The sequence below is a fragment of the Acinonyx jubatus genome, chromosome B3 (genome assembly GCF_027475565.1).
Source record: "Acinonyx jubatus isolate Ajub_Pintada_27869175 chromosome B3, VMU_Ajub_asm_v1.0, whole genome shotgun sequence".
In the NCBI taxonomy this organism is placed as follows: Eukaryota; Metazoa; Chordata; class Mammalia; order Carnivora; family Felidae; genus Acinonyx; species Acinonyx jubatus.
The window spans coordinates 57,693,768-58,112,346 of record NC_069386.1 but is presented as its reverse complement, the minus strand read 5'-3'; the positions used below and the strand labels follow the sequence as shown (position 1 = coordinate 58,112,346).

At 37.8% G+C, this 418,579-nt stretch overlaps 6 protein-coding genes, 1 long non-coding RNA gene and 2 pseudogenes across 14 annotated transcripts; 7 read left to right on the top strand and 2 right to left on the bottom strand.

The window, feature by feature from the left end:
* The first annotated feature begins 22,469 nt into the window (after nt 1–22,469).
* On the top strand, nt 22,470–26,155 carry LOC128315960 (uncharacterized). Of its 2 annotated transcripts, XR_008299202.1 has the most exons (3): nt 22,470–22,605; nt 23,794–23,986; nt 25,884–26,155. It is a non-coding gene; the product is annotated as an uncharacterized LOC128315960 (long non-coding RNA). The 2 variants fall into 2 exon arrangements; XR_008299203.1 differs by lacking the exon at nt 23,794–23,986.
* A 38,851-nt stretch (nt 26,156–65,006) lies between these two features.
* GOLM2 (golgi membrane protein 2) lies at nt 65,007–170,394 on the top strand. Of its 3 annotated transcripts, XM_015064825.3 has the most exons (10): nt 65,008–65,659; nt 102,158–102,212; nt 108,245–108,347; nt 110,052–110,142; nt 112,201–112,345; nt 112,667–112,747; nt 127,796–127,894; nt 129,621–129,791; nt 159,445–159,612; nt 166,411–170,394. In XM_015064825.3, exons 1-10 carry the CDS (start codon nt 65,333–65,335, stop codon nt 166,479–166,481), a joined length of 1,311 nt encoding a protein of 436 aa, XP_014920311.2. In that variant the 5' UTR covers nt 65,008–65,332; the 3' UTR covers nt 166,482–170,394. The 3 variants fall into 3 exon arrangements, with proteins under 3 accessions (XP_014920312.2, XP_014920311.2, XP_014920313.2); XM_015064826.3 differs by lacking the exon at nt 127,796–127,894 and having other exon boundaries at nt 65,007–65,659; XM_015064827.3 differs by lacking the exon at nt 159,445–159,612.
* Nucleotides 74,133–77,321, top strand: LOC128315958 (60S ribosomal protein L23a-like; annotated as a pseudogene).
* Nucleotides 170,395–176,508: 6,114 nt separating the features above from the next.
* CTDSPL2 (CTD small phosphatase like 2) lies at nt 176,509–258,834 on the top strand. Of its 4 annotated transcripts, none has more exons than XM_027067147.2 (14): nt 176,509–176,860; nt 203,610–203,819; nt 223,190–223,328; nt 224,878–225,024; nt 230,841–231,056; nt 235,064–235,142; nt 235,484–235,595; nt 237,751–237,837; nt 248,054–248,116; nt 248,221–248,300; nt 251,509–251,635; nt 253,091–253,186; nt 253,807–258,153; nt 258,206–258,834. In XM_027067147.2, exons 2-13 carry the CDS (start codon nt 203,634–203,636, stop codon nt 253,870–253,872), a joined length of 1,398 nt encoding a protein of 465 aa, XP_026922948.1. In that variant the 5' UTR covers nt 176,509–176,860; nt 203,610–203,633; the 3' UTR covers nt 253,873–258,153; nt 258,206–258,834. The 4 variants fall into 4 exon arrangements, with proteins under 4 accessions (XP_026922948.1, XP_026922946.1, XP_014920310.1 ...); XM_027067145.2 differs by having other exon boundaries at nt 176,513–176,855; nt 224,875–225,024; XM_015064824.3 differs by having other exon boundaries at nt 176,525–176,860; nt 224,875–225,024.
* Nucleotides 188,270–196,509, top strand: LOC128315957 (bublin coiled-coil protein-like; annotated as a pseudogene).
* Nucleotides 258,835–268,626: 9,792 nt separating the features above from the next.
* EIF3J (eukaryotic translation initiation factor 3 subunit J) lies at nt 268,627–289,397 on the top strand. The gene is made up of 8 exons (XM_027067148.2): nt 268,627–268,785; nt 268,873–268,976; nt 278,075–278,129; nt 278,635–278,726; nt 283,849–283,963; nt 286,318–286,479; nt 287,931–288,004; nt 288,319–289,397. The coding sequence occupies exons 1-8, from the start codon at nt 268,749–268,751 to the stop codon at nt 288,448–288,450; spliced, it is 771 nt and encodes a 256-aa protein (XP_026922949.1). The 5' UTR covers nt 268,627–268,748; the 3' UTR covers nt 288,451–289,397.
* Nucleotides 289,398–289,996: 599 nt separating this feature from the next.
* Nucleotides 289,997–376,091, bottom strand: SPG11 (SPG11 vesicle trafficking associated, spatacsin). Of its 2 annotated transcripts, XM_015064823.3 has the most exons (40): nt 375,801–376,091; nt 373,134–373,318; nt 371,920–372,144; nt 370,302–370,500; nt 362,539–362,676; nt 361,902–362,350; nt 360,452–360,597; nt 350,656–350,788; nt 345,043–345,198; nt 344,455–344,630; nt 341,970–342,146; nt 341,052–341,123; nt 340,639–340,766; nt 340,161–340,336; nt 339,047–339,260; nt 333,690–333,893; nt 332,282–332,388; nt 330,681–330,826; nt 328,625–328,786; nt 326,371–326,437; nt 323,354–323,519; nt 321,973–322,178; nt 321,601–321,709; nt 320,419–320,578; nt 319,543–319,815; nt 318,718–318,918; nt 317,848–317,955; nt 307,709–307,871; nt 305,319–305,533; nt 304,119–304,869; nt 298,388–298,527; nt 297,293–297,491; nt 296,754–296,891; nt 295,472–295,605; nt 294,649–294,756; nt 292,958–293,126; nt 292,433–292,521; nt 292,080–292,235; nt 291,249–291,400; nt 289,997–290,618 (listed from the first exon to the last, which is right to left on the bottom strand). In XM_015064823.3, exons 1-40 carry the CDS (start codon nt 376,052–376,054, stop codon nt 290,438–290,440), a joined length of 7,332 nt encoding a protein of 2,443 aa, XP_014920309.1. In that variant the 5' UTR covers nt 376,055–376,091; the 3' UTR covers nt 289,997–290,437. The 2 variants fall into 2 exon arrangements, with proteins under 2 accessions (XP_014920309.1, XP_053080051.1); XM_053224076.1 differs by lacking the exon at nt 373,134–373,318 and having other exon boundaries at nt 375,801–375,961.
* A 1,975-nt stretch (nt 376,092–378,066) lies between these two features.
* On the bottom strand, nt 378,067–387,750 carry PATL2 (PAT1 homolog 2). The gene is made up of 14 exons (XM_053225085.1): nt 387,589–387,750; nt 387,322–387,412; nt 386,527–386,744; nt 385,800–385,880; nt 384,966–385,129; nt 384,377–384,454; nt 384,003–384,144; nt 382,403–382,720; nt 382,137–382,190; nt 381,902–382,035; nt 381,599–381,758; nt 380,976–381,116; nt 379,817–379,914; nt 378,067–378,990 (listed from the first exon to the last, which is right to left on the bottom strand). The coding sequence occupies exons 1-14, from the start codon at nt 387,748–387,750 to the stop codon at nt 378,837–378,839; spliced, it is 1,995 nt and encodes a 664-aa protein (XP_053081060.1). The 3' UTR covers nt 378,067–378,836.
* A 17,852-nt stretch (nt 387,751–405,602) lies between these two features.
* Nucleotides 405,603–411,545, top strand: B2M (beta-2-microglobulin). The gene is made up of 4 exons (XM_015064821.3): nt 405,603–405,742; nt 408,940–409,215; nt 409,754–409,781; nt 411,021–411,545. The coding sequence occupies exons 1-3, from the start codon at nt 405,676–405,678 to the stop codon at nt 409,765–409,767; spliced, it is 357 nt and encodes a 118-aa protein (XP_014920307.1). The 5' UTR covers nt 405,603–405,675; the 3' UTR covers nt 409,768–409,781; nt 411,021–411,545.
* The last annotated feature ends 7,034 nt before the right edge of the window (nt 411,546–418,579 follow it).

Here is a 418,579-nt window from a genome sequence, read left to right as displayed (position 1 = left end):
CCAATTATTCTGTTGTTTTAATATTTCATCTTGGATTTCTTATTTTTTTTTAATATTATTTCTTACTGAGTCTATAGAAGAAAACCTTCATAAAGAATATGCTTCAGAGCACCTGGGTGGCTCTGGGTGGCTCAGCTGAGTGTCTGACTCTTGATTTCAGCTCAGGTCATGGTCCCAGGGTCGTGGGATCAAGCCTCATGTTTGGTGTAGAGATTGCTAAAATAAAGAAATAAGCTTCAAAGAATATGCTTCTCTTCTCTGAGTTGTGACAGTCTCTTCTTGACCAAACTTTAGTCAGATTCCTCTGAATCCCCTTCCCAACTAGCCTTGAGTTTTGGACTTTTTTCCATCTTTTGGAATTTTGCCCACCTTTGCATCAGGTTAGCCGGAATCCCCCAAACTCAGTATCTAAACATCTTCAATGTGTTACCAAATTCTTCATCTCCTACTATTCCCAGATGATGTTTGATGACTTTGGCCCATCTTCAGCAAGAATCTTGTTAGGCCGCTTTAGCCAGAATCTCCCCTTATCCTTGATGTTTCATCTTAGTAATTTTTCATCCACTGACATCCATCTCATCCCCACTCTGCTCTTTGATTATAAATTCCCACTTTTCCTTGCTGTCTTCAGAATTGAACCTAGGTGTGTTTTTTTTGTTTTGTTTTGTTTTTTTTTAGTTTATTTCCTTTGAAAGAGAGAGGAAACGTGAGCAAGGGAGGGGCAGAGAGAGGAGGGAACAGAGGATCTGAAGCAGGCTCTGTGCAGAACAGCAGAGAACCCGATGTGGGGCTCGAACTCACAAACACTGAGGTCACAACCTGAGCCAAAATTGGATACTTAACTGATTGAATCACCCAGGCGCCCCAGAATTGAGCCTAGTTTTGTACTGAGGTCTCCTTTCCCCTGAATAGTTTTTATGAATAAAATCTGTTTTTAATCACTTTAATTACTGTCCAGCTCTGGGTTTTCCTTAACAGTTGTTTTCATCTGAACTAGATCCTTTTACCATGCTTGAAGGGTGGTCATGTCATATAGTTCATCCAGTTCATGCTTAGCATGGACAGACCATTCAGATTTTCACTTTGCTCTGGTATATGCCAGTTTTTCTTCCTCCTGCTTAGGACTTTGGACTTGTTTTCCAACTAATTTTCTCTAACATGAGGATGCAGGATAAGGGGAAGAAAAGAGGGAACTTAGGGCCAAGTGATGCCTGTATTAGCTCTACTCTCTTGTGAGATTCAGTTCAATGGCCTTTCTCAGCCCAGTCTAACCAGCCAGAGGTGTATTACTCTCCTTGTATCAGTTCTTTTCCTCAGTTTTGTTACCTGGAAAATGGAAAGCTTATCGTCTCTACTGAGGTCCCATGGTAGTATATGGAGGATTCTTTCTAAAACAAATTTCTTGGGGGCCCCTGGGTGGCTCAGTTTGTCAAGTGTCTGTTGATTTGGGCTCAGGTCATGATCTCACGGGTTGGTGAGATCAAGCCCCAGGTTGGGTTTCTTGCCCAACAACAGCACAGAGCCTGCTTGGTATTCTCTCTCTCCCCCTCTCTCTGCCCCTTCACCCCACTCAAAGCATTTAAAGAAAAATAAAACAATTTTCTTGGATTCCTCCATTTCTCCACCCTCCTCAGAGTTATTTATCGACATCCTCAGAATTCTTCACCAATTAATGAATGTGGTGTATCCCCACCACACCCTTTCTTCCTCTCATTCTTCTTTGAGGAATAGGGGCAGGGTGAGGAGACATACCTTACTACACCAGAATATTCTTTTTCATTTGTTGGCCACATTTTTTTTCACATTTCATTTCTACATGAGACTTTATCCTTTATCTTGTAGCTGCTGGTGAATTTTGGGCTTTGTCAATGAATTTTTATTCTTGTCCATTTCATTACATATTGGTGGAGAGAAAACCTGTGACCCTGCCTAATTCTTCTATCCTTACTCAGAAGTTTGTCACCTAACATCAGCTAGGTTTGAAGTAGTTGCTAACCAAAGGTATTTTCATAAAGAGGTTCAAATAAAAGAGAAAGGAAGAATAAACATTCCACAGTGCACATGCTAATTATTCAGTAAATGTCTACAGAATTAATTTAAAAGTTTCCCTGGACATCGTTCAGTTAATTAAAACTGCAAATCATTATTACATCTTATCATTTCATTTTTTTCCATTATAGTAATAAGGGAGCACTCACTATATGCCAGGGACTCAGCTGGGTACTTTACATGTATTATCTAATTGAATCCTCACAACACCATGGTGAGGTCATGCTATTGTTATCATCCCCATTTTATAGATGAGGAACTTCCAGTATAGTGAAACTAAACAGTTTGTCATAAGAATTCAACTGTTAGGAAGCAAAACCTGGACTCATATCTAGGTCTCTGGTGCCAAAGACTATGCATTTAATAGCTACATTATACAGCCTTTTTTTTAGAAAGTTAGTGAAAAGAGTGGAGTCAGAAAAACTGAATACAAGCTCTAGATCCAACATTATATACTATATAATCTTGGCTAGTCATTTGAACTCCCTTTCTCATATGTAAAATGGAGATAATAATGTCTTCCCTGGCTGTTCTGAAAGTCATAAGACTTTTATTTGTTTAATGTTTGTTTGTTTGTTTGTTTGAGAGAGAGAGAGAGAGAAAGAGAGAGGCACAAGGAGAGGGAGAGAGAGAATCCCAAGCAAGCTCTGTGATGTCAGCCCAGAACCCGATGTGGGGCTCGATCTCATGAACTGTGAGACTATGACCTGAGCCAAAATCAGGAGTCTGATGTTTAACTGACTGGGCCACCCAGGAGCCCCACTTTATTTTTTCAAATATGTTTTTTCAAATATGTTTTTAAGGTTTTATTTTTAATTAGTCTCTACACCCAGTTTGTGGCTCAAACTCACTATCCCAAGATTAAGAGTCACACACTCTACTGGCTGAGCCAGCCAGGAACCCTAAGACTTTAAAGTGGCAGGTTGAACACAAGCATTTACCTCTGTTATTGCTCTAAATCCACCAAAATGACAGTAAAGTGATTAGGAAAAAAAAAAACATAAACTTACGAGACCAAGGTGAATGGAGGGGAGCCACAGCAATACCATTTTGGAAACCAGAAAGCATATGGGTGAGTAATAACTGACTAAGCAGACCCAAGAAAGTTGAATCCAAACCCAGCAAAGGGGAGAGGTGAGAGGCAATTTGATTCGCATGTAGAATCCACAAAATATTTAGAAATTGATGAACCAGGTGCTTTTATAAGGGGAGACAGAACTGAAAATAGGAGGATTGTTTGAAAGTCCATTTAAGTAGCAGTTCCCTTCCTCAGCTCCATGCAGCCAAAAGACTTCTTTTCTCCACTCTGTCAGAAGAGAGAAGGTAATTCCCTGGAGACAGTAAAACAGAGTTTCTCAACTGGGGATAGGGTCACCAGAAATTTAAGTAATACTACTAACATAAAATATAGAGGCCAAAACAAAAGGGAAACAGTCAACTTTGAGTATGGAAAGACTAAGCAGGAGAAAGAAGATTTTCAAAGAACAAATTATTAGTAAAGATTCTAATAGAAATGGGAGACAATATGGCATCTCTTAAGTAAGTACAGGATGCGATTTGGGGGAAAAACACATTCAGAGAATAATAACAAAACAGTACCTTTATAAGTATAAAATAAAATAGGAGAAATGAAAATTAAAACTTAATAGGAATAGGGAAAGAAGGCAGAGGGCAGGAAATTATCAAAGGCATAATTCAAGAAAAATTTCTTTACTGAAGGACATGAATTTCCCAATTTAGAGGGCCTGCCAAGTGCCCAGCACAATGGATAGAAACAAAGCCACACCATGACACACCACTGTGAAATTTCAGAACACTAGGAACAAAAATAAGCTTCCAGAAAGAAAAAAAGCTACAAATAAGCATTAGGATTACACTGGACTTTTCAATAGCACACTGGAATCAAGAAAATACTAGAGCAATATTCTCATATTCTGAGGAAAATTATTTCCAATCTAGAATTCTATTTTTGGGGTGCCTGAGTGGCTCAGTCAGTTAAGCGTCTGACTTTGGCTCAGGTCATGATCTCGCTGCTTGTGAGTTTGATGCCTGCATCAGGCTCTGTGCTGACTGCTCAGGGCCCCGAGCCTCCTTCAGATTCTGTCTCCATCTCTCTGCCACTCCCCTGCTCTGTCTCTCTCTCTTCCTCTCTCCCTCTCTCTCTCTCAAATATATAAAACGTTAAAAAAAATTAGAATTCTATTTTCAAATAAACTATCAGTTGGGTAAAAAGACATTTTAGACATGCAAGATTGCAATAAATTTAACTCTTATGCATCCTTCCTCAGGAAGCTATCAGAGGATGGTCTCTCAAAGAATGTGGGAGAAAACCAAGAAATAGAAACACAAGGTAGACTGTGTTATGTGTTCAAAATATTCCCTGTTCCTCTCTATCAGGACTAGAATTTTACTTCCCATCCCACTGACATCAATTTTGGCCACAGTTTTGCTTTGTACAATAAAACATAAGGGAAAATGGTAAACATCATTGCTTTTTTCTTTCCTAAAACATTGGTATGGCCCAGATGAAGACCGCCTCTGGGTCCTGTGAAGAAGCCAACAGGGAGCACAGGTGCCCCCAATGCGGAGAAGATATCTAATGAAAGTGAGAAATAAATCTTTTTTGTTTTAAGCCACCAAAATTTTGGAGTCATTGGAGTACTTGGCTGGCTCAGTCAGTAGAGCATGCAACTCTTCACCTCAGGGTTGTAGGTTCAAGCTCCACATTGGGTGTTGAGATTACTTAAAAATAAAATCTTTTAGGGGTGCGTGGGTGGCTGAAGTAGTTGAGTGTCGACTTCAGCTCAGGTCACGATCTCACAGTTTGTGGGTTCCAGCCCTGCATCACGCTCTGTGCTGACAGCTCAGAGCCTGGAGCCTACTTTGGATTCTGTGTCTCCCTCTCTGTCCCTTCCCTGCTCCCACTCTGTCTCTCTCTCTCTCTCTCTCAAAAATAAATAAACATTAAAAGAAAAAGTATTTAAAAAGAAAAGAAATTTTGGAGTCATCATTGAAAAAGAAAAGAAGGGGCACCTGGGTGGCTCAGTTGATTAAGCGTCAGACTTTGGCTCAGGTCATGAGCCCATGGTTCCTGGTTTTGAGCTCCACATCGGGCTCTGTGCTGACAGCTCAGAGCTTGGAGCCTGCTTCGGATTTTGCGTCTCTTCTCGCTCTCTGCCCCTCCCCCATTCACACTCTGTCTCTCTCTTTCTCAAAAATAAATAAACATTAAAAAAATTTTTTAAAGAAAAGAAAAGTGAAAAACGAATATATATGATCCTGGAAATGGGATCTAACACAAGAAAGAGATTGTACATCTAAAACCTTTTTTAAAAAGAAGAAAAAAGAGATGTAAATTCTCAGAAAAATGGTAACGTTTAATCTCAGAATCATAGCTGTGAAGCAACTCTAGAGAAGGATCAAAGCCAAAATGGAGAAAATCAGAAGGCTCTCAGGTGTTTCAAAGAAAGTAAAAATGATAGACTACCTAATGTGTCTGATTATATTGAGAAGAAATAGACTTTTGGGGGAAGTTTGGTTGAGTTAGTGATAATTATATTAAAAGCAAGTGAAAAATAAAAACAAAGTATTTAACAGCTCTAGGAAAAACAAAAGGAAAAGTAATAGTATATACTCATTTACATAGCTACAGTAATATAAATAGTGATTTGATTTATTCAACATTATGATATAACTATATAAGAAGAGTGGGTCGGAAAGTGTGTACATAGGTGATTGGTGTAGGCTGGGGGTTGAGGTAGTTGAAAGATATCTTTCATAGATAACACCTAGTTTTTTTTATCAAGATGTAGAAATGTAAGCATATTATTTAGAGATATTGAGATCAATACAAAAAAAAAACCCAGCTAAAATAGCTGAAAATTGTTGACTCTAGGCAAGATAGATAAGAAAACAGGGGACTAGAAAATTGCTGTTTTCTGTAATAGACCTAATAGAACTATTTGACTCCTAAACCATGTGCATATTTAACCTTGATAAAAATGAAAACTAGGGACACCTGGCCGGCTCAGTCAGTAGAACTGGCGACTGTTGATCTCAGGGTCATGAATTCGAGCCCCACATTGGGTGTAGAGTTTACTTAAAAGAAAACTAAACCTAAACATTGCAGCACAGGGGTGGCTTAAGGCTTAACAACTCCAAAGATAAAAAAAGAAAATTAATACAATAAACCAATGCAACACACATTTATGCACCAAAAGAGGGAAGGAAGGGATAAATGGAAAGGGAGGGAGGAAAGAAGGAAGGAAGGAAGGGATGGTAAGAAAGAAAAAGAGAGTGGGAGGAAAGGAGAAAGGAAGGAAGAAAGAAAGAAAGAAAAAGAAGAGGGAGTTTGAGAGAACTTTGTAAACTGTAAAGCCCTAGGAATATTTATAGTGAATGTAAACAAGTTAGAAGACTGAGTGGCATGGAAGCAGGAGAACATACCCGGTAAGTGCATGACTAGGTTCAGGCAGCCCATGACTCAAATTCTAACCCTGCTGCATACTAACCAGGTGACCTTAGGAATATTACTAAGCCTCAGATTCCTCATTTGTTAAAAAAAAAAAAAAAGGATAATGATAGTCCCTTTCTCCTAGCCTTGCTGTGAGAATGAAATGAGATCAACCCTTCCACAAACAAAACATCAGAAAAGTTTTATCTAATACGAGCCTCTTTTGAGGCACCTGGGTGACTCAGTCAGTTAAGGATCCAACTCTTTTTTTTTATTATTATATGAAATTTATTGTCAAATTAGTTTCCATACAACACCCAGTGCTCATCCCAAAAGATGCCCTTTTCAATGCCCATCACCTACCCTCCCCTCCCTCCCACCCCCCATCAACCCTCAGTTTGTTCTCAGTTTTTAGGAGTCTCTTATGCTTTGGCTCTCTCTCCCACTCTAACCTCTTTTTTTTTCTTTTTTTTCCTTCCCCTCCCCCATGGGTTTCTGTTAAGTTTCTCAGGAAGGGATCCAACTCTTAATTGCAGTTCAGATCCTGATCTCTCACAGTTCTTGGGACCAAGCCCTGCAACGGGCTGCACACTGTGACAGAACAGGGCCGCCTTTAGATTCTCTTTAGAAAATCTTTAGATTCTCTCTCTATCTCTGCCCCTCCCTCTCTCTCAGTATCTTGCTCTCAAAATAAATAAGTGTACATATATGTATATGTATATGTATATGTATATGTATATGTATATGTATATGTATATATAATACCAACCTTTTTTGTTCTCTCATCTTCTGTGGATTGATAGACATGAAATGGATGACTTAAAAGGCAATCAATAAAAGGGAAAATTGAAAGCAAATATCTGAGATGATACCCAAACTGGAGAACCAGCCTCTGAATCATTGAAAACTGCATTATGGTTGCTTCAGCAGCAGTAATTGGCAAGCCAATTGCCTTAGAGCTACAGCTGTTCCTTGTCTTTCTGTTTCTTTCTTGTTCCTTTCTCTCCTTCATTCTTAATCATTGTCATTATCATCATCTTTTTTTAAGTTTATTTATTTTGAGAGACAGAGAGAGAGAGAGCAGGGAAGGTGCAGAGAGAGAATCCCAAGCAAGACCTGTGTTGCCAGCATGGAGTCTATACAGGGCTTGATCCCACAAACAGTGAGATCATGACCTGAGCCGAAATCAAGAGTATGCTTAACTGACTGACCCACCCAGATGCCTGTATCATCAACTTTTAATGCATGCTGACATCTCATTCATTCTGCAAATGATAGTTGAATGCTAAATGTACTTCTTTTAGACTCTGCTTCCCATGTGCTCAGCTTATCTACCTACACACAATTTAGGCAACAAGTTAAAATTATAGATATGGAAAGGAATTTTTTTTCTGCAACAAGGAGTTGGTTATTATGATCCATAATAGGTAAGGAGGTTTTATTATTCCAAAAGCAACCACAAGGATATTTGACCAGCATCCAACTCGCACAGGAGATTGTTTTCCTCTGAAAGTAGTATAATTCTTTATGAATCCGAAAGCCATTCTACTTCCCTAATCTGGTAATCACAAAATGTGATTTTTCAAATTAGATTTTTATGTCGTGCTAAATAAACTTAGTTCTTCGTTGCATACTAGGAAGCAGGTTTTTTAAGGACATGGTGGGTGAGGGAAACTTCCAATCTCCTAGAGTTTATTGCCAGGAGAAATCTAGGAGTTCTGTGTGAAATATAGTCCTTTTTTTCCCCCTACCCATCATCCAGAGATGCAGCTAGGGCTAACATAAGGCATTTTTAAGGATCACCAATCCTTCATTAAGAGAATGCCCAGAAGTTAAAGTACAGAAGACAAAAGAAACTGCCTAAAAAACTGCCTTATCCATAGATATCCTGGTGTTTTGTCCTCCCTCTCCCTCCCAGCCTTTTTTATCCTTCTTATCCATACAGGTGTGCCTTTGGGAGCTGAAGATCCCTATAACCATCCCAGCATCCAGTCTAATTTGCCATTGATGCTGTGGTTCCAGTCTCATGCTGTAGTTTTGACACAGAGTTCTGTGTCTTCTGGTAGCTGCATTCCTTTCTGATTCCTTTAGTTGGCTCCCTTGTCTTAATACCCTGCAAAATCACAGTCCCTTTGAGAAAGGATCTAATATGCTGTTACTAGTCCTACATTCCAGATGCTGATATATGTATGCAAACAGCAGGCTGTCTGTTTAGATCTCTGAATATTCCCTCTCCTGAATTACCCAGCACTGTGCTATCCACTGTAGAAAAACTGACCCCAAGTTATCCTTCCTTCTTGTCAACTGCTTCCCCCAGGCTACCCTCCCTTTCCTATTTCCATGTCCTTCTTATATGTACCAATAAGGCAGGATTCCTCCCAGGGCCTGCAGCTGGGTCCACCCTGTACCTCTCCTGACCCAGTGTACTTTGTCCACTTGTAGTTAACAAGAACATGTTGGCCCTATCCTAAGAACAGTCATCCAACCAACCTGCTGGGAAAAATGTGATTCTCAGAAGGAAGTAAGAAGTCTGAACTTTGAGATCAAGGCAGTTTGTACATATATGACTCTACATAGCCCTCCATACCCACACTGGTTTCCCTGTTAAAGATAGACAATTGTCTATTTCCCTAATTTTGAGTTATTAACGGAGTTTGAAAGAGTATGGCATCGGTTGGAATAATTAGTTATGTTGGCTGAACTTTCAAGAGAATATAAAATTTTGCATTTTGGTATAATAATGGCTAATGCCAATTATTATATGCTAGGCACTATATTAAGTGCTTCCTATAAATTAACTCATTTTATCCTCACAACTACCCAATGAAGTAGGTACTGTTATTTTTTTTTTAATTTTTATTTACTTATTTTTAATTCCAGTATAACTAACATATAGTGTTATATTAGTTTCATTTGTATACTATAGTGATTCACAGTTCTATACATTAGTCAGTGCTCATCACAATAAGTGTTTTCTTAATCCCCCTCACCTATTTCACCCCCGCCCCCGGCCACCAGTTTGTTCTCTATAAAGGGTCTGTTTTCTGTTTGTCTCTTTTTTTTTCTTTTTTTTTCTTTTGTTTCTTAAATTCATATATGAGTGAAATCATGTGGTATTTGTCTTTCTATGGCTGACTTATTTCACTTAGCGTTATACTCTAGATCCATCCATGTTGTTGTAAATGGCAAGATTTCATTCTTTTTTATGGCTGAGTAATATTCCTCTGTGTGTGTGTGTGTGTGTGTGTGTGTGTGTGTGTGTGTGTGTGTGTCTATACCACATCTTCTTTATCCATTCATCTATGGGTGGACACTGGGGTTGCTTCCATATCAGTAAATAATGCTGAAATAAACATAGGGGTGGATATATATGTCTTTCTGAATTAGAGTTTCTCTTTTCTTTTAGTAAATACTCCATAGTGGAATTACTGGATTATACTGTTATTATCCCTACTTCAGAAAGGAGAAAATTAAAGCACAGTGAGGTCGAAAAACTTACCCAGGTTTACACAGCTAGTAAAACTAGATGTTAAATTCAAGCAGTCCTAGAAGACTACTATGTGATATTGCCTTTGGGAAACTAAAACAGATAAGGGATGGGGTCTTTAGCTCCTCCTTCAAAATGGACATTATAGTTCTTAAAATAAGAAAAGTTCAGACTGGTCTCAGTAAATCAAGAACTCCTAATACATTTGGCTCTATCTCCATAATACATTTGCTAATATAAACAGGAAAGCAGCCAATTACTAGGAAAGTGTGTTTTGTATTTATTAAACAATACTATAAAATTCTGATGAAAACCCCTATTGTAATTCAGACTTGAGGGGTTTTTTTGTTGGTGTTCAGAAACTGGTCCAGCTGTTCCTCCAGCTGCCTGGTTATTCGGCAGGGACAAAATCAGTGAATCAGTTCAAATTCTAAATTTTGAAAAGGACAATGCATTTCTTTTTGTCTTCATGAGATACCTACATTTAAATTACAATGCCAAAGCAACCAGGCGTTGTGTGAACAAATTTACATAATTGGTGTCAAGGGTCTAAAGCAGACGCAGAGGGGGCTAGAAATTGATGGAACTGATAGGGCTCATTATTCTATCCATCTTCGTGTTTTTTAAGCCCTTTAAAATGGAGACATTAAATTGCTGTGCATATCTCCTTTAAGTCTAGCTATATTATTAGGGAGTAATTAGGTTAAAGAAAGAAAATGCAACTGTAAGATTTTGCATGTTTAGATCTATGCCTTTTTGTTTAGAACTTGTATGGTAAAACATGTTCCCGTTGCTGCAAAGATTTCATTCCATTCAGCTTTTCTTTGTGACCCATTTGCTCACGAAGGCTGCTGCATCTGTTGTACTAAACAGCCAGTTCAACCACCGGAAGGGTAATCTGGATAATTCAAACTAAATTTTAAGGAGCCGCACATCTGCAGTAAATGTGGCTTATGTCCTTCATAGATTTTAGCTATTCTTTGTGGAGAAGAACATGTCTTAATCAGGGATAATTGCTTGCAAGGAACAGAAACCCACATAAACTTGCTGAAGCACAAAGGGGGTGATGCTTATTAAAAAGATACAGGAGTATCTTATGGAACCAAAGTCACAAGATAGCTAGATTGTGACATGGGACTTAAGATGCCAAGGCATTTGACTTGGAACTTGAAAGTCAGGACCTAAAGGTATTTTCTTCACCTCCTCTAGGCTCAGTAATATCTTTTTTTTTTTTTTAATTCTGAAGGTCAGCTTTCTCTGCTTCAGCATCCCCTTCATAAAAAATGACAATCCAGCCCCAGCGCTTCATCACCTACCAGGTCCAGTGCCCAAAACAAACAAACTGGAGACTCTGTATCCCAATTCCAAATATCCAGAAGAAAGAATGTAATTAGCCCAACTTAAATCATGTGTCTACCTTTTGTCCAATCAACTTTGAATAGAGGACACTCATATGGACACTGACTTGCTCTGTCCTGTTTAGTAAGTGAGGCCAGTAGGCATTTGAACAAGGATTCATTACAACACGTTGTTGTCATTCTTTGGAATTAAGTGGTGGTGAACTGGAAACGAGTTAGCATTTAAACCTTCTTGGATCCACTTTTTATCCATCTCTGCATCTCAAATCCACCCTTGTCTCTACTGATAACCCTAGACACTTGATTTTACCATTTCTGCATCTGCCAAAATCATCACCAAAGAGTTGACAAGCTGATTGCGAGCATTTGTCAGGTTGTACAACTGATGCTCTCTTTCTCGTGGAGAATTTCCTGGAAATTTTATTTTCATGCTTCAGGAAATTTCACAAGTGATGCCTGCAAATATCTCCAGACTTGCCCTCGAGTGGCAAGGTGCTCAGTTCTCAAAAATAGTATCAGGAAAGCCAATGTGCACCTTTTCGTTAGAACTCCCAAATAAATGCTATCCACTGGGAAGATGTATAAAAGGAAAATATAAAGTGAAACCCTTGTTAATTAACACATTATAATTTTGACTTCCAGGCTGGAAATGAGTACCTTCATTAAAATACAGCCATATCATTGTCAATTCCAACTGACATTTCAGGAAAGAAGTGATGATCCATCTAATGGCCAAATTCAGCCATGATAATCCCATGCTACTGTCATTTAGCTCAGATCAAGGCTCCTTTCCATGTTACTAAGAAGGAGAAAGTGCTTTATCTTCTTAATTTTTAAAAATTTAGTTTAACTGTTAATTTTCACAATCTATGTGAAAGCCTCCCTGTGGCATCTAGAGTTTTCCCTTGATATAGAAGAAAAGAAAATTCCATATTAAATAACTTTTTTTAACCCACTCAGTAAGAACTTCAAATTTTAGGAGCTGAAGATAGAGATGATTTCCAAATTGCATCTGTGCAGAAAATGCTGACTTTGGGTAATAGTCTAGGAATAACTATAACCATTTTGCCCCCTTCTTATGTTTTCCAAATGAGTCATAAAGGACCCTCGGCGTTCAAATAGTATGTCATGAAATGGAAAAGATAAAACACAGAAATTGGACATTGCTGTCTATTCTTGATGAATCCAGCTTAGTGTTATCTGGTGTGAGGCCAGAATAGCTGCTCTAAAATAGGAGTGAGTTGTAAGCCATGACAGCCATTTCCAGTGTGCTGTGCTATTTCTCTGTTATGTGTGTGGCACATCTCCCTGGGTGGAAGAAATGTTGCTTTGTCTTTGAGAATGTCTGATCCAGTGGTTCTTAATCTTGTTTGCAAATTAGAATTACCCAGGAACTTTTTTTAAAAATACCAATGTATGGAGTCTACCAAGTAAACGTGAATCTTGGAGAACCAGGGTAGGGTATCAGTGTTTTTAGAGAGCTCTCAAGGGGATCTAGATGTGTCACCAGAGTTGAGAATGCCTGGATTAGACTTTATGAAGATAATCTGACCACTCCTTTTTGCCCTATGGACCAGTGTTCCTCAACTTTAATTCATTATCACCTCCTAATGAGCCTTTTGAGATTTTTTTTCCCCTAGTTGCCCCTTCATTAAAATTTAATACCACACATATATTGTATACCTGTTGTGTACTGTATGTATATCTGTACTTTATACATTAAAAAGTAAGGCTCTTTTGCCCCCCAGAATGAATATTTGTCCTTTTGGGGTGATATTATTCCTATTGAGAATGGATGTGGTAGACTGAACCAATCTATTGATCTAGATGGGCTGGGTTGTGCTGCAGTGACAAACAACCCAAAATTTCAGTGGTTTAAAACAGCATAAGTTCACATCTTGCTTACCCAACATGTACATTCGAAATTAGCAAAAGAGTCCTGCTTGCCAGATTTCCAGAGTGCCTTCTATCTGGAGTTTTACTGGTTGCTATGGCAGAGGAAAAAGGAAGCATAAACAAGGATGCCCTGGCTCTTAAAACTGATGCCAGGGGAACTTCCAAAACTTCCATTCAGATTTCAATGGCCAGAGCAAATCACATGGTGACACCTGAGTTCAATAGGACAGGTAAGTGTGATCCTCCCACAAGAAGGGAAACTAGATATTGATGAATAATCCACCAAGTAGGCAGTCTTCTCAGACATTAAGAGAGAGAGCGAGAAAAGGAAGGAAAGAAAGAAAAGAGAGGAAGGAAGGAAGAGAGGAAGGAAGGAAGGAAACAAAAGGCACATATGCTCCTATTGATCACTAAGAGTATCTTTCCTGGCTACTGTGCTCCTGGATCCAGGGCAAGAGAGGACATGACATACTGCTGGCAATGCTACTCAATTCTTGATTTTTATGCCTATCTTTTACTTGAATTAAGGTGAAATTAAGAGAATTCAGCAGGCATTCTTTACTAATTTTTTTTCATGGTTCTACTAACCCCGTACCAATAAGCATGGCATCCCACTTACATCATTAACAAGAATCCTTTTAGTGGACTCTCCAAATAGTCTCTTGGAGCACGTTAGGTTTTCCTTGTTGGCTTTTGATAGGTTTCATGTTTCCAGTTTGATGTTTGGGAGTATTTGCTAACTACATTATATACCCTGTACAAAACTTATTTTAACTTCAAACACAGAAAATGCAGGTCAACATCCTGTATCTTTTGTTTATCAATAAAATTTCTACCAGACTGTGAAAGATTTCCAAACCTGGTGAAGGAAGTGGTCAGGATTTCCCATTACAAACCATGATAATTGGACATATTGCCATGTGCTCTAATCTCGAATGAAGTCTGGATACGGTATACAAAAAAAAAAAAGTAACTTCATAGTTGAAGCCAGGCATCATTTAGCCAGGCTATATCATTTAGAAATAACAAGGGGGCCATAAAAGAAATAATGCTTGTGGAAAGCAAGAATTTCAAGTTGAATTGACCTTATGACTCAAAATATTTAATATGATGCTTCTCTTGTTTCTTGTTGCAGTTAGACACATCGGCTCTCATTGGTTAACAAAAGTCACACCAGCTCCTTGGTTACTTCAAAGTCAGAGCTTACCAAAAGACTTTTTGAACTATAAGATTGTCTATAAGTTGGAAGATTTTAGAAAGCCTCTGATTAGGAAAAGTAAAAAATGGGTTATTGGTCCTTGCTCTATGTTCTATGTTGCATAATAAACCTTTTAATGCTGAAGGAATCCCAAACAGATCACTATACATCCATAGTTATTAGAGCTTTATCTTGCAGATTCCTATAATGTGCTTCCCACATACCTCTTTCTCTTTGATTTACCTTGATTCATCTTGAGGATAGAGGTTCTCTCTTAGTGATATGGGCTTCCCATAACCCTCTCCTGTCATAGTCCCTTCTTTACCTTTGCCCCTATCCCTGCTGCAACAATCTCAGACTTTAAGGAGATTAAAAGGTGTTTTTCTTCCTAAAATGTGATCATTTTATGACTGTCTTCAGTTCTGTTCCTTCCTGGGCAACAGAGAAGCGTATTCCTAAATATCATAGAGCAAGATCATTCTCTCAAGATCTCAAAGATATCACCAATGACAAACTTTTTACTCTAGTAGATATGTAATGACCCAAAAAGTTTAAAAATGATTTTCAAATATGTCTCTAGAATTTAACAATGAAAACTGGAGCCTCTGTGCTCTTTATCACCTGTACCTGGCTGGAATTCTATAAGGTTTGGGAAATCCAAACATGATCTCCCAAGCCTTTTACAGAAAGGTACTATCAAAAGATCCAAGCCTTTTTTTTAGTGGCCCAGAGACCCTTGGAGCCATGAGGGATACCATGAAAGCCTTTGACTGGGTCCTATAACTTTAGTTTGTAATAAAGGGAAAATTTTGTCCATGGCAGAGTCAGATGCACATTTTCACAAAACTGGACCCCCAGCCCTTCCAGTACTTCCACAGAAGTAGGCAATTGATAGGTTTTCCAGGCAGCACCTTGCTCCGCGCTTCCATTGGCTGTCTCGTGGCTAATCTATTCCCACTATTTCTCCACATACAAACAGTTCAGTCTGGTGCAGTTCTTTGCTCACTTCTGGTTTTCTTCATGAATTAGGAATCTGGTGTTGACCTGTCATTTCAGTATCAGGGACTGACTTTGTCTCTGGGAGGACTTGAGTCTTCATAACCCTTCCTGGACAATGAAGGAAGTGTTGGCTGTGGGGAGATTGTTGAACAGTAAGCAATACTGCCGCCTTGTGGAAGACAATGATTTTACTTTTTTGTGGCAGAAATAATTTTTAGAAAGTAACCTTTGAAAGTGCAAATTGGAATGAGGTTGGAGATTTGCTTTTCATTTTGTATCTTTGTGCATTGTTTAAATTTTATCATTTGCATAAATTAATCTTATTTTAAAATAAATTTAGTTCACTAAGACATAAATTAAACTTTAAAAAGTAAAAAATATTTAGGAGAGCCTGGGTGGCTCAGTTGGTTGAGAGTCCGACTGCGGCTCAGGGCATGATCTCGCGGTCTGTGAGTTCGAGCCCCGCGTCGGGCTATGTGCTGACAGCTTAGAGCCTGGAGCCTGCTTTGGATTCTGTGTCTCCCTCTTTCTCTACCCCTCCCCCTGCTCATGCTCTGTCTGTCTGTCTGTCTCTGTCAGAAATAAACATTAAAAAAATATAGAGAGCATTTTTAATATCCTATTGTTTAAGTCATTTAAAATTTGTCCCGCTCCACTTCTGTGTAAACTTAATCATTTGAACCTGTTTCCTCGTTAGTAAAATGTGGGAGTTGGATCTGATGACACTTAAATAATCATTATTTTTCTATTACCTTAAATTTTTCCCAGACTTCTTTTACCAGATACAGCAATTAATGTGTAACTTATATAACAGAGAAATGGAAATTTTTAATATCGAAAACTAAACCAAGATAGTCGTTCTAACCTGGTGGTGAAGCATCTGGGATGCTTTAAAAATTCTAATACCTGGGCTCCACCCCAGGCCAATCATATTAGAATCTCTGAGGGTGGAGTCTTTGCAGTAGGCATCTTTTAAAACCTTCTCAAATGATTCCAATAGGCAGCTAAGATTGAGAACTACTGCAAGTTAAATTGTTGCCTGAGCTGAAAGACATCTCCTTTACAGAGTTTAAAATTCTACTACAACATAACTTGGATCAGTGACTGTTTTCTTTTTAAATGTAAATATAAAGATTAAGTCAATCAAATCCTTTGATCCAAATTAGTTCAGTAAGGGTACTTTCTTCCTAACATCTAGCTAAAGTCAGGCTCATGAAGAGTTTAAATAGGGTTAGGGGGAAAAATAAAAAATAAATAAGGTTAGGGAAAAAGATAACTCATTTTGGAATATATCATGAAAGACTTTGGGAGAGGTTAGGTCTGAATAGGCGATAGAAAGGGAAGCAATGAGCAATCAGAAATCATCAGGAGGACATCATGAATGTGAGTTATGGAAGAGAATGAAGCAGGGATTAGCAGAGGAATGGAAAGGAGCAGAGGACTGAACCAAAGACTAATTGCAACTACTAAAAAGTTTCTCTAGATCATGGGCACCTGGGTGGCTCAGCTGGTTTAAACTTCTGACTTCTGCTCAGGTCATGATCTCAGAGCTTGTGAGTTTGAGCCCCACATAGGGCTCTGTGCTGACAGTTCAGAGCCTGGAGCCTGCTTGAGATTCTGTGTCTCCCTCTCTCTCTGCCCCAACCCCACTTGCACTCTGTCTCTCTCTCTCAAAAATAAATAAACATTAAAAAAAAGTGTTTTTAAATTTTCTCTAGATCAAAAAGCGCAAACTTCCAGTTGTAAGATGAATAAGTTTTGGGGATCCAGTGTAGAGAGCATGGTAATTGTAACCAATAATACTGTATTATATACCTGAATGTTCTAAGAGAGTAGATCCTAAATAATCTCAACACAAAACAGAAGTGGTAATTATGTGACATAATGGCACTGTTGGCTAAGGCTATGGGATAATAATCACTTCTTAATATGTAAATGTATCATTTTGTTGAGGGGGTTAAGATTTTTTTTTTAAGTAATCTCTACACCCAGTGTGGGACTCGAACTCACAACCTTGAGATCAAGTCATGTGCATCACTGACTAAGCCAGCCAGGTATCTTGATATGTAAGTGTGTCAAATCAACATGTTGCACACCTTAAACTTACATGATATTATCTGTCAATCATATCACGATAAAGTGGAAAAAATTTGTCTAAAAATGTCCCTTAATCCAACCCATAATGTAATCATTATGAATAATATCAAATCTTTCAGGTTGAGTAGGAAAGACTAGATATGCAGAACATCTTAGCATGATTTTTAAATATTATTTCATTAATTAAATACTTTATGTACTTATTTGTTTTTTTATATATTATTTTATTTAACCCTTACCACTTCATGAAGTTATATCTGTATCCATTTTACAGATAAGAACACTGGGTTCAAAGGAAATGGGATCAAATTTTTGTGTTTTTTGTGTTTTTTGTGGGTTTTTTTTTGCTTTATCATAATGAAAAGACACTTAGTTAAAAGTGGATTATATTTTGGGGTGCCTGGATGGCTCAGTCTCTTAAGCATCCAATTCTTGATTTCCGCTCAAGTCATGATCTTACAGTTCATGGGATCGAGCCCTGCATCGGTGCACAGAGCCTATTTGGGATTCTCTCACTCTCTGCCCTTCCTCTGCTCATTCTCTCTCTCAAATAAATAAATAAACTTTTTTTTTAAAAAAGGTGATTATATTTTAATGTATCTAGTATCTGAAAGGGTATAGATACACATATCTCCCAGATGTCCTGAACAAATTATGCCTTACATAACTGATTGCTACCCTCTGATATCTATTTCTCTGTTCTTTTCTTTTTAAAAAATATTTTGAATATTTTCTATATAATTATGTTCATTTCAAAGTGAAAATGTGACAAATAAATCATCCTTTACTCATCTTCTTCTTGAATCACACGTATGCATACCCATAGACACTTCCCTTTTTGATGATAAATGGTTATCTTGAAATTTAAAAAAAATTATGAAGCATAAACAACGGTCTGACGCAAGGATACTAAATATCATACCTGGACTGATTTTCTAACCTCACAAAAGATTAAAAGCATAAGCTGTTGTTTTTTATGCTGTAAGCTAAGGGAGAGATTTTATTTGCATATTTTGTAACATTAGCAACGAAAGCAGGAGCCAGCTAATGAGAAAGTATGAGCTTCCTTTTTTCGAAGTGGAAAGGAATGTCATTTCCACCAATACTTGACAAGTGACCTTTATAGGGAAGTGTCCTATAAAATGAGGCTGGCAGTAGTTTTAGCTACAGCATTTTCTCCCTGATACAGAATCTTCAGGAGTCTCCTGAGAAGGAATGGTTTGCTCTGGACTAACAGACCTGGGGAGGTCACCTAGAGAAAATGCCCAATTGTTAAAATGTTTTCCTGACACTCCCTTGTAGTGTCTTGTAGTTTACATGAGATTAATCAATTCACTTACTTCAGTTCAAGCAACATTTATTAACTATACTGGAAACACTTGTACTCAACCTCACAGGAGATGCCAAGATCTAAGGATCTAAATCATTGTTTTCCCTGGATTACTGCAAACAAACAAACAAACAAACAAACAAACAAAAGATGTTCCCACATCTACTCTTGTGTTTCTTCTTTCTACGCCCAGCATGGGACCCAATGCAGGACTTAAACTTAGAACCCTGAGATCAAGAGTCAGAGGCTTAGCCAAGTGAGCCACCCAGGTGCCCCCACATAAATCACTCTGGATTTTAATATAAGGTAAAGAAAGTGTAGTAGTAACACGACATACTTTCACAACAATGAGGGTAATAGGAAAATAAGGAAGGAAGCCATTAACTTCCAATGATGAGATGTGAAATAGCACTACCTCAGCTGGGCTGTGAAGGATGGGAAGAACTCTAACAGGAAGAATGAGGGAAAAGGATTCCACAAGGAGTAGTGGAAGCAAAGGTGTGGGAAAAGGAGACTACAGGTATTTCTGGGCAAAGGCAAGAAATGTGATTGAGGTAGAGAATGTCTGAAGGGTGTGCTGCAGGATAAAGGTGGAAAGGTAGGCTAGCATTATCCAACTGAATATCAGACTGAGAAGTTTGTATGTTATTCTACAGGCGGTAGGATCACATCTGGCTTTAAAAAAGGAAATTTTGCATTGTATAGAATTAAATAAAAGGAGAGAAGAGGAAGAGAAATCATTTAGGGACTGTTTAGAGGAGCAAATCAATATACAGGTAGCAGTCTCTCCACACTCTAAAATGTAATCCTTAAAGAAACTTCCATCCTGCTGCGCACAAGCATTTCCAGAGGAGTACGAACTATCCTATGGATACTGTGGTTGCTGATTCTAGAGAAGAAAAAATCCATCCACCTAAATTTATATCGAGAGGTGCAAGTTCCAAAGTTTGAATTTTTTTTAAGTTTTTTTCAGCTTTATTGAGGTATAATTGACAAATAAAATTGTAATATATTTAAAGGGTATATCATGATTATTTGATATACGTATACATTGTCCAAGAATTCCCCCATCAGGTTAATTAATCCATCACTCCCATATTTGTTTTTGCTTGTTTACTTGTTTGTTTGTTTTTTAGTGAGAACATCTAAGGTCTCCCTTAGCAAATTTCAACTATATAATACAATGTTATCAATTATAGTCACCACATTATACTTTAGATCCTCAGACTTTATTCATCTTATACTGAAAGTTTGTACCCTTTTCTCAATGTCTTCCTATTTCCCCCACCCTGTAGCCCCTGGCAACCACTTTATTACTCTCTGTTTTTATGAGCTTGGCTTTTTTAGATTCTACATCTGAGTGATACCATGCAATATTCGAAACAGATTTGTATCAGAGCTAAATAATGCTATCTCCAATAACAGTACTGTTATTAGAATAAACTATCTCAATTATGCAAAGAAAAGAAGCTTATCTGGCTTTTGAGAATAAAAATAATAGTAAAAATCAAATTATTATTATTATTTTTATTTTTAGAGAGAGAGAGAGAGCACAAGTGAGGGAGAGGGCAGAGGGAGAGAGAGACTCCTAAGCAGGTTCTAGGCTCAGCGCAAAGCCTGACATGGGGCTGGATCCCATGACCCTGGGACCATGACCTGAGCCAAAATCAGGAGTCCGACACTTAACTGACAGAGCCACCCAGGTGCCCCATAGGTGGTCAAATTATTAAAAACTCTTCCCCTATTTCAGGAAAACAAAAATTCATACACAGTTGGTATAACCACAATCTACCTAAAAAATCAGTTTAGCAATTAGTTTCCTATAAGCAAAAGACAATTGACAGTGTTTCCATTTTCTATAGCACAATGCCTTAATCACAGTCCTGCATCATGCATGAATCCATAACACAAGGTTCTTGTGACTTTGAAATTTCCTATATCTGTTCTGAGTGGTGTGGCATTTTTTTCTTACTTTCAGGTGCATCGTTTGATGTATGATAGGCATTTCTTTTACATATGTCTCAGTAACAAAATGTAACAGCTTCATATACTTGTGGATCCTGTATAAGGTATTCACAAGAAACTATGGAATTGTGGTAATTCCTCCAAGGATTAATATTTTCTCCATTTATATCAAATGATATTCTAATGTCTCTATGCTTTTCTGCAGACAGTATAGCTTTTATTCCAATTCTGAATGATAATATAGTCATGATTAGCTTTAAATACAATTGAACAACACATGAATGTCAAATAATACATAGAATTAAAACATCAGTAATATGAATGGTATAACTGAAGTTATGCATACATATGCATAGGCATTGATGACGACGATAAGGTTGCTGTTTGGCTGAGAACAATATTACAACACTTGACCCTGATTTCAGAGACACATCCTGCTTAGGATTCTCTCTCTCTCCCTCTGCCCTTCTCCCTTGCTTGTGCTCTCTCTCTCTAAAGTTTCAGAGATATTAAAATGTGATGAAAAGGAACTGCATCAGAGTCAATATGGTGAGTCCTGCCTCTCCAACTAGATTATGGGTCTTTGAAGGTTGGAACTTGCATCCAAGTAGGATGTTTCCTGTAAATAACATCAACTAGATTCAAACTGACCTAAATAGGAAAGTTTATTGGCTCACAAAACGGGAAAGGTAGAGTGATGCAGGAGAAACTTGCAGGGTTGGTTAATCCTGAAGAAAAAAAAAAACTGTGATCAAGAACTCAGATTTTTTCGGGGCGCCTGGGTGGCTCAGTCGGTTAAGTGTCCAACTTCGGCTCAGGTCATGATCTCGCGGTCCGCGAGTTCAAGCCCCGCGTCGGGCTCTGGGCTGATGGCTTGGAGCCTGGAGCCTGCTTCCGATTCTGTGTCTCCCTCTCTCTCTGCCCCTCCCCCGTTCATGCTGTGTCTCTCTCTGTCTCAAAAATAAATAAACGTTAAAAAAAAATTAAAAAAAAAAAAAGAACTCAGATTTTTTCCACCTGTCTGCTCTGACTTCTAATGTAAGCCTCATTGTGAGGTTACCCTTCCCCCTGTCTCAGTGATCTTCAGATGGGTGTCAGTAGCTATTGAAGCTCCATTCTACCTCTTAACATCCAGCTAGTTCCATGAACTTCCTTCTCTAGAAGCTTCCAACAAATTTTTCCTATGATTTGTCAGATAATTCACAACATGCCTCTTTTTAAACCAATTACATGATAAAGTATTGTGATTATCCTGATTGGTTCAGAATAATCAAGTCTCCAGAACCATGAAATTGGATCTGTTTCTCCTGAGCCATATGAAAGGGTGAACTCTTGGTCAAAATCTGAGTTCTGTTAGTAAGGGGAAATGGGGTAACAATCTCTGTCAGCTCTAAAACCTTCTTGAATTCTTTTGCATCTCTACTAGTCTCTAGCACATGACAGACTGGTACTAATTTATTTAAGGCCAAGGACTGTCTCTTACCTGTCTTTTCTCTTTAATTTCTTGGACATAGTCAATGCTTAATAAATACTTGCTATTGTTTTAACTGTAGGCATTATTTTTTATAATAGCAATTGTGTTTTTTGACAAAATAAATCTTGAAATGACCTATAGTTTCCTTTTCTTTATTCAGAGGTCAGTCCTTGCACCAATAAAAAAAAAAAAAAAAGATTTCCTTGAAAACTGTAGCCCAGTAACATTCTTGAGGTAAATTCTTGACGTTCTCAAGAATTTCATGGACACAGCAGCTTACCCAAGAAAGTAAACTGAAGGTATGTAATAAATAAAAAATTAAAAAAACAAGATGAATTAAACAAAGCTGTTTATCAAGAAATTTAGAAAAGATTCAGGGAAAGGAGGAGGTAACCCTATGTCTGTATCAAAAAAGTAGAGATTCTAGCTTTTTATTTTCTTTTTTATTATGTTTCTCTTCCAATATGAATCATTTCTTGTTCTAAACCACTCTACTTCCCTTTCATTTGATTCCCCAACTCTGAAAACTGAAGAGAGACAAGATCTGTTTGACTAGCTAACTTTTCTCCTAGGTAGTCAGAGCTTTATGCCTTGGAGAATTTTTCCCGTTTCTTTTCATTTTAAGTGTCTTAGAGGCACCAGATTGCAAGCTCCACTTAGACAGGGACTTTGTCTTCTTCCTGTTTCCCCAATTCCTAGTACAGTGTCTGGCCAAAAGAAAATTATTTTTAAAATAATGCAATAAATGAGTGAGAATAATGTCATTAGAAGAAACGATGAAAATATATAGTGAATTGTGGATTATGAACATTGTATTGTATTTTCCACCTAGAAAATTCTGTCAGAGCTTTAAATGAAAGGGGCTTGGAAAATGTGCAATTAAACATTTCATGGTAATGGTTTCCCTATAGAAAATTCATATCTTCAAGGTGCACATTTGGAAAAACCCCAAATCTTGATTTTAATTAAAAAATGTATAATTCAGTTTTACATATGGTTTATAAGAAGAGCTTAGAATTAAATTACCAAAGTGTCATGCACAGAGGAGGCATTTCAGTGACTGATTATTGAATGTAATTACACTTTTTAATGAAATTATATTTTCTTGTATAGAAAATTACATTGTCCCATATAAATTACATTGTCTTATATATTTTGATTGTACAAATCATGTAGTAGGGGTTCAAGAGACAAGTAGATGATCTGTGAAAAAACACTAGCATGCTGAGCTGTTCCTATTCAGAGGCTTTTGGTTACTTAATATCTTCAACTATATGCAGATAATGCCTCAGAATCCCTGGAAGGATTACTTTGTGAGTGGCACCTTGCACTCAAGCGATTAATAGCAAATAGAGGGAATGGGTGTTGGAAGAGGACACTTGTTCCTTTCCTTCATTTCCAAGTAATTATTCAATAAAATTGAATCCCATTTTTAGTCTGTTAGACACTGTGGAGGTGTAATCTCATATACTCTCCTACATCCACAGGGGGAAAACCTCTACTTCTGTGCTGCTTATGATGTACGCTTGAAGGAAACATTTGAAATAGAGTGACCAATTATTTTCAGTTGGAGAAGACTTTCCCAATTTTAAAACTTCTATGTCCCAGGAAATCCTTCAGTTTCAGGAAAACCAGGACAGTTGATCATCCTACTTTGAAAATTCCTTTAAAAAATAATAGGTGCGTCTGGGTGGCTCAGTGGGTTAAGTGTCCAACTCTTGATTTCAGCTCAGGTCATGATCTCATTGTTGTGAGATCAAGCCCTGCATGGGGAACTGCGTGAGGAGCCTGCTTAAGACTCAGTCTCTGTCTCTGTCTGTCTGTCTCTCTCTCTCTAGGGGAGCCTGGGTGGTTCAGTAGTTTAAGCATCTGAAACTTGATTTTGGCTCAGGTCATGATCTTGTGGTTTGTGAGATGGAGCCCCAGTAGGGTTCCAGACTGACAGCGTGGACACTGCTTGGGATTTTCTCTTTCTCTCTCCCTCTGCCTCTCTCTCTCTCTCTCTCTCTCTCTCTCTCTCTTTCTCTCTCTCCCTCAAAATAAATAAATAAACTTAAAAAAAATTTTTTAAAAGATTCTATTTCTCTCTCAAAATGAAAGAAAGAAAAAAGGAAGGAAAAATAATAGAAAACTTACTTGAATCTACCTAGATTTCATAATACACTTCTTTTCTCCTTCCTAGGTTACCCCAGTTGCTCTCCTGAAATCCTAAAATGTTTCTCCCTGTAATTCTGCTGACTTGTTTCCTTTCAGCTTGTTATGGACTTCCAAGCCGAGGTTTTGGGTATATTGCTTAATATCTGTTGTATTTGCTAACCACTAAATAAGCAGATAACCTTCATGAATTTTACTTGAGCTTTCAGAGAAAGTGATGTAGGTTCATTGAAAGACCTTCTTTTATTAACCCTGGGCCTTTGTAATGAGTGATCCCAGAATGAAAATAAAAACTAACAGAATTGTGCTTTACAGATTTGAAAACCCAAGTGTACAACAGTCTTTGATGACATAAGGATACTTCCTTTTTGGGGTTCTCCCTTAGTTTTTTTTTCTTAAGTGATTTAATTTTGGGGTATCTGGCTGGCACAGTCAGTAGATCATGCAACTCTTGCTTTCAGGGTCATGAGTTCATGCCCCAAGTTGGGGCATAAAGCCTGATGTGGAGAAAAAAGGCAAAAGAAAAATTAAATTTCCCTACAACTTACAGACCACTGACAAGTCCTTGAGACAGGTAGAGTGACCTTCCTCCAGGAACTCAGCAGCCTCAATGTTAATACTTTGCTAAGGGCAAAGAGCAACCTTAGCTTAAAGTTAGCCTGACCTCTAGGATCCTGTAAGTCATCTTTAACATATGAAAATCCCTTTGACAGCTTCCTTTATCTCTACCCCCTCCTCCAAAACGTATGTTAGCAATCATCCTCCAAGCATATGGCCCACTGATATACATCTGAAGGGTGTATATGACACCCTTCATAGCTTACTTGAGGGTGCTTGAGAGCTTACTTGACAGTAGTAAATGACATTTTTGTAAAAACAGATAGCCCCCCAAGGTCCTGGAAACTTTGCTTCTAAATTTCTTAGAGACTTACGCTATCTCTATCCCCCTCCCAACTTGAAAGTATATAATCAGCCACTCCTCAAAACTCCAGTGCAGCGTTTTCTGCCCATGAGTCCCGTCCCCATGCTTTAATAAAACCACCTTTACTTTGCACCAAAGGCATCTCAGGAATTCCTTCTTGACCATTTTCCCTGAAGCCCCAACATTTCACATCAGAGCTTATGTAAAAAAAAGGAAAAAGAAAGTGATTCAATTTAAAATTTCTTCTAGTCCAGTGTTTCCCAAGGTGGGGTGCACAGGAATATTAGGTGGTATGCAAGTATGAGAATCAGTGAGATGATTCATTTTCACAAACAACAAATAAAAGCTGTGCTGTCTAGTTAACAATAGGTTTACAACTTATTGGAAATATGTATGAACCCTACACACACACACACACACACACACACACACACACACAATGGAGTCCCACACCCTTAAACACTTCACTTACTGGTTCTTCTTCTCCTCTCCATTTTTCAGGCTTATTTTTCATGGGCTTTGCAATGAGCATGTGCCAAAGAACTGAAGTCTCTGTGTCACCTCAAGGAATGTACATTTGTTCCACTAAGACTACTTTTTGCCTTATGTGAGCATAGGCAACTTCTGGGTAAGGGTCTAACCTCTGTAGTACTCAGCCAATGAGGAATCAGGGGGGACTTGCAAGCTAGGAGATAATCGCCTGCTATAACCACCTAGAATGTCCATCAGACACCCGCTCTTGCAAGAGTGTCGATTAAAACCTCTTCACTGGGCTCCGAGTCTCTGAGTCTGTCCTTTGATTGAGTCAGTGGGCCTATTTCTCATAGCAAGGATGACATTAACTAACTTAAGCCAATGAGAAAATTGTTTTCTTTAAATTCTCTCTCTCTCTACATGAGAAAATGGCTGCACTTTTGTAAAGGCAAAGGGAAACAACAATGAAGCCATTTTTCCCACGCAATATTTGACAAATATTTTATTTTATTTTATTTTTTAAATTAAAAAAGAAACTTTTTTTAAGGGAGAGAGAGAGAGTGCGCAAGTGGGGGAGAGGGGCAGAGGGAGAGAAAGAGAGAATCCTAAGCAGGCTCCACTCTTAGTACATTGCTCGATATGGAGCTCGTTCCCATGCCTGGGATCTTGACCTGAGCCAAAATGAAGAGTCAGAAGTTCAAATGACTGAGCCACCCAGGTGCCCCAGTAAGTATTTTAAAACTTTGACATTATTAGGGGTGAGCAATGACGTGCAGCTATGGGACATTTGTCCATGCATGATGGCAATGTAACTTGCACTTAAAAATAGGCATAGGGAATAACTTGTGCACCTCAATGGCTCAGCAATTCCTCTCTTAAGTAATTCAGCATTCTGGCACATGTAAGCCAAGAATGTTCAAAACAGCATTGTTTATCATAGCAAAAATTGAGAAACAAAACTATGACTGATAGACTAGATTAACCATGATATATTTTACAGCTGAATACTGTAAGACAGTAAAAAAATAAATGAACCACGGCTAAAACAAATTTAACATTGACAAATCTCAAGAACAAAATGGTAAGTGAAAGAAGCAGCTTACAGAAGGATATATTCTGTATAAATCAAAACCAGGGAAAACTAAACCTATCTCTTAAGGGAACACGTATCAGTGGGAAAAATAAAAAGAAAGTTGAGAATAATTAACACAATCAACTTGTTTTTAATAACACTGATTTTGAGAAGAAGAAAGTCTCTTTTGTGGGGAGCCTGGGTGGGGGCTCTAAATAAATAAATAGATAAATAAACAAATTAAAAAAAGAAGAAGAAAGTCTCATATTAATACTAATGTGTCTTAACAGCTCTCTAACAACTACTCATGTTCCTTACAAGAAAGAGTGAGTGAAGCCTTTAAGCTCAGAGTCCAAAAGTATCTGGCTGTATAGCCAAATTATGGAAAGGCCCTAAATGTCCTCACTTAATGAATGGATAAAGAAGATTTCATATACAATGGAATGCTACTGGGCAATGAGAAAGAATGAAATTATGCCATTGCCAGCAATGTGCATGGATCTGGAGGGTATTATGCTAAGTGAAATAAGTCAGTCAGCGAAAGACAGATATCACACACTTTTACACATATGTGGATCTTGAGAAACTTAACAGAAGACCATGGGGGAAGGGAAGGGGAAAAAATAGTTACAAACAGAGAGGGAGGGAGGCAAACCATGAAAGACTCTTAAATACAGAGAACAAACTGAGGGTTGATGGGGGGGTGAGAGAGAGGGAAAATGGGTGATGGGCACTGAGAAGGGATGAGCACTGGGTGTTGTATGTAAGCCAATTTGACAATAAATTATATTTTTAAAAAAGTAAACACACACACACACACACACACACACACACACACACACATACACACACACACAAAACCCAAAAGTATCTGGCTGGAATTTGATAAAAAGGTTTGGTTTTTGTTGTATTTATTGTCATGATTACATTCTACTTACGACAACAGGAACTGTTTTTTTATTTTGGAAAGTGATATAAAGACATTTTTCTTTTAGGTAAATATATGTAAATAAAAGTAATCAATTTAAAGCAAAAATATTTAGCCAAACCCATAAAGGTGAGATTAAGATTACTGAAGCATAAGAAGACTTGTCCAGGTAACCTTTCCCATACTTATGGAGGGATGGAAGAGGATGGCATCTGACATCCCCACCCCCACAAACCTCAGTTATTTCCCTAAGACAGCACTGAATAAAACCCTATAGCACACTATGTCAGATCATAGTATCTCAGATTTCTAACAAGATTTAAAAGGAAATCACTTTAGAGTGTCTTTTTCTCATGGCACAATCCCCTTCTTAGCATCCAACAACAACCACCAACCAGCCCTGCAGTTGGACCCAACAGATTCCTCTAAATTCTACAGTCTTGGCGTGTCCAAAAGCTGGACTCATTATGAGGGACAGCAGCCATGAGGTCTCCATGGTATTAGTGTTGGAAGGATTGAAATGAACATCTTTGAATTTACTTGTTGAGCTGGCATTTAGAAATGGAAACTTCAAATGGTGTTTGATTTCTGTGATTTTTTATTCCTCTTTATGGAACATTTTAGGCATCACATTCAGATTTAAAAAGCTAAATATGGGAGAGACATTTCATCAATGGCAAACTTTGTTTTTATTAAAATAAGTGATATGATAACATTTTACCTACCAGTCAATGTAAAACAGACAACATAATCTGGCATTGAATGAAATTATTTGGAAACATCATAGATCTGATCTTGGATCAAAATTTGAGAAATATCTCTTTCCCCAAACACTAAATTCATCAGATTTACTTCCACAGTATCAATCAATTCAATGTTTTTGAGCTTCTACTTTGTACTCATCTCAGACAGTGAAGAACACACAGAGAATTATAACTCTTTTAATGGATTTATGATACAGCTAGGGTGTGACTATACTAACTAACCTACATAAAACAATTGGACAGTAATAAATTGGAGTAAATATTTACATGGTAGGCAGGATAATAAAGATTTTATATGGGAGTTAAGTTTATAAGAGAATTATATGAAGAAGAAAGAAATAATTGAAGATTACAACAGTCCAGGAAAGTGTTATGAAGGGATTCTGTTTTCTTTTTAAAAGATGGGTAAATTTTGAGGTGAAAAAATGAAGATAAAGATGTTTCATGATTGATACTATGATTAAAGCCAGGTTTGATAAGACATCAAGAGTAGATATGAAGGAAAATGTTTAAGATTAGTGGTACCAGCTTGGGTGGAACATGGGGTTAATGAGGGATGTTGATGAGTGAAAATGCTGTGAGGAAAGTAAAGCGACACCAACCTGTGAAAAACGTTGAAAATTGTTCGCAGAGCATTAGCTGATTCCATAAGCTGTTGAGAAACCATCCTCATAGCGTTGCTGTGAGGATTAAATAAGGTAATATTTGTGATTAGAAATGCTGTTTTAGGAATATCTATCAGTCATAGGACAAGATAGATTAAAATGAAAGAATATTAGGGAGCCAGATAGAAAGTGATTTCAATATTCTAGACTTGAGTCATTAAGGGTCTATACTAGGGTAGTGTCTTTGGGGAAAGAATAGAGGCAAATCTGAAACATTTTAAAATAAGAATCTAAGGGAACTCTGGGGGTGCTCAGTCGGTTGAGCATTCAACTCTTGATTTCGGTTCAGGTCACGATCTCACGATTTGTGAGATGGAGCCTCTTGTCCGGCTCTGTGCTGACAGAGCAGAGCCTGCTTGGGATTCTCTGCCTCCCTTCCTCTTTGCCCCTCCCTTGCGTGTACATGCATGCTCTCTCTCTCTCTCTCTCTCTCTCTCTCAAAATAAATAAATATTTAAAAAATGTTAAAATAAAAATCTAGTAATTTATATATATATTAATTTATATTTTGAGTCATTAACATTTTTGAGCAAGTGTTATGTGAGAGACATTGAGCCAGGAGCATACAGAATTGATAGACCTCAGTGAGATCTTTTTAAAAATGTTTATTTATTCATTTTGAGAGAGAACATGAGCAGGAGAGGGACACAGAGAGAGGGAGAGAGAGATGTGGGGCTCAATCTGAAGAATCATGAAACCATGACCTAAACTGAAATCAAGAGTCAGATGCTTAACCAACTGAGCCACCCACGTGCCCCCAGTGAGATCTTGTACATAAGAAATTCATGAGAAATGGCAAAGGTTTCTGTACTAGATTAGAAATAAAGGTGATGTCTTAACAGAGTCAGAATAAGAGGAATTGAGAAGGGGAGCAGATTTTGTGGAGAAAGATAACCACTCTAATTTGGACACTTGAAATTTGAAGAGAACAGGATTGTGTATCACCATTTATTTGCCAAACACCAGGCTAGATGCTAAAGCTACAAGGAGGTGTAAGGCAAGATCCCTACCTTCAAAAGCTTACACTTAAACCAGGGATCTAAGAATTATTACAAAATGGTAAATGACAGTACACAGTGATATAAGCTAACTTGTCATTTAGGTGGTATATATAGATAACAAATGTCACAGAAGTTCAGAAGAAGGAGGTAGCATTGTGGTTGGAGCAATCGGAGGAGGCTTTGTGGATAATGTAGTATTTGGGCAGAATATAGAAGATCAGGCAGTAACAACAATGGAATAACTACTATTTTAAGTGTTTACCTTGTACTTGTATCATCTCATTCATGTATATTACCTAATTTAATCCTCACAACAATTCTATGATATAGATGCAGATGAGGAGATGAAGGCTGGGAGAGATGAAGTATGTTACACAAGGTCATATGATTGGTAAGAACTAGAACTGAAATACTAACTTGTTGTTTGACTCAACAGGCCATACTCTTAATCACTTCTTTACAAGAAGGAGAAAGCTGTAGGACTTGAAAGTATGGAATGATTTCAAGGGATATGCCAATGGGGATGTACTGAGAGCAGATTTTAAAATTTGATAATGCATAATAATAATGCATAATAATAATGAGTTATGATAGTGCATAATAATAATGAGTTAATACTCACATAGTAGCTACTATGTAACAGGCACTCTTCTGTGCATACTACTCTATTCTGTGCATAATAATCCTCTAATAATCCAATGAAGTAAGTTTTATTATTTCCACTTTACAGATAAGGAAACTAGGTGACACTTCTAGTAAGTGGCAGAGCCAGGATTTGAACTCAGACGTTGTGACACCAGAATCCATACTTTTAACCTGTGTACTATTAGGTCTTTTGAATTAAGCACAAGTTAAGTCTTAGAATTTGGGTGGAATATATATATATATATATATATGGAGTTTATAGGTATAAAAGAATAGGAGGTCACAAAAAATGAGCAAGGAATTGAGTATAAAACCAGGCCAAGGACACAATTTTAGGGGCACACACAATTGGAGACCAAAAAAAAAGGGAGACATGCTGACAAAGCAAAGGAGTGATGGACCATCAAAAAGTTATAAAGAAACACATCCATCAGATAGTGTGGTCAGCAGAATAAATGTTACTGAGAAGAGAATATGAACTAAATAAAATTGACTGAAAAAAAAAAGAATGCTGGTGTATCTTACAGAAAGCAGTCAGGGGTAAAAGTCAAAGTTCAAGGAGTCACTAAGAGAACGAGAGAGGAGGGAGTAGGGGCCAGGAGTATGGACTACAGATGTGGGAAGACTGACAATGAGAGGAGAGAAAGGAGGTGAGCTCACAGTGTCAGCAAGGTCAGTTCTCTTACCTGCTCTTGGGGACCTGGCCATAGAAAGATACTCCACTCTTTACAACCATTAAGTTAGAAAAGAAGGCCCAGAGAAGTCCCTCCCTTAATAATAAGTCAAATGGAAATGATGCATTAGTAAGTGGACAAACAAGACCTCACTCTGAGTTCTTCAGGGCAGGTCTATTCTGTGCTATTCGATTTAGCCCTTCTTTCTATATTGAGTTGTAGCTTATTTTTAGATATTGCTACACATAGGCTGAGCTTTTCCAGTTGGTTACCTCCAAGGTTCAGCCCAAATGCTCTGCCTTTTTGCAGTCTGAGTGAGAGCCCCACCCTATGTAGCACCCACTGCATTCTACTATAACCATTAGTATTTTTTCTGGTTTCCTTACATAGACAATGAAATCTTGCGGGAATCAATTATAGGGTGTAGGAGACCAGTGGAGGGGTAATAAGGGGAGTCACAAACCAGTCTCATCTAGAAACTCAGCACAGACAGAGCAAACCATCCAATTCTTGAAAGTACCTGAGATCCTAAGTATAAGAGGTGAACTGTTACATTTATTTCACTGTTTTCTGCCTTAGTTTCCTTATCTGTGAAAAGAAATAAGAATGTTTGCTTTCACTTCACTCTGCGTATCACAATGACTAGTAGTTCCCTGTCTTGTAGAAGTTTGCAACAAAGGGTAGTGGGATTAACAAGCACAACGTACAAACAATTTCATTTGTTTGTGTTTATTTGATCCATTTTCTTTAATCCATGTGAGATGAGCGAAAAGAATTGTTCATCTTGAATCTGTCCACAGGCTTGAGCATTCAAATATACTAAATGGGTGATTCACCATAAAACTTTAGCTCTGTCCATTTGTAAACCCAGAGATGAAGTATGGTTTTCAGGTGTGGTCTTTGCTGATTTGCAAGTTTAAAGGCAGTTGGGTGACTGGCTCCACTTAGTGCTGAAATGCCATAGTGCAGCCTGCTTACTGTTCCACAATCATAAGAATCAAGGAAGGAGTGGACTAACTACAGGCCACTTTTCTGTTTAAGACAGGTGTGTGGCAATCCTATTCAGAGAAGTTGTAGTTCAAATCCTTCAGGATTGGTGCTGAAAATAATAAAATCCGGGAGCAAGAAATATGAGGCCAGAAATGGAGTCAAGAGAAAGAGGAGAGTCTCTGGCTACTATGGTAAATTAGGTTCCTGGTCTGTATTTTATGCTTTCTAGATAATGTTGCAAATCCTTTTAAAATCAGTTGTCCGAATGTCATTGCTAAGACTTCATGGAGGAAGGGAAAGGGGCCTAGAGTTAGGCTACAATCAGAAACAGGATGTTCTCAGTAGCATCACTGTATTACCCCAAATTTTGAGTTTACAATATATCAAAAATTTTCATAGCAGATTATGGGATTTTTAAGTTTTGTTTTATTTTTAATGCTTATGTATTTATTTTTAGAGAGAGAGAGAGGAGGGGAGGGGCACAGAGAGAGGGAGAGAGAGAATCCCAAGCAGACTCCATGCTGTCAGCACAGAGCTGGACTTGTGGCTCGATCTCACGAACCGTGAGATCATGACCTGAGCTGAAATCAAGAGTCGGAAGCTCAACCAACTAAGCCACTCAGGCGCCCACAGCAGCTTTTCTTTGTGTGTAATGGGTGCTGCATTCATCTCACTGACTGATGAACACGGTGGGTGACCACTCTGGGCAAACAATCAGACTCTACACTTGAATTACTTCCACATGACAGTTTATGTTGGTTTAGGAAACATACTGCATGGCTTTGGAAGAAAAATAATTTGATCCTGACATATTTATATTTTAACAGGGACAAAGCCTTTATTTTATATCTGAAAGACACAGGGGTCATGCTTATTACCAGGCAAATCCTTGGGTTTTCTGAATGAATAAAGTTATAGAAATGAGATTGCATCTGAGTAAATACATTAATCTGGTTCCAGGCTCAGTTTTTTGGCTAGTACAATTTCAATTGTTCATTGTTCCCCCTTGAATGGACCTCTCTGTGTAATCATAAAAACATTTTCTTAACAACCATTACTAAATAATTAAAAGGATAGGAGACAGTACCCTTGTGCTATGATATAGAGATAACTCTATAACCTTTATGGACAAGGTACTTTTTCATCTTATGACACTTAACTCACCTAATATTTATGACTCCACAAGGTAAATATCATTAGCATTATCACTATCTTGCAGGTGAGTTAACTGAGACTTAGAAAGGTTGGGTAATTTTCCAAGACCATAAATAAAGGAAGGAGTAGGAAAGCAAGCCCTGTCCACCTCCGTCTCACCGTTTTTCCCTTCTCACACCTTGACCTTTCAGTGTAATTTGGGATAATCATAATATTTGGATGATAAGAAGAAGGAAAGAAAAAAAGTTAAAATGTCAACTGAGGAAGAATAAGCATTTAATTAAAACATCATCTCTTAGATGAGAGTGTCTGTCAGGTTTATATAAAAATTACATGTATAATGCTAGAAAATAAAAAAGTGCCTCCCACCCCCAAAATGGAAAAGAAGAGATAGGAACATGTCAAAAAGACACAGAAGCTAACCTGAAAGAGCTCCCAATGGCTAAAGCTGGAATAATTTGATCAACAAAATATATAATGATGATATGATATTACAAATCAAAAAATAAAATAAATACCCTGAGTCCACACTGGCATAAATAAATGGTTGAAAAAAAATGGACAATGGACAATTGTTCCTTATGGAAGAATTCCAATTAATTACGTAGAAAAAGTGAGGGAAAAGGAAATAGAAAATCACCATTAGAACCCACAGTAATAATTGCTAAGGGTAAGATTGATTGAATATTAAAATCATTGCATGAAGTAGTAAAATCTAAATAAAGTACAGAGTTTAGTTAACAGTAATGTGTTGATATTTGTTCAGCAGTTATGCAAATGCATATCTAAGATGTTAACAATAGGGGGAAATGGGGGAGGGGGATATGGGAATGCTACATACTATCTTTGCAACCTTTCTGTCAACCTAAAACTATTCTAAAATAAAAAGAATTTTAGTAATGCAAAATTAATGGGTGATGGTTTAAGGAAAAACAAGATATTGACATAGCCCTGAAATATTTTCCACAAAATATTTGTTAATTACAAAGAGAAAAAAATAGTAATCTGGCAGATATTATGTTAACAGATGTTCAAGGTCAATATCTCTAGTAAGTAGACATAACAATATCACATAATCCTGACAAGACGTGCTGAGGGTACATAGCTCCTGTGAGATTTTTCTCAAAAATGTATATAACCTCAATCTAAGAATGAAAAAACATCAGACAAACCCCAAATGGGGGGCATTCTACAAAACTCCTGATTGGTACTATCCAAAAATGTCAAGATCATGAAAGGTAAGGAAAGATTGAGGAACTGTTAGAGACTGAAGGAGACTAAGACATGGTAAGTAAAGGCAATGTTGGAGCCTACATCAGATCCTGGAACAGAGGAAGGCTATCAGTGGAAAATTGGTGATAGTCAACTAAAATCTGTGCTTAAGTCAATAGTATTGTGCCAATGTTAATTTCCCAGTTTTGATGAATACACCATGGTTACATGTTAATATTAGGGGAACTTAGGTGAAGGATACATAGGAGCTCAGTAGAGGAATATAGATTTGTACTATCTTTTCAACTCTTCTGCAAGTCTAAAATTATTTTAGGGGCACCTGGGTAGCTCAGTTGGTTGGGTCTGGCTTTGGCTCAGGTCATGATCTCACAGTTCGAGCCCCACATTGGGCTGTGTGCTGACAGCTCAGAGCCTGGAGCCTGCTTCAGATTCTGTGTCTCCCTTTCTTGGCCCCTCCCCTGCCTGCACTCTGTCTCCCTTTCTCTCAGAAGTAAATAAACATTAAAATAAATAAATAAGTAAATAAATAAATAAATAAATAAATAAATAAATAAATGAAATAATTTTAAAACTTAGAAAATTTAATTCAAATATAAAAATTAAATGATACACAAATTCGTTGTCTTCTGCTTCCTATGGCTGAACTGTGCCTTCTGGAGGGTCCTGTTAGGTTTTAATACTTTATGTAAAATGTGTCTCTTCTCCCTCATTTATTTATTTATTCACTTACTTATATCAGTGTGGACTTGTAGACATTTATTATATTATTTGGGTTATAATACAATACAATCATTATTTATTTTGTTGATCAATTTATTCCAGCATTAGCCATTGGTACAGTGTAACAAACGTGGTTCCCATGTATAAAATCTTCTCTTTAGAAAGACAAATACCATTAGGCCATAAGCTACTTGAGAGCAGGGATCATATCTTATTCATCTCTGTGTCCTGGATGCCTGGTGGTGCCTTAATAAATACCTACTGAACTGAACTGACCTATGCTATATAGACATGTAATATATATACGCATATTCACACACACACACACATATATAAAGAAGTGAAGAGGAAGCAAAAGATTACACAATAAAGACATGAGTTTCTAAAACTGAAGAGCCAAATATAAAAATAAAACATTTCATGAATTAAATGAGTATGTTTTAGGGGCGCCTGGATGGCTCAGTCAGATGAGCGGCAGACTTTGGCTCAGGTCACGATCTCACGGTCCGTGGGTTCGAGCCCCACATCGGGCTCTGTGCTGACAGCTCAGAGCCTGGAACCTGCTTCAGATTCTGTGTCTCCCTCTCTCTCTCTGCCCCTCCCCCACTCACATTCTGTCTCTCTCCCTCAAAAATAAATAAACATTAAGAAAATAAAAAAATAAATGAGCATGTTGTATAAGTTCAGATGCTATAAATCCTTTCTTCTCTGTTAAGCTTTTAGGTTATTTGGCAGAACACATTTGCCTTTGCCACCTGGTGACAGGATGGCAGTAATAGCAGTGGCTGACAGACTCTCCACTTTTCTCCTGTGAGACACCTCCCACAAAGTGTTCAAAGTTCCCTATGTAACCATAAAAGAACATCTCGTGATGGCTCCTGTGAGCTGACGGCAGCCATGGAGTCACTGAAAAGGGAAATCATGCAGCGGGAAATAATGGACTGCCTTTTGCACACCCACTTTGTCTTCAACTCAGCATGAGTAAGAGAATAAGGACTAAAAGAGAGAAATGAATACAGGAGTGAGCGTTTTGCCCCATTTTGCAGTGATAGATAGAAAAGGACAGATGGTGGATGGATCAGATGGGAGCTGTTTTTATCTTTTCTTTTTCTAGATTCTTTTCTTTATGTGTATCTGAATATGTGTGTATGTGAGTGTGTGAGAGATTCAGAGAATTGGGAGGGGACTGGAATTCATTTTTGAATGTGTGTAAGAGGCCATATGCAGTCACAGTTATACACATTTAGAGGTGTAGATAGATTTGGAGACAAAATTGCCTGCCTGCCAATTTTTCTAAATAAATATGTTCACAGATTTCATAGCATTAATGAGCTGCAAAATAACCACATATTGAAGCTGGATGCAGCTGTCTATACTGAGTTTGAGACTATTTTAAGTGAATATTAAACTACTAATATAAATTAGGCCAAATTCTCAAAGATGCTTAAATAAGAAGACAGAATGAATAGGAATATATGGTTTGGATTTCAACTGTGAGATTCATGAGTATTTATTATAACTTTATAGTTTCCATATATGCTTTTTGTGTGTGTAAGTTAAAATATATGCACTGAGTGTATGGTAAAAAAGATAATAATAAAAAAGTTTTTAATTAGTTTGTAGGCAACTACAAATGTTTAAATTTTAAAAGGTGAGGCACAAACTATAGTTATGATACACGGGTAATGATGCTCACAGCTGCCAGATGCAATGTATGTAGCATTGTTGTGACAGTTTTGACTTAGCCTTAGGTTAAACTAAAAAATACTTATCATGATGCCAACATACCTGTGCAGTGCTGAATTTTAACAGTAATGTTAGTAATAAAAATGTTTCTGTTATTATGGACTAAGAAAAATAGATGATTGATCAAGGTAGACAAAAACAAGCCTGAACCCTTCTTTTTTTTAAAATTTTTTTTTAACGTTTATTTATTTTTGAGACAGGGAGAGACAGAGCATGAATGGGGGAGTGTCACAGAGAGAGGGAGACACAGAATCTGAAACAGGCTCCAGGCTCTGAGCTGTCAGCACAGAGCCCGACACGGGGCTTGAACCCACGGACCGTGATATCATGACCGGAGCCGAAGTCGGACGCTTAACCGACCGAGCCACCCAGGCGCCCTAAGCCTGAACCCTTCTAATGGCCCAATTCATGGATGTAGGCGGGGGTACACTCCAACTCAAGTCTGACTCCACAGCCCATGTTTTTTCCATTATATCATGTCCTTTCAAAGTGGTATTGCCATTAAAGTTCTAACTTAAACATCATCCCAGGGGAACTTAGCTGAAAGTCAGCCTTAGGAGAGAAAATGAAAGTGCCACTCGACAGGCTAGTTCTAAAAGTTATATAGAAGTGCAGGAGTGCCTGGGTGGCTCAGTTGGTTGAGCATCCAACTTCAGCTCAGGTCATGATCTCATGTTTTGTGGGTTTGAGCCCTACATCGGGCTCACTGCTGTCAGTGCTACCCCACTTCAGATCCTCTGTTCCCCTCTCTGTTCCCTGCTCACACTCTTTCAAAAATTAATAAACATTTTAAAAAATAATAAAAGTTATATAGAAGTGCAAAGTAACAAAAATAGCCAAGACCTTTTTGAAGAAGAACTAAAAAGGAGAACTTATTCTCCCGAGTATAAACACACAGTAGAGGGGTGCCTGGGTGGCTCAGTTAGTTAAGCGACTGACTCTTAAATTCTTTTTTTAAGTTTATTTATTTTTGACAGAGACAGATCGCAAGCATGAGCTGGGGAGGGGCAGAGAGAGAAGGAGACACACAATCCAAAGCAGGCTCCAGGCTCCAAGCTGTCAGCGCGGAGCCTGACTCGGGGCTCAAACTCTCGAACCGTGAGATCATGACCTGGGCCGAAGTTGGACGCTTAACTGACTGAGCCACCCAGGCGCCCCTAAGTGACCAAATCTTGATTTCGGCTCAGGTCATGATGCTACGGTTTGTGAGATTGAGCCTGGTGCCCTGCTCTGAGCTGACAGTGTGGAGCTTGCTTGGGATTCTCTCCCTTCCTCTCTCTCTGCCCTCCCTCACTCTCTCAAAATAAATAAATACACATTTAAAAGATAAATAAATAAAAATAAATTCATGGTAGAAAGCTATAGGAATGAAGACAGTGTGGTGTTGGTGCAAAGAAGGACAAACAGAATGAAATAGCTCACAGTTGATGGACATTTGGTTCTTAACAAAAGTGGTGCTGCAGAGCAGTAGGGAAAGAGCAGTCTTTTCAACAAATAGGATATTTGAACAAGAATATTGGGGAGAAAAAAAAAGGGACATAACCCTTAACTTATACCATACATAAAAATCAATTCAAGGTGGATTGTAGATCTAAATTTCAAAGGCAAAAAATTAAAGTTCCTACAGAATAATAGAAATCTTCATGACTTGGTATAAGGGAAGCATTCCAAAACAAGATACATAAATTTAAAGTTGACAGATTTGACTGTTAAAATTAAGAACTTCCATTCATCGAAAGACATTATTAAGATAATAAAAAGACAAGCCACAAAAAAGGAAACAAAAATTTAATGTATAGAGTTGATGAATCACTGTTATACATGTGAAACTAATGTAACATTGTGTGTCAATTATAAAATTTAAAAAAAGGAAAATAAATGTACAGCATATATAACTGACAAAGGGCTTGTATTCAAAATATATAAAGAACTGCTAGAAATAAGAAAAAGATAAACAATCCAATTGAAAATAGGCAAGAGATTGGGGTGCCTGGGTGGCTCAGTCGGTTAAGTGTCTGACTTCAGCTCAGGTTGTGATCTCATGGTTCGTGGGTTCGAGCCTGGCGTCAGGCTCTATGCTGACAGCTCAGAGCCTACAGTCTGTTTCAGATTCTGTCTCCGGCTCTCTCTGCCCCTCCCCTGCTTGTGCTCTGTCTCTCTGTCTCTAAAATAATAAACATTAAAAAAAATTTTTTAAAGAAAGAAAATAAGCAAGAGATTTAAATAGGCATTTCTCAAAACAGGATATCAAATAGCCAATAAACATGAAAATTGCCCAACTGCATTAGTAATCCAGGAAATGCAAATTAAAACTACATTTGGATAGTATTGCATATCCACTAGAACAGCTAAAATTAAATACACTGACCATAACAATTTTTGGCAAAGATGTGAAGCAGTGGACACTCTCATATTCTGCTGGCAGAAGTGATACAACCAATGTGACTTTCTCAACCAAAGTTAAAGATGCACATACCCTTATGACTCAGCAATTCAACACTCAGGTACCCATAGAAATGTGTGCACATAATAAACCAAAGAGACATGTACATAAATGTTCATGGAAGTATTATTTGTAATCTCTCTAAACTGGAAACAACCCAAGTATGGCATTGACAGCAGAATAGATAAATATGTAATGTGATGCTCTCATTCAATAAAATGATATACAGCAATGAAACTGAACAGACCACATCTACATACAATGTTATGTATGGATGAATCTCACAAACAAAATGTCTTGTTAAAGAAGCTAGATACAAAAGAATACATAATGTGTATTTTCATTTGTAGCAAGTTTGAAAAAATGGGCAAGACTAAACTATAATGTTTAAGAGTGCATACTTAGAAAAGTCAGGAAAATGGTTAGCTTTGGGAGAATGGAGGAGATCGTGATTGTGAGAAGGTTCTGGTAATGTTATTTTGCTTGAGCTGAGTAGTGGTTTACATGGGTGTTTGCTTAGTGGTAATTCTCTGAGCTATACATTTTTGTGTTGTGTACTTTCCTGATTGAATTATATTTTACAACAAAAAGGTTTAAAGAAAAAGAGTCAGAATCTTTTTATCCCCGTAATTCTACCCAGGAAAAAAAGTATTGAATACTTTTGCACAAGGCTTGGTGCTCCTTTCTGAAGTGAAGAGTAGAATGGGAACAAAAATGAATGTCATGATTCTTGACTTTGAGAAGCTTACAGTCTTATGGAGATGAGAGATACATAAAATGTTACAAGGTAGAATTTAATTATCAACAAAGATACTGTTCTATTATTTGTACCAGTTGGGTTCCTACAAAACAATATCTAAAAATTGCATTGTAAAAGTGATCGTCTCAGGGCACCTGGGTGGCTCAGTCAATTAAGTGTCTGAATTTGGCTCGGGTCATAATTTCATGGTTCTTGAGTTTGAGCCCCACATTGTGGGGCTCTGTGCTGCCAGCTCAGAGCCTGCCTTGGATCCTCTGTCTTCCTCTCTCTGCCCCATCCCCTGAATGTTCTATCTCTCTCTCTCAAAAATAAAATAAACATTAAAACATAAAGTGACTGTTTTAATGGGGAGAATTGAGCCATCTCTTTGGTAATTTCAGCAATAAAAATATTTTTGTTATTGTGGCCTAAAAAATAACAGATTGGTTGACCAAAACAGACAAAAACAAACCTGAATCTTTCTCCTGGCCCTTTAGCTTCACACTCTGGAACTTCTCTATTTCTGTTATCATCTTTGGCCTGAAGTTTTCTAAGCATTTATTTTCCAGAAAGACAATTTTAAAAATCTTATTAACATTTACTTTAATGATATGAAATCCAACAGCTCCAATGATATTGCATGTCTTTTCAAAAAAAGTTATTACTCTCAACTTTTGCATAAGTCATAGCCTTTATTTTCCTAGCTCTACACAATGTTATCATTAACCCAGCACTTCTAACACACATTATTATCACATTTGTTACCCATTGTTATGACATATGACGCAGGAGTGAAATATGATGCAAAACAAATTTACGCCCAGTTCACAAACAAGAGGCCAAGTAAGCTGTCAGCCATTCATTCAGCCTTATGTTCCTACATAACAAGCAGCAGCAATTGTGTCTCATGGCTGGATCATAGAATCTGTAGCCAGTCTAGGCACTGTGACTCACATTCCCTATGCATTTAATTATATCCAGTTTGCAAGACGAAAACCCGCAGTAGGTAAAATGCCTATACACGTAAGTTGCTATGGAAACGTAGAAAAAGAAATGTTTAATTCCTTCTCGGAGGTGCCAGGGAAATTGAAGTTCAGGGAAGGTTTCACATTTGATCTGAATTTTGAGCAGGAGTAGAGAAGAGGGGGAGGCATCTCCAGGTTATGATGAGGTGGGAACAAAGGCAGAAAACATTGCCAGGGAAGTCCAGACAACAAATCAAACTGGCATGATTGAAACAGGTGTTTCTGAAAGCGAGTTTTCAAAACCTTTTAAAATAATGCAAATATATATCCATCTCATTGAGTAGAACTAGTATATCTAATTTCCTGAGAATAGATGCTGTTGCTCCCCAGTCACTTCTCAATGACATATTTATTTAGATGATTTCACTCTTGTTAATCTGCATTCATTTTCTTCCCATTAGACATTTTCCCCTTTATACAAATTACTGTAATTCACAAAAGGTGCTGGCAGTCTCTGATAAAAATGTATTTCCATGAATGGGCTTTTGTGTGGTTTAGCAGCACAACACTGAACTCTAAGCAGGATATCTGGATCCTGGTCCTGGCATGACCTTCAAAGGGCTCCATGAACCTGTGTAAGTCACTCAACCTGTTTTGACCTCAAGTTTTTTATCTGTATGACAAGATGATCTCCAAGATCCCTTCTATTGTAATGATCCTTTCGGATAGTGGACTGTGAGCTATCAAGCGGCCTAGTGTCCTAGTGTCCTAATCTCCTAGTGTCTGCCTAGGAGATTTGCCTCAGATGCCTGATGCAAGACAGAAATTAAAATATTTACTTTCTAAGAAAGAGGCTTTTGGGTAGAGTTCCCTAGATGGTTTTAAAGCATTAAGAAGAACCTCAATTTAGGTATGTGATAAACTATAATAGTAATGCTAATCTGTCATTAAAATTTAGTTAAATTAGATTCAGAAATCTGTAGGCTTGATTAATGCTATGCTGTTTTAGAAAATTATAGTAAAATATACATTACATGACTTATCTTTTTAACCATTTTTAAGTGAACAGTTCAGTAGCATTATATATATTCACAATATTGTATAACCATCATGGCTGTTCTATTTTTTTTATTTCTTATTTATTTCTTTTGAGAGAGACAGAATCCCAAGCAGGCTTCGTGCTGCCAGAGCAGAGCCTAATGTGGGGTTTCATCTGATGAATGGTGAGATCATGACCTGAGCCAAAATCAAGAGTCAGACACTTAACCAACTGAGCCACCCAGGTGCCCCGCCCATATCATGGCTGTTTACTAATGCTATGCTTCTGTATTTTGCTTTTGTTCCTCTAGTTTCCTTAGAAAATATTATTTTAAATACATTCTGTCCTTCTTTCAACTGAATTAAAAGAAAAAGGGCCTTTTCTCAATTTTTTCTCAATTTGGGGCCCCTTTTCCCCCTCAGGGGGCATTTGGCAATGTCTGGAGATATTTTTGGTTGTCACAACTGAGAGGTGGGAATGTTCTGACATTTAATTGCTACAAGCTAAGAATACTGCTAAATATCCTACAATGTTCAGGACAGGCCGCCACAACAAAAAATTAACTGCTCCAAAATGTCATTAGGGTTGCTTTTAAGAATCCTTGTTTAGCCATAAAAAAGAAAAATGAAATCTTGCCATTTGCAACAATATGGATGGACTTTGAGGGCACTATGCTAAGTGAAATACGTCAAATGGAGAAAAGACAAATACCATATGATTCCACTTGTATATTAGTGGAATCTAAGCCCTGCGCTCCCCCCCACAAAACCCCAGACTCATAGATACAAAGAACAGATTGGTGGTTGTCAGAGGTGGGGGGTGGTGAGTGAAATGGGTAAAGGTGGTCAAAAAGTACAAACTTCCAATTATAAAATAAATAAATCAAAGGGATGCACAGAGTGGTGACTTTAGTTAATAATATTACTGCAAGTTGCTAAGAGAGCAGACCTTAAAAGTTTTCATCACAAGAAAATAATTTTTTAACTATGTGGTAATGGATGTTAACTACACTCATTGTGGTGATCATTTTGCAATATATGCAAATATCAAATCATTATGTTGTACACCTGAAACTAATATAATGCTATATGTCAATTATATCTCATTTAAAAAAGAAAAAAGAATCCTTCCTCTCTCAGAATCAATATGGGGCTCAATGTTTCTCAACTCAGCCTTGGGAGGCACGGTAGCAGCAAGAATGGGAAAGTTCTGAAACCTAGTGAAATACAGCAAGGCTTGGGCAGATAAAGAGTAGAAATGAAATTAGGATGGACTGTGAACATTCCCTTTCCTCCTGGTGATCCCCTCAGTGCTCTGCTCTCTAATTCTGTGGTAGTGGTCATTTTATAACACTTCTTGTAGTACAAGGTTTATTAATGGTACAAGTTATACTATTAAAAAGGCTGACCCAAAAGGCAGGAGACGTAAGCTGAGAAAGGCAGTTTTTAATTGCTTCTTCCTTTGGGATGAGTTTCTAAGAGGCAACCTCTCCTTGAAATTTGGCTGCTATTACACCTTTATTACTCCCATCTCACCCCCAACTCACTAGGGATATATCTGGTTCTGGTTGTGGCTTGTTTGAGGTCTTTTTCCAAGAGAAATAAAACTTGGTTAAGTCCAACTCAACTCCCTACCAGAAAAAGTAAGCAGTAATTCCTTTTATAACCTTATTCTCGCTTATTTGCATTTGAATATGTTTTTATGAGTGGGAAATGAAAAAACAGAATTGCAGCCTGTGCTGAGAATTATAGATAACCTTAGAAGAGTGTCACATTGGTGATCACCATTTTTCATGTGTCATAAAACAAAAACAGCTAAGAACTATTGGCTTATTAGAAAATTTTAGCGATAGCTTAAATGAAACATAATTAGAAAGGTAAATCTGCTACTGTAAAGAATGTGCATTGTAATCAACTTTCAATAGTTTAAAATGACCTATTTGTGGAATTCATATCACCGTTCTCCTCTATTAGTAAAGATAGGATTTAAAGCAACCCAACCTTTGGAGTTGGAAGCTTTACTTTGGCTACCATGTAAGCTGCCAGTTCGGTTTGTCTACATTTCCATGTAAGATCTATCTGTTAGGTCAGTTTTTATTTTTTTAATTTTAACTTTTTTTATTTTTTTAAGCTTTTATTTAAATTCTAGTTAGTAAACATACAATGTAATGTTAGTCTCAGGTGTACAATTTAGTGATTCAACACTTACATACAGCACTCCTTGCTCATCACAAGTGCACTCCTTAATCTCCATCACCTGTTTCACCCATCCCACCACCCACTTCCCCTCTTTTAACTATCAGTTTGTTCTCCACAGTTAGGTCTATGGTTAGGTCTAGGTTCTCCATAGTTAGGTCTCCATAGGTCTGTTTCTTGGTTTGCCTCTCTCTGTGTTAGATCAGTCTTTAAATTCCGGGACTTTCACCTGTATGTTAATTAGCTAGGATTTAAATAAAAACTTGAGGACAAAATACAAAAAATAAATTTCAGGACTTTGCTCATTTAAAGAGCAGGAATCATTTTGACCCCAGGTCTATGTTAGAAATTAGTTGAACTGTCCTTATGACACAAATATGGGGGAAATGGCCAGGTTGTTAGTTTCTGTATTTGATGGGTTTTTTTCCCTTATTTATTTTGAGAGAGACAGAGAGAGTGCAGGGGATGATCAGAGAGAGAGGGACAAGAGACTCCTAACTAGGCTGTGTGCTGTCAGTGTGGAGCCTGATGTGGGGCTTGACCTCACTGCTCTGAGACCATGACCCGCTGAGATGAAGCGTTGGACATTTAACTAACTGAGCCACTCAGGCACCCCTGTATTTGATGTTTTATGAAGTCTCAAATGATTGCTGTTAGAAGAAGATCACAACCTTTGACCTAAAGAGAAATAATTTGTTTCTGGAATGAAGTTAGGAAATGAGGTAACTAGAGCAGCATTTCTCAAGGTATGTTCCACAGGACATTAATTCCAAGGAAGTTAGGAAATGCTATGGCAAAAAGGGGGTGGGGACTTAAAACCAAGGCCCAAATTAATTAATAGGTTTAATGACTTAAAATGTCAGCTCTTTAAGAGACAGGCATTAAAGTGGTTTTTCAACATAGTCTCCATATTTTTTACTCAAGATAGCATTAAGTCCTGGATATTACATGCACTGGTTTAACAATCATCTACTCTTGGTGATCTTGCTCCCGGAATTTTGTCCAAGTTTCAAGCAGAACTGAAGATTGACCCTGCCCTGTCCTTAAGACATGATCTGGCTACTGCTGCTTGCCTCCCAGGTAACTAGCCTTCTTTTATTTTAATCAAGATTGTCTGTGGAAGACATCCAATGACTACTTATTCCTTCTTATTTGGTGCACTAAAATGTAGGTTTCCTTTCTTCTCTACTAGAAATTTTATAAAGTAGTAAGCATGCAAACATTTTTGTAACATTGTGTTCTTCCTTTTCTTCTGATATAATTTATATGCATTATTTTAAGCTAAAAGAACAAACTAAGCATAAGCTAATACAACATTTTCCCAATGAAAGCTTGGTTCTCCAAGTGACAGTTTATGATGTCCACATGCTTCTAGATATGTGTCCACAGTCTCTGCCTGCTATCCAACACATGCAAAGGTTGTGCATGAATGCTCATACAAGCATTAGTCATAACAGTCAAAAAATGGAAACAAACTAAATATCCATCAACTGATGACATAAATAAAATGTGACATATCTATACATTGGAATATTTGGCAATAAAAAGTAATGAAGTACTAATACATGCTATAAACATGGATGAATCTCAAACACAATATACTGAATGAAAAGAAGACAATCACAAAGGACCACATATTGTATGATTCAAGTTATATAAAATATCCAGAACAGGCAATCCATAGGGGAAAAAAGGAGAGGAAGAGAGAATGAGGAGAGACTGCTTATGGGATAATGAAAATGATATGGAATTACAAAGTGGTGATGGTTGCAAAACTCTGTAAATACACACAAAATCATTGAACTATTCACTTTAAAATATGCACTTTATGGCATATAAATCATATTTCAATAAAGTTATCAAAAAAATCAGTAGGTTTCTTTATTATAGAACTTCTTATATAGCCTTTAATATCTTAAAGTAATTTGTGAATCTTTAAATAGAAAGCAGAGGATGAAGTGTTTTCCAAAATTATTTGTTCCTTGGACTACCTCCCCATCTATTTTATGATCATCCCATGGAAATGCTATTTCTATGTAGCCAATTAGGAGAACCCCTATCTAGGATAAATAAACAATCTTTAATTCCTAGCAAGAGGTAAATCCTTGTTAATCCCTGGGTAGCGTTTTGGGGGAATAGTTGAACGGATTTAGATGAGATGGGTCTGATCCTGCTACTTAAGCCAAAGTTATAGATAAATAATACTATAGCTAAGACATGTATCCAAACAAGCAATATTTCAAGTTAGTGAATTCTTAGACTTAATCTGCCTTCGCCCCCAAATTATCTCCTAGTGGAAAAGGAAGAAAAGTACTGGAGAGAGGTCTCCTGCTCCAAGCATTCTCAGGAGAGATGGACATCTGTCTTGCTTGGATAGATCCTTCTTGAGGAATAAAAGGCAGGTCAGGGTGTGAGGAACACCAAGCATGATGAAAATTTCCAGGCCTTACCTACCACCTCACTCTTCGACCAAGAGAATGGTTTGTGTCTTGTGACAAAGCTAGCTGACTAAACAAGGAATCTTGTTTCCTTTTCCGAAGGAATTCATTTTCCAATGCATCAGTCAGCCATCCTAATATTTTCCAGAAGTGAAAAACTATCTGGACAGATGTTTCCTCCAGAACAACCTCCCAGAGGTGGAGAAAAAAAAAAAAAGGATAAAAGGGGAGTATTGATGGATGGCACATCATAAACTGATTATCAAAATATATCTTAATATTATTTCTCACATATTTCTTACACATTGGCAGGAGGAAGTTAAAGGCATGACATGGTATTCAGTCGAGAAAGTTGATTTTGTTATGATAGAGGATAAAGCCACAGGAATAAGTTAGCTGCATGGCTTAAGACTCAAAACAACTACATCCCCACACAGCTGTTGCATAGATTTGAGAGAGTAGAAAGATCCGAAATTATCAGATGAAGATCTTCAAGGGCTGAGTGAAGTGATGCATAATTTTTCTCAACTGGAAAAACTTCTGCAATTATATAAACAGTTAGAAGTTCACTTGCAACCTAGGTGGCTCAGTTGGTTGGATGCCCGACCAGTGCGGTTCATGGTCTCATGGTTCGGGTTCTGGCCCCACATCAGGCCCTGTGCTGATAGCTCAGAGCCTGGTGCATGTTTCAGATTCTGTGTCTCCCTCTTTCTCTGCCCCTCCCCCGCTCATGGTCTCTCTCTCTCTCTCTCTCTCTCTCTCCTCTCTCTCTGAAAACTAAATAAACATTTAAAAAATTAAAAAAAAATTCACTTACAAAGAAACTTCTGATCAGTTCTCCAGAGTTTCGTATTTCAGTGAATGGGCCCATTGATGATCTGGTTGTCCAAATTAAAAACTGTTTCCCTGCCTCTAACATTTCTTGCCTGAATTATTGCAACAGTTTCCTAACTGGTCTTCTTGCCATCTATAACTTGTAAGCACAATCACACTTAGCTAGAGAAGTCTTTCTAAGTCATAAGTCTGACTGTGTCACTCTCAAAACTTTTTGATGGCTTTCTATTACTCTTAGTTAAAAATCCAGACCTTTTAGTAGGGGCTTCTCCGTCATCTAACTTTCACTTATCTCTTCATCCTCATCTCTTGCCACTTATTCTCTAGTTTCTATACCCAGGGGATACATGGTAGAGTGTACAAGATTATCTTCTGGGTGTGGGATGAAAATGTTTCAAATTTTATAGACTGAGAAGCAGGAACACAAACAGAAAGAGTGTCACAAATTAAGAGTCTGAAGTAAGCCAAGTCAAAACCATGTGCAAATGGAAGTTTAAAGGAAGCAAATGCTCTAGGAAGAAGGGTGTATTAGTGAGACATGAAGAAAGGGGATAGAGAGCAGCATCAGAAAGAATAGCTTGATCCTAGAGCTTGATTCCTGATAGGTGGATTTCTAGTTCCAGTTCCAATCTATACAATACACACTCCTTTTTCTTGAGACAATTTGAATGGGTCTTGTTTATATTTTTTAAGCGTTTGGGTGTGGGAGGAATGTCTTTGTTTCACGCAACCACAAGCTTCTACTTTAAATACTTAGTGTGCATCTACAGGGATTTGTTAAACAAATAAAGGCATCTTCCTATGCATTTACCAAAACTGAATATGTAGTGCTAAAACTTAACACAGAAGGTTGCTTACAAGATATTAACTGAAAAAGCAGGTCAGTAAATGGCATGTATAATATTCCATTTTTGTTTTATATTTTATGTTTGTATATATGTAGATAGAAAAAAGTCTGGAAAAATCTATACTAAAATGTTAGCAGTAGTTATACTTGGATGGGTAGAATTATGGGCAATTTTCACTTTTGATTTTTCCAGGAGTGAAATCCTTTTTGACCATCTCATTATTTTGTTGTTGTTCTGAGCATGCATTTCTTTCATAAGCTTGAAAGCTTAAACTATTAAATTATTTCCATTTCTAAAAAGAATAAAAAGGGAAAAACAGACGTTTAGTATTTTTCTTTTATGTGGTGGAAAGACTAAGGATGAGTTGACTACATCCAGAAGGAATAAATATTTTTTATTCATTCATCAAACATAATATATACTACCTGCAGGTTTAGATGATGGGAAGATAAATAGGACAAAATCCTCATCTTAAGGATTTCACAGTCTAACAGGATGATAAATATGTAAACTAATAGCTATAATATAGGTATAATAAGTATAACATCAGACATGTACATTAGGTATAATAGAGGCACAGAGAAGAAACAGTTCAGGAAAAGGCATTTAAATAGGATCGTAAAGGACTTACACAATGATAAGGGAGTGCATTCAAGGGGAGAAGAATAAAATGTACTAAAGCACGGAGGCATGAAATAGCACAGTGTGTATACAGTGTGACCTAGTCACCAACTGAAATAAGTTACTTGGCCACAGAAATTAATAAATTTTCTTTAAAGTCCCAATATTTTTTTTTAAGTTGAGAGAGAGAGAGCGCACATGGGTGAGAGCAGGAGAGAGGCAGAGAGAGAGAGGGAGTGAGAATCTTAGCAGGCTCAGTGCAGATCCTGATGTCGGGCTTGATCTCACAACCCTGAACTGAAACCAAGAGTTGGACATTTAACCAACGAGCCACCCAGGCGCCCCCCAATAATTTTTTTTAGTAAACTCTACTCCATACGTGGGGCTCGAACTCATCACTTCAAGATCAAGAGTCACATGCTCTATTGACTGAGCCAGCCGGGCACCCCAAAAGTCCCATTAATTTTTATTATGGATTTTAAATAATCCCAGCAATGTCCGATGCCAAAAGAAAGAACATTGTGTATACCAATATAAAATGTAATATATATATATATATACATATATATGTATATATATATATATATATATATATATATATATATATATAGAAAGAGAGAGAGAGAGAGAGAGAGACATATTTCAAAACATGTTAGTATTTCAAATTTACTACACTACCCTGCTTTAAACATGTGGTCTTTTGCAAGGGGAAATGTGGTCCTTTGTAAACCCTGGCTTCTGTTCTGTCTTGGCATGCAGTGTGCTACTTCTCCAAGATACTGACAAATCAAAACATAGCACCTGAACAGGAGCAATGAAGTGAGTTCAATCCATCATCATGTTTACTTGATATAGATCAGGGGATTGCACTGCTGAAAACAACACAAACAACATGCTGAACTAACAGATTTAGTGAAAAACTATGTAGGTTAAAAAAAGGCTTTTAGCTTCTACTTAAAGCTCAGGCAGTGGATAAACGAGGATTTGCTTAAAGGGCAATATATTACACATGACTTGCTCTGCTCATAACTGTGTCTTCTGCCTGAACATCAGCATGGGAGGATTTATTGTGATGCCACACTAGCATCGGCAGCAAGTACATTGGACTGGGGAACCAAAATAAATGTATTAAATAAAGGTTTGGAAAATTACAGGATGATCATTTGAAACCAGTCCCACATAAAGTCCCACTACTTTAAATGGGGCCACATTTAATTGGGTCACTCTACAGAACAATGTCTAGAAGAGAAAGCCATGAAGATCTAAAAGATTAGATGAACTGAGAAAACAAAAAATAGGGCAGAAACCTTGGGTTTTCTGCCAAGTCTCAAAAAAAATACATTGCAGCAGACTGTGCAAAAACATAACCATCTTTTCATTGATTGCCAAGAATCTAAGTCTGGTTTTTAAAAATTACAAGGAATCACAACCAAAATGTTAAAGAACAAGAACAATTATGTTTTAAAAGGGTATATGAGAAGCAGTGGTTAATCAGTGAAAAATATTTTTAAATCCCTACTATGTGCCCATTCATTCACTTAATACCTATTTTCTAAATATCTACTAGCTACTGTGCTACATGCTAAAATGAGAGAAAATAAAAGCATCAAAATCTGTGCTGAGGTTTACAGCTAACTGGACAGTGAAGGAATTGAGTAATGATATAAAGCAGCATTATACTCTATGACCATTGACAAAATGATGCATTTTATAGACAATATGTTAGTAATTCAGAAGAGCAAAACATGAGCTGACCTGGAACTTAGAAGAAGGTCTCAGAAAGGGTGGATTTGTGCTGAATCTTGAGGAAAGCTTGCATCCTGATCCCAGGTCTGCCATTAACTGGTAGAATAGAACAATTGTGAACAAGTCACATTATTTCTCCGGATTTTCATCTTCATCTATAAAATCAAAGTTTTAGATTAGGCAATCTCTAAATTCCCCTTCTGTTCTAAAATCCCATAATTCAAGAATCTAAGAAAAAAGCCTAAGGATGAAATGTTTAAGAGAGCATTCAAAAAGTGTTTCAGACAAATCCAAAGAAACTGGGAAGAAAGAAGTGAGCAGTCATTGGCCAAGGGGAGGAAAGCCTAATCGTATGAGATCAAAACAAAATCACAGCCTATTGGTGATACTGTCTGTTAATGTGACCCTACAGAATAACATGTATTAAAAGTCTAGTAAGAGGGGTGCCTGGGTGGCTCAGTAGGTTAAGTACCTGACTTCAGCTCAGGTCACGATCTTGTGGTTTGTGAGTTTGAGCCCCACATTGGGCTCTGTGCTGACAGCTCAGAGCCTGGAGCCTGTTTCAGATTCTGTGTCCCCCCCCCACCTCGCCCCTCTCTCTGCCCCTCCCATGCTCACGCTCTGTCTCTCTCTGTCTCTCAATAGTAGATAAATGTTGAAAAAAAATTTTTTAAAGTCTAGTAAGAGGATGATGTGTCACAGCAAATAAACTGTTATGATAGTAATCTAGAAAATATCATGAAGCACACTTAAGATGGGGGTCACTTTTACTTGAGAGCAGCAGGGGGTGGGAGGTGTCAAAATGTTTTAAAGGAGATGGACTATTTCTGTTAGGCATTGGTAAAGGAGGAAGAGATAGGAAGTTTCAGGAGAACCCTCTGCCCCTGCAGTATGCTCTGCAACTCCTCCTACCTACAACACTATCTGGCACACAACAGACACTCAATGAGTATTTGATTAATTAATCAAGCAATTAATTAATGCATACTCCATGATATAAAGGCTTAAATAAAGTAGGTTTCTAATAACCCAATGCCATAATAATGAGTTTTTAAAAATTTTATTTAAAAGCATTACTCACTTGGGGTGCCTGAGTGGCTTAGTCAGTTAAGCATCGGACTTTGGCTCAGGTCATGATTTCATGGTTAGTGAGTTTGAGCCCCATATGGGGCTCTCTGCTGTCAACATAGAGCCCATTTCAGATCCTCTGTCTCCATCCCTCTCTGCCCCTCCCCTGCTTGTGCTCTCTTCTCTCTCAAAAATATATAAAAATTTAAAAAATTAAAAAAAAGCATTTTCTTACTTTGTAATAACCTTTTGAATTAAGTAGTTTCTCAATTAACTATTATATTAACAATATAATTGTGATTGTATAAGTACTGAAAAATTTGTATCATTTTTATTAATGGTAAATAAAGTTATCAGTAAAAGGTAGTGAAAGATTGAAGAAACTTGGAGAAGTATTCCAATATGAAATAACCAAAAAAGTGTCAGATATATAATATAGCTCAGGAAACAGAATATCCTTAGAGCTAGGGTGTAAGAAATAGAAGGAAACAATAAGTCTGGAGAGACTGATAGAGGCTAGGTTACAGTCCTACCAAAAATATGGGTCTCTGGACCCAAATTACCAATCTTTTGACTATGAGAACTTCTTTTTTAATGTCAGAAACTGTGTGGATAATTATGTGATAGCAATTATACTTATAGTGTCCATTACAAAAATGTATAATGAAGGTTATGATGAAATTACTTTTATTTAAAAGTAATTTTAAATAAATTTTAATTGTGTTCATCACAATATCTTCTCAGACGTTTTAAAAAAGTAATGAGATTTTGTAGAAATTCTTCATTCAATGTATAGGCTGGTGAAGATACAGGTTTGTTCATGCCCTCCCCACAAGCTGAAAACCATTACTACAGTAATAGTAATGGTGGCAGCATGTATTGAATACTTGCTAAGTTCCTGTTCTAAACATAGTACATATATTATTTTTTTTTCTTTTTTAAGTTTTAATTTAAATTTCACTAACATGTAGTGTAGTATTAGTTTCAATAGTAGAATTTTGTGATTCATTACTTACATACAACACCCAGGGCTCATCACAGCAAGTGCCCTCCTAAATACTCATCACCTATTTAACATGTCCTTGGACCCATCTCCCCTCCAGCAACCCTCAGTTTGTTTTCTATAGTAAGAGTCTCTTTTATGGTTTGCCAGTCTCTTTTTTTGCCCCGTGTTCATCTGTTTTGTTTCTTAATTTCCACATATGAGTGAAATCATATGGTATTTGTCTTTCTCTGACTTATTTCATTTAGTGTAATACACTCTAACTCCATCAACATCATTGTAAATGGTAAAATTTCATGTTTTCTGATGGCTGAGTAATATTCCTATATATATATATGTATATGGATAAAGAAGATGTTGTGTGTGTATATATACACATCTTCTTTATCCATTCATCAGTCAATGGACATTTGGGCTCTTTCCATAATTTGGCTACTGTCAATAGCACTGCTGTAAACAATGGGGTTCCTGTGTCCTTTTGCATCAGTATTTTTATATCCTTTTGGTAAATACATAGTAGTGCAACTGCTGGATCATAGGTTAGTTCTAATTTGTACTTTTTGAGGAACTCCACACTGTTTTCCAGAGTGGATGCACCAGTTTGGATTCCACCAACAGTGCAAAAGTGTTCCCCTTTCTCCTCATCTTTGCCTACACTTAATTGTTTTCTGTGTTGTTCATTTTAGCCATTCTGACAGATGCGAGGTGAGGTCTCTGTGGTTTTGATTTGCATTTCCCTGATGATGGATGATGCTGAACCCCTTTTCCTGTGTCTGTTAGTCATTTAAATGTCTTCTTTGGAAAAATATCTGTTCATGTCTGCTGCCATTTCTTAACTGGATTATTTGTTTTCTGAGTGTTGTGTTTGATGAGTTCTTTATAGATTTTGGACACTAATCCTTTATCAAATATGCAATTTGCAAATATCTTCTCCCATTCCATAGGTCGCCTTTTAGTTTTGTTGATTGTTTCCTTCACTGTGCAGAAGCTTTTTATCTTGATGATGTCCTAATAGTTCATGTTTGCTTTTGTTTCCCTTGCCTCTGGCAGCATGTCTAGTAAGAAGTTACTATGGCTGATGTCAAAGAGGTTGCTGCCTGTGTTCTTCTCCAGGATTTTGACAGTTTCCTGTCTCACATTTAGGTCTTTCATCCATTTTGAATTTATTTTTGTGTATGGTGTAAGAAAGTGGTCCAGTTTCATTCTTTTGCATGTTGTTGTCCAGTTTTTCCAGCACCATTTGTTAAAGAGATTGTTTTTTTTTCATTGGATATTCTTTCCTGTTTTGTCAAAGATTAGCTAACTATACAGTTGTGTGTTCATTTCTAGGTTTTCTATTCTGTTCCATTGATCTATGTGTCTGTTTTTGTGCCAATACCATACAGCTTTGTAATATAACTTGACTTTAAGTTCAGAATTGTGATGCCTCTTGCTTTGTATTTCTTTTTCAAGATTGCTTTGGCTATTTGGGGTCTTTTGTGGTTCCATACAAGTTTTAGGATTGTTTGCTCTAGCTCTGTGAAAAATGCTTGTGGTATTTTGGTAGGGATTGCGTTAAATGTGTAGATCGCTTTTGGCAGTATAGACATTTAAAAAATATTTGCTTTCCAATCCATGAACATGGGATGTTTTTCCACTTCTTTGTGTTATCTTCAATTCGTTTCCTAAGTATTCTATAGTTTTCAGAGTACAGATCTTTTACCTCTTTGGTTAAGTTTATTACTAGGTATCTTAAGGTTTTTGGTACAATTGTAAATGGGATCGATTCTTCATTTCTCTTTCTTCTGTTTCATTATTGGTGTATAGAAATGCCACAGATTTCTGTATGTTGATTTTATATCCTGTGACTTCACCAAATGTGTGTATCAGTTCTAGCAATATTTTCGTGGAGTCATTCGGGTTTTATACATAGAGTATCATGTCATCTGCAAGTAGTGAAAGTTGACTTCTTCCTTGCTGATTTGGATGCCTTTTATTTCTTTTTGTTGTCTGATTGCTGAGGCTAGGACTTCCAGTACTATTTTAAATAACAATGGTGAGATTGGACATCCCTGTCTTATTATTGACTGTAGTGGAAAAGCTCTCAATTTTTCCCCATTGAGGATTATATTAGCTATGGATCTTTCATATATGGCCTTTATAATATTGAGATATGTTCCCTCTATCCTTACTTGGTTATACTTTCTTTTATTAATGTGGTGTATCACGTTGATTTGTGAATATTGAACCACCCCTGCAGCCCAGGAATAAGTCCCATTTTATCATGGTGAATGATTCTTTTAATATACTGTTATATTCGATTTGCTAGTATTTTGCTGAGAATTTTTGCATCCATGTTCATGAGGGATATTGGCCTGTAATTCTTTTTAGTGGGGTCTTGTCTGGTTTTAGAATCAAGGTAATGCTGGCCTCATAGAATGAGTTTGGAAAATTTCCTTTCCTTTCTATTTTTTGGAACAGTTTTAGAAGAATAGGTATTAACTCTTCTTTAAATGTTTGGTAGAATTTTCCTAGGAATTTATCTGGCCCTGGGCTTTTGTTTGTTGGGAGATTTTTGATTATTGATTTAATTTCTTTGTTGGTTATCAGTCTGTTTAAGTTTTCTATTTCTTCCTGTTTCAGTTTTGGTAGTTTATATGTTTCTAGGAATTTATCTATTTTTTCCAGATTGCCCAATTTGTTGGCATATAATTTTTCATAATATTCTCTTTTAATTGTTTGTATTTCTGTGGTGTTAGTTGTGATTTCTCCTCTCTCATTTGTGATTTTATTTATTTGGGTCCTTTATCTTTTCTTTTTGATAAGTCTAGCTAGGGATTTATCAATTTTATTAATTCTTTCAAATAACTAGCTCCTGGTTTCATTGATCTGTTCTACAATATTTTTGTTGTTGTTGTTGTTGTTGTTGTTGTTGTTATTGTTTTGTTTGTATGTTTGTTTCTGTATCATTTATTTATGCTCTAACCTTTATTATTTCCCTTTTTCTACTGGCTTTAGGCTTCATTGGTTGTTCTTTTACTAGCTCCTTTAGTTGTAAGTTTAGGTTGTGTATTTGATATTTTTCTTGCTTCTTGAGGTAGGCCTGTATTGCTATTTACTTCCCTCTTATGACCACTTTTGCTGCATCCCAAAGGTTTTGGTCATGTGTTTTCATTATCATTTATTTATATGTATTTTTTTTCATTTCTTCTTTAATTTACTGGTTGACCCATTCATTAATTAGTAGGATGTTCTTTAACCTCCATGTATTTGTGGTCTTTCCAAATTTTTTTTTGTAGCTGACTTCAAGTTTCATCGCGTTGTGTTTGGAAAATATGCATGGTATGATCTCAATCTTTTTGTACTTATTGAGGCCTGATTTGTGATCCAGTATGTGATCTATTCTGGAGAATATCCTGTGTGCACTTGAAAAGAATGTGTATTCTGCTGCTTTTGGATGAAATGTTCTGAACATATCTGTTAAGTCCATCTGGTCCAGTGTGTCATTCAAAGCCATTGTTTCTTTGTTGATTGTCTGCTTATATGATCTGCCCATTGTTGTAAGTGGGGTATTAAAATTCTCTACTATTATTGTATTAGTATCAATTTATGACAATTTATGTTTGTCATTGTTTTATGTATTTGGGTGCTTCCAAGTTAATGTCATAAATATTTACAATTGTGAGATCTTATTGGATAGACCCCTTTATTATGATAGTGCCCTTCTTCATCTCTTATTACAGTCTTTGGTTTAAAATCTAGTTTGTCTGGGGTCACCTGGGTGGCTCAGTTGGTTGAGTGCCCGACTCTTGAGTTTTGCTCAGGTCATGAACCCAGGGTCTTGGGGTTAAGCCCAGTGTCAGGCTCTGCACTGAGTGTGAAGCCTGCTTGGGATTCTCTCTCTCTCTCTCTCTCTCTCTCTCTCTCTCTCTCTCTCTCTCCTCTGCCCCCTCCTCCACTCGCACTCTCTCTCTCTCTCTAAAACAGAACAAAACAAAACAAAACAAAAACCTAGTTTGTCTGATATAAATATGTCTACTCTGGCTTTCTTTTGACATCCATCATCATGATAAATGGTTCTCCATCCCCTCACTTTCAATCTTCAAATGTCTTTAGGTCTAAAGTGAATCTCTTGTAGGCAGCATATAGATGGATCTTTATTTTTGTATCCATTCTGATACCTTATGTCTTTTGATTGGAGCATTTAGTCCACTTACATTCAGAGTGATTATTGATAAATATAAATTTAGTTCCACTGTATTACCTGTTAAGTTGTTGTTTCTAGAAATTTTCCCTGTGTCTTTCTAGTCTTCATCATTTTTGGTGTTTCTCTCCCCTCAGAGTCCCCTTTAACATTTCTTGTAGGCTGGTTTAATGGTCATGAACTCCTTTAGTTTCTGTTTGTTTGGGAAATGCTTTATCTCTTCTTTCATTCTGAATGGCAGCTTTATTGGACAGAGTATTCTTGGCTGCATATATCTCTCATTCAACACATTGACTATATAATGCCACTCCCTTCTGGCCTGCCAAGTTTCTGCTGCTAACCTTATGTTTTTCCCTTGGTTTTTGTTTGTTTGTTTATCTTTGAGAGAGAACGAGTGATTAGGGAAGGGGAAGAGAGAGGTGGGGGGACAGAGAATCCAAAGTGGGCTCCATGCTGACAATAGTGAGCCTGGTGTGGGGGCTCAAACTCACAAACTGCAAGATAATGACCTGAGCAGAAGTTGGACACTCAACCGACTGAGCCACCCAGGCACCCCTGTTTTTCCTTGTAAGATAGGGATTTCTTTTGCTGCTTTTAGCATTTTACTTTACCTGTATATTTTGCAAATTTAATTGTGGGATTTCTTGGTGTTGGCCTGCTTTTATTGATTTTGATGAGAGTTCTCTGTGCCTCCTGGATTGGGGTGTCTGTTTCTGTCCCCAGATTAGGGAAGTTCTCAGCTATAATTTGCTCAAATAAACCTTTTGTCCCCTTTTCCCTCTCTTCTTCTTCTGGGACTTCTATGAGACGAATGTTATTATACTTTATGGAGTTGCTGAGTTCTCAAAGTCTACATTCATGATCCAATATTTTCTTTCCTTCTTTTCAGCTTCATTATTTTCCATAATTTTAATTTCTTAAAAAAATATTTTTAATGTTTATTTTTGAGAGACAGAGAGAGACAGAGCACAAGTAGGGGAGGGACAGAGAGGAAAACACAGAATTGGAAGCAGGCTCCAGGCTCTGAGCTGTCAGCACAGAGCCTGACTCAGGACTTGAACCCACGAACCATGAGACCATGACCTGAGCTGAAGTCGAACACTCAACCGACTGAGCCACCCAGGCGCCCCTATAATTTTAATTTCTATATCACTTATTCATTCCTCTGCTTCTTCCATCCTTATGGTCATTACATCCAGTTAGTTTTGCATCTTGATTGTAGCATTTTTTAATTTCAGCCTGACTATTTTTTAGGTCTTTTATCTCCGTGGTAAGGGATTCCCTGGTCTCTTCTATGCTTTTCTCAAGCCCAGCTAGTATCCTTATGACTGCTGCTTTATTTATGATTGCTGAAATTATGGATCAAGCAAATTACTTACATCTATTTTGATTAGATTCCTGGCCATGACCTCTTCTTGTTCTTTCTTTTGGGATGGTTTCCTCTGTGTTGGCGTTTTGTCTACATCTCTGTCTTCTGATGTGTGTTAGGAAAGCCTGCTATGTTTCCTGCTCCTGAGAGTAAGGGCTTTATAAAGAAGCAGTCATATACTTTCCAGGGCCTGGCGCTTCAGAAGGTGTCTCTTGTGAATGCTGTGTGCACTCCACTGTTGTGTTTTGTCAGCTCTTTCCCTCAGGTCAGTTCTCAGCGGAGTTTCCCCTTGCTTGCAGTGGGAAGTGTTTTGACCTTGTTCAGAGTGTGGCAAGTTTTAACTAGGTGTGCTCTGGTCTGCTTGTTAAAAAAAGACCTGAAGCTATTTCCACTAGAGCTGAAGCTCTGCAGAACTCTATGGTCAGTAGACATGGTGCATGCAGGAGTTGGGCTGGGGGGGGGGGGTGTTGGGGGGATATGCTGGTCTCCTGCAGGAGGTGCCTGCTGTGCTGGTTCTCAGGAAAACTTGACAGAGAAGCAGCACCTACAGAGTGCAGGGGGGCGGGGCTTGGTGTAAGTGGTTTAAGCAGGCCCTGTTGGTGCAGTGCTGCTTACTGAAATTAGTTTATGCTGAGGGGTTGGGTAGAGAAATGGTACCTGCCAGCTCCTTTGTCCCTGGAGAGGAAATGCCACCTCTCTCAGATGTGCTCCAAGAAAGGGAAACCATCTTTCCCAGTGCATCCAGGGGATCCTCAGAGGGTTACATTTGCCCCCAGGCTATCTGTCCTTCTCCACAGGAGCACTGAAGCACCCACAGGGCTCCACACCTGCCATGCCACAGACCTCTAAAACTCTAGTCCTTGAGCCCCATTGTTGTAAAAATTCACAAAAATTAGCCCCTTTTGTGTTCCCAGTCAATGGTTTTGGGCAAGTGTTTTCCGTGTGCCATCCCCTGTGCAATCATCTCTCTCTCACACCTCTCTCCACGGCCAGAGCTCCTTCCCCTCCACAGCACCTGCGATTCACTTCTCTACCAAATCATGTCTCTGCATTTCTTACCTTCCATGATGTGGCCTCTTCTTTCTCTCTAGTTGTGCAGTTTGATCTGTCAATCCTCAGATCTATTTGAGTATTCAGAATGATTTGATATTTATCTATCTGAGTTCAAGGGACTAACCAAGCCTAGGGTCCTCCCACTACTCCACCGTCTTCATTTCTCCTTGGCATGGTATCTATATTAACTCACTTAATTCACACAACATCCTTATAAGATAGGCATTATTATTTTCCCCATTTGTGACAGAATTTGTTTTTGCTTCCCTATACTTTTCCTTCTTTTCCTTTACTAAGAGACCCTAATTTTCAACTGAAGACATTGTTGCTATAAGACTATATTTCCTTGCCTCTTTGGTCTCTAGGGGTTGGGGGGTGACTATGTGACTAGGTTCAAATCAATGAGAAGGAAGTGGAAATGCACATTTGGAGAAGTCTTCTTAAAAGTTGAAGGTAGGTAGGATGGTGCCCTTCTTCTTTTATGCTTCCTGGATCAAGAAAGTCACATCTGGAAGTGAAGACGAGATCTGTACTGTAGAGATGACCACAGTGAGCTTGAAGGAGCCTGACATACCAGTCTTGGATTGCTTGTGTCTGAATATATTTTATGTAAGAAAGAAAAAAAAATCCTATCTTGTTCAAGTTATTTCTCCCCCTTATATGGAGCCAAATTTAATCCTAACTCATATGCCATTTTGGAAATGGGAAACCTGGTGCACTGAAGTTGAGTATCTTGCCTGTGTTACAAAATTAATAAGAGGCAGAGACTTTTAACTCACACATTCTTACTCCAGAGCCCACATTACCCCTACAGTACATTGTCTCTTGCTATACAACCATAGGAAGTGGGTTTGATGTAAGGAAGTAACTTAACAAAAGTGTGTTCTCTTGACTAGTATTCATTGTTGGTTGCCATGGGAACAGGCATTCTGTTCACAAGGTGGTCCTCTTCAACTGAGGCAATTCTGAAAAGGGCTGATAGCTAAAGGCTCTCTGTTGGCAGCACTCCCAGCAGTTAGGGGAATAAGTCCTTCATGCCTGAAAGGGGATCCGGGTTGTGCATCATAGCATCCACCTCTCATGCATAACATCATACCCCCTCCTGTGCCTGTGGACAAATTACTAATTGATCATAGCATTCTCCCTCACTTAGCTCAGATACACTTTGTCAATTTTTTTATTTTTAGTACAGTAATCCAGGCATTGTTATTAATTGACTGGAGTTAGCACATAGCCTGTGGCCTTTTCTCCTTGCTATCCAAAACCTGGTTGATTTATGAATATAAAGGCCTGGACCCCTCCGACTCAGGACAACTCTGAAGGGCTGCAAAAGTTTAGAGCTCTATTGGCATTGGCTGAAGCTTTCACTGAGACTGCATAGCATTCCAACTCTCCCTCTGCCAATACCGTTTTCATCCTATTATGTTTTCTATTATGAATCTCCATCTCAGAGCCTGTTTCCTGGGGAAAACAACCTGAAACACAATGTCTTTATTCACTTATTAACTGTTCTTAATTGGAAGGAAGATAATACATCTCAAGAAAAAGGAAACTCAGTTGTATTTGTTTGAGTCAACATTTTTTTTCTGTTTCCTATTTTCAGACTGACTACTGGCCATAGGAGAGCATTTTATGCTGGGCCAATCATAATACCTTATCTCCCTGGCCACAGTGATGGGTATAAGTTGTGTGTAATGATCAGGCTTGGACAACCAGAATCCTTCCTTCATCATTTTTGTACTGAAAGCTAGAAGACAGACTTCCCTTGCTTTTCAGATCATGGAACTAGCAGGATGTGACCCTGGAGATGTTGGGGCCATATTTCTTGTCTGCAAAGAAAAGCACCATCTGAAGAAATAAAGAATAAAGCCAAGCAGGGGGGAGAAACAAAAAGACTGAATTACGGAAGCATTGAGTTCCCTATAGGTACCCCAGTTCCTGTTGCTCTTTCAATATTACCATGGACTATTCCAGTATGCTTCTAAAATATATATAACTGTTTGCTCTAACCAGTTTTGGTTGTTGTTTTTTTCCCATTTGCGATGGAAAGAACTTGCCTAACATATTTTTCTATTTTGTATTTCTATGAGCTGCCACCTTCTCTAATCTAGTCCTACCCAAAGTCATAAATATTGAGGAATAATGAGGTACCTGGCTGGCTCAGTTGGTAGAGCATGTGACTCTTGATCTTGGGGTTGTGAGGTTGAGCCCCACGTTGGGTGAAGAGATTGCTTAAAAGTAAAATCTTTAAAATATATATTGAGGAATAAACTATGAAATAATCCACTCCTCTGCTCAACTGCAGCATATAAAATTTTTTGAGTCAACATAAACTGAAGACATATGCCAAATAGTGTTCTGAGCTCAAAAAGGGTCTCGATTGCACAAGAGAAATAAATGACATGATTGTTGCCCTTAAAGAAAACTCAATTTAAACACAAAATTCCTGTTATTCAACCTTACTTGCCACTTTATAATAGATGCTTACCCTGAAAATAAATCTTAAAACATTATTTCTCTGTGATTATACTGCCTTTTCAGCTATATGAACATATTTATGTCTACACATTATAACCTAAAAGATATTCCAAAAGATAGAAACTGGTGTTTGAAAAATAATTTTATTTTAGAGCAGTTTTAGAAATACAGAAAAATAGTGAAAATATTAAAGAACTCTCACATACCTCACATCCAATCTCCCCCATTATTAACACCCTATATGAGCATGGTACATCTATAACAATCAATTAATGCATTATTATTAACTAAAGTTCATATTTTATTCAAATTTCCTTCATCTTCCCCTAATGTCCTTTTTCTGTTCTAGGATCCTATCCAGGATACCACATTACATTTAGTAGTTATGTCTCCTCATGCTTCTTTTGCCTGTGAAAGTTTCTCAGACTTTCCTTGTTTTTGATGACCTTGACACTTTGTAGGATTACTGGTCCAGTTGAGGCAATTGGAATTTGTGTGATATTTTTTCTAACGATTAGACTAGAGTTAAGAGTTTTGGGGAGGAAAACCACAGAGTGGTGCTCCCATCACATCATATCAAGGATACATACTAATAACATGACTTATCAATGTTGTTGCTAACCTTGATCACCTGGCTTAAGGAATTGACTTTTACTTCCATTTGTTTAATGCCTAATCCAGAACCATCTATAGGAAAGTGCTTATACACTGTCATGATGATATGTGGATTTGGTTCCTTTAGTAGGGAGAATAGCTTGAAGAGGTAACCATCAAAATGGAATAAAAAAATTTTTTTCCCTGGGGGCAGAGTCAAAATAGGGTTGGTTTTTAAGATCAGCCCTGCCACTTGCCAGACATATCACTTTAAGCACATTACTTCTGCATGTGTAAAATGGAATAATGGACTAAGAAACAAATAGTTCTTTTAAGCATCTATTTAAAAAATGTATGTGAATGTGTTTTGTACAATATTAAATTTTTATATGTCAAAATCCCATATAAAAATGAAAACATTTTTGCAAGAGTAATATCTTAAGCAGTTAATACTATTTTATAGTTAATTTTCAACTGCTGGCTACACAAAGCAAGGCCATTATGAAGTTGAGGAAAAGGATACATGGGAAGGGTCATTATAGTCAATGATCTTCTATTTTTGCTTTGCTCCCTTTTGCCAAAGTCTGCTTGTCATTTGAGAGTGAAGGGGATTTATGTGATCTCATGAAGCTGGAGCAAAGAATTCAAGTTTGATGTGAACTAAAGATTAATAATTTTGGCATTACTTGTTTTTATGTAACTATGAGAGAGAAATCATCACTCTTAAAGGTGCAATAATTCTTCCAGGCTACTAACTTCTAGGCAAGTTACTTCATTTTTGAAACGGACAGGATGCATAGGATAATTATTCAAAGATGACAAGTCTTTTTGCCCTGATTTGAATGAAAATACCAGTTTTTTTCATTCTTGAGATTTTATTCTTATGGAAGTTCTTGAAACTGAAGTTTGAAAAATAAAGCAACTCCATCTTCTCCTTAAACAGCCAATAACTTAAAAATTTTTTTTTATGCCACGACAAAGGAAATCTGCAGAAAAAACAAAAGAGGTGGGGCTTTTTCTTCCTCACGGTGATTAATGCTGAACGTATAGCAACGGTTAGCCTGGTATAATGCAAAGAGCAATGAAGTTAAGGGAACAGTGATCTGGCTCCAAGTCTAACAAGTCCCAAACAAGATAAGGGACTTTGAGAAAGTTTCTGGAACAGTTTTTTGTATTAGATTCCTCATCTGTATAACTGTGTTGTTGAGAAGATAACATGAGACTAGGCATGCAAAAATAATTTGTAAAAGAGCTATTTCTAATTCAGAGTGTGCTGTCAGTAATAGCATTAGTTATCATTCATTGAGGTAGCTTCTGGACTTTCTATTTGGAAGCCTGTCTCAAAGCAGAAGCAGCAGTAAGTTTAAGAACTCACTTTCTGAAGTTCTTCCCTTCCGTGCAAGGAGTAACCTTGGAAACCTGGCTGGCACCACCCCGTTCAGTTATAAAGCTTAGTTTTTCTTGATTTGTCTTTGTAATATCGGGAGCACCATTATTTTATGGTATTTGTTGTTTACTCTCCACATCGTCAGCACAGACGAGAAAATCTATCTACTGAAGCAAGTACAGAGCCCTTCTAGTCGCCCTTTCTGTCGCATCTCACCGACTGTTATCCCTACAAAGCGGTCGCAACCGCAGATGTCCTCAAAGACGAAAACTCGCACGAGAGTCAGGGTAGGGTAGGCACTCCCTGGACCTTGGGTCAAGGGAATCAGGGTAAAAAATTGAAGAGATTCGAATTCAGGTACAAGAGCTAACACAAAGCGCCAAAATTAACACAACACTCTTCCCAACAGAGATAACACTCGCGAGATAAGACTGCAAAGGGCGAGAGAAACTCACTTTCTCGCGAGAAGAGGGGGCCTCGGCGGAAACTAGGCAATGGCCCCCTAAGCGACCCCGACCCAGCCAATGGGCGGGGCCAGAGTTAAATCCGCCCCCTTCCGGCACCTTTCCCCGCCCCCCAGCCCTGAGGTGTTGGGTCTCGGGTGCAGGCGGCTGGGTTCTCCTGGTTCTACCCGGATTGTGCAGGATCGTTTTCAAAGCTTTGGGAACACGCTTTGGCCTGATTTGAGGAGGGGGGGCGGGGAGGGGCCTGCGGCTTGCGGCCCCGCCCCCTTCTCCGGCTCTCAGGCAGGCAGATTGGCCCGCCTCCTCCTTCGGCCGGCCCTGGGGCCGCGTCCCCCAGGCAACTCAGCTACTGAGGCCTGAGATTCTGGCCGCAGGTGTCCGCGGCGAGGCCCCAGGGCACAGCCTAGTTCGACCCCATGGTGGGTTTCGGGGCTAACCGGCGGGCCGGCCGCCTGCCCTCCTTCGTGTTGGTGGTGCTGCTGGTGGTGATCGCGGTCCTCGCCTTCAACTACTGGAGTATCTCCTCCCGCCACGTCCTGCTTCAGGAGGAGGTGGCGGAGCTGCAGGGCCAGGTCCAGCGCACCGAGGTGGCCCGTGGGCGCCTGGAGAAGCGCAATTCGGACCTCCTGCTCTTGGTGGACTCGCACAAGAAACAGATCGACCAGAAGGAGGCCGACTACGGCCGCCTCAGCAGCCGGCTGCAGGCCAGGGAGGGCCTGGGGAAAAGATGCGAGGATGACAAGGTAAGGACGAGCCCTCTCCTCTCAGTCCTCCTACTTTCCTTTAACCCGGCGTAGGGGCATTAGCCTACCGCGGCTGCTTTATGCCTTCCGGGATTGCAGCCTTGGAGGCTCCCCTTACCGCCAGTAACCCTTTTTCTATCAGACTTTTCCCGGTTTATCACTGCCACGTTCTCCAGTCGCTACCAGGCGAAACTGGCCACAAGTTCTGGTTCTCAAATGTGGCCTGTGTGTGGATACCGCCTGTTCTCCAAGCTCAGCTGCTGAGCTGGCAGTAGCAGTCATCTGGCCTATGTGGCTGCCTTAGGTTTACAGATACACAAATCTGGAGACTGCCAGGTTTGGTGTAGGTATTGTTACCTTATCCTTATTCCGTGCACACTGATCAATATTAATTTCTTCGTTTAAAGAATGGGCCTCCTCAGACTCCTGTACCTATGTATATTTTAAGCAGTATGATTTTTATTAACCTCTGTAGGTGGATATATTAAGTAGTTGAAGAATCAGATGCTACAGCCTTTTTTTTTTTTTTTTTTTTTTTTTTTGTGATCAAAACGTTATGATAAATGGGCCCTGGAGCCGTATATGAGCCACACTTGTGACTTTGGCATAGTTAATGCAAAATTATGTACTCAATTTGAATTGTTGATGAAATTAACCAAAAAGGAAGGATCTATAATAATGTTATAAAGCAACAGAATCTCGTGTCAGTGTCCTTGCTATTCTTGAAAGAAATAAAAATGAAAATTTCCATGCTTAAGTAGCTCTTAGGGTTGGTGTTTTATGCAGATGGAATGCCGTACAAAGTTTAAATTTAAAAAGTTTAAAGCTGTACTGTAACCAGACCTGCTACTAGTCTTTTTTCTCACCAGCATATTGGAGTTATATTATTATTTTTTATGTTAAATGTTTGGTTTTTTTGAGAGAGAGTGAGAGAGAGAGAGTGTGTGTGTGCCTGTGTCCACGCGCGCCCACGAATGAGCAGGGGAGAGGCAGAAAGAGAGAGAGAGAGACAGAGAATCCCAAGTAGCATCCGCACTGTCAGCAGAGCTGGTCGCGGGGCTCGAACTCAGGAACCATGAGATCATGACCTGAGCTGACATCAAGAGTCCAACGCTCAACTCACTGAGCCACCCAGGCGCCCCTGAAGTTACGTTATAAATTTATGACTTACGCCACTTCTGTTGGTATAGCAGAGTTGTGGAAATTTATGGGTGGGCTAAGTAGATGCCTTTTTTTTTTTCTGGACCCTTCTTTGGTAATCTTCACATTGTTTTCTGTGTGTTCCTAAGCTTTTATTTTGTATATAAAAATCATTTATAGTAAGTCGTTATAAATTAAAATCCCATGAGCTCCCAACTTCCCTATTGTCACTTGCCTACACCTTCTTATTACATGCAGATTGGGGCCCTTAGTTAATTGCAGCTCTGTAACCCTCTGCTTTCCCCCACAACAGACATCCTCTGACAGGAGCAACAGATCAGCAAATTTATACCCTTGCTATATACACTGAACTCTAAAGACTGAAAAATTCTCTTGAGTGGAGTAGGAAGAAATCTATGAAATTTTTGAGTATTAAAAGAAGGTCTTCAGCTTTGGCTAGGCATTGCTATTCAAATTCTCTCCAAGCTGAGAGGAAAGATGTCTTTTCTAGTCATTTATACTCTGGATTCCATTTCTTCCATCTACTGATCTGTTATTATGTTTCTTTCAGAATGGTTTCACTTTTACCTTCATCCAGGTGCATGTGACCCCATTCTAATTTTTTTTTTTTATTGCTCTATATGCTCCCTTCTCCCAACCAACCAATTTCTTTTTTTACTTTCACTGCTAAACTACAGTTATTGGTGGTCTCTAAATGCTTCATCTACTTCTTTTATCATTTCCATCCTAACCTTTTATATTCTGCCTGTCATCCTTCTTTTCTCCCCCTTTCTGAAGCTATTATTCTCCTAAAGGTCACAAGTGACAGTTTTCCTTGTCCAATCGAAACACTTTTTATTCTCTTTAATATCTCAGTAGTTTAGTTTTGTTGATTGTCTCTTTAGAAACCATCTCCTTTCTTGCTTCTATAATATTGAATTATCCATATTTGCTTCCTACCTTCTTCACTGTATTCTTTATTGGATTTGTTTGTTTGTTTGTTTGTTTGCCTCCAGCCCCCTAATAATGGATTGTATTCTTGGGCCTTTGCCTTTGCCCCCCTTAGAGTAGTATTTCTCAAAATGGTGTTAAACAGAATACTTTCCTAGGAATTGTTTATAAGTGGTCAGGATTAAAAAAGGAAAGAGATTTTTTCAAGATAAATGTTAAATACTGTAAGTAGAGGGGGCGCCTGAAGGGCTCAGTTGGTTAAGTTTCCTCCTGTTGATTTCAGTTCAGGTCATGATCTCATGGTTCAAGTCAGAGCTGACAGTGAGGAGTCTGCTTGGGATTCTCTCTCCCTCTTTCTCTCCTCCTCCTCTGCACTTGCTCGCTCTCTCTCAAAATAAATAAATAAACCTAAAGCACTGTAAATACTATAAGTAGAATATACTCTTCTTAGAGTTCATAATGCCTGCTGGTGTATAAAGGCTCTGAGGAATCTGTTGGTTAATAAGGCTGTTTAATTTTGTTTCACCTAGTCTCTCAGTTTATTTGATCACAGATTACTATTTTCATGGCCTACTTGTTATCATGGTACAGAAGAATCCAGCAAAGCATTGAGAAATGTTGCCCTAGGTATCTTAACTACTTCTGTTTAATTTTATGCAACTGGCTCGCAAATCTAAATCTCTTACTTGTGTGTCAGTTTCATATTTTGAGCTAGCGATAGCATCTTTGTTGGAGTGTGTATGCATGTTTACTCTTTGAGCTGCTAACAGAAAGGGTCATGTTGGTCTAGATGAGCTGTAGATGAAATTTATCTGTTAGAGGTCTTTTATTTATTGCCTCTACTCCCTTGATATCTGGGGAAGTATATGGTATCTTAAAAAAACATTTCAAGCTTTGAAGACTGCAGATACAGCTTAGAAATCTAATTCAGTTTCTAGCTCTGATGTTGGGCAAGTTATTTAACTACTTTGGATTCATTTCCTCATCTGTAAGATGGAGAGCTTAGTTAGTACTTACCTAGGTATTATACAGATCTGAGATCACATGTATGTAGAAGTATCAAACTTGACATGTTACAAATCAGATTGTAGAAAAAACAAAGCCTGAAACTTTCTTATTTTCTATAACAGATCTAAAATTCCCTCTGGGTGGTGATAGTGTTGGAGGAAGAAGTAAATTGGACAATGAAAAGTGTGTCTTCTATTTTAAAACGGATTTATTCATTTAATGTATTCTCTTGAGTAAAGGCTCTGCCTTTCAGGGTTTTTACCTACAGACACTGGTGGTGGCCTGCTCAGTATCCATTCACACCCCCCTTCATTTTTGCAGACCAGCCCTATTTTGTTTGGTATATATACTTGCCTTTGTGATTCAGGAGTAAGTCCTGATTGGTCTAAAGTGATTATGGTAATTTCATTATTCTTCCTACTGATTAATTTAGGAAGGAGCTTATGATGTGTGGCTGGTGAGTTGTGAGGGGAAGTTTCCGAATTCCTTAAAAGAATCGCACTTGCATCTCTATGGTATTCTTACCCCAAATCTAAAATCCTTAGTCTAATCACAAGAAAGCATCAGACAGACTCATACTGAGAGACAGTCTAGAAAATATCTGACAAGAATCCTTCAAGAGTCTCACTTGAAGAGGTGGTCTTTTCTGCTGCCAGATGTTGTGCCTTCTGCATGTGATACCTGAAATGGAGACAACCAGAGTGCCAGGAGAGTTAGCTAGAGAATGAATGAGGCACTGAACATTATGGAGTAGAATGTTGCAATAGAATATTGGTACTTGTTATGTGAGATACAAAATGTTTCCTTATTGTTTAAGTCAGTCAGGTTGAGATTTCCTTAATTGCATCCTAAGGTGTCCTGTTAACATTCTCATTGTCAGGGTAGTGTCTGAGGGGTGGGTTAAGTTTCATATGTTCCCAAGGCAATGTGGGTAGTGACCTCAGATCTGCATATTTTGGGGGTCTTCAGTGGTCTTTATCTTATCAATAGTGTCTTTATCAAAGTATCAACACTGGTGTTTGGATGACTGACACTAGGTACTTTTACTCTTTTTGGAGATCATGATCCTATGGAGGCATCACCCCCTGTATACTCCCCTCTTCCCAATAGATGTTCCACACCAAAAGTTCTTTTGCCCTGCTGAGATGCCTTATGTATGATGTGTGGATAGGGAGTGTTGGCAAGGTAGTCCCTTGCTCAGGCTATCTTCTTCTTCTTCTTCTTTTTTTTTTTTTTTTTAATTTTTTAAAACATTTATTTATTTTTGAGAGAGAGAGACAGAATGTGAGCAGGGGAGGAGCAGAGAGAGAGGGACACAGATCTGAAGCAGGTTCCAGGCTCTGAGCTGTCAGCACAGAGCCTGATGTGGGGCTCGAACTCACGAACCGTGAGATCATGACCTGAGCCGAAGTCGGATGCTCAACCGACTGAGTCACCCAGGCGCCCCTCTTCTTCTTTTTTTAATAAACATTTATTTTAGAACAATTTTAGATACATGGAATTATTGCAAGAGGGTTCCCATATACCCCACACCTAGTATTTCCTGTTATTAGCATCTTACATTGCTATGGTACATTTGTCATAATTAATGAACCCCTTTTGATACATTGTTATTAACTACAGTCTATACTTTATTCCAGTTTCCTCATTTTTTCCCTCATGTCTTTTTTCTGTTCCAGGATCCCATCCAGAGTACCACATTACGTTTAGTCATTATGTGTCTGTAGGTTCCTTTTGGTTCTGACAGTTTATTCTTGATGACTTTGACAGTTTTAAGGATTACTGGTCAGATATTTCTCAACTGGGACTTGTCTGATGCTTTTCTCAGGATTAGATTGGGATTGTGGTTTTTATGGTTTTGGGGAAGAAGACCACAGAGGTAAAGTGTAATTCTTAATTACATCATATTAATGGTATATCTCTCAAAATGACTTATCACTGTTGATGTTAACCTTGATCACCTGGCTTGATCTGTTTGTCAGGTTTCTCTGCCTGTTTGTCAGGTTTCTCTACTGTAAAGTACCATAAAATTAGTCTTTTTTTCTCCTTTTCCATACTGTACTCTTTGGAAGGAAGTTGCTATGTGTAGCCTGCACTTAGTGGGGAATTATACTCTACCTCCTTAAGGTCAGAGTATCTACATAAATCATTTGGAATTCTTCTGTGTGGACCTTTGTCTCTTTTCCTTCATTTATTAATTTATTCAATCATTTATTTATATTAGTATGGACTCATGGATATTTATTTTATACTTTAAGTTATAATCCAATGCCATTGTATTTATTCTTTTGCTCAAATTGTTATAATTTTTACCACTGGGAGTTCTTTGAGTTGCCTTCTGTATCCCTTTTGACATAATACCCATCACTGTGACATGCTCCCTACTTGCTTTCTGGCACTACAAGATGCTTCCAGGTCATCTTATATATTTCCTGCCCCAGTCCTAGAATCAGCAATTTCTCCAAGGAGTCTTTGTTCCTTTTATTGGAAAATAGTATTAGAGACTAAGATCTAGGTGCTAGGTGTGCTCACTGCTACTGTCAGGCTAGCTTTGGAAATCTAGGAATCCCTGCTCCAAAGGAATTAGAAAGGTGATGTTGGACTTCTTCCAATTTATTATACTATCCTGCCATTTTCAACCTGTTAGAATACAGAAATAACTTAAGGGAGCTTAAGTTGTCCAGTGAAGTAAGAAGCAAGCCCTACTTCTCTGGGATTCCCCCATATTTTATCTTATTTTTTGCCTTCTCCTAAAGGAGTCCCCCCTAGAGGGTTGTATTAGTTTGCTAGGACTCCCATATACAATGCTACAGACTGGATTGGTAAAAACAACAGAAATTTATGTTGTCACAGTTCTGGAGTCTGAAAGTCCAAGGTTGAAGTACAACAGATTGGTTTCGTCTGGGCCCTCTCTCCTTGGCTTACAGATGGCTGCCTCTTGCTGTTCTGTTATTACATGTTTGTTCCCCTTTGCACACGAATCCCTGGCATCTCTTCCTCTGCTTAGAAGGACACCAGTCACAGTGGGTTTAGGGCCCCACCCTAATGACCTCATGTTAACTTAATCACCTCTTTAAAGACCTTATTTCCAAATAGGTTACATTCTGAGGTTCTGGGATTTGAGGCTTCAATATATGGATTTGGGGGGAATCTGTGACACGCACAATGCCTTTTTTTCCTCTTTGTGTCAGAAAGGGCCTTCCTTCTCCTTCCTGTGTGTAAGAGCATTTTTCTGATCTGAACTTGAATTCTTCCAATGTATAATTTACATTAAAGCTGTATGGTCCACATGAGCCAAGTCAAGTTCTTGATAATTAAAAGGAGTCATTATAATGTAGAAACAGACCTCCCCCAAATTGTTGCATTATTACAAATGCAAAATAAAAAGTCAGTTTTGAGGTTTGAAGTGGAATAATAAATAGTCTCTTTTCCCTTTAACAACCACAATCTTCCCTGAGGCAGTATATACCTTTGTTTAAATAGGGAAAAGGTAATGTGCCAGAAAGGAGGATGAGAAACATATTACTTTTTTTTCCTCCAAAAAATATCCTTAGCATGTGTGTGTGTGTGTGTGTGTGTGTGTGTGTGTACAATGCTCAGACACATACGAAATGTGTATATGTAAAACCTTGGCACAGTGGATGTCTATTACTGTGGAACTGTGGACTCGACTCTTGGCACTGCCATTTAGTATGTGTATAACATTGAGCAAATGACTTAATGTCTCTGTGTCTCACTTTGCTCATCTGTAAAATGAGGACAATAATAATTACCTCTCATTCTTAAAAGTTTAAATGAATAAATCATTACCATGCTCAGAATAATGCCTACTATATAGTAGAAAGAAAGAGAGATAGAAAGAAAAAGAAAGAAATGTTTAGTAAGTGTTGTATTAGCCACTATTATTCCATATCTACTTCCTTATTCCACAGCTACACCCTGCCTTCTCTCCAGGATGAAGAGAGTTCCTGCCCAACATCCTGTCCCACCTCCAGCCTACCTGCCTCACCCTTTGGTCCTGGTTGTTTGACTTTTTCTCCTACCCCATTTCCTGGTCCATTTTTAGTTAGGCTTAGTTCACTCCTCCCATATTTTCCTTAACAGGCTCCCTGGAGGCCTGCCTGTTCCTCTGTGATTTAAGGATCAGCCTTCTACAGTTCTTTTAACATGCTGCCTCTGGTAATTCCTGCCTTTGCCTCTGTTTCACCAGTCATAATCTGCCAAATTCTAGCTGTAATTTAATTGCTACTTCAAATTATTCATAAACCATACAAATTCATACTTCCTCTCCAAACTATATTCCTTTTATACTTTCTTGATCATGCAACCATTATTGAGAATGAAGTTAGGAAAAAAAAAAAAAAAGACAGAGGTTAGAAATTTTGGTGTCGTCTTTGATTCCTAGCATCTCATATTCAGTGATTCAACATACAGAGGAGTTCCTTGATCAAATTGAGCTAAAAAACATCACTCTGGTAGCAGAATAGAGAATTGATTGAAAAGGAAGCAGCAGTAGCTTCCTAACTAGTCTCCTTGCCTAGGTCTCTATTTCTTTCATTCTGTTCTCTCCCTTAAGCAAATCTGATCTTCCTCAAACCTTACTTTCAGAGGGCTTATATCACTGCATTAATTATGATGTCTAACCTTTAATGTCTTCCATGAAGTGGCCTTAACTACCTTGTCTCCCACTATCTCCTGACTCAAAGTGTGATACAGACATGTTGTTTTGCTTACTTTTGTCTTCCCACCTGCCTTTCTGTGTCATGTTAATTCCTGTTTTTTGTACTTTTGTTCCTTTTCTTAGTCTCTTACCTCTTTTCTGTGTATGTATTCTATCATCTTTTGCCCAGCTTTTGATCTATGTCCGAGACTTCTGACCCAGGGCATGCTTTTCCTTCCTTATACACTCTTTACACTTACTGACTGAGCCACACTATTTATTTTGTTTTTCATTTTCACTAGTAGTTTCTTGTATGTTAACGTTGTCTTCTCAACAAAATTTTAAGTTCCTTGAGGAAGGAGCAGATTAAAATTTTTTTCCTATGGGCTCTTTATTTTTTTCAATGCTTATTTATTTTTGAGAGAGGCAGAGTGCAAGTGGGGGAGGGGCAGATAGAGAGGGAGACACAGAATCCAAAGCAGGCTCCAGGCTGCAAGCTGTCAGCAAGAGCCTGGGTGCGGGGCTCGAACCCATGAACTATGAGATCATGACCTGAGTTAAAGTTAGACGCTTAACCGACTGAGCCACCCAGGTGCCCTTCCTGTGGGTTCTTAATAGTCCATAGTGCTGATACATAGTGTTATGGGTTACTGGATTAGTGTGGACCCTAATCCAATGTCTTGTATCCTTGTATCCTTGTATCCAAATGAGGGTATTTGGACATGGTTACACAAAGACACACAGAAAAGAAGGCCATGAATTGATGGAGGCCTTGACTGGAGTGATAAATCTATAATCCTTGAATGACAAGGATTGCTAGCAATCACTAGAAGCTAAGAAAAAGGAAAGAAAGGATCTTTCCCTAGAATCTTCAAAGAGAAAGTGTGGCCCTCTTAATTTTAGACTTCTAGCCTCCAGAATTATGAGGAAATAAATTTCATTTGTTTTAAGTTTTAAGTGCCACTGAGTTTGTGGTGCTTTGTTATGACAACGCTAGGAAAAAACTAATACAAGCGTCAATAAAAACTCCAGCAGACTTTTTGTTATTGAAACTGACAAGCTGATTCTAAAATGTATCTGAAGGGGCACCTGGGTGGCTCAGTCGGTTGGGCATCCGACTTCAGCTCAGGTCATGATCTCGTGGTCTGTGGGTTCGAGCCCCACGTCGGGCTCTGTGCTGACAGCTCAGAGCCTGGAGCCCGTTTCAGATTCTGTGTCTGCTTCTTTCTCTGACCTTCCCCCGTTCATGCTCTCTCTCTGTCTGAAAAATAAATAAATGTTAAAAAAAATTTTTTTTTAAATAAAATGTATCTGAAAATGCAAACAACATAGAATAGCCAAAGCAGTTTACAAAAAAAAAAAAAAAAAAAAAAAAGAACAAAGTTGGAATGGGGAAACAAAAGAACAATAACTGCCACCTTACAACATATACAAAATTAACTTGAATCACAGACCTAAATGTAAAAGGTGAAACTATGAATCTTTTAGAAGTTAACACAAGAGAAAATATTTGTGACTTAGGATAGGAATGGATTTTTGAGGGCACAAAAAGCATGAACGTAAGGAAAAATATTGGTAAATCAGTCCATCAAAATTAAAAACTCAAAAAGCACTATTTTTTAAAAGAAAAAAAGCAAGACACAGATTGGAAGACATATTCACAGTATATTTAACAGACAGAAAAATTATTTAAGAATGTATAAAAACTTCCTAAATCTCCATAAAAAGAAGATAACCCATGGGGAAAATGGGTGAAGAAGAGTGGGAGGTACACTTCTGGTTATGGAATGAATAAGTCAAAGGGATTAAAAAGTACAGTATAGGGAATATAGTCAATGGTAGTGTTATATAGCATTGTTTGGTGACAGATGGTAGCTATACCTGTCATGAACACAGCATAATTGTCCTGATCATTATGTTATATACTCGAAACTAATGTAACATTATGTGTCAATTATACTTCAATAATAAATAAATAAATAAATAAATAAATAAATAAATAAATAAGACAACCCAATTTTTAAAAATGAGCAAAAGATTTGAATGGATTTTTCATCAAAGAAGACTGGTGATGGCAAATAAGCATATGAAAAGGTGCTCAATGTCATTAGTCACCAAGAAAATGCAAATTAAAGCCACAGTGGGGCACTACTCTATACCCATTAAAATGGCCTACACTTTTTTAAAAGTTTATTTATTTATTTTGAGAGAGAGAGTGCGCACGTGAGGGGCATAGAGAGAGGGAGAGAGAGAATCCCAAACAAGCTCCTCACTATCAGTGCAGAGCCTGATGTGGGGCTCAAACTCATGAACTGTGAGATCATGACCTTAGCCAAAATCAAGAATCAGATGCTTAACCGACTAAGCCACCCAGGCACCCCTAAAATGACCTACATTAAAAAGACTTACAGTCTTTTCTCAAGGATGGTGCCAAAGGTGATGAAGGAAGCCCTGCCTCTTCCAAAGCTGAACCCAAAGCAAAGGCTTTGAAGGCCAAGATAGCAGTGCTGAAAGGCGTCCATAGTCACACGCAAAAAAGATCTGCACATCATCTACATTCAGTGGCCCAAGACCTTGCATCTCCAAAGACAGCTGAAATATCCTTGAAAGAGAGCCCCCAGGAGAAACAAGCTGACCACTATGCCATCATCAAGTTCCCCCTGACTACCAAGTCAGCCATGAAGAAAATAGAAAGCAACAACATACTTGTGTTCATTGTGGGTGTCAAGGCCAACAAGCACCAGATCAGACAGGCTGTGAAGAAGCTCTGTGACATTGATGTGGCCAAGGTCAACACTCTGATAATCAGGCCCGATGGAGAAAAGAAGGCATATGTTCAACTGGCTCCTGACTATAATGGTTTGGATGTTGCCAACAAAATTGGGATCATCTAAATTGAGTCCAGCTGGCTAAATCTAAATATAACCTTTTTCACCATAAAAAAAAAAAAGTAAAAAAGACTTACAATACTAAGTATTAGTGTGGATGTAGAACAACTACAATTCTCATTGCTGGTGGGAGTATAAAAGTGTACAACCACTTTGGAAAACTGCTTAGCAGTTTCTTATAAAGTTAATTATATACTTACCATATGACCCAGCCCATTCCACTCCTAGATATTTACCCAAGAGAAATAAAAACATATGACCACACAACAAAAAAATTATACACAAACATCCACAATAGCTATATTAACAAAAGCCTTAAACTAGAAAAAGCCAAATGTCAATCAGCAGGTGAATAGATGAACAAAATGTGATAAATCTGGAGAGTAAAATATTACTCAGCAATAAAAAGGAATGAATTACTGATACACTCAACAATACAGATGAATCCCCAAACCATTATGCTGAAAGAAGCCCAACATAGAACAGTACATACTTATGATTCCATTTATATAAGTATTGTAGAAAAAGGAAACTAATCTATAGTGATAGAAAACAGAACAGTTGTCACCTGAGGTCAGAGGTGGAGGAATGGATGACAAAGGAATGAAAGGAAACTTTGAGGGGGTGGTAAAAATGTTTTCTATCTTGATTGTAGTAGTGGTTACACAGTTGTATAAAGCTGTCACCTGTCATCAAATTATATGCTTTATATAGATGCAATCTGTGGTACGTAAATTATAGGGCAGTGAAGTTGTTTAAAGATAATTAAAACATGTCGTGGAGATGACTGGATGGCTCAGTTGTGAGCATCCAGTTCTTCATTTCGGCTCAGGCTGTGATCCCAGGATCATGGGATTGAGTCTCATGTTGGGCTCTTTGCTGAGCTTGGAGCCTGCTTAAGATTCTCTCTTTTTCCCTCTGCTCCTCTCTGCTACCTCCATGCATTCTCTCTCTCTCTCTCTCTCTCTCTCCCTCCCTCTCCCTCTCCCTCTCCCTCTCCCTCTCCCTCTCCCCCCCTCTCCCCTCTCCCTCTCCCCCCCTCTCCCCCTCTCCCTCTCCCCCCCTCTCCCCCTCTCCCCCTCTCCCCCTCTCCCCCTCTCCCCCTCTCCCCCTCTCCCCCTCTCTCTCAAAAAAAATTAATAAAATAAATACATACATACATAAATATGTAAATGAATGAATGAATAAGACATGTCATAAAAGGAGGGCAAGAAGCCAGTCAATGCCTTCCTATTGCTCTTAACATAGCTTACAAATCTTTTTACAGTCTGACTCTAGCCTTGCACTCCAGCATTCAAATATTATTAATTCTCCCTTTAGTTCCCTCCAGTGCACATACTGAACTTTTACATCCTGAAACCTCCAGGGCTTTTCCTATTCTGCTTTGAAACATTCAGTGTCCTCTATTCAAAACTGTCTTCTCATCTGTTCTAAGCTTCTTATTCCTCCAAACCTCTGTCTCTTTCTTTACCTCATTTCAGCCTCATCTTTTTTTTTAGGACTCAGCTAAAACTGTCTTTCTCAAGAATGTCTTCCCCCAAACCCTTAGTTTGGGTTAGGTCTTCCCCTCATAGTCCCTGCTCAACTGTAAGCTCTCTAATCACGTATACTGTGTCTGTCTCTCATTCACTGCTGTATCCACAGTACGTAGCATAGGTACTGCCCCCCAAAAGAAACTCAAACATTTGATGAATAAATGAAATTAGGGTTAAAGATGGAAGTACAGAGTATATAAACATTGAATAGGAGAGGGTTAGGATGAGAGAAAATGGGTGTTATTGAAGCTAAGGAATAAAAGTTTCAAGAAGGAAGGACAGATCAGTACAAAATTGCTAAAGAGAGTCTAGTTTAAAAGTGAAAAATGTTAGTTGAAGAGGCTTTAGTTAATCATCAAATGGGAAAAAATTTTGCCTCAAGGTGAATTTAAATTAGATATATAGGATTGAAATTATAAGGTACAAGTACATCATTTTATATTAAATACAAAAATGCTTCCTGTAGATAAGTTTTGAAGTCATCCTTGGGGGGAAGCACCTAGTTTGCCAGAGAGAAAGAATCAGGCATGGAAGGCAACTGAGGCAACATTGTTCAAAGGAGGAGCTACCTGACCAGGAAAAAATAGGGTAAGAAAGTTAGATAAAGTTAGTTAGGAGTCAGAAAGAGAACCTTGAAGCACTGTGGGAAACTGAAATATACTGCATAACTAGACTGTGCCTAGAGGGAATGCTGGATTTTCAGTCAAAGGAAATGTTAATTTTCTTCCAAGGAAGAGGCTAAAATGGGGAAACCTTAGGTCTTCAGCCACAAAAAATAGTTCTTGCTTAATGAAGTCACAGTTCACAAAGTTCTCCTTATCACTCAGAGGACAGATACTACATGCTACACTAAGAATTGTTTCTTTTCCTCTATGAATTGGGTAGAAGGAAGCTCTTGAATGTCCTTTTACCTTTTCTCTGCATAACTAAATCCTAGCCATCAATTTTCAAGAATCAATATAATTAACATGGGAGCAAATTGAAAGAAATACGAAAATAAGAAAGGGAGACAAAAAAGAAAAGTAGGGACAGTTTTCTAAGATCTTAGTATATAGTAAGTGCTCAATACATTTTTGTCAATTTAATTAATATATTTGGGTTTTTGAAGAAAGCAATACAAGACCAAATTTCTTCAAGACTAACTGTACCACTGTACCCAGAAAAGAAAGGAACTAACATTATAAAATGGCAAACTCTGTACTGGTGGACAGACTTTTACATATTTTATTTCATTGATCCTCCTCATTTTATGAATGAAGAAACAGGCTTAAGAGAGATAAAAGAAGGGCAGAATTCTAAATTCAGGTCTGTTTGATTCTAACAACACTTGTTCTTTCCAGTAAACTATATTGGCACACAGTATTTTATACATGTGTTTAAAAATATATAAAATTACATATATAAAATAAAATTATATAATATTATATAAGAGAACTTATCTCTCCAACAAATTAAATAAATTTTGAGCATTTACTATGTGTATTAGTTGCCCAGAGCTGCTGTAACAAAGTACCACAAACTGGATGGCTTAAAACAACAGACTTGTTATCTTATGGTTTTGGAGAATGGAATTCCAAAATTAAGGTGTTGGCAGGGTTGTGCTCCCCCTGAAGCCTCTAGGGGTAAGATTCTTCTAGCTTCTGATAACATCAAGGGTTCCTTGGGTTGTGGCAGCGTAACTCTGGTCTCTTGTCTCCATCTTCTATGGCTGTCTTTCCAATATGTCTGTGTGTCTTTGTTGTTTTACATGGTGTTTTCTTCCCTAATCTGTTTTCTCTTCTTATAAAGATACTGGTCATAATGGATTAAAGCCTATCCTAATCCAGTATAACTTCATTTTAACTTGATTACATCTGCAATGACTGTTTCTAAGTAAGGGTCATTCAAAGGTACTGGAGGGTTAGGAGTTCAACCCTTTTGGGGACACAGTTCAACCCACAGTAAATCTATAAATCAATTTGGAGTGAATTGAATCTTAATTCAATATTGAATATTTCAATCCATGTATATGGTGTTTCTCTATTTTTTAGCCTTCTTTAAATTCTTGCAACGTTTTATATAAAATTCCCAGTATTTAGGACTCCTACATATTTTACTATACTTATTTCTAAGTATTTCATGTACTTGATGCTATCAAAAATGGAATTATATCTTTTATTCAGTTTTCTACTTGTTCTTTGCAAGTGTGTAGAAATGCTCTTAATTTTTGTATATTGATCATTTTGCTGCACTAGAACTCATTAATTGTAGTATTAATGGAATCTAAGGAATTCTAAGGAATCTACCAAAAAAAAAAAAGGCTGCAGTACTCATTAGTAGTAGCTTTTTTTGTAGATTCTGTAGAATTCTCTATATGCATGATCATGTTATCTACAAATAGAGACAGTTTCCCCCCCTTGCCAGTTGGATGGTTTTTATTTTATTTTTCCTTGTCTTATTGCACCAGCTAGGACCTCTAGTACATTAAATAAAATTGGTGAGACTGGATAATCTTGGAGAAAATGCATTTGACAAAGTTTAATACCCATTTGTTGTAAAAACTCTAAGCAAAATTGGAATAGAAGGAAACTTCCTCAAATTCATAAGGGGTATCTATCAAAGCCCCACAGCTAACATATACTTAATGGCGAAAGACTAAATGCTTTCTCCTAAGACCCGAAGCATCAAGAGTTTTGAGTACTTGATCAGATTGAGCTTAAAAGATTACTCTGGCTACAGAATAGATAATTTATCGGAGGGAAGATAATTATGTAATGGAAATAATTACAAGGTTTTTATTTAAAATTTTGTTTAGGGGCACCTGGGTGGCTCAGTTGGTGAAGCATCTGACTCTTGATCTCAGCTCAGTTCATGAACTCACGGTTGGGATTCTATCTCTCCTTCTTTCTGCCCCTCACCTGCATATGTGCTCTCTCTCTCTTTCTCTCTCTCTCTCAAAATAAATAAATAAACTTAAAAATAATTTTTTTTTAAGTAGTGCAGGTAAGACATAATGGAGTCTTTAACTAAACAAAGTGCAATTCTTAACCTGGTCAATACAAGCCTCAGGGAGCATTTTTGTTAGTGCTAATGATGGGGGAGCATTAATGGCATTTAGACATGGAACTAGGAATGGTAGATGTTCTGTAATGGGAGGGAGAGTCCCAACAATGAGGAACTGTCCTGCTTCAAATGTCAGTAGCACCTTGATGGAGAAACACTGGGTTATTAAAGCATAGAAATAGAGTTAAAATTTTGTAATATATTTGATATGCGATGGACATTCAAAGATGGATCCCTTGATAATTGGTTTGTGCAACCCACCAGATGGTGGTGCTATGACTTGAGGTAGGAACCTTAGATTAGAAGTTAGTTTGAGGGGTGCCTGGGTGGCTCAGTCAGTTAAACGTCTGGCTCTTGGTTTTTGCTCAGGTTATGATCTCACAGTTCATGGGTTTGAGCCCTGTGTCGGGCTCTGCACTGGCAGTGTGGAGCCTACTTGGGATTCTCTCTCTCTCTACCTCTCTCTCTGCCCCTTCCCAAATTGCACTGTCTCTGTCTCTCAAAAAAAAGAAAATAAACTTAAAAAAAAAAAAGAAGTTACTTTGAGAGGGACGCCTGGGTGGCTCAGTCAGTTAAATGTCCAACTTTTGTTTTCGGCTCAGGTCATGATCTCACGGTTCCTGGGATTGACCCCTGTGTTGGGCTCTGCCCTGACAGCTTGGAGCCTACTGGAGATTTTCTCTCCCTCTCTCTCTCCCTCTCTCTCTCTCTCTATCTCTCTCAAAATAAATAAAACATTAAAAAAAAAAAAAAAAGCTAGTTCCAGAAAAGTACAAACTTTGGTAAGTTGAGTTTGAGGAATCTGTGAAATATCAAGTAAGTAATTGGAAATATATTTCTGGATCTCAATAGAAAGGATAGGCTAGGGACAGATTTAAATCTGTTATGGTTGTTGATGTCATAGGAATGGTAGGTTGTAGAATAAAATGGTGCATATGTAAGACAGAGCTTTGCGTCAGATAAGGGGATAGTAGAGGAGGAGCAGGTTTGAATGATTGAGAAAGAGTAGCCAGACAGAAAGGAAGAAAAAGCCCCAGATACTGTGGTGTCATATGTAGGCCAAGGGAAAGAGTTTTGAGAGAAAGTTGTCAGTATTAATTGCCATAATTATTTATTTGTAATTGTCTCTCCATATCTAGATTGTGAGCCAGGCATGGCTATATGTTTTATTCATCTTTGTATTCACACGGTTCTTGGCATAACATTACTTAATAGATGTTTAAGATTTTTTTTTTTTTTTTTTTTTTTTTTTTTTTTTTGAGAAAAGAGAGACAGAGTGTGAGCAGGGGAGGGCAGAGAGACAGGGAGCTGAACTGTCAGCACAGAGCCTGGTGCAGGGCTTGAAACCACCAATGGTGAGATCATGACCTGAGCTGAAGTCAGACACTTAACCAACTGAGCCACCTGGGTACCCCTATACATGTTTAAGATTCTTGAGGGCAGGGTCCATCTCTCTTTATCTGCTATGTTTAGAGTACCTGGTTTATACCCAGTTAATAAATAATTACTGAATGGATGACCATATCTGCACATTTATACTGCATCTTTTATTTTGCATCTCTTTGTGTGTGTGTGTGTTTTCCAACTTTATATTGTGAATTTCTTCACTATAAAAATCTGTAAAGCATGTAAACATGTATATATTTGGTACTGTGCCCTATGTGTGTAATATTTAAATAAGTAAATATTTGATGATTGATTCAGCAGTTTGTACTGCCTCTTAGCTAAAGTGTGCATGAATATGTGCTGGGGCTACCATAGATGTTATCCACATATCTGATTACACTACTTTCTGGAAGGCGTGATCAAAATATTCTGACGTAAAACTACTCATTATGAACCCTGTCTTTCTAACATGCATAGAATGTGTCTTTGTAATGTATGCTAGTACTTTAGATTAATATCTTGTTCATGTAGAAACCCAAAAATATTTTTCTGGTTCAATTTAATATTCAAATGAATAGAAGAAAACCTTGGGATTAATTTAGTGGGAATATAGTGAAAAAAATTATTATATATTGCATATCTTCAGGGACTTGTTTCATAAACTGGAAGCTAACTTGAAATAAATTCACACATGGTAAAATGAAATAAGTCATTTTACTGACATAGTGCTTTCTGATTTTTCAAAATTATGTTACATGCAGAAGTCATTTATTTGGGAAAGTATCTTCCATGTGCTAGGTTCTAGGCATAGAAAGATGATAAAATTCAATACTTGTCCTTAAGGAACTCAATCTAATGGGGGAGATGCACATAGAGAAATAATCCATAATGCATGATTAATGCTATGATCGAACTATTTACAAAGGGATTTGAAAGTACAAAAGAATAATTGATTAACTGCTCAGGAAGTGAAGAAAGAAAGGATTCACTGAAGATAAATCCTAATGGATAAAGAGTAGTTCACTAAACTTAGAAAGGGGGAAAGACAAAAGGAACATAAATGAAGGCAGGAAAGATTGAAAGTCTATTGTACCTTCACAGGTCAGGCAGTTCAATAGGAGAATGGCATGTGAGGTACATGGTGGTGAGAAGGAAGGAAATTTGTGGCTGGAGATGAAGGTGTTTAGGGCCAGACCCTTTATTAACATTTTTTTTTTATTGTGGTAAAATATATATAACAAAATTTACTATTTTAACCATTTTTAAGTTTACAATTTAATGACATTAAGTACTTTCACAATGATGTATAACCATTACCACTATCTATTTCTAGAACTTTTATTGTAATGTTTTATTTGAAAGAGAGAGAGACAATCCGAAGCAGGCTCTGTAGTGACAGCAGAGAGCCTGATGCAGGGCTCAAACCCACAAACTGAGAGCGTGATCATGACCTGAGCCAAAGTCCGACACTTAACCAACTGAGCCACTCATGCGCCCCTATTTCTAGATCTTTTAAACCATCCCAAACCAAAACTCTGCACCCATCAGAGCAATAACTGTTCCCATATACCAGCCACTGGTAATCTCTATTCTACTTTTTGTCTCTCTAAATTTGTGTATTCCAGATACTTCATGTAACTGGAATTATACCATATTTGTCCTTTTCTGTCTGGTTTATTTCACTTAGCATAATGTTTTCAAGGTTTATCCATGTTGTAGCATGTATCAGAACTTCATTCCTCTTTATGGCGGAGTAATGTTACCATATATAATTCTGTTTATACATTATCTGTTGATGGACACTTAAGTTGTTTCTACCTTTTGGCTGTTGTGAATAATAATACTACTTTGAACATTGGTATAGAAGTATCTGTTTGAATCTCTGTTTTCAGTTCTTCTGGGTATTTACCTAGGAGTGGAATTGGTGGGTCATATGGTAATTCTATGTTTAACTTTTTGAGAAACCACCAAACTGTTTTTCACAGTAGCTGCAACCAGTGTACATGGTCACTAGCAATGCACAAAGGTTCCAGTTTATTTATCCTCATCAACACATGTTTTGTTTGTTTGTTTGTTTGTTTTGTTTTTGATAATAGCCATCGTACTGGATATGAAGTGGTACCCATTGTGCTTTTGATTTGCATTTCTCTAATGTCTAACAATGTTGAATATTTTTTCATGTGCTTCTTGGCCATTTTTATCTTTGGAGAAGGGTTTGTTCAAGTCCTTTGCCCATTTTTAATTAGATTATTTGTTTTTGCTGAGTTGTAGGAGTTCTTTATATGTTCTAGATATTAAACCCTTATCAGATATATATTTGCAGATATTTTCTCCCTTCTGTGCATTATCTTTTCATTCTGTTGATACCATCCTTTGATGCACAACAGTTTTAAAATTTATTTTTTAAGTTTATTTATTTTTGAGAGAGAGAGAAAAAAAAGCATGAGTGGGGGAGGGGCAGAGAGAGAGGAAGAAAGAGAATCCCAAGCATGCCCTGTGCTGTCAGCACAGAGCCTGATGTGGAGCTTGATCTCATCAACTGTGAGATCATGACCTGAGCCAAAATCAAGAGTTGGATGCTCAACTGACTGATCCACCCAGGTACCCCAGTTAAAATTTTTTTTTAAGTTCACTTATTTATTTTAAGAGAGAAAGAAAGTACAAGTGCATGTGCACCCTTGTGTGCACCTGAGCAGAGGAGGGGCAGGAAGAGAGGGAGAGAGAGGATCCCATGCAGGCTCCTCATTGTCCACACAGAACCTGACACAGGGCTTGAACTCACAAACCATGAGATCATGACCTGAGCTGAAATCAAGAGCCTGACACTGAACCAACTGAGACACCCGGGCACCCCACCAAAGTTTTTAATTTTGATGCAATTCAATTGTATCTATTTTTTCTTTTGTTGCCTATGCTTTTGTTGTCATATTTAAGAAACCACTCCCAGGGGTACTTGGGTGGCTCAGTTGTTTGAGTGTCTGACTTCAGCTCCAATCATGATATCACAGTTTGTGAGTTTGAGTGCCACATCGGGCTTGCTGCTGTCAGCATGGAACCCGCTTTGGATCTTCTGTCCCCACATCCCCATTGATGTTCTCTCTCTCTCTCTCTCTCTCTCTCTCTCAAAAATAAATGAAAAACACTTAAAAAAAAAAACCGCTCCCAAATCAGAAATCATGAAGATTTATCCCTATGTTTTCGTCTTAAGAATTTTATAGTTTTAGCTCTTAAATGTAGGTTTTTGATCCATTTGAGTTAATTTTCTTTTGTGGTTAATTTTCTCCTTACCTTAGAAGGTAAGCATCTAACTTCATTCTTTTTATTTATTTATTTTTTTAACTTCATTCTTTTGCATGTGGTTATATAGTTGTCCTGACACCATTTGTTGAAGAAATTATTATTCTCCCCATTGAATGGTCTTAGCATTCTTATTGAAAAGCCTGTTGAACATATATGGGGGGTTATTTCTGGGCTCTCTAGGGCCAGACTCTTAAGTCTAAAATGCCATACTAAGGAGTTTTGATTTCACCTTGCAGGTCATAGGGAACAATATAATTCAATTTGTTTTTTGAAAAGATAGTCATGAGTGTAGTAAAGGATGATTGTAGAGAAAAGAAAATGAAACCAAGATCAGTTAGGAAATACATTACTGCAGACATTTAGGCAAGAACTGTGGGTCTGTATTTACAATGGCAGCAAGAATAGAGAATAATAGAGTCAAAAGACTGGTAAGTTTGATATTTATAGCTAAACTCCAAGGTAGATAGGACTTGCAATTCCATTTTATAGATGAGAAAATTAAAATTTTTAAAAGTGATTTACCTCTGGTCTCTAGTACCTGAAGTTGGAACTAAAACCTGGTTTTATAATTCTGGTTCATAATTCTGGTTTTATAATTCAGTGGTTCATAGTTCAGTGGTTTTCTTACCATACCATGGTTACTTTCTCAGAGGAGAATTATAATAAATGGTGGGGAACAAGAGGTTAGTTTTGGGACTGGTCATGTTTAGCATCTTTAATGAATGACTTAGAAAAAGTTCACAGTGTACAGATGGCATTCTTAAAGGGGAAGGGTCATGAACAGAAAAATCATCAACTGTGCATTGGGAAAAACGTTGAAGCTTTAGTGGAGGCATTTAGGAGAAAATAATCCAAAATCTACTTACTTATAGGATAAGTAGCTCTGAGCTATCAAAAAAAGAAATTGGCGGGGCACCTCTGTGGCTCAGTCGGTAAGTGTCTTGACTCTTGATTTTAGCTCAGGTCATGATTTCACTCACAGTTCCTGGGATCGAGCCCTTCATCAGGCTTTGCGCTGAGAGCACAGAGCCTGCTTGGGATTCTCTCTTTCTCCCTCTCTTTTCCCCTCCCTCTCTCTGTCTCTCTTGTTCTCAAAATAAATAAATAAATAAATAAATAAATAAACTTAAAAAAAAAAAAGGAATCAGGAATAAAATAATATGCTAGGAAATTCTGTGAAATTCCCAGTATATTATTTTAGCCAAAAAGGCTAAATTCGAGGGACCACCATGCTAGGTACTGGGAACAGTAAAGATCTTCTACCAGCTAACATTTGTTAAGCACTTACTATGTGCCAGGCACTGTTGCAATCACTTTATCTCAGGCCTGTGAAGCAGATAATATTCTCATTTTACAGATGAGGAAACTGAAGCACAGAGAAGTTTAATAAGCAGTATGTCCAAGATAATAATAAGTTATGGATTCAGAATTCAGACCCAGGCAGTTTAACCTTAGAGCCTGTTCTTTCAAGCACTACATTACTGGGTTCTGCATAATCATAGTCTTTCCTTATGTGCAACCCTTTGTTCAGTATTAATTACATGATAGAGGCTTAATAAAGATACAAAGAACAACTGACATCAAGGAATGAAAGGGCGGTTACTAGAGAACCATCTAAAAAGACGTGAAAAAGCATATAACTAAAAATATGAATGTATACTTTCCATACCAAATTCAGCAAGGTGGTTTTATGTTTATACACATCCTACTTATTAAGACCCATTCTGAGAGCTTATGCTGGTGTCTTAATGCCATATGATATCTTTTACCTTAACTAAAAGAAAGGAAGAAACTGTTTTACAGGTTAGTGGGGAAAATTTCTTAACAAGTTTTACTTCTTTAAATGATGCTTCCCCCCAAAACAAAAGACATTTACTCCTCAAATATTGTTATGGTGCCTGGAATGCCTTCAGTTGGAGATTTGTTTGAGTTAACAGCATAGTGTCCATATTTCCCAAAATCAGGACACTATGTCTGAAAAAGAATTAAAAAAAAAAAATTGTGGTGAAAAACCATGTAACAGAAAATTGACTATCTTAATCATTTTTAAGTGTGCTGTAATGTTAGCTATGTTGCGCATAATGTTGTGCAACAGATCTCTAGAACCTTTTCATCTTGCAAAACAGAAGCTCTATACCTATTGAACAAAGCTCTCCTTTTCCCTTCTCCTTAGCCCCTGGCTGAAAAAGAATTTTCTTGATTTGAGAAAAAATTTTAATATAAAAACTATTACAGTGGTGTAAAATTAAATGTTTAATTGCACAGATAAGGAATCCCCTTCATTAACAGAAGAAAATTATATTAAATTGGAACCTTTAGAAAATCTAGGACACATACTCACTCAAGGCCCTGAGAACTAAAGTGAGCTTTCTAGTACAATCACTTCTGGGGACCTAGCATCAGAGAACTAAGGGCTGACTCTGCCATCATTTTTTTATTTGAAAGTAATGAGTGTGATCAGCCGAGGTAACTTTCACAGAACTTGTGCTGAAACCCAGTTTTGGCCTCCTGCTAGGTAGAAAGATTATTGTTGGAAGTCTAAGTCTTGTAGCTTATTCTGGACAGCTTAAACACATTCCCTTAAATCCACTCTAATCAGGCTTTTGCCCTCACCAGACCAAGTGTGGTTCAGTATTTGAGACTTGGCTAAAATCCAGTAGTCAATTCTTAGTTATCATTTTGCTTCACCTATGAGCAACATTTGATACAGTTGATTACTACGTCCTCTTCCTTGAAACATGTTCTTCATTTTGGCTTTCAGGGAATATTGCTTTCTTTCCACCTCACTAGCCATTCCTTCTCATTCTCTTTTCTGGTTCCTCCTCAGATAGAATGCTCCAAGGCTTCGTCCTTGAACCTTTTCTTTATCAAACTCAGTTCCATACAGAGCTCATCCTGCCACTTCTTTAAAAATCATCTATACACTGATGATTTCCAAATTTATATCTTTTACCCAGACTGTTCTCTTAAATTCCAGTCTTGATAGACCACTCTCTACTCATCATCTCCTCGTGGATGGCAAATATGGTTTTGGACTTAACCAGTCCAGAGCCAACTCCCTGATCTTTCTGCTACCCCAAAACTTCTATTCACAGTCTTTCTCAGCCCAGTGAATGGCAACTCCTTCCTGTCAGCTTCTCAAGCCAGAAACTTGGGAGTCATTCTTGACTTTTTCTCACCCCCGTGTCCAATTTATCAGCAATTCTTGTTGGCGTAGCTTCAAAATATATCCAGAATCCAGACACTTGTCTCTCTACCACCTTTACTGCTCTGGTCTAAATTATCATCATTTCTTGCCTAAATTATTGGTTATAGCTTAACTAGCCTCCTTTCTTCTGTCCTTGCTCCTACTTCAATCTGTTTTCAACACAGCATTATATTAAAATGTCAATTAGGTTATGTTCTTTGTTTGCTCAAAATGCCCTGCTGGCTTCCATCTCAATTGCAGAAAAAGTCCCAAGTCTTTCCAGTGGTCCACGGGCTCTAGACCGTCTGCTTCCCTCACAGTTCTCTGTCATCTCCTACTACCCTTCTTGTTGCTCACTTCATTCACACCAAACTAGCCATTTTGATCAGTTCTTGAAGTATCAGTCATTCTCCTGCAATAGGGCTTTTACACTGGCTGTACCCTCTGCCTAGGACATTCTTTTCCCAGATAGCTGCATGGTAATTCTCACTCTTGAAAGTCTTCGTTCAAATTTACACCTTTTTGTTAAGGCCTTCCCCTCTTCTCCATCTCTAATGTATTTTTTCCACAGCACTTAGCACTTCCTATTCTATTGTATGACTTCTTTTATCATAATAAGTAAATATTGTATATTAAGTATTGTAATCCCCCAACAACAGAAGGGATTTTTGTTTATTTTTGTGATTTGCTGTCTCCCCAGTGCTTAGATCAGTGACTTGCATGAAACAGGTACTCAATAAATATATGTTGAATAAATTAATATAGGAAGGAATTAAATGCACACTCAAGACCTAAAATGGGATTTGGCAGCAGTGGTGGGTTGTCTTGGCAGGAGGTGGCTGGGACATGCTAAATTAGAGGGGACCTGGCAGTGGAAGATGTGATGAGGACCTAATAGCATAAAAAATTGGGAAAATTTGGAGGGATGAGGGATAGTGAATATAATGAAATTTTTATCTGTAGAAATTAACATCATGCTCTCGTAGAGTCAATTTAAGTTTTGGTTTTTATTTTAAAGGAGGGAATGAAATTTGTTGTAGTAAAAAGGAAAGGAAAGGACGTTCTGTTTGCTGATGATGCTTGGATATAGGAAGGAGTAGTTTAAATTATATATGGTTAAAACTAGCTTCACTCTGTCCAGGAGACCATTTCTGGTAATTGGTTAACATGGTACCCACCTTCTGAAAGACATTAAATGCTTGGTAGAAGAGTTTTGGATTCCACACTATGGGTAATAGTATTCTATTAGTGGATTTTGACTAAAAGAAAGATTTGATAGAAAACAAGTTTTTGCAAAGCTGTTTCTCACTACCATTTGGAAATTGATAAAAGTGGGAAAAGACTAATGGTAAATTAAATTTCTTCATTTATTTGTTCAGTAATGTTGAGTGCCTAAAGTGTGCCAGGAAATATAGGGGTGACCAAACAAATAAGATCTCTGCTCTTATTTGTAGATCAAGGCAGTTGCCATGAACATAGAGAAAGAGTTAAGGGTCAGATATGAGAGAAGTTGCAAAAGAAGAATTGGCTGGACTTGGTGATAGTTTGTGTGGAGTGTGAATGCATGCAGTTCTAGGCACTAGTGGGGTAGTTAATAAGATGAGGAGAAAGAAGAGGCAGGAGAACCAGAAGATTGATGATGTCACTTAAGGTAGTGGAAGCTGAGAAGGGCTTCTAATTTGTGGAGAAACTATTTTGATTTTTTACACTTCAAGTTTTAAGGATTAGTGAGATGTATAAGTGGAAATGTTTTATGAACTGGGTATGGCAGATGGGGGGAGACTCTTGCTATCATACTTTTTTTTTTTAAGTAGACTTCACACCTGTGCACAGCCCAACACAGGTCTGGAGCGTACGACCATGAGATCAAACCTGAGCTGAGATAGAGTGTGATGCTTAACCAACTGAGCCACCCAGACTCTCATACTTTCTAAGTCTGCCTTGCTTTCCCTTCCAAGTCTGCCTTGCTTTCCCTACTGACCTCTCATTCTCTCCTTCCCTTTCATAGTCCTCCACCTGCACCCTCTTCTGTGGCTTAAAATTTATCACTCAACTTGTCCTTTGTGGGTTGACTGAAGGCACTGCTCTGTATCTTCCTCATTCTAGGGTCTAGGCAGACTAAGCAGCCCCCATCCGAAACATTGGTTGCTATGGTAGAATGACAGAGCGGCAAATTGTGCTCCTTATCATTACTTATGTCTGGAAGTGATTCATGTCATTTTACTCATATTCATTGCCTTTCCCTCATCCCAACTTCAAAGAAATCAGGAGGGACAGTCCTACAGAGTGCCTAGGATGAGAATTAGAAATATTTGCCAACACTAATGATAATTAAAGACCTTGATTTTTAATACATTCTAACATAAATTTGACATAGGATTCATATCCTTGAGATTCAAAGTTTGTGAACTGCAGGGGCACCTGGCTGGCTCAGTTGATAGAACTTGTGACTCTTGATCTCGGGGTTGTGAGTTCAAGCTCCACATTGTGTGTATAGGTTGCATAATAAAAAACATTTTTTTTTAAGTTTGTGAACTTCAAACTTGCATATTCTTAGGAGAATGTATCAAAAAAGAGATTAGAACTGCTGAATGAACTGTACTTGTTTTTCACAAGTACACCTGGACCACTTATCCTTTCCTTCTTCCATTCCAGAAGCCTTGTTCACTCTTTACTTTCCTCCCTATCCAGCTGAGATTTGATGGTCTGTTGTTTCAGCTTAGTTTCTTGCTATTATTCTTTCTTTTACATATCTATTTTAAACCTAGCTGGAGAAAATCAGATAGCCAGTCTGGTATTTGTAGAAATTTATGATCAGCTGCCCCAACTGGGCTTTCAATAGCACCTTACAAATTACAGTAGTCTAGACACCTATCCATTCCAGCATCTTTCAAACTTCTCCTCTCCTCAAGCCTCCCCCACTTCCTATCCCCATTTAAATTCCTCTTCCCCTAACTCCAGCCCAACATGTGATCTTGTATCCTTTTTGACAGAATTGGACAGGAACTGATAAAACTTTTATTACCAAATCTGCAGGCATACCTACGTTTCTACCAATATGTCTTCCTTCCTTGATGGATTAAAAAAAGGTTCCTACTTTCTCCAGGATCAGCCTCGGTACCTGTTTTCTGAATCTAATTTCCTCCATCTTTTCAAAGATCTTGTACTATTATTAATCCAGTCTCCTTATATTCAATCTCTGTCTCTATTTACTCTTCAGCATTTAGTGAATGCTTGAATCTTTCCTTCCTTTGCCAGTCAGGTTTGTTTCTTTTTTATTTTAGAGAGAGTGTGTTCACGTGTAAGAGAGTATATATGAGCAGAGGAGGGGCAGAGAGAGAGGGAGAGAGAGAATCTCAAGCAGGCTCCACGCTCAGTGCAGAACCTGACACACGGCTCGATCCCACGACCCTGGGATCATGACTAAGCCAAAATTAAGAGTCAGATGCTCAACCAATGGAGCCACTTAAGTGCCACTCCCAGTCAGATTTCTTGAAAACAGAATTGTCTTTGTTCATATCTGGATTTTCTCTTCCTCTTACTAATATTTCAACATCTTTTACCCAGTGCACTATGCTCTTGGCTTCCATGATGCCAGACTCTCCTGTTTTCCTTTTCTCAGTTCTTCTTAGTCTTCTTTGCTTAGTCTTAGTTTTCTTTGCTTCTTCTTTGATGCACCTCTATTCATCATTAAGTATTATAGTTTATAGTTTTCTTTTTTGTCTTCAGATTTTATTTTTTTAAGTAATCTCTGTACCCAACATGGGGCTCAAACTCACAACCCCAAGATCAAGACTCCACCGACTGAGCCAGTCAGGCACCACTAGTTCATAGTTTCCTGTCTAAGATCCTCTTCTCTACTTATTCTGCTCTCTTTGTAAGTGCTCATATTCATTCAGAAAACTTCAGTTATGCTGATGACTCCAAATGTGTATTCTTTACCCAGATATCTCTTTTGTTTCTTGTGTATTGCTATATTTCTAGGCCTTCAACAGTATCTTCCACTTACTAGGTGTTTCATAAATGTTTCTCTTGTGACTGGCTGACAAATGAATGAATAAACAAACATAGTTTGTTTCATGGTGGTGATTCTTTGTAATTCTTCTTAATAGACCAGGACCAAATACTTTATATCCCTAGGCCTAGCACATAGTGGATACTTAGTAAATGCTTTATAAATGACTGAATAAAAATGAATGGGTGAATAAAAGAACTTTGTGATGATTCATTATAGCCAACCAACACCAAACACCTTGATTATTCTTTTTAAAAATGTAACTGGGTATAGCTTAAACTAATACTTGCTTCGAGAGAGACTAATTCTTTAACAGATCAAGTAAAAGTTGCAAGTGTGTTTGAAATGTTGACTGAATAACATGTGTGTAATATATTAGTAAGAAAAGAAGTTTAATCACTTAGCTGATCTAGTATATGCACAATGGTCATGAGCACAGACTCTTATGTGGGACTGCTTGGGAGAATATCTGGTATCTACTGTAGGTATATGAAATAGAGTACAGTTTCCTTGTCTATAAAATGTAAAGCCCACCTCATAGGATGGTTATGAGGATTGAATGCAGTGATACTTATAAAACACTTAGCAGAGATCTGGCACAAAATAAAAATTAAAAAATTTAAACATTTAATACCCATCAATTATTATTAATATATCATTTTGATCCAGCTGCTATAGGTCCCAGCCAAAGACATAGTATAGATGAGTAACTGCTAAACCTGGCTGCTTATCAGAATCACTTGAGCTTTAAAAAAAAAAAAAAAAGATTTCATGGGATGCCAGAGGCTTAATCGGTTAAGTGTCTGACTTCAGCTCAGGTCATGCTCTCACAGTTCGTGAGTTTGAGCCCCACATCAAGTTCTGTGCTGACAGTTCAGAGCCTGGAGCCTGTTTCAGATTCTGTGTCTCCCTCTCTCTCTCTCTGCCTCTCCCCTGCTTACACTCTGTCCCTCTTTCTCTCAAAAATAAATAAAGTTAAAAAAAATAAACATTTAAAAAAAGATTTAAATGGGGACAGGGGGAAGTGGTGCCTGGCTGGCTCAGTTGGACGCACATGTATCTCTTGATCTCCAGGTTGTGAGTTTGAGCCCCATGTTGGGTGTAGAGATTACTTAAATAAATAAATATTAAAAAAAGAAAAAAAAGATTTCTGGGCTGATCCCCAGACTATTATAAATCACACTGGAGTGGGGTGGAGGAGGTAAGAATATGTATTTCTTACAGCTCCCTAGGTGATTCTGAGGATCATCCAGGTTTGGTAGTTACGTTACAGAAGATAGAATTGTCTCTAGAAATCATCTGAGTATGAGATATAAATGGGAAAAATGTTTCTGGTATGGAGAAAAAAGGAGCCAGAAATGACATCTGTAAAAAGCTAATTATATATAACCTTTGGGATCAATGGTCAAAGTTGTGCTGAATGTCCAAGAACAAGTCATAATGAAAGTGAAGCATACACAGCTGAGCCATTTTCAAGGTCCCAGAATGAAAAGAAAAGCAGAGCCACTGAGCTGGTAACAGCTGCCAAAATTAATTCAAAGTAGCCATGTGGGATGGGAAAGCACTAAATGAACTTCAGAAAGAGGTGGTAAAAATATAAAGATTATGTTTTAGGTATTGGAGGGGGGAAGAAAGATTAGAGGAAAATAGATGAAATAGCTGAGGACGAGTGAGAAGTGCCATAGGAAAATATCAAGAGAAGATGATTCTTACTAAAAAAAAGAGGTAAAGAACATATGTCTTGGAAGAGAGAAAAAGAAAGGTCTCAGGAATGACAGTAAAAACATTTTAAGAGATTAACATGGAAAAGGCCAAAGACAGCATACATTATCAGCCAATTATAGATGGACTGCAAATCCTAGAGAGACCAGTATTACAGAAGGGGAAAGGTGAAGTAAAGCTAAGGCAATGAAGTTGATAACAAAGGGAAATAAATGAGGGAGTTTAGAAGAAGTCTTGAAGGATAATTAGAATTATACAAATATGAGGGGCACCTGGGTGGCTCAGTTAGTTGGGCATCCGACTCTCGATTTCAGCTCAGGTCATGATCCCAGGGTTGTGGGATTGAGCCCTGTGTCAGGTTCCATGCTGAGTGTCAAGCCTGCTTGAGATTCTCCCTCTGCCCCTCTTTCCTGCTCGCACACTCTTTCTCTCTTAAAAAAAAAAGAAAAAGAATTATATAAATATGAATAAAGTACCATTTAAGGTAGAAGAATATGTAGTACACAGTATAAAACTTGAAAATCTAAGGAATGATTCAGCAAACATTTATTGAGATGGACACACAGGGATGAATGAGAAACGCAGTCAGTGCCTGTTCTCATGGAATTCTCATTTTTTTAATGTTTATTTATTTAGATAGAGAGAGAGAGCATGCACACACAAGTGGGGGAGGGACACACAGAGAGAGAGAGAGAGAGAGAGAGAGAGAGAGCGAACCCCAAGCAGGCTCCATGAGCTCCACGAGATCATAACCTGAGCCAAAATCAAGAGTTGGACACTTGACTGAGCCACTCAGGCACCCTGGAATTCTCCTTTCTGATAAACCTTGGGGGTAGAAGAGAAACAGGGTGACATTCTTACTGGAAATAGAACTGCATGTGATAAAAGAATGTTTTGTTTTTGACAGGACTGAATATGAGGCTCTTGCCAGTAGAGTTGAGTCGGGCAAGGCATTTTGAGCATTTTGGGTTTTTGAAGGATACATTGGAATCTGGATTGGAATCTGTCTGAACATAGATGTAAATTAGGCAAGGGAATGTGTGTCTGTCTCTGTCTATCTACACACACTGATCTCTCATCCCCAAAGAAATTTGAAAGAGAAATCATTTGATATATTATAGTATATTGTAAATAAGGATATTCTGGCAAAAGTCTGAAAGTGACCAAAAGGGACCCATGAAGCCGGATGAGAATCATTTCATAAAATAAGGATTAAATAATACTTCTTAGAGTTTATGTACTGTTAGCTGTCTGGAATATACTTAGAAAAAAAAGTAAGTATTCCTGTTACATTGCCAGTTCGACTGAGTTTATGTGGCAGAGTGAAATATTTTTTTTTCCAATCATGCAATATTGAGAACTCAAATTAGTTTCCCAACAACTGGGAAGTTTTGGCAGAGTCATTTAGAAGATAAGCAAATTCATGTTAGAGCACAAGGAAATTAAAACTATGAGGAAGAATGATCAAAAGGGAAGCCAAGCTTCCTTTTGAAGGTGTTGAGATGCTGGAAGTATTAAAACAAGTGAAGGCTCTCAGAGGAAGGGTTAAAACCAAAGGAGTTAAAGAACTAAAAAGACCTGTCTATATGAAGAAAGGATTAATGAAAAGCGTAAAAGGAAAGGAAAACAAAGTTGAAGAAATTAGAGCAAATAAAAAAAATCAGAAACAAAATGAAAAAGTCTTCATAAACAGACTCAAGATGGTAGAAAACATAAGATTAAAGCCAAAATTAAGTCATTGCTTTATATTCTTACATTTTGCAAGAGTACAAAGGAGTGTCACGGTAGCTAAAAACACATTCAGATTTCCTTAAAAGGATAACATTGAATGTAAGAAGAATTCCTTATGAAACTGTTTCAGGAGGTAGATGAGAATTTGGGGGATGAGGTATACATATGGGGAGAAGAGGAGTCAGATGCCTATAATATTGCACTGTGAAAAAGATAAACAGTTTAGTAGCAGACATCTAGATTCTAAAAGTGAGGAGCATAGTAAAATTGCTGTAGGGGAAAGAGAACTTCTAGGTTTAATGATCTACCACCTGGGCTCTGTGAGGTCTTTGAGCAAATCCTTGGCACTTCTGTTCAAAGGCATATGGAAGGTGAGATAACTTGCACAATGTTAATAGGTACAAGTAATAATAATAACTTGCACTAGTGTTAATAGGACATGAGAGAAATTGGGAACTGGTACTTGCTGATAATACTAAACACTAAATATAAGATTATTGTGAGAATTGTGCTGGAAAGATTGACAGGAATAATAGAGAACATGAGATGCCAAGGGAACAATATGCCATGAGGGGGGTCCGAAAAGCTAACTGAAAAATCCTTACATGGCAAAGGAATGGGGTGGGAAATAAATTCATTATGCTTGGCTTAAGAAAGGGCTTTTATTTAGACAAGCTATGATTTTCTCTTGAGTGCCACGTGAAATATATTGTTCCAGAGCAGCTTTTGAAATGTGAGGGCTTTACATATGAGCCATTGGGATCAGTGTCTCCATTCTCAGTAAGGAAGATTGAAGAGAAAATTAAAATGATAAAAATAAAGCAGTACTGCCCATATAATTCTATACTATTTTTGTGGTCTGTGGATTGAATTTCCCTTCCTTCATTAAAAAATTTTAAAAGTATATAAGGATACAAAGGAGACAGTGCAGGGAAGCTGAGGTCACTCATAGCCTAGCATTTAAGAATAGCATATCTGTAGCAATTTCAAAAGGAAGTTTAAAATAAAGAGTGCAGAGACGTTGGGATAGCCTAGCATTTAAGAATAGCATATCTGTAGCAATTTCAAAAGGAAGTTTAAAATAAAGAGTGCAGAGACGTTGGGATAACATCATAAAAATGGATAAAAAACAGAGTAATACAAACTTATTGAAAGCAAGAATAAAAGATGGTTATGTTCTTTGGAGGGGCAAAAAAAATTGGATCATGAAAATAAAGGAAGTGGGAAAAAAAGTAAACAGGCTAATTGCACATTATTGGAGAGCAGTTTTTAGTGATCATCTGATCACATAGCATTTGGTGTCCGTTTTTCCTGCTGCCTCTGCAGCTTTCCATCAGTGATCTCATTCCTGTGGCTTTAATTGCTATTCATATGCTAATGACTCTCAAATCGTTGGTGCCCAAGCCCCAGACCTATATATCCAGCTGACTACAAGGTCTCTTCTCAGGTGTGTCACAAGTGCCTCATATTCAACAGGTCCAAATCTGTAAAAATCATCCCCCCACTCCCCTCCCACCCCAAGTCTATTTCTCCTGTTTCCCTCCTGTGGAGTACTGCCACCTTACTCATCTAGTTTCCTACTTTAGAAATCTAAACATCATCCTTGGTGTTTCTTCTTTTACCCTTGTATCTAGTCAATCAGCAAGATATTCATTCTTTCCCTTTAATAGTTCCCATGTATATTTATCTCCCTGTTCTCATTCTATTAGTTTAGACCAGAGGTTGGCAAACTTTTTCTATAAAGGACCGAATGGTAAATACGTTTGGCTTTGCAGGCCATATGGTCTTTGTCACAATCACTGTAGCTCCAAAGCAGCCGGACACAATATGTAAATGAACGGGTGTAGCTGTTTCCCATAAAACTTTATTTATAGACACTGAAATTCACATTGTGTATAATTCACAAAATATTCTTCTTCTTTTGCTTTCTTCCCACCCCTGCCCCAACCATTTTAAAATGTAAAAACCATCCTTAGTTTGTCATCCCTATGAAAACAAGCAGGCCAGATACGGCTCACAGGCCATAGTTTGCCCACCCCTCTCTTAGACCACCATTTTCTCACCTGAAATACAACAGTAGTCTTCTACTCTCCTACCTGGTCTCCCTCTAGCCTTGTCCCTCTGGTCCACTTCTCTTACTGAAGCCAGGTTGACTTTTCTAAATTGCAAATTGGATTGCTCTACCTTGCTTGAAGTCCTTTAAAGGTTGACCATAGCCATTGGAATGTACCCACATTTTTTGGCAAGACCCTTCATAATGTGGACCTTGCTTACCTTTCTAGCCATGTTTCCTTGCCACATGTTTCTAGCAGCTTCAGCTGCTTACAACTGCTTGCAGTTTCTGTAGTGTGTAGTATTTTTCACTTCTAAGTTTTGACACATCCCTTGAATATCTTTCCTCCTTACCCTCTGCCTACTTCACCTGGCAAAACACTACTCTTCCTACTGGGCACATTTTAGCTATCATCTCCAGAAGCCTTTCCTCACTCCCCTAAGGTGTTTTATCCCCTAAGGATTTAAGTGCTTCTACTAAGTTCTCTTGTCATATCTGCAGAACCTAATAATAGCATTTATTTTACTATATTATAATTAACTATTTATTTGATTGCTTCTCCAAAATAATAAACTCCTTGAGTGCCTAGAATTTGTCCATTATTTTATTCCCAGTTTCACGTATGGTGCCTTATAATACCCTTGGCACTTCCATTTCTATCTTTTTGCATTAAAAAATTGAGATATGGGAGTGCAAGCTGGTGCAGCCACTCTGGAAAACAGTATGGAGGTTCCTCAAAAAATTAAAAATAGAACTACCCTACCACCCAGCAATTGCATTACTAGGTATCTATCTCAGGGATACAGGTGTGCTGTTTCGAAGAGGCACATGCACCTCAATGTTTATAGCAGCACTATCAACAATAGCCAAAATATGGACAGAGCCCAAATGTCCATCGATGGATGAACGGATAAAGAAGATGTGGTGTGTATATATATAATGGAGTATTACTCAGCAATCAAAAAGAATGAAATCTTGCCATTTGCAACTATGTGGATGGAACTGGAGGGTATTATGCTAAGCAGAATTAGTCAGAGAAAGACAAATATCATATGACTTCACTCATGAGGACTTTAAGATACAAAACAGATGAACATAAGGGAAGGGAAACAAAAATAATATAAAAACAGGGAGGGGGACAAAACATAAGAGACTCTTAAAATATGGAGAACAGAGGGTTACTAGAGGGGTTGTGGGAGGGGGGTGGGCTAAATGGGTAAGGGGCATTAAGGAATCTACTCCTGAAATCATTGTTGCACTATATGTTAACTAATTTGGATGTAAATTTAAAAAAATTTAAATTAAAAAAATAATAAAATAAAATAAATAAATAATAAAATATAATTCATATATCATAAAACTTACCCTTTTAAAGTATACACTTCAGTTTAGTTTTTAGTATATTGACAATACTGTGCAGCTATCACCACTAATTCAAGAACATTTTTTTTAAAGATTTTTTTTTAAGTGATCTCTACACCCAGCGTGGGGCTAGAACCCACAACACCAAGACCAGGAATCACGTGCTCTACCATTTGAGCCAGCCAGGTGCCCCGAGAACATTCTCATCACCACAAAAAGAAACCCCATGTCCTTTTGTGACTAGCTTCTTTTACTTAGCATATATGTTTTCAAGGCTTATCCATATTGTAGCAGGTAACAGTACTTCACTCCTTTTTATGACTGAATATCAACATTATATTTTAAGCTTCATTCTTCAAAGCTGCCAGGACTCTAGGGGAAGACCTAGTTAAGGCTGATGGGCCCCTCCATGGTCTTTTTTCTCCAACCTTCTTTCACACTGCTTTTCCTCCTGTATCATGTGCTATAGCCAAACAATATTTTGATCATATTTTCATACATGTCTCATGTTTTCTTGCCTTTGTACCTTTTCTTATGTCATCCTCTCTATCTGGAGTGCCCTTTTCTACCTATTTACAATTTTTCCTAGCCTTCAATGACTAATTCAGGTAAAAATTCCTTCCCTGAAGCTTTCCTTGATCAGATCAGCTAAGAACCATCTCTGAATTCCTACAGTAATTATACTGCTTTAGGTGCTAAACTTGCCTACTGATTCCTTGAGACTGACCTCATGTTTTCCAATTGTTTTATACTCTCCCATCTAGTACCTTGGTATAGTAATTTTTTAAAATGTAAATGAAAATGGCATGACCACTTTGGAAAAGGAGGAACCTCACTCTTGCACATTTATCCGAGAGAAATATCCTAGAAAACTAATATTCATGTAAAAATCAGTATACTGTTTTTTATAGCAGCTGTGTTTGTAATAGCCAAAAAGTTGAAACCACCAACATGTTATACAGTAGTTGAATACTTAAACAAACTGTAGTACATTCATATCATGGAATACTACTCAGTAATAAAGAGGAATGAACTATTGATATATACAGCAACTATATGTTATACTGAGTAAAAATCATAAAAGGCCACATATTATATGATTCCATTTATATAACATTCTTGAAATGACAAAATTGCAGAGTTGGGAAACAAATTAGTATTTACCAGGGTTTAGAAATAGTGTGAGGAAGGAGGATAGATTTGAATATAAAGGATAGTATGAGGGATATCTTTGCAATGATAGAATAGTTCTGAATCTTTGTTTTGGTGGTGGTTACATGAGTGTGTGTGTGTGTGTGTGTGTGTGTGTGTGTGTGTGTGTGTGTAAAAATGACATAGAATTATACATACACATTGTACCAGTGTCAGATTCCTGGTTTTGATGTTGTGTTATAGTTAGATAGGATGTATGTATTGGGGGAATTGGGTGAAGTGTATATGGGACTTCTCTGTGCTATCTTTGCAATTTCTTACAAATCTATAATTATTTTTAACTAAGAAGCTTAAAACTTTCTCTTTAGAGATTGAAAAGGTATTTATCATAATCATTTTGGCACTCATGGTCCTGCTTCTGATCACTATGAATCTGTGTATACTTTCAAAGTCAATTTACTTTTGAGGTTGACAAGAGAACCTGTTTGTAGTGATATTGTTGTTACATTTTACAATTGATACCTGTTTAAGCAAGATCTGGGTCAGTGGTTCTTTGTGTATGACATCCTGGCTTTCAAAGACCTTGTGTTAATTTTTTTTTTAATTTTTTTTTTTAATGTTTATTTATTTTTGAGACAGAGAGAGAGCATGAACGGGGGAGGGTCAGAGAGAGACGGAGACACAGAATCTGAAACAGGCTCCAGGCTCTGAGCTGTCAGCACAGAGCCCGATGCGGGGCTCGAACTCACAGACTGCGAGATCATGACCTGAGCCAAAGTCGGTCACCCAACCGACTGAGCCACCCAGGCGCCCCTTTTTTTTTTTTTTTAATTTTTTTTTAATGTTTAATTTTTAAATTAAGTGCTAAATTAAATTAGTTTGAGTCATATTTTGTTACAGATTTAAGTTCCTATTGTTCTTGTCTACTGGATCTTGAAGGACAGTGACCACAACAACAGGTCCTATGTAGTATCTGTTATCGTATGAGAGCTTGATAAGCATCAGTTACTTTTGATTTTGCATTAACTGATTCAAACAATTAATTCTTATTTTAATATAGAGTTAGTAAGAGGTCTCTTCTGGTAAGATTTTGAAAAAAGATATCATTAAGCAATGTTCAACTCAAATTTTTAAATGTTTGAAAGTCATTAGACTATATATTAAGTAAAATGAATATTCTTTTGCAAATTTAAAGTATTACAAAATCAAAATTTCTCTCTAATTCTTTTTGGAAAGAGGTGGGTATGTATAACTTGAGGATTTTTCTTTTGTATTTATGATCAAACTTAAAGTGAATATGAGCAAAAAAGAGGAAATATGAGCAAAACTCCATATTCTGTAGTAAAATGAAAATTTTTTTTTTCAGATTAAACTACAGAGCAACATATCATATCAGATGGCAGATATACATCATTTAAAGGGTAAGAAAATTAATTACAGATTAAAGATAAACAAAGGTCACTAAATGTCTAATATCCTCAACAATTAAGAAATAGCTAGACAGCTACATGAAATAAAAATTTTTGAACAAAGCTCCTTTGATGGCAAAATGTTTACTTTTTCTTAAGATATCATAAAAGAATTTTAATGTTGCTTTATACACATTAAAAGTTAAAATTTGTATTTTAATCTTGTGTATAGACAGATTTCATACAATGAAGTGTTACTGAAAGAAGCCTCAAAGAAAATTGAGGTATAGCTTCAAAAGCTATCAAATTTGTAGGGAAAAGGTAAGGGGTAATCCCTCTGTATTGTGTCCAACTGCTAAATAATCCATTCAGGTCTAGGGATGCTTTAGACGGGTCCTCCAGGCTTCATGTTTACCCTGGGAACAGAAAGAAACTCAGAACAGAAAGAAAACCTGGAAAGAAACCAGGAACAAACCTGTAAGATAGATAGATAGATAGATAGATAGATAGATAGATAGATAGATAGATATACTGTGTGTGTGTATTTGTGTGTGTGTGTGTGTGTGTGTGTGTGTGTGTGTGTATTTTTTCACTTAGATGAAGTGATAGGAAATGACTAAAGGTTTTATAAAAAATAATAGGTACGGTGAACAAGCTCTATGCTTTGCTTACATTACTTCATACCATCACCAGCCTGTGGAGTTTGGGACCTGAAGAGGACCCCTCTTCTCCCTCACACCCTTTGGTTACAACACTGTATGTATGTATGTGTGTATATATATGGTCTTTATTTATTTATGAGAGATGTGTGCACACATGAGCGAGGAAAGGGCAGAAAGAAAGAATTTCTGGCGGACTCCGCACTGTCAGCACAGAGCCAGAACTTGAACTCGTGAACTGTGAGATCATGAGCTGAGCTGAAATCAAGATTGTCAGATGCTCAACTTATTGAGCCACCCAGGCACCCCTGTGATAAATATAACTCTATATTTATTTTGTTGTTTTTACATGTTTCTTTGTTAATTTTTAGAGAGAGAGTGCGTGCATGCACATGGGTACATCATGTGCACACACACACACACAACCAGGGCGTGTAGAGCAGAGAGAGAGAGGGAAAGAGAGAATCCCAAGCAGGCTCCATGCAGTCATTGCAGAGCCCGGTGGACGCTCACTGTGAGATCATGACCTGAGCTGAACTCAAGAGTCAGATCCTCAACCAACTGAGCCATCCAGGTGCCCCAATACTGTATATTTTAAAACTTGGCAGGCAGTGACTCTAAGTTTTTGTGTGTGGGTAATACATGCTCTGTAATTTCATAAATATATCTTTATTCTATAACAATTTTGACCCTCTTTAGGTGGAATTTGATAATAGATTTTTATGATCCTCTTGAAGAAGCCAACCTGAGCTGGCTTTGTAATTTATTGAAATTTTTGCTTCTCACCTAGCAAATCATTAGGAATGTGTTATAACCTGAAAATAGAAATTATGATTATTTTTACTATGATTTAGAACAGCTTTGACATTCTCTTAAAAATTAACTTCCTGGGTGGCCACATTTGTTTTTGTTGCACTTGTGTCCGTGTTCTACTCTTTATGACTCACAGGAGTACATTAGGATGGCACAGAAGATGCCACTCTGTCAGTGCTGTTTCCTGCTTGCTATTTTTACAAATGAGTCTGCTTGTCATCAAAGTATGTTTCTATTAAATAATAATAGATCAGTTGAATAAGAAGTCCAGTGCCTTCTCCTAGTCTACCTTATAAAAAATGACAGCCCATGTTCCTGAGTAAAAGTCTTTAATTTACAGTGTGCATTGAAGTAGATCCTAAGATATTTTGAAAAATTTTTTATGATACTCTTCAGCAGAATAAAAGGCTTTGATTTGAATTCATAACTCTACAAATTTTGGGTTTAGTGCAGTTACTCAAGCTTGCACTCTTAAGATTGAATTTCCTTTTAATGTGACTTTTGCTCCTTAGGAACTATTTTCGACTGAAGCAAACTTCTTGACAAGTCAACTATAAAATCCAGATTGGACTATTTTCGTTGAAAAATAAAAAAAAAAAATTTTTTTAATGTTTGTTTATTTTTGAGAGAGAGACAGAGTATAAGCAGGGGAAGGGCAGAGACAGAGGGAGACACAGAAACTAAAGCAGGCTCCAGGCTCTGAGCTGTCAGCACAAAGCCTGATGTGAAGCTTGAACTCATGAGCAGTGAGATCATGACCTGAGCCAAAGTTGGACGCTTAACTGACTGAGCCACCTAGGCACCCTCGTTGAAATTAATACTAGATATGATGGAATTAATACACACTAAGACCTAAACGTTATGGTAGTTAATATTTTTTTTGGAAATGAAAGGAATGAGAGTTAGTTTTTGCTCCCTGAGTTAACAAATTAACGTTCTAGTATACACCAATTTATCTTGAGTGGCTCACCTTATTTTTATGCCTATTGCTGAGAAAATTTGAAATCAAAATTTTCTAGAAGTAAATTTTTTTTCTTTTTTTTTTTGCTTTGAAAATTGGTCCTAGGCAACCCCTTTCTTAACTACATCCCTAATCTTTTGAAGTTAAATTGAAGGAGTATGGCCAGGCCTTTCTGTAACATACCCTGATGTTACTGTCAGAAGTAGAACATCCTGCACAATCAACTGTGGACCTGATCGTATGTTAAGTCACTTTGAGAATCCTGCTGTGGTGACCTGGAGCAGCCCCAGTAGACAGAGTATATTTGGGTCCAAAATAAAGAAAACACAAGGCAATCAGTTGAAAGTAAAATTGTGATGTAGGAAAATTTTGTCTTTAGTTTTGCTCTCTGATCTGTTTATGTTTCCCCCTTTCAGGTCTTTGTATTGACTGGCTCAAATGACCTATTAGCTCCCTGCTTTATAATCTTTTCTCTGTTTAAACAGGAAAGGTTTAGATGTTTTACATGGACTCACTTATATTGACGTTTTTGTTTTTGTTTTGTCAATTGTATTTTAAGCCTTTTATCTCAGTTTAGAAATAAAACTTTACTTCTTGATAAAGGAATTACAAATGTTGTCAGTGACAAGCTTTGTGGGGAGAAGAGAACCATCCCAAATCTTGAAATCATAGTGAGCCTCAGGTTCATTCTCAAGGTAAACTTAGCTACTTCATTTATTTTACTGTGTAGGAAAAAGCCTGCATGATCCTAAAGCCCACCAATTGAGAGCCATTCTCTAGTAGCTGTTAGGTGGTGCTCTTTTTCTTCTTTTTTTTTTTTAATTGCAGTAACTTTAGTTTCAGAGCCTTTCCTGTTCACTGAACTGGCTAACTCTATGTGTAAGCTACAAGGCCTTTTGTCACTGCCTCCTGCTGGGATCTCATTGTCTCTGTAGAATTGATATCCATGGCTGAGGCCATAGTTTCTGCTACCTCTAGTTGTCTAAATCTTAGGAGATGGGGCCAGGGACCAAGTAACAAACAGAATGTTTTATTCAGGGATATCTGGTATCGTATTTGCTACTTTTATCTGAGGTGGAGTTAGTGGATGAAAAACTATGGAGATCAGCCATGTTTACATATTGGAGAATTAATAGAGGAAAAAGGAATTTAAAATGTGGCTTGATTAAACTTAGAGAAAGGAATGGTGGTTACCAGGGGTTCGAGGGGTGGGGAAAGTGAGATGTTGGTTGAAGTATACAAACTCTCAGTTGTAAGATGAGTAAGTCTTGGGTATATAATAAACAATGTGGTGACTATAGTTAACAGCATTATATTATGTACTGAAGATTGCTAAGAGAGTATATCTTAAATGATGATTATATGAGATGATGGAGGTGCTCGCTATTGCTTCAGTAGTAATTTCACAGTGTACAAGCGAATTAAATCAACATGTCGTATAGCTTACACTTATAAAATGTTATATCTAAAAAATTTTTTTAAATAAAATAAGTGGCTTGAATGTATAAACATAATTATCAACTACAAGCATTTTATGTGAATCATTAACTTTTCACATTTGATTATTATACAAAAACTATTATTATGCATATTGTTAAACTATTTATCTGCCTCAACAAATATTCACCCAACTTTAAAATTTTTATTTGTTGTCATTGTCACAGTTATGATTCTACAATAAAATTTAGAAAGTAGAGAAAAAAATACGCTCAGAATCCTACCACTAAACATAATCACTGGTAGTACTTTGATGGATTTTTATTCTAATCTAGTTTTTTTACATGGATATAATTACATTGTAAATATTTGTTTACATTTGCTTTTTAAAAACTTAAATCCCAAGTATTTTTAGAGTGCCTTTAAAGTAATAAGACTAATTTTAGAAGTCTTCCATGAAAAGTAGATTTTATAATATTTGTACGTTATGGTTAGATACATTTTAGTCTTAATAGATGTTACCTATACCGAAAAGACCTCTGTTGCCATTTATACAAATTAAGACTTTCTTTTTTTTTTTTTTAAACTGGAAACTTTACTGTTACTTTTTTTTTTTTAAATTAAGACTTCCTTCTACTTTAGCTTACTTCTAAGGCTATTAGCTAATTTTTAAATCATCTATTTAAGAAACTGATATTTCTCTTCTCTGGCTGAATTACTTTTATTTGTAGGGTCACATGAAGAGGGACCAACTCCAGAAAATGTGGGGCCTGTGGTTATGTATTAAATGTTCACAAAAGAGCATCTGGCCCCACTTTTAATCTACTGTCCAGCTTAGAATTTCATGTTATTCGTTACAACTAAAACTTTCAGCTCTTGTCCAGGAATTATGAGCTTTGAGAACGCAATAAGGGTATACGGAGACCTAGCATTAGTAGCAAAACTAGAAATGAGATCTCAAGTAATTGGCACCTTAAGTTGGGAGTCAAATGTGATTTAGAATGAAAAAGAAACCTTGAATTCTATATGCGTAGCCAATATATCTAAAAAACATGATTTTCCCCCACCTTTATAAACATTTTTATTTATTCTTGAGAGAGCATGAGTGAGGGAGGAGCAGAGAGAGAGGGAGACACAGAATCCAAAGCAGGCTCCAGGTTCTGAGCCATCAGCACAGAGCCCGATGTGGGGCTCGAACCCATGAACCGTGAGATCGTGACCTAAGCTGAAGTCGAACGCTTAACTGACTGAGCCACCCATGAGCACCCCCCTCCCAACTTTATAAAGCAGATAGGTTTATACAGTTAGGTAGGATTGGGTGCCTGGGTGGCTTAGTCAGTTAAGTGTCCAATTCTCAGTTTCAGCTCAGGTCATGATCTCACGGTTTCTTGAGTTCGAGCCCCACATTGGGCTGTGCACTGATGGTACAGAGCCTGCTTAAGATTCTGTCTCTCTCTCTCCCTCTCTCTCTGCCCCTCCCCTACTCATGCTATCTCTGTCTCTCTCAAAATAAATAAACTTGAAAAAAAATATTTTTTTAAGTAGGATTTTGTTGTTGTTACTGTTTCCACAAGTTAATATGTATCTACATAATATGACAAGATGTATAATTTTTTAATATTTCTGATTGATACAGAAACCACTGAGGCTATCTTATTTTTTTAAACAAATTTTATTGTCTATGCATATGTTATAAAAGGCAATTAGATTTATATAATTTATATAATTTAATATATATTTATTTATATCAATATAATTTATATAATTTAATTTATATATAATTTGTTTATATAATTTAATTTATATAATTTATATATAATTTATATATATAATTTATATAATTTAATTTAATTTATATAATTTATACAATTCATATATTTTAATATATAATTTATATAATTTAATTTATATAATTTATGTAATTTAATATATTTATATAATTTTATTTCTATAATTTATATATTTATATATAATTTATATAAATTTATATAATATATATTTATAATACATTTATATATTTATAATTTATATTTAATTTATATAATTTAATTCTCTGAGAGTTTGAGTAAAGAAATTGAGAAGTGTATATAAGTTTTAAAAACCCCATAACTTCTCAATCAGAAGCATTAGAGTAAGTAAATTTTATTCCTTTGATTCTTACATCGTGTGGATAGAGCAACTTGCTGAGCTTCGCCAGGAGTTTCTTCGACAAGAAGACCAGCTTCAGGACTATAGGAAGAACACTACTTACCTTGTGAAGAGGTTAGAATATGAGAGGTGAGATGCCATATAGCAACAAATAGTTATGAATCTGGAATATGTGTCCCACATTCGGACAATTTATTTCTTCCTCTCTGGCTTCTGTTTTTCTTTTCTTCTTTAATTTTCTTAGGTCTTTTAAGTTCCTTTTCTCTTGTCTTCCTATGCCTCTTTGAAATCCAAACTCTTATTTTGGTATGTTAAACACCATGGGAATACCTTTTAGAAGATGTGTTTAGTCTGCCCATATAGTGGAGTACATTGTGAGTCAGAAAATCTTGCAAGGCCTGAGTTTCATTGCATTAAGTGTGCAAAGACTGAAAGAAGATTCTGTGGTTCTTTTTGAGGGGCATCCAGAAGATGAAGCCAATGCTGAGAGAAGTCCCCAGAATAAGCTGAGGGACTGAGCACCAGCTGCTTCTTCTGTTTGGCATTTCAGTCCCCTTTTGTACATCTCTGCACTAAGTTGGTGGTAAGGTCAGGGAACCTCTTTGTAGCAATCACTCTTTAAAAATCTTTGTTACGTCTTTAATCCATTTTATAGTAAAGGGTATTTTTTAGGACTGCATACCAAAAATTAGAAAGATTCACCATATTTTAGAACACCGTTTATCCATTTCTGATTTGTTACTCTTATAGGTTATCAGTATATTAACCTGACAGTATTCAATAATTTTCAGCATATCAATAGGATTAAAGAGTTAGCATATTCAGAGGTAATATATTATTCCAGCATGTTAATGTACCAAAGTTTGTTTAATCTCTCCCAATTGCTGGACTGTTGTAGTTTTCCTTATCTTACTGTTATGAATATCAGCTATAAAAATCTTTACGCAAAAAGGATTTTTCCCCCTTATGTTATTTCACTGGTGTATATTCTCAAATATAGAATTCCTGAGACAGAATTTTTTATTGTTTTGTTGCTTTTATCACATATGTGAAAGATTGCTTTCTATAATGGTTGTACTAATTTATAATGTCGATGTTTCCCCATAGCCCCACCAACATTAGTTTCTACAATTTGGACTTAATTTTGCTAGTATAGGAATAAAATACTATCATATATACATATAGGAAGTTTAATTTCATTTTTAATGGTTAAAGTTAACATTTTTCTGTAAATTTTTTAACTACTTGTTTCTTTTTGCATGAATGATATATTTGTATTCTTAGACCACTTGTCCAGTGGAAATTCCCAATCTTTATCTATTTTGTTCTTTCACATTTTCTCTTGATGACTCCATTCTGTCTTATTTATTGGTTTCTTCCATTCTAGCTCTTCTTATGGTTCATAGACTCTTACTATTGTGTTGAAAATGAGAACTATTGGATGAATCGTCTGCTGCCACTCCTTATCACCTTTTATAATTCTAGGTTTTCTCAATTATTACTGTATTTTGGTCTCATGGTTTTCTCTTCTGTTTTTTCTCTTCTGTGACTGAAGTTGGCTTTGATAATTATTTCTTTATAAATAAGATTTATAAAAACAGTTTTTATCTTTCTAATTTCTGTTAATTAGCCTTATCAGTATTTTTTATACTGTATTAAAGATTCGAATATTCTAGGAATTTTGACTGTGATCTATTTTTATGCCTGCTTTGTCCTTTTGTGTCCACTCTGCTGCTAACTGAATGCTTTACAAATGTATATTTTCAACTGCTAGACAACTTTGAGAAGTCAATCCAAGATAATATAGCCTAAAAGAATGACTTTGTAATTTAGTTTTCAGTGTGGCCAACAGATCAAGGAATTAAGAGCACAGCATGAAGAAAATATTAAAAAGTTAGCAGACCAGTTTTTGCAGGAACAAAAGGTAAATTTTTTTTAACAAAAGGTAAATTTAAAAAATACTTAAATCAAAATACATTCTTGTTATAAATCTTGTAATTTAAATATGTGCTTTTAAAATAAAAATATGTACTTTTGTCATAAAACATTATATTTTTAAGTATTCTAGCCTGCCTAATTAAAAAAAATGACTTACAGTGTTTTTATTGTTGAGTGAATTAGACATTTGCAAAAAGACAATGTCAACTCTTAAAACCAATTTTGAGCTAAATGTTTTTCTTTTTTAAAATTTTTTAATGTTTATTTTTGAGAGAGAGAGAGACAGAGCGAGAGCATGTGAGGGGCAGAGAGAGAGGGAGTCACAGAATCTGAAGCAGGCTCCAGGCTCTGAGCTGTCAGCCCAGAGCCCGACACAGGGCTGGAACCCACAAACGACGAGATCATGACCTGAGCCGAAGTCAGACACTCAACCGACTAAGCCACCCAGGAGCCCCAATTTTGAGTTAAATGTTTTTATCTGACTTTTAAAAATAATTTTTGCTATTAATATATTTCTCAGATGGTAAAGTGGATACAACTTTACTGACAAATCAATTCTTTTTTTTTTTTTTTAAGTTTATTTATTTATTTGAGAGAGAGAGAGAAAGCACACATGAGCAGGGAAGGGGCAAAGAGAGAGAGAGGGAAAATCCCAAGTAGGCTCCATGCTATCAGTGCAGAGCCCACCGTGAGGCTCAATCCTATGATCCATGAGCTCATACCCTGAGCCAAAATCAAGAGTCAGACATTTAACCAATTGAGCCACCCAGGCGCCTCTGGACATTGGATTCGAAAGCAGTTTGTAAACAGTGAAGCACAGTGCAAATGTTTATTGTTAATTTTGTCTGCCAGACACACTGGAATACCTGTACCTGATTGTCAAAACACTTTTTTCTTCTTTATTGTGACAAATTCTTACAGTTTGGCTCTTGTTTTTCCAAATTTCCTGTAGATTTTTTTTAATGTACTGTTTTTTATAACATTACTAATAGTTACATTGCATGCTGTTTTAGAGTTGACAAAACATTTCTATATACATTAAATAATTAAGTACAAGGACCTATGTGGCAACATTAGCATGTGTATTTAACTCCTTGCCTCTCCCATTTTTTCACTGAGGCCACTTTTATACAACCAGTAGAAAAGACAAAAGTGGTTCACTGATAGAATTGAGTCAGGCCTAACCAGGTCCAAAGATTGAAGTTTCCAAGGAGATGATAGGGTTAGATGCGTGTTGAAAGGAATACTGACTGGGGCGCCTGGGTGGCTCAGTCGGTTAAGCGGCTGACTTCGACTCAGGTCATGATCTCACGGTCCGTGAGTTCGAGCCCCGAGTCGGGCTCTGTGCTGACAGCTCAGAGCCTGGAGCCTGTTTCAGATTCTGTGTCTCCCTCTCTCTGACCCTCCCCCGTTCATGCTCTGTCTCTCTCTGTCTCAAAAATAAATAAACATTAAAAAAAAAAAAAAAAAAAGGAAAGGAATACTGACCTGTGTATTGTTCTGCCATTACTTCCTTTGCTTGGGTGGCCAGTGCACCTAGGAAGAAATTTGCCTGTTTTCTACCCTTGCTGTTTCTGCTACTGGAAAAGCTTGGCAATGTCATTAACCATCTTATCACACTTAAGGGGGCTTCCATGTGCCAACCTCCTGTAGTCTACCATCCTGCTCGATTACAACACAGGCCTATAGAGAACTCACCCTGCCCACAGCCCCTAGGACAATGCCCAACTGTAGGCCAGTGCTCAGCAAGACTATCTTCTTGCAGAATCATTCCCTCAGCATAGCCAGAGAGAATTACCTCTGCCTAACATCTTAGACCATTTACTATAATTAGAAACTTTAAAAAGTGTTAGTCTTTGATTTTTTATTAGGTATAAAAAATGAACAGAAAATAATATATCCCACATCTTCAAGTGTTTGGAATTTGGACCCATAGTATATGTTTCAAAAAATGAACTGTTTCAGAACATTTAATTAGTAGTTGTGTTAATTGTTTAATCTTGAACTGAAAAATATTGACTGTTACCAAATCTTTATTTAACAGCAAGAGACAAACAAGTTTGATTCAAAAGATGCAAACGAGTTGGGAATAAACAATCATGCAGTACCTAAAAACATTCCAAAAGTACCTGAGAATGCTGCAGATAAGAATGAAGAACCCTCAAGCAATCATATTCCACATGGGAAAGGTATTACTATTTTGTTTTGTATTAATAGGATATTGACTTTTTGGATATTCTCATTTTGAAGTGAGCATTTTCAGTCATAAAGAATACTGTTTGATTTTAGTTCAGTTATAAGTAGGTGTCAGTGCTGTTTCACATTTGAATATTTTGACAGACAAAAAAAAGAGTAAATTGTTTTAGAGTTATAGCTATGTCCAAAGCAAGTTATAAAGATATGCAGTCAGTGTAGCCTGTTGCTTTAGAAACTGATTATTACATTCCTTCAAATCACTTTGAATTTATATAAGGAAAACTAAAGAATTATATCTTTCATTACTTGGGCAGAACAAATCAAACGAGGTGGTGATGCGGGAATGCCTGGAATAGAAGAGAATGACCTTGCAAAAGTTGAAGATCTTCCTACTGGTAAGTAAAAGTTATCAGACTATTTACCCTACTCTCATTTTGAGTAAAAATCATAATCACTTGGGAAAAGTCCTAGGTCTCTGGAAGATTGATGTGTCTGTTAATTAACTACCTATTAATTGCCCGGACTTGTTTAGGATGCAATTGTTTTTAAAAATTTTGCTAAAATGTATAAAGTCCTTGTTTTTGCCTTGATAAGAGTGAACCATATTTGAACATTTTCTTGATTCAAAGTTACTGCTTAGACAGTTAAACTATGTCAGAGCCATTTGTGTTTACTAAAAGTAAGTATACCTCATTTCTACGAGACCAAATGTTCCCAGATTGCTGTGTTGTTGGTGTGCTTTAATAAGGCATGGTGGGGCGCCTGGGTGGCTCAGTCGGTTGGGCGGCCGACTTCGGCTCGGGTCATGATCTCGCGGTCCGTGAGTTCGAGCCCCACGTCGGGCTCTGTGCTGACAGCTCAGAGCCTGGAGCCTGTTTCAGATTCTGTGTCTCCCTCTCTCTGACCCTCCCCTGTTCATGCTCTGTCTCTCTCTGTCTCAAAAATAAATAAACGTTAAAAAAAATAATAATAATAAGGCATGGTAATACCCTTATATAGGTTTTTAGGACTTTGCTTGTCCTTTCAGTTATTTACCCCACAGTTTAAATAGTTTATTCCTGGGGCACCTGGGTGGCTCAGTAGATAAAGCATCTGACTTCAGCTCAGGTCATGATCTCGCGGTTAGTGAGTTTGAGCCCTGGGTCGGGCTGTGTGCTGACAGCTCAGAGCCTGGAGCCTGCTTCAGATTCTGTGTCTTCCCCTCTCTCTGCCCCTCCCCAACTTGCACTCTGTCTCTGTCTCTCAAAAATAAAAACTAGGGGTGCCTAGGTGGCTCAGTCGGTTAAGCATTCAACTTTGGCCCAGGTCACGATCTGGCAGTTTGTGAGTTTGAGCCCCACCTCAGGCTCTGTGCTGACAGCTCTGAGCCTGGAGCCTGCTTTGGATTCTGTGTCTCCTTCTCTCTCTGCCCCTCCCCCACTCTCACTCTGTCTCTCTGTCTCTCTCTCAAAAATAAATAAACTTTAAAAAATTAAAAAAAAAATAAATGAATAAATAAATAGTTTCCCTATTTTTTCCTTTTCTTCTGTTCAGTGTTATTTCTTTCTTCATTAATGTGTCTGCTCCTTATCCATTTCCACTTGAGGTCTGAATCACTCCTGGTATCCTAGTCCTGTTCAGTGTTTGGGTTGTTTTTTTTTTCCATGTCTCTTTGTTTTTCTTGCCATTTCTATGTTTCTTTGTTACCATAGGTACCTCTCCCTGCTGACTCCAATTTATTATGTTGAAAAATTGGAAATAACAGCATGTCTTTGATTTTTCCTGACTGTTTTTATTCCTTTTCAATCTTAGGGTTCCCTTGTGTGGTTATAGCTCACTGTATGTGGCTGAAATTGCTGTGTGTCTGAGGTCCAAATGAAAGACTATTAGTCCTTTCATTTGTATGGTTGTTTTCTAAGATTCTTTTCTGTCCATATTCTTTTGGGTTTCCAATTCACAGTATATGCCCCTAAAATAAAGACAAGGACAAGAGCAATACCAGGAATTTAAAAATACAGAGTCAGGGGCTCCTGGGTAGCTCAGTCGCTTAAGCATCCGACTTTGGCATGGGTTATGATCTCATGGCTTTTGAGTTCGAGCCCTGTGCTAAAAGTGTGGAACCTGCTTGAGATTCTTTCCTCCCTGTCTCTCTGCCCCTTCTCTGCTTGTGCATGTTCTCTCTCTCTCTCTCAAAATAAATAAATAAATAAATATTTTTTAAAAATACAGAGTTAGAATGAGCATGATTTGTTTGTGAAGCAATGAAGTTATCCAGTGATTCTTAAAATGTGGTCCTTGGCAGCAGTATCCTAAGATTACCTTGTTAGAAATGCAGATTCTTAGGTCCCATTTTAGACATACTGAATGAGAAATTCATGGGATGGAGCCTAGCAATCTCTGTGTTTTAACAAGCTTTCCAGGTGAATCTGATCTATGCTAAGGTTTTAGAACCACTGGCTCAACATTAATTTGATGTCGAGAACAAGGACCATGTATTATTCTGAATTTTGTAGTATTTACTCTAGTCTTAGACTCACTAAGTTTTAGCTTGATTAATCTTCTTTACATTGCCCTTAGTTATTCTCTTTTAAATTTTTTTTAAGTGTTCTATTATTTATTTTTGAAAGAGAAAGAGACTGAGTGTGAGCAGGGAAGGTGCATAGAGAGAGGGAAACACACAGTCCACAGCAGGCTCCAGGCTCTGAGCTGTCAGTACAGAGCCTGATGCAGGGATCAAACTCATAAGCGGTGAGAGAGATCATGACCCGAGTGAGCCGCCCAGGCGTCCCACCCTTAGTTATTTTTTAAGCTTCTCCCAAAGTTTTGCCAAGGATAAACTGCAGGTTTATAGTATATAGACATACCCAATTCAGATATGTGAGCAAGCATGCATTTATTTTTCATGTCACATATATATACAAAAATATGTTTGTGTTGAAATTTATAAATTTCAACCTCTTTTTGTCTAGTTTTCAAGCTAAAATGTTACCATTGCTACTCTAAGTGTGTAGTGTCTCAATTTATTTTCTCATTGGTCCACTGTCATAATTTATTACCTGGCCACCAAGGATTCCAGAATTAGAGTAACATGAAAGGGGAATGCAAGAGGTCTTAGAGATCTTATCTAGACCATTTTTACGTATATTGTCCTTATCAGACAGGTTTTCAGATGTCTTTCACATATGAATTGCTTTAGTAGGGCAAAAATCCTATCTTGCTGCTTCTGCTTGATTAAAAAAAGCACACAGGGGCGCCTGGGTAGCTCAGTCAGTTAAGCGTCTGACTTTGGCCCAGGTCATGATCTCATGGTTCGTGAGTTGACGCCCCGCATCAGGCTCTGTGCTGACAGCTCAGAGCCTGGAGCCTGCTTTGGATTCTGTGTCTCCTCTTTCTCTGCCCCTCCCCTGCTTGCACTCTGTTTTTCTCTCTCTCTAAAAAATAAACATTAAAAAAAATTTTTTTTAAAGCACACAACCATTTCATTAGAATGAATAGAGATGAATAATACTTTTGATAAGATGCCAACAAATTCATGTCTGATTTTTACAGTATGAATTAGCCGTATTGATTCATATAATGGTCGTAGCATTAGAGTTTAGAATGGAAAGAACACAAAAAATGTATACATTTTGTGTAAATTATCATTGATACTAAAATTATCTGTATATGTAGACACTGTCTACACTGTCATGGCACTTAGAGGCCTTCCTCTGGATTAATTTTTCTTTATCTTTGATTTTCTGTAGTTTGAAATAATATGCTGTGATGTAGTTTTTTGGGGGCATGTAGTTTGCTTGGTGTTCTCTGAGCTTCCTGGACCTATGATTTAGTGTCTGACATTGATTTGGGGGGATTCTCAGTCATTATTGTTTTAAATATTTCTTCTGATCTTTTCTCTCTTCTCCTTCTAGTATTCCCATTATGCATATGTTTACACTTATATTTGTCTTAGATATTGTTATTTTTTTTCCATTATTCTCTTTCCTTTTCAGTTTTTGAGGATCTTCTTGATATACCCTGTAACTCAGAGATTCTTTCCTCAGCCGTGTCCAGTCTACAATGAGCCCATCAAAGGCATTCTTCATTTCTGTTATAGTGTTTTTTTATCTATAACATTTCTTTTTGGTTCTTTCTAAGATTTCCATCTCTCTACTTACATTGCCTATTTGTTCTTGCATCCTTTGTACTTTATCCATTAGAGTCTTTAGCACATTAATCATAGTTGTTGGTATGCCTTGTAATTTTTGCTTGATAGTCAGACATGATGTACCAGGTAATAGTAACTGCTGTAAGTACGCCTTTAGTAATGTGGTAGTCTGGTGTGGGTGAAGGGAAAGTATTCTATAGTCCTGTGATTTCTAATCTTTTACAGTGAGTCTATGCCTCTGGACTGTGAACTTCACAAGTTTTTCTCAGTATTTTGCCTTCTCCTGAGGTGGGACAGGAAGGCTGGAGGGGGCTGAAGTTTGGTATTTTTCTTCAGGTCACTTAGGCTCTGATAAAGCCCCAGGAGGTTAGGCTCTATTTAACTAGTTTCTCCCAAGGGCAGGCCTTTTTAAGGAGAACCAAGTGCTCTGGTGTATTTCTAAATGGTTCCTTTTCCCCTCTTCCTGCCTGAGGGAATTTTTCCCCCAATATTTACTATAGGAATGTAGTTGAGCCCCTGAAGGTAAATCTCACAATATTGTAGGGAGCCTCCCTATGACTGGGTCCCCACCGAAATCTTTCTCTCTGAGTTGTTGACACTGAGCCTCCAGTGAGTTGTCCAAACTGAGCATCAGTTACAGTTCAGGTTTTCCTACCCTGGCACTTTCTGCTCCTGAATCTCTTTTGTATGTCATGACTCCCTATATTCACCTTTCTGTGTCTCCGTTCTTAGGGATAGTTGGTTTGCCCTGTGTCCTCTTCTCTCTTACCCGAAAAGAATTGTTGATTTTTCAGCCTATTTATTAGCTTTTCACTTGTTGTTAGGTTAGAGTGGCAACTTCTAAGCTCCTTACATGTATACAGAACCAGAAACCAGAAGTCCTTTGGATTAATTTTTGAACCTCTTTAAACTGTTGGTGCTTTGCTTTGAAGATCATTGTTCATAACAGTTATCCTTAATTATTTAGATAAGTATTTTGAGTATACAGATTATTATGATATAGTAACTGGTGAAAAGAAACCTTGAGGTGTGTAATCAGTCAGATGCCTACACAAAGGAAAGCCCTATCATATCTTTGTACCTTGAGCTCCTAGCGTGGTGCTTTACACATAACAGGGTCCCAGTAAATGTGTATGGTTGAATTACCACAATATCCTTAATGGTGAGGCAATGGTATCTGGAATTAAACTGCCTGAATTCAAACCCTTGACTCCCATCTTTTAACAAGTGTGTGACAACCATTTATTTACTCTTATCCTTATCTATAAAATAGGATAACAGTTCCAACCTCATAGCATGAATGTGAGATTTAAATGTAAAGCACTTAGGACAGTGCCTGGCACATAGCCAGTGCTATCTAAATCTTAGTTACTATTGTTATTATGATGATTATTGCACATCATTAGAAACATATTTGTTACCTTCTTGTCATTCCTTTTACTGAGTGTTGTCTTTTCTCTGTGATGTAGTCTATGCCAAAATTCTTAATGCCTGTACAAATTCTGGTGTATATGTGGAGTCCCTTATAGGCAGTAACCCCACAAAAGAAATAGAGGAGAAACAAGTCCTTGTCATTTTAAAACAGATTTGTATGTGTTACTGACTTTTATTTATGATAGCCAGGGCTATACTAGAAACCATAGCAGAACAGTGCTGAACTATCTTAAAATGTGGCTCTGAAACAGTCAAGGGAGTATGTATATCATGTGCTTATGATTAGCACAGTGTTTCAACTTCTCAGCTCCCCAAACCATAGAGCCAAACCCCAGTGGGCTTTGTTTGTTTTTAATGCTGATTTGAGTTGGTTACCAAGATCTTACAGGAATCTTATCATTTAATCCATACTGTTCTTTACCTGGATATTTACCTTTATGGTATGTAGGTACCTGTGATGTTAGACAGTTACACATTTAGATCACTAGTTTTAAACTTTTTTAGATTAAAGAACATTCCAAGCATACAGGAAACTAGGATAATATAGTAGCCAAGTACCTACTGCCCCCCCCAGAAGGAAACCACAAAAATAACATAACATTTTGCCACATTTGTTTCAGATATTTCTGTTATTGATGTTATTGTTAAAGAAATAAAACATTACTGATAAGTTGAAGCCTCCCTGTGTACCCACCAGATCCTATTCCTGCCTCTTCTTCCCCAGAGGTAACTACTATGCTGAGATTGGTGTGTATCAATTTCCATACATGTTTTTAGACTTTTACTGCATTTGTAAGCATCTATAAAACTATAAAGTATTATTTTGTTTGCTGCCTCAAACTTTAAATAAATGGTGTCTTATTGTGTATATTATTCTATACCTTGTTTTTTTTCCCCTCAATATTATGCTTTTGTGACTTACCCATATTATTCCTGTGGCTTTCTAACAGTTATAATTATTTCATTGTATAAATATACCATAACTTATCCATTCACCTATAATAAACATTAAGGCCACTTTTAGTTTTTTGTTATTTCAAACAATACCACAGTGGACATTCTTGTTTATGTCTTCTTATGCACATGAAAGTCTCTAGATACTGATATTTGACTAGTACATTGAGCTAAAAAGGTGAGGCTGCTGCTGGCTAGAAAATGTGACTAGGTATCTAGCTGTCCCAGGCCCTAAGAGTTGAGGAGATCAATAGCTCAATACACTGGTAAGCCATAAACAATTCTTAGCACAATGGTTGCAAAACTGTGTACAAGGGTATGAAATTAAAATAATTCTTGCATCGGGGCACTTGGGTGGCTCAGTTGGTTAAGCATCTGACTTCAGCTCAGGTCATGATCTCACAGTTTGTGGGTTCAAGCCCCACATCGGGCTCTGTGCTGACAGCTTGGAGCCTGGAGCCTGCTTTGGATTCTGTGTATTTTCCCTCTCTCTCTCTCTGCCCTTCCCCTACTCATGCGTGCTCTCTCTCTCTCTCTTCCTCCCTCCCTCCCTTCCTCAAAAATAAATAAACTTCAAAAAAAATTTTTAAAGAATTCTTGCATCATAGAATATCGTCAACTTCTTAATATCAGTTTATACTTCTACTAGTAATATATGACAGTGTCTGTTTGTCCACATCCTCACTAAGATTCAGTTTGCTATACTTTAATTTTTTTGCCAATCTGACAGTTATTAAATGCTATCTTATTTTAGCTTAAATGTGCTATGGTACTAGTGACATTAAGCATCTTTTCACATAATTATTAGCCATTCTGGTTTCCTTCTTCTATGAATTACCTGGTAATCATTTTTGCCCATTTTTCTATTGGATTTTTGCTATTTTCCTTACTGATCTTTGAGTGTTCTTTAGTAGTTTGTAATACAAGTATCTTCACCATGTCATGAATATCAACAGAGAAAAAAATCTTATTTATTACTTGGAAACTTTTTTCTAGTTTTAAGGTCCAGTTAATCTCATAGTAAAAATTGCCTCTAATGATTTACTTTGGGGAAAATTCTGGTAGATACAAAAATTTTTATGTACCTGAAAAATTAGAAGTTCTTTTCTAATTAATAACTTAGAAAGAAAAAGTTATTCCTTTTGGTTTCTTAATATGCATTAGATAGAGCTACTCAAGATAATTAATTTTCTGGAATAGAGGTTTTTGACCTTGGCTATATATTGGAATCACTGGGGAGTTAAAAAAAAAAAAATTTCATGCGTGTGTCTCACTCCAGAGATTTTGATGTGTTTGGTCTGAAATGCAGCTTGGCCACTGAATGTGTAAGTATTCCTTAGGTGATTGTATTATATAACTAAGGTTGAAAACCACTTCTCTTGGAGGATTTTTCTATATCTGCACTGTCTAATATAATAGCCACTAGTCACATGTATTTATTTTTACATCAAACTTAAATAATACTAAAAAGTCAGTTCCTCAGTCAAACTAGCGACACTTCAAGTGCTTAAGTATCGCCTGTGGCTAGCGGCTACTGTACTGGACAGTGCAAGTATAGAACATTTTCATCATTGCATCAGTGCTGCTCTAGATGGTAATATTGATTACCTCTGGGAAAGAAGACTGAGGACAGAGATAAAAAGGTGATTTACTTTTCAACATACAATCTTTTGAACTTTTGGATTTATATTTCAAAATTTCAAAAGTTTCTTAATTTGATAAATTACCTATTCAAGAACTAAATAATTTTTTAAAAATGAAAGACAGGTACACAAATGAACTACTAGGACCTCATCAAAATAAAAAGCTTCTGCACAGCGAAGGAAACCATCAGCAAAACTAAAAGGCAACCGACAGAATGGGAGAAGATATTTGCAAATGACATATCAGATAAAGGGTTAGTATCCAAAATCTACAAAGAATTTATCAAACTCAACATCCAAAAAACAAATCATCCAGTGAAGAAATGGGCAAAAGACATGAATAGACACTTCTCCAAAGAAGACATCCACATGGCCAACCGACACATGAAAAAATGCTCAACATCACTCATCATCAGGGAAATACAAATCAAAACCACAATGAGATACCACCTTACACCTGTCAGAATGGCTAACGTTAACAACTCAGGCAACAACAGATGTTGGCGAGGATGCAGAGAAAGAGGATCTCTTTTGCATTGTTGGTGGGAATGCAAGCTGGTGCAGCCACTCTGGAGAACAGTACGGATGTTCCTCAAAAAACTAAAAATAGAACTACCCTACGACCCAGCAATTGCACTACTAGGCATTTATCCACGGGATACAGGTGTGCTGTCTCGAAGGGACACATGCACCCCCATGTTTATAGCAGCACTATCAACAATAGCCAAAGTATGTAAAGAGCCCAAATGTCCATCGATGGATGAATGGATAAAGAAGAAGTGGTATATGTATACAATGGAGTATTACTCGGCAATCAAAAAGAATGAAATCTTGCCATTTACAACTATGTGGATGGAACTGGAGGGTATTATGCTAAGTGAAATTAGTCAGAGAAAGACGAAAATCAAATGACTTCACTCATATTTGGACTTTAAGAGACAAAACAGATGAACATAAGGGAAGGGAAACAAAAATAATATAAAAACAAGGAGAGGGACAAAACAGAAGAGACTCATAAATATAGAGAACAAACTGAGGGTTGCTGGAGGGGTTGTGGGAGGGGGGATGGGCTAAATGGGTAAGGGGCATTAAGGAATCTACTCCTGAAATCATTGTTTCACTATATGCTAACTAATTTGGGTGTAAATTTTAAAAAATAAAAAATAAAGTTAAAAATTAAAGAGAGGTAGTTATAGTGATGTTTGAGAGGAAAAAAAAGATTATGTTTTAAAGAGGAAATGTAGTTAGTGTTTTTGTTTTTCTTTTGGTTAAGATTCTTTCTCTAATGATTAGAGCTTTTAGAAGAAATATCTGAATTTAAATACATCAAAAGTTTTTACCAGGAGGGGCGCCTGGGTGGCTTGGTCACTTAAGCATCCAACTTCAGCTCAGGTCATGATCTTGCGGTTCATGAGTTCCAGCCCCGTGTCTGGCTCTGTGCTGAGAGCTCAGAGTTTGGAGCCTGCTTTGGATTCTGTGTCTCCCTCTCTCTCTGCCCCTCCCCCACTCGTGCTTTCTCTCTCTCTCTCTCTCTCTCTCTCTCTCTCTCTCTCTCTCTCTCTCAAATAAATAAAGTTAAAAAGAAAACTTTTATCAAATTAAATCACTGTAGATATACTTAAATAAAGTTTTCTCTTAGACATCCTGTAAGACAGGAATTGGCAAACTACAGCTTAGTTGGCCTGTTTTCACAAATAGTTTTATTGAAACATTACCTTGTTCATTTATTTATGTTTTGTCTATGGCTGCTTTTGTAGTAGAACAGCAGAGTTGAGTATGGCCTCCAAGCCTAAAATATTCACTATCTGACCCTTCAAGAAAAAGATTTCAAAGAAACAAATTATATAAAATTGGGCTTTTTTTTCTTAAATTAGCATATCAAATTTTATTCCTGGAAATTGCTACCAAAAATATATAAACTTCTAATGGTACTTTGGTTTGTAATTGAAAGACATTTCTTTCAGGGCACTGGGGTGGCTCAGTCAGTTAAGTATCCAACTCTTGACTTTGGCTCAGATCATGATCTCATGGTTCATGGGTTCCAGCCCCTCATCAGGCTCTGCATTGACGGAGCCTGCTTGGGATTGTCTCTCTCTTCCTTTCTCTCTACCCCTCACCCCCCTCAAAATAAATAAATAAACTTAAAAAAAGAAAGACCTTTCTTTCATTGTCATATTTTATGAAGCCACAATTTATAGTAGCCACAATTAGGAATAAAGGAATCAAAGTAGGGTCTTGAATTAGAAAATACCCAGGGAGAATAGGATAGTTAGCATCCATTGGGTTTGAGGGTTTAATTGCTGCCTGTTTCTCTCATTTTTTAAAAACTACACTTCTAAAGTATTGTGTTTTAGTGGTTATTCCAGGGATTGCTATATGCATCCTTTATATGTCATGGTCTACTTAGAAATTATCTTGTAGTACTTCATGTGAAATGTTAGAACTTTACAAAGATATAATTCCATTTACCTTGCCTCATCCATTATGCTATTATTGTTATATATTTTACTTAGATGTAAGTCCCAATATTTTCAGCATTATTTCTGCTTTAAAAGCCTTTTAAGGGGCATCTGGGTGGCTCAGTTGGTTGAGTGGCTGATTCTTGATTTTGGCTCAGATCATGATCTCAGGAGCCAGCCCCATGTCAAGCTCCATGCTGTGCATGGAGCCCGCTTGTGATTCTCTTTCTCTCTCTCTCTCTACCCCTCTCCCCAATTCACGCTCTCTGTCTAAAAAAAAAGAAAAGAAAGAAAGAAAAAAAAGCCTTTTAAGAAAATAGGAGAAGAGAATATTATGGTGTCTTATATTTACCACATGTTTAACTTTTCCAGTGATGTTCATTCCTTCCTGTGGATATTAATTTCTATCTTGATTATTATTTTCCTTTCAGCCAGGAGAACTTCCTTCAGCACTTCTTGAAATGCTGGTCTTCTAACAACACATTTATCCATCTTAGTTTATCTGAAAACTCTTTTATTTCATATTCATTTTTGAGGGATATTTAAAAAAAAATTTTTTTAATGCTTATTTATTTTTGAGAGGCAGAGTGCAAGCAGGGGAGGGACAGAGAAAGAGGAGACACAGAATCCAAAGTAGGCTCCAGGCCCTGAGCTGTCAGCACAGAGTCTGACACAGGGCTCGAACCCACAAACTGTGAGATCATGACCTGGGCCAAAGTCAGACGTTCAACCGATTGAGCCACCCAGGTGCCCCGAAAACATCATTTTTAATAATCTCTTTTGACATGTACCTATATTGCTCAGAAAGCTCAAATGGTTCCACTGGCCAATATTTGAATAATTATAAGCATGTTCTATCTGTTCATTTATGCAGAGCAAAGTAACATAAGAATGTTACATCATTGTTTTGTATTTAATGTTCATGCTTCAGGACGATTAATATTTCTATGGGCACTTACCAAATAGCGTTTCATCACTTCCCAAAATGTTACTATAAGTAAACATTCATTAGGACTCATCTAAGTGTGATCAAACTATGTAATCAGGAGGCTCAAAAAATTGGTTAGGGCCAGTAGCTTTACATTTAAATGTTTCTGTTTTTTCAACATGAACCTTGGATTCTTTCTTCATTCTAAGGATTAATACTTAACTTTGACTCTAAAATACTTCAGTGTACATAAAACACCTATTTGCTAGGCTTGTATCATAATGCAGTAGCTAATATTCTCACTTGGTCTCCAAATCGATCATGCAGGATAAATGGCATTATCCCTGTTTTTCAGATGAAGACTGGGGCTTTGAGAAATTAGTCACTAATCCAAAATCATACGGTTGATAAATTACAGAGTCATGATTTGAACCCTGGTGTCTGACTCCAAAGCTCATGCTTTTTGTTCTGTCTTTGACTCTTTTGGTGATACAACAGAACCACTTCTGGAGCTTTTAATAAATATAGATACCTAGGTACCACCCCCCATGTTCAGTATGTCTAGGGTGGTATCTGTATTACTAAAGTGCTCCCAGAATAGAGGTCCATTGCTTATTTATGCCATATTACTTTTCCATAGTCATAGTCACTGGATTGTGAAGCTTTTCTGTAAGACAGAAACTGGAAGATTTGAACAATTTTAAGGACCTGAGCTGAAGTCAGACGCTCAACCGACTGAGCCACCCAGGCGCCCCGCATCTAATAGGCATTTAATAAATATTGTTGAATGATTGAATTTCCATATTGATAACTCTCCTTTTTAAAAAAGTGTAAAACCCAGGACCTTAGTCATAGGATAAAAGTTTTGTGCTCCAAGTTTCTTTGTATCCTGTGTTTTGTCCTTATCATAACTAGGCTTTGTCATTTTATCTTTGGAACTTTTCCTTAATAATGGCAATTATTGTTTGCAGTCTTTTTAGTGTCTAATTTTTCCCCCACACTTCTATTGTCTTTAAGCTCACATTTATTATTTTATTTCTCTTAATTTAAGAAGTGCCTGTAGCTATAGCCCAGTGCTTAGTACTTCCTTGAGAATTTATCATGTAGGTATAAAAATGCTCAACACGAAATTGTTTATAATGACAAATTGAGAGCTATATAAGCATTATAAAGAGGGTTAATTCGTTAAATTTGTTATATCCATAAAGTGTGATATGTAGTTGTTAAAAAGAATAATGTGGAGCTGTATTTATTAACATAAAAATATATCTATGATTTTTTAATGAAAAAAGCAGGTTACAAGAAAGCAAGAATAATATTTCATTTTTGTGGAATAAACATTAGATACTTATATGTGTTTAGAAAAAAGTCTGTAGAACTTTTCTATAGATAATTGGAGAGTGAGGTTAGCATTCTACCTGTCTCCAGGCTCACTAGTAGTTTTCTAGGTCTTCATCTGTTTTGGTACCACTGAATATAAGTATGCATTCTGACCCCTGGGGAAGCCTTTAACTATCTTGCCCTGGTATAAGTAAATTACCTTTCTCCTTAGTTCAACAAAAAACAAGGCTTGAGGTTTTTTAAAAGGAAATTTACAAGGAAACAAAAAAGGAAAGTGAACAAAAAGTCAATGTAAAAACATAGAAACCAAAATGTTTATAGAACACACATTTCTTTTTCCTAAATAGTAAAAGTCTGTTCATCAGCTAGCTTAGCTGATGCAGTTTATGGGTCTCCAAGATCCATGTGGCAGTTCTTTACCCAGATCTTTCTAGCTACATTGGAAGTTTTTGTTTGTGTTTTTTCATTTTTTTAAATTACTTTTTTAGTTGAAGTATATGTAACATTAAAATGGAAGTTTTGATTCAGCATTACCATTTGGGAATGTTATAGAAGAAAATGGGATAACAAAGAAAAATATGTATAAAATATTAAAAATCAGATTATAAGGTTGTTTGTATGATAGGATCCTACTTTTGTTTAAGGTGTATTGTATAATGTACAGCAAAAAAAAAAAAAACCCACAAAACATTAGAGAGGTGGTCTTGAAATGATAACAGTGGTTCTAGCTAATTTTAAATTCCTTCATGCTTTTTGATTTTTTAAATTTTCTCTGGGAACATGTGTTATTCATATCAAACTTATAAGGCTCCATATTACTACTCTGTTTATGCTATATCAGTTCTAAACTCCTCTGGCTATTTTACAGAGGCTCTTTTTAATCCTGCATTTTTTATTTTTTGTCACCTATATGAATCATAGCTTTGCCTCCAAATATTCACATTGTTCTTGAGCATGAGGCAATATTATATAAAGCTAAGGACATTTATAATTACTTCTTATTTAGTAGTGAAGATGCCCTCTTTTGTCTTCTGGTTTGAGTAGTGCTGGACTGAGCTAGGCTCCAACAGTGATTAACAGATTTGTGGATTGTGACTGACTTCTCTTTCCAAATATATCTACCAGATGCTTAGTGTCCTCAGAGTCTGTTAGCAAATCAAAATTGTGTTAATTAAACCCAGCAAAGTATTGCTCTTTTAAGATGTTAGCTGATTGTTATTTAGCTGTCTTATGTGCAGAAGTGAGTGTTGGACAATGAAGCTAGAAATAGGAACAAGGTAATAGGAATATCATGAGATATAGAAAATCTCAACTTTCTGTAAATTTGAATAGGTTGCTTTCTTAGAGTGAATTTTAAACTCCTTGGGGCTTTAAGTTTAGAAATCTATGTAATAATAAATGAAATACACTCATTGAAATAAACTTTCAGGATTGTGAAAATAATCCAAGTATACTAGTTAGAATTGATTAGGCTGTGATATATTAACAAAGAGCCCCCAGACTGCAGTGGCTTAAAACAAGAAAGATATATTTATTGTTCAGATTACAGTCTGATGCAGGTCAGATGATGATTTGTAGCTCTCCTCCAAGCAGTGTCTCTTTCCAGTATATGATATCATCTTCATATGTAGCATCCTTAGTTGTGGCAGAAAGGGAAGAGAGATCTTATGTGATTTGCACAGATTTTATCATCATACATGGAAGTGGTATGTTCAGTTTCACTTACATCCTCACAGTCAGAACCTAGTCTTTTGGCTCCTAAGTGTAAAGAAGGCTGATCTTCCTCTGTGCCCAGGAAAAATCTGATGAAATAGGAAAACACAGCATTGTCTCTGCCACTGTCTCCGTTTCCTTCTTTGCTCTCTGACTTTCTATCATGTTAAGCTGCCCAAGGAAGCAATGGAATTAGTGGTAGTGAGTGGAACATGATCTTTCCCTGTTGTCTTCATTTCGTAAAGGAGAATAAAGTCCTCACTAGAAGTGTGTACATCTTTATTAGTAAAGCTCTTTGTACAAAACGTAAATGTTCCCTCTTCAAAAATAAAATTCAACTTGTTCCATCAATTATGTTTAGTTTTTATTTAAAATCTGACTATCTTAGAGTAACATATTCTCATTGCTTCACCTAATCTGTAAATGTCAATTTTTATTTATAAATAAATATATACTATCCATAGAAAAAGATCTTCCTGTATGTGAAGAGATTCATTTATTTATTCATTCATCAAATCTTAGGTGAGCTTTTGTGATGTGCCATTTATTCTAGGTGTTGGGGATATAGTGGTGAACAAAATGTAGAGTTCTAACTATATTCTGGTCAGATTTACTGATCACCAAAACTAGTGATGTGTAATACAATATATCAATTAGTAGCCATAAATTAGTTAATATGCCAACTGTAAAGATTACAAAATTAAAATAAGCATCATAGGATTAGTGCAGTGTAAATATGTTCATGGTGGTTGGTTTTTATTTTTTTTTATTTTATTTATTCATAGTGGTTGGTTTTTAAAAAACATAATATCGATAGGAATAATATGGATCTTTTTTTCTTTCAGCTTTAAAGAAACCCTCTATTTCTGTTGCTCAGTATGAAAGTCATCAAGCAATCTCCCATATTCCAACTGGACAGCCTCTCTCCCCAAATATGGTTCCAGGTGTGAAGTCTTATTCTCTTTCTTTTTAATTTCTTTTTTTTTTAATGTTTATTTATTTTTGAGAGAAAGAGAAAGAGAGAGCAAGCACAAGCAGTGGAGGAGCAGAGAGGGGGACAGAGAATCTGAAGCGGGCTCTGTGCTGACAGCAGCAAGCCCAATGTGGGGCTCGAACTTACCAACCATGTAATCATGACCTGAGCCAAAGTTGGACTTTCACCGGACTGAGCCACCCCGGTGCCCCTGACGTCTTAGCCTTAAAATTCCTTTTGAAAACCATTTTACTGGTCAAGTATTGTTATATAGGGAATAAAACATGTCATTTAACAGCATGGTGAAGTAGCATTCATTCTTCTAGTTAATGTTAAATATTTTGCAATGATTGATCAAAACTCAGGGAGAGATAATCATTTAAAAATGCAGTTTGTTGGGGGCATGTAGGTGGTTCAGTCAGCTAAGCATCTGACTTGATTTCGGCTAAGGTCATGATCTCTCAGTTTGTGAGATTGAGCCCAGTGTCAAACTTCGCTGACAGTGTTGAGTCTGCTTGGAATTTGATAGGTCCTTCTCTCTCTGCCCCTCCCCCCACCTCAATAAATAAATAAACTTAAAAAACTAAAAATAAAATTTCATTTTGTCTGAAGCATTTTCAAGAGCAAAAGCACTATTTGTTCTGCCACTCTGGACTATATTCCCTTTCATTTCTGCCAGTCTATATGTATTTACTCTCTTCAAAATGTGTTCAAATTTATTTCACAGAGGCCTTCTATTAACTACTACATCCATCTATATTCCACTCCCTATTCCATACTTATGAATGTATGTTTGTTTTCTACTGAATACCTATTTGATTTTATAGAAATGTTCCCCTAAAATGAGAATTGATGTGATTAAAGTTAACTATAATAAGGATCTAAATGAAGGCTTTGACGAGGGAAAAAGGGGACTGGGGAAGAGAAAAGTTATATCCAGGAGTTGCCAATAAGAAAGAATCAAGAGTTGGGGCTTAGTCAGTTAAGTATCTGACTCTTGATTTCCGCTCAGGTCATGATCTCATGATTCCTGAGATTGAGCCCTGCTTTGGGCTCTGTGCTTACAGTGAGAACCCTGCTTGGGATTCTCTCTCTCCGCCCCTCCCCCTGCTTGCACGTGCGCTCTCTCTCTCTCTCTCTCTCTCTCTCAAAATAAGTAAATAAACTTAAAAAAAAAGAATCAAGAGTTAACATGGGGCACCTAGCAGCTCAGTCAGACAAGCATGCAACTCTTGATCTCCGGGTCCTGAATTCAAGCCCCATACTGGGTATAGAGATTACTTAAAAATAAATAAACGAAAAAAAAAGTTAACAGTTGTGAGTCACTGTGTAGGTGAAAATGACTTAGAGGCTAGAGATTTCTGATAGCAATGTAGAGTTAGAAAAACTTAGGGAAGAAAAAGATACAAGTCTCAATGCCAGTTAAATCTTCGGGTTTCTACTATGTGTCACTTTGGCTGATAGGTTTATTTATAATCAATACCAGAGATACTTACCTAAGAATGATTAGTAAACTTCACACAGCTAAAATCACATTGGCTGTAAGATTTAATTAAAGAAATTAAAATAAAGCCAAAAAAAAAAAAAAGCCACGCGACTACTCAATATCAAACAACAGTGTGTCTTACATTTTCTAAGCAGGTCTTGTGAAATTCTTTTGCAAAATAGGACCTTAATTTGATGTTTTTATGCCATAGATTCTCATGGACACCACAATGGAAATCCTGGAACTTCAAAGCAGAACCCTTCCAATCCTCTTCAGCGTTTAATTCCAGGCCCGAACTTGGAAAGTATACCCAGAATTCAAGCAGATATACTAAAGCAGGCTACCAAGGATAGAGTCGGTGATTTCCATAAGTTGAAGCAAAGTAAGAATCAGTTGATGAATGTTATGCTGAAAAGATTTCTTTAAATATAATATGTTTATAAGGCTCAATTAAGGTCTTCATTATTATAATGTCTAATGAATGTATAGTAAACTTATATGCATACAAAGAGAAAGTGTGATGGTGGTAAAAATTAAAAGGAAAGCAAGTTTTAAATGGATAGAGATATTTTATTTTATTTTTTTAAGTTTATTTATTTTAAGAGAGAGAGAGTGCGAAAGCATGCTCAAGCAGGGGAGGGGCAGAGAGAGAGGGAGAGAGAGAATCCCAGGCAGGCTCACTCAGTGCTGTCAGTGCAGAGCCCAACACAGGGCTTGATCTCACAAACTGCAGAAATCAAGAGTTGGAGACTTAGGGTGCCTGGATGGCTCAGTTGGTTAAACATTCAACTTTGGTTCAGGTCATGATCTCAAGGCTCCTGAGTTCAGGCCCTGCATCAGGTTCTCTGCTGTTGGTGTGGAACCTGCTTCAGATCCTCTGTACACCTTTCTTTGCCCCTCTCCCACTCTCTCTCTGTCTTGCGCACACGTGCACGCATGTGTTCTCTCTCTCTCTCAAAAATAAACATAAAAAAAAAAAAAAAAAAGTCAGAGGCTCAATCTACTGAGCCTGGATAGAGATATTTTAAAGAAGCCTTTAAAAATCTTCTCACGTTCTCCACTATTAAATAATAAACTTCAGGTGAGTTGACATTTTAAAAATGCTATTAATTCTTATAACTAAAAAATTTTTGGAGAAGTGAGAAAAGATATATTTTGTTAGGCTAATGAATTAAAACTTTGACTAGGAGGAGAAGATAAATAGTTTTGAAAATTGGATTCTGGGAGATATAAAGACCTAGGGACTGCCATAATAGAAGGCTCAATGCTCCTTCCTTTTGCATTCCTTTCCATTGCAATTTGCTTCATTTAGGTATTAGGAGAAAAGTGAAAGAAATTGAACAAATTCATAGTAATGTGTACTAAAAGATCACTTCTTAATTATCTCAGAGGTATCAATTTTGATAGGTGGACAATACATTTTAATTTGTATAACTCTCTAATTGGCAGATTCTTAGGAAATATAAGAAAAATTCTGGTAGTCGAGAGGGTTTGGACCAGACAGTGTCTCTTAGGTCAGTTCCCTTAAACTACACTTCCCACTGCTTCTGCTTTACAAAGCTTTTTCCCTTCAACTTCTTTTGTTGTTGTTGTTGTTGTTGTTGTTGTTTATTTTTATTTTTCCTTAACAATATATTTTGGAGTATATTCCATACCTGTATATAAAAATTTACTTCAACTAATGGCTGTATCATGTTCCATTATACATGTTTGTAGTATTTTATTGAACTCATCCCCTCTTAGTAGACATGTTAACTCCTTTCAATATTCTCTACTGTGCTGCAATGAAGGATTCATAAAAACAAAGGCAAACTGCAGCTTGTAGACATTCTGTCTGTTCAGACATGGAAGGGTCTGAACAGACAATGTCTACAAGCTGCAGTTTGCCTTTGTTTGCTTTCCGTGATGGCTTCTATGGCAACAACTATTCAGAGCAGTGTTGCACGGTTATTTGTGTGCAGGTTGCTCATACAGTGAGGACTGCAACGTTACATTTTTTAAATCTCTTCAGAGTATTTTTAATTGGTCTTCTGACAGTTCATATTTCTTCATCTATATGAAGATATACTTTGCATCCATTTAACTGACTTTCCTTCCTTGATATTTTAAAGTGTATCCTTGTATGTTTACTGAAGTATCATATGAAAAACATTTTTATTAAATAAATGTGGCTAATGTTTTAAATACATTGAAAATTTTTTTTCTCAAAATCTTGTTGAAGAATTGGCCTGAAAACTTCTATCTTACCAGATAGAGGTGTATAGTAAGGACAAAACAAAATATCTTAATTCACTTAATACTTTCTTCTAAACTTAAGTTTACCCTATAAAACCTTTTATCATTGCCATACCTGTATTTTTTTTAATGATATTTGGATAAAGAATGTGATTGGAAATAATTGCCAGGAAATTATTATTCTCTACAACTTCTTTAAAAGAGCCTGTTGAGTCTTAAACTCTTACTCCAAATTCTTTTCAGTGTATATATAAAGTTGAAATCATTGGGAGCACTGTTTTGTGATTTACATTGGCATTATCTTTACATACATTTTAACCTATCAAATAGTTACACAGTTGTCATTTTAAATAGACATATACATATATACACATATATAGACACATACATATATTCGATTGTGTTTAGGCAATAATAATAGTTCAGTTAGTTCTATTCTTTTATTGGTTATTTAAAGTATTTCATATTTTCTCATGTTAGTTGTCATGACTATGAGTAACTTTTTTTCAAATTATTTCCTGCTTACACTTTTGTGTTCCTTTATTTTTTTTTTAAGTTTATTTATTTATTTTTGAGAGAGAGAGAAAGAGAGAGAAAGAGAGGGAGATTGTGAGGGGGAGAGGCAGAAAGAGGGAGACCCAGAATCCCAAGTATGCTCCCCCATGTCAGTGCAGAACTGGTTGTGGGGCTCAAACTCACTGACTGTGAGATCATGACCTGAGCCAAAATCAAGAGTCGGGCACTTAAACAACTGACCCACTTGGGCACCCCAAGTGTATTCCTTTAAAAGTAGTTCCCAAACTGAAATTACTAGGTCAAATTACTTGACCAGTTTTATAGTTCCTATTACATATTTTCAGACTGTTCTGTAGAACAGTTTCACAGTGTCATTGGAGATGTTTAAATTTATTTCTGTATGGCCTGGCCACATTGGCTTTTTAACTCTAAGGCATTTAGAATATAATAATTCCTTAAATATTTTTTAATAAGCATTTACTTTCTGGTGGCCTTCCATTTTTATATGAGGAATTTTACTATAATTATTTGTTGGTATATAATCTGTGCATCCATTTGACCACTTAGCCTGATAGCTTTGGAGATTGATCCTGTATCTTTGTGTCAAATCTTTATAAATAAATCAGATGTTAACCTCTTATCAGTTATCTTTACTACAGTTTTACTTTTCTGTTGCCCTTCCTGATATGAGATTTTATTATATTTAATCATCATGCAAAATATTTTAATTAAAAATAATTTTTAAATTTTGTGGAAAAACACACATACAATTCACCGAAGTGTACAATTCATTGGCATTTAGTACATTCATAATGTTAGGTGATCATTGCAAACTATCTAGTTCCAGAATGTTTTCATCAACCTCCCAAAAAAACCCTGTACCTATTAAGCAGTCACTCCCTGTTCTCTCCTACCCACAGTCTCTGGCAAAGACTAATCTGCTTTCTGACTCTATGGATTCATCTGTTCTGAATCTTTCATATAAATGGAATCATACAACATGTGACGTTTTGTGTCTGGCTACTTTTACTTAGCATGATGTTTTCAAGGTTCATTCTATTGTAGCATATATCAATACTTTATTTTTTATGGCTAAATAATATTCAGTTGTATGAATACATTTTGCTTATCTATTCATCTGTTGGTGGACATTTGAATTGTTTCCACTTTTTGGCTATTATGAATAGTGTTGTATGAACATTCATTTACAAATTTTTGTTGAACACCTATTTTCGATTCTTTCAAGTATATACCTAGATGTGGAATCACGGGGTCATATGGTAATTCTGTGTTTAGCTTTATTAAGGAACTGCCAAACTATTCTCCACAGTGGCTCTACCATTTTACAGTCCTACCTGCAATGCACGACAATTCCAATTTCTCCACGTGCTTGCCAACACTTAATACTTCTTGGGTATTTTTTATTTTTCACTGTTGCCATCCTAGTGCGTGTGAAGTGGTATCTCATTGTGATTTTCTTTCTTTTTTTTTTTTTAAAGATTTTATTTTTGGGAGCATCTGGATGGCTCAGTCAGTTAAGCATCTGACTTTTGACTTCAACTCAGGTGATGATCTCATGGTTAATGACTTCGAGCCCTGCATCAGGCTCTGTGCTGACAGCACGGAGCCTGCTTGGGATTCTTTCTCTCCCTCTCTCTCTGACCCTTCCCACTCATTCTCTCTCTCCTTTTCTCTCTAAAAATAAATAAATAAACTTGGGGAAAAAAAAGATTTTTAAGTAATCTCTACATCCAAAGTGGGGCTCAAACTTACAACCTTGAGGTCAAGAGTCACCTGCTCTACTGAGTCAGCCAGCCGCCCTCATTGTGATTTTCATTTGCGTTTCTCTAATGACTAATGGCATTGAACTTCTTTTCCTCTACTCATTGGCCATTTGTATATCCTCTTTGGAGAAATGTCTACTCAAGTACTTTGCCCATTTTTAAATTGGGTTGTTTGTCTTTGTTGTTGAGTTTTAAGCATTCTTTTATATATTTGGGTACTAGACCCTCATCAGATATATGATTTGCAATTATTTTTGCCCATTCAGTGGGTTGTCTTTTCACTCTTTGATAGTGTCCTTTGATACACAAAGTTTTTAATTTTGATGAAGCCAAATTTATCTCTTCTTTTGGTGTTTATGCTTTTGGTGTCATATCTGAGAAACCTTTGCCAAATCAAAGGTTATGAAGATTTCGCCTTATGTTTTCCTCTAGAAGGTTTATAGTTTTGCCTCTTATGTGTAGGTTTTCATCTGTTTTTATATGATTTTTTAGTAAGTTTATTTATTTATTTTGAGAAAGAGTGTGTGAATGCATGTAGGAGGGGCAGAGATAGGAGACAGAGAAGCAGTCTCTGCACTGCCAGCACAGAGCCTGATGTGGGGCTCAATCTCATGAACCACGAGATCATGACCTGAGCTGAGATCAACCCTCACATACTTAACTGACTAAGCCACCCAGCCACCACATCTAATTTTTATATATGATATGAGGTAAGGATCCAACTTCATTCTTCTATATGCAGGTATTTAGTTGTCCCATACTATTTGCTGAAGAGACTCTTCTTTTTCTATTGAACATTCTTAGCATACTTGTTGAAAATCAATTGTATGAGTTTATTTTGGACTCTCAATTCTATTCCCCAGATGCCACTACCTCACTGTTTTCATTACTGTAACTTTGTGGTAAGTCTTGAAATCAGGAAGTATGAGTGCTCCAACTTTGTTCTTCTTTCTAAAATTATTTTGACTATTTGGGATCTCTTATAATTCTATGTGAATCTTAGGATCTGTTTGTCTATTACCACTAAAAAGGCAATGGGGATTTTTTTTTTTTTCCAATAGGTAAGCTCTACATAGGCCCTATGCAGGACTTGAACTCATGACCCTGAGATCAAGAGTCACATGTTCTCTGGACTGAGCCAGCTAGATGCCCCAAGGCACTTCAGATTTAATTTTTAGTGTTTTTAAAGTTTTATTTATTTAAGCAATCTCTATGCCTCATGTGGGTAGAACTCATGATCCCAAGATCAAGTTGCATGCTACTCCAACTGAGCCAGCCAGGCACCCCAAATGGATTCCACTGCATTGAATCTATAGATTACTTTGGGAAATATTGTCATCTGAACAATATTAAGTCTTCTAGTCATGAAAACGGAGTATCTTTCCATTTATTTAGAGTGTCTTTATTTTCTTTCAGCAGTGTTTTATAGTTTTCAGTGCACAAGTCTTGTGCCTCCTTGGTTAAATTTATTCTTAAGCATTTTATTCTTTCTCATGTTATTGTAAATTTAATTGTTTTCTTAATTTCCTTTACAGATTGTTCATTGCTAGTACACAAAAATATGACCAATTTTTTTCTTGGCTCTTGAGGTTTTAATTTTTTATTGAAATTTCTAGAAATATGTAATATTTGGGTCTTACCTTAAAATTTAGAATGTTGGATTTTATTTTCATTATTCTAGAAATAATGGCTATGTATCTGTTTTTATATGCCTTATGTAAAATATACCCTTGTCTTATACATTAGCATATATAAACATATATAAACATATATATATATACACATATATATGTCAGTATTTTGAATATGATTCAAAATTTCTGTGCCTGTTTTACATCAGCTGCATTTTGTTTTCTTTATACATGTTGACCTCCTTTCCCCATTCCTCCCACCCCTATCTCCCCCTCTCACAATGACAGTCTGCCCACTGTGTCTATGAACTTGGGGTTTTTCTTTTTCAAAGACTCCACATATCTAACAGAAATCATAGGGTATTTGCCTTTCTCTGTCTGGCTTCTTTCACTTAGTACAGTGCCCTCAAGCTCCATCCATATTGTCGCAAATGGCAAGATTCCCTTGTTTTTTTAATGACTGAATAATATTCCATTGGATGTATATACCAAACTTTTTTTTAATGTTTATTTATTTTTGAGAGAATGTGCAAGCATGCATGATGGGGAGGGGCAGAGTGACAGGGAGACAGAGGATCTGAAGTGGACTCTGCGCTGACAGCAGAGAGCCCAATGAGGGGCTTGAAATCACTAACCATGCAATCATGACCTGAGTCAAAGTCAGATGCTTAACTGACTAAGCCACCCAGGTGCCCCATCTTCTTTATCTATTTATCTGTTCATAAACACTTAGATTGTTTCCATTTCTTGACTATTGTAAATAATGCTCTATTGAACATGGGGGTGTATATATTGTTTTGAGTTCATGTTTTCATTTTCTTTATAAATACCCAAAGAGGAATTGCTGGATCATTCTAGTTTTAATTTTTTGAGGAACCTCCATACTGTTTTCCGTGGTGGCTGTACCAATTTACATTACTACCACTAGTACACAAATGCCCCCCTTTCTCCACATTTCTCCAATTATGGCTGATTTTTGTTTGTTGATTTGTATCCTGAAACTTAACTGAATTTGATGCATTAGAGATTTTTATTTGTATATATTCAGGTATATCCATTTTGACTCTTATGAGAACCTTCATTTCTTTTAATCATCTGTTCTTTATCAGGGCATAAATGTACTACTCAATTTTCATTTATTTTTCCCCCTGATTTTTTGACCTCTTTGGAATATATAATGATCCAAATTAATTTTTCTCTATCCTGATAACCATCTGTCCCAGAACTCTTATTGTTTGTTTTTCCTTTGTGGTATGGTATTTACTTCTGGTTTATCACATACACACATTAAGTTATTGCACTATTTTCAACCTGTCTCTAGAATTTCCATTTTTTCCAATTCTTGTCCTTATCCCTAGCATATAGTAACAATTTTGATGCGAGTGCTGATATGTGTGGGCTTTTCCCACATGACCAAGCAATTCTCAGACACCTACAATTCGACTCAATTCTGACACCATCTACCAGGAGATAGCCTCAGATTTCACAGATTAAGGGCACAGCCCTACAAGATTGCTCTTCTCTCCTCCACTTCAGACACCAGTTGAAAGTCCTGGTTGTTGTCTGTGCTTCTGAGCAACTAATGGTGTAATGCTCCCGATTTCGAACCCGAGAGACCACCAAGGAGCCGATACTGATGCAAACGCACGAGGGTTTATTTGCAAGCTCGAGCTTGGGCCCAAGTATACCCGACACAGTGTAGCAGGGACTTGGACCCCTAGGTTAAAAGGCGTAGCAGTTTTATAAGGGTCAGTGGCCGATGAGATTGTAACACACACAGAAAGTTGTATAGTCATGCCAGTCCACACGCAGGTGGCCAATTGAATTACAATGTACCCTATAGTAACTGTTTGAACTAGCCTATCACTCTGGTCAGATTTGGCCTGCAAGTTTGGCGGGCAAAAGGCAGGGTTTACATTCTTTGGCCGTTAGGGGTTCCGCATTCCTATATGAGCTGGTTTCCAGTAAGGGTGTGCTCAGCGGCTTGACTAGGGTGGGGGAGTATCTTAAGCAATAAGTAGGTCATTTGGGGGTTATACATGAGATGGTGGGTGTAGCACAAAATGGAGTTAGTCTTGCTCTGCCTGTCCAGGGGTAGGGGATTTTTGTTAAATTCCTTGGGTCCCACAATGGTAGATCTGAGGTTCCAACAGCCCCTTCCTTGAGTCAATTAATTTGCTAGAGTGGCTCACAGAACTCAGAGAGACTTTTTATTTACTAGATTACCCGTTGATTATAAAACGGTATAACTTTGGGACAGCCAGACAGAAGAGATGCATAGGAAGGTGTGGGAAGACAGTGTGCAGTTTCCATGCCCTCTCCAAGTGTACCACTCTCCCCACATCTCCTCACCAACCTGGAAGTTCTGATCTCTGTCCTTTGGGGGTTTTTTGGAAGGCTTCATTATGTAGGCATGATTGATGAAGTCATTGCCATTGGTGATTGAATCGACTTCCAACCCCTCTCCCCTCCTAGGAGGTCACATGGTTGTCTTGGCACAAGTTTCCAAACCTGAGGCTGATTCCAATAGTGGCCCCATTAACATAACAAAAGACACACAAAAGGCTCTCCTTCCTTAGGAAATTCCAAGTGTTTTAGGAGCTCTCTGCCAGAAAAGGGATGGAGACCAAATATATATTTCTTATCATAAATCACAATATCACATATGGGTTTGAAAACTGCTTTATTATAATTTGAACCTAAAAACTTTAAAAATCTATTTTTTCTCTGTTCTTCCAGAAGAATTTCACTATTAGTTTACCAAGTTCTATAAGTAGTCCTCAGAAACCTTAGTGTATATTGAATTAAATCTACATATTAAATTGGGTGGTATTATTTACTATCTTTAGCCTTTACATCTAAGACTCCATTTATTCATACTTCATTGTAGTCTTCTGCTTTTCTTTGAATGAATATCTGACTTCCCAAGTTAAATAGGTGTCTCAATATTTAACTGTTTTTTTTCTTATTATTTAAAAATGGGATTGTTTTTCATTGTATTTTCAAGTTGTATATCACTTTTATGTAGATTATAATTGACTTTTTGGTATTTCTCATTTCTTGTACCTTTAAATTGCTTATTCATGTCTAATAAATTCTTTTATAAGGATTTTGAAAGATATATTATCATGTTAACTGTGAAAGTGGTTTTATTAAATATTTATTTTTCAGAAAGTAAACACTATTTAGTCATAAGGGGAAATTATTTTTTAAATGTACTTTCGCCTTATAATTTTCTTTTTTTGCCTTATAACTTTCTTTTTTGATTTTATCTTTCTCAAAATTATATTGGCCGAAAAATTTCAAAATATTAGAAGAATTATTGGAAATAAACTTTTAAGATACAAGGAACCAATAGAGATAATATAATGCCCTACTACTCAAAGTGTAGGTCAGTGGACCAGCAGCATCCATATTACCTGTGATTATTAGAAGGATTTCAGGCCCTACCTAGACCTTATTTATATTTACATTAAAGTTTGAGAGTCTTCTCTAATGTGATTCCCTCATTTCACAGAAAATAAAAATTAGGTCCAGAGAGTTTAATTTGCTTAAGGTAAATAGTGGACCAACCAGGACTATTATCTAGGTCCCTGTTTTTCAGGTTCACTGCTTTTTTATTGTATCACACCACCTCTTCTATACTTTTGATGTTTTGGAAAAATTCTTTAATATTTCCTTTTCTTGTTCTCTTTCTAGTAAATTCCTAATCATACTTTAAAGGCATGCTCTGCTGTCACCTATTTGGTAAAATCCTTCTTCATATCTTTACCAATCTTGACCATATCAATCACTCCTTTCTCATTCTACTTCAATACATTGAACATACTTTCATTAGTGTATATTCCACATTATTCTGTAATTAACTATTGTGGGGGAGGAAAAGTTTTCCTTGACCTTCTTAGCGTCTCTGACTGGGTCTGAAAATTAAACTGACAAAGACAGATTAACGGGAGGAAAGCATGCACATGTATTTCATGTAAATTTTCATGACACAGTACCCTTAAGAGGAAAATGAAGAACTGAGAAATGGTTAAACCTAAGTGTTTTTATGCTAGGTCTGATGAAAAGTTGAAAGTTGTGGAAAGATGATAGGACAAAGTGTATGAGGTAAGTATAGTAAGCTCGGGGAAATGTAGTAAGGCCTATTTGTTCAGATTCTTCTTCTTGGTGTTGTTCTGTCTTGGATATAAAGATGTGCCTTCCCCCCAGACTATAAGGAGAGGGTATCTTCCAAATGAGGATTTTATGACATGCTTCAGGGGAAGGTCAGAAGGTCCTTCCTTCACATACCATTTCTTAGATTCCTTTAGCTTGAAATATTTAAAAGGCCAAGGTGCTGTATTTGGGGTGTAGGATGTCCTGAACCATGTCATCCCCCCCACTCCACTCTATCTGAAGCTTCTCCAAGAAATTTCACATTCCATAAATTGAGTTGGTAGATTGTCCCATAACCCACTGAACCAGTCTCTGTCCTGAGCATTTCTAGGGAAACATAAGAAAAAGGTTAATGATTGGAACCAGTTTTGTAGTCCAGAAGGCAGTCAGTTAAGATTTTCTAAGATGCTGAACTTGAAGCATCTTCAGATGGAATATAGACAGGCACTGGAAATATGACAGATTTTCCTGGTTTATACTTTGATTGTCTCTGGTGGTGTCATCAGGTGATCTGGTGAACTTTCTAAGTGGCTCACACGGGAATAGGCGCAAAGTTTGTCCATACATGAGTTGTTGTGGTGATTTCTCGCCAAGTTTACATCAAATTGTCCAGGTTCAGTTTGCAGGGCTTTGGGAAAAGGACAGTTTCAAGTTTTAGTAATTCAAAGTTAGAAGGATGGGAGAAAAGTTGGAAACTCTAATTTGAAGAGTTGTAGCTCGATAGTGGAGGAAACTAGAAGGATTCAAGATGCAGGCTAGTTAAGTAATAAAATCTTAAAGACAATGGCTAGGACTAGAATTTAATACCCATGAGGGTGTGCTATAGTTCCCTACTGAAACATCCTTTTTCTCACTATAGTCACCCCTATTTCTATCAAAGATAAAAGTAATACTAATTTGTTTGCAAAATAAGGCCAGTCTCATTAAACTTGGTCATAAGTGCAACAAGAATAGTATTTGCTTACCTAGGTCTTTAGAGTTTGCTTGCTAAAAGTTTTCATAAAGAATCTCAGATTCAAGTTTTAAAAGCCTCTGGAGGCTAGGAAACCAAACCAAGGACTCACCGTCAGACTTTAGACATAATACCTATTAGACCTATTTGAATTCCTCTCTTTTCCAAGTTCCAAAGATATCCTGAGGTTTCTAAGCCTGCCAGGAACTGACCTTTGTGATTCACTTGTATGGCTGGGAACCCTGTATCCCCGATATAGACTAGTTTTTCCAAGGGGATGCTTTATAAATATTGGCTCCTAATAGTCAGCCTGAGAATTGTAAAGCTATCTGGTCATACTGGATTTTTTTTTTAAGTTTATTTATTTATTTTGAGGGGGTGCGGGCAGAGACAGAGAAGAGAGAATCCCAAGCAGGTTCTGTGCTGTCAGTGCAAAGCTTGACATGGGGTTTAATCTCATGAACTGTGAGATCATGATCTGAGCCGAATCTAAGAGTTGGACACCTAACCGACTGAACCACCCAGGCGCCCCTGGTCATATTGGATTTTATGCATCATTCTCAAGTATGATATTCAGTCAGATCCTTGGTAATATAACCAAAGTTTCCAAATGTGTCCTAATAGCAAGAGAACAGATTCTTACTGAACTTACCCAAATAACTGTATTGCATGAAAATAAGATTTATTCACTTAGTTTCTGAATTCTGCAAGATCAGGTAGGGAGAAAAAGAAATTGTTTCATCTTTATTCACAAAGGTATATATATTTTTTTAATCAAATTGCTTTAAGTTATAGTTTAAGAGAAAAGAGAAAAAAGTTTCCTTAAATCTAGAAAACAAAATATTAAAGAACCAGCAATGTTGGATATTGTATCCTAAATCTTGTAACTGTTCATTTACCTGCCTTCTGTATTAAAGTGGTAATTTTATGAGGGCAGGAACTGTTTTATTCTTTTTTATTTTCCGAAGCTTCCATGTATGTAGTAAGCATTTGTTAAATGTTGTTAAACTTACTGCATCCGTTTTGGAATTTTTTATTTCTGTAAATAGTCACACAGTCAAAATGGTAAATTGGCCATAAGTTATATCAATAAACAATTATGAGAATTTTCTGATTTTTAATTTCTTTATTCTAAAATTCTTAGTCCTAAAACTTTTATAGTCACTCTTTTTTAAATTATTATTTATCAATTGTTTAAATTTTTATATATTTCAAAAACCCAACTACTAATTTTGCCACTATTTAATTTCTAATCTGTCTTATACTTATTTTATTCTTTGCTACTCATGACTTGTCACTTTTTTTTCAGTTTTTAGGTTTTAAACTTTAATATTTTAGTTTTAGATACTTAAATCTTCACATCTCTTTTTCTTAGTAATATATTCATTTTAAAAAACTTTTATTGAATGCCTGTTAGGCAAAAGATTATGCATTTATAGCTATAATTTTTCGTAACTAGACATGGGATGAACAATCTTAGATTTTATACAGTGATCACCACAAATTTTTTGGCAGTTTTAAATTTAGTATTTTTGATTTTTAGGTTAACATATTTTTATTGATATACTTGTATAAATTTAATTTTGTATTGCCACCTCATGCAAAAATGGCTAGATAATTTGTGGCATGTTTCATTATATTTGGATGATCTCTTTGGGTTGGTTTAATTTAAAATGTAGAATGTAGGCTATATTGTGACACAAAATACAGTTTGGGGATATTTCAAAGTATCCTGGAGGCATACTTCATGGAGGGAGTCAGATATCCTCCAAAGTAGTTGAAACTGAAAATTCATGGAAGGTCCACATGTTTGCCAATGGGTTAGATATACCTTGTATATTTAGATACCTTGAATAGAGAAAACAGTTCATTTCAAATGTCAGCCTCATGCTGAGAGTCACAAAGACAGTTACTCCAAACAATAGGTAGTGATCAAGCTGCTTCTCATACGGATTTTTCCTGTGTAGCATGCCTTAGTGTAAGTAGCAGCAGGAGTTCATTTGTTTTTTGGGGGTTCTTTCAATGTTCATTTTTGAAAGAGAGCACAAGCAGGGGAGGGGCAGAGAGAGGGAGTCAGAGAATCCCAGGCAGGCTCAGCACTGTCATCACAGAGTCTGGCATGGGGCTTGAACACATGAACTGCAAGATCATGACCTGAGCCAAACTCAAGAGTTGCATGTTTAACCAACTGAGCCACACAGGCGCCCCAGGAGTTTGTTTATTTAACCAAGGTTAATGATTCTCCTAAACAACACTGGAGAGACAAGCTGGAGTATCAGAGAGTATATGATTTTTCTATATATACATGGATTTTTAAAGTAATTTTCAATCTCCTATCCAGATGGCTTTAACATTGAACATGTTCACCGTTACATATGCATTCTGCTCACACACATAATGATAGACAAAATATATATAAAAAGAGAACTAAAAAGTTACTGATAATCTCAAAACAATGTTAACATTTCTGTGGTCAAGAAACAAAAAAAAAATGCTAAATGATGAAAGGAATTGAATGGACTTATGACACTCGGGTCTGGAAATCTAGACCAATTCTGGGAATTTGGCTCTTAAGAGCAACAAGAATAAAGTAGGAGCCAGGCTTATTGCTTAAAGTCAGGACCTGGTTACTGCCCCATCCCCTTGGCAGAGGAAGCAGAAAATAAAGCTATTGCTGGCTGCTATCAAGGACTACAGTGTTTAGCAACCTAAAGGCTTATGGAGATAGGAACTTATGGAGATGCAGCGTTGTGACCATACTGCATGGTCATACCACACCACCATTGGTTTTATACTGAATTTGTGCTACCTCTGTAGCATCATGGAATATAAACTCTGAAATGTGATTATAAATCTCATTCTAGACTTGGGAACTGGGTGAAAGCATCTTTAAAATTACCAGAGGGATGCTTGTGGGGCTCAGCTGGTTGAGTGTCCCACTCTTGATTTTGGCTCAGGTCATGATCAAGCTCACGTCCGGTTCCATACTGAGTGCTGAGCATGGAACCTGCTTGGGATTCTCTCTCTGCCCCTTCCCTGTTTGTGTGTGCATGCGCACACAGTCTCTCTCTCAAAATAGATAAGTAATTTTAAAAAAAGATTAAAAAGTATAATTACTAGATAATATGGGTTTACAGAGAGGGGAAAAGAGAAAAACAAATACCCCACATACACTGAAAATCAATCAACAAACCAAAACTCCAAAATTTATGAAAAATATTAATGCTAAGGGACATAGCCACCATATCAACAATTGAAATGTGAAAACAATTTTATCTAGCAGTCTGCTAAAAACTAAACATGTTTAAGGATGCACAGAGAGATAAATAAGAAATAACTTACTCAAAAAAAGAAGTGATTAAGAAACAGGCAGAGAAAAAGCAAAAATAGATAAATGTAAAAACCAATTATTTATTCTAGAAATGAAAATACAGTCACTGAAATAAAAATCAGTCTATGAGATACTAGACCATGAACATAATTGACTGAAATAAATGATTTGGTATCTTGTACTGAGATATTTACCAATAATGTAGCAGAGATTGACAAAGAGATATAAATATATATCATATGTATATATGACAGAGATGTTAAGACAGAAGATATACATATGTCTGATAAGAGTTTTGGGTAGAGAATGGAGGAAATGGTAGATAATCAATACTTGAAAAGAATTTTGAAGGGTTTGAAGAGCTCAGAATTTTCTGCAGTTGAATAAAGACATACATGAGTTCTCAGATCATATATGCCTGCTGAGTGTCAAGTGGGATAATAAAAATCTTTGCTTTTAAGCATTGTAGGAAAACTTCAGAGTATCCAAAAATAAAGGGAAAAATCTTAAATGATACCAGAAAACAAAGATTATTTCTAAGGAATGACAGTTACATTGACAGATTTTTCATCAGCAAATCAAATGACAAAAGATAATGGAATAATATCTTCAGTGTGATGAGTAGAAAATAACTACTAACATAGAAAGTTCTATCAGCTAATGAGGACATTGAGGATAAAATGAAGACATTCAGTTACACAGACTGAGTTTACCTCTTATAGACACACTTGATGAAAGAAGAGTAAAGGTTATTCTTTAGTAAAAAGAAAATTGAAGAGACACTAATAGCTACAAAAAATGGGAACTCATTGATCAAAGCTATTGATAAATTTAATTTTTGGCTTAAAACCATTTTTGTGTTATGACAGCAAAAGCAGCAAATAATAATAAGAGAAGATAGTCAAGGGTAAAGTGAAAGGGTCCATGTCCTGCTCAGAAGGAGGATAGAAATACTGAATATTTTGTAATTTTGTTTAAAAAATGTATAAATTAAATATGTTTAAAAATGAAGAGTTGGGAAAAAAATTAAGGGTTGGGTTACCTGGCTGGCTCAGTCAGTAGGGCATGCAACTCTTTTTTTTTTTTTTAATTTTTTTAAATGTTTATTTATTTTTTAGAGAGAGTGTGAGTAGGGGAGGGAGAGAGAAAGAGGGAGACACAAAACCCGAAGAATGCTCCCGGCTATGAGCTGTTAGCACAGACCCCAATGCAGGGCTCAAACTCATGAACCGCGAGATCATGACCTGAGCCAAAGTGGAACTCATGAACCGCAAGATCATGACCTGAACCAAAGTCGGACGGTTAACTGATTGAGCCACCTAGGTGCCCCGGGCATGCAATTCTTGATCTCAGGTTCATAAGTTTGAGCCCCATGTTGGACATGGAGCCTACTTCAAAAAGCAACTAAATAAAAGCTTAAAAAAGTTAAGGGTAAAAGAATAGAAATACAATGTGCCACTTCCATCTAACAGTGGGTAGAAGAAGAAAAGGAGGTAATTTTGAAAGAAAGGAAGAAGAAAACTTAGAATCTAAACAGTAAAATCAAAGGAATAAGGTCAAATATTACAAAAATCAGGACTCCTGGGTGGCTTAGTTGATTAAGTGTTTGACTCTTGGTTTCAGCTCAAGTCATAATCTCATGGTTTGTGAGTTTGAGCCCCGTACAGGGCTCTGCATTGGCACTGTTGATCCTGCTTGGGATTCTCTCTCCCTCCCTCTTTCTCTGCTCCTCCCCTACTCACATGCTTTCTTTCTCAAAAAAAAATAAATAAATTTTTTAAAAAATTATAAAAATCATGATAAGTATAAACAGATTAGAGTTATCTGTTAAAAGAGATCATAAAAGAATACAAAAGCAGAATCTAACTACAAAGTGTTTACAACTAAATCTTAAACATATACACGTAGAAAATGTGAAAATAAAAGGACTATAAAAGATAGTTCTTCCTTAGTATATACCCCAAAGAAATAGAAACAGATAACTTGAACAGATATTAGTGCACTCATATTCATAACAGCATTATTCACAATAACCAAAAGGTGAAGCAAGCCAAGTGTTCATTGTTAAATGAATGGATAAACAAAACGTGATGTATAGGTGCAATGGAATATTACTCAGCCTGAAAAAGGAAGGAATTTCTGACACATGCTGCAATATGGATGAACCTCGAAGACACTATGCTCAGTGAATTAAGCCAGTCACAAAAGGACAAATACTACTATGATTCCACTTGTATGAGGTACCTAGAGTAGTCAAATTCATAGAAACAGAAAGAGTGGTAGTTGCCAAGCCCTGGGCGGAGGAGGGGATATTATTGTTTAATGAATACAGAGTTTCAGTTGGGAAAGATGAAAAAAGTTCTGGGTATGGTGGTAGTGATGGTTATACAACCATATTATTATATTTAGTGCCATTGAACTGTACACTAAATAATGGTTAAGATGGTAAGTTTTACATAATGTATATTTTACCTTAATTTAAAAAAAGATATTCATTAGTGAAAACTAAAGAAATCTAATGTAAAGTATTAACAAGTGACAAAATAGATTTTAAGGAAAAAAGAAGAATGTTACTCCATAATAAGAGGAACAACCTACTAAAGAGAAGAAATAATCTAAAAACATAGCCAGAAAATAGACAAAAAGCTGTTGCAATTTCAAAAAGTAATTGACAATTACATAATTAACATGAAAGATTTTAATATACTTCTGTCAAAACTGAAAAGTCATCAAAAATAGAATTTTGAAGTAAAAATTGTTAAATTTATTCAATATATATAAATCTATACAGATCTCTATGCTTCATAAAGAGAGACTTTTTAAAGTATACATGGAACAACTACAGAAATTGACTATCTACTAGGTCACAGAGAGTCTTGATAAAATTTAGGCTATTTGTATTATGAATAGTATCTTAAAATCCCTTTATTATAAACTTAAAAATGTTGGTCATCAATAACTTTTTTTTTGAGGTGTGTATTTATAAGGAGTATTTCAAAATTTATAGAACTGAACAATGATATAAGTACCACACATTTCAAGATGTGATGAATACATTTGAAGTAATATTTACAGCTAAATTTATGGCCTTGAAATCAGTAAGAAAAAAAAAACCCTAAAAATTAAATGAGTTTCATTCAAAATAGTACTTTTTATTTTTTTTTTTAATTTTTTTTAACGTTTTATTTTTATTTTTGGGACAGAGAGAGACAGAGCATGAACTGGGGAGGGGCAGAGAGAGAGGGAGACACAGAATTGGAAGCAGGCTCTAGGCCCTGAGCCATCAGCCCAGAGCCCGACGCGGGGCTGGAACTCATGGACCGTGAGATCGTGACCTGAGCTGAAGTCGGAGGCTTAACCGACTGAGCCACCCAGGCGCCCCCCATAAATAGTACTTTTTAAATCTTTATTTCAGTTAGGCTCCATGCTCAGCGTGGGGGTGAACTCACAACCTTGAGGTCAAGAGTCACCAGGTGCTCCCCACCCTGAATAGTATTAATAGTAGTGGTCGACATAGTCATACTATTACTACTACTACTAATGATGATGATACTAATAATAGCAAACATTGGAGTGGTTAGTATGTGCCAGTTTTTGTTCTAAAGGTATGTGTATGTGTAAATGTACAACAAATCAGTGTGTAGATATTATTTCCATATTATAGACTGGAAGCAGACACAAAGAAGTTTCATAACACTTTCAAGATTACTTAGCTACTAAAGAGCAGAATCAGCATTAGAACCCAAACAATCTGGATTCAGAGAAAGGAGAAGAAAGAAAGGAGGAAAAAATAGACAAGAGCAATCATAAATGAAATGGAAAATAAAGAATAATTAGGGGCGAAAAAAAAAACTAGATAAATAAACATCTAGTAATACTAATGAAGAAAAATAGAAAAGATTAATTAATATTCAGAACAACAGAAGATATAGTTTAAGTCACAAGAAAATTTTACTTAAAACTTTGACAGGGGCGCCTGGGTGGCTGAGTTATTGAGTGTTGGATTTCGGCTCAGGTCATGATCTCACAGTTTGTGGGTTTGAACCCTGTGTAGGGCTCTGTGCTGACAGCTCAGAGCCCAGGGCCTGCTTCGGATTCTGTCTCTCCCTCTCTATGTCTCTCAAAAATAAATATAACATTAAAATTTTTTAAATAAAAATAAAACTTTGACAATAAATTTGAAAACTTAGATCAAATGGAAATTTCCTGGAAAATTACTTACCAAAATTGGCTCAAGAAGATTTGAAAACCTGAATAAACCAATAACCATTTAGTAGATTGAATAGGTAATCAAGTCTAACCACACCCCAAAAGAGACACTAATATAAGTAATAAGAATGTTTAGCTAGATTACTAAATTTGGGATCACTACAGGGCGCCTGGGTGGCTAAGTCAGTTAAGCATCTGACTTCAGTTCAGTCCTGATCTTGCTGTCTGTGAATTCGAGCCCCGCATCAGGCTCTGTGCTGTCAGCATGGTGCCGGGGGCCTGCTTCAGATTCTGTGTCTCGCTCTGTCTCTGCCCCTCCCCCACTCATGCTCTCTGTCTCTCTCAAAAATGAATAAACATTAAAAAAAAATTTTTAAATCAAAAATGAATAAATACTTAAAAATTTTTAAATAATAAATTTGGGATCACTACATGAAATCGGTAATGAAATCAACAAAACTAAAACTTGGTTCTTTGAAAAGAAAGTGAAAATAAGACCTCTAGCACAGATCAGGACAGAAAGAGATGGCACAAATTATCAATATCAGAATTGAAAAAGCATCAATATAGGCCCTGCAAATAACAATATCAGAGGATATTTAATGAGTTGCATTACTGCCAAAACATTTGAAAATGTAGAAGAAATGAATAGTATCCTAGAAAAACACCTATATACAAAATTGACACAAGAAGATATGGAAAATCTGAATAGTTCCATATTTATTTAAGATATTGAATCTGGGGACTCCTGGGTAGCTGAGTCATTCGAGCATCTGACTCTTGATTTCAGCTCAGGTCATGATCCCGGGGTTGTGGGATTGAGCCCCACATCAGGCTCTGTGCTCTCCCCCTCTCAGGCACATTCTGTCTCTCAATTTTTTTTAAAAAATGTTTTTAAGGTATTGAATGTGTAATTTAAAACTTTTCCTTAATGATTTTCATGCCCAAATGTTTTTCCCGGTGAATTCTTCCAAACATTTAAAGAAGTACAACCAATCTAAAATGAGCTTTTTCAGAGAATTGAAAATGAGGAAACACTTCTTAACTCATTTTATGAAGCCAGAATAAGTTGGGTAGCAAAACTAAGTATATTATGAAAAAGGAGAATTACAGATGATCCTTCCCAACATAGTACATCTAAAAATACTGAATAAAATATTAGCATATCAAATCCAGAGATAGATAAAAATGACATACATGATGACCATCTTGGGTTTGTTTTTGAAATGCAAGCTTATTTAATATTTGAAAAGCAATCTGTGTAATTTACCACATTAATAAAATATGTGAGACAAATCAAGTAGGTGCATCTCAATAGGTGCAAAGAAAGCATTTCAAGAAATTCAACATGTGTTTGTGAAAAAAACAAACTCTGAGCAAACTAGGACTAAAAGGTAATTTCCTTAATTGATAAAGAGTATTTACAAAAATCCTATAACAAACATCACTTAATAATGAACTATCAAAACTTTTCCCTTTGAAATCATGAAAACTAAGAACCACTATCATCACTTCTATTCAACTTTTCACTTTAAGTGCTAGTCAATGATACAAAGTGCAAAAAAGAAAATAAACAGTATAGAGATTAAAAGAAGAAATAAAACCAATAAATTGATATTATTTGCAGGCATAATTTTGAATGTGGAAAACTCAAAGCAATCTACAAACTTACATACAGTAAATAAGTTTGTTTGTTTTTTTATCTTAGAAACAGAACAAGTGGGGGAGAGGGTCAGAGGGAGAGAGAGAATTCCAAGCAGGCTCCATGCCCAGCTCAGAGCTGGACATGGGGCTCAATCTCACAACACTGGGATCATGACCTGAGTTGAAATCAAGAGTTGGACACTCAAACAACTGAGCACCCAGATGCCCCAGTAAATATTACATAAGTATTTAGCAAACTAATTAGAAGGCTAATGTATAAAGTTAATTGTATTTATACATGTCAGCAACAAACATAAAGTGAAATTTTTAAAAAGAAACTTTTTTTTTTTTAATTTTAGGGGGCACCTGGGTGGCTCAATTGGTTAAGCGTCCAACTTCAGCTCAGGTCATGATCTCATGGTTCTGAGTTCTAGCCCCACATTGGGCTCTCTGCTGTCAGCAAAGAGCTTGCTTCAGATCATCTGTCCCCCTCTCTCTGTCCCTCCTCTGCTCACACTTTCTCATTCTCTCTCTCAAAAATAAATACAGCTTAAAAAAAATAGATTGTAGATTTAAACTTTAAAGCTAATAAAACCTCTAGAAGAAAACAAAAAAATATCTTCATGACATGGAATAGGTAAAGATTTCTTAATCCTCCCCCCACTGCAAAAAGCTAACCATGAATTTATTTTTTTAATATGAAATTTACTGTCAAATTGGTTTCTATACAACACCCAGTGCTCATCCCAACAGGTGCCCTCCTTAATGCCCATCATCCGCTTTCCCCTCCCTCCCACCTCCATCAACCCTCAGTTTATTCTGAGTTTTTAAGAGTCTCTTATGGTTTGCCTCCTTCCCTCTCTGTAACTTTTTTTTCCCCTTCCCTCCCCCATGGTCTTCTGTTAAGCTTCTCAGTATCCACATAAGAGTGAAAACAAGGTATCTGTCTTTCTCTGTATGACTTATTTCAAGTAGCGTAACACTCTCCAGCTCCATCCACGTTGCTACAAAAGACCATATTTCATTATTTTTCATTGCCAAGTAGTTTTCCATTGTATGTATATAAACCACAACTTCTTTATCCTTTCATCGGTTGATGGGCATTTAGGCTCTTTCCATAATTTGGCTATTGTTGAAAGTGCTGCTCTAAACATTGGGGTACAAGTGCCCCTATGCGTCAGCCCTCCTATATCCCTTGGGTAAATTCCTAGCAGTGCTATTGCTGGGTCATTTTTAATTTTTTGAGGAAACTCCACACTGTTTTCCAGAGCAGCTGCACCAGTTTGCATTCCCACCAACAGTGCAAGAGGGTTCCCGTTTCCCCACATCCTCTCCAACATCTATAGTCTCCTGATTTGCTCATTTTAGTCACTCTGACTGGCATGAGGTGATAGCTCAGTGTGGTTTTGTTTTGTATTTCCCTGATGAGAAGTGACGTTGAGCATCTTTTCATGTGCCTGTTGGCCATCTGGATGTCTTCTTTAGAGAAGTGTCTATTCATGTCTTCTGCCCATGTCTTCATTGGACTATTTGTTTTTTGGGTGTGGAGTTTGGTGAGTTCTTTATAGATTTTGGATACTAGCCCTTTATCCGATATGTCATTTGCAAATATCTTTTCCCATTCCGTCGGTTACCTTTTAGTTTTGTTGATTGTTTCCTTTGCAGTGCAGAAGCTTTTTATCTTCATGAGGTCACAATAGTTCATTTTTGCTTTTAATTCCCTTGCCTTTGGAGATGTGTCAAGTAAGAAATTGCTGTGGCTGAGTTCAGAGAGTTTTTTCCTGCTTTCTCCTCTAGGGTTTTGATGGTTTCCTGTCTCACATTCAGGTCATTCATCCATTTTGAGTTTATTTTTTGTGAATAGTGTAACCATGAATTTTAAAAAATGATAATTGGACTTAATTAAAATTAAGAATTTTATTAATTAAAAGGTCAATCATAAGTGTGAGAAGATCCACATACCCTACAACTCAGCACCTAATATGTACCTACAAACAATTTCAGACCTGTACAATAGTATTTGTTATTAGGTTGAAAATCAGAAACAAATGTTCATCAGTATGAGAATGGATATGTCCCATACACATACAGTGGAATTATATATAGGAGTTCAAATGAATGAACAAAGCCACATTTATCAACATGGATAAATCTCAAAAGCATAATGAGGAGAGAATAAAGCAAGTTGCAAAATAGATACATTATGCTATGTTGGAAGTCCCAAGATCACCTTCAGGTTTGATGATTCACTCGAAGGGCTCACAGGACACAGAAGAATTATTAATATTCACAGTTATGGTTTGGTACAGTGAAAGGACAGAGATTAGAATCAGCAAATGGAAAAAGCTCATGGGGCAAGATCCAGGAGAAAGCAGATGCAGGCTTCCAGGTGTCCCCTCACAGTGGAGTTGCATGGAGATTTGCTTAATCCTCCTGGCAAAGATGTGTGACACTATGTGTGAAGTGTTTCCAACCTGGGAGGCTCACTTGATCTTTGGGGTCCCAGGATTTTTTCAGGGATCAGTCATGTCGTGCCCACATGTCACGCAGTGTTTGCATAACTGAGCTCAATTATTCAGACTTTAGCCCTTCCACGCCCCACCTAGCAAAAACAAATATACACCATAAATCTCTTTGTTAGGATAAACTTAATTTAATCATGCTGGTAGAGCCTGGCCCAAGAAACACACATATCAGACAGAACATTCCATAGGCTCAGAGGTTATCTTCCAGCTTCCAGCCAAGCAACAGTCCTGAAGACAAACTTTTCTTTAGAGTGTACAGGGTTTCAGCAAACAAGGCATGCCCAGTTAACTCTTTCCTGCCCAGATGCCATATATTTAGAGGCCTATGAATCAATACTATTTATTAATGAATGTGTAAAGTTTCATGGGGATATTTAACACCCAGTTTAAGATAGAGGTTATCTTTGAGGTAAGAGGCTCATGTTAGAGAGAGGTGCTAGGGAACTTTAATTGTATATGTAATGTTTTCTTTATTAAAAGTTCTAAAACAAATATGGCAAAAAACTGTTTAAATTTGACTAAGTTCTGAATGATGGAAACATGGACATTATATTCTCTAGACACTTCTCTCTGTATCTGAAAATATTTAATAATAAAAAGTAGGGGACCCCTGGGTGGCTCAGTTTAGTTCTGGCTCTTGATTTTGGCTCAGGTCACAATCTCATGGTTCGTGGGATTGAGTCCTACTTTGAGCTCTGCGCTAACAGCATAGAGCCTGCTTGAGATTCTCTCTCTCCTTCTCTCTCTCTGCCACTCCCGTGCTCATGCTCTCTCTCTCTTCCTCTCTCTCTGTCTCTCTCTCTCAAAACAAATAAACATTTCTTTAAAAAAAGAATTCATTAAAAAAAAGGAAAATTTAAAACAAAGCAAAACAAGAAAAAATTTTTGTAGGGGTGCCTGGCTGGCTCAATCAGTAGAACCTGGGACTCTTGATTTCAGAGTTGTGAGTTCAAGCCCCATGTTGGGTGTAGAGCTTACTTTTCAAAAAAATAAAAAAAAATTTTTTTGTGAAATATATGAATAAATGGTTTGCTCTGTTCTTCAGTATGCTACAATAATGTTTTGAGATGACATTTTTTTTTTATGATGTGAATTCAGAAAGTAATCAAGTTTGGCATACAAGAATTTGTGCCACGGCGGCTTAATCAGTTGAGTGTGCGACTCTTGATTTCAGCTCAGGTCATGATCTCACAGTTCATGGGTTCAAGCCCTGCGTTGAGCTCTTCACTGAGTGCAGAGCCTGCTTGGAATCCTCTCTGTTCCTTTCTCTCTGGCCCTTCTCTGCTTGCGTGCATGCACATGCTCTATCCCTCTCTCTCTCTCTCAAAAATAAATAAGTAAATAAAACTTAAAAAAGAATTTTGTTACCCAATTGCATTATAGTTTTGTTTATTCTGTTAAAGAATATTTGAATACTGAAGTTGAAATGAAGTGTTTAACCACTTAATGTACATAAGACTAATGTACTTGTCATAAATATGTGACATATGCTTGGTATTACTTACTCAAAGATTAGCTAATTGGTTCCCACCTCAGGCCCCTTTATTTTATGCTGGTTTTAGGAGTAGTCCAGTAGGTTTGGTGGAGGAGAAAAGCAAGAGGTAAAGGAGAACAGTATTTGACCCTGATGCAAATCAAATCATGTGCTTCCCTTCTCTTCTCCCTTCCCCTCATAGAATTAGTCTTAAGGATAAAAAAATAACAAAAATGCAGCCTGTGGATAATATGAAGAAGGGGAAAGAGTATTTGAACCTCTTGGCATTGGGAATGGGGGTGAAATGGTGGTGGTGATTGTTCAGATGCTATTAGCTGTAATTTCTAGCTACCATGTTTCTTTCATTTCCCTGATTTCTCTTTACCTTCCATAAATCCAGTCAATTAACAGATTCCTTCCTGTGCCTACTACTACATGCCGGTCCTGTACCTTGAGATGCAAAATAAGTATGGTCCTTTTGCCCCATAATGTTCCTCATAAAGAAATCAAAGTAAATAGTTCAAATGCCAGTAAGTAGTCTTCCCTATATATTGCTTTGTAGGGAAAGCCTGCAGTAACATTTTTGTCAAAATTTGCACGCCTCACCCTTCCAGCATTCACAACTCTTAACTCATGTCTCAGCAGATTATAAGTCATCACATGTCATGGACCCTCAGAGATACTTAAAATAGTCAACATTGTAGGTGTTAAATTGAATGATGCAAGAGTCATTTGAATTTGTTAATTTCCAAATGACCGGTACGAAGTGGATACTACCAGTAGACGAAGGCTAGAAAAAGAGGTTCCCTCCTTTGGAGTAAAATTTCCGATTGATTTATTTTGTTTATAATAGTGACAATATATTAAAAGAATGACTAGAAAAATATAAACCTGTTTTTCATACAATAATTGAGAAATTGAAACCTATAAGTGAAACTGGAGCTAATGAAGCAAAAAAGTGACTTATCTTGGTTTGATTTTCAGTACGGGATTAAAACATACAGTCTAATTCTCTTGACTAAAATGCCTTTTTGTGACTGTAACATTGAGAAATGTTATAGTTATTTGTCATCATCGTTTCATTTTCTACTGGTTTTGGGAGTTTGCAGCCTGATGTTTAAGGTGTTTTACAGAATAGCTATCATTCTGTATGAAGTTCTATTATATTATTTAAAGTGAACTGAAAAGTGTATCAACAATCTCTTATGATTTAGTTTTCCAACGCGATGCCACCCAAAGACTGTCAATAGCTAGAGTGTATGTTGTTTCTTTCTTCATGTTCTCATGTTTAAATTGTTAGGATGAAGCTAGTATCCTGTTACTGGTAAGCTATAAGTTAATTATTTTCAAGCAGCCACCAGGATGAAAATAAAATTCAAGTACACAGTTGAATTTTATAAAAAATATAAGGAAATTGGGGGATCCAAACTAAATAAAATTACCATATTACTCACCTAGCTGAGCACAGTTTTAACATTGTGGTTACTGAGAGAGAGAGAACTGAATTAAAAATCTTTAAATAAATAGGTAAAATGCTTCAGAGATAAGGTACAATATTTAATTCTTGTTGAGACATCACAGTTTTACACCATCATGTGATAACTTTACCCTCATTACTTCCTTTTTCCCTTCTTAAAGATAGTCAATACCTAAGATCACTCCTTTGACTAATAGCTGTTTTCTGTATTTGTTTCCTAATAGAAATTAGCTCCTCATAGTTTAATACATCATCTTTATATTTATGAGTCTTAAACCTATACATCTAGCCCTCACTTTGCACCTAGAGTCTAGTTCCATATTTCCATGTGTCTATAAACTATTTTCATTTGGATATCTTACTGTAACCCTTAGTTCAGTATACCTAAGGCATTTGCTTTCCCATACCTTCTCAATTGTTCCATTTTGGGTACAAGTATCTTTAGTTTCTAGGCTAGGATTATAGAATCATTTTTTGAGTGCTTCCATTCCACTGTGCCATGTATTCAATTTGTCATTCTTAAATGTATTTGATTCACCTGTTCCTAAAATTTCCTCTTATATATTTCTAGTCTAAGTCCTCATAGCTTCTTACCTGAAAAGACACTGGAAATGCTGTAGTACATAAATCAGATTAGATTCCTGTTCTCAGAGAGCTTAAAAGAAATTATGACAACTGCCTATTGCCTCCTACACAAAGTTCAGACTTCCTGTCAAATAGAAACCAACAGTAGCAATAGTCTCCATGTTAAGATGTCACTTTCTAGATCATTGTGGTATAGCACACATAGCATCACTTTCTAATTATTTGTTTGTTTGTCTTCCTTCCTATAATAAGTTACCAGAGATGGAGATGATAAGTTTATTTTTGTGTGACGGTACTAGCACAATACCTTTCACATATGTTAGTGAGTCTTTATTGGATGAAAGAGTATTGTAGATACTTCCATATACTTTGTCATTCATTCTAACAATGACCCTGTGAAGTGGATATAGGATGCCCTTGAAAATATCTAACTTTAAAGTTTTTCTATAATTATTCCAAATTTGCTTGTCTAAACTTCCTCTTTCCACTTTCTAAATAAATCCAGTCAAATTAATCTCTTCACTGTCTCCTGAATACTCTATCTACCTTCTTACTCATTCTTTGGGTGTTTCTTTCCTTCTCTCTGTCATGGTCCAGTATATTTACCTCTTTCTTGAAACCTTCCCTTCTAGCTCTAACCCACACAAATTTCCCCCTTGTATAACTCCTTTTTTCTTTTTTTTACAGATTTACTTTTAATTTTTTTAATGTTTATTTATTTTTGAGAGACAGAGAGTGTGTGTGAGCTGGGGAGGGGCAGAGAAAGAGGGAGACAGAAGATCCAAAAGCAGGCTCTGTGCTGAAGGGCTCAAACTCACAAACTCCAAGATCATGACGTGAGCTACCTAACTGACTGAGCTACCCAGGCTCCCCTCCCTTCTATAACACTTTTTACAAATATGTTGCCTGACAATTATATAATTGAGCAGTTTGTTGTATTGATTATTGTTATGCATTTTTATTTATGCTGTCATAGTCATTCACTGTTTATTGTGAAGTTTGATGTCCCAACTTGACAGACATCTTTGTATAGCTGGTTCTTTTTTTCTCTGTTGTTGTCTGTCATGCTGTTGAAATCCTGTATTAAGGGTTAGCTCTTTCTCCAAAGATGAAAATTCTGCGTATATGATAGCGCAAATTACTTATTTAACAAGGGACAGTTGTGTGGTCATCCATTCTTTTTTTTTTTTAAGTAATCTCTATACCTAATGTGGGGCTCAAACTTACAACCCCAAGATCAAGAGTCACATACTTTGCTGGCTGAGCCAGCCAGTTGCCCTGTGGTCAAGCATTGTTATTGATTTTTTCGTTATCTCTGTCTAGTGTCTAGTGTCACTAATTTTAATATTATAATTTTAGGGCTGAATTTGGGCTAGCCAGATTATCAAACACCTATAAAAGAAAGATACTATAAATTGTTCTGTTGCAATATTGTAATAGGTATAGGTGGACCCTTTTTTAGTTAATGTACCATGTCTGATAGTATTAACTATATTTTACAATAAATTTTTAGGTTAATTTTTTAGTCTTCTATATTTCATAACTGATTAAAAAATTTAAAAATTTCTTAGAGGAAATGGTATACCTTGAGAAATTCATTGGGAACTAGCATATTAAAATGTTTATTTATTTATTTTAATGTTTATTTACTTATTTTGGAAGGGGGCAGGGACAGAGAGACAGGGAGAGAGAGAATCCTAAGCAGGCTCCACACTTTCAGTGCAGAGCCCAAGCAGGGCTCACTCTCATGAACCATTGGATCCTGACCTGAGCCGAAATCAAGAGTCTGATGCTTAACCAACTAAGCTACCCAGGTGCCCCTAAATGTTCGTATATTTAAAACAGCAGTTTTACATTGCATAAAGATGATTTAACAACTCCAGGTTAAATTTGTCCATAGTAAATATTGCATATTAAGAAAAAGAAAATATAGATTTCTGTAAATCTCCCTTTTTCCTTATATTGGCATCATTAATTTTGTTGTTAGAAAAAGAAATAATAATAAAAGCCACTAAAATGTTTTGTTTTGTATTACTATCATTAGGAGACATGGTGTCTTTCTCACAAATAGCTTATTATTCTTGTTTCTGTTTTTCCTTTTTAATTCTTTTATATCCATTTATTTTCTCTAACTCTATTTTATCAACTTTTCCATTTATTTATTTATTGTACATACCCATCCTTATTCTGGAATATATTTAAGATGACTTTATGCTCTTTTTATTGGCCCCAGTTACTTAAGTCTCCTATTATAAACAGCCCCCATCCTTGAAAGCCTATGTAAGTGTGATTTGTTCTTTAACTATTTCCCCAATTGACTCTTTACTCAGCAATTAAAATTATATTGGCCCGATGATGTGGTGAACTGTTTGTAAAATTGACCAATACCTCCTTAATTCTTTCCATTTGTACTTAACCTTTCTTTCCAAGCAAAGAAGTCATTAATTTTTTTCCTGAATGCCTCATTTCGATTTACTTCTTAAAAACATAATTCAAAAAATTTTAGACTTATCCATAGAAAGTTTGTATAATTTTTTAAGGTCTTAAATTCTTTCATCATCAGTAAGTTGATATTATTTATATTTTAGATTTTGGAATAAAATTTACTTTTATGCTACTTAAATTTAATGTCAAAGTAGAGTTTAACTTGTGTTTCTGAGTCAGATCTTAGTGTGCCTAACATTTTCATTTTCAATTTTAGTTGCTGAATAGCTTTCTACAGTGGATGTTATGTCTTTTGCTCTTTTTGATTTCTTACTGTTATGAATGTGCGCAATATAACAGCCTCGCATAGTTCAACTTTCTTAAGCTTCCTCTATCATTGGCTTTTAAAAGTCCTGTTTAGGAAATGGGAAAGAATAAATCAGAATTACTTGGGATGTTTTTTCAAAACACATACCACTAGAGTTCTGATAGTTTATTCTTTATGCCATCTCTCCTTGGAAATCCACAGTTATAGTCAGTCACTATCACTGAAGGAACTTGAGATAGCCCTCAGTTGTGTTAATTTGTCTTAGCATCCAAAAAGAAACTAGCCTGCATGGTACTTGTTTATTTTTACAAAAAAAAAAAATGATCAAAATTATTTATGGAAAATGGTATTTTATAAAGCAAATAAATAACTACAAATTTCAAATACATATTGTATCTAGTAATAAAAACATTTCTTGTTCTTCTAAAGTGGTAAATTAGACAAATACTTATTTTGGAGAAGTCATTGGTTATTAGGAAAGCAGTCCTGAAAATGGTACCCTTTCTTTAAGAAAATATTCAAGCCTTAAGTAGCAAGTACTAAAATGAACACCAAAAGGAAATTCTTTTTTTAAAAAGTTATTTTCAGTCTTCATTCTTATTTCTTTTTGTCTTGGATAACCTTCACAAAAATATATCTTTTTTATAACCAATACTCTAAACGTTGCCAGGTTTCACTTGTCTACTTTCTGGAGGCATCCAGTGTAGGTCCCTTCTTTTTTTTCCTCTTTACTCTTGAATTAATCCTCTACCTACTTCACAGGCCGATTCTTTGATGAGAATGAATCCCCTGTTGATCCGCAGCATGGCTCTAAACTGGCGGATTATAATGGGGATGATGGTAACGTAGGTGAGTACGAGGCAGACAAGCAGGCTGAGCTGGCTTACAATGAGGAAGAAGATGGTGATGGTGGAGAGGAAGACGTCCAAGGTGAGCGTGGGCTTGGCCTCCATGCTGTGACCGTGAAACCCACCTCTAAATTTTTTGGTTGAATTTGTGTAGAATTTTCCCCACTTATTAACAGAATTTCAATCTTAATACAAAGAGATTCTGTGTAGTTTTTCAATTTTATTTTGAAAACAATTTTATGATAGTCATATTTTTAGATTTTAATTATTTTAAGTATTTTCATTTTAGTTATCTTATATGTATTATTGATATAGTTATAATTTGAAACTTAAAAGTATTCAGAAATTTTAGATTTAAATTGTTTTAAATGTCTCCAGGCTTTACCTACAGCAAATACTCCCAGAAAATAATTCTTTTCCAATTTCTTATCTGAAAACATTTCGTTATTCTAGGTACATATTTTGACCAGACAGCCTTTTTGTTACAAAGGAAGTCCCAAAGAGAATGGTCTCCATACTGAAGATAAGATATGTCACTACTGATTGAGTATAGGAAGGCTGTTTTTGAACTTTTTTTCTGAGAGGCTGAAAATTTATATTTAACAGTTTGAAAAGATTTGTCTGTTTTATGTTTAATACACAGATTCAACATATTTTCCTTGTTAACTATGTAACTTCTGAGCTTTTAACTTATTAAAAGTTCAGAATCTACCTGTGTGCATGCAGCCCTACCCATGCATGCATATCAGAGTATATTACATTATTATGAGTTTTTAGGCCTATTTTCTGCCTGCTTATATCATTTAGTAGTATTTGTGAAACTTTTTCTCTTTTCTGTAAAAGTTGATTATGAACATAATAATGTGTGATGTATTCTATTTTATAATGTGATGCATGAAGTATTTTCCAATGTAAACTGTCTCAATTTCTTCCTTAACTCTTTTTAAGTAATCACATCTTACTTATGTTCATGACAAGAGTTGTTTTTATAAAACTGAAAAGAAATTATAGTTATCCTCAGATACTTTGTAGTTAATAGAAAAAGGGAAACTTAGAGACTCAGACTTCCATGCAGGACTGTTTTGATAGTACATTCTAGTTTTGGAAGAATGGTTGTTGGGAATAGAAAGAGATAATAATTATTCTAGGACTTCTATAAGGATACATTCATGAGAACTTCTCAAATGCTGTTTGGGACTTTAGAATAAATTATACCTACCTTTTCTATAATCTCATCCATTTTTCATAAATTTTACCATTTTTTCTCATTGTTTTGTGTTTGTTTGAATGTTTTTATTTGCAATTATTTATAACATTGTTGTGAGGCTTTTTCATGCATGTATATCATATCACCAATTAGATTACCAAGCTCTGGAGGGCAGGAATTTTCACTTATTTTGCCTTATATTTTGTTTGTGTCCTTTTCTGCCTTCATATTCACCCCACCCTCCACCCCCCATAGTACTTAGCCTACATAGGTCAATGTTGTTAACTGATAATTTTATGCTTTCTCATTGAGTTTTAGAACTGTGACTAGAATAATAACCCTTTAACTTCTGGTCTTATAAATTTAGTTTATAGTTTAAACATTCTCTAGTTTTCTTCCTAAGAGCTTCTATCATATCATTGGATAATTTTGAGGGTTTTATTAGAGCAAATAATTTCAGCTGTAACTGAAAGACATTTCTTATGCTTTTGGCTATCTTAAAGTTAATGACTTTTATCACAAAATTTCAGATATTTTGTATGGCTTTTATCCATGGTAGGTACATTTATCTTCAGTGCCTCCTCCCTCTCTCTCTCTCTCTCTCTCCCTCCTATACCCTTTTCCCTTTCCCTCTCCCATCCCCAGTTTTCATCGTAACTTTCCGCTTTAGGTCACCAGTATCCTCATGCTGCTCTGCCTTTCCTTTCACAAGGAAATAAATGCATCAGTTCTAAGGAATATAAGGAAATGACCTAAGGTGATACCCTCAGTGAAGTAGGGAGGGGATTGTTAGATTTTGGGGTTTTCTCATTTGCAACTCAATCTTACTTGAGCTGGGGGTTGCCACTTACATTTTTATCCCATTTCGGGGTTCACTAGATGACAGCAGTAGAAGGATAGGACAGCTACCAAGGGGACTCCTTTATGATAGGGAACAAAGCCACCAGCTGCAGCTAGTGAAGAGGGATGTTTGGGTGAACTGACTAAAAAAGAGTATTGGAAAGCCAAATAATTTAAAACATGCTTTCAGGGATTCTTTAGGTATGGCATTAACTGTCCAGAAAGTGGGAAGGGGGAATTATGGTTGTTCCCTAGTTTATCAATAATTTGGATTCTAAATTTTATTATTAAGTTAGAATATTTAGAATTTAAGAACATTTCTTCATAGTTGCAATGTAGAAATAGTGGTTGGGTTCCCAGGCGAGTTTGCACTTGTAGCCAAAGCAGGCAGTAGAAAAGAGTGGGGGAAAAACATTAGGTTAGGAGACCAGCCGTTGAGTATTGCTTTTCAAGTCACTTTAACTCTCTAGGCCACAGTTTCTTCATCTGTAATGTGACTGTTGAACTACAATAGATGGTCCTTCTCAGTTCTAAAATTCTGTGATCATATTCACAGTGGAATCACTATATACAACACAGGTATAATGGGAGAATGTGTTTCAGATTTGAGCATGCCTGAAACATATCTTCCCCCAAACCCAGGAAAGAAAATCTTTACTGCCATTAAGACTCTGCAGCCAGAGATATCAAAAATTGAAACATGCTTGTAACAGATGGTTGCTGTACTTGTGATGAACATAGCATAATGTATAGATTTGTGGAATCACCATGTTGTATACCTGAAACTAATATGACATTGTGTCAACTTCAATTAAAATTGAAACATGTACTTCAGAAATACTATTAGGGGCTCTTCTCTACTCTTTCTAATATTAGGAGGAGTTTTGTTTTGTTTTGTTTTGTTTTGTTTTGTTTTGTTTTTCCTCAATCTGTTAGGTCCCTAGAATTAGAGATTCCACTTATAGTGCTGAGGTTCTGGATTCAGCTAAGGTCAATGGAGATTTGGGCAGCAACTCTGCCAATAGACTTTATCTGCCAGCTTTATCTCTGATGCTTGTTCATATGTATTGATCATTTGGGATACTACTATCTGTAAAGTGTTTTCTTGTAGAATTAAGTGAGGCCTATTTTTCCTGTGTTTACAGTTCTGGTTTATTTTGATTTTTAATTCTTGGTTTCCTGAAGCAGCCTAAAAAAATATTATTTTATTTACATTGGTGTAGAAAAATTTTTTTCCTGCCTTCTTTTAAGTGACCCAATGAGGGGTGCCTGGGTGGCTCAGTCAGTTGAGCGTCCAACTTCAGCTCAGGTCATGATCTCCTCTGTGAGTTCGAGCCCCGCTGGGTTCTGTGCTGACAGCTCAGTGCCTGGAGCCTGCTTCGGATTCTGTGTCTCCCTCTCTGCCCCTCCCTTGCTCTTGCTCTCTCTCTCTCCCAAAAATGAATAAATAAAATTTTTAAAATTTAAAAAAAAATTAAGTGACCCAATGAAAAGATTACCTCTGGAAATACTCTGCATCTGATGGATATCTTTTAATTCATTCTTTATTGTAATAAGGAGATGGATGTTTATAAATTCTCTTTACTCTTATCTTTAATCCCATAAAAGTTCCAAGTTTCTTTAACAGAGTATGACCTGCATATTTATTTATGGTTGTATTTATGTGCTTATGGAAGGAAGCTGAGCCTAATGCTTGAGTGCCTGGATTCTGGAGCTGGACTGCCTGGATTTGAATCCTAGCTCCAGCACTTACCAGCTCTGTGACCTTGTGAATTACCTAACTCTATGCCTCAATATACTTGTCTGCAAAATAGGGGTATAGTTACTTAACTAAGCTGTTGTTATGTAGATTATATGACTCAAATATTTGTTCAGCACTTAGGGCAGGTCTTCCACAATGTAAGCACTACATAAGTGTTTGTTGAATAATAGTTTTTAAGAAGTTAAAGCAAATACAGAATATTTTTCTTTAGATTGCCTGCTTTGGAGGATAATTACACTTTGGTTTGTGGATTAACGTGTACTTTTTAGTGGGGCCTCACTGCCTTATTATCCCCAAGATGTTCTTGTTTGGTAGAGCTTGCTTTATGGAGGTGATCCTTTCTTGACTTCAGAGGGAATTTAGGAATTATTTAATAAATTATGAATGTCCTTCTATTTCCTTAATAGTCATTTTATGTTAATGAGCTATTTACAGATTTTGCTGCCTTGTAAAATGAAAAAAAAAATATATATATATATATATATTTAGTTTTCAGGTTATTCTATATTAGATTTGACTAGGTAATTTCATCATACTTTATAAATACTGTACATGCAAATAGGTTGTCAGTAGAAATTTGAATTCTGGTTAGAATAGCTATACTGAAAGTGGACTCTAGTTAATGTAAATAATAGTTCAGTGTAAGAAAAATGCAATATTCCAAAAGTCCTGTGAAATTCTGAAAAATAATGTGAAGGCACAGTATTAAAATTTGATTAAAAGCATGAATTAATAAAACCAACAAACTCCTCTGTATATTTATAGAAGACTTCAGAAGTAAAGACTCCTTCCTATACATTATTATTATTATTATTATTATTATTATTTTGAGATAGGATAAACAGTTGCTATCTGTATTCTACTGAGAAGGTAACTAAAGGTCTAAAGAGGTTTAGAAACTAGATCAGATTTTTAAGGGACTGAGCCAGAACTAGAATTCAGTGTTTTTATTCCTAGAGCTTTGCTCTTACCTTCTCTTTATAATTTTTCATTTAAAAGTCTTCCAACATACCTACTTTCAATAACTTTCTTGTTAAATTTTTAGGAATTCTCTTTTGTATAGCTGCTTTTCCCACCCCTCTGTGGTGATTAAGTCTTCATTTAATTACTGAAGTCATGAAAGATGTATTTATAGCCATAAGGTGATATCCCATAACATGGATTCTAAGGAGAGCTTTCTGGAGAGGTGCCAGTGATCATTTTCCTGTTTAAAACCAAAGATAATTTTTTAAAGTACAACAAGTTCTATGTTAAGATATTAGCATTTTTTCAAAATACAGATGTGATTATGGATACAATTTCAGCCTCTGCCTGTAACAGATCTGGGGTTATCTTATCACAGCTAGTGGATTACACTATTAAAGATACAAGATAATTTTGTTGGCCTATGATGCAAAATTGTTGCCTGTAATTCTAAATGAGAATTTCTGTAAGTTTAATAGGAAAGTTATTGAAAGGAAAGAAAAAGTTGTCTTATTTGGCATTTTTTAAAATGAATAAATATAAAGAAGAAATAAGAACACATCATTATGTAAAATACACAGTACATATATCACATAGCATTTTTCTTGAACAAAATTTTACCATAGGATATACTAGAGAAGTTAAGAGTGGATTACCATAGGATATACTAGAGAAGTTAAGAGTAGCAAACCTATCAAATCTAAAAGACAGATTTCAGAAAGCTATAGTATACATGTGAATTGGGATTCTGACTCTTGAAATATATAAAATTATATTTATATATAACTCATATAACTCTTTAAATTATATAAAATTATATTTCTGGACAATTATGATAGTAACATCTCAATCTGTCAAAAACTAAGCTGATGGGTAATTGTAACTGTGAACTATAAAGTATGAAAAATCATTTTTCAAGGCTGTGGAAGAATAAAAGAAGAAAAAAATAAGAAAACCAAACAAAGAAAAAAAGAAAAAAAACAAGGCTCTGGAGGAGCTAACAGATGTCACTAAAAGCCATATACTAGAAAGAAAGTCTCTTTGCTTTGATTAAATTACTTTTCATTCTTGTTGTAACATAATTTTAATATTCTGAGCGGTCTTATTTCAAAACCTGTAGTTTGTATCAAAATTAGAAAAGGATTGCTACTGCGAGATAAACAGTAATGTGAAGTGGCAGATGATAGCCAAGAAGGACCCAGAAAAACCTGTCAATATCCAAATAAGTCAAACGCTAAAGAGTCATTTAATGTAGCTACTCAAAGTGACTTTGAGGATCTTACTAACAATATTATGTAATATATATTTTTTCTTTTTGGTAAAGAAGAAGTTAAATTTTGGTTAGTATATCATTTAAGAAGTTGCTGCTAAGCTCTTTGCAGAGGAGCAAAGAAATTCACTATAATGTTAAATATTGGGATTATGAGTAGCTTTTATTTTCTTATCTTTTATTTGCCAATTTTTATGTGATGAGTGTGGATTAATTTTGTAATTAGAAAAAGTTTTGGTTTTTAAGGGCATGAAAATGTATACAGAACGGTTTCTAAAACTTTTATTTTTAAATTTTATTTATTTATTTATTTTCATTGAAAGAGAGAGAGAGAGCAGGCAGGGAAGGGCAGAAGGACAGGGAGGGAGGCAATCCCAAGCAGGTTCCACACTCAGCGTGGAGCCCGATGGGGGTGGAGGTGGGAGGATCAATTCCACAACCATGAGATCATGACCTGAGCTGAAATCAAGAGTTGGATGCATAATGGACTGAGCCACCTAGGCACTCCAAAAACTAACTTATAGAACTAATTCATTTAGTAGAAATAATGTATTTTATATACAAGAACCAACTCCTCAATGTTTGTGGGTTCCTAAAGTTTGGCTAACTATATCTAGCTCTACTATCATCAAAAGATTTGTTAAATTAAGTAATCTTCCAATATATTGGAAGACTGGAAGACAGACTTTTCACTGTTTAGCCAAGCAACTAAGAAATAAAGCGCTATTTTAGAAGGTATAAAATAACAAATAGAAAACTACTGAGGCTTTTATTTTATTGGTTTTCTGCAAGTGATTTTAAAAATAATATTCTTGATACATAATTATTTTCCTTACAGATGATGAGGAACGAGAACTTCAAATGGATCCTGCAGACTATGGAAAACAACGTTTCAATGACGTTCTTTAAGCCCTAAAGGAAAACTTCAGAAAACCTAAAGTGCTGTAAAATGGAATGATTTCTACTTTGTTGTTTCTGACTTTTGTTGTAAAGATCAGTTGTATCAGTTGTAAAGATACATTGAGATAGATTTAAGGAAAAATTTTAATGAAGAAATGTACCCATGTACATATGTGAACTTTTTCATATTGTATTATTAAAGCAGAGATTTTTTTGTTATATTACAGTTGAGCCAAAAACAAAGTAAGCAAAACTGTAATCTTTGCATTTAAAATGAACTAATGTATATTTTACATTTTATTGAGCCTAATTCTTTCCACAAATGGACAAATAGTAAAAATTGGTTGTACGGTTTATATGTTGCACATAGCATAACCCCAGTGAGAACAGTTATTCAGCTGAAAAACTTTTTATACACTAATATATTCTTGTTAGCCCAACAGGTGTTCTGTTCTATCTACCCCTCATCTCGTGCTCTTCATGGAGTTATATCTAGTCACATAAAAGAGGGGTTGGAACCTGGAAGCCAAACACTGGGCAGCATGTGTGCAAAATCATTTCCCTACACCTTTTATTTTACATGAGTGCTGATGTGTTTTGGCAGATTAACTTTTAGCTGAGGCCTGATGGAAGTTGAGGTAACCTGCAAAGACATAACAATATTTATGAGTTATACCTTACTTAGTTCATGAAATTGTGAAATGCATGATTGGCAATATCTTTTCAATTTTTATTTTTTTCACATAATACTGGTACTGTTTAACAATAACCATCACTGGCTAAATTTTTTATATTTTCAGAGTCCAAGTTGGTGAAAATATTCATGATTTAAATGCCAGATTCTGAAAGAAGCTAAATCAACTTCAAAATGAATCTGCAATCAGCATTTCAAAGCTTCTCTGGTAGTTTTAGTGATCTTATTTGACTAGAATTTTTCAGAAGTACTATAAGGAGTTTTAACAGATTTTTATTAACACACAAATAAGTAGAAGTGCAGTGAGGTCTACAACTGTTTTATTAAAATAGCTTAAGAGTTTGTAATAAAGATGAAGAATCTTTGTAATTAATATGTTCAGAACCCATAAGCCTCATATTTGCTAGACTTACAGAATTATTTTAAATGCATTTGTCTTTTTTGACACTATTCTGGAGAATGCTTAAGCTAGTTAATCCCTGTTTTCAGATTTAAATCTTTTAAATCTTATCCCCCCCAAAATAAAAGGTTTTGATCATAAGGAGACATTTAAGGTTGTTAACTCTGTTTTTCAGAAGGACTACTGTTAATTGCACATAAACATGAAATGTTTTTTTTCCCCCTTGTGCTCAGGTTCTAGTCAAAATTCAAACTTACAGAGGTAAAAAAAGCTGTTCATTTATTAGAAGTGCAAAAATTCTTAGACTTCCGTTTGAAATTATTTAATGACCAGGAAAAGATATAGTGATTTACTAAAATTTTTATTTCTACCAAATCAAAATGGCAATTTATGCCTTTGCTGAGTATATCAGGCCTATAATGAATAGGTATAATAGTTCACAGAATTTTTTAAAATGGAGTTAAAGGGAATTGATGTACACCTTTTGGGCATTAGAGTGGGAAGATGAATCTAAAACATACTTCTAGTAATACTTTATATTTAATACTGTAAAATCTTTACAAATGAAAACCATGAAATTTCCTGCCTTAGTTCCTTTGTCATAAGAACAATCACTTAATTATATGGTAGCTATTACTTATATAGCAAAATTTCTTCAATTAGCAGTCTAGACATTTTATAAACTGAGAGATCTTGGACCAATTGATAATGTTTCTGACTGTATTAACATTTTAGTGCTATAAAATACTATGTGAATCTTAAAATTCTGACATTCTACAGTCTGTATTAGACATGCTGGTTTTTATAATATTTTACTTCTGCCTTAAGATTTAGGTTTTTTAAATGTATTTTTGCCCGGAATTAAGTGTTAATTTGATGGAAACTCTGCTTTTAAAATCATCACTTAACTGGGTTCTAATAAATTAAAATTAAACTTGTTTTACTATTTTTCTGATTCTGACACATATACACACATCACACTCATGTGATGCAAATAGTTACATTTTAACACTAAAATTTGAGCAAATTTAGAATTCATTTTAGGCTAAGCTAAACTAGATTGCAGAAAAATTTATATTAGGGTTGTTTACCGTAGTGCTAGTGTAACAAATACTGAATGCTTCCTATGTGCCCAGCATTATCTTATGTAATAAGAATACTGTAGTGGGTAAGATAGACCAGGTTTCTGTTCTCATGGAGCTTACATTCAAGTTGGACCAGTCCGACAATATACAAGTAAACACAAGAACCAGCTAATTTTAAATAGTGATAAGAACTATTAAAAATAAAACAAAGTTCCAAGGTTTCAAGGTCTCTTAAGTTTCCAAATAATAAGGTTTTCAACTTAACTGAAACATAATTATGAAGCTAGAATATCATGAGAGAAATGAGGCTGAAGAGGTATGGAAAGGGTAGGGTAGGTAGAACCTTTTAAGTTCAGGTCACTTGCTACTGACCCATAAAGAGAAAATATAAAATCCAAAATATACATGGAGGGATGATTCTAAGGAAAATGTGAATACAACTTCAAAATCATTTCTAAAATATGTCCCTTTATTTTAAAAAATCTTAAGATTGTGTTCCTTTTTGACTTGTCCTGTATACACCTGTAAACATAAAATTTGCTAGAATATGAGGACAGAGAATGTATAAAACAAAACAAAACAAAAACCGTGTAGTTATGAGGGGGGTAGTCACTTGTCATAATGGCTAGCCTTGGAAACTTCTGTTACCTCACATGTCTGACCCCATGGCTTCAATAAGACAATCAAACCATGTGATGTTATTTAATACATTTCCAAAGTCTAGGTTATTGAGTCTTCACATAAATATTCAGTTCTAATTGGGCTATATCTAATTCCTTTTAAGACTCTCCTCACTAAGGGTTCCAAATGAAAATTCAAACAACTGTCCCAGAAAGAAAAAGGGGAAATTTAGTGGTCCATGTAAATAAACTGCAAAAAGGGCAGAAGTCAGCTGGACTTGAGGATAATTGTATTGACACAAGGACTTAAACGCTGCCAACTTTGTTTCACTAACTCCCATTTCTGCTTCTCTCTACTTGCTACTTTCTTTCACTCAGACTAGCTCTCCCCTCAAAACTCTAACCAAGACTTCCAGCAGGTCACATTTTCTTAGTTTTGCCACCTGAGAACAGCTGCTCTTCTTTCCTTAATTCCACTCCAAAAAATATGAGGGAAGGGAGATTTTTGTTTCTGACTATGATTAATTTGACTAGCCCTTTCTGAATTAGTGGTAACTATAAAACTGGACAAGATGTAAGTGACTGTTTTGGGGCAGCAAAAAACTTAAGCTTCTAAAAAATAAGGGAAACTTAAGCAGTTGAGCCCCACGGTCACCCAGCTTCCTATGGGTGTAAAAAAGCTGAACTGAGACGACAGAGATCATAGTGGGGAGCAGCTGAAGCAGTTGGAAATCAATTGGGTGGACATTAGAGAAGAGGGAGCTATCTATACAGAGAGGTAGCCCCAGAAATCCTTATAAGGGTGCCCACAAGTTCATGGCTGAGGGCTGGACCGTACATAATTAGAGCAAAACCACCTGATGCTTACCCCATAGCAGTTGCCACAGAGTTGAGAATGGAACGTAGATACCAGAGGTCAAGAAGTGTTGCCATAAAGGGCGCCTGGGTGGCTCAGTCGGTTAAGTGTCCGACTTCAGCTCAGGTCATGGTCTTACGGTTCGGTTCGTGAGTTTGAGCCCCACATGGGTTCTGTGCTGACAGCTCAGAGCCCGGATTCTGTCTCCCTCTCTCTCTGCCCCTCCCCCACTCACGCTCTGTCTCTCTGTTTCTCTCTCTCTCTCTCTCTCAAAAATAAATAAAAACATTAAAAATATTAATTAAAAGAAGTGTTGGCATGAAAGCCGTGCTACAGGACACTAGGTTTCTGGGCCTGTCAAGGTGGAGTTCTGTAACAATTGTGGCATCCAGATAGATTAGAAAGGTTGCACCTTGGGAGTAAAGACCATGCCCTCGAGTAAGACCTACCCTAGGTCTGCCCTAACAAGCTCTGACAAGATTGTAAGGGGAGATAAAGTATGAAGATTGAGTCCTGTCAAGTTAGAACTTAATGAAACTCCTTCAGCTTCTCATAGATATGAACTAACAAAGCATAAAACCAAGCCTATATTAGTTTAAGGTAACTACTCAGTAACTGAAGAATCTGCTAAAATAAGAATCATCACTTTTCAGAAGATAACAATCAAGAATCTATACAACATATACACAATGTCTAGTTTTCAATAAAAAATTATCAGACATACAAAGACTTGAAATGTGATCTATAGTTAAAAAAATTAGATGGCTGTTGTTATTTGTTATATTGTTATTTGTTAATGCAGGTATTAAAAGTGTTTACTGCACTGTATGTTAACTAACTTGAATTTAAATTTTAAAACATTAAATTAAAAAGTCCTAAAAAAAAGTATGTTTAAAGATTAAATGAAAATGTTTTAAGTAAGTGAACAGATAGAGGATCTCAGCACAGAAATGAAAATTATAGAAAACCTAATGGAAATTCTAGAACTGTGAAGTATAATAACTGAAATGAAACATTCATTGGATGGGTTTAATTGCAAATTGCAAATAGCAGTAGAATGAATTTGAAGACATACAAATGTAGTTGTACTGTAAGTATTTGAAAATGGAAGGTTGAAATGTTGAGAGACCAAGAAATGTGGATTTGGGATTCATTCAATATTTATTGAGTGCTCCAGACACCCCCTAACACATAAGCCTAAAGATTCAATCATGAAAGAACAACGATCATTCTTTTAATTTCTTATTGAGTACCTAATCTGTATAGAGAGCTGTTTTGAGTACTACAATGTCTCTGCCTTCATGGAACTTACATAAATACCAGAGGGAGAGATCATTATTTTCTATACTCATAGTGATAAATGCTTTAAGAAAAATGAATCAGAATAAAGGAATAGTGATGGAGGAGTGCTATTTTTAGATAGGATGATCAGGGAGGGCCTTTCTGAAGAGGTGGTGTGAACATAAGCCATGTGGATATCTTGTGCAACACCATCCAATAGAAATATAATGCAGGATACCTATGTAATTTTGAATTTTCTAGTAACAACATTTTTAAAAAAACTGGTGAAATTTTGATATTTAACCAATATATCCAAAATATTACCATTTTAATATGTAATCAATATAGAACACTACTAATGAGATAGAGATATTTTATATTTTCTTTTGTGCTAAATCTCAAATCTAGTGTGTATTTTACATTTACAGCACATCTCAATATGGACATTAAGTTGTCATTGGAAATATTTGGTATTTGGCATTCATAAAATTTATATTTGAGTTAATACATTCACATACTCATGTTCCAAGTATACTTAAAAGTTTTATAATAACTGAACCAAATATTAATTTTTTTCAATATACTTCACTCTTTAGGGCAGTTTCAGGTTCATAACTAAATTAAGTAGGAAGTAGAAAATCCCAGCATATCCCACACACACACACACACACACACACACACACACACACAGCTTCCGTGCCATCAACATCCTGCACCAGTGTAGAATTATTTGTTAAAATTGATAACCAACACTGTGTATACATCATTATCAACCAAAGTCAGTTTACATTAAGATTCACATTTTGTATTGTACCTTCTATGGGTTTGGACAAATGTATAATGACATGTATCTACCGTTATAGTATGCAGAACAGTTTCACTGCCTTAAAAATCCCGTGTTTTCCACTTGTTCCTCTTTCCTTATCCCAAAATCCCTGGCAGCCACTGACCTTTTTACTGTCATCATAGTTTTCTCTTTTCCAGAATGTCATATGATTATAATCATACAGCATATAGCCTTTTCAGATTGGCTTCTTTCACTTAGTAATATTCATTTAAGATTACCCCTTATCTTTACATGACTTGATAGCTCACTTCTTTTTAGCTGATTAATACTCCATTGTATGACTATGTTGCAGTTTATGCATTCCCCCATTGAAGGACATCTTGATTCTTCCAACTTTTGGCAATTATGAATAAAGTTGCTATAGACATTCATGTGTAGATTTTTGTGTGGACACAAGCTCAACTCCTTTGGGGAATACCAAGGGGCAATTTTTTTTTCTTTTTTTTTTTTAATTTCTTTTTTTTTTAATGTTTTATTTATTTTTGACAGAGAGAGAGAGAGACAGAGCATGAGCGGGGGAGGGTCAGAAAGAGAGGGAGATACAGAATCCCAAGCAGGCTCCAGGCTCTGAGCCATCAGCACAGAGCCCGATGCGGGGCTCGAACTCACAGACTGCGAGATCATGACCTGAGCCCAAGTCGGACACTGAACCGACTGAGCCACCCGGGCGCCCCGGGGCAATTTTTTTTTATTGTAGCAAAACTACCATGGTACATTTACATGCAAAGTACAATTCAGTGCCATTAAGTACATTACAATGTTGTGCAACCATTACCACTAACTGGTTCTAGAACTATTTCATCACCCCAGCTGGAAGCTCTGTTAAGCAGTCACTCAGGTATTAATTTTAAATTTTGTTAATTAAAATTAAATAAAGTTAAAAATTAATTTCCTCAGTTGCACTACCACATTTCAAGTGCTCAGTCCACCCATGGCTTGTGGTTAGTGGCTATTGAATAACACAGGTCTAAGGGAAAAGAAGTAGAGGCAGAGAAATAACAAAAACAAAGTCCTTGATACAGGAATATACTTTTTCAGAGAATGGTTAATTAGCCAGTAGGATGGGAATACAAATAGCAAGAGGTAGGGAATGTAGTTATGAGGTAGCCAAGAGTGAGCTAATGAAGGGCTTTGCATGTTATAGTGAAGACTTTAGATTTTATTTTAAGGGTGTTGAAAATTTGTAAAGAGGTTTAAAATGATCACCTTGGCTGTGTTTTGGAAAGATTGATGGAGGTTCAAGAATGGAGCAGGAAGACTTATAGTATTCCAGGTCAGAGATGGTGGTCCTTGAACTAGGGGAGATAGCTGAGGTGGTAAGTGTTTGGATTCAAGATATACTTTCAAGGTTTAATTTATTGCACTTACAGTGGATTGGATGAAATATAAGAGAATTATATTCTATCCAGTGGAGAATACTAAGAGAGAAACAGGTTTGAGAGTTTAGTTTTGACCATGTTAAGTTTCAGATGATCATTGCCATCAAGTGAATGCAATATTAAAGTACAATGGCAGTTCTGATACTATTTCAATGTTTATTATGAATATTGCTTTCTAAGTTGTAGTATGAGAGTGATAAAAATATGCCTCATAGGGGCACCTGGGTAGCTAGGTTCGTTAAGTGTGTGACTCTTGATCTCAGCTCTTGAGCTCAGGGTCATGAGTTCAAGTCCCACATTGGGCTCCATGCTGGGCGTGAGGCCTATTCAAAAATACCTCATAGATGGGTGCCTGGGTGGCTCAGTCCGTTAAGCATCCAACTTCGGCTCAGGTCATGATCTTGCAGTTTGTGGGTTAGATCCCTGCATTGGGCTCTGTGCTCAGAGCACAGAGCCTGGAACCTACTTTGAGTTCTCTGTCTCCCTCTCTCTCTGCCCCTCCCCTGCTCACACTGTCTCTCTCTGTCTCAAAAATAAACATTAAAAAAAATTTTTTTTAAATATCTCATAGAGATAGAATTAATATAAGACTTGGATTGTGAAGTGCATATGTCTTATATATCAGATAAAAGGTAATAAGGGATTTGCTGAAGGATTTTGTTAAATATCCAAGATGCTTCTATCACATTACTTAGTGAACACCTTATTTCATTAATATTTTCAGATAGCAATAATTTTGTATAGTTTAGAAAGCATGCATGCCACTAAGTTTTTGCATTAAGTTTTTTTCCTGTGGCTACTGCTTTGTGTATAAATATACCTGACTTTTTTTAAGTTCATATTTTGAAACCCTTATTTTATTCTAAAATCTTGGACAAAGTTTTTACTGAAGCTTAATGACATTACGAACTGTCATTTATAAATGAATAAATAATCTCATTTGACTTTCACAACAATCCACTTAGATATTGCAGAAGAGAGTCTAGTAGAAACTATTAGATGTAAACAATGAAAGTTAAAATCAGAACATAATCGTTATCCTCTGAAAAAATGTTAAAATGTTAAATAAATTGCAAAAGCATTTAGGCTTGCTACCAGCAAACTTTCTAAACTTAACAGGAGACAGTAGGATGTGGTATAATGAACAGAAGGACAGCTTGCTTGAGTCCTGATTGTATTTCTTACTACTGGATTCTTAGGAAAGGGTGACTGTTTTTTCCTTTGTTCTCCCTTCCTCCTACCTTAAAAAAAATTTCAGCGTCTTCAGCTGAAGAGTTGCGGGGTGGGGGGGGGGTGGGGGGGGCTCTAATATCACCTATTCACAGGGTTGTTGGGAAAATCAAAATGCATATAAAAGCACTTTGTAAATGGCATATTTAAGTTTTAGAAGAGCGAGCACTGGTAGTTATTACTACTGATATTTTTTTTCAGAAATATTCCCAATTTTTACCTGATTTAAAAATTATGTTGGTAATCAGTTGGGGTAATTGTTTAACCTGTATGGTTTTCCATGATATACACTGGATAATCAGTAACTATTTGTTGATTTCCAGTTAGTTTTTCAGGAATCTATTATTTTGTGCACTAATACCAGTTCTGCTCGCTGATACACCACTGGCTGTCAGTAAACTGGCATTCAGAGCATTCTTGTAATCGGAAGATATCGGGTGCAAATGAACTCTGAGCTCTGGCAAGATCTGCAGTATATAAGGCATTCAGGAGACAACTCACCTGCTCCACACTTTGAAACAACCAGATTCACAAGGGTTCTCTGCTTACCTCGCAGCCTCATCTCTCTCCACTTTCTTCCCCTCAACTCCTTTATCCCCAGCGCACAGAACTACTACCCTAACTACTCAACACAATCTCATTTTTGGATTTTTTCCATCTGTTTACCTAGGCACTCTTCCTTTGTAACATCAACTCTTCAGGTCATCTCATGAAAGCCTTCCCACACCCCGTTTATACGCCTGTCAAGAACTCCTTGTGGTCATCTTAGCACATTGTATTTAAATTGTTTACTTGTCTGTCTTCTTCAGACCGTGAACTCTGAGAAGGCAGGGTTCACGTCTACCTTGTATCCCTCGCATTCTAGTATGGTCTTCACACATTGTGTTTTTTCAATAAATATTTCTTGATTGAATAATGTGAGTGGCCCAGAGCTTTAGTAAACAGATAATGCTCTTCCAACCATTAGTTTTGGTTTTTTGATAGTTCACTAGGGCTAGATGCTCGGATTGATACATTTTCACTCCATTAGGCTGACAGTCCTTAGACCCAGGCAAGCAGGTAGGAACTCATTTGTCTGAATGATCTGACTTCTCGGCAGAACCACAGCCGAGTTCGCGTGGAGTCGAATGGCGTGGGCTTGTGTGACAGAATCACAAGCAACTGTTATGCTCTCTAGGCAGAGAGCTGGAAAGAGGACCTTCAAGGGCCACCGGAATCCCTGGAAAGATGAAGGATTCGTCTCAACATGGCCTGGGGCAGCACTCTACACACACTACCACCTCCAGCGCGCCAAGGCGTTAGTCCCACCCCATCCCATTTGGCTCCACCCACAAGGCGCGCCCCGGTTACTAACTCTAGCCACCAGGGTGAGCGACGCGTTCCTAAGCCCCGCCTCCACGGTGAGGGCGCGCTCCCCCTCCCAGCTCTGCCTAAGCAGTTCCGTTAGCAGCGGGAGGAAAAACCGTCCTTCGGGTCCCCGCCTCTTCACTCCCAACGCTTTACTCCCTACTCCCCCTGCAATCACTACACTGCCAGCTACGGAGGCCCTTAAAGTACAAATATCCCCCAGGTCCTGGCGTATCCTGATAGGTTTTGTCCTTGTTCCTCCATTCGGTCCTAAGGGCCTGCGTTCATTTTGTGTCAGGAATCAGGCTTGTGAGTTTCTTCCGGCAGCAGGAACTCCAACGCTCTTTACGGAAGTAAAAGCTGGATTTTTTTTTTTTTTTTTTGACTCTGAGGCCGCCCGCATTCCTTCCCTCCCACCTCGCGGAATTGTGGCGGGAGGGGGAGGAGAAAGTCAAGGCGCCTGCGCGGAGAGGCCGCTTTCCATCCGGGTCTCTGTCCGTGCGGTGCAGCAGGTCGGTAGGCGGGAAATGGCGACTGGCTGAAGGAGCTGGTTCTGTTGCTGCTGCGGGCTAAGCAGGAAAGACACCACACATTGCGCAGTCGGGACCATCGCCGGAGCCTGAGGACACTTTCCTGTCGTCACAGTTAGGTAATCCCCCTCGTCCAGACACTGCCGCTGCTTCCAACCTTAGTCCTCCTCCTCTTCCAGGGCCGTCTGCCGGGGTCTCCTCCCCTTCTCAACCGGGTTCTCCAGCGGCTCCGGCGCCTTGGTAGGCATGCACTATTGGCGCCTTATGAGTGCGCGGTGTGGAGCCGCTCTTCTCTGGACTTTCCCCTGGGAACAGAAAGGGAGCTCACTTCCCGCCAGCTTCAGCTTCTAGGCTGCGGCCTGTGTTGTGATTTCTGGGGTTAGATTTCACTTTGCTACCCACCCCCACCCCGATCTCACGTTCCTAGTCCCAAACCTTGTGGTCCCTCCGGGTAATTGGGTTAGATCAGCTTTTCTAACCTTGGCCCACCTCATGTTTTCGGTATTTCGTTCTTTGTAGTAGGGTGCTTTTAGGGGGGCGTTGCTCTATCTCAGTTTTTATAAACATTTTTTGAGGATCTGGAATTAGAGATTTCACTGAGTTCTGTTTATCTTCTGTACTGTTAAAATGTTGAGTTGACATTGTTACTTTTTCGAATCAAGAGTGATAGTAAAGGACAGCCCATGTGGAAGGCCTTTGGTTTCTGTAGTGGTCAATTAAGGGTGAATCTTATCGCCAGTCGTATTCTACGCTTTCTTTGGGGATTAAATAACTATATGAATTTTTACTTTTGCATTCTTGACTAGAATTCTGTGGTAAATAATTGCATAAGTAAATCGTGTTTATTTACTTCTCACCCTAGTGGTGGCTGAATGTGTGAATGATGTTAAGCACTTTAGAGTACCTTAGGGAAGCCTAAAGAGATACTGCTCGTAAACTGCCCTAAGATCCTGAAATGAAATGTACTTAGTAAATGTTCCTCCAAGGCAAGGATTTATCTTTCTAGTGCTAATAAAATGGTACCATGATTACTGCCCAAGATGGGTATACAAATTAGTAACTTGAGTGATAGGTTTATCTTAGTAATTGTCAGATTGTAGATTTTTTTACATAGTCACCGCATTCTTTGCCAAGTTTTAAATTTTCCTTTGTTGTCCAGCTGTTATCTTTGTAAAAGCAAGGAAACGTTTAGTTGAAGCTAATTTTATCTCCCCCACCTCCACCCCCCCCTTTTTTTTTTTTTTTGCGTTGCAGACCAGTTTTCCATAAAGAGAAGTAATAATGACACTGTTGGTGTTTTTCAGAATTTATTTTTCAATTTTGTTGAATTTGCGGCCTTGGTACTTTTTTTCCCCCTTACTAGTCAGATTAAGGTTTTAAAACGTGGTTCATAATGCATATCAGTCGATATTTTGATTCACAGGTTTTCAGTTCTCTAGGTTCAGTTTAGAAGACTTCATTAATGTTAGCATATTAGGGTTAAATTTCAGTGATAAACAAGAATACACCAACATCATTATAGTTGTCATTTGGTAGATTCCCTCCAAGGTCATAAAGAAAGTCAAGGCAAAAGTAGCTCTTATGTGAAGCAGTCTTTTAGGATTGAATTGAACCTCATACTTGTCTTCTAGGACCAAAAGGGAATGGGAAGTGGAGGTGAGGGCATAGTGGATGCTTGCTGAACCTATTTGTTTCAAAAAATAGGGCCATTATGTGTTTAAAAGAATGTAAAATAATTGGACTCGTGTAGGCTTCATCTCTGTTTTAATGATCTTTTTGGATAGTTTATAAAGCATTAATGTTTTTAATAAAATTTGGCTTTCAGATGGCTGGGTGAGCATTGTATGTAGATTTTGTCTTCAAGAAATCTCTCAAATTGTTTAAATTCTACATTCATTCAGTATCTGTGCTCTTTTCATACTCTTCTCAGTACGGCTTGAAAGGATGTAAAAGCTATAAGGATGTAAAAGCTATAAGTGTAAAAATCTCTGTAGTCTTGTAGCTATATAGAAATTCCAAATAGGATTGTATAGAAAAACTGAATAGGATTGGTGTGTCTTATAATATTCCATTGTACATAGTGTCTCTTGGGAATTTCATTTGAGCTAGTAATTTATTCTTTTCCACTGTTAAGAAATTAAGAAGTGGGGGTGTTTTCTCTCTCCCAAATTTATCTATTCTATGTTTGAGATTTCTGGTCAAGAGGTTTCTTCACAAGATTATTATAGAAGAAAATCCATACAATTCTGGTTTCTAAATTGTTGTTTAGAAAGATGTACTAGGCTCTAGACTTGTAACTGTAAAATTAATTGCAGATTGAATGAAATGGTATTAAATTATTTCAGTCATAGGAGAATGTACTTTGGGTTAAAGCAATAAAGAACAAAGTGATTTGTCAGAATTTGAAGTAGACAGTCTGCAATTTTATTTGTAATTTACCAGGTTGTTGTGAAAAGCATAAAGTAGAAAAGACACTTTAAGTCAGAAGTGTCAAATGTTCTGAGAGACCTCATGTATGGTGTGCTAAGGTAATTATTCTGGGTAGGTTAAAAAGTTACCTAACCATTTTAGGGGTGCCTTTCTGACTCATTTAGTAAAACATGTGACTTGATCTTGAGATCCTGAGTTCTAGCCTCATGTTGGGGGTAGATAGAGATTACTTAAAAAAAAAAAAGTTACCTTACCATTTTTAACTGGATTAGCTATGGGGGGTCATTTGCTATACTTTGAAGATGAGAAGATTTGGGGCCCCTGGGTGGCTCAGTCAGTTGAGCATCTGACTTCGCCTCAGGTCATGGTCTCGCTGTCCATGGGTTCAAGTCCTGTGTTGGGCTCTGTGCTGACAGCTCAGAGCCTGGAGCCTTCTTGGGATTCTGTATCTCCTTTTCTCTCTGCCCCTCCCCTGCTCATGCTCTGTCTCTCTCTCTCTCTTTCTCTCTTTCTCTTTCTCTCAAAAATAAGTAAACATTAAAAAAAAGAGAGAAACACTTAGATACATGAAAAGAAGATGAGAAGATTTAACAGATATGGAGCTTATGATAAAACCATACAATTAACAGTTTTAGTTTTTACTTACTTGACATTTGTGAGGCACCTATCTAAGCCAGATCTATATTCACTACTGGTTGTATGACTACATTAAACTTCGGGTCATCTTTTTTTTTTTTTTTTTTTTCTTTTAATGTTTGTTTATTTTTGAGAGAGAGAAAGCATGCGAGCTGGAATGGGTAAAGAGAGGGAAACAGAGAATCCCAAATAGGCTCCAGGCTGTCAACACACAGCCGATGTGGGACTTGAACTCACAAACTGTGAGATCATGACCTGAGCTGAAATCAAGAGTTAGCTGCTTAACTGAGTGAACCACCCGGGGGCCCCTAATTTTCAGTTTAAACTGTATTAAATTGTAATTGGTTCTACATTACAAATAGGTAGACTAGATGGTTTACTGTGTAGTATAATTTGAGAATTGTTAGTGCCTAATTTTGTGTCTCTCGTGTATTATGAAATTCTTTTTAAATGTTTATTTATTTATTTTGAGAGAGAGAGCCTGTGGGAATGCATGTGGGAGCAGGGAAGGGGCAGAGAGAGAGGGTGAGAGAGAATCCCAGGCAAGCTCTGCACAGTCAGAGCAGAGCCCAAAGCAGGGCTCAATCTCACAAACTGTGAAATCATGACCTGAGCCAAAACCAAGAGTCAGACACTTAACCAATTGAGCCATCCAGGTGCCCCTCTGAAATTCTTTTTAAAATGATGTTTAAAATCACAAATTCTTTGGAAGATAAACTTTAAACTATTGTCTTTTATTGGCAATATTATCTCGTATTAATAGTTTATCAGATAAACTTGCTGATACCACAAACAGGTGAGGGTTCAGAGGCAGTGCTAAAATGTAGAAGTAAGCTTTTATGTGCTGATTGATCAGGAGAGGTGTGACATAGGAGCACTGACTGTCTAGCAGAGAAAGATATGGTGGGGGTCGAGTCACAACGAGAAACTTGGGTTTCTTGGGGTCCTTAAGGAATCTTGTGAATCTGACAGTAATGAGGGGTGAGACTAAGTGTGGTCCAAAGAATGGGAGAACTGTAAGGACAAATATGACTTAAAGGTTTGGCCAGTTTCCCTCAGTTAGTATGGTATTTTTAGAAGAGTAAAGGGAAACACTAATATGCCATTGAAAAAAAAATAGTATAAAATTTTTACATAATAAGTCTTTTAATTTTATTATAAGGTCACAATAGGCCAGTTGAGTATATTTTGGATCCCATATTTTATGGTATTCATAAAGTCTCCTGTATTAATTTAAAGAGACTATAGGAAAGGAAGTATGTCTAGATTAAACATAAATCATCAGCTGTACTTTGACTTGAGGTTCTAGCAATCAGGTTTTCATAATAGCTATAATAATTTTAGAACAGGAAAATGTGTTTACTACCTTGATTAAAGAAACATAAAACTGTACCATTAGAAGACACCTGAATACTTCAGGAATAATTGAGATTAATATTTAGTAGTAGTTGCATATATAGTTTAGGAAGAATATTTTTCTGTGGACTGAATACTTATATATTAAGAAATTGTTTGAGGGGCGCCTGGGTGGCTCAGTCAGTTGAGTGTCTGACTTTGGCTTGGGTCATGATCTCACAGTTCCTGAGTTCGAGCCCCGTGTCGGGCTCTGTGCTGACAGCTTAGATCCTGGAGCCTGCTTTGAATTCTGTGTCTCCCTCTCTCTCTGCTCCTCCCCCGCTCATGCTCTCTCTCCTTCAAAAATAAATAAAAACATTTTTTAAAAAATTAAAAAAAAAAGAAAATAAATTGTTTGGGAAGTTAAAAAGCAGACATGTTGTTAAAAGTAGGTAAGGGGAAGATTTTAAGTTTTTATTTATTTATTTTGAGAGAGAGAGATGTGAGGGGGCAGAGAGAAAGGGAGAGAGAGAATCCCAAGCAGGCTCTGCAGTGATAGCGCAGAGCCTGATGTGGCGCCAGAACTGACAAACTTTGAGATCAGGACCTCAGCTGAAACCAAGAGTTGGTCACTTAATGGACTGACCCAGGCTTCCCAAGAAAGGGAAAGATTAACACTCCATTAGCAGCATAACTTGGTATTTTAAATTTCTTATGTTGACCAGTTAAAGTAATTTTTAAGTAGGAATTTAAAAGTACACTTTATTAAAAGTGGAGTATATTACTTGTTAAAGAAAAATATCCAGAACACATAAGTATCTTTTTAGTTGAGAAAAAACTATGATTATTTGTTTTAGGAATAATTACTTTCTTCCTGGTAGTCCCCAAATATGTATGATAATCCTGTTGTTGAAAATGATTAACCTCTCACTGATCTTAAAAGTACCTGCTTTAGTATTTTTTGTTAAATAAGATAATTAATTATACAGTCCTTTAATTTTCTGAGGTACTGATAAAAATTATTTGAAAAATATTCACAATCACATTTCAAAACTAATGCACTTTTTCCTTATTGGGAGTATGCCATTTTAGTTTTTTAGTCATAGCAAACAAGAGTGTACTTCTGTAAGAGAATTATGACTATACCTAGTCTTTGACTATTTATTTATTTATTTATTTATTTATTTATTTATTTATTTATTTATTTAAAGGATTTTATTTTAAATTAATCTCTGTACCCACTGTGGGGCTTGAGCTCAAAACTCCAAGATCAAGAGTTGCATGTTCTACGCACTGAGTCAGCCAGGTGCCCCGACTAGTAATTTAAATAGAAATTCACTTGGGGCTCCTGGCTGCCTCGGTCCATACAGCATGTGACTCTTGATCTTGGGGTTGTGAGTTCAAGCCCCATGTTGGAGGTAGAGTTTACTTAAAAAAAAAAAAAAAAAAAAAAATTTCACACTTCGTAAATTCTGTCTTTAGTTTATCTCAATCAAAATGACTAATTTTTTCTTGGTAGGTAGTGTAAGAATAGTAGGGATTATTTCAGATACTGTAAATTTATTTTGGGCAAAGACCTTGGTGTTTACTACATAATTTTAAAGATTTTTAGTTAATAACTATTTTTCCTTCTTGTCAATCTCATTAGCTTTTTATTCCTATAAGTTAATGTTTTCTACAGGTTTCAGATTTCTACTGGCCTGAGTAGGTTAATGTAAAATTAATTTTCTTTTTTTTTAAATGTTTGTTTATTTTTGAGAGAGTGCAAGTGGGGGAGGGGCAGAGAGAGAAAGGGAGACAGAGGATCCAAAACAGGCTTTGCGCTGACAGCACAGAGCCCAGAGCCCATTGCGAGGCTTGAACTCAGAAACCATGAGATCATGACCTGAGCTTAAGTCAAACGCTTAGCTGACTGAGCCACCCAGGTGCCCATAAAATTAATTTTCTTTAAATAAATAGAAGTTTAATCAAAGAGTATAAATAAGTAGTTGTATCTATCCTCTTGCCCAGTTTCGGTGACAACTAAAATAAAAGCACTTTTAGGAAAATTCTGCTAAGTTTAAGTTCACTTCTTTTATCGTCAAGTTTCTTTGTTAATGTGTTTAAAAAGTACATTGTAACTTGTATGTATAAGGTGACCCAGCAAATTAAAAATCAAAAATGCTGGAATACACACACACACACACACACATATTTTAGAAAGGATAGTAATATGATGAAAAATAATAGACTGGAGTGACAAGTATCGTATGTGCTTTTTGAGGAAAAAGAAAAGTTTCTCATGAGTATTATGGTACTCAGTTCTTATGAATTCATAAATTATATGTTTGCTAACACCTTGTGTTATAAAGTGTTATTGATAAGAATTTCTTTCATACCATGTAGTAAAATGCTCTTTTTACAAGATGTTTAAATTATATTTATTGAAGGTAGTTAAAATTAAAAGTCTCCAAATTATTGTTCTATTAAAGCTTAGGTTAAAGAAATACAAAAATGCCCTCAGCAGGACATACTACCTCATTCTGTCCATAACAAATACTGATTTTGTCCTAATGTTATTTCTACTGAAGACATAAAAAGGTTTTAAGTTGGGGTACTGCTAGTAGTATTTTAAAACTTTATATCTGAATGGTTGTGCCTTAATAAGTATTTTCAGTGATTAACAAACTGAATAATGCACTCTTTAAAAAATCAGAGTTCCTATTTTCATAGTGTTATAGTCATCAATTTAACAATCCACATATTTTGTTTCTCTAGAGAAAAATAATTGATCATAGATTTAGAAAAAGCATTCTTCATTGTTGTTCATCGAAGAAAATTTTGCAAGGAAAGAACCTCATCTGCTGGGTTTTTTTGGTATATTCCCTATATTTTGACAAATGCTTTTGATTATAAGTTTATTATGTTTAGTAGCTTCTGAAGAATCTTACAATGTTAGCTAGTAAAAAAAGACAAAGTCATACATCAAAAATAGTAATAACCCCAAAATGACCACCTATCTTTATCACACTTTTTGGAGAAGGATTTGATGAAAACTCTTCTTGTATTGGAATTGATGCTTATGTAATACTCCTCTACTAAGTTCTTCTGCCCTAGTTGACTTTTGACTTTTATTAGATGATAAGTGGGAGGGACAGAGAAATCTCTTCCTTCTCTGAAGTCATTTAATGAAGGCTTAGGGAAGTCGTGGAGATTAAAGTGGACAGTTGCAGTACCTGAAGTTGTTGATTTCAGATTAGTCAGGCTAGAAATATAGATAGGAAAAACAGATGCTGACACTTTTGGAAATGTCATTTGGTATTAATGAAGGCAGTGATTTTTAGCTTTTTTTCTCATTAATATAAATTTTAATATAAATCCAGTAGTGATACTATTTGTAATAGTATAAATTAACAAACTCATAGAAATCTAGAGCTAGAGGAGACCAAAGGGCCATCTAGTCCAGTAAAGTCTTTGTTTTATTAATGATGAGCCATTCTGAAGACTTTTTAACATGTAGTAAGTGTTTGTCTTAAATTCTTAATTAGGGTGCTGTGGGATGAGTTGTATGTGATAGGATGAAAACAGCTCAGCTTAATTAATGACTCATTTCCCATTTTGGCACCTTTTTTTTTTTTTAAGGTAAAATTTACATGTAGTGAAATGCACAGATCTAATGTCCAGTAATTTCTGCTGTTGAGGAAATGAAATGCTAGAATGATTGCATGACTTAATCAGTGTCTGATCAGTGTCGCCGCTAACTAATGATAGATTCAGGACTGGTACCTCCCTGTTATTCCTTAAATAACTCCCTCAGGAGGCTACTCTGGAACCTTGTATGCATATATTCTTTATATAGCCAACTTACAATTTATATGTATCTAAATTTTAATGTGAAAACCCAGACTTTGTTTCCTTCAAAGTTTGATTTGTAATCTTTTTACAGTTGTCTTTACTTATTACTCACTTTTGTTTCCCTCTTCTCTGCTTCATTCAGCAAATACTTGTTTAAAGGATGTACATCAGGGTGGTCCTAGAAAATTCGTTAAGAATCCTTTATATGCAGTGTGCTATTTTGTTGTTTTGATAGAAATTTGTGCACTCAAGACCTCATTAGCAAATTATTAACTGAGTTTATGCTTGTAGCATTATTATAATCTTGTTAGCACAAGATAATCTGTAACCATAATTGTTTGCTTCAGATATTGCTTGGAATCAGGGATTTTGTGAAGAGGAAGGAAATCTCATGAGGAAGGAACATTTTTAGTTTTATTTATAGGCCCCTTTTTGTGAGCAAGAATTGATTGCTGCAGTGAGGGTTGTTTGTGTTTCAGTGACATAGTTTTTTCCCATTTTCTAATCTCTGGTCTCTGAGGAAAATGAGAAAAATTTATGGTTCAGTTCAACATAGATTGAGTTATCTTATGTGCCAGGTTATTGTTACAGATTAGATTTCTGCCTTCAAGACTCTTACAGTCTAGTGCAGTTAAAGATAAATTATTTCAGTAGGATTTGTTAAGAGCTTAGATACAGATAATATAGGTTTACATCAACTTGGGGATGTGGAGGCGGTTATTTAACTTACTGGGGTGCAAGATACTTGGGCTGAGCTTTCAGTGATGAAGATAAGAATTAGTTGAAAGAAAAGAATGAGGTAAAGAGAAAAGCAGAAGTAGATACAGCATAGTGTGGGCAGGAAACTATTATTATTGGAGTGCAAAGAGAGAGGCAGCAAATAGCAATGAAAAAAGACTTAGATCATGTAGGGTTTTATACTAGAGTCTAGTCTTTATTTTGAAGGCAGTTAATGAGAAGGAACAGGCAGATTTGTGGAGTGGGGAGGATGGATTTAAAGGGGACAAGACTAAGAACTGTTTTAGAGGTGAAGTCATCAGGGTGTGTTGATTGTAGGGAACAAGGAGGAATGACTAGGATATGTAGGGTGGTTTCTGGTTTGGTTGATGGGGTAGACGGTGGGAACATGATCAAGAAGATAATAAGAGGAGCGGCTGGCAGGGTCACTCGGTAGAGTGTGTGGTTCTTGATCTTGGGGTTGTGAGTTTGAGCCCCATATTGGGTAAAGAAATTGCTTAAATTAATAAACTTAAAAAAAATATATAGTAGGAAATAATACAGTAGGAAGAGTAGGTTTGGGTGTGACGGTGGGATGGGAATGTGGGTGAGAAAGAGTTCATTTTGGGGTAAGTTGAATTTGAGGTGCCAAGTGAAAGTGATGAGAAGGCTGTTAGATGTGAGTCTGAAATTTAGAGGTGGTAGAGAAACTAGCAGAATTAATTTCGCAATTGATAATGAGCATTTGAAAGAGATTTTCTCCCCACCCTCCACTACTTTCCCAATCCTTTTAGTTGGCCTGCAGGTAAATAGAAAGCAAACTTCATTGCCCAGTTTTAGATTGCTGAGCAGTCAGCTCTTTCTATTCCTGAAATGAGGTCTGGTTTAAATGTTGAAAAAAGTTGAAATGTTTTACATTATATACTTCCCCCCTTGTAATGTCATGAGTTCGTAGGCTTAAAAATGTCATTGCCCCCATTGTTAGGTTTGTTTTATGATGTAATCTAACTAAATTGTATCATTTTCATTCATTAGATCCATTTCCCTAGTGTACTCATTTCCCAGTCTTTACTTGTTTTATTCTGTTCTATTGATAACAGAAAAGGGCTTATCTAGTAATGGAGCTCCTAGAGAACCTAGAGGATATGTTAAATTCTAACATAAGTAGAATTACCAAGAAGAGGAAGTATATGCATGTTTAAAATTTTTCCTTTATATTTTAAGTGATAGTATTAGATTATTGCAGATGTTGTATAGGCAATTTCTGACCTGTACTTGGCCCAGTTGTTATTAGGGTAGTGCTGACCTCATAAAATGAGTTGGGAAGTGTGTTCCCTTCTATTTTCTAAAAGTTTGTGTAGATTTGGTGTTTTGTTTTTGTTTTAAATGATTTCTTTTTTTTTCAAGTTTATATATTTTGAGAGAGAGCGTGCATGTGCATGCACGAGAGGGAGAGAGGCAGAGAGAGAGGGAGAGAGAGGATCATGAACTGTGAGATCATGACCTGAGCGGAAATCAGGAGTTGGACACTTAAGTGACTGAGCCACCCCGGAGCTTCTGTTTTAATGTTTTGTTTTAAATGTTTGGTACGATTTTCCAGTGAAGTCATCTGGACCCCTGTGTTGGAGGCTTTTCCTACAATTTCAATTTTTAAAAATAGATGTAGGACTGATCAGGTTACCTATTCTTGTGTGAGCTTTGGTGGCTCCGTTTTTGAGGAGTTTGACCATTTCATGTAAATTGTTGAATATATGGGCATAAAGTTGTTATATTCCATTATTGTTCATATAATGTCTGTGGGATGTGTAGGGATTTCACTTTTCATTCCAGATGTTTGTAATTTGTGTCTTCCTTTTTTCCCCTCAGTCTTACTAGAGGCTTATCAATTTACTGATCTTTTCTAAATCAACTTTTGGTTTCATTGAGTTTTCTGTTTTTGACTTCATTGATTTTTGGTTCTGTTGAATGCTTTGTCTTGACAGTGGGTTGAATTTTCTTCTTTTTTTGTGTGTCTTTCAATATTTTATCAAATGCTAGATATCATGAACACAACAGTTAAAGACTGAGTAGATAGTATATATACCTGGAAAATTGTGTACCTGGATTTTTAGTGTAGGGAGTCCAGTTGATCTAAGTTTCAGTTTTGTTGTAACAAAAGAATTTTTTTTTCTTTGTGAAGAATATTTTAAGTGCACCATTAATTGCAAACTTCTCTAGTGTTATTTGTGCTTAAGCTAGAAATTGAGGCATGAGAAAGTATTTCTCAGTTTTCCTGATGACTTTCAGTTTTTGGCTTTCCTTGTGCACCTGTTTGTGTTCCTTTGTAGATTCTCCTCTCTTCCAGTGGTAGATTACAGTTGTGTTAATCTGTGCTTGTTAGGTGTGCTCTTTCGAAGGGACACATGTACGCCAATGTTTATAGCAGCACTATCAACAATAGCCAAATTATGGAAAGACCCCACATGTCCACTGATGGATGAATGGATAAAGATATGTGTGTATATGTGTGTGTATATATGCATATGTGTGTGTGTGTGTGTGTGTGTGTGTGTGTGTGTGTGTGTGTATATATATATATATATATATGTAATGGAGTATTACTTGGCAATCAAAAAGAATGAAATCTTGGGTCACCTGGGAGGCTCGGTTAAGCATCCGACTTCAGTTCAGGTCATGATCTTACGGTCAGTGGGCTCAAGCCCCGCATCAGGCTCTGTGCTGACAGCTCAGAGCCTGGAACCTGCTTCAGATTCTGTGTCTCCCTTCTCTCTTTGCCTCTCCCCCTGCACCTTCTCTTTCTCAAAAATAAGCATTAAAAATTTTTTTAATAAAAAATAAATTAAAAAAAAGGATACTATCAACAGTGAAAAGGCGACCTGTGGAATGAGAGAAAATATGTGCAAGTCATATATCTCATATGGGTTTAATATTCAGAATATATTTTAAAACTCCTGCAACAACAAAAAAAATCGAACAACCCAGTTCAAAAACAGGTAAAAGACATTTCTCCAAAGAAGATATACAAAAAAGCACATCAAATAATGCTCAGCATCACTAATCGTTAGTAAAATGCAGACCGAAACCACAGTGAGGTACCTCTTCACACCACTATGATAGCCATTATCAAAAAAACAGAAAATAAGACTTGTCATCAGGGATATGAAGAAACTGGAACCCTTGGTGCACTGCCGATAAGAATGCAAAATGGTGCAGCCACTGTGGAAAATACTGTTGGCAGTTCCTTAAAAATTTAAACATAGAATCACCATATGATCTAGCAATTCTTCTAGGTAGTTCTAAAGAACTGAAAGCAGGAACACAAACAGATATTTGCATAGCCATATTCACAGCACCATTATCCACAACAGCCAAAAGGTGGAAGCATAAGTGTCTATTGACAGAAGAGTGTATAAACAAAATGTGGTAGAAATATACAATGAAATGTCATTCAGCCCTAAAGAAGAAGGAAATTCTATAATATGCTACAACATGGATGAAACTTGACGTTACACTAAGGAAAATAAATCAGTCATGAAGGGACAAATATTATATGATTTCACTTATACCTACTCAAATTAAGTACCTTATGTACCTATGTACTTGTGTACTTTGTATAAATCTGGTTTTTCCAGACCTTTCATAACAGGAATTGGAATGGAACGATAAGTAGGATTGGGATAAAGAGAGGTTTTGGGAAAAGATAACAAAAACCATAGAGGAAGGCCTAACCATAAGATAGTTTTGGGAGAACCACAATGTTTAGGAAAGAGGAAAAAAATCTGCTCTTCTGGTCCTGCATTTCATCCGGTGCCTCCACCTTCCACCCTGTGCTGGCTGTGGGTGCATGATCGCTGCATTCCAGCATCTTCCATCATCGCACAGCCCTTGGGGCACCCAGGCCCACAATGTTGGGCCCCAACAGGGACCTGGGCATGCCAGTGGAGGCAAGGGTGGAAGGTGAAGATGATGACTTCAGGGAGGCAGAATATGCTACCATCGACTCCATGTTGGATCAGATCAACTCCTGTCTTGACCACCTGGTGAAGAACAACCACCTCCACACCCACTTCCAGGAGACTCCAACCGGCAGACACACTGTGAGTTCCAGCAGCAGCTCAGAGAGGCCCCTAGCAATGCCAGTCTGTAGACTCTAGAAAACCCTAACCAGCCCTAACCCTGCCTCCCTGGGTGAGGCTCTGACCTAGGCATTCACCACCTGGCTTAGATACCTTTTCAAGGGCTGGCCTACAGGTCCCCTGATAGACCTGTCTGCCTGGACCACCTTTCTGGTACTCCCCTTGGCATGCAGGGGCCAGCCCTCACCCACCTTGTCTGCCTGCCCAATTTTAGGGCACTTTCCACTCTGCCCAGGCCTTGAATGTCCACCCTAATTGGGTCTCCAACAATAACAAAACAAAAACCAAAAAGGAGAAAATCTAGGACCCATTGGGGAATTATTCTCTTTACTATCAGCCTAGCCAATTTGAACCCTTTCCTTTGGTCTAAACCAAGGAAAAGGCAAGGGAGTTTATCCCAGGCAACCTGAGCACAAACAAGTCATGGAATTACAAATTGCAGCTCTAGATCAGAAAGGAAAGCTCCTCTAATTGTAGAGTTTTACCTAAAGATCCACTTTTATACATTAATTGGGTTCTGCCTACACAACAGAAAGCTGGAAAAAAAATGCTTCTACAAGCCTAACAACAATTAAAAAAATGGGATAAACTACAAATTTGAACTTCTCTTGAACCTATCAGAGAGCTGAGGACTTAGGGCAACCAAACAAATATCCAAGAAAAGGAAAGCCTTTCCTAAGAGAGACAGGATATAAGCACTGGCTCACCTATGGCAGAGCAAGGGAAGAGCCATAAAAACATAAAAAAAAATCATGTAAAATTGTTAATAAACTCCTTAAAATTAAGGCAAAGTAGGCTAGGACAGAATGTAGTATTCCTGGAAGCTATAGACACAATGGAAGTGTATCTTTGCCACAGACTTCCACCAGGTGCTCACAGTATGGGAACACATGAGTAGAAAGAACCTTCCTCTGCGGTGCAGAGCTAAAGAGGGGAGCAGCTTGTACCTGGGAAAAAAATACCAAAGCCTCAACCAGATCTTTTTCCCCCAAGGAAAGAAAATTTTAAAGCCAGGGGAAGGGCAGGTCCAGTAACCTTCAGGGCATAAGTGAAGACATGATTAAGGAGGAGGGTAAAGTCTAAGAAAAACCCGTCTACCACTAATGGGTGGGGCAGGAAACAGTTTGGGGCAGAGAGATCTTAATACTACTGTCTTCAGAGATCTCCTACCCTTAAGGCAAGGCTCAGGGAACTCTCCAAACAAGACCTGAAAAGCTGCAAGCCTAATTTGGCACTGAGAGGCAATCACTGACAGAGCCCCACTCCTGATGCCCAGATACACAGGGCCTATCCTACATTGTGACTACACCAGAACAACACCAGGTTAACAAGCACAGATTTTTTTTTCCTTTCTCTTTATTGATTTTTTTTTTAAATTTACATCCAAGTTAGTTAGCATACAGTGCAACAATGATTTCAGGAATAGATTCCTTAATGTCTCTTACCCATTTAGCCCATTCCCCCCTCCCACAACCCCTCCAGTAACCGTCTATTTGTTCTCCATATTTAAGAGTCTCATATGTTTTGTCCCCCTCCCTGTTTTTATATTATTTTTGCTTCCCTTCCCCTATGTTCATCTGTTTTGTATCTTAAAGTCCTCATACGAGTGAAGTCATAGGATATTTCTCTAATTTCGCTTAGCATAATACCCTCTAGTTTCATCCATGTAGTTGCAAATGGCAAGATTTCATTCTTTTTTTAAAATTTTTTTAACGTTTATTCTTTTTTGAGAGACAGAGATAGAGCGCGAGTGGGGGAGGAGCAGAGAGAGAGGGAGACACAGAATCTGAAGCAGGCTGCAGGCTCCAGACTATCAGTACAGAGCCTGGACAGGGCTCGAACTCAAGAAACATGAGGTCATGATCTGAGCCGAAGTCGGACACTTAACCAACTGAGCCACCCAGGTGCCCTGATAGTGTCCTTTATTGCAGAAAAGTTTTTAACTTAAGTGTAGTCCGGTTTATCTTTTCTTTTTCCTTTTGTTGCCTGTCCTTTTGTGTCATATCCAAGAAATTATTGTAAAACCCAATGTCATGAGCTTTCTCCCTATGTTTTCTTCTAAGAGTTGTATAGTTTTAGCTCTTAAGGTCTTTGATCCGTTTTGGGTTTGTTTTTATATATGGTGTAAGGTAAGGGTCCAACTTCATTTTTTGCTTTTGGATATCCAGTTTTCCCAGCACTAGAGACATATGGTTTTAATATGAGTACAGATAGGCTTGGTGTAGAAATAGGGAATATAGTTTTCCACACGGTTGATATAATGGTTTAGAGTCTAGATTTTTCTATCCAATTATATTATGGGTAAAAGTATGCCATAGGAGCTGCCCTGGAACTGTAACCCGCATTTGTAACACTATTTCTATGAGAAGTTGTATTTTGAGCTCCCAACTGCCAGTTTGTAAACACAGCTGTTTGTAAGTTAACCCTATTTTAAGGCTTTGTATAGACAGGGGTTCATTCAGCGGGAAAATCACTTGTGAATGACTATGTATTTAGAAAAGAGCAGAAGTAAAAACAAACTTTAGAGGGTAATGGGAAATTAGAATTTTTAGTGGCTTTTTAATTAGTTTTTTGTTGGCGATAAATATACCATTTTTACATTGCCAGTTATTTTTATTGAAATTACCTGGAAATTGTTCCTTAAAACACTTCTGCTGTGTTTTCCACCTCATTTTCTTCCATCATAAGATGGAAGTAATGGATACTACTTTATGATGTTGAAAGATTAAGTGAAACAATGTATTAAAAACCACTTAGGACAGTGCCTTGGACGGAGCAGTTAATAAAGGAAAGCTATTGGTTAATATATCACTTTAACCTTTTCCATGTTCAGATACATGTAGTTAGATAGGAACTTTATTTTTGAAAAGGATAGGTCAAGGATTGGTTTTCTGGAGCACACAGGAAACTTACTAGAAAACCAACACAGTACTTTTTTAGGCAGTGTTTTGGTAGTGTGCTTGTTTGAATTATGTTTCAATATTCAGGTAAGCATAGACATTTGAGCCTTTATTTTAGGATTTTAGTAATCTGCAAGAAATGCGAAGAGATTAAATTAGCAAATATTTATTGAGATCCTTGGAAATACAAATTGTTTTTGAAGTAAATATAGTTCCATTATATTGGAGTTGGAACAAATCATGTAAATACCTAACTTTTCTAAATTAAGCCATAATTGGCAAACGAAAAAAGTTATATAATATTTGTTTTTAAGTATTAAAATGAAAAAAATATTCAAGCTTTGGGTTTAAAACAAGGAAAATTATGCTTAACCAAATTGCAAGAGTTAAATTCTTTTTAGAAATTCTGCATATTGGGGTGCCTGGGTGGCTCAGTTGGTTAAGTGTCTCACTCTTGATTTTGGCTCAGGTCGTGATCTCATGGGTTGTGGGTTTGAGCCCTGCATCAGGCTCTGTGCTGACAACATTTAGCCTGCTTGGGATTCTTTCTCCCTTCTCTGCCCCTCCCCTGCTTGTGTGCACTAGCGCATGTGCTCTCTTTCTTAAAATAAACTTAAAAAAGAAAAGAACTTTTTTATTAAATAAGGGAATTGATGTTATATATTTGCAGGTTTTATTCAGCTCACTTTAAAAGTTCTTTTTGTTTAGAACTCATTTAACATTTTGAAATACTTGCATTAGGAAGTATTGAGCTTCATGTCTCCTTAAGTTATTTGAGCACAATATAGGTTACCTTTAAACAGAAAAACTATCTGAAAGATTTCTGCTTTGGTTGAGGAGGTTGAACTAGAGTTCTTTTCAACTTCAGTACTTTGATTCTTTATTATTATTATTTATTTGAGAGAGAGCATACATGCTCGTGCACAAGTGGGGGAAGGGCAGAGAGCAAGAGGAGAGAGAATCCAAAGCAGTTTCTGTGCCATCAGTGCAGAGCCTGTTGTGGGTGGGGCTCGAACTCACAAACTGTGAGATCATCTGAGCCGAGAGTCGACACTTAACCAGTTGTGCCACCCAGGTGCCCCAGTATTTTAATTCTTAAAAACAAAGACAAAAAAACAAGGAAGGGGTGCCTGGGTGGCTCAGTTGGTTAGGCATCTGACTTCGGCTAAGGTCATGATCTCACAGTTCAGGGTTTTGAGCCCTGTGTTGGGCTCTTTGCGGCCAGCCCAGGGCCTGGAGCCTGCTTTGGATATTGTGTCTCCCTCTCTCTCTGCCCCTCCCCTGCTCTTGCTCTGTCTCTCAAAAATAAATAAATGTAAAGAAGGAAAATTAAAAAAAATTTTTTTTTTTTAAATGAGGAAAGGGCATGCATAGGCATTTAACCAAATGGGAAATAGAGGTAGCCTATAAATATAATTAAAACATTTGATTTTACCTGTCATGACTACAGTTTAAAGTCATTTTTACTTTTGGGGCACCTGGGTGGCTCGGTCAGTTGAGTGTCCAACTCTTGATTTTGACTGAGGTCATGCATCCCAGGGTTATGGGATTGAGCCCCGCATTGGGCTCCACACTGAGCATGGAGTCTGCTTAAGATTCTCTCTCCCTCTCTCCCGCTGCCCCTCTCCCCCCTTAAATTTAAAAAAAAATCATTTTTTTCAATTATCAAACATTTTAAAAATTAAAAAGAAATTCTGATGTGCAGGATTCAGTATGTGGATAGCTTGCTTGGCCCTCTTTAGTCCCTGTTGTGCATGTGTGCTGCCTCAGCCAGGAATGTGGTTGGTGCAACAACCCCTGCATCTGCAGGCTATTAGAGCTGTTGGCCTCCTAGTTCACCTGCTACAGAAATTATTACTTATACCAGAAATGTCACTTATACTGATGATACCATTGAGTGTGGTCATTGTCCGACTGCTGTAAACCATCAGTCTCTTTTTATGGTGACCTCAAAGTTGACATTCCTCTCAGCCTGACAAACCATCTGAGCTTGCAGGTGGAGTAGGGAGTAGGGGAGTAGAGCAGTCCCAGACAGGAATGACACGGACTCCTAATGTTCTTACCCAAAGTTGAGCAGTTTTATAAGGATTCTTAGATTGTTATATGCCTTTGGTTTATTTCTAGAGTACTGAAGTGGTGGTTTTTGTTATTTTGTCTAACTGAATGGTTGCTTTTTGTGGAGATTTATTCACCTCTTAAGCTGGACATAGAATTCCGGGGATTTAACTTCCTCTATATCTGTCTTCTTGTTCTATACTGTTCTAGGTTTCTGAGGACCCAGTAGATGATAGACCTGGAATTAGAAATCTAAATAATTTTATCTCACGACAGACTCACAATAGCCATGCCAGTGCTATTACCGTATGCATGATTTTTGAAGCCGTATATGCACTTTTTGCTGTGTTCTTCACATTCATCCCTTACTTAAAATTTTTTTTCTTTGATGTTTATTTATTTTTGAGAAAGAGACAGAATATGAGTGGGAGAGGGGCAGAGGGAGAGGGACACACAGAATCTGAAGCAGGCTCCAGCACAGAGCCTGATGCAGGGCTTGAACTGAGGAACTGTGAGATCATGACCTGAGCCGAAGGTGGTCGCTTAACTGACTGAGACAGCTGCCCTCATCCCTCACTTTTAAATTTTAAATAGTTAAGTATGTTTACATTGTCAGAGAATATACACACTCTACTGTCTTCCTTTTAACCTTCGTTTTGGTTTTTGCTGTATGAGTAACTAACTCCATGTTGTATGTTTGATATTCACCATCAGTTCTAATGCAATATCTGTACTCAGTTTGGTTTTCTCAAATGCTCTGTTAGATTTTTTTAGGAAGGCCAAAGTATTCCCAGAGTTTTTGCTCATTGACAATAGTTGGTGGCCATTATTCTTGTTATTTTTGTTGGATATAAAATCCTTGGTTTACTTACATGGTCTTTTCTTGATTATTTTATTTTAAATACGTAACTCCATTTTTCGTCTGGCATGAAGTGTTGCTGTTGAAAAATTGAGAGTAGTTTTTTTTTTTCCATTATAAAGTCACTTAGTACATGTCTAGATCGGGGATATGCAAACTGTTGCCCGTGGGCTGACTGCCTGTGTAAACACAGTTTTATTGTACACAGCCATGCTCATTTACTTACATATTGTCTTTGGATGCTTTTGCTAAACACTGCCATAGACAGTATTGAAACCAATGAGCATGGTTCCAGACACTGATATTTGAGTTTCATTTAACTTATACCCTGTGATCTGCAAGCCTAAAACATTTACTGCATGGTTCTATAAGAAAAAGTTGGCCTGTATCTGGCTTAGATGCCCAAAGGAGGATTTTTTTTTCCGCATTTAAAATTAAAGTTCAGTAAAGTTCTAGAAATTCATACCAGGTTGTGTTTTCATATTTGCTTTTCTCAGGCCTGTTTCTTTCAATACAGAGTTTCAAACTTTTCCTATTTCTGGAAATTTCTCTTGCTTTTGAGTATCTGATCTATTTTCAGTATTTATCAGTTTCTCTTGAATCTTCATTTGTTTTTTAAGACTTTTATTTTTTTTTCATTTTTTCAAAATTTTTTTTTAACGTTTATTTATTTTTGAGACAGAGACAGAGCATTAACAGGGGAGGGTCAGAGAGAGGGAGACACAGAATCTGAAACAGGCTCCAGGCTCTGAGCGGTCAGCACAGAGCCCGACGTGGGGCTTGAACTCACTGACCAAGAGATCATGACCTGAGCCGAAGTCGGCCGCTTAATGGACTGAGCCACCCAGGCGCCCCTAAGACTTTTATTTTTATTTATTTATTTATTTATTTATTTATTTATTTATTCAACGTTTATTTATTTTGGGGACAGAGAGAGACAGAGCATGAACGGGGGAGGGGCAGAGAGAGGGAGACACAGAATCGGAAACAGGCTCCAGGCTCTGAGCCATCAGCCCAGAGCCTGACGCGGGGCTCGAACTCACAGACCGCGAGATCGTGACCTGGCTGAAGTCGGACGCTCAACCGACTGCGCCACCCAGGCGCCCCAAGACTTTTATTTTTAAGTAATCTTTACTCCTAATGTGGGGCTTGAACTCACAACTCTCAAGATCAAGAGTTGTATTGCTCCACAAGTAAGCCAGCCAGGCACTCTTGAATCTTTGAATCTTTTTTTTTTTTTTAAAGTAGGCTCCAAGTGCACTTGTGGGAGCCCAGTGTGGGACTTCAACTCAACAACCCTGAGCTGAGATCAAGAGTTGGATGCTTAAGCCACCCAGGCGCCCTGTGTTGAATCTTTTTTAATGTGTGAAAATATTCCGTCTTTGTTCTATCTGTTCATTTAATTTTTTGTTCCTTCTTTTTTAGTCTAGTTTAGAAATGACTTTTTGTTCTTAATTTTTTACAAGTTCTTTTGCTTCTTTTCCCTTTCCTTAAATCCTGGTTAAAATTGTTCCTTAGTATTAATGTCTTTAAGCATACTTGGAAATAGTGTGTAGATGTGATATGCTTTTGTGGATTTATCTTTTGCAATCTTACTGTCTGTAGAAAGTTAGAGATTTTATTTTGCTTCTCAATTTTTTTTTTCCTTATGATGACTGTATGGGCTCTGATCTAATTTCTGTTACTTTTTAATGTGAAATTCGTTTCCTTGAACTTTTGGAAAAAGGTTTGGTTCAGGACATTTGCTGACTTAAACGGAGCTTTCTGTTATTTTCTTACCATGTTAAAAAGTATGGAAGATTGCTTAGTTTATGTTCCTCCACCCCTCTTTTTGTAGATGTTCTCTTTGCTTTTCTCATTTGCCCTACTCTATTTTGACTTAATTCAGTTTTGTTTCACTGCTGAACCTTGTCGGTAGCTCTGATAATAAGGTGTTTTTGGTTTTTTTTAATGTTTATTTATTTTTGAGCAAGAGAGATAGAGCGTGAGCAGTGGAGGGGCAGAGAGAAAGAGAGGGAGACACAGAATCTGAAGCAGGCTCCAGGCTCTGAGCTGTCCGCACAGAGCCTGATGCGGGGCTCAAACCCATGGACCGTGAGATCATGACCTGAGCCAAAGCCTGATACTTAACTGACTGAGCCACTTAAATGCCCCTTTTGTTGCTAATTTTTAATGGAAAATATCAAACATGCGCAATGTAGACAGAATGGCATTATGAAGTCCTATAAAACTATCACTCTTTTTAAGTAGTTACTAATATTTTGTATGTTTTTTAGATTTGTATCCCCACCCACTCCCAACTTCTTGCTAGCTGGTTAGTATTGTTTATAGGAACTTTTTACAGGTATACATTTTTGTAAAATTTACATACTTTGAAATACATAGGTTTTAGCTATAAGTTTTGACAAATAGATCCATACTCTGTTGCATACAGGTCATTTCTTTTCCCCAAGGCAACTTCTATTTTGATTTTTCTCCTCAGATTATTTTTGCCTCTAATAGAATTTCTTTTTAATGGTGTCATCAAATATGTACTCTTTTGTGGCTGCCCCTGCTCAGCATAATGTCTGAGATTCTTTCATGTTGTTGATGATAATGATGATCATTGCTGTTTTCTAATTATTCACTGTGTGAAGACACCACAGTATTCATTTTTCTGTCCTTGAGCATTTTTGTTGTTTCCAGTTTGGGGGGCTATTGTAAATAAAGCCTGCCAGAAACAGTTTTGTAAAAGTATCCTGTGGGCATGTTTAAATTTTTTCTTGGATAAAAACTTGGATCAAGGGGTGAGGCGTTGTTTGAAAGAAATTGCTCAACTTCTACCAAAAACCTTATGTTCCCACCAGCAGAGTATGAGAGTGCTCATTGTTCCACATTCTTGCTATCATTTGTTGTCAGTCTTTTTAATTTTTGCCTTTCAAGTAAGTGTAGATTAGTATTCTGTTTTGATTTTAACTTGCACTTCTGATGGTGAATTGTATTGAGTATTATCATTTCATATGTTTGTGGCCAATCATCTAGCTTTTATGAAGTCTCAGGTCTTTTTAATTTTTATGAAGTCCAGTTAGTAGTTTTTGCTTTTATGGTTTCTGCTTTTGTGGTTATTTTTCATGCAATGTCATGTTTGCAAAGAGATAGTTTTACTTTTTCTTTTCTAATGTGAATTTTAAAATTTTCTTGTTCTTGCCTGATGCCATGGCATGAACCTCCAGTGAAATGTCAATAGAAGTGGTGAGAGTGGACATCCTTGTCTTAGTTTTTACCTAAGAGGAAAGCATTTAGGTTTTCACTGTGCAGTATGATAGCTGTGGATTTTTCGTTGCTGCCTTTTCTCAGGTTTAAGAAGTTCCCTTCTATTTCTGGTTTGTTGAGTATTTTTATTGTGAAAAGGGTGATGGGTGTGGTCAATTGTGCTTTTTTTTTCTGCATCAGTTCAGATGATCATACGGAATTTTTCCTTTATTCTTTTAACGTGGTGTATTATATTGGTTGAGTTTCATATGTTAAACCAGAATTGCATCCCTGGAATAAATTCCACTTTGGTCATGGTGTGTAATCCCTTTATTAAGCTGCTGGATTTGGTTTGCTAGTATTTTATTGAGGATATTTGCATCTATGTTCCTAAAGGATTTGGTTTGCTAGTATTTTATTGAGGATATTTGCATCTATTTTCGTAAAGGATATTGAGTAGTAGTTTAATTTTTCTTGTAGTGTCTTTGTTTGATTGTGGTATCGGAGCAATGCTGACCTCATAGATTGAGTTGGAAGGTATTCCTCAATTTTTTGGAAGAGTTTGAGAAGGATTGGTGTTAATTCTTCAGACATTTGGTAAAATTCGCCAGTGAAGCCATTAAAATTGGACTTTTCTTTGTGGGAGGTTTTTAAAGAAATTATCACTAATGCAATCTCTTGGATTTTTTTTTTTTTTTTTTTTTTTTGGATTTTAAAGAAATTATCACTAATGCAATCTTTTGGATTTTGTTTTCTCGAGCCCATTTTACTTGTGTCTCTATAGAAATTAATCCATTTCTTCTAGGTTGTCTAATTTGTTGGTGTACGATTGTTCATAGTATTCCCTTAAAATTGTTTTTATTTCTGTAGGGTTGGTATTAATGAGCCATCTTTCATTCCTGACGTTAGTAGGTTGAGTCTTCTCTCTTTTTTTTCTTCGCTAGCCTATTTAAGGTGTGTCCGTTTTGTTGATCTTTTCAAAGAACAAATTTTTGGCTTCACTATTTTCTTGTTTATTTGTAAATCATCTACTTGAGTTCTTTCTGCTTTATTCTTTATTTCCTTCTTTTTGCTTGCTTTAGATTTAGTTTGTTTTTCTCTCTATAGTTTCTTATGGTGAAAAGTTTTGTTACTGACTTGAGATTTTTGTTTTGTTTTGTTTTTGTTTTTTACTTTTTAAAATTTATTTTTGAGAGAGAGAGAAGGGGAGGGGCAGAGAGAGAGAGGGAGACACAGAATCTGAAGCAGGTTGCAGGCTCTGAGCTGTCAGCACAGAGCTTGACACAGGGCTCGCACCCACAGACTGCGAGATCATGACCTGAGCCAAAGTCAGAGATTCACCCAACTGAGCCACCGAGGTGCCCTGAGGTTTTTTTTCTATTATAAGCATTTACATAAATTTCCCTCTGAGCACTGTTTTTGGGGCATCTCATAAGTTTTGGTATTTGTGGTTTTGTTTTGTTTCATCCTGAAGTATTTTCTAATTCACCTTGTGATTTCTTCTTTGACACAATGCTTACATGTTTAGGAGTTTGTTTAATTTCTGCATATTTGTTAATTTCTCGTTTCTTTCCTTGTGATTTCTAATTTCATTCCAGTGTAGTTGGAGACCGTATACTTGTATGATTTCAATTCTTCTAAGTTTATTGTGACTTGTTTTGTGTCCTGACATGTAGTCTGTCCTAGAGAATATTATGTATTGTGCTGTTGTTGGGTAGAATGTTCCATATGTATCTCTTAAGTCTAGAGAATTGTTCATGTCTTCTATTTCCTTATTGGCTTTTTGTCTAGTTCTGTCCATTATTGAAAGTAGGTATTGAAATACCCAACTGTTGTTGAATTGTCTATTTTTCACTTTTGACAGTTTTTACTTAATATATTTTGAGACTTTGGTGTTAGGTGCATATATGTTTATAATTTCCCTCTAAATGCTGCTTATTATATCCCAGACATTTTGATGTGCTCTTTGGTTTTTTTAGTCCAAAATTTATTTCCCTTGTGCTTTTATTTCCTCTTCTCCCCACCCCTCTCCTCCTCCTCCCGACTCATGATTTATTTATAAATATATTTTTAAATTCTCAAGTATGTGGTACTTTTTAAGATTTTTGTTTTTGATTTGTAATTGTGGTCAGAGAACATACTTTGTAAGATTTTTCTTTAAATTTATTTAGCTTTTTTTATGTCTCAGCATATTGTCTATTGGTAAGTATTTCATGAGAAATTGAAAAGTATATGTTTTCTGTATCTGTTGCCTGAATAGTCAGTTTTGAAAGTTCATGAGAGCTTGACTGCCCCAGCCCTTTTAGACCTATTAAGTACACCTTTTACAGTTCACTATTGGAATGGACAAAAATCTTCTACATTTCAACTCTTTCTTTAAATGCTCATGTCTTTCTTTCTAGTAAATGCTCACTGGTTATTTTTGAGTTCAAAGAACCTTTCTCCTAAGCTTTCCCAGAAATGTCTTCACTCTTCTTCATGTGGAGTGATGTAGAATTTTATATATACACTATGATACATATATTTATTTGCCAGACTTATGATTCTCATGGGCAGAGATAGTTTTCATCCTTAACATTTTAGTAGCAGATGACCAATAAGTATTGGAATTTTAATGAGCCAAACTCTGTAAGACTGGACTTAACCTATATGCTTTTAGTCTTTTAAGACCTACTTTACCTTAGTGCATTATTTCATAAGGTGTTATAATTACTATTTGATGATTCTGGGTTTAAGATAGATTCATTCCTAGGTGTTTTGTTTGTTTAAGAGAGAGAATTTTAACCAGGCCCCACTCCCAGTGAGGAGCCCTGTTGCGGGGCCAGGGAGGGAAGGCTCGAGATCATGACCCATTGAGTCACCCAGGTGCCCCTCTGTAATTTAAAAAAACAAATTTTTTCCCCCAAAATACCCAAGAATAGGGGCGTCTGGGTGGCTCCGTTGAGCCGCCGACTTCAGCTCAGGTCATGATCTCACAGTTCGTGTGTGAGTTCCAGCACTTTGTCAGGCTCTGTGCTAACAGCTCAGAGCCTGGAACCTGCTTTGGATTCTGTGTCCCCCATTCATGCACGCGCGCGCTCTCTCTCTCTCTCTCAAAAATAAACAAACATTAAAAAAAAAACAAACCCAAAACAAAAAAGACCTCAGAATAGAACCTGGGTGGCTCAGTTGGTTAAGCATCCAACTCTTGATTTTCACTTGGATCATGGTCCCAGGGTCGTGGGATTGATCCCTGCATGGGGTTTTGTGCTGGGCGTGGAGTCTGCTTAAAATGATCTCTTTGCTTCTCTCTCTGTCCCTTCTTCACTTGCTCTCTAATTTAAAAAAATTACAGAAATTGATTAAAAATAGTTTTGAGAATTCCCCCTTGCATATGCTATATGCGAATTTTCCTTTTCTAAGGAGTGCTGTGCTGAAGAATTAAGGAATTAAGACATCATTTACATACTTTAAATAGGATTTTAAAGTAAATAATACATACCTTGAATGATAAATCACTTTAGAATTAACTTTGACTCTTCAGGGAAAAGGCAGCATTTTTTATTTTGGGATGGCGAGTTACAACTGAGTACCATTTGTTTATAGGGAAAAAAATAGTTGTTTGTAAAGGTGTCTAGGGACTTCTCTGATGAATCCTTTGAGTGTGGGGTTTTTGTTGGAGTAGATTGTGTATGTGTGTGTATGTATGTATAACTTCCTAAAAGTTTCTAACATTTTTTCTGTGACTCGATTTAGCAAAGACATAATGTCTTAAGCATAAGTCGGTGAAGACTGCCCTTTGCCAGGATTTTTGGCATCTTTAGGCTTTGGGAATGCTTAAAAGGAGTTAGACTTTTCTGTGAATGCATTCACTATTGTGAGTAGCATTAATGTTCTCTGCAGTTTATAGTCTTTTCTAATTCCTTTTTCATTTTGAAGCTCAGGATGGTAAGATGAATGTGTTCTTTATATAATTGAAAAAACAGTTAAGTGACTAGTTTAGCAGTGATTGAAGTAGGATTGGAATTCACATTTCTTAATTCTTACTTTGGTAATTTTTATATTCTCTTTCAGATTCTAATTTAGGGTATATTCTTAACTACCTCTGTCTTGATACAGTTTTGTCAGCCATTAATTTTCTCATCTATAAAGTGAGAGAGTTCAAGTAGATTGCCTCATAATTTCTTTTCGATGTGAATTTGATTTTTAAAGTATCATGTGTGGTAAGATAAAATGATCTTATAAAATGAATGATTCAACTGCTCTTTTTACACTGCATGATTATTGATCATTAGAATCATGCTCAGGTAATTCATTCATTCATTGAGGGTTTTCCCACTACATTATGAGCTCCAGAAGACAAAAATCTTCTGTATGTGGTTTACTGTTTATGAGGTGCTTATCCTAGCCCAGTGCCTTGAATGTTGTAAGTGCTCAATAAATGTTTCTTGACTGAATGGTTGAATGAATGGTAATATTGACATGGGTGGAGGTTGCACAGTGCTGTGGAAAGAGTATGCGCACTCTTTGGTGTTACTCATATTTTTATTAGATCATAGGGTAAAATATTTCAGAAGTTGTTGGGAAGGTTACTTGGGAGAGTATGTAAAAGTTCAAAGCATCCTTTCACTTAAAATTTTGGTTTCTTAATTTAATCCTCTGGAGACCTGCACCAAGGGATTTTTAGTATAGAAGGTGGGCACATTTGGCCATGCTAGGTTTAATTTTAATAACCCTTGTTATTTTTCTCTTGTAGTTTTATATGTGGCACCCATAAAAGATGAGGCTGAGAACACGGAAAGCTTCTCAGCAATCAAATCAAATCCAAACACAACGCACTGCTAGAGCAAAGAGGAAATATTCAGAGGTTGATGATAGCCTGCCTTCAGGGGGAGAAAAACCACCGAAAAATGAAACTGGCTTGTTGTCTTCAATTAAAAAATTCATTAAAGGAAGCACACCCAAGGTAATGGTTTTACCTCGTACTTAAAATTGAAGTTTAGGTTATTTTCTTTAAGCATGCAAAGATGAGAAATCTTAATATTGCTAGTAGATTAAGGAAATGTCTACATTTTGGTGTTATTTTAAGAGTAGTAACAAAAAATATATAATGGCCATTCAAGAAAACATTACTTATTCTACTTAACTGACCCACTTTGCCTTCTGTTTTTTCAGCATAGTATTATGAAAAGTAAAAGAAATTTTTCCTTAGTTTATGTGAGTTTAATTAATACATTGTTTAGGGAGATGATTTCTCTATCTGAATTGTAACACTTGTACACTGAAAATGTATTACTTCATTAAGGAGGGGGGAAAGTTGTTAAAAAATGGATATGACCAGGAGTCACATGCTTCACATTCATACTCTGGACCAACTTGAATGATCTGAGGAAATTCTTTTACCCCTCTGAACCTTAAGAAGACAGTAAAATGGGACTAATTTTAACTGCTTTGTCTGCCTCAGAGTTGTTTTTACATTAGATGGCAAACAGAAAAGGCAGTTTGAGAAATTTTAATGCACTCTATAAATAGTGTTATTCATTGTATGTATTTAATGTGGACATTAATGAGTAATCCAAGATTTGGGTTAAAAAAAAGAAAGGAACTTGATAGAAAGATAGGTTTTTCCTATGTCTTCTGACTTCTCTTTGTATTCTCTTCCTTCCTTTCTTTTTTTCCTTCTTTCTTTGTTTCTTTCTCTCTCTCTCCTTCCTTCCTTCCTCCCTCCCTCCCTCCCTCCCTCCCTCCTTTCTTTCTGAGAGATCATGTGCACAAGCTGGGGAGAGGGGCAGAGGGAAAGAGGGAGAATCTTAAGGAGGATCCCAGGACCCTGAGATCATGACCTGAACCGAAATCAAGAGTCAGATGCTTAACCAACTGACCCATCCAGGCACTCCTGTTCATATTCTTTTGATTTGGGCGTTCTTTTATTTTTTATAATGTTTATTTATTTTTGAGAGAGAGAGTGCTAGTGGGGAAGGGGCAGAGAAAGAGGGGGACAGAGGATTTGAAGCAGGCTCCTCACTGACAACTCTGAGCCTGATGGGGGCTTGAACTCACGAACTGTGAGATTATGACCTGAGCTGAAGTCAGATGCTCAACTGATTGAGTCACCCAGGTACCTCTGGGCATTCTTTTATTAATGTGGCATCATAGCATATCATATCATGCTTTTTTTCTCCTTTAGTAGTAAGATCTGTCTTTGTTAGTTAGCAAATTTTTGCCTGTGTCAACTACACACCCAGGGTTTTCCTACAGAAATTTGTTGTTTCTTTCTTTCTTTCTTTCTTTCTTTCTTTCTTTCTTTCTTTCTTTCTTTCTTTCTTTCTTCCTTCCTTCCTTCCTTCCTTCCTTCCTTCCTTCCTTCCTTCCTTTCCCAAAATCTTGGATTTTTCATTAATGTCTACCTAAAGATCTTAAATTAAAAATAAAAGATGTTAATAAATACAATAGGGCCAAACCTGTTTGCAAACTAATGTCTTATTCATTAATTTGGGGGGGGGGGCAAGAGTTTTCCTGCAGCCACAAAATCATTTAATTGTACTCTTATTCATTATAGATTTTTAAATTATATTCTATAAGGTTATTATGAAAAATAGTATTGGAATGTCTTGCTAAAATCAAGGTACATTTATTTTTTCTCCCAGTCTACTAACCCTATGTTAGAAGTAAAGTAAATCATTAGCTTGTCATGTTTTATTCCTATTGAGCTTATACTGGCTTTTAGTCGTTATTTCTTATTATCATTAAATCACCTTTTTGATAATATATTCTAAAGTTTTATTGAGAATCTATACAGTGCTTGCTTATGTTCAGTATCTTGAATACAGTGTTATCTTTTTCAAAATTTGGGTGGGGGTTGGCAATTAATGTTTATTGAATATATTTAATTAGGTGCTTTATAACTAGTATCTCCTTAATTCTTATAACTATCTTGTTATTTTATAGAAGAGAAAAATTTAGGCCTAATGAATTTAGGTAACTTGCACAATGTCAATAACAACAATAATTGTAATGTCCGAATAAAAAAGAACGATAAAGAACAAATAGAACAGTAATAACTGTCAGCAATTGAGCAATTAATATGTGTCATGTATTGTTCTCAGTGCTTTAAGCATAATAACTTCTTTAAGACTTTCAAACCATATGAAGTAGGTGCTATCATCTCTATATTACAGATGAGGAAACTAAGGCACAGGAAGTTAAATAACTTGTACAGGGTTACTTAGCTTTAAGTGGCAACACTGGCATTAAAGCCAAGAAAGCCTGGTTTCAGAGCCTACATTTTAATCCCAGTATGCACTACTGCCTCTACAATAAGCAACAATACTGAGGTTTAAACCCAGTTACAAGGGCCCCTGGGTGGGTCAGTCGGTTAAGTGTCCGACTTAGGTTCAGGTCACGATCTCATGGTTCTTGAGTTTGAACCCCGGGTCAGGCTCTGTGCTGACAACTCCGAGCCTGGAGCGTGCTTCAGAGTCTGACTCCCTCCCTCCCTCTCTCTCTCTCTCTCTCTGCCTCTCCCCCTGCTCACGCTCCCTGTGTCTCAAAAAATAAATAAATGTTAAAAAAAAATTTAAACCCAGGTACCTTTGACTCTCATACCTTTGACACTCATATAGTGCTCTTTCTACTATACCATCCTTTCTCAAAGTAGCTAGATGTCTTTTTTTTTTTTAATATATTTTTTTTAACGTTTATTTATTTTTGAGACAGAGAGAGACAGAGCATGAACGGGGGAGGGTCAGAGAGAGGGAGACACAGAATCGGAAGCAGGCTCCAGGCTCCGAGCTGTCAGCACAGAGCCCGACGCGGGGCTTGAACTCACGGACCGCAAGATCATGACCTGAGCCGAAGTTGTCGGCTTAACCGACTGAGCCACCCAGGCGCCCCTAGATAATGTCTTAATAGAATCTTGTGTAAGGATTGAAAATTCTTTTTGATGAAAGCAAGTAAGAGTTGAATATTCTATGCTACCTAACCATTTTGTCATTTATATTCTATCATCATTTCAAAGCTGCTTGAAGCTTATTCTTTTTATAGGAAGTTTTTCCTTCGAGTATTTTTTGCATATATTTTCATCTTCTGTTTTTATTCTGGCTGGATAATAAACTACTGCTCTTACCTCTACAAGTATCCTTTTAAAACCATGTTAGTTAGACAACTCCTTGTGCTGTCTCTTTTGTTTTTTGGTTCCTTTCGTTTTTGTCTGCTTTTAGACTTTTAAAGATACGTGGCAGGGCCCCTGAGTGGCCCAACTTCTGCTCAGGTCATGATCTCACAATTTGTAGATTTGAGACCTCGCGTTGGGTGCTCTGCTGTCAGTGGCGAAGAGTCCGCTTAGGATCCTTTGTCTCCCTCTCTCTTTCTGCCCCTCCCCAACTTGCACTCTCTCTCAAAAATAAATAAACACTAAAACAAAAAGGTATGTGAACTCTTTAGATAAGCCTTCTTTTGAGCTGTAGTACTTTCTAAGGTATCTAACATTGCTTTCATGCCTGTCTCAGGAGCCCGACTTTTTTTTTTAATGTTTATTCTTGAGAGAGACAGAGACCGAGTGTGAGCAGGGGGAGGGGCAGAGAGAGGGAGACACAGAATCCGAAGTAGGCTCCAGGCTCTGAGCTGTCAGCACAGAGCCTGACGTGGGGCTCGAACCCACGAACCGAACCATAAGATCACGACCTGAGCTGAAGTCGCACGCTCAACTGACTGAGCCACCCAGGTGCCCCAGGAGCCTGACTTTTTGAATGTGCTCTCCTCATATCACCCTACTTTTTTGCTCTTTTGTTTACTATTAAGATGGCTAGGATCAGTGGCTGTGGGTGCTTGCTAGTTTACCATCGCTGACTTGTTTTTATATTTTTATATTACTACCAAGTTTTATAATATGTATTCTAGTCTTAATTTTGTATAAATTAGTCATAAGTGTATTTAGGTAAACCAAACATAGGTTGTTAATTTATGAATATAAGGAGTATGTAGTAGTTTGCTAGGATTGCCCTAACACCAGAGACTGGGTAGCTTAAACAACAGAAATTATTTTACAGCTGAGAAGCTAGAAGTCCAAGATCAGGGCATCAGCAGGTTGGTTTCTTCTGAGGCCTCTCTCCTTGACTTGGATGGCTGCCTTCTTGTTATGTTCTTCCATAGTTCCCCTCGGTCCTTTATATTGTCTGTGTTGTAATCTCCTCTTCTTGTAAGGACACCAGTCATAATTGGATTAGGGCCTATCCTAATAGGACCCCATATTTTATTTTATTTTATTTTATTTTATTTTTTTATTTTATTTTATTTTATTTTAATTTCATTTAATTTCATTTTTTTAGATACTTATTTTGAGAAGTGGGGAGGGCCAGAGAGAGAAGGAGAATATCTAGCAGGCTCCATGCTCAATGCAGAGCCTGACACAGGGCTTGATCTCACAAATCAAGAGTCAGTCACTCAACCCAGGCACCGCCCCCCCCCAAATGTCTCCATTTTAACTTAATTACCCCTTAAAAGGCATATTTCCAAATATAGTTATATTCTGCAGTTCTGGGGGTTAGGACTTCAACATATGAATTTGATGGGGGACACATAATTCAGCCCATAACAAGATGAATGAAATCTCTGCTCTCTTTCAAATCCAGATTTTATGATTCAAACATTTACTTCTCTGATTTCAGAATTATGCAATTGTCAACAAAAGCACTCAGGAATTGTTGACATGCAGTCTTTCTGCTTTTAGCATAATGAGATTTCTGATCTATATTTGAAGTGAAGTCCTTACAACTAAAATATATTTGCTTTATACCAGGAATCTCTGTATACATTTCCAAATAGAGTCCAATAGAGTCTTTCCATAACAAAATGGTCTTTCCTCCGTTCTTATCTAAATACTGTTACACTGTTGTAGTTAAGGGTCATCCGTTTGCCTATGGTTATAATTCTAATTCTAAAGAAATAATAAAATTCTTCTGTTCTATTGTTTGTTTGTTTATTTATTTATTAAGGTTTTATTTTTAAGTAGTCTCAACACCCAATTGGGGCTTGAACCCAGAACCCCGAGAACAAGAGTTGCATGCTCTGCTGACTGAGCAAGCCAGGTGACCCTTAAATCAGTGTTTTTAGTTTTGTTAAGTATAACCCTCAGAAAGAAATCTAGCCTTTACTACATTCATGTATGTGAAACAAAACTCACCCTTAACATATTTGATGTGCTTTGATTTTTCTTTTCTCTTCTTATTCCCCTTTTAAAGATGATTTTAATACCTTAAATTAATTTCACGGTCCACTGTGCGGTTGTAACCTGTGTTTGAAAAACTCTAACCTTTGTACTACCAGGCTTTGTGGTTTTATTGGGAATTTTCTTCCTTCCTACCAAAGTTAATGTAAGTCAGTCTCTAGACCTGTTCTTTAACATCTTAGATTAATGAAGTACTTTATTGTTTATTATGGAATGCAAAAATTAGAACATCAGGTTGATTGGTTATACATACATGAACATACATAGCAGATAACTATAATTTTTCTTATTTTCTGATCTTTAGACATTTTATTTTTTTTTTACTTACTGCATCGGTTAGGACCTCTAGTACAGTGCCCTGTAGAAGTTGTGAGAGGAAACCCCTCCTGTTGCTGATCTTAGAGAAAAGTTTGTTTACTATTAGTTATGATATTAACTAAATGATTTTCATAGTTATCTTTTATTCATTTGAGGAAGTTTCCTTTTATTCCTGGTTTTCTAAAAATATCGTGTTGAATTTTGTTAAAGACTTTTCTCCATCTATCGAGATGTTCTTCAGATTTTCTCTTAAATTTTAAATTTGCATTAAATATTTTTTAATGGAAAACCAGACTTGTATTGCTGGATTTGGTTTGCTGTTTTTTGTTTTTTGTTTTTTGTTTTAGGGATTTTTATGTCTGTGTTCATGAGGTTTTTGGTCTGTAGTAGTTGAGGATCAGGACGGTGCTTGGATCTTAAAGCAAGTCAAGAATTATTCCCTATACTTTTTATTTCCGAAATAACTTATATTGGCTTAGTATTATTTTCTCTTTAAATAAGTAGTAGAATTTATTGTGAGATAGCTTTTATTATAAATTTGATTTCTGTAATTTATATGGGGCTGTTTAGCTTTTCTATTTCATATTTCAGTTTTAATCATATGTGTTTCCCTAACTGGCTCAGTCAGTACAGCATGTGACTCTTGGTCTTTAAGTTTGTGAATTTGAGCCCTATATTGGATGTAGAGATTACTTAAAAAAATAAATAAAATCTTTGGTGGGGAAAAAACATTGCTAGCTTGCTGGCTATGTGCAGACAGCTTGCTGGACTTGGTTTCTGGGCTATAGTTTGCCAGCCAGCCCCTTGCTTAGATCATTGATACAACACTTTTCCCCCCAAAATGTAAGTTTTTTTTTTTTTTTAAGTTTATTTATTCATTCTGAGAGAGAAAGCACACTCAAGTGGGGGGTGGACAGAAAGGGAAAGAGAGAATCCCAAGCAGGCTCTGCACTGCCAGCACAGAGACAAGTGTAGGGCTCAAACTCACAAACTGTGAAATCATGAACTGAGCCAAGATCAAGTCAGATACTTCACCAACTGAGCCACCCAGGCGCCCCGTAAGTTTTTTCTTTTAAGTTTATTTATTTATTTTGAGAGATGGGGAGAGAGTGTTCCAGCCAGGGAGGGTCAGAGAGAGAGGGAGAGAGAGAATCCCAAGCAAACCTTATGCTCTCAGTGCAGAGCCTGAAAGGGAGCTTGAGCTCATGACCTGAACTGAAATCAAGAGTGGGACACTTAGCCAACTGAGCCACCCAGGTGCCCCTCCCTGTATGTAAGTTTTATTTTATTTTTTAAATATTTATTTATTTATTAAATGTTTATTATATTTATTTTTAATATTTTTTAATGTTTATTTTTAAGAGACACAGAGAGACAGAGGATGAGTGGGGGAGGGACAGAAAGAGAGGGAGACACAGAATCTGAAACAGGCTCCAGGCTCTGAGCTGTCAACACAACCCTGATGCAGGGCTTGAACTCCCAAACCGAGAGATCATGACCCGAACCGAAGTCTGATGCTTCAAAGCATCAGTCTGATGAACCGAAGACTGAGACACCCAGGCATTTCAAATGTTTGTTTATTTTTGAGAGTGAGCATGTGGCAAAGAGAGATAGGGGGACAGAAGATCCAAAGCGGGCTGTGTGTTGACAAGCAAAGAGCCCTTTGTGGGGCTCGAACTCACAAACCATGAGTTCATGACCTGAGCTGAAGTCGGACGCTCAACCGACAGAACCACCCAGGCGCCCCAAATGTTTATTTTTGAGAGAGAGAGTGCCAAGTGGGGAGGAGCAGAAAAAGAGGGGGACAGAGGGTCCAAAGCAGGCTCTGCACTGACAGTAGCGAGCCCATTGTGGGGCTGGAACTCACGGATCATGAGATAGAGACCTGAGCTGAAGTTGAATGCTCAACCTACTGAGTCACCCTGGCAACCCTCAGTTACCCCCCCTAATGTAAGTTTTAAAGCTGTGAATTTCAAAGTACTGCTTTCCCATGCATTCTGATTATATATATATTTTTAAGTTTTTATTTTAACTTTAGTTAGTTAACATACAGTGTTACAGTGTACAATAGAGTGATTCAGCAGTTCTATAAATACATCACCTGGTGTTGCTCATCTGATTTTATCTTTATTACCGTGTGTGTGTGCGCGCGTGTGTGCGTGTGTTTTGTGACTTATTTTCTGACCTGTGGATTAGTTAGAAATGTGTTACTTAATTTCCAGATATTTGGGCATTTCTTAGATATCTTCTAATTGTTTTCTAATTTAATATTGTGATCTAAGAATATACTCTGTATGATTTCATTTCTTTGGTATTTTTTTTATACTTTCTGGCATATAGTCTATCTTGGTGAGTGTCCCATGTGTATTTGAAAAAAAATGCATATTCTAGAATTAATTAGTGTAGGTCAGGTTCATTGATAATATTTCTTTTTTTTTCTTTTAGTTTATTTTGAGAGAGAGTGCATGAGTCGGGGGAGGGGCAGAGAGAGGGGGAGAGAGACAGTCCCAAGCAGGCTCTATGCTGATAGTGCAGAGCCTGAAGCTGGGCTCGATCTCACAAACCATGAGATCATGACCTGAGCTGAAATCAAAAGTCGGGCACTTAACTGACTGAGCCACCCAGGCACCCTGATAATATTTCAATCTTCTATATCTTAAACTTGTTTTATCAATTGCTAAGACAGGGGTGTTAAAAATCTCCAGTTGTTATTGTGAATTTGTCTACTTTGCCTTTCAGTTCTGTCATTTTTTTGTTTCTTCATATATTTTTAAGTTCTCTTGTTAGGTGTATATACATTTGTGAGGAATATAAATTGTTCTTGTTACCACTGTGAAATGTCTCAATATCTCTAGTAATATTTGCCTTGAGGTTTACTTTGCCTAATACTTATATAGCCACACAACTTTATTAGCATTTGCATGATATAGTTCTTTCCTTTTGTGTATAAATATACCCTATGTATTTATATTTAAGTTGACATATTTAGTTAGATGTAATTATTAATATGAGTTTATTAATCTTACTCTGTATTTACAACATTGTTTTTCTCTTTTTCCTATGCCTTCTTTTGGTAAACTAGTTATCTTTTAGAATATCATTCTATCTCCTGTATTAACTTTTAAAAATTAACTTGATTTACAATTATACACAAACACTCATTTAAAGTATATATTGTCATGAATTTTTAACAGATTTATACACTCATGCCCAAAAACCCTTACAGTCTTTGCAGACAGTTTCACAGTTATCACTCTAGACAACCATCTATCTGCTGTTGTTATAAATCACATAAATCTCTTCTGGAGTTTCATAATGATTGTAGTCATATAGCATCTCTTACATCTTTCACTCTGTGTAAACTTTTTGGATTCACTTATGTTACTGCGTGTCTTCATACTTTATTCTGCCCTCCATCCAGAATTCTGTTGGTGTGAGTATACTGCATAACATAATTTGTGTCTCCATTTGGATTGTATATATTTTTTGGTTATCATGAATAAAGCTGCTATGAATATTTGTGTTGAGCCCATGTATGGACATATATTTAAGTTAAACAGATTGGTATTGCTAAGTCATATAATGCATGTTAATTTTTTTTGTGGTTGCTTTATTGAGACCTACATAATTAGCAATACCGTAAAACTCACCCATTTAAGGTATAAATTCAGTAGCTTTCAATATATGCACAGTGTGCATTTGTGTTGTAGCATATATCATTTCATCATTCCTTCTTATTGCCAAGTAATAATATTCTATAACATGGATATTCAACATTTTGATTATCCATTTTATCAGTTGATGGACATTTCCACATTTTGGCTATTATGAAGGTGACTCCTGGTGAACATTCACATACAAGGTTTTTTGTGGAAATCTATTTAAAAAAATTTTTTTTAATGTTTCTTTTTGAGAGAGAGAATGTGCGTGCAGGTGGGGGAGGGACAGAGAGAAAGAGACAGACAGACACACACACACACACACACACACACACACACACACACACACACACACAATCTGAGGCAGGCTTCAGGCTCTGAGCTGTCAGCACAGGGCCTGATGTGGGGCTTGAACTCACAGACTGCGAGATCATGACCTGAGCTGAAGTCGGATGCTTAATGGACCTAGCCACCCAGGCGTCCCATTGTGGAAATCTGTTTTCACATCTCTTGAGAATATACTGAAGAGTAGAATTGCAGGATGATATGATAATTCTGTGTAGCTTTTTTTTTTTTTTAATGTTTTATTTATTTTTGAGACAGAAAGAGAGCATGAACGGGGGAGGGTCAGAGAGAGAGGGAGACACAGAATCTGAAGCAGGCTCCAGGCTCTGAACTGTCAGCACAGAGCCCGACGCGGGGCTCGAACTCACGGACTGTGAGATCATGACACATCATGACTTGAGCCGAAGTCAGACGCTTAACCAGCTGAGCCACCCAGGCGCCCCCCTGTGTAGCTTTTTAAGGACTTGCAGACTGTTTTCCAAAATCGCTGCACCATATTACAGTCCCACCAACAAAGTTAAAGGTTCTAGTTTCTCCACATCCTCAACAACACTTGTTATTGTTCTTTTAGGTATAGCCATCTTAGTGAGTGAAATGGTATCATTGTGGTTCTGATACATTTTCCTAATGACCCGTGACACTGAGCACTTTTCATGAGCTTGGCCATTGTAACTTCTTCAGAGAAATGTCTTTTAAATCTTTGTACATTTTTAAATTGGGTTTTGTCTTCTTATAATTGAGTTGTAAGAGTTCTTTATATAGTTTAGATATAAGTCCCTTGTTCCATAAATGACTTGCAGACATTTTCTCCCATTCTTTTAGACCCCTTTGAAGCACAAAAGTTTTAAATTTGATGAAATCAAGTCTAATTTATTTATTTTTGTTGTTGCTTATATTTTTGGTGTCATGTCCAAGAAGCTATTGCCAAACTCAAGGTGATAAAGTTTTAGGCCCGAATTTTCTTATAATTGTTATAAATTTTTTCTTACAAGCTTCAGAGTTTTTTTCTTATACATTTTATAGTTTTAGTTCTTATATTCAACTCTTTCATCCATTTTGAATTAATTTTTGTAGATGGTGTGAGGTAGGAGTCCATCTGTATTCTTTTGCATATTAATATCTGTTAGTCCTAGCACCATTTGTTGAAAGACTCTTTAACTTTTAAGAAGTTGTTCAGTTGTTTTCCAGAGTATTTGTACCATTCTACCCAGCATTGTTTGACTGTTCCAGTTGCCTACATCCTTAGCAATATTTGATATTGCCAGTCTTTTTAATTTTAGCCTTTCTACAGGGGTGGGTGGTTATCTCATTGTGTTTTTATTTTGTATTTCCCTGATGATTAATGAAGTTGAATGTGCTTATTGGCCATATGTGGATTTTCTTTTGTGAACTGCCAGTTCAGATTTTTTCCCCATTGGGAGGGGGTGACTTCTTAACTTTTTTCTTGTGATTTCCATTAGTAGTTTCTTTTGAGCGAGTGTTCTTAAACTTTTTGATCTCAGGCTCCTTTACGTTCTTAGAAATTATTGGAAACTCTAAAGAACGTTTGTTTATGTGAGCTATTTATCAGTATATCTCATTAGATATTAAAACTGAGGAATTTTGAAAATATTCATTTCTAATTGCAATTATAAATCCACTACATGTTAATACAATAATATGTTTTTAAGTATTTCCTAAAAACAAAAAGGAAATTAATGGGAGCATAACATTATTTACAGTTTTGCAAATCTCTTTAATGTTGACTTCATACAAGGTAGTTTGTTATCATTGAAGCACTTAAAACCATATTTGCATGTATTTGGTAAACAGAAGAGTACTTTACTATCTTTTTTAGATAATTTTGATAGTCTGTTGATACTATACCAAAACTTGTCAAATGATTTCATCTTGTTCCAAGATGAAATTTGAAAGGATTGCAATAATCTTTTCGTTAGTCAGTCTTGCACTTGGAATGTGTATGTATGGTTTTGTAGCACTATACACTGATTGTTTAGAAGATATTGGTTCACTGAATTATGTAGATCTTTGATATACTGATATATTTCATTATTCAGTACTTAAAAATTACATTTCTGAACATCCCCATTGATCTCAACAGGATAGTTGTTAAGTACTGGGAAACTGTCAAGCTTATGGTGCTGGGTCTAAGTTTTCTAAAATTCGAATTTTTGCTTGAAAGCTCAAATTTTATTGTTGGCAACAAAAAGTGTCAGTTTTTCTTGAAGTGGCAGGCTTACTTTGTTCACTTTTCAGAAAATACCAGGGCACCTGGGTGGCTCAGTTGGTTAAGTGTCCAACTTTCGCTCAGGTCACGATCTCACAGTTTGTGAGTTTGAGCCCTATGTCCGGCTCTGTGCTGACAGCTCAGAGCCTGGAGCCTGTTTCGGATTCTGTGTCTGTCTTCCTCTCTCTCTGCCCCTCTCCCATTTGCACGTGCTCTCTGCATCTCTCTGTCTCAAAAATAAACAAACATTTAAAAATTTTTAAAAAGTCTACTTCTAGTAAAAATACTTTTCCATCAGAAAAGTGGTGTAATTCAGCTTATAATCACTCAGATACTTTTTATTCAAGACAATTGTGGAAGCACAAGTTTGCAGCTGTAGTATTTATTGTACTTACCATCCTACAGGATGTTAACACATATTTAAGGGTTGAGATTAAATTAATCTTACAGCTTCAGCAGGGACATTCTTAAGTCGAACTGGCTTTATTCCCCCTGCCAGTGCATGGCAGTAAATAATACGGTAACTATTGGGTGTCATTGCCTTAATTTGTGCTAAGGTGACAGTAGTTAATATCTACCATTGCTTTTGCACAGTCAGCACAAATGTTCAACATGTTATTTCAGGATAAACTGAGACACAAAAAAATTACTCCCCATTTGTGTTTATTACCACACATTCACAGTAAAGAAGATCTTTGATAATTAGTTGATGCTAGTATTAGATAAATATAGTCAAAACTGAAAGTCTGGCCACATCTGTAAGGCAAAAGTACAATTCTACAGACTAGATATTAACTAATTTCCTGTATTTGCAGGTAAGTCTTTAATTCAGAGTTACTTTATCTCTGGGAAGTGAAAGAGCCTGTTTCTTTCATTGACTTTTTTATTCACCAGGCTTCCAGCAATGTCTACTGTGCAAGAGTTTATAAGTCTCTCAGATAGTGAGTAATATGTGCACATTTTCAACCAGTGCAGTATAACTTACTCTTTTAAGATATTTCAGTGGTAGTTCAGTTTCTTGTTTGTCTTGTGGGGTTTTTTTGTTGTTGTTATTTGTTTTTTGTTTTGTTTTGTTTTTTTTGAGAGAGAGAAAGCAAGAGCACAAGTGGGAGAGGGGCAGAGAGAGAGAGAGAGAGAAGGAGACACAGAATCCAAAGTGGTCTCCAGACTCTGAGCTGTCAGCCCAGAGCCTGACACAGAGCTTGAACTCATGAACTGTTAGATCATGGCCTGAGCTGAAGGTGAACGCTTAACCAACTGAGCCACCCAGTCACTCCTCGGTGATTCAGTTTTTTTAGTTTGAAAAATTATAACGATTTTTGGCTTTTAAAAACTCGATGTGTACATTTAAAATATTAAATTCCTTTTTTAAATGTTGAATGAGTGTTCTCAAATGATAGTGGAACTGAATTCGCACCATAACTTTATTTGAGTATGTTCTATTATATAAGGCATGATGAGACAATAATATTTATACAGCTAAAGGAAAATAGCTTTATCATATTCTTATTTGTAATTTGCAGTTTGATCCAGATTCTTTAGAGTAGGTTTCCCCTTTTGTGAGTCAAGAGAATTCTATGTCAGTTTCTTTGCGTCAGTATAATAATGGAGTGAAACCACAGATTGTCTAATCTCCCTTTTTTAAAATTCATTGTTAATTATAAAGTTATGAATTTTATTGTAAATTTTTAGTGAATTTCAAAATAAGTGTTTTAGACCAAAAAAAAATTTTTTTTTTTGAGAGAGAATGCAAGTGGGGGAGGATAGAGAGGGAGAAAATCCCAAGCAGGCTCCACACAGTCAGTATGAAGCCCGCTGTGGGGCTTGAATTTATAAGCCGTGAGATCATGCATGACCTGAGCCAAAGTCAGACACTTAACTGACAGAGTCACCCATGCACCCCTAGACAAAATTTTAAAAACCTAATTTGGTATTACTGCAAAGCAAAATATTCAGAGTACTCTTACTATGTTTCCATATATATATACATATATCTACCTATACATATATATATGTATATGTATATATATATACATGTATATATACACACATATATATATATACACACTATTAAAAGCTTTAAGACTTCAATATAATAATTTACCGGATCATAATGAGACTACAGAGATTATAGCAAATATGACCTTTGAAGATAGCTAGTAAAAGTACAGTAGTAGTGAACACAAAGTCTTTTATATTTCCTCATATATTTGCCTTAGTGGTGTTCATTCCTTACTATAGGTTTAGGATCCCATCTGGTATTACTTATTTTATGCCTAAAGAATTTCATTTAGTACTTCTTGTGTAGATCAGCTGTGAAGAATTCTGTTTTCTGTCTCAGAATGACTTTAAAGTGAGGAATTAAAAAAAAAACTTTATCTCTATCAGTTTTCTTATAGTTTTATATCTGTACATTCTGAGCCTATAGTCATTCCATACTATCTTTTAATCCTCATTTATCTTAGTTACAAAGGTTCTATATACGTTCACTATGTTTCATGCTTATCCTCAGTTCTTATGTCATTGTCTGTAGTCATTTTTGTTGTCTGAAGCTCATTTTCTGGTAGATGCCACAGAGAGTACTCATGGGAACAATATTCTTGCACATTGATAACAGTACTCTTTAAGCTTGAAAATCAGTTTTGCTGCATATAAAATACTCGGGTAGCCTTTTCTGTTTGTAATTATTTTAAATGTTATTCCATTTTATTCTGACATAAAAGCATTGCTGTTGGAAGTTTGATGATAATCTAATTTTTTACCTTTATAAATGAAGTGATTTTCCTTTGATCTCCAAAGGATTTTTTTTTTCCTTCAAATTCTATGAAGTTTAGGATATATTTTGTTTGTTTTTCTGGGTTGATAGTTTTAGTTAAACATATCTTTCAACATGTAATTTAAAATCTTTTCTTTGTGGAAAACTTTCTGTTATTTGTTCTGTTGCTATACTTTTGATTTGGTTTCCTTCTTCAGGGACTACTATTTTCTGTCTATTGGATCTTCTTTATCTATCTTCAGTATTTGTAATATTTTGATGTCTTTAAAATTTTTCCCCCATTTTATCTTCTGTTTCTTTTAAAAAACATAATTTAGGGGTGCCTGGTTAGCCCACTTGATTAAGCATCTGACTCTTGATCTCAGCTCAGGTCTTGATCTCAGGGTCTGATCTTAGCTGAGGTCTTGATCTCAAGGTCGTGAGTTTGAGCCCCATGTTGGGCTCCATGCTGGGTGTGGAGCCTACTAAATAAAAAATAAATAATTAAAGACCTAATCTGTTGTTTACTCACTTTTATGTCTGTTCTAGTTCAGTCTTTATTTCTGATATTACAGTAAAGCATCCTTCTGTATCTTAGAGCATAAACTCCTGATGTTCAAGGCCCATCTCTTTTTTTATCCCGAAATTCAGAACTGCTATAACATAGGCACAGCATAACTAAAATAATGAGGATGATGCCAGGTTTTTAATTTTCACTTTTATGAAAAAGTTGATCGTTTTCGCACTGTGTGATTTTTTTCTTTTATGTCTAATTATTTTGTCTCTGATTTGAAATTTTCTAACTCTTGATATGTGTCTCGTATCGTTTTCTTAGTAAGTCTTTTGCTTTGAAATAAGTTATAATTTTTATCTATAATGCTTCTTTTACTGATGTCATTCTTTATATATATGCACACACACACAAATATATGTGTTTTTTTAATTAAATATTTATTTATTTATTTATTTATTTATGAATGAATGAATGAATGAAAGAGGGAACATGAGCAGGGGAGGGTCAGAGAGAAAGGAAGAGAGAATCCCAAGCACGATCTTCTCTGTCTGCATGGAGCCTCACGTGGGACTTGGTCCCGCAAACTGTGAGATTATGACTTGAGCCGAAATCAAGACTCAGACACTTAACTGACTGGGCCACCCAGGCACCCCCACAGGGTATCTTTTCTAACTAGTTTTGTGTAGTGTTAAAAAATATAGTGATTACTTTTTGAGTTTTCCTGTCTCTTTATTCTTACCTCATGTTTATCTGAAACTTCGCTTTTCTTCTTTTCTTTTGTTTCTTTGCTACTCAATTTTGATTCCATTCCCAGCAGTTTCCCCTTAGTGTGGAGCCCTGTTCTAGAAGAGAGCCTTAGTTGGTCAGTTTTAGGAGTTCATAGGAGCTGTTGTTTCATTCTCACCATGGACCCCTTTGCTATTAGATTGGGCACAACTTTTTCCCGTCTTAACATTGACCTGCCATGCTTTACATTGAATACCTACCTTTTAGCTGTTTTGGGCTTCTCTTGTTCTTAGGTGTGTCACACACCTTGTTGATCCCTTTATTCTACACTAGTGTATGTGGGCATTCAGGTATGGTGGCTGTTGGTTTGTCTTCATCTGCTTAGAATTTAAGGGAGATAGCTTGTCCCCTTGTTTTTGCTGTTATTTTGACCTTGAGTTTTTGTTGCCTCTTTAGTTCTGTGTGTTTCCCTTGGGATTCAGAGATTTAAGAATACTACCTTCCTGGTGGATGGCTCAGTCAGTTAAGCTTCTGACTCTTGGTGTTGGCTCAGGTCATGATCTCATGGTTTCATGGGTTTGAGCCTGGCGTTGGGCTCCGCTCTGGCACTATGGAGCCCTTTTGGGATTCTCTGTCTCCCTCTCTCTTTGCCCCTCTCTCACTCACACTGTGTCTGTCTCTCTCAAAATAAATGAACTTAAAAAAAATGGCATCCTCTTCCTCCTTAGAGATGTAAGCTAAAATATTTTTACTTTATGTATTTACATACTTTATGTATGCAAAAATACTATATGTATTTTTAATTGACCACAGTATAGTCTCTTCTGCTACAATAAACATGTAGTTCTACAGTATCAGCTAGCTTAGACTATTGGTAAATAGGGGAATAGTGTCAGTATAACATGGGTGATGTGTTGCTTTATACATGATTTTTTCCTTAACTGGACAAGGGGATCCTGAGTAATGGGAGTTGAATTTTATATTTCATCAGGAAAATAAAAAACTTTCAATTCAGCTGCTACAGAAACAAAAGCCCCACACACACACACACACACACACACACACACACACACACAGTTTTTAATTAGAAGTGATAATTAGCAATGGGGGGTTGCCTCCTAGAGAGGTACACTGTGATCTAGCAGAGACATTTCTCACGTGGCAGTTTGCATTTCCTTTTGTGTCCATCTTTGCCCTACTGGCTTAAAGCTCCTCTCAGCTCCCATAAGCCCTTGTTTCTCCTTCTGTTTTTATTACCTTTTATTAAGCCCTGAGGTAGCATTTCAGCTGCTGTTAGCTGCCTCACTGGGGTGTCCAAGTTATCTCTGGAGGTATCCCAATCATTGTTTTTGTTGGTGCTATGGTTACAGAGTTAACGGGGCATTGACTGATTTTTTTCCTTAAGCCTTGTTATTTTTAGTGTTGCAGAATGCAGGGTTTTCAGAATGTAAGTATTTATGTTATAGCAGATGTACTAAGAGACTTCTTTAAGAAGATGCTGGAGCTTAGTCTTGTTGGCTTTGTGGTGTTATTTCTGTTCTTGAAGGACTTTATGAAGAGAGTTCTGTTTTCTGGCAATGGAGCTCCCATATTTGGGATATGAGGCTTCCCTGTTCATCTTTTAAACATGCAGGGGAATGATAAATAGTAAACATATGAAGAATTTTGTTGTGGATCACTGAAGTGTTATTTTGTGCTATAATAGACATACTGTTGTAATGGAGCTACCTAAAATTAGCAAAACTACTGAGTAAAAGTAAAATTCTATGTGGTATGATATTGACTGATATATTTTGACAGTATCTTTGTTCTGTTTTCATCCAAATAGGAAATTGTAATTGTGTTCATTTACAATACCAAGGTTTGTTTCAGAAATAAAATAATATTCAACCTTTAAAAAATGCATAGTAGCATATTATTTACTGTGGTATAAAAGCATTAAGTACAAATATTCATTATGAGTAGAGAATTCTTACTCTTGTTGAATAAGAATGTTGATTATACATATAAATTATATTTAATATAGGTTTAAGAATCTCTAATCTCATCCTTACCAAAAGGTTTCAGGTAGTCTCATTAAAACAGCAAGGAATTGGGGCACCTGGCTAGCTTAGTCAGTAGAGCATGTGATTCTTGATCTTGGGGTTTTGAGCCCCACATTGGGTGTAGAGATTAAGATTACTAAAAAATAAGGGGCGCCTGGGTGGCTCGGTCAGTTGAGCGTCCGACTCCGGCTCAGGTCATGATGTCACAGTTCATGAGTTCAAGCCCTACGTCGGGCTCTGTGCTGACAACTCGGAGCCTGGATCCTGCTTCTGATTCTGTGTCTCCCTCTCTCTCTGCTCCTCCCCTGCTCACACGCTGTCTCTCTCTCAAAAATAAGTAAAGATTAAAGAAAAAAAAGATTACTAAAAAATACAGCAAGGGATTATAGGTCAGTATTACAGTAATGTAAGAAAATCGCTCATGTGGTCGATGACTCTAGAAAAATTTTACAAATGAGAAAAATAGACGTACAAGTGAAGACAAACCAGGTATTACTTGGAGTATACTCTTTTAGTCAATAATATCGCAAAAACAATGTACACTGGTGGTGTAGATTTGCCCCATATAAGGAAATGAATAGAGAGTTTCATTAAGGAGTAAACTCCTTAGTGTTAATTTGGGCATTTAACGAATTGAGGTTGGCATTGGGTGTGGCATTGGCAAGCCTTGTTATTTTGGTAATATGTGATATGCCAACAAATTCCAGTGAGGTTCTGTTTCTTACCCTGAGTGCTCACGGAAACAACCACTGTTCTTTTGGACAAATCTAAGAGTAGGGGAGTATTGCTGAAAATTCAGAGCACATCTTACAATTCGAGTGTTTCAATAGCACAGACAGTGTAATGGACATTGGGGAAAGGATCTGAATTGAGAATGCTGTGATTATATTTGTGTATTTTAAGTGCATTAATAATAAGCACCCCTACAACATTGTCAAATTTTTACTTTGTTTTTTACCACTTTTGGATATTATATAATTCTATTTTGTTTCTCCTGCATGTGAAAACAGGAAAATATATTACACATATTGTGCCTCTTTTAAAGATTGAGGGGCGACTGAGTGGCTCAGTCGGTTAAGAGCCGACTTCGGCTCAGGTCATGATCTCTTGGTCCGTGAGTTCAAGCCCCGCGTCGGGCTCTGTGCTGATAGCTCAGAGCCTGGAGCCTGTTTCAGATTCTGTGTCTCCCTCTCTCTGACCTTCCCCTGTTCATGCTCTGTCTCTCACTGTCTCAAAAATAAATAAAACGTTAAAAAAAAATTAAAAAAAAAAGATTGAGGTATAATGGATATACAACATTAGTTTCAGTGTACAACATAATTTGATATTTATATATGTATATATACATACACACACCATGTATTCTTTATCCATTCATCAATAGGTGGACTCTTAAGTTCTTTCTGTTGGCTATTGTAAATTAAGCTGCAGTAAACAGGGGGGTACATACCATATTTTATAAGTGTAACCTGTAAGGCAGAATGCCTATGCTCAATGCATGTTTTTTTCCTCATATCTTAAGGAAGAGAGAGAAAATCCTTCAAAACGGAGTAGGATTGAACGTGATATAGATAATAATTTGATCACATCAACACCAAGAGCAGGAGAAAAGCCTAACAAACAGATATCTCGAGTAAGACGGAAAAGTCAAGTAAATGGAGGTTTGTTAATATTTAGATATTCTTCTATTAGGTCTAAGCAGAAATTTCACCTGACGTGTTTCTTTTCTGTTTTTAAAAATTGAATGTGTGTAATTTTTGCCTTATTTTGTAATCTCCTTTGTATTAAGTATTAGCATGAAATGAAATAAAAATTACCTCATATAAATATACTTTGATGAATTAAAATGACAAAGGCAGAACAACTGGCTTTATACTATTTATCATGAAAATGCATACAGAACAACATTTTTGACCTCTAATAAATTCATTTGTTACAGCAGTTATAATTGTGACTTAATTTACTGAAATAAGTACAAAGAATTTGTTTCTGGATCATGGAACTTCAGCTCAGAGGGGTCTTGGATCACTCAGGGCAGTGATTCTTAATGAGGAGTTGTTTTGTCCCTAGGGGATGTTTGTTAATGTCTAGAGACCTTTTTGGTTGTCACAACCTATGGTGGGATTGCTACTTGCATCTAGCAGGTGGAAGTTAGGGATGCTGCTAAACATCCTACAATGCACAGGGTATCCTCCCATAATAAAGAATTGTCCAGCTCCAAGTCAGTAGTGCTGCTGTTGATAAATCTTGTTCTAGGTCAGTCTGTTATAGTATTGCTGAGAAGCTCCCCAAGTCCAAAAGAAGGAGAAAAACGAGAAGGACAAGCAGAGGAAGGTATAAAGAACACTTTAGAGCATGGGGTGCTGCGTTTTAAACACAACAGCAAGAATACCTTCCCTCTTTCCTCTCAATTCAATATTGTATCTCTAAATTTTGAACTATTAGGGAAAAAGAAAAGAGCTATAGCAGCAAAGAAAGAAAGAAATGTGGGTAGATACCAAGTAAAGTTGTGAAAGATCAAGGATGATTAATCAAAACACATTTGTGTGAATTTATTTTTATTGTTTATTTTCCAAAACCCATGAAAAATTTTTATTAAGAATCTAAAAAAACAAAAGACAAAAAACCTGTTTTTCTTAACCACTCTGAAATGGTGCCTCGGTATGCACATAAGTAATTTTTGCTATATACTATATATAGTCTTCTGCTTCAGTATATATATGTTGCCGCTATTTATTTAGCTGGTATTCATTAGTAAGAGACTGGAGGGTCGGTTTTATGAAGTAGGCAGCATCCCAAAATGTAAATAAAGACACAGTCTTGCATTTGTGTTTTTGATGTTGTAACTTGCTTTACTTACAAAGAGTTTATTTCATTTTGTTGTAACTTGCTTTACTTACAAAGAGTTTATTTCATTTTCTGTTACACTGTGGAAGCCTATAGTCTACATACTAGAAACTTCAGTCTATATATATACTTCTAGATGTAAATGTGTTTTGTAGCAGTTATAAAACATTATAAATAAATTTGTTATAAAGATCATTTGATTTACCTCAGGATTTTTTTAAGTAAAGCTTTCTTAACATTAGTGTTCATCAGTTTTTATGAAGTATTTTAAGGGAAAAAATATTTTCATAATGAATTGTTTAAAACACATTTCTCAAAGTCATGTTTTCTAGATTGCAACTTTTTTTTTTTTTGCCTTAGAAGCTGGTAGTTATGAAGTGACAAATCAACATGTAAAACAAAATGGAAAATTAGAAGATAATCCTTCCTCTGGCAGTCCTCCAAGGACTACATTGTTGGGGACCATATTTTCTCCTGTCTTCAACTTTTTTTCACCAGCAAATAAAAATGGTAAGTATAAACTATTACCCATAAACCATAATCTGGGTTTAAAAATTAGTTTTCCTGGTTTTTCAAGAGATCTGTTTGATTTTACTGGAGTATTTTGTGAGCATCTTAGTTTGTTTTCAGCCTCATTAAAAATACACAGCTCCTGAAAGACTGTTTTTTTTTTAACGGACTGAAATACATTTAGGTTATGTTTAACTCTGTTGAAGTGCATGAACTCTGCTTTCACTCTCCGAAAAGCTAGATGATAAACTCTGAGCTGGAAGGAAAATGATTTTTATGATACTATGTATAGGAGGGAATCCAGAAACATTTTCAATATTCTAGATCAGTAAAGTGGAATTTGTTGAATATTTAAGTGAGCTGAAAGTAGGTCATTTTTTGTAACACATTTTATTTTTCGTTTGCTTGATTTTTCCCCATAGGGGTCATTAATTTGGATATTTAGTAAAACTACTCTAATTCAAATGAAATGCCTTTGCAAAAGAAATTTGGATTGTTGCCCAGCATTTTTTTTAGGCTCCACACCCAGCACTGAGCGCAATGTGAGAGGCTTGAACTCACGACCCTGAGATCAAGAGTCAGATATTTAATCAACTGAGCCACCCAGGTGCCCCCCGCCCCCCTCCCAGCCCCAGCATTTTATTTTTGTTTTTTGTTTTTCTTAAAAATTTTTTTAATGTTTATTTATTTTTGAGAGAGACAGAGTGTGAGTAGGAGAGGGGCAGAGAGAGGGAGACACAGAATCTGAAGCAGGCTCCAGTCTCTGAGCTGTCAGCACAGAACCTGACAACAGGGCTCAAACTCACGAACCATGAGATCATGACCTGAGCCAAAGTTGGACACTTAACTGACTGAGCCATCTAGGTGCCCCTGGCATATTTTAAAAAGAGATAGCTAGTGTTCTTTTTTTATGAATAATTGTTAATTTCATAAATGATCATTTAGTCTTTATGTGAGGACAGGAGATCTTGTCTTTATTTTTGCACCCACCATGTTGTTTGACAGTATGGGGCACATGGAAAATAGCCATTAAGTGCTTGTTGCCTGATTATTTAAATTCTAATTTGAATATGTTTCTGGATGATAATACGATTTTTAAAAGGCAGAATAGTGCACTATAAAATCTAGATGCTCTGGGGGATGAAAATAATGTATGTTAGCACATTTAAAAGGACTGTGAAGTCCTATAGTAGAAATAAAACAAAAAACTACCTTTAACTTTGTTTAACCCCATATTTCCTAGACATGTATGATCCAGTGAACCCTTTTTTGTGGAACATCTGTTAACATCTTGTAAAACTAGTGCCCCATAGACCAACTTTGGAAATAGCTGGTGTAGTGGGAAAAGAATGGGCCTTGGAATTAGAGAAACCTGTCTTAAAATTTCAGCTCTGCTGGGTGCCTGGGTGGCTCAGTCATTAAGCATCTCACTTCGGTTCAGGTCATGATCTCACAGTTCATGAGCTTGGGCCCTGCTTGGGTGAGCACATGTTCCACTTTGGGTGACCTTGAGCCCCACTTTTGGTGAGCTTGAGCCAGTAAACATGAGCCCCACCTCTCTCTCTCTCCTTCTCCCTCCCCCTCTCTTCTCTCTGCCCCTTGCTCTCAACAACAACAACAGCAACAACAAATCCTCCTCCTCCTCCTCATCCTCATCCTCATCCTTGCTCTGCCTCTTTAGCTGTGTTACCTTGGTCTAGTTCTTTAAATTCTTGAGCCTCTTTGTCTGTGAGAGAGGATAACTATATTTAAATATGGGGCAGGGGCGATTCGAAGATTTCATGTCATTCATTTGAGTATCTGCTGTGTCCTGGCCATTGTATTAATCGCTAGAGATTCAAGGATATTTAACACATCCATGGTCCCTGTGCTCAAGGAGCTTAATTTTTTACAAGAGGGAGAGAGATCTATAAATAGGTATAATAAATTTTTATAAGTGCACTGATAGAGGTATGGGGTAGTATGGTATTCATAGGATGGAATGGTTCTATATTCTGACATCTCACAATAGTCTTTATAGAAAAGCTGAATCTTGAAAGGTGGTAAAGGGTATTCCAGGTAGAATGAGCAGCGTGAGCAAAGGCATAGTGTGTTTGAGAAACTGAAATTAGTTACAGATAGACCATTGGATTTGAGGAGTGCACAGGATGGTTAAGATAGTTACAAAGATGGCAGATCAAAACTAACATGATAAGATATTTGAATTTTATCCTTGGTGGGGGATGACTGAAAGGTTTTAAACTGGTGAGTAATATGAACAGATTTTTGTTTTCTAAAAATCACAATGTGTCAGCTACATTCTAAAAAGGTTGTGTTGGGGGAAAACAATTAGTAGACTTGTAGTCCACATGAGACTTCATGTAGCCTTAACTATAATATTAGAGAAAAGAAGAAGGATCAGAGATACAGAGTAGACAAATTTTGAGCACAGATTGGAGGTGAAAGAGACCAGAGATGAAGATGACACAAGGTTATTTTTTCAAGAGAGGTTGGGTTCTAGGAGATAGGTGGGCCATACTGAGTTTGAGATGCTATGAAACAACCAAATAAAAATGTCTGGTAGCCATTTGTCCTTCTTGTGTGGAGCTTAGAAACCTGGGTTTAAGCAGTAGACTATTATATTACCAGCTTATAGGTATCATTTGAAACTAATGGAGTAAATGTTCAGCAAACTAAGATCTTGGAATATATTTAAGGATGGACAAAGTAAAAGAAAGCAACAAAGACATGGAAGAAGCCAGGAGATTTTGTGTCATAGAAGCCAAAGGAAAAGAGAATATCAAAACCCAGGGTCAAACAATTGTAAAGATTGAAGGAAAGGAAATGAGTATTGAAAAGAGACTGCTGAGCCTGGCAATTACAAAGTTACTGGTTTCTTTCTGTCTTTTTTTTTTTTTAATGTATGTATGTTTGTTTGTTTGTTTGTTTTTTGAGAGCAAGAGTGTTAGTGGGGGAGGACTGAAAGAGGGGAGACACAGACTCTAGAGCAGGCTCCAGGCTCTGAACTGTCAGCACAGAGCCTGACACAGGGCTCAAACTCCTGGACCACAAGATCATGACCTGAGCCAAAGTTGGATGCTTAACCAACTGAGCCACCCAGGCATCCCAAGTTATTGGTTTCTTTTGCCAGAACAGTTTCAGGAGAGTGGCTGGAGTTGGAAGCCTAACACATTTGGGTTAAAAGAGTAAAATGGGAGTAAGAAAGGAAGCAGCAAATGTAGGTTACTGTTATGAACTACTTGACTATAAAATTAGAGAGGTTACCAAGTCTCGAGTGGTTTCTCTTTGTGAGAGACCAGCATGTTTTTAAGCCTCAGGGAGGAGTCTCATAGGAAGAGGTTGAAAATAGAGGGAAAATAACTAATGAAGAAAGTTTCTGGAGTCGGCCGACAATGATGAGATTATGAGAACAGATAGTAGAAGGATTAGAATGGAGAAGAGAGGGAAAAGAGATATTTTTCTCTAGTGCTAAAGGAAAGAAGCTGTGAAGGTGTGTGCGGAAATAAATGGGCAGAAGAAGTTGGTTTTTGGTAAGTTACTTTTTCTTTGAAGGAGGAGATGGTGCCATGTGCTGAGATTCCTGGTGGCGGGGACTGAAGAGAACAGTGAAGGTTTAGAATGTTTGTTGTTGGGCATAATTAAAAGAAATACATACATAATCCAGTAAGCCTGTAAGTTACATTGATTCAAGAGAGATTTCTATGATGGGTGACATTTGAAAGACGAGGGAGCAAGAATACTGAAGCTGCTGGCTTATGAGTGTATTAAGTGATATACCATGCAGTCTGACTAGATGAGAAGGGTGGGGAAGGGGCTGTTAAGGGATTGTTTGGAATGAGACTGGCCTTTATCAAACAGGAAGGTCACATGTAATGGGAATATGAAATAGGTAAATAAAAGGTTAGGAAGTTTTGGTAGTGGATTGATACATTTGAACTTTATTTTTCAGAGATGAACAGTTTCTTACTGTGAATGTCCAGGTTATGGTCATGGTACTTGCTAAAGAGAGCAGCGTGTATGAAGATGGAGCTTAAGAGCGCAAGACCTTTGATTAGTCTTAGGGATGAGTCATTGACATCCCCTGTAGTAACAACCAGCAGGTGTTTCATAGAGCTTTAAACTGGTAGCTAGGTGTTAAATTCGTCTGGTTGAGAGAGGATGCTGGCAACAGTTGGTAGAGGACAGCAGTGGGGATAAATGAAGAACTACAAAGCTAGGTGCCATCAGTCTCAAAGGAGGAGGGATTTTTGCACGTTAATGGAAAACCAATGATTTGGTGGCAGCAATGGAATAAATGAATTCTGATTCATTTAGTATATTGAGTATGGAAGAATAAAGAGCTTTGAGGGGAAAGGTATCAGGAAGAGATTTTTTGGAAATAAGTCACATTTAAAGCTTTGAGGGAGAAGGAATGTTGTCTGAGAAAATTGAGAGTATGGGAGGTTGATTTTGTTTTTGAAAATGACATTTGGAGGATTCCATAAGGAAATAGAGTTGGGGTCATCTCATCATGGAAGAATTGGGTAGCAGGGTCATTTAGGTTGTGGCTGAGTATGATTAGGAAACTAACTTCAGTCTTTGTTACTGAGATGGAATCATGTTAGGAAATTGTTCTTGTGTCTCTGAATAAAAATGTTCTGATGGTTAGGGTAACAGCTCATTCTTGGATAACTACCTCTGTCCACAGTGGCTAGGATGCTTACTTAGTACTGGACTAATTTGAGGATAATGAAAAATACACACACACACAATGCCTAGCTCATAGTAGACACTTAATAAATGATATTTGCTTTATTGAAAAGAAGTTCTGTAATCAACAATACTGTGTTGTATACTTTGAAGTTGCATAGAGACTAGATCTTAGATTTTCTCACCACAAAAAATGATAACGATGTGGCAGGATAGAGGTATTAGCTAATACTAGGTTGGTAACCATAATGCAATATATAGATGTGTTATATTAGCACATACACCTAAAACTTACACAATGTCGTATGTCCATTATGTCTCAATAAAAATTTTTTAACGTTCTAAATTATGACTGTCTATATAGGTGGATATTTCTAAACTGAACACTCTTAAGAAAAATTTTGTTCACCAATAGCACTGTAGCTTATAATAGTCTTTATTCCTCATTATTTGAAATATCTAGAAGAGACTCACTAAACAGTGATCATCAGCTCTATGTCTGTTGCATTTAGTTTTTCTAAATATTTATGAGTTTATTTTTCAATATTTAATTTTAGTTTTATTAAAATGTATTTGAGGGGCACCTGGGTGGTTGAGTCAGTCAACCATCTCTTGATTTTGGCTCATGTCATGATTTCAGTTTGTGGGATCAGGCCTCGTGTGGGGCTCTGTGCTGACAGTGCAGAGTCTGCTTGGGATTCTTTCTCTCCCTCTCTCTCTGCCCCTCCCCTACTCGCTCACACTGTCTCTCAAAATAAATAAATAAGCATTTTAAAAAAACCCTTTATTAAAATATATTTGATATACAACATTATGTAAGTTTAAGGGTATAACATGTTGATTTGATACATTTATATATTTTAATATGATTGCCATGTAGCAATAATTAGCACCTCTATCACATTACATAATCATCCTTTCTTTTTAGTGGTTGGAATAATTCTAGTGTCAGCAAGTTTGATGATTATAATACAATATTGTTGTCTGCACTCTGTTGTGCCTTAGGTCTCTAGGGCTTATGTTTGCTTGCTATATAAGTTTGTACCCTTAAAAACATCTATCCTATCCTGCCACTCCCTTTTGATTTTTTAAATGATGGTTGTGAGTACACTGAATCTTGATTATAGGAACATCAGGATCTGATTCCCCAGGACAGGCTGTGGAAGCTGAAGAGATAGTAAAACAACTTGATATGGAACAGGTGGATGAGATCACTACCAGTACTACGACATCAACTAATGGAGCAGCTTACTCAAATCAAGCAGTTCAAGTGAGACCATCGATAAATAATGGTTTAGAAGAAGCAGAAGAAACAGTTAATCGTGATATCCCACCCCTTACAGGTGAAGAAAATTCCTTTTCTTATGCATCTTCATAAATTTAGAAAAATACGGTATTTATTTATTTTTATTTAATGTCAAATGCATGTTTTTCTTCCTTGAACATAAGACAATTAAAATCGAAAATAAAACTTTCTCCCAGATATACAGTCATTTTGAAATTGAAAGTTTTTAGAAGGTTGTGTTGATTGAGAATTAATCATTTTACAGTTTAATTATTTGTACTGATCTTACTAGTTAGAGAAATTGAACACAAATAACGAAATAGATGCTCATGTTTATGAGTATATTTATTGTAATTGCACCCAGTCTCAGACCCTTAAGTCTGAAGTCCCTACCTAACGGCAGCTTTACACCTTCGGATTTGTTGCATATATAGATGACATCCGCCCCCCCCAAGAAGCTTCTGTTCCTAGATCTTGCCCTGTATTCAAACTGCAGCCTAATTCTGGATCCTTATAAAAGCCTAACGTAATTGTATGGTCCCTGAGCCACTTGTCATGGAAATGTAGAACACATGAGATCAGAATTTATTACTTCTGAGGGTTGTGGTATACAGATGCATAAAGCTAAAAGATGAAACTGTTCCATCATACTTAAAAGCAGAAATAAAATTGAGGGCGGTCATCGTTTCTCAGAGGGACAAGATCTTAGGCTTTTATTTTAGATTAAAAAAATTTTTTTTTCATGTTTATTTTTTTATTTAGGGAGAGGGAGAGAGAGAGAGAAAGCATGAGCAGGGGTGGGGCAGAGAAAGAGGGAGAGAGGGAATCCCAAGCAAGTTGCACAGAGCCTGATGTGTGGCTCAATCTTACAAACCATGAGATTGTGACCTGAGCTGAAATCAAGGAGTCAGACCCTTAACCAACAGCCACCCAGGCACTTTTAGATTTGTTTATTTCTTATAATGCCAGGCATTTGCACATATGTATTGGTTCAGAAATGTAGTTTGGTGTAAGGAAGTAGAATAATGTTCTTCCTTTGAATATAAAGGAGAAACTTGAAAAACTACAAACAGCTGAAAACATTTAAAGAAAAAATGCATACAATTATGAAATTTCTATATAGTGCAACCCAGTCATGCCAAAATGAAAAGTGACATAAAATAGGAAAGATTTATTTTAACTTGGTCGAATAAAAGATTGGGCTCTGTAATGTTAATATCTGTAATGTTAAATTATAATGTTGTAATTTAAGAATAATATTGAATCTGACAAGCAAATCAATATGGTGCACATAGTTCATTTTGGGTGGTTAAAACTTGCAAATGAACCTACTCTTGACCTGTCATTTTATGCTCATTACTTTGCCAGTGTTTAAGCTAGTGAATTGTAAAGTAGATGAAGTCCAGGGCTTTGGGCCTCGTGTTTGATGTTTGTTCTATATTTTTGTGCTGCTGTATTTTTTTTTTCCCTGACAACTATGAAAATGGAGAAGGGAGTTCTATAACCATAGTGATTTCTAGAGGGGGAAAAGGAAAATTTAGTCCTGTTGTCTCATTCATTCATTCATTTAGTCCCCTAACATTTATTGAACATCTATTTTTTGTGATGGGCATTGTTTATGAAGATGAATAAGATAATGCTTCTTGACCCTGAAGAGTGAATGATCTAATTGATGAGCCAGGTATACACAAAAATTACTGTACAGTGTGGTGAGTGCTGTTACAAATAAATGAGCAAAATGATGAGGTGGCATATTATATTTACTCTGGGAGTATCATGACAGGAGAGAAGTAAAATTTTTGCTGATCTTAAAAGATGAGTATGAGTGACAAAGATTATTACTTTTCCTTAAGAACTAAGCCAAAGAGAACAAGACAGAAGGAGGCTGGCTCTACCATTTACTTAGCTTTGTGACTTTAGACAATTTAAGCTCACTTGAGTCAGTTTTCTTAGCTTTAAAAGGGTAATAATAATTCACGGTTTTAAAGGCTAAATGGGATGAAAGAAGAAAAATGCTTAGCATGAAGGCTCTCAAATATTACTTCCTTTCTCCCTTTTTCTGAGGTTAATAGGAATTTGAAACAGAAGTGGTTAGAAGTTGTATTTTTCTATTAACCCTTGTGCTAATGAACTGTCATTGGCGTAAAGTTATTACAGATGGACAAAAATTATTATTTACATCTGGCATTCACTGAACATACTATGTTACAAGGTAATTCATACGTAAGAAATTAATATACCATAATAGCAAAAATGATTTCTTTTTGTCCTGAAAGACTATTATCCACCAATATTCCATTCCTATAGACAGATTACAGCAGTTTTTACCGTGTTCCACTATTTTAGTCCTTTTGGGCTACTGTAACAAACTACCATAGACTAGGTGGTGTATACACAGCAGAAATTTATTTCTCACAGTTTAGGAGGCTGGGAAATCCAAGATCAAAGTGCCAGCAAACTCAGGACCTGGTTAAGGGCCTGCTTTTAGGTTCATAGACAACTGTCTTCTCATGCATCCTCACATGGCAGAAGCTTATGTGAGTTCTCTGGAGTCTCTGTTTTTTGTTTTTGTTTTTTCTGTAATGTTTATTTTTTTTATAATTTAAAGAAATTTTTAATGTTTATTTTTGAGAGAGAGAGAGGGAAAGAGAATGAGTGGGAGAGGGGCAGAAAGAGTGGGAGACACTGAATTCCAAGTAGGCTCCAGGCTTTGAGCTATCTGCACAGAGCCTGATGCGGGGCTTGAACTCATGAACCATAAGATCATGACCTGAGCCAAAGTTGGACGCTTAACCGACTGAGCCATCCAGGCGCCCCATTGTTTGTTTTTGAGAGAGTGAGAGAGAGAGAGACAAAAGATCCAAAGGGGCTCCGCACTGACAGCAGAGAGTTTGATGTGGAGCTTGAATTCACAAACCACGAGATCATGACCTGAGTCCAAATTGGACGCTTAACCAACTGAGCCACCTAGGTGTCCCTGGAGTCTCTTTTATAAGGGCACTGATCCTATTCATGAGGGCTCCCCGCTAATGACTTCATGACATCCTAAAGTCTTCACCTCCAAATACCATTTTGGGAGGGCACAAACATTCAGTCTGTAGCATCCAACTTAAGCTTTTGTCTGAAACATTACCTCTGACTAATAATATTATCTTTTGTCTTCTTGAATTTAAGTTGTAATTATTGTCTTAGAAAATTCCCAGCAAGGTTTTTTTGTTTATTTAAGTAATCTCTACACCCATTGTGGATCTCAAGCTCAAGACCCTGAGATCAAGAGTCCTACATTCTTCTGACTTAGCAAGCTAGGTGCCCCTTCCAGCATAATTTCTAAAGCTCTGTCAGTTGATAGAATTTTAGCTTAAACATATACCATGTGTCATGTGTCATGGCATATAGAATTGCTTCATGATTATTTTTAGGTTGCTTGTAAATTAGAAGTAAAATAAAGCCTCCTCTGAAGCAGTGGTTTCTAAATAGAACAGCATTTCTTAACTTTTAAAAGATTTTAGATAGCCTTGAGGTTCCTGGGAAAATGTACATACAACATAAGTGCACAAGGGGGTTTCATGAACCTCTTAAAGAATGGTCATAGATCTCAGGTTAAAAACTACCTTTGGGTCTATTGTCAGCACACATATATATTGACTTCCTATGTATGTACAAGGTACTTTGAAAAATGTTACTGCTGCAAGAGGCAGCATGAAGTTTTTATGGTTACACATACAGACGCCATTCAGTTAGAAATTGAAGTTTGGTGGAGTATATTTTTCTAGCAATAAGTAGTAAATTTTTTCTTCGCTCTTAGGGATGTTAATTCTACTAGCCATGATCTAGCTTGCCATTTTATCTGTAATGGCAGTTTTTTCCTTTGCTTCTGGAGTTAAGAAATTTGTGTTAAGAAATATGTGTTAAGAAATTTGCTTTGAAATACTGTTTACAAGTTATTTCTGTCATATCTTTAACCTAAAATACACAAGGGGTCAGGAAAATCTTATATAAAATCAGTAAAAATGTATACTCACAGTGAGTTAAAACTAACATACTGTTTTTCCTTTTATTAAATAGCACCAGTAACTCCAGATAGTGGTTATTCGTCAGCTCATGCAGAGGCCACCTATGAAGAAGACTGGGAAGTGTTTGACCCGTGAGTTCTTTGTGTTTTTTTTTTTTTTTTTTTTGTCTTTTATTTTCCTTTCGCTCTTGGAGCAGAATGAAAGTGTGTATGTGGAAGGGTGGCTCAATGGTATATTGCAAAGAACATGTGACCCTTAGGTATTAATAATTTTACTGGGTTACTGAAGTACTAATTTATATATTTTCAGTTTTATTTATGTTTCATAGGTTTGGTTTACTAGGTTAAATGGATATTATTTAATTGAAGATTTATTTTAAAAAGATTTAAATATGAGCTGAATTTAGTAATATGTTTAATATTATTTATAAAAAATAGAAATGTTGAGATTTTTAAAAAAATTTGATCTATAGGTATTATTTCATCAAACATGTTCCACCACTGACAGAAGAACAACTAAATAGGAAACCTGCTCTTCCATTGAAAACAAGAAGCACACCAGAATTCTCCTTAGTTTTAGACCTGGTAAGTATATTATCTATAGAGGTAGGGAAAGTAAGTTAAATTTATTTTTTAAAATCTAGCTAAAAATAACTAAAAGGATACAATTGAATGAATAGGCTTACACATTTACTAAACATGTCCAAGATGTTCTGAAATGTTTTTATTTGAAGTATAGTATAATGCCAGGATCCACATTTGGTTGGTATCAGGTACTCTTTGAAAATAAGTTAGGCTTTCATTTTTGTATTTAAATTGGTTCTTTCCCCCATATTTCTGGAACCCTTGTGATCTTTTTTGAAAAATTTCCCAATAAATTATAATTTGATTTCATGCTTAGATTTCACCTTTTTTGGTGGGGGCGGGGGCGGGGGAGGGGGTCGTGGTTAGGATATGTTTCCCTGAAGGACCAAATATTATCTGTGTCCCAATGAGTTAACTTTATGCAAGATTATAGTTCTTTTCCTGTTCTTATTTTTGTGTATTGTCTAATATCAATAACTTTATTAATAGACTCCCCAAAGCATGAGCTCTGAATGTTAATAAAACCTTTGATATGTTTTCTTGGTATGTTAAAAATTTATGTTTTAGGATACCAAAAGAGCTTTGAAAAATGAACATCTACCTCTTACATAATAGTGGAAACAATTTATTATTTAGCCTTTGTTACTGGTATCCTATAATTGGAGATGTGGTTTACTTCTCATAAAATTTTTTTCTTGAGGAAAAGATCATTATTTTAAATCTTAACTAGGATGTATAGTTCTTTTTTGAGAGTTCACCACCTTAGCCTTTGCCTAGCCAAAGAGGTGTAAGAGAGGTATTCAGAGGTCCTAAATATTAAGGTATTTATTAGAGGATAAGTATAGAGAAAAATTCTGAAACTGATTATGAGTAGTTTAGATGTGATGTGCAAGTTAGTGGAAAAACTGAAAAAAGATTTTGCTAGATTTTTGTGCTAGGAGTTGATATGGTCATCATAGCAAGTTTGACCATGTAATTTTTAATCCAGTTTAAAGGTAAATAGAGAAGGAAAGCTAGGAATTGGCTGAGCATAAATGAATAATTTTATAGAAGTAAATGAAGAATGATCAAAATTTAGATAGTGTGTAAATGAAGTAGTAGAATTAGTTATTCAATTGTAGGAAAGAGGATACCGGTTTTTTTTTTTTTAAGATGATAAGACAGTACCTTGAAATGTGTAGTCTGATATGCTATTAAAAGAAAATGAGGCATATCTAGAGTATTTTTTGCTCTTTGCCTCCCCAGAGTTAACTTTAGGTTAAAAGAAACACTCCAGCTAATAAGATGTGGAATCACAAGGTATGAACATTTGTGTTTCATTTTAATTCATTTTAAATGCATTGAAAAATTTGGGGGTAGTCACTGGCAGCTTTTTAAAAGAAAACATTTTGTTAACTACAAATAGACCTCCTATTTGTATTCGGTATTTAAGAAATATGAATATTTGCACATATCTTAGATTGAATGATCCTCACCTTCTTATCCTCTTAATGAGAAAACAGTTTGGTGATCAAAGATGACAAGTCTTCATTGACTGCTAATTTAGTTAAATCATGTTTATGTCTGAAACATATTCAACAAATACTAAGACATCCATTTTATAAAATAAAAGTCTTTATAAAAGATTTAAGGATAAGGAGCTATGTGAATAGAATATATGTAATTTTAAAAATAATTAGATTCTAAACTTTCATTTGTTATTTGTTAAATAAAAGGAGTATGGATTATACTTACCAGAAAAGTTGGCAAGTGCAGAACTCAGAGCAGTGGTTCTCAAACTTGAGCATTCATTGGAGTCACATAAAGGGTTTATTAAAATATGGATTGCTGAGCTCCTCTCTCCTTCACCCCCTTCTGAAGTTTTTGAATTATCATAAGTGGAGCTGGAGAATTTGCATTTCTAACTAGTTATTTGCCTTTCTAACCCAGAAGGTGGTGATACTTCTTGCTGGTCAAGGGACCATACGTGAGAACCAGTGGCTTAGAAAATTCTATCCCAAATTGCTGTGCCACACACAGCAATATGATAAATATAAAATCCCACGTATGAATGAGTACTTTAATCAATGTTTTTGGTGATCATGGGTACATAAAATTATCATTTGAAATTTCTTTTAGTATCTTGGTTTATTCAGTATGTGTTTTTTATTTTAAGGATGAAACACTAGTACACTGTAGTCTAAATGAGCTAGAAGATGCAGCACTTACTTTTCCAGTCCTTTTCCAAGATGTCATTTATCAGGTAATTAAAAAAAATTTTTTAACTTCTTTTTTGGCCTGTTAGATAATGTTCTGAACCAAGAAATCTTTTGTAATTTTGTGTGTGTAAAATTTAATGTGTTTTTTTCCTAATGAGTTTCATCAGTATATTACTGATTTATTAACACAAAGTAGCATCATGCTAAATAATTACATAAAACATTAAATGTTACCCAAAACGTGAACCTTTTCTTAACCCAGTGATCTCTGCTAGTTTCATAATCTGTTTGCCAGCAGGTGGAGGCAGAAGCACTGACATCATAGATCCCCAAGAAGAACTTGCCAGGTTAACACCTGGTGTTTTGTTTTTGTGTGTGTTTTCCCCCAAAATCTAGTTAGTATAAAGAAAACTCATTCCTTGTTGGTCATTTTTATTTCCTTTTGTAGTAATATGGTCTGTAGATTGCAGTTTGGTGTATCTGCTTTATATCAATCACAGAATTCTAGGACATTTCCAGTTACTGCTTTAAAAATCTGGGTAAAAGCATTTCTCCCTCATCTGTGTTGATGGACAGGTAACTGTGCAAAATACAAATATCATTTATCTTTCATTGTGAATTATGTTGTTGGCCATAGCTTTTACTTTACGTTTGAGATTTTCCTGTCATAAAATTTGAATTAACATATATGAATACACTTTGAAAATTGCAAAGTTCCTTTCTGTGGTGGCGGCTGTTATTTAATTAGCGTTACCTTCATCCATACTAGTTGTTGAAGGATTGGGAAAGGTCAAAAAGTTTGTTCTTTGTCAAGAGGAAGCCAACCCAAGGATTAAATAAAGCCACAGAACATTTGCCATGTGGATGATGAAAAGGTGTTTATGGTTGTTTATGTGCTCTTAATAGGCAGTTAGAATGTGGGTATAGTTTTCTTAGCACATGATAGTTACTCTCTTTTGGGAATCATAAAATTTCATAATTAAATAGAAGTTTGTGGTTCAGGATTTACTTTACCGACTTCATCTTGTAATGAGTCGTAAGAGGATTTACTTTAGCAGTTATGTCAGTTCTAGTTTAACCGAGTTAGTCATTGTAGGCATGCTAATATCTGAGTACTATATTCATTTCCCTTCTATGGAACCTGATTTTAGTTTTGATTTTTGATCAGAGAGTAAGCAAACTATACATAAATATAAGGGATTTTAAGATTTTTGTATTTGTTTTTAACTGGTTATTATTTGGTTTAAGGTAATCTTTTTTCTTAATAAGACATTTTCTGCCAAATAGGTTGTTCTTGTTTAGTTCATGTTAAGGACAGGAGTCTTCTGGTAAATATAAATAGTATAGCAGTATCTTAATAGGTTTGTCTTTTTAGCTTGATTACCTTGGTTTTTTTTGTTTAAAATTCCATTCAGGCTTTGAATTTGGAAAGGAAAGTTGTCATTTGAAAAATATTAAATAATTATTTTGGGATGACTTCTTAAGCTTTCTGGTTTGAAATTTACTTCTTGCAGATAGTTTTGGTCTGTATGTCATTTTTAATAGTGAAATAAACTTGGAAATTGGAGGAGTTTGAGTCTTTCCTTTCATGAGCATTTCTTTTCATTGTGACCATAAGGTTGAATTTTTTTCTTCCTGCTTTCACCATTTCTGCTTTAATTCTCTTCTTTTTAATAAAGTTCTTATTATTTTTATGTGGATCTGGATAGTTGTCTTATTTTGAATAAAAGGCTTCTAGCAGTGCATATGACTAATACTTAGAAAAACTATATATGTACTGCATCTACCTTTGTGTAATTCAAAGAACTCTTTTTCTTTCATATTCTGAGTTAAATTTTCTGAAACTGAAAAATAAATGATCTAGCTTAAATTAGGAGCAGTGAGCAGGAAGTTTGAATCTTCCAAGTTATAGGGATGATTGCATTTTAATATTATTTATTAGTTACTACATCATAAACAGAGTTTAGTCCCCCTTTAGTAAATTTTTGAGGATGTCCGTAGTTAATATTGGGTACATTCCTTTGGATTTCTGGTTTTGGCATAGCCATTCTGTCTGCTTTTTAAAAAATAACTTTGAAGAAATCTTGGGTTAGGGTTCCCCCAGTTTTCAGACCAGCAAGCTCCCTTTAAACAGGGAATGATGTCTTTTAAACTTTCAGTGGTGTTGTCTCCATCTACTGGCAAAGAAGAAATATACACAAGGGTCTGGGATGATCTAAGAGATTTTGGAGAAACCACATTATTAGGTAAGATGTAACTTACATATTTAACCACTGCAATATAATGTGGCCCACTTAAAGGTTAGAAACCTGTAAAATACTGTATATACTCTTAAAAAATAATTTATTGAAGTGAAATTCACAACATAAACCATTTTTAAATGAACAGTTCCATGGCATTTATCTGTATACTGTTGAATATGTCAGTTCCATAGCATTTATGTATAAATTCTTAAAAAATAAAATTGTAATGTTAAGATAGGATCAAATTCTTCACCTGAATCAACGCCAGATAAAGTGTCCTCTTGGGACTTACTTTGCTTTTGGTTTCTTTTTGTGGTAAGTTTGTTATGGTTGGCCTATATCTAATTTTAAATCTACTTGTTTTTTTTTCTTTCTTTCAAAACAGTTTAAAGTGTAAATTGTTTTACATATGTTTTAATAATCGTCTATATCAGGGGTTGGCAAACTTTTTCCTGTACAGGGCCAGTTTTTAATATTTTAGGTTCTGTAGTCTTTGTTCCAAATATTTTTTTTTTGCCATTGTAGCATGAAACTAGTCATAGACAGTAAGAATGTAATCAAATAAACATGGCTTTGTCCCAGTAAAACTTTATTTACAAAAATAAGTGATGTATTTGACCCATAAGCCATAGTTTGCTGACCCTTGGTCTAATAATTGTGAGAGTATATACAGTAAATTTACATACTCAAATTCTAAGTGGAAGTAAGTAATCAAATGTTCATCAAAATTCTTGTTAATATATAGAGAAATTTAAAACTAGATCCACTATAATCTGGTTGTGGGCTTTCTTAGTTTTTTTTCAGATGAAAGTTTGAGGGAAATTTAAGGTGACCACTATTCACATTTAAAGACTGCCTGACTCCATGGTATATACTCTCCTTTTGATTGATAAGTAGGACTCAACTTACTTAATGCAAGTCTCAGAATTTTTGAGCAGGTAGATCATTCAAGCCTCAATTTAGTATTTTGAGTGTATTTGAATTCCATTTCTCTGGGAGATTCAAAAAAACTAAAAGATTCAACTCAAAATTTGATACATGTTACTAATACTGTTTGGGTAGAGAGATTTAGTTTGTGTAGATGGAGAGAAAAAGTCATTCTTTAAAGTGAGTTTTTAAAGTGAGGGTATGGCACTCAAAGAGGCAAAGTATATGGATTTTTGTTTGGGTCTTTTTTTCCCCCTTTAAATTGGTTGTTTTTCCATGAAGTATTTTACAGTTAGTTATTGGGAAAACATTATTTATTCTTAGAATTGTACAGATGCATTTGATACCTGGAAAAACAAGTGCATGATCAGTTCCAATCCACATATTTAATTTTTATATTTAGCTTATATTGACACATTGTCAGGAAATCCATCTCGTGGTGTTACTCAGTTAAGAGGTCTCCACTGTATTTAGTTTCTGTTCCTGCAGATCCACCAATTCAAGACTCTAGGTCATCTCACTCCCTCTTCCATCCAGAAGATGACTTCTATCCACAAGCAGGACTGAATCAAAAGACAGATTTTTCACTTAGCTCTTGAGCTGAACCACCTCCTCAATGACCTTCCTCTATCTCCATCAAGAACTGGAGCTCAGTTTTTTGAAGATGTAATAGAGCTACTCAGCCCAAACGTGGCTAATTGAAGACAAAAAGAAGATGCCTCATATGTTTCACCACAGTGCAGCCAAACGTAACTGTGCTGTCCAACTCCTCATTCTGTAAAGTATGGCAGGGGCATCTGATTTTTGACTCTGTTCACCAATAAGACTTTAGCCAGTCAGTGGCTTTCTGAAGATCAGTAAAATCATCAAACTTTGGGTCAGCTGTCCAGAAATCAGATTGTGGTAAGCACTCAAGGAGAGATAGGATCTGTAGGGAGCTACTTGATAAAGGATGCTTTGTTTTATTAGTAGAGGTTGCTTTTATGGGAAAAGTTGGGGGGAGAGGTGGGCGGGAAACCCCACGTTTAGCAAAGCTTAGACTTTTCCCCATCACTATAGTTTGTTTTTTTTCTTGGGAACCTTACAGCCTAGGATAATTTTCATAAGGATCTCAAATATTTTATCCCACAGAACAAGAAAAGTAGAGAGTCAGTAGCTTCTATCTCTTCTGTATAGTCTTTCTTAGAAAAGTCAGCATTATTTTTGCTTTATGGAGAAATAAGCAATCGTGTAAAGGAAGAGTTTTGTAGTAAACACCTAATCAAGTTTTTCTTCCTCTCAAGCTCTGACTTAAATTGACATTAACCAAGAGGCATTTTGTTTTGACCTTCATAAAGCATAATTTTTGTTGTACAAAAGGAGTGTTTATAATATGCCTTAAAAAGAACATTTGGGGTTCATGGACACTTAGTATTGAGGATTAAGGTAATATTTTAGCTGGTAGGGAACAATACTGTGATAACTAATTGTAGGTTAATATTAAAAGTAATTTTAAAGTAACTTTCCTATCCTTCTTAGTAAGTATAACTAGTCATTGGTCTATTTTTTTTCATTGTAATTATTCATTATTGATTTTTTAGGTTAAAAAAAGAAAGAAGTGAAACCTATAGTTAGCTGCCTCTCAAAGATGATAAAGTATATTTCGTGGGGACCTCTTTGTATTCTTTGTAAATGTATCTTAAAATTAGAGGCAGTTCCTTAAAAAAGCATGGAAAATTCTTGTTCAACAGCTGAAAATGTGCTGCAAATTTAGGAGACGTGACAGTAAATTACTAAGCATATTAAATCATTTAGGCAGTTTAGAGCTTGTTTTTAAAGGCAGCATTTTTTGTTTTACTAAAGTGACCTTTTTTTGCTTTTAAAATGATTAAACTTTATTTAAATAAAATCAGCAATAGTTTATACATACAAAACATATATATATATGCCAATTTTTATTTGAAAATTATGCTTCATTGCTAACTTATGTATATGGATACCTTAAGTTTCATTTTATCCCATGTAGACTCTACAGGAAAATTCCTTTTCAAATTTATTTCTACTTAGTTTAATGTTTTGCAGAAGTTTTTAGTGTGGGGATTTTTGATTTTATTATTTTTTATTTTGATGTTTTAGTATTTACCTATTCATTTTCAGATGATCTGCCTACAAATACTATCCCCAGCAGCCATCTACCTCTTGTTGGAATTGTGTTAAACAAAGGATGACTGTAATGTCACCCGGGGGTTATAAGGTTGAGGATTCTGCAGGGCCTACCTGAGCAACCCTCTTTCTATGAAGAGGATTTGGGTTTTGTCTCTGTGCTCTAGTATTGATGTTAAGAAAGTGTTAACTAAGTTAAATAGCGAAGCTATCAACTGATCGAACTCCTGATTATTTTCTCTCTTCTAAAAGTGTAGATTGCAGCTGTAGGGCTTTCTTTTTCAGTTAGGTTGCCCAGTTCTGTCCCATAGAATCATACTCATTCCAGCTATTCTCCTTATGACTGGTTAATAATAAGGTGGATAAGTAATAGTCGTTGGCATTCTCCGTGTGCCAGGCACTGTTCTAGGTGCTTTACATGTATTAACTTAATCTTCACAACAACCCTATGAGGTAGGTACTCTTATTTTACTCATTTTATGTATGAGGAGACTGAGGTGCACAGAAGGGTTAACAAATTGACAGTCACTTGTTATACCTGTGGTATCTATCTACTCATGGTAAGATTTTTCAGTTATATGTAGCATCTCATTCTTCACATTCCCCAGGATTATTGGTTTTCTACTGCCTTAAAGTCTTACTTGGGCGCCTGTGTGGCTCAGTCAATTAAGCGTCTGATTTTGGCTCAGGCCATGATCTCGTGGTTAGTGAATTTGAGCCCCGCATCAGGCTCTGTGCCAGTAGTGCAGTGCCTGCTTAGGATTCTCTCTCCCTCCCTCTCTTTCTGCCCCTCCCCCACGTGCACGTGGGCACTCTCTCTCTCTCTGTCTCTCAAAATTAAAAAAAAAAAAAAGTCTTACTGCTGATTAAGTAAATAGCATTTACCAATCATCTTTTTATTTAAAGGGTGCCATACTCTTAAGTGGAGGAGTCCCACAGAATTGACTGTTTTTATGGGGTTTTTTTGAACCTATATCAATATGTGGCTCCTGGCTGCCTCAGTCAGTAGAGCATGTGACTCTTGATCTTGGGGTCATGAGTTTGAGCTCCATGATGGGCATAGAGATTACTTAAAAAAATTTTTTTAATAAAAATAAACCTGTATCAGTATAGCAATAAATTCAAAAGATATCATGGAATAACTATTAAAAGATGTTTCTTTTTGAATATGTTAAGGTTATATTATCTGTGCTGAAAACTATTTAGAAATACTTTTTCTTAAAAGATTTACATGTAAGAGTTTTTTGTTTTTGTTTCTTCCTTATTCAGTTCCCCACAAAGTGAAGCTGCTTTGGGGGTTTTCTCTTCCTCCTCCTCCTCCTCCTCCTCCTCCTTGTTCTCCTCCTTTTTCTTCTCCTTCTGCTGCTTCATTCATGTTGTTAAAGTTATATATGAAATTTCTTTAAAAAGTGAAATTACCTACGAAATTAGATAAGGTTTGGTAAACAAATAGAGATTATTCAGTATATATAGCTTGACATTGAATATTTAGTCATGAATTTGAATTTAGACAGACTACCACAAAATATTTATAATCATTTTATAACTAGATTGATATTTTGGTGACTGCTTTTATTAAATTCAGTTTTATTAACCATTATGGCCTGGTAGGATTATCTACATACACAATTACAGGACATTCTCATTGTCTTAACACTAAAGAAAGTACAGGCCATCAGGTATTTGTGTTCATCTCAAGGAATCTTGATGTAATGTAATATTTTCTGTTATACACATTACTTTTTCTATATAAAATTTAAACTTTAGTAAAATCAATCTACAAGATCATATAAGATTAGTTCCATTATCACAGTTTTGCAGGTATTTCTGGTAGATTTTATTTTTAAAGTTTTATATAATGAACATATTCATAAATCCCTATCTTTGGGTAGTCATTGCTCTTTAAGACATATCTTTGGGTATGGTATTTTTATAATACAATAATTGTTTCTTTATAGCATTCTGCATTATTTTTAAAGTTTTGACTTTTTAAAAATGCATATTGTTTAGTGATCGATTAAAACTATTTGTAGGGTAGATAGAATAATTGCTGTATATTTGGAGGGACATATGTATACCAGACTGAAGTGAAACTTTTAGCCTAATCTTACATTTGGGAGACTACATGATTTTGAAAAGTTACAGGTTTGAAGAAGGATGGTTGTTGGTGAAATACTAAGTAGGGAAAGAATGTGGAAAAAGGGAAATAGGCAGCTCAGGACAAGAATCTTTGTTATGAGAAAGGAGAAGAAAAATATAATTATAAGCATCTGTGGAATAGATTTTGAAGCATTTTGGAGGCATGCCTCTGTGCATTTGTACATTTCTATATCTCAGTGACCTAACATAATAAGTGATCATAGTCTCTTTGTATTATATATACCTTAACAATTGTTCTGTTTCCTACTAGACAGTACTTAGTGTTTGACTTTTATATATTTATGCTTTAGTATATCCATCCAAATGACTTAGACCATGCTGGCCTTGTGTCTCCATTTCTATTTTTCTTTCTGAGATTTTACCTTTGTAGCACATAGCAGAACCTCCACCTCTGCTCACTGTTATTTTGTACCTTTCTATATTCTCTTTCCCACTAACCACATTAATTTCTGTGTATATATTTTAATCCTGAATGACCTTCCTGTTCAAATAGTGAATCTGTTTTGGGGATAGGAACTTTTAAAGCCAACAATTACTCTATTCTCATGGTAAGGAAATAATTTAGCAATATATTCCCCCATCTTCAGTACTACCTTTTTTTCATCCTCTGTAAACAAGTACATTTTGAAAGTAATGTCGTTTTAAGATGTATTTTTATATTAAGAATGGTCAAAGTAGTAAGTACAATGTATAATGAAGTTACAGTTTTGATTTAATATGGAAGTCATGTATAAGAAGTTGGAAATGTCACCTTTGTATAGTGTTCCACTTACTATGCTTGGATAATACCGTTTACATAGAAGTATTCCTCTGAAATGGAAGTGTGTTAGGGTTCAGAGGAAGCAAATCCCAAAGTACAGAGGCCTTCCTTAGCTTATAGTGTGGAGCAAGTGATAACAGGGATATTGAGACCAAATGAAATCATTTACATAAATGCAAAAATAACATTGTTTAAATGTATGTAAACGGTAAGCTTTCTTAGCAACAAACAAAAGGCTCTGATGGTTCAGTTTATCATCCTCCTTGAGATGAGGTAATCGGAAAAGAAGTATTGACTAAATTGATTGTTTTCTTAATCATCACAAATCTATTTTGAAAAGACCCATAATTAATAAAAAATGGTATTTCTATTTAAGGCAATCCATCAGTTACATGGGTTGGTTACAGGGTATACCAAATGTTTTTAAGATGAAAATGTCAAAATTAGTTAGAAGAGCAGCTCTAGTTAAATTTCTTGGGCCTCATTTTAAATGATCGTGATTGGACACTGAGGATTTATTTTTATTTGACTTAGTGGTAGGGGTATATGGCTTACTTTGTTTTTGATTAGCCAAGAAATTGAGATAAAATGCCTAATAGGATTAAAAAGAAGTAAACTTTATCATTCTAGCCTGGAGGTAGGGGTAGAATGATATTATTATCACTCACAATTTGTCTTCTACAAATGATCAGTTTTTAAGGAAACTCTATAGTTTTCCTTATATAGTCATATATGCTTGCTTTTCTTTATTTGTTTTGTTTATATTGCTTGGCTTTGATTTCATTACTCAATGTATTTTTTTTTTCTCAAGCGCTTACTGTATATTTAGTATTGTCTTATGCCTTTTGGGCTTTGGAAACTATAAAGATTGGTAGTACATGGTCGCTACCTCCTAGCATCCTTTGCATGATTTCCTTTTTCTGCCCTGAAACATTCCCAGAACTGGATTTTTATCATGAGGGCATTTTTTGTGTGGATGTGTGTTTATGACAGAACTAAATTTCATGAAGCCTAGATTTTGAGTTTTTTGCCACTAGTGTTTTGTTTTGTTGTTGTTTGTTTTTAATCTTAATCCAGTGAATCTGGTGCATAGGTGTTCTATATATATTTGTTGTTCGTGGTGTTTGGAGGTAATAATCACCTTGGAGTATAAAGTTTTCTTTTTGTAAAGTTTTGTCACAAAATGAAAACAATTTAAAATCTTTTGTATGTCAGTTTTAGTAGTTGCTCATGGCTTATAATTCTGTGCTTTTTGAAAATTGGAGTAAGAGCTACATTAAATGTAGGCAAGAAGATAGACACAGAAATAAGGAAATAACGTATATAAGGCAGTTCTTTGGGTACTGTAGTTTTTCCTGATATTGCCAGTCGGTTTTGATAACTGGTGTGCCTTATTATATTTTCAATCTCAAGTAACCCAGTAGTGCTAATTTAGATGCCACATCTGAATCAGTAAATGTAGAACAAGATTGAATTCTGAAAAATTCCAGTTATGTAAAACCCACCAATCCAGACATCTCTTTCTTGAACATTATTTACCTAATAGAGATTTAAAATAAAGGTATTCTTAGCAGGTGATTGTTGAGAAGAAATTCTGAGTATAGAGGAAGGTCATTGAGACAGGTCAGCTAGAGGTGGACACACAGCCTGCCTAATAATTGGATGGATGCTACCTGGCTGGAAGATGGAGCAGATTGGTGGATCAAAATCTCAAAGGGAAACCTTTCATTTTTAGTTGAAATGTTTATTAAAATTATATTCCACAAAGTACTATCATATTGTATGCTGCAATTTAACTATTAAGAAGTGACATCACCAATAATTATTGTTACCCTACCAAAAGATTGTTTTAAGTGGTATTTGGTATGTGAAATATATTTGGCTGAGTGGTACTTAGTATACTTTACTATTACTTTAAAATATGAACTTTTAAATTATACCCAAAGTTAGAACACAGCATATCTTATAAATAAGTTGTTTCTACTTTATAGGTTTATTTACTGAAGCTTATTTTTGTTATTTCTTTAGGTTTACGTGAGATTAAGACCATTCTTCAGGGAATTCCTGGAGCGAATGTCTCAGATGTATGAGGTAAACATGCTTAAGCTAATTACATAAGTATTTTTATTTTATTCAATATAGTACCCATATTTAGATCATGTATAATGATTACTTCTTTTCCCCTGAATTTATAGATCATTCTTTTTACTGCTTCTAAGAAGGTGTATGCAGACAAGTTACTGAACATACTAGACCCTAAAAAGCAACTGGTCAGGTAAATTTAATTAAGAAATAGTAGAAATGTCTGTCACAGTGATCTATGAAATTACTATGATTCTATTTAATTTTCATGGCCATTTTCAGTTGGCTGCATATATAGAGATTTGTTGTGTTGAATGGTGAAAACGATCTTTTTTAAGCCCCCAAACTCTTTAAGAGTTCCTAATGATATTAACTTCAGACAGACGTTCTTTAAAGGATACAAAAATCAAATGTATTTATTCACTGTTACATCTGTATCCTCACTTCTTTGGGGACTGGGGGGAGATTGGGGGTATGTGGAATTTTTCACTGTGTGCATGATGTTTTCACTCCCTTATGTCTCTGAGATAATGCATGTTATGTCACCTTTTTATTGGCATAGAAAATAAAGGTTGATTTTAACAGAAAGGATAAATTAAACTCTTTTGCTTTTTTCAAGAGCAAATTTCTCTTCCATGGAAAGAAAACATTACATGAATCTAATTGGAAATTGCAGTTGGTTTAGTCACTCAAGTTACCCGATCTGGACTCACTTCCTTGTGTGTGTCCTGAGCCAGCAGATGCAGTGTGTTCCTGGTTAGGTGGGAGTGCCTCGGGTAATCTTAAAACAGTTTAAAAATCAGTTCCATTATTTCTGTCAACAGAAATGAAATACTAAGACTGCCAGCAGTCTTGCTGTATCCTCCAAGATGACAGAGTTAATCTATGTTGTTGTTTTTTTTTTTTTTTTAATTTTTTTTTTTTCAACGTTTATTTATTTTTGGGACAGAGAGAGACAGAGCATGAATGGGGGAGGGGCAGAGAGAGAGGGAGACACAGAATCGGAAACAGGCTCCAGGCTCTGAGCCATCAGCCCAGAGCCTGACGCGGGGCTCAAACTCACGGACCGCGAGATCGTGACCTGGCTGAAGTCGGACGCTTAACCGACTGCGCCACCCAGGCGCCCCATTTTGTTATTTTTTTTTAACCGAGAATGCTGAGAGATTCCAGAAAAGGTTCATAAAAGCTTTAATAGCCAGGAATTCATTTTCTTGAATTCTTTTTCCCATATTTTTTTAGTGAAAAGTCCTAATTTCTACTGTTAATAGTACCTTTGTTATAGAGTGGTTACAACTATGTTAAAAGACTTTTTCTGATGTCCACGTTTAGGGGATTTGCTTTCTTGTAAATAGAACTATGTTTTTTGTTTTTTTTAATCTAAAGGAGCAAAATTTGTCCTTGTTGTCACTTCCCATTTTAGCTTCCAATATAAGCAAGCATTAGACACACAAATGAAATTTTTTTTTCTCTTCATAAAGGTATAATGCATGCTTATTTTATCTAACTTTAACAAAAGTACACAAATGATTTTGTTTTGATGACTTCATTCTAAAGATTTCTGTTCTCTTTTAGAGCTTTCTTTCATTTTACTAGGGAACAAATCATAGTCATGGAATTATAATGTTACAAATTAACACCCTTCATTTAAACTACATTTATAAACCTACACATTGAGAGTTTAAATTTGTTTTATCTAGTTTTTGTATCTAGTATTTGAATAATTTAAAACAGGAGGAGCTTTTTGAACAGTGTATTGCATTAGAGTGCTATGTTGAAGATAAGGTAGACTCAAATTTCCTGTGATCTGAGTCTCATGATTCCAAATGCAAATCTGATGACCAGCAAGAGTAGTTCCTTTCTAAAACTGCAAATGCCTGCTATTGACTCTCAGGCTCCTGAATAACTGGAGGGATTTTAGTGTAATTTATTTACAGTAATCATTTGTATCCACATACATGTTCATTTGTCTCCTGTCTTGGGTGAGTTTGCTGCTATTGCCAAAGAAACATCAGTAGTGACTTGCGTGTACCTGCTGCACCTGCCTGTCTAGTTTCCTCAAATGTAAATGTTTGTACAGATAAAAATGGAATCTTTTATAGGCCCATCCAGGACTTAAATTCTTTTGTCTGGTCTTACCTTTTCAAAGTAGAACAGTCTTTAAACCATACAGTGGTAGATGATCATTTAATTTAAAGTATTCTTTATAGAAAGGGGGGGAGAGAACTGTTTCTACTACATTTCTTCTGGTTGGAAAACTTGTCATCACCGGGACTGATGTTTTTAAGGTTGAGTTTTGTTGTTGTTAGAGCTATGGCCACTTTTGTTGGTGGAAAATGCCCTTTTCTTGAAATTCCATAATTAAAAATATAGGTATATATAAGTAGGCCCTAGCTGCTGAAAAATTGTTTAGTGGGATTAAGACACAAGGAAGCCAAACTATCAAATTACTAATGTATGCAAATGGAGTATTTCAGGGTGACCAGTATTAACTATTAGTAATATTCCAAGACTAACATTTTGAGTGCTAAATGAGATTATGTAATTATGACAGTATATAAGTATTATAAGACCTTCAATCGCTTTTAGTGGTACACCATTTTTCAGTTAAGTATCTATCATTGGTGAAACATCAGTTTACATTTGTAATACTTAAATCTGAATTCATCATTTCATTCAATCCTTGTTTTTCAAATATTCATATACACACTCACACGAAATTAAAAGGAAGATGGGTGTTTGGGAAAAGTATGAAGTGATGGAATAAACATTCGTTTTGGCCTCCACAGCTTTTCTCAAAAACTATAAGGGAAACGAAAAACATTTTTGAAAATGCCAACACAGAAACATTCCTTCTTATATTTTCTATTCTGGCATGTACAGGGATAGGGAGGCTGTGTGGTCTTCTGGTTAGAGCAAAGGACTGGGAGCCAGGAGGATCCTGGGTTCCAATGCGGGGCTAACCACTGACTTACTGTGTGACCTTGGGCAAGTCACTTGACCTCCTTGTGCCTCAGTCAACCATCTGGAAAATTGGTTAAAAAGCAGGACCTCGATGACACAACCAGATGCTGCATCTGAACTGAGCTTTCCTGGGTAAATAAATTACAAAAACAATTTACAGAGTTTTTAATCCCTCTTTATAATTTAATATAACATTTTGGGATAAGCCAAAGTTCTTAAAGGCATGGTAATATTTGGTTGTAAGGTTTCAATAATTGCTAACATTTTTTAAAGTAAAACTGTAGCCCAAAGCTTAGGCCCACATTTGTATTTGAATTTCCTTTGTGAGAGAAAATAAGGCTAAAACTGTAAAGCCTGTGGTATGTGTGTATGTTTCAGTACGTGTTACACTTTTTGGAGGTTTTTTTTTTAAGTTAATTTCTTTTTATTTTTATGTTTAGGCATCGGCTTTTCCGTGAACATTGTGTTTGTGTACAAGGAAATTATATAAAGGACTTAAATATCCTTGGAAGAGATCTTTCAAAGACTATAATAATTGACAACTCACCACAAGCCTTTGCATATCAGGTATGAAGAGAGGGTTGCTAAACAAAATGAGATTGGAAAAAAAAAACCACAATGAGAACAAATGCTGCCAAACAGAATGTAATAGGAGAACAGAATTTTCACTGGTGGAATTTCCCTTTTTAGTGTTATCTTTTAGAATTAGAAATGCCAAATTGCTATATTTCTTGTGGACATTTTTCTTTTAAATAAATGAAAACATAGATAAAAATCTGAGTAATAATTCTGGATAAGAAGAGATTATAAGCTGTACATCAGTTAATAGCATTCTTATCAGTTGTTAAATCAGTATGTCAGCACCAAGCCTGATATGGGGATCGTACTCATGAACCATGAAATCATGACCTGAGCCAAAGTTGGAAGTTTAGCCGACTGAGCCACCCAGGCGCCCCTTATTTTTCTTTTCTTTTTTTTTTTTTTTTTAAATATTTATTACTTTTGAGAGCAAGTGTCTGTGCGAAAGCTAGGGAGGGGCAGAGTGAGAGACTCCCAAGCAGGATCCACGCTGTTAGTGCAGAGCCCGATGAGGGGCTTGAACTAACAAACTTTGAGATTATGACCTGAGCCGAAATCAAGAGTCGGAAGCTCAACCAACTGAGCCACCCAGGCACCCAGCAAGATATGTATTACATTATGAATGTGTTTGTGTGATAGGTCTGAGATTTCCTTTACAGTAAATCAGTGCAGAGTAGGGATGGTGGAAATTGGGTTGGGTGTAGAAAGAACAAGTGAAAAGTAAACAGTAAAAAGATGAAAAAAGAAAAATGGGGAAAACTGCATCTGGTATTGAAATGTGTTCAATTTAGGTCATTGGTCACATTTTGAAATATATTTTTGAGAATTTCATATTGGTTCCTGGATAAAATAATTTCATTTATCTACCATCTTAAATATAGTATTCTGCATTAATATTAAAGATAACCTAGAGATTATTTACTATAACATGTGGTTTGCATTCTCGTTTTTAAACTTCTCTTCAGTGAAATACCATTGCATCAATTTGTTACGTCCTGCCGTTTCAGGTTATCCTGCTATTTGTTGGAAATAGAACAATGAATGTCACACAGTCCCTGTGTAAAAGTATATAGGCTTTCTGATAGTGTTTACATTGGCAACACCCCTCTCACAGTGCCTAGCATAGACTAATAGTAACTATTTTTTTAATCCACAAAGTAATATTTTTAATTACGTAATTGCAAAACTTGTTTCAATGGATCTTTCTTGTTTAGTTTCATATATATTAAGACATTAAGCTAAAAAACCAATTGGGCTTTGATGTATCCCTTAACATCTGTTTCTTGCACTATTGAATTGTCAGAATGTAACAACCATAAACTGATGGCATTCCTTTTCACAGTAACTTCTGCAGATCACTGTGTACTTAAGTATCTGTTATTTCTTTTAAGTTTTTATAAAGTATGCAAAATGTAATAAGGATTTAATTATTTATTATTTTAGCTATCTAATGGAATCCCTATAGAAAGCTGGTTTATGGATAAAAATGACAATGAACTCCTAAAATTGATTCCATTTCTGGAGAAGCTTGTAGAACTGGTAAGTATCTTATTTATCTTGTTGTGTTTTGCACTTGTTGCCTCAACTCTATTGAAGTAAATCTTTTTAATTACTTTACTTTAGGTGCACTGACTTTTAAAGTCAACTTGGTATGAGATTAGGGCAAAAAAAATTGAAAAGGATTACAAGCATTTTCTAACCTTGTAAACTATATCAAAATCATGCTTCTCAGTATTTAATAATTTGCAGGTTGAATGTTTTTATTTTCACTGGGCTGCTTCTTATGAAGTCACTAACAGTATTAAATTGATTTCACTTTGCTTTCATAGTTCAGGTCTAGAATTAATGCTTGTGCTACTGAAACTTTATTCTGGTGTTATTTTTTCCTAATAAATAAAGTAGAATTCAGTGGCTTAACACTTTTACCAGTCTTTTGGTTTTGCCTTAGTGCCTAATTGTTCTTTACAGAATTAAAACTTTAATGACAGTTCTTTTAATCTAAATTTAATTCTGAGTTAACTGCTTGTGTGTAGTATCTTTATATTTGGCAAACAAAGTGAAATAAATAGTGGTATATTTTCTCTGCAAAGGAAGAATGTTCACAGTGTTACGGAATCATATTTTTACATGGCTTTTAAAATGTCTTTTTCTCCACACAGAATGAAGATGTTCGACCTCACATCAGAGACAGATTTCGCTTGCATGATTTGCTGCCCCCAGATTAAGTACAAAGACTTGTCAAATCACTGAAGGGGGAGAGAATGCAGGACCCTTTTGGACTAAGACAAAAACATTGCCATTACTGTTGAAATTTTGCATTTTTGTACCCCGTCTTGCTTTTCTTATCTTTGGTGCCCAATAATAATCAAGGGTTACAGAAAGAGACTTTATCTCAGATTGAATACATACAGTAGGTAGGCTAAAACAGAAGAGTCTTTAGAACTAGTGCAACTCCGGTGAAATTTTTTTATGTACAGGACATCTGCAGTTTATAAAGAATTCTGTTTCTGCCACCAGCAGTTTGACCTGTAGTCACACAGGATTTTATGATAATAACAGAGATGAAAATGGACTTTTATTTTCTCTCTGTTTGGTGCTCTAAGTGGGTTTGTAGCCACTTTTCTGTTACTTTAAGATTCTCATTTCAACAGGAATGGCCAGTAAAAGTTGTTTTATTTTTCCTGTTAAGGTTTATAACCTTTTTACATTTTTGACCTGTATTAGATTAGATTTTCATTATGCATTCCTTTTAGTTGAGGCGCTTCCTAGTTTTCTGGAAATAGTCAGTTTTTAGTTTTTTATTATACATTTGAATGGCCGTTTTCCTGCTTTGTCTGCCTGCATATTGTATATTTGTTTAAAAATATTCTCTACTTTTAGTCCATGTAAGTTTCATTTAGAAAGACATGCATTTATATTTTGTTTCTGTAATATTCTGTAGGTGAAATCTTTTAAAAAAAATCAAAGGACTGGGTAGATAAGAATATATGAATGACTAATATTCAAAAGATTTAAACCATTGTGATGGCATGTGTTCCCCAAATGGTAATATCTTGCAATGGCACACGGATTTAACGGATAAAGGTATACCTCAGACTTCACTGTGCTCACCAATCTTTGAGGAGAATGAGTTTGGTCACCTGTTGGGCTTGATTTGGTTACTGCTGCCTTTGGTTTTCTCCAGGAATGAAGTATTCAGCACAGTGACTCAGTATTTTTAGTTATTTTGCATGGGCTGGTAGTACCTCTGTTATGCTCTTGGTTACAATCAATTTAAAACTCTGTGTAACAGTCTTGGTACCTTACAGTAGCTATGCATAATCCTGTGGCACAGTAAACTCCCAAGCCACCAATGCAGTTAATATGCTCTCATAGTGGTTTTCTATGCTATATGAAAATAGTCTTCAAGCCTTGGTTCTCTAATGCAGCTACCACAAGAGGTTGATATTTTTATAGTGGCGTGTAATCTCCTTTTCGGGAGGCTTTTTATGGAAGGTAGAATTTGTAAAAGTTAGTATGCTTTGCCTCTCGACTGCATTAACATGCCACAGGCTCAGACTGTTTTTGTGTAAAGGATGTCAAAGAACGGCACTTTTTCTAAAGAGAAGTTTGATATTTTGTATGCTTGTTAAGAAAGTACAGTATTGGAAATTAAAGGTGGACAACTGATAATTGAGGAGTATGTCACTTAATTTTTTATGTATATTACCTGTTTACTTGTACAACTTATTGTACAAATTACATGCAGCTTCATTTTCAAATGAATCCTTAAAATAAGGAAATCTTTTTAGGAAAACATTTAATTTTTGTATTTTTGATTTTAAAGGCATGAGTTATGTCAATTTTCAGTGTATTAATGAAGATTTTAACTTTTCATCAGGTTGAGTGTTTTCTTACTATATTATCTGTTGTGTATGTAGTTAGCATATTGTGTCACTGAACTGTTTAAAAAATCTAGCATGTAGAGCAAGCCTGTTTTGTGGAAAATCCTTATTCATTAAAAAAAAATAATCATGGCAGATTTTCTGCAAAAAAAAAAAAAGCAAACGCATTTGCAATTCAGAATACTGTTTTTTTTTTTTTTTTAATTTGTTTTGGTTTGTTTTTGTTTTAATTTAAAGAAAGGTATTTTGCTTGCAGGAAAAATACTCCAGATTCATTTTAATGAGAATCTTTGAAATGTATTTATCTTTAGGGCATCTGGGCATCTTTATGCTGTTTGTCTTCTGTCTTTCTTGAAATAAAATGTACATACGTTACCTTTACATACGCTCTTGCTCAAAATTGTGAACCTAGTTACATTTCTCCTTGCTCCCCTTTTTATGCTCAAACAGTAAAACCCTAAACCTATACAAGAAGATCTAAGCTTTCAGTGTGCATTATAATTGCTGAAAGCTTTTCTGATTAAGCAAACACAGTCTCAAAGGGCTTTCCCATGATTTAAGGGAAATGTAAGCACCTGTACTGTTGTGCCTCTGGGCACTTTAAATAAACACCAACTTTTAGTCCTCTTTTATTAATGGTAAACTGTTTTCAGTCCCATGCTAGGAGAGTTCTTTAAGTCAACTGACAAAGGAATCTAGCATAACAAGATTCTGTAAAGGAATAAAGGGAAATTTTATATGACCTGAGAAAATTTTTCGAGACCAATTTATTTTTCTTCATTACTTAATTTGGGTCATTTTAAATTTGTTAATATAAAATTTAAAATAACTTACAAAGAGACAATTATCCAGCTTCCTTCTACTTTAACATGTTTTATCCTCTCATTACCCCTAATTTTCTTTTATCTTTTGGTAAATGTTATCTTAAACACACTTCCATTTAGTTAAGTGGAGGTGCTTATTTTGTGAATTGAGATGTGCCCAGCTCCTTCAATTCACACAGGAAACATGAACTCTTAAAAACTGACTGTAGGAAATGCAGGAGACTTGCATACCTGATAAGACACAGCAAAAGTGACCTATATACACATTAACATATCTGAAGTACATATTATAATTGTGATATTTCCAGTGATAAATGTCTGGCTTTTAAGACATTCTTTTAAATATTTGTATTATTGTTAGGATGTTTAAATCAGTTGTGTTTTTTAATTCTGTGTAATATATGTAGCCCTAATCAGATTTATATCACCATATTTCTTCTTGAGTCTTAAAGAGTTGATAACAATTTGAAACCATAATTGTTTTATATTAGCTAGTATGTATATTTATTTACCCGATGGCTTTATCTTGTTTCCCAAAACTGGGGGGGAGGGAGCTGTTGAAAGCATTGTAACTTCTATAAATGGCTATTTTCTTGTACCTGTCAGTGAAAATGGATGTGTACATTGTTTTTTTTTATATTTCTCTGGTTTTTCTGGTTTGTTTGGTTGTTGTTGTTGTTGTTGGCTTTTTTTGTTTGTTTGTTTTTTTAAGTGTTAAACATAGAATGGTTTAAAAAAGTTATCTTTGGCCAATGACTTTTTCAGCTAGATAATTACTTTTATTCGGCCTTCTAAAGAAGTTTGTTTTCATTGTTTTGTTCAGTCAACTTGCCTGAAAAAGAGAGACTTCATCTCATCAATGAAGAAAGCATGTCATTATTCCTACAAATCTTTACAGCGAGCACAGAATTCTTCATAAGGATCAGATCTCTTCCACATCTTGTGTCAATCACATAAAGCTGAAATGTAAAGGACACTGAAGCCTTCATTTAATTGTACTAACACAATGGTGTTATATACCACATCATTAGCTAGTTAAGGTTTTCTGAACTGACTTCTCTTTGTCTTCCTAGGTATTTATTTGTTATCTCTTTTAATCTTGTGTATCTAAATTAACTTAGTTAATAGTTACCCACTGAATAACTATGCCAAGCAACTAGGAAAGAATGTTTATTTTATTTCCCCTTATAGGGGAAGAGTGGACTGGGAACAAAAATGTATGGGCCAAAAGGCCTTAGGTTGTCATTCATTCACTTTCTTATTCCTCTCATGAGCTATATTTGAGTATAGTATTTTTTCAGTGCTGATATGCTTGATTATGTCATTACTTCTCATATCTTCCCAAGTTGAAAGCCTGCTAGGAACCTATATAAAACACATTTAAAATTTTCAGAATAAGAACCACAAAACTCAGTATCTTATATTCAAATGCCACTTAAATTATTATGGGAATCCAAGTCTCACTCACTAGGATACATTTTTATAAAATGTTTCTCTGTATCTTGAATTGAAATTACTTGCTCAGAGGCAAGAGTTCTGGGGGTATAATGTGTTTTGAGAAATTTTTAGAAAGGGGAGAAGAGAGCAGCAAGTTTATACTTAGTTACTTCATGGTTTTGATATTAGTATTTTAAAATACATCAGTGTTTCCCAAACCTGACCATTAGAATCGTTCTGAAGAGCTTAAGAAATACAGATTCCAAAAGCCTAACCCCCTGCGAAACTGTCTGGATGGATCTAGAGTGGGGCCTGAGAGGTGTGTGTGTGTGTGTGTGTGTGTGTGTGTGTGTGTGTGTGTGTGTGTGTGTGTGTGTGTGTGTGTGTGTGTGTGTGTGTGTGTGTGTTTAAAGACCTCCAGGTGATTCTAATAGCCAGCTTTGGGAAATCACTGTTTTAAATAATGTGACGGTGTTTGAGAGTAGGCAACTAAAATAAAGTTTACCAGACATCTCTGGTAGTTTTTTTTTAAGCCGGGACCAGATTTCACAGAACTTACTCAAGATACATGGAGGAATAATAAAGAAGATTGAGGCTACTGCTCATTATCATTCTTATCTCCTACTTTTTAAGAGTTTGCATTTCTAGCACTTGGAATAGTTGATCATATATACAGCTGAAGGACATCCCTGAATGAGACCATTATATATATTAATTGTAAAATATTTCACTATTTTTTTATTTTATAAATCTTTGTAGAAATAAGCAATGAAATACTACTTTCATCTTTTGAAATGGGATTTTTCAAGGCATTGTCCTTTTGGCATTAAGGTAGGGGGGAGTTAATATTCTCTCTGCCTTTTTCCATGTGAATCAATATAAAAGTCATGGATATTTAAAAATCTCAGTTTAATTTCTACATATTTACTATGCAGTATAGCCGTGAACAAGTAATGTAGACTTAGTTTTCTCATCTTCAAATGCCCTGATCACCCTACCTCACAGGGTTGTTGTGGGGATAAATAAAACTTTTATGGAAGCACTTTTCTTTGACGATATTTTATCAGCCATTAGAAACAATCTAACAGCTTATATTTGTATAGTGCTTTTTTGCTTGTTACAATTACGTGATTTTTTCACATTACTTTCCCCTTTGATATCTTCAGGATGTACCTGTAAGGAACACAGAATAGGTTACAGACAGGCAGAATGACAATTTCTGGAACTACTGTGTGCAGAAGTGGAATAAAATGTGAATAAAGGGGCTAGTTTTGAAAAAAGAGATGATGGCAAAGAACCAGATTATGGTGAACCTAAGATGAGGAATTTCTACTTGATGTAGTGGGCAAAATAACATGAACCAACATAACTACAAAATACCATTCTGGTTCCACCCCGATTTCTGTGGTGAGACTTTTTCTTCTTTACTGAGCAAAATTGACATTGTGTAAGTTTAAGGTATATGGTATGAGGACTGGATACAAATATTTGAGATGTTCATCACAATAAGGTTAACATCCTTCACCTAATTACCATTTTTGTTAGGGTGAGATGAGAACATTTAAAATCTACTCTGATAGCAACTTTCAAGTATACATTTACAGTACTGTTAACTGTAGTCACTATGATGTACACTAGGTCCCCAGAACATTAGATCCTCATACAACTGGAGGTCTACCCTTTGATCAGCATCTCTTCACAGCCCCAGGCTGTGATGAGATTTTTAAAGTATTTTCCCTCAGCTCCAAAGGAGTTTGATGCACATACAGGTTTGAGAGTCACTGAAGTACAGGGCCTTTAGAAATAAATGACCTGGCTGGCTTAGTCAGAAGAGCATGCAACTCTTGATCTGAGGGTTGTGAGTTCTGCCCCACGTTGGGTGTAGAGATTACTTTAAAATCTTAAAATGACAACTTCAGGTGAATAGTTGACTTGGGAGTTTGGTTAATAAAAGGAGCTTTCAGGATCAAAAGATCGGATTTCAAGTCCATAGGTACTCATTAACTTACTAGCCAAAAGCAGGTATCTAAGCCTCAATGTGTTCATCTGTGCAAAGGGTGCACCAAGATGTACTTTTCAGACTTAACAAAGATGAATGATACCAAGACATCATAAACTGTAAGGCAATATACAAATAACTACCAGAATAGAAATGGTAAAGCAGCTAGTTCTCTTGCAGATATGCAGGAGATATACATGCACAGTGTTTGGGGAGATGTCTGAAGCTGAAAAGGACAGCAGAAAATCAAGGCATTGTAATAACCACATGTTAGTTTTTTAAGAAAAACATGAGCAGTAGGGTGCATTCCCATGAAGACCACAGAAGTGATTGTGGAGAGGTCACCTTGTAAGAATGTGTTTGATGAAAATATGCTGAGTGTTAAGGAAAAAAGTGGATGATGAAGACAGTACTTAGAAATCTGGTAAGTAGTTGGGGTAGCAGGCTTATATAAATGGTTTGCCAAGTTAGTAGTTGCTTAGTAATGGATGAACCAAATGAACTAGAACTTTTGGTGGCTATCATAATGAGCTTTAATGTTATACTTGGTGTATGGCAATATTTGTTGAAAGCTATAAGTAGCCTTCCTAATGACAGTAACAGTCATTTTAAAGCGCTGCCTTACTATGTGTTAGACACTATTCCAGGCTCTATGAACAGCAGAAGAAAACAACCCTGACATTGCCCTCAAGCTTACAGTCTAGCAGTGAAGACTGATAATGTTGGGAAAAGAGTCATGAAGGGGAAGAATGGCTTTGAGAATGCCACAATCTAGTCTGGAACCAGGCTTGGGTTGGCTGAAAAAGCATTAGGTTGAGATCTGTAGAACATGTACTGAAAGAATGTAAAGCCAGGCTTGATTGCAGGTGGAGGGGACATCAAGTAAGGAAGTATATGATCGGATTTATCTTGAAAAGATCACTTTACCATACAGGGAAGAGAGGGGGTTGGTGGGAGATCAGTTAAAAGAGTTACAAAAGGCGGCCTAATTCAGGGCTCCTGGGTGGCTCAGTTAAGCCTCCAACTCTTGATTTTGGCTCAGATCATGATCTTGCGATTTGTGTGTTTGAACCCTGTGTCAGGGTCTGCATTGACAGTGTGGAGCCTGCTTGGGATTCTCTTTCTCTGCCCCTCCTCTGCTCTTGCTCACTCTCAAAATAGATACATAAACACACTGGGGCACCTGGGTGGCTCAGTCCAGTTGAGCATCTGATTTTGGCTCAGGTCGTGATCTCACGGCTCGTGAGTTCAAGCCCCGCGTTGGGCTCTGTGCTGAGAGCTCAGTGCCTGGAACCTGCTTCAGATTCTTTCTCTCTCTCTCTCTCTCTCTCTCTCTCTCTCTCTCTGCCCTCCCCCAACTCGCACTCTGTCTTTCAAAGTATAAATAAACAGTAAAAACAAAAAGATTTTTTTAAAAAGATAAACACATAAACTTTAAAAATTAAAGTTAAATAAGTTAACCTAATTCTCCATACAACGTCTTCCCTTTCTCGTAAGACCACAAACATTCGGTGCTAACCTAATGGACAATCTGAGGCCAGGAGGTTGGTAAAGTCTTAGGGAGAGTATAGACTGTCCATTTAACGGACAGGAATAGGAAGATAACTGTAGGATTTTATGGCACCATATAAAAGTAAGAGCAAATGTATAGGAGTTGAATGGAGACAGATGCTGTCATTCATGTCTTACAAAATTCTTGGGTAGGCTTTTTTGGGTAGCGGTTGGGGTTAAATGAAAAAAGTCAGTTGTTTCAAATATAAATCAAATCTTTTTACATATGTAATGACTCAGTTATTTTGGTACTTTATAAATGTCTTAACTTGGCCCTGTTTGCAATTAAAACTTCCTCTTCAGCCTTACTTCACTTAATCTCTGAGATTTTGAGTCTAGTGCTTAAGGCAGTTCACTTAAAAAGAAGCCATTGGCATCTCCATTTCTGCTGTTATTTACTATCCTGTGGTCTTTTTTTTTTTTTTTAATGTTTATTTATTTTTGAGACAGAGAGAGACAGAGCATGAACAGGGAGGGTCAGAGAGAGAGAGAGAGACACAAAATCTGAAGCAGGCTCCAGGCTCTGAGCTGTCAGCACAGAGCCTGACGCGGGGCTCAAACTCACGGACCATGAGATCATGACCTGAGCCGAAGTCAGAAGCTCAACCAACTGAGCCACCCAGGCGCCCCTATCCTGTGGTCTTAATGATGAAGTTCTTGTAGGCAGAGATTTTAATATTAATTTTTTCAACAAACATTGATCAATTACTCTGGTCATCTGTAAAATAAGAATACTGTTCTGTGTGATTTTAGGGCTCCTCTAGAGGACTAACATGTGAATCACAGATTCATTTTAAGGACTGAATAAATTCTCAGCACATAATTCTATTTTTTTTTTAATGTTTATTTTTGAGAGAGAGCACAAGTGGGGGGAGGGCAGAGAGAGAGGGAGACAGAGGATCTGAAGCAGGCTCTGCACTGACAGCAGTGAGCCTGATGCGGGGCTCCAACTTGTGAACTGCAGGATCATGACCTGAGCCTAAGTAAGACGCTTAACCAACTGGGCCACCCAGGCATCCCTGGCACATAATTCTAGACAATTGTTTCCCTGCTTCCTCATTTCAAAAAGCAACACGCACAATACTGTGAATTCTCAATTTCTGCCTCAAAAATCTATCAATGCTGCCTACATATAGCCCATGTATTTTTCCATAGCATCTCCACAAACCATTTTCAACTGCATGTGGTTTAAAACCTTGAAGTTAATATCCCCAGAACCTAGAACAATACTGAGTACAGGGTAGGCACTTGATAATTATTTGCTGAATAAATAAATGAATGAATGAGTTCACACTTCAAAGTATGGACTTCTATTTAAAAGTCCAGAAAATTGATTCATTCAGTGCACCCCAGAATTGATGAGATTCAGGGGAATTGGTTCATACCAATTAAACTCATGAGACACTAGTTTTTAAGCCAGATTTCAATTTCCTTCATTTACTGGCAAAAGTTTTCTCCCTATGAAACTAGATTACAATCAGATGCCTCCTTGGTGAGGGTGAAACAAAAGAGAAAATCTATTGAAAATGAATTATAATGTCTAATATCAATTCAACAGGATACCCCTCTACTAGATATCGGCCAAATATCTAACAGATACTTCCCTTTTCTCTAGAGACTTTTCTCAGAGACTTAGCCTTTTCTCTAGAGACTCAAAATCTTGTTCTTTGGTTTTTCCTTCCCTATGCTTCACCTTCTTTCTGTTAACTTTTTTTTTTTTGTCTTTAAGATATATTGTCTCAGAACATCTCCAGGCAAGTTAATACAGATAACTACACTAATGACAAATGACTAATCACCACCATTATTACAGATATGTATATTGCTTTCCTGAGACTCTACCTTGGGGTAGTTGATTGGATCTGGCACCTTCTTAACCACTTATTTACTATTTACTAGTTCAGGTTACTGCTATAATGCTATAGATTTACTAGTAATATAATAAAAGAAAAAGGACCCAAATTAATTTTCTTTTCAGACCACCTTTCTTTCATGAGGGAGGAACAATGAATGACCTGATGGGCAGGTTTTTCTTGGTAACAAAAACCCAGTTCTGCATAAAATTTATTCATGCAGTCATTCAATAGTTACTAAGTGCCTACTATGTGGCAAACACAGACTTAAATATAGCAGAGCCTAGCCTCTAAAGATTTCTTACCTGTAATTAGACTACTAGGATGTACCTGTTAAAAGTTTTTGCTGAGGCCAAGAATGAAATGTACTGGAAAGATGCTGGGGTACCTTATAACATTTAAAGAAGAGCTGGACAACTGGACATCAAGGGTAGGCAGGAGGAAGTGAGGTGGCCTGGAAAATCATCACTTCATCAAGAGTTGTGGTCTTCCCTTCAGGGTGTTGTCATCAGTCACTAAATTCTAAAGTCCTGGGAAAGAGACCCTGTTAACGCTGCATAACAATTCACTTCAAAAGTAAAAAGGCTTGGGGTTCCTAGGTGCCTCTGTTAAGTGCCTCTTGATTTCGGCTCAGGTCATGATGTCACAGGTTCATAGGTTTGAGCCCCACATTGGGCTCTGCACAGTGCAGAGCCTGCTTGGGATTCTCTCTCCCTCTCTCTGCCCCTCCCCTGCTCGTTCGCCTCACTCTTGCTCTCAAAATAAATAAACTTAAACTTTTTTTTTAAGTTAAGAGGCTTATGACTACTTCTAACTCATCTGTGGGTTGATGGGACTCAGCTGGGCAACTCTTGCTTTTCGTCTTTTGCAGTTGCATTCAAACGTTAGCTTGGGATGGAATCACCTGAAGGCTCAATTAGGCTGGATGTCGAAGATGGCTTCTTTACTCCCATGTCTGGCATTTTTGCTGGCATATCTGGAACAGCCAGGGGCTGGCTGGCTCTCTCCCTAAACACCCTCTCTATATGGTTAGTCAGAAACAGCTTGGTGGTCTTAGAGTAGTAAGGCTTCTTAAATGGCTGCTGGCTACCACCAGAGTGAACATTCTAAAAGGCGCAGGTGGAAGCTGCAAGGTTTGTTATGGCTTAGCATCCCATGTCACTTCTGCCCTATTCTACTGGTCAAAAATGCATCACAGGGCTAGCCCAGACTCAGGGGGAAGAGACTGCATAAGGGCTTGAATACTATTCATTGAAGGGCCAACTGTGGAGACTAGCTACAAAGAGAATTGATAGTTCCACTGGGTTATTTACATCCCACCTAAGGGCAGTTCCAGATTTTATGTAGTTTGAAGCATACACAATTTGGAGGGCTTTTTTGAAGAGTGTAAGGGGTCTGTGCAATGAGGAGCTCTGAAGGTAAAGCTTCATTAAACTTCACAGTTAATTTGTTTTTGACTGCCCTTCCCAAATTAGCTATGGTAAGGGAGCAAACACGGCTTTTAGGAGCCCACATATTCTTGTGTACTAGAACAATTTCCTGAAAAGGAGGAATCACTGTGAGCTCACCCCTCCCCCTAAAAAAAGTGTACAGTGTTCAGTTCAATATAATCTGATCATTTGAATGAATAAAACCCAGGTCCCCTGACTTCCAAAAGTGAATTTTCAAATATATTCCACAGTATTTCAATTGTTTTATAAATAAAACAAAAAACTGGTAGAAGTGGAAGGATACTTTTTTTTTTTTTTAACTTACTATGCTTTCTATGCCTTTTTTTCTTTGGCTGCTCCTTAAATATTGATGTTCTTCAAAGATTCTTCTCATTCTATATACCCTAGTTTCACATGATTCCATCCACTACCATAATCAGATGACTCCTAGTCCTCTCCATAACCCAGACCTCTCTAGTTCCAAACATGTACTAGACATTTCTATTTGGATGTCCCACAAGAATGTCAAGATCTATGTGGCCAAAAGTTAATTTATCCTTATTCTTTATTATGATGAGAGGCACCATTCAGTTATTTTCAAAAACATTTATTGACCATTTACTATATGCCAGGCACTAGGAATATAGTAGTAAAAACAACAGACAAGGTCCCCATGCTGCAAACAGACATTAAATATGTAAACAGGGTCATTAAAGATTATGATAAATGCTATGTCAAAAACAGAGCAATGAGATAGAGTAACTGGGGGAGGCTTCTTGCAGGCAGGAGATCAGGAAGAGCTCTGCAAAGGTAGCATTTGAACTCTGATATGAAAGAAGAAAACCAACCATGCAAAGAGGTCTGGAAAGAACACTGTAGGCAGAAGGAATAGCAAGTACAAAGTCCAAAACTAGGAAAAGGGTTAGTAGCCTTATAAGGCTAGAAGCAATGAAGTTAATGAGAGAGAATGACATAGGGGGTTGACAGGAGGTAGGAGTCAGACTTGTAGGGCCTTATATGCCATAGTAAGGAATTGGAATTTACTCTAAAAATAACAAGAAGCCAGGGGCACCTGGGTGGCTCAGTTGGTTAAGCGTCTGACTTCAGCTCAGGTCATGATCTCACGGCTGGGCTAGTGAGTTTGAGCCCTGCATCGGGCTCTGTGCTGTCAGTGCACAGCCAGCTTGGATCCTGTTTCCCTCTCTCTACCCCTCCCCGCAACCACCCCCCACACCGTTTGCGCTCTAACATTTAAAAGAACAAGAACAAAAAATAAAAAAATGAAAACCAGAAGCCACTAAAGGCTTTTCAACTGGGAGAAAAGGGTGTCACAATCTGATTTACATTTTTAAATAAGCAAACTGCCTGGTGTGTAGTGAATGGATTGTGGAGGGAAAGGTAGGAGAAGGAAAACCGGCTGGGAAGTCATCATAGAAGAGTCTAGAGAAAGTTTGGATGAAGGTGGTTGCAAAGAGATATGGGGGTAATTAAATGTATTCAAGATTAATAGTGGAAGTAAATCAAAGAACTTGGTGACTGAATTTAGGAGGTGAGAGGAAGAAAGCAGAGACACGTCTCGGTTTTTTGACTACGGTACCTGGAGATTGGTGTCACCACCACTCGTTCAATCTCCAAAAGCACTATCCTCTACTGCTCTCTCCCACTTCCCCTCCATATCCAACCAGTCACTGTTATTAGTTGGGATTATCCAGAGAAACCGAACAAACAGCATGTGTGTATATACATAAAGAGATTTATTTTAAGGGATTGGCTCACACGATTGTAGGAGCTGGCAATTCTGAAATCTGCAGAGCAGGCCAGCAGGCTGGAAACCCAGGCAAGTGCTGCTGCTGGAGTCCAAAGGCAGTTTGGAGGCAGAATTCCTTTTTCTACAGTGTTTTTCTTTTTGTTTTTTTTTTTTTTTTTTAAGGCCTTCAACTGATTGGATAATGATTAGGATAAGACCCATCCACATTTTGGGGGTTAATCTGTTTTACTCAAAGCTTACTGATTTAAATGTTAATCACATACAACAAGTACATTCACAGCAACAACTAGTGTTTAACTAAAAACTGGTTATCACGGCCAAGCCAAGTTGACACATAAAATTAACCATCACAGTCAATAAATTGTTTTGACCCTTAAATATTTCCCAGATTGGTTCTTTTCTTTCTGCTACCATTGCCTTACTTTAGGCTTGTGTTCTCATTTAATTAATTCATAAAATATTTACTTTATGGTATTAGATACTGTGCCAAATGGTGGAAATACAACTGTGAATAAAAGATTATTGCACCCTAGGGACCTTGCATTCCAGCCTTTCCCTGCCTTCTGACAGCCTCCTTCTAATTTAGCTTTATAAAAGGATGACTGTATATCATTGCCTCTCATACTTTAACATGGAGAGTCATCTGAGGACCTTGTTAAAAGGCAGATTTTGATTCAGTAGGTCTGGGATGGGGTCTGAGATTCTGTATTTCTAACAAGCTCTCCAGATATGGCTGTAGATGAGGAATAAACTAAGAGTAACTGGGCTGTACAAAATCTCTTTAAAGACCATGTTTATAAAATATGTATTTATAGGGGCGTCTGGCTGGCTCAGTTGTAAAAGTAAGCAACTCTTGGTCTCCAGGTAGTCAGTTCGAGCCCCACATGGGGTGTAGAGATTGCTTAAGTAAATAAACTTAAAAAATAAAATAAAATGTATATTTTTAGACTCCCTGAAAAGATACACAAGAAATAGATAACAACTGTTGCTCCTAGAAAGAACAGAATGGCTGATCATTGTATATACCCTTTTATAACTTGGATTTTATACCAAGTACGTGTATTACATATTCGAAAATAAATTAACAACAAAAGTAAAGTAAAAACACCTGAAACTGCTCCTCTTAATACTCTGCAGTGGAGCCCAGTGGCCCAAAGGGCAGAGTGCAGTTTAGCCCATCTTAAACCCTTTATTATGATCAGTTTACTTATTCAGCTTATGTCGAATGTTGCCAGTCAGGTCAGGGACCACAGGCATTCTTTCCACCGGAAATGCACGTGAGCAAATTTCACTTGGTCTTTCAAACTCCAGGTTCTGCAGAACGTACCCCAGGAAGCCTTTCATGCATCCTCCCGCCCCCCGCCTTCGCCGTTAAATTTACCTTTTTACATTTAACCTCATAATGCTTCTTTTTGTTGCAGTCATCACACTGTGTCGAAATTTTGTTTACATGTCTATCTTTGCTACTTGATTGTGCGCTCCTTGAGGACAAGGCTAGAGAGGACAAGGCCTAGCGCAGACCGACTTCCGAAATTATTCTACGAAAGAATCATGTACTGGCTGGCCTCAAGGGGCTCACAGGAAGGGACAATCCTCGAGTTCTGGGGCTCTCTTCGATCCCTTCGTGAATAACTCAAGGCAAACGCGCCAGGAGCTGAATTCGAGTACCTTGGCTGAGAAGGCTGCCAAGAATGCGGCCCTGTCCACTTGCTCCTTCCCGGGCGCCCGGTCCACGCCGGCGTCCAGAGCAATCTCCCCTCGTCCAGCGCGCGACGCCTCCTCCGGGGGTCGGGGCCGCGGGTCCGCCGCCCCCACTGGCGGGCGCGGCTTGGAAAGCTTGGGGGTCTCCTTGGTATCCGCCAACAGCTCCGGGCGGTGGCCACACTGAAGACAGGGAGGGCGCACCCGGCCGGTCGGGGCGGGGCTGCAGTTGTCAGGGAAAGGGTAGCAACTACAGGCGAGCACCAAGCGCCAAGGAAGGCGCCCTTCTAACTTCCTCGCACGTATGTTTCCTCGCCGGGACCCACGCTGGGGCAGCCGTCTCCTGTGCGCTTCCTCTCTCCCCGCCCCACTACCTCCAGGACCACTGCCTCCAAGCTGTGGGGTAAGGAACACTCAGTCTCACTCTCCCGCCGACTCCCGCGCTGTCGGCCGCATTCCACGCCCCCTTCTCGCCCGCGCGCGCGTCGCCGCTGCCGCCGCCGCCAGAAGAGGCGGGGCCTGGGCCCCGGCGCAGAGTCAGCCACGGTCCCAGCCTGCCCCGCGCCGGCCAACGAGAGCAAAGTCAGTGACTCACCTCCGCCGCGCTAACTCCTCGCTAGCTCTCCCCTCACACACGTTCACACCCGGTTCGAGATGGCGGCGGCAGCAGCTGGGGACTCTGACTCCTGGGGTGAGGGGAAGTTACGAGGGACAGGGGCTGGGCCGGCGCTGGCCCCAAGCTGAATCGGGCACTAACGCGGCTCGCTCTCTTCCGTAGACGCTGACACGTTCTCCGTGGAAGACCCGGTGCGGAAGGTGGGGGGCGGCGGCACCGCCGGCGGGGACCGCTGGGAAGGCGAGGACGAAGACGAGGACGTCAAGGTGGGTGCGGGCCGGTACTCCGGGCCGCGCGGGAGCGAATTGGCGCTGTCTCGGGCGGGGATGCCCGCAGAGGGGCGAGCTGGTGGACTCTGGGCCCAGGGGCGCCGCCCGAGCCTGCGGTCTACGGGTCCAGACGCGAGCGTAGGGCCCCCCGGTGCCCTCCTCCCCTACGCTCGCCGGCCATTTGGGCTGGAGTCGAGCAGCGTGGCCTTTTGGATTTCCTTGGCGAGGGCGGTGGCGGCCCCGGCCCCAACCCTTCTTTAAGGGTCTGCGTCCCGGCCAGGATCCCACCCACCAATTGGCGACGGGAGGTGACAGCAGCGGCCGGGCCCGGCCCACGTGCAGACTTCGCGGTCTGGAGCCACTCGCCAGAATGATCTGGGAAGTTGGGCATTGAGCCCAATGGTTTATCCCATATGGAAAGTCTTACAACCACCTGCCTGTTTGAGCTCAGGTATCCCTAGGGGCAGTAACTCATTTTTGTTTCTGAAGGCCCATTTGTAGAGTTTGTTAGAGCAGTTTGATGAATGAAATATTGTGCTTTAATTTTAGCCTCCCCCCCCCCACAAGACAAGTAGAAACAGTAAAGTTTACAAAATAACTTTAGACTACCCTCTCCCCACCCTGTTGTAAAAATATTAACCGAGTACTGAGATAGCCAGCAGTTGTCAGAAACCTAGGTAGTCCTGGGAAAACGGAGAGTTGACGGAGTGAGTTATTTATTCGCATACGAATAACGCCTAAGAAAATATTGGTTAGAATAGAGGAGGGGGCCAGTGTTTTTTTCCTATGCCTTGTTGATCTGAACTAGATTTACCCTTGTCGTTTGTTGTTGAAAACTCCTGGGGACTCATATTGGTCCAGATGACATTATGACTAGTGCATTCATTTTTTTTGTTTGTTTTTGGTAGTTAACAAACATCTCAAGCCCAGAATGTTAAGATTCTTTCTAACAGAACTCTCAAAATCTTTTTACATTTGTGCAGAGTTTTGTATGAATTGAGAAGATGGTTTCTCTTGGTTTTGATTCACTTAGTGTTTTACTTTCCTGACTTATACCCTTCAACACATTTTGGGAGTCCTGTTAAGTCCTTCTGCTTGAGCTGAAAAAATTTAAGCTAGGTATCACTATGAACTTAATACTACTTATGTTTGGATTTTTTTTTTTTTTCTCCTGAGTCTGATGAGGTGGATATCTACTTTATTGAACAGCTTGAGGTCCAGAAATAATGTGAGCTTTGCACACATTGGGGTTAATAAGTGAGTAGTGCTATTGTGCATATACTTAGATGCTTCATTTACTTGTTGTATAGACATGGGAATGGATTGTGTATCATTCTCATTGCAAGATATTAGTTACCTTACTACATTGTAACAGATTTTCTATTTTGAGCATTTAGTTCACATTTGTCCTTTCACTTTTTCTGTGCTTACTGGATGCAGCAGTTAGGACATCTGTTCTGACTATTGGGAATAATTCAGCAAATGAGAAGAGAGAGAAATCAGGAAAGAAGTACCAGAAAATGAAGCTTGAAGGGAGTAGTGTGGACTAATGCCATGAAGTAACCTGCCTGTGATTATTGGATCTAAATGGTGTCATTCCTGATAAATATAATTCTTACCACTTGGAACTAATTTTGGAGATTTACAGGTTGTAAGGGACCATAAAGGTCATCTTGTCCAGTCACTCTTTTAGTGCAGAATTTTTCTTTTATGCAAATACCTTATTTCTTTTACATAAACATTGAAGTTGATCTTGGAGAAAAAAGCTGAACTTGTCCATTTTATTTCTCACTTGAGATGTTGGTTTATTTCTATTGAATTTCTTCAAGATTCCCAAGGTATGTTATTCATGGAGTAATTTGATTCCTCTACTTTAGAATCAGACAGACCTAGGTGTATATTATTGCCTTGACATTTTCTATATTTGTGGTCATAAACAAGTTTTTTTTTTTCAACGTTTTTTATTTATTTTTGGGACAGAGAGAGAGAGAGAGACAGAGCATGAACGGGGGAGGGGCAGAGAGAGAGGGAGACACAGAATCGGAAACAGGTTCCAGGCTCTGAGCCATCAGCCCAGAGCCCGACGTGGGGCTCGAACCCACGGACCGCGAGATCATGACCTGGCTGAAGTCGGACGCTTAACCGACTGCGCCACCCAGGCGCCCCACAAGTTTTTTTACTCTTTCCTTTTAGTTCCCCAATCTAAATTGTCCTTACAGGAGATAACTTCAGGGGGTTGTTTTGCATTTTAAATGATCTAATATGTCTAGCATTAGGCAGAGTTGCCTAGCACTTGGGAGGCACGCAAACGTTAATACTCTCTTACTTCAGGATGTTGCCTTAATTTTTCTGGCTTGTGGGAAATACCCTGTTTAGATCCAGTATCTGGGTTTATTTTGTGCCACATTTTGTGATTTCCTGAGCTCCAGGGGACCCTCCACGATGGCTCTTTACTGTGAATTTTGTGTTTTGAATGGAATGATTAACAAGCAAGTTTTTGCTTGTTCAGTTTACCAGTCTAGAGTTGAATTTTGTCACTTTGGATGGTAATGAGTAGTACCAAATTTCTGAATTTTGATGTTTTAATGTATAATCCTTTTGTAAATATATGAAAACAAAGCTTAGTTTTCACAAGATCAAATAATCATAGCCTTTAAATAGTATAATATATGCATTTTTTTAAGTCTTCAAAGGTAAGATGTAGAAACAGAGTAAGTTCTTCGCTTTGTGTTGTCATCTAGTGTTTAACTTTTAAGAATATAGATTTAGTGTCATTTGTAATATCCTGAGAAATGAAAGGAAAACTGAGGTCTTTGTTGCAGTAATTTGCTTCAGTAGTTTACTGTTCTTCAGTAGACATTATAACATTTTGCTGTCCTTGACTTAGTTGTCTGGCAGTGACAGAAATGGATTTAGGAGAAACTATAGAATTGTTAATCATGAGGAGAGAAGCTGTGCTTCTTCCCAATTAAAAACAAGAGAACTAGGTGTGCCTGCTTGGCTCAGTCAGTAGAGCATGAGACTCTTGATCTCTGGGTTGTAAATTTGAGTCAACTGTTGGGTATAGAGATTACTTAAAAATAAAATCTTAAAAAAAAAAAGAAAACAAAAGATGAGAACTAGGAAAATAGTCTCATGTCACAGGATGGCTTTATTTTATCTTTCTTGCTATCCTGATGTTATGCAGAGGTAGGGAGGAAGTGTTCACTTGGCATATGTCACTGGGCTCCTTCCCCATTGCTGGAGTGATGTGTAGGTTGTGTTAAGGCAATGAGTGCATATCCCCTGCAAGCAGGGACAATACAACTTTTACTTTATTTTACTAGCCTCCTAGTATTTCAATAGAATAGATTAAAAGCCGGATTTATTCAAGTTGTATAGAATTGTTTTGAGAAAACTGGCTGTGTTCAAGCATCTCTGGCATTTGCACATATAATGTTATCATACAATTCTTTTTAAAAGATCCAAGAATGAACTTAGTTGAAAACTGCCTGACTCATCCTACCCATTCAACTATCTGTTAGGATCGTATCCTGCTTACTAGCTTAAACCTACCAGAGTAAGGACATTTTTCAAGCATTAGAAATAGCATTTCTGAAGAAGAGGAGATTTTTGGGAAATACTCAGAAGGTGGGCATTTTGCCAGGAAATGGGTATCTTGAAGTGTGTAACTTATCATGAAAATTTCCAAACATAAACAGAACTAAAGAGAAATTTAAATAAATCCATGAGCAATCTTATTTCTTCTGTATCTCCACTTAACTATTCTCCCCTAACCAGATTATTTTGAGGAAAATCTCAATTATATCATCATTTTGAGGAAATCTCAATTATATCAAACTACCCTGGCAGTTCTTATAAACTAGTAAGTTTTTAGTTAGGAAGTGTTTTGTTTTGTTTTTTTTTTTTAACGTTTATTTTTGAGAGAGAGAGGGAGACAGAGGATCCAAAACAGGCTCTGTGCTGTCAGCACAGAGCCCAGTGCGGGGCTCGAACCCACAAACCACGAGATCATGACCTGAGCCGAAGTGTAACGCTTAACCGACTGAGTCACCCAGGCGCCTCAGTTAGGAAACATGTTTGGTGTTGAAAATGTGTTTGTCATGCTGGATGACTGAAAATAAATTAGCCATTTGTTTAGTGTTCATTGTCTTGATATTGCTTTAGCCAGGCATTTGAAGTAGGATTGATTAATAATAGTTCCACATGTGAAACTGGTAGGCATTGAGATGGAATTCAACGGAGTGCTCAGCCATAATACATAGTAGGATGTTAAAAACTTAATGAATTGAATTAAATGAAGTAGACTTTAGAGGCAGGTACCTTAGCTTCCAGAAACCAGCATAGTTTTGAGAAGATGGAAGAACATTTAGGCTTCTTTTAAGAACTGAACTTTGCTGGGAAGTCTAGACTTGCCAGAAGCCTATTACACAGTTCTGAAGCCTCTTAGAGCACGTCAGTACAGCTTACAGAACATCAGTAAAAGACTCTTTTTCTGCAAAAGGTTATTTATCTAAACCAAATTACTTAAAAGGAAGTAAAAGAGTATATGTTAATTAATGGACTCTTGCTATGGGGCAGAAGAATTTTACTGCTCCTTTGAAGCTACTTCTGTTTGATGATCTATAAATACATCTTGCTTAAGTTGGAAAGCATTTTCAGCCCTAAATGTGTTCTCTGATTGCATGTGACATTCTGTAGTTGTGCATTGTAAAAATGACAGATCAGCCAACTACTGGCTGTATTATTAGAAATGTTTAAAAAGCAGGGTTTAAAAATTTTGTTTTCAGTTCTCAGTCATGTTCAGTTGGGAAGTAGGTTTTAAACTTGAAAAGCAGCCATCTCTTTCAGAGCAAAGGCTCAAATGATGTTGGGTGTGTATCTGTAGAAGAGTGTAGATTAACAAGAGATTTATAAACTGCCTCTGTTCTTTTTTTTTTCTTTTAATTTTTTTTAATGTTTATTTTTGAGAGAGAGACAGAGCACAGGTTGGGGAGGGGCAGAAAGGGAGGGAGGCAGATTCCAAAGCAGGCTTCAGGCTCTGAGCTGTCAGCACTGTGCCGGATGTGGGGCTCGAATCCACAAACCATGAGATCATGACCTGAGACGAAGTTGGACGCTTAACTGACCAAGCCACCCAAGTGCCCCTAAACTGCCTCTGTTCTAAGGAAGGTAGCTAGCCATTTTAGGAGAGCAGCCTGGGTGGCTCAGCCAGTTGGGTGTCCAACTTCAGCTCTGGTCATGATCTCCTGGCTCGTGAGTTCAAGCCCCATGTCAGGCTCCGTGCTGACAGCTCAGAGCCTGGGGCCTGCTTCGGATTCTGTGTCTCCTTCTTTCTCTGCCCCTCCCCTGCTCACGCTCTGTCTCTGTCTCTCCTTCAAGAATAAATAAACATCAGAAAAAAATTTTTTAATTGAATATTACAGTTGGAAGATCTATTAGCTACCAAAAATTGGGTAAGGAATTTACTTGGTTATTGATAAGTATTCTCTGGAACCAAATAACCATTTAGAGCTTACTAAATTACAGATTTACTCTCTGTTTAAACGTGTTAAATTTTAGGTGTTTCTCTAAGAACGTTTTTTAAATTTTATCTGAACTTACTGTCAGCATTTACAAAGTCCTAGTGTTTACAGCAAATTGGGCAGATTTTGACCTTACATTTACTTTTTAGGCGCTGGCAAATTTTATAACTAAGGAAACAAAAACTCTAGTTCTTGGGGAAAACTACCTGGCCTTATGCTGTGGGAATTACGTCTATTTGGAAGTCTCTCTGTTGATTTCACTATGCTCCCTTCTTTAGTGACTTGTCCCCAGTCAGGGCAGCCTTGTTTCAAGCACTTTGGGGTGAGGGTGACAGGCAGAGCTTGCCTTCCATGGTCCTTTTATGAACGCAGGAGCAGGTGCCATAGCTGATCCCAGGACTTGTTGATAGGAACCACTGCTGTTGCTACTAAAATCCATTCTGTGGTGGAATCTAGGTAGCCTTATTATGTCAGCTCTGATGGGACAGTTTAACTTGAGTGTCTGGAATAAGATTTATACTTTGATTTAGGGAAACCAGGAACTGGGATAGGGGTAGTACACAGAGTTGGTATAAATGAGATATTGAGGGCGCAGGGATATGGATGGGGGTGGGGTGATGTTTTACTGGGAAAGGGAACTGAGAAATGCTCCTGATGTATCTGTTTCTCCATGTTGGAGGTATCGGGATGGAGCTGCTCATTTTTAGCTATACCTCTCCCCTCTTAGCCTCCTGGTACCAGAGGCTGCTAGACTTGTTTCTTAAAATTAATAGAAAACCATCACAGGCAATTTGAGGTAGGTAACTGGTATAGTTGTAGCTGGACACATCACTGTGTGCCATACCCTTCCTTGATGAGCTTTCCTGCAATTCCAGGGGAGCTCATTCCAGAATTGATTGATAGAATGAATTTTAGTGGGGAGGGACCTAGTTCTCAGATAGTTATGGTATACTTTAGGACTCCAGTAAGAAGTTGTTTACTATGACACTTTAAACCTGGTTCCTTCATTGTTTTGTTTTGTTTTGTTTTGTTTTTGTTGGTTGGTTTGGTTCATTCATTACTTTTCACTGAGATTTTAGGATAGCTATCTGAGGGCCTAATGTTCTTACCTATAAAATGGAGAAACCACCATCTTACTTACAGGACTTCGTGAGGGTTAACTGTGTTACTACATGTAAGGCCCTTTGCACAGTGTTTGGTGCAAAGTAAACACTTAGTAAATGCTTTATCATCATCATCATCATCATCACTATTATTAATAGAGAGTGGTGAATATGTACCCCTTTGAAGTAAGCAAATGGTCTTCCTGTCTGGAGCACCACCTAAACAGGATATCACTCACAGACCCAGCTTTCTATATTATGTGAAGATTAAAACAATAACAAAAAACTCCTAGTAGTTAATTTTTATTTTCAACTCTAGCGTTCCTTTTGTACTGTGGTGTATTGATAACAAGCACTTAAGCAAACCAGTCAGATTATACAAACATTTGCTTTTTAATTTCTAACTCTTGTATCTTAGATGTCCAAATAATGACTAGCAGGTTTGTTTTCAGTCTGTTAACCTTGACCTGTGAGTTAAATTGCCAAGGTGAGGTGATTATAAAAATATTTTACTTTTATCCAAATTTCTTTCTATTCTGCTTGCAGAGCCTATGATAGCCTTAATCAGGATTTTTTAGTTCTCTGGTGGACTTAGAGAATTTTATTAAAATCGAGGCTTGGTTAGTTTAAATACCTAGACTGATTCATTATGAGCTGTCTTGTTATAAAACAGAAGCTTGGTGTCATAGTTATGGCACATTAGTCAGCCTCTACATCTTCCAGCAGCAGCAGAGCCTCTTGCAATCCTGTGGTTCAGCTTCAAATGGCTATCCCTATTAAACTTAAACATTCTAAAGTCTCTGGAACCTTTAGAAAATTGTTTGATAATCAGTTTATATTTAGTTCAGTGACTGTGTTAGGTGTAGAAAAGACAAGATCAACCTTAAAGTGCCCTACCCAAGTTAGGGAGTGGGTTCAATAAGCTATTGATCAGCTCTTGACTGCTCTTAAATACTGGGCTTAAATATTATATAGATTTAATTCATTAATCAGGGTTGTGTTGTATACCAGTAATTGTGTTGTATAGGTTGTGTTGTATATCAATAATTGAGCCATTGGCTAGAATGTTGGATGCTTTCACATTTGGGAAAGTAAGAAATATAAGGTCCTTTTAATTTTTTATTTAAAACAACTGCAAATTACTTTAAGAGAAGTAGTTTTGGCTTGGTTGTCTTGTGTTGTGTTAACAGACAAGTTGATATAAAATTTCATATGGAAAAACAAACATGCAAGAATGGCCAGGAGAACACTAAAAAGCCTGAAAACCTATAAGAGAGGGAACCAGCCTTGACCTACATAAAAACATACTATAATTAATTAAAGTAATGAAAGCAGTGTGGTATTGGTGCATGAAGAGACAGTAGACCTGTGGGAAAGCAGAAGTAGACCAAGTACCTGTGACAATTTAGTATGTGGCAAATCACAGGGCTCAGGTATACTTTTTAATAACTGATGCTATGACAATTAGGTAACCATTTAGAAAAAGAGTTAGATCCATACTTCATACCACACAAAAGAAAAAACTCCATATGGACTAGAGATCTAAATAAAAAACAATGAAAGCATTCATGTTTTAGAAGAAACTGACTTGATGAAATTCACAGGCAATAAAAAGAAAAGACTGATAAATTTTACTGCATAAATGTGGTGGGGTGCATATGCTTCGTAGGGAAACACTAGAAATATTTCCATTAAGAACAACAAGGCAGGGGTGCCTGAGTGGCTCAGTTGGTTAAGCTTCTGACTCTTGGTTTTGGTTCGGGTCATGATCTCAAGTTTTGTGAGTTCAAGCCCTGCATTAGGCTCTGTGCTGACATCACTGGAGCCTGCTTGGGATTCTGTCTCCCTCTCTCTCTGCCCCTCCCCCACTTGCTCTCTATCTCTCAAAAAACAAAAAACAAAATAATGATGCCCATTATCTCTGCCATTATTCACAGTGTACTAGAGGTTTAGCCAGTGCAGTTAGATAAATCAGTTGTGGAAGCATAAGAATTGGTAAAGAAGTAAAGCCATTTTCATTTACAGATGATATTATAGTACACCTGGAAAACCCTAGAGAATCAATGAAAGTGACAAATTAATTAACATGTAAAAACCAATTGTATACACAAATAATAACCAGTTAGAGGACATAACAGGGAAGGAAAAAAAAAAAAACCCTCCAATTTACAGTGGGAACACATAAGAGAAATACTTAGGAACAAACTTGAAGAGAAATTCACAAAATCTCCAAGAGGGAAACTTTAAAACATTCCTTGAAAGATACAGAAATAGACTTGAACAAATGGAAAAACAGCCCTTTTCCTTGGCTAGGGTGGCTCAACATTATGAAGATGTGTATTTTCCTAACATTAATTTACAATTTTAATGCAGTACAAAAAAAAAATACTTCTTTCTGTGGAGTTAGATAAGTTGCACATGGAAAAGTAAACAGGCAAGAATTATTAATAGAAGTCCTTTTCTTTAGGATAACTGGGATGATGATGATGATGAAAAAAAAGAGGAAGCAGAAGTAAAACCAGGTGAGCCACTGGGGTTCCTTCATTTTTGGTTTTATATCTTGTGAGCATGTAATACTTATGTTAAGACAAATGACAAAATGCTTGCAAAATTGAAAATTTTTTTGTTGAGAAACCAAACACCCTTCCATTCTCACTTTATTCTCTTCTCCTCCCATCTCTTCTCTCCCCTCAAAACATAATCAGATTGGATACTGCCTGCCACTTTCTGTTTGAGTGCTGCTGTTAGGAGACAGTAGAGGAGGGTGTGATCTCATATTTTAATAATCTAAATCCTGCTGATGAAAGCACTGGGGAAATATGAAGGGAGATGTTTGGGTCCTAGGGGTCAGATCAGAGAAGAGAAAGGAAGAGTCCCAGAACTTTCCCATTATTATTCACGAGTAAATCACCATATGAAATTGGAGCTAGGAGAAGTTTGGTCTTTTGAAGTATATTATTGTTATGTCTGTCTCATCCACAAACTGGAAAATATTCAAGGTAACTGTGATTAAAACATTTCTTTCAGAAGTAAAAATTTCAGAAAAGAAAAAAATAGCAGAGAAAATAAAAGAGAAAGAACGGCAGCAGAAAAAAAGGCAAGAAGAAATTAAGAAGAGGGTAAGTAATACTCATTTCCTGAAATACAGAATTCTCACATCAGTAATGCTACATTGTCTTAATAGACAGCAAGTATTACCTAGCAGTCTGACGGGCTTTGTAAAGACTATAAATGGACACTATTAGAGAAGTAAATCCCCAAACTGAATTCTGTGTCTCCCTCTCTCTTTGCCCCTCTGCCTCTTGCGCGTGCTCTCTCTTTCAAAAATAAATATTTAAAAAAGCCCCTCAAAATAAAAGATAAATTATCATAATGAATAATCATGTATGTCACCTAAATTTAACAGTTGCTAATATTTTGCCATATTTGCTTCATCTTTTTTTGTTAAAATCAAGTAAATAAAATGTACATTTTATCTTTAAATACTTCAGTATGCATCTTTGAAAAATCAAAGCTGTTTCTCACATGATTACGTATCTAATAGAATGAACAGTAATTTTTTAATGTCATCTAATATTCAGTTTATATGGGTTGGTTTTTTTGTTTGTTGTTTTGTTTTATTTTGTTTTTTGAGAGAGAGAGAGTGCACAGACAGGGAAGGGGCAGAGGAAGACAGAATCTCAAGCAGGCTCCACGCTCAGTGTGGAGTCTAATGTTGGGCTTGATCTCATGAACGTGAGTTCGTGACCTGAGCTGAGATTAAGAGTCGTACCCTTAACGAACTGAGCCACCCAGGTACCCCTATATGTGCCCAATTTCTAATTGTCCCAAGATATCTTTTACATATGGTTTGTTTAAACAAGGACCTTAGATTCATTGCATTAGGTTGTTAACATATCCTAAGTCTCCTAGAGTATCTTTCTCTCTGTCTTAAAATGACAGTAAGGGCACCTGGGTGGCTCAGTTGGTTAAGCATCCAACTCTTGATCTTGGCTCAGGTCTGATCTCATGGTTCATGAGTTCAAGCCCTGCATCAGGCTCTGGGCTGATAGCTCAGAACCTGCCTGTAGTTCTGTTTCTTCTTCTCTCTGCCCCTCCCTTGCTTATGCACATGCATGTGCTCCCTCTCTCAAATAAACTTGAAAAAAAAAAAGTAAAATGACATTCACTTATTGAACGGAGGAGCCCATTTGTCGTGTAGAATATCCCACCTTTTTGATTTGTCTGATTACTTACAGTTGCAATTTCCTGTAACTTGGCCAGTAAGTCTAAAAGTTTGATTGGATTCAGATTAAACATTTTTAATTGGAATACTTTAGAGGTCATGCTGTGTGCTTCATATTGCATCATATCACATCAAGAGTCACGTAATATCTGTCTTATTATTAGTGATGCTAAAATTGATGACTGGGTTAAGGTGGTAACAGTCTGATCCTTCTATTATAAAATTACATATTCTTGTAAGTAATCCAATTTCACGTCAAGCTCCCACCCATTAGTTTAGTGTTAGTAATGATTGTTGCCTAATTATTTTATTAGGGATTGCAGAATGGTGATTTTTCTCATCCAGTGACTTCTCTTCCATTTGTTATTGGCTGGCTTTTCTTCCTCCTCTTCTACTTGCTTTGCTGTTTGATTACTTTGATATGGTTTGTGTTAGAAAAGCAGAGTAAAAGCTTAATTGTTTTCTTGTAATCACTAATTTCCAGAGTAAGGAGGGAGTGTAATAGTAACTTCAAAGGGTTGAAAAATGAAGGGGTTGTGGGTTTTTTTCTTTTGAGTAAATTTGTACATGTACAGGTTTTTATAAATTTTACTCAGATACAGTAATTATTCTTTTGATGCTCAAATTTTCCCAACTTTGGCCAGTAGGAAACCCTTTCAGTTGTTCTAATGTTCATCCTTTTGACAGAACCCTATTAGTCTTTGAAAACTTCTGCTTTCTGGCACAGTAAGTGCCGGGCTCACCTGGTAAACTCTCTTCTTTAAGCCTGGAATGTGCTACTTCCCTGAGGTTTTTAGTGGAAATGATGTTTAGAAGCCAAATCTAGTTGCTAGTAGTACTCAGCATTATTGAGGTGGCCTTGCCTTCTAGACCCATTTTTATAGGTGAAGCTAGGAAAGAAATAAATGCATGAGTATATGTGTTGTGTATGTCAGCGTTAGTTCATGGATTCTAATAACGTTAACATAATTGTTTATTTGCTTTTCTACAATACCAGTAATACTAACAATGTTTGTAGGATTTCTTTGCAATTCTTTTTGCATTGAGAATATATCCTCTAAGGATGTATAATTATGTTCTGGGTTCTAAAGTCATTTGTATTATTTTGTGTCAGTATGTCTTTTGATACACATTTTAGAGTCATTTGTTACCATTTCCATTTTTAAAGTTTTATTTTTTATGTAACTTTATTTTTTAAACATGAAATAATGTTCAGAAGGCAAAACCATACAAAAATGGTACACTCAGAAAAGTCTCAAACATCCATTCCTGTCCTGTCCTCTCCATCCTGTTCCCTGTCACCCCCTATAAGAAAGCATTTTCACTAGTTTTTGGTTTATTCTTTTTTATTTTTTGTTTTTTGTAGCTGTATGGTATTCTGTTGCTACAAATATGTACCATATTTTATTTCACCAGTCTTCTAGTCATGGGCAGCTGGATCTTTTTTCCCCATTCCTGTACTTGAACTAACAGTGCTTCCATGAATAGCTGTATCTGTGTGTCGTTTTTAATGGGTATAGTCATAATTGTAGGATAGATTGTCAAATGAGAGATTGATGGGTCAGAGGGCAAATTACATTTGTAGTCTTGCCAAGGGTTCTCAAATTGCCCTCTGTATGGGGTTGTACCAGTTTGCATTTGCCAACAATGTATCAGAGTGTGTTTCCCCAGTCAGGGACATTTTAGATACTTTTAAAATAATTTATACTTGCATATCAAAAATATTTACATGTGTGTTTCTATGATCAGAACAAGCAATAGAAACTTAGACCTCAGTCTAAGAAGCCATCTTGGTTAGATCTTTCTTGGTCATTGAAGTTAGAATTTGTACTTCCTTTGTTGTGTCTTGGTATTTATATCCAACATAAAGAAACCTTATTAGAGTGTGCTCAGTTTGTCTTAAGTAAAATATTGAGTTAAGATGAGTTCAGTTTTGATGCAGGAATTACTTAATAATGTCCAGGTCTACAAAGACAGTTAAGTCAAGATATTTCCTTTTTTCTTTTTTCTTTCTAGAAAGTATTCTGAGATTTCCTAACTTGGCATAATGACATTTCTCATTTTATCCTCTCCATGAGAAACAAAATATGATGTATTTCAGAAGTGGACTTGTGAGTCAGAATCTGCAAGCTGCATAGACATAGTTAACTATGAATAGCACAAGTTCCCTTTACTTTTTTCCCACTTTAATGAATACTGTCATAGATTCTCCTTCATAGTAAAAGTGATACATTTGTTGTAGGAAGTATCACAGTATAAAGAAATGATATTCACTAAACTGTTGACTGTCACAGAGGTAGAACTGGAAAATAACTGACAACTTCTGTTGTGTGCCTTTAAAATTTGTTAACAATGATAATGTGTTACTTTTATAATAATAATATAAAAATGTAAATAAGAGGAAAACTTTTTTTAAATTTTTTTATTGTTTATTTACTTTTGAAAGACAGAAATGGAGCATGAGTAGGGGAGGGGCAGAGAGAGAGGGAGGCACAGAATCTGAAGCGGGTTCCAGGCTCTGAGCTGTCAGCATAGAGCCCGACATGGGGCTTGACCTCATGAACTGTGAAATCATGACCTGAGCTGGAGTGGGATGCTTAACCTACTGAGCCACGCAGGTGCCCCAAGAGGAAAACGTTTTTTGGTGGTTTGTTTTGTTTTGTTTTACATTTTTATTTATTTTTGAGAGACAGAGACAGAGCACACCTGGGGGACGGGCAGAGAGAATGAGACACAGAATCCGAAGCAGGCTCCAGGCTCCAAGCTGTCAGCACAGAGCCCAATGCAGGGCTCGAACTCATAAACTGTGAGATCATGACCTGAGCCAAAGTCGGACTGAGCCACCCAGGCGCCCCCAATTTTTTTTTTTTTTAATTAGAACGTGTGTGTGCACAAGTGGGGGATGGGCAGAGGAAGAGAGAGAATATTAAGCAGGCTCCTCACTCAGCATGTAGCCTGATGTGGGGCCCCATCCCATGACCCTGGGGGACCATGACCTGGATGGAAATCAGTAACAGTTGGATGCTCAACTGACTGAGCCACCTGTGTGCCCCCAAAACATTTTTTTTATGTTTGCATAGTACAGTTGGCCTTTGAACAATGTGAGGGCTAGGGGTGCTGACCCCTGCACAGTCAAAAAGCTACATACAACTTTTGACTTCCCCCAAACTTAACTATTAATAGCCTACTATTGACTGGAAACCTTACTGCTAACACAGTCAACACATAATTTTGTAGTTGTGTGTATTATATATCATATTCTTCCAGTAAAGTAAACTAGAGAAAAGAAAATGTTAAGAAAATCATGAAGAGAAAAATGCATTTGCTGTACTGTAAATACCAGAAAAAGTCTGAATAAGTGGACCCATGCTTTTCAGACCTGTTTTATTCAAGGGCCATCTGTATTGTCATATGGCTGTGCCATGTTTTATTTATTCTTTTGTTGAACATTTGGGTTATCTCTAAATTTATTGGAAATTATAAGTAATACTCCAATGGACATCCTTGTGGCTAAATGTTAGTGTGCATCTTTGGTTTCTTAAGATAAATACCTAGAAGTGGAATTGAGTCCACATAAAGCATATAAAAGTTATTTTAAGACTTGATGCACATTACCAAGTTGCCCTAGAAAGGTTGTTTCAGTCAATATACAGTCTTTAGCAGCAGAATGTGAGTGTGATTTTTCCCTTGTCTACAATCTCAATTCCATATTTTTTAAAAAGGCTGTGGAAATAAACTCAGTCTTCTTGGGTTCTTAGCTCTCTCACATTAGCAGCTGTGTTAACCTTCTGTTACCATGGACAGGTTGCTTAACCTCTCTGTGCCTCAAATTTTTTTGTGTAAAATCAGGATAAGAACATCTGAGGTGTTTAGAAGGATGCCTGAAATAAACACTTTATAAGTATTTGCTATTATTTATAATTTTGTGTTTATTAAAAAAAGTTCACACAATTCAAAAATGTACTGGTCATTCATAATCCCAGCCGTTTTAAAATTTTCTTTCTGTCTCATTTTAGTTAGAAGAACCTGAAGAACCTAAAGTGCTAACACCAGAAGAACAATTAGCAGATAAACTGCGGCTAAAGAAATTACAGGAAGAGTCAGACCTTGAATTAGCAAAAGAAACTTTTGGTAAGGTGCAGGGAGGGGGTGATTGCAGTGAAGTATTGAAGTTCCAAGTGCATGCGGTGGAAGTCTTACTAGTTATGAAAGTTTAGAAAACATCTCCATTTTTGGCATAACAGTACTGGCTAATTTAGATATTAGAAAGTAGTTTTTACTTTATATTTGAGGTTTCATTGCTTAAGGCAGAGTGAAATACATTTTCAGATTTTTTAATGATTATGTTCCGAGTATCACATAAAAGGTTATTAAGATAAATCATTGGACCTTTTCAAATAAAGTTTCCTGCTCCTTTAAATATATCAGCTGGATGAAATTTGGATGAAATGTGAGGTCTGTAGCTTTGAGGTTTAAATATTGAACTGACTATAGGGCTGTCCTATTGTCTTAAATCTGGGTAAGAATGTCCCTGTGGGGCATTCACCTTCAGCTGTGCCTCTGCTCAGGATCATTCCTTTCTGTGACCCTTCTTGGCCCTCGCCATACCCAGTCTTTAGAGGGCTTCCATTTCTGTGTGCCATGCTACAGTTGTGAGTGGTACATGAGATAAAAAACATATTCAGGATCCTGTATGTATGGAAGTTCAGAGTGTTCTAGGGGGAGAGTAACATGACATGAAGGGGAAAGTAAGAAACATGGCCAAAGAAATAGTTAAAAGTTCTCCCTTTGTTTAATTAAGCTCATTGTTGTCATTACCTATTGTGTACTTTTCAGAGTAGAAGATTATGTTGAAAGAGTTAAAGAGCTTTGAAACCTATAGCTAGTTGTATCCCCATCCTTCCTGTTCTCTAAGGAAGGCTGACAAGTGATCATTGTCCTTTCTGTGGGAGATGTGATTTTCTCACTCCAGGAGTTGCTGGCAACCTGAGGAGTTACTTTGGGTGCTCCTGTGCACTGGCGTGTGCTTGGCAGATCTTAACCTGCAGAGGGCACGCAGCCATTATCCAGTGTCTTCATAGCATGGTAACAGCCAGCCAAGTGTTTATTAAAGAAAAGAGTTTACATGCTACTTAAAAATTCTAAAATGGGACAACTGTGGATTGCAAGGCAAAAACATGGATTCATACAGCCATCATTTAGTTAATAGGGTTTTAATGTTGTATTTCTCATACTAAAATACTAAATCAGTGATACTGTTAACTCAGTTTGCTATTGAGGAAGATACAAAGTGTACTGTCTCTTAGCCTAGAATCCTTTTAGGCCAGATTCTTTCTGTTGGGATTTTTTTTTTTTAATTTTTTTAAATGTTTATTTACTTTTGAGAGAGAGACAGAGCATGAATGGGGGAAGGGCAGAGAAGGAGGGAGACACAGGATCCGAAGCTGGCTTCAGGCTCTGAGCTGTCAGCACAGAGCCTAGCCTGATGGCGGGGCTTGTACCCACAAACTGTGAGATCATGACCTGAGTCGAAGTCAGATGCTTAACCAACTGAGCCACCCAGGTGCCCCTCTGTTGGGATTTTAATACATGGCTTACCCCTCTTAGCTTCTGGAGTCAGCTGCATACTTTGACAGGAGCCATCTGGGTTTTTGTTTTGTTTGCTTTTTCCTTCTCTCCCCATTTTACTGTGGCCTATTTTTTTTTTTTTTTTTAAGTTTATTTGAGAAAGGAACAGGGGAAGAGGGGCAGAGAGAATCCCAAGCAGGTTCCATGCTCAGCATGGAGCCCGACGTAGGGCTTGATCCCATGACAGTGGGATCATGACCTGATCCAAAAGCAAGAGTCAGCCGCTCAGCTGATCCACCCAGGCCCTCCCCGGCTGCAGGCTATTCTTAGACATAAACTTTAAAAACATCCTTTTTGTGCCAGGGACGCTTTTGGTGCTGTGGTGAAAACTACAGGTTTCCTCTTAATATGATTTTTTAAATGCAGAAAATAAAATTCATAGAATTTTACTTACTAAGTAAGTCTGTTATATTGAAATAGGTATAATGTTAAAAAGACGAGATACAGTAATAATGTGTTTCATTAATGCAGTAAATAAGATCTCGTGGCAGGTCTATCTAATAAGTAATGTAATTTGAAAGTAATGATGACCGAAACAATATTTTAAGAGAACTACAACTGTAATGTGATATGAAAATACCTGATCTTTACTAGTAACAGGTTTTTGCTAGTTATAACCACTGTGATTTATTGCCTGTAATCAAAATGGAAGGAAATGCTAAATTAGAGGTTAATGAAAATAAAGTTGTAATCTTTGATCCAAATTTGCAGACCTGCTGAATTCTGTCCAAGAACTCCAGTGGACCCAGGTTAAGAAACTCTGCTTTAGCATGAAATAACAGCGTTGTTCAGATACCGAATTGGTTTATAAACCTAAAAAAAATCTGATATTTTTAGTGCTCCCTCTTCTCCTGCAGGTGTTAATAATACAGTTTATGGAATAGATGCTATGAACCCATCTTCAAGAGATGACTTCACAGAGTTTGGAAAGTTACTAAAAGATAAAATTACACAATATGAAAAGTCACTATATTATGCCAGTTTTTTGGAAGCCTTAGTTCGAGATGTGTGTATTTCACGTAAGTAATTCTAATCTCTACTTCTGTAGGTGGATTTTAGTAACAGCCCATCATAGGAGGATGGAGGTTGACTTTTTTTGGGATGCTATAATAGACCTAGGATTTCCTTTTCAGAAGTTACCTTGGGAATGTTCTGCAAATACCCAGTGAGTTTGAGTGGTTTTGTTTTTTGAGGCTTTCTTCTTAATGTTTTTAAAATGGTTTCCCAAAGGGACATCTGGACTTTGCTGATACAAAGCTGATAAAACACTAGCTTATTCTTTTATCTAATTATATCTTTAAAAAAAAATTTTTTTTTAACATTTATTTTGAGACAGAGAGTGCAAGCAGGGTTCGGGCAGAGAGAGAGGGAGACACAGAATCCGATGCAGGCTCTGAGCTGTTGGCTCCCCTTATCTAATTATATCTTAAATGGACGAGGAAGTATCTTTTGGGGAAAACTGTCTCTCACCATACGGAATTTTAGAGCTGAGTGCAACCATAGTAAGTGTTCATTTTACAAACAAGGAAGCCTGTGACTATAGGTTTAAGTTGCTCAACAGAACAGGTACCTATATTCTGGGTCTGTGGGTGTGGTGCCATGCCCTGAAAGGAGTCATACATTTCAGAGACAGGGTGTGTGGGAGTAAAAACCAGGGGTGGTGTGGCACTAATGTGGAAGGGACTGTTTTTGCTAGCACTGCTGTTTTTAAGATCGAGAAAAAGGAATTCTACACGATGAACTTTCAATTGGGATTTCCTTGAGAAATCATTACTCATTTGGGTGTTCTGAATTTGATTAGTGATATACCCATAGTTGGTATTTTATTTACATATACTTTTTTTCTTCTTTTTGAAGGTGCTCTCTAACCAAAACTGAAACTCTTTTTTAGTAGCTAAAAACTGCTGTGTTTCAGCTTGGTATTTTTATAAGGATCAAAGGATGTGTTGTCCACTAATCAGACTTGTCTCCTAGTAGGATACTGAGATTTCTGAGATAACCTGTTTTCATTCTGGTTCCCGTGGTAGAAGTGGTAGAAAATAGAGACCCTAAAGGGTGGGGAGTTGTAATTTGTAGTTTTAAGAATGGTTGTTTCATGTTCATTCAGCCACTCCTCAGTGTGCATCGAGGATGTGTTGTGGAAAGGCATGGTGATCCTCCGTGTGTTTATTTTTTTGCCCCCTCACATGTTTAGATTAAGGAGGTATGGTAGGGGACAGTATGAGCTCTAAAGACACTTCGGGTTTCTTTTTGAACAATGGTGTCTTGGTTATTTCAGGTCATTATAAAATTTTTGTTGCTGAGTTTTCTATTTTACGTTAAATAGTTCTGATTTGTGAGCCTAGCCATAGACTGAATCGTGATTCTTTACCATCTTATGTTTAACAGGACAAATTCATAGCCTTTTTAAAGTTACTGAAGCTAATGATGGACAAAGTAGAGGTGGTAATTCCTTTTTCTTTTTTTTTAGTGGAAATTGATGACTTGAAAAAGATTACCAATTCATTGACTGTGCTTTGCAGTGAAAAACAAAAGCAAGAAAAGGTAAGGGCAAACATGCAAGGGAGATAACCTATCACATTAGGATGAGGGTGTAGGCATAATATTCTCAGTGTACTGGGAGCCTGAACTAAAATTTAAATTGGAAGAGAGCTGGAGCCTGAGTGCCATTACTGTCCTTTTGTTCACAGACATGGTCAGAGTTTACTTTTGGAACAGAAATTGCTTTGGGTTAGGTCTGAGATCTCCCCTAAAGTTTTTTTGTTGCCAGAGGCTTTAGTGTCTCTGTGAGGGTTTCTGTACCAGAAAAAGGTGCCCACAGTGGACAGTCTCATGAATTAACTCTCTTTTGTCTTTAGCAAAGCAAAGCCAAAAAGAAGAAGAAAGGCGTGGTTCCTGGAGGGGGATTAAAGGCCACCATGAAAGACGATCTGGCAGATTATGGTGGTTATGATGGAGGATATGTACAAGACTATGAAGACTTCATGTGACATTTTATCTTCTCCTGGTGTCTTCTTTCTGTTGCCCACAATCCCTTCAACATGTAGCACAACTTCCTTTCCTTTCAGTTCTGCCAAATGCTACAATCAGAAGTGCAGTATCTTTTGTGCTGGTTATTTAACCCCTTGACACTTAGGTGCTAATGTGCGAATGAGGGAACTTGGATCTTGCTGCCAAGGGGTTAAAATTGGGAACCTCAGTTGCTACTAAATCATAGTTTAAAAAAAAACAAGCGTAATAATGTTGTCATTGTTGCTCTCTGATTCCATAGCAGCAGTCACTGAATTGGAAACAAAGGTTGCAACATGACAAAAATTGTGTAGTATTTACCAGCACCATTCAGTAATACAGCCTTAACCATACCTCCTTGAACTACTTCATAACTTGTCAAGAAAAGCAGTTTGCAGCAAGGGCATGCCATGTGCACCTAGTATTAAAATTGCTTTGTCTTAAAATTGAGCGTGAGGATATTAAAAATACATTGTGAAGAAGACTGCTTATCTCAGAGTGAAGATACAACGGCTGAAAAGCACTAGCTTGATACTTAAAAATCAAATGACCAAAACCCTCCAACTTTGAAGCTGAAGAAGGTAGACCTCCATTATTGTGTTGCATTACAAGTTGTGGAATCTCTTGAATGCATAGACTGTCTAGTTTCTATTTATCAGACTGTTCTGCTGACGGAGTGCTTCAGACGGGGTTGGGAAGCTCTTTACCTGTTTCATTTCCCTGATTTAAGTGTCTGAACAATCCTCCTTTGTTCTCCTGGGCTGCAATGGAACAACTTTAACAGGGTTTTGGCATTTCCTTTCCTTTATAAAACATGCTCAGCAAACTGCACCAGTTGACTACAGTTTGGTAAATTGTTATGTTAACAATTATGACATCTGCAATGTTTTATAAAGCAACTAATTTAATAAAATCACTATTGTGAGGACTTAAATTTTGTGTTAACTCCCAAGAGATATTTTTGGAGAGTATAGAACAACAGCTCTTGGGACTAGAGTTCTCTGTATACTTACAAAGCTATTAATAATGCCTGATGAGCAGTTAACAGCTTTAAGACAAAAATGATGTGCCAGGCTTGATCAGTGTCACCCTAGAGCGACAAAGGTATAGGGCTGCCTTCCTCTCCTTATTTGGGCAAATTATTTGCTTGTTTAGATAGTAAGGCCTAACTCAGTACGGAGAAGAGCTTATTTATTTGGAGTAATTGAGCTTATTACTCAGGTTACGGCTGTAAAAGCATAGATTGGGTGATCCTCTTTATTATATATTTTAAGCAATTTAACCAAATTTGTGGTTGGAGTCTTTTTGAAACTGTCAGAGAATCAAAAGTAGGGACAACAAAACATGTTTTAAGTTTCTCTTAAATAGGAACCTCAATCAAAGCTCTGTAGACTACTAAGTATAAGAACCATCTAAATGATTGGAGGAATTAACAGAAAGCAATGACTACACAGCAATAATTACAGTAAATATTGTTTTAGGGCAGACAAGGGCTAAGATTTCCTTGGCAGTAATGATGACATACAATGAATTTAAAATCTATTTTATTATAGAGATCAGTTTCTAACAAATGGAAATGTATCATCTGTTCCTTAACTGTGTAAATAATATTAAATTCCTTTGAAACTGGAATCTGCAGGCACAGATATTCTTTAATCAATATTGCATATCTAAATAGAAGCCATCTTCAGGAAGATGGAGCTTTTGATCTTTATACCAATACTATACTATCTGAAGTGGTATAGATGAACAATCACTTTTAAGTAAGAATTTCCTCGTGAAAATTCTCTCATTTACCCACTATTCACAGAGGACTGGTTATGGTCAGTCCTGGGGTTTTACAACTTGACAACACATACCCCCACCGCATTATTCTGAACAAACTTCTGTCAGTACCTCACTTCAGTACAAGAAAACAGGCATGTATGACATCTTGGCAGTAACCACCCTCCTATCATCTGCATCCACCTAACCTGCTAGCATGTCCTTTAGACAGCAGCCAGTTTGAGGGTCCTTCAGAAGCATATTTACAATGTCATAAAATTTGTGTTCATATGCAAGTTTGTAATACAAGTAGACATCTTCACAATAAGTGAGTAACTTCTTCAGGTTTTTCACAGCTGTGTCAGTAGGCTGATGCTGTTTGTATCTAGAAAAGAAATAGAAGAATGTACAGGTTAAGATACTATATCTTGAGCGAGAGCTGTCTACTTTGACACGGCTACTTACATAGACGATGCTGGAATCTGAGAAATTCTATCTATGGTGTTAGGGGTCCTGGATAAACATGAAATTATTTCATTAAAAATGTTATCTTAATGCTCGCTTTAATTGCAGTAAGTTCAGTACTCCAAAGGAGGCCTCTGAGGTTTAGAGTGTTTGGCACCTTGGGCAAGCTGAACAGCTGTCCTCCCATTTTAAATTCAGCGTGCTGTAAGTAAACTGTTCTCATTCATCTATTTGCATACGTTTGTTAAAAAAACATCCAGAAGCAAGAGATCTTTTAAGTTGATTTATTTTGAGGGGAAGAGAGAATCACACGCAGGCTCTGCGCTGTCAGTGCAGAGTCTGACGCAGGGCTCTACCTCACGAACTGCAAGATCATGACCTGAGCCGAAACCAAAAGTTCTGATGCTCAACCGGCTGAGCCACCCAGGTGCCCCTGGGGATTCTTGACATCTGTTTGCCATCTCAGAGAGGCAGCTACAGACATGTTCTATTTAGCCATAGAATTCTTAACCCATGCCTTATCTCAAAGCAGAGTCATTTTAATACTTACTTTTTTGAAATCTCTTCAAATACACTAGATCTTAATAACCTTTGCTGCTTAAATTCTTCCAAGTAATTAAAGTCTCCTTTAACAATCACTTGTTGGTATAGAATTTCAGCCCAATCAGGAACAAAGTCATAGGCCTCAGCCACAATAGAAGCCTTATAAAAGGATGGAGGGGAAGAAGGATACCATTAGAACCCTATCTGATGTAAAATTGAAGGCAAGGGGTTCTAAAAAACAACTTCCTACTGTTACATTCATGGTGAATGTGACCATCACCAACATGCAGAAAGACTATTAGCATTAGCACTGGGAAGTTTGGTGTTTGTTTGACATTTCTCTTCCCTTAAACCCCATTGTCCTGTGGTATTTTTAATCTTCACAATGAGTTAGTAAAACTACTGAGAAATGGTATTTTTCCCACTAACTCAACTGTGTAAGGAACAGGGAAGGGGCTGATTCCCTGGTAACCTAAGTGCCAAAGCCAGCCTCCCAGCAGCCCTGACTCCCTATGCTAACCCAGGTGTACCATCCTAGAAACAGTGGGGCGGGCTAAGAGATAGCCCATTAGCAGGAATGTTTCTCCAAAGGTTGTCTGCCTTTCTGCTGGCCTAACCACAAGCTCCAACCTCTGTCCAAACAATATGCTAACAAATCCTGCCATGAAAAGCAATTTGGTGTATCGGACAGCTAAAAGTAAAAGCTTAGAATTACCCTGATTCTGTCTCTAGTTCTGACATTCCAGGCAAGTGACTCAACCTGTGGGCCCCAGGAGAGGGGTGGCAGGAAGGGGTGCTGGCAACAAAGCTGACTTCTAGAGTTTCCTTCCTTGCTTACCTGGTAGAACCGAGGTAGAGCAATGATGCAGTCCATCAGCCTGTGGCGGCCCAGGTTGATGAGCATTGTGTTCTGGCCAGTGTTCAGAAAGTGAATCTGTAGTGTTATCAACTTGGTGAGCCGGTGACAGTGCAGGGCCTGTCGCACACAGGAGTCCTGAGAGACAAGGGTAGAGGGAGGCACAGGGGACATGTTGGCATGTCCCCTGGGAACCTTCCAGCAACTGAACTCACCCCTTCTGCCCCCCGTTGGCCCAAGGCTCCGTCTCCTTTCACTTGGAAGAGCCCAGGGAGATAATTCCTACTGCAGACACCAAGCTCTAAGGCCGTTCTGGAATGAGACTCCACTGTTACCTTGGCATAACTCTCTGCTGCATCCAGCATCAGAGTCAGGGCTTTCAGCAGCAGCTGCTTCAGGTGGTGCCCGTCCTTGAGGCGGTCCTCTGCGGGAGAGAAGGGGAAACCTGTGGGGTGTGTCTGACTCCGGAGGCTGGCTGCTCCCATCCCACCCAGTGATGGTGGGCTGGACTGGAAACATCCAGCTCACATTCGCTAGGAGGCAGGCATGTCTTACTCAGCTAAAGGCTACTGGACCAGAAGCACACACTTTGGAGCAGGGTTCATCTAGTTCTCAGAAGCATCAAGGCAGGCTCGCCCAGCCTCAGTGTACACATTGCTTCCGGATGGATGTCACCGCGGGTGCATGGGCTACAAGAGGGGCAAATGCCTTCCAAATCCCCTTCCGTCTCTTGTCTGCCCAGCTGGGGCCCCACTGAGTGGCAGTTAATAGCTGAAGTGGGTATTAATCCCCTTCTTAGTCCCAAAAACCTCTCCTGGCTGGCAGCACTGGCCTGAGGGCACTGCTGTGACCTTTCTCACCCCAGGGCTGAGACTCGATCAATTTCAGTTGGATGCAGGCAGCTGCCTCGTGGTTCTCCCCAATCTCCCGGCACATGCTGAAGCACAGAGCAATCATGTTGTGCTTCTCACTGTCTCCCGGGCGACAGCGTTTGATGTAGTCCAGCAGGGCTGTCTTCAGGGTACCGCTCTGCCCAGGGAAAAAGGGGAGTACCAAGGTCAACCAGTGACTGCGAGGGGGCATGACTGGCTGAGTCCCTTGGTTCTGACAGTTCCTTGACAACTCCCAAGAAAAAGGAAAAGATAAGCAAAAATGAACACAAAAGTTTATGCTACCGTTAAGAAAACAGGCACATCCTCTCTGCTGGTACAAATGTGAACGGTGAAACCTGTCAGAAGGGAGAACCCTCAAAAATGTGCACATGTGCATTACTCTAACAGTTCCATTTTTTAAGAATCTATCCCTTAAGAAGTAAGCAGAGAAACGTGCTGAGATGGATTTACCACAGGTATTCAATAGCAAACAACTGGAAAGAATCCAGATGTCCAGAATAAGGACTAAGAGAATACCATGTAGCCATTACAGCCAATGTTGGTTTGGGAAATATTCATGACATGCTTATTAAGTGAGAAAAGCAGGCTATTTTATATCTACACACCATGATAAAAGTTTTGCTAAAAAATACGTAACTACGTATGTATATATGTTTCTGGCCACATGTGCAGAGAAAGGGCCTACACCAGACTGTTAGCAGTGGCTGTCTCCTGGTGAGGACTTTTTTCTGTGCATTGTTGTTTTCCAAGTGTCTCTATAGTGAATATGTGTTACTTTTGTTATCAGGAAAAAAACTTATTAAAAGAATATTTCCATGCACAAACCAAAAGGCCTTGGAAACAATTTTTAAAAAACCCTCTGGGGTATCCTGCAGGTGCACCTCAGCCCAGGACTTGCTCCTCTCCTCACAATTGGACTGGTTTGTCCTGAAACTGGCCCAGCACTGGGGAGAGTTTTTCTGCTTTATCTCTTAGTCCTGATTGGCTGAGCTCAAGTTCCCAGAAGCCAAAAATGTGCCTTGGTTTTCAAATCTTCAGAGGTGAAAGAGGCTGAAGCAATCCATCAGCCAAATGGATGATTTGGGAACAGAGGCTCCGTAAGTGACATGCCTGGGGTCACATGGCACGCCAAAGACAGAGAAGTGCCCGGAGCCTAGAGGGCTGACAGGTCAGGCCTTGGCTTCCAGGCCTCCTTCCTGGTCATCACTGTAAGCTGCCCCACAGCCTTCCAAGCCCAGGCCTGGGCATTCCATTCACTTCCTAGCAGCTCTTGGCAACACGCATTCTCATGGTCCCTTGAAAACTCTCCACTCAAAGCCATCAGACACAGCATTCTGAGCTGGTTAATCTACTTCCACATGGCTCCCAGGAAGGGGTTTTGCTTCCCCGGAGCCAGCATTCAGACAGCCAAGGCAGGTGACAGGCTGACAGGAAGTGCACAAACTTGTCTTCCTCATTATTTAACATCTATTGGGATAATTGCTACCTAGTCTGAACTCTGTAACTTAAAGCTACTGGTTACGGTGTGTGTCCTAGGAAGTTCTTTAATTCTCTCCCTTTGATCCCAGGGGGCCACCCTGACTGGGATTATTCCTGAGAAGTCAGCTGTAAAGTCAACAATATATGCCATCCTGGAGCTCAAAATACTGTACACCTACCGGATCCAACTTCTTCCTCATCAGCACTTCAAAGTAGTGCTTTTTATGCAGCAAATCAAATATGTAGGTCATCTCATTGTACCTTCCAATGCCAGTGAGCAGGCGCACCTGGAAAGGGTGAGGGCAGCCTGCATCAGTGTCAGCTGGATCACCGCTGCTCTCATCATTTTGGTTGCTTTCAGATGCCAACCTCCAGGGAGCAGAAAGGCTAATGGCAAGGCTGCCATTCTTAGCTCCCTCCCTCCCTTCCCATGTACCCAATGGGACCTCCTCTGGAGGATTCAGAAATGCTCGCCATTGGGCCACCATTGGCTGTTGCCTCCTCAGTCGTCTATAAACCTAAGTGTTGATGTGACATGGTAGGCAGGCACGCTTCCTCTTCCCACCACGCCTTATTACAGGGCCCGGTGGCTTGCTCACCCCCACGGGTCAGTTTCAAGCCTGGGGAGATTGGGGAGGCACAGGAGGTGTGAGCTGTCAGCTCATTTCAGTTCAGAGACAACACTGAACCTTGTTTTGGGGGGAAACAGAGCTGTCTCAGCCCTCTAGATAAATGAACTGCCCTGGCAAGGGGGTAGGACAGCCCTGGAGCATGGCATAGACCCTCTTGATATCTGCTCCTTTGGGGCAGTCTCTGCTCTGATTTTGACAGTAAGCCTAACCTAGAGCAGAGGGTTGAGCTGCCCAGCCAGCTCCCAAGTAGGCAGTGGTATCCAGAGGAGCAAATGCCCTAAGACCATGTCAGCTCTGAACTGGTCCCCAGCCTATCTGTTCTCTCAAAGGTGGCCTCAGAATGGAGGGTGGGGGTTCAGGGGTGACTTACCATCAGCCCATACTCCTCACTGGGGGCCAAGTGTTTGTCTGTAAGCAGCCGGGCAGCCTGCAGGACTCGGCTGATGCCCTCCATGTGGCATGTCAGCGTGAAGCAGTGATGGGCCAGGATCAGCAGCTCCGTGGCTGGGTAGGTAAGGCAGTCAGGGTAAGAAAGGATTGCAAACCCTGGCAGCAGGGTGGAGGGGCCTATATAGACAGCCTGTCTGGAGAAGACTCTGAGATCCCTGACCTCACCAGCTTTGGAGTAAAGTGTGGCAATGGACATATAAAGCTTCAAAAATAGACATACTTTTGAATCAGGAATTTATCTTAGGGAGATAATCATCAATGTGCATATAAATGTGCCTATAAGGATGCTTGTCACGGTGTTGAAAACAGAAAGTTGGAAGCAATCTTATACCAAAGTAAAGTATAAAATGTTATAATTACATGAGAAATACTGTGTAACCAGTGACAATGATATAGAAGAATATGGTCATGGAAAGATGTTAATGACAGCATGTTCATAAAGTAATTATAAACAGTATACACAGGATAATGCCATTTTTGAAAAAAATGCCTATAGACTTCCATAGAGAAAGATCAGATGGACACATACTACCGAATGCCTAGAATGAACTAGATATTGTGGAAAGCGAGCACGCTTTCAAGTCACAGGGACTGGGTTCAAGTAACACTTCTGACACGTAACAGTTACAAATCAATCAACTTCTCTCAGCTTCAGTTACCTTCTAAAATGGGGACTGTAGGGGCGCCTGGGTGGCACAGTCGGTTAAGCGTCCGACTTCAGCCAGGTCACGATCTCACGGTCCGTGAGTTCGAGCCCCGCGTCAGGCTCTGGGCTGATGGCTCAGAGCCTGGAGCCTGTTTCTGATTCTGTGTCTCCCTCTCTCTCTGCCCCTCCCCCGTTCATGCTCTCTCTCTGTCCCAAAAATAAATAAATAAACGTTGAAAGAAAAAAATAAAATGGGGACTGTAATATCCCCATTTTAGGGGATAACGTGAGAGTAAGGTAAGGTAAATGTTATATAAATGTTATAAGGTTACCTTCTTGTGTAAATTTTACATTTTGGGCAGCATTCCCATATTTATTTTCTGAATTTTCTTCAATGACTGATGGCTCTCCACCAAGAACTTGTAAACTATGCTGGAAGGGAAGGGATCCAGAGCAGGAACAAGGATCCAAGTTGAGTTTTGGAAAGACTAACTTGGGGAGACTTCTTGGAGACCGGCTTGGGCCCAAACATGTAAGAAAACGGCCAAGAACTTACTGCAAGACAACTCCCCATGGGGAACGGAGGAAATCTTGTCTAATAGCTTCATGCCTACCAACGTGCGGTCTTGACACAGAGTGGTCAGCTGAAGAAATGTCTGGCTTTCCTCTGCTGGGGTGAACATCTGCTTAAGTCCTGGATAAAAAGGCGGTGAGAAAGGAGCTGCTTTTAGCCTTGAGAGTTGAGAGAAAGCTAAGAACCCCATGCCAGGCACTCTGCCCAGTAATGCGGAAGGAGCTCCCAGTGCAGCTGTCTGCTTCGCTGAGCTCAGACACGTTGGCCTAGTGGTCACCTTATAGGTCAGCAGGAGTTCGTTAGCTCCGAGAAAGGCATAGCTACTCTAAGCATAATCATAAAATAATAAACAAAAAGCAACAATAAAAAAATAAATGCAGTGTGTTCTCTCCTCTGACAAGTGCAGCCTGGTAGTCTCAGAGGCAGCATGCACGATGCACATGAACATGACATGCAGATTCCTTATGCTGGCAATGTGGGAATGTGGTCTGAAAGACATGGAGGCATGTAGGGTGGAGCACCTGTTCCCTCCGATGGGGTCAGCAGCTCCCGGGTCACCTCTTCGGCCACAAGTTCAGCCACTGTGTCTGGCTCAAGGCCCTGGGTGCTGATGAAAGCCTGGGCCCGCCTGCATCGGTCGGGCTGCTGAGAGGCCAAGATCGTCCTGAGCATGGCCTCACCGTCCCGAGCGGCCACATCTGCGTAGGAACAGCCCAACTCCTGAGAGGAAGGCAAAGTTGGTCAAAGCTACTATTAGGAGCCAGGAAAAAAGCTAGCAAAAGGCATCCGTTTCTGAAATCCCATGTGGACAGACTCCACTATTTTTTCTGAGGTTAAAGATCCCTCACCCTGGGCAGAAACCTTAGAAGAAGGAAGCACTGTTTTCTAGCCCTTTCTTTCTCTTCACCAATGAGCTGAATCCAAGCAAGAGAAAGAAAGGCTTGTCTTCAGAAACCATCAGGTGACTCACCTCTTGTTGAACACTGAGCTTTTCAAATGTTATGATATGTAAGAAAGTTGAATAAAAGGCAAGAGCCTCCACTCGGCTGTTCCCACAGCAGCAGCAAAACCCTCAATCTCCAAAGAAGCTCTTCCAAAGGGCTTTAGTGCCTGCCATTATTTCTCCTGTGTTCTCCCACTTCTCAGTGTCTATTATTTTCTCCCCTCGATCAGCACAAAGCCACAAACAATTTCTGGCTGCTCTGGTTCCTGTCTTTACAGTCATCACATTCCATTTTATTTTATAACTTATTTTGGGCTCTCCCGCATATGGAGACCTCCAAACAATCCTGAAGCTAACTAAGATATTATGGCTAGAAGGGACCTTCATGATTAAGTCATTTATAGATGGAGAATCAGGAGCCCAGAAAAGTGAAATTTCTTGCCCTCGCTTCTGGTTGGCTGGGGCACAGCCAGGACTCAAAAGGCCTGGCACTTGGCCTGGAGTCCCCGGTATTCCCAGGGATGGATTTACAGGGGCCGACATCTTGACGAGCCATCTGCTCTCGTGTCATGGTTATCACGTGAAGGGCCAACTGGGCAGCATCCAAAATCTATCTCCATCTTCCTGCTTCCCTCCCTCAGCTGCCCCAGAGGCCCCATCATTGGGCACATACCTTGGCAAGTTCATACAGACATAGGACCTGCCGACAGTAGTTCTTCCCATGGAGGCATTTGCTTGTCAGAGTTTCCAGATTAGTCACCACTTCATCCCTGGGGGGCAGCATCACAAGTGACTGACTATCCAAACTTGAAGCTGGAAGCAGATACAGGTTTGAGGGGGGCTTTAAGCTGGCAAGTAAAGGCCTCTCCCAAGCCCCCTATGGCACAATCTGTTTGCTCACACTTTCCTCCCGTTACACCTCCATGACTCCCCCTGGGTCTGGGACCACTTGTGACTGGGCCCACACCCCACTATTTCATTGCCTTCTTCCAGGAAATCCCGGCCAGGAGACTTCAAAGGCCTTGAGAGGCTACACAAGACTCCAAGCCACCCAATGAACACTCTAGATAATTACCAAAGATGTCTGCTGAACCCTCCTCCACACACTGTCCCAATTTCCTCTCGTACCACCTAAGTCACCAGATCCAGCTGACTGTATCTCTAAAACATCTCCCTGGTCACTGCCTGAGGTACAGTCTTCACAACCCTGCATCTATGAGGCTGGCACCAGCCCCTGCCGCCAGCCTCCCCCTCCCCAACTCAATCTTCTATTGACTCTGAAGGATTTTTCCAAATCGGAAATGAGAAAAACCAAGGGTCAACCGGATAGAGGCCTGAAGCGCATGATAAAAATTAAAATCCATTCCTGACTTAAAAAAGAAAAAAATCAAAACAACCTCTCAGCCGAAAATAGAAGAAAGTGGTCTTGAATTGAGAAAGGGTTTCTATTAGGAAAAAAAGTAGAAGGGAGAATTTAGATCACAGTGTTCCTAACAGCAAAAACAAAATTGAAGACTTTAAGTATGTATCAATACAGTACTATTGGGGCGCCTGGGTGGCTCAGTCGGTTGAGCAGCTAACTTCGGCTCAGGTCATGACCTTGCGGTCCGTGAGTTCAAGCCCCGTGTCGGGCTCTGTGCTGACAGCTCAGAGCCTGGAGCCTGTTTCAGATTCTGTGTCTCCCTCCCTCTGACCCTCCCCCGTTCATGCTTTGTCTCTGTCTCAAAAATAAACGTTAAAAAAAAAATTAAAACAAACAAAAATACAGTACTATTAAACAATAAAGTCTTAAATAAAATTAGTGTATAGAATGCTCTGCAGCCATTAAAAAGAATGAGGTCCAGAGGTGCTGGGCGGCTCAATCAGTTAAGTGTCCAACTCTTGATTTTTGGCTCAGGTCATGATCTTGCAGTTGTGGGATCGGGCCCCGTGACAGGCTCTGCACTGACAGCTCAGAGCCTGCTTGGGTTCTCTCTCTGCCCATCCCCTGCTTTCTAAATACACAAAAATACCCCCGGTACTAAAGTGACAAAATGTTGAAATTACCATTTATTGAACAAACTATCTTTCAAAGTAGCTATCATACAAATTGTTCCAACAAGCAATTATAAGTGTTCTTGAGACAAAAAGAAAAACAGAGTCTCAAAGAAACAAGGTATAAAGGATAAAATAGAAATTCTGGAAGTGAAAAATAACTGAAAATTTAAAATCACAGAAATAAACTCAAGAGCAGCATGCAAATGCCAGAGAAAAGAGTCCGTGAAATTGAAAATGGACAGACAGAAATGATCCAATCTGAAAACAAGGAAAGAAAAATGATCCAATCTGAATTAAGACAAAAAAAAAAATGAAAAAAAATTGAATAAAGTCACAAGAACTTGTGAGACAGTAACAAAAGTTCTATGATTTGCATCACTGGAGTCCCAAAAGGAGAGGACTATGAGGACAGTGTTGAAAAAAGATCTGAAACATAAGGTCTGAAAACTACCTACATTTGGTGAAACACATACACCTAAATGTTCAAGTAATTTCAAGTTGCATCCTGGACATTTTGAATAGTATGAGACTCTGATTCTTGTTTAAATCTTATGAAGAATGTTGGTTTTGTTTTAAGCAGGCAGTTGATCTGGTTATGTTTCGGCTATGATATCCAACCCACGTTCTGTAGACTGTGTTGGTTTTTTTTTTTTTTTTTTTAAGGACCATTTTTAAAAAATGTTTATTTATTTATTTTTAATGTTTATTTTTTGAGAGAGAGAGTGTGAGCAGGGGAGGGGCAGAGAGAGAGGGAAACACCGAATCTGGAGCAGGCTTCAGGCTCCGAGCTGTCACCACAGAGCCGACGCAGGGCTTGAACCCATGAACCGTGAGATCATGACCTGAGCCTAAGTTGGATGCTTAACCAACTGAGCCACCCAGGCACCCCATGTTTTTTATTTATTTTTGAGAGTGAGAGTGTGAGCAGGGGAGGGGCAGAGAGTGAGGGAGGCAGAAGATCCAAAGCAAGCTCTGCCCTGACAGCAGACAGCCCGATTCAGGGCTTGACCTCAGAACTGCGAGATCATGACCTGAGCCAAAGTCAGATGCTTAACTGACTGAGCCACCCAGTGGCTGTGATTTTAATATCAGTTTTCAAATCCTTTGCAGTGCCATTCAGATCTAGCCTGCATGCGTGTAACATCCTATGCTCACTCTGCAGCCTGGGTAGTGTAGTTGTTAATTCAGTTCTCAGAGTCTTGATATGCTGATTAGGAGCAGGTCTATATACGCAAAGCCCAGGATTGAGCCCTGGAGTTCATAAACAATTTTATTGTTGGGTTTCCTGAATCTCTCTCCCAAGTATTTTCCGGTTCCCTGAGGCTTCACTTTTCAACCTTCTGGCCAACAGCTGGAATTTTAGCAGCCTCATTCTATCCTGCACTTTCCCTGACTGTGCCTGCATCCTGGGCCAGCAGACAGGATAATGCAAAAGAGAACAGGGGTTCACTGCATCATCTTGAGACCAGGACACCTCGAATCCAAAAAATAAAGTTCCTCTCTGAGTTTTGGATCTTACCAGCTGCGGCTCCAGCCTCTACTACCACAGCCAAAGGGCTTCTTAGGAGCTGAGATTAAAGAGAAAGGGTGTTAGGAGTTCCCTTTCCTGCTCCTTGAGCCCGTTCTACAGGGCTTCTCCTGGAACACGTGTTCTGTCAGGCTTAGTGCTTAGTTTTGGGTTTCAGGCAGCATCACACTCAGGCTGGAGGTGATGGGAGGTGGGGGCGGGGAGGGGGAATCATAATTTGTGTCACTCAGTGCTGCCTGCTGTGTGCCAGGTTTTACGTTGATTTCAACAGGTAGAGCGAGCTCGTTCTGCCTTACCTACAACCACAACCCCAGGGAAGGGTTTTAAGCAGGGGATAACATGGTCTGAGTTGCTATTTACTTTTTTCTTTTTAAGGCATATTTTTAATGTGTAGTATCTTAAATGCAAAAGTATTACATGCTTAGTGTAATGAATCACAGTAGAGAAGTGCATAAAGTAACAAGTGAAAGTCATTTATCCATTCAATACCACCCCCACCAAATTTGCCAGAATAATGTCTCTTACTTGCTTGGTATGCATTATTTTCTGTGCGTGGGTTTGCACAGGTACATGGGCACATGCACACCATTTATTTTTTACAAAAATAAAGGTACGTTGTTGTACATTTTTTCCTGTCAGTACACATATATTGACCTCATTTAAAGAGAGAGAGAGAGAGAGAGAGAAAGCATACACACAAAAAATTCAAAATGGATTAAAGACCTAAATGTCAGACCTGAAACCATAAAATTCCTAGAAGAAAACATAGGCAGTAATCTCTCTGACATCAGCTGTAGAAACCTGTTTCTACATATGTCTCCTCAGGCAAGGGGGAAAAAAAGCAAAATTAAACTATTGAGACTAACACCAAAATAAAAGCTTTTACACAGCAAAAGAAACCATCAACAAACAAAAAAAAAGCCTACTGAATGGGAGAAGATATTTGTGAATAAAATATCCCATTAGGGGGTTAATCTCCAAAATATATAAACAACTCAACACCAAAAAACACAATCCAACTAAAAATATGTAAGACGTGAATAGATATTTTCCCAAAGACATCCAGATGGCCAACAGACACATGAAAAGATGCTCAACATCCCCCTCATCACCAGGGAAATTCAAATCAAAACCACAATGAGATATCACTTTACACCTGTCAGAATGGCTAAAATAAAAAACATAAGAAATAGCAAGTGTTGGTGAGGAAAGGGAACCCTAGTGCACTCCTGCTGGAAATGCAAGGTGATGCAGCCACTGTGGAAGACAGTATGGAGGTTCCTCAAAAAATTAAAAATAGACCTACCATATAATCTAGTATTCCACTATTGGGTATTTACCCAAAGAATACAAAAACACTAGTTTGAAAAGATATACGACCCCTATGTTTATAGAAGCATTATGTATAATAACCAAGATATAGAACCAAGCCAAGTGTCCATTCATAGATGGATGGATAAAGAAGATGAGGTATATACACACAATGGAATATTACTCAGCCATAAAAAAAGAACACAATTGGGGCGCCTGGGTGGCTCAGTCAGTTGAGTGCCCGACTTCGACTCAGGTCATGATCTCACAGTTTGTGAGTTCGAGCCTTGCCTCAGGCTCTGTGCTGACAGCTCAGAGCCTGGAGCCTGCTTCAGATTCTGCATCTCCCTCTCTCTCTGCCCCTTCCCCGCCCATGCTCTGTCTCTGTCTCTCAAAAATGAATAAACATTAAAAAAAAAAAAAAGAACACAATCTGGCCATTTGCAACAATATGGATGGATGTAGAGGGTATAATGCTAAGTGAAGTAAGTCAGTGAAAGAAATACAATTTCACTCACATGGAATTTAAGAAACAAATAAAGAATAAAAGAGGCAAAAAAATGGACTCTTAACTATAGAGAACAGGGGAGACTGGGTGGTTCAGTCAGTTAAGCATCTGAGTCTTGATTTCGGCTCAGGTCATGATCTCACAGTTTGGGGGTCTGAGCCCCACACTGGGTTCTGTGCTGACAGTGCAGAGCTTATTTGAGATTCTCTCTTTCTCTCTCTCTGCCCCTCCCCAACTTGCACTGTCTCTCTCCAAATAAATAAGTAAACTTAAAAACAAAGTAGAAAAAGAAAAAAACTATAGAGCAAACTGGTAGTTACCACAGGTGAGGTGGGGAGGGGGGATGGGTGAAATAGGTGAAGAGGATTAGGAGTACATTTATTGTGATGAGCATTGAATAACGTATAGAACCATTGAATCATATTATATACCTGAAACCATGTAACACTGTATATTAATTGTATTTGAATTAAAAATAAAAAGACTGAATGCTTTCTCCCTAAGATCAGTAACAAGGCAAGTATGTCCACTCTTATCATTCTTCCCCAATATCATACTGGAAGTCCTAGCCAGTGCAATAAAACAAGAAAAAGAAATAATAGTCATTCAGATTGGAGAGGAAGAAATAAAACGGTCTCTATTCACAGAGAGTATTGTCTGTAGAAAATTCCAAGGAATCTATAAGAAATCCACTGGGATGAGCAAGTTTAGCAAGGGCACAGGATACAAGATTAACACAAACATCAGCCTATGTCTATATACTATCAATGTGTAATTAGAAACATGATTACTGGTACAGAAAAATTTCAATGGACTAGCTACAAGTCAGATAGATTCCAACTTTGATATACAGCTAGTTAAAAGACACAAGTGTTGCTATTTCATTGACTAGTTAATTACCTAGTTTATGGATTACCCTGAACTTATGTAACTAGTATGCCAATAGGGACCTTTTCTTTCTGGGAAAGAGTGCCAACAGCTCCATCCAGGACTCAGGGAGGTTTGATCTCTTTCACTTACTGCTCCGGGCTTTCCTTAGTGGCATGCCAGGTTCTTCCTCCTCAGGCAGCTCAGCACTTTGCAGGATAGCATGGACTTCTGGGTGCAGGTCACCCACACTAGCTTCCCCTGAAGCCAGTGCTCTGCAGTGCAACACCAAGGCAACATCTTGGTTATAGAAATGAAAATACCGACATATTCTACTTGCTTCATGCACACAGCCATCGTCCAATAGGCGCCCAATCAGGAAGTTCAGCGATTCCTGCTCCTTCCGACCCAGTGTGTTATCACAAGTCTCTTTGGATGGAAGGCCATTAAGTTCTAAGTATTTTGATGTGTTCAGAGCGGCCAACATGGAGATTGAAAACTCACTCGCTACGCTTTCATAGGAAGGTTCCCCACTAGTTGAGATCTGTTGAGAAAACCTGGGCTCTGTTTCCTCTGGGTTTTCCCTGAGGGTGTGCTGGGCGATGCGGCAGAGCCAGATCCGCTTCTCCAGCTCCTCCAGCTCGTCCACGGGCACCCGGCCCTCCTGAGCAAGCCAGTGTGCAGCCAGTGTCAGCAGCAGATGGGCCTCCTTAATGCTGCTCAGTGCCCCCTCAGCTGGGCACTCACATGCCTCAGGGGCCTGGGCTGAGAAAAAGGAGGAAGCTGCTTTGCTTGAAATGGAATTTCTCTTAAAATTCTCGTGACATTTTTTCCAGAAGCCAATTCTTGCTTGTTTCAGGGACCACTGGTCAATGTGTTTTAAGGTCTGCATTTCCTGTGTTATCTGTGAAATTTAACAAAGCAATTTTTAGTCTTTCCTAGATATAAAAGTGTCACGAATACGAATGCTCCCAAGAATGCCATACTTGTCAAAACCAAATCAAGTCAGAGAACATGAGACTTGGCTACAGATGATCCTGAATATTTTATCTGGAAAGTTAAAGTATGAAAAGCAATTCTAAATTTACGTAATTGAAGGGGGGTTCAAGATGAAGCCACCCTGTATTTAATTCTATTCAAAGCACAACAGTTGCAGCGTATCCTATAAGCTGACCTGAATTTAAAACACACACTCTTTGCTAACGGGCATCCTAGGCTCATCCATTTCTGAAAGTAAGGTGTGTGTCAAAAGTAAAAAAGCCTCTTCTCCTATAAATCTTCTATCTCATTTGATTCTGTTTAATGCTGGTGTAAAAAGCTAACATTTTAAGTAACTTAAGAGACTAATGATACCTCTTCAATAACCAAGTTGTCCACAGGTAGCTCAGCTAATTCTGCTACCCTCCTGGCCAAAGCAAACTGTCCCTCTGTCTCCAGTTTTTCCAAAATAGATCTGCATTCATGCTGAAAATTCTCAGGGCTGTAGCTGCTAATAACTACAGGATTAATGGCTATGGATGTATCCTTCAAAATTTTGCTAAGGACACAGAGCTTCTTCACATCTGGACCTGTGCCAAAGAGAAAAGGATATATACATTTAATCAGGAAAATGCTGCCATGGCCTTTCCAGAGTAAATATCAGGGGGAAAGCACGTATGTTTAACACAATTATGTAATCAAAGGAATAACACAAACCTATTTTTCTTCTCTGGTTTGCTAGCACATGAAGCTATAAGGGCATTTCCTACATCGTAAGAACCACTAAAGATTCGCACAGGGACTCCATCTACACATGTGGCTTTATATACACGGCAGAAGTTGGTGGCCTGCAGTATCAACTCAGTCAACCTTGGGAAGATCTGACCAGTCATTCAGGCTAATCCCACCTCTTTCTGGATTCTTCTCCTACCTTGAACAAATCTGTTTTTATGATTGCTCACTTGCTCATTCGGTGCAGGCATCATGTGGATTAAGACACAGAACTGGCAGGACAGTTGAAAATGTAGCTGACCAATAGCCAAGCCCCTTAATGCAGCACACCGTATCCAGAATGGAGCGTCACTTTCTCCTTCGCACAACTGCTTAACCCAGGGAGACCCAGCTGAGTTCTTCTTCATATCCCTGGGAAGTCCTTTTCCTCAGTGACATTTGGAATTCTCTGCCCACAACCTATGTGGCTGGGTCTGCTCCCATTCCCACATAGTCTGTGTAGAGCTGATGTGTGCCCTACCATAAAAGAGGGGCATGAAAAATATTCTGTAGGGGCCATCTGCTGGGCTGCGGTCTGATTTAGGTGGTTCTGGGGACAGTGAGACACCTTGCACAATAACCACCAGTATGGGGATGCTGGGCTTCTTTTCTTCATATAAAACACAGGTTTTTTATAAGAACAATTTCTAGGGGCACGTGGGTGACTTAGTCAGTTAAGCATCTGACTCTTGATTTTGGCTCAGGTCATGATCTCATGGTTCATGAGTTCGAGCCCTGTGTTGGGCTCTGGGCTGGCAGTGAGGAGTCTGCTTGGGATTCCCTCTCTCCCCCTGCCCCACTCTCTCTCCCTGCCCCTACCCCACTCACACTTACTCTTTCTCTCAAAAATCAACTTAAAAAACATAATTTCTTTTCTTTAAGCACCTACATGTTATACACAGAGCACAAATGTTCTATAAAAACAGAAAATGTTTATATGAATCAAAGCATAATAACAGTTAACAACACAATCCTTATAATTTCTCAAGGATACAGTAATTCTGGCAAGAAAACCAGAAATTGATTTCTGAAAAAAATTAAGACTACTACAGATCAATAAAAACACCTATATGTAAAAAGGATCTATTTGGTGTACAAAGTAATTGACAAGTCCCATGTGACATACACTGCATTTTGGAAACACCCCTCTTTATTTCCAGTCGTCAGCCCTGACAGCCTACAATCCAGGCATTGAGCCCAGTATTCTGTCAGTGTTTGGTACAGATGTGAGTTCTCCAGATGAAGATCTATGAATTTAAATGTGATAAAATAACCCTAGTAGTGAAAATGTCAGAATCTAGTATAAAAACTTGAAATTATCAAATAGAAAAGAGGGTAAGGCAGTAACTGGTTTCTTTCAATCCGTAACAACCTTAGAGACTGCCCGTGTCTGGAGGAGTCTGCAAAAAATAAGCATAATTTGTCTGAAACCTTCAAAATGAATTAGACATTCCTGAAACAGTTTGTGACCCTGAGCAATGATGACATGTTAAGGTGACTTGTCAGAAAAAAGAATGACAGTGACAGGGTGCAGACTAGCCAAGGGGAATGTAGCTGACAAGGACTCAGAAGGAGCAGACAGCTGTATTATTTAGGTTATATCTTGTGCTATGTTTTGAATGCTTTCACCATGATTGAAGATTCCTGCAACCTCTTCTTCACACCTCATTATGGACTATAAATGTAATGTTATATGTATTTCATTTTCCTGAATGCCCTTCTAAAATATTTTCAAGATTAAGAAAGCTAATTTGGGGGTGCCTGGGTGGCTCAGTCGGTTAAGTGTCTGACTCTGTTTTGGCTCCTGTCATAATCTCATGGTTTGTGGGTCCAAGCCCCATATGGGGCTCTACGCTGACAGTGCAGAGCCTGCTTGGAATTCTTGCACTCTCTGCCCCTCCCCTGCTTGCTCTTTCTCTCTCTCAAAATAAATAAACTAAAAAAAAAAAAAAAGAAAGCTAATTTCCTAACAACTTTAGTTTAAGGACTCTTACCATCACAGAAGAGATGTTCTATTCCAACAAATAGCTGTAAAAGCTTCCCCAGTTCATACTGGGTCCCACACTGCTGCAGCATAAGCTTCAAAAGAAAACACACCTGCTCCTTCAGCCACGCAGCAGGGATGGTAGCATGGACCCTTGTGGCTGTTGTTTCAACCTATGAAAATAAAAGGGGGTCAGGAAAGGTGATTTCACAGCAAATCAAAACCTCCAAATTTGGGAATGTCTAAGAAAGCCAAGGTACCACCAAAAGTCATTTCCTGTCACAAAGGGGGACACTTATTCAGGTCCTTTCCACATGACAGGAAATGGAAGTATGCCTCAGAGGAGTGCAAAAATAAGCCCTCCTTGGCAGCTTTGCAGATACTCTCTTTGTGAGATGTCCTGCTGTAGAGAGCTGTGTGTGTCAAAGTCAAAGATGGACTAGAGACCTAAAGACTGAACGCTAACCATGGAGTGAATTGATGCGAATACCCGCAAGTCAGTGACAGCCAAACTAACAATGCTGTGAGTTGCTGTGAAATTAACCTGACATGTTTCACCTAACAGCTTTGGAGAGGGATCTAGGGCTGCCCTGGAGTCCTGAAGATCTGAAATTCATATATCAAGACCTCTTAGAAAGATTTAACATTGCCCAACTTGTTCTACCACTTTGCATGTAGTTTATATTATCATTAGAAAAGGATCTCAATTAAGAAGCCTAGACTTATGTCATTACAATCAAATGCTGGCAATATTAATAGGAAGATGATCCCAAGTAGCAGGCTACATTAGTTTGAATTAGAGAATTAGTTCCTAGTCTTTATTTACTTGTTTACCTACTCCTGCTGCTGTTAGAAGAGAGTCTATAGCAGGCAGGTGATGGAACTGGTCAGAAGAAAAGATACATGAAAGTAAAGGGCTGAGGCAAGGATGGAAGAGGTGCACTGCCCCTCCACAGGAAACTGGAGCAGGGGCAGTCAAACAAGAATAAGAACCACCTGGGAGGACCTAAATATAAAATGAAAAACTATAAAACTCCTAAAAGATTATACAAGAGAAAACTTAGATGACCTTGGATGATAATCTATAAAAACATAATTACCCAGATTGACTTAATTAAAATTAAAAACTTCTGCTCTACAAAACACAATGTCAAGAGCATTAGAAGACTAGCCACAGACTGCAAGAATTTGCAAAAGACAAATCTGATAATGGGATGTTATCCAAATACACAAAGAACTCTTAAAATGAAACAATAAAAAAACAACGCCATTAAAAAAATAGGCTGGGGGCACTTGGATGGATCAGTAGGTAGAGCATGCAACTTTTTTTTTTAAATGTTTATTTACTTACTTTTGAGAGAGAAAGAGAGAGAGTGAACAGCAGGGGAGGGGCAGAGAGAGAGAGGGAGGCACAGAATCTGAAGCAGGTTCCAGGCTCTGAGCTGTGAGCAGACAGCCTGATGCAGGGCTTCAAAACATCAACCGTCATCATGACCTGAGCCAAAGTTGGACGCTTAACTGACTGAGACACCTAGGTGCCCCATGCATGCAACTCTTGATCTTGGGATTGTGAGTTGAGCCCCATGTTGGACATAGAGTTTACTTAAAAAAAAAAAAAAAAAAAGGCTGAAGACCTTAACAGATACCTCACCAAAGAAGATATATAAATGGCAAATAAACATAGGAAAAGATGCTCTGCATCATATATCAGGGAAATGCAAATTAAAACAGTGACATATCACAACATACCCATTGAGAACGGCCAGAATCTGGAACACTGACAACACCAAAGGCTGGCAAGGATGTGGACCCACAAGAACCAGCATACATTGCTAGTGGGAATGCAAAGGATACAGCCACTTCGGAAGAAAGTTTGATGGTTTCTTACAAAACAAAACACACGCTTACCATTTGATCGAGCAATTATGCTCCTTGGTATTTACCCAAAGGAGTTGAAAATTTTGTTTAGAGCACCTCTATTCATAATGGCTAAAACTTGGAAGCAATCAAGATGTCCTTTAGTAGGTGAATGAATAAATAGACTGTGGTATATCCAGACAAGGTAATATTCAGCACTAAAAAAAAATGAGCTATTAAGCCATGAAAAGACATGAAGGAAACTTAAATGCATATTACTAAATGAAAGAAGCCAATCCTAAAAGCCTACATTCTATACAATTCCAATTATACCACATTTTGAAAAAGGCAAAACTATGAAGATAGTAGAAAGATCAGTGGGTGCCTGGGGTTTGGAGTGGGGAGGGATGAATAGGTAGAGAAGATTTTTTAGGGCAATGAGACTTCTATGTAGGATACTGTAACACATATATGTCATTATGCATATCTCCAAATGTATACCTGAAGAATGTATAACACTAAGAGTAAACCCCAAGGTAAACAATGGATTTGGGGTGTTATGATGTGTCAGTATAGGTTCATCCTTGGTAACAAATGGACCATGCTGGTGTTGTGATGTTGATAACGGGGAGAGTCTATACAGGTGTGGGGGCAGAGGGTGTATGGAAAATCTCTGAAACTTCCTCTTAATTTTATGATGAACTAAAACTGCTCTAAAAAATAAATTCCTTTTGAAAAGGTGGTGTGGAGGGAAGGAGCAGAAAGCACCAGCATCTCTCTCTTCACCTAGACAACAACTGCACTGGCAAATCGGTTCAATACAATCATTTTGGAACTCTGCAGTCTGTTGAAGGCTTGCGAGTTCCAGAGGAAGGCCTAATGGCAGGTAAATTGCTGACAATTTTGATCAATTTCAGTCCTTACCACAGTAGCTGCAACCCACTCCTCACCCCTAGCCACAGGGGAGGCAGTTGTGTATGCACATGTTCCTAGAGCAGCTTGCACACAGCTTGCAGGAGTTGTGGGGGCAAAAAGGACCCTGTCCTCCAAATATCAGAAATTGGTGCTCTGATCCCCAGTTGCTGCTTCCAGCCACAGAGGTGTAGACAAAGAGGTGGGCAGTCGTTGTTTCACCTCATCCACTGTTGCAAGCTCCACCGAACTCCTCCCCTGACTTCCAGGAGATTTAAAGGGCTAGCACCCTTTTCCTCTCCACTCCCTTCATTTTTTGCTTTTTTCCCTTTTGGGAGCCAGACATAAAGACTGAGACATTTAAAAACAACTGCATATATGAGGAAAATTAGAAAATTACTGTGTATGTGCAGGGAAAGGCTAGAAAAGACCCAAGAAGACCTTACTTAGATTTACACTTCGTGCTGATCCTTGGCACAGAAATGACTTCTGGCCACCCAAAACCCAAAATAATAAAACAATAACAAAAAATAATAAACCCTGGGGAAGGGGGAGAATCTGACTTCTAGGGTTACCACATCATTAGATTCAAATGTCCAGAGTTCAACAGAGAATCACAGGGCATACACATAAGCAGGAAAGTAGGGCCCAAAAAGAAAAAAATTTTGACATAACCAGTCCCTAAAATAGACCTGATGGCAGATACACCATTAAAACAACTGTTTTAACTGAGGAAGATGTGGAGAAAGTCAAGAAAATGATGTGTGAACAAAATGGAAATACCAAGAAAGAGAAAACCTAAAAGGAAACAAATTCTGGAGCTGACAAGTAAAATAACAAATTCACTACATGGATTCAAAGGTAGAAGTGAGCAGACAGAAGAAAGAATCAGCAAACTTAAAGGCAGGACAATAGAAATTATCAAGTTTGAGGAAGAGAAAGAAGATTGAAGAAAACCAAACAGAGCCTAAGAGACTGATGGGACATCATCAAGTGGACCATTGTAAGCATCATGTGAGTCCCAGAAGACGACAGAAAGGTGTAGAGAGAATATTTGAAGACACAATGGGTGAAAACTTCCCAAACTTGAGGGAAGACATGAATATAAATATCCAAGAAGCTCAGCAAACTCTAAGCAAGGTGAACTGAAAGAAACCCATAATGAGACACATAATAATTGAACTTTCTTAAGGCAAACAACAACAACAACAACGACAACAACAACAACAAGAATCTTGGAAGTAACAGGAGAGAAGGGACTGGTCACATATAAGGGATCCTCAAGTAGATTATCTGCAAGGTTCTTATCAGAAACTGTGGAGGCCAGAGACAGTGGGGTGAGATATACATAGATACACACACACACACACACACACACACACACACACACACACACACACTTAAATGGGTGTTCCTTTTTAAATTTTTCTAATTTTTTTTTTAGTTTTATTGTTTTATTAAATTCCTTTATTTATTTTGAGAGAGAAAGAGAATGACACAGGGGCAGAGAGAGAAGAGGACAGAAAATCCCAAGCAGGCTCCACACTGTCAGTGCAGAGCCCAATGTGGGGCTCGATCCTATGACCTGTGAGATCATGACCTGAGCCAAAGTCAGACACTTAACCAACTGAGGTACCCAGGCACCCCATGGGCTGATATATCCAGCAAAACTATCCTTCAAAAGTGAGGGGGAAATTAAGACATTCCCAGGGAAACAAAAGCTGAGGGAGTCTTTGACTAGTAGGCTGTTCCTATAAGTGATGCTCAGGGGAGTCCTGTAAGGTAAATGAAAGGACACTAGACGATACCTCAAAGTAATATGGAGAAATAAAGAACTCAATAAACATAAATACATGGGCCATTATACAAGCCTGTATTACTGTAGCAAGGGGTTTTTACTTTCCATATGATTTAAGAGACTAATGTATTTAAAGAAAAAAAGAACAATTATTGGTATAAAAGCTGGTATTACTGTAACTTTGGTTTGTAACTCCAACTATTGTTTTCTTCATAATTTAAGAGACTAAATGCCCTTAAAGGAATTACTTATGTCTTTGGGCATATAATCTATAAAGACATAATTTGGTGACATGAACAACTAAAAGGGGTGAGGTTGAAGCTGCAGGCATACTTTTTGTATGTTACTGAAGTTAAGCTGACATAAACTCATTGTAACCACAAAGAAAACAGCTACAGGATAGGCACAAAATGAAATCAGAAAGGAATTTAAACATTTCACTACAAAAATCAACTAAACACAAAAGAAAACAGTAATGAAGGAAATGAGAAACGATAAAGCTACAGATTATAAAGAAAACCAACAGCACAATGGCAGAAGTAAGTTCTTCCTGGTCAGTAATTATTTCAAATATAAATGGATTAAGCTCTCCAATTAAAAGAGATCAGAATAGACAAAAACACACGGTCCAACTATGTGCTGTCTACAAGAGACTCACTTGAGATCCAAAGACATAAACAGGTTGAAAGTGGAAGGATGGAAGAAGGTATTCCATACAAATAGTAACCAAAAAAGAGTGGAGGTGGCTAAACTAATATCAAACTTTTAATCAAAAAAGTTTACAGAGAAGGAGGAGGAGTGCAGATACTCATAAAAGGTTTAATACAGCAAGAAAATGTAACAATTATAAACATTTACACACCTAATGATGGATTTCCAAAATACATGAAGCAAAAGCTGATGGAATCGAATCAAGAAATAATAATAGTTGGAGACTGCAATACCTCACTCACACTAATGGATAGAATAATCAGACAAAAACAATACAGGGCTTGACACAATAAACTGAATAGATTTAACAGACAGGTGCAGAACATTTTACCTAAGAACAACAGAAAACATATTATTCTCAAGTGCACATGAGGTATTTTGCAGGACAGACCATACATTAAGCCACAAGTTTCAAGAGATTTCAAAAGGCAGAGATCATACAAAGTATCTTCTCTGACCACAATAGGATAAAGTTAGAAGTCACTATCAAAAGGAAGACTGAAAAAATAAAATTGTGGTTTTATTATTGAAATTAAACATTTTTTATAGAGAGGTCTCAAATTACTAAAATCAGAAATGAACGTGGGGTCATTCTACAGATAAGGATTATTTATTTCTCGAGTGGGGCTCGAGCTCACCCAAAGCGGGGCTCACGCTCTCCCAATGTGGGACTCAAACTCACCAACTGTGAGATCATGACCTGAGCTGAAGTCAGATGCTTAATGACTGGGCCAACCAGCACCTTCAAAATAAATAAACTTAAAAAAAACAAAAAGGATTACAACAGAGTACTATGAACAAAGAAAAGCCCTGGACACGATGGCTTCACTGATGAGGTCTAAAAACATTTAAAGAAGAACTACTACCAATCTTTTGCAAACTTTTCTAAAAAACTGAAGTAGAAGGAACACTTCCCAACTCATTTTATGAAACCAGCATAATCTTAATACTAAAGACATATGAAGACACTACAAGAAAATTATAGACCACATCCCTTACAAATACTGATTTAAAAAAAAATCCTCAAAAAAATACTGGCAAACTGAGGGGCGCCTGGGTGGCTCTGTCGGTTAGGGGTCCGACTTCCACTCAGGTCATGATCTCACAGCTTGTGAGTTTGAGCCCCACATCGGGCTCTGTGCTGACAGTGTGAAGCCTGGAGCCTGCTTCGAATTCTGTATCTCCCTCTCTTTGTCCCTCTCCTGACTTGTGCTCTGTCTCTGTCTCTCTCAAAAATAAGTATTAAAAAAAATTTAAAAAAATACTGGCAAACTGAATTCAGCAGCATATTAAAAGGATTATTCACCATTACCAAACAGGATTTATTCCTGGGATGCAAGGATGGTTCAACATACAAAAAACTAATCAATGTATACATCGTATCAACAGAAGATAGGAAAAAAAACCCCACATGACCATTTCAATTGATGTAAAAAAAAGTATTTGGCAAAATTCAACACCATTTCAAGGTTAAAAAAATAAACAACAAACTGGGGATAGGAAGAAACTACCCCACATAATAAAAGCCACATGTGACAAACCCACAGTGAACATTTTACTCAAAGGTGGAAGACTGAAACCATTCTTCTAAGATCAGAAACAAGGCAAGGATGTCTGCTTTCATCACTTCTATTCCACCCAGCACTGACTGAAGGTTCTAGCCAGAACCTTTAGGCAAGGGAAAAAAATGCACCAAATTGGAAAAGAAGAAAATAAAATGATCTTTTCAGAAAGTGTGATCTTACATGTAAGAAAACCCTAACAATCACACACACACACACACACACACACACACCTTGGAATAAGTGAATTCAGCAAAGTAGCAGGATAAAAAGTCAACACCCAAAAATCAGTTGCATTTCTATACACAAACAACAAACAACCCGGAAAGGAAATTACAGAAACAACTCCATTTCCAAAAGCATCAAAAAGGATAAGTTACTTAGGAATTAACTTAACCAATGAGGTAAAAGCCTTGTACAATGAAAACTACAAAACACTGCTGAAATTAAAGACATAAATAAATGGAAACACATGCCATGCTCATGGGTTGGAAGCCTTAATATTGTTAAAACATCTATACTCTCCAAAGTGATCTTTGGATTCAGTGCAATCCCTATTAAAATCCCAATGATGAGTTTTGACAGAAATAGAAAAACCATCCTAAAATCATATGGAATTTTAAGAGACCCTCAATAGCCAAAATAATCTTGAAAAACAACAAAACTGGAGACCTCATTCTCCCTGATTTCAAAACAGTGTGCTACTGGCATAGAGACAGACATAAAGACCAATAGGATAGAACAGAAGGCCCAGAAATACACCCTCACATATATGGTCTAATGATTTTTGACAAGGGTGCCAAGCCATTCAATGAGGAAAGGACAGTATTTTCAACAAATGGTGCTGGGAAAACTGAATATCCACATGCAAAGAACGAAGTTGGATCCTTATACCAGAATTAACTCAAAATGGGCCAAGGACCTAAATATTAGACCTAAACACAATAAAAACTCTTAGAAGAAAACATAGGGCAAAAGTTTCACAACTCTAGATCTGGCAATAATTTCTTGGATAGGACACTAAAGGCACAAGTAACAAGGGAAAAATTAGGCAAATTGAACTTTGTGAAAACTTAAGGAAAGACACTATCGACAGTAAAAAGGCGACCCAGAGAATAGGAGAAAATATTTGCAGATCATATGTCTGATATGGGATTAATATCTCAATTATATACAGGATTCCTAAAACTCAACAACAAAAATAACCCAATTCAAAAATGGGCCAAAGGCTTAAATAGACATTTTTCCAAAGATGATATACAGCCAGTAAGCATGAGAAGATGCTCAACATCATTAATCATTAGGGAAATGCAAAAAAACTACAATGAGATACCACCTCACACCCATTAGGATGACTACTATCAGAAAAACCAGTAATCTGGGGCGCCTGGGTGGCTCGGTCAGTTAAGTGTCTGACTTTGGCTCAGGTTATGATCTCACAGTTCGTGGGTTCGAGCCCCATGTCGGGCTCTGTGCTGACAGCTCAGATCCTGGAGCCTGCTTCGGATTCTGTGTCTCTCTCTCTCTCTGGCCCACCCCCACTAATGCTCTCCCTCTCTTGCTCTCTCAAAAATAAACGTTAAAAAATTAAAAAAAGAAAAAAACAGAAAACAATGGAGAGGCTGGCTGGCTGAGTTGGTACAGCATGCAGCTCTTGATCTTGGGGTCTCCAGACTGGGCGTAGAGCTTACTTAAAAACAAAAAGGAACAAAAAACAGCTAACAAGCATTGAAGAGGAAGGATGTGGAGAAATTGGAACCTTTGTGCATTGTTGCAGCGATGTAAAATAGTGCAGCTGCTATGGAAAGCAGTATGACAATTCCTCAAACTATTAAAAACAGAGTTACCATATTGTCTGGCAATTCCACTTCTGGGAGGATTCCTCAAAGACTTGAAAGCGGGGTCTCCAAGAGCTATTTGTATACCATGTTCATAGCAGCATAGTGAAAACATAGAAGCCACCCAAATATTCATGGGTAGATGAACAGAGAAGCAAAATGTGGCATATAAAACACAATGGAATTTTATTGCAATTAAAAGGAAGGAAATTCTGCAATATGCTACAACATGGATGAACCCTGAGAACGTCATGCTAAGGAAAATAAACCTGTCACAAAAGGGACAAATACTGTATGATTCAAGTTACATGAGGTACTTAAAGTAATCAAATCATAAATACAAAACGTAGAATCATGGTTGCCAGAGGCTGGGGATAAAGGAGAATGGGGAGTTATCGTTTACTGAGTACAGAGTTTCAGTTTCACAACATGAAAAGTGTGATGAGGATGGATGGTGGTGATGGTCGCGCAATAATGGGAATGTATTTAATACCACTAACTATATACTCAATGGTTAAAATCGTAAGTGGTATGTGTATTTTGCTAAAATAAAAAATAATGTCGAAAAAAGGAAAAGGAAAGAAAGAAAGAAAAGATATCTAGCAGAGCCCCAGCCATGGAAAAGTGCTAGACTTGAGGACATTAATGTTCCTATTTGCTGTGATTTTGTAACCTCAGGCATATTTCAATAATTTATTCAATATTTTCAAATAATTTAACTTTTAAATCTTCATTACAGTTATTGATTTAGAGCAAAAGCCTATACTGGTTCCACTGTGATATATTTGTTGGGTAGAATCAGTATATAGTTTTGTGTCGTTTATCATCGAGTTCTTTTGGGGTTAGAGAAAGCAAAAGTGCTAAAACCCCACGGAGGACTAAGGCACATCTCTTTTCCTTCCTTATAACTTCCTCTTTCTTCCATAGGGTTAATTAGCTCCACATGATAAACAGGCCTGAAACAAGTACTGAAACAGTGAATCCTGAAATGGACCACAAGGCTCAGCATCATTTGGATAGGGACTACGAGAACTCTGGATGGAAAAGGCCATTATTTTCTGCCACAGCAAATACAGCAGTATTATGCACCCTTCACGCTCAGTGCTGTTGGCGGTTCTGTTAGAGTGGCAAAGTGTGGCTCACACACCACCATACTCCTCTCAAGCATCCATAGCAGATCCTGTTAATCCCTTTCCCACTGAGCTTGGCTGCAGCTCGAGACCCTGATTAGAATTAACACATTAGATGAAACCTCTCTGTCACGCCTGGCAACTGAGGTGCTGTAAGCAAGGCCGCTGTGACTCCTGTCCTACCCACCCCCCCCCCCCCACCTCTGGAACAGTACAAATGAGTTGGTATGAATTATGACACATACCAGCCATTCGCCTGTCATATCCTGACTACTAACAGATGATGGGCCACGCTACCCAATTTCAGATCAGCCACAAAGAGCAGTATGATTCCAACTTACAGTCTCAAAGCTTTTTTCGAACTCCAGAAGTTTAACTTCAGCTTCCTTATAATTCTTAAAGAACATACATAGTTCATACATCTCCATCATCAACAGTAGTGGGGAGTCCTTTAAGAAAGAGTTTGAATGAAATTACAAAATCGTGAATTCAATCAATGCTATTTTCTCAATGAACAATGCCAATCAATATAAGAGGTTAAAGTAAAAACATAAGTACTAGTAGTAACAGTTTCATTGTAGAATTAAGCCATATATGTTAAAAAGAAAGATTAAATTTATATTTCTTTTACCTTTTAGAAAAAAGATATTCAGGCCAGGTACACCTACTCAACAGTCCATTTTCTGTCTATTGTATGTATACTTGTATCCACACAAGCTGGAGATGTTCCACTAGATGGCGCTAGGACACCTCTACATACACTCCTGGAAAATGGGCTCCAGAAAGCTGCCAACCTACAGGTGTCTGGGGCATTTCTATCACTTTGGTGAAAGCTTTTCAGTCAGAAGACAGGAGTTTTGGAATGAGAAAGTATAGATCTGAACTATAAATATACTACTTACTAAAACACTTTGAGACTCTGGGGAAAGATACCTAAGTTCTACAAGCCCAAGCTTGTTACTGTATAAAATGAGGATGATACCATTTCATAACATCTTCATATAATACTGTCTTTGTATTGGATTATTTTGAGAACTGGCTAAAATAAATTTAAAGCTCTTTGCTAAATAAATGGTAGTTCTATTATCATTATTTGTTGTTGGCTAAAAAAACCCCAAAAAACCCAGGGTTACAACAATTGAAAAATCCAATGGGAATATTCTGAAGTAACCTTTTTAAACTCAGGAAAGAAATGAAGTGACTATCACTACCTTCAAGAAAAGGTGGAAACCTCTGATGAGAGTTTTGCTCTTCCGCCTTGTTAATAATGTTTTCCAGATGACTGAGAGGTCTTGAAGCTCCCACGTGTGGCCCTCCACTGAGCCCTGAATGTGTCCTGTTGCTTCGGCTGCAACACTCTCCTCCACAGATGTGATGATCCAAACACAGAGACAAGGAATAGTACTGGCACCCTGCCATTGGATAAAAACTTTTCAAAATAAAATAACAATTGTGTCTGAATTACCTGACAGAGGGAGTTGGGAATTGCCAGCAATGCTACAACCATGGATGGATATGTCCTGTTTAGAACAAGTCACCTCACCAACAATAAATTGGTTAAAATAGCTTGAAAAGCCTTCAAACATGAAATAAACACTAATAAACAACAAGGGATTATTATAAACTATTCTGCAGAGTGTAACATGTCAAAGGACCAAGAGACTGAGCAGGTATACATGGAAGTTGTGGAAATACAAAGTATAAGAAAACAAGACAGCCTTCCACAGAAAGGCTGATCAAGGGGCTGGCTACAGCATCCCACTTCTTTGCTCAAGAGGCAGGGTCCCTTCTCTTTGCCAACCAGGAAGCAAGGCTCTGATCACCCGAGTTATTGAGTATCAACGTACAAGAAAGTGTACTATTAGATGGCCTGGAGCCTAAGCTGGAAAAGCACAAAAGTGACAGTGGCCTTGAAAACACAGGCTGGAGCCTCACATCATCACCCCACTTCCTCTCTGATTAGCAGCCTTCCCAGTCCCTCTCCACTGTTCCTCTTGCTCTCTGGGTCCTTAATTTAGGTTTTTCATTATCCTCACCTGGAGACATGAGGCCAAGACACTAAGGATAGGGGCCTGTTGTTTCACCGCTTCAGCTAGGAGCCAGGACCCGGAGTTTGGCTCCTCCGAGCACTGGAGCAGAACTTCAAAGAGGTCAGTCATCTCTTCTTTGTTTCCCTGGAATTCCTGGGGGGACCTGTTGCAGACTTGATCACTGTCCATCCTGGAGTTGGACACTAAGGGCAAGTTCTCAAAAGCCAATCTTAAGTGGTCTTCAAGGACAGGACTGAAATATTGAAGAAGAGATTTCACCTAGAAAACAGACGATTAAAAAAGACAATTTCACCTGGAGCTGAAAAATGTTAGAGAAAAGCAGAGGCAAATTTTTCTTTCTCACCCTGAACTGCGTGCAGGGGAAGTGACCATGGAATTTTACAAAGTAATTTATTGCTTTGGAGTGAATTTCCATATTCAATCTGGAGTCACAAAAACCTCTTCCTTCAGCTCTTTAATACTAATGATTAGTCCGTTTTTTAAAAAAAAAATTTTAATGTTTATTTATTTTTGAGATAGAGCATGAGGGGGTGGGGCTGCAGAGAGAAAGAGAGAGAGACACAGAATCTGAAGCAGGCTCTAAGGTCTGAGCTGTCCGCACAGAGCCCGACGCGGGGCTCGAACCCACGAACCATGAGATCACAACCTGAGCCGAAGTCGAACACTTAACTGACTGAGCCACCCAGGCACCCCTTAATGCCTAGTCCTTTAACTGAAGCCAATCCACTGAAATCTTAGTAAAAATAGTAGCATCATATAAAACAAAAGCCTAGGTATACACAACAGAAAGAACACTACTTTTCTTCCCAGAAGTCTTCTAATTTCCTCTTCTTGAATAGTTGGGAACAAATGGTGGCTTACCTCCTCTGGGTGATAGTTATGGAGTTGACTGTGAATAATGAACTGTAACCAATCATTTGCTTTGGCACATTCTCTGAGATAAGATGTGCTCAGTTTCACATTGTGGATCCTGCAGAACCGTACTGCTAATGCCCACTGGCTGCTAGATTCACTAGATATCCTGTAATTGGGCAGTAGAGGAAAAAACAAACTTGTTAAGATATAGCTTTAATTTTAAACTGGAAAATTAGTAAACACTAAATAAATTTAACCACAGCATATGTTCTAAAAAGCCTTTCAACAAGTATCAATGTTTAGTAGGCTGTTCTGGAAAACAGTGGTGGAAAAAAGAGGACTCCTGTACCCATAACACAAAAGCTTTCTTAGTATACTAGCAGAATTCATTTCTTTTATCAGCCAAGTATCTATCAGTAGATATAGTAGCTATATACAATCTTAAGGAGAACTGCATAAACAGTCAGTCAAGACACTTCCTGAGTGCTTAACTGTTTCTGCATGATTTACAGTATCAGAGTGCAGACAAGTGCATGGGCTTCCTAAGTGGGGAGTACCTGTTCCTAGATCAGGTGCGTTCAGAGTGGTATGGCTATACACAGGGAGTACCTGTTCCTACTGGCAGCAGGAAACTGCTGAAAACAGAGCCACTGACAGCAGGTATAGGAGAATAGTGTGCCTCCCCACAGTCTGGGGTCACCCCAGGGTTACCCCAGGTGGCGTAGCACAGAGGAAAGATGGCATAAATGTGTATGTAGAGGGGTTTTTGTGGATAGATGGTCACCTCAACTTTCATTATCAACTAACATACATTAAGAAGAAAAAATTAAGGACATCACTTAGAGTCAAATTTTGTGAGATCCATCCCACACCTTCTTAAATGATTTCAATATGTGACACTTAAGAGATTCCTCTGACCAGCAGGACAGTGGAGGAGACAGAGCACTTTTCCATCTCTTGGAAACTCTATCTCTAAAGAGTGAATAATTATCTTACCCTCCTTTTACTAATGGCAAGAAGAAATTAAAATCCTTGTCCATTTACCAAGTATCTGCTATACGCTGGCTGAGTAAAAAGACTTGAAAGGATTGATAAAAATATGTGAGGCGTTAGAAGAAAGACTAGGCAAACACAGCTTGGAAGATTAAAGTTTGCTAGAAAAAAGACTGAGGTTGCAATTCAACAAACCTATTTATTTCCTGCTGCTGAATGCTGCTCCATATACCTTCTTCTAAAAGAATAAGCAATTCTTCTATGGCTGCCTTTTCACCCATAGCCAGTTTAGATAATTTTTCAGCTGTAAGAAATATAAACAATAAAATATGGTGAAGAGAAAGGGTCAGGCACTGGGAATTTCTGTTTGAAGAGTGTGGCCTTGGGCCATTTCAGAACCTAATTGAAAGGCCCAAAAAAGTGAGATAAAGTGCAAACATTCTGCTGGAAAAGAATGAGACAGGAAGGTAACTGTTTCTCCCCCAACCACTCATAATCCAGTGCCTCAGGCCTATTCATCCCTTGTCCCCTGAACAAAACAAACCCCAGATAGAAAAGGTGCTGTACCTAGAGACTCTCTGACACAGCTGTACTGAGCATCTTCATTTCTACACTTGTAGCTCAAAATTATATTGGCCACTTTCATATCAACTCTGAGCTTTAGGCTGTCAAGGCCAAGCAGTTCTAAGAAACAAACACACGCAGCTGCTATTGAAGGTATGTAGAAGGAGGAGAGTCCTAAAACATAGGCTTCATTGCCTACTTGCTGGACCCTGAAAAAGGAAGAAATCAAAATCACATTAGGATATGAAAATTGTTTCTCAACAGGAAGAGCAGCCAGAATTACACAGTGATACATGAAGCGTCAGACACCTATGATTTTTGCTCCCTGCACACACCCATTTAAGTTCTTGGCAGTTTTTAGTTGTCTCCATAGCTCCCCATTCCCGTACATTTCACCTTCTCCTAAAACACCTGTTTATAAGCCAAATTATTCTTGCTTCCAACTTCATCCAAGGAACACAGAACTTCTGAAAGACTGTCAACTTGTGATCTTATCAATTATAAATATATATACATACTACCAAGAAAATTAATGCCAATTAAACTTGACATATTAGGTTTTAAAATTTCTTTTTAATGTTTATTTTTAGATAGAGAGCACACACACATGGGAGGAGCAGAGAGAGAGGGAGAATCCTAGGCAGGCTCCATGCTGTCAGTACAGACCCTCATACGGGGCTCGATCTTAGAATTGTGAGATCATGACCTGAGTTGAAATCAAGAGACACTTAACTGACTGAACCACCCAAGTGTCCCCGTTTATATTAGTTTTACAAGCGTAGACAAATTTCAAGGACAGATGCACACAAAAATAACCGTATTAATTTACTATGTAGGATGAAGACAGGAGACTCAGGGACTTTTATCTTTCATTTTTCACCATTCTGAATTACTTGAACATTTTACCATAAAAATGCATTACTTTGTTAGCTATAAGACAAATCAATAAAGTAAATCTATATTTAGCTGATTATATAAAATACTTCTCCAAATTCTGTACTTTATAAAAGTGAATTATAAAAAATGAAGATCATAAATACAGAATTCACATCTTATTATATATACAATTCTCTCTTTAGAGGAACCACTAATATTTGGCAAGCTCCTGGGTCATTTTTCTGTTTTAAACAGAATTTTAAAAGACATAAAAAGAATCTTTTAATATTATCTTTATTATCTTTTTTCCTATTAACAAAGATACACTAAATTCCCCACACTTGGGATATACAGAAAAGCACAAAGGGGAAAAAAAAGAACATTAAATTACTAGCCAGATATAATTATTTAACTGTGATATATTTTCAGAATTTTTTTTTCAAATACATGTGAAAAATACTCAGATATGCCTTTTATTAAGAGTACAAATTATGTTTTAAATACTCACAGCTGCTTGGGAGTCTTGCTCTTGGTTAATTCCTGGACCAGAAAAGTACCAAATGCAAACGAAGGCCGTCCATGTTGTAAATAATAAGCAAAATTCAGACGTTCCACTATAGCATACTTATTAACCAGGTCAGGGCTAGAAAAATGCGGGAGATGACTCCCTGCATCTGGGGGGAAAGTAAAGCAATATTAATCCTCTTCACTTCACCATGATCAATTCCAAATTTGTACGTGGGAAAATTAACTCTGCAATGGTAAAAGTTCCTCACAGAACTTATTTTATATGCCGTAATTCTATATTTGATGATCATTTAAGTTCACAATGGCAATAATCCTTTAGCCTGTAAAATCTCTGCCGATGATCTGCAAAAAGAGCTTTATAATTCATTCATGCAGCTCATAACACAATGAAATTCCTTCATAACGTATTTATATGAGTCCTCTATTCACCAAGGCCAACTCACTATACCTTCCTCCAGTAAACAGTTTTAAGAACATCCTTTTCTTCATATTAATACCGTTCTACAATTTCCGTTTATCACTAGCTATAGTTTCTGATGATGTTTTCATAGAGGACCTTATTAGCTATGATACCATCTTTCTAAGATTAGCAGAGTAGCTCAAAGTTACTCTGTGCCCATGAAAATAACAGAAAAAACATTTTTTCCTCTCTAGAGAAATCTGAAGTCAGAAGATGTTTGCGTGTGACAAGTTAGTATGAAATAACCACTTCTGTCAAGCCCTAATCTTTAATTGCCTCTTAGGCCACTCACTACCTATAAAAAAAAAAAATGAAATAACATTTTTGTTTTCTTCTAAATGTATATTTTTAACATTTATTTATATTTTTGAGAGAGAGAGAGAGAGAGAGAGAGAGAGAACACCTGTGCGTGCAAGCAGGGGAGGGGAGGAGAGAGAGGGAGACAGAGAATCCCAAGGACTCCGTGCTTTCAGTGCAGAGCCAGATGCGGGGTTCAAGCTCATGAACTGTGAGATCATGACCTGAGACAAAATTGAGTTGAATGCTCAACTGACTGAGACACCCAGGCACCCCTGAAACCACATTTTGAACTGTTAAGGAACAAGTTCTTGGAAAACTTCATCTGCTCTTATTTTCAAAGTTCAAAGCCTATTTCTGGAAAAAAAAAAAAAATTATCCTCTAAAAAAAAGGATTTTTTTATACTGTGACTTGGTTCTTAAAAAAAAGAAAAAGACAGACAGACAGACTTGAAGAGAGGTGTCTGTCATCTAACAAAGCTATTACTTAAAAGTCTACCACCTTTGAGATTAAAAAATTGTCACATGCCTTATCTATATTCTTTGTGAGAACACAGTGACTTTGGTAACTAGTAATTACACATAAAACTGTTCATTCACTCATTAAATATTTGCTAAATACATGTGAAGTATATAGCACTGCCTGGCACCAAATCAGCTAACTTCAGTTTCTAATTCAAATAAGACCGTGATCTTTTAGCAGCTGAGGGCTAGTATGGAGAGGGTATACAAGAAAAAATTCTACCCAAAAGGTAATTTTCTCTGGCCTGACACAGAAGCCAAGTCACCTCGCAGTCACTCTACATCTCTTTTCAGTGGTAAGACTATATGAAAAAAAAAAGTATAAACATTCTAATTAAATACAATTCTCCAATCTCATAAATCCACATCATGTTTTTATAATTGTTTCATTTACTTTATGCTTTATTTCTTCAAATATTTCCAAACACCAGGCAGGGAATATGCCTTTAACTTCCTCTCTTTTCCCCAAGTGTATCCAGTACGATGCTCAGTCTCCAAAAGGGGGTCAGGATTCTGGTGAAGTTGTTGGAGTTGGAGGCATTAGAACAGCACAGGGGAATCAGTCTACACTCTAGTAGTAACTTCACTGAGATTAAGAAAGTATTTTCATTTGAGAATGCAATACGCACTACTATATTCAGCCATCAACAAATATTTATTGAACATCTATTACAGGTCTGGCACTGCACGAGCTCTGGGCACTAGGTGAGTTAAATATATTGAAATTTGAAATTACAAAATGGACACATTAGAAAATTCATTTTTATGCATGTCCATAAATATTTACAGGGTATACATTATGTGCAAAGTGCTAATCTGAAGCCTACTTTAGAGTAATATCGGCAGAGACACCACAAGTACCATGACATTCAAAGCTAACCCTAAATTTAAAAGTAAAAAAGAAAAAGTAGAGTTTAAGCATGGCACCAAAAAAAAAAAAAAAAAAAATCAGAGAAGTGCTTCTGGTCTAGTAAGAAGAGCAATGTGTATGCCTCTGGTGCTTACCATGAGCCAGGAGCTCCAAGAGCTTTTTAAATACTTTGTCTCCTGTCATTCTCATGTAATACGTGAGGTGGGCACTGTTATTAACCTTATTTTGTAGGGAACTGAAGAAAGCTTACGTCACTTACCCAAGATCGAGCCAGGATTTGTCTAAAGCCAACACCTATGCTCTTAATCTTATTTATAATACTATACTGCAAACAGGGATTTTTGGAAAGGGAGAAATTTAAGTAGATAGATAATACAGATACACTTTAGGATAATACATCTTATATTTCTCGGCAAGAATAGCACTAGTGATGTATTACAATTACTTTTAACTCACGAAATGTTTTCAGTTCAGTCTCCTAGAAAATGTTTTCCATTGGAATGCATCTTTATTTTTAAAATGGAAAGCAGTAAGGGGTGCCTGGCAGCCGTCAGTTAAGCAACCAACTCTTGATTTCACCTCAGGTCATGATCTCATGATGGGTCATGAGATCGAGCTCTACACTGGGCTCTACACTGGGCATGGTGCCTACTTAAGAGTCTCTCTCTTCCTCTCCATTGTCCCTCCCCCAATCACCCACTCACTCATGCACATATGCTCTCTCTCAAAAAACAAAACAAAAAAAAGCAGAGAAAAAAACTGGATTGGCCTTACATAAATTAACTTCTACTGTCAACACTGCTGAAATACTTAACTTCTAAAGCCCTAAATACCTATAATGACTTACCTCCTATAGCCAGTGTGTTGGCAGATTGCCAGCCAAACAATCTGCTAGGATCAAAGGGCAATAATGACTGAAAAAGGGGAGAAGTCAGAATTAAAAGTTAATTGACTCTAAAATAAGTAAACAAAACTGTATGAAAAGACTTCACAGGTAGTCTGCTTCCCTTCTTCAACCTTATCTTTCTGAACATAAATTCTCTGAGCCCAACTTACAAAAAAAAAAAAAAAAAAAAAAAGAATGCATGAGACACTTTCCTATGTTAATAAAAAAAGAACTGGCTGTGTTCCTTTTACAGACTCCCCTCACTTCAAACTACATCTGCCAAGTGTACTCTCTTTCGGTTCAAACAACATCAATCATAATGTAAATGGATTTTTGAAATACTTTTAGAATCCAAAAGCAAGAGAAGAGGCTAGAAAATGTTACCATGTAAACAAGACAATGTAAGCTAAGGCAGGACTAGAAAGGAAAGAGGAAAAGTAGATCAAAGGTTAGAGGAATGTGGTGAACGAACCACCACTGCCATCAAAGAAAAAAGAGGGCAGGAAGTTGTTAAGCCAGTCAGAAAAGGTTTGAAAGCTGGGAGCCATAGCTGTTTGAAATTTGTCTAAGCCAAAGATTTAGCAAAGATGATCAACAGATGGTAGAAAAGATAAAGGAGAAAATAAAACTTTTAAGTCAAGATGTGAGTGGCTAAGGAAAAAGCAGCTTTGATTTAAAATTAAATAAGAATTTGTGGTCTGTTAAGGAAGGGCTACTTTTCATAAAGTAATACGACTAAAAAATTGCATCAGTCAACTTGAGAACAGAATAAAGAACAACCTGAATCACTTATGTTCTAGGCTGATTGAATCCACTTTAGGCAGTGCAACTGCTTTGGTATAATCCACTTAAAGTTTATACCAGTGTTACTGGTCTGCAATAAGATAAGAAACTTGCAATAACTTTAAATCCAGCTAAATGCTTCCTGCTTCAAGAGTGTCTTGCTACACAGACCAAACAACAACAAAACAAAAAAACACAACAAAAGCCTGCTGAACTGAACCGTGTACTTAGTAACATAGATTTATATAATAGTTCAAGATCCTAATCTCATCACATCCCAGCAACAAGCAGTTCATGGAGTGGCACCCACATGGGGAGTGAGCATTCTGAGCAGGACTACTCTATAAATTAAGGACTGTTCACACTGGAGAAATTTTGTACCTTTATAGATTATATCGTTTATGTTGAATTAAAGACCCTAATGGGAAATATGCACACCTCAAGAAAAAAAGCAAAAGCCCTCGGAAATGAGAAATGAACAAAAGAATGTGTTCGTAACAGAAGATCCCTGAATAGGTTTCAGGGTATATGAATTCCTCGAAAATATATGCAAACTTATACATATATGTGCAGTTTTTCTGGGTACAGGACTCACATTCTTAAAGAGGTTTTGTCCTGAGAATGGTTAAGAAGCACTGATTTAAATAAACAAATAACTCGATTCACTGAGAAGAGAGAGACCCAAGTTATCTGTGTAGAATGCTTTTGATGAAAGCAGCAGACAAGTATGCTGGCCAACTATCTGCTCTCAGATCCATTTCCACCCTTCCCCTACAGAGAACTGCATTGCCCAAGCTCATTTGCCCTTTGGCTACCAGTAGGGTTAGCCCAGAGAACAACATGGATACTAAAGGTGGGAAGAGGGGAGAAACCAGGTATTTTTTTCCTTCTTTGTTTTCTGGGGTATCTCCTCCAAGGTTCCAGCTCCACCTTCTGTTTCCAGCTCTCATTAGACAGCCAGGTTGTCAGATTAGCTCCCAGAGACAGCTCCAGCTTCTGGGTTCTGATAACACCACTTTCTTGCACTGTTCTTGCAGCCTTAGGAGTGTTGACGGCTTCCTTCTTCATCAGTTTTTGGGTTGTCTCACCAGGGCATGTTTGGATTCTCCTTTCTGCTGTTACCATGTAATTTCCTATTTGAAAGACCCAGGGTAGGGGCAGCTGGGTGGCTCAGTCCGTTAAGTGTCTGACTTCGGCTCAGGTCACGATTTTGCGGTTGAGGAGTTTGGGCCCCCACACGGGATCTGTGCTGACAGCTCAGAGCCTGGAGCCTGCTTTATTCTGTGTCTCCCTGTCTCTCTGCCCCTCCCCTGCTTGCACTCTGTTTCTCTCAAAAAGAAGTAATAAACATTGAAAGACCCAGAGTAGGTTTCTGTTTTCCTGGCTGAACCTTGACTGATACCCCTCAATACTATCCACCTAAATACTGTACCTGCATAAGGTGGTAAAGTGTAATATCAGGTGGCAGGACATTAGAGGCAGTATACTGTGGGAATAGAGCAGTTTTTAGCTTGGGATAAGGAGTTAATGCCATCTTCAGTAACTGGGGATCTACTTTCTTCAAACAGGTCTCATTTTCATCATTCTGAACAACCTAAATAAAAAGATCACATGGTACAGAGTAAGGGTTTTCTCTTTCCCAAATTTAAGTTCTTTTTTCACAAGAATGAAACAAGGTTAGCTTGAAAAAATACATGGAAATGAAAAAACCAATGGTCAAGGAGTTAGAAGCCAAGAGTTCTCATTCTGGTTCTAGGAAAAGCTAGCTGGTGACCCTGGGCCAGATATTCAACATCAGGCCTCAGTTTCCTCACCTATAAGATTAGGAAGTTCAACTAGATCAGTGGTTTTCAAACTATATGTGAAAAAACTGTTTGAAAAAAGGCTCTGCTAGTAATATGTTTAGAGTATTTTTTATTTTTTAAAATTTTATTTATTTAATAAAATAAATATGCACATGTGTGCACATGTGTGAGCAGGGGAGAGGAGCAGAGGAAAAGGGAGCGAGAGAGAGAGACCATCTTAAGCAGGCTCCGCACTCAGCATGGAGCCTGACATGAGGCTCAATCCTATGACCCTGGGATCATGACCTGAAATGACATCAAGAGTCAGATGCTCAACCAGCTGAGCCACCCTGGCACCCCTTAAAATATTTAAAGAGTAAATAGTAAATATTTTTATTTAAAAAAAAAAAAAATTTTTTTTAACGTTTATTTATTTTTGAGACAGAGAGAGACAGAGCATGAATGGGGGAGGGTCAGAGAGAGAGGGAGACACAGAATCTGAAACAGGCTCCAGGCTCTGAGCAGTCAGCACAGAGCCCGACGCGGGGCTCAAACTCACATACCACGAGATCGTGACCTGAGCCGAAGTCAGACGCTTAACCGACTGAGCCACCCAGGTGCCCCAATAGTAAATATTTTTAAAGGAAAAAGAAAACCACTTGACTAGATGACTCCTACCTAGGTTTTTCTCCCTCAGTGCTCAAGTTATTCTATGACTATTTTTTGACAGGTGATTATAAACAGAGGAATAGATAACCATATGAATTAAAATACATTGCAATAATCTGGAGAATGTAGTATTATATTAAATTAGCATCAGTAAGAAGCTTTTAAGGATTAGATGTTAAACAGCATCCTTAATTCAGTTCCCTCTAACCAGGCATACTATGCTTACAAAGAAGCAGAGATGGGCAAATTTCCACTGGGTCCCTTAAGAGTTTATATGGATAGCTAAAAATTATGATTTCCTTTTTGCCTAAGAGTACAAACAGTAGACAGTAATTCCTAAGCCACACATCTAAAATACAGTTACTCCCAGGAGCAATCAGAAACTGACGCGCTATCCTTAAAACAAACCTGGAGTTTAAAAAAGAAAGGTAGGGGCACCTAGGTGGCTCAGTCAGTTTAGAGTCTGACTCTTGATCTCGGCTCAGGTCATGATCTCACAGTTCATGAGTTGGAGCCCCTCCTAGGGCTCTGCACTGGTGGTGCGGAGCCTGCTTCTGTCTCTCCTTCTCTCTGCTCCTCCCTTGCCTGTGCTCTCTCTCAAAAAAATAAACTTAAAAAAATAAATAAATACCAGATATACACACACACACACAATTGATTCTGTTTCTCTGGAGAACCCTGACTAATACAAGGCTTCTGAAATCCATAGAGAGAGAGAGAGAGAGAGAGAGAGAGAGAGAGAGAGAGAGAGAGAAAGAAAGAAAGAAAGAAAGAAAGAAAGAAAGAAAGAAAGAAAGAAAGAAAGAAAGAAAGAAAGAAAGAAAGAATCTCTACACCACATATTAGTTCCCTTTCAACTTAAGAGGATATAATATAAAATATAAAACTTCATCCTTTGTTTTATGCTCTTTAATATGAGATACTTATAAGTAGTTATACTTGAATATCACAGGAGGTCTAGAAAATCCATAGATATTTCTGCTAAATTTAAAATCAGTCCTATTTTGCAATAACAGGTAAAAGTGTTATCCGTACCTGGCTGACACCCCCAGGGGCATACATTGTAGTAGCAAGGGCCAGGAGAGTATGTCCTTCCAACAGCATACTGCTTACACTGGCCTGGTTGCTGGGAATCAGTATCTGAGCATTTGCAAGGCTAGCCTGGAAGATCAATTTGGGATCTGGAAAACAAAAGAGTAGGTTTTTTTCCTTAAGAGAGTTATATAATTCTGAGAAGGAAATTTTCCCTATCCACAGTATGAAGGACTTTCTAAGTTTAAAAGCAATAAGAAAACATCAAAAGGGAAAACGAGAGATTTGTCCAAATAAAAATAAACTTCTATTTAAACAACTGAGACAAACAACTGTTCAAACAAGTGAGATAAACAAAAGCAAACTAAAAGGAAGTAATGAACTGGGGGGGGGGGGGCAGGCGGGGTGTGGAATTTTAACAACAAATTAACAACAAATGATAACCTAAAATTAATGTCTTCAGCAAAGAGCTCATACAAATCAATGCCTGAAATACTGACTCTCACAGACAGACTGTCACGATGTGGGAGCTTAATAAACATTTGTTGGATGAATGCAGGCTAAAAAGAAAAAAAAGGATAGAGAAAATAACCAGAACAAAATACATGAAGACAGATCAAGAGTTGCCTGTGGATGATTATCTACCTAGGCTATCTACCTGCAGAGTTTTACCTTTTGATAGTTGTCTGTGGCGTCCAATTTTTCTTTACAATAAACATATTATCAACATCAAAAACAAAACAAAACAAAAACCCCAACCCACATTATGAAAAAATTCTTTATATTGCAAAAAAAACCCAGAATTACATAAAAGTGAAAGATTGGCTGTTGACATTCCTTGCCTGTGTTAGTGGCTTTGCCTGTCCCCTTTCCCAAGTGGAGTCTCTGGAATAATACCAGCTAAACCCTCAAGGGGGGCGGGGGTTACAGGGCTTTTCTGATTATAACCAGAGCAAAGCTCTCCTTCACAGCTCCACTACATAAGACAGAACAATCCAGACATACTGTGGTTTGTTTTTTTTTTTAATTCCATCTGGAGTTACTTACTAAAAAATTCAGGGCAGACACCTGGAAGACAGACCACTTCTTCATAGAAAAAGGGTGTCATTACCAGAGAGCAGGAATTCACCCTGTGATAAACTGGTAAGATGAGACATATCCAGAAAGAACAAGCCTGAGGTTGAGGGGGAAGGGAACACTAGCACACATGCTGTCTGGCTTTTCTTGGCTGGCAAGAGGGCAACATTTTTGGTCTTCTGCTTTTTAAACAAAGCTTGAACCTAGGTTATAGTCAGATGTTTGTCTATAGACAAATGATTTATTTAGAGAACACAAATTATGTGCCATTTAACAGACCATTTAGCCAGACTTTTTTTTTTTTTTTTTTTTTTTGTTAAGAGACAGCATGAGCAAGGAAAGGGCAAAGAGAGAAGGGGACATAGAATCCAAAGCAGGGTCCAGGCTCTGAGCTGTCAGCCCAGAGCCCAAAGAGGGGCTTGAACTCATGAAGCACGAGATCATGACCTGAACCAAAGTTGGATGCTTGACCGACTGACCCACCCAGGCACCCCGACATTTTTGTATTTAATACAGTACACCCATACCTGTTAAATTACTGGAAACTTGTCGACACTGAACTAAAAATTCAAACCAAGGGTGAGCTTCATATAATTCACTTTTTTCCAAAAAGGGACAATTTGAAGGATTAAGTCTGTATATAAAACAAAGGAACAAACTCTGGTTAGCACACAAAATAAGACGGTTACAATCATGTTTGCCCCAGATGATAACTAGCATTTAAAAAGGAATTTCAGAATTAAAAGTAAATATAATATACTCCAATCTTGTGTTGTGTTTTACTTATTATTTATCGTCTAGAAATAGAGAAACATTTAGAGACAGATGATTTTATTTATAATGTGTTTACTTCCATGATGAAATTTTACCAACTCTGTAAGATTAACAGATACTTTGTCCTGTCATATTTTATTATTTTAAACAACAAAAACTTGTCAGCATTTTCAAACTTCAGAGGCTTTTAAAAACTTCCACAACTACAGAGAAGCTAGGACCAAGGAATTAAGTCTCAGGATAGATCCTTTGAATATATGACTTCTAAATCTTCTCTTACCAGCAGCTTTGGGGAAAACATTTCTGTGTCTAAATAAGCTTCAATGATACGAACCAGAAAAATACCATCTATTTGAATTCTTAGTCTTTAATACACAAAATAAAATAAAAAGGTTCTCATTAGCACCTAAGGGTGGACTCTGAAATCAAATCTAAGTAGAATTAAATCTGGCTGTGCCATTTATGAGAGCCATGTGCTGTAAGTAAGGCACTTGGCCTCTCTCAATGCTTCAGTTTCCTCATCTGTGTAATGGAGATTGGAATAACCACCCGATAGGCCTTTTGTGAAAATTAGATGAGATAATGCACGTAAAGTACTTAGTCTAGTGCCAGGAACACTGTAAGTACTCCTATATTAGAGACATAGTCTTGTTAGCACTGACCCAACAGCAATTCAGAGCAGCCAGAGTGATCTTGGGCAGTACACATAGATGTATATCTATCTATCTAAGTATCAATTTAGGAGTATACCTAACATACCTTGCAGTGGTTTTGAACTCATAACCTTCTGTTAATCTTACAGAATTGTTTAGCATTCGTTTGCCTGGTAATGAAGGTATCAAGTAACTCCAAGTTAACTTTCAGAATCTTCCTCTCTTTTAAACTTTTAAGGCATTTCTTTCATTTTATTCTTTGTAGTTATCTTATAGGTTAACAGACATGTTACAGGATTAACATCACCAAAAAACATATGATAAGCAGTTTGCTGAATGCAGCACTGAACTAAGGTACCAAGTATTGGAGTGAAGGGGCACTATTTCAAAAAGATCAGTATTCCTCAAGGGAGTGTTTAATATTTTCCTAAAAGTTACATTCAGAAGTAGTATGGAAAGAGGAAATTGATTTGTGCTGCGCAAGGACAAATCAATTCTCAATACTCACTTGTAACGGTCAAGATAGACATAGAGAAGATACTGCAGACTGTGTTCCAAACAATAGAGAATGAAGTGAGAATGGAAATCCCAACCTTCTTTGGACCTGTAGTTTTGAACGGGGAGAGTATCTTGCATCACACCTCCAATGCGGTTCAGTCTTAGGAGGAAGAGTTCAAAGTCTTCTAGTTCAGACTGAAGAAAAATCCCACTCCTGTTGGGCAGGTTTCAGAGGTGGCAAGTTACCAAGTTGCTAGACTCAGGGCAGACCAAACCACTTCCATTGTGGAAGTCTCAGCTACTTAAAAATAAGGATTTACAAATTAAGACTGCCAAGTCTTGTGGTAGGGTCCCCTCCCTAATGTAAGAAAAAACAAACCTCAAAGCAACCTGGCTATATGTGTATGTGACAACATCCCTCACAACCTTGTAACAGGAGACCACTTAACCAGAGTACATGTTTGTGTGTTACCATATATAGGAGACAAAGAAGTATACAGAAAACTACACCACGTGGCGTTCAGGGCTCAGTTCTCCAGGTACGAACCCAACTGAGCAATGCTGGCAGGAATAAAGTTACTTCCTGGAAAGAAAAGCCTCAGCGTCACGACTATCTGTCTGAGAATCCTGCTACAGTCTCACTCTATAAATCTGTTCTGACACATATATATTTTGCTAGTTTCTGATGAAGACTGGTGCACCATCTTAGTATTTAAATCACAGTCTAGAGTTATCTTCATTATTTCAAAAACCTAATCTAAGCTATCTCCATTTTCTTTTTTTTTTAATTTTTTTTTAACGTTTATTTATTTTTGAGACAGAGAGAGACAGAGCATGAACAGGGGAGGGTCAGAGAGAGGGAGACACAGAACCTGAAACAGGCTCCAGGCTCTGAGCTGTCAGCACAGAGCCTGATGCGGGGCTCGAACTCACGGACCGCGAGATCATGACCTGAGCCGAAGTCGGCCGCTTAACCGACTGAGCCACCCGGGCGCCCCACTATCTCCATTTTCTTATGATTTTAACTAGAATTGCACAATCCACTATGGCAACAGTGGTTAGCTCTTGAAATTAGATGTTTTAAGCACTGGGAATTTCCAAAATTCCCAAACAAAACCATTTAGAAGCTAAAGCAGAATAATTTAAATAGACCAACAACTAAACAAGAATAGAAATTTGCATTTAAATATTACTTTTTACAAATTTACTGTTAAATTTATATACTATACAGAGGGCAATAGGAAATATATAATGTGGCATGTACAGAAACACTATGTAACCATCACCCAAATAATAGAATATTATACCTTGGTGTATTCTTCCCCCATGCATGTCCTTTGCTACCCCCAGAGGTAACCACTATCTTAACTTTGTAATAATTATTTTTAAAAAAATTTTTGTAATGTTTATTTTTGAGAGAGAGACAGAGACAGAGACAGAGTGCAGGTAGGGGAGGGCAGAGAAAGAGGGAGAGAGAGAATCTGGAAGTAGGCTCTAGGCTCTGAGCTGTCCACCCAGAGCCTGATGCTGGCTCAAACTCATGAACCATGAGATCATGACCTGAGCTGAAGTTGGATGCTCAACTGACTGAGTCATCCAGGTGCCCCCCTGCCTATTCCCAACTTTAAAAAAAATTTTTTTTGAAGTTTATCTATTTTTGAGAGAGAGAGAGAGACAGAGTGCAAGCAGGCAAGGGGCAGAGAGAGAGGGAGACATAGAATCTGAAGCAGGCTCCAGGCTCCCAGCTGTCAGCACAGAGCCCGATGCGGGGCTTGAACTCACAGACCAAGAGACCTGAGCTGAAGTTGGACGCTTAACTGACTGAGCCATCCGGGCACTCTTGGATTTGCCTATTTTAAACTTTATGCATAAATGGTACTATCTGGATATATTATTCTTAGTCTCATTTCTTTTATTGAACATTGTGTGATTTACCCATGTTAATACCTGTGAGTACAGTTTGTTTTCATTATTTTTTTTTTATTTTATTTTTTAAAATTTACATCCAAATTAGTTAGCATATAGTGCAACAATGATTTCGGGAGTGGATTCCTTAGTGCCCCTTACCGTTTAGCCCATCCCCCCTCCCACACCCCTTCCAGTAACCCTCTGTTTATTCTCCATATTTAAGAGTCTCTTCTGTTTTATCCCCCTCCCTGTTTTTATATTATTTTTGTTTCCCTTCCCTTATGTTCATCGGTTTGGTCTCTTAAAGTCCTCATATGAGTGACGTCATATGATTTTTGTCTTTCTCTGACTAATTTCACTTAGCGTAATACCCTCAGTTTGTTTTCATTGTTATATAGTACTCCACTGTAGGACTGTAACTACATTTTATTTATCTACTCTCTACCTTTGATGGTCAGTGCAGCACTCCTAGATTTTTGGTAAAATAATTTTATATTTCCATGACTACAAATGAGGAAGACCATCTTTTTGTATGTTTATTGGCCATCTGTGTTTCCTCTTTTGTGAAATGCCTATGTATGCTGTTATCTTCCCCTCCAGATCCAAGCTCTACTCTTCTCCTATCCCTGGAGGCTCACCTGCACAGAAGACTCTAGTACCCTCAGGCTTCCATTTTGTTTTGCCTATGGAAGACCCCCATAAGAAGAGAAGAGTCAGAAAGAAGAGAAGATGAGGATACCTTGGCTCTTTCTGTGCTGGGTGACTGCAGGTTGCCTGACACTCTCCACTAAGGGACACAACTCTTGCCAGGCAGCTCTCTAGGTCTCAGTAACCATTCTCCTTGACCCCTTAGGCCGTTTAGAAAGCATACCCTACTCCCAAGGTCATGAAAATATTCTTCCATATCTTCTAAAAGTTTTATAGTTTTACATTTATCATTTGGGTTTTGAAATCTACTTGGAATTGACTGTATGCATGAGAGAAGGCAGAAAGTCCAATTAAAAATAAAAGTCCAGGGGCGCCTGGGTGGCACAGTCGGTTAAGCATCCGACTTCAGCCAGGTCACGATCTCGCGGTCCGTGAGTTCGAGCCCCGCGTCACGCTCTGGGCGGATGGCTCAGAGCCTGGAGCCTGTTTCTGATTCTGTGTCTCCCTCTCTCTCTGCCCCTCCCCCGTTCATGCTCTGTCTCTCTCTGTCCCCAAAAAAATAAATAAACGTTGAAAAAAAATTAAAAAAAAATAAAAATAAAAAAAAATAAAAGTCCAGTTTAAATCCAACCCCCCCCCCACAGCTATCTTGTTACCCCAGCTCCCATTTGTCAAAAAAAATGTTCTTTGCCCGCTATTCAGTGCCACCTCTGTCATATATAAAGTGAGCATGCATGTAGAAGTTTGTTTCTATGCTCATTATTCTGTTCTCTGGTCTATTTGTCTATCCTTGAACCAATACTCTCACTGTCTTGGTTGCTAGGGCTTTAGAATAAACTTTTATACCTGGGAGGACAAGTTCTTTTTCAGGGCTATTCTTGACCCTCTGCATTTTCATATAAATATTTATAATCAGCTTGTTAAAATCCACAAGAAAACCTGCTGGGATTTTTATTGAGATTGCATTATATCTAAAGATCAACTTGGGAAGAATCGACAACAGGCTTGTCTTGCTCCAAATCTAAATAGAACGTTTGTGGTGTTTCACCATCAAGCATAACGTTAGCTACAAGATTTCTTTAGATACCCCTTTCACATTAAGGAAATTTGCATCCACTCTTAGTTTGCTAATATGTAGCTTTTATGATAAATAGATGCTGAATTTTATCAAATGCTCTTCTGTATCTAACAGGGTGGTAGGAGTTTTTCCTTTTAATCTCTTACTGTAGACCTAATTCACTAATGTCATATTCCTGTTGAATCACACACATACTAGCTTTTTAAATAAATATTAAGCCAAATATTTGACAACCATGCAAGTTATATGCAATTTTACTTTTAGTAAATAAGGAAAGGATTTAGTGCAATAGAAGGAACAGCAAATAGAAAGTCAGAGGTAAAAGAATTGAAGTCTGTAAGTAACTGGCTTGGGCAAAGCTCCTAACTTCTCTAGATTTCACTCTCCACATCTTCAAATTGATTAGGACAATACAGCTACACTTCCCTAAAAGTATAAATATAAAATAAAATAAATACATGGGGAATAAGCTTCAGAAACTTAAAAATTAATACACATGTTATTGTCTCATTATATTATTTTTATAGCCTTAGGAAGATAGATTAGGTTTAGCCTGTGAAATTGCTGATATTCAACCATTTTTGACCCACACAAATGGCAAGTTCACATGGTTCAATCTAACAGAATTGTTTTTAGCAATTAATTAAAAATTTCAAGTCTTCACATCACTTCAAGAGCTACTTACCCTTCACTAATTTTTTTCTTTTTTTAAGTTTATTTATTTTGAGAGAGAGAGACAGAGAGAGTGCAGGGCAGAGAGAGAGAGAGAGAGAGAATCCCAAACAGGCTCTGCACCATCAGCACAGAGACTGATGCAGGGCTTGAACTCACGAACCACAAGATCATAACCTCAATTGAAATGAAGAGTTGGACACTTAACTAAGCCACCCAGGCATCCCCTCACTGATTTTTTTTTTAATTTTTAAAAATTATTTTCTTAATGTTTGTTTATTTTTGAGAGAGACAGAGAGAGACAGAACGCAAACGAGGTAGAGGCAGAGAAAGAGGGAGACACAGAACCTAAAGCAGGCTTCAGGCTCTGAGCTGTCCACACAGAGGCCGATGCAGGGCTGGAATTCACCAACTGTGAGATCATGACCTGAGCCAAAATCGGGTGCACCCTTCCCCCTCACTAATTTCTTAACTGAACAGTCCTCTTTAGTTAGAATCCACAGGCAGCACACAGGTGCAGTGACAGTAATGAGAAGAGTGGGAGACATTACATGACACTAAGGCATCCTCTTCTCAGCTCGTGCCACTTGGTCCTTGTAGCTCCAATGACAGCTGACCATGTCAGCTACAGTGTGAGAACCTATTCACTAACACATGGTGTTAAATGCATGTGATCTTAAATATTTTTTTAAAAATTATTTATTTTGAGAGAGAGAGAGCAAGCAAGCGAGCATGAGCAGGGGAGAGGAAGAGAAAGAGAGGGAGAGAGAGAGAATTCCAAACAGGCTCTGCACTGACAGCGTGAAGCCTGACATGGGGCTCAATATCTCACAAACCATTAGATAGATCATGACCTGAGCCAAAATCAAGAGTTAGACACTCAACTGAGCCACCCAGGCACTCCAAAATGCATGTGATTTTAAAACCTCAATATATGGTAACACTTTATAATTTTAAAATACTATGAAACAACATTGCATTGGATTTATGGCATTTCAGAACAAAATTTACACCATTAGTTTTTTATTGCCCTTCCTTGTATTCATCTCCAGTTACAATACCTGGCCAGCTTATCTAAAATTTCATTCCTCATGTAGTTGTTGCAGCAAGTATTCTGATCAATAACCTCAACAGTCAGAAGGGGCCATCTGTTCTGCTGAAGTGAAGCACAACTGTTCTGGGTCTGAAATTCTCCAGTCCACAAGATAATGCTTGACCAATCATGGCGAGCTGTGAGGTATCTCCAGAGGGCTTCGGGAGAATATGATTTGTACTCTGCATTAAGAATAAAATACATTTTAAAACAGCAATGAATTATGATTATTGACACAAAACTCAACAATAATTAACTTAATAGATTCTTCTTCCCTTTTCTTAATATAAATAAAAACTTTGGAGGCACATGGGTGGCTCAGTCAGTTAAGTGCCCGACTTCTGATTTCGGCTCAGGGCATGATCTCATGGTTCATGGGATCAAGTCCTATGTTGGGCTCTGCACTAACAGCACAGAGCCTGCTTGGGATTCTTTCTTCCTTTCCCTCTCTCTCTGCCTCTCCCTGGCTCATGCTCGCTCACTCGCTCTCTCTCTCTCTCTCTCATTAAATAAACAAACAAAATAACTTTGGCTGTAATAGTTAACATGAATTTAACATTCTATACATAACTACTATTACTTGTTCCCCAGAGCCCTCATGTGATACAGATCCTTAGTTTACACAAGAAGAAACTCAAAGACTATTGGAAAAACACAGATGTCACTTTGAGGCTGGCTAGAGAATTCTTAGCCTTGAAATTTCAATTCACTAAACCATATGGCTTTTCTCTTTCACTGTCACATTATAAATCTCTTACAAAAACCTTGAGATATCCCAGAGTCGTGGGATTGAGCCCCATGTCGGGCTCCTTGCTGAGCATGGAGCCTGCCTAAGATTCTCATTCTCATTCTCTCTCTCTTCCCCTCTCTCCCCTCTGCCCCTCCCCAGCTCATGCACACACTCTCTAAAAATTAAAATAAAAACCTTGAGATAAGAGGTCTTCATGCAATGACTTGCATTTTAAAGTAACTGAGTATTCTTCCCCCAAAAGGAATTCCAAAATGGAGACTCACCAAAATATTCAAATGCCTAATTTAATTCTCATACAATATGTTTAAATTTTAGGTTCTTTCACACTTGCCTTCTGGACTTATCCTGGGGAGAAGGATGGATTCTTGTGTTAGTTGATTCCACCACTGAGCCCAATTTAACACAACTCTGTGGTCCTGTTTGTTAAATTTATCTTTAGGATCATGTTTCAGGAGTGAGTCCAAAACAGATTTGTGCTTGAAAAAATGCTGCTCCTTCATCCTATACCTGAAACAGTGGTATAAATTTTTTTAATTTTGGAGGAAAAATCTGCTCATGAACTTTAACTCTTTTAGGAAACACATAATTCAATACTATCATTTTTGTATTTATTATCTTAAAAATATGTATGTAATTATACAAATATTGAAATGAGAGGAAATTCCCTGAGTCCCTTCTGGATGATATAAGTTTTATCTTCATAGAGAATGTAAGCTCAGTTCCACATAAAAAACCTGTGCTCACTAACAATTATAAACAATGTCCACAATATTTTTTCCATATTATCGAAAGCACGCTAATAAGACTACCTGGCAAAGGACTGGATCTGCGCATTTTCTTGAAAATGTCCTGAATAAAACTTCTCAACTTGATGCACGAAGTCTATAGTTCTCTTTTCATTTTCCGAAAAATAATTTTTTTCTTTTAAAATTTCAACCTTGAATAAAAAGTAATTAAGCAGTGACCTCACAAAAATCAATCACAGTTGCAAAACAAATGTCATGAGATTAAATGCCATTTAAGAATTGTATTTTGAATTTTTGAAGTGTATATATATTCACACAAATTTTCTTTTACCACAAATGCAAAATGATCATTAAAAATAAAAGGAATTCTAATACTTTTACTTACTAGACATTAGTCGAATATTAAAATAATTCATTTTGAATTTTCACCAAGGTTTACTAGAAGATGTAAACTACATAGCCTCACCTTTACCTACCAAAAAGTCCCGTATATCTTTATCAGTTGTATAGAAGCAGATCTTGAGCAACTGGTCTTTTACATCAAAGCCCTGTAATAAACAGAAAAATTGAAAAACCTTTACATTTTGTAAAAGGACTATTTTAAACATAAATATATGTTGGATAAAGAAATACTCTATTACAGACATGTACCCTGTTAGAATTCTACAGCTTTTCTGTTCTTGTGAACACTCATACTCTAGATTTACCTTACGTATACACTGCCTATCCCTAAAGTCCTTAGCCATTTTGCCAGAACAAAGGCAGCAGATAGAACAATTTAAGGTAATGCTAGGCTACCATGACCAAAACTGCAGGTATCTGCTATAATGATTCACTTGAAAACAAAAGTCAACGCAAATCACAATGCTTGCATGGTTTCACTCTGTACCTCTAGAAAGTTACCATGGACAAGCCAAGACCATGCAGATTAGGGCCAGGTCTCAGCTTAGTCCAGGCAGGAGGCCTACCTCCGGGACTTCCCCTTCTCAAATGAAGTAAAACCACAGAGCACGAAGTAAAAGTATAAGCCATTAGCTCAAATGGAGACGTAAGGGGTCACACGAACAACCCAGAATGTTTCCCAACAAACGAGGTTCTGTGCACACTTTGACATGTGTGAAGCCTTCTAGGAGAAGCACTGTCTCCTTCTAGTCAAAGTGCCAAGTATAACAGAGAATAAATGATGGAAACTCCCAATAAAAAAATTTCTTCAAAAAAGTTCTCAGTACCAAAGAACATTTCTGACTATTTCCCAGTAAAGGCTATATAAATTTTTCAGTTTCTGACACAACTATGAATACAAATCAATTTTTATATCAACCAGAAATTGCATTCAATATAGAGAACTTTTCTTCCATTAGAGACTTTAAGATCAGACAGTTTATGCAACTCACCATGTTCTTCAAAAGTTCAGAGGCTTCCTTTATGTTGTTCTTTTTCAAATTGTCAAAGACCAAATTTAGGCCTATTCTAATCAGCTCCTCAAGTCTTTGAGCAGAATGACTGTTAATCCTGAAGAAAGCCTGTGCCTCTGGTATTCTGTTGTTCAAAATAGCATCGGCAATAACGTCCTAAGAAAATGAGGAAACATATTTGCCTTTTAAGTTCCTTTTTATTTCCTTATTATGATTATCAACATGGGACTTATATATTTATTGAGCACCTAATAGACTTTTATTGAAAATCAACCACTAGATTTGGTGCTTTGCACAGGAGAGATGAAGTTGACCAAAATACAGGCTATTAGACTAGTGGAAAATATACAAATAAAGTATTGAGTATAGTCTTGTATGATAAAGGCGACGATGCAGGTATCCCAGGGTGCTAGAGAGGAGGGTCCAGAAGAGGAGCATCTAAATAAAAGAGGTAACAACAAAAGAAAAGTCTTCCTAGTAGAGAGGACTAATGAGGTGAAATTTAAAAGGCAAGTAAGCATTACATACATATATTGAGGAAACAGGACAAGTGTCCCAAAAAGAGGGAATATATACCGAGGTATAAAGGCAAGAAACAGTATCACTCTTTAGGAAACTCCAAATTACTCAATTTAACTGGAGAAAAAACTGGACATAGTAGCAGATGAGATTTGAAAGAAAAGCAGAGGTTCCATCATGAAGGGTGTTATATGTAGGAGATGGATTGTATCCTGAAATTTATGTGGAAACACTGAAAGATCTTAACAGCTAAGGGTGACATAACCAGATACATATTTTAGGAAGAATGTTCAGGTAGCAATGTGGAGAATAGACTACAAGGGATTCAAGCTCAAGACAGTAAGGCATTAGAAGGTTACAGCAAAAATCCTAGTAAGAAGGAATAAAGACCTACACTGAAGACATATACCCTAGACAGAACAGAAGAGGGACTTTTTTTTTTTTTTTTTGAGAGTGCACACGTGCACAAGTTGGGAAGGGACAAAGAGAGAGGGAGAGAGAAAGAATCCCAGGCAGGTTCCACCCCATTAGTACAAATCCCAATGCCAGGCTCAAACTCACAAACCAGGAGATCATGACCTGAGTTGAAGTTGGATACTTTACCAACTGAGTCACCCAGGTGGCCCAAATAGGGGCATTCTTAACCCGGGGCTTTCAAGGAGTAGGTAAATCCCATGAAGGCTTATGCAAAATTGTATGCATGTGCACATGCACACAATCGCATGTATATTTTTGGAGACAGAGTCCACAGCTTTCATCAAAATACGCTATAACCTTTCAAAAAGTTAAAAATCAATTATTTTGAGCAAAAAGACCAGAGGACGAGGGATGGTACCTTGGAGCATATTAAAGGGTGAAAAATAGGAAGTGAAACCTGCAAAGGAGACTGTAAAAGAGAAGCCAAAAACAGTAGAGGGAAAATCAATCAACTTTCGGATAGAGAATAAGAGATACAGAAAAAGCAGTCACACCAGCTACTTCCCTGTTCCTCCACCCCAAGAACAGCAGTCCTGCGAACCTGACAGTATGTCAAACTTATCACTTTCACTCTCTACTGAGTTTGATCATCTATCTGGGTTAAGCTATTTTGGTCTTTGTCTTTCCAAAGCCAATACTCGACAGGTGGGTGGAGGGATTCTTCCAGTCCCCAGTCATAAAGAGGGCAGCAGCACAGTTTGGTTGTACTAACTTCTATAAAAAGAAAGTCAAGGGGCGCCTGGGTGTCTCAGTCGGTTAAGCGGCCGACTTCGGCTCAGGTCATGATCTTGTGGTCTGTGAGTTCGAGCCCTGCGTCGGTCTCTGGGCTGACAGCTCGGAGCCTGGAGCCTGCTTCAGATTCTGTGTCTCCCTCTCTCTCTGACCCTCCCCCATTCATGCTCTGTCTCTGTCTCAAAAATAAATAAACATTAAAAAAAAAATTAAAAAAAAGTCAAGCAGGTGAGCTAGAAAATTTAACTGGCAAGATATCTTAACTGGAATCTGAGATAGGACTCAAACTGAGTATATGTCCAAGAAATAATGCCATAAAATAAAAGTTTCCTAAGATCAAACTACCAGCAGCAATGCGATTTACCCAAAGGTCAGGCAGAATGCTTAAGTCAAAAGTGCCAGGCCCTAGCCATTGAAGAAATATCGTGAAGAGTGTGCCACTTCACATAGGTTTGGGGTTAGGTGCTTGTCACTGGATCTAAGTGGGCAGATCTGGCATTAAGAATTCAGAGGGAACTTCTCTCTGTGTTCTCAATTACATACACAAGCTTGTAGACATAAATTTGAATTCATGCCCAGAGATCTCCAAATCTATAAAACCTAAACTCCAAATGTATAAAACCTTGCTAAAGATTCTGAATCACAAATGTACAGATTCTAAATTCTGGTTTTCAAATTGTTTTCTCAGATCCTTTAAATCTGGCAAATAAAAGAAGTAGTAATTACTCATATTTACCTCAACACTGAGTTTCTTCCATATATCGCTTTCTCTTACTTTGGGGACATTTTCATTTACATCATATTCATCTACGGTATCTATTATCTTCCAAGGAAACTTTATCATGAAGGTTCGAAGTTCATTAATGTAGCTGGTCAAAATGTTCACTCCCTGCTGTAGATGTTCATCTAGTTCTGTGGAAAACACCAATTTGCCAATTTCATATATATAAAAATGTACGTGTGCATATACATATAGGGAGAGCAAGAACTAGAGAAAAGGAATAAACCCTAAGCTGTTATAAAGAATTCTAGAAAAATGCCAAAAATTAAACTCGGTGTTTTCAAATTTCAAACAAAAAAATCTGAGCTTCTTCGTATTTACCAGTAGCTCTGTGTTTTAACATAACCCTTTTCACAATAATTAGTCCTTTCTGTCAACTTGGCCAGTATTGGAACCTATTTCAATCAATTATATACACTGACTCTTCTCAGCTTTAGGAAATAGCAGTCTCTTGGCTTATATTTTCTTGGGCAATAGGACCACTGGGATCTCTGTCCTGACACACGGATAGGGCAGTTGCACCCCTCTTTGCTGCTATCTTACCTTCATTGTGAAGAAAAAGCTCCTTTATTTGTTTGTTAAGAAAAGACAATGTAAGATTAAGCAACTGTTCTGAAAAGTGTTTGCTTTGGGTTTCAGAATCACTTTCTCTAATTGCTGAGCAAAGTAAATCCAAGGCTGGTGTCAGCTTTTCCACATCTGAGAAAGAACAAAAGAAATTAACATGAACACCAGTATTCTTCTAATAAAACTAACATAATCAAAAATATGTTAAAATTTTTTAGGAACATAACAGATGTATGTCTATTGGACTACCTGATATAGAGGACAGTGCAGTATGAATGGATACTATGAAAGACACATAATACAAATATATTTCTTTTTATTTGAGAGAGAGGGAGTGCATGCGTGCACTCATGCAGCAGAGGAAGGATGGGGGGTGGGGGGGGCAAGGAGATAGATGGGGGGGGAGGGAGAGAGAGGGAGGGAGAGAGAGGCAGGGAGAGAGAGAAAAGAATGAATCCTAAGTGGGCTCCACACCCAGCTTAGAATTCAACTCAGGGCTCAATCCCACAACGCTGGGATCATGAGCTGAGCCAAAATCAAGAGTTGGATGCTCAGCCTACTAAGCCACCCAGGCACCCCACAAATATATTTTATTTGAAATAAAAATTCTTCCACAGCTCAACGGGTAACTTGGAAACAAGCTTGTTTGACTGTATTACTGAGCAAAAACAAAGCTGAAGCACAAACACCCTTCTGTTTTGACATGTATTTGGAGATAGGTAGGAAGACACTGCTTATTTTAAGAACTGACCTTCCCTTAAGGCCTGGTCATGGAAGTGTAAACAATGTAAATGAATCCACCATTATCAGTTGTCATATCGTATCTATGTCATTCTGAGATCACACATATACCAGCCAGTATACTAGGGAAGGGTTGCTATATCACAGTTACATTTGAGTTCTTGGCAGGCAGGAATGAGAAAGAGGAATCTGCAACAAATTATACATCCTATTTAGAACAAATCAGTAGCATTCCCTTAAATAACAGGTTACAAGAGAAAGATATTGCCTGGAATGTTATCCTTTTTCACTTTCGTTCATTTTTAGTTTTTGTTTGTGATTTACATAGTTGTCTGATTCATCTGCTTATAGTATAATCCTGCCACAAAGTATTAAAACACAAGATAACTATTATTCCTTCAACATCTGCATTTTTCAAGTTTTATACCCTACTACATCCCTATTATGTCAGCAGTTCTTGAACAAAAAACAGTAAGTGGGTAAAACTCATCTAAACACACAGATGTTAGGGAGCCTGGGTGGCTCAGTGGGTTAAGCATCCGACTTTGGCTCAGGTCATGATCTTGCAGTCCATAAGTTCGAGCCCTGCATCGGGCTCTGTGCTGACAGCTCAGAGCCTGGAGCCTGCTTCAGATCCTGTGTCTCCCTGTCTCTCTGCCCCTTCCCCACTCATGCTCTGTCTCTGGGTCTCAAAAAATGAATAAATTTTTAAAAATAAAAATAAAAACGCAGATGTCTAGAACTGTATAATGGTGGTAGAGGGGAAGGAGATAATGAGGGAGGAGAAAAACACATTCATGTGCCAATACATTAATGTGCAGGGAATGTGGTTCAACTCTTTGCACTTAAAAACAACTTCCCCAGGGAAGCTGATTATAATGGTATTTCCAGAAAACTTCCTTTGCCCCCAGAAAAGGATCTGAAAAGCCCAATCCAAACTTTTGAACACTACATTTATGAGATGCAGTAAATGATGATCAAAGCAGTCAGAGGGAGAAGGATAAACATGTCTTCCATTCAGCTAGTTTGTAGCATAGCCTCTTTGGCTGCTGGTGGATCAGTAAAAACCACTCAAGTACCAGAAGTGCTTTGAAGGATAGGGGTAGAAAAGTACCGAGCATATTACCTTTCTTTATCAGTAACAGGGCTTCCTGGCTAGGAAAATTTTCTAAACGGTAAAATGACTCCGGGATAGATCTCCTTCTCCATCATTAAATGTGGCAGAATTAAAAAAAAAATTTTTTTTACAAGTAGGTATAGTGAAAACAAAATTAAAAGGCAGAGAACACAAAAGGATGAAGACGATGCTATAGGTTCAACAGTACTCTATAAGGTTAGAAACCTGCTAACTTTCAAAGCCCTAGCAAAATACTACTTTAAAATTTTTTATTTTTATTCTTAAGTAATCTATTTTCAACATAGGGCTCCAACTCACAACTGCAAGATCGAGAGTTGTAGGCTCTATTGACTGAGCCAGCCGGGCACCCCAAAACACCACTCTTGTTTAGAAATCACTTATTCATCATATGATCACATGTTGAATCCTTTCTCTCCACATACTGAAAAATCCTACATTCGGCCTTTAAGCATTCCTCATTTCTTTGCCACTCTTGTAGCTGAGTATCTTGTTCCAGTAGATTCTGGTGTGGGTAACTGGAAGCTGCTGGCACAAGGCCTTGAATGTGGTGTTTGACACTGTTTGATAGTTTTCACTAATTGCGGTATGATAATTACTTTCTGCATGCTCAATGACTTGGCAATCTGGACTTCGTTTGAAACAATTACTGAATCCTATACATCTTTATGACTAGGCAACTGAACATTGTCATCTTAATAATAGTGAAAATGTTTTTAATTTTTTAAACTTTTTAAAGTTTATTTTGAGAGAGAGAGAGAGAGAGAGAGAGAGAAAGAGAAAGCAGGGGGAGGGACAGAGAGAGACGGAGAGAATCCCAAGCATGCTCCCTGCCATCAGCACAGAGCCTGATGCAGGGCTTGAACTCACAAACTGTGAGATCAGGACTGGGGCCAAAATCAAGAGTTGGATGCTTAACTGAATGAACCACCCAGGCACCCCATGAACCTGAATCTTAAGTACTCCAATCACCTGGGCTGTAGGTGGTGTGATGGTGAACTTCCACTCTGATCTCTACCATTCCAGAAGTTTTTAGGCTGAAACTGATGTTTTCAATGCATACAGTAATGGTCTGTTGCCTGTCTATAGTTTTGGCATAAATCATACAGAAGCCACTGGAATAAAGATCTTTCACATTGGCCCTTAAAGCACTGTCACATGGTTCTGTCCAAGACTTCAGACTTCCATCTACATCCTCTGGCTGGGGGTCACTTGCTTCTTTCCATAAATGATCAGACTTAAAATTTTGTTTCTTGGATCTAAAAATCTATTACCCAGGTGACTGTTCTGTAATGAAGACCCAATCTTCTACCTTCTATCTTCACAGGTATGAACTGACACATGTTATTCTAGGCAAACGCATGTGCTACCCCTTCCCTGAGGAGATCATCAATTAAATAGTAGCCAGACATTGTTGAACACCTCATTAAATTCCCCTGGGGGTGCATGAGTGATGAATTTAGCAGCTATGTGTACCTTCTCCTCATCCGACACCCAATCCTCGAAGTTGGGCATCTTGGGCTGCTTGGACAAGCAAAAAACAAGGCCAGTATCCTCCTCTCAAAAAGTTCACAAAAATTTTATGAAGTCTTACCTGCAAATGTTAGTGATTCTACTTACTATTAGCCATTGTTTACTGGTATTATTAGTAACCACCATTTTACTGACCACCTATGCTATATCTTAAGTATCAGGCTTGGTGTTTTATAAGTGCTAATTTTTTTTTTCATTTTCAACAATGCTGAGAGGTAGGTGCTGTAGCCGTTTTCCCATAGATGAGGAAACTGAGGTTAAGAAGCATTAAAATAGGGGCGCCTGGGTGGCGCAGTCGGTTAAGCGTCCGACTTCAGCCAGGTCACGATCTCGCGGTCCGTGAGTTCGAGCCCCGCGTCAGGCTCTGGGCTGATGGCTCAGAGCCTGGAGCCTGTTTCCGATTCTGTGTCTCCCTCTCTCTCTGCCCCTCCCCTGTTCATGCTCTGTCTCTCTCTGTCCCAAAAATAAATAAATGTTGAAGAGGGATTAAAATAATTTGCCCATGCTAATTTGGTAAGTAAATGGCAGAGCCAAAATTTGAACTTCAGCCTGTTTCCAAAACCATTCTCTTAAACATGCAGGTGAAAGCAGGAAGTGCAGGCTCCTGAAGCCTCCATTTGGCAGCTGCAGGCCCTAATAAAGGGATTCCTGTTTATCTCAGCATTGGCTCCACCTGCAGAATTGCAAGAGAATGATGAGAAACCTAAGATTGCCTTTGAGACAGCTGGTAAGCTATTCCCATGCTGGTTTCCAGACTCATCCCCACCATTTAGGGCAGAGCAGTGCAGGCGAGAGGGGAAGGAGGAGGAATCACTGACCAAGACCAAATAGTAGAAGTGAATAATGACCAGACAATTGCTGAGGGAATTCCACTTACCACAAACCAGGCCTTTTTCTACAAATTCAAGCAGACTTAAAAAAAGAAATCAGATGGGTGCCTGGATGGCTCAGTTGGTTAAGCGTCCAATTTCCACTCAGTTCATGATTTTCCTGCTTGTTTTGTTCAAGCCCCACGTTGGGCTCTTGCTGACTGCTCAGAGCCTGGAGCCTGCTTCAAATTCTGTCTCTGTCTCTCTACCCCTCCCCTGCTCACACTCTCTCTTTCTCTCAAAATTAAACATTAAAAATTGGAAAAAAAAAAAAGAAATTGGAGTATTAAAAAAAAAAAACAAGTTAGCAATGCAAAAGGAAAGGGCAAACTGGGCAAGCAAGATGAAAGAAAATGTTTTTTAAAAAAGAAAATTTCGAATCCACAGTGTCAGTGAGAACACTACATTGATGGAAAAAAAGCAGGCTGTTGTTTTCTCCATGTAACTAGAGTACAAGTTGATAAAACTTTTCTGGGGGACAATTTCTCAAAGCATTTAAGAATATAAATCATGTGTCTCTTTGACCTGGAAATTTCACATCTACACATTTATCCCAGTAATTGTACATATGTGAAATTATACACACACACACATACACACCCACACAGCATTTATAGCACACTACCAACAATAGTAAAAATTGGAATCAATCTAAATGCCTAATAGGAGTATGGTTGGGAAAATTATAGCATAGCCCACAGAATGAAATTCTATGCCACCACAATTAAAAGGAGATCTATACCAGCAAGAGACCAAAAAAAAAAAAAAAGATTATAAAACTGTAAGTGTAAGGAAAAACATACTTTATTACCCTGTACCTCTAAGGGGAGGATGTGCATGGCTACCTGGTTGAAGAATAACAACTAGGTTTCCTGTTTATTAAACACGAAAGCCAAATCTTGAAAAGAAGCGTTGGTAAAGCAGCAAATAAGCAGAAGAGTTAACCTGAAAAATTTATATATAACAAGTCTCAATCCATAACTCAGGCATCACTAAATATCTCAGACAGTTGCAAGAGTGAGCAATTTTGCAAATGAATTTTGTTCTCTTTTGAATGAAATTCTCTTGAATTTGAAAGGCCATTTCTTCCTTGTATACTAAAAATACAAAGCATAGTACAGGATATGAACAATAAATAATCCACTTAGAATGAGAACATTTACAGATTCTTACAAGTCTCTTAAGAGTCCACGAAATACATAAAATGTCATGATTGACTTTTGACAAGTCAGTCACCAAAAAGCACAATAATTTGAAAATGACTAAAAAGGTAAAATGATAAATACAAATGCAGAAGACTTTTCTACTTACTTTTTAAATATAAATGAGATGGAAAATGATCCAAGTGATCAGGTACAGAAGATTTTGAGGATGGATTCAAAAGATTTTCTTTGCTCTTCAAAAAGAAATCTACTGTGTCCAGCTGACGATTTTCTATCCCAGCCTGAAACAGGAGAAAATCGGGAAAAGTTACAATAGGAAAAAATTAAGGATATAGATTTTTTTTTCAACTTTATAAACTTAACGTACTGAGACTGCAAGAGACACAAGGCGCTCTACCCTGCAGCAGTACCCCGGTTCTGGTGAGGATTCTGACAATGACTAATCATGCAATCTGCCCAAGTCTCCAACTTTGCTGAACATCAGTTTCTGCTTTGGTAGAAACAGGAGGTTAGATTAGAAAACACTTCCAGCTCTACCGTCTGTAATTCTAATTCTATTCAAAGCCAGGTTCTTGGGGACTATTATTACAGTTAATTTACAGTCCATTTGAATTAAAATGTTAAAGCATTTTATGATATAAACTTTATGATATAAAGTTTACTGAAAAAGCAGGCTAAAGACAGACTCCCAAGGCGCCTGGATGGCTCAGTTGGTTGAGGGTTCAACTCTTGATTTCAGCTCAGGCCATGATCCCAGGGTGATGGGATCAAGCCTCATGTCGGGCCCTGCCCTGAGCATGGAGCCTGCTTAAGATTCTCTCCCTCTCTCTCTCTCTCTCTCTCTCTCCCCCTTTGTCCCTCTCCTCTGCTCATGCTCTCTTTATAAAAATAAAAAGATTTTTTTACAAAAAAAATAAAAACAGACTCCCATTTCTGATAAGGCATATTAAGGAAGCTTTCCATACAGTACACTTAAAAATCACAGATTAAAACACACACACACACACACACACACACTTAAATGCTCAGTTGAACTGCAAACAAAAAAATTTTCCCGGGATAACAATGAGGGGAAAGACAAATCCAGAAAACTGAATGCTCTAAAACCAACTGCTGTCTGAAAGATTCTGCAAATTTCTTTTTCTTTTTTTTCTCGCTAGTGTGCTTTTTCTTTTTTTCTTTTTCAATGTTTATTTATTTTTGAGAAAGAGAGAGAGCATATGCACAGCAGAGGCAGAGAAAGAATGGGAGACACAGAATCTGAAGCAGGCTGTAGGCTCTGAGCTGTCAGCACAGAGCCCAACATGGGGCTTGAACTCACAAACTGAGATCATGACCTGAGCCAAAGTCAGACACTTAACCAACTAAGCCACCCAGGCACCCCAATTCTGCATATTTCTAACAGCCTACAGCAGGGATTGGACAACTAAGACCCACCAACCAAATTTAGCCCTTGCCAGTTTTTGTAACTAAAGTTTTATGGGAACATAGCCACACCCATTCACCCATTCATTTACATATTGTCAATGACTACAAATGGCACCTCTGAGAAGTTGCAATAGAATCCTACCAGCAAACCCTAAAATACTTGCTATCTGGCTCTCTGCAGAAAGTTTGCCACTCTTACCCTAAAGCACTGTGCTTAAGAATGACCCAGAGTAAATTGCTAAACCCTACCCGCAGAGTTTCTGATTCATTAAGTCTGGGGTAGGGCTTGAAAATTTGCACTTCAATAAATCCCTAGGTGATGGTGATGCTGTTAGTCTGGAGACTAACTTTGAAGTTCTGGGTGTAACAGACCAGGGAGGTTGAGTGAGAGGTATTGGTAGAAGTTACACATCCAGGAAAAGAGGATAAACCTAGGGCTCATGACACTGTCCAAAAGTGGATGGACTAGAAAAACAAGTGCCTCCAAAGAGAGACCATAAAAAACTGTCTTTGGTCTGGGTGGTGGGAGGGAAAACTGAATTGTGTATGATTAAATAAGAGAATATTCTTGTTCTTAGAAGATATACGCCAAAGAACTTAAAAAGTTACAAAGTTAGTAACTTTTAAATAGTTTGGCAAAAATAAAAAGTACACAACCAGTCAAGACATATGTGGCAAAATGTTAACAGCTGGTGAATGATGAAGGGTAAATGGATGCTCATTTTACTATTTTATTCAATTTTTCTGTAAATTTGAAAATTATCTAAATAACATATTTTAAAACAATGACCAAATAGTAATTCTAGGAATAAAAAAATAAAAATTGAAATTAGATACTCGAAGGATGTGTTTAGAACAGATTAGACACAGCTGAAAAGAAAATTGGTGAGCTGGGAGATATAAACAAATTATCCACAATGTAATAAACACTCATAAAGGTAAAAGAGAAATTGAGGAAAGTATGCAAATTATAATTACTTTTGATTGAACTACCACTGTGATGTCACAGGATGTGGGGGTAAAATGCACATTCAATGTTCAAGTACATGGAACAGTTATGAAAACTGAGTACTTACTAGGCTAGAAAGGAAGTCTCAACAAATTTTAAATAATTGGTATCAGATAGACCAGTATTTTTCCAATTAAAGACTATGATTCATTAGTGAGACATAAAATTGGTCAAACTGCAGAACACTAAAAACAAAAAGATCACAAAAGTAGCCTGAAGGGAGAAAAATAAACTATCCTCAAAGAAACTGATTTCTCAATGACAATGGAATCCAGAATATAGGAGAAAGTGATCAGGAATGTTCTGAAGGAAAACTGCCTACCTAGAATTCCACACCTTCCAAAAATATCTTCCAAAAATGACAGCAAAACAGATGTTATTAGTTAGATAAAAACGGAGAATTCAGCACCAGTCAGATCCTCACTAAAAGAGATTCTTAATGATACACTCCAGGCAGAGTGAAGGCCTAAAATGGGAGAAGAAATGAAGAGCAAAGAAAATATATCATATCTGTGCAAAAAGAGAACTTTGAAGGGCACCTGGTTGGTGCAGTCAGTTAAGCATCTGACTTCGGCTCAGGGCATGATCTCATGGTTTTTGAGTTCGAGGCCCTTGTTGGGCTCTGTGCGGACAGCTCAGAGCCTGGAGCCTGCTTCAGATTCTGTGTCTCCCTCTTTCTCTGTTCCTTCCCCACTCATGCTCGTTCTCTCTCTCAAAAATAAACATTAAAAAAAAATTTTTTTTTAAAGAAATGAACCTAAATACATAATAATGATGTCTACTTTGGTTTAAAAAAATAAAAACAATAGTAACTTAAGTAGGGAGAAAAAGTAAATAAAATTAAAGCATTCAATGGAACTGTATTATCAAGAAGGGTAAAGTTACTAACTTTAGTTTTGATCATGTAAATATGTACATTTCCTAGAATATCCTCTAAAAGAACATAAACTTAATATTTAATATCCAAACTACTAGAGGTCACAGGAGCTTCTACAGTGCTAGTGACGTTCTATCTTTTGCACTTGGTGGTGGTTACAAGACTTTTTGCTTTGTAATTATTTGTTAAACTGTATGTGTATTCTGTATACTTTTTTATACATGTTATATTTCACAATAAAAAATTGATTAATGTAGTTTACAGTAAATGAAAGGGGATGACTCATATGATTATATCAAGAGATTCAGAACAAGTATTCAATAAAATTTCAATACCCATTCATGATTTAAAAAACAAAACAACACCTGGGGTGCCTGGGTGGCTTAGTCAGTTAAACGTCAAACTCTTGGTTTCAGCTCAGGTCATGATCTCATGGTTTGGTGGATTTCAGCCCTGTGTCCAGCTCTACACTATCAGTGCAAAGATTCTCTGTCTCCCTCTCTCGCTGCACCCCACAACTCACGCTGTCTCAGTGTCTCTCAAAATAAACTTAAAAAAAAAAAACTCATAGGAAAAAAAGAAAAGTCAATCTTATAAAGGTTTTCTTGATATACATGCGTGTGCACAGACTCATGTGTATCAATATGGATAGATATTACAGGTATTCTTTTTTAAAATCAGGAATAAATAAGGATGCCCACTGTTACTTCTGAGTGATACTATGCTAGAGGTCCCAGCAACAAAATAAGGAAAAAAAGTTAGAAGAATAAGGATTTGAAGAGAAGAAACAAAACTGTATTATTCTGATGTTATTGTAGCTAAGTATATAAAAAGTTCAATAAAATCTAACAAATTATTAGGATAAGAAAACTTAGCAAATTCACTGGATACAAAACTCAATATCTACCAGTTAAGAAATGAGAAGATATGAACAGACATTTTTCCAAAGAAGACATACAGATGGCTAACAGACACATGAAAAGATGCTCAACATCACTCATCAGGGAAATACAAATCAAACCCACAATGAGATACCACCTCACACCTGTCAGAATGGCTAACATTAACAACACAGGAAACAACATCTGTTGTTGTTGGCAAGGATGTGGAGAAAGGGGAACCTTCTTACACTATAGGTGGGAATGCAAACTGGTGCAGCCACTCTGGAGAATAGTATGGAGGTTCCTCAAAAAGTTAAAAATAGAACTACCCTACAACCCAGCAATTACACTATTTACCCAAAGGATACAAAAATACAGATTTGAAAGGGCACATGCACCCCATTGTTTATAGCAGCATCATCAACAATAGCCAAACTACAGAAAGAGCCCAAATGTCCACTAACTGATGAATGGATAAAGAAAATGTGGCATATATATATATACACACACACATACATACATACACACACACACACACACACATATATACATACAATGGAGTATTACTCAGCAATCAAAAAGAGTGAAATCTTGCCATTTGCAACTATGTGGATGGAGCTATAGTGTATTATGCCAAGCAAAATAAGTCAGAGAAAGACAATACCAAGATTTCACTCTTATGTGGAACTTAAGAAACAAAATACATGAACATACAGGAAGGGGGAGGGAAGAGGAGAGAGGGAAACAAACCACAAGAGACTCTAACAATAGAACACAAACTGAGGGTTGATGGAGGGAGGTGACTGGGAATGGGTTAAGTGGGTGATGGGTATTAAGGAGGGCACTTGCTGGGATGTGCACTGGGTGTTATACCTAAGTGATGAATCACTAAATTCTATACCAGAAACCATATATGTTAACATATAAATAAAAAGATTTAAATAAAAACTTGAAAAAAACCACTATATTAATGAAAATTATGGAAATCTCTGCACTCTCACCTATTTCCTGTAAGTCATGGAAATTGGAAACGTATTGATTTTCTCCAAGTAACATAAAAGGTACAGAAATAAAGAAACATTAACATATAAAAGCTCAATGTATTTCTTTATACTGGTAACAATATAACTTAAAAATATACCATTTACAATATCAATATATAAAAGTTTTTAAATATATGTAAAGATATACTACATTTAAACATACAGTATTTACATATGTATACACATAAATTTAAATATAAGTACATCCAGACCACCAAAAATAAAGCTAACAAAAGATGTCAAGCTCTTAATGGAAAAATTGCACAAATGATAATATTTCATTGAAAAACATTAATGAAGACATGAAAAAATGGGAAAAGAGACTATGTTTATGGATAGGAATATTAAATATCCTAAAGATGTCAATTCTTCCCAACTTGATATACAGATTTAACAGATGGAAAGAGACAGATGGAAGAGGGTTAAGGAAGAAAGAATAATGAATCCATCCTGAAAAATAATAAAGTGAGGGATTTACAATTAAGACTAGGTAGAATTGGCCCCGGATAGGCAAAGACCAATGTAACAAAATAGACCCCAGAAACAAACTCATGCATATATGGAGACCTGACACACAGAGATTTTGGGTAGTGGTAAAAGGAAGGAGTTTAGAAAAAAAATGGTTCTGAGACAAATGGTTATCAATACACAGGGGGTAGAAATAGGTCCCCACTTCACACCATGAATAAATACAAGTTCCAAATGATAAAGGACTTAAATGTGAAAATCATAATTTTAACACTTAGGAAAAAATACAAAAACATCTTTATGACTTCAGGATAGGAGAAGGCACAAATTACATGCAAAAAAGACTGATTAATATAAAAATACACTAAAATTTAGAACTACATTAAAGACCCCCACAGAACATAAAAAGTCAAGCCACGCATTAGAATATATTCACCCCACTTAGAAAAAAAGATTAGTATGTAGAATATATCCAACATACAAACTACAAACCAGTAAGAAAAAGACAAACGCCCCAAGAGACAATAGACAAAAGACTTGAACAGTCACTTTACAAAAGAAATCCAAATGTCATATATTTATCAACCTGAATCATCAGGGAAATGCAAATTAAAACCCATTGTAATACCAGGTTAGCAAAATTTGAAAAATCTACAAATGCCAAGGGTTGGAAAAGACACACAACGAGAACTAACATACATTGCTGGTGAGAACATAAACTGATAAACCAACTTTGGAAAACTAGAGTGTTTCCTTAGTAAAGTTAAAGATGCACATGTCCCACGACCCAGCATTTCTACTACCACCACGGAGAAACTCTTGCACACGTGCTACAGTAGATGTGTACTGCTTATAGTGACTTGTCCATAATAGCAAACAACTGGAAAAAACCTAAAGGTGGATAAGTAAAGATGTATTGATACAATGGGATCCTATATGGGAGTGAAACTGAATAAATTACAGTTATACAAATTAACACTGGATGAATCACAAAATATTATGTTTATGTTTAGTGTTAAAAAACAGTCCCAAGGGGCGCCTAGGTGGTGCAGTCGGTTAAGCGTCCGACTTCAGCCAGGTCACGATCTCGTGGTCCGGGAGTTCGAGCCCCGCGTCAGGCTCTGGGCTGATGGCTCAGAGCCTGGAGCCTGTTTCCGATTCTGTGTCTCCCTCTCTCTCTGCCCCTCCCCCGTTCATGCTCTGTCTCTCTCTGTCCCAAAAATAAATAAACGTTGAAAAAAAAAATTTAAAAAAAAAACAGTCCCAAAAGAATATATACCATGGTACCACTATATGCAAAATTCAACAATAGCCATAACTAAATAGCATTATTTGAAGATATATTTATGTGGAGTACGATAAAGAAAAGCAAGGGCATGGTTAAAATTTTCAGAATGGTAGTTAACTCTGACACTGAGTGAGGTAAGAGAATAGGATGGAGAGGGGCACACATTCAAGAATGTTAATCCAGTTCTTGCTGGGATGGTGGATACAAGATATTTGCTTTATTATTGTTGTTGTTATCACTAAAATCATATATATTTACTCATTTGTATATGCAGTGAGACTAAGGCCAAAACAATGCTCCATTTACCACGCAATCCTTTATTATATGTTTCTAGGAATTTATCCATTTCTTCCAGAGTGCCCAATTTGTTGGCATATGATTTTTCATAATATTTTCTTACAACTGTCTGTATTTCTGTGGTGTTAGTTGTGATCTCTTACATACCATGCAATCCTAATTAAAGTCACACATAGGCATGAACACTATATAAGGACAGAGGCTCAGCAGTCATGCTGCCTAGGTTCAAATCCTGGCTAACTATCACCATTCATGTAATATTGGAAAACATTATTCACGTATATCTGAATTAGATTTCCTAACCTGTGTTCCCTCATGAATAAAATGGGATTAATAACAGTATTTACCTTCAGGGTTGATAAGAATGTTAATGAAATTACACATTATTAACATTAATATTTAAGAAAAATAACCACAAGGAAATAAGTATGATTACTTCTGGATAATGGATTTATAGGTGACAAATTTTCTTTTTTTCCCTATTACTCAAATTTTCTCCATGATATTTTGTAGTGTATAAAAATAAGTTCTTCAACAAATGGTGCTGGAAGAAATGCATATCCACATACAAAAGAATGAAACTGAATCCCTTGCTAATACAAAAATTAATCACAATGCATCACAGACCTAAACGTAAGAGCTAAAACGATAAAACTCTTATAAAACCCCATTGCCTCAGTTTAGGCAATGATTTCTTAGATATGAACCAAAAGCACTAGAGATTAAAAAAAGTAAATTGACTATCAAAATTAAAAACCTTTGTATTTCAAAGGACATCATTGAGAAGGTAAAAAGAAAACCCACAGAATGGGAGAAAATATTTGAAACTCATCAGATTCTAGTACCCAGAAAATATAAAGAAATTTTAGAACTCAACGACAGAAAAAAATTTTTAAATGGACAAAGCTTTAAATAGACATTTCTCCAAAGACATATACAAATGGACAATGAGCAAATGAAAACATGTTCAACATCATTACTCATTGGGAAAATGCAAATCAAAACCACAACGAGGGGTCCCTGGCTGGCTCAGTAGGTAGAGCATGTGACTCTCAATTTTGGGGTCATGGATTCAAGCCCCACAGTGAGCATAGAGATTACTTAAAAAAACAAAACAAAACAAAACAAAAACACAATGACTTAATTTTGACTTTACAACTACTGGGATGGTTATAATAAAAGGTGGGCAATAACAAGTGTTGGTGAGGATGTGGAGCTCTTGGAAAAAAGCCTAAAATAGTGCAACTGCTGTGAAAAACAATTTTGCGGTTCAAAAAGTTAAATGACCCAGTAATTCCACTGCTAGGTGTATATCCAAGAGAAATGAAAACATATGACACACAACTTGTACACCACTGTTCACAGGATTACTTACAATAGCTAAAAAGTGGAAACAACCCAATGTCCATCAACTGATGAACGGATAAACAAAATGTGGTACATCCATATAATGGAATATTATTCAGCCATACAAAAAAAGAAGTACTGATATATGCTACAACACTGATGACCCTTGAAAATATGCTATGTGAAAGAAGCCAGTCATAAAAGGCTACATATTTTATATTTCCATGTATAGGAAATGTCCAGAATAGGCAAATCCAGAGACAGAAGGCGTATCAGTGATTGGGACTTAGCAGCCATGAGAACTGGTAAATGACTGCTAATGGATACAGAGTTTCTTCTTGAAGTAATGAAAATGTTTGGAATTACATAACAGTGATAGTTGTACAACCCTGAATACACTAAAAATCAGTGGACTGTACTCCTTAGATGGGTGAATTTTATGGTATGTGTGTTATACTTTAATAAAGCTGTCATTAAAAATACAAACTCACATACAACATCATTAACTTTTGGGGTCTGTGTGATCTACAGAAAAGTACCTTGACTTTGATTCTAGCTCCAGTTCTTGTTAGTATTGCTATGGGCCACTCACTCAACCATTCTGAGCCTAAGGTTTTTCATATGTAAAATGAAATGAATAAAAACTATCCAGAGGCACCCGGGTGGCTCAGTTTAGTCCCAGACTCTGATTTCGGTTCAGGTCATGATCTCTCAGTTCGTGAGTTCAAGTCCCACATTGGGCTCCATGCTTATAGCGCAGAGCCTGCTTAGGATTCTCTCCCCTCCTCCTCTGGTGTCTCTCTCTCTCTCTCTCAAAATAAATAATAAACTTACAAAAAAAAAAAAAAAAGACTATCCAAATCATCTCATGTTAAGACAAAACTAGATAATGCATATAAAAAAGTGTGAACTACAAAATGCTGTACAAATTTTTCAGGTTATGTTGCTTCCATAGTTTGATTAGAAGAGTAGGGACCATAAGGTAGAAATAAAAGGTCACTTTTGTTTGTGATTTCCATAGCTTGCTTTTACTTCATTTAGTCTTACCATCTTATTGTTGCCTCCATTTTTTGCAACTTTTTTTTAGTTTTTACTATAATTTTTTATCTTTTAAGACCAAAAAGAGTAAGCAGAATTCCTAAGCAGAATTAGTGTATTGAAATAACCAGAACTAAGCAAATGGTTGGGTAAAGACTATAGCTCTTTTTGCTGCTAGGTTAAATGAATTCTCCCAAATCTTCAGTCAAGTAAGAGTCCATGACAGAAAATAATCAAGCAAAGTCATGTAGACATTTAATATTGTTACCTCCAGTGCATGGATGGGGATTGAGCATCTCCCCCAACCATTGAGATGGCAAAGAGAGTCCACAGTACTGGCACTTCCATGGATCATTAGTCTATTTAAAAACTCCTCCTGAGTCAATCCAAACAAAATCAGAGAGAGTCCATTTTCTGCAGGAAAAATAAAAGTTACCTTAAATAAATTAAGGTATTTATTACCTTATTATGGTATTACCTAATTACCTTATTACCTAATTAAGGTATTTATTATATATTACATCTAATTATGCAATACTTCAGTGCTATAATTACAAATATATGTATTTGGCACCAGGTACTACTATGACCATGATTAATCCAACATGATTTTTTAATGTTTTTAAAAAAGAGTTTTATTTTTTCAACAATGGACCACAGGGCAAATTCTCGTAAGAACAACACATCCTATGAAATAATAATAAATCTCACTTTTCTCCTTTACATTATCCACACAATCAATGCCTGGAATTTTTAACTATTTAGAGATGTCATATATCCGATTCACTAAGGTAAAACCAATAGCACGCTCTTGACACACAGAAATATAGGATTTCCAAATCTGGGGTATTAAAAAAAAACACACATAGTTCAATTGCATCACTCAATAGCTTTGTAGGAGGTTATGGCATAACTGCTGACTGAGAAATACCAAACGGGTAGTGAGACAAGTACAAGAAAAAACTAACAAGAAAACAGCCCATCTAAGAGAACCAAAAGTCAGCCTCAACCCATAAATTACTACAGAGGAATGCAGGGCTAGTGTTGCCAGATCTAATAATTTTTCAATAACAGCTAGAAATCCTCTAACTTTATGTGTTTATAATACAGTCTTCTTTAAAAGCCTAGATAGTGCAAGCCCAATAGAATGAATCTGCGGTGCACATATATATGGCCCAGAAGCAGCCAGCTTACTACTGTTGCTTGCACAGACAAGTCAAGAGGAGACTCCCTGGGATAAAACCAACCTTTACTACTCTGACACTTCTCTGACTTTAGCGTCAGAGCATTGAGCTGAGCAAAAATAACCTTAATTAAAAATCAAATAGATGAGACAACAGTACCAAGAGTAACACCAAGTTTCCCCATGAAAGACTACCACTTAGAGGACAGTGTAGGCACTAACAACACCTGAGCAGAAGTAAAACATGTTAAGAAAGCACACCTCTCAGGGCACCTGGGTGGCTCAGTCGGTTGAGCGTCCAACTTCGGCTCAGGTCATAATCTCGTATTTCATGGGTTCAAGCCCCGCATCGGACTCTGCTGACAGCTCAGAGCCTGGAGCCTGCTTCAGATTCTGTGTTTCCCACTCTCTCTGCCCCTCCCCCGCTCATGCTCACTCGCTCTCTCTCAAAAACAAATAAACATTAAAAAATTTTGTAAAAAAAGCAAGCACACCTCTTAGCAATGGGTTTCAACCTAACACGAGTTATTCTCACCTGTCAAAACAAGGCAGAGTTGCTGGTCTCCACAACTGTCTATAGGAATACACTTTTGGCCAAGGGAAAAGCACTGCAGGCCCTGGGTCTCCAAATCCCAAAGGACAATGGTGCAGCCCGTCCTTTCCACTGCCCAAGTAAACAGTGCACTGAATCCTGTCACAGACATACATTTAAGCTCAATAGGTTCCTCTTGTTCATGAATGTGCATTGTTTTCCATGATCTTCCTGGATCCCTGGTCTTGGCATGATCTTTCTGTGGAAAATTATACTGGTTGTGCATTATGTCTGGTGGAATGAAGGCCCAGCCTGGCATACTGGTACTGGGGTTACCAGATTCAGGAGACTCCAAATGCAAAATATTCTGGAACCACGGAGCACAATAGGAAACCTCCAGGTGGGAACTCTTTATTGTTTCATTCAATGATGATAGCTGGGCTTTCCAAGACCTGGAAGACAGGGTAGAACTCACACCTGTTACAGTGAAAGGCACTACATAAAACACTATATCATGAAGAAGATGCATTAAAAAAAAAAAGTGTTTACTTCTGTAAAGCCCTTTAGTAAAAAGGTAGAGTATGACCAAAAAAAAAAAAAAAAAAGGAATAAAGTAAACCCAAGAGGGAAGTTTCTGTACCTATCAACTTGAAAGGAAAACTTGGTCAGTTTCATGTTGTAGTCAGAATTAACAGGATCATCTTCATCTATCCCCTTAGGGCCTTCAACAGGCATGTCTTCTTGAGTTCTTTCACATAGTAGGTGTCCTGGGTGTTGCCTACATTTTAAAATGATAGCCATGGTCAACAATGATGATGAATCCAAATCTGTTACTACTGTTTAATATTGAGGGGAAGGGGGTGTCACATAGAAGGAACAGTATAGACAGGTTTTTTGAACAGGACTCCTTCTCTCCATTGTTTATAACAGAATGATAAAGTCAGCCCTAAGAATTTGACCCATTTGTAACCATGTGTGGTAATGGAAGTTAACTAGATTTATTGTGGTGCTCACTTCACAACATATACATATATTGAATCATTATGTTGTACACCTGAAACTAATACAATCTTGCGTGCCGATTATATCTCAATCAAGAAAAAAGAATTGGACATTTATAGGCAGTTAGCTTTATAAAGAAATAAGAACACTTACTATCTATGATAATGCAGATGTTGTGATTAAAACTTTAAAATATTTTGTTTATTTTTGAGAGAGAGAAAGAGAGAGAGACAGAGCGCGAGGGGGGCGGGGCAGAGGGAGAAGGAGACACAGAATCCGAAGCAGGCTCCAGGCTCTGAGCTGTCAGCACAGAGCCCAACATGGGGCTTGAGCCCAGAAGCCGTGAAGACATTTAACTGACTGAGTCACCCAAGTGCCCATAAAACTTTATATAAACTAAGCCTTTCAAAAACCCTATGAGGTAAACATACCCCCATTTTATAGATATGGAAACAAAGGCCCAGAGAAACAGTGGAGCGGTAACCAGGTCAATGTGACCATAAAGCCCAGGCTTTTAACCGTTCACAATACTGTCACCACAAAGTAAGATTTAGGCTGAGATCAGGGGAATGCATACCAACTAGAAAGACAAAATGTAAGTGCAGGTGTAGGTGGAAGAGTATTTGCAGAAAGAGGGTTTTTCTTTTTGTTTTGAGAAACAAAAAAAAAGGGCAAAGGTAGCTAAAGCATATTGAATGAGAAGCAAGGTGGCCTGAGATGAGACTGGAGAGGTTGGCAGGAGGCAGATGGTGCAAGACTCTATGGGCTACTAAGGATTTTTAGTTTTATCTTGTGGGGTAGGGAAGCTAAGTAAGGGTTTTAAATAAGAAAAGCAGTATGATCAGATAGAAGAGTAGCTGGGGGAGAAACAGTGGCACTTAAACCTTGAGCACTTACACTGCTATTAACCCTTTCAACAATTTGAAGATAATATGTTAACATCAAGGATTGATTTTTAAAAAGCTAGAAAAGGCAGGGGACAGGGAGAAAAGATGATGCATGGAGAAGGCAGTTTCCCATCCCCCCAAATGAAAGGTGGATACCTTGTCCCCAGGTGTTAATATCTGGCTGTTTCTCTGAGAAGATATGCATTTTAACACATCACTCTGGCTACTTTACAGAGCATGAAGTTGATGGGGTAAGAGCAGACATGGGGAGACCAATTACAAACCATTACCTTACCTTAGTTCAGGTAAGTGATGACAGTGACATGGGTGAGAATGATAACAGAGGAGTTTAGAGTAGTAGACAGATTCAAGAAACACTTAGGAGGTAGAATGATTAGGATCTGGTGACTAATTAGATATGCATCTAATGCTTAAAAGAGTTTGGAGGGGCACCTGGGTGGTTCAGTTGGTTAAGTGTCCGACTCTTGATTTCAGCTCAGGTCATGATCTAATGGTTCGTGGGTTAGAGCCCCACATCGGGCTCTGTGCTAGCAGTGTGGAGCCTGCTTGAGATTGTCTCTCTCTCCCCTCACCCTCTCTCTTTTCCCCTCCTCATGTTCTCTCTCTCAAAAATGAAACAAAAAAAAAAAAAAGAGGTTGGAGAAATAAAAAAGAAAGCAAATGGAAAATGGTCCCTGAGAAAGAAGGAAAAAAATGGAATCTGGAGCACAGAGCACAGAGGCCTTCATGGAAGGAGGGGAATCTGTTTTAATAGGAGGGAAGATGAGGAGATGGGCACAGGAAAGTAGGTTTGTAACTTAATGTGAGAAACTGAGGGAGTTCTCATTAGATGGATTCTACTTCCACTATAGAGTAGGAGACAAAGTTACCTAAGAAGACTTGGGGATAAAGGGATGAGCAGAGGTTTGGGGAAAATGGAGGTTTAAAAACACTGTTATAAAAAAATGGGCTCATGAAAAATCATTGTAAAATTTCCAGACAATACTGAGAGACCAGTTGAAGGCAGCAAATGTGAACTCACAGTGGTATCAATTTTCCTTTGTGGTTTTCTCACAAGTGCCTGGTTGCTTGGGGGCAGGGACAGAGAAGGCAGAGTGAAAAAGAAAAAAAAAAAAAAAAAGAAAGAAAAAAAAAAGATTTTGTCAGAGCAAGTGCTACCACAGAGAGGAGCAAGAGTTCAGGGCACATACAAAAAAAAGTGATTGAAATGATGAGTCACAGAATCTATGCTGAGAAGGGAAAGGAGTGGGAGGGAGTAAAGACAGGAGGAGGCTAGAGAATGAAAAGTCAATGAACTGGAAATTCCAATGAGGTCAGAGGACAAGTAAAGTGGGGGTACTTGAGTAAGTGACACAGAAAATTTGGGAAGCTGTGGTCAGGGAGTGAGAAGTGCAGGTAGTGATTTGAGGGAGGAACGGTTTCACACAAAGACAAAGCCAGGGTAAGAGTATTGGAAGAAAAGTCACTGACAATGAACTGAAACAACAGACCCTGAGTTTGGGTCCTCAACTTGCTTACAAACTCTACAGAAAACATGAAAAAATTAGAGAAATAATACAAGACTATATAACTAAGTGCTAAACTGTAGTTCAAAGCAAAAGTGTTACAGAAGTCCACAGAGGAGAAAAATTATAAAATGAATATAAAATTACAAGTTGAAGGGGTTTTAGTAAGTAAAAGCTTCATGAGAGAGGTAGATCTCAAAGGATAAAATGAAAAGGAGAAACCGACATTCTGTATCAGGGGGAAAGAAGAGCTAGAACTAGGAGTCAGGAAAGATAAAAACATTTTTAAACTTCAGAGCACAGGGGCGTCTGACTCTTGACATCAGCTCAGGTCATGACCTCACGGTTGTGAACTAGAGCCCCAAGACAGGCTCTGAGCTGACAGCATGGAGCTTGCTTGGGATTCTTTTTCTCCCTCTCTCTCTGCCCCTCCCCTACTCACACTCTTTCTCTCTCTCAAAATAAATAAATACACTTTAAAGTAAAATAAAATAAAAAATAAACTTCAGAGCACACTTAGAAAATAAAATATGCAGAAAAACTGAGAGCTTTCCTCCTAAGGTCAGGAACAAAACAGGGATGTCCACTCTTGCCACTGTTATTCAACATAGTATCGGAAGTCTTAGCCTCAGCAATCAGACAACACAAAGAAATAAAAGGTATCCAAATCAGGCAGGAGGAGGTCAAACTTCCACTCTTTGCAGATGACATGATACTCTATACGGAAAATTCAAAACATTCTACCAAAAAACTGCTAGAACTGATCCATGAATTCGGCAAAGTGGCAGGATATAAAATCAGTGCACAGAAATCGGTTGCATTCCTATATATCAATAATGAAGTGACAGAGAAATCAAGGAATTGATCCCATTTACAATTGCACCAAAACCATAAAATACCTAGGAATATATCTAAAGAGGTAAAAAATCTATACACTGAAAACTATAGAAAGCTTATGAAAGAAATTGAAGACACAAAAAAATGGAAAAAGATTCCATGCTCCTGGATAGGAAGAACAAATATTGTTAAAATGTCAATACTACCCAAAGCAATCTACACATTCAATGCAATACCTTTCAAAGTAACACCAGCATTCTTCACAGAACTAGAACAAACAATCCTAAAATTTGCATGGAACCAGAAAAACCCTGAGTAGTCAAAAGCTCTTGAAAAAGAAAACCAAAGCAGGAGGCATCACAATCCTGGACTTCAAACTGTATTACAAAGCTGTAATCATCAAGACAGTATGGTACTGGCACAAGAACAGACACTCAGATCAACGGAACAGAATAGAGAACCCAGAAACAGACCCACAAACGTATAGCCAACTAATCTTTGACAAAGCAGGAAAGAATATCTAATGGAATAAAGACAGTCTCTTCAGCAGTTGGTGTTGGGAAAACTGGATAGCGACATGTAGAAAAATGAACCTGGACCACTTTCTTACACCATACACAAAAATAAACTCAAATGGATCAAAGACCTAAACCTAAGACAGGAAGCCATCAAAATCCTTGAGGAGAAAGCAGGCAAAAACCTCTTTGCCCTTGGCTGCAGCAACTTCTTACTCAACACATCTCCTGAGGCAAAGGACACAAAAGCAAAATGAACTATTGGGACCTCATCAAAATAAAAGGCTTCTAAACAGCAAAGGAAACAATCAGCAAAACTAAAAGGCAACCGACAGAATGGGAGAAGATATTTGCAAACGACATATCAGATAAACGGTTAGTATCCAAAATCTAAAAAGAACTTATCAAACTCAACACCCAAAAAACAAATCATCCAGTGAAGAAATGGGCAAAAGACATGAATAGGCACTTCTCTAAAGAAGACATCCAGATGGCCAACTGACACAGGAAAAAATGCTCATCACTCATCATCAGGGAAATACAAATCAAAACCACAATGAGATACCACCTCACACCTGTCAGAATGTCTAACATTAACAACTCAGGCAACAACAGATGTTGACGAGGATGCGGAGAAAGAGGGTCTCTTTTGCACTGCTGGTGGGAATGCGAACTAGTGCAGCCACTCTGGAAAACAGTACGGAGGTTCCTCAAAAAATTAAAAATAGAACTACCCTACAACTCAGCAATTGCACTACTAGGTATTTATCCAAGGGATACAGGTATGCTGTTTCAAAGGGGCACATGCACCCCAATGTTTATAGCAGCACTATCAACAAGAGCTAAAGTATGGCAAGAGCCCAAATGTCCATCAATGGATGAATGGATAAAGAAGATGTGGTGTACACACACACACACACACACACACACACACACACACACACACACACAATAGAGTATTACTTGGCAATCAAAAAGAATGGAATCCTGCAATTTGCAACTACGTGGATAGAACTAGAGGGTATTATGCTAAGCGAAATCAGTCAGTCAGAGAAAGACAAATATCGTATGACTTCACTCATATGAGGACTTTAAGATACAAAACAGATGAACATCAGGTAAGGGAAGCAAAAATAATATAAAAACAGGGAGGGGACAAAAACATAAGAGATTCTTAAATATGGAGAACAGAGGGTTACCGGAGGGGTTGTGGAGGCAGGATGGGCTAAATGGGTAAGGGGCATTAAGGAATCCACTCCTGAAATCATCGTTGCACTATATGCTAACTAACTTGGATATAAATTTAAAAAAATAAAAATTTAAAAAAATATGCAGGGGTTTCTGGGTGGCTCAGTCAGTTAAGTGTCTGACTTGGGCTCAGATCATGATCTCACTGATCATGAGTTTGAGCTCTCTGCTGTCAGAGCAGAACCCACTTTGGATCCTCTGTCTCCTTTGCTCTCTGCCCCTCCTCTGCTTGCGAGTTCTCTTTCAAAAAATATAATAAAAATTAAAAAAAAAAAATTTAGGGGTGCCTGGGTGGCTCAGTCAGTTAGGCGTCTGATTTCAGCTCAGGTCATGGTTTCACAACTTGTGTGAGTTCAAGCCCTGTATCGGGCTGTGTCCTGACAGCTCATAGCCTTGAGCCTGCTTCAGATTCTGTGTCTCCCTCTCTCCCTGCACCCCCCTCCCCACTTGTGCTCTCTCTCTCAAAAATAAATGTTAAGAAAAAGTAATAAAACATTTAATAAAAGTTAAAAAAACAAGAAAATACAGTCTATTCCAGAAATTATACTAATTAAAGAGCATTCATGTAATTAGTAAATAGAGATCATTCATTTAGATTCCTAAATTTACTGGTAAGCAAACACCAGCTCTCTTTGGGTGATGTAACAGTAGCTGAGTTCAAATGCAATTTGTTCAAACAATGTGCATGGTGCAGTCTTCAGAGTTCTCTTGAAGTGTTATCAAAACATCCACAGGGGGGCACCCGGGTGGCTCAGTCGGTTAAGCAACTGATTTTTCGCTCAGGTCTTTATCTCACAGTTGGTGGGACTGACTGAGCTGACAGTGCAGAGCCTGCTTAGGATTCTCTCTCTCCTCTCTCTCTGCCCTCCCCACTTTTGCTCTCTCTCTAAATAAATAAATCAACTTAAAACAAAAACAAAACAAAAAACATCCACAGGAATGTTCCCTATACTCAAGGATCAGAGTGGCTGAGTAGGCTTTCCCCCCTCTTCATCTATCAAATTATTTTCCAAGGTAGATTAGAACGTAATTCTACATACCAGGGTATGTTTTAGTCAGTGAAAATGGCCTACTGTAAACAAGCATATGATCTGAGAAAGTGCAAATCATCTTTGTTCAAAGATTTTTTTTCTTTTTTAAGGTCAAGGCCATTTAAAAGAAAAAAACACAGTAGGAAGAGGTTCAGTAGGTATGTGAAAATGAATTTATCCTTTCTTGTGATCCAAACGATAGGCAATAAAACCCATCAAAGTGCCTTCCCAATTACTCAAGGATTTGTTTATCTCATTCATATTAAGTTAGGACCAAAAATCCTAATGGTTTTGAATGGCCCTGAAGGCCACAAGTCATAAATACGGACTAGCCTACTTTTAGATAAGTTGCAATGTACAGGTTGGGGCATTTACATATGCCTCTCACATCATACCTCTCTCAAACATTACAAAATCAGAAGCAACTTAAATATCTAAATCTAAAAGTAACACAAATAAGCCTTCAATTTTTACTAATATATTTAGACAGTAACTGGGGTGGGTCCTTCAAGGGAAACAGCTGAGGAAGTACTTAGCTGGAGAAAGCTACCTTAATATATATTATCAAAGTTCTTTAAGAGAAAAGTAATCCCCAAGGCTCCAGGAACCTAAGCCACATAAGAAGCAATTCTGAAACAGGGTAAATCCCATTTTTCTTCTACTTTAATGTAGGGCAAGGAATAAATAATGTGTAATAGTCAACTGTGCTATACTATACATTAGTACTTTTTTTTAAAACAGTGCTTGATTACTTTGTAACTTACATAAGCTATATGTAAAACATATATAAATCAAAATCAAAATCTTGATATAAAGGTAGCCAATGATCATTTGCACAATTTTACAGTAACAACCTATGTAGTTGCTAGAACATGAACTAGCTGAATAGAGAAATTAAACTGGTTTTTAAAAAAGCTAACAAGGGGCACCTGGGTGGCTCAGTCAGTTAAGTGTCCAACTCTTGATTTCCGCTCAGGTCATGATCTCACTCTCCTGAGATCAAGCCCTGAATCAGACTCCACCCTAAGCATGGAGCCTGCTTGAGATTCTCTGCCCCTCCCCCACTTGCTCTCTTAGGGGGGAAAAAAAAAAGCTAGCAAGTACATTTTTTAAATTAAACGTTTTTATTTTATTTTAAAGAGAGAAAGTGTGAGTGGGGGAGAGGGACAGAGGGAGAGAGAGAGAACCTCAAGCAGGCTCTAAGCTCAGCATGGATCCCACGACCCTAGGATAGTGATCCAAGTAGAAATCAAGAGTCCAATGCTCAACTAAGTCACCCAGCTGCCCCCTAACAAGTACGTTTTAACCTCTTAAGGCTTTATTTACCTCAACTTAGAGACGGCAGTAATTTACATACCTGAAATACAAATTTAAGTTAAGAGCAATTGCAGAGTTGGAAGAGCTTATAATCACAACATCTAGGTCCTGAGACACTTTCAGCGAAGTAAATGAAGAAACCTTGGCTGGCTCCTGTTGCTGCTCATCACACATATCTTCTTGGTGAAGTGCTAAATCCACATGAGCTACATGTCTACCATCCACAGTGTCAAAAATGTCTTTGAGTTAGAGTTAAAGAAAATGCCAGTCTTAAGTATGCCCCAACACTTAAAATACAGGATGGGATGGAGCTTACAGACTTCATCGCTGCAACCTTATGGGTATAGTAACAAAAGGAAGAGTGGACATTTGAGGCAGCCCTCATCACAGTAACCAGCTGAATGTGAAGTTGGTGGCCCAATAAACAACCTGATACAGAGTTCATTCAGCAATACTTGCTGAAAATCCACTCTGTGACAGGCTCTGATACACTGCTAATATTTCCCACTATTGTTCTACAACAGTGCTTTCCAAGAGAAATGGAATGTGAGCCATATTTGTCATTGCAAATTTTCTAGTAGCCCTATTAAATAAGTAAAAAGAAACCAGTGAAATTAATGTTAGTAATACATTTTATTTAGCCCAATATATCCAAAATATTACCATCTCAACAGGTAATTTACAGAAAAAATTGGGATATTTTACACCTTTTCATATAAGTGTTCAAAATCTGGTATTTTACACTTACAGCAAACCACAGTTTAGACACTAAATTTCCATTGGAAATACCTGATCTGCATTTAAACTTCCTAAAATTCACATTTGAGAACTTAGATATACTTAAAAGTTCTCCAATAACTGAATCAAGTATGAGCTTTCAAATTTAAAATAATTAAGTAAAATTAGGAATTCAGTTTCTCAATCACACTAGCCAATTTCAAGTGCACAACAGCCATATAAGCCTAGTGCCTAACATGCTGGACAGCACCATTCTATAACCCAGCAACAAAGATGAAGTTAATGCAACACTTTGACATTTTTACAAAAGAAATTTTAATAACGGCTATTTTATATCTAAAATAGACAAACCATCCCTTTAATTCAGAAATAAAAGTTCCAAAATCATATAAGGGGTCATTTTTCAAGTCTTCAAAACAATTTTGCTGATGATCTGATCTACAGATCTGCTGGAAACAAAAACTGTAATGTTTCCAAAACCAAATTAAAAGTAGTTAAGCAAACCATATGATTCACTAATATGATGGAATCATCATATAAGGAGATTATATTCATATATGAAAATGTATGCATCACATCATAAGCAGCCCTCTAAATCCTTTCTGGAACAAGCACATAGTAGATATTTAATAAGCATGTTTTGAATAAATGGGTAATATAGAGCATATATAATTTAAAAAGAACACAAGTTGTAATATTATGACTATGGAAAAAAGTGTATGTACTAAAAAATACTTGAATGGAATACAAAACAATATAGTTGAGTATTTCAAGTTCATAAAGATCTTTTTCCCTGAATTATACTGAAAATCTAACAATTCTACTTATATACCAGTCCCTAAAACTAAAAGCCTAAAAAAGGCTCATCCTTTAAGGCATTCTCCTCCCCTGCACATCCACATCTTTACTGCCAAGGATACAGATCCAGCCTAAACTACTCAAAACAAAGAGAATTCCTCTGCAGAGCTGCGTGTCAATAATCCTGTCCACTGCCTGTGCAGGCAAGGGTAATGTAAAACAGCTGCATACTCCAACCTCAGCATCTCTTTCAGGAAATATAAGGTGTACGATGATACATTTGTTGATGAGCAATAGTGAAGTGTTATCATGAAATGACAGAATTCTCAAAGACAATATGGAAATACCTAGGAAACAAAAGCATAGTATTTCAAACTCACTGGTCACAATTTTACAGTTGGCAATTTTGATCTTGTAAACATATCATAAACAGATCAAGTGAAGAAGAAATAGCACTTAGTCTGACTCTAGGCAGTTATTGCTCATACCCACCTAATCAAGTGGTCACTGGTAGGTAGGTAAGGGGATGAATAAAGGTAGCCTACAATATCTCTGTTCCTTCTGTTTATGGTCCGAGTCTGATAGTACACAAGAAGATTAAAGAAAACAAAAACAAAAAAAACCCTACTTATCCTGGGAACCTCACAAGAACAATCACAGATTTTTTTTTTTTTTTTAACAAGATGGGGGAGCACCTGTATGGCTCAGCTACTAGAGCATGTGACTCTTCCATTGTGAGTTCAAGCCCCACGTTGGGTGTAGAGATTACTTAAAAATTAAAAAATCTAAAAAAGAAAAAGAAGGAACCTTAAAATCAAGTGTGTCGAGTATGCTACTGCTTAAATATAAAGCCTGAATGCTTCATTTCTGCTCTCTGCAGCCTGCAGGATGAAATAAAGTAAACAGCTGGGTAACCAGTCTCGATCAGCACTATCCAATAGAAATATATCAGCCACAAATGCGAACTGCACAAGGAATTTTAAATTTTCTAGTTGCACCAAAAAAAAAAAAAGAATCAGGTGAAATTAATTTTTATATATTACTTACCCCATAATATCCAAAATAGCATTTCAACGTGTAATGAATACAAAAAACTATGAATGAGATATTTTACTTTCTGATCCTAAGCCTGCAAAACCTGGAACGTATTTAACACTTAGAGGACATCTTAATTCACATTAACCACACTTCAAATGCTCAAAAGCCTCATGTGGGTAGTGGCTACTGTACTTAACAAGGCAAATCTCCCTCCCTGATTTCATCTCTATAAGAAGTTTTCCTGGAATATATAAGATTTCACAGTGATGTCACAGACTGACCACCTGTAAATACTTACTGATATTTTGATCTTCAATGAGCTTTTGCAATGTCTCCTCACTACAGCTATACAAAATGGTTGCATCGCATCTTCCATCTTTCAAATTAAATTCATAGATAAACAGTTCATAATTCTCACTAAGAGCAAGCAGTTTGGGCTTGTCTGTTGGTGAGCTGCTCTTATGAGACTCGTCCCATACAAAGCTAAGGAAAAAGCATAGATTATTATATTCTATTATCCACAGTAATATTTACCCACAATGGTGAGGGTAGAAGGGCAGAATGAGTAAAGAACAATTCTTTAATTCATGGAGTAGTAGCATTAGTCCTATACTGGCTTTAAAGGGAATGTAAATTGCTCTGGGACTTTGCCCCTCTTCTACCTGAGCCCCCTTCAGGCTAACAATATAGGAGTGACTGGTGAAAGGGGACATGGAGCAATAAATGATGAATTATCTTCCTAAATCCTGTCTGATGAAATGTTTAAAGGAACAGTCACAAGGATAAGTTTCAGCAACCAAATATGTATATTTTTTATAAGAGGTGATGCTCAAACTTAAAGTAGGTTTTGCTAACTTAAATGTTTTCGATGACTTAAAAAGTGACTGTTAGTATTTATAGACTATGAAGACTCGAAGATGGTATATTATAGAATAGCCCTGACAAAGAGAACTTTCCATTCTGTTGATCAGAACTATTCTATATATCTGCACTGTCCAATACAGTAGTTAACAGACACATGTGACTACTGAACAGTTAAAATGTGAATAGTGCAACTGAGGAAATATTTAAAATTCACTAAGTCACATGTAGCTAATGGCTACCATGCTAGACAGCACAGTTACAGAAGTTTTACAGCAGTGTAATGATGGAAAGAGAATAATGAATGATGTGACAGCTTCAAACTAAATTAAAAAAATACAAGGACCCAATTGTGAAAACAATGGAATGGCAGGAGGCTACCATGCTGATAAAGCTTTATCGTTCAAAAAAATCTTTTTTATATACAGAAGTAGTTAAATTTTATTTCTTAAAAAAAAAAATCAGATAATTTTTTTGTCCTTATTAAAGAAAAATATTGACACATTTTATATTTCTATCTTTATACCTGGACTGATGATTTTTCAGGAACACTCAATTCCTGACTGTTTACACTGAAAATATGGAAAACAATAGGAATGGTCAAATATAAAAAAATATTAAATTAAGATATATTTAAAAGGAAGAATACAGTAACACCATTAACATCAGTAGCATATGGACTATACTGTCACATGAAAAGACAGGAAATGTTAAATAAAAATAACTATAGAATGTACAGTGATTTCAACATATAAAAAAGGCCATATACACTTTGAGATAAGTAAGCCCTGAATACTATAGATTTATCCTTATTTTTTACCCTATGAAGTACTTGAATTAAAATTCAATTCAAATAAAAAATAAATCCCTCTTAATCCTTCTTCCTTCTAGTAATTTCATGCAGTTTACAAATGCCTTCATTTCATGTGTACATGCCTTATCTTCTGTTAAGTCTCAAACACCTAAAGAGTTCTGCTTTTCTCTCATTTCTTTCTTTAGGGGACTGTGACCATAGGTACTTAAAGCAGTTGAATAAACTAACTTCCGTTATGGAGAGATTGTTCTTCCTATCAGCTAGAAATCAGGAGTAAAAAATACAAATACCAAACCGAGTAAACCAGTTGCTTATTTAACAAACACATCTCTACTGTCAGGCACTGTTACAGAACCTGGAGATTCCAAGACAAGACACCTCTTGACTACATTAAGTTTTAAAGAGGAGATCGTTTCCAAAATGTTTTCTGTTATTAAAAAGAGCCCAGGAGTGCCTGGCTGGTTCAGTCAGAAAACATACGATTTTTGACCTTGGGTTGTGAGTTCCAGCCCTATGCTGAGTGTAGAGATCACATAAATAAAACTTAAGGGTAAAAAAAAAAAAAAAAAAAAAAAAAAGCCCAAAGACTCAGAGGACACTCTCAAACTTAATGACATAAACTCTAACTCCTGTCCGGAGAGTTACACAAGTGGAAAGTTAGTACAGGATTATAACTAGGTGTTTTGTTTTGTTTGTTTTTTTCGGTCTTCCCAAATCACGCAACCTTTGCTATTTTGTTCAACTTCTGGGGCACTGCTCCTATATAACAGTAAGCGTGTAATAAATATTTGTTAAGCAATAAATGAGTGGGCAAACGAGGCTCTATCCTTGAAGAAGGGAGGCAGGCGGGGGGAAGGGTCCGTGTGTGAAGGAAGTCGCTGTTTCATGCACAAGAAAAAGGTATCAAGATGATTCAAATTAGAGATTGTCCCCAACTGGTATCTTTAAGGGATTTAACTAAAGAAAATGGGCACGGTACACAGCACAGTAATGATTAATCAACCTATGCTGAATTTATCAGCGCCCGAGCTGGGACCCACTCCAGGTTCCCTGCGGCCAGCAAAGGAGCTGAATACCTTCTCTGTTCCCACCCCCTATCACTCCCCTCACAAGGGAAGGGAGGGTGGGGCTGCAAAGCGAGAAAAAGGTTCTAAGAGGGCACCTAGATCACCTCTCAGGTGTTTATCACTCCTCTCCCCGCTACCCCCACACCCGGAGGGGAGCACTGGGGCCAGCCGAACTAAGGCTCCGGACTCCTCCCACACTGCCCAGCCTTCCCGCAGCACTTACTGCCGAAAGGGACCATTGAGGCAGCAGGCACCCCCACTCCGGCCGCTCGGCGCCAAGGAAAGCACTTGCAGGCTGCCTGCAGCTGTTAGGCTCCCCAGAACCTCCTGCTCTCTGTGCAACTGTGCCCGGGATCCCAGCCGCCGTGTTGCCTCCGCTGGGACTGGCACCAACAACATAGGTAGAACCCGCTCCATGGCTTTAGAGCTGCAACTGCCCCAGCTAGCAGCCTTGCCGGCTGCTTCTTCTGCAGCCATTTTGGTCCGGCCATTTCTTCCGGTCACCTGAGCCGATCTGCGTCCTGGGCATGCGCAGTGTAGCCGCCTCGCTCGCTGTCTCGTGACTCCGGCATAGACAGCTGAGCTGTCTCCGCTGATTGCATTTCTCGCCTACGGAGGCCGGCACCAACCTGTCCCACAAAACTGCATCTGCCTTTTCCTCAAGCCTGTTTGCTTAACTACCGTGAAAGAATTAAGGACCACATTTAGCGGCTTAAGGCAGGCTGCAGCAACTTCACTCGCTCTGGGGCATTACCCTCTGTATTTTTACTCTAAATGCTTTCCATCTGTTGGAACCCGGTTTCTGCCTCTCTCTGCCTCTCTCTCTCTCCTTTGCTTTTACTATCCTACTGTTATTTTCGCTTACAGGACCTGGGTGGTATCACGTCTTTGGTAATGTGGACTGCTCTCTTGTTGGGAGTTGACCTGAATGTTGAAGTCAAATAATATCCATTGTAAAGGGCAAAGAAATAGGGTAGTAAAGGTGGGGTGGTGGTAGAGTTTCTGTATCATTACTAGTCTTTTATCAAGGAAGTATGATGAAAGATCTTCAGAGCTGGAGCAGGACAGAGAGGGTGAAGAAGAGGTGTGTAATAGAAATTTGGGAAGGTCTAATAAACATCACTATTTTAACACATTCACACACAGGTAACCAAAGGCCAACTCCTCCGTTTGTGCTTTGATTCACATCCTTCTCACATCCTTCTTGTTCTAAGACTTTGAGTGTGTAAAATTTTTTCTTCTGCATTGCTTTCTCCCCTTTATTGGGGTGTTTGACATTATACCAAGTCCACAAGATATTCTTAAAAGAAATCCTCCCTTAATGTACACAGACCACTACCTGCTGTCGTTTTTATATCCCCTTAAGAAAATTCTTAGTTGACTCTTCTTAACCATCCTCCCCAAGCCCTATTTTCCTTGTTTTTCCCCCCACTTCAGTATGGGGCACCCACCATTCACTTTACTTGAAGTCATCCAAGTAACCACGGTTATCAAGCCTATCAACCCCCACTGTTACCAAGCCTATCAGCAATGTCTGCCAACTCTTACTTCCAAGACCTACTCCAAATTTCTTCTCTGCTTTCTCTGCCCCTGCTCTTCAAGTTTTGCTTGAACTGATGGAAGAAACCTCTGAACATTTTTCTCTGCTTTCTCCCTTCTTCCTCTAACAATAAGCAGGCCAGAGTGACCTAAAAGTGAAGTCACATCACTTTCCAGTTTAAAATTTGGACTTCCCATTAGTTAAAATTCCAATATTTAAGTCATGGCTTATAAATCTATACCTTGCCTAACCTCTCTCCAACCTCATTACCCTCCCACCTTCTCTGTGTACTTCAGCCATACTTTTCCTTCTTTTTCTGAAACACATTAAATTAATTCTCACTTGGCAGCTTTGTGCTCAGTAGTTCCTCTGTGTGGAATACTTTCCCTTCTACTTAACTGTAACCACTGTTGACAGTCCTTCCTGGACCATTACACTGCAGTCACTCCTAACACACCAAGGTATAGATCACAACTTGATGTTTTGCATCAGCCCCTGACTAACCAGAATGTAACCTTCAGTAGAGCAGGGAGTTTTCACTGCTGTTACTCTACCACCTAAAATGTGCCTGGCTCAAAAAAGGGATTCCAGTGATTAATTTAACTTGACAGACAAGGTCATGTATTCATCAACAAACATTTCATACCCCAAGGGAGATATTTATAGCCAATCCTATTTGCTTAAAGAGGGCTACTTTCTCTTTATACAAAATGGCAGTAGTGGGGGCACCTGTTTGGCTCAGTCAGGTAAGTGTCATGACTCTTGATTTTAGCTCAGGTCATGACCTCACACTTTGAGTTCTAACCCCACATCAGGCTCCCCACTGGAGCCTGCTTGGGATTCTTTCCCTCTCTCTTTCTCTGCCCCTTCCCTCTTTTCTCTCAAAGTAAATAAATACACCAAGAAAAAAAAATGGAAACAGTAAAGAAATTTCCAGGTCATACTTTTGTTAGACATAACAAGACCTTGTCCCTTTTATTAAGGACTTTCTTAGAGCATTCACAAGTTGCATCTCCTAACTTATAACAAGTTTGAACACATTATTCTTTTAGCTCTTTAATTATACCTTATCATGCCATGCCATTTTAGGCATATCACACAGGTTTTTAATGCAAGCATCAAAAAATGTTTTGGTTGGGGTCCTTCAATATATCAAGGCATAAGAAATGTCCTTGGACTCTCTGGATCTCTGAAGACATAGCTCATATAGCTAGTGTCTGATGATTAAACTTTTCCTACATGTACATGTTCCAGCACAACTGGATCAATAGATCCAAGCAAGCCTACAAAGAGAACAGATGTTAACTGTAAACAATTATATTTTCTAAAATATTTGTGTGATTTGATTAGTATCTGACTCCTTCCAGCAGATGGTAAATTCTGAGGACACAAGTGACCTTTCATGTTGTTCATGCTTTTATCTTAGAGTAGTTGTACCTCAAATATTTCCATTAACCATTCAGCTTCTATTCATCCTTGCCCTTAAGTAGTTTAGCATAATAAGTGAGGAAAGCCATCTGGGAATAAATTAAAAAGTCTGACTGAAGAAATAGGCCTCACAGCCCTAATATGGACCAACTGGTTACTCAGTAAACGCTGGTATCTGGAACAACTTCTAAAAACAAGGTATCCTTCATATTCTTAGCTTAAAACAAGAACTAAGTGACAGAACCTAGACTGGGCTTGAACAAGGGGCTAGGACCTTGTTTCTGCCATCACTTACTCCATCCTCTCCCCTAGCTGCTGTACCAGTTGTTTGTCCACATGGTGACAAAACAGAGGAAGAAGGTTGCTGGGGAAGGCTAAGGGTTCTGCCAGAGAGGCTGTTGGCATATGGGCGATCTCCCAGGCAATCAGAACCACCATGTCTGTCCTGGAGGGCAGAAAAGACAGAAAACCTCAGAGTCTTTGTATTTATGTAGTAAACAGAACTCAAGGCCAAGGTTCCTAGTTATTTTTCCACCACCACTATCAGCCTTTGTGCTTGTAGCAATTAAGGGAACATTTGCAGAGTTTCTATGTGCCAAACAATGCTTAGTGCTTTACATATGCTCCTTCTTATATTAAGAACTCTGAAGTTCCTTGCTTCAGATTCTCAGTCGCTCTGCCCCTCCCCTGCTCATGCTCATGCGTGAGCAATATAAATATTAAAAAAAAAAAAGAAAAGACAAAAAAAGGAGCACCTGGGTGGCTCAGTTGGTTAAGTGTCCCACTTCAGCTCAGGTCATGATCTCACTGGTTATGAGTTTGAGCCCCACGTGGCCTGACAGCTCAGATCCCGGAGCCTGCTTCAGATTCTTTGTCTCCCTCTCTGCCCCACCCCCACTCATATTCTGCTTCTCTCAAGTATATAAACATTGAAAAAAGGTGGCGGGGGTGGGGGGGGTTGTGCCTGGGGGACTCGGTTAAGCGTCTGACTTCAGCTCAGGTCATGATCTCATGGTTTGTGGGTTTGAGCCCTGCGTCAGGCTCTGTGTTGACAGCCTGGAGCCTGCTTCAGATTCTGTGTACCCCCCACCCCCCCACCCTCTCCCTGCCCCTCACATGCTCATGCTCTGTCTCTGTCTTTATACAACTTCCCTTCTCTATACAACTTCCTTCCCAATACTAGAATATACCACTCAGGAAATATCTCATCTGACTCAGCCTATACATCCCAGGGGTACTGACATAGTATTTACAAGGCCATAAGATCTTACCAAGCTGAATTATCACTATTGGACTCCTTAAGAGAAGACTCCAGGGATACCAGCTGCTCCCCATGACTCAGCAGGGCATAGAGCAAAGAAATTCCAAACTGCAAGTGATAGAATATCCAAGGTAAGAGGAGTTCACCATAGGCAAGCAGTGCTTTCCTGGCTCTGCCACGTTCCCAATTAAAAGGGAAGGTTCACATGTAAAAATAGAGTACAACACTTGTAAAATGGTCAGGTTTTACAATGGCTGGCCAAAGAACTCTCAGACCTTTAGAAGGAAATCTCTGCTTTCAAGTTTCCAGAAGATCCTTGTGGAGAGTTGATTAAATGCACACTTGTGGGTTCTACTCTCAGGAGTCAGAGTCTATACATCAGGAATAGACCCAGGAATCTGATGCAGGTAGTTTGTGGACCCCACTGAATGAAGCATTACTTTAGGCAAAGATCTTCAGAGAGGGGTTCACAAGATATACCACTGGGGTAATTAGAAGGTATCAGAACTTTCACATCTAGAGTCTTAAGTTTTTCTATCTATTTACATAATAAAGGTATATACTTAGTATAGTTTCACATGTGTAGGACCTATAGACAAGCACATGGGGGACATGATTCACAGCTTTTTACTAAAAGAGATAATAAAGTTTGGTGACGGGGCGCCTGGGTGTCTCAGTCGGTTAAGTGTCCGACTTCAGCTCAGGTCATGATCTGGCAGTCCATGAGTTCGAGCCCCGCGTTGGGCCCTGTGCTGACAGCTCAGAGCCTGGAGCCTGCCTCGGATTCTGTGTTTCCCTCTCTCTCTGCCCCTCCCCCCGCTTATGCTCTGTCTCACTCTCAGAAATGAATAAATGTAAAAAAAAAAAATTAAAGACAAAAACAAAAAAAGTTTGGTGACCTCTGCTCTAGAGGTCCACCTCAGCACCATCAGGGAGCTTGCTAGAAAAACAAATACATGGGCCACACTCCAAGTCTACTAAATGAGACTCTCTAGGGGTGAGACCAAGGAACCGGTGTTCTGTGAGTTTTCCAGGTGATCCTAGTGCTTACTAGATATGGAGGAGCACTGCAGCAAAGATGCAAAGTTAGCACTCCCTTGCTTATTCCTTGCCTGTGATAGCACCTGAAAGCCATCTGTGGCAAGAGAAAAGCCTCCACCCTGTGTTACCTGGTTCTGAAGGATCACAGTGACTGGTCGCTCTGAGGAGCCAGGCGGAAACAGCATTAGCCCCTGAAGTCCTTGGAGGAGTTCATGGAAGGTCAAGTAACTGATACATTTGCCCAGAGGTTTGAATAACATTTGTAGGGCCTGCAAGAAGGTAAGTGCCTCTCTCAGATTTCACTACAACTTCACCTCCTCCTACTTTTCCTCTACCCCCTCTTCTTGCTGACCTGCTTTTGGCACTTTCCTGGTCAGGTTACTTCCCCAGCCTATCATTATTCATGTCTCTCCAATCTGAATACTGGTCCTTCAATACCCACTTATTTAGGATGCCTTCCCTAAGAAAGTTGGACATGGGGCTCGCACTTCTCAGGGAGTCCTTATCTTCTCAAACCTCCACAGCACACTCACACCTGTGCCAACACATGCCTGTATTTTGTTTATTGTACCTAAAGTTCATCAGTTGTTCCTATAGTAGTTTGTTCTGGAACTCACCCACCTGAGGGTGTCAGGTTGACCTCCCCCTGCCCAGCACTTTCTCCAGCATCTCTGGGGGTGGGGGACAGAGGATGAAGTGGAAGGATCCCTCACCCATCCACAAAAGTATCCTCTGCTCAGTGCCACAATACCTGATCGGCAACATCCCTTCTGACTAGGAGGGGCAAATGGTGGGTGATAGCTAGAAGAATGCTAACAGCTTGATCCTGGGGCAGGAAAGGGAGCAGCCTTGCCACCAGAACTTTCCCCTTCCTCACGGAGAGCACCTGCAGGAAGCCATCTGCTGCCTCCCTACATTGCAAGAAAGGAGAACATTTTCAGGGCTCTGTATAGAGGGCTCTGGCTACATGCCAGAAACAAGGGGCAGAAGGAAAGTCAGTGTCTTTGCTCATCTTGCCCTTCCTGGGCTGGAGGTGTGACCCTCCCACACTCACTCCAGATTATTCTGCTCCTGGGTCTTTAAGGCCTGGAAGAGCTTCTCAACCTGGTTGTTCTGCTGTTCGGAGTGGAAAGGCTGTTGAGGCCCATCCTTCTGGCCCTGTTCTAGCTCTAGTAACTGAATGAACAGCTGGCAATTTGAGGGTGGGAAAAGAGGAAGAGGTCAATATGAGCAATATTCCATTCTCAAGGGTCAATTAGGAACTCATCCCTAAGGACTTGATAGCTCACCTTCTCAATCCGGGACAACACCTGAAGCCTCTGACTGCTTGCAGCTCCCATCTCCTAGGAGAGAGTCCCAGGCCATCAGCCACACCTCCATAGCAGCAGCCCAGGCCTCAAGCGAGCTACAAATTGAGCCAGAAAGGCTAACACAAAGTCTGACCACACTTCTTTATCACTCTTAGGTCACAATCTGATCTCAAGCATGACAATGCCCCAGTCCTTTCTCCAAAACAGGGGAGACAAAAAGGGTTCTGGAGAGTTAACACTTCTACCTGCTCTTGAGATCCATGGGGTACAGCATCAATAGCTCGACGAGGGCTAAAACATGTTGATACAGCTACCTGGCCCAGGGAACCCTCGATTCGAACCACTGCACAAAAAGGAGTCAAAAAAACACATTTCCTTCCCCTTTCCACCCTCTGTTCATCCGGATGTCTATCCCAACCCACCATGTCAGCCCTGGTCCCACCTGACTCATAAGCCTCCGCCTTCTGAATGTAAGGTGTTACCAGCTTGAGGGATTCAACCTTGGTCCTTCGCCCAAGTAGTTCTTCCTCTGTCTGCTTCTTCTCTAGTTTCTGATAATATTCCTGAGAGTCCATGGAATAGAAAAATGTATCCTCATCTCAACTTAGAATTAAGGTTCTTAAATGCAACCTCTTAATATATCCTTTCCTACAGCATTCATTTCAGAAATGATCTTGGCACTTTAGGCCTTTCTGCTGACATCTTGAGTTGGGCATCGTGCCATCTGTATTGGGGTCTCCGTACTAAGGACTTGAGGAGCTAGATACCACCACCAGATCTGATGAAAAGGCAGAGAGCAAGGTGGAAATCCAGGAAGCAAACCTGTCCCAACATCTGCAACCTTCTTTCATTCCTTATTCCCAGTATACACACTGCACACATCTTCCGCCTCCAACCCCTGTTTAGTTTTGTGATTGTACCTGTGCTTTCCCAAATTACAGTTATCTGATGGCATGAAGAACCATGAGGAGCTTGCAGTACAGAGATGGCACTATCGTCAACTGGCCAGTAGCCAATAGCACTCTAGGCCAGTTTTATGCTTCTGAGGAATGGCCCAGCAGCTCTAGTATCTTCTCAAAGAAATCTGTAAAATCCCAAGCTAAATAAAGCCACTGACTGTGAGTCAAACAAGGATTTAAATAAAGTTCTTTCACTTAGAAGCAGTGCCAAAAAGGCAAGAGTATAAAAATATTTTGCTTTCAGTGATCTGGGCAGAAAGAAGAGTTTTTGAAGCATGGTGGAAAGGAAGAAAGAAATTAGTCTAAATAGGAAGGGGTTAAGGGTCGGAAACTTGGTATGGGGCTCATAGAAGTTGACAAGAAAGCGGAACACAGCTTAGACAACATCCAAAATCAGTAGGTAAGACCTGCCTCATAAATAAAAGGGAGATAGGGAACAGAGGGTAAGGAGTGAAAATTTCTGCTGGCATTTATTCAGTTCAACAAATTGAATCCCACTATTTAGGAGATTCATGTATCATATCTAAAAAAGCACAAAGTAGGTGAAGGTTTATAAGAAGACATTTCTAAGATCCACAAAAGCGTACAAAGGCAGAAAAGTTCTTATTTCAAGGCTGAGTAGGGGAAATTCTTGGCAAAGGATGAAGACAAAATGTCAATGTTTGGGGAATTGTAAATAATCCCATTTGTCTGAAGTGTAGGAGAATAGAGGATAACGATCTTGGGATGTCAGCTTTGGAAATATGGCCCCTATCCTGTAGGGATGGTCTCTCCCACCTGACTGGACATGGCCTCTAAAAGCTGGAAAAATGACCCAAGAGGGCTGATGAAGTCCAGGTCCATTTGACGCCAAGGTCAGAGGCGGAGAAGAGCACCTGGGGCTCACCTGGTAGTAATAGTCATCCAGGCAGGGGTTCTCACTCTGCAGCTGAACCATCTGTACTTTTATCACCCAGTCTTTCTCTTTTCGGGTCATGAGGTTAACATAGGGGTCTGGCTGCTGAGACCAAGGCTTCTTGGCTGGGGGACTTTAAGCCAGAAGGAACATTCCTTTAGACCTTCCCACCCCTGCACAGTGAATGTCCCAAGGAGAGTTAAGCAGGGAGTGGAGCCATCTGGGCAGGATGGAACAGAGTGCATAGGTGGGCAACACTGGGAGAGTGTTATTTGTGTAGGGGCTTTGGAGAGATACCCAATCACATAGGAATACTCAGCATGCATATGAGCTACCCTCAACCCCGCTGCCCATCCAGGCTTTACCTTGGTGTTCGACTATGTTGCTGCAGCTGCAAGATCCGTTGGTGCTGAGGGTGGAGCTGGGTCAGATGACTAGGAAGACTTAGAAAGAAACTTGGGCTGGGTGAAAGAATGCACTCAGCTCCCTGCCCTCCCATTCAATTAGCCTCTGGTAACCTCAGTTGGACATCTAAAGCAACTCCATCTGTTCATGTGCCTCCCCCAAAGTCAGCCACACAAAACACCACAACCCTAGCTCAGCAGGGCTCACTTTCCCCTCCAAGATATATTTTCCTGCAATTTGGCTGCGGGAAATCTTGACAAAGGAGAAAACGACTTGGCCTGGTTGTTGGGAGTTCTGTCCTAACTTGAGTTCTGCCATGCCAGCTAACCTCAAGTAAGTTTTTAGTCCTTCTGGGCCTCTATTTCCTCATCTGTGAGGGGAAAATGACTGGACCCTACCACACACTTCTCTTACTAAGTTTCTGTAGGTGTTTTTCTGTGGCAGTTGGTGGAGTGGCTCCACCCCTCCTCAAACCACTACTTTCTGAACCTCTGGAGAAGAGTTCAGCCTGTGGGAGACACTGGGACGCCCAGCTCACTGAGCCAGTACCTGAAACTAGGGGGCCATGAGGTTGGTGGGCTGCAGAAGAGAGTTGGGTCTGGTAGGAGAAGTCGAGGTCCAAAGTGTCGTGCTGGAGAGCTGGCACTGGAAAAGGTAGTCCGGAAAGGAACAGGAGAGAGGTAGTCCAGCGTCTGAGAGAGGAATTTGGAGGTCTGGGAAAAGGGCATCTTCAGCAACAAATGCTGCTCTTGCTGCCACATGCCTTTCTCACCTTTATATTGTCACCTGCCTTTTCTCCCAGAAGAACCTTACCCAACAGAGTTGGTCACCTCCTAGGGAGCAGCTCCTTAGTCCCTGATAGTGTGGGGGCATGCACTTTTCCTGTCTGGTGAGTCATCACCGGTCTCGGTCTCTCCTCTCTGTGATGGTCTTCCCTCAGACTCTTGTACCTTCAGCTACTGGGGCAATGCTTCTTTGCCTCTTTTTGGACTCCTCCTCCCAAGAGCTGCAATTGTCTTCTTATTCTCCCTGTAGGCTTTCCTGCAATTCCTCTACCCCATGCTATGTTCTCATTACACAGTTAACCTAAGGGCAGGTGCTCTTTCCAGCCCTAAGCTCAATGCTGCTCATCTGCTGAAACATTGGGAGGTGAAAGGATGGCTCTAGTTTGTCTTTTTCACTTGGATAGCCAGTTGTCCCCTGACCACCTCTACCATTTACCAACCTTCCCTAGACTATAGGTATCTCCTGCCTCCCATACCTGCACCTCACTTGGGGTGCTCCATTTCCAGAGCAAGGTCAAGAACAGACTAAGGTACACTCCACATGCTCCTTCTCCACACACCATTACTTTCTCACAGGATGGATAATGAAGTGACTCACCTGCCACAGAAAGTGCAAGGAAGCAGGTGACATCCCCAACACACCAGAGGCCTTGATTCCAGGGGAGTTGAGAAGACCTCTCTAGAATGGGAGGAAGACTAAGGCTTGAAAGAGCCATGTGGTCATCAGCATCCACTGGGTTTGGGGTGCGGGAAGGCCAACCACTTCCAATATGCAAGACAGTGGAAGCCTGGCCCTTCGTTGTAATCAAAATCAACTGGATCAGGACCTCTCTGCTTCCTTTGAGGGGAGGCAAGACTGGTATCTCAGAAGTGAGTTGAGGGAGAATCTGAGTGATTTCATTTCTGTTTGGGAACCCTGGTCTCTCTCCACTGGTTGTGGAAATCCAGGGGAATAAATACCAGGAATGAACTGCTGAGACATGGGGCCTAGGGTCAAAGAAAACTCACCTTCAGCACCAGGAGCTGGACGAGCACCTATGGGCTATGCACAACCCTTCTAGGACCTGGTTTTTAAGGTGAAGACAGCATCAGAAACTAAGTGGGAAATAGGAAGGAGGAAGGAGAGTGTCTCTACTCAGGTTCAAGCCTAAAATAGAAAGTGTTAACCCAGAACTTATCTTAGAAAGGTGTGGAGGTCATGTAGTCATGGCCAAATCATTAAAGCGAGGGACTAGAAAGGAGTGAAGAGAAGGATATTTAGCAACAGTCTGTAAGCCGCAGATGGTTCAGGACAACAGTTACCCCACCCCCTCCTGTCCTGGTACCTGGGTGTTGTGGACAGCATTGAGGACAGCTGGATCCCCGAGATCACTCTCTTCCTCATCCTCCTCTTCCTCCTCCTCCGGGTCTGGGGTTAGATCTGGATCCAAATCCATCTCCTCCTCCTCCTCCTCCTTGTCTTCCATTTGGGAGGCAGATACTGGCTCCTCCTCAGGAGCCAAGGAGCCACAGCACTTGCTCAGGCCTCGGTTTAAGTGGGGGCCTGAGGAGGGAGTAGATGGGGACTCAGGCATGAAGAGTCTTTTCTAGAGAGGCTGATTCTCAGTAGCACCTCTGTTTACAAGTCACCTCCAGCACCCTCTTCAAACAATGTCTCCCCCTCGTTACCTGCCCCTAACCACTCCCCTAGCACAAATGGAACCTGACAGGTGTCAACCACTTTTGCTTTCCATATCTCTCCAATTGCCTAAGTACTACCCCAGATTTCTCTACTTGCTCTCCCCTACATAACAGCCCTGAGTGCCTCCTTAACCAATCAAGTTCCAGCTACCAGGACCCACTGCAATTTAAGCCTACTATGCACCAGATACCTTACATGTATGTGTCCTTTTAATGCTGAGCAGTCCTGCAAGGCTGTTATTGATAATTTCACAATGGAGCAGAGGAAAATAGGGCCCAGAAAAGTGACCTCAGTGTGATGTAGCTAGCAAGTCAAAGAGTTTGGAAGTCACTGCCAGTAATTCTGGACACCCAGGCCCATATCCATCCACTGAACCAGACCATCAAGTCTCTGTACCCCAAGCCTTTTCATCCAGATATCACAGCCTAATTGTCAATACCTTCAAGACATGTCATCTTGGCAGGCTTGCAGACTTCCGCCATGGCTGTTTCCTCTGGTAAGATAACACCATCCGCCTCTGGAAGGTAAACCTGAGACAGGGAAGAAACCCAGAGACACCCTCCTTCTCAGTAAGGATGTCATGGCATCCATCCTCAAAGAGCCATGTTCTCCCCCTAGCAAGGTTGTCAGAGGAGTATTGGCCCAGCATCTTGAAGCAGGACCCTGGGCTTTCAGACTGTTTTAAAGCCCCATGCTGTGCCCTCACCAGTCCAGCTGCAGGGAGCAAAGGGTCAGAAATGAGGGACAGAGTTTGGAATTGGAGAAGCACTTCCACACAAATACACACTTGGCCTGGAGGCCTCACAGCTGCCTTGTTGTTGACACCCACCACTGGACTGTTGCTGTTCTTTCCACTTAGTTTAGCCATGGCAGCCTGGGCCTGGCTTGTTTGCTGCCCTGGCTTTAAGAGTCCCAGCCCCTCCTTTGCTGCCCCCTTAAAGGGCCAGCATCCCCCCAACCACTGCACCTTGATAGAAGTATGAGAATATAATCTAATAATAGAGAAAACTCTTGAAATGGCAAGAGACATAAATTCCATTTTTAACCACCAAGTTTGTGAGTACAGATTATGGGGATTGATATTTGGGAGTAGGTATTTGTTAAAAGGATTCCTGTTTTCCACACCCTTCATAGGAGCGTTTTGAGGTTATGTTCCCTTCAGTCCCTAGGTTTTGATTCATCAAAATTGGATTGGAAAGCCCTGGGGGGATCCTGAGGCGATTTGCCAGGAACCAAGATCTCAACGCTTGGGAGTGCACTTGTAGATCCTAACAGTGCACCTGATAATGCTTGCCTTTCACTGGGTGTTGTGAGTTAAAATCTGCCACCTAGCTCTAACTGATGAGGGACCCCTGTGAATTTAGAAGCCAGATCTTCAAGGTTAAAACCCATTTGCATGAGTTACCCAGACAATCTTGTATCTTCTTGGCTACTCCAGTGGAAAACAGGTTCAAAAGCTCAGGAGTAATAAGAAAACAAGACAGCAACAAAAATGAGCACATCAGTACAGCTGGTAGGCAAAAACCTAAGACCCACCTGAGCCTCATCTAACACCTGAGTGAGCTGGGTTCTGTGCCCATATCCTGTATTTATTATGTTTTCTAAATTTTAGTTACTTAACATACAGTGCAATATTGATTTCAGGAGTAGAATTCAGTGATTCATCACTTACATACAACACCCAGTGCTCATCACAACAAGTATCCTCCTTAATACCCCTCACACATCTAACCCATCCCCCACCCACCTCGTTCCATCAACCCTCAGTTTGTTCTCTATTATTAAGAGTCTCTTGTTGTTTCCCTTTCTCCTCTCCCCCTCACTCTGTTCATTTGTTTTGTTACTTAAGTTCCACATATGAGTGAAATCACATATTATTTTTCTCTCTCTGATTGACATTTCGCTTAGCATAATGCATTCTAGCTCCATTGACACCATTGCAAATGGCAAGATTTCATTCTTTTTGATGGCTGAGTAATATTCCAGTGTGTGTGTGTGTGTGTGTGTGTGTGTGTGTGTGTGTGTGTGTGTGTGTATACACCCCATTTTATTTATCCATTCATACATTGATGGACATTTGGGCTCTTACCATACTTTGGCTATTGTCAATAATGCTGCTATAAACATTGGGGTGCATGTTCCCCTTTGAAACAACACACCTATATCCGTTGGATAAATACCTAGTAGTGCAGTTGCTGGGTCACAGAGTAGTTCTGCTTTTAATTTTTTTAGGAACTTCATATTGTTTTCCAGAGTGGCTACACCAGTTTGCATTCTCACCAGCAGTGCAAAAGAGATCCTCTTTCTCTGCATCCTCGCCAAAATCTGTTGTTGCCTGACTTGTTAGCCATTCTGACAGGTGTGAGTTGGTATCTCATTGTGGTTTTGATTTGTATTTCCCAGATGATGAGTGATGTTGAGCATCTTTTCATGTGTCTGTCAGCCATCTGGATGTCTCCTTTGGAGAAGTGTCTATTCATGTCTTCTGCCCATTTCTTTAAAAAAATTTGTTTTAATGTTTATTTTTGAGAGAGACAAAGCCTGAGTGGGGGTGGGGCAGAGAGAGAGAGGGAGACACAGAATCTGAAAGAGGCTCTAGGCTCTGAACTGTCAGCACAGAGCCCAATCCAGGACTTGAACTCAGGGACAGCGAGATCATGACCTAGGCTGAAGTTGGATGCTTAACCAACTGAGACACCCGGGCATCCCTCTTCTGCCCATTTCATAACTGGGTTATTTGTTTTTTGGATGCTGAGCTTGATGTTCTTTATAGATTTTGGATACTAACCGTTTATCTGATATGTCGTTTGCAAGTATCTTCTCCCATTCTGTCGGTTGCCTTTTAGTTTTGCTGATTGTTTCCTTTGCTGTTTAGAAGCCTTTTATTTTGATGAGGTCCCAATAGTTCATTTTGCTTTTGTGTCCTTTGCCTCTGGAGATGTGTTAAGAAGTTGCTGCAGCCAAGGGCAAAGAGGTTTTTGCCTGCTTTCTCCTCGCGGATTTTGATGGCTTCCTGTCTTACATTTAGGTCTTTCATCCATTTTGAATTTATTTCTGTGTATGGTGTAAGAAAGTGGTCCAGTTTCATTCTTCTGCAAGTTGCTGTACAGTTTTCCCGGCACCACTGCTAAAGAGACTGTCTTTTTTCCACTGGAAACTCTTTCCTTATTTGTCAAAGATTAGTTGGCCATATGTTTGTGGGTCTATTTCTGGGTCCTCTATTCTGTTCCATTGATCTATGTGTCTGTTTTTGTGTCATTACTGTACTGTGTTGACGATAACAGTTTTTTAATACAGCTTGAAGTCTGGAATTGTGATGCCTCCAGCTTTGGTTTTCTTTTTCAGGATTTCTTTGGCTATTCAGGTCTTTTGCGATTCCATGCAAATTTTAGGATTGTTTGTTCTAGCTCTGTGAAAAATGCTGGTGGTATTTTTTAAAGTTTATTTATTTATTTTGAGAGAGAGAGAGCACGAGCAGGGGAGAGACAGAGAGAGGGAGAATCCTAAGCAGGCTCCGCACTGTCAGTGTAGAGCCTGATGTGGGGCTTATAGTCATGAACCATGATATCATGACCTGAGGTGTAATTAAGAGTTGGACCCTTAACTGACTGAGCCACCCAGGCATCCCAATGCTGGTGGTATTTTGATAGGGATTGCATTAACTGTGTAGATTGCTTTGGGTGGTACAGACATTTTAACAGTGTTTGGTCTTCCAATCCATGAGCATGGAATGCTTTTCCATTTCTTTGTATCCTCTTCAATTTCTTTCTAAGGGTTCTACAGTTTTCAGAGTAGAGATCTTTTACCTCTTTAGTTAGGTTTATTTGTAGGTATCTTATTGTTTTTGGTGCAATTGCAAATGGGATTGATTGCTTGATTTCTTTTTCTGCTGCTTCATTATTGGTATATAGAAATGCAACAGATTTCTGCACATTAATTTTATATCCTGGAACTTTGCTGAATTCATATATCCACAGCCTGTGTTTAAATTAACCGCATGTGACTTTGTAGAATTTCTGAATAAAAATGAAAATGAAACTAACTTCTCTACATCAAAACCGCTAGATAAGTCCTGTTATCATGGTTTATAGGACCGTGATTCTTGGCTCCTCTAAAGAAAAATTTTGTTGCAGAAGTTTTGCTGTATGTTAGAATGATAAAAGTGGGGGGGGGGGGGGATTAAGTAGCTTAATTAAGTTTAAGTTACTGAAACTTTTCAAATATCCAAATTGGGATCAGGCCTTTTGGTAATGTCATTCAGCTGTTTCTGTCAAGAATTTCCTAATAGCTCACTTTGGTATTAAAAATAAAAGGGCCAGTGGTGAATGTCAGTGTTCCAGAAGTGATTTATTAGGTTGTTGTAGAGACCAGGTCTTATGAAGAGCCACCTGCTGCATGCATAGTGTAAAAATAACAGGATGTGTTCATTTTTAGAAATAAAAATCCCTTTCTTGTTTTTGTTTCTCATTTTAACTGCCACTTATCTCTCTCCTACCGATGAACCAAATTTCTGCATTTCCTCAACTCACATCATTCCTTCAACCATTGCTCTCTGGCTTTTGACTCCATCATAATGAGGGCACCAAGGGACAGATGAACAATTCCACAAGCTTCCCAACCCTTCCTATGGCCAGTTGACAGTTTTTCAATCCTGTGTTAGTACTCTGCAAACACACTATCAAGACAAATCCCATACCCTCACTTCTACCCAGTCACCACCCCTAAACACTACTTGAATGACACAAAATCTGGAACTACCATTGCCCATCGCCCCTCAGAAACTATCCACAGTTACCAATGATTTCTTAACTCTAAGTGCAAATGACGGGTTTCAGCTCTTACCTTAGCTCAAATCTTGACAGCATTTGACACTATTGACCATGCCCTCCTTATATCTCTATTCTCCCACAGCTTCCTAACACTTTAGTCTCCTGGTTCTTCTTGTATGCCTTGTGTTATCTTTCCTTTCTGCTGCTTGTATGCCTTTTTCCTGCTCTCCTCATCACCATCCAAATATCCTCTTCTTCATGCCTCTCCTCATCACCATCCAAATATCCTCTTCTTCATGCCTCTCCTCTTTCCCTTCTATGTCACATATTCTTAATTTGACAGTTGCCTGAAACTGTGTAGGTTTGTGTGATTTTTAACATGTACATTTTTCTAGACAGACAGTCCAGAGCTTTCCTCACATTCTCAAAGGGATCAAGAATACCCCCATGCCCTGAATTGAGTCCTCTGCAACTTGGTATTCCTGGGCAATCTCATCCACTCATGTCTTCCTACCCACTACATGCTAGTGACTTCCAAATCCTTTCATCAGATCTGACACTTTCCAGTTAAGCATCTCAGTGATTTTTATCTTCTGTCCATTACAGAAGGCATAAGATCCTTAAAATCTGCCTCTCCAGCCTCCAGTCTTCAAGTTCTCTGCCTTCTAGTTTGGGTTTCAGAAATTATAAGCTATATTTGGCTGTGTGGGGAGAGTGGAATTCTGATGGAGCCCTCTCTCATAATCAGTGTACACCAGGATCTCTCTCCCTGGCCTGGGGGCCTCTCTCCTTTTGTCTGGGAGTTGTATTCAGTTGTTGATCAAAGCAGCTTCCTGTCCCAATTCTTTCTTTCTTTTCAATGATATTAAACATGTATCTTAACAGGCAATATGCTCTTCATTGTGTCACACAAGCAAAATGAATTTGCAAAGGAAGCTATTTTAACTGGAGGGTGATTTCAGATGTTTCATTAAATGGTCTTATTCTAATTTTCTAAATATTCAAATGGGGTTGAAAAACTTAGCTCTGGCTTCACTTCCTCCAGGAAGACTTCTTGGACACCCACCTCCCTTCCAGGCTGGATGAGATGCCCATCTTTTGTGCACTCATTGGTTCTTACACTATTTTCTCATAGCACCTACCACGCTGAGTTGTAATTCTGTTTCTGTATTTGTCACCCCCATTTGAGAAAAGAGCTATGTCTTCATCTTTGTGCTTCCAGCACTTAACACAGTATCTACAACAGGATAGGTCCTCAGTCTCCTTCCCCTTGGAGACTTTGTCAGATGCGGTTTCTAGCCTGCCACCTGGGTCTGTCTATTCCAGCCCACTTTCCACGTTGCTTCCAAGAAATGTCATTCTAAGAAAACAAACTTTATAATATCTAAGCCAAAAGTCAAAAAAGACATAAAGATTTGACTAAAAAAAGTATAATTTCTATACTGAAGACATATTTATGCCAGCATAAATTCTTATACAACAAAGATTTAAATATTAAAAAAAAATTAAACCTCAAGAATACTCAAAGTGTGAGTTTCTTTAAAAATGTGAGGGGCGCCTGGGTGGCTCAGTCGGTTAAGCATCTGACTCCGGCTCAGGTCATGATCTCACGGTCCATGAGTTCGAGCCCCGCGTTGGGCTCTGTGCTGACAGCTCAGAGCCTGGAGCCTGTTTCAGATTCTGTGTCTCCCTCTCTCTCTGCCCCTCCCCTGCTCATGCTCTGTCTCTCTCTGTCTCAAAAATAAATAAACATTAAAATAAAAAATTAAAAAAAAAAGTGAAGTAGAGAAGGTCCTTGTAACCATGACCTCAAATCCATAAACCATGAAAGGTGACTGGTAAATTTGTCTATGTAAAAATGTAAGGCTTCTGAATGGCAAACAAAATAAATTTATTTTTATCCGGTAATCTTAAATTTATCTTTAAAAATTATTTATTATTATTTTTTTAATGTTTATTTTTGAGAAGAGAGAGGCAGAGAGAGACAGAGTGTGAGCAGGGGAGGGGCAGAGAGAAAGGGAGACACAGAATCTGAAGCAGGCTCCAGGCTCTGAGCTGTCAGCACAGAGCCCGACTTGGGGCTCGAATTCACAAACTGTGAGATCATGACCTGAGCCAAAGTTGAATGCTCAATCAACTGAGCCACCCAGGTGCCCCTGCCTTTAAAAATTATTTAAAATAACTTTTAGATGAAGTTCTTTTTATTGTGTCTGAAGATTTTGAGGGCTCAGGAAAGGAGAATTTATGCTAAGTCCAGATCCTTTTAGAAATACTTCCTTTACAACTCCTGATAATATTATCCAGTCTGCAACCATATCAAAATTAATGTAACACTGTTGATGGGTAATATAAACATAAGATTGCTATTTTCTCTCATATTTACTTTTAAAATCCTATAACTTTAGGTAAGTGCTGGATGTCTGTTAACACAGAACATCTAATCCTTATGGAGACTAAGAAATCTTGGACCATACTATTCACTTCTTCTAAAAAAATAAAAGTCCTAATTTAAATAAGAAAAGTATGACTTTGTCCTAGTCCATTTGAGCTGCTGTAACAAAATAACAGAGACTGGGTAGCTTATAAACAACAGAAAAAATTTTTTTTCACACTTCTAGTGCTGCAAGTCCAAGATCAAGGTGCTGGCAGACACAGTGTCTGATGAGAGCCCACTTTCTTTTCTTTTCTCTGTGAGAGCTCACAGATGATGCCTTTCACTGTGTCCACAATGGTAGAAGGGAGGGGTGAGGGAGCTCCTCAGAATCTCTTTTATAAATTCATGATTCCCATTCATAAGGGCTCTACCCTCATGACCGAATCATCTCCCAAAGGTTCCTCCTCCTAATACCATCACCTTGGGGATAGGATTTCAATATCTGAATTTAGGGGTGGACACAAATATTCAGTCCATAGCCATGACCTTGGGGGATATAAGTTAAGTATATAAAACTACTATGTTTTTACCGGAATTTTACATTGAAATATTATATTTAGTTATTAAAGTCTCAAAATGGTTATTTTTTCTCAAAACTATGCTTCCATTTATAGGAGAGGTGCAGGTGCAGACAAAAAAAAAAAGCTGAGACTTTGTCTTCCAAAATCTATAGTCAATCCATAATCAGGTAAATCAACTTTCTGGGATTAATCTGTAATTGCCACATTTACATAGAAACTCCTGGTTAAAAGAAACTTTTCAAAACAGATTGTTTGGTGTTGCATTTAGGCTCAATGTTCATTTATTTAATTCACCTATGACATTTGGAAAAATTTTTTCAAACTTAGGAAAATGCAGGGCTTCACTGAATTATACATAAAGGCTGCAAAATATTTTTGTTACACAACTAAGTACAATTGAACAAATGTGATCAGGCAAAAGTAAAGACTTTCCTTTCACATTTAAATTATATTTGTTTGGGGTGTCTGGGTGGCTCAGTGGGTTAAGCTCACACTTCAGCTCAGGTTATGATCTCACTGCTTGTGGGTTCAAGCCCGGTTCGAGCTATGCTGACAGCTCAGAGACTGGAGCCTACTTCAGATTCTGTGTCTCCATCTCTCTCTTCCCCTCCCCTCCTCTCAAAAATAAATAAACATTAAAATTTTTTTAAAATTATATTTGTTTCACACATTACTGCCTGAAAACAAGTTGGAAGAGACTATTACTCATCTTGACTATGACAATTTGTTGCATAGTTTGGCCTCTCTTTTTAATGTTAAATAGTCTGAGTTTCAAGTTCTTCTTTTCTTTCTCTTTTAATTTTTTTTAATGTTTATTTATTTTTGAGAGAGACAGAGACAGGATAAGAGTGGGTTAGGAGCAGAGAGAGAGAGGGAGACACAGAATCTGAAGCAGGCTCCAGGCTCTGAGCTGTCAGCACAGAGCCAGATGTGGGGCTCAAACTCACAAACTGTGAGATCATGACCTGAGCCGAAGTTGGACGCTCAACTGACTGAGCCACCCAGGTGCCCCTCAAGTTCTATTTTTCTATTAATCTTTAAACAGGTGGCTTAGTGCAAAACTTGAATAGCTGACGCCATTGACCACCAAATTGTTTGTGGACCAGAAATCAACTCTACCAAAGTTGCTTCCTTGTATATTTCCTTCTACTATGAGCTTCAAATGCTCTAAGCAGAATTTGGATGTCACTACATTTGCTTAACCCTGATTTGATGATGATAATAGTTCCATTGTGCTCCAGGATCTAGATCTTCTGGTTTCAGATCCGACACATCTGTGCCTAAAATATATATCCTCTTATTCTTGGCCCTGTTCTCCAGGATTAATTCCAAAAAAGTCATCTGTTAGAAAGGGTGCTGAATATAGAGTCACCGACTTCCGTCTCCATCGTGTGTACTTCACCTGGTTTTTTTCTGTTCAAGAACTGAGGTTTTACTTCCTGTAGAGGCAAGATGAAAGTCAGTATCCTACTTTGTCTGAAACTTGTTAGTTGATTTCTAGTAAGGCCATCAGGGATATGGTCTGGTGGAAGTCGCTGTCCTGGAGGGCTGAGGCTGGCCAAAGAGCTGCCTGGCTCTTGTCACCTATGACGTGGGGCTGAAAGAGATAGACTCACTCATTCAAGATGGCTGAGAATCTCCAGGTGGCAGTGGCAACTGTCCTCAGAGCAGGGAGCAGAGTCTGAGAAAGAGAGGGATCTAGGACAGACTGTGGTTACTTCTCAAACCCTCTGCCTTTTCCCCCTCAGGGCTCTCTTCCTTCTAACATTTTATTTTGAGAAAACTTCAATCCCACACACAAAGTCCAGATGATCATAAATTATCTTCTGTGTATCCTTCACCTAGCAGTTGGTAACATTTGCCTAATAAATATTCTTTAAACAAACTCCTCTGTTCCATCAGGCAGTGTTTGTTCCCAGTGACTGGGGATTTTGGCTGACAGAATCATGAATAGGAAACTCATAGAACAAGGAACACAAATAGTAAGTAAACATGTGAAAAACCGTTCAACCTAACTGCCTTTTAAAAATATGAAGTCAGGGCACCTGGGTGGCTTAGTCAATTAAGCATCCGATTTCGGCTCAGGTCATGATCTCACAGTTTGTAGGTTCGAGTCCCATATCGGGCTCTGCTGACTGCTTTCTCAGAGCCTGGAGCCTGTTTCAGATTCTGTGTCTCTGCTCCTCCTCCACTCATACTCTCAATCTCTCTCTCTCAAAAAATAAATAAACATTAAAAACTTTTTTAAAAAATTAGGTCAAACAAGGAGATGCAATTTTTCAACGATAATAACCTGCTTAGGGAAGGATGTGGGAAGATGAGCACTCTTTTTATTGGGCAGTTGAGGGTAACCTCATACAAAGTCTCTAGAGGGCAATTTCACAGTGTATAGCATGTGTTAGAATAGGGAAAAACTGGAAATGTCCCCAGTCCAGGGTTGGGTAAAAAAGTATGGTATATTCATATAATGAAATACAGTTAACCCTTGAGCAATATGGGTTTGAACTGTGTGGGTCCAGGTATAGGTGGATTTTCCCCCCCATAAATATAGTACAGTACTGTAAATGTGTTTTCCTTATGATGTTTTTAACATTTTCTTTTCTCTTAACTTTATTGTAAGAATACAGTATATAATACATATAACATACAAAATATGTGCTAATCGTCTGTTTATAGTATTGGTAAGGCTACCAGTCAGCAAAAGGCTATTAGTGGTTAACCTTTTGAAGAATCAAAAGTTACATGCAGATTTTCAGCTGCAGACAGGGTGGGGCTGTGTAAGGGTCAATTGTACTATGAAAGCATGAAAAACTACATAGATCTCTATTATGATAGAAATGGATATATTATCCATGATATATAGTTAAATTAAAAAAAGCTATTTGCAAAGAAATATATGCAGAATAAGTACATCTTTGTAAACATGTATATCCATATGTATATCTGTATATGAATAGACAAAGTCTGGGAACAAACATCAATTCATTAGCAATAGTTATCTTTGGGTGGGAGGTTAACAGAGAATTTAAATGTTTTTCTTTATTCTTACCTATATTGTCTGAACTTTTCTTTTTATTTTTTTTAAACATTTATTTATTTTCGGGAAAGCACAAGTGGGGGAGGGGCAGACAGAGGGGGACAGAGGATCTGAACCGGGCTCTATGCTAATAGGCTGACAGCAGCGAGCCCTGCACGAGGTTCCAACTCACAAACTGAACGGCAAGATCGTGACCTGACCCAAAGTCGGAACCTCAATTGACTGGGCTACCCAGGCACCCCATGGCTGAACGTTTCATAATGAATATGAATTTTGTAAGTAGAAAAAACATGAAGCTATGTGGAAAAGCTTTTTAAAATATCAAAGAAAAAAAAAGCCTCACAGACAAGTTAAAAAAACAAAAACAAAAAACAGCTTCACAGCACCTGTGTCATGATCTAAGGGATAAAGTCCACATTCTTTCCTTGGCACCAAAGTCCTCTGCAGGCTCTTTAACCCCTCCAGGTGGAGTTAAACTGCTTTCTTGGATTATAATTTATTCATACACCTATAAACCAGAGTCTCTGAGCCTTTGAGGAAAGATGTTCCCCCAGTGCCAATCCAGTGCCTAGCACCTAGCAAGGTGCTCAGTAAAGGTTAGTTGAATGACTGAAGGATGGCGATGCACACTGAGACCTGATGGATAGATTGGGGCCAGGCTGAGAAAAAAGAAGGCAAAGCTTTGGGAGACCTTTGTCCTGGGGACTAGAAGGCTCTTCCTGTTCCTCTCATTTTCTGTTTAACACCGGCAACAGCAGGTAGGGCAGAAGTGGTTTGGCCCATTTGGTGTGTGGTGTCTGCGAAATAGTCCAGAAAAGTGACAGCTGGGGCTGAGCCAAGTCGGTGAGGGTGATGATGGGAAGGGGAAGAAGAGCCAAAGCTCCTGACCAATGCAAGTTTCAGTACAACTTCTACTCCATCAGCTGTTGAACTGACAATAGCCCTCACTCAAACATGAGTATACCAAAAATGCTCTATTTGACCAGAATCTGGTTAACTAACAGGTAAACTTGACTTTGAAAGGCAAATATTTTTACTGAACTAGGCTCCTGGCAACCAAGACCCAAATATCCATGATTCTGAAAAAGGGGCATAGATTATTTTTTTCTTGCTGCTGTGACAAATTACCACTCACTTGGTGGCTTAAAACAATACAGTTTATCATCTAACAGTTCTGTAAGTCAGAAATCTAACCTGAGTTTCAGGGGGTTAACATTAAGGCAAGGCTACTTTCCTTTCTAGAGGCTCTAGAAGAGAATCTGTGTTCCCTGATAATCTCCCCATGGCAAGGTTCTTAATCATTACCACACCTGCAAAGTCCCTTATACCATTCACATTGATTAGGATGTGAACATCTGAGTGGATGGAAGAGTAGGGCGTTATTCTCCCTACCACAAGGTGTGATATGGAGAAAAGTATAAAATTGTTAGTAATAAGAAACCAGTTCTGTATATAATGACATAGGAAATAGCTATATTATTAAATGAAAATAATCAAGCCCAGTTAATATGTATAGAATGATCCAAATTTTGTGGAACCTCCCCTACTTCTTCTCACTAAACTCTGGGTGTAAGCTCAATGAACCTCCTTCCACCTGTCATGGCCTGTTTTTTTGGGGTAGATGGTGGAGCTCATCTCATCCACTCACACCCTCAGGGCATCGAGTGGCCAGATAGGCTAGTCCCACCTCAGGTTTTGATGTCATCAATCATTGAATAAATAGATTTTTGGCTAGCTTTACAAATGGTAAACTGTCTTTTGGCAAACCATTTGTGGCAAGGTGATCTACAGTTAAAACAATAATAGTAACAAGGATAACGAAAGTAATGAAATAAAGAAAAATATCACAAACACAAACCTTTAATTTTCTGACTTCCTCCTTTGTACCTTGACTGCTTCTATGGTGTGTATGCGTATGGTGGCTCCTTTACCTTTTTATATTCTTTTTGTTTTGAATTACTGATTCTTTACTAAAAATTTCTTCCTGGTTTCTTTGCAGTTCACTTTTAGGAGAAGAGTTTAGAAAAGTCTAAGGAACCAGAGTGTAGAGAGCATATAGTCAAATGCAGGTCCCACATAGCAGGGGACAGCCAGAAGGGACCACGTACACTAACTGGCCAGAGGCAAGTATCAGCTAAGCAAGCTGGAAAGTGGGAACCTGGGGTTTAGAAAAACTTGCCAAAAGGGAAACAGGGCATTTGAAGGAGACTCCTGACTTTTTTAAGGGGGCTTCACGCCCAGTGCGGAGCCTGAACTCATGACCCTGAGATCAAAACACAAGCTGAGATCAAGAGTTGGACATTTAATGAACTGAGCCACCCATGTGCCCCGAGAGTCTTGATTTTTAATAGTGCTGCATGGAATCTAAGGCAGGATGGAAAATCCAAGTTAGAATTCTATAGTTTTAAACCAGAAACTGAGATGCAGAACCAAGGATCTATGAGGGGAAATCACTGATGAAAAGAGACTATGCCCATAAGTTAGTTTCTGGGTGTAATATCCCTAGGGATGGTGCCCAATTCTTGGCTCCTGAGGTTGTCCTGTTGCCCCCACACTGTTAGGGGGTTTTGACTTCTGCATTTACTTAACCCTTCTCTCCATCCAAGTTGACAACTAATGATGCCTCTAATCCCTTTTATAGTGGGTGCTGTGTTCCAAACTATAATAATAGTCTTTGTAGTCATTATTTTAAAATTCCTCACTTTCCAAACTGTGTACAATATATAGCCGTGAAAGGATAAACACTAAACTTTAACCACGGTTTCTTAGGGGAGGAAAATGAGATGAGAGGCAGACAAGGGAACTTTCACTTTCACTCTAATTGCTTGTATTTTTCCAATGTGCATACATTCATGTGTTGGGCTTGTAATTTAAAATAAAAAGTCCCTTAAATACCGTGCTTACTACTGGGAAGAAGATTTGAGAGAAATTGGAATTTCATAGGTCTGTACTATGGGTTTTTTTTTTAATTTTTAATGTTTATTTTTGAGAGGGATAGAAAGACAGAGTCTGGTCAGGGGAGGGGCAGAGAGAGTGGGAAACAGAGAATCCAAAGCAGGCTCCAGGCTCTGAGCTGTTAGCACAAAGCCCGATGCAGAGCTAGAACTCACAAACCACGGGATCATGACCTGAGCTGAAGTGCGACACTTAACAGACTAAGCCACCCAGGTGCCCCTGCTTGATGTTTTCAATACCAAATTTGTATGGCTTTCCCAGTAAAAACAAATTGGCAATTGAGAGAGCATGGTGGTTACACACAAACCTGAGGCCGATTCCCCACCAACCAGATATCTCCACTCTCTCATCTTGAATTTTCTCATGTAGTCTCCCTCAAACAGATATCATAGTACTTACGATGTATGGATTTTGTCAGGTTTTTCCCCCCTCCCATGAATGGTGTCTGACTTGGTAACTATCAATAAGAAAAAGACCTCACTCTGTGCTCCATTTGCTTTGGACCTGTTGCCCATTGTGTAGTAGCTTTCAAATCTGAGGATTCAATCAGCCCAGACACCTTAGGAGGGTAATAAATTAATCATTGTACTGATTTTAACTCCAGATTGGAATCTCCTGGTTGGCAGAGTCTGTTATCCCCTTCTGCTTTATTGTTACAGTATTTACATTTTCCACAAAGCCTGCAGTCAACTGACATTTGCTCATCTTAGTGGAATTTAACACAAAAGACTGAGGATTTCCAATTCCCCAGACAGACTAACCAGGCTGTACTTTTGAGCAGGCAACAATCTTCAGCCTCCTCATATTAAACCATTTAACAATACGCATCTTTGGGTTGGAGGACTGCCTGTTTTAATATTCTTTATAGTTTTTAGTATGTTCCAATTTTCTGTCATGTGCATATATTACTTTTGAGGGCAGAAAAAAAGTGTCAGTTAAAAAAATAATCCTACACATGTTGGTGCTGGTTCCTGTTTATCTACTTCCCTTTATCTTCTCATACGCTTTTAATCCTTGCCCTGATCTCTAAGACAGGCAATGAATTGTTCCCATGAACCCTTTCTCAGAAAGTGATTTTCTAGTGGAAATTATGGGGCCTTTGGAATCAGATGGTCCAGTGTCTGAATTTCAGCTCAGTATGAATGTGGGCAAGTATCTTACCTCTCTATCTCCTTATCTGTAAATGAAAGTAACACCTCCGTTCTAGATTGTTGTGTAGTTTGGGTCAACAGCTTCACAAACTTTAATTTGTATATGGATCACCTGGGGTGCTGTTAAAACGCAGACTCTAGTTTAGTAGGTCTGGGTTGGGCCCAAGAATCTGCATTTCTTTCTTTTTTTTTTTTAATGTTTATTTATTTTTGAGACAGAGAGAGCCAGAGCATGAATGGAGGAGGGGCAGAGGGAGAGGGAGGCACTGAATCCGAAGCAGGCTCCAGGCTCTGAGCTGTCAGCACAGAGCTCAACAAGGGGCTCGAACTCATAGACCATGAGATCATGACCTGAACTTAACCGACTGAGCCACCCAGGTGCCCCCCAAAGTCTGCATTTCTAAGAATTCCTAGGTGTTTCTGATGCCAGTGATGTATAGACCACACTTTCAATTACAACGGAGGGATTAATGACATAACATTTGAAAAAGCCCAGGCACAAAAGTCCTGTGCTTATTCCTCTCTGCTTGAGTGGGCCTGGCTTTTCTAGCTGTTTGGATGGGCCCATCTCAGAAAACTGCTGACTGAGATCCACTCACGTGCAACCCAACCTATTTGCATTTTAAGCTATTCCTATTTTCTCCCCACTTCAGTTATCATTCTTTTTCTTTCTGTTCAAGCACTCCATTCTTCTTTTGTCTAACAAAAATACAGGTGTTTTTTTTCTAACAGCTTTTTTGAGGTATAATTGACATACAATAAATTACATTTAAAATGTACAATTTAATAAATTGTAATATATGTATATATCCATGAAATCTTTGTCAAATTCAAAATAAACTCATATCCATCAACCCCAAAGTTTCCTTATGTTCCTGACTCTCCCCTCTCAAACCAACCCCCCCCACCCCAAACCACTCATCTACTTTCTGTTGCATAGATTAGTTTGCCCTTTCTAGAGTTTTATATAAACAGAATTGTACAGTATATACTCTTTCTTGTCTGGCTTCTTTCACTCAGCATAATTATTTCATCTATGTTGTTGTGTGCACCGGTTCTTCATTCCTTGCTTATTGCTGATGGTATTCCACTCTATGGATATATTCCACAATTTGTTTATCCAGTCACCTGTTGACATTCGAATTGCTTTTAGCTTTTGGCGATTACAAATAAAGCTGCTATGAATATTTGTGTACAGGTCTTTGTATAGACAAATGCTTTTGTTTTCTCTTGGGTAGATACTTAGAGTGCCTGGACAGTACATGTTTAACTTTTTAAAAAAATTGTCAAATTGTTTTTTTTTTTAAAAATATTTTAATGTTTATTTATTTTTGAGAGAACAGGACAGAGCACGAATGGGGGAAAGGCAGAGATAGAAGGAGACAGAGAATCTGAAGCAGGCTCCAGGCTCTGAGCTGTCAGCACAGAGCCCGATGCGGGGCTTGAACTCATGAACCATGAGATCATGACCCAAGCCGAAGTCTGACTCTAAACTGACTGAGCCCACCCAGGCACCCAAATTGTTTTCCAAAATAATTATATCATTTAACATTCCCACCATGAGGACATGAGAGTTCCAGTTCTTGCACATTCTTGAAAATATTTACTGTTTTGAATTTTTTTAATGTTGTTTATTTTTGAGAGAAAGTGTGAGTGGGGGAGGGGCAGAGAGAAAGAGAGGGGGTAACAGAGGATCCGAAGCAGGCTGTGTGCTGACAGCATACAGTCTAATGAGAGGCTTGAACTCACAAACCATGAGATCGTGACCTGAACCAAGGTTGGACACTTAATGAAGTGAGCTACCCAGGTGCCCCAAAATATTTACTATTTTGAATTAATATTCATTGTAAAAAAATTTTTAGGAGAATCCTATAGGCAAAAAAAAAAAAAAAAGTACAGCTGCTATACCCACGACTGGGAAATAACACTATTAAATTGCCATGTTTGTGATTTCTACAAGCTTACCCTCCTAGACAAACGGTCTCAATAAAACAAACAAACTTTATATCTCATTTGCATTCTCACTACTCAAAGCATGTCATAAATGGAAATTCAAGGAAAATACAGGAGTTCCCCAAACACAGAAAACTGGAAGATATACTTTTCTGTCTTTACTGCATTTTATTTTTTTTAATTGTTATCTTTCTGTCTTTGCTGCATTTTAAAATTGCTTTTTAAATTGGTTTTCTAAGTGAATACGTCAGAATCTATCTATAATGAATTTTAAGTATAGTATTTCTCTATGATGTAGTAAACAGGGAATTTAGAGGTAAAAAATAGCCATGAGTCTTCCTATACCTTGCACACACACACACGGGAGAAGCAAGAATTGGTTTACTTGTAACTTTATGCATGACAATTATTCTTGTACCACAAGAGATTTATAGATTGAGCTGGTAGGAAAACTAGGTATGTAACAACAATAATCATAGTACATTTGTTAAACATTATAAAACACTCCGCTAGGAACTGTGTGAGGCTCTCTGTGCATTATCTCATTTCATTAGATCTGTGGAGAGTATTCTTTTTCTAGTTCAGACGTGGCTTCCACATTAGGGGTTATTACGAGGTCTAAAAATACATTAAAGAAATCTATAACATAACATATTTGTTGGCTTTTTGGGGAATCACAACCCAACTCCCTTTAACTGAAAACCATGGTGATTTCCAAGATCTCCATCTCTCCCGCCCCCATGGTTGAGAAAAGACTGCTGGACTGAGTTGTCATGTGATGTCAGCATCTTTTTTATGGTATGTCTGGAGTGTAAGTTTTCTTAGTGGGTCTGTCCAACATTGTTAAGCTCTTACAGTCAGTAGGTCTGACTTCTTTGGCTGGACCTATGGCCCATGCAACCCAAATTCTCACTAAAATTTCAGAGCCCTTATTTTCCAAGAGTCTAACGCATGAATGGCAATAGCATCAGGCAAGTTTGAATCCTAGTCTCAGCTTTTGTTATCCCTTATTCATAAAAATTAATGGGGTGATTCCTATTTCCTACTGTTTATTCACATATTTACCGGTTTGTTCATTCAATCATTCATTCATTCTTCATTCATCCATTCATTCATTCCACTTACGGAATACCTGCTATGTATCAGGCGCCATTGCAGTGTGGTAATTCCAAGGGAATGATGTACCTAAAGGGGTCTGTAAACTCTAAAGCTCTAGGTAGTTACTGCTTTGGCAGTGGTTGTTTTTCTCACAAATCAACAAAACTAAGAAAATTACCTAAACAACAGCAGGAAGATACAGGGAAAATTTTCTTGGTACAGGGCTTTACAAAAGCAAACTTTGGCCTGAAGGAATTCAGGAAGCAATATGGTCCTTGTCCATTCTGGACAGTTCTCTGAGCTGTCCTCAGGAGACTGCGAGGCTTGGGGACTGTTTTTCTTACTCAGAGAACCCGTAACCCTACATTATATTTCCGGGGCCATAGTTATTAATCGAAGTTCTTATTCTGCCCCGCACCATTCATTCTTTGTCCACGCTCTTAATCTTTCTGGGCTTCAGTTTTCTTGAATGAAAACCACATGTCCTCAGGTCCTGCTAGGGACATGGTAAGCAAGTCACTCTGAGGCTGGCTGGTTCTCGGAGAGGGGCTGGACCACAGTACTTCCAGCCCGAAGTTCTAGGATAGGAGGCCCTCCGCACAAGCTCTGGCGTGCACCCCAAATAGAAGGGCGCGGGTTTATAGACAGCGAAACTACTCGGCCCAGCCCAAGCCTTTCTAACCATCAAGGGACTTTATAGGAAAATGAAACTGAAAACGGGGAAGTCCCCCTCTCTAACCTGGCCCTGCACCGCGCGCTAGGAGACAAGTGACGGCCCCTGCAGTAAGCATTCTGATTGGCTGTGCGCGCGTGGCATATAAGTAGAGGCGCAGGGCGGGCTGGCCAGTCCTACTTCTGGCGCTGCTCTGCTAGCAATGGCGCGTTTTGTGGTCTTGGTCCTGCTCGGACTGCTGTATCTGTCCCACCTGGATGCCGTCCAGCGTGAGTGTCCCCTCTTGTTCTAGCCCTTCCTCTTCTGTACCCCGATCTGTTTGGCTCTCTCAGCTTTAACTCTGTAAGTCACCCACTCCTTCTCCTCCCTGGGGACTAGCCGTGGGCTGGGTCTCCGGGCCGGGTAGCGGTGGGGTGGCCGGGCAGTGGGGAGGGGTGTGAGCCCAGGACACAAGTCTCCTTTTTCTTCTTCGGGAGAGAGGGACGGGGGACGCCTTCGGCGTGCCCGTGCCAGGTGGGTCAGGACAAAGTTTCGGGGTGATGACAGACTTCGGAACGACCGAGGTGGGGGAGGGTTTCTCTTCCGCGTAACCTCTAGCTTCCCGAGCGCAGCTGCCTGGGAGGGCTGGAAGGCGGGTCCTAAGGACGCGGGATCCCAGGCTGTGAATGGGTGGAGACATCCGACTGGGCTTGCGGGAGGCACCGCGCAGGTACTTCGGTCCCCTGCAACTCTACTCCACTCGGATCGCGGATTTTTCCGGCACGCCCGGCGGGTTCACGCGCCCAACAAACAGGGGAGGGATCCGCACGTGGCATTTGTAGACTGCTTTGAGGTGTTACAAAGCGCTTTCACATCATTTAATTCACTTGTTGCCATTACATGTCGCTTTTAATAATCATAAGAGCTACTAGTTAACGGTAAGGAGCGTGCCGGGGACCTTTTGTGCTTTATGTCACTTGATTTTGAGATGAGCTTACGAATGTAAATATAATGGTTATCATCAGCATCTCACAGATAAAGGGAGATACCGAGCGTTTAACTTAAACACACAACGTGGGAGAAATGGCAGACAGTCGAGGGGGACTAGAACATTTTTGGGGGGGGGGAAATGGCTCAACTTTGGCTCTACTGCCTGTGGTTTTCCAGTACCTCCTTGTCACCTTCGGGTGTGAGATTCTTGCTAGCAAGCTGGAGAGCATTCGGGCCTTGTTGCCTTTTCTTCACAGAGGGCTTCCTCTTCGGGTCTTTGCCGGGGTCTTTCCAATAAAAACTAAGCCTCTACTTTCTGTTTTGAAAAATCGAAGGTTTACAAGTCAGGGAGATTGTAAAACCAGTGATAAGGATAATCAACCTGGTTGGCCAGGTTGTCTGTCATGGACACTCTAGATCCTGAGCACGGTCTAAATACCTTTCAATATACCAGACCCTCTCACATTTTCCCCTCACAAAAGCCTCTGTGAAGCTGGATCTCTTGATCACGAGATAAAGGTATTTATAATCTGTTTACAAAGTAAAGCACAATTACTATTATTGATATTTGCTGGCAACTATAGAAATCTTAAAAAAAATAAGCTGACATTAAAAGAAAAATCTTACTTTGAAAATTTCTAGGGTAATACATGCCATGAATAGATCACTTCTAGAAGATACATAAGAAATGGGTAATGATGATTGCTGTTGTGGGGGAGGTCTATTTTTTGCTCTGTCCCTGTGTGGGTTTTGTTTCACTGTGCACATAAGTTGATTTTTCAATTAAGCTTCAGAAGAGCTGTCCAAAAGTCACAGAGCCAGTAAGTGGCTGAGCCCAGAAACAAACCAAGGCTTATCTGATACTCATCTTCCTCTCAGAAGAGATTATTGTGATGTTCTTGCAGAACCCTGCCTGGCTCCCTCATAGAGAGAATTCTAGGCCTGATGAACTTGTGCTCTGATTCTTGTGGTATTTATTATGTTCTAATTATTAGAAGCTCCAATATAAAAAGCTTTCTGATTTGTCCTCACTTTAACTTAATGAAAAAAAATCAAAGCTTCATTGGGATCCCCAGTGTAGCTCCTATTGGGGCTGGTGATCTTTCCTTTGATGATGGGGTGTTTGTAGACAGATATATTTGGTCAGAATATCCTGGCACTCCTCCCTATCACATCCTGGACATGGAGGAGTTGCCTTTTAGTGATCTTGTACCCTGCATGTGTGTGTATTTAAAAGTGAATTATACACATGAATTAGTGTCAGTCTGTGTGCTTAGTAGCAGTAATACTTCTCTTCATTGGATGAAAAATGTGGAAGTAGAGTTTTTGATAGTTTCTTTCCATATCCCCAGGGTAGATCTAGTTATGCATCTCATTTTGGAAAAACATATTCTATAGCAGCAATGTATTTCCAACATGGCTAGTTGTAGCAATCACTTGAGGGTTCTAATTAAAAATGCAAATCCCACTCTTATACACATTACTCCACTTAGTCAAAATGGAGAATATGTTCTTTCCCTTTTGCCACGGTCTTCACCCTTCCATAATGTTCTTACCGAGCCCATATCACTCATTTATGGTATCTTCTGACTTCTGTAGGCATTTAAGTTTTGTTTGAGGTAATACTAATAACAACATGTGCCACTTACAGAGCAATTGGTATGTGCCAGGCACTATTCTAGACACTTAATACATATTGAGAAGTCAGATGGGTGTGGGTCTAGGCAGGAGCATGAACCAAAAAAGAAAGTAGTAAACATTAAAAAAAAAAAAAGATAGGCTGAAACAAAGTACAGTAACATGAGTTTTTTTTTGTTTTTTTTTAAATATTTTTAAAAATTTTTTTAACGTTTATTTATTTTTGAGACAGAGAGAGACCAAGCATGAACGGGGGAGGGTCAGAGAGAGAGGGAGACACAGAATCCGAAACAGGCTCCAGGCTCTGAGGGGTCAGCACAGAGTCCGACGCGGGGCTCGAACTCATGGACCGTGAGATCATGACCTGAGCTGAAGTTGGATGCCCAACGACCGAGCCACCCAGGCGCCCCAACATGAGTTTTTTGATGTGGCTATTATGGAGAGTGTATGAAATGAGACATGAAGTTTGAAAAGGAGGGTGGGGCCAAATCATGAGGACTCTTGAGACATGTGTTGAGGAATTATATGGGTGCTGAGAAGCCATCAAAAGTTCTTGAGAGTCTCCACATAAAGGTCTTAAAGATTTGGCACAAACTCCAGTGACAGAAGACAATACTACTAGAAATCTGTAGAAAAAAACCAAAAAGCCACGAGTAGAGAAAGTATGTGAAAAAGATACTAAATCATGGTTTATTCCTCAAAATGGATAGCTTTTTGGAAAAGTAGACAGAGTGGAAATGGAATTGGGAGAAATCAGTGATCAAATTTAAACATTTGTTGCCCAATCTAGCTTTAGACCAAGGTGGCCCCAAGTGAAATACCGTGCAACTTTCATTTGTCTTTCCTTGATGTCCCTCAGATTCTCCAAAGGTTCAGGTTTACTCCCGTCACCCAGCAGAGAATGGAAAGCCAAATTTTCTGAACTGCTACGTTTCGGGGTTCCACCCACCACAAATTGATATCACCTTGATGAAGAATGGAAAGAAGATGGAAGCGGAACAGACAGATCTGTCCTTCAACAGGGACTGGACTTTCTATCTTCTGGTCCACACTGAATTTACTCCCACTGTCGAAGATGTGTATAGCTGCCAGGTGAATCATACTACTCTCAGTGAGCCCAAGGTCGTTATGTGGGGTAAGTTTTTAAGTTCTTTCCTTAGCTACTGACAGTTGTATCTGAGAATAGGCACAGCTTAAAGACGCTTTGATATAAAAAAATCTGCATACTGCAATTGACAGGGAACATTGTAAAGCTCTGATTAGTGGCACCTTGAGAGACCTCTGCACAGCATGATCCCTAAAACAGTAGTTTCCCTGTAGCAAAAACGGGGAGCAGCAGTAACCAGCAATTGCACAAATGCACACAAACTCCTAATGTTTCTTACCTGCTAGCTTCTTTGGGCTTTCCTGACAGCCTCATGGATATGTAGAACCATCAAAAGTCTCAGGGAGGCACAGGCCTTTGTGAGACCTGCTATCCTAGTTCCTTATCCAGTACTCCCTTGATGGGTTGGGATCTGAACCTAGTAGGCAAGGTTGGGCCCTACTGAGTATTTATGGTTAGGGACAGCAGGCTATTCTAACAGCCTCATTTGTAACAGTTTTAGACATTTGTTAGCATATGGTATTTTAAAAGTAAAACTTACTGTCTTTCTCCATTTTCTTTTTTGTAGAGCGAGATAAGTAACCAGCATCATGGAGGTAGGTGAAAATACTTTCTTGTTTCACTGTCCTGGGGACTAAAGACAACTCTAATAGGATAACCCTCATTATAGGAAATATATTAATCAGGATAGCATTTCAGCAGGCAAGAAATAATCCTACACGGAATACATTTTCTTTTCCTGTGGAGTGGCATGAGAAAGGTATGTAGCCCTAGTCTAATGCTGCCGGCGTCCCTAGCCCTCTGAACAAAGTCAGAGGAGCTGTTGGAGTGGTGTAACAGGATAGGGGCAGCCAGTTTACCTACATTTCCTGCGAAGGTTTCATCTTTCTTCTTCCACTTCGACAGTGTGCATCTATGGGCCTTCAGAAATGAACCGTTCTCTTCCTTTGCATAGCAGTTGCTTTGTTATTCAGCCGGAAGAGAGGAGTGACATGATTCTGCAGACATCCTGTTCCTTCAGTCTCTTGTTCAGCCTTAGTGTGTGGGCACTGTGTTTGCCTTCTAGAGGCTCCAGTCCAATAAAGGAAAGAAATGGAGGGGCGCCTGGGTGGCTCGGTTGGTTAAGTGTCCGACTTTGGCTCAGGTCATGATCTCACGGTTCATGGGTTTGAGCCCTGCATCAGGCTCTGTGCTGACAGCTCAGAGGCTGGAGCCTGCTTCAGATTCTGTGTCTCCCTGTCTTTCTCTCTGCCCCTCTCTGCTCACTGTCTGTCTCTTGCTCTCTCTCTCTCAAAAAAAATTTTTTTAAATACAAGAAATGGAAACATTGTTATGATGCAATGTAAAGATACTATAATATATGTATCTACAGAAACTTCTAGCAGCGTGAGAGAGGGAGGAATTGCACTTCTCTGCATTGTTGGTTGGAATACAGAGGTAGAAAATACAGCTTTTCAGTGAAATTCTACTTCATAGGGTACCATCATAGCGAAAACCTATTCAAATTTCCCATTATGTTCTAGCACAGGGAAATCGATTTGAGAGAGCATCAGAGAGTTTGGGTGACCTGCCCAGAGTCACACAGTTACTAAATGGGAGAGCCAGGACCCTACCTCTAATACCAGCATTCTTTCCTCTAAGGTTATAGGAAAACCAATGGGATAAATTAATGGGATATGCTCTTGGTAATGGGTTTGGATAATTGTCTGCAGCTATTTCTTTTACAAACAGTGACTTACACAGCAGAAGTTAGACAAGTGTGTTGATGTGATCTGTAATCCAAATAAAATAAAATAAATGCATTTGCTAACAAGCCTTTTTTCTTTTTTTTTCAGGTTTGAAGATGGTGCATTTAAATTGGACTATTCCCAAATACTGCATTCTTTTTAATGCTGTTAGCCTTTTATGTTCCATTATACAAATCATAAAGTTATATTGATGATAATACAAGTATAATCTACTTGATAATTCTCTAATAGGCACTGTCTGGCATATTTGACCTGTCTGGGCATATAGATGTACGTTTCAGGGCTGGAAGCTTAGAGGTGGGGTGGGGAGGAGAGCATCCTCATGTTCACCATTAGTATCTTTGCCAGATCTGACCTCTCCAGTCTCTTCACACAAAACTCAATAAGAATATAGCTATGCATGTTTAGAATTAACTTCCAATTTGCATACTCTGCTGGGAATTGGGAAATGTTTTGAAAGATAACTGTCAAATTATTGGTAATCTGTTATAGTGCATAAGGCATTTCCTACATAAAATTCCTATTGACTTCTTGCATGTTAGAGCCATTGTTGCATATAATTTGACTTCTGTTGATTTTGTTTTACTAATTAAAACAATGGTAAAAACTTGATGTGTTCAGTTTCTTATATTTTACTCCCTCTGTTACCCCTTTGTTTTAAAACAGGAAAACAGGGGGCGCCTGGGTGGCTCAGTTGGTTGAGTGTCCAACTTCAGCTCAGGTCACGATCTCACAGTTTGTGAGTTTGAGCCCCGTGTTGGGCTCTGTGCTGACAGCTCAGAGCCTGGAGCCTGCTTCTGATTCTTGCCCCTCCACTGCTCATGCTCTGTCTCTTGGCTCTCTCTCTCAAAAATAAATAAACATTAAAAAAAATTATAAAACAGGAAAACAGTCTTCAAGAGTCACTCGGAGAAGAGTGTAAACCACTGTTATATAGGGCTTAACTCACAGTGGACAGGGCCTCAGTGATCTGCATTGTACAGATGAGGAATGGGATCCCAGGCAAATTAAATGACTTAGGGTGACACAGTGCTCTGCTGGCATAAAAAACATGCCTCTGTCTTTTAGCCAGTGTTCTGTTCCTTTTTTTTTTTTAATTTTTTTTTTTTGACATTCATTTTTGAGAGAGACAAAGTGTGAGTGGGGTAGGGGCAGAGAGAGAGGGAGACACAGAATCTGAAGCAGGCTCCAGGCTCTGAGCTGTCTGCACAGGGCCCGACGCAGGGCTCGAACCCACGAACTGTGAGATGAACCCACGAACTGAGCTGAAGTCAGACGCTCAACCGACAACCACCCAGGCTCCCTGCTGCAATCTCTTATGACAGAGATTACTACATTTTGGACCCCACTGGGTTCTTTCAGTGTGTAACCATCACTCTCCAATTCATGTAATGGCTTTTTAAAATTTTTAGTTTTTATTAAATAGTTCTCTTGCATTTTCTTATAATTCTCCCTTTGAGAAAAATTTAGAAGGGCCCAAGAAACCAGAAAAAGACAGTATATGATATGATGCAGGTTCTAGACCTGCAGGGTCTAGACCTGCAGGCCCAAGAGGATCCCATACCTTAAATGACCAAAGCAAGTGACCGTGAGAAAAAGCTCTCAGGTGGGAGCCATGGACTAAGGCAATTCATCAAGGTCATGTAGGGAAAAACATCTGGAAGAGAGAATCCAAAGGAATACAGAAATTTGCATCAGAATTCAGCAATTTTAACCTGGAACTTGTCTGTTGACCCAAAGACCTACAAGGAACACCGAGACAAGGCTGTGACTGTAGCTTAGTGGTTTGTGTGTAATATTCCTTAAGAATGGTGATCAGAGCTTGGCAGCTATGGCAGAAATCCTGCTCACCCCTTGTTCAGAGCATCAGCATTTGCCTATCTCAGGTGTTCCAAGCTGAGCTGGTACTTCTGATCTCTCTCTCTCTCTCTCTCTATTTTTTTTGTTATTTATTTATGTATTTCTGAGAGAGAGCCAGAGAGCGAGCAAGCACACACGTGTGAGGGGGGAAGGGACAGAGAAGGTGGGGAGACAGAGGATCTGAAGCAGGCTCTGTGTGGAAAGTAGACAGCCCGATGCAGGGCTCGAACTCATGAACCGTGAGATCATGACCTGAGCCAAAGACAGATGCTTATCAGACCCAGGCGCTCCCATTTTATATATTTTTAAATGGCCTTAACATTTTTTTCTCAACCTCTTTAAGTAGATACACCCATAGGAAAAGGTCCAGAAATGTATTCAATAACCTCTTAACAACAGGCAGGGCCTAAAATGGCAGGAGTAAGATAAAAGTAGACTTTTTATTTTTTAAAAATTTTAATTTCAGTGTGGTTAACATACAGTGTTATATTCATTTCAGGTATACAATTTAGAGATTCAACAATTCCATATATTAAGTCAGGGCTCAACAAGATAACTACTTTTATTTATTAAAAAAATTTTTTTTAATGTTTAGTTTTGAGAGACAGAGACAGAGACAGAGACAGAGCACAAGCAGGGAAGAGCAGAGAGAGAGAGAGAGAGAGGGAGACACAGAATCCAAAGCAGGCTCCAGGCTCTGAGCTGACAGCACAGAGCCTGACATGGGGCTCAAACTCACGAACCATAAGATCATGACCTGAGCTGAAGTCAGACGCTCAACCAAGAGTCACCCAGGTGCCCTGATAACTGTACTTTTAATAACCTTCACCTATCTCACCCATCCTCTTCTTCCCTCTAGTAACCATCAGTTTGCTGTCTGTAGTTAAGAGTCTGTTTTTGGTTTGTCTCTTTTTTATTTGTTTTGTTTCTAAGTTCAACATATGAGTGAAATCATATGGTATTTGTCTTTGTCTGGTTGGCTTATTTACCTTAGTATTGTACTCTTCTAGAGCCATCCATGTTGTTACAAATGGCAAGATTTTATCCTTTTTTTGGCTGAATAATATTCCATTGTATGTGTACATATACCCCTCTTTATCCATTCATCTATCAATGGACACTTGAACTGTGGGTTTTCCCATTCAGCACTTTGAATATATTATGCCCACTTACTTCTGACCTGCTAAGTTTCTGTTGAATAATCTGCTGATAGACTTCTGGCATTTCCATTGTATGTGTTTTCTTTCCTCTTGCTGCTTTTAAGATTCTTTCTTTATCACTGCTTTTTGACATTCCAATTACTATGTGTCTTCTGTGGACCTCCTTGGTTGATTTTGTTGGGAGAGCTGTGTGCCTACTGGATCTACATTTCTGTTTCCTGCCGCAAATTTGCAAAGTTTTTAGCCCTTATTTCTTCAAATAAATTTTCTTCTCCCTTTTCTCTCTCTTATTCTTCTCTGGGATCCCTAATACGAATGTTATTACAGTTGATGGAGTCACTGAGTTCCCCGAGTCTATTTTAATTTCACATAATTTTTCTTCTCTCATTTGCTCAGCTTAATTACTTCCCAATACTCTGTCCTCCAGATTGGTGATTCATTCTTCTGCTTCTTCTAACCTGTTATTTATTCCATCTAGTGTATTTAAATTTTTTTTAATGTTTATTTATTTATTTATTTTGAGAGACAGATAGAGAGTTAGTGGGGGAGAGGCAGAGAGAGAGGGAAACAGAATCCCAAGCAGGCTCTGTGATGTCAGCACAGAACTCCATGTGGGGCTCAAACTCACAAACCCTGAGATCATGACCTGAGCTGAAATCAAGAGTCAGATACTTAATCGACTGAGCCACCCAGGTGACCCTAGTATATTTTTTATTTCAATTATTGTGTTATTTATCTTTGATTGGTTCTTTTTTATCTGTTTGTTAAGGGTCTCATGCTGTCCTCCAGTCTTTTTTCAAGTCTAGTGAGTATCTTTATGATCATTATTTTAAATTCTCTATCAAGCATATTACCTATCTCCATTTCGTTTAGGTCTTTTGCTGTAATTTTGTCCTGTTCTTTCATTTGTGACATATTCATCTGTCTCATTTTGTCTAACTCTCTGTGTCTGTTTCTGTGTGCCCTGCCCACTACTTTCAACAAGGTGATGCCAATCCTTTTCCACAGGGCATAAGCAGCTGCCACAGAGACCAGGGCTGGTTGGGGCTGCTCCACAAAGCACAAGTAGGTGGGGGCCACAGTGCCCACAAATTGTTCACACTCGTCCTTTTCCACAGGAGATGCACAGCTGCTACCAAGACTGGGGCTAGCTGAGGCAATCAGTTTTAATAAGGTGCGCGTGTCCTCCGTGGGAGGTGACCTGCCACTGTCACTGCCAGGAATAAGGTCCCACAGAGTGCACAGTCTGGATACACAGTGTTGGCAAGGTTTGCACCAGTCTTCCAGGGGAGGGGACCTACAACTCTAAGACTGAGGCAGGCCCAGCTGGAGGGCACAGGGTGTGGCATTAGCAGTTAGGTAGTGAAAACCAACAGCTGTGCTGGTTTCCGCAGGTGGCCCTGTGTTTATGCTGGGGGGGTGGGGGAGGGACTTCCTGGAGAAGTCCTTCACCAAACTTAAGAGATTTAGTAAATAATTCTCCCTCGAATATGCCCCAGGAGGTTTTTTGACAGCTGCTTCTATGCCTTATCTCTATGGGCTATTTGTTGTGCTATCTCTTTAAGGACACAGACTCAGTTTCCTATTGCTCTCCTAAGGGCTGCTGATTTTTAAAGTTCTAGGCTGTAAGTCCTGCTGGTTGTAAGAACTCACAAAATTCAGCGCCTCTGTTTTTCAAAGCCAAATGTTATGAGGATTCCTCTTCCTCATGCAGGCTACCCGGTGTGATAGTCTATTTTTTCTCCCCTTACACACCCACAACTCTCTCCCTCCAGCAACCAGACATTCGGGGTTTAGCTCCCCAGCTCATCTCTGCCCTTCCTACCCTCTTCATTGTGGCTTCTGTACATTTCGTTGTACGGTTTGTTTTGCCAGTCTTCAGGTATTTTTCTTGGTTTTACACTGATGTAAGTGTTATCTATAGTTGTGTCCATGGGACAAGGTGAGTTTAGGGTCCTCCTACTTAGCCATCTTTCCCAAAAGTCCAGAACAATTTAAAGTAGACTTTTTAAAAAATATATCATTCTGCATACTGCTGTATGATTCGAATTTTTACAGCTTTCGTTATTTGAGCATAGTTCATTGTTTTTAAAAAGTAAGATGTTTATACAGGCAGAAAAGAAAAAAAAATCTTGTTAGTCTCACCACTCAGAGATGATCACTTATGACTGTTCAATGTGGCATGGTTAGCTTTTCAGGAGATTTTTATTAAAAGAAAAAAAGTCATTGTTGAAACTGAAGATGACACAAATAAATAGAAAGATAGTCCATGTTCATGGTGGATTGGGAGAAACAATATTGTTGAAATGTCCATACCATCAAAAGCAATCTACAGATTTACTGTAATTCCTATCAAAATGCCAGAAGCATTTTCCAGAACTAGAACAAATTGTCCTAAAATTTGTATGGAGCAATAAAAGACCCCAAATAGCCAGAGAAATCTTGAGAAAGAAGAACAGAATTGGAGGTATCACAATCCCAGATTTCAAGATATGCTGCAAAGCTGTAGTAATCAAAATTGTATGGTACTGGCACAAAAATAGGCATATATTTCAATGGAACTGAATACAGAACCCAGAAATAAACCCACATTTACATGGTCAATTAATCTATGGCAAGGAAAGCAAGAATATGCACTGGGAAAAAGACAGTGTCTTCAACAAATGGTGTTGGGAAAACCGGACAGCCCCATGAAAAGAAAATGACTGGATCATTTTCTTACACCATACACAAAAATAAACTCAAAACAGATTAAGGACCTAAATGTGAAACTATAAAAATCCTAAAAGAGAGCATAAGCAGTAATTTGTCTGACATCAGCCATAACATCTTTCTTCATACGTCTCCTGAGGCAAGGGAAACAAAAACAAAAATAAACTTTTGGGACTACATCAAAACAAAAAGCTTCTGCACAGCAATGGAAACAACCAACAAAACTAAAAGATAGCCTACTGAATGGGAGAAGATATTTGCAAATGACATATCCGATAAAGAGTTAATATCCAAGAATTTATACAACTCATCACACACAAAAAAACAAATAATCCAATTAAAAATGGGCAGGAGACATGAACAAACATTTCTTCAAAGAAGATATACAATGGCCAAAAGACATGAAAAGATGCTCAACATCACTCATCATCAGGGAAATGCAAATCAAAACCACAATGAGATATCACTTCACACCTATCAGAATGGCTAATATCAAAAATGCAAGAACAAACGTTGTTGGCCAGGATGTGGAGAAAAAGGGACATTTGTGTACTGTTGGTGGGAATACAAGCTGGTGCAGCCACTATGGAAAACGGTATGGAAGTTCTTCAAAAAGTTAAAAACAGAATTATTGTATAATCCAGTAATTCCAGTACTGGGTATTTTCCAAAAGAATATAAAAACACTAATTTGGAGGGATACGTGTCCCTATGTTGATTTACAATAGCCAAATTATGGAAGCAGACAACATATTCATAATATGAATGGATAAAGAAGATGTGGTATATATATATATAATAGAATATTACTTAGCCATAAAATAGAATGAAATCTTGCCATTTGCAACAACATAGATGGATCTAAAGGGTATAAAGCTAAGTAAAAGAAGTCAGAGAAAGACGAATACCATATGATTTCACTCATATGTAGAATTTAAGAAACAAAACAAATGAACAAAGAAAAATAAGACAAACAAAAAAGACTCTTAACTAGAGAGAACAAACTGGTGGGTGGGGAGGTGGGTAAAATAGGTGAAGGGAATTAAGACTACATGTATTGTGATGAGCACTGAGTATTGTATAGAATTGTCAAATCACTATACTGTACACCTGAAACTAAGATAACATTGTTTGTTAATTACACTGGAATTTAAAAACAAACAAAGAGAAGCAGCATTGCACTGGGTGTACATCTTCCCAAGAACATCGCTCTGGAAAAATATTATTTAATTTAATGTCCAGGTTTTTCAAATTATATTTTGACAACGTTAAAAGAAATAAAACATTAGGAAATGGTCATTGTTATTATTATGATGTTTATTTTAAGAAATTTATATGTTATATCTCATTTTTATTTATATGTTATATCTCATTTTTTTCCCACTATCCCTAATGAAAACATGGCATAAATGGAAACAATATAGGAACTGGTAAATGTTGTCTTTGCTAGTTTTTGTCTTCTGTCACTCTCCTAATATCTTTGGGCTGTTGCTTTTTACTTTATTTCTTATACCCTAAGCTCTTGAGGAAAAATTCAAGGTCTTTCCTTAATATAATAAATATTTTGTCTGTGATATAGCCATTAAGGTTTTAGGGGCAAAAATTTGCGTTATCTCTCCTTGGACTCTTGGCTTCTAGGTTTTTTGTTTTTTGTTTTTGTTTTTTAATTTTCATTTTCTAATTCATTGAAGTTTAGTTTCCAACTTCATAATTTTGGTTTCTAGCATTATCCACTTTCAATTCATTACCTTTTTTCTAATTTTAGCCAAATGCTTGTTATTAGGTTTACTTTTTGGTAAAGAACAGCCTAGTCTTCTAGCATCATAATATCCCATGGAATCTCGCTGAAGATCAGAAACAGATTTTAGAGGTCTCAGACCTTCTCTTTTAACCAAAAAGGTAGTGTCCTACTGGC

Coding starts and splice junctions, on each gene's coding strand:
- GOLM2 (XM_015064825.3), top strand. CDS start 65,333: ATGGTGGGTTTCGGGGCTAACCGGCGGGCCGGCCGCCTGCCCTCCTTC. Junction 65,660..102,157: donor AAAGATGCGAGGATGACAAG/GTAAGGACGAGC, acceptor TTTTTTTTTCAG/ATTAAACTACAGAGCAACAT. Junction 112,748..127,795: donor AGTTGAAGATCTTCCTACTG/GTAAGTAAAAGT, acceptor TTTTTCTTTCAG/CTTTAAAGAAACCCTCTATT.
- CTDSPL2 (XM_027067145.2), top strand. CDS start 203,634: ATGAGGCTGAGAACACGGAAAGCTTCTCAGCAATCAAATCAAATCCAA. Junction 231,057..235,063: donor TGATATCCCACCCCTTACAG/GTGAAGAAAATT, acceptor TTTATTAAATAG/CACCAGTAACTCCAGATAGT. Junction 235,143..235,483: donor GACTGGGAAGTGTTTGACCC/GTGAGTTCTTTG, acceptor TTTGATCTATAG/GTATTATTTCATCAAACATG.
- EIF3J (XM_027067148.2), top strand. CDS start 268,749: ATGGCGGCGGCAGCAGCTGGGGACTCTGACTCCTGGG. Junction 268,977..278,074: donor ACGAAGACGAGGACGTCAAG/GTGGGTGCGGGC, acceptor CCTTTTCTTTAG/GATAACTGGGATGATGATGA. Junction 278,130..278,634: donor GGAAGCAGAAGTAAAACCAG/GTGAGCCACTGG, acceptor CATTTCTTTCAG/AAGTAAAAATTTCAGAAAAG.
- SPG11 (XM_015064823.3), bottom strand. CDS start 376,054: ATGGCTGCAGAAGAAGCAGCCGGCAAGGCTGCTAGCTGGGGCAGTTGC. Junction 298,528..304,118: donor ACTAAGGAAAGCCCGGAGCA/GTAAGTGAAAGA, acceptor ATCTGCTTCCAG/CTTCAAGTTTGGATAGTCAG. Junction 294,757..295,471: donor GTGAGGAGTATGGGCTGATG/GTAAGTCACCCC, acceptor CACCCTTTCCAG/GTGCGCCTGCTCACTGGCAT.
- PATL2 (XM_053225085.1), bottom strand. CDS start 387,750: ATGGCTAAACTAAGTGGAAAGAACAGCAACAGTCCAGTGGTGGGTGTC. Junction 384,455..384,965: donor TCATGGCCCCCTAGTTTCAG/GTACTGGCTCAG, acceptor TTTCTTTCTAAG/TCTTCCTAGTCATCTGACCC. Junction 382,036..382,136: donor TGTTGTCCCGGATTGAGAAG/GTGAGCTATCAA, acceptor TCAAATTGCCAG/CTGTTCATTCAGTTACTAGA.
- B2M (XM_015064821.3), top strand. CDS start 405,676: ATGGCGCGTTTTGTGGTCTTGGTCCTGCTCGGACTGCTGTATCTGTCC. Junction 405,743..408,939: donor CCACCTGGATGCCGTCCAGC/GTGAGTGTCCCC, acceptor GATGTCCCTCAG/ATTCTCCAAAGGTTCAGGTT.